The 541,047-nt window shown below is 42.1% G+C and overlaps 22 protein-coding genes across 54 annotated transcripts in view; 9 read left to right on the forward strand and 13 right to left on the reverse strand.

The window, feature by feature from the left end:
- egfem1 (EGF-like and EMI domain containing 1) overlaps window positions 1-21,524 on the reverse strand; it is a 51,799-nt gene extending 30,275 nt beyond the window's left edge. For both annotated transcript variants that reach the window (XM_084018966.1, XM_084018965.1), the window contains exons 1-7: window positions 21,317-21,524; window positions 20,163-20,297; window positions 19,958-20,067; window positions 19,679-19,783; window positions 4,192-4,314; window positions 849-971; window positions 1-104 (exon numbers count right to left, since the gene is read on the reverse strand). The exon at window positions 1-104 is cut by the window's left edge and continues 22 nt beyond it. In XM_084018966.1, coding sequence (XP_083875092.1) covers window positions 1-104; window positions 849-971; window positions 4,192-4,314; window positions 19,679-19,783; window positions 19,958-20,067; window positions 20,163-20,297; window positions 21,317-21,393 — 777 coding nt within the window. In that variant the 5' untranslated portion in view covers window positions 21,394-21,524. The remainder of the gene's footprint in view (window positions 105-848; window positions 972-4,191; window positions 4,315-19,678; window positions 19,784-19,957; window positions 20,068-20,162; window positions 20,298-21,316) is intronic.
- Window positions 21,525-22,401: 877 nt separating this feature from the next.
- mffa (mitochondrial fission factor a) lies at window positions 22,402-27,747 on the forward strand. 2 transcript variants are annotated; one of them, XM_084019425.1, is made up of 8 exons: window positions 22,402-22,596; window positions 23,088-23,305; window positions 23,588-23,757; window positions 23,875-23,966; window positions 24,804-24,968; window positions 26,245-26,301; window positions 26,966-27,050; window positions 27,157-27,747. In XM_084019425.1, exons 2-8 carry the CDS (start codon window positions 23,092-23,094, stop codon window positions 27,286-27,288), a joined length of 915 nt encoding a protein of 304 aa, XP_083875551.1. In that variant the 5' UTR covers window positions 22,402-22,596; window positions 23,088-23,091; the 3' UTR covers window positions 27,289-27,747. The 2 variants fall into 2 exon arrangements, with proteins under 2 accessions (XP_083875551.1, XP_083875552.1); XM_084019426.1 differs by lacking the exon at window positions 24,804-24,968.
- A 293-nt stretch (window positions 27,748-28,040) lies between these two features.
- dnaaf1 (dynein axonemal assembly factor 1) lies at window positions 28,041-30,150 on the reverse strand. The gene is made up of 2 exons (XM_084019342.1): window positions 29,206-30,150; window positions 28,041-29,129 (listed from the first exon to the last, which is right to left on the reverse strand). The coding sequence occupies exons 1-2, from the start codon at window positions 30,128-30,130 to the stop codon at window positions 28,195-28,197; spliced, it is 1,860 nt and encodes a 619-aa protein (XP_083875468.1). The 5' UTR covers window positions 30,131-30,150; the 3' UTR covers window positions 28,041-28,194.
- A 150-nt stretch (window positions 30,151-30,300) lies between these two features.
- On the forward strand, window positions 30,301-32,383 carry mrpl44 (mitochondrial ribosomal protein L44). The gene is made up of 4 exons (XM_084019615.1): window positions 30,301-30,497; window positions 30,917-31,385; window positions 31,523-31,701; window positions 31,947-32,383. The coding sequence occupies exons 1-4, from the start codon at window positions 30,322-30,324 to the stop codon at window positions 32,119-32,121; spliced, it is 999 nt and encodes a 332-aa protein (XP_083875741.1). The 5' UTR covers window positions 30,301-30,321; the 3' UTR covers window positions 32,122-32,383.
- A 1,149-nt stretch (window positions 32,384-33,532) lies between these two features.
- Window positions 33,533-53,348, forward strand: agfg1a (ArfGAP with FG repeats 1a). Of its 9 annotated transcripts, none has more exons than XM_084018984.1 (14): window positions 33,533-33,851; window positions 39,843-39,936; window positions 41,362-41,477; window positions 42,863-43,028; window positions 43,277-43,439; window positions 46,243-46,362; window positions 48,025-48,096; window positions 49,201-49,416; window positions 50,417-50,597; window positions 50,872-50,951; window positions 51,349-51,456; window positions 51,822-51,974; window positions 52,167-52,261; window positions 52,416-53,348. In XM_084018984.1, the coding sequence occupies exons 1-14, from the start codon at window positions 33,685-33,687 to the stop codon at window positions 52,473-52,475; spliced, it is 1,791 nt and encodes a 596-aa protein (XP_083875110.1). In that variant the 5' UTR covers window positions 33,533-33,684; the 3' UTR covers window positions 52,476-53,348. The 9 variants fall into 9 exon arrangements, with proteins under 9 accessions (XP_083875110.1, XP_083875112.1, XP_083875111.1 ...); XM_084018986.1 differs by having other exon boundaries at window positions 48,025-48,057; XM_084018985.1 differs by having other exon boundaries at window positions 33,534-33,851; window positions 46,246-46,362.
- A 91-nt stretch (window positions 53,349-53,439) lies between these two features.
- Window positions 53,440-56,175, reverse strand: LOC311019518 (thiamine transporter 1-like). Its single transcript, XM_084018994.1, has 7 exons — window positions 55,689-56,175; window positions 55,087-55,322; window positions 54,456-54,990; window positions 54,261-54,339; window positions 53,952-54,144; window positions 53,702-53,843; window positions 53,440-53,617 (listed from the first exon to the last, which is right to left on the reverse strand). The coding sequence occupies exons 1-7, from the start codon at window positions 55,833-55,835 to the stop codon at window positions 53,465-53,467; spliced, it is 1,485 nt and encodes a 494-aa protein (XP_083875120.1). The 5' UTR covers window positions 55,836-56,175; the 3' UTR covers window positions 53,440-53,464.
- A 2,060-nt stretch (window positions 56,176-58,235) lies between these two features.
- Window positions 58,236-67,911, forward strand: daw1 (dynein assembly factor with WDR repeat domains 1). Of its 2 annotated transcripts, XM_084018996.1 has the most exons (15): window positions 58,236-58,429; window positions 58,679-58,956; window positions 59,138-59,240; window positions 61,393-61,465; window positions 61,929-62,073; window positions 62,637-62,695; window positions 62,795-62,917; window positions 63,015-63,114; window positions 63,364-63,471; window positions 64,137-64,243; window positions 64,390-64,492; window positions 64,939-65,053; window positions 65,313-65,389; window positions 67,211-67,373; window positions 67,555-67,911. In XM_084018996.1, exons 2-15 carry the CDS (start codon window positions 58,909-58,911, stop codon window positions 67,587-67,589), a joined length of 1,359 nt encoding a protein of 452 aa, XP_083875122.1. In that variant the 5' UTR covers window positions 58,236-58,429; window positions 58,679-58,908; the 3' UTR covers window positions 67,590-67,911. The 2 variants fall into 2 exon arrangements, with proteins under 2 accessions (XP_083875122.1, XP_083875123.1); XM_084018997.1 differs by lacking the exons at window positions 58,236-58,429; window positions 58,679-58,956; window positions 59,138-59,240 and adding an exon at window positions 61,142-61,218.
- Window positions 67,912-68,014: 103 nt separating this feature from the next.
- On the reverse strand, window positions 68,015-110,662 carry sphkap (SPHK1 interactor, AKAP domain containing). 4 transcript variants are annotated; one of them, XM_084019224.1, is made up of 12 exons: window positions 98,093-98,170; window positions 91,128-91,227; window positions 89,724-89,834; window positions 80,533-80,592; window positions 80,090-80,230; window positions 79,078-79,345; window positions 75,166-78,520; window positions 72,929-73,090; window positions 72,106-72,189; window positions 71,345-71,394; window positions 70,137-70,321; window positions 68,015-69,171 (listed from the first exon to the last, which is right to left on the reverse strand). In XM_084019224.1, exons 1-12 carry the CDS (start codon window positions 98,146-98,148, stop codon window positions 69,025-69,027), a joined length of 4,719 nt encoding a protein of 1,572 aa, XP_083875350.1. In that variant the 5' UTR covers window positions 98,149-98,170; the 3' UTR covers window positions 68,015-69,024. The 4 variants fall into 4 exon arrangements, with proteins under 4 accessions (XP_083875350.1, XP_083875351.1, XP_083875352.1 ...); XM_084019225.1 differs by lacking the exon at window positions 98,093-98,170 and adding an exon at window positions 110,453-110,662 and having other exon boundaries at window positions 68,016-69,171; XM_084019226.1 differs by lacking the exon at window positions 98,093-98,170 and adding an exon at window positions 93,263-93,511 and having other exon boundaries at window positions 68,016-69,171.
- Window positions 110,663-174,692: 64,030 nt separating this feature from the next.
- pid1 (phosphotyrosine interaction domain containing 1) lies at window positions 174,693-198,744 on the reverse strand. Its single transcript, XM_084019557.1, has 3 exons — window positions 198,591-198,744; window positions 191,045-191,191; window positions 174,693-177,362 (listed from the first exon to the last, which is right to left on the reverse strand). Exons 1-3 carry the CDS (start codon window positions 198,618-198,620, stop codon window positions 176,862-176,864), a joined length of 678 nt encoding a protein of 225 aa, XP_083875683.1. The 5' UTR covers window positions 198,621-198,744; the 3' UTR covers window positions 174,693-176,861.
- A 3,217-nt stretch (window positions 198,745-201,961) lies between these two features.
- dner (delta/notch-like EGF repeat containing) lies at window positions 201,962-250,641 on the reverse strand. Its single transcript, XM_084018740.1, has 13 exons — window positions 250,122-250,641; window positions 227,206-227,550; window positions 226,974-227,071; window positions 224,741-224,904; window positions 222,822-222,970; window positions 221,835-221,988; window positions 213,198-213,311; window positions 208,080-208,313; window positions 204,975-205,097; window positions 204,720-204,833; window positions 204,348-204,479; window positions 203,352-203,598; window positions 201,962-202,746 (listed from the first exon to the last, which is right to left on the reverse strand). The coding sequence occupies exons 1-13, from the start codon at window positions 250,461-250,463 to the stop codon at window positions 202,635-202,637; spliced, it is 2,328 nt and encodes a 775-aa protein (XP_083874866.1). The 5' UTR covers window positions 250,464-250,641; the 3' UTR covers window positions 201,962-202,634.
- Window positions 250,642-252,565: 1,924 nt separating this feature from the next.
- trip12 (thyroid hormone receptor interactor 12) lies at window positions 252,566-278,393 on the reverse strand. 3 transcript variants are annotated; one of them, XM_084019834.1, is made up of 42 exons: window positions 278,280-278,393; window positions 274,885-275,031; window positions 274,344-274,469; window positions 273,309-274,096; window positions 271,398-271,500; window positions 269,227-269,363; window positions 268,875-268,958; window positions 268,588-268,683; window positions 268,346-268,497; window positions 268,096-268,131; window positions 267,887-267,982; window positions 267,699-267,791; window positions 267,442-267,603; window positions 266,733-266,801; window positions 266,430-266,595; window positions 265,263-265,380; window positions 264,853-265,009; window positions 264,358-264,427; window positions 263,585-263,813; window positions 263,288-263,406; window positions 262,356-262,563; window positions 261,824-261,924; window positions 261,418-261,592; window positions 261,151-261,292; window positions 260,832-261,023; window positions 260,575-260,726; window positions 260,303-260,460; window positions 260,127-260,200; window positions 259,787-259,986; window positions 258,614-258,741; window positions 258,149-258,300; window positions 257,907-258,049; window positions 257,599-257,755; window positions 257,382-257,480; window positions 257,179-257,293; window positions 256,738-256,892; window positions 256,328-256,492; window positions 255,050-255,214; window positions 254,853-254,966; window positions 254,580-254,674; window positions 254,195-254,298; window positions 252,566-254,064 (listed from the first exon to the last, which is right to left on the reverse strand). In XM_084019834.1, exons 2-42 carry the CDS (start codon window positions 274,980-274,982, stop codon window positions 253,868-253,870), a joined length of 6,090 nt encoding a protein of 2,029 aa, XP_083875960.1. In that variant the 5' UTR covers window positions 274,983-275,031; window positions 278,280-278,393; the 3' UTR covers window positions 252,566-253,867. The 3 variants fall into 3 exon arrangements, with proteins under 3 accessions (XP_083875960.1, XP_083875959.1, XP_083875958.1); XM_084019833.1 differs by having other exon boundaries at window positions 264,358-264,430; XM_084019832.1 differs by having other exon boundaries at window positions 264,358-264,511.
- Window positions 278,394-278,634: 241 nt separating this feature from the next.
- Window positions 278,635-280,090, forward strand: fbxo36a (F-box protein 36a; the record flags this gene model as incomplete). Its single annotated transcript, XM_084019837.1, has 4 exons — window positions 278,635-278,730; window positions 279,196-279,304; window positions 279,463-279,635; window positions 279,799-280,090. 4 exons carry the CDS (start codon window positions 278,635-278,637, stop codon window positions 279,946-279,948), a joined length of 528 nt encoding a protein of 175 aa, XP_083875963.1. The 3' UTR covers window positions 279,949-280,090.
- An 855-nt stretch (window positions 280,091-280,945) lies between these two features.
- On the forward strand, window positions 280,946-291,126 carry zbtb38 (zinc finger and BTB domain containing 38). 2 transcript variants are annotated; one of them, XM_084019836.1, is made up of 2 exons: window positions 280,946-281,584; window positions 286,867-291,126. In XM_084019836.1, the coding sequence occupies exon 2, from the start codon at window positions 286,867-286,869 to the stop codon at window positions 290,542-290,544; it is 3,678 nt and encodes a 1,225-aa protein (XP_083875962.1). In that variant the 5' UTR covers window positions 280,946-281,584; the 3' UTR covers window positions 290,545-291,126. The 2 variants fall into 2 exon arrangements, with proteins under 2 accessions (XP_083875962.1, XP_083875961.1); XM_084019835.1 differs by lacking the exon at window positions 280,946-281,584 and adding an exon at window positions 283,486-284,346.
- Window positions 291,127-293,017: 1,891 nt separating this feature from the next.
- On the forward strand, window positions 293,018-316,790 carry rasa2 (RAS p21 protein activator 2). The gene is made up of 24 exons (XM_084018791.1): window positions 293,018-293,177; window positions 296,210-296,333; window positions 300,381-300,484; window positions 300,594-300,688; window positions 302,337-302,413; window positions 304,997-305,080; window positions 305,269-305,341; window positions 305,424-305,500; window positions 306,086-306,187; window positions 308,201-308,354; window positions 308,892-309,040; window positions 309,612-309,726; window positions 309,957-310,031; window positions 310,427-310,550; window positions 310,976-311,082; window positions 311,191-311,274; window positions 311,571-311,648; window positions 311,749-311,822; window positions 311,986-312,092; window positions 312,928-313,010; window positions 313,466-313,674; window positions 314,336-314,439; window positions 315,055-315,235; window positions 316,236-316,790. Exons 1-24 carry the CDS (start codon window positions 293,120-293,122, stop codon window positions 316,264-316,266), a joined length of 2,469 nt encoding a protein of 822 aa, XP_083874917.1. The 5' UTR covers window positions 293,018-293,119; the 3' UTR covers window positions 316,267-316,790.
- Window positions 316,791-321,524: 4,734 nt separating this feature from the next.
- On the forward strand, window positions 321,525-327,593 carry vstm5 (V-set and transmembrane domain containing 5). 2 transcript variants are annotated; one of them, XR_014597817.1, is made up of 5 exons: window positions 321,525-321,952; window positions 323,017-323,343; window positions 324,442-324,585; window positions 325,155-325,306; window positions 327,311-327,593. XR_014597817.1 is itself a non-coding variant. In XM_084019105.1 (4 exons), the coding sequence occupies exons 1-4, from the start codon at window positions 321,877-321,879 to the stop codon at window positions 327,340-327,342; spliced, it is 579 nt and encodes a 192-aa protein (XP_083875231.1). In that variant the 5' UTR covers window positions 321,526-321,876; the 3' UTR covers window positions 327,343-327,593. The 2 variants fall into 2 exon arrangements, 1 of the variants encoding a protein (XP_083875231.1); XM_084019105.1 differs by lacking the exon at window positions 325,155-325,306 and having other exon boundaries at window positions 321,526-321,952.
- Window positions 327,594-328,104: 511 nt separating this feature from the next.
- med17 (mediator complex subunit 17) lies at window positions 328,105-335,211 on the reverse strand. Its single transcript, XM_084019104.1, has 13 exons — window positions 335,092-335,211; window positions 334,412-334,656; window positions 333,547-333,710; window positions 332,949-333,168; window positions 332,668-332,804; window positions 332,287-332,368; window positions 331,941-332,093; window positions 331,621-331,751; window positions 330,985-331,169; window positions 330,383-330,520; window positions 329,901-330,018; window positions 329,200-329,359; window positions 328,105-328,580 (listed from the first exon to the last, which is right to left on the reverse strand). Exons 2-13 carry the CDS (start codon window positions 334,644-334,646, stop codon window positions 328,372-328,374), a joined length of 1,932 nt encoding a protein of 643 aa, XP_083875230.1. The 5' UTR covers window positions 334,647-334,656; window positions 335,092-335,211; the 3' UTR covers window positions 328,105-328,371.
- A 265-nt stretch (window positions 335,212-335,476) lies between these two features.
- cep295 (centrosomal protein 295) lies at window positions 335,477-351,020 on the forward strand. Of its 7 annotated transcripts, XM_084020103.1 has the most exons (30): window positions 335,477-335,819; window positions 336,136-336,336; window positions 336,429-336,553; window positions 336,734-336,827; window positions 337,087-337,203; window positions 337,280-337,420; window positions 337,735-337,915; window positions 338,166-338,345; window positions 338,574-338,801; window positions 338,901-339,007; window positions 339,986-340,201; window positions 340,273-340,349; window positions 340,471-341,164; window positions 341,213-341,395; window positions 342,431-342,602; window positions 342,901-343,098; window positions 343,217-343,447; window positions 343,579-343,676; window positions 344,095-344,197; window positions 344,796-344,999; window positions 345,426-345,574; window positions 345,843-346,299; window positions 348,405-348,584; window positions 348,823-349,182; window positions 349,521-349,648; window positions 349,787-349,951; window positions 350,030-350,090; window positions 350,423-350,492; window positions 350,675-350,774; window positions 350,890-351,020. In XM_084020103.1, exons 1-30 carry the CDS (start codon window positions 335,721-335,723, stop codon window positions 350,926-350,928), a joined length of 5,358 nt encoding a protein of 1,785 aa, XP_083876229.1. In that variant the 5' UTR covers window positions 335,477-335,720; the 3' UTR covers window positions 350,929-351,020. The 7 variants fall into 7 exon arrangements, with proteins under 7 accessions (XP_083876229.1, XP_083876225.1, XP_083876227.1 ...); XM_084020099.1 differs by having other exon boundaries at window positions 340,471-341,395; XM_084020101.1 differs by having other exon boundaries at window positions 340,471-341,395; window positions 344,095-344,191.
- A 510-nt stretch (window positions 351,021-351,530) lies between these two features.
- Window positions 351,531-360,832, reverse strand: ech1 (enoyl CoA hydratase 1, peroxisomal). 2 transcript variants are annotated; one of them, XM_084020107.1, is made up of 10 exons: window positions 360,469-360,832; window positions 356,379-356,528; window positions 353,721-353,809; window positions 353,518-353,642; window positions 353,384-353,432; window positions 352,872-352,936; window positions 352,473-352,543; window positions 352,273-352,344; window positions 351,968-352,118; window positions 351,531-351,882 (listed from the first exon to the last, which is right to left on the reverse strand). In XM_084020107.1, coding segments are annotated over exons 1-10 (879 nt in total). In that variant the 5' UTR covers window positions 360,471-360,832; the 3' UTR covers window positions 351,531-351,777. The 2 variants fall into 2 exon arrangements, with proteins under 2 accessions (XP_083876233.1, XP_083876232.1); XM_084020106.1 differs by having other exon boundaries at window positions 356,379-356,532.
- A 3,849-nt stretch (window positions 360,833-364,681) lies between these two features.
- On the reverse strand, window positions 364,682-375,751 carry LOC311020304 (heterogeneous nuclear ribonucleoprotein L-like). 3 transcript variants are annotated; one of them, XM_084020276.1, is made up of 14 exons: window positions 375,634-375,751; window positions 374,411-374,526; window positions 373,988-374,225; window positions 373,328-373,415; window positions 372,756-372,850; window positions 372,478-372,550; window positions 368,425-368,457; window positions 367,836-367,904; window positions 367,325-367,572; window positions 366,636-366,757; window positions 366,137-366,338; window positions 365,722-365,779; window positions 365,503-365,613; window positions 364,682-365,316 (listed from the first exon to the last, which is right to left on the reverse strand). In XM_084020276.1, exons 1-14 carry the CDS (start codon window positions 375,709-375,711, stop codon window positions 365,234-365,236), a joined length of 1,614 nt encoding a protein of 537 aa, XP_083876402.1. In that variant the 5' UTR covers window positions 375,712-375,751; the 3' UTR covers window positions 364,682-365,233. The 3 variants fall into 3 exon arrangements, with proteins under 3 accessions (XP_083876402.1, XP_083876403.1, XP_083876404.1); XM_084020277.1 differs by having other exon boundaries at window positions 364,682-365,292; window positions 367,836-367,907; XM_084020278.1 differs by having other exon boundaries at window positions 367,836-367,907; window positions 375,634-375,738.
- Window positions 375,752-376,449: 698 nt separating this feature from the next.
- On the reverse strand, window positions 376,450-387,469 carry srsf7a (serine and arginine rich splicing factor 7a). Of its 4 annotated transcripts, none has more exons than XR_014597828.1 (10): window positions 387,252-387,469; window positions 383,565-383,633; window positions 383,238-383,474; window positions 382,639-382,815; window positions 382,195-382,287; window positions 381,186-381,227; window positions 380,867-380,911; window positions 380,084-380,176; window positions 378,572-379,127; window positions 376,450-377,338 (listed from the first exon to the last, which is right to left on the reverse strand). XR_014597828.1 is itself a non-coding variant. In XM_084019229.1 (9 exons), exons 2-9 carry the CDS (start codon window positions 383,570-383,572, stop codon window positions 377,287-377,289), a joined length of 747 nt encoding a protein of 248 aa, XP_083875355.1. In that variant the 5' UTR covers window positions 383,573-383,633; window positions 387,252-387,469; the 3' UTR covers window positions 376,450-377,286. The 4 variants fall into 4 exon arrangements, 2 of the variants coding, with proteins under 2 accessions (XP_083875355.1, XP_083875354.1); XR_014597829.1 differs by having other exon boundaries at window positions 376,450-377,460; window positions 377,508-379,127; window positions 383,565-383,647; XM_084019229.1 differs by lacking the exon at window positions 378,572-379,127.
- A 4,852-nt stretch (window positions 387,470-392,321) lies between these two features.
- Window positions 392,322-466,688, reverse strand: slc8a2b (solute carrier family 8 member 2b). 2 transcript variants are annotated; one of them, XM_084019634.1, is made up of 17 exons: window positions 466,643-466,688; window positions 447,868-447,934; window positions 433,768-433,830; window positions 416,573-417,061; window positions 413,200-413,337; window positions 411,444-411,671; window positions 410,110-410,478; window positions 409,590-409,715; window positions 408,581-408,776; window positions 407,567-407,697; window positions 403,070-403,443; window positions 402,731-402,834; window positions 401,737-401,754; window positions 397,756-397,880; window positions 395,934-396,033; window positions 393,852-394,127; window positions 392,322-393,525 (listed from the first exon to the last, which is right to left on the reverse strand). In XM_084019634.1, the coding sequence occupies exons 4-17, from the start codon at window positions 416,957-416,959 to the stop codon at window positions 393,149-393,151; spliced, it is 2,949 nt and encodes a 982-aa protein (XP_083875760.1). In that variant the 5' UTR covers window positions 416,960-417,061; window positions 433,768-433,830; window positions 447,868-447,934; window positions 466,643-466,688; the 3' UTR covers window positions 392,322-393,148. The 2 variants fall into 2 exon arrangements, with proteins under 2 accessions (XP_083875760.1, XP_083875761.1); XM_084019635.1 differs by lacking the exon at window positions 447,868-447,934 and having other exon boundaries at window positions 466,643-466,662.
- A 59,527-nt stretch (window positions 466,689-526,215) lies between these two features.
- LOC311019963 (SPARC-related modular calcium-binding protein 1-like) lies at window positions 526,216-539,789 on the reverse strand. Of its 2 annotated transcripts, none has more exons than XM_084019636.1 (11): window positions 539,512-539,789; window positions 533,878-534,052; window positions 533,231-533,464; window positions 533,078-533,113; window positions 532,748-532,795; window positions 532,545-532,625; window positions 530,760-530,952; window positions 530,167-530,240; window positions 529,914-530,007; window positions 528,712-529,044; window positions 526,216-527,180 (listed from the first exon to the last, which is right to left on the reverse strand). In XM_084019636.1, exons 1-10 carry the CDS (start codon window positions 539,590-539,592, stop codon window positions 528,723-528,725), a joined length of 1,338 nt encoding a protein of 445 aa, XP_083875762.1. In that variant the 5' UTR covers window positions 539,593-539,789; the 3' UTR covers window positions 526,216-527,180; window positions 528,712-528,722. The 2 variants fall into 2 exon arrangements, with proteins under 2 accessions (XP_083875762.1, XP_083875763.1); XM_084019637.1 differs by having other exon boundaries at window positions 526,216-527,184; window positions 528,707-529,044.
- Between the last annotated feature and the right edge of the window lie 1,258 nt (window positions 539,790-541,047).

The raw sequence follows: 541,047 nt of genomic DNA on the forward strand, positions 1-541,047 counted from the left end.
CTTCAGCTGGTAGTTCTTTCGACAGTCACATTTGTAGTGATTGTTCCCCATGTCCACACACTTATGCTCACATCCGCCGTTCAACACCGAGCAAGAGTTCACCGCTGAAAGGAGGACGGACACAGACAGAAGCGTGAGTTACAGGATATTTCAAAGCCAAATTCTCACAGTACAACAGGTACAATTGAATTTGCTGGAAATTGCTTTCACACCTCAAACCCCGTAGCCGTGTAATTATGGAAAACTCTCGGGTAAAGGTTGGACACTGGAAAATGATATTCAAGCAGTGCCCCCGGTTAGTCTAATGATCTTTCCATCCCATTACTCTGTGATTTAATGATGTGCCAAATATGAATATCAGCCGTGTGCCTTCTGGGTGCTCTAAACACAGACATGATGACACAGACAGGCTGTAAAACGGAGAGAACGGCTGGCTTTTAACTTTGATTACTTCGACAGACTCAATTAGCCATCCCTCTGCCTCGATCCGTATCCTTTACCGCAAAGCTGCAGTCAAAGAATCGGAGTATTAAGAATGAAAAATAAGACCACAAGTAACAGAGGACTTGTAAATTCTCTCTCTACCTACAGGGTTTACGGTGTTGAAATGGGGGGGGGGGATATTGAGGGATATTGAGGTATCAATCTTCTCCTCTCAGCTTTTGGCAAGAAAGCAAAATATAATACTCATTTACATCTAAGGAGACTCATTTTTCCAGCTGCATCGGTTATTCCTTTACGCCAGTGAGGAAATGTTTGCTAAAAATCCAGCGATATTAATGAGGGGTGAATTCAGAGCGTGGGAATGGTTAGGACAAGGTCAATAAATAGTTCTGTTTAGAACTCACCGATGCAGGTCCGAGCGTCGGTGTGCATGCGGAAGCCCTCGCTGCACTCGCAGTGATAAGAACCTGGTGTGTTGATGCACGTTTGCTGGCATCCTCCGTTGAGCTCCTCGCACTCATTTACATCTGAACACACGCATACATATACACTCATTACCATGCAAATCCTCATTAAGAAGTCTATTAATTCCTATAACTGAATATTATCATGAACCCCCAAGACAGGCTTAAATTAAGCTCATTTCGTGAAACAAGATATTTATTGTGTCCTTTATGAAATCTCACTTCCAACTTCGAAGTGGTTCAATTAAACATTCCAACGTGCCAAACAGAGGGAAACACATTTTTATTATCGTAACCAGACGTAATTGTGTGAATTTCACCAGATCTGAAATGAATCCACTTTTGAGTATTTCGTGTACAGTTCAGCTGTAAGGTACTACCACCCCTTTGTCCATTTTAATAGTGAAGAAAATAAAAAAAGTTAGAGCAAGACACCGAATCACAACCAACACGATACCACGCTGACCCTGTGCTCTGACTCCTCTAGGAATAAACATACATGAGTAAATCTCTTATACGCTGTTCATGCAGTAGCATCGATTTCCTGCACAGAAGAGAATTGGGACTCAAAGACAATCAGGCTTCAATACACACATCTGGACAACACGTCACACATCCTCCCTAACACTCTCCCGGTTGTCATCTCTAACTCGCAAGGCCTTTTTGGGTTTGCACAGGTGATGACAGAGTAGATGTGTGCGAGCAGGGGAAATAATGTTGCAATTTCCTCTTTTTTTGCAGGGGGGGATGTTACAGACTAAGCATGTGGTTCAGTTTATTTGAGCATGCAACGCTACCATCATTAAGGTTCCTCGGAGGTCAAAGTACTTCCTGAGTGGTGCAGATATTAGAAATAATTTTCAAATAGTTTCTGTGTGTGTGTGTGTGTGTGTGTGTGAGTGTGTGTGTGTTTGCGTGTGTGTGTGTGTGTGTGTGTGTGAGTGTGTGTGTGTGTGTGTGTGTGTGTGTGTGTGAGTGTGCACCTTTGCCAGACCTGTGGGAACAGCTGTATCGTAAATAAGCTCCACTGTTTTAATTCCCTCTTTTTCAACAGTGGGAAGTGAGGGGCTTTTGCCAGGAAATAATCCTTTTCATACCCTGCACATAGACCAGTGTGATCAGGCTTAAGAAATTCATATCTATTTACCCAGTTTAATTAGACATCTGTCCAAGAATTGGAAGATCGGCGGTTCGAATCCTGGCTCCTCCAGTCTACATATTGAAGTATCCGGGTAAAAGTGACTGAATGTAGTGTAAAGCGCCTTGAGTAGCTAGTTAGCTAGAAGGCGCTATATAAATGCAGGTAGGTCCATTCCTGTCATTATACCTTAACACATCGAGGGCTAATAATGCCTAACATACAAAACAATCGACACTGGGGGGAGTTTTGTAAAGATTAATATACTTTTTGGTCTCCTCATGTGAGAGGATTTCAATGGGAGACGCACAATGCCTGCTTTTCAGCGGTGTGTGAGGCGGTGTGAGCGGGGGAGGTGCTGTCGGAGGTCGAGGGGCAAGACGTCTGAATGGTATCGTGTGACACCGCCGGGCTCCAAGCGGAGCTGCTGAGCTTGCATCAAATTTAGACAATGTAGCAGACCAAAAACACATGGGAGCTCTGCTGTGGTGGCAAAGAGAAAATGAGCAGGTGGTCTTTAGAATTTAACACCACAGGAACCGAATGGAATTATTTCAAATTTGACTGCATGTTTTCAACATTAAGGCTTTTAAGTGTTCATTTGTTGTCATAGCAACGGCAAACATCCGGTGTAAGCGGAACTTGTTTATATCGGCTTTATGTGCCGATGTTATGTTTCTAAAGGGGCACATTTGCGACCTTATAAAGAACTTTTTTTCACAGAATATTGCCTCAGTTCAGCTCAGTCCACAGTCCAAACTTCCCCCATAAAGACGACCACACGTACAGTTCACACAGAAGCCTGTAAAAGAAGATCTTGACAGCTGCTCCGCTGCTAAGCTCTCAGACTTTAAATTATTACTAAGTGACAATATCCTGTCCTCAAGGTTAAAGGCTAGGGGTGCTTGTTCACACATGGAGCTCTAAAGGACAAATGGGCCTCAGTGCCCGACACTAACTCATATTTCTGCCAGAAGAGAGGCTTATTAGAAAGCAGTGCTGCCTGTGTGGCTGGTTCAGCCCTTTTCAGCCTGCAGTCTAGACATTTAAGTAGATCTTCAGGGTCAACTTAGGCTAGAGAATTTAAATGCAATGACCTGACCTTTTTCCTGCGCAATCATGAGAGCCATTCAGTTCATTCAAATGGGAGACTTTCACGTATTATCCAAGCAAATAGGTTATTCATTTTATGTATCTGGAAAATATGGTGACCAACCAGGGTTATTATTCTTTGGTAATATGTATTTAGCATGCCAGCTGTGGGGTATAAACGTGTTATGAAATGGAATTTCAATAGCTAAAAAAGTTCTGGTTTTGTAAAGAATAGAGTTGTGAATGTTATTTTTTATACATCTATAAATATATCATATAAATTACAATGTCAAAATGCCAATATCACCATTATAAGCAAGATCCCATGGATATACATGCACCCAGATATATTCTCCTTTTTAACTGTGAAAATACAGTAACATACACCACTTATGACACAATATGTAAAGATTTACTGAGGTAGTCTCCATGTTTTGGCTCTGCTTACTATTTACATGTTGACTGTCTACTCGGAGCTTTACTTCAAAACACTAGAAATAACATAAAATCCCTAAAACATTGACAAATTTGAGTCATGGTGTGTTTAAGTGTTTAAGCTTGCTCTTATATTTATGATTTGTACGACCATATTGTTAAAATACCTTGTAATAAGACATAGTTTGGACAACTTACAGTTAGTTTAGTAGAAATCCCCACGTTTTCAAAATAACATGCACATTTTCTATAAATCATCCATCACAATCTTTGTAACTTCTAATTTCTAATATCTAAAATTGTACTTTTTTTCTTCCATTTGTGAGATTGCGTTGACCATCATGTGACAGATATTGTTGGACGTAGACGTTTTGCTTCATTCTTCTATGCACGGTCATGTGTTCCACCTTCCACCTACACTAAGCATTGAGGAACAGCTCAGTCCAATGCATCATGTGATACATATTTAAAGTGATGGCGATGTGGTATTTTCTGTCTGTTTAGAAACATAACAGGCATATTTAAGTGTACATTCATTCTAACATTAAAAGTTAGTTTAAAGCTCCAGTCGGGCAGAGAGCCTCCTATAGTCTGTCCGTGTCCAGATGTCTGTCTCACCTCGGCATGCCTTGCCATCTGGCCCCAGTCGACTGCCTTCAGGACACTTGCAGTAGTAGCTGCCTATGGTGTTGCAACAGTAACCCTCACAGCCGCCATCATCCACTTCACATTCGTTAACATCTGAAAGAAAATGATTAAAAGGACAGATTAACTAACGTAATAAACTATTTCCAAATAAGCTTCATGTTGACTTGCTGTGCAAACACAGAAGTTTCCGTGGTCTTCCCATGTTTCCCATGTTTTTACTCGTCTCTGTGGGTGAAATTTTCCAGGTTTGAGCCTCGTTTAGCTCCCGTACACCAGCAAAAACCCTCAGGCCTCTTGTTCTGGTACAATGATTCCCATCAGCTGTGCATCACCACCAAATACTTTCTTTAAACACATTAGACTTTGCTATACATGCAAAAGTGCTGGTATGATCCATGTGTGACATACCAGACATCTACATATATCAGGTAAAAATCAGACACAGTATCACTTTCTTATTAAATGGAAAACCCAAAACGGCGATGTTGGTTTCTGTAAAATTTCATTTTTTTTAAAGTTATTTAATTTTTCTAATTAAATATGCATAGCGGTCATATTCAAGTAAAAAAGGGAACACAGTTTTTCTAGTTTTTCACATTTTAAGTAGAAAAAAAACAATGATGTTTAAACTGTTTTCTGTTGCATTCTTGGACAGCTGATAGAAATGCATGCACCCCCGATATTGTTTCATACTTGCTTTATTAGTGGAAATGCGCGTGTATTAGCAAGAGGTTGAGAGGGTCAGTAAGTACTTTCCTACAAATAATTTCCCATAGACATTATTATTTTGTGTGAAAAGCAAGAGCAAATGCAAAATGTTCCTGGACCCCGTATTCTATTTAATGTCCAAAGATCTCTGCAGGAGCTTTCACCGGATCCTTGTAGAAAAGGCTTAAACTGCTGCTGTCAAAGAGGAAGACTAAGGTAACAGACGGGAAAGGAAAAGTTATTTAGTTGCGTCTCCCATCTGTTAAAAGACTTCATGAGGCCACTTATCTGTGTGTTGAGCAAAAGTTTGTTTATCTTTGAATAACGGGACATTTCAGAAGCTCAACTTGGAGAGACAACTTGGAAAGAGGAAGACGAGAGTTGGCAGCTGGTAGAAGAGCAGCATGCTTTACAGTACCAAAATGTTTGCCAGCTCATCTGTGTAGATGAAGAGCAATCAAGCTTGGCCTGTATTAATATGGTTTGTATATTTATAGATTCTTACTTTGTGAAATCCCCCCCATAGTTGCCTATGGCTGTTAAATATACAAGGAAGAGAGTCTGATCGTTATAAAGCTCCTGATTAAGGTTTGTAATATTTGTTTAGGCTTTATGGTACAATAGTAGCACTATAATGTCCCGTTCCCTAAACCCCCTGGTGCTCAGCCGTTATGCAAAGGTTAATCTAAAGCACATACTGCTAATAAGCAAAACCCAACAGAGATGTTCTCCAAATCCCCTCTGGTAAAAAACCTGAAAACAATTTTCTGTTTTAGGATTGAACAAGCTAAAAGAGCAACGTTGCCAGTTTTCTCCTGTTGGTCCATTCAGGAAATTGTCAGTTATGTCTACACTGTATTTTATCTTTTTCTGGAGCCAGGAAGACACCCATGGATCATGGAAAACTTGACCGGTACTATAAACAGACATGGGTATACGATGAACAGCCCCCATTGCTCAGATAAAATGCCTCGGCCTCCAAGCGTGTGTCCATGAATAAACATGTTGAAAAATTACTTTAAAACTACAGCAGTCTCTTCGGGCAAAATTGTCTCCAGCTGAACACGTGAGATGCATTATTGATTCTCTCTCCAGAACGTTTTTAATTGATGGGATGCAAACCCCAATAGTTTGGAAGACAGCACTGGAGACAGCATTATTACAACCACATGTATTTCCTGTGTCTTGCCCTCTTGATAGATAGATGGATTGATAGATTCTGTCCACAAGGGGCCGCCAAAATCAACACAAAGTGAACGTTCCCTGCAGGAGCTTTGAAGTGAATTCCACAGGACCTCAGAAACTAAGGATGGGTCGCCATGTTTGTTTTTTCAGGTCACACCCACACTTGGTTTCTAAGGGCAGGCAGGAGAGGCTTTGCTTCAGGAACTTCTACAAAAGATTATTTATTGGGCAGATTGTTACAGATTTAGGCTCAACTTTCCGAGTTCCAATCTTTCTAACTGCCATAGATATTGAATTGCCTTGTTAGGATTATATGCATAAATCTGCATTTATTTCAAGCTTTACACTCAATGTCTACATTCACACACTGACGGCAGAGGAGCCGCCTGCCCACCAGGATCAAGTCTAACTCATACACCCATGTGTGAATGAAGGTTTTTGCCCAAGGACACTTCAGCAAGCAGGAGCCGGGAATCGAACTTCCTCCGAGCCGCACCGTGTTTATCCTCATGGATCATAAAATGGCAGAGTGACGGTGCTCACTGCATTGCAAGCCTTTATTTACACAGTAGTCCAGCGTTCAGCACATTCCCCCTCACCAGGGGGGATCTCAAAAAATCATCCGTCTAAACCTGAAAAATGTGCACACACACACACACGGAGAAACAACCCCGATCTGCTCTTTTCATTAACTCATAGGGAAGTGAAGCGGCCCCGTAACCTCAGGGCTCGGCCCCCGTACACATCTTCACTTTGATCCTGCAGCTCCTGGGAGCCCTAATGAGCTTTCCATATCGGCTCAGGGTCATTTGCCATCATCTTCAAGATGGGTTCTGGGCTACGGGTGACGAGTTGTCGATGCCTAGCATGTGGTGACCAAACTGCACTGCCAGACCTCATCATAACTCCTAAATATATCCTATTTTTTGTGACTGTAGCCTCAAATAAAATGTTTTACCCAAATAGAACCTTGAATAAAGACGGAAGTCTACACAGTCTCAGGATCCAGGTTTCCATTTGTTGCTATTTTTGTCTTTGTGGCTTGGCCTTTCGTAGGAGTCATTAGTCACACACTGCGTCTCTGGCCAAACCTGACGGTCACCAAATGAATTTAAGTCAGGTAAAATCAGTAAAAGTGCTTTCATATGAGAATATCTAACTTGCTAGTGCAATGACTCTTGGATCAAACCTTCACCCAAAGATTTAACTATCTAGCTAGCTGGATTGAGCTAGAATGAAATATAACTACATTAACTGAACATATGTCTGCCGTGTGTGCAGCCAAAGAAATACCCCTATGGGTTGTACAATAATCTGTGTGAGGGAGGTGAAGAATATAGCTTATTAGTAACATAAAATGGATTTATAGGGGGCTAATTATCACTTTTCTCCGAGTCTAGAAATGACAAGAGAACGGGAAATCATGAAAATGTCACTGAAATACACTTGGATGAGGGCTGCTAAAAAGATTTACTGAGACAAATCCATGTGGTATCTGCATGGTTTCTCTATTCAATGACTTACGACATTTTAATACCTCGAGAGAAAAAAAGGATATTTCCTTGCCAAAAAGTACTCCACCTCGCAATTTCCTTCTCGAACTACTGACAAAGACGGTGGCAAGCAATAAACCCAAATATAGACTATCAGGAACTTACATGTCAAGTCACACTCTCTGTTTTTTTCTACGGTCTAAAACTCAGTGTTCAATCTTCCAATCGTGCATAACAACACCTCTCAGATACTCACTGTGGCCGCGAGTGCTTTATAACTTTATTAACCCAGGATTTCACATCACACGTGGATCTGTAAACAGCCCTTTGCTGTCTCTAGCGACTCCAAAGGCTGTTTGATTAACAAACACACAGGAATGTCAGTGGCTGTATTCATGGCAACCATCCCACCTGACTTCTGAACAGTGCTACTCTTGGCACATGTTGGCATTAAGATAACCATTTCTGCCTGCATACATGCATGCAATTATTTCTATAAGTCTCTATGAACCTCCTCAATGCTACTAGGGGAACCTTTATCCTCCAAGATCAAAGTTCTTCAAAATATAGTCAGGCTTTGTTTTTAATGCATTATTTTTTTACTGCTATGGTTTTTTGGGGGACAAACTGCCCTTCTGTCATTCTCTTTCTGTCAAGGGCAACAGAACCTTGACCCCAACCCTAAAGACGAACTCTAACCCCATTTCATCGAAACCGGGCAGAAACAAAATTGTTATTCCAATGTTATAAATCACAATATAAAGTGACCCTTTTTTGGCTCCAAGTCCCCCGATAGCCAAACACCTGCTGCCTTTAACTGGATATTCACCAGTCCTCCTGACTCCCTCGTGTGGCCTCTGAGCCTCGTACCTGCAAATCTGGATGATCAATCTTCATCTCACGATGGACTGACAGGAAAGATGACACATAACGCTTACCTCAACGCGGAGTCATTCTTTGGTACATTTTGGAAACACATCTGTATCTCTTTGAAAGTATAGCGCCCTCCTTCCTCCATCACTCTTTAACTCCGCTTTCCTCTGACAGTCTTACATGCAAGTTTGAAATACTGTGATATCTTTCAAATTTATCGTTCAGAGTCGAATGGAAACTGTTGGCCTCCTGTTGGTTTATGAATGGCGGTGATAATGGTTTTGCAGCAAGTAACGGAGAACAGACAGCTGCTTGAATGATCTTGAGTTCTCCGCAGACAAACGTCGGCCCCGGAGTCCCGATTCCTGCTCATCTCATTAGGTGTTATTGACATTACTTGTGCTCTACAGTACACTACCTCCCCTGTCGAATTTCTCCAAGGACCGATGCTCTTCCTCTCTATAAAAAAAGACTAACTATTTGAAGTACTTTTACATTAGATTAATCAACAAACCTTTCAACCATGTGTCCATTCCCCTCATGTTAAAAACATTTGGCGGTCCGGATCGATAACTGGATCAGCAGGCCTCGGATGCTTGCCGCTCAACACCGATCAATGAACGTGGAAGCCTTCGGTCTCAGGCTCTCAGTGGTTGGAAGTGATACTCAAAGCTGGGGTGATTTACTGTTTCTGCCCCGCTGGATGGAAATTGAGTCTCTGGCAGGAATGATTTGTATTTCCTACATTTTCTGTTGTTTCCACGTTTCTATTGTAACGAATGGACACAGAAAAGGAAGAAGTAGAAGAACGTCTGCAATGCTCATCTCCTAAAATCTACTTTTAGATTGTATTTGACACATTAAGTTGACAAGCTATTTGATACTGCATCGTCCGCTCTTCAAATAAACCGAAGGGTGACAAATGAGAACATGAAACATTCTTTGACAGCTAATAAGATAATCACTGTGGTTTGGCCTTAAGGTATGTCAATGCAGACGCTCCACCTGATGATTTGATAGGCTCACCCCCATCTCTGATTGCCTTTGTTCCATTGGTTCTTTTTTTAGATGAACATAAGAAAATAGAGAACTCATTGTTTATTATGATTATGTATTGTTCATTGGATCGGTGTCTACATTAGAACTAAGTTGCTGCAGCTGCATTGCTGGTGTGTGTTCATTTATTTTTCTTATTTATTTGCAATTGTCTTGGTGGCTGGCATGCATAAAATGTGATGCATTTGGTTTGGATCTAATTTTTTAATCAACCACCTCTCTCAACAGAGAGCACAGAATCCTTCTGACTTTGGTGATCCCACTGGATCCAGCTCTCATAGCACCTTTACGGCAGGTTGACATATTTAGCATCAAGTGAAATATATCAACAGCTATATGATGGATTAGTATGAAATTTGGCACAGATATTAATGGTGCACAGAGGAAGTATCCTAATGACTATTGGATAGATTGTCAGGAAATTTGGTATGAACATTCACCTCTGAATTTTCATCTGGTGCCACCATGAGGTTGACATTACAATTCGCCCAGTATTTTGGTTTAAATGGACTAAATGCATGCAAAAGTAATGACATTCTCATCAGGCACGACAGCTTATTTCCAAGCAGATAAAACAGATAAAGAAAAAGATATTGGATTTTGATACAAAATTGGGAAAATTTATTTTTGGGTGATTTTAATTTATTGTGAAATACTTGAACAATATGACTGGGGTGTGATCTTAAATAGTTAATTTTTCATGTCAGATCAATTTTATGCTTTTTCCCATACAACACTAAATCCTCTTAACATTTCAATGTGTTTCTGTCTCACTCTATATTTTGAAGGGACGCATAATTAACTTTAACTTGTTTCTCCTATAAACTCAGATTTAAACCACCAGATCATTTTGTTTTTATCTACCGTGACAGAAAATGTGATGCAGATTCTAGTCACTTAAAAGAGCATTGCAGCAGAGGAAAGAGGTCCATCAAGGGCCGTAGAAAAACACAAGATCCTGTGAACCAGACCAAAGGTCAAAGGTCATCATAGACAGCTGAGGAGCTTTAAGGGGCCTGTCAAAGAGAGGAAAGTGAGCTTCAACAATCAGCTCAGTGGTGAATAAAGACGAGACAAAAGTGGGATTGTGTTCAAGATGTCGCATTGAATGGAATGGACAGCTATCTTGAGAAAGGGATGCAATCGATCAAGGCTTTCAACACTCATTCAAGCACACAATAATAGAGTGAAGAAACAGAGCAAGTATTTGAGACACATTTTGATCAAGACGCGAACTAGCACTGTGGAAAAACCTATTTCTCCCTCTCTTCTCACGCCCGTATCTACGTGAACAGAAATCATGTCGATGTTGGACCACATGCTTCTAGCACCTCTACCAGCAGCTCATATGTTTCCCATTTGTCCCTTCAACACAGAATTTATGCTCTAATATAATGGAGACTTTTAGAGACTGTAAAGTTTATGCGTGAATCAGACGGGACGGTCTTAGCGGGACACGGTTTTCGCCACTTGCTGCGCACACATCTCTCATCTTTCGACTTTTTATAGCGTTAATAAAATCTAATTGCTTTTTCCCCTCGACAAAATTTGAGTTGAACGATGACAACTGGGTGCTCTTAGGTTTCTGCAAGCAGACAAAGGCATTTTCATACATCGGCCCTCAGTGATCCCCACACAATGTTGTATTCTTTATTATGTAATATTAATATTCATACAACAGACGGCAAACTTCACAGCGAACGACATGACTTCCTGTCGGCCCGAGAGAGCAATTACATTCATGGGATTCGGTGACCTTTTCGAGGAAGTGAATGAAAGTGTCGACTCACATGTGCACGGTGTGAGGCTTAAGTCAATGGGGGTTCACATTAGTCTGTGAACCTATTAATCACGCTGTCTTGAGAACCCCTATAGTCTACAAGTGAGTTGATTCTGCTTGTGATTAATGAACATATGTGTCTGAAACAACACACCTGTCCTTAAAGTCGAACTTTTTAGCCCTTTATCTCCGTGAAAGCCTCTGACAACTTCTACATCTGGAAAAGCCATCCTGTTTGGCTCACCGGTAGATAGGAGGAAAATGTGTTCCACAGAAAGGATGAAACGTGGCTGTAGATTCAAATGCCTTCTGTTCAACAGGTAATGGGGACTTCTTGGCATCTCGCAGCAAACAATTTAGGGCTGATTTTTGTTCTTGCGCTAAGAATGATTGTTCTGTAAAAGTAGACTTAATCTGTAAAGTTAACCGTGAAACAACATCCAAATCAATTCCTGAGAAAAATAATGTAACATGCATGCACTAAGGTTCTCAGCAGTTTGCCAGTGTCATAAATTCGACCATTAACCATTTCCCCTGATGCGTGCTGGATGTTCCTGTTGAAGCCATGCTTCGCTCCAAAATGAAAACGAGCTTGCTCGGTTTTATGAAACCCTTCTACGAAACAACAAAAGGGAAACGCAGAATATTCCAAAAAAGTGTGAAGAATGACAAAAGCTCGTACTGAAAAACAATCATATTCACTCCCCTTTTCTGTAGCCAAACAGCTGCACTGTGGGTCCGAGAGTGTTCTGACTGATGAGAGTCAAAAGAAGTTTGTATAGCTTTATCTTTATATCATTCTCAAAGGCTATTATCAGTAGTCAGTGAAGAAGATTGAGTTTATTCATTTATTTGAGTTTATTTCCTAATGCTAACGCTACATTGGGCTTAGCCAACCCAAGCTCAAGAAGGATCCTTTAATCGGTGAGTCCTCCACTGCTACTGTAGGAATCTCACGGTGAGCTTTAGGAGCACATGGTCAATCACACAGGCCATTACCTCCAACCCGCTCACCATTAACCTGGTAAACAGTGGTGCTTTGATGCATTCGGAGGGATGAGGCTGTGCTGGTTGAGCGTGAGAGAACCTCCCCACCATATGGCAGCTGTTAGGGTTCTAATGAGCTTCTTCCTCTGATAGCTACGCTAAGCTAAGCTTGCGTTGCCCATTCTGTCCTCCTGCCAGGCGTGCAACATTAAAGTCTTTGTCTCGGTGTACGCATGAATACAGCCGTAGTCTCATATTTTTAAGACAGACCTACGTTTAACCTGGACATCCTCAACCTGACAGTGAAGTGGATTCATTTTAACAGCTTCCTGTTCCTAATAATAATAATGCTAAAAGTGGAAAATAATGAGTTATTGTACTTTCTCAAGCCCCCTGGCCTTTTTAAATCTTTCCAGAGGAAAAGTTTGTACTGAAAAATCCATCTACATTTTTCAGCACGGCAAATGGTCTTCAAAATATGTAAAGAAAAAATTTGACAGGCATTTTTATTTGGTGCATTTGAGTCCCAAATAAAATCTCTTTTATTTGTTCAGCATTTTAGCTAAACACTCAAATTTGGGCTCTGGTGTTTCAGTTAGATTCGTCTCCATTAATGTAGCGTCTGATGTTTTCTGCCAGAAGCTGCAATGGCTTTTAAGTTTAGTTTTCAACAGCTGATCATTACCATAAATGATTGCCTTTAGTTAATATCATAACTGGGTTTTCGCTCATGCGGTTCTGGGTGCCCAAAGAAAATGTCTCAAGAAAATGACTGATTATTCAACGATTAAGTCCATAATACACCAGCCCCGCCAACATTAAAGGGATCTGTTCAACTCTGAAGGCCGACATTGTTAATGTAGTTTTCAGGGAACTTTTTTCAGTAACCTCTAATAAACAGAACGGGAGAGCTGCTGGCCAAAGCAAAGATCAACTTGTCAGAGGTAATCGTGAGGTCTGCGCTGCAAACCTTTATGAAAATAAACATCATCATGACATGCACGCATCAAAAACTTCAGCAGCACGGCAACTATATAGCGACCAAACATTGGTCAAAGGAAATCTTTGAAACAAGACCAAAACAAACCAACAAGGCCTGCCATCATTACGGCCATATGGTTCCCATCATATCTTAATTCAAAACAGTCTGCTGCACACTTTTGACACAATTTAAGACCTTTAAGCTTAACTGTGCCTGTAGATTAGGGTCCAGTATCCAGGATTAAACGGTGTTAAGACCAACAGAGTTTGGTGCATATATAGGCAAACAAGATTATGTCCTCACCTCATTTGCTGACAATGATTTAACTACTCTACCTGGTATACCCCTTTGCCGAACAGCCCGAGAAATGCTGAGGAAAATAGATGGTCAATAAGCTCATGTTACTCAGGAGCCAAAAGAAAATGCTTATAATTGACCTGGAGCTCCTCAGTGGAAGTAACTGCATGGAAAGAGTCAGTGAGGATAAACTCCACACATGGTATGTTGGTTAGCTTACGGTGGAAGGATCATTCCAGACATGTAAAAGACATCATTGTTCCCTGAAGTAGTGAGAACAACCAATGGAGTTACATAGGAATCATCTTTCACATCCTGTTTTTCATACCTTGATCTCTGTGAGGTGAATTTATTTTGTGCGTTGTAACCACACCTTGCAATATTGACCAAACCGCATCTGTGAGATTCATTAGGAGAAAAAAATAAAAGGGAAAATAAAACATAATATGGTTCCTTTGGATTTTGAATTCTTGCACAGGCTCTAAGGTTCAGTGCAGGTGCAGCCATACCAGTAAAACTAATACAGGGCAGATTTCCCCCCCCTCTGTCCAATGGAGTCACATGCAGCAGGGATGTATGATATTACTGCAGACATGTGAACGCGGTGGAAGAGAAAGGATCAAACGCTGGCTGAGGATTCGTGAAGGAGGACATTACTAGATAATTTTTCCAGAGTTTCTCCCAAGATGCAAATGTATTTGAGCCACAGTCAGAAGCAGTTCAAAAGCACATTCAGAGAATGGAGCAAACGTTAACGCAGGAAACCCATTTGCTTAGTCGAACATAATACCATACAAATGGCAAATGTTATACCCCCACAGCTTCACAATGAGCAGCATGCTAATGTATAACAGAGCCCGATGCAACGTTTAGAGCATGTTGTTGTCCACAGGAACAGAAATAGGAACACAAACGTAACACAAGGGGCAAGAGGAGGAATGGCCTGAGGATTTAAAATGTAGAGCTCTGAGTCAGCATCTTTTTTTCCCATGTTTTAATCTCTTTCTCTGCCTCTACTCTCTAACGAGCTTACATAAGGAGCCATGCACTCTGCATGTGGCCACCCCTGAGTCCTCACCACATCTCAGTCGACGGTGAACCGCGATACGCTGATGGATGTGTGCTGTTATTCAAAGAACACACATTCAACATCGTGTCCAATAAAAGCATGCACTATACTGTCATTTCTACCGAAGGATTCCAGACCTGCCGACTGCAAAACGCTTGGAGCTACCGATGAGTGCTACTGTCTGCCACTCTATCTCATATGCACACATGTAAGCACAACTTAATACACCAGAGGTTTACAGATATGGGCAAACACAGAGACAGGTGTGTTTAGTTTAATAGGAAACCAAGCATGTATGGGAGACAGCCCAAGGTCCTGGGGATTAAACACTAGTTCATATGAAGAAAGACGATTCCCACGTGAGAAAATGAGATTCACACTGCAACGACTGCAACATTGTCTGCATAGTTCCCCACTATAGTTGTTAACACTGTCCATACCACTTTAATCAATAAAGATCATTTCATAAACAATATAATATTTTTGCATGTAGTTACACAAAAGGACAAAATGGTGTTAGAATGATGTAGTTACTTCTAGCATCTAATACTGTACCATCATAACCTGAACACCCCCCAAACATCTGCAGACGGCATTTGACATCTCAGGCTAAAACCTCCATTACAACTGGATCCAGTCTGAGAGAATATCCATAATCACTCTGAAAACAGCGAGGCTGCTTTAGTGAGGACCAGCTGCTTTCTGTCCTCACACTGTTATGTGCCTGCGTTCTCTTAATTTCATGCAGACCCATGCATCGATTTAACCAAACTAAAGCCCAATCCAAGCCTTAATAGAGTGAGACAGAGTGGCATTCTCCAGCAGGAGTAAATGCAACTATTACGGAGCCGGCTCCAGTGTCTCAGCACATGCTTTGGGCTTGTGTCCAGGCTGTTTATTACCTCACAGTGTCAACACCATGGCCTTGGTGTCAGTGGTTGACATGCATTTCCATAGATGGTGCCTTCTGTCTCGTATCAGAGATTGGAAGCAGGTGGCCGGTCGGGGCCCCCACAACACACAGCGGGCTCTACCACCGCAACTTGGCAATGATACCAAAGAGAGAAACGCTCAAGAAGCCAATCGGCGATGAGTGCTGAAAAGAAGGGAAAGGGAGCAGACCACGGATTCTCGCTTCAACCGTTACCAGAGCCGAGCTGCTCGCAGTGTACATTCTCCCTCCGCTGAAGTCGAGCTGTCCTGAACTGTGATGAGAAGGCGATGCTCATACGTTGCCTCCGCAGCAACTCATCCTTCAATCTTATGATTTATTGATTATTTGAAGCACGTGTTAATAGTGATAGTGATGGATCATTTGCCACACAGTGATCCAAAAACGATTTTGTTCTCAGTAAAAAATTTAATATATTTTGTGTCCTTATTTGCAGTTTAGCCCAAGCATCATTATGTCAACCTGCTGTAACTGAGTTTTTGGCCACTTGGGGGCATCAACAACAAGTTGTAATCAAAACAACATATTACCACCTTTTAAATTATTGTGGCAAACTTGCTAGCAAACGTTTGCCTTTTTCCCTTTGTGCGTCTTGTGCTGGGTGGTCTACAGCAGGTTTTTTTTTTTTTTTTTTTTTTTAAGCAGCTGTCTGCTGAGGATAGAAACAAGGTCAATGGGAGCACTGGGAGTCAACCAAAAGGGTGTTACTAAAAGACATGGCGACAAACTGCAGAATCCATTTGAGTCCAGTTTTTTTCAGGACTCTTTAGAGCAAATCTCACATGCAGTGCCTCATCTTATAATACACAAATTGAAAGACAAGTTGATTGGCAGATGACAGAACACCCACAAAATCAACCAGATGGAGCAGAAAACTGTTTTTTTTTTTTTTAAATGGACAGAGAAGCTATTGTATCCTTCAACGGGCATCACATGCAGTGGGAAAGAATAAGAACATGCAGGAAACAATAAATCTCATGAAGCCTCGAAAAAAATCTCTTCATGAACAAACATCAAGTCCTTTAAATTATTACGCAGAGAGAAACAGACAGAGGTCAACATTCCTGCATCTCCACCGTATCTGCTTGTTCTCCGTCATACTTGAATCACATACGGGACAGTTATAAGTCTGTCACTGTGGAATGTTGAAGCTTACAACGCAAATCTAATAATGAGGAGGATTCCCTGGTGAAACCCTGGTGGCTTCGTGAGCACATGAGAGGAGTTTGCCTTCATTCTACCAGAACCTCCTTGGGTAATGGCTTAATTATGTTATGCTGGGCAAGCAATGCATGGCTAATGTCTACTGCACACACACACACACACACACACACACACACACACACACACACACACACACACACACACACACAGCTGAACCCACCAGTAAGTCTGTCCATTAAGGAATAAATCAAGGTGTTTGGGTCTGTTAAGTGATGAGATACAGTCCTTCTAAACCGTTTTACTTTCTGTATAATGCTAGTAATTTGCCTTATCCAAAGTAATAAACCTTTACTTTACTAAACTCTTTTTTCCTTTTTAAGGTGAAAAACATTATTCTGCATACCAGTGAGTTTTAAGTGTAACCATTTCTCTTCATTTTAAATTATTTACCACCTAACTTATGAGCTGCTACAAGTCTTGTATTCCTGCATTCTAGATAATCGCCCAACATTGTGTGTTAACAGAAAGCCTTAGATCGAACTGCCGGGGATGGTTTTCACATCTATGCTCTCACCAGTTAATGGATGGGTTCTCCAAGTTTCCTGAAAGCTCTGTGTATTCCTGTAAGTGTTTTAGCAGCAAACAAACCTCAGCAGTGCACAGCATTATTACTTGTCTCTACATGACATTGTCATAAGATAAAGTAAGGTATAAAGTATATTTAGTCAAACCCCAAGAATTTAATTTCTTTTTTTATCATTTAGTATTGAAGAAATACTGCAAACAATTTTTTTCCAAAAGCATTATTATATTAAGAGTATATAAAATGCTCTAAAATACCTTTACCTTTGGACTCAGCTTTAGCATAAACCACACAGGATTAGATGTCTCTGCTGAGCGGAGGTTCAGCGAGGGAACCCAGCGAAACACAGGAGCTTGGCTGACTCTCTCCTTGTATAATGATTTTGGCAGAGGAGAGACGACAAATCCGTCTCAAGAGACGAGATAAGGAAAAACGTTTTGCAAAAAGAGAAGCACAGGAGGCGCAAGAGAGGAAGAGAAACTGAGAGGAACTCTGATTCGATCTATATATATTAATATTCTCTATCTGCTCCCTATGTGTCACTCTGATGTGTGAAAACCAAAGAGCCCGTGTGAAAACAAACCAAGGGGAGAGCTGCCCCTCGCAAACAACGGCACGTTCCCGTGAAATGTCTTTGCAAGAGGAAGAACTGTTTAACACCCCTGGAAGGCAGCTCCTTTCTTCTGGGAAAGTGTGTGTGTGTGTGTGAGTGTGTGTGTGTGTTTGTGTGTGTGTGTGTGTGTGTGTGCATATGGGGGGTAGGAACCTAATGTCCTCTGGTCACCAGTCTGTCTCAGTAGGACTCTTCCAAAACACTACCAACCATCCTCCTGTTTGCATGTTGACGTAGACCGCAGGGCTTCAAAACGTAGAAAGAACCGTCGAGTGACGTGACAATGCTCAGAGATGAGAAGGACCATCAGGTCTTTTGCAAGCTTACTGGAAGGGTTCACCACTAAATGATGGCAGACCCCAGGTCCCCACTGAGAGGCTCAACACTGTGCATATTTTGAAGCCTGGGGTTTCTGAGGCATTCATACATATTGTTTTCTATCCTCGGAGATGTCTTCAAATTCTTCAACATTTTTTTCTCAAATTAGCTAGTACCGTTACGTATTTCATAGTACAGGATAGGCAGGCAGGACACAACGTTGTATACTTACTTGGTTTCCAGGAAAATTAAAATATTGGATTTTTAGTTTTCTGTTGCTAAATAGGCGCACAATATGATCAAGATATGATCTAAAGGGGTTAAAAAGGCATTTTTTCATATCAGCTTGACATTTAAATAATATAGTAAGTAATAATGCCTAATTAGATACATATTAAAGAAATAGTTTGATATTCTGGGAAATGTGCTTATTTGCCCTCTGGCGGAGAGTTAGAGGAAAACATTGATCCCACTTTCATATCTGTTTCATATAATACATTAACAATTAGGCTACAGCCAGCAGCCAGTAAGCACAACCACCATAAACAGAGGGAAACAGCTAGCCAGGCTTTATCCAGAGGTAAGCAAATACCAGAACCTCTAGCTCATTGATTATCACGTTATATCACATTTGTTTCATCTGAGCAGTTGCCAGTTAGCTAACGGAGACTCCAGGAAGTCCAAGACTAGAAACAGTCTGGCACATGGGCCCCTCGTAAAACAGCAAATTATCATTGAGCTACACCGTGTTAATTAGTGAGCTTTCGAGGTGCTGGTCAGGGATTTTTGCTACCGTTTGACAGAACCGGGTGAGCTGTTTCCTCCTGTTTCCTTTTGCTAAGATTAGCAAACTAGCTGATGGCTGCGGGTTCATAATTAGGGTGACAGTAGTATCAACCTTCTCATACCTGAATGCAAGCATATTTCCCTATTCCCAAAAAATGAAGTCTCTTGTCATCATATGTGACAAAATGTGTTCTAGGCCTTACCTTTTTTAACCATGTGAAACCAGAAGTGCGTATAACCTCATTAGCATACCGTTTTTATAGAGTGGAGGCTCCTGGGTAAGCCACAGCACTCCAGGCTGTAGCCTTCAAAGGGAACCATTACTCCCAGAGAGCACTTCTTCTACCTTTAACTACCCAGGGACCCCCCCACAGAGCAGCCTCATCCAATCACAGCGTAACTACAGGCTCATTCGGCTTTGGCAAAGTGAAAGCATAAGGTTCTGAACTGGTCCTGTTAAAGCTTTAACAACGTGGTGTGAGGATGTAAGTCCGTTCGCTCACTCACAAAGTTGCGCTCGTACTCATGCTGCTTGCTGTATATGATGATAGTCGAGGAAAGTGTGGAGTATGCAGGTTTATAAACCTTTCATCGGGTTGGGGTGAACTCACCATATTGACATCGCGTCCCTTTGAAACCCAGTGGGCAGTGGCATAGCTGGTCGTCGGTCTTTGCACACTGGCCTCCGTTGAAACATGTATTGGCACTACACGCCCCTGAAGAATACAGATGTATTATATACCAGACTGCTGATGTATCCACGTTTGTGTGAGACGGAGATGCTAAATTGTTTCTCATCATGCACAACAGCTTTATGGCAATATCAAAACGATGCCTATAGGTGATATATATATATATATATATCATGTGTATGCAACACAATTACTCACTCTGCAAACAACCCATCTCTTCGCCTTCCCGAGTCCAACCAGGGCAGCACTTATAGACTGTGTGCAAATCCATGCTGTACACCTGCCTGTACACGGTGTAGTATGCTGTCCTGAGGACGAGAAGGACTGTTATAGTCATGTTTTTTTTTCATTGCAACCTCGCCCACTGAGGCTCTGCTGATGAATGAGATGTGTTTGCAATTACCTTCTCTCGTAGCCCATACACCACTTGTGACTGGTGCATCCCTGCTTCCACACCTTAACCATGCGGGTAAAAGCCTGGACGCAAGGCTGACGGGCCCCCAGCATGGACATCTCCTGATCAGGACAAACATTTGGCCTGTGCATGAAAAAAAACCAAAAGAAAGAGATTGACAGGTGCAATTAAAATAGTTTTACACCTAAATTTGAAAGAAAAAATAATTACATATACTGTTATAATACTAGTTGAGGTGGGTAGTTGACTTGAGAGGTGAGCTATAGAGATTCTGGTGGGGATGTGATCCTGCTGCAGAGCTAATGTATGTATTCCAACAAACACAACAAAATGTTCTTGACATGTTCTGTTACATCAGCTCATCACAGACATTGTTTGTCAAACAATTATACAGCTTCCTGTTTGTTGGGAATTTGCTTGATTAAGGTCCAGAAAACAGTCTATGGTGCCCTAACAGCACCCCATAAACAACCAATTACACTGCACAGGAAATTCATTTTTTTTTCTCCCCTCCAGAATTGTTTGCATGTTAATGCGTCCACGTGCGTGTATCCCACTGATGTGTGCCAGCTCATTATACAGTATAGGTTTGTACTGCACAGCACTCTGTCAGCCTGCATCCATCTGTGTTGTCAGTGCAGGTATTCCTCAACTATCCAGAGGTGTCCTCCTCCACAAACCATCTGGCTTCAATACAGAGCAGCCTGAGGTTAATTAGAGGAAGTATTCAGATTCTCCCATAATGAAAACGGTTCCTTCAAACATGTCTATCAAGTTATATTTACATCAGGAATCCTCCGGGAGAACACTGTCCAAAGAAAAATCTCAACCTAGGAAGCTCTTATGCAGAAGCACGTTACAGCGCCATCCTCAAAGGGACCTGAAAGAGTGACGCCTAGTGGCCATTGAACCGAGTAAACTATAAAGTAACATAATTAGAGACAAGTTAAACCATTTGGAAAACTTGAACTATGTCTTTTTTCTTTAAAAAAAAAAGAAAAAGAAAAGCATGTTTCTTCTGCCTCAGGCTATTTTAAAGTAAAACAACGTCACACGTGATCATGCAATACAATCTAATAGTCTAAAAGCACATATAAAACAGTGGAAATTATCTATATATTTTTTTAAAAAACGTCACTTACATGCCAAGTTGCAGCTCCGACGATGATGCGATGTGCATAGAGCTGAATAATATCACACACAACAAATCTGGGAACATTATTTCTGCCAGTTAGAGACGCGGAGGGAAGGACTCAATCTGCGCAGCCTCTGTGTCCATCAAACGAAGAGCATCCTTGACATTTATGGAGATCCGCCTTAAGACACGGGTCGGTGTCGCTGTTTGTGTTGTATTGCTATTTTCCCGGGATCCCGACGTGATTTTAAGTTAACCGGCGAAGCAGAGGGACGACCTGTCTCACGTCAATCGCAGCCTTTGAATGGCTCCGAGTAAACGCACCACCCACAGTCACTGAGGGGCCACCTCCCCAACCCCCGGCGACATTGACCTGTGCGTTCACACAGCCAGACATGATTTTATGGCAACCCTTGAATAAAAACGTGATGCGAATCCTCACCAGATTTTTTTCTAAATATCTACACAAGCGATTTAATTAAAACAAATATAAATAGCCTGCAAAAACAGCAAATGGAGTAGATGGATCACCAACGTCAGCAATTAAAGATGATCATCAGCTGTCGACCCTCCCATGTCACACAATTGTCTGCTGAGTTTGACCGCAACAGCCTCCAAAACAGCTGGAGGTTTGTCACACTATTATAAAACATATATAAGACACGCAGCATAATCTTTATAAATATGGGTAATGATGAACTACTAAACTAAAACTAATAAAGTTTTGCCGGAATTTTCTGGTGTGTGGATTTTGGATTAGATTAAGAACAAGTTTATTGATAAAAGTGTCACAGCAGTAAAAGGAAGTACAACAGATGTTGAGCATATATAAATCACAATACATCTCGAATACTTACTACTTTGTAAGAATATACAACATGAGATATGATGAAATAAAAAAGAAATACAGTACATTAACAGTTATGAAGACTGATGAGAGTTGATTATTTTTTAGTTAAAAAAAATTGGATAAAATCAAATCATCGGTCAGCCCTATCCATTGCTTATTGAATCGAACCACGAATGAAGCGGAACCAGCGCGCTTGGTGAAGCGACGTCACTTCCTCCCGAGTTTCGGCGCTTCCTGTTTGAAGGGCAGACAGCGGAAGAAGAGAGGAGGTTCCTCTCGTATCAAAACAAGAGATGCCTGACAGTTATGTCATTTGTAATACACTTATACACTTAACTCTACCAATATATCTGACTGCGTTTAGATCTGTTCGTTTGCTTTAAGACTTGACATACGTTATTCTTTGGAAAGGGAGCTATCCAGCAACAAACCAAACGGTAAGAAACCGCGCTAGCTTGAAATGGCGCAAATGTGTTGTCTAGCTTCCTAACTGACACTTAGCTTGAGGGTTTTTGCGAACGTAACTTTCATCTCATAGCAGTTACTTGAATCACAGAGCTACACAACGACAGTCTATTAATTACGGAGAATGTCTATTAATGTTTCAAAGGTGAATCAAAGAAGCATCGGAGCCGCTACGCTACTATTAGCCATTAGCCATCATCGTTGATTATGGCTCTTGGATCTACAGTGAAGGTTGCTGCTATATTGGTTCACGTAGCCTCCCGTTGTGCCCGTGTGCAAAGTCTGAAGGCACCAACTTATCATCATATGATAGTGTCACGAGAAATGTTTCATCTCCGGCTTCTGCCTGCAGTTCATCAGTTGCACCAGTGTTTTCCTCAGCACCCAGCAGATCACTCATGTTGACGTGGTCTCTACTCTTTCTGGTGGCGAGCACTTAATGTTAACTAAATATTCCTCACAGTGAAATGAACGGAGCAGCGTTCCCTTCCCCCACGGCGGAGATGGCTGAAATGAACCGTATCCAGTACGAGCTGGAATACACCGAGGGGATCAGCCAAAGGATGCGCATCCCCGAGATGCTCAAAGTGGCTCCTCAAGCCCACGAGGACCCGCATTTTGGATCTGGGGACTTGACCCACAGCGTCATCATGCAAGTCCCAGAAAGAATTGTGATTGCAGGTTAGTGTGACGTTAAGCATCTTTCAACAAATTGTAGGGGTTTGTTTTATGTACATCAAAATACACACTGTGTATGTCATTGATGCTTGTCAGCTGACTGTAATAAGGCTATTTATGTGACTTTTTTTTTACAAACATTGACAGATATTAGCCCTCTTTTTATCAGTGTTTGTTTTGGGATGTTGGTTCACTATACATGTGAAGATTGAAGTCATTATTTAGCATTCAAATGGCCTAAAACGAAAAGTTAATGAATCTCTTATTCTCACCGTCCTTTGTCAGGAGACAGTAATGATCCCCAGTTCCCCAGACCCAGAGACCTGGACCTGATCCAGTCAACACCACTAGATACCCTATCACTGAAGACCCCGCCCAGAGTCCTCACCCTCAGTGATCGTCCCCTGGACTTCATGGAAGAGGAGCAGCGGGCCGCTCCAGACAGCGAGGATATTGTAAGTGATAAAGCAATAAATTATATTTTACAATGACACTGCATATCATCAACGCAATCACATGACGATTTCCTTACAGTAAACCATAAACTGAATCAATGATGTCATATTTTGTAGTTGCGACCCCAAGCACGAGTACGGCGGGAGCGGTCAGCCAGTGATAATTCAACTGCCCGTCAAAACAGTCAGCTGATGCGCAACGATTCTGCGTGAGTATTGGTCTGGATATGCAATCATTAGCGTTGTACCAGCTCCATCTTATTCTTACTCCATGTTATATGCACGCACCAGCATCTTTTCTTTTGGTTCTATGTTTTCTGTGGCCGTTTCTCATTGTGACTTGTCTGTTGTCACTGCCGTCTCTAGCCATTTTAATGTGAACTTTTGCTACTTTCAATGCAGAATGCAGATGATTCTTTATAATGACACTAATCCATTAAAACCAGAACATTTTATATTCTAATTGGTTTTGAATTTATCATTTCCAGATTTTGAAATATTAAAAGATTTCAGGAAATGAAAATATTGCTATTAAATGTGTAAACTAACTTGAATACCACATTCCCCTCTCATCAACACTTCAGGGGAAAAAAAGACAATAACAAACCATTAGAAATTGTGATGCAAGCTGTACATTATACTATCTGTACTGTACTTATTTGAAGTAGGCCTTTACATTACGTGGGCTACGTAGCTTTATTGTTTAGTTTTAACAAAATTATGGGATTTGCATATACTAACTACTTTAGAATTATGCGGCAAAACACACTTGATGTCCCAATCACTGTCGTCAACTCAACTGCATGTCACGTCCTATTGACAAGGTCACCTCAAGAACAATACAGTGGTCTTGCATAATCTAATTGAAATCATAATTTTGCCAATGCCTTTACTTTTACTTTCATTCAGTTGCAATTTTTTTACAAAGTCAGTAAAGGTGAGGACAGTTTCTTTTCCTTATTTCTCTCCCTCTCCTTCTTTCCTCTGTTGTCTGTTTCCTCCCTTTTCCTCTGAATTGGCTGCTCTTAATGGTGGGCACTGAGCAGTGCAACCCCGTCCCCCCCAGCCACTGTCCACCCTTGCCCCCCTCTCACCGTGACTGAAGAAGAACACAACCTGTACAGCGCTAGTGGTGTTCTATCTTTCCTCCAGTCCACTACACGTCGGGCCTACCAGCAGGTCCTGGAGGTCTTGGACGAGAACCCTCGCAGGTGACCTCTCAATCATCTGGTTTTTGCTTTAATAAATCTGGCTTACTTGATAACGGTCAAAGAGGGCAAAAGAATGCTGTAGGAATGAGCCGTGAACACCGGAAATCATTTTTTTTTGCGCTTCCAGTTCCCCTGTCTCGAAGTCAATTACTTTTGATATATTTTTGGTCATATTTTTTTTATGTAAGTGCTGTGATTAACACAAGCTTTACATATTTTATCGTTTTGTTTAACAACATAAAGTATGTTAGTACATATCTGGTGAATTTTGAAGCTTTGAGAGCTAAATATGTCCAAAAAACATCATCATAGCGAACACTTGTCCACCTTTGTGGTTGTGGTGTAGTTCGTTTATAGCCTTATGTGGACTTTTCACTTCAGCCAGTTGCATTCACACTTCACAAATCATAAAGTCGTGTTCATTTGTGAACATTATCTAAACATGTAACTTATCTGTTACTGCAAAAATCCCAAATCATATGGGAAAATCCCATTGGCTTTCTGTCGAGGGAACCGGTGTGTTGCTCACTTCCGTGTTGGCCCACAGAAATACATCATCCCTGCAGCACTCTATACTGACTGCATCTGTTGTTTTGACTTCCTCACCGTCTCATTAAATCGACATGGATTTTGGGGTTTTTAGGAGGACTAGGTGGTGTTTCTTAAATGTTGTTTGGCTGTTAGTTATGTTGGAAGGGTGGGTGTGGTTGGTTCACGCATTACATAACCATTTCTAACTGCCCTTTTTGTAACATTCAATAACAATATTAATACAGCATCTATTAATGAAAATTGAATGAGTTGGGACGTTGATTGAATGTACCTTCAGGTGGAATTGATGGTGGGAGTTGCACCACTTGTATCAGTTGTGCTTGGCCTTTTTGACCATTTCAGTTTTTTATTTGATTTCGGAAGAAAGTTATTGATCCCCTTTTAGAAAAACTGTAGTTAAACCACAGAGCATATGAATCCATTTAACAGGTTTCATATCAAAGCAAAAACAACCTTAAAATACTTGCATACACATTTCAGCTGACATCTTCATCAGGCTTTTTGCAACTGTTTGAACTTTTGCCCTTCCTGAGGAAGGTTCAAGGTTTCTGAAAACCAAAGCATTAGACTGTTTGTGACCTGCTTTTTAGGGATAATAAAACAAAAAAATATGATCTAACAGCACTTAGACATGAAAGGTGTGTGCATGCATGCCATCAGTGTTTGTTGCTCTATCTCTTATCCTTTCCTTCTCCCAACCCTGTCTTTCCCCACCTTTTTATAGCAAACCATCCCTGCGAGGGGGGGCGGCCACAAGCTCCAACCCCCTGCATGACTCCAGGTAACTTCACCTGGCACAACCTTCATTCTGTCCTTTTCCTCCTTTCCTTTCATTCTCATTCCAGGTAAAGAAATAAGACTGACCACTAGTAGAAAAGGACCTATTAAAATAAGTGACAACCTGCTGAGAAACGAAGCCATCATGGAAGTGCCAAAAACTGCATTTCCTCGAATGGCCACTTAAAACTGTCTCCAAAAGCGAGTCAATCTTAATAAGTGTCAAAACGCCTAACTTTGTAGCAGAAATAAACATACTTACAGCCTGGTACAAAAAAAAAAAAAAAAAAACTTCCCCAGTTCATACCAACTGTACAGGAGGATTTTTATACAACTCATCAGTTTAATTTATTTTTATACAACTCATCAGTTTAATTTATTTTAAGGCTTAAAGTTCTGCTTAATTGAGGGCATGGCCTCTTAGAGTGAAAGGTGGGTTCCACCTCAGGTCCATAACTGCTTACTGTCTGCCCTGCTGCATCACCCAGGACCGCCTCAACTCCACCCATGATCCACCTGTTTACCCTTTTACCCACCCAGGCTGTGATGTCACTACCAAGATAGTGATCCGGTCTTTGTTATTAACTTGTGCACTTTGTCTAACGTGACGCATTAGTTATACGCTGTTGTGTTTAATTAATTCTTAAACTGACTGTTCCCTTTCCCAGGCTGGCATTATCCACATATGAAGCCACACTGGACGTGGGGTCTGATGACATGACTGTGGTTGATGCAACAACGCTTCGACGTCAGGTTAGTTCTTAATCAATACTCTCTCTTCAACTTGTCGCACGGGAGCCTGTCGTGGAACCTGTGACTGAGGAAACTCTTTTATTTTTTATTATTTATTTACCTGTAGCTCATCAAGTTGAACCGGAGACTCCAACATTTGGAAGAGGAGAACAAGGAGCGAGCAAAGCGGGAGGTGATCTTGTACTCGGTCACTGTAGCTTTCTGGCTCATCAACACCTGGGTGTGGTTGCGACGTTAAAACCGGCCTGTATTTCCGCCACCGCCATGACAGAAGAACGTACTATCCCTTATTATATGTGTCAAATGTTAGCTACTCGCTGCACACAGTCCCTGTGTGAGGAAGACTTTGTAACTTGTGTACAAGGCTGATTGCCCCGGGGGCTCTTTTTTTTTTTTTTCATTCGTTTTTCGTTCATTTAATACATGTATAGTTTTATTTTTTTACTCTCATTTCATCCTGTCTCATGTTTTCTCATATTTTTGTTTTTATTTCAAATCTTCTTGCTCAACGCTACGCATGACTTGTTGTAAATATTTGCCCACGTCACTCAGAGCTTTGGAAAGAAGTCATTCAGAGATACCAAAATGGTACAATGGCACTGTGAGGAGATGTAACATGTTGAATATTTATTGGGGAAAGAGTAATGGAGAGTAATGACCTGAACTGGGAAATGTAATACAATTTACTGAAACCATACATGTGTTGTCCTGTATTTTTTTGATGGAATAAGTGGAACGCAAACTTCATGACATGATTTTTTATATATATATATATATACACTGGTTTTATTTCTTTATTATAATTTCTGCTGAACACTGTTTAATTTTTCATAAATTAAAATAACTAGGTTTATGCCCTACTTTTGTTACACTGTGTAGCTTTTGTGCAATTTATTAAAGATAACGAGATGCAAATCTAACTGAACATGTAAAATTTATTGGCATTTCACACATTGTTACAATTAATAACTGAACAAAGTGTTTGAAATTCTTTAACAGAAACATGCGAGCCAATTAATTACATTTCTTATTATAAACGGGAAAATATTAATACTTCAAATTTAAGTAGTAGTCTAATTGCCTGCCAGCATTAACACTTATTTAAGTGTCTTTAAACTTACAAAAAGCTTGAAATCTTAGGAAATCACTCCAGCTCCTCAATCAGGCATCGTGGTGGGGAGGAGGTTTGGTTCAGTTTGGACTTCCTCACCGGTTCAGAAATGAAAGGCTTAAATGTATCCCCATCTTCTGGATACACCAACGATGAAGGATTGGTAGAGACCCCAGTTGATTTGTGGCAGCCACTCCTGAAGAACAGTGAATTTGTATCTGGACTTAAGGTGGGGATGCCCTCATCCTCATCACTGCCTGCTGGTATGACCTCTATTGTAGGTTTGAAAACATCCTGAGAAGAGAACATCGCTGTTAAGTTATCAGTATCCACATCCTCCAGATCAGGCAGGTCCTCAATACGCAGTGAGCGATGTTCTGGAAGGTGAATGGTTTCCAGCTGGTCTGCATCCTCCAGCTCTGTAACCAGTGGTCCGGGTACCAGTGGTCCGGGTACCTTCAGTGCTGGTACGACCTCATCTGCTTCAGGAGGAGCTGCCCTGACCAGAGAAGGCTGTTTCTTTTCATAGTCCTCGCTCATGTTTGCCTGCTCTCTCTCTGCTTCATTTCTCATAAAGTGGACACCAGGCGACTGGTTTCTTTGTTCTTTATCATCTTCTACTTTTTCTGTCTCGAACATCTTTCCTGCGATGCTTTCTTGTTCCTGTGCCGAGTGTTCTGGTTTCATCCCATCTCTCTCTTCTGTTACAGGCTGCTTTATCTGGGATTTCTCCTGGTCATTCCTCTCTAACTGCTCCCTCTCAGAACCTTGACCCGGCTGGTCTGCTTCGAGATGTTCACATTTCTGCTGACGTTCATTGGGCCCCTGTGTCGATCGACTCTGCAAGAACTCTTCATGGGTATCCAGGCAGTCCTGCACGAAGGCTTGGATCACATCTCCTTTTGATGAAATCTGGGTGTCATTTTCCTCACATGGGGTCTCTGGAGTGGTTGAAGGTTCAGTCACCCCTGAAATAAAACAGATTATACTGTTTAAAACAAAAAGCTCATTTACATTTACATTGTAAAGTTGACAAACGTTCACCTGTCTCCTGTAGCTCTCGAAGGCGTCGCGTCTCCAGGGCTGTTTGTCGAAGCTTTGCCATTGCATCCAAGCTGTCCTGAACTTTCCTCCTCTCGCGTGTTTCCCATTGTTCTCTCTCTTTACGCTCCCCTTCCAGTCCTCCCACTGCCCATGCCTCTGCACAGGCCCTGTCTTTGGGGAACACGGGGCGATCGTCGAGGAAGGTGAGCTGTTTGAGACGCACCGTCATAGTCTTTCTGTAGTTTGGGATTTTTTTCACCACCTCGTTTCCCATCAGATTTAACACGCGCAGTTCTGGCATGGCCTCGAGTACCAGGAGGATGCTGGGGTCATTTAACAGATTGTGAGACATGTCCAGTACACTGATTGCCAGACACCGTCTCAGATGCTCGACATCCCCCACAGACTCCAGCTTGTTATGGGCTATCTGCAGAGTGCTCAAGTCAGGGAGGCAGGAGAGGTTCTCTATAACGCGTATGTAGTTATTGGAGACATTCAAAATGGAGAGCTTGGTCAAAGGTTCAAGGTTGCCCAGCTTGCATATGAGGTTCTGCTGAATGAACAGGCAGCGCAGGTCAGTCTGGGCATCCAGGTTCTCGATGCGTTGAAGCCCATTGCTTTCCAGCCAGAGACACTTCAGTCCTGTGTATTCCTCTAGGTTCTCAATGGCGGACAGACCTTTGAAATGCAGGTACAACGTGTCGTTCAGGTAAGGAGTCGAGTAAAGTTTGTGCTGCTTACAGTGGTCCGTCAGAAACCTCTTGGTCATCCGTGGCCCGGACGGGTTTTTGCGTATCTCTTGAGGCGCGTCCTTCAGCGTGGTAGCCACTTTATATTTGATGGAAGAAGTTATTTCGGCATCTTCGCATCCGTTTTGAGTCGCGACTTCATCTCCCATCGTTTCCACGATTTCAGGGGTTGACATCGTCAAATGAACAGGGAGGATTAAGATGTGTAGTCCCGTGAATTTCACCGCGGCAGTCCGCTCCGGTAGCCAACGTTTATGTTTGTTTCCATAGTAACCTCGCTACGCCGGGAACGTCAGGATGGCCGGACATAGTTTATTGTTCCGCGTCGGACAGTTTAAGCGGTTGCACTCGTCGTTCGCTGGTCAACATGGCGTCTGGATACTTACTAAATCGTGGTGCGCTAACGTTAGGGCTTCATTGTCAGCGCGTTTGCCGCAACGTGTCGCTATCGCAGGTCAGAGAGAAGAAGCGATGGATGAAATCATACACACACCTCACGGCAAAGAAGTTAAAGCTCGAAGGACCTCCAGCACCGAAGCCACGGTGAGGCTAACGTTAGCTAACACACTAGAGAGCATCTCAAGGCCATCAATGTACTGGACATATTGGCTAGTGTGTGGCTATTCATAGCCGATTGAGTAGGTTTAATATATAGAATAGTATGATTACATTGCGCACATGTCAATGTAGACTTGTTTCTGTTTTTAAGGGAACCCAGGGTGGTGGCAAGCAATTGAGGTTCCTATTCTCCCTCTCATTTTATCATATTGTTATATTAAAGAGTTTCATTTCAACACCTAACTCTAGTGTACAGTTGTAAGAAAAACAGGGATTTTTGGGATATGACAGCACCTGTGGTAATTAATTACTAACCTTTATTCTCAAGTATGTATGACCCAATTCGGAAGCTTTCTGTCAAGAGAGTCAAGACTCTGAGTTAACACTGTTTTACTTTATTTCAGCTCTCAACAACCTCACTGGGATTACCACGCTGAGGTTCAGGCTTTCAGCAGCCGCCTCCATGAGAGCTTCTCCCTGGAAGTACTGAAAACAGCCTTCGTTAATCCGTGTTACCTGCAGGCCGAGCAAGAGAGGAGACAGGGGTTGGGCATGAACTCCGAGGCCACTGCTCTGGTTCTGAAAGATAATATTCAGCTGAGTAATAATGGAACGAGTTTCACTAAGTCCTTCTTGACCGACTGGTGCAGGGCCAGCTTCCCGAGCCTGCCCAGTGAGGGGGTGGAGAGTGTCGTAGGGTACCTCACCAGTTCAGCAGTAGTGATCTATGTAGCAAGGAACCTCGGCATTGAAGACCTAACCATGAGTGCAGCGTGTCCTGTTCCTGAAGATGTGCTTCATTCTACATTCATGGCAGTAATTGGCGCTCTATTGGAAAGCAGTGGAGCGGAGCAAACTGGATTGTTCCTCAGGGTAAGAGGCTTGCTGCAGAGTAATATGGACTATCAATATTTAGTTTTAATTAACTATCATTTGAGCCACTTTAAGACTCTTAAATTGGCTCTATTGTTTGTTCAGTAGTATGACTTATTTTCATTTTCCGTCTCTAGGATTTCTTGGGCACTGAGCTGATCGGGAAGGACCTGTTTGATATGTGGACAGTTGTCAATCCCATGGGTCTATTGGTGGAGGAGCTTACAAAGAGGAACGTTCCACCGCCAGAACCTCGCCTCATCAGATCCGCTGGAGCCAGTACTGTCCTGCCACTATACTTTGTTGGCTTGTACAGGTATGTGTTCTGTTGTGGATGCAACAAATTACACTAATGGAAGATATACTATTAAAAAACAAGTAAAAGATCAGAGTCAGAGCTTACATACAAACCATAACAAAAATCTTGTTACATTACAAGCTACACTTTAGAGGTTTGAGTGAGATGCAGATGATTCATAATAGACTTGATAGTTAGAAGTGTTTTGTGTATAATCTGCCTAGTATACTAATTTTTTTGTAATTGTTTGTGTGTTTAATCAGCGACAAGAAGCTTCTGGCTCAGGGTCCAGGAGAGACACTTGTGGCTGCAGAGGAAGAGGCAGCTCGTGTGGCCCTCCGGAAAATCTTTGGCTACACTGACAACCACAGACCCCTTGACTTCTCTCCACTACAGCAGCATCAGCAGCCATTAATCCAATCAATCAGTAGTAATTAATGAAGCATCACTCTGTCGCAGCAGAAATACATTTAAATGGGGTGCAGTTTTGACAGGAAAGTGGCATGAATATACTTGAGAGATAATGAGATATGTGTATAACAGACCTGGTATGGATTGTAGGGAGAAGGTTAGGTAAAATAAGGTCGTCATCTAAATTATTAAACATAAACAGTGAGCTTATAGGAATTGTTTCTGTTGGGTATGTAAATATCACCCCCCACACAGGAAAGATAAATAAACCTTATTGTCCACAAAAAAAGAGTATCATTATGGTTTAGATCGAGATTTCTATCAGACAGAAATGTTAAGAATTTTCAAACTAATTTGATAACATAGTAGGTAAAGTCCACTTGTCCCGTAGCTTACCTTGGGTAATAACCTATGGGTTCTGCACTTCATGGCACAAAAAAGCTCTGAAACCGGTTGTCCTTGTAAATAATACAATTGCCATTTTGTTAACTTGGTATTCTGATATATGTTCATCTGAAATAAAGAAAGTAATGTGTATCTCAGTCATCTTTTTAATTGTCTAATGACAAGTGTAATTCAAGTGAGAGACTTAAAGTGTTGTCCCTCCAAATGATTCATATTCTCTGCAGAGGACCAACCTGACCAGCCCTCATTATTTTAGACACAAGAGAAATGTTGTTCCGTGTCATTGTTGTCTTTATTAACACACTTGGGGGCTTTTTACATGCATGGATTCTTCTACATGTCTCATAAGATGTTTTGTATGTTTCCTGAAATTAAAATGCTGGCTTACATTAAAAAACCCGTAAGCATTAGAAAGAAACAAAAGGCCACAATGCCATGCCCTTTGGACCGCACACCCATAGTGTTGCAGTTGCAATGACGATGCTTATCCGCACGGTAGCGCTGATTTGTTTAAGAACGAGTAGTAGCTGTCTGCGCTGTCATGAGTACGACCCAAGCCATCTCATTTAAAAGACAAGATAGTTCATGTCCTTGTCTAACCTTTGGTAGCAAGACGGGAATTTTCTCGACCGAGCCACCCCGTGCGTTCTCTATTTATAGTTATATTTTCACCATAAATGTATGATGTGATAACTACAGATAGACTAATATACAGTAACTGCCAACCACATTAATATAAACTCCTTTCGTCATCTACGCCGGTCAAAAGTGGGTACTACGCGGTGTACATTCAACGCGAGAGCAAATTTATTATTGTAGAACGCTATGCAATATAACGGTTCCTTACATAAACGCAGACTCGGTGTTGGAAACAGACTTTACTTGGAAAGTAGCGAATAAAGCACGTCTATATTTCGCCCTTATCCAAAAGTAAGCGGCTACAAACAACGGGAGCGAAGGCGGAAGTCGACGGCAGTAACCATCTTGTTCCGTTGGAATAACTGGTCCAACGCCTCAAACTCCTTGTTCGAAGAGACGCAAGGCCCCCCCCCTTAACAACAGAGCCGCCACCTACCCACTCCCTCTTGTCTTTAGCGCAGGTCGGCAACCCTTTAAAGGCACAGCTGGAACTGTAGACCCTCCAGTCTCCCCCGGTTTTATTAATCCTGCTGAATAACCCTGACCATGTCGGCGAGTGCGAAACGAAAACAAGAGGAGAAACACCTGAAGATGCTGAGAGAGATGACGAGTTTGCCTCCCAACAGAAAGTGCTTTGACTGCGACCAGCGCGGCCCAACCTACGCCAACATGACCGTGGGCTCCTTCGTATGCACCTCCTGCTCTGGCATCCTGTAAGTTTTATGTTGCAGATTGACCTTAGCTTAGACATGGCGCACACGATATAACGTTTTGCTACGCTTCAGCCGCATGTGGCGACCTACGCCAGCTAGTAAGCTAGCGCTAGCTAAACGCCGTATTGGTGTGCAACCGTGAGTTTAGCTGTTTTGACATTGTCTCCTCTTGCTGTGTGCTCTGTTGGGCGGGGTGCATATAGGTGTTAAGTGTTCAGCACAGCAAGCTAACGTAGCAACCACGACTAGATCCTAGCTAACGTTAGCTTCCAATGCTAGCAAGTGAGCAAGTTAACTGACACTTGCAAGCTAGGTCCACAGATAAGCCAGTAGCCAGTTGCTACTACCAGTTGCTGGCAACGTTTGGAGGCACCACCTTGTAACTGAGCTAGCCTAGCTGTTTATTGGTTTTTGACCCGACAAAACCAGAATACCGAGAGTAATCTGTTTAATTTAAAATGTTTTCATTGTTAAATGACTGGAGATCTGGGCGTGGGAAAGCCACAACATTTTGAGATGCGACAGATAATGATTTGCCCGGCATTCACGCCCTCATCGGCTGTATTTGGTTGGATTTAGAAGTATTAACGTTACCCAGCCTCTAACAAATGTAGGCTGACAAAAAATAACTGTGAGACAGTGCCAATGCCGCCATGTCAGTGTTGTACCCCCTACAACGGGTTAAAAACCTATCCAGAGCATTGTATAGTGTCAGTGTAGCTGGAGGTTTTGACTTTAGATAGCATTTTTTCCTGACTTAATGCTTTACTGTGCAGTTGTGTAACCAAGCATCTGTAGTTTGGGATTTGGGATTAGTGAGGCATTCTGTTTCTTCTTCTAAAGATAGACCACTGTAGGAAAGCTGTCTAAAAGTTGCCTGTTAAAAGGCTTTGATTAGTGCGTATATGTGATGCTGGTCACATTTAAAAACGAATGTGATGTGAGATAATATAGTATTGATAATATATTGCATTATTCTCTTTAGATGTTTTGATCTATTGCGCACAGCAAAGTAAATTACATATTGACATTCGACGAAGTGTTTGCTTTATATTACCTATATTGTATGACATGCTAATAATTCTTCTCTGAGGCTGAGTGCTGTTTTCTTTTGTAAGTGCATTGACATTTGGTCGACCAGAAGCCAAATCTTGCCTTTGTAGAATACAACTGGGTGATAATTCAATATGACAAGTTATTGTCTTATTGTTCTCAATGGAATCGTACATGCTGAAGTAATTTTGTCAAGTCAAGATTGTGGAGTTGTTTTTGCATTACATTTTACTGTTCAGTTCAATGCCACTTGGAAAAAAATATATAAATAAATAAACTGGACTCCAACTGGCAACCTTCCAGTCACAAGCTTCTCCAACCTTTAAGCTCCATTACCCAGAATACAATATTGCACACAGCTCAGTACAGGGTTCTCTCTGCCTAATAATAATGTGTAAAGGTCCCCTTGGAATATAAATGTTAGTTACAATAGTGTTTGAGTAGTGTTTTCTAACAGCAGTGTGCAGCATCTTCATTCATTCATTCATTCATTCAATCATTCATCTATTCATTCATTCAGAACACCCAAGTGTTCCCCAAATTCTGCTTAACCGAATACCCCAGTTTAGCTAAACTACCGTCTTAATCTGATTACCCTGTGTTTGTGTGCATGCATGTAAACATATGTGTACACACACACACACACATATATCTCCATCCATCCATCCTGTTCTGCTCATTCACACAGTCAGCTGCTTGCACCGGTCATGCTTTAGGGAAATCACCATTTTGTCATTCGCCGTTTGTGAGTTATGGTTATTCAGATAATGTTGCAGGGCAAAGGGAAAGTATTCGTTGCTCAGTAATTTCCCACTGATTACCTTTTTTTTTAGGTTTTATTAGTCGACAGGGGAAGATTAATTAGTTTACATAATACTATGCGGTTTGTCCCCCAGACTTTGCCTAGATACAGCTTTGTTTGAATAGCGTTGTGACCTTAATCTGTACAAACTGTTTTAGCGGTCTCCACTGAATGCGAAGGTTATTTACTGCAGCATTGAAGAGAATGAGATTAATATTGTGTTTGCTGATGGGCATAGTTTGCCCTCCATTTCACTTCACTGGTGGGTCTGCAGGGACTCCACTGTGATTTTCCCATCTGCTCACCCTATGGTATTAAAGTCTGTAATGTGAGTTAATTGAGTTCTTTAATAGCTTGAGATCACAATTCCTTCTCTCCTGCTGTCTTTCTTGCTCACTTTTTATGAAGACAAAACATGTTGTGTGGCATGCCAGTGGCGGAAATATTCTCAGCAGAAGAGTGTTGGTGTGAAATGTCTGTATGATGCATGCAGGAAGCCTGGTGTGATTGTAGGCTTAGGAAGTGGTATGGCCCCACCAAGCTGCTTCATCAGCAGCACGTGCTGTTCTATGTGACACAGGAAATGGTTTAGACGTTACTGTCTACCTATCTCTTTCCGTTTGGTTCTAGAGAGGTGAAGACATTGGCATTGTGAGAGAAGTATTCATAATCAGATTTGATACTGTCTCGACTTCCCAATGTGACTGTTTTATTAATATATGTCTGTGTTAAAAGAATTTGCCCGTAACTGAATAAATTCACCCAAGGAGGAGATCAGAGACATAAGTAAAGTCGACGTCTGACTTTAATCTTGATCAAGAGGAGCAGTTACAGTGCAACAACGTGTGAGGATGCTACAGAGAAAGTGCTCAAATCATTGTTGTGACTTGAATCTTTTAAAGGCACAGGAGATAATGCGTCATTGACAGTTAATCTTCATGCAGAACAAGACATCATGACCACCAGGCCTCTGATAACATTTAGGTCAGCCATGGGGATACTAAAGTAATAAACAGTTCAACACATAAAGCTGTAACCTGAACAAAGAAAACTTTAAGACATGAGGTTATACAAAATTCTTATAACAGTTTGCTCTACATGGAAAGCAATACAAACCCTCTTAACACAGATAGTAACCTATTGTATAAATTTAGCATTTATTGTGAAAAATTATGTTGCTGGTTCAAATGCAGTATTTCAAGTACATTTGACTGCCAGAGACATTGCCGAGGCAATCACAGAAGATATTTTTAATTTAAGGAAGTTGTTTGCCACTTCCTTCCTTTTCATTTGTTTGGAAAGTAACTGTGTTTTAAATGTTTACGGGTGATAGCAGGGGCACTGTTACTTACTGCATAACAAACTTCTCCCACCATAGTTGTGGTTGTTTAATGGGTGGAGTTGGAATCCACTATGTAAACGCATTCCTTTTGAAGGTGGAGGCCTTCCCAGGAGGGTCACCACTTACAATGTCTCTTTCTGGAGAAATGCCCATGGCAGGAAATAACCCCACTTGGCCTATGTATTCCTGAGTAAGCAGGGCTCCCAACAGTTACATGACAGAGGTGGGAGGTGTCACTGATGACAAAGTCCTGGATAATACTTACACACTATAACGTCTATTTTGTTTTCCCCTTGCCTTGTCTTTCACCTGCTGGCAAGAACCCCAATTGTGATTAGGGGGTCTTCAGCCAGCTAGGAGGGGCCAACTTTGACTGCTGAGTTTACAAATCTCAACTAACAAATACAACTCATTCAGCATTTTAAATTGTGGTAGAAGAATGTGTAAAAGCAACGGTTTGTGGGGAAAAAAATCAGAAGTGAAGGATGATGCATAGCCTCTCCTCTCTTTTGAGACTTAACATTGCCAGTTTGTCTTCCCCCGAAGCCAGTATGCAAATGAGCTGCGTTTTCCTGGCTGAGCTGGTCTGATGTACACTAGCAACTAGATCATAATTATTTAACTTTGCAATATGTGATACTATTCTGATACCCTATGATACCATTTAAATGTGTTGCTGCAGTTAAATTCAATAGTCATTTAGCACTAACAAAATAACTACTATCAAAATTCCTTAATTGGACTGCTGGTTAGAGATGCTGTCATATTGCTTTCTCCCAGTATATGAAGTTTCATCCTCGGAATGGGAACTGATCCTTCACCTACCTGCTGGAAAAACACATTTAAAAGTGTAATGGATGAGGTTCATAGCATTAATTTAGCAGCAAACTACCTGAGCAGATAATGAAGTCGCTCTCCCTTCTGTGTTGTTAGCCACGTTTCTTCTTGCTTTATTGACATAGCCAGGTGGCCGCATTTGTTTTAAGTGCTCATTCATGCGTGTGAGCACTGGCTAGCTCATGGCTACTGTTCAACCAACAACAGTGTCGTTGAAGCGTAGTATCTTCCCTACAGTTCCCCGTCAGGTTTGTAATGTTAGTGCTGTTATTACCGTTGGCTTTGAATAGGCTCGGGTGTTGCCATGTTGAGAGGCTCTAAATCTCTTATTATTTACCCGTAAGCTCAAATGGTTTGGCTTCTTTTTCTCTTGATAAATTTGCTTCTAACGGTTTTGTCTGAAAATAGACATTGCAGTAATCCAACTGTGTTTTAGAGCAATGAATATACCGTGAATAAAATCCGGTGTGGGTGAAGCTGTAGACCATCCTCCCTTTGTCTCACACGCTCTGGTGCGTCTTCACTGGTGCGTCTTCACTGCTTCCTCCGGTCGGACGGAACCCGGGGGCGCATGTCCGACAGAGCGCCGTGCACGACGGTCCGGGTATGGTCTGTTGCGTTTCATTTTTAATGACAATGTGCCGGCTACAGTTCGTGTTAGCTTGTATGTGTGTGCTAACCACTTCACATTGGACTGCTTCAGTAACGTGTGTGTGAAATTGATGAAAAACATTAAAATATGGGACCTTTAATAAAAGCATGGTGGCTCTTGTCATTGTATACACCTGTTTTCTGTCTTGTGACTTTGAACGTTAATTGACATAGCTGTTGTATATAATACTTTGTGAAACAGCCGGCTGATTGGTGGATGTGTAAAGAATGGATGGATATGAGAACATGTTGTCTGACAGGGTACTAGCAGTGAATAATTTAGCACTTTTGTCTAGTATTTCACTGCCTTTAGGACCCGACTCTGTCATGTGTATAGCATTGTATTTGTAATTGTGACCCTGAAGATCTCATTTCCTGGAGCGGTGGTTCCCAAAGTGGGTGATCCACGGCTGCCTTGAGGATGGACCACGGGTGTTGCAAGATGTAATAAAATATCAAGGTCTCTTCACGTTAAAAAACTGCACTGTTTTCATTACATTTCCACTAGCTTTGTATCACTGCAATGTGGGTGGTATGTGGAAATGATTGATGTTCGGCTTGACGAGTTACAATATAGACGCTGCTATGGAGGCTGTTGTATCGCAAGTTGTGACAACAACGCAGATGGAAACTTAGTCTAACGTGTTGACAATTCTGTCAGAAATCAGGCAAGTATTTTCCTTGTTCTGTGGAATGTGATGCTCAGCAATCGAACTCTGGACACATTTACATTGTGTGCTAAATGCTGATTGGTCACCTTCACAGACAAAACAAGTGGCGACCTTGAAGCCAGCATTACATTGGTTTTCACTTGCTACTGGTTCCAGGAATAAATACTCAGGAAAGCAGGCCTAGAGCTTAATATACAAGCCTAAACAGTCTACCAGCCATTTGGGCCATTGTGACATGAGCGGTGACCTTCTGAGAAAAATTAGCAATGCTTGTGGGCTAATGAGTGTTACTCCATAATGGAAGTTTCTATATTAAGGGACATTGCATGTTCTTTTACTGTACCGACAGCCTCATTTCAGTCATGTCAGTGAAGAGAGTTGCACCCACTTGCTTTATGTGCTACTCCTTTTTCTTTCTCTCAGTATTTGTTTTTTGTCATTTCTCTTTCTAATGTTGTCTTTCTAACTTACCCCCCCCCCCCCCCCCCCCCCCCCCACACACACACACACACACACACACCAGGCAGCTTGTTACTGATTAAATGGCCACGTCATGTAGGTTGGATCTGGTCTATGTCCAGATTAAGTCATCATGTACAAATTAAACTGACCCGTTTCCATTTCTGCTCCTACAGACGAGGACTGAATCCACCCCACAGAGTCAAGTCCATCTCCATGACAACCTTCACACAACAGGAAATAGAGTTCCTACAGAAGCATGGCAATGAGGTATGGCCATTGCCTGTTGTTATGTTTAAGTTAACTTCCCCTCTGCTTTGTGAAAATCTGCACATCATCATAATTCAACATGCAAGCAAGCCTGTAGATAGCCTTGAGCTGGAAAAAAAACAAGACAACATATTTAAATCAGTCCAGGAGTCACATGACTCTCAAGGTGTTAACGACCCTACAAGGCGTACAATACTTTGAACGAAGTTTTCAAGGACTAGAGAAACTTCACAGACGAAACAACATATTTGAGGAACAAATATGTGGCACGTTGATATAATTGTCACAGCATTTAGTGCCATTTGGGCACATTTATGATTTTTTAATATCACAATATTTGGAATATTGCTGCTTTATTGTGTTCCGGCTCCATTCCCTAACCTATTACATTAGCGATAACTAGACAAAGGACTTCACTTGGACCATTATGTTGCTCTGTGTTTCTTAGATTTGAAAGTTCCTAACGTTATCTGAGCTTTGCCATTTCGATGCAGTATATTTCAATGACCTACTGTACTCTTTTACCCCAAAATTTGTCATTCAAATTCTGCAACTCCATCATAATCGGAAAGAGTAGGGTCATATATTTGTATTGCACAGAACACCCACAGTGCATAATCATTCACTAGCCGCTTCTGGTTGACGGAATATGAAGAAGAGCGATGCCACCTGGGAAGCACAGCCTATTAAAAGCTGTGTTAGAGGCAGACACGCAGGAAACTCAAGGTTGGAGATGATGCATACAATCCTTCAAGGCTGCTATATAAATACTTCTGTCCTCAAGTTGTCTTAATTTGTCCTTCCCCAAAGAGCATTTGACACTTTATACTATCAGCATTAGCAGCTAAAAATCACAGTGGTATTAAAAAAGAAAAATGTTCTATGTGCTGTAAGTGTAAAGAAACAGCAGCAAAAGCTTATACCCTAAGAGCCACACTGCCTCATGCAGCACCATTGCTTCATCTACAGTGCACCACTCTATAATGAGTGCACACATGAAGCCTATAAATCTCTCTTTTCAGGATTAGGCAAATACTTTCGGAATGCTATCCAAAACTTAAGGCCATAGAAAGGTGAGGCTTAGACTTGTTTTAATATGTTCAGCCTTTTGACTATTTTTCAAATATGGCAAATCTTTGCAGTTCACCATATAAATTGACAGTTTTCTACAATAGACCTGGTCCAATTTGCACATGGTTTAATTTTCAAAACATCAAAAAAATCCTCTTTTAAACTTAACCTCCTGCACTTTATGGCTTGAAGGTGCTTTATCTATATCATCACTATGTTTACCCATAGCTCCTCTTTTTTCATTTCCATGTGCCACTATTTCACATAGACGTAACAATTTAATGGCTAATTAACTAGCTTGCTACAGAAATGTTCAACCAAAAATTCTTTGAGCTGTTACACTGTGTGTTCCAGGTTTGTAAACGGATCTGGCTTGGCCTTTATGATGACAGAACCATCTCAATACCAGACTTCAGAGAACCACAGAAGGTGAAGGAGTTTCTTCAAGAGAAATATGAGAAGAAAAGATGGTAAGTCAGTTTTACAAGCTGGCAGTGCAATATATGAACAATCCTCTGGCAGTGTACACTGTGCAGATATGTACTTTTCTTTGTGTTGGTCTTCTCTCTGGCTTGGAATGTCTCCCAGGCAGCTCATAGCAGTTAGCCTCGAGCAAGCAACCAGATACCCTTCTTTAAATGCACACAATGTAGGTCATTACAGTCGAGCTGCTTTATGTACAAGATCTACTTGTTCGATGAAGTTGTTTAATTTTGTCCAATGTGTATGAGGTTTAGCATAGTTTTTACTGGTGCATTGTGACTGTTGGTTGTAATTACTAATGAAAGCATTTATTGCAGGCAAACAAGTGGTTGTTATATTGACACTTGGTCATCAAAAGTAAATATATATTTTGTAAGACTGTTGGTTTATGCAGTTAGACCGTTTCAATACAAAACTGAGGCGCATTATTGACACAAATGTCGTTTTTCTGGATAGTCAGCTATCAATACTATGCAGGTTATTACAAATATTAGCTTTTGGAAGTTAGAGAAGCATTCTACTCGTTTTGGACACTCTCCTTTAACACATGGCCTGTCTGCTAGCTGTGAATCACATTGTACCCAAATAAACATTTCCTGTTATCACATTTGGACTGGCGAATAAGCTGCAAAGTTCTTTAGTAATTTGGCTCGGTCATGTCCAGCGGGCTCCATAGTGCCCACAAATAGGCATGAAATTATATAAAAAAATTCATGTCATGCTTATGTTGGCCAAAATGATTGCGTTTCATGATATTATCCCCTGAGAATATGCTTAAAACTCTTAAAATGGCACTAAAACTTACTGGAATCACTTTACCCGACATTTTGTTCAGCTTTTGCAAGTGACTTGTAAGTATAATCATGATTATCTCGATAATGGAAATTCACCAAGATTAACTTTTGAACAAGATTATGTTTAACTTATTGCGACCCATGACAAAATAATACCATGGTTCAGATAAAGTTCCATCGATGTTCACAAAATTTGGTGGAATCATTGCACTCCTCTTTAAGAACATCTTAGATCTTTTTAAAATGTTTAAGCCTGATAGTAAGTCAGCCATGCAGGTTGTCATTTTTTTAAACTTTGCACTCATGTTCAAACTAGTAAATATTTTCATTTGATGTCCTAATTGGGCTTGTGCATGACACATTGGCTCTATAGCGCCCCCTAATCACTTTTAGCCTTCGAACGCATTTTAGATGTTCTTGGTATACTGGGAAATGCGGGGAACGCATCAAAATGTTTGAAATCGAGAAAATACGCAGTGATTGGGTTCAAGCTTGTTTAGCTACTCCTTAGCGCCACCTCTATTTATAAGACCTTTGTAATAAAGGTTAAGTTGAATGTATTGTGAACTGTTTCCTAGGTACGTTCCTCCTGAGCAGGCCAAAGTAGTTGCATCCGTCCATGCCTCCATTTCTGGCTCCTCAAACAGCAGCACCAGCAGCACCCCTGAGGTTAGACCACTAAAATCTCTGCTGGGGGAGTCGGCTCCCACCCTACACCTCAACAAGAACACCCCACCTAATCAGGTGAGATTTGTGTCCATTAATTTGTAATGTTTTGTTATCAATAGCAAATATACAGACTGGGGTTGAACTTTGGGATTTTTTTATGAACAAAGATTTCGGAAAATCGCTATACAAATTAAATGTATTATTATTGTCGACATTGTGACAAATGGGCTGCTTGTAAAAAGGGCTAAAAAAAAAAAGGAACCACACTTATGCATTGTGACCAAAACATACCTTTTTTCACATTTATCTCTTGTCTCCACCAGTCTCCAGTGGTGAGCCGTGGACAAACCCATCAGCAGCAGTTCCATGACAAGAGGTTCGACCTGCTTAGTGACTTGGGTGGAGACATCTTTGCTGCCCCATCCAATGTGAATGCAGGCGCCAGCTCCAGTTTTGCAAACTTTGCACATTTCAACAGCCACACAAGTAAGGAACAGACAACTAGCTGATTGATTGACTAACATAAAGCAGTAAGGGGATCCAGAGATGTAAAATGTACGTGCATGTAGGCAAGTCTCCCTCTTTTTGTGGAGAACAGCGCCAAATTACGAGACATCACGTAAGGTTTTAAATGTTATCTGAAATGCCGATGATTGCTAATGCGTTCTAATATTTACCTCCTATAAACTGTGTAAGATGTTCGAGATCACGCAGAATCTTTTAAATGTCTGCAGCCACTTCCTCCATGATTGCAAAATACCCCATACAGTGCCTTGAAAAAGTATTCATACCCCTTGAACTTTTTCACATTTTGTCACTCTACAACCACAAACTTAAATGTATTTTATTGAGATTGTATGTGATAGACCAACACAAAGTAACACATAATTGTGAAGTGGAACGAAAATGATACATGGTTTACAAAAATTTAAGCAAATAAAAATCTGAAAAGTGTGGTGTGCATTTGTATTCAGCCCCCTCTACTCCGATACCCCTAAATAAAATGCAGTCCAATCAGTTGCCTTCAGAAGTCACCTAATTAGTTAATAGAGTCCACCTGTGTGTAATTTAGTATCAGTATAAATACAACTGTTCTGTGAAGGCCTCAGTGCTTTGTTAGAGAACACTAGTCAACAAAGAGCATCATGAAGACCAAGGAACTCACCAGACAGGTCAGGGAAAAAGTTGTGGAGAAGTTTAAAGCAGGGTTAGGTTATAAAAACATATCCAAAGCTTTGAACATCTCAAGGAGCACTGTTCAATCCATCATCCAAAAATGGAAGAAGTATGCCATAACTGCTAACCTACCAAGACATGGCCGTCCACCTAAACTGACAGACTGAGCGAGGAGAGCACTGGTGAGAGAAGCTGCCAAGAGGCCCATGTTCACTCTGGAGGAGTTGCAGAAATCCACAGCTCAGGTGGGAGAATCTGTCCACAGGACAACTATAAGTTGTGTACTCCACAAATCTGGCCTTTATGGAAGAGTAGCAAGAAGAAAGCCATTGTTGAAAAACAGACATAAGAAGTCCCGCCACAAGCCATGTTGGGGACACAGCAAACATGTGGAAGAAGTTGCTCTGGTCAGACGAGACCAAAGTAGAACTTTTTGGCCTGAATGCAAAGCGCTATGTGTGGCGGAAAAGTAACACTGCTCATCACCCTGAACACACCATCCCCATTGTGAAACATGGTGGTGGCAGCCTCATGCTGTGGGGATGCTTTTCTTCAGCAGGGACAGGGAAGCTGGTCAGAGTTGATGGGAGGATGGCTGGAGCTAAATACAGGGCAATCCTGGAAGAAAACCTGTTGGAGGCTGCAAAAGACTTGAGACTGGGAAGGAGATTCACCTTCCAGCAAGACAATGACCCTAAACATACAGCCAGAGCTACAATGGAATGGTTTAGATCAAAGAATATTCATGTGTTAGAATGGCCCAGTCAAAGTCCAGACCTAAATCCAATTGAGAATCTCTGCAAGACTTGAAAGTTTCTGTTCACAGATGCTCTCCATCCAATCTGGTTGAGCTTGAGCTATTTTGCAAAGAAGAATGGGCAAAAAATTCAGTCTCTAGATGTGCAAAGCTGGTAGAGACATACCCCAAAAGACTTGCAGCTGTAATTGCAGCGAAAGGTGGCTCTACAAAGTATTGACACAGGGGGGATGAATACAAATGCACACCACACTTTTCAGATTTTTATTTGCTTAAAATGTTGTAAACCATATATCATTTTCATTCCACTTCACAATTATGTGTTACTTTGTGTTGGTCTATCACATAAAATCTCAATAAAATACATTTAAGTTTGTGGTTGTAGAGTGACAAAATGTGAAAAAGTTCAAGGGGTATGAATACTTTTTCAAGGCACTGTACATGGAATATTTTATATAAAATCAGTTGAGACATATCTGGCCTTGGCCAACAAGTTAACAAAGTTGCATATACACTGAAAGCCATCTCACCAGATTTAGAAAGGCTCAAGGCTCTGGGCCCACGGAAGAGATTTCCACACTGTGACCCAAGAGACAGTCTGGGGTTATAAACTGACATCATCTGAGATGTTCCTGTGCAGATAATGTCTTCATTCCCCCATTAAAGAGCCATCAAGACTCACCCGTAATTGTGCAATGTACAATACACGACCACATGCTCCAAAGAAATAATTGCCTGAATTAAACCTCTGCTGCTGCATCCAAACAATCTAAATTCACAGTCATAATTTAAAAAGCTTACCACCAAACATCAGCAGGGCAAGAATGCACTTTGACCTTTACTTTTTAGAGAAAAACGCTGCTGTTGTACAATCTTCATAGGCCTATATTGTGTTTATTGTGTAGCACTGGTGGTAATTTGTTGATTGAAGTGGCAGAAATGGAAGAAACAGGTCATATTTTTTGTTCCATCCTTCCCGTCGTTACGAGACTTCTAAGAAGCGTGGTCGGCAGCCCTGGGAGATGGAGCGTCAGTTAGCAGCTGTGTAGCAGCTCGAATTCAGCTCACATCAGCCCCCTGTGATTTCCAGCACTAGGTCGAACCTTCTTTTTGCAGAGAATAAAGTGCCACCCACACATCTCCCCATAGCAAGCAATCATAGTTTATGATGTGTGTCGTGCTGATCTGATCTCTCATATTTAGCACTTAATCCATTGTATTTGTGTTTTAGTCTGTCATCCATGCCTTTTTGTCATTATATGTATTAATCCATTCTATTTTTATCTCATCCATTGTTTTTCTTTCATTGTTTTTTGTCCATCCGTCTGTCTGAACCTCTTCCCGACACCACCTCAGCAGCACAGAATGCCAACGCAAATGCAGACTTTGCTAATTTTGATGCATTCGGGAGCACTTCTGGGTCGTCAGGTGGTTTCCCCTCCGCACCCCAAGTCCCATTCCACCCCTCAAATACAGGTAGAACAAGTCCCCTTCACTGGACAAATGGCACACATCCAAATCATGCTTACATAGTTATGTATTATATATCTACCTATAGGCTAATCAAACAACCTATCCACATGCTGTTTGTCTGATGTTGCCAGTTTTGTTGCCATTTGTCTTTAACTGTTGTAAAAATGCATATCCTCTGCTCCCCATACCTTTCCACACACAGTGTCCATTCATCCTGTGTCGATTTTGAAAGACCTCTGTGGTCACACTAATTTCCCATATTCCAAATTAAGTTTTATAACCAAGAAATTAAGCAAAAGTTTGGTTTACACATTTCCTCAAGGCAAATAAATATACTAATACATATTTCGGTTTTCTCAAACAACAATTGCTTCACCTGGATTCCATGCATTGTTATTTTGTTCAATTTACACTTTGCTCCTAAAGCTGATATTTTGATTAGGTATATAGAGTGGTGAAGTCCCGCCCCTTCCGCTAGACTGTGAGATCGTAAAAAACGTATGGGTCTCAATGTAGATGAAATAATTATTTGCTGGTCCCAGTTGTTATATTCCCCGAAATTAGAAATATGTTGTTTGTGGATTTAAATGATAATTTTTCACGTCAAGAGTGTGAACGTTTATTGTGCAATTGTTCAGTTTAAGGCTGTAGAGAAAACACAATAAGAGACTACACGTCGTGTATGTGACGTCACGTCATCACCCTTTCTCACAGCGATTCAGTGCCGATCAAACAAAGATGCTGGTATGTGTTTTGTTCCTGAATGTTCCCATTCCAGCAGATACGGCTGTTCATTCCCGTCTGATGAGAAGACGAGCAATTGCTGGCTCAAACTGACGGATATCATTCGCGCCGAGAGCAGCAAAGAGCTGTAGTTCACAAAGCGGCCTCACATAAAACCTACCATTATCAAACTTCTACACGATAAATCTTAGGTTTCTTTTGCATGAAAAAATATCTTTAAAAACCACAAACAACATATGTGAAATTCATGGCACAATCCAAACGGGACCAGACCAATTCCAACGAGACATTCATATTGAGGTCCCATGGACTGGAAATAGAAAGGCAGGACTTCGCCTATGGTGGTCTTTAGAATACATTCTACCACATACTGGCATACTAGTGTCCACCTCTTACCAGTGTTCACATTCTGGTCCATACTACCCTCCAATCCCTTAATACATCAATACTGCACATGTCATGTAAATCCACTGTATTTGCTCAGCAGTAACTGGCTTACTAGCTTTTTACCTGAACACAGTGACTTACACAAATGCATCCTTTCACCTCCTCCCCTTAGTCTCAGGAAAATATTGTGTACTACAGTGCCCTCTGCTGGAGGGGTACAGTGTTCATCTTTGTGTGGAGCAGCACAGTGATCTCTTTAGTATGCCTATTGCTTGATGGATAAAGCTCGCCTCTCTCTAGTGGCTTTGTAAGATAATCCCTTTCTCACAAACAGACTCGCTATGCTGTCTTGCCTAAGCTGAGCACTCTGTCTCGTGTTTTCCCATCCTTTTTGCTTCAGCAGCAGTTGATTTGCTTTTTACAACATGCTTTTTTAATTTTGACCTCTGGTTTAGTTTTTTTCTTTCGTTTCTCCACCGTCTTACATTGCTCATTGCCCCATTTCTCCCTCCTTCTTTGATTTTTGGCTGCCAGTGTTCACTGTGCTCTCATCCAGTCGCAGTGTGGGTGAGTTTGCCACTGTCCTGCCTTTCCAAGTTGCACACAGTAAGTGGCTCTCTCTCTCTCTCTGGACTTGCCCTCTTAACAGCTTTCACCCTTTCCACCATCTAATGTGTTGCCGTTCTCTCTCTGGATTTGATTTCTGTCTATATTCTGAATCCCTGTCAACAACCTCACTGGTTGAAAACAGGGGTGATGAGCTTCGATTGTTGCTGTCATTGTTGTTAACCACTGTGGAGAATAGAACAAATTCAAGGATATTAGACTGCAACGATACCAGGTGTGCCTGGTATTCTGAAGCCTCTCAATTTTATGTAAACGACTTCAATTCCTCAGAGGCTTTCAGACCACTGTTCAGAGATATTTTATATCTGCTGATGGAAAATCGTTCTTTACATGCTAAGCGGTACTCTACCTATTTACTTGTAGAATCTGCTTGTATTTTTGGACATTCTTCTAAAATATTTACCGTTAGCAGCAGATATATAATAAAGCATCTCTTGAATAGTTTGTCTGTTGCATGTAAGTTTATAACTGTCTCTGTGCTCAAGGTAGTTATACAAACACTATTCCATGGAATGCAATTAAACCTGACTGAAATTTAACTGGTGTTGCGGTTTCAGTGTCATTACTAAAAAAAAAATCTCTCCCCTTCAGGATCAGAAAGACTGTGCTGTGTCCAAGTTTTACCTCCCATATCCCAAATCCTCTGCTGTGCTGTGTTAAGCATTCAATGTTGTGATGTATCAAACCTTTTATTGCATTCCAATCAAACCACTTCTCCCTAAGCAATGCTGACAGGGTTAAATATTTTCCCATGTCACTGTTAACACCGTTTGGGTTGGTGTTGTCTGTAACTCCCTTGCTTCACAGTAAGGTGCTGAACACCTTCTGCCTGTGACACAAATAAATGACAATGTAATGTGTTTGTTAGGTTCATAGGCTAAAGGGGCAGCGAGCATAGTGCAGTATTGCAGGGGACATGTTTTAGAAGTGCTATCCTATAGATAATGAAGGAAACCTGACCCCAGCCTGACTCCACCCCAACTTTACCCTCCATGCAGCTTCTTCTCCCTCTCTCCACCCTGTTAATGCTGTTACTCAAGACCAACAACGAATATGACTTTTTAATCTCTCTCTTTTATACAGGTAGCGCCTCAGGGGGACTAGCAAATGCCAATTTTGCAAATTTTGAGAACTTCCCCAAATCGTGTAGTGCTGACTTTGGATCCTTCAGTTCCTCCTCCCAGAGTAACTCCACAGGAGCTGTCAGCGATGCTGTACAGAGCACTAGCCTCCCTGCCGATAGATACGCAGCCCTGGCCAGCCTGGATAACGTGTTTAGCTCTGCCAATACAGAGCAAGGTAATCTTCTCTTGCCTAGCCTGTTTCATAGATCTCAACTGTAGGGACAGAGGTTGACAAAAAACTACAAGTTTACGAAAGTAATAACTTGAAACCAGGCACACAGATTTAACGGAGCAATATACCACATTCCATAAACATCTATTTGCTGATATATATAATGGAGTAATGTCTACCATAGCAGATAATGAAGTAGCTCTCCCTCTGTTTGTGTTATCAGAGCTTCTCCTTGCTTTGTTGACATAGTCGGGTCAGCCACGCTTGCTGTCGGTGCATGTGAGTGTGCACCACTGGCCAGCTCATGGCCGTTACCCTGAATGGCTCTTCTGTGGTGATTATGGCCGATCACAGCATCCTAATTGACGGCGTTGTTGACGAGTAGTACCCGTCCTCCAGTTCCCCCTTAGGTAAACACTGTTGGCTCTGTCGGTAGTAGTTGAAAGGCAAAAGAAATGCCCTCAGTCTCGTATCCTGCACCTTATGTCCCAATGAGTCTTTTGCAGGGACAGGCATAGTGTTTCTCAAATCAGTGCTGAATTTTCTAGCAAGCATCTAATACAATACAGTAAAATAATATACAATAAAAGCTTTGGCTAAGAGGAGGCTTGAATGTATTTTTCCGATGGCCTTGCCTTTTCCCCCTCAGTGCTGTGGAGCTAGCCTGCATAAAGACTACAGGCCACTGCACATGGTGGAAATCCTTGCTGTAAAGAATGCTATATGTATTTGCTTCATTGGATATTTTTAATGTCACATGATCAGAATTCTGGCACTTGGAATTGTGAATTGTACTCGTACTAGTTGATTCTGTTCATATAACCAACTGTATTTATGTGCTAACATTTCCGTGTTCTCCATTACCTTTTTAATAGGTTGAATATGGCAGATATCTCCGGACCTTTTGTTTGTTTGTGTTTTTTGAAATGTAACCATTTCCATCCAGGTTAGTTAAGTTGAAGAGGATTGAACCCAGCTCTGCTGTAATGTGCTCTTATTCCAGGAGGTGCCATTCCTGTCGGGGTGAGCTCAGCCGCACCAGCAGGAGTAGGTGGTTTGCCTCCGAAGCAGTCGGCAATACTATCAGGGGGGGACCGCTATGCTGCTCTTGCTGAGCTTGATACGGTCTTTGGCCCCCCAGTCCCTGCGAGCAGTGCTTACAACACCACCAGCACTTCACAAGGGTGAACCACTGCACTAAACACACACACACACACCAAACATCTAAATAAATTAAATACAATTTCTATTATCTAATTCAAGACATTATTATTTGTTAAAACACATTTAAATACATTAAGAATTGTCTTGCGATTTCACTAGCAAAGTGACTTTTCTCCACAGCAACTTGACATACAGACACACAGTGACCACACTCGCATCACACAGATCGTTCATTGGTTTCTGGGCTACTTATTTGCCGGCTTTCCTGATAAGCATGACTTTGTTTTACGACAGGGGCGTGTTTGGCCCAGAAACTGGGGTGTCATCAGTACAAGCACAGCAGGCCCTGCCTGGTATGGCACAAGGTTTTGGAGGTGAGTGAACCTACAGGCTGTTTCCTGCCATTAGTTCTCTCAAATTGTAATTCATAATAATTTGAAAGTCCTGTTGGAAACAAGGGGCAACAACAGGGTACTATATGTAGTTGAAGCTTGTTTCACCGTTTTGGTTTGAAGAAAATGTATTCTCAAATGTCATCATCTTACTGCTTAGGAATTCAAATCTTCATTAGTCAGGAATTTAATCATGATGAGTTTTATTGAAGGACACTAAGGTTGAAAGGGCCACCAAGTGGGAGGGGATAGTGGACATCAACATGTTTAAATGGGGCATCCTCCATTGATCGATGCTTTTGTTTTTAACATATTTATGCTGTGATCTTCATTGTTCTGTTTCACACTTGTTTGGTGACCCGACAACTCTCTCAAACAGCTCAGTCAACTAATCCGTTTGTAGCTGCCCCAGCAGCAGCTCCCACAAACCCATTCCAGAGCAACGGCAGAGCAGCAAACATGGCGGCGGCGGCAGCTGCAGCAGCAGGTGTGTTTAGAGGGTCTACTATATTTGTTACACATTCACACCTTATTCAGGTACTGCAATAGTGTAGACTAAATGTGAATACTTTTTATTATGGAAGAAAAAATAGGTGTGTTACGTCATTGTAGAGCAAGCTCTAACAAACTGCTGATATTTATAACACCTTAGAATCTGCGTTTGTTCTGTTTCTGCTAATGTGTGCAGCTCCTGTGTAATGTCACACTTTCTAAGCAAGTGTGTATGTGCTGGAAAATTGACATGATTAAAAAAAATAAAATAAAGCAATAGATGATTTTAACTGTTATTTTGTTGTTTGATTGTTTTGTATTGTATAGTTATGGTAACCCATGGCTGTCCTACTGTTACAGCATCATTTGGCACAGGCTCCATGAGTATGCCAGCTGGATTTGGGAATGCTGCAGCCTTCAACCTCCCCACCAGCTTTAGTGGAACCTTCCAGCAACCCTTTCCTGGCCAGGCTCCCTTCCCTCAGCCACCTGCATATCCCCAGCAACCCAACGGTGTGTGTAGGTCATGTAGATGTAGACATTTCTGCATCAATAACTATACTTCCATGTCTGTCTGTCTGGCTGATTACATCCCTTTTTAAAAGTGGCATTTTGGAGTCATGTTACTCTGTTCTATGAGGTTTGCTGGCTTGAAAGTGAGTCGAAAAGTCCTTTTTTGGAATTGACAATCTACATGTCTTTCAGGTGGAGGATATCCAGCCTTTGGCCAGGCCAAGCCTGTTGTGACTCCTTTTGGACAGGCAATGGCTGGGCCAATGCTTTCTAGCAACCCTTTCCTGGTGAGTAAGAGGGCTTGATTTCTTGTAGAAGAAAAACAGTTTTCTACAGAAGTAGTAATATTTGATAGAGAATAGGCAGTTGCATCATTCCTCCTTTTTAATTAAAAGCTAAGTCGTTTGCTGATTGGGTTTGCCTTTCTGCTTTCCCTTTCAGGGTGCGGCTCCATCTGCACAATATCCAGCAGGAGGCTCGTCAACGAACCCCTTCTTATAGCGATCCATCCAATCAGCTGCACTACAGGGTCAACAACTGGCGCGCTTGCACCTATTGCACTGTTTTGTTTCACAAGTAGCTTTAAACACAATGTTTGTAAGGGTTTGTACTTTGTATCGCAGTTTGTCACAAGTGGAACAATGTGACGAACCGTCATGCTGAAACCGTCATTGGCTACAAAACAATTTGTTGGTGTGTGTGTGCAGAGGGAGAGGTTGATCCCCTCCTCTATTTATCCTGTGAACTGGCCTGGCCTCTACTGAACCACAATGTATAATCAAACTGGCTGAAAACTAAGTTATTGCATACCGTATATCCCGTTCATCATGCTGCAATTCTGTACATATGAATTTTCTTTTTAGGAAATTAGCGCTTTGTGCATATCAGTATTTGTATTTAACACACCACATTTGTTAAGACAGAACTGTTGCTTGGAAAAAGTGAATGGGTACTGCCACTTACTGTATTTGTGAAGAACCAAACTGTTTATTTGTGCAGGTTCCTTTTTTAGGTAAACTGCTTTAACTGAAGAAAAGAAAATGCCTATTCTGTTGGCGAGAGATGAACGGAGTGACTGCTGCATGGGCAGGGAACTCGTTTCTCTGCCGCCCCCTATCCTGCTGACAGAGGCCCAGGTCACAAAGCTTCTGAATCTCAGTCGGTCCATAACTTTGTAACAGGAATGGCTAATGAGCTGAAAACCACTTACATTGGGTATTAGAGAATTTTAAGTTGATTTGTAAATATATACAGTATAAATATATATATATAAATGAATTTTAAGTAAGTAGAAAAGACCAAACCATTCATTTATATTGATGTATGGAAAATCTTGTATATTTGTTTTGTATATATTAAACAAAAAGATTTATATTCATGGTGTTGCAGTCAGTAATTTGAAGCCTTTTAATCAGCATGTGGCCACTTGGGTGTAGTGAGGACCAAGTACAAGTGATTAGTGATATATACAGATGTTAGTGTCAAAGTATTTAGAACCGGTGTTCGTCGGGCTCCGTTTCCTCGTTGACTGGAGGGTCAGCCTCGTCGAACTTGTTGCTCCTCTGCGTTCTCCAAATGGTGAACAGACCCCGAAGTGAATATACAACAGCGATGAGTAAGAAGTAGCTGGCGTAGATGATGAACTTTAAAAAATGAGAACAGTGATGAGTGGACAAACACTTCTGTTACAGTAGACCTGACTGACATTTTCTGATCAGACTGCTCACCTGAGGAATGATGCCCAGGCCCAGACCTCTACTGTCAACCACCACTGCAGTGATGATGGTCTGTAGAACCAATGCTCCAAAGTTGTTTGCACCAAAGACCAATGCATATCTTTCCATTGACAGGTCAGCTGCAATCTGGTACCTAGAGAGATTCATTGTTTATTTAAATGCACTTTGTTCTTTTCTGCCAACGATAAAAAAGTCAGTATTATGGTTAAACATTTTTTTTTTTATCTCCCAACACTCTTACATGGCTATCGTTATCAGCAGCGTGTACAGGCTCTTGAAAATGACATAACTGGTGTAGCAGACCCAGATGTTTCCCATGAAGGTCATGAGGAAGAGCGCTGCTGCCCCGAGTCCAGAGAAACCACCCAGGGCCAGCTCTCCCCAATGTTCCCATCTCACCTCAGTGAAGCCGATACCGTAGGCCGTTGCTGCACCTGAAAAACAGTGATTTAGGATTGTTGTAGTAGAGATACTAATTAAATTGTTTAATTGGATGTCCTTTCCTAGTGTGTATTCCGCACTGGAATGCTTGAACAATGACGTTGCTTACCCAAAAGGTTGGACACTGCCTCCACGCCCCCGTTGTAGATGCTCAAGTTCTGAGAAGGCTGCACATGCTCCCACAGCACCTGCAGGACGCGCACATGGATCATTAAGGTGACATAAACTAACGTTGAAGTGGTCACTTGTTACATTATGTGCAAAGAAAGCAGGTGTGTAGATTTATAATTTCTTTGCAACCGACCTGCACGTAATTGACAGTCTGGTTATAGCCACAGGTGGCCATCGCCCACCACACTGACCAGTAGAGCAGCTGTCTGGAGGAGTAGCATTGCTGGAAGTCCCTCCACAGCTGGAGGAGGACTTGGCTGCAGCTCTCTGCACCGACCGACTCCTCCAAGTCCTCGGCCTTGGGCCCTGCTTCCTTCTCCGTCTGCCCTATCTCCACCTTCTCATCTCTCGCGTCTCCCAGGGATAGCTTTGCTCTACTAGTGCGTTCTGTCGCAGCTCCGTCTACACGCCTCTCTGTTCCCTCCACCGCTGTTACTTGTGCAGTACGTCTGCGGTGAAAGAACATGCTTTGCTGAGGCATCGGCAGTAGGAAGGACACGACAAGAGCAACGGTAGTGAGAACTAGAGTGAACACCAGGATGTTTTTATAGGACATGAGGTCCAAGCTGATGAGCAGCTGGCCCAGCACGGAGCCCACCGTGTACCCCAGGAGCTGGACACTGCGGCTGTAAGAGGTGGCCTTCCGGTACCTCTTCACATCCACCACACTGTAATCAACAAATTCAAAAGTGTCACGTCTGTCCGAACAAAGCAAAAATCAACCCCCTCCCTCTTGTTCTGCCCTTTGAGCCGCAGTGCATGACCTGTAGATGTAGGAGAAGTAGGCGACCTCGCTGGCTGTCACAACCCCGTAGAAGAACTGCATGGCCTGCATGGCCGCAACACTTTTCAGCCAGAGAAGCATCGCCGTGGTGATGAAGAGGGTGACACACTGGAACACCACCACGGGCTTGTAACGCAGCCAGTCGGTCAGCAGGAACACCGGCACCAGGACACACAGGTAAGAGTACGTCCATACCGGGAAAATTTGATTGTTTACCTGATGAAACAGTAACAGATAAATGTTGAAGAGCTATTGAATGTAAATCTGTCTTTCCTCAGATCAATAAATCAAAGGTTTCATAATTGTGATTAGATTACTTAGGTAATAAAGATTGTATTTAACTCTTCATTGTAATTCCACATCTTGGTTATTTTGTGATTATTAAAATGTATAATGAAGTACCAAAAGTTATTACATCAGGCAGTTTAGGTTTTGGTGTCAAAGCCACAAAACAGACAAGGCAAATATAACTAGGAAATACTGTATTCACTCAGCCATGATTGCGGTTTTAACCGTCTGTTTTGACATTAGACTTTTCAGATTCATGATCTGCTTCAGTCATTTGCGATTTGTGTTTTTTACCTGTTCTGCTGTCAGATTCTTGTCCGGTCCTGTCAAGTATGGGATGAGGAAAGGCTCCAGGGGTTTAACTGTGCTGAAGAATCCGTAAATGCACAGCAGAGTAGTTGGATACCTCCAGTCAGTCCTCCACCTTCTTACTGCCTCCATATTCTACCTCTTCTACCTGTCTCAGGTGTGTGTGTGTGTGTGTGTGTGTGTGTGTGTGTGTGTGTGTGTGTGTGTGTGTGTGTGTTCCTTTGCTTGCCACACTTTCTGTGTTGCCTCTTCATGAGAAACACTTCAAGTCATTTTGTCAATCAACAACCCGGTCAAAGAGCAGCACTAGCCTGGTGACGGACCAGCTCAAGCCGAGATACACGTGTCACAAATTAAACAGGAAACCAGACAGAATCCCAGGACGTATCTTAATGTACTTCACTAACTAATCAGTAATAATTGCAGCTTTATCGTGCTGTTTGGCTTCCTCGTTAGATACGATACATTTGAGAGGTATTACCTGTCACCAACTAAAGGCCATTACTGTATATAGGGGCACCCTTTTGGAGGCAATAAGATGCTCAGTTTTACACTCATTCAACATTTTTTTATTCCCCATAAACAAATAGAACAATCAGCTTCTCATTTACTATCATGAAGACTATAACAGTTTATTGACCTTGGTCAGAAACGCTCAGCAGGAAGCTCGCTCCAGACTTCTTCCTTGGTTTCTGTGTGCTCTGCATTGTGTTGATTCATACAGGCCGTGTAGGTCCCTCGAATCAGAAAGAGCACCGAGATGATGCCGTAGTAGCTGCCGTAGATGATGAACTGGAGAGAAAGCCCTCAAGTCATCCTCAACATCATTATTTGGTTCAAATTATGGATCAATCTTCATCACTTGTGTCTGCATGCAATAGTGGAAGTTAGCCACCAGGTGTCGCCCCCTCCTCACATTCTAGAGTTTGTTATCAAGCTGAAACCTGATTGTCTGTATCAAATTCCCCAGCGTTATGCCAATGAATTAAAGCAATATGAACACATGTTTGCGCACATACCTGTGTGACAATGTCCAGCCCCAGTGCAGCTTCATCCACAACTATGCCCGTTATGATTGTCTGCAGTGAAACGGCTACAAAGGTGTTGATTCCGAATGTCAAGGCGTAGCACTCCATGGAGAGGTTGGATGCGATCTGGAATCTTACATGACAAAGTGCTCATCAATGGTTAGGCTGTCGCATCGCAGGATGAAAAACTGGAGTTGGAGATATTCTACACTTACATCGTGATGGTGATGAGAAACATATAGCAGGACTTGAATATGACATAACCAGCATAGCATGCCCAGATACTGCCGCTGAGTGCCATCAGAAACACGGCACCAGTGGCTATGGCTGAGAACAACCCTAACGCCAGCTCGCCCCACACAGTCCAGGACACCTTGATGTGGCCCACGGAGAAGGCTGCTGCAGCACCTGGCCCCGTGGAGGAGAAGATGAAGTGATTAATCTGAACACCTCCACTCTGCTTGTGCATCCTCACCCTGATTCATTCATTAATCCTAACATTTCTTTCATTGTACGATAAAGGCAAGTATCCCAACCAAACCTTACGCAAACACATGCCTTTGCTGGCTATTTTAAGGACCACTTACACCCGGCTCTTCGAATCGACTGTCAGCAATAATCTGAGAATCCATTACCTCCTAACTCTATCTCCTTAATCGAAGCAATTACTCTTCTTCTTCTTCTTCCTCTGCTGAGCCAGGTTAAGCATGAGCCAACAGGAGCATAATGCAGCTATTGTCTTTCAAGATCAATACACATTTTCCATTTAATGTAATTGGTATCCTGTATAACCAAGAATGGCATGGTTGTTTTTTTTTATAGGTCTATGTGCTATCAGCTTTTAATAACATTGTTACATTTATGTTGCTCTATATATTGTGGTTGTGCTGCAGTCTTCGGCCCTCCCCTCTATTAATTGAACTCCCATTCGTCTGTCAGATTAGTGTCCAAAAGTGTCTTTCACTCTTTTATTGAATGTGCTTTTGTACACACGATTCTTAGAAATCTCAAATTATTATATGAGTGGTTTGTCCTGTTTTTGGAAGGTAATATTTAGATGAAGCTGGCAATATTCTATAGTTCTGTTGTTCTTAACAATTCACACAAAAAGGCCAAAACCAACATGTTAGTTTGTCAATACTATCCGACTTTCCAACCTTGTGGCCGTCAACATATTCTTTTCTACTGAAGATGTCAATCTTCAACAAAAAAAGGTAACAAATATATTGGTGCTTTTTCTCGTTGCTGGCGAGTATTTTCAACAGCATGATGGTGTATGTGGGATCAACTCAAAATACACTAAAGTGCCCACATTCATAGCTCAGTGTGGCTCGTCTTAATAGTTTTTGGGCCACAGTGGAAGTCCACAGCATAGAGCAATACGCTGTATGAAGCATCGACAACACAGACAATACGTACTAGAATAAATACATTAATTCTGCTTTAGGAAAAGTACAAATGGGAACCGCAACATTTTTATTTCTTGTTCTTTCTTGGTGGTTTTCTGTCTTTTGCACACAAACCTACAACCAGACTTACCTACAAGAGAGCACACAGCCTCTACACCTCCGTTGTAGACGGATGACGTGGCAGATGGCTCTATATGGTCCCACATGAGCTGGATGTAGTTGAAAACCTGCATGTAGCCAGCTGTGGCCAGAGCCCACCACAGGGACCAGTAGATTAAATTCCTGCACGGTGACCATAATTAAAACTGATTATGCTCTTGATTGTAATTAGAAGGATATCCTACTATCTAAAAATTACTACTGTATGAATTAATTATAGAACAACACCAGCATGAATAATCATCTCATTACTTAATTGGCTGCAGGAAAATATGTTAAACTGGACAAAATGTGCAAAAGGTGTGTGCTCAGCAGATCTGTACTCAACATGTGATGTGTATTGATAGAAAAAAAATCAGAGAAGTCAAATGCCTGGAAGAGTACGTCTCCTTAAAGCTTTGCAAAAGTAGATGGCTGGCAGTGACGACGTTGTCCCGGCTGCACCAGCCAGCGCTGCCATTATGCTCCAGCTTCCCTTTCCCTGAGCCAGCTTCATCCTTATCCACCACTGTTTCCTCAGGCCGATCCGCTCCCAGAGGCCCCTCCTGCTGGGACTGGGAGCCCATCGCTGCTGCCTTTTTCCCTTTGAAGAACAGACTCCTCTGGGGCATGGGCAACCAGAAGGAGACGAGAAAAGCCATGCTTACAATCCCCAGGGTGATAGCATTGATGTAGAAGTAGTCCACTCCTGTTGATTAGAGTTCATACTTACGCAGATTACTCAAGACTTTTTAAATGTGAGCCATTTGTCATCTTTCTTGAAGAGTATTCTTCATCTTATTGTGAAGAGATATAATATTTATTAACTGTTTTTTTATTCATTCAATGTTTATAATAGGTGAAGAAGCCCTACCTGCCAGAGAGACCAGCACTTGGCCCAGGCTGGCACCAAATGTATATCCAGCCAGCATGGCACTGCGCAAGTAACCAGTGGCTCTTTGGTAATTCTCAACCGGAATGACACTGTAAATGTAGGAAAGGTAGGCCACCTCTGTGGAAGTCACTACGGCATAGTTGATCTGTTGGTGGGATGGAACATTTTTCAAGAGATTTCAGCCTGTGTTGAATCACCGTCTCCACATATCGCAAATTATAATGCAATCTCTTTAGAAGTCATTCTTGAGTGATATGCAACAATGCAGCAATACTGTATTATATCCTTTTACAGCAAGATTATAGTCTTTTGCATTATTTTAACATATTTTTGTTGTTTTTTTCTAATAAAAATGTATTTCAGGACATACAACACCAAGTGTATTTCTGGATCACAAGTGCTGCAGCTTATAAAATGCTACATGGAAATCAATTTCAAACCTATTTGTCAATTTTTTAGTGTACCTGAAGGAAGATCATAGCAAGCAGACCCGGGGCAAAGCAGAGCAGGACATAGTTGGTGACCAGGAAGAGCCCCTGGACCACAATAATGGGCTTGTACCTCACAAAGTCGGTCAGGAGGAAGACAGGGAAAAGGCAGGCGAGGTAGGAGTATGTCCAGATAGGGAAAAGGTAGTTGGTCACCTGTGGGGAAACAGCTATCCTTATCCAGGTCTGCCGCTTATCCACGGCATGCAACTCTCATTGTCAATCAAAACAGAAAAGGTGTCAAATAAAGACTGAAGAGCATGTGTACATGTTTGTACAGTGTCTGCAATGCTTACCACTTCTTCAGATATGTTCTTGTGCGGTCCAATTAGGTATGGCGTGAGGAAGGGCTCTGCTACTCTGCAGTTAGCAAGAAAACCATAGAGTGACAGGACTGTGGTAGGATAAGCCCAGCTGGAGGACTTCAGTTTGGCCCAACATCCCATGCTTTGCCAGAGATTGTCTTCTGTCCTTATTTCCAGGAACCTGAACACCGTGTGCTATATTTAAAGTATATATCCCTCAGTTCATTGACCGTCCTTGTAGCTGTCAGTGTTCATAGTAGCTAAAATATACACACACAGGCTAATCTTTATGATCTGCATGTTCCCTGAAGTCACTGTTTATGAGCATTAGACTTCAACCCGTCGAACCGGAAGGATGGCTGAGAGGTGCCTCAGCTGGAAGTAGAATACAATTTAATATGAGAAAATGAGATGACTCCACTTCTGCAGTGTAAAGCTATGTATTAATAAGAAGTTATGAGTATGTGATTAAACAATTCTCGACTGCAGTATCCTACAGTCCAGTGTTTGAGTTAGGTGGGAGCATAATCATTTAATTAGGAATATAGCTATTTGTGTGCGAAGCCTTTGGAATTGAAGTGGTCAGCTCATAGACATATAATGGAGAGTGAATGAGTCTCCCCACAGCTGACTGACCTTGGCACTTGACCTTTAGCAAAATGTTGTTTATCATGTAGATTCTCAGAAGTTCAGGTAAGAGTCGTAGTTATATCTGATCACAAGGTGCGATACTTAACGGTTTCCTGCTCCTTGTGTAATGGACACAGAATCAGAATCAGAATTCCTTTATTGTCCCTCAACGGGGAAATGTGTTTGCCACAGCAGCCAAAGGACAGTATGTTACAAAAAACACAATAGTAATAATAACAATAGGAAAAATTAACACTATAAATAAAAAAAATAAAAACAAATAGAATAGAAATAGAGTAGACTTGTTATATACATATAAACATGATATTGTACAAAAAATGACCAGCAGTGAATTTTGTTTTTATATACAATTTACAATAAAGTATAGATGTGAAAATAAAGGAGCGGACACTGGATTATTTGTTTTATCTCGTCATTCAGGTTCTGGAGAAGTTTCGTCCATGTTCGCACCACGCATGCGTCGTGAGTGCACGCACGCGGGCACGACTTGCAGCGAGTCTGTCATCGTCATAGAAACGGTTTGTTGAGAGGTGAGGAGAAGTTGGCTGAAGACGTGCTAGAATGAAACTCAAGCGGTTCCTTCTCAGATATTATCCACCAGGTAATGTAAAGAATGTACGTTTAGTGAAACGTTAGTGTGTTTTAAAGGAATATTACGCTGCTGTAGAGGGGTGTTTTCAACTCTCTGTAGACACACTGTACTAGCTAGCTCCGAAACCAAAACAGCGAGCGGTCTTTCCTGGTTTTATAATGTGTTTTTCTTTTCTGCTCTCAGGTATAATCTTGGAATATGAACAAGGAGGATATTTGAGGACCAAATCGATTGACCTTTTGGATTTGACTCCAGAGTGCGTGAGTTGTATCCTATACGACAACATTCATATTAGTCATAATGATATAATATCATAGTATTGTTAGCCTACTGTCGTTTTATCATGGAATGATTCAGACCGAAATAAACACACTAAACTAAAAATATGAGTTTCATTTTGGGGTTAATCATCAAATTTAACTTACATTTCTACTGTTCTGTTTCTACTAAACAATTAAAACAGGCTTAGCTAACAAGCTAACAGCCCTTTTACAGTTTAGCTGAGTCTAAACTGTAAAAGCTTCAATATATATATATATATATGTGTATGTATTAATTCTGATGCGCATGTGACTTTTTTTTATGTTTTTTTTTATGAGAACATTGCATTAGTTAACACACTGCAAATATATTATAAATTGTTGTCAAAGTAAATATTTGGAGCTCAGCTCATACTGGCAATTGTGTTTCTCACAATGCTGCATTTCCCCGCCATGCAGAACAAACCCAGATGAGTTGTTGGCAGAAATCAGGCAATCAGAGCCTCTGATCACAGAGTCCCGGGCTGATCAGGTCAAACAGCTGATCCTTCGACTTCAGCAGAAACAGGGCCAGCAGGACCACCCCAGGTTCTGTTTCTGTAAGGTCAGACACTGAACTCACCTCCATTACTAGCCAGTAGGAATCAATCACACATCAATCAACATAGTGACATGACATCATGTCACATCTAGGTCTAGATTGAACAAATAGCTCCTATTGGTGAAAGTACTCATTCATTTTTCCATTGTGAATTTTATAAGGATTCTGTAACACTGTTTTTGTTGTGAGTGTTATTAATACCCGTGGAAAGTTTTGAGTAGTGAAATCAGCCAGTGCTCCAAAGAGACACTAGAGAGCAGCAATGTTTAGGATACTAAGTCTTAGAATTAGAAGTAGTGTGAGCATGCCAACTGTTTAATATCAGGACAATAACAGGTACTTCATGGGTGTATTATTAAATACACAAGACATAATTGGATGTCAGAGGATATGGACGCTTTCTGCTTGTATCTAAAACTGCTGAGAGACTCTGCTGTTCCTCACAATCCTTCCACCTCTGTCTTCTCATTATATCAGCGTTAGAGTAATCAAAAAGATGAATGATGTAATAACTATGTTGCCTTGAAGTTTTTCCCCTCCTAATGTTTCTCTGGTCTTATTTGTAGGAGCTTAAGGCACACATACTGCCACTGACAAATGTTGCCTTTGACAAATCAGGGTCAAGGTAGGTTTATTTGTCTGACACTTTGGGGAATAGGAAAAGCTATGCATTCTTTTTTTTTTTTTTGTATTTTACTTTACTATTCTCTCTAAAACTCTGCAGGTTTATAACTGGGAGCTATGACAGGACATGCAGAGTTTGGGACACAGCCTCAGGCACAGCGCTGCACACGCTAGATGGGCACCGAAACGTGGTGTATGCAATTGCATTCAACAACCCCTACGGGTAATGAGCTGTTTCAGCAAATCTCTCATAGCATCGGAGAATAATGCTCTATTTGACTCTCAGTTTCTTTGTTTTGGTTGATCTTACCCAAACTTAGAGACAAGATTGCAACCGGTTCTTTTGACAAGACCTGCAAACTGTGGTGTGCCGAGACGGGCAAATGTTTTCACACCTTTCGCGGACACTTGGCAGAAATAGTATGTATGAACATCTGTTTTCACTGAAAACGAGTTGATTCCTGTTTGTTTTTAGTCAGCCATTGTTTCATATGCTTTTGGCTACTGAACAGTATTTATTGGAATGTTTACGCTGCAGGACCAAGTGTTAGTAGTAGCCAACTGAGCATTTAAAGTGCATGGTTGCACTGGTGTTATATTCTAGTGCTAAGATAATAAATAAGTGTGCACAGCACTGGTAACTATTAAATAAAGTTTTGTATTGTGTAGGTGTGCCTGGCATTCAACCCCCAGAGTACACTGGTGGCCACAGGTAGCATGGATGCCACTGCCAAGCTGTGGGATGTGGAGACCGGGGAGGAGGTGGCCACTCTGTCTGTGAGTAATCTCTTCCTTACTCACTACAACCCCTAGCCTCGCTTGCTCATTTTTCCTTCTGGTATCCGGGCTCACATCCAAGCGTCATCATGCATTGATCAACTGTTCATTCCCCCTTCTAACTATTCCTTAATAGAGTGTTGTTTTCCCTGCTGATGGTCAGGGTATTTTCTTTCCTATGTATCCATCCTTGATGGCCAATGTAGCGTTAACTCTTGATAACCCATTCTGAGTGGAGCTCTCTGTGACGTGCAGACTTCACGTGGTTCTGTGGTGTGACCGACTGCTTGGCTGGCTCTGTGTCAGTGAGAAGCAACTCTCTGCAGCTCGCTCTGCTCTGTTTGCACCACACCACAAAGAATGATTCCTGCTGACAGAAGTCAATGGAGCATGCAATCTTAGGCACGTCCTCATCAGTATTTATTTATTTCAAGAATTTTAAGAATCTACCTTCGAGGCATAAGTCTGTATTATTTTTATAAACACTATTGTGTGGTTGATGGGACCATATAGTATGATTGTGGTGAGTTTCCTTTATTGAGTTTAAAGCATATTTTGAAGAGTATTGGGGTAATATTGTGAATCCCAATTATTCTGGCCAGGATTATCATCACATGGAATTATGAAAGTGAGGGGTAATGTTCTCTTTTTAAAATGACATCCAGGGTCACACTGCAGAGGTCCTCTCTCTGTGCTTTAACACGGTGGGAAATCAGCTCGTCACCGGCTCCTTTGACCACACCGTTGTGATATGGGATGTTGCTTCCAGAAGGTCAGAAGTGATCGTTATTATTATTCTATGTATGCATTCATTTCTGAATATGTGTCATGATTTTTACTGTACAATACACATTACACCCACAGATTCTGGACACAAGTGCACCATTGACTCATTCCTGCTTTATCTGTTTTTCTCAGACGTGTCCACACTCTGATTGGTCACAGGGGGGAAATAAGCAACGTTCAGTTCAACTGGGATTGTTCCCTCATAGTCACAGGCTCCATGGACAAAACCTGCAAGGTGAACTGTCATTGGCACAAAGATTTAAACACTTCTCTCTCTCTGTGTGTGTGTGTGTGTGTGTGTGTGTGTGTGTGTGTGTGTGTGTGTGTGTGTGTGTGTGTGTGTGTGCTTCCAAATACAATCATTTTTAAAAAAGTCATTCATTCATTGTATTCATTAACATTTTATTGCAAAACAAGATATGTGAGATGGTTGGCTCTTGTCATTCATAATCATCCTACATTACCCGCTCTTTGTCTTATATGTTAATATGCCAAGAGGAGTCATGCTCTGATAAATAATCCCCCCGTCTGCATTCCTCTCGGGGAGATGGTTAAAGTAAAGTCACTTAATATACCACCAGCTTTATGCCAGCCTATCGCATGAGACTGTATATGTGTTTTATTCACATGTATGTATAATTATGTCACTGAGGGTTTTGTGTTGTGTGTCTGTATTTTCAGTTGTGGGAGGCAGTCGATGGGAAGTGTGTGGCCACCCTCGTTGGACACAAAGAAGAAGTGCTGGATGTGTGTTTTGATTTAAGTGGTCAGCTCATTGCTTCTGCCTCTGCTGATGGTGAGACTAACGATTTCATTTTCTAAAAGTTTACATTAGTAGTAAAAGTTATTCTAGAATGCTTTTATAGCGGTATATATCGACAGTGTGTTTTTGATCACATGGTTGACTACGATTGGAAACATTTAATTTAATTACATTTTGTCTTCTACCATGCATGCACGTTCATAAATACAGAAATATACTGTATATCTAAATGCAAAATGTAAAAAAACAGTGCATGTACACCAACAACCCTCCCCTTGTCTGTCTCTGACAGGTACAGTGCGTGTGTTCAGTGCAAACACACATGAGTGTCTTGTGACCCTTCAAGGCCATAATGGAGAGATCTCCAAGGTAAGACACTGGACCCATAATGGCCAGATTTCTTTTTACGAGCCTCTGTTCCACAATGCTGTTTGTAGTGAATGTAAATATAATGAATTATCATTTTAACAGATATAACAAAGAGTTTATTTACTATGAATATGTTCTGTAGGATTAGTAGTTTGTCTCTCTGCAAAGTAAGCACAGAAGCGAGTCAGGACCTAGGCTTTCTATACTGTATATAGTTTCAGAACTGTGTTTATGACTCGATAACGGCGTGTGCCACAGCTACTTTCTGTCAACCTTCGATATTGCAACAGGAAATTCAAATATATCCTCTATGGCCAGGACTGCAAACAGGATGTGGTCTCTGCTTGCTTTGTTAACATGGGACATGGCATGATGCTGAAGTAGAGGGACAGGAGTTCAGGCCTCAGGTGGTTTTGTGCTAAACATGGTAAAACTAAAAGTAGGACATAGTTCTATGATGCTTCCGTTGATCGCACTAATTGAATCCCTAACTTCCAAACGTGATGTTTTCGAGGTAACTCTCTATGAGAAATAACAAATACCACCTGTCATCCCTGGCCATTAGTTAGCATGGTCTGACCTTCCTCCCATATCATCACATGTAATCACACATCCTTAAAAATGGTTACCCTGATATAACATTGCCTGGCATTTGCTGAGTTCAACCAACATCTACTCCAGCATGAGGTGTGGGTGTGTTTTTTTAATCCCAAATTGACTTGGTACTTTAATGAGAGTGATTTTACACATGCACCTTTTTCCAGGGGTGATACACGTGTGTGCTTTCCACATCTGTTCAACATACTATACTGTGACTTTTTTTTATCACTTTTTTCGTAACTTTTTCGTCATTCTATACTATGACTTCCTTTATCACTTTTTCAACATACTATAGTCAGACTTTGCTTGTAATCCGATACGATGGGTTTCTATAACTTTAAAAAAAAAAAAAATTTTACAATAAAATTTGCATTTTTTCCACACAATATACTTAATCATATTTTTGCAACATTCTATGAATTTTGCTGATTATGACTTTTTTTCCTGAAAAATTTGATGATGGCTTTTTATGACTGTTTTGGACATACTATACTGAGACTTTGCTTGGCATATGATAAGATGGGTATTCATGACTTTTTAAATAATTTTTACAAAGAAATCTGATAGATTTTCGACTGAAACTAGTATAGTATGTTGGAATGTACAGTCAAAATTGTACTACTCCACTATAAAATCCATCAATTTTAGTCTTTATGCTTTATGCTAGGAAATGAGGGTAGAATTAGTACCCAATATATTAGTACCTTCCTCCTTCAGTCTCTTTTTCAGCTCCTCCTCATCATTTTCCATTTTCTGTCTAGGGTCACTCCGTTATGCTCAGTTTAGTTTTAATGAAGACATACATTACTCTCACAGCCATCTAAGCCAGCTTCATTTAATCATGTCTTCCTTTACCTCACTAGGGGGATAGACAACCATTCAGGGAACGATAAACCTGAGCCTTCACATAATCAGCTTAAGTCATGATAATACTCTACTGGAAAAACTAAGTAGTGCCACTGGTGCCTTTATTCTCCTTAAGTATTTGAAGTTGAGTGACTTCTGTGGAATAATGTTGCAGATGTGATAAAAGTGTTCTTAATTCACTTAATTCACTCATTTCTCACACACACACACACACACACACACACACACACACACACACACACACACACACACACACACACACACACACACACACACACACACACACACACACACACACACACACACACACACACTCTATCCTCTGATTAAAAACTCTCCTTCCTCTCTTGGTAGATCTGTTTCAGCCCCCAAGGTAGCAGAATCCTGACTGCCAGCTCAGACAAGACAGCTCGTCTGTGGGATGTTCAGTCTGGAGTCTGCCAACAAGTCCTGGAGGGGCACACTGACGAGATCTTCTCCTGTGTCTTCAACTATGAGGGTGACACTATCATTACAGGTATACATAGAAAAACACAACTGACAGCCGCATACAGCTGACGACCACGCACTGTTAAAACTTAGCCTTGAGCAGCAAGTTAACTGCTTCTCGACCAGCAGTTACAAAAGCTTAAGCCACATTTCATACAGCTGTGTTTTTCAGTGCGGCCACTTGTTCTTTTTTTTGCACTCTCCTGCAGGCAGCAAGGATAACACATGCCGGGTCTGGTACTGACCCTCACCTTTACCCTCAGGAGGCTCAGACATATGGACGCCACAATCAGCATGCAAACCACTGTATATCTTTCAAATTGTGGAATACCAACTTAAAAAGTAGTCATGTTGAGGTAAAACCCTGGTTTACAGCATCATTGTGAGGTTAAAGTGGCACAGCAAATCATCATCGCTTGCTTATGTAATTTGTCCCTCTGATGTTTCTCCTGTTAGTTACCTTTACTTTAAATGTTTCACCTTAATGTGCCCATGATCAGCTAATAAAAGGTAATCTTCTAATACTTTTGTTCCCGCTGCCTTTCCACGTTTCTGTGATATGTACTTAGCAGTATTTTCTGAAAGCACGATAAAAAGATGAATGTTTATTGTGTAGCTTCAAGATCATATGACTGTTGATGTGGATAAATGTGCTACCAAACAGTGTTCAGTTCACTTTTTTTTTTTGCTAAATATTACAAATGATCAAGCCTGCTTGTATTTCACATGACAGAAATTTATTGATGTCAAAAGATAAATACATTCAGTTCTACCGTGAAAGAGTTTACAGCTGAATTGTGTGCTTTCTTCCCAATGCTGATGTAACACTAGAGTAACACAAAGTAGAGAAATAAACAGACCAAATTCACATACAAATTCAACATTATAAACCCTACTCCGTCTTCCTGACATATTAAAAGCTAAAGAGAGCAGTCCACTACTCCAAGGTGCAGCAGTTCCAAATCTACAGTATATACAGTACAGCTATCCAAAAGAATCAGTTCTCAAGTAACGCGAATAAGATGACTTAACTTACTTAGAACAGCATTTCAAGGTCACAACGGAGGTGATATGTTGGCCAACAAACCCAACAAAGATATGGGCATTTTGCTTACTTGAAGCAAATATGCACTTCTAAGTCGCAAGCAGAAGAAAGTGAAAGAGCCATTTCTAGGCTGACATTTCAATAGCCTCTTCTACAATGAAGTTTTGATACAAATGGTTTGAGCATGTTGTTACTTTCCGATTTTCCCATCTTGTATTATAACTTTGCTTTGTGTGTTCATCTGGAATAAATAAATGCATACTTTGCTTGTGAGAATCTGTATGTGTGTATATATTATCCCTCTCCCTCTCTCTCTCTCTCTCTCTCTCTCTCTCTCTCTGTTTGTGTGCGAGTCTCAGTAGAGAGGTGAATCTATCTGAAAACAAAGACATGCTTTTATTAAAGGGAGACTGGTCCATTCATGGCTGCCAACACATGAACACAACTGCCAAATGGACAAATTGAGGACTATACATTTCTCAAGTATGCTGATGACATTGTGCTTTCAGCTTCCATTCGGAGTAACTCGGTGTAATGAGACAAGTTTGGGCAAACAGTTAAGACCATGTTGAAAGTGTGAGTGAGTGTGAATTAAGAGTCTTTTTGTTTGCAGTATGACAAAGCCAACAGGGCCCTACAGGGTCTCTAACAGCCAATCAAACAGGCTGGACAGGGACTGGCCCTCCTCTTCTTCATGGAGCTTACGGAACTGGACCACAGCCTTGAACAAGTCCGCAATCCGCCAGGCCTTCTGAGACATCAGGTGGACGAACTTCTGGAACTGAGAGAAGACCGACAAAATGATTCCAAATATAAAAACATGGTCATCAACTTCAGCTAGTTAAATTTAATACATTGCCACTTCCAAGCTTTAACTGGTAAAATCAGGGACACACATTCACTAAAAACTGATTTGGATATAACACGACTAAACAGTACTACTTTGTGATCATTATATTAATAATTATCATTAAAGGAAGTGTATCTCAAAAACATCATAAAAAAAGTAAAACTATAGTTTGTCATATGTGATAAGAAAATGTGTCTTAGTATAGTATTCCATGAAAATGTCAGTTTCATATGCCATACATATTTCACAGTAAAAAAATGCATGTCATGAAAACGTGATAGAAAAAGTTAATTAAGTACAGTAAAAGTCGAAAAAAGTCATAGTATGACGAAAAAAATCAGTGTAGAATGTAAAAAAAAAAGTAATGAAAAAAGTCATAGTATAGAATGTCAAAAAAGTCAAGAAAAAGTCATTGTATGCCGAAAAAAGTCACGAAAATTCAGTATAGCACGTCAAAAAAAGTCACGAAAAAAGTCATAGTTTGTGGGAAAATGTCACAGTATAAAATGTTGAAAAAACTGATTACCTGAGGCTGAAGCAGTTAACTGCAGCTTTGAATAAGCTGTTCATCATATCTACTGAGGGATGTGCTTGCCAAGCATTTAATAAAAAAGTCATAGCATAGTAAAAAAATGTCATAAAAAATGTTTGTCATAATAAAGTCACAGTGAATGTTGTAAAGTGTAATAATCAATTTCGTAATATACTGTCATGAAAAACGGCATTGATTTGTCTCATGAAACTTTACAGGTCCAATAAGTGGTGGAGTGGCAACAAATTTCTACATCCATACCTGTGGGAGTGGAATCAAGGGATTCCCAAAAACGGGCATTTGTTCAAATCAGACCCTGCTGTCAGCCTGTAACAACTCCTACAATATGATCTAAAGAGCCTACCTTTGCAACCCTCTTCTCTTTGGACTTCCTGAAGAAGAGCGCGGGAAGGCCCAGCTCGGAGGCAGCAATCCACTGCAGGACCACCCTCATCTCCGAGTCCACGCACTCGGCCTCAAGGTCGCAGTTCACCACCAGCAGCACACTGAGGTGGCTACCGCCGCCTGCTATCCTCTCGGAGCTGCTCTCTGAAAAACCAAAGGTGACAGGTATGCATTACCGTTTTCCTTTTGGGTTTTTGTTGCGTAGCACAAACGGATTACGGCAGCATTTAGTTGCCCAATCCAGTGATATGAAATGACAATAAACAAACCTTGAGCCTTGATATTGTTGTGGGAGGGCACCTTGCCTTCAAACACAATCAACAACAATCTTTGATCTCACAGGTTTTAAAATGGGCTGTCTTCTCATTTTAAGTCAAATTACATTTTTTTTTTCAGATGAAAAACACAGTTTTCTGTTATAGATTTGCTGGACAAACGTTCGTTTGCAGTGTCTCTATGACCATAAAACCTTTTTGATTGTCCTATTAGGTTAACGTCTTGTAACGTTTGTTTCAGTTCAGTTCAATTAATTCTCATCATTGTTACAGAATAAAGACGAAATGTAGCAAACACAGACAGAGAAAGACAGACAGACAGGTATTGAATTTGTTTGTATGGTATGTTAGGAAACCCTTGAAAAGGAGACGGTAACATTTACATTCAGGGCCTTTAGCAGACGCTGTTATCCAAAAGGACTTACAATAACTTACAATAAGTACATTTGTTGGAAGAAAGTGCAACAGTGTATCACTGTCAGTGAATAAACTTATGGATGTTTGTGGTTTACACCACCAAAGCCCTGATGGACAAACCAAAGCCAATGTGATGATACAGCATGTTCAAAATAATCAAAACATCCTGGCTCAGTTTTGCTATGAGATGATCTTGGTTGGCGTGCAAGTCATTACCACAAAGATGAAGTTTCTGTTGAGACACTTCTGAAAATATGGGTTCTTTTCAATTATTGATGGCCATCTTTAATTCAGAGAGAATTGCCTCTGTTCAAGTACTTCCATTTGAGGGATTAATCACAGACCCGGCACATAGTGTACGCCGAGTCCCACAACAGCTCCCGGTTCGTAGAGAGACCTTAAAGCTGACCAAGGAGGTGAATAATTAAGGAATGGATAGCAGTGAGATGACATGAGAATCCAACACTACACTTACCAAAGACATTTTCCTTCGTTCCTGCAAGAAGTCCTTTCTCTGTCTCCTCGCTGTACGGGGAAAGGTATTCAATGAAAGTTACAGTTTAACGAGGAGTTCATTTTGGGAGCTCATTCACTATCTTGCCTGGAGTTAGATGAGAAAATCTATACCACTCTTATATCTGTGCAGTAAATAAACTACTGCTAGCAGCTGCTTTGTTTAAAGACTCTAAACAGGGGGAAATGGCTAAACAGGTAAAAAAAAAAAGAATAAATTAAAATGCTATATTTTGTTTGTTTAGTCTGTACAAAAAAATGCAAAATGTAACAAAAGACACATTATGGGTTTAAGGAGAGTCATGTAATATACTAATTCACCTAACTTGTAACAAAAACTGTGATGTATCTTATAATAATATAAATTGGTATAATATGTTATAATAGATTATACATTGTTAATCTGAATGTGATTGAAACTCAACAATTGAGAGAGATTTAAAGATACAACAGAAGAAACACAGCAGACTGGAGAGGTGATTATGTCTATTAAAAAGATGGAATGAGTGAAAGTGTATTTAGCTTTCATCTGTCATGTGCACAAGTGTTAGACCAGCAGCCTGTCACAGTCACATGACACCCGATTGCTGTGCTCTAGGTGAGGCAAAAAGCAATATACGATCCACAGACTTTGTGTTGCATTAGGAAAAAAATGTCATTGTGTGCATCAGAGAGACACATTAATTAAATATTTCAGCATGGGCCTGTGACACTGACAGTTACCTGATTACTGCGATCTGCGTGGGCACATCAGAAAAAGCATCCAGGTCTGCCAGGCCTAAGCTTGACGCGCTGCTGGTTCCGTTCCTGTTTACCAATAAAAAAAAATTCAAAAAAACAACAGCTAGCGTCATTCGCTGAAGACGTCAGACATCATCACTGACTTGTGAAGAGAACAACAACCAGGGGCAGCGATGCAGGACATGTTGTTCATTAGCTGGTGATTTACATATAAATAGCAGCTGTGGCGGAATCTGGACCCTTAAGGTGGGACAGCTGGTGATTTTTTTTTTGTGTCCAGCAGCAAGCCTGTCTGAATATGAAGATGAGGAGATCTAGTTTAGGCAGGGAGGGTGGAAAGGCAGCCCTTGTGTCACAACATGGATCGGGAAATGAGGTGAAGTTAAAGTAAGCAGGTAGATGGAAAGGTTGCAGCGAGTGTTGTGGCGGTGCAGACTATTACTAATGTGGTAAATTAAGCAAAAAGCAAGTGTCGTATATGATTGCCACACATAGCAGTTTCCCCTTTCCACTCTATAAAACCTCTTATTATTCTACATAATGCTTCCTAACGCCTACTGTTGCATGTAGTGGTGCGTGAGGTGCAGGCAGGGTCTAGTCCTGTATGGGAGCTATGGAGAGGGCTTTGTGGAGTGAGACCTCTGCCATATACCGCCTCAGCAGGCGTGGATATTGCAGCAGCAGGGGGTAGATTGGCATTGGAGCGGGAGAGCACAAGTGTCAGTAGCAATGAGCCAATGAGAGTGGGGGTGAGGGTGGGAGCGGCAGCGTTTTGGAGCAGTGTCAAGGAGCAACGGTTACTGACCCCTCGCTCAGCTGGATAAAACTACTGGTCTCCTCGTGGGGGTCATCCTCGGGGGTTATATGGGACCAGCTCCCCATGCTCTCTTCACTGCTAGCGCTCATAGAACGCTTGTCGCTCTTCACTACTGCAGCCGCCGCCACGGCCGGCCTGTCCCTCTCACTGCTGGGGAGAGCAAACCGCAAGACGGTGGGAGTCACCATCCAATAGTTTTGCACAATGTCTGCTGCAATGTTTGGCTGTTTTTTCCCAGTGTCATGTTCAGTATTCTTGTAAACACTGACTTTTCTACAATGCATTCTCAGGAGTGAAGGCAATATTGGGGGTTTCGTCTCTAAAAATTCTAGATACAGCACAGTGCAGAAACTTCATACAAATGAGAAGCCTTTGGAATTTGAGATAACTTCAGCCACATGAAAATAAAGCTAATTAAATGCAATATGTTTAATGCATCAGCACACTGCGCTGAGGGTTTTAAGTTTTTCAGAAAACTGATTCAATTAAGTCATAATCAGCTGGTTGAGGGCCGCCATCCTTGACAATTCCAGAGGGAAATCTGATGTTATTGACTGGGCGAGTGATTGACTTCCACTCTTCCACAAGGGACAAACAGATCCACTCCACTTGTTCCCGGATTACATGCATTGTAAAGTGAAAAGGAGCGTGTCTTTGGACTCTCCTGAGGCCCCGGGAGCCTTTCAGCTGCTCTTCACTCATTCAATATTGAACAAGGCTGGTTTTGAGGATCTGAATGTCTGTCAAAGACCAACACATCACTGATTCCCTATATATGGATATTACATTCTCACTTTCTTATACCCATCTTGCAAATGAGAAGCTCTTACCACATATACATTTTCAGCAGGTTCATTTGATTCCAGACCGGAGACGCACTATGAACTGCTCCGGTCTTCATTACCTTCAGAATATCCACTAAAATGTCTTCTATGCTCTCCTACCTCCTTTGAAAGGCCACTCAGACATTTTGAGTGTCTAGGATTAGAGTGAATTTCGTCACCTTGCTTGCCCCGCCAAAATGTCACAATGGTTTGAAAAGACACGTTACTGACTGTGTCTAGTATATATTAATCAGAAGGGCTACATGTTGTTATTAGAATTGAACTGACTTCATATAAACACCATTCATCACTTCCCTGCTGCCAAAAAACTTCCCTCAAGCAAGCTTTATTCTAACGCGACCAAAACCCTGCTATTTTAGTTGTGTCAAATTAATCTAAATACATATTGAGTGTCTGGTGGATTTCAAGTCGAGTATGAGTGCAGCTTGTACTGATTAAGGTGAGTTAAACGACCCCACAGGTGAAAACAGATGAGGCCACTAAAAGCCTTCTGCACACACAGTTCATCACCGGGACAGGGTGACTCACAGCCTGGCCACAGGTTTGTCAAACCTCACAAAAACAGATCACCTTTTACAGTAAATGGATCCCCTGTGTATGACCGTGTATTAGGGCTACTGTAGAAAAAAGAAAAAGAAAAAAAAGGGAGCCGACAGAGGGGGGTAATATTCATAGAAAAAAAAGTCAAATTTGTGAGTTTATAAATATATATAAATATTTATAAATATATATAGCCAATCAAAACAAGTTGCTTGGTTCCGCTATCACTGGATGTTTGCCGTTGCTATGACAACAAGAGAAAGCTACCGCTAGCATCTTCCGATCAATAAACACCCATAAGATGACAATTTGGCCCATATAAATAAAACCAACAATAACCATCAACAGCCATCACCCCAAGGACCTTAACGGGGCGTTGTCGCATGTTGTGATGTATAAATTACAGTATTAAATGCGTACATTCATGGGAAGTTAGCTAGCAAAAATGCCGGTTGTTAGCATCGGAATAAATTTGCAAATTTACTACTTTATAAACACGCACATTGCCACTTTTTTCATGGAATATTGCCCCCCTTTCTCGGCTCCATTTTTTGTTGTTGTTATTTTTCCTACTGTGGCCCTAATACACTGTCGTACCTGTCTGCAACTCTGTGAACAAATTCCAGTTTCGACCATTGTAGGTCCTGGACTTCATTTGTTTAGTGCCAACTTTCTTAGAGAACTTAAGGTGAAATAATTTTTTTTACCATAAAAATATGTGGTTCTTCACTTTCACTCATAAGACAGATTAATCTACTTTTCACATCTACAGTTTGATGATTCCCTATAAAAAGGAAGTGGTCTGACTCTCACACAGAAGGACTGTGAGCAGTGTACTACCTGCTGCCGTTGGCCGTGGCTCTCTCCGTACGCTTGGTCAAGGTGTCTGGAGGTGTTTCCTGAGGTCCTCCGGCTCTCCTTTCAGGGTTTAAAAGATGCTCTTCATCCCTCTGATCTCCCTCAATGTGAATCAGCGGCACATCTCTGGGGCCCCTCGTACGGGGTGCAGTGCTGTCACTAGTCCCAGACCCTACTCCAATACCAGTTTGCTCCTGACTGGACCTTGTCCGACTACAATTTAGATGAGATTGTTTGAACCCTCTCCGTCTTTCACCAACAGGCATATGTGGCTGTGAGAGTGACCCAGATGTAGCTACATCTTGCTGGCCTCCCAAGGCAGACTTGCCAATATCTACAATGTCAGCCGCCAGGCGATTGGCAAACTGCTGCACGTGGGGCTGGGAGTCTCCTGCAGCCTCCAGGTCAATACTGTCCTCTGCATCAGCAATGATCTTGTTCTTTCTCATCAAGGACTCGATGGAGCTTGACCAGGTCTCATGAATTAGCATATCGGTAATCTGGTCAGTCCTACCCCTTTGATACAGGCAGGAGTCTGACTTACACAGTCCTGTGGCTGACACCGAGTTGGTCGGGAAGATGTTCAGTGTGTCTCCATGCACGTTGCGGGCGAAGCCATCAAAAGAGTTTGCTTTAATAGGTGAGTTGACGGTCAGCCGCGAGTCTGAGGAACGCCGGTCTGGGACAGAGGACTGACGTATACAGAAAGGGGTTCTATGCGAAGGGGGGAACAGGCTGTTGCTCCACTCCTTTGTCTTGGCGATGCCATATTCTCGGTTCTCCTTGTCCATGTCCCGAAGCATGAACCTGTAGAACTCCTCTGTGATACTTTCTGTGCTGGACTGCTTGGACAGACAGGATGAGGTCCTGACGTTGAGGTGGCCGTTTTTCTTTGACGCAGCTTGTTGTACAGCCGCAGTCAGAATGCTGCTGGCATTTTTCCCTGCGTAGTAGTCCAGCAAAAGGTCAAAGCCCCTACCCTCGCTCTCCATCTGGTCTACCATGAACCGTGAAAACTCATCTGTGATGCTCTCACAGCTGGACTGCTTTGAGATCGAGCTACCGCGGCTCAGGTTCTGGCCTAACCGACTGCCGAGGCCCAGGGTGTTGGGTGTGGGGTCTGCGTCTTCTTCTGGAATGCTCTCATAACTAGAGGCCTTCCCACGGCTCCATCTCTCACACTGCAACCTGCTGCGTGGCTGGCCTGCTTTGGAAGTATCCACCACATTAAGCTCAGGGCAGTTCATGATCCTGGCCGTGACTTCAGAGGCAAAGAGGGCAAATGGGTCCTGCGGTTCATCTAGGTTGACCGATTCGTCCACCACCCGGTTCACCAGCCGCTCCATCAGCTCTGGTTGCTCCTCTGTTTTTTTCTTGATCTCGCTCAGGCGCGGTGCCCGATGTTTCTTGGAGGCGGCGTTGCTGTTCTGAGCCTCTTTCCTCCTGAGAACTGTGCGGCAAGCAGGGATCAAGAAGGCTTCTGGCCCTTCACTAGATGTCCCTTTCAGTGCACAGAACCAAGGTTGTTTCCCAGTGTTATTTTCAAGGCAGATGGCAGCCAATTCTGTAGCCATAGACACAACTGTAGCAGCCAAATCATCAGCATAACAAGTAATAGGTGCCCTGGACTCTGAATCCATTCTCCAAGAGAGCAGAGAACTGCAAGAGTTGAGGGAGGACTGGGGCGTGAGGGAGGCCCGTCTGCTGTCGCTGCCCATCACTAGACGTCCTCGCTTGTCTGCGCTATAAACTTGGATTTCACTCAAAGGTTCTCGGATGGCACCACCGCTGTGCTGGATCTGCTGGTGCTCAGAGAAATCCTTGGCAGGCAAAGAGATGGATTTAGACTTACTTTGTCTGCATGATGACTGCTGCTGCTCCTTGTTGTGTGCTGTGGAGGGAGATGCAACAACATCACTTTCCTCAAACACATATTTCTCCTTCAGCCCATAAACCATAGTGAGATTATCTGTGCCCTCTGGGACGCCACTACTCGTGGCTTGGCCATGGCCAACTAAGCACTGCAGTTGACTCAATGGACCCTTGCTCTCCTTGGTGGTAGTCGGCTCCCTAGCATCTGACTCTTGTGTTTCAAATGATGCCTGGTCGCATTTAGAGATGTGACAGATTTTCTTCTGAGTTAGAAAAAGAATATCGAACAGCAAATTGTTAACACTCTCCTGCAGAAAAACCTGAAGGCCCGGTGCATCTTTTCCAGTACCCTCCAGTTCCCTTTTCTTTTTGGCTTTCTCTAGAGCATGCTTGAATAGGCTGTCTGCCACCTCATTTATCAAGTCATCCACTTCTCTTTCATCCATGTAGGATTGCTTTGGACAAGTAATGCCATCTACTATCTTGTTATGGGTGGCTTCCAGCAGGTGGGCTACACTCCTGTAGCCTTGCGGCTGAGTCAGCACCTCAGCTGCTTCCCTGTGTAGAACCTCAGCAATGTTGGCACGAAACGCTTCGACGCTGGTACCCTCTGCCACGCTACAGTGCAGCGTGACGGCTGTAGAGGCTTCGGCGGCAGACATCAGACCACGGGATGCTGTGTACACTTCAGCGGAATCTACGTCAGAGTCAACGCACTCCCCCGACTCCTCTGTGAGCTCAACAGCTGCTACAGCACCAGCTACCTGAGCCATGCCACACATGGCTGAGGAGAAGGAGTAGTTACCCCTCTCCTCTAGTTCCTGCTGCTCGTTCTCCGTGTCTTCCTCCGAGGCCGATTCCATGGCAAGCTGTTCTGTCAGCTGTGGGTCGGTAATGGTGCCAATGACACTGGCGGCACAAGCCAAAGCCACCTCAACATGTTTGGATGGATGACCTCCACTGTGGTGGCCGATGCGAGCCTGTGTGTCATTCTCTGGCATCTCTCTGGCTTTGGCAGTGATATCCTGGTCAGGCACATGAGACACCTGGGTCTCTGGCCACTCAGCCGCGCCGTCAGAACTGTCTGGGCTTTGAACTATAACAATCTTGGGAAGTTCAAAAGAGCAGGTGCGCTGTTGGGAAGGCTCTTTGGTCTTTGAAGGACGAGCGGCATTGGTAGTACGACTAGAGAGGGACACGCTTACAGCAGCCTCGGAGACGAAGGACGTTTCATCTTGAGAGAGGCGTATGAAAGCATCTTGCAGTACTGACTCGGCCAGATTGGTGGCGTAGTGACCAGCGGATTCCTTAGTATGGAGGCTTGCTCGCCGATGCCCTTCCCTGTTCACCTCAGCATCCTCCCTGCTCTGACGATGGGCCAGCTGTCCCCTCGGACACGCAAGTCTGACATTGTGTTTCTGCGAAACCTCTACCAAGCTCTCTACAGGCTCACCGCTCTCAGGTTCTGTGAAGAGACAGGGAAAAACAGAACCAGACAGGGAATGAAACGCGTCTACACTGATTAGAAACCAGCTCCATCAGTTAAAGTGTCACAGAACATTGCCCTGTTTTACCCTTCACTGTATATTTGTCCCATTCAATTTCCCCTTGCACATTTCATATATCACCTTGGCAACAAAACGGCAATAAAAACATACTTCTACAGTATCTATGTGCATAAGTAGTGTAGTAGTGCCATAATCACCTCCACTCTTATAATTATCATCCACTGGGTGAGAAGACTTTACTAAAAATGAGCCTCACAACAATCATTGTCAACATTACAGTTAAAATGAACTTAAGAAAGCACTTCTATCCATATGAATGTGAATACAAGTTTTTAAAGATTAACCAAAAATCAGGTCTCAAACTTCTATGTATTTATGATTGACCTGTTGCCAAATGAAGATGCCAACACATCGGAACAGCCACTATGGTCAAACATGTCTCTCTTTAAATGGAGAGCATGTAGAGTAAATGGAAATGTAAAGAACCCTCTATGGTGGAGGGAATGAGGCTCACCATTTCTGAAACCATCATCCTCGCTGTCATCACCCAGGTGTTCTGAGGCAGTCAGGAAGTCTTCTTCTATGGATGAGATGGAGCGATTAGTGTCATCGTCGACCCGTTGCCTGGCTGCTCGGCCCTGCTGAAGCTGTCGCTCCTTTCCCCACTGCAGACCAATCAGGAACTTGTTGATCTCAAAAATGACGTTGCCAGGTTGGGTGGAGCGCCTCTGCCCTGAACACTGCACCAGGCACACACCTGTACTTCTCTGCTGCTGCACACCCTGAATGGAGTGTGTACAGATACAAATACACACATATCATATATATCTATACATATATACAAAGTCCTATATGCATACACACATGTACACACACACACACACACACACACATTATGCACAAACACATTGAGGACAACACATACACAAAATAAGAGACACATAATAAAATAAACATCATAAACCTTCAGTGGGTTTATGTTGCTCTCATGCAAGTTTTTTATTCAACACATTATACCATTAACTCTAACTATCAACTCATTGGATCAGCTAATGCATGTTTAATAGTCCGTGCAAGCTCCTCAGGCAGTGTATTGATTCTAGCAGTGGTTTTATTCAGTGGTGTATTTGGTGAGCTTCAAACAAAGTCTATGAGATGGTCAGTGGCTATAAGGGAACACTGCATTTAAATACCAACAAAACCTGAAAGGGATATTAGGTAATGGCTATAGTCTTTTGATATATTTTATTTCTGTATAAATTGTCAAATTATTATGAAATCAAAAACATCATGCATTCTGGTTGGATCCTGTCTAACGTGTGGTTTATTTTAATTGGAGTGAATAGGGGGGAGAGTTACTAGATAAAATGAATAAGGTTCCTCCAGTGGATTTTTCGAGCACAAAGCGTTCAAATCTAATCACATAAAAATGCAGTGCAAAGGAACAGCTTGCACTCTCTGCCTCGCCCGTTAATTCAAAGGCTGGAAATACTTGCAAGGATTTATAGACACCACTGCAAACTCACCTGAGAGGGAGAGAGTGGGTGTGCTTGGCAAGTGTCTGAGGCTTCGAGGCCGTCGAGGAGTAGGATCTCATTTTCTTTCGGCTGGTGGACAGTCAGCAATTCAACGAGCTTTGGCAAGTCTGGAGACACCGATGCCAATTTCTGCAGGAGACATAACGAGCGCAGGGTCAAGTGACTTCAAAACCCAACACAATGCATTCTCTTTGGTTCAAACTCAGAGACACAGAATTATAAAATTCTCCCCCATGAGAAGTCTCAAGCCATGAGCAATGCTGCCACCGCCAGCTGCAGAAGTCAAAAATCTGCATATTATCTCAGTAAGTCAACCCCTTTAATTCGCGGTAATGATTCTGAATCCATGGCAACTGAGCCAATGATTATATGTGAAATACAGAGAACATCTCCCGGGAGATGAAAAGTCAGCAGGAAAGAATTCTGCTCACCTTGATGCTTTTGTCATCATGATAGTCCATTTTCTGAGGGTCCAGATTTACAAAACAGATCTAAGAAAGACAGAGAAAGGGACAACACTTTAGAGGGACAGTGGTAATGGGAGAGTCACACCAAAGGAGCCGAGCAGGAGTCTCAGACGTGTTCAGGGAGAAGTTACTGCATTGCCTTTCCCACTGAACAAATCCTACAAACCAGACAGAATGCTAGCTTTCCTTTGGGTGACTAAACTACAGCAGCTGCCTTTCGTATCTGAATAAATGCCGTCTCTCATTGGCAGAGCGTTTTCTAAGTAGACTTTCTCGTCTCTCAGGGGCTGCGAGCAGCGGGTGTACATCAGCAGTGATTTTCTCTCCCTCCATTGTGCCTCTGTCACACCCTCTGCCTCCTTCCCTTCCCCATCTCACCCGCCTCCGCCTTTGGCTGCACGCTTAATGGTGTGCGATGGAGTCCACATGTCAGTGCTGGGAGTGTGGAATTGTCCGCCGGCGTCTAATCCAAGTTGGCAGAGCCAAGTTAGTCCTGCGTGGTTAAATGGATAGAGCACGTCACCTACAGCATTTGATGAGTGTGTGTGTGTGTGTGTTTTCATTTCACTCTATCTGTGAAATGAAAAAGAACTAATGCAATAACTAGGTCAATATACACGTGAGTTTAGATTTCAAAATAAGGCTGGCGTTTTGCTACGCATTGCAAATTTCCCTTCCTTTAGAAGACAGTCTGGGTTTACGTTATAAAAGTAAAAACTTAATGAAGGACAACAGCAGGGAACAACAAAAGCTATCTGCAGAGCCGGATCGAATGTCCTTCAGCTGAAGCCATAATGCGGCACATTCAGAACGGGCCAATCCCCCCCCCCCCTCCAATCTGGTCTCCTCCAGTGTGAGGAAAATTGCCGCTTGAAAAAGCAGTCAGCGAGTATCAAAAAATAGAAGGACAATAACAGCTGACCATGACAGAATATTTGAAAAGGTTTTCTCATCTCACCCTGATCAAAACTCCTCCGCCTCTCACGGACCGCATGTGTCACCTATAACATTTATCTAAATACCAAGAGGTTCGGTCCTCCAGTTTGTCTATTTGCTTGTCTGTTGTTGGGATCAGTTTAGTGTGCATCACGAGGACTCAACAGCATAGGCATAGATTAATCCACGGCATTTACTGAAACCAAAGACAATAGCTTGATTTTGCACTTGCTGACCTTTTAATAAAAGATCATACATTCTGTTGTTTATGCTGCTGTTTTTTTATTCTCTTTGTTCTGTATCTGAATGCCGATATACGCCCCTTATCTAAATGGTAATTTAGTATGAACACAGAATCACCTCATAGCTTTTCCTCTAGAACTATGTGTCGTTTGCGCATTATAGTGTATTCTATTTCTATTCATTCCACAACATTAAATAAGAGGTTTGACACCCTTGCTCAGGAGCACTTTGGCAGTATTCACAGGATATTAGAAATATTAGAAATGAAAGACACCTTGGCCAGCCTGCCGACACATTGCCTGCAGATAACACTCAGTTTGACGAAAAGCAAGGGGAGTGAGCCCCGATTTTGACCTTGAGAAGGGTTGAAGTAATTTAACCCCGTCAGACGGTGAGAGCCGAGAGGCAGTTGTTCTAAATTTGGGAATCAGAGACCCGTCTAGTCATCTCTGAGCCCATGTGTGGAGGAGCCCAGGGACACGCTCTGATTCTTCACAGACGCACTGGACGACGCGCTCGTGCGTCAGCCTGAAACACTGACCACGCAAACAACAGTTACTACAGAGATGGAGAAGGTGAGAGTAGATGTGGATACGTTCATACCATGGACATCGAGTGATACATTCAAAGGGCTTGAATTGAATGCTGCAAATGAGAGATCGCCAGTCATAACATTCATCTTCACTTTTAAGCGTAGACTCTCTCCATCTTCTTGCTTGACTATAGGTGTCAAACTTATTTAACTCAACAGCTGTGCTCAACATCGACCAGCCAAACAAAGTGAACCCCGGTGCTGATGGACCGCTCAGACCGAACCGGGCGGTAATGACCCTCACAGAATTGGAACCTGGAAGCAGCAGCCTCAGGGGCAACAAGCAGCAGTGGAATAGAGCATATTTTATGTTCGCCTCCAGCGAAACGTCTGCAAGGTAACACAACGGGCATCTTGACTTGTTCTAGTGTTTGGTTTCCCCAACACAATGACATTAGCAGGTGGAATGCTGCAGTTGTGTCCTTTCGATATCGTTATTTGGAAGAGAAATGTGTTCTTGACCTCGGACAAAGTGGTTTGTTTGAAAGAAAGATCACTTATTGACATTTCCTCGTCAAAGCTTTCTAACCATATTACCCAGTTTTCATGGTCAGGTGGAGTTTGTTAAGAAGATACATCGACTGAATGTGTGCTCAGTTGCTGGTATTTTGTGATACAGTTGAAAGCTCCGGAGGAAGCTAGCTATTTTGAGTTGAGAATATTTTGTCAAACTATGATTTTAAAAGGTCAAGAGTGAACTCTTTAAGTCAAACGCGGACGACAAATCCCTTCAATCATAATAGTACTTAGCTCACATGCCCATTTACCTTCTTACCACCAACATTAGCCCGTAAACGCAGGTTTTAAAATGCCAGAAAATTATACAAACACTACAAATAGGCGAAGGACTCCTTTTTCATTACTATTCTTTTTTAAAAATTCCTCAGTTTCTCTTTAAACTCTGTGCCGATTACTTTGGATCAATGTTTGAGTGTTACGTGGCCGAGATGGACGGATGAATCCGAAAATCATAAAATTTGATTACCTTAAAACAAACAAACAAAACAAAAAACATATTTAGATGGTGGTATTCAGCCATTTTGCATCAGGGCAAATCTGTTCAGTTCGGAGAGGTTTTTATTCTTGGAGGAGCTCTGTGTGTGTGTGTGTGTGTGTGTGTGTGTGTGTGTGTGTGTGTCGTGTGTGTGTGTGTGTTAATCCAACTTATTTACGCATAAAAAATCTCATTTGGCCTTGGAGGTGATACTACCACACATAAAACAAGAACTAAGAGCCGATACTTAGCCACAGTTTCAATACAACACTATGACTCAGACGTGGTTAAAACAGCAAACTATTACAAACATTTGAGTCTCCTTTGTCCATCAAAGCTTCATTCCTCCTCAGCAGCCCTCCCTCTCTGCTCACCTCTCTGATCCTCCCACACACAGCTGCTGCCCTTGCTCCTTCTGTCTCCCTTTTTCTTTAACTCTTTTGGCTCATTTTTCCTCCTGATTTAAAACGCAGCGCTTTATGTTGTGCTGCACATTTAGTCCTTTATATATATATATATATATATATATATGATTGACAGTAAATGTAAACTGCTAACCCCCCCCAGCATGATGCCACAAAAATACACATTCGTTCTCACGAAAGGTCATGAAACTAAATGGAGCTCCCTCGATTGTAAAGTGTTTCGACTTTCAGATGGCAACTTCAGTTATAATCCATTTGAAGTTTATTTTTAATTCATTTAATTCAAATGAAGTTTGGGGGGGGGGGGGGGGGGGGGGCAACATTAAGCCTCAGTGACATAGTGCCATATTTGTTTTGTGATGCGACCCACAAGCAACGCAGTGCTGGTGTGGGGACCAGCCAAGCACGGTCACGGATCATAACAGGATCTAACATATGATGAAATCACATGCTACTGGTTGCAGTTCCTATTGATCTGATTTATGCTTCCATAACATGTGTGTACTTGATGAAACAACTGTGCCTTTCTACTGCTGACAGAAACAGGATATGTGCAGTATTGAGAGTCGCTTATAGTGCAACATTCCCCTGTGGGTCAGCAAATCAAAGGATCATAAATATATCACTAAATACGGACAGAAAAGATCCATACAAGAAAACAAACAGCTGCACTCGATGACGAGTAGCTTCTGTGTGCCTGAAAAGCAAACAGTTAAATGTGTTGCTTTCACTTTTGGAGGAAGTGCTAAGATGTGTTTCATCACAATGTTTTTAATTATCACATCACAAAACAGTGACTTCAGCTGATTTTAAGTTGCTAATTAGGTAAACAGTGGTTATGGTTAGGGTACGCCTCCAAGAAATTAATGTAAGTAATGTCCTCTTTATTAGCCATACAGTATATGTACGCATTTATTTCTCTAATTAATACATCACAACATGAGACAACGCCTCGTTAAGGTCCTTGGGGTGATGGCTGTTGATGGTTATTGTTGGTCTTATTTAGATGGGGGATATTGTCATCTTATGGGTGTTTATTGACCGGTGGTTGGGCTAAGATGCTAGCGGTAGCTTTCAATTGTTGTCATAGAAATGGCGAACATCTGGTGATAGTGGAACCAAGCAACTTGTTTATATCGGCTATATATATTTATAAACCCGCAAATTTGCCACTTTTTTCCCTGAATATTACCCCCCTCTGTCAGCTCCGTTTTATTTTTTTTAATTTTTTTACAGTAGCCCTAATCCGCCGTCCTACACAGGTGATCCATTCACTGTGAAAGGTGATCTGTTTTTTGTGAGGTCTGACAAACTTGTGGCCAGGCTGTGAGTCACCCTGTCCCGGTGATGAACTGTGTGTGCAGAAGGCTTTTAGTGGCCTCATCTGTTTTCACCTGTGGGGTCGTTTAACTCACCTTAATCAGTACAAGCTGCACTCATACTCCACTTGAAAACCACCAGACACTCAATATGTATTTAGATTCATTTGACACAACCGGTGTTAGCGGAACCAAGCAACTTATTTATATCGGCTACATAAACAGCAGTGGCTCTAAAACACCGTCGTATTTTTGCTCCAAATAACAGATATTGAAATATTAACTATCAACTAGCTCTTTAGACGAGGGCTACTACTCTTATGCAAGTGGGTCTCGTTTTTAGAGCACAACCCTGCACCAAAGACTGTAGTTTCTCATCATGTCACATGGACTAAAGACTCAATAAAAGGCAGAAGAAAGAAACAGGGTCCGTCTTCCTGCTCTGATCCTGTTGTAAGTCTGTGCTGCAGCCACGGCCGATGGCATATTTATTCTGTTCTCCCTCTCTCAGGGCCAGGAAGGGACGAGTCAGGATGCAACTCACTACCCGCGTGTGAAGTGTTTGAATCGGGTGATGAATGGAAGACATCATAGCCAGAGGAGTGGACGGTGATGAGGAGGGATACGGCAGGTTTACTCAGCCAGATTATCTGCGTTTGAAAAAACACCTTCAACACAATCCTCAAGAGTCACATGAGTTACAAATACAGATCAATAAAAAGGAAAAGCGATGTGGAAATTGGATTAAAAAAAAGAAAAAGATTAGGTACCTCTTCAAAATGCTTACCCTGTCAACTCTCTCAGGGGTGTGATGAAATTCAGTGTGACTATCACAGCAACATGACACTTCTCTGTCACTTCATGCATTAAAACATGAGTGAGTGATCAAAGCTGAAAACACGATGCAGCCGGAGGTGGCTGATGGAGCGAAACGCAGGAATTCATAAACATTTTATCTTTTATCTAGCCCAAAGTTTTTGGCCTCCTTGCTCTCACTCTTTTGGACTTTTCCTGTTTTGGTCCTGAATATGTGAACCCTTTTCTTTTTAGCACTCAATCACATATTTCTTAGAAAACCTGACCTGATGGACTACTTTTGGGTTAGTTTGTTGTTGGCTTCCAATATAATCAGAGTATTTTAAACATTTAACCAAACCACAAAACTCCATTTGATACTTTAATTGCTTTGCTCCATTAAAGTTATAATGGGCAAAGTCAACAAAAAGCAAATAAACAAATTCCTTTCCTCATTAGTTTTGTGTCTCCCCCGTTCCGTTTGTCTCCCCCTCTTCTCTTTAATTTTGTCCCTCTCAGTTTTCCACCCTCCTCCTTTCTGCCTCCCCGTACGGTTCAGCCCAGGACAGAAGAAATTATTTCTCACACAGTAGCATCCATCCGTATGGTCCCGTTTGATCGATTGGCTGCAAAAACAAACAAAAAAAGAAGTCGAACGGAGAGAGTTGGAGGAGCAATCTTTCACATCGGAGTCCGAGAGCGTGGCTGTGGGAGGATGGGCCACATCTGTTCGCACATGCATTCAAGTTCCCTCTGAGTCATAGAAAACATGCACCAAGTCAAGAAAACAAACGGCCGTTGTCTTTTTTAAACAAAAACTGAAGATGAAGCTGCTTCGCTGTCATATTTCAAAAAGAACAACGGATATAAAAAGCGTGCGTGTAATCCCAGACGCAGGTAGAAGTTTGTTCTGCCGACACAAGAAGGGATGTGTTCGGGTCTCTTTGTTTTCAAGATGCCTGCCGTCACAAACAGTATTTTTAGACCCAAAAGATGATGAAGAGGAAAAGACTCATGGAGCATACATCTACTTAATAGAACTCTAATGTTCAGCAGAGCGTGTTGGACCTATGTTAGACCATTTACCTTTCAAGAATCCAATAAACTCATACCAGGTTGTACTGGGAGGCGTATCGGATGTAAAATAATTCTGAAATAGCATCTCAGTTGTTTGAGACCTGAGCGTGTCGACATCATACAGCTGGTGTCTGGGGGTTTTCAGGAACATTCAATGCTCACACTTACCAAGTGCGACATGAGTGTGTGAGAGAACGGTGCTCTTTGCTAAATCACTGCTATTCCTGTTTCCTTGGTAATGATTATCAAACACGTTTAAGGGTGGATTATGGACAGAAAATGTCATAACACTTTACTGGCATTCATTGTGCATAAGACGCTGCAGTTCAAGTAATGGTTCTGTGGTGAGGACAAACAGGAAGTGTGAATGGCATCCTTTAGACAGGGTTTGAAAACCCTGCTATTGTCGTTCCCTTTGGTTATTAATAATTCCTGATATTGACCTCCCATTAAGACATTGAACTCTGCTTTGAGCACTAAAACAAGACTCACACCGCTGGCGGCTGGGAGAAACTGCACATGGCCATACGGCTGAGACTGATGATTGTTCGTTGTGCAGAGATTTGGTCACAAACCAAAGTGGGACACATTTTGCTAGAGTGAGAGTTAATAAAATTCATCTCGAGGGGGTCCATGAAGGTGTGTACCAAACTGTGCAGTACTACATCCAGATTTAATGGAAAGAAGTTTAAAAAAAAATCATCTTTTAGTCTGCAGAGGAACATATTATCACTACGTGTTGCAGCAGCGAGGACCAGACTTGATCCAGATCCAGATCTGAGAGACTGACCCCACTGCTCTTGCAATTAAACTTGGATCACTGAGGCTCTGGTCAGTGAGGTGAGGGTCAAAGATGGTGCTGCTGAGTCGAGTATCATTTCAGGAAAAAAACAAAAAAACAAGAGATATCAAAGAGGATCGGGGATATTTCACAGCTAAAAGGGGAGAAGTCTGATTTCACCCCTGAGGGACTGAAATTCAAACCTCTCTTTAGTCCAACACTGATCACGTCCTTCATTTCATGAAACTTCATTTGAGATGATGTTATTAGTGAGAACAGATTATGCATTTCAACCACAGTCGTTAATGTGGCCGACCTACAAAGGAAACAATCTTATCTTCTATTAAAAATAAAATCCTGGCCCTGATGCAGGGTTAAGATATTTCATTTAGAGTGTTGATGCTGTTGTAAAATTGTATTGATACACATTGATGATTACATTGATGTAAATCCTGAATTCATGCTCAACTTGCCATTTACAATGATTGAATGATCAAAGGTGAGGCGTCAGAGCTGGACGACAGAGAGGATTAAGCATGTGGGGACTAAAAGCTCTTTTTGGGCTTTTTCCTCTAAATGTATTTTTTAAGTGGCCTATTCTTGCCTGATCGACCGAGAACGTCCTTTGTAATCCAAACACCTTCCCTGTCCAGAATATCCTCACTAAATGTCAAACTCTGCGACAAGAAAAGAAGGTTTTTGGAGAAATATAGATTCATATATTACCCTTCTAGAATTTATCATGTTTTTAAAGCAAAATCATCTTAAAATGTTGAATATTTCTTATGATTAACAGGATGGGAAAGAGTCAGTTCCTCCATTTCAGCTCAAATAATTACATTTTTTTCATGCTATTTCAAAATCTGTATCTTTGATAAATCACAAATATAAAATCACACGTGTACAGTTGTGTAGTGTAAAAAAAGAGGAGGGTACTTCTCATAATCAAAAGTAGAGGGTCAAACTACGGAAATCCCCCAAAAAACCTCTATGGTCAATGAATTACAAGCTGAGACTAAATTGAACTTTTAACAATCTTTCAGCCAAATTCAATTTGCGTAAAGTTAATAAAATCTACTCCATGATGATCCTCTGGTGTACCGCAAGCGCCAAAGTGATTGTGAGAAATGATATTATGTAAATGTACTTTTCCTACTCATTTTCAAGAATGCAAATACAATCAAAGCCGTTCGTTCACTAAACTGGAAACGATGCCGACACGTCTCTCAGCTACAGTAACAATTATAAGTTCAGCATCATCGCGTGCTGATAACGTCAGAAGGAAGACTATTCATGGATTTTTCTTTTCTGAATGAATTTAATAGGTATTTCCCTTCCCTCAAAGCCATGAGCAAGGCACTTAATGAATTTATAAGAGATGGAAAAGGTATATTTATGCATAGCATCCACCTCCACCTCTCCCAGTAATGTCTCACTAATGTTGCTGATGCATATGAAGTACGGTTATAAAAGGCATCGCTGTTAGATCTTTTTTTAAATATGACAAAATGTGTAAATTGATGTGGGACAACAGGGATATAAGTAGGTGCTGGGAATCAGGTGTGTGACTTTATTTATGGCTAATATGTACATATTAATTTATTTGTTATTGTTAAGGTTGTTATAATAAAAAGCATGATTCAAAAAGATAATAAAATGTAAAGATAAAGCTTATATCTTACGTTTTTACTTCATAATATAAGTAGTCAATGTATTAGCCATCCAATTTTTGAGCACATCAAGCTGCTGCAAAAACATTCCCACAGTCTTCTTGCCCAGAAGCCACTCAGAGCCATCAGATTAGAGAAAGACTGCACTTTTCAGCTGTCACATCATTTCCGTCTTCGAGTTCAAACCTCGCTGTCGTTTGAGGCCACGAATATGCCTCCTGCTCGAGTTCTGAGGTGACTCGACTGCTTCACGTGTGCTGACTCGGCCCATCTTTGTTGCCAAACGGGTGCCGATGTTTCATCACCCACGGTATGCTACTCACCATGTTGCAGCTGCCCTCCGTGTCCTCATCCAGCAGCCCCAGCCTGCACAGAGCTTTCTCATTCCTCAGCCAGTACTCCGACGAGTCCAGCACACTGTTACTGCACAGAACCTGCAGCACACAGACAAAACCTGGATCAGGTCCAGCACCGGCGTGGAAAATCACACATTCACTTGCAACTGCGTTTCCCCCTCTGGTCGTTGGGATCAGCTGACCTTTCTCCGGGACCTTTACTTCAGGACAAGTGTCCGTGGCAAATTGATCAGCAATCTGTCAGCTAACCAGACACACACACACACACACACACACACACACACACACACACACACACACACACACACACACACACACACACACACACACACACACACACACACACACACACACACACACACACACACACACACACACTCCCTGGAGGGACATTTTAATGAAGCCTTCAGGACGGGTCCCACCAGTCATCGAGCTGCCTCTGTCAATGATTTGTCAACTGCCAATTACCTTTGCCCCACTGACGAGGACTAATTAGTCATTATTTATTACTTTTGTTGTTTTAACAACACAATTACAATACAAAGTTATTTACACGGGTGAAATTAAAGATGCCCTGGGTTGATCACAGTGCTCAGGTTGGACCAGATGTATTAATTTGTAAAGGAAGATGAAGGACTGTTGGCACCGCCAACGTACAGCAGATAAGCTCAAAACGACGCGCTATAAATAAAATCATTCTTATGCGATTGCATTGACATGTGATAGATATTCCTTGTGTGCCCTCACTGTGTATTTTTAGTGACAAATTCATGCCCCCTCACGCCTGCCTGCACCCCCAGGACCAGGCCATCTGTGCAGGCCCTCGGCCAGGTAAAAGGTGACGTAGCAGAGCGGTTGTATCGGAGGCTGCGGGCGCGTGTCAGCGGAGCCCGAGGCCCATTTATAAGAAAGACATCACCTTGTTCCTCTACAGGACACTCAAGTGGAAGTCAGTTAAGATTATGAGCAGGAGGCTAATTAGGGGCACGCACAAGCGAGCAAACCTACACACACACGCACAGCAAGGGACGCACACAAATAGACCGACACACAATTTGAAAGGAAATTCAATCTAGCCTCCACCTCAGCCCACTGATCTGTGCCATTTCCCCTCCTGTCTCTGTGGCACTGGGGGATGATAAATCTACCGGGTTGCCCTGAGGGCCTGGCTGTTCCTCTTATTGCACAACCCCCTGGGTGTCACGAGCACCCTCGAGGAGGAAATTAAAATCTCCTGCACTTATTAACTGACAGGGAGGCAGATATGATGGACAAGTGCATGAAAAGAGAGAGAGAAAAAAAGAGTGGTCACACAGTCGATAGACGGACGGACACACAGGTGGATAAATGTACACTTCCATCCCTTTTTACCTTCTTGCAGGCGCTGATGGACGAAGCCACGTTGCTCTCTGTGCTGCCTCCTTCAACCTCCACAGCCTCTGAGCCTTCAAACATGGCAGACTGGAAGTTACTGCAAGGGGGGAAGAGCACAGAGTCGACTTTGTCAGAGTTCCTGTCAAATGCTCAACCCTCCCCCTAAAAAAACAACAATCCCAAAACACTCGTGAATCACATTTGTAGTGCTTAATCACTCGCAGTCGGACAGGAGAATAAGGTCAATATTCGCTTAGATTATTCCCCAGACTTAACAGCATTAGAGGAGCCTCTAATTCTCCATTTAAGTGAATGTACAAGTCATGACGCAACCACACTGACAGCTTCCGTCAGTTACTGAAGAGTGTTGAAGAGAGCATTAGTTTTAAGTGTTGCTCTTTAGATGTCAAGATCTTGAAAAAATAAAGGGATTTCCATGATGTCTCCTCTCTCTCTCTGCATTAACACATCATGGCACAGACTCCATATGAATTCAAGCTTTGTGCAGAAGGCTATCAGGCTTAACTGTATGCAAATTAAACATCAAGCGTCAGAAATCCATGGCCACCTTGCCAAATGATGAAATTTGACTTTGACAGCAAGGTGACAGAGGATTATGGAAGGACAAACAGGCAAACACACAACATGTGTCCCTCAATTGGTGCATAAAACAAAACTATTCAAAAATCTGTAGTGACGGGGACGTCTGTCAGACTACGGCGAGTCTAAACACAACACGGCAAACTCAAAAAAACACAGGAAGGCATCATTATCCTCCATGCATGCTTTCACCAAGATAAGCCGAATCGAGGCTTATCTGGAATGGCATTAATGAGGATCAATTTGGAAAATAAAGAAGCTGGGTATGCATATTTAAATAGGAGCAGCTGCCCCCCTCCTCCCCATGTAATCCACATATTTCAAAGCGAATTAAAAAGCATTTTATTTTGAAAGCCCCTGAAGGATCACACAACTGTATCTATTTGCAGTTAATGAACATGCCTCATGGAAATAATAGCGTCAAGGGAAAAGTGAGTTTACTGTGAATGAATGGACACCGAGGGAGAAAAAAAATATGATGTACTGGAGATAAGTCGATATGATGTTCTTTAAATAGGCTGCTGTATACACACACACACACACACACACACACCACACACACACACACACACACACACACACACACACACACACACACACACACACACACACACACACACACACACACACACACACACACACACGGCCAATGAGTCTGCAGTAAATATGTTGGATGCATGCAGAAAATTGGAAGTGAAAACTGTAAAAAAAATAAATACATAAATAAAAAATATATCAGCATCTCATGGTTTGTTTTGCATGCTCATGCAAATGAGAGACCAAGCGGGATCAGATTCGTCAGGCACGACCTCCTTTCTAATCTCTGCGTTTAGCGACCTTTCCATCACGACACGGGGATGATTGACAGCTCGCTGCGCTCTCGCGCTCCCGGGGCTTCCAGGTACCCTGCAGACGCAATCAACCCCCGAAGCGTCTGGCTTTCAACTGCCGGTCCCGCTGTTGTGATATAGTGTTAAAAGCCCGTTTGGGAGTCAAGTGAGTGATGCACAAACAGACTTTGGAAACGTAAACTGCGCAAAAATAATCAATGTGTTGTGCATGTTTGGGTCCCGAGTGCACAAACATTTAGCTCGGACGGGAAAGAATACACATCTGCCACACATCTCAATCAGTCAGCCCGGGAAAACTGAAACATCTTGTCCGCCGCACAACCGCTGACAGTCGACTGTGAAAGCGGCTTTACCGCATCACTCTGCGTGGATTCCAGTGCGCTTTTTCTCCGCCACTAAACACATAGTGACACACTTTGCACAGACGACAGATCATTTATCTAATGTCTCACTTCAGTGCTTTAATAAAGATATCTCTCATATCGTATTTCTAAAGGGTTACATATATCACACCAAATCCATATTGCAGGAGAAATATTAAAGTGAAAGCGACAAACACTATAAAATAGATGTTCACCACTAAATACAGAAAGACATCATTTCGTTTAGGAAACACGCGCCTATGATCATCGACATATTTTAGAAAACATTTTTAATCCCGGGATTATACCGGTCTCTTACCGCGGCGATTTCAGAAGGCACTCTGCGCCTGCCATCCTGTCAAAAAACAGCGTAACCGTCCTCCGCCGGTGGGATTATTTCCTCTGTGTGGGCAGCGGGACGACGAGAGTTGCAGCGGTGCGCCTCGACGCGTAAATGTCCCCGGGACACTCTCAGATCCGGAATCCCAGACTGCTTCGCGGTGACCGGAGGAAGACCTGTTGGTGAACTGAGCATCTCAAGCGGCGGCGCACCACTGACCGTCCTGCGCGTCTCTCCGCCGCGTGCAGGCGCGTGGACCAACAACGCAATTAGCCGCACGACGCTGGCGAGCGCATGGATATGGAGAGTGCGCGCGCACGCCTATGCGCGTATACAAACAAATGCACGCGCACACGCACGCCGTTGTTGTTTTGCTACGGATACAAAGCTATATATATATATATATATATATATATATATATATATATATATATATATATATATATAGAGAGAGAGAGAGAGAGAGAGAGAGAGAGAGTAGAAAAAAATAGACCAGCAACTTCCAGCTGCACTTTCCCGGTGCTCCGCATCTTCTTACAACACAAGGTCAGTGCAGCAGATTTCATAGTTGACCCTCAACAGGCCCTGACGTACCTGAACACAGTCCAAGTGCTTATTTAGCAGACGTGCTACTACTGTCGTTGACACGTTTACTGACCGGTCTCCATGGGAATGTGAAATTAATCAGTGCAGCTTCTTTGGTGTAATTACAGGTTTGGATGTTGAGTCAGCTTGTCCTGAGGTATGTGTGTGTGACAGACATGTCATGAACACCGGAACATGAATCGTGCCGTTTACAGAGAGCTGGATTCTTGAAGCCCATACCGAGGTTGGTAACACTGATGATGACCAAATAATACCTTATTCTTGTTTTTCAAGAAAATGTTCTAATGGATAAAGGGATCAGTGTTTCTATATTACGGCATGTCACTTATCAGCTGGCATAGAGGCAAATACAATATATCTGTGATGAGATAAAATGAGCTATCATGCTAATGTTTTTTTGGCCACCTTGGGGCATAACAACAAGCTATAAACACTGTGACATTTATTCATCATATGATATTAATATGTCCTGGTGTGTCAGGTGACTTGGCTAGTACAAGTCCAACATTCACTTTCTTGTATCTCTTTTTTTTGCATACACTCAACTCCTGTGAAAAATATCAATGTGCTGAAAGACACTAAAGCACTCCAAAGGGCTAATGGGAAATGCTTGTTTTTTTTGTTTTTTTCAAAGAATATTGTCATTCTTAAGCTGTATTTTATATTTTCTGATTTGTTATAATCAAGCCAGAAAAATAATGAGCAAACTAGTTGTCAATTATCTGATTTGGGAAGTGGAAAATTGTCTATAGTGACCAGAATCTTAATGGAGATTTAATTATCAGTGAGAATGAATAACTTCCATGACGACCATCTTAAAAGAAACAGCATATATCATTTAACTGGCAGCCACCTGAGCCAAAATATAAGGTGTGCCCACACACACACACACACACGCACACACACACACGCACACACACACGCACAATTGCCACTTGACACAGAAATCATCTCCATCACCTGAGCAGCAATAAGGGAGCCATGAGAGGAATGGCTTCTCTAAGGAGGAGGGTAAGAGGAGTCATGACCTAAGGTTCTCTATCGTCCCACTGAGAATGCCGGGGTGCAGAGGTGGTGGGCACAGAGTAAAGAAAATGGTGGATACTCAGGAAAAGAGTTAAGAAAAAGCAGAGGATGACATCTGTGTATGTGTATGTGTGTGTGTGTGTGTGTGTGAGAGAGAGAGTGAACGGGTGAGTGAGAGAAAAATAATGCATTTGTGGATTCATACAGAGGCCAATGTGTACATCTTCACTCTGCTAAAAGGATAATTTCTGCCAAAGGGAATGCCTATTTACAGCGTGTCCTCTACTTCAAAGAAGTTTTTTTTTTTTTACGTGCTGCTATCACCAACCATGTTATTTCTCTCCCTCTGGATGCCATTTGCTTTCATTCAACTCCCATCAATATCAAAACCCCCAATTTCTGCGATTTCAGGGTGAACTCTAGTTACACAACCTGCAGGGATCACACATCCTTGCAAAACTTGCTAGGCCTCAAATATGAAACATTTAGACGAACAAACTTTCCCGCTTATATACATCTGAGCATTTTGAATTATTAAACAAATTCCCAAAGTCCTTATTGCGTGAACACAGCCAGCCCCCCAAGTTCTTATCATGGACTGTGATATAGTCCTGCATTAGCCAGCACTTTTCATTAGCCGTTAATGCAAAATGTGTTCTTTAACATGGAGCCAATGACAGAGCAAATACCCATTTTAATATTTTAAAAACATAAAAGTGTGATACCCGTAGAGCTACAGGTAATCACGCCAAAACAAACTATGTTAAATCAAAACTATGAGCAGGGGGAAAAACAGGGGGACTCACTACAGCCAGACTTATTGCATAAGCTTGAGGGTAAACAACAAATGCACTGTGTAACACCCTGAATCACCCCCACTTTCAATTTCTCAGAAGCTACGATGTGAGAACCCTTTTCAGACCAACTGAATGGAGTGCCATCATCCTCGCTGTAAGAGTGTAAATACTAAAACCACCTTAAAAGCAAGAACATTGACGTGATGCTCTCTGCCAAAAACTGCATGTGTATAAAAGGCTTGTATCTGTGTACTCTGTACTATATGCTCACTTATCGGCAGAAACATGTAAAAATGTCTTGGTTTGTATGGAAAATGATGTGACAGTTGATGGTTAAATTAAATGGACCACATTCATTCCGGGTACAGCGGACCTGCTCTCTCTTTCCATTAAAAAAAAAAGACAACACCGTGCCATTGTTTCATAAATAATTAGATTGCGGACTTAAATCAATCTGTTATTCTACTGGTTGAAATGCTGATTAAATAACCGTTAACCTCATTAGAATCATGGCTATGAGAAGAGAAGGAATATTAAGTACGAAGTACGGAGCTGAAAAGTATTTTTGGTTTTGGCAGCACAGAAACTCCCACATCATCTCTCAGATTTTTTTGCTGTTTGGTGTTGTGCATGAGTAACCTTAAAGGGTGACCCAAATAGAATATCAACACAATCCCCTCTATCACCTGCACCATCTAAATATAGATAGTTGGATCAAGAGTTAGGAGCATCAAGTGTACCAGCAGCACCACAAAGCCAACATTTTTCATGTGCTGGGTTTTATGCTGTTGCACAGAATCATATTTTTATTTGCATTAACCAATAAGAGAGATGTGTATGATGGCATATTAGAACAGGATGAGAGAGGGGGGCAATATTCAGAGAAAAAAAGTTGCAAATATGCGAGTTTATTGTTTGTCATTGCTATGACAACAACTGAAAGCTACCACTAGCATTTTAGCCCAACCCCCCGATAGATAAACATCCATAAATTGACAATTTCACCCATATAAATAAAATAACCATCAACAGCCAACACCCTCAGGACCTTAACAAGGCGTTGTCACATGTGATGTATAGAGAAATAAATGCGTAAATTCCTGGGAAGCTAGCTAGCATGCAGTTGTTAGCAATCGTAAATATATTACTTTATAAACTAGCAAATTTTGCTTTTTTTCTCGGAATATGCCCTCTGTCGGCTCCGTTTTTTTTTCTACAAGGAAGAACAATATTTTTATTTTATTTAACATGGATATGGTGACCTCATATTGTTGTCAACTTTGCTTGTAAATGATTTTGTTCAAAAGTGCTAACTATTCATTCCCAGGTTAAGCCAATACCAGCACTTCCAGTACAATTTACTGGACAGCACATACAGTACCTGTACTGGGCTAATTTGATTGACTTTAATGTGGGAGCAAAAGCCGAGCTCACTTGATGAATTCTGACTCTCTGTATTACATTTACTGCATGTGTTTTCAAAATAAACCTATGCATGCCTCAATAGCGCTGTATATGTGCCTGAGCCTGGGACATGCATCCCAACACAAACTGTGTTCTGAAATCTGAAAGGGCCCTTTCTGATGGAGGAGAATCAGACGAGACCACAGCCACTCTCTTGAATTATCCTATGGAGCTCTCTTGTCATTCTCTACACAACAACTTCAGTCACTTTGTGCGAGTGCAGCCAAGTGCAACATCACGAACGCCTTCCAGGAGAGACTTGCACGAACGTGCGCTCCGCTATCCCCATTTGTTTGATTCACTGTGTCGCTCCATTCTCTTTGACGGCAGGCTTTCAGCACCATCTTCCAATGTTTCCGGATACAGATCTGAATGTAAACGGGGTCACTGTGTGATGCCGACACTTGCAGGTGTCAGATCAACGGACCTATAGAAGGCTCACGAGAGGAGTTCCTTCCACATGAGCTCTCTTTCCAACAGAGAGTTAGACTCCCCTGAGAGCTCTGTCTGGCTTTCATGCATTTAGCATTCAGTCAGCACGCATTCCGGCAAATATCGGAGGGCTTCAAACTTGTTTGAAATACTCGTAAACAGTTGCATAGCAACAGCGTTGTGTCAGCAGACGGATGATAAACAACCAGTAACAGATTACCAATAAGACACCTCAAACGGTTGGATAGAAGACACCGACAAGAGTCAAACTTCACCGATGTTTAGTCCAACACACACACGCGCACACACACACACACACACACACACACACACACACACACACACACACACACACACACACACACACACACACACACACACACACACACACACACACACACACACACACAAAGTATGATGCTCTTACACTCCTTACGACTCCTTCAGTTTTCCCCCTTTAGCTCTTCACACCCCTTTCTCTTACTTTCCTCTCCTCCTCATCATGTCCTCCTCTTCCACTTTCTTCTTCTTCTTTTTCATTTATCCTCTCTGCTGCCCTCCACACGTCTTAATCCAAAGGATTTTTTTTGGAGGGGGGGGAGCTAATCCATTGCACACATTCTTAAAATAAAAGATGGAAGGACAAGTAAAGTGGAGATGAAAGCGCACACTGCTCTCATCAGCGGAGGGGAGACATCTGACGGAGGTGGGAGGAAAAGAAAACAAATGAAGAGAAAATCAGCCGGAGTGCAGACTCTCTCTCGCTGTCAAAAACGCTGTCTCAGTGAGGCTATTTTTATGTTAGTTGCAAACTACACAACAAAACCGTGGCACGTGAGAGGAGGAAGGCGAGGGGAGAGGAGAAAATGTGACGATGAACCTGAGCGGTTGTGACACGAAAAGATAATTATAGCACATAAGGAGTGCAAAGGGTTCAACCTTGCAGCTGGGGAGGGGGACAAGTGAAGGTTCAGTCGGTAAATAAGTAATAATAAATAATAACAAGTCTTATTCTTAAGCGTCGTGTAGACAAGTAAAGACAGGCAGTTTTAAAGAACAAACTTGAAAATATACGACAAATTAAATAGAGGTCAAACTTTGATATTATGATCCGATTCTCGGCCAAGAAACTGTGAATCAAGAGCAACTAAGGTCAAATTCAGATATTCAAGAGTTTGAACCACAGTTCCAAATGTTGTGTGCATGAGAGTAAAACCAACGAGTGTTGCATCATGGGACAATAAAGACAATCCTGTCTTCTGGCTGGCATTAAGTAAAGCATCACCCGGCTGGATGTTAAGCCACTACTGGCCTCGGGCAGCAGCGTGGAGAGGTGGGGAAGACGAGGGATCAACGCACATTTCTATCAGGAAAAAAAAAGTTTTAAAGCAGTTATAAAAAAGTGAATAAATATTATTTTATAAAAGTTATAGTTAATTTGCATATTGTGTAAAAACCAAAACAGACGTGAGGAAATCTGTCTACTGCATCTGAAGTTTTATGGACTGAGAGACGATGTGAAAACAACGACCACAGCAAGCAGCCGTGTTGAGTAAAAATTATCTGAAAACTCCAAATGTATGAGAACTTTGCTCCGTTAACTGTCGGTTGCGCAAACAAGCAAGTGTTTGAAAATAAGTTTACTTCCATCTAGTATCCTGCTGCCCTTAAGAGGAGAAATAAGTCAGTTGTGTTTAAGATCAAATCCCCTCTGTGGTTTGAGCGGGTGATTATGGCTCGGGGTGATATGGGACTAGTGTGAAAGCTTAGCTACCACATCATGAGGCGTATGGATGCTGAGCCTCTTGCTTGAATCAAAAGGTGGTGGCAAAATAAAAAAAAATAAAAAAAATCACACACATACTGTATAAGCAGCTGTGTTCTAGCTGACAGTCAGTTCTAGGAAGCAATAAGACGTAATGGCCCTGTTAATCAGAGTAATCACAGCCCCCGCTCACCAGTTATTACAGATTTATTTTTGTTTAACCTTTCCATCCATCTTCCTCTCCACCTGTGCTCTCGTCATAATGATAACGGGACCTGATCATTATAATCGCATGCAAAAAGGTTAATGATGACAGAGTTATCGGTTTTGCATCTCATTGACATCACTGATTATTACTACCATTGTTGATCAAAGCCACCATCACAATCAGTTTCATAATGAAATGTTTATCATGTGCTGCATTTTTTAATACACTCTTTAACATTCGGGCTACAGAGACGGCGTCTTCAAACCTGCCATCGATTTAACAAAGATGTCAAACTAATTCAGCAGCAAAAACAGATTAAAAAAAGATAAAGATAGAAGCTAAAAACCTACAAATCACAGTGTGTTAAAGAGAAATAGCACATCACGCACAACACTGTTCATGAAAAGCCAGGAAGGTCTTCATCGACTGTCTTTTGAAGGGAAAGGTACATTACAATCTAATAAATATTGCAGCAATTAATTTATCCCTGAAAGCATCCTAGATTTATAAAATTGATTACAACATCCTCTGGCGAGCAAATCAAAACTTATCTTCCGTGTACTACATTTTTTCCAATTAAAATCTCACCACTGAAAGACTATTTAAAAGGAATATCAGTGGATCTCTCCCAATTTTAGATGCATTGAAAGCTTGGTTGAGTTTCCAGAATTCTCCCCCAGAGATTCCAGAAGATTTTTAAAATAAAATGTAATGTGGATGAACTCAGAACTGTTAAAAGATGGGAAGCCTTTTTTATTGGAAACACTTCAGAGAGAGGGAATCATTTTTTTATAACTGATGTACTGGATAGAACGGGTGATTTCATTCCAAACGATCACTTTTTATGTATGCTTGGACAGATACGCAATATTTTTAATTCCAATCAGTTGCTTTCAGCTCCTTTTGAATTGATATTCTACAAGATTAGATGAGGGAGAGAAAGTTGTATTTGTTTCTCTATTGTCCATCCAAATATATTCATATACATTGAAAATGAATCTGAAAATGAAAAAAAAAAATATTTCCGAACTTCATTTCCAAAACATTAAGAAAAATTATTTAGTTGGAAGTGATATAAAAAAAATGTCACAAGCATAAATCTTGATAAAGACTGTAGTAAAAAGCTGCTTTTTCCTATTTCCTGAGACCTGTCAACAGACTGTGACTTTGACAGTGAGTTCTCCTTTCAGTCCATTTTTGCTTCAACAATACCTGACATTATAACCACAAATATGTGTAGAGCAGAGAACTGACATATTGAATACAAACGCACCCTAATACAAATCCCTATCCAGACAAAATATAATTTTCCATCTGCTGTGGCATTTTAATATTGTATTATGATGCAATAAAACAGAGGGGGTTGTTGAGCGGAGAGGCAGTTGACAGACTAACTCATCATTTCAAATATGTCACATTAACATATCTCCTTTGTTTTCATTCAATTTTCTCTAAAAAATTCTCATTTCTACCCCCCCACACACACACACTGCTACTATAGCTGCTTTTATGTTGTTAACTATGTAAGAATTTTCGCAGTTCTAAAGTCAATCTTAAGCTCGCTGCTGAAAAAGGTGCAGCAGATGACGGATGGAGCGGCGTGTAGCACATAGTGTTCAGGAGATTGGATGATCAGGATGGATGGACGCCGGTACAGTGAAGGTTGTAGGAGGGATTGATGAAGGCTAGCGAGAGACGGAGGAAGACGGTGGTGATGGTGGCACGGGGCAGCACTGTATTACAGTAGGAGTCGGTGGCGGTGACAGATTGCGGTGGCGGTCTGCTGCTGGGAGGACGCCTGCAGATTTGTACCAGACGCATCCGGTGGCCTTGTTCAAGCCAAGCCAGTGACAAGCCTGCTGGGTATTTAATGCTGATAAGAATGTCAGTACCTGCATATATATATATATATATATAAATAAAGATAACCTCCTTCAGGTGACCTTGACGTAGCCTTATTGGATCTCTGAGCTCTGATGTGATGTACAGAAGCTGGAAAAGATGATCTCTACTTGTGGTTCTTCTTCTCTATCTGGATATCTGTCCCTCTTTCACATTCCCAGTGATCTTCCCCTCTCTTCCTTCCGTCCCCAAGTCTGAATGTGAAATTCATCTCTCTTTTATTCTCTCCAACCATCACGTTGGCCTCCCATGGCAGCCGATTAGCGTCCGTCCACCCTAATCTTCCCCGCGTCCCAATGATATGGCCCTTCTTCTTTAGAACGTTTAATCATCTGGGTAAAAAAAAGATGAGCACACACGTACTATTAATACATGCTAATACACACCAGCATTAGGCATATGAATAAACACATGCATCCTATTTGGCCTTAAATAAAAGCTGCTAGTCATGTGATTGGATGTTGGCAAGTTATTTCTTCATTAGAACTAATAAAATACTTCCCTATTTTATTATCTTTTAAATTGTGCATTTATGTTATAATAACCTCCTACTATCCCCTGCTCTCTTTGTGTAAAAGATTCAGATTCCAGATTCAAACATTATCTATGCTGCTTCCTGAAAACAGATTCATATAATAAAAAAATAGGCATGTCAAATATGACACATTGCAAAAGTCATGCAATAAATACTGCTTTTATAAAAACAAGCTGTTTGGTATTTTGTCCACCTAAATACCTCAAACTGTCTACTTCAACACATAACTCGGCCTTAGTACAGCCTTAAAAAACTGACATGGAACTGACTCAGAAACTTATTGTTAAAAGTTGTTAATTTTCTTTGTTTATCATCACGACTCCGATTTGAGACACGTGTCTCAGCAGCCGTATGAATACGAACAAATGTGGAAACTGCCAATGTCAAGACAGAACATAATTAACATTCACAATTAACATGAAGAACAAATGGACTAATGGGAGCTTGGACTCTACAATTGGATTACTGCTTCTTACTGGCAATGGACTCAGTGAAGGTCAAGGCCATGCCATAATTATGGGACACTACGCACCATAAAAGCACTGAGGATCATTGAGAGACAAAGGTCAACTACACCGTCTGTGGAAGTGTTTTATAAGCGAGGGAAAAGAAGACTGTGTTTTCTAATTACAGGAGATAATCACTGTGGACTGGATCTCAGCTAACAGTACAGGAAACAACTGTCCTATGATCTAAAAAAATACCTTCAAGATGATACAAATATATATTGTGTTTTTCAGTACTGAATTCACTTTGTGAGCTTTTGTATCGAGCACATACTCACAAAGTCTGGTCTTTGTCTTCACTGTCTAATATAAAGACATGGAACAGATCAGTACTAATACAATACAAGGTGTTTTTATGGCTGGGTATATTTTTTCATGTCCCTCCATTCCTCCCAATGTGCCATGCTGTTTAATATCCTCCAAATACAAGCACAAAAATAAAATGTGCCTTTGATTGATGCCGATGTCCTTGGCACTGATATTAAATTGCAGTTCAATTTCTCCATACTGGAAGGCACTCAATAAAAGCAGCACCAGCATGCAATGTTATGTTGGCTGCTTGGAAGTCCCAGAAAAAAGAAAGAAAAAAAGTGTCTGATGGAAAAAAAATCCACAACCCGAATCACTTGTTACTCAGGCAAAAAATGTCACCCATGAGCCGCATTCATTGTAACAGTTTCACACACCATGCTGGGAACAAAACCGTTCAGCTTTTTGTAATTGAGGTAATTGGAAGGGAATTAAATACAGCGCTAGATGGCACAGGACAAAGGGGATTTGTGGGTGAAGTTGGGTCGGGGATAAGGTGAGCGCAAGAACTCAATCTGGATCTGATAATTATCAGATGCAAGGTAATGCCTGAGGCTTTCATGGTCCAGCCTCAAAGGACAATGACAATAAAGATTAAACTATGTTCACTCTTACTTTTCCACACACACACACACACACACACACACACACACACACACACACACACACACACACACACACACACACACACACACACACACACACACACACACACACACACACACACACGCACACGTTTAAGGTGTATACACAGAGTGAGTGTGTGCCACTGAAATTTGATCAGCCATTCTCGGGATAGGAAATGACCTGCGGCAGATCTATATCACGGACCTCCATCCTAAAACTCACTCCATTACCTTTAGAGTGTGGACTGAGAAAAAAGGACACGGGACTCCACCATCAGATGTTGCTGGAAACTAGTTCCATAATTCATTGCCACCCATCAAACCTGTGGTCACTTAAGACCACAGTGAATGGGGATAGCTTTAATGACTGCTGCCTTTTGTAGTGCAGAACAACGACTAGCTGTGAGTGAATTATGACTCGTCTGGTAGAGGCGGTATGGTAAAGATTTCCACGCTTTAAAAAATTCATGAAGAAATGGAAAAGCTATGAATGGCACCGGGCGGAGGGTAAACAGCGTGATCAATGCTCTCTCTTTGGCGGGCTATATTTAGCTGCCTTACTCTCCGTCCCACAAGCCTGGCTTATCAGTGTCATTCATCAAAACCTGCGACAGGCCGGACATCAGAGCGTGCTGTAAAGAGGGCCTTTCTGGCTGCTCAGGAGGCATGAAATCACCTGGCGAAGGGTGGGGATAACGCAGATGGATAAACTCTGAGTAGGAATATTCATCTCAGGCATGTCCTCGGAGCAGGAGAGAGCGAACGCTACTACTACTGCTGCCGACTCATTCTCTCTTTGTTCCCCTCCTCGCCGCCCTCATCCGCCCTCCCCACCTCAGCAACACTTGTTTTTGCCCATTTGTGTTTATGTTCCCATCTACCACAGCCTGGTGATGTGCTTTCATGTTTCAGCAAACAGTCGCCGGCGTTACAATATTCTTCATCCCCGCCACAGATGTGGGAGCTTATTATTATGACAACATTCTTCCTGCTGAGTTTAGTACGTTCAGAAGTTGGGTAAAGGGGGTCGTGATCCAGCAAGATTAAAATGTAATTGATCAATTAATTAGACTCTCTTTGTATTGCTTCAAATGCTTCAAACTATACATACAATACAATATTTTATGCAAAATTGTTCTCCCAATGACCTTTGTATCTATTAACAATTCACACAAGTTCCATATACAATATTTGCCAATTTCAACATAGTACGCATCAGCCTCGTGAGAAAGGGGATAGGAAAAAGCCTAGGCTTGTCAAGTCTTACCCCCATTCTTCAACATTAAAAAATACAAAAATCCAATCAAATAAACTAAACTGACTACAAAAAACTACTCCAATTAATTGTTAAGAAGCGCCATCAACATCTGTGAGATTTACATCATCCTTCCTCATTTCTGTACTTTTCAAAGATATATCTTTTGTAAATGTCATTATATTGCATTATATTGCATTATATTCATACTTTGTTTAATCCTTTCATCAAGACAATTCCACAAAACTACCCCACCTCCTATGTTGGGTGTGAGTGAAACCTTGAATTATTCAGGTGGACCACAGCTTGACAGGCCCGTAGAACACACTGGATTATGGATGATAATGTGCTGATGACACAGGGCCAGAATTTATAGCTACAGTGACTACCTCGACTAGAGATACTCCATCAGGTTGGGATGTTTAACACACTTTTTCTAGAGCTTGACATATTGAAATATGGCACTAATTCAACCAAATGTGTTTTTTTATTTATTTAAGTCTTAAAATAATGTTGAGTGTGTCCTATTAATTACCTAGACTGTGGCTGGCCAGCAGTCTTTTGTCCCATAACAGATTCAAAATTAATAATTAAAAACTATTTTTTACTTCTCGCAACTTGACTGGTTGCAAAAATCCAGTATGGTGACAGCCAAATCCAAGATGGCGACAGCTTGCGGCTTCAAAACTATAGCCCACAAACCAATGGGTGACATCCCGATGCATACGTCTGTGTGTGACTTTTTTACATGTCACATCCATTCATATTTATATCTCTGCTACAATATTCCTTCAGTAAAAGTACTTAAATATGTACTTGAAGTACCAAAAAGTAAAGTACACTTATTATGCAGAATAGTCTAGATAATTGGATTATTATTATGCACAAAGTAGTGTTTACTTTAACGTTGCAGCTGGCAAATTATATATTTGTTGTATGTTTGTGGACAACTAAAGCATGATCTCCACATGCACATATCAGCTGTGATGATGCGATTAGAGGCTGAACTGAGTTAATGACCAGTGTCCTGGTGGTACGTGTTGTTCTCTCTCTTTTCTTTTCCTCTACCTGTTCCCCTTATAGGCGTACCTGAAATCAATCAAGTGGGCAATCTGAGATGGGAGGGATGCTGACACAGCAGCACCGCATCACTTTGGTTCAGCTCCTGCTTTGTTCCCCTTTTCAATCAGCATCGGGTTTGTTGGGTTTTTGCCATTTTAGTTTGGCTATCGGTTTATCGTTTCAGGTTCAGCAAAGAAGATGGCATCATCCATGGACCGGTTGGCACAGTATGCAAACTGGAAGGGTGGGAGGCTGACTTTCATGTGACCCACGGCTAATTGTTCAAAGCACTTCATCATGACAGAGGTCAGTGCCACGGGGCCGATAGCTGTTGGGGAAGGTTACAGTTGATCCTTCAGCACTAATGTGTATACATGGAGCACAACAGGTTCATGATCGGAGCCGCTTCGTGAGCCTCTTTGATGTTTGCGTATACCAAGTCCATCATGTTAGCTTCTGTGGTTGGAAAGTGAACGTGCTGGCTTCCTGTAAAGAGAGGCTGGGCTCAGCCTTAGAGGAAGGGTGATGGGCTTGGAGTAGCTAGCTGAGGCGGTTCGGGTATCTATCAGGATGCCTGTCCAGGATCCTGGACACCTACCATTAGAGCTTTTTCCGGCACCAACAACTGCTAAGAGTCCCAGGGGTAGACCCAGATCATGCTGGAGGGATTATATATCTCGTCTGGCTGGAGAACACCATGGGGTGCCCCAGGATAAGCTGGAAAAATTTACTGAGGAGAGGAACACCCTGCTAAGTCTGGTTCCAGCACAACCCGGCTTGTGGTAAGCAGTGAAAAATGGATGACTGGATGAACTGATAATGGCTATGTATTTTTCCAGACTGTATGCTTTGAAAACTTATTTTATATACACAAATAAAGCCTATATCAGCCTCGCCCATCCTGAAGACCAACAATGGTCTACTGAAACAATTTCAGACGCTCATTTTTCCTCATACAGCAGCGAGAAAACTCCTGACAATCCACATTGTTAGCTGAAAAACAACTTCAATGCGAGAGAGCAGAGTTAGTGTTTAGCCCAGTGGAAACACTGCAAACACGGAAAGAAAATACTCAGTGCATACACTGACTGTTTAGAAAGGAAGGCCTCCTCCACCTCTCCTCCGCTCTCCCTGCTCCCTTTGTCTCCTTGCTGGAGGCAACCCAGTGCTCCTAATCAACCATTTTTTGAAAGGTCATGAAAGAGGTGACTGTGGGAGACGTTTGCCTCAGTCGACTGGTGCACTGAGCTGGCACTCTATAAAATGTTATTTTCTTCCTGTAAAGCAAATTATGAGGCAGCTTCAGCCATCTGTCTGTTTCCACAGGATGCATTCAGGCACAGTATTGAGTGTAGGTTCCTCACTTTCTGGCAGCACTCAGAGCCCTGAACACTGTAGTTTTTCCCCCCCTTCATTCATGTTGCTATCATCATTATTCTGCGCCAAATGGAGAAGAAAAGATCTAACAAAATGTAGTCTAATGTTATGTTAATCTCCTTTTTGTCTTGTGACTTTGTTATGATCACTTTTTTAAGCTGTTATGAATCAGAAGAAGTGGGAGGACCATTATTCTGGACTCCTCATCAAACCTGGCCTTCATTTATTTTGTGAGAGGCGTCGTTCCACAGACAGGTGTAAAGGAAAGTTTGAATGTCAAAGTCAAAATGTTTGTTAGGAAAGAAGGTCGATGGCTCGCATGTTCTCAGTCTGCTGAAATCAGCCACGCAACACTTGCTTTTATTTTCTGACAAATTACAGCTTAGAACTAACTAACCAAGACTTAAAGCCAATCAAAAAACAAAACCTTGGAACTTTGATGACACTGCAGTTTTCAGAGTGCTCTAAACTTGTACTAACAGAATGAGTGCAGAATGGTCTCGGAGCCAGTCTGCGCACGGAGAGATGCTCGGACAGATGGCTCAAGCCAGATTTAATCAGGCGTCCTACTGTCTACAACCACAACATTGTTTCCTTTTGTACTGATACAACAGTGTCCATCTGATCCCTACAACCACACAGCATCTGCTGAGGCATTCTGCTCTGTGCAACGTAAAGTGTGGCTCAGTATATATATATATATATATATATATATATATATATATATATATATATATATATATATGCAGTATGCCTGTTTTTGGCATACAAGCACACACGGTATGTTCTTCCCCTTTTTCCTAATTAAAAGCCTTGTCATACCACCAGCAGATAACCAAAGAGAGACCCATTAAAATCACAGAGAAAGAAATGCAAAGCTTATTCTAAGCAAACTAAATTTTCATTCATTCTTAAAAAAAAAAAAGATACAAAAAATTTGAATAAAATATGACACAAATGGGGAAAGAAAAATGTGATTTCTTTCTTCACAAGTTCCTTCGGCATTCAGTGAGTGTTAGCCCATTATTGTCCTCCATCAGACCAGTTGCTGATGTTCAGCCTCTTGCTTTCTCAATCTCCCCCTGAGTATTGCTTCACTCAACCAGGTGTCCAAACAGGCAGTTAGTTGCAGGTGAGAGAGGACTGCAAATGTGGGCACTTGAAACCCTGGTGATAGTAAATGCAATACAATCTCAACTTTAGTCCCATCACCCTCTCCTGTGGAAGGATACCAATTCTTATTGTTTGACCTTCAAGATACTGTATCACAGCTTTTCTATGGACACACAAATCACATTCGGTGCATCTGATCTGCAACTCACAACAATCAGAACTGAGCCTCAACCTCAGCCATCTTGTGGTTTCTTCTATTTGACACTTAAGGCCCCGATCGCAAATGTGTCGCCCTCAAAACCACCGTGTTGCATTGGTGCAGCGAGCCTGACATGAATACTCCTATGTCTGCGGATTTCTGTTTTTTGAATCTATGATTACTATGAATATGCTCAAAGACTTGCTTGACTCAGGATTTCACGCCAGTGTTAGCATTTAAAAATGCCTTTTTAACCATTTTAGATCACATCCACAGTCATATATGGATCTTTTTAACATTATATACCAAAAGAATAGAAATAAGAATCAAATTCGTATAGCATATTTTATATCAAAATAAAATGTTATTTTCTTCCTGTAAAACATATTATGAGGCAGCTTCAGCCTGTCTGTTTCCACAGGATGCATTCAGGCACCGTATTGAGCGTAGGTTCCTCACTTTCTGGCAGCCCTGAGAGCCCTGAATACTGCAGTATTTTCCCCCCGTCATTCATGTTGCTATCATCATTATTCTGCGCCAATAGCTGAAGAAATCGGACATGTGGGCCGATTTCAGAGGTCTGTAACCAAGCTATAAAACAAATGGAGAAGAAAAGATCTAACAAAATGTAGTCTAATGCTATGTTAATCTAAACACTACCAGTAGTTTTTGGAGGATCAATATTCATTCATAATCCTAAAAAATGATCCAACAGTTTGTAAAACTTTAGTCCAACCACTGATGAAAAATGAACCACATTCAAGCACCTGTGCTCACAAACACATCCAAGTTGCTTTTTCCCAAAGTACATTTTGACCTACAATTATCTTCTGCCCCACTTCAACCCGTCCCGGGTGATTCAGTCAGAGCCATCTCAGTGCATCTGAAGCAGGTGTTTCTGATGCCCTTCAACATTTATCACCTGTGTCCTTACAAGCCGAGCGTTCCCCTGAAGTTTGAGCGCCACGTCTGTGTGATGCTGTGCTTTATTTTGGTCCTTTTCCTTCAGACAGCCAAATATCTCAACCTCACTTATAGCCTCATTAGTGCCGACATGTTCCCAACAACAAAACATCCCGTCCTGCTGCTCCGCCTTCCCTCTAATATTACATTAAAAAAAACACTATGCTCCCCCTCTTTTCACCATCTGTCCCATGTGTTCTCTTCTGACTGGCTGCAAGGTTGTGGCACCTGTTATAGGCATGATGAGGTGTTTGAGACCTGTCCTCTCTCAGCAGGCTGGCATCTTCTTTACGACCAACTCTCTGCATCAGCAGTCTCAATGCATGCACAAGTATTTTTTTAATTTTCCTATCTCTCTCACTCTCTCTTGGGATCTGATGATAAAATACCGCAATTAAGTGTAGTAATCACCCCCCCGAGACTGGAGACAGCTGTTAATTGGCGTAACAAAGTGTTCCCCCCAATTGGATGGGGAGGGAAAACGCTTTAGTGATGCAATGCAGGGGTTCCCCATTTCTATCATGGCAGGTTCAGATAATGTAGAGTAGACCTAATGACCCCTATAGAGTGGAAAACGGCAACAAAAAATAGAAAAATGACATAATAACTGGCATTTCGCTTCTCATTGATGTTCAATGTACCGTTTGGAGAAGATTTACAACACAAGAATTTAAGAAAATCGGCAGCATGCATGTTTTTGCTTGCACCACTTTGCCCGAGTGATGGCCATGATTTTTTTGTCCCAGTTCCCCTTTTTTGGGAAATAAATGACAGGGGAATTAAAGCCTATTACACCTTAAACAGCAAAATGCAATCTACTGTACCTCTGATGTGACCTCGTCTAGCAGTAACAGAATGAGTTAGCTTTGGCTCAAATCTTATGGAGAGTTGTGTTCCCTCATTTATTTTCTGAAAAATAACAGGGAAGATACCTGTAGCAAATGGCAGTTCTGTGAAAGCAATTACTGGACTCAATAACGAGTAGAAAGACAATTACATGAACAAAAGAAAGTGGAGTTCTTACAGCTCAGTGAAGGTCCGCAGCGCAGTGAACAGCGAGGACAGCATCTTCAGTCCTATGCTCCGAGCACTTCACCTGACACACACACACACACACACACACACACACACACACACACACACACACACACACACACACACACACACACACACACACACACACACACACACACACACACACACACACACACACACACACACACACACACACACACACACACACACACACACACACAGTGTCAGAAGGTAGGAACAGATGGCCGCCTCTCTTTGAGACCGTTTCTGTCCAGCAGTTTTCCTCCATCATCTGGCAGGTGTTTTAGAAATGTAAGCAATTTAAAGCACAGCAGTCGCCACCTCTCCAAAACGCTCTGTACAGACGCACACATCAATGAGAATATGCACATATTACCGACTAGACGTGTGGGACAGTCTGTATTTTCTCTTTTCTTGGTATTAAGCTTTGTTCAGGACTCTTCTCTGCATCAGTAATGAGCATGTGGACCCCACGTGGTTGTGCACCCCCGAGTGTGAATGGAAATCTAAAATGAGCGATGGGATTTAGTCTGGAGGAGCTGATGTCTGAAGCTTGACTCAATCTGCACATTGTAGAATACATTAAAATGGCTGCAAAGGCACCGAAACAGACTCGGTAGACAAACGGGTAGAGTGACTTCTCCGCCTCGGTTGATGTCCAGATGATATGCACACAGCACGGTTGTTGTCACAGCGTTGTGATGAGGTCGTGGCAAATTGTAATGAGGCTGCAGCACACATTAATGAAGTTATTGGGCGTTTCATTGAGGTCAGAACACACAATGATGAAGTCGTTAGACGAGTGTTGATGCTTAAGTTAATCTCAAATGCACGCACGCACGCACATGCGGAAGCATTAATTGCTTCCTGTAACACAGTAAGGCCACATCCTCTTGATAATTGCTGAGGACAGCTGCAAACTTGATTAATTCTCATTAATGCATTTTACGCAGCAGCAAAGTTTATTAGTATTACACAACTGACCAACAGGCAACACTACTTTCTTGTAACCATAAAACAGATTGCTCACTGACCACTAAACAATTATCTTTTTGACTGTAACGATGATGAGGGTAACCTTCAGGAAGTGGATGTTTTTCTAACCTTAACAAAGAACTTATTTTAACCAAAACTACGATCTTTCCCTAAACCGAACCTTCACCATAGAGTTACATCATATAAACAGAATTCTTCTTTCAGTGGTGATTTGTAACAGTATTGGATGCACCAGGCATAAACAAATGTCATCCTGTCAAGAATAAAGTCCAGAGAAAACCACATATTTTGTCTTTTAAATTGGAAGACTTGATGCATACAGTAGTCTCCACCTCACTGGAGTGGCGAGTGGAAAAAGGAGCAGAATGGGCATTAAATAAAACTGCAAGACACTTTCATCAAGGCCATCATGATTAAAACATGAGGATGTGTACACAGTGTGTTGTATTTTGGAAGCGAGGTTACCCCTCAGTCCCAGGCTTTTCGGGCCACTGAACTGTGACAATGTAAGTGATCATTTGTTCTGTAGGTTATAAATATGCACCACTAAAGCACAATAAGGGCTGCACGGTGTAGTGGGTAGCACTCTCGCCTCACAGCAAGAGGGTTGCATGTTCTCCCCGTGTAAGCGTGGGTTCTCTCCGGGTTCTCCGGCTTCCTCCCACAGTCCAAAGACATGCAGGATGGGGATAGGTCCATTGGTGACTCTAAAAGTCCCGTAGGTGTGAATGTGAGTGTGAATGGTTGTCTGTCTCTACATGTTAGCCCTGTGATAGACTGGCGACCTGTCCAGGGTGAACCCTGCCTTCACCCAATGATAGCTGGGATCGGCTCCAGCCCCCCCGCGACCCTGAATACAGGATAAGCGGTAGACAATGGATGGATAAAGCACAATATCGACTGAAACGAAACACAATGTATAGACGATGGGGAAAAAAACAGGAGATTCATTTTTGCCCTGGACACCTCTGACAGTTTAATCTAACCCCCGGTAGAACAAGATGCTTTGAAGCTTTGGGGCAAATCATTTATTTATGTTACATCATCAGTGCCTCAAAATAGGATAGAGGCTAAAATGGAAAACACACTTTTTCAATCAAAGTACAAAGAGAACAAACTGCTTTTCAAAGGATATGCCTCATTTCCACTTAGCCGACACTGTATGAGGGTGTCACAATGCATCTCTACGCCCTGAGCAGCGCATATCACTGCTGCTGCAGCGCATATCACTGCTGCTGCAGCGCATCAATGCTGCTGCAGCGCATCACTGCACCTTTAACAAACATCTCAGCCTCATCAGCGAAGGCAATCAGCTCCCAGACAGACGCCGTGATTGGCCCTTTCAGCCGGCCTCTTCAAGCCCATCTACAGTAACAGACACATCTGATTGGTATATCCATGTGCAGCTAGAAAGGAAATAAGATGTGTTTTATTGATTGCTGCAGGAAATTCTTCATTTTGTAGGGTTTTGCAGAAAGAACACTTCAGAATTACGGGACTGATGGCGAGTTTATTGAATCCCAGCATATAGGTTGAAGTGCCTCTTCAAGCAGATCAGTCCGACCTGAAGTTTAAACATGCAACAATCTATTTTTCAGCTCGCAGTAGCATAAAATAATTAAGTGAAAAATGATTTAATATGTAGCAAACAGGGTTTATTTCTAATTCATTTTGTCTGAAAGAGAATGCAATAAGTGACTATTGCATGCAACGTTCCTGTTTAAATAGCAATATCTCAAATGTGAATGGTATAAGCTCCAAAGCTTCAAACTGTTTGCTACGGCCATAGTTATTACTTATATCTTGTTTACATCCAGAATGTGGACGTGTGCCGGTGTTGTCTGTCGGCGAAATCCTCTATGGATTAAAGCTTCCTTAAAAACAGCAGGTCTGTAAAAATAAAGGTCATCACTTTAGTTAAGCTGCTCAATTGCCAAAATGGAATCTGAATCATTCTTCCAGGAAGTACTCAAACACAGATGAAAACACCTGCTACACTATGAAACACATGACAGGGTTGTAAATACTGTGTTTTTTCCACTTATATCCCTCTGAAGACAAAACACCCCAATGTCTGAGGAGGCAATACAGGCCTTCTCAAACACAAATCTATAATTTATAATTAAAGATCATTAGATTCCACTTGCCTGTTACAATGCCTACAATGCATGTTTTTTTTTAACATTTCATGTTTCACAGCAAGGCAAATGTCAAGCCATTTCACTTTCACAATTTAATAAATAATTTCTCTGTCTGAAGCCGACTGCCACAACACTGACTCGTGTTCTCATTCATGTCATGAGCTTTCACAGCACACAGCTGCTACACCCTCAATCTGTCTCAGGTGTTTTATTGCAGTGGCACACTGGGAGATCTGGTCCACGCTGAGAAGAAAGGAAGGTGCACTTAACATTTGCTTTAACATGCCTGTGACAACAGTATGGGTAGGATGTGCTGCATGGGATGTCTACCGTTTATTTATAAGTCTGAAGTAAACGTTAATCTCAAAGTGATTATAGTAGAATTTGTTGAGATTCGTATGGATTTCATACCGTCAGAAAACTAAGATGCGTGTCTTTCAGTTGGACCTGAGGACGAAGAAGAAGGCTTGAGGCATCAGTGAGCATCACTTGTTCTGCTTTTTCAGTCGGTGCTTGGAAATCATGACGGCGACTTGGCGTCACAGAAACAGTCATGCAGCACTCTGGCAGTTTTTAGACTTCAGTACGACGCCAGGTCTCTCTACAGTACCTGCCAAAAACAATCTTCTCCTCTTCTTTCTGCTATTCCTGTTTTAAAGTGATTCTCCTTTCCCGGTCCACGTTGGAACCGGTGTTTCCCATTAATTACTTTGACTTCTTGCCACACTTTCATAACAAACCAATTTTTTTTAAATATACCTCCCAAACGAGTGGGGTCTTCGCCCATCTTTGAGCACGATCCCCATCTCACTCCTTCCATCACCATTCACATCTAACCAATGTGTTTGATTAAATAGTTTCCATCCATCCATCCATCCATTGTCTACCGCTTATCCTGTATTCAAGGTCACGGGGGGGCTGGAGCCAATCCCAGCTATCATTGGGCGAAGGCAGGGTACACCCTGGACAGGTCACCAGTCTATCACAGGGCTGACATGTAGAGACAAACAACCATTCACGCTCACATTCACACCTACGGGCAATTTAGAGTCACCAATGAACCTATCCCCATCTTGCATGTCTTTGGACTGTGGGAGGAAGCCGGAGAACCCAGAGAGAACCCACACTTACACGGGGAGAACATGCAAACTCCACACAGAAGAAACCCGGGGCCGACCCGGATTAAATAGTTTACTGGAGGTAAAAATTGTTTATAGCAGCAAAAAGTTCTTCTTAGATCTAGTCCGTCACCAGATGGATGGCTTTAACAATTTTCAGCAGACCTGTAGAGCCCTCTGGGGGGTCCACTCACCACAATCTTACAAAAATCATATGGGAAACGCTATGGAACCAAGGAAAACAAGAAGAGGAAAGAGGAGTCGTGAATTGCACCTCTGCAGGTGAAAGTGGCAGCCGCCGACAGCAGCAGTGATGAGCAGGCTCTCCTCTCGCTGTGTGACCTCTGCCGATTCAACTTCTCCATCACGATGAAGTCGATAACCTTCATCACGCCATCGTCCCTCCTTTCTTCCCCTCGCTTACGTTTCCACACCTCCATCTGTGAGCTGTCTCGCTTGTTCATTTCTCATTTCGCTGATGTGCATACTTGCTCTTTTTCCGTGGCTCATCCTTAGAAACCACCATCGTACATCTCACACACACACAGAGCTGCTATCTGAGTATCTTGAGACAAGACATCACCATCAGTGGTGGACGTCTGTGGACTTCACTGTGCGTGTCCAGCATTTACGCACTGGGATGTCTCCTGCCTAATCAATATCAAAGCCTCTTTAAACTCTGCATGTGCCCATTAATAAGAAAATGCAGTCGTTATCTCAGTGATACCTACTTTGTTCTCTACAGCCATTTTTCGCAGTGCTTTAAAGCTGATAATCCTTAGCTGTAGTCATTTAATGCAGAGCGAAGACTGGTAAGCTGCTATTACCTTTATCGATCCTATATGTGACATCATTGAATCAGTTACCTTCTTGCCCAGAAGCCTCTCTTATACATTTCCATACTGTACTTCCATACTGAGCCTTTGTTTGTCAGTTGTAACGCGCTAAAATGGTCTCTGAATCTTCTCCGGTTGTCATTAAGTGACAAAGTGGCTCCAGAAACGAGGGACTGATTAGGGAGACGGTGTCGAGCAAATGAGTCATAGCGAGCTAACCTGTGCCGGGAGCCAACGAGCCCGTCAGTCTGCAGCAGAATACTAGCAGGGTGTGTACGTCGTCACGATTTGTTGTGCAAAGATGGTGAGAGATGAAAAGGCCCCGCTTGTTCTTTGTTGTCACTCCTCAGGCTCTGGAGTCCTACTTGGGTTCTGGGTACCGTCTCTCGCTGATGTTCTCGATAAAGGCTCCGAGCTGCAGAGTGACTGTGGAAGCCTCATCAGTGAGCGCCGCTGCAGTTGCTTTTCTTTACTGCTGTATAAGAGAAAAGTAATCACTTGCTCCCCACCACTACTTCCAGACCTATGTGGGAGATCGGGGAGGCAAAAAGTATATTTTCCATGAACAATTATTCGCAAACGTGCCGTGCATGTAGATATGCACGTCTAGATGGAAGAAGTGGCAAGGCGACGTGAGAGGTCAAGGGTAGGGCTAGGCCTGAGCTGTAGTATACAGGTGTGTGATTTCATATTGTTGTGAGCGAACGGCTTCCATCAACCACCAAAAGCCCCACAGAAAGGCAAAAAGAGGGAGGAGGAGGAGGAGGAGGAGGAAGGATGGTGCGCCCGAGGGAAGGATAGGTAGAGGTCACGGACAGATGCACTGACATTTCCTGACCATTACCATGGTCCACAGAGTGCACGCTCGCTCTGCTCACAAACTCTGCTGCTCCTGGCCCCGGTGTGCAGCCATGTGGAATATAGACGGGCTGCAAACGGGCATGTGTTTACATAGTAAGTCAAGGCAACAAGATGAGGGGGAAAGTTTTGAAGATGTTCTCCCTGAAGCAAGTCTGAGGTCTCGTAAGTGGCGTCACATCTTGATGCACAGAGCACACGCTTCAATAAATAAAAGCATATACACACACAATATTAGTAGAATTCAACATAGGTTAAATTGTTGCACAGTGAAATTACAACAACTTTGTTGTTGTGGCCATTTTTTTTTTACATTCAAATGCGGATATAGGAAGCGATGTAAGAAGATGAGATCCCTGTTAATCCTAACTACAAACAGCCTGATTGGTTGAGCATTTCTCTAACCACAACACCCGAGCCGCAGTATTCAAATCACTGCATAGAAGGTGACAATTGGGGGTGCGTGGAGTGACTCAGAGGCCTGGTCCTACATTCCAATAAACAAACACCTGCCTCCACACCAGCAAAGCTATCAAAGGGTTTTGGCGGCTGAGAAAATTGAAATCAAATAAATCAAAAATGTCAGCCTATAAGGGGATGCATGATCCAAAAAATAACAAGACAAAGCTAACAATCACTCCCCATGCAACTTCTCAAATCACATCATCTCAACATGATCGGTGTAATAACCGAGTATCTCGATGACATGGCAGAGATGTGATAGCTGTACTACCCCCTCTCCTCTCTCTCTTTCCCCTCTCTTCAGTGCAATGCCATCCCTCTTTCCTCCCCCCTGCTGTATACATACTGCATATTTGATAACCCAGTATGCGTTTGATTCGACGCGCCCTGCCTGCCTGTCTGGCATGGATGGCATGGATGTACGAGGAGGAAAATGTACCAAAAACTTCAAAGTAGGAAAGGATTAAACGCAATGGAGACAGAATAATTGTAACTGGAATGACCTGTGTTTTTTTTTTTTTGTTAGTAGTGAGCCTCCTTGGGATTCTTGATGCATCACCAAGGGTCCAGTACTCAAAGGATGTGGGATGTTCTCTGTAGTAAAAAAAAAAAAAGAAGAAGAAGAAAAAGAAAAAAAGCCACAGCATCATCGATGAAAGATGGTGGTCTTTCTGTGTCTGACACAGTTATGCAATCATGTAGTCTTCTGTATTGGGAGCAAATGCTAACTGAATGTACCAACAAATCATTCTTTCAACACTCTGACTCACACAAGCCCGTCTTTGTCTTTTCTGTGTTCCTCTGCTTTTTCATCTCCTCTCCCACTTGTGTTTCACTCCCAGCCCACTCTCTCAGTGGGGTGGAGGGACAGACGCTGCTTAGCTAATGCTCCTGCTGGCTCAGTGTTAGGTTTGCTGTCAATTTTTTTACTTGGAACTGTAAGTCAACTGTAAACAGTTGATCTGAAAAGGACGTCGCCGCCCCGGGATTTGACATCATTAAATCAAGTGGATTTTCACCAGAAACGAGCTTTACGTTTTACTTTCACTGGAAGCTGCTTAAACCAAACACACAAAATAACTTCCATTTAATATTAGGGGCCAAAACTTCCAAGTTGCAAAGGCTGCTAGTGATAAGTACTGGTCACTAAAAAAAAATAGTGGTGCATCTTCCGGCGAATGAATGAGAAAAGCCCTTGGAAATGAAAAAAGGCAATCAACTTATTATTTTCCTCTTTGCCAAGTGTCCTTTACCTCAGTTTCTCCAACACAAGCTTAGGAGAAATGGTTCACTCTGACACACTTGTGTTAACACACCACATTACATTGTACATATCCTTATCATTTAGCAAACATGTTGAATTAATTTCCAACTTCACCTCAGGCGAGGATATCTGGCAGCTCACTTACCCAATTGGGGAAATTGGTTGCATGATAAAATATTACCATTGAACACTGAAAACATTTGAAAATAGTTTTTATGCCTTGCAGTCTTACTGTTGAGGTGCTACTTGTTATACTACATTATGTATAACTGCCCTCAGCAGTCAGCAGAAAGGTGAACATCACAGTTATGCAATACTGTTATAGTATGTGTATAGTGTAGTATGTGAATTATATACACTGCAGGTGTTGTGTCATTTTCTTACATTATTGATGGCATACATATGCACCTTAAAAACGGGCTAAATTTGATAGTGTGGATTAATGTAGCACAGTCCAGTATTATTCTGATCAGTCATCGCACAGTCTTTTATTTTATTACATTTGCTGGTTTTTAAGACGATTTAATAAAATATTCAGCTATTATTAGGCCCGTTTTATTTGGGGAAAATGAATCGTTATGAGAAATTTTAAAATAAATCGATATATTTAGTTGTTAGACTAAAAAAAATAATAGTAATAATCACACAGCCCTAAAAATTGATAAAACATGTTGAAAAATGCATCATTTGCATAAAAAAGGTAATAAATCAACCCCCCAGACAACTGGGTTTTACTTACAGCAAATCTAAAAATAAAGATGTAGTTTCCATATCTTTAAAATATTTGAAATATTTTCAGTTCACCTTAGCTTTAGAAAAATCAACTGAACCAGTGCGAGGTCATTCATTTCAGTGTCCATTTGTCTGAGTCACCCCAAAGGTACGGTCTAATAAAAGTGTGTAGATGGATGATGGGTGGGTGAGTGCCTCTCGGTCTGATGTGGCCTGGCAGGTGCGACCATGCAGAGCCCAGTGGGAAAGGACTGAGGTGACTCAGATGGACACAGCGGTCTCGTTCGACTGCTGGAAAGGTGGGGCAGAGCGCCGACGCAGGAGAGTGTCGAGAGTGTCAAGGTGGTGTGAGTTTGAGTGAAGAACCAGAGGAACTCCACCTCCTCACTCACTCGGAAGGATCCCTCTGAGCTGCCGTGTCCACGTTAGGACTGTTGGAATGAAATTCGGGAATCAAATATAATTCAAACAGTAAAAAAAAATCAATACTAATCGAATTCTGAAATGAATATTCGAATGTGTGTTTTTTTGTTGTGTAACATTAGCTAATCTCGCCCTCCTCGCCTTTGCCTACCCGCATAAACTAATGCTTTTGTCACATAAAGTCTGATGAACAATAAAGTTTTCTGAATCACAATCACACTATCAGAAACAGCCGACAGTGGCGCACAGACGGAGATAACACACACGGACATAACCGCTCGGCAGCACTCGGTGAAATGAAAACAAAGATATTGATGGACCTCTAGAAGCGATGATGTCATGACAAAGATGCTTTCATGCTGTTTACCGCTAATCGACCCGCGTCTCCATCGGCTGATTCATCTGGAACGAGACCAACAGCAGGATGTACGTGAGAAAGTGAAAGAAGAGGCGACGGTGAGACGAGGAGGGCGTAGCCATGGCAACGTTGACACAGCGTCCCCAGGATAACAGCAATGTGGTTGTTTTACTTTCTTAATTATTACTTATCTAGAAAGCTGTCACCTGTTGGTAATTCAACATATTTATTGGTAATGTTTTTGGAACGCCCTCTAGTGGACAGGAAGTAAAACAACCACATTGCAGATAATGGCCCTGGCAATGTATAAGCCTGTGTAGTGTAGTTAATATTAATAATTAATTTGAGAATTAAACATTTAACTATAGTTTATTAAAAAATGAAATTTGAATAGTATTATAGAGTTAAATTGACAGCTCCAGTCCACGTTAGTAAAAGACGTACTGGACACTCGGCCGGGCTGTTTGCCGTGGGCATCTAGAAAAGAAACATTCGTAGCCCTACTTTCCTGGATGAGAGCTTACTTCACCCAGTTGCGAGAGATGCTTGTACTGCACGCACATGTTTCTGTGGCGTTGCGTCTGTGTGTCTGCGAGGCAGCGGTGGGTTTATTTATAGCACAACCTGATGATGTATTTATCTGCCGGTTATGGTCATGGGGCTCAAGCGGCACAGATCCATGAGGAATAAACAAAGGCCTAGGCACAATGCTCCAATCAGGGGGGAGAACGAAAAAGAAAATAAACAATGGAGGAGCATTTCTCCACCTTTCACATCCAACACACCCCCCTCTACATAAGATGCATTTCAGCTGCATTATTTCCATTTTCTGTCTCATATCCATCTACTCTGGTTGTGTAACGGCTGATGACTGAGGCATCCTTTTAATCTCGACCCACATTTTTCTTCCAATTATTCGCATTTAAGTATACGCCAGTGTGCACTGGGGTGTGACTGCTATCCAGTGGATGGATGCAGCGTGGACCCTGAGAGAACACAGCGGCTGATGCTTTTGCTTATCATTTCCAATCTTCTGGATCGATGCAAATCAATTGCAGCGTAAATTGTATTCAAGGCAAAGTCACCTTCGGCTGGTTGGTAATGCGGAAAATATTTAGTCCCGTTTAGTTCCACGTAGTCCACCTCATGTTGGTCAGGATCAACTCAGCTTAGCTTCCCCCAGTCCACTTCTTTCTGTTTAACAGAAAATTACACTCAATCCCCTTAGAAATAATACTAATATAATAATAAAGTGAGAATTAATGTTTTTAAATGACTTTGTACGACACACTGTGCAAAGATAATTGGAATTGCTGCGTTTTGAGACCTCCGAGGTTGCTGTTAGACACTTAAAATCAAGTTTGAAAAGGCCAATGAGGACGTTTTAGAGTGACTGGATAAAAGTGAGTGAGTTTCTGTGTTCACCTGGAGCTCAGACCTGGTCATTATCAATACAACCAATCAAAGGTAGAGCAAATATGCAACACAACAAAGGGCAGCAGTAAATGCGGTAACAGTGACATAGCCACTGTTCCCTGAAGGAGGGAGATTGGGTACATTAGTAAACTAGTTTTCCAGTTCTCCCTGAGCTCAGTGTACTACAGCAGTTGTTTAATGGAGGCTCAGCAGGTCTGAGCCTCCACGCCTGCCAGGGGTCATCAGTGTTTTCAGGCATGACTGAAGCGACCTCCACGGTGAGTCAGGCAACTGTTGCTATGTCAGTTACCTTCTACATCCCAGCTTTTGTTCTTTTTCATGTTTTCATACAGTGTCTCATACATTTAGATGCACTGTATGGTGAAACAAACACTTCCACAAATTTCCATTAATTCATCTCCACCTGTTGCCATCCATCCCGTCTCTCTCCCCCGTCCTCCCACCATGCGTTTGTTAAAGCCTTCTTTAATGGCACCTCTGCATTATTTACATCGCAGGGCTATTTTCAGACACCCTGAATTACGTACACACAGCCTCTAAATGACGCCTGCCAACCAGGAAGTGCTTGTGATAGCTTTACTGGGTCGCATGTGTGCGCAATTCCAGATACCCGGACAGCTCCTGGGTAGCTGAATAAATGTTGCATGTGGAGTAAATAGTGGCTTGGGTGTATTTTTATGTACAGTACGCAAATATCTGTGTGTGCCTGGCAGCCTGATGCCACACGTTCCAGTAATACTGTAGAGATCAATTGTATCTGTGTCCATTAGTGAAGCGGTCTGACCCTTTGGGATAAGCATGGAACAGGACGCCAGCACAATAGCAGCCCAGCGTGCGCTCTCGTCTAATCCCCGTCTGCCCCTTTGTCTCTCTCACTCTCTCCTGTTTCACCCTTTCCTCACCCTCTTACATTTTGTATCACAGCACATTCATCGCTTCCCAAGCCTCGCTCGTTTTACTATGATTAAACGCTCTTAAATGCTCTTGCTGCACAGAGTGGGCTGCTAACTTCCACATGCAGCGCAACACCCAATCAATGAGTAGATAATAAGAGCAAATGGTTGGTCACTTCTTAACAGGATGCAAAAATCACATCACTGGCACATGTGCTGTCAGCCTGGTTGATAAACTTAATTGAGATGAGCAGAGGAACGACGCAGCTGAAGTGGGTCCTATTTGTGTATGGCGTGACGTGTCTGTTATTTAGTATTTGCACAGCACAAAAAGCTGCAAACACAATATGACATAGCATGCCCTTATTAAGTTATTAATGTTACGTCGCATATGCACTTCCCTTTTTAGCTCTGTTTTAGAAAAAAATGCTTTGCTGTAGCTGAAGAATACGGAGAAAAGGTGGATCTATTAATGAAGTGAAATTAATTTGACCTCAGTTATCCTGTTGTGCTAACATCTTGCACATTCCAAGTCTCTTAAGCTTAAATGAGGTGAATACCACGACATAAAATCACGATGCATTAAATTTGCCCAGTGATGAAAAGGAGACGTGTCCCGCGAAAATATGTGTTACGGCAGGCAGCATCCATTCGGTGACGAGGAGCAGTTTGCTGCATTAAAACGGCTCAAACTAATCTGTGCTAATGTTTAATATCACTGAAAGGCCTGTTGAGGAGAGGAGGAAAGGCAGAGGATCAAACGAGGGAATAAAAATGATTGGACAGAGACATTGATTGAAGTTGGTCAGATCTAAGCTCTTATTAAGAGAAAAATCAATCTACAGATAATGTAGATTTTCTGGAGATGAAAAGTTAAGACTTCAGTCATCAGTACAAACAGTGGTTTGTACCACTTCTCGGCTAAAAGAGACAGCATTTCTACTCTGAGGTAGGTGGAAGATGAATGTATAGATTTCATGAAATCAAAGTTTCTGCTGCTGCAAAACAAATGGGGGTCATCCGTGTAAAGCCGCCGTTGATTTGCTTTAATATGATTTGAAATTATGCAATTATGATATATCATAAATGACACCAGACACACATTACTTAATATGTGATTGTCCTCGAAAATAAAATGTTTTGTTGAGTTCTGTATGGCCGCCAGACGAAACAAAATAAACATGAGTCCAACTAAACATCAAATTATAAACAAAATCAGTAAAGTCCTTCCTCTCATTTCCCACTTCCAACTCTTTCAAAAAGCCTCCTCTCTCTTTCTCTTTGTACCCTCGTCAAAGGGATTAATTGATTACATATTGTAGGTTTGGCTCATTAGCGGGCTGCTTGCCCACACATGTGAGATTTAACGAGCTCTGCAGCAGGGGGGGGGCTCAGCCAAGAGCTTGTTAAGGTTGGTAAAGACGTCCGTCTTAATTGGTCCATCCCTCCGTTTGACAGCTTTCTGTGGTGATGTGCAACGTCCTTGCCTTAACCAGGTATTACATCAGACTCTACATACATGTGTGTTATGAAAATATCTTCCAATGCCGAACAAGAACAATAACATGTATATTTAAGTTGTGTCTAATGGGTTTGTTTATCCTGAAAGCAGCATTGGGATACAGTTTGGTTTCGCTGCCAACCTGGAAGTCCTGAATAATGAATCTCCCAAGCACATGAATGCAACAGAACACAAAAAAAAAAGCAATCACCTAATAGCAAGAGAGCAGGAACTGGCTTACCGTCAACATCTAATCAATTTTGGCTAATGGCTATCCGTCAACCAAACTTCAGGTTGTTGGTAGTCGTAACTTTTCAAGACCTTTTAAGTCAATCAGGCAGGAGTGAACCCCTTCTTGTTTTCAGTAACAGCTTTGAAGCTAGATTATGCAACTCTCTACGGAGGCACTTTTGTGGTTACATATAGTAAAAACACGTTGAAGTATGTTGCAATAATGAGTCGTGTCAAATCTCTTTTCAGTTGGACTCGTGGGCTTTCGGTCTGACCTCTTAATTAATAGCAGGTTCTAAAGGCTGCCTACAGTCTGGTGGTCTCTGTTGGAGAAATATCAACACACTCCGTTCATCTGTATGCCATGTTGCTGCAGGGCCGCAGGAATAATCATGTTAAAAACTGTGATCTTGATTCATGTACCTCCTCAGCAGCTTCTTTTGTACACGACGATTCTGCCACATTTGCATTAGCAGGAGAGATCTGATGAATCACAGCCAGCACTAATTTATTCCCCGAAGCTGCATTAACAAATGACAAAATGCCACGAGAGGAGCTGTGAAAATGTGGGAGTAGTGCCGTGAAAGAAAAAAAAGCTTTGCACAATTAACAGGCAATGTGTTTTAAAAGTATTCACCTGAATTATGTAGTCTGATATTACTCTACATGACGTGAGCAAATATTACCAAGCTTTGATTTACTCCATCCCTCTGGAAATGATTAAGAAGGACTACAAACTAGGGAAACATTAAAGCATAAAAGGGTAAACACTTCCCACAGTGCAGTGTGTGTGTGTGTGTGTGTGTGTGTGTGTGTGTGTGTGTGTGTGTGTGTGTGTGTGTGTGTGAGAGAGAGAGAGAGAGAGAGAGAGAGAGAGAGAGAGAGAGAGAGAGAGAGAGAGAGAGAGAGAGAGAGAGTGTGTGTGTGTGTGTGTGCGTGTGTGTGTGTGTGTGTGTGCGTGCGTGTGTGTGTGTGTGTGTGTTTTTGTGCTGCAGGAAACCAACGGAGAGTGGAAGACTTCAGACTTCCTTACGACACACAAAGCCGAAGATTTCTTTTTTTATTCAGCCTTCTTGGAGACCCTGAATGGAGTCCTGCATGGGACTCCATAGCTCTGCAATGTTCCAACAAAAGAGATAACCGGACCCGCGAGATTGGGAGGAACAGCCTCCCTGATCTAAACCCGAGTGGTCGTTTGTTACTGGACTTCGGTGCTAGTCATGGACTGTCCATAATGAACACCATGTTTTATGATCGTATCGTCTGATCTGAGGCCGCATGTTTTGGGCACTCGGGTGAAAAGAGGGGCGGAGCTGTCAACTGATCACCATCTGGTGGTGAGCTGGGTCAGAGTGTGGGGGAAACCTTTGGACAGACCTGGTAAGCCCAAACGAGTAGTGTGGGTGAACTGGGAGCAGCTTGAGGAGCCCCCTGTCCGAGAGATCTTCAACTTTTCTGGCACCCCTGAGGTCGGGGGCATCGCACCTGAGTGGGCAATGATAAAGCTTCTATTGCTGAAGCTGTGGTAGTGAGATGTGGTGGAAAGGTCTCAGGTGCCCCAAGGGGTGGTAACACCGTGGTGGACACTGGTTGTCAGGGACAACAAGCCGTTCACAACTATCCGAATAATGGAAATTTACCACTATCAACATGCGATCTGTGATAAAATCTTATATTGTTCCATTCCTATATCATAACTGATGGCATCCTGCTTAAAGGGGTAAAAGGCAACAAAATATTTTCATGGCTCATCAACTCAATACATTTTACAGTCCAAATGTGATGAAGAGCCAAACATTAACTTAGAAATGTCACCCAATACTCAGGTTATCCTTTACAAATCTTAGGTTTTGCAATGTAGGCTATAAAGGTAGCATACTGAGGTAAGACACAATTCCACACAATAAGAATAAATATGCCGACTTAAGCAACTGAAAGCAGCTTTTGAGAGCAGTTAATTCAAATGTCCTTTTAAAAAAAGGGAAAAAGAAACAAGGCTTCTGGGGTGTATGATGGAACATTAAGAGGCTGTCTACAGAGGAGAGACATCAGGTGCACATTTGTACAAAGGCGGCACAGCCTTCAGGCGCAATTTGGAGTTCAGTATCTTGCCCAAGGACACACTTCGACATGGACTGGAAGAGCTGGGGATCGAACTACCAAACTTCTGATTAGAGGCAACCCCCCCACCTCAGTATATAAACATTACAAAAACAAAACAGAAATCCTTCTTTCCTTCATTACACGTGTGCTGTAATCTACAAAAGTGAAGGTTTTCTTCCTTCCTGAATGCCTGTGGCATTTCACACAACATGAAGTAGCCTAGCAGCTAGCAGACTCTTCCTGACTAATAGTGCCCCTGCTCCTATTTGGTTTAACTCACTGCATCTCCAGTCAGACGAACCACGGAGTCTCTGGGCTCCACAACTCTTGGAGGGACACACATCCGCAGCAAACGAGGCATTGTGTGTTTTTCTAACACACTGTGCACTGTGGAGCATATCGTTCATAACGAGGAGGAAAAGAGGAAAAATTGAACCCCAGGTCCACCGCTCCTACTGATGACTGCGGTCTGGCCGATGTGATTCAGTTCCCTTTGATTGTGTGCACCACGCTGTGGTCTTAGTACCACAGCTCTAATTTGATATAGCACACTCGCCAACACCCCAAAATTGTCACTTGACAGCCTCCTAGCTCTGAGCTTTTGATCTGCCACTTGATCAATTTTCTGCCCTGTCAAAACCCATTAGCCAGTCACAGCCTCTTACATGGGTGTCAGGGAAACAGATGGGGGCACTGACAGTATCACTGAACACAGATCATATGCCAGTGTAAACATCTGAACAAGACAGACATGGCATGACTAACACAGGGTCACAACAAAGACACCGCGCAGAGAGGAACTGTGTAGAAGTTTTCGTACCGGCAACCTGCTATTTTCCTACGTTTTTTCCCACGACTACATGTATGCTTCTCTAGAAGTTTTGCTCATTTTCCAACCGTGTGATTACACAGAAAAAACATGCTTTGTGACTACGGCTCAGTGATGATGAGGCATATTAACGAGTAATTATTTTTCGCCCTTTAATTCACCACAATTAATAGCCTAGTGGACTTTACAGACATTTGAATGCGGTAGGTGTCTGTTCCACCTGCAGCCTCTAATTGGAGTGATTCCCTGCTCTGTCAAGCCACAATTATGCACAGTTGATTAACTGGTTCAATTTTGTGCAACCAGCACCAGACTGTTAGTAAATGACCACAGGAACCCAAATACTTACGTGCACATCAATCTTGTCATTTTAACTATTCTATAAAGCTTCTGTTGCAAAATCAACAAGAGTTTCTGATATTGAAATTTTTCCTGAAAGTGGTCTTCCTACTCCCTCAGTGTCTTTTGTCCAATTCAGGTATTTTTAATTGTATTAATACATGGATACGTTTTGTGCATCTGTGAGTGGCTAAACATGACAACCAAATGGTTCATTGTATGTTACTTTTTTAAAATCAAACCAAATAAACCGTGCCTTTACAACCCATGAGCGGAGAGCCTTCTTAGTGGGAGGAATATAATGAGTACCTGATGTAATGAGCAGAGGTTACTTAAGATCTATTCACATGGGAGTGTAATTGTCTTGTCAAAGCCAGGAGACTGATGATAGAGTCACTTAATGACTCTGATGAAGACTTACTGAAGCATCAAGTGCACAAGGTTAGAGAACTAAGGTGAAAGTGCCATTTCTTTCTTTTTGGAAGTAGATTAGACATTGAGTCTAATCTGGTCAAATTCACCTACATCACACAGACATACTGTATGTTAAGTCTTTTTTTGGGTTTGATGACATGGTGGAATATGGATCGATGTAATAGCCTTCCTGCTACAGTAACACATACATACAAGAAGAATCCTGCAAATAACATTTTGCCACAATAAATCCTTTGTTTTGTTGCACAGTGACAAACAAATGCATAATTGATGACGCTGCAGCGTGAAACAAGGTTTTTATATGGACAATAGATCGAACAGTATGGAGCGGGCAAACAAGGTGGAGCAGCAGCAGGTTATAGACCATCAAAACAAATCTATTATATCGTAACTCATTCCACGCATGCTGATCAGAGTAATCGCAGTCAGCAACTCTTCGAGCAGCAGCACAGCGTCTCCCTCATATTTGGTTCCCCCATTATGAAACATAACCAGACGCCCAGGGTGAGGAGCAGATATTATTATGGTTTGAAGAAAAATATGTTTAAAATCTGGGATGTCTGTCAGAAATGGTATCCAATAAACACAAATGAGAAAAAAAGACAAAAAGATTTTAATTTATGAGGAGAAAGGGGTCGAGTGGGTCAGGTGTCTGGCCCCTGGTCCCGTAGCTTTTTTGAAACTGTGGCCCCCTGAACAACATGGTTGAATAGCCCTGCTCTACGGCTTCAAACTGCACCACCACGTTGCCTCAGTGAAACTTAATGTTGTGAAGTAAAGCAAAAAAAAAAAACCTTTCTCCTGTGATAATTATGGCCATTACAGGCCGACGTTGTATACTTGTATTCGTATCAGTGATCAACCCAGTGAATAGATGATAATGGCCTTCTGAACCTACTAGCAGGTGCATCTATGAGGCTGATAACTGCTAATAACGCTCACTCAACAGGCTGATATCATTCGAAGCAATGACACCCATCGGCACACATTTGTTTAATAGTCGTTCTTGTTTAATTCATTGGGTAATAGAGAGCAGAAACATTACCTGTCAGTAGTACAATAAAGGCGCCCAGATAGGCCTTAACGCAGGGTCCCTGGTTCAAATCTGACCTGTGACCCTCTCCAGTCTCTCTCTAGCTTTATATAATAAAGACAAAAAACTAAACAGGCAATTTGGGGTCTGTGAACTTCTGATGGAAATTCATGACAAAAGACTTTCTTACTTTTTTCTTTAGTGAAATAAAAATGAAGTTAATTACGAGGTCTGACGTTTAGGTTGGTGTCATCACTGGACTCCCCGTTGTAGCTTCATGTGTAATGCAGACAATCTGATATCTTGTTTCATGACAACGAATAGAAACATGGCACCAACAGCGCAGCCTGTCTGATATTTGTTCTATTAATGGCTGCATTCGTGTTTCCCTACATGAATGTGTGTGTGTTGTAAATCAGTAGGGAGCCAGTCAAAGCCATACATTACCATTACCCACAAATCAATAGGCCTCTGTCTCCTGTTGCGAGGTGACTGAAGTACTGATATTACTGATAGTGGAGTCACCCCTGCGTACCGACTACTGTGGCAGCACCAGAAATGTGTGCGATTGTGTGTCTGTGTGTGCGTGTTGTACCTGCAGGACATTACAAAGGGAGCTTAGTCTGATTGTATCTGTATCGATGTTTCAGACTCACGTGATCCCCATTCTGTGTTTGCATACGGGAATACAGTAAATCACTTTTAACCTGCATTACGCCTGACTGCAAGGGATTATGGCAAATAGCTGCGGCTATATTTGTTCCTCAGCTGCATTATATATGTATACACAAGTGACCGTGTGAGATGTCATGTTTAGAGGTTTGCATGCACGAAAAACGGACTCTATGAGGCAGAAAAAAATATATCTTTTCCTCCTTCGGGCACAAATAATACAAGGTCAATACAGATCAAACCCATTTGTTCTACGGAAACACCGTGTGATTAGCTGCTGTAATTAGGGATGGCACAGATGACAGGTTGTAAGATGAAGGGAAGAAGGGCAATGTGGGCGTTCAGCGAGAGGGAACATCGAGAACCACAATGTAGAAAGAGCGACAAGACAGACATCTGAACATTGCTAATTACGGTGGTGCATCATTTATGCTGCTTTTGTCTAAAAGCTGTAGTGGTCACATATAAATGCCCATCTGCAATGTATAGGAAATGTAAAATTCATATATCGATCTAAAAACAGCATTTATTATGAGTCCCGTCAATACAAGCAAGGTGATGTGGGAAAGGTGATCCTAATGGAAAATCAAATTGATACCTCTACCCCCTTAGTTCCATCTGATTGATGGCTGAAGTAATGTCATTTGTATATTTTGGATTGTAGATTTTTCCTCTTCCTGGTAATTTTGAGAAGAAAAATAAAACGAATTAGAGGAAAAAAGAAAATAATGATGAATCATGACTGGGAGAATGAAAGCAGGAAGATCTACTTTTCTTTGTGTCCACCGTTGTCGTCATCATCACCACAATGCTAACAATAACATGCATTACTGTGCACCCTCCCTGTAGCAGATCATTAAACTTAACTCCAATTTGTGTTCCATTAAATTCGCATGGTGATTAATGCAGAGAAATTCTACCAAACTTAAGCCAGATATCAGAACAATAAACATTCTTCTTCTCTCAATCGGCACGTCCATCTGAAGAACACAATCGCTTGTTATCTCAGCGAAATTAATATTTACAGCTGAGACTTGCAGAGGCCTGATAACCAATGAAGATATAAGACAAGGTGAAGAAACACAGCAACTCAGTGAAATGTATATTAGGGTTAATAAAGCCTCTCGGTTCTCTTTTGTGATGATGGCGGCTCAGCTTGTGCCTGTGCAGAGCATGAATCTGAGATGCGTGACACAATGAGAGAGAAAAAAAAAGGCCCCCATTTCTGTATCAAAGCTGACTCATCAATTGTGTGAGCATTTAGCTGGGGAGCAAAAACTGTCAGGAGAGATCTCTAGTGAGTTTTTGCTCCACAAAGACGTGGGGGGGAGAGAGAGAGCTGTGTGATCGCGCTCATTGATAGATCTTCAAACCAAACTGTCTGTGTCACACACACACGCGCACACACAATTCAGTTTCACAACATTTTGAATTTCTAACTCTTTATGAATTTCTTCATGCTGACTTCGGGACAGTTGAAATATGTTTCAGGGCTGTGATGAAACATAAAGCTATCCTGAAGCCTTGCTGTAAATTATAGTTCTCGGGTTGATGCGTAACGTTTTTTTTTTACAATATGGACAGCCACATATGCACCGCCTGCCATTCATTTGAGTTGATCCGATAATAGATAATAAGGAATTAATATTATTGCATTCTTCCCAGCTGGGCGTTCCCACCAGGAAACAAAGAGAATATCAGAATCCAAATCTCACGGTTAGCCTCATAGACTTGAGGTTCCAGCCCAGTCTATAATCTGCTCCATTCACTGTCACTGTGCTCTAAAGAATGACCAGCTTATCAAGATTTAAGGGGGAGAGAGGAAAACAGAATGGGAGAGAGGGAAGGACAGAACGGGATCACAGACAGCAGAGATCGGCAGATGCAAAGGGAGACTGAGAGACGGACGGCATCTGTCTACTTTGCTCCCGGCGGAAGAAAGTTTGTCACCACAAGCTGCTCCGTATGAAACGAGTAGCCAATTACAGTTCATGGTAAAGCGAGGCATATGCTCAGATTACATTGCCGATTACATCCCCCCCCCCTCTCTGAGGCAGAAGCAGAAGCAGGGGTGGAAATTGACTAATTTATGGTCCGCCTGATCCGTCCACACACAGCTCTGAAAGTTTACCTACACTGCATGGGTCACTTGGCACATTACATTCAACAGGAAGAAGCTGACTGAGTTATTAAAACTCTTATTGTGTAAGTCAAGTGCTCATTTTGAGAGCGAGACAATTAGTCTAATTAATAGATTGTTAAGACCGTTGATTAGGGAATTCACTAAGTACTAATCCCCCCATCAGACACGACAATTGAGCATGAGAACCACAACAAGACGTTAACTGAAATGCACAACCGCAAGACAAGGATTGTGTAAGGTAAAGATTGGTGTTTCATGCATGTTCACTTTCACAACTATGAAATAAACTCTTAAAATGTCTGTTAATACTTTATATGACTGTGAGGGTTTTACACTGTAGGGAGGGGAAAAACAGAGAGAGGGGGGTAATCTGAGGGGGAAAAAGTGGCAAATTTGCTAATTTATACAACCGGCATTTATGCTTGCTAACTTCCCACGAATGTACGCATTTATTTTTCTAATTAATATATCACAACGTGGGACAATGCCTTGTTAAGGTCCTTTGGGTGATGGCTGTTGATGGTTTTTATTTATATGGGCCAAATTGTCATCTTATGGGTGTTATTGACCGGCGGTTGGGCTAAGATGCTAGTGGTAGTTTTCACCTGTTGTCATAGCAACCTCAAACATCGGGTGTTAGCAGAACTAAGTGACTTGTTTATATCGGCTATATATATTTATAAAGTGGCAAATTTGTGACTTTTTTTCTCTTAATATTGCCCACCTCTCGGCTCAGTTTTTTTTTCTAAAGTGGCCCTTATACACCATCAAAAACATAACAGGGATTGTGTGTAAAAAAAAATGTTTAAAAAAAAAATCAAGTTTGACCAGATTTCGCACAATTTCACAAATTGTTTTTTTTTTCAAAGACGCTCCCACCGACATCGTTTCTCAAGACCTCACACTGCAATTTGTCACGACAAGCTGTCTGTGAAGTATCTGAATGAGGTTATGTGAGCATAAAGGACAATTACAATCAAGAGAGTATTTTGGGGTTGTGAAACGGTTGCTGATGAGGTAGCGGCAGCTGATGTGCAGGGGACAGTGTGACAAACAGCTCTAATTATACTGATTTAACCATGGGTTTTTCTTTTGTTCGTTTTTTTAAAGGCTTTTTTGGTGGTAAGAGTCTCATTCTAAGAATCGCATTTACATGAACAAAAACATGAAAACACGCTTAAATGAAAATGGACAAATGGAATTTTTGGATTATTATTTCTCTGCTCTTCTTCGTTGCCAAAGAACAGAAAACAGTCACGTAGCGGCTTCGTATTCTCAAACTGAAAAAAAGAATGAAGGAAATTATACATTTGGCAATGTTTTTCTCCCTTTCTTTGGCTGTACTGCGTTTAGTTTTGGCCACCTTTTTCTTTCTTCCCTCGGTTGTAATTAGTACCTCTTGATTCTCTCTCTTATTCTGACCAATATCCTCTCTTTTTGCTTTCGGCAGACCTTCAACATTTCCCGCTGCTCTATGCGTGTATTTGTACAAGCTCCCAACAGTTGAATTCAGACTTATTCCACTAGTGACGACTCAGACTCTTCCTGCAACACCTCATGTTGCTCACCTCTTTTATGAAGTGTTTCCAATCTATACTCAATGTAAAGAAGAACAATTGCTCCGTAAACATTGCTGGCTACATACTCCCGATGCCTGCAGTGCCACATGTCAGCACTCCATTTTTAGGTCAAATTTTTTTCCAGCTCCTATATCTAAGAGGTGTCATTGTAAGGATGCAAAGTGTTGTCACAGAATATGAATTGGCTTTGTTACTGCAGTTTGTTTGTGTCTCTTGAACAATCGGTTCTTTTATTTTTTTTATGCGAGCGGGCAAATCCAGGCTTGAAATAGCTTCAGAGCTACTTTTTGAACTTTCTCCGCCACCTTTTTCTTTTGATTGGAGCACCGTTAAGCATTTGAGCTATTAATAGTGTGCATCTCTGGGCTGTGGGGAGGGAAGGGAGAACAGGCAGCATTAAGTGGAGGACGGGGGGGCCAGCAGCATTTAACATTGGACCCTCCACTCCTAAGGGAGGGTTCAGGCTTCCAAAGACTCGCCGTCTCAAGGCTGGGGTCATGAGTTTTGGATCAGAAGTCAGAATGGCTTGCGATGATGAATCTTTGTTTTATGCATTGGCTTCAATACATGGTTACCGGTCTCCGTCTTGGAAGTAATGAGGAAGATAAAAAAAGATTTCCCTGCTGCGCTCACAATTCTCTCTTTTTAAGAATACATTTTAGTGAAGAGATGGCAGTAAACGGCAGGGTTTCCTCACAGTGGTTAGCTTTAAAATTGGCCGTACCTACCTTAAAATTGGCTATAGCTTCCTCTACCCAGGATATGGTGATGGTCTCACCTCAGAACAGTATGTAACCAACCATTCCGTGGGGAGATAGCACCATTACTTGCCTACTGCTGAGAGGGAGGGAAGGAAGGAGGGGGAAACAAACAGGTATTTAATCTCCTTTTAAAGCCCAGTGAGTCATTCTAGCAAGAGTGTTTGTTGTTTTCTTTATTCCTGAGTGAGACGGCGGATCCACTGGGAGCTGGAAAAGCCTACTCTGACCTTTTACTAAAAAGGCATGCCTTTTGGTTTGCCTTCTCCTCTGGTGCATTCACACAGGCAGAATAGACTCCCACCTAAACCCCTCCATCTCAGGAATATATATATATATATATATATATATATTTATATATTACAGATTACAAAAAAGAAATAGCATTTCCTTTGCTGCCTGCCTGCTATGACAGGTGGTATATTGTTCTTTACTGCTGCATACTAATATTAGACAGGATGGGAAAAACATGAAAGCTGAAGGCTGGTGGTTCGACAGGTCTCACCAAAAATACATCTATCTAAATTGCAGCTAATTTTACAGTCCAGAAAATATGTCAATGTAAAACGGAACGAACAAAGGACAATTCACTCAGGACTTTTGTTGTTCTTTAATGGCTGAACAATGTCTTATCACGGAGCACTGATTGCCATTCATCGAGTGCAGCTGTTTAGCACTTCGTTCTTCTCTCGGCTGTGAGTAAGCCTGATAACCCATGTGTTAAATTAATTCACCACGAAATGCCATGACACTAGTGTTAGAGAGACAGTTGAGTGTGTGTGTGTGTGTTTGCTATGGATTAAGACCACATAAGTCAACCTTCGCTCTTGACCCATGTTGCAGGCAAGGTGGCTTATCTCCGGCACGAAGAACAGCTCCAGTGATCTATTGCATTGTTCGCTCACCATATCAATTTAATTAAATGCCATTGATTCCACAGGCTCACTCTCCTTGGCGGCCTTTTGGGTCCAACTCCCCTCTGAACCAGCTGAAGTCCTTTTCAAACTGCACCTTACTCAACGCACAACGCAGAAGCTCCTCAACGCCCGTCCTTAAGCCGTTCATCCTTGGCACTTCATTAGAACAAGTGTGGGCTGGCTTTGACTTAATCTTGTAGCCGGATGGTAGGGGCTGTTGGAATGAACTTTGGGAATCGAATATAATTCGAATAGTAAAAAAATCTGTACTTTTCGAAAGCTGAAATTAGTATTTGATTATTTTTATTTTAACGTTAGCAAATCCCCCTCCTCGCCTTGGCCTCCCCGCATAAATGGATGCTTTTGACACATGAAGTCTATACAATATACAATAAAGTTTTCTGAATCACAATCTCACAATCAGAAATAGCCGACAGCGGCGCACACATTCCTATAATGGCATTGGCAATGTATAAGCCTGTGTAGTGTAGTTAATATTAATAATAGGCTGAATTTGAGCATTAAATATTTGAATAAAGAAAAAAATATGGAATTAGATTAGAATAGGATTATAGAGGAAAATTGACAGCTCTATAGGACGGGCTAAAACATGCCGGCGGATAATATCGTAAACTTAGGCTTATGACCATTACACTTTAAAAACAGGGTCTGACTAATTTGAAAAATGTTAATGGGCAACAACTCTCCCAATGGGAAAGCTATCGATTTTGGTGACCTTTTCATATTCTAATGTCCTTTGATGACCTTTCCCATGGTGCTACCATTACACCACACTTAAATATGCATTCTGCCCTCAGCAAAGGACAACTCATCAGGAAATTAGGTATTGGCTTAAATCTGCAGCCTATTGAGGGCTGTCTTGGTGATAAAGCTAGCAAATATTAATTAGGCAGAGTCTTTTAAAACATCTGAATTATGCTAAAAAATACCCCAAAAAAGTGTTGTTGTAATCTTACTGGGACAGAATCTCTTTCACCCAATATAGCACAAAAACTGGATGCAGGGGAAAGCAGCTATCCTATCAAAAGAGCAAATCATTTTAAACTGTCTTTTTTTACATGCTGTATTCATGTTTTTATTTAGAAAGCTAGTCCCCATAACATCCAAAAATAACCTTGCTTTTCTTCAGAGGTTAATGTAGTTTATAGTTATTCAAGGTTAATGTGTGATTAAAGCAACAGTTGGGATACATGCTTACTTGCTATCTTGTCAAACATTAGATGAGAGGATCAATATCACTCTCATATCTGTCTGTTAAATATGAAGCCACAGCCAGCAGTCTGTTAGCTTAGCTTAGCATAAAGACTGGAAAAGGGGAAACGGCAAGCCTCTCTCTAAAGGAAAATTCCTCTTTCCCAAAATGTCAAAATATTCCCTAAAATCTGACTAGTTTTTATATTTGCACATTTTAAATACACCATGAGTGAATATCATGGATGTAGAGTTGTTGAAAGCCATCTATGATGGAGCCAGACAAGCTGTTTTTGTCTGCTTCCAATGTTTGTGCTCAGCTACCTCTGTGCCGAATAAAAAGGCACATGGAAAAAGCCGACACGCACATTTCCTACAATGATGGAGTATATGTTGATCTTGTTTTATCCTTATAGACAGCCCTAAAAAGTTAATTATAAGGTTTGTAATGGAGAAATATCTGCTCCTCTGAAGGGAAATCACAAACTTCATTTAATGTCATATCAGCAGCATTCACCAACCACGTGACCCGCATGTCTGCCTAGTGCAAGAAGTGGAGCTAACGTTGTGCAGCTAACGTTGTGCAGCTCGTTCTAGCTAACGACCTAGCTGGATGGAGGTGAAGGGAAAGATTGAGCCGCAGTTTACAGAGGTTGAACACACACTGAAGGGGAAATCATGTATTCATGATGTTTTATATTGTTCAGTGTTGCCGTGTTATTTCTGCCTTTTAACTGGCAAGTCTGAAATTCCCCCCCTCAATCATGCCGCTTTCTCCCTCCAAATGCAATTCAGACTGCGTCGTGGTTGGAGGGCATTTGAAATTAACTCCTCAGAGGCCCTGCTTAGGAAATTAAATTGCCTTGGCTGTGGCCTTTTGTCACGTAGCTCCAAAGTGCATATTAATGATCAGTGGCACGTGGCGTAGCACTGCAGGATTCACATTGTCTAATCAGACTTGTGGCGAACATCCACTGTCATCGTCAGTCATTATTTGTCTCCTCTGTCTCTTTCCTGCTTGTTTTCTCATTAACCTGCCATATTTACATAAGGTCTCGCAAAGCCAGTAGTTATTAATGTTGTTTCTTTCACTTTTCCAAGAGTATGCAAATGGTACAATAATTACACATGCTCTACCCAGGGAGAAATACAAATTCATAAAAAAGATGACAATATTAAGTGGCAACTTTACTTCACCTCAACTCGGCTCTACTGTGAGCTGAATGTAAAAACAGTGAATCACGTCTCCCAAATATCACCGGTGTCAAGTTGTAATTCGACTTATTACTCATATTTAAATGGTATATAACATCAAGAGTACATCAGTAACTAAAGCAATTTGTCAGTCGGTAATATACGGCAGGCAGTTAATGTAAAGCAATCTACCTTGTATGTAGCATGAAATTACCTGCCACAAGTTCACAAATGGTAAAAGATAATTGGCTCTCACCAAAGTAGCTTCTACAGAACCTGATTTTACTTTCCAGGAAAAAACACTTTCTGAATTGTGCTGATAAATGTGGTTAACATGTCATTACGATGAAAAATAATTCTTATTTTCAGCATTCATTAATATGTTTAATACATTTTTCCTGTTAATCAAGCAATTATTTTGTCTATATAATGTCAGAAAATGTTAAACGATATCATCAAAAGCTGCCAGAGACTAGTCGATTCCCATGTTTGCCAATTCTGATTCCAATTTTCTTCTACAAACTATGATTGACAGCAAGGGTTGGACTTAACGCTATCCTGAATAATAATTTCAAGCAGCCTGAAGTCATTACAAACCGTCAAAATATCTCAATGTTGTCCTTTTACTTCGTGATTATCATTTATAGTGGTTATTTGCATTTAAAATAACATATTGAAATGATAAAGAAATAACTTATTGTATTTTACTTTGATACTTGTTTTGAATAATAAATGACATGCTGGACCTCAGAGCCCGGAAGCTGTGGGCTTTTTGATTCAAAGTTTGTTAAGTTTGAATGCGCCTCATGTCCACTTTTACACCAAATTCCTTCAAGGCACTCCACGGGATCCCCAGCAGTACACCAGTGTAGATAAAACTCAAAGCTTCATTGTCTGACAGTCAAAACTCCCTAAATATTTCAGGCTTAAACAGAGAAAAGAGAAAAAACTATTCCACACATCTGAGAAGGTAGAACAATCTACTGTCTGTTAATTAACTAATCGACTATTTATTTCACAGAGCAATATCAACCTATGCTGAAGTTTCGTAACTCTTCAGCACATTGAACGTGCAAAATATACTAAACATGCTCATGTTAACCAGACTTTTTTGAGTCTTAACAATAAAACCGTCTTTACTTGACCTAACTAAAAGAAAAGAAGAAAAAAAAATCTGTCTCAGCCTCTAAGCTGATCAAAGGCTCCAACACATTATTTCCCAGAGAGCTCTTATTTTCAGTGCAAGGCTAAGAAAATAATGGAACACAATCTGAAATGAATCTCCACTGTGGGCTAAGTCCCTCTCTGCTGGATGCATGCATGGGAGGATAGAATATTATTTCACCATTCACTCCATCCTAATGCTCTCCTGCTCCACTTAGTGTGTCTGCACACCTCTCAGAGGTAGCAGGGACACCACAGAGAAGCCTGACAGAGAAAGAAATAAAGGATAAATTACTGTAAACCTCAGTGTGAAACATTGAAATTGATATTATGTGAGCCTCTCTCAGTCCCACTGTGCTGGGAACACAAATGCCAACACACTCACGAACAATACTTCTCGTTGCCTGTGAGATGAATGTGAAGACTATTGTACTGACTGTGTCTCTTGCTTCCTCGCTGAAATGTATCATCCATCAGCTCAATGAGACATCGGAGCACAAAAAAGGAACAAATTCATGATGAAGATAGGCCTTGCTCCTGATATTAAAGCTATTTAATGTAAATCTAAATAATCACTCATTTTATTTTAACGCTCTGAATGGATAATATGCTATAATTGTGAAAAAGTGTGAAAAAGAAATTGTTTTAGCCATAAGTCAACAAGTCTGCACTTTAACCATCACTCCGTAATGTCGCCAATAACCACTTATTGTCCCTTATTGTTGTGGAAAACTGTGGCTGCGCACCTCAATGGCATGTACAATTTACTGTTAACATTCATTTTACCTTCCTGCTCAATTTGTCCAAGCTGGGGTTCATTTTTAACCTGAAGGAGAGTTTGAATATTTGGGAAATTGTGGATTTGTTGTTGGTTGGTCGAACACTGAATTGATTTGTGGTTCAACAAGAAAATAAATCAACAACAACCGAGAGATTCAAATCAAGCCAAATGCGGAAAACTTTGTGTTCAAGCCCAAATGTGGGGTTTTGCTGCTTTTCTTTCTTTTTTTTTTTTATATCACTGTGAATTTAATACCTCACTGTTTAGGACTAATGGTCTAAATAAACCTTTTTAAATCATCACCATGTGTTCTGGGAACTTGTGACTGACTGTTGTTCCTTTGGGTTTGTTCTCAGCACTTACTTTGGTAAGTAGATTATTCTTGGCCCGACATGATGCCTTTGTGTTTTGTATGGTTAACGGTCCCTGTGAGGACGGCATGCGTGTCCCCCATGGAATAACATCGAACACACGTTGTCATCTCTCGTCATTTAGGCCAATCTCTCCAATCGCCCCGTCTGCTAAATGCAGTATTTTCTCTGCTCAGTGGGAGATTCAGCACTGTTGACCTACCGGAGCTGGAGAATGGCAATCATTTCCCCCTCACACTATTGACACATTGTGTGTGTGTGTGTGTGTGTGTGTGTGTGTGTGTGTGTATGTGTGTGTAATATGTCTCAGAGTCCGCTGGTGTGACACTTGACACTTCCAGACACTGAAGCATATTGGAAGAAGACATATTTGACAGAAATAAAAGCAGTCTTGTTCTGCTGATGGTTCTGATGGATGAGAATAACAATGGGTCTAAACGGATCAGCCTCCTGCACAATACAGTCTATACGGTCAGAATTCACTGCTGGTAATTATTATTTACGTTGTGCTTCAGGGTACTCTTTCAACATGTGTGTCTGTTTACATCAACGGTGCTCAACATGGTGGTCAGAGTTGATTTCCTTGACATTGTTGCCAAGATAATTGTTTTTGCTGTTGCTGTTTACATTCCTCCCGATGCAAAGATAATAAGGAATGCACTACACGGTCCATATGACACAGATTAGTTTTTTTACTGTTAACTCTTAATCAAACAATGCCCAACAATGTTTTTTCTAACCTTGGTTGTTTTGCATTAAGTAACACATACTGTAGACTGGACTACTTCCTGTGGGGGTTTAGTTCTCTAGTAGTGCTGTGGAGCAGCTTTTCTATGATGTGTCCCTGTTTTGTCTTGAGTGCTGGTGCCCACGATTCCACTGATCTAAAGATGGCAGTATGCTGCACAAAAGGGCTGTTGGAATAAAATCCGTGAATCAAATATAATTTGAATAGTAAAAAAAATCAATACTAATCAAATGCTGAAATTAGTATTTGAACGTTTGTGTTTTTCAAATCTCGCAATCCTCGCCTTGGCCATACCCGCATAAACTAATGCTTTTGTCACATGAAGTCTGATGAACAATAAAGTTTTCTCAAAATCAGAAATCGCAGCACTCGGTGAAATGAAAACAAAGATATCGACGGACCTCGATAAGTGATGCAGTCATGACAAAGATGCATTCATGCTGCTTAATTCTAAGAGCTAGCTCGACCCGCGTTTCCATCGGCTTATTCATCAGTAACGAGACCAACAGCAGGATGTACGTGAGAAAGTGAAAGTAGAGCTGACGGGGATTAGGGAGGAGGAAGACGAGGAGGGCGCAGCCATGGCAACGGGGCGCAGCAACCCCAGGAGAACGGCAATGAGGTTGTTTTACTTTTTGTCCTTTAAAGTTGACAATTTAGGTAATTCATTTTGTGCCTAAGCTTAATTATTAGTTAACAAGAAAGCTATCACCTGTTGATTATTCACCATATGTATTTGGTAATGGCAAGGTAAGCCTGTGTAGTGTAGTAAATATTAATAATAGGCTGAATTTGAGCATTAAACATTTGAATATAATTTGAATATTGAAAAAAATATGGAATTAAATTTGAACACAATTTTGAGGAAAATTGACAGCTCTATTGTGCAAGACAGGGAAGAAGAATGCTACAAACTAAGGAACATGGACATAAACAATGCTGGATTTATACAGCTGTTTGGAGCTTTTTTTAATTCAACTTTGCATTTTTTTTTTATTTTTTTTTTACAAGGAAGGAAATGCACTCAACACCTTTATTCCTCAAGGATACATTAACTGATTTGGTGAATGGAAAGCCATTTTCTGTTATATATGTACTTTAATTAGCTCCGATTTTGCTATTTGAAATTAATTACCTGGATCAATAATCGTTAGTTGCCGTTATTGAAATAAAACATGTCTGTTTTCCCAGCTTCAAGCTCAAGCTCCGAGCTCATTAAGTTACATTTACTCTCATCATCTGACTGTTCCTGATAAATGAGGTAATTAGGTAAATAGGTGTCGGCACAGACAAGTCAGAAAGAATTGAATATGAGTTGCCTCAGACCGACAGGTGTCTCCCAGGAATCAGGAAGGAGAGCAAAAAGAGGGAAACAGGGTGACAGTGTGAGTGCTTTAGAGAGTCTGGCGGCGACAGCCAAAAAAGGGACAACAGCAAAGAGTTGTGGCATCAGAGTCCAACCAGACAACAATGTGGTGTCAACGTGGAGGCCGTGACCTTTCCTAAAGCAATACGTTTGGAAGCAGCCATCCATGAGAAGACAGACCACACTTCATAGAACTAGATTAAAAATCCAATTCCATACCACTGAAAAAAAAGGGGGAAAAAAGGAGTGAGGCACAGAGGTAAAGACGATGTGTGAGACAGAAAGACTGAGCTGTAGAATAAGTGAATAAAGTGTTTCATTTATCACCAAGTGAGGGAAAAAAGCTCATTCATCTATAATCCATTAATCTAGGACACTTGTGAGTGCCTCATTGGTGTCTCCCTCTCCCTCGCAGTCTTATGACAAACGGAGCTAATCACTGGGAGCAGAGAGGAGAAGCATAGGCAGCTCAGGCTACACTGTAAAAAGTGTGCTCTCTACTCGGACATTTAGTGCCATGTACTCTACAAAATGCTCCATCACAGGTTCCTCGAGCACAGTGACGAGGGTGGATCAACAAAGCTTTCTGCAATTGTGCTATTCAAGCAAGTAGAGATTTATAATGAGGACTCAGTAACGGCAGATACTTGATCCCACGTTTGTAGCCGAGCTAGATCAGAGAATGTTCGGTTCAAACAGATCAGTGAGGCGTAACATTTTATTGGCAGAATTTAGTGGAGTGGTAGTTGGTAGAATAAGTGTTTGATTGGGTAATTGCCTTTGATGTTGCCTATATGTTGGTTTTGCAATGAACTAATCCATCATTCGCAATGACAGATGAGCGTTTTCATGGGATGCAACAATACAGTTAGCCCACGGCTCAAAAAAATCAAAACAAAATTTTTTTTTAATGATTTTTTTGTTACATTTTTTTAATTAAAAAAATAAATTAAAAAAAATGTAACACTTTCAAATACAAAAGTGCTTCTGAGCTTTGATGACTGGTATAGGATAAAAGGCTTAAAACAATTTTTAAATGTAGATATTTGAAATAAACAATTATTTCTCATATAGAGAGAGAGAGAGAGAGAGAGAGAGAGATATAGATATATATTGTAATGACATAATTGGTCAAATTAGGCTATGAGGGTTTCATTCACAAAAAAATACATTTCAAACAATACCCAGCCTTAACTGTAGGACAACATTGTTTTGGGGGTTTTTTTCAGGTGACTTTAAAATTCCCATCACTTTTATCAGTGCGGGCCCCTCAGTGTAATAGGAAACAATAAAGAGATTCAGGGAGACGGTAATCGGCTGCTGGGTGATGAGCCAGGGGATCAAGGGACTCCTTGGCCAGCTACGATAAGGCCAAACTCATCCTACTGCCGGGGTTCAGCCTCATGCACCGGTTGCCATCTGAAAATACATTCATCTCTGCACTGAGGGACTCTGCCAACTGGCAAAAATCACCATTTTCACAGAAACATTGCTTCCAGTGGAAAACTGCACTCACACGTATCATTTGGCAAAGTGAGAGAACAGAAAGATAAAAAGAGAAGAACCTAAATGGAGAGAAGTAGAGTTCAGACTCTCATTTACTAGAGTCATATATCCCTAAAGTACACTTTAAAAAAAAACATGCATCTGAGCATGGCACTGTTGAGTTCATGTTCATAGTGAATGCATTGGAGTGGTTGAGTTCATGTGTATGGTCTGTTCATTTCATATCTTCTCCCACTACTACTGTCTGCTTCTTAAATAAAAAAACAAACACTTTTTTCTCCCTATCCCAATGAAAAAGGAGTTTAATAAAACCACAAGATGAAAACCGTGCACTGTCCAGCTGCAAAATGTTCCCAAAATATAGTAAAACTATCACAAAATAGTGCACAACTCAAACATAATCACCCTGAAACAGCTGCTTATGATGGACAAGCTAATAATGACAGTGAAATAATTCAAATTAAGGAAGTCTACTGCATGTTATAATGTTTTTCAAGGAGCAGAGAAGAAAATCTCTTCGGAGTGACAGCACCAAACTGCCAACCTGACCTCCCCCCCTCTCTCTAACAGGATTACTACAGAAACATCTTACCTCCTCCCTCTCTCTCTCTCCGCTACCTGTTTTTACGCCTCCATGTCTCCCTCCTGCTTCCACAACACTGCTCTCTTCTTTCTCGTTCACCTCTCTTATCACCCTCTCTCCCAGACAACCTCTGACCCTTTCCTCCCCTCCATTTCACACTCCCCCCGTCTTTTTCCCTCCCTGACACACTCTCATTCTTGTCAGCATGTTTACTGTCAGCTCCTGAAATCAGAGGCAGACAAGCGATGACCCAGGATGAATAACCCGCCGTTTTTGCAACAGAAATGCAAAAGAGAAACGGGGACACCAGCGCCTACATGCTGACTGCATATCCACCAGGTGCTGAGGTTAATAGGATCCATTGTGGGATTTTGGGCACACGCTTAAAATCCTGGAGAATTCAGATTCATCCATCACATGCAGGTTAAGTTGGAAATAACAGTTCTTTTATGGCAGTACACAGCTCCTGCAGAATACTAGTGTCAGTATAATAAGTATAAGTATGATAAGGAAAGTATGATAAGGAAAAATGTCTAGTCTGTAGCTACATTTGCACACTGCGCACACTTCTCAAACACATACCGTTTTATACAGCTTTATATATTAATTAATTTGATATGAACTAAAGTAACTTTTGAAATTGTTGTTTTCCCAAATTGGTTCGAAACCAAATGACAATTTCTTTACATTCCTACACATTTTGGCTATGACATCACATGCAGGATGAATCAGGGCACACTCATTACGTCATACTACTTTTGACTCGCGCAGGCATTAACATGGCACATAGTCAATCCAAACACAATTAAGGCTCATGCCTCGTTAGCATGCCCGAGCCGGTCCTGTTTATTCCTGCCTGTCCAGTCGGCTGCACTCTGGGGAATGTCAGCTTTCAATCTGCTGCTCATGCTGGTGGATCCTCATCGCTGTCCTGACAGCATCAGGCACAAAACCCCAGTCTCAACCCCCCCTTTACACTGTGGTGTCCCCAGCAGGCTCACAAGATACTCACATACTGACACATAACACGACGATAACACACAAACATATGCTGCCGAGCTGACACGGGCTGCCCGCCCATCTGTGGTTGAGCGCATGATGGATGGTCCTGCGAGGGGCTGTTTCACCTCTGAACCATCCATCCCCTCCCCCCGTTGCCAGGATACCACGTTCACATTCAGACGAGCTATTGGGTTAAAAAAAGATAGAATAAAATCACACCAACCTCAGGATAGGTGACATAAGACATTAATAACAATTTATCTTGCTCCGTGGAGATTTTGGTCAAATTCATTTCCAGCGTTATCCAGAATGCCATTTGTTTGCTTTGGCAGTTGGCAAATATAGAATAACGGATACATAATCAGAAAATCGATACAGGAGTCAGAGCTTCAGCTAACCACACATCCAAACCAAATTCAGAATGAAATTTATCACAAAAAAAAATCAATATGGCTGTCAAGAAATCATACTCTGTGGCCTCTGTGCACACACAAAAACTGTAATAAAATCTACTTCTGTCAGCCTTGGCGCGGCGGCGTAACCAATTTAAGGAGGCAGCATGGTAAAACACCACAAAGTAATGACATTAATGCAGGATTATATCAGCACTACTCTGACATACCAAAGCTACCAAGAACGCTGGCATTAACACGCAAAACATCCAGCATTAGCAAGGAACTATACATTCAATTCAAATCCCTTTGCTGCTTACTCTAATTCCCTGTGTCAAAGAAAATACCTGAAGCAATAAACTGTCCATTTTCATGGACAGGCAGCCAAAAATCCTGGTTTTACATTGATAATACCAATCATAGGATCGAGAGACACAATGCCCTGTTGGCAGCATTTCAGGAAAAATGTGTCTTAAGAGCTTTAAATTCATGTAAAAATGGAACTTATCGTTATGTTTTGCATTGGAAAATAGACCATGTATGTACAGTATTGATCCCAATTGAATTGTCTGAGAGGGCGATATTTTTGTGTAAAGAGTAAGTTAAAAATGGTTGATTTCAAAATGAATGATCATTTCATACATTACTAGCAGTTATTACAATTAACTTTTTCCATTTCCCAGAATTTTTCTTCCGGTCAAATAAGAAAACTGCAGAGATTATTATGAGGAAATATTGCAATCAATTAATTACATAAACATTATTCAAAATTCTGTAAAATGGGTCTTGTGGGAGCTTTTCTTTTGTCACAAATCACAACACACTTCGCAGTGCGTGGGCTCATGAGGAAACAACAGTCCCCTTCAGGCACCAATTTTCGTTTTATTGTTTCTGCAATGCTGTTTATCTCAGTAGGTTTGCCATTTTTTACCACTGGCTGCTTGAACACGGATAATCAGAGATGGTGGGGGCAGACTTGTCAAAGTTGTGCAGTAGAGTGGATTTGTTTTTCAGCAAAAATTAACCTCTGGGAATCTAACGAAAAATAAAAATGTCCTCTGCTCGCAAGAGTAGTTTGACACTGCAGCAGAGATAAAAACATTTTAATTCTCAGCTTTCTGCTCTTGCATCGGGGCGAGTTCAAGGAGAATGGTGAGCCTGGTAAACATACGGCCGTCAGCGGTGGAATATAAAACGCTGACCTCCGGCTGGTTATTAAAAACAATGATTCAAGAGAAACGGCAAGTTTTGAGTCAAGCATTAGAAAGTTTTGAGGTCTGTAGTCATTGGGTGAACTGCGTTTGGTAAAGTAAAGCAGCTTTACGCCAAAGTACAAGGGGTACTATTTTTTATTCCTTTCCATACAAAACAATTCAATGATTGAAATTTTGAAATGACATAACATTAGATCTTTTAAAATGTTAATTTTTTTCATTTTTGTTTTTAAAATCAACCATATTTATGTATTTCTATTGTATTAGATAATTTGACAGGGAAACAAATACTATATCAAATCAAAGAGTTAGCCTTGAGGGCAGAAATTGTATTTGTGGGTTCCTGGTCAGGTTTTTAATAAGCACCCTGAATAAAACTTAATATCTTATTTCATAAGCATACAACAGATTTTCATGAGATAGTAGCCTACAGTACAAGGCTATCATTTGCACTGCATGTCAGTCCCTGTGTCATTGTAAACTACTAAAATGCAAAGTGTGACACAGGCGTTTAAACCACTTCTCATAAATTACTTTAATCAGCAGCCTTCATCGGAGTAGTGCAGTAGCTGTGGTTTACTTATGGCAACCACCAATGACCTTTCACAGCCGTCATCTTAACAATTAATGAGGGGTTATTGGAGTTTTGTCCTCAGCATTCAAACTAGTCAGAACTTCTCATTTACACTCCAAGAATAGACGGGAAGCGGTCCGAGCCGTGGCCTTTGTAGAGCCCCGTAAAATCTATAAATAAACACTTGTGAACGGAGGCTCGTATGTTTGTGTTCATTGACGGTGACGCTTACTGCCAGGAGTATGAATAATTTAATACCCCACATTTTCCCTCCTGTCCAGGAGTGTGTGTGTGTGTGTGTGTGTGTGTGTGTGCATACGTACGCAAGGGAGAGAAAGGGATACAGCGGGTAACTGGACATAGTGGCGAGTGAGAGAGTGAGAGAGAAAAACGATCAGTGAGTGAAAGTGACAATCTGACACGAATGCAGTGCGAGACAAAGCAGAACAGATGAAAAGAGTCCGCCCGGTTGTTGTACTCCGTTGTCATTATCCTCCATGGTTGAGAACAATGAGAGAGCGCTGCAGCAGGCGGCAGAAATTGGCCAGAGGGTGGACTGGTGATGGAGATGGCATTGTTTCCTAAATATCACTGTTGCTTAGATCCGCAAAGGACATTATTCTACCCTGTACAGTGTGTTATTGGCCGACTCGGTAAATTCCCTCCTCTGTAATTTTGCCAGGATGTTCATTAAGCTACTTGCACATTAGTGTTTCCTGTGAAAGTTAGACAAACTACTCGTTACTGAGAGAGAGAGAGAGAGAGAGAGAGAGAGAGAGAGAGAGAGAGAGAGAGAGAGAGAGAGAGAGAGAGAGAGAGAGAGCGAGCAGTTGGACAGCAATGCAGGGGTTTTAGGAACTGTGAGAAATATTGTGAAAGATTATTACATTTTCTATATCAGTGTGTGTGTGTGTGTGTGTGTGTGTGTGTGTGTGTGTGTGTGTGTGTGTGTACAACTCTGTTATAATAAAATGAATAAAAAACTTATTTTCTTTAAAAAAAAATATTTATAACTGATAAGAGAGTTTCTATCAATGGTCCCCCGTGGCCAAGTTCCCCTACGACAAGGCCTTGGTGAAGTTCTTCACAAAACCCAGAAAAATAGAGTGCAGCAGAGAACGATGCACACTGTGTGGTTGAAGTGCCAATGTAGCATGTTCCATTTGTACTGTATGCAATAAAGGCACCTTAATAAGTCGCTCTAATACACTCTTGCCGTGCCACCAGAATTAATCCTACTGCACCAATACACCATCCCACGCGGTCTGTTTAGGGTTTTTTCGGTGGGTACCAACGGGCCTGAAAACAATTCTAGGGGAGACACTGAACTGTTTGTTAAGTGGGATGACAAATAAGTAAGCAGATAACTTAGTTGGAGATGGCTTTTGGTATTTTGCAGTTGAGGTGGCTCTCCTGTGGACTTTGTCTTGTAAGTGTGGCTCTAGTGGAAAACATAGTGAGGATCACTGGACGAGTAGTAGTGAACCAAAACATGGCGGGAGCTGCTCTACTGAAGGCACCGCCAAGCCTAAAGGCAGATGTGTGGTTGCCTTACAGATTCAAAAACTATGACGACAGAGAAGAGCTGGACAAAAGCAAAGCCTTGAAATATCCCTAACTGAATCGATATTGAATCGAATCAGAGATTAAGTCAAAACCGTTCCTTGTGAATCGGAATCGAATTGATTCAGGAAATCAGTGGCGATACCCAGCCCTTATATGTTCTGCTGTCAGGCTGGTGGATGTGGGGACATTTCTTTCCTCCGACAGAGCCCGTAGTCATATATAGCAGCAGTAATTCCTGGCTGTTTGGCTGAGGATTCAGTTCCTGGTGTTTCTGTAGACATCCAGACAGTTTGGAGTCAGTATTTTTAGAATGCCGTCTTGGCCATGTTGTTTTTCACATGCAAGCTCACAATCCATGGAGAAGAAAAGTGTGTCATACTAAGATGATAGATTAGATTGAAAAGGAAAACAAGGTGGATCGGGTACATGTCCAATAAATCATCAATTTATTAAGCATTAGAACTTTAGAACTTTCAACTGACGTTAACAAAAGGTATAGCAGCTAGATGCACGTTACATTAACATGCGACTTCAATGTAATCGCTGATTAAGTACTGTACTGGATAAAACCTGGATTTTTGTAATGGTTTTCTTCAAAATAATAATGATAGTAATAATAGTAATCAGAGACATGCAGCATCCTGTTGAACAGAACTTAATTAATTTATGAAGACGTGTCCCCGATTCTGAAAGTTCAATTCAAAGATTTTCATCACATCATATCTCATTTGTCATACTTTTTGTGGTTCACATTAATCTGCTTCAGCCAATGGGTATATATCCAATTATTTGTAGGCTCTCTATATAGAGCAGTTTTCCATTCCAACAATGGATTCAAATGGCATGCTCATGCACAACACAAACCAGGCTGATCCAAAACAAGGCAAAAGAAAACTGATGACAATCAGTTTATTTCCAAATAGATCTAGAGATGGACCGATTTTATTTTTAGATTTGTTTGTCAGAGAAGGTCCAGTAACTTAGGATTTTGGAGAAAAGTAATAATAAATAAATAATTTAATTTGAATGTTCATGAAAGAAAGTATAGTTCTAAGAAAAAAAGAATTAACAGGTCAGACAAAAAAATAAATACATATATAATGTGTATTGTTTAATACGTTTAAGCAATTATTTATATATTTAGTTTTTTCCCTTAAAATTCTCCGTAAAGATTATCCCTGCCTGTTTCATTTCATTTGTGTGAGATGTGTTTCCGATTTGTGGCAAGCTCCGAAGTTTTACTAAAGCAGCAATGAGGCAGCAAATTAAGCAATCCTAGCTTAGATAAAGATTAAAGAAACAATATTGGCAATCTGAGGCATCCCTGAGCTTCAATAAAAAAAAAAAATTTCCTTTCCTTATATTCCGTGTTGCTGATGTGCTGTGGGTGGCAGTCAAATAAAGGACATCTGTTGTTTTTGTTTTTTTGTTTTGTTTTTTGGGGGCGGGGGGGGGGGGGGGGTTAAACAGAGCAAATTATTTGAGTAAAATAGGCTCCCAGAAAATACATTCATTATTTTTCCTCTAATGTTACAGCAAAAATATTTTTTGAAGTGAAAAAATGGGACAGAAAAAAAAGAGTGTGAGCGCTTCCTCCTATGAAGCTGCAGGAGCTAAATCGCCTTAGCCTACGCTAATCCAGTTAGCTCTTTGTGCAAAACAGTTACAGCAGTCATCAGCCAAAGAAACATTCAATCCACTCTCCTCTCAGGTCAACACTGCAGAGGCCCCTGAAAACAGCCATACAGCATGTGGCGTCAAAATCCCATACTAAGAACAAGACTAACAGTATGCCAATTCAATTAAAGAGGGGAAAATATATTGTTCCAAACACCAAGTATTTTTTTTTTTTTTTGGCATGCTGAAATATGTTAACTATTCAATTTATGTAGGACATATTCAAAATCCCCAGAAGATTTATCCTACAGACACTGATGCTTTATGATCCCCTGACCTTTCATATATATATATATATATATATATATAAAGTGGTATATATATAGTATATAAAGTGGTCAGATAGATGCTGTGCAGTAAAGGGTACAATATCTACCACTGATATGTAGTAGAGTTAGCATTTAACTCAAAACAGGACATGACTGAATGTTTAAAAACCAACAAATACATTCAATGTTTACATCCAATATGCATTACACCGTATTGGTGATAAACACTGAAACATTACGTAACATTTGTGGTTGTCGTGGTGGAAAACGTGCAAATTATCCGGATTTGGCATTTTGGGTGTCTGAAGTACCGATGCCATTTCATCTCGATTGCCGCCACTACAGCCTCCGCACACCCACAATTTCACAGCGAGACAGAAGGGGAGAGGGAGAGCGTGAGACTTCAGCGTGACGGATATGCTTGTCTCGGCCCTCGGCTGTGCACAGAAGCCACCGTACTGTTACGCAACTTTACAAGCCAACAGCAAAAGCCCAAACATAATATCTGACGACTGAACCAAGAGCCACTGATGCATGGTGTGGCAGGTGTTCAACGCGGCGTTACATCTGTGCCGTGTTTTGATGTGTCATGTCATGCTACAGGTCATGCTACAGGTGTGTGAACGAATCCAAGCTAAAGTCAAGTTAAAAGAAACATTAGTGCAAGAAGAAACAGGTAATTGCTGCATTGATCAACAACATTTCTATACACACAAACGCCATACGCACAGATATGAAAGGCATATGAACCACCCACCGCCCACACTATTACCGACATCAACAGAGGAGGCAGATCAAACAGAAAACATACATTATTACAAAATGGCCAAAGGCACTCACCACGCTCATGAGGGTCGATCTCTCTTTCTTTGGAAATACTTTTTTTTAAATCAGCCCCTGCTCCCCTGCTGCATCTATCGCTACAACCTCTCACCGAGGCTCAGTACAGAGGGCATTTAGCTTGTGTGTGTCCATGTATGTGTGTCTTAGTGTGCCTAATCCCTGCTGAGTAGAGTGGGTGCTAGGCAGCAACTGTTCACTGGAGAGTTACACAAAACAAGGGTTCATTTGGGATTTCCTATGATCCATTTTCTTATGGTGGTGCAAAGGTTCCTCATTAGTTTTAAAGCATTTTACAGACCAATTAAGCAATGCAGGATCATCATATTTCACATGAACAATTAGGTCATTCATTTAATAATCAAAAAATCCCCATGGTTTATAACCATGTAGCCCACTTTCTCTGCAGTCAAATATCCTACAGGTTGGTGTTTAAAGCACTCCTTTCTCTGTATGCAAGTGGAGACCTTCTATTTAGTACAAATAATTGAAAATCGTGGTATCGCACTAATTTAAGATGCAAATTCATGCCTACACTTTTCCACAAACATTGATCATCACGTCACTAGAGGCTGAGGCTAAGCGGAGTGGGTGGAGGGGGCTGAATGTGAGTCTTTTCAAGCTGCATGCTGTCTAGACGAATAGCCTTTCAGTTAAGTGTTGCCATGTAAGTAATACACCGCGCCCCAATAGAAAAATAGGATTAAAGTCAACCATTTATGGTTAAAAATTACATACGTTTTGCAGCCGATGTGCGGGGGCTCAAACCCTGGATAACCCTGGTCCAGTTCAACTACTAAACACAAAAAGTTTCCACCTGTATTCCCAAACCTCCGTTTTGCTGAAATACCGCTTAATGCGCTTCCTTTAGTTACATTTATTTATAAAGCAGAAGCAGAGGAGGGGAGGACAGCAGATTAGGCCACCATGAGGTCAGACACACGTGCTGTAATTAAGCTAACTGAATAGAGCTAATTGGATCCATTTTTATTTTTTATTGTACGCATGTAAAGGTCATGAACCTACAGGATGTAAACAATAGTTTATATCTTTGTCCAGCTCACGTCATTCCTAAATCTCACTCACTCTCACGCACCCAAGCATACCATGAAGGTTTAAGTAGATTAGTAGGCCGTATAATAAGCCATTTACGGGGCTGGTTCTTGCCAAAGAGGCCAGCAGAGTAGGACAACACGCCTAAACCTCGACAACGAGCCAAACTGCTAATTCGTTTAGGGAGGGTGATAACCTAACGGGTACAGCAGCCTTGGCATCAGAAGGTTACTTGGCTGGAAAATCAAGGAAAACAAACCTGTAATGCTGTCTGCTCTCTCACACCAACCTTCAATGCGTCCTTGAAGAAGGCATTTGAACTCAGAATATTTAAGTGTAGGACGGCAAACTGCAGCAACACTGAAGTTGCTGCAGATGAAAGGTAAACATTGTGCAGATATCATGACAACATAGAAGGTCACAACAATCATTTCACAGGTCCAAATATGACCCATATCCTGAACTATTATTATTATAGATCACCATGATTGTTTTGCTTTACTTATATTTTCAAATGTTTGCCTGTTTTCCCTTTGCGAGGGGGCATGATGCACCCCGTGCTATTTCTTAGATTTCCCAAGAAAGTGAAGCAAGGAGCTGGTTCGACCCTTGTTCAACCTGGTCTGTTGGCTAACCGCGACAGACTGTGAGAGCATTTTCAGTGAGTAAAGTCACACACACACACACACACACACACACACACACACACACACACACACACACACACACACACACACACACACACACACACACACACACACACACACACACACACACACACACACACACACACACACACACACACACACACACACACACACACACACACACACACACACACACACACACACACACACACACACACACACACACACACACACACACACACACACACACACACACAAATACCCGGGGGCTACCCACCACTATCACATATGCTTATCCTGTGAGCAGCTGGGTTTTCTGGGCATCAGAGAACTTCCGCTGCTGCCTTAAAAGCTTACTTTAATTAACTTGATTTTACCAATGCAATAAAAAAAAAACATAGTTTCAAGTCTCAATAATGAAGCGCACAAAAAAAAGCCTCAGAATTAGTCAGATGCTGTTGCTGCTAATGCCAATTAAAATCAAAATGTGATCTGCAACTTGAATGGAGCAAAATATTTGGGGGTTAAAAAATCAGAAGTTAAGCCATTTTTTATTCTGTGTGTGCTGCCAGGGATCTACTCGCCATCATGAAGCTACGCAGATGATAAATACTTTCTACTTTCACTCTCTCACTCTCTCACTCTCTCACTCTCTCACTCTCTCACTCTCTCACTCTCTCACTCTCTCACACACACACACACACACACACACACACACACACACACACACACACACACACACACACACACACACACACACACACACACACACACACACACACACACACACACACACACACACACACACACACACACACACACACACACACACACACACACACACACACACACACACACACACACACACACACACACACACACACACACACACAGCCAGAGGCAAGAAACAAGATGACTGCTATTTTTATTCTGGTTTTAATGGGAGCACGGCGGCCAGCAATCTTTTTTTTTTTTTTTTTGCAGGGTGGGGGGAGACAATATCTTTATATATGTCTTGAAGAAATCCAAATATAAGCTCTCAGTTCTTTGAGACGTAAACATACATTAAAACATCCTCCTTTCACGGATGAGTCAGATGATGTGCAAGGATTAATTTCCAGCTGGCTTCCTTGCCACAGAAGACACATTACACCATGTTTTCCATGGTTCAATTCAGGGGCTAAATTGTCCTGCGTCACACAGAGATTTGGAGAGATTAATGCATGATGCACTTATGTCGTGTTTGACCAAAGGGACTGTTCTCTACACCTCTTGGCCAACAATTAAAACCATTATCCAGGCCACTGGCTTGCTGCAGTTCAGTCCAACCAGCTCAGACTGGTTTGATTGAAGCCAGGAATTAAATGAAAATGGAATGGTTGTTGTTCTGGAGAGCCATAAAGCTGCAACAAACATGTGGTTCTTAGGACTTACTGTGCAAAGAGGAGACGTATTGTGGCACAAACATCCGATCACAAACTTTTCAGATTGTTAAGAACATCGACAAACTGTGAAGGCTCACTATATATAAAATAAATATTCAGATCAAATCATAAAAGGTTGAACCCAGTGACATCATGAAAAGCTAACCATCAAGTAACAAATAGGTCAAATAAGCAGGATGCCACCAATAACAAATAAATAGATGCATAGTGACAAGCATTTAGAATAGCTCTATAAAAAAATCAGTCTTCTCATTTACTCATGTAGGTCATATGCATCAGAGGCATCAGTATTATTGAGATGGTTGCATAACCAGATAAAAGTTCCTCACAGTCACTTTAAATTAATTAAGTTAATTACCTCTCAGCTTGAGCTTGAAACGTCTATCAGCAAAACATTCAACTGTGATGTAGATTATCTAAACAGCTGGGCCCAGTAACTGCCTCTCACAAGTCCTGTCCTTATGGGGGTGCCACACTTGCCTTAACTCACAGAAAGGATAACATTTATTCTTTGCAAAATCCTGCTTAATCTAAAAAAAAAAGGCTGTTGCAGTTCAGTAAGAATGTTTTTCCAAAACTAATACAGCTAAGGGTACTCTTAGCTCACAACCCAAATGAGAGCATGTGTCAACACACATGTGTATTTCTGTTATTTCCATTTTACTCTGCCTATCTAACCAGACTGGTCCATTAAGATTTTTTTATATGGGATTGATCCATTATCACCAGAGACATTCAAGTTCAAATATGGGTTCTTTATCACCTCTCTTTTTTTTCTTATTTTTTTTTAATAAGCATGCATTTTGTCAATCCAGGATGAGGGATGAACTGTTGAAAACAAGCCAAACTAAGTTCACGACACCCATCGACCTCCATCTTCCAACATGTCAGCTGCTGCCCTCCCAACAGTCTTTTTCTGTTAAGAAAACCTATCAGACATCTGTCTTCTTCTGCCTGGAGGAATAACACACAGGAAGCAAAGTAATGGGAGGGACAACAGGGACACAAGGAAAGGGGGGGGGGAGACAGCTGGCTACACACGAACACACAAGATTATGCACAGTGCACAGTAAATTAGCAGAAAGAGGCAAATATACTTTTTCTTATCTCTGCGGGGCAATAATGCCAGCAATGCTCTCAATGATCATTTCTGAAGCTGTGGTAGCATTGTGGCATTTTCCTGTCCCATGCAGCGGTTTTTAGCTGTCAATTATACAAACTTCTCTTTCTGATCAGGGCTTTCTCCATCCATAGCAATTTTATGAGTTGCTAAATCCCACTGGTCAGTGACATGTTTCTGGTCATTGGCTTTGACATCCCACCACATTTTCCTTATTTACAAATTGTGACACGCCGTCACTCAACGGTAAACACTCTTTTTATTGGTCATGCTAAAATTATGACCGCCTCGTGGCCCATATGGTTCCAACGTGCAACAACAGCTGTCCTCTAATTCAAATTCAGCATCAGCCTTAAGGTGGTGAAATCAGCGCACTAGTAATGGATAGATAAATGGAATGATGACTGGTAGATTGCTTCTACGTGGGTAAATGAGAAGACCGCTACCATAATTGTTCAAATTAAACAAAGTCGGGGAAGCATGGTGATGTAATGCAAAATTAGCATGTAGGGTAGGGTTGTTTTTTTGCTTTCCCCCCCATTAGAACAGCCAGTTGGAGTTACTAGTAAAGGACATAGCCATATCAGCTTTAGGGATGGGTACCGAATTCGGTACTTTTAATGGTACCGACAGAATTCCCCCCCGAAGTACCGAGTATCGATTCATGTGAAGTCAATCGGTACCACATTTCGGTACCTGAACGCACCTGGTGCTACGTGTCCACAGGGCCGTTTTTAAACGCTAGTTGACGCGCCGCTTGCCAGTATTGTGCGCTTGGTGGGCTGCCACTAGGAGTTCAAGTTCAAGTTCTCTTAAGTTCTATGTTGGAGTTCCTTATTGAGAAATAAATATTCAAAATTCAGAAGTTTTGACTATTTTTTTATATACAAAATAACTTTAATTACCACACATATACGCAAAAAAGTACCAAAAACAGGTACCGATATATACCGGTACCGATTCGCAGGTACCGAGTATCGGTACCGTATCGGTTCAAATGTGAAAGGTACCCATCCCTAAGCCCCAGCCACACGTCGGTTGGTTTAATACAGTGGTATGAACCCGATATAAACAATTTTGTTGTAATTGAGTTGCAATAAACCAATGCCAATGCCAAAGTAACTAATAAAAGTCCAAAGTCATGGTTTCTTGTTTGATACGTTTTAGAATGCTTGTTTTCTGAATGGCGTTCGGATCCATCAGAGGTAGACTATGATTACACTGTAGTAGAGCATGACATTTTTCGGGAATTCCCGCGGGTCACGTGATTCCCGTGGGATTCCCGCGGGATGGGAGTCAAGTTTTATTAATCCCGTGATTGGGACAGGATGGGAATAAAAATCAACGGGAGCGGGCAGGAGCGGGAACGCCATTAATAGATGATGATTTTCAGCCGTGTTAAACAACCAAAAGGACAGACACGTCCATTTTTGTAGTCATCTTTCAGTGAGCCAAAACTATTTTGACTTGCGTTAGCCACTACCGGAAGTTAAATGCGCGGAGGGAGGTAGAGGCGATGAAGCCGGGAAGCGAGAGCTACAGACTAAAGTCCGACACAATGATCCGTCGGTGAGATCAACTGACTTTATTGGGAAGTCGCAAATATTGCATAGATTCATGCGAGTTGAATGTGATGAAAAAAAAAAAAAAAAACGGAGTTGGATGGGAGTGGGAGTAATTTTGAGTGGGAGCGGGATGGGAGCGGGAGTCATTCTACAGGAGTGGGACGGGATGGGATTTTTTTTTTACTCCGGCCCGGGATTGGGATGGGATGGGATTTTTTCTCTGGGAGTGGGATGGGACGGGAGTGAAAATCCACTCCCGTGTCATGCTCTACACTGAAGCTGCTCCATAAACACATAATTAACATCAAGTCTGTGGTTTGTACTAGGGTTGGGCCAATTTCTGTTTTCACCAGTTCGGTTTGGTGTACGGGGCTAAACCAGTTTGATTTATGCAAACTGGTTGAACCAGCATTTGTCCTTATGACACGACAAGCCTAGTTTATTCACACAATTTAATTCTGTTTCTGTACCAATGTGAGGTTCTACCGTAGAGCTCTGGGAGACCAATAAAATATGTTTTGTCTGATAGGAGGAAAATCTAATAGACTTTAATAGACTTAATAAAAAAGTTGCGTCATTCGCTTCATTCATTCGCTTTGCCTGTGAACATAACTTAAGAGTGAAAAGGGTGAAGGTGAGAGAAAGGTAAACAGACAAACAGAAAGAGATTAAAGGAAGCGGGAAGAAATAGTGAGCAATGAAGAGAAAGGTCAAGGCCATAATTGGGGCCATTCATCATGGGACAGTTTAAGGAGTAGGTGTCATGTGCCATCCATCCCACTGAGCGACTTGCTCTCTGAGTGGCTGATGATAAGAGACTCTGGAGCCACGCCAGCCATCTAACACCTTCTGTCCATTTAGTGTTGCATAAAGCTTTAAAAGCAGCTCATATTCTCACAGTATGGAAGGTTACTGGGGCCTATTGGCAACTCCCTAAACTACTTATATGAAAGCTGGCTGTGTTAAAAGTGCAAGTTTAAGTAAAACACAGACTGAAATATTAAGTTAAAAGCTGAAAGTGCCAACGCAATCAAAGCTTTTTTAAATTTGAGCTACAGCATATTCCATTTAATATCTGTAAAACCTTTATATCGTATATATTCTGAACCAAGTTAAAATTATAATGTGTTTTTCTTTCTGGTAGGTTAATGCCACACTACCAGGGAAGAGAACAGAGGGAGGAGAAGCCATGACTGTATCCTGGAGGTGGAACAAGCTAATGGATGAAGTTCCATTCGTCCACAGCTTATCCTGTATTCAGGGTCGCGTAATGGATGAAGTTTTGAAATCTTAACCCCATCATCAATCCTTCATCCCTGTTCCACCCCGCGAAGGTCACAGCAGCAAATTCTCCCCCATCGCAGTCTCATACAGGAAAATAGGAGCCTCAGAAGAGCAAGCCGAAATGCGAAATGAGGGGTGTTGCTTTGGGGACAGCTAAAGTGGAAGAGAAGTCGAGGAAATAACAGGAAAGTGAAGAGGAAAAAAAGAGCAGAAACCATTAGAAAACAGAAAGTCTTACAATAATGACTTAAGATATTTCCCCCCCGTGTGTGGCGTTTTAAATAAGCCCCAGCAAACCATAACAAAAATGGAAGGGGAACCGAGAGTGGAGGTAGCTTCAAGCACAAGCGAAGTTGCTGTGCATCATATACATGTCGATGCATACAATGGTGGCCTTGCACGAGCAACTACCAGCTTTATATCTTCTTCGGATTAACATCCTGATCTTGATAAATCCTCCCCCGGTGTCACATCGCGCACATATTACGTCTTCACCACGTCACGACTTTTCTGCCTCGGTGGCTCGGAGCGTTTACAAAGAAAGCCTCATCGCTAGGGTTGGGCATCGAGTTTGGAACCGGATCCTAACCTCCGGTTCCGGAACCGTTAAGAAGCTGTTGGAATTGCGATCCTTTTTTCGGTTCTTAAACGTCCGCACTAGTTTGTTTGTATTACTCCACCCGGCGTGCGGAGACTCCGCGATAGAACGATCAGTAACGAGTAGTCTAACGCGCTACTATTGCCAAACCAGTAGTCAGATTAAAGTTACTTATCCAAATACACGGTGCGTTACTATTTTTGTCAGTAAAAAAAAAGATCTGCTTTCTTCGTGCGTCTCGGGGCGGTGACGTATGTTAGCCGACACCTTCACGGACGGTCGCGTGTAGTCAGCTTTACCGGCAGAAACGTAAACAATGGAGGGGGAGAGATACACTTTTTCCAGCTGGAAATACAAGCATTATTTCGACTTCATCTCAGCAAAAGATGGCAACATAAAGGTTCGTTGTACACTCTGTGTTAACAACAAAGTGTTGTCTACTTTCACGAATACAACGTCAAACTTGAAAAAACATTTAGAGTCACAGCATGGCACAACCACATTAAAAGAGCAGGTCCCGTCCGGTGACGGTGAAAAGGCGCAGCGTGTGAATAAACGAGACGAGTTCTCGATTTCACGGAGCTCCTGCTAACTCAGTCTGTGCTGAAAATGCGAGCGGAGTCTCTCTTGAGTGTTTAGTGGAGAAATGTCTTGCTGCTTGCTGGCCCCACCCCCTCCCTTCGTCATCACGCCGCTCATACTTGAGGACTGTGTTCATCCTTTGTTCCATAAAAAACACTCCTTGCTGCTCTAATGCTGGTTCAATATTCATAAAATGTTCATTCATGATGTTACTGCCATTACAATATGCAAACAATTATTTAAGTTAAGTGAAGTCAAGAGTACTACTTTTCAAAGTAACTGTGGCAACACTGGACCTGTTGACCTGCACCTCAAAGAATCGGAATCGAGAATCGTTTAGAACAGGAATCGAAACAGAGGATCGGAATCGGGATCGGAATCGGTAAAATCCAAACGATGCCCAACCCTACTCATCGCCATCGTCTTGCCTCCGTTGCCGTCTCAGAGGTGTAACATTCTGTCACGCCTTTCCACCTCGGTGAGCGTTTACACTGACGACGGGGGCGTAAAAAAGCCATGATACTCCCGCAACGAAAAGAGTTTAACCATGAAGTTAAGAGATTATATGAAGTGCTGGCCTGTCATCTTTTCTACCGGTAATATATTATTCACAAAAATCAAAACTGTGCAGGGTACAGACAGGGGTTATTAGCAGGGAAGCTGAAATTAATTAGCTCAATAATTTACCTCAGACTGCGAGAGTAGCAGAACCAGTCTCCTGAGAGGTGATCCCTTGCAAGCTGCTTATAGCGTATTAAAAAAGGTCATGTTAAAGTCCGCCATGGGTATGATATAGTAATTGGTAGGTACATGCATACAGTATGCATGGGAAATGCGGTGCATTTCTCTGCACGTAGAAAGTGCTATGCTTATTATTATATGGAAACAGCTTCATATGTATGCATTCATAAACCCATCTGCTGATGCAAAAAACATACAGAATGTGGATGCAAAGAAGAAGATAATAAGCAGGAGTCATTGCCAGGCCAGCGGAGCATACGGTGGTGTTTGACCTTGGTGAGGGCCCTGAGTGAGTTCATGCATGTCTAGTTGAGGCCTCCACATCACACTGATGTGTCACACCCTTGAGGAAAGTGATATAGTAACATGGTAATGGGAGGGTTGTGGAGGACATATTAGACACAAACAGTAGATCTATTACAGAGAAAAACATACAGTGAAGGCATACGTCTTATTTATGTGACTAACCCCCACCCCACCCCTCAAAAAAGTAAGAATTAATGTGAAACATGCGAGATGTTTTTACAGAAACAAAAAAGGATTTGTGGACTTTCCTGGATGCTGGTTCAGTGCTCTGCAACCATTCTGACTTGTCCTTGGGCCTTGTAGGACCCCTCTTAACCTCGCTGGCGGTGTTCTCTGTGGGGCTGCAGTTTCACAGGCTTTTTCACAGCAAGCCCTGCTGGTCTCAGTGGAGCCAAAAGTCAGCCAACCCAATAAAGTTTTATAATATAGACTCATACACACTAGCGTGCACAGCAGGGGGCACGAGTTTAGTCCTGCTGTTTCTGTCCTTTTGTATTGAAACACGGAGTGCTTTTGCTAAAAGTGACAACACATGAGATAAATGCTGTCCAAAGGACAATTACAAACCATTAAAGCAGGCTGGATATGGCACACTATTTATGTCCTATACTACTACTATACTACAGCAAGTTTCTCATCAAATTATTGCAATATTAAATTACTATCTTGTAAAGAAGCAAATTCGTCACTTTAGAAGAAATAGAATTAGTCATCCTACCCACAAAACTGATAGCGCCTTCAGTACAAAAAAGTCAAACTCTCAGAGCAAAACTGTGACGTTCTTCATCTCTTTCGGCACTTAAACCATCCTGCTGTGCATTAAAGTGCTTTGTAACGTCTCATTAGAGCACCTCACCAGTTAAGAGTCCTTGGCCAATACATCTAAGACTACACTAAGTACTCATAAATAGAGGGCTGGGTATCGTTAATGGTTCTTTAAAATTGAATTTCCGGGGTGTCTGATTAAATGGTTTCGGAGATTTCCATAACATCTTACATCTCGTTAGCACAACTTGCCTGTGGCTTTGCTTTTGTCCAGCTCTACTCTGACCTCACACTTTTTAAATCCAAAATGCTGCCAGACATCTGCCTTCGGGCCTGACGGTGCTTTCACTGGAGAAAATTCTGTCATGTTTTGGTTCACCCATATCTCATCTGTACAGGAAATGGCATATATTAAAAGATCAATCTAAACTTCTAAATCCAGCCCTAAATAAATATAATAGAGTTATACCAGTTTGTCCATGACCTGGATTAAAAAGGAGCAGGTCAGATGTTGGAAAAACAAAGCAATAACAGCCAAAACATGGACCTGTTGGAGCACAACCATAAGAGACAGCCCAAACATTGATTACTGTGTCTAAGACATCTTGACTCTGGAAATCTTGAGCGTATTCTAGTCCTGCTCAATGTGTTAAGTGTCCTGAGATGACTTCTGTTGTGATATGACACGATAAATTAAATTGAATTGAATTGAGTGTATCCAAGAGCATGTAAAGCCGTGACATTGGGATGATGCCAAGACCAGAAAAGTGTAAAGAGGTGCCAGAAAACAATAAACAGATATTCTAGACAACTAAAAGGTACAACAGGATTTCTCCACAGAGTACGAAAGGCACTCAAGTGTCACTTCAACAAAAAGAACAAGATCGGAACATCGATACACACACACCCAATCATCAGATATCCAGCTGGCCAAGGGACCAAATGCAAGCTGTTGCTATCAAGAGTGTGAATCTCCTCACAATGCAAGGAGGATTTCATCAAAAATCCAGCAACCAGAGGCTCTATGCCAGCCAGGGAGAGGGAGGAGGGATTGGAGACTGATTCAATGTTGCTGTGCTTTCATGTATTTCCATCATGATTCTGAAAAGCTCAGGTCTATTGGAGATAATTTGTTTGGATTTTCACACCTTCTGCCAACTGCATGAACTACCAAACTATCACTCAAAACATATTCAATATTATGCAAATGTAATTGGGTTTTAAAGATATTTAAATATGTTAGGTCAAGAAGGTTTTTCCCCAAAAAATGTTTTTTGTGGAACTTGCTTTATGCGGTGTACAGTTAGGCTACAGCAACAAAAGGATGACATTCATTTCACACTCTGGAAGACATCTTTGTTTCTATAAATAAATAAGCACATACATCAATTCTTCATCATGTGTTTTTCTTTCTGCAACACCAGGTAAGATTCACAATATGCATCTCAATTACAAAATAAAGATGCAACTTTGAGAGTTTCCCCATCCACCTTATTGTTGTTTCTATTCTGTTATATTCAATATAAGGGGAGTGGACCTTTAAAAAAAAAAAAGAATAATCAAAACCTAGCAAGAAACTCCCCAGAAGCCAAAGGGATATCCTTAAATGGCTTGTTTTCAAACCACGAACAACAACCTCCACAGGGTTGCATCTCTCTCTCCCTTATTAGTGTCATCTATTCCTAAAGCAAAACCACACGTAATACAGCAAGTAGAAGCAAGAGGCCTCGCAGAAACAACTGACAACAAAGTCCAACTTGTGTTGTCAAAAGCAATTTTCTCAGTAGACATTGTCAAGGGAATGACCTCTGCTGTTAAAAGCAGCAGGCACAATTTGTTCATCTTTCACTAAATATTATTTTTGTCTATGAATGTGAATAGTGTGTGTGTGCATGTGTGTGCGCACAATCCATGTTCTATATTATACAAATATTATGGTAAAAAGATGACCATCGACATGGGTGTGATCCCTAAGGTTGGTAATGAGTGTGGCAGCAGTGTACCTTTATAAAATAGGAGCTAGGAGGCAATTATGATAATATGGTACATTAGGAAGCGTTACATAAACCTCCCCAGAACAAACGTGACCACTTGTCCTGTGTTGAGTTAGCCATGAAGCCAAATATTACAGGACCATAATTATGCAAAAAGGGCTGAGTGCAACATGACACTCAAGGTTACATTTGTATAAAGCCAATAAAAAGCAGGCTACCCATTAACAAAAATAGAGACCTGCTTGAAATGCTGTTTGAAATTGATGCACCGACCCAAAGCTAATAACAGCCTTCTCAAACAACACTACTCATAATTCAACAAGTCAACAGCACAGACAAACAAACAAAGACCAAACGGGATTAGCCAAAGCAAAACATGTGAACACCAGCTAGCTAGCAAGCAGCAGGGGAAAGCGGAAATGAGTAGCCAAGCAATTAGCATCCTGCTGCCTCGTGCTAATGTGACGTACACAAACAGACTACTAGCGGTTACTTACGCTGGGTGATTCAATCCCTTGAGGAGAAAAGGTAACCAATGTCCCAAACTGCCAACAGAAACCTCCCAGCAGGTATTTATTCCACATACTTCTCTGGTGTGGGATACAGGTGAGCTCGACGTCACGTATATCAACGTCACGTCATGTGGGACTGAGTCAGCAATTAACAGGGTCCGCCTCACGCTTTTTGATTATTGTCAATGTTAATGAATAAATATATATATATATATATATATTTATTCATATATATATATATAAAATAATAATAATAATTAAAAAATATATACGGTATATATATATTATTATTATTATTTTTATTTTTTATTTTTTATATTTAATGCACATTCAAGCACTGATTTCAGGCTTCTGGAGAAGTGTGGGTTCCTTTCCGTACCTTGCCCAACAACACTTTGACATGCGGCAAATTGGCACAGAATCAGGGCAGTGCAGTATTGGTCCCCGAACCTCTCCACCTTCTTAAAACTGAAGCGCTGTTAGATACCTACATCAACGTATTGCCTTGAATAACTTCCTCACATGAAGTTACCAGACTCTTGTGGAGTTTGACAAAAGGTCGGGTACCTGGGGGGCCGTGGAACTCAGAAACCGTTATCAGCTGTGATTGGTGGTAGTAAGAGTCAACGGGAGAGGGGGGTGATGATGGAGGGTGGCCAGGGTGAGAGAGAGCAAGCTCGTTAAGAGATGAGTAATCTGTTTACAAGGATTGCTGGATTGCATTAACCCTTCAGCTGAGATCCCCCTTCTCTTGCCTTCTCTCTCTCTCTCTCTCTCTCTCTCTCTCTCTCTCTCTCACCAAGTGGATGACTGGCCTGTCAGAAGGCTAACAGCACTGCTCAGCTGGAAAATGAAAGTTTTTTTACGTGGTGTGATTGCTATCCAGCCAGTGAGGCATCGGGCTCTTACAACATCCCCAACAGGCAGAATCCTTCAGAAAGTGCGAAACCCACCGATATCTTTGTTGTATGGTGAAATACATGTGTATCATACATGTGTGCAATATGAAAGCCAAGTGCCAGAAACAGTCAACATTACAGAAGAGACAATTGTTGAATCAGTGCATCAGATGTTTAAAAATGTTAATTTGTGTACTGATTCATGATGCAAGAGCAATTTGAGTTCATCTCTTTTTCTGCGCCACATAATGCATCAAGCACTAACCTTTGAGTTCGCCACTATTGAATGGGCCGCCATGAAATGTGGCACATCGGTGTGCCCCTCGGGTTAAATTGTAATAACTTTTATCGAGCTCTGGCTTGCTCACACAACAGGAGCATGCATGTGTGTGTGTTTATTTAGCCTGTCAAAAACTTGTAAGACACTGGGGATAAGGTGAAGTTAGGTAACAGATTAAACATCTGCCAAATATGACAAGTGAGTTGTAGAGAGAGAGAGAGACAAATCCGACTTGTCAGGAAAATGTCCTGCAGCTGGCTCTGTGCCTTGTGTTTGTTTGTGTGGGCTTAACGTGACAGTGTTTGCGTGTGACAGTGACACGGCCTCGCTTTTGTATCGCCTCATCACAAATGGCATCGACATGAAGGGTGTTGTTCATCAACGTGTTCGTCTTAAGTGAACTTGTACGTTCTCGTTTTTTCTTCTCCACGGATTCCGTGTATCAAAAACCCACCACAGCAACACCTTTCCATTCATGAAGTTTTATGAATAATAACCTTATGCTCTGATGTAAAAGTACCTTCATGCTCTCGGCTTTTTTCAGCACACCACCTCCTTATCACTAAGCCGGACAGTTTTTTTCATTATAAGATAGCGGGCGGCTGTACGTGTTTTCTCTCTGGTCTATCGTAGAGGATGAGTGATTGAGCTTTGACACCAAGACACCGAAGACTGCAGGCGAATCGGGTGCTTTAGAGTCGGACTTCTTCCAGATAGTACGACTGAGCTCAAGTGAATGCTTTTTTTTCAGCAGCGTGGAGACAGACAAAGCGGGAGAGGGAGGATGGGAGTGATTTCTGGAGCTTGTGCCTCACTCATCGGCACTTCAAATTTCTTTCCCTTATCACGGACCACGCAGGGCATAAAACATAAACCCGGCTTTGGTAGCAAAAGCACTGAGCATTGGAAATAAACAGAGGGGTGTTTTCAAAGTGCATGCAAGGGCAGCAACAGCCTGAGGACACGGTGAATAAAACTACTTAAAAGTTCATTTGCATTTACATTTGCACATTGAAGTCAAGTCATCGGTGTATTTTCACATTACGTAATATTTAAACCCCTAATATTTAAGATCCTCCCTTATCTGATTTTGCATACTCTGCCTTTTCATTTCCATTTTTATCACTGTTTAGTAATGTTCTAACATACCTTTAATGATGTATTATTCATTGCATTGATTTATTACATTACTTTGAATATGTCAGGGAAAGGGTCATGCAGGGAAGGTTGAGGGTGAATGTTGTTTTGTTTTTTTAAAAAGCAATCATGATCGCATGAGACAAGCGAGTCACCAAAAACACATTTGAAATTCAGCTGGAAAGCAGCCTGGCCATATTGTAACGTATCAAAAATCCCATAATCCGGGTTTACACTATCGCCTCTTCACCAGCTTTGCCTCCTGATTCAAATGATCTTCGTGTTTTGAAAGCGTGCGGCGTCAGGGTGACCTTGAGTGGTGCAGCGCTGTGCGTTCTCCGGTTCGCTAAAAGCACGAGCTGACTGAGGGAGATACAGCACAGCCCTCGCCGAGCCGCTGCCAGATAAGATAGGTGATAACACACATGGATGCGGTGATCCCAAATCCCACTCACTGGACATGCTGAGCTCCTATGATGATGTAGTGGATCTCTCATCGCCGCTGAACTTCATTATGTGGTAAATCTAGTCATTGATATGTATCGTTGTTGCTACAGAGCTCCTCATCAGTGATCTCTTCCATCTGTAAACACATATGTTACTTAAAATTGAATCCTTTTCACAGTAAAAGGTTTTATATAGTGGTCTTCTTATCCTGTGTTCTGCCATCCACCGAGGACACGGGCATCAGAGAGCTGCTCGCACCCTGGTGGCCGCACTGATGCTCCTGTTTCCGTCAAACAACGCCAACGCCGTTCGATCACAGGTCGATCGATCACAGGCCGATCGGCCTGCTTTGGCCTTGCTGTTTGCTCCTGTGGAGGGTAGGGAAGGAAATGTCAGAGCACTGATGGGGAATTGAGAAAGGTCAGAAGGAGGGAACAGAAGGACTCTAATATTATTAAATACATAGCGTGAGACTGCGGAGTGGAAATAACTCTCATGAAGAGTGCGATCACATCATCTCTAACTGAAAAGAAAATGAATAAGTGTCACACTGTTTCACTCGTGTCATTGCAGGTTTAAATTAGGGATACTGTCATGTCATCCCTCCCACTTTCAATACTCCCTTCGCAAAAATATGCATGTATACATTAAATATGGACGTGACAGCCTTACTGGAGCAGATAAGGCCAGGTTGCATCACATGCAAGACATCTGCTGCTAAAAAAAAACCTGTAGTGGCTGGAGAGTTCACCTACACTTGACCCTGTGGAGGCTGCCAGAGGTGAAGGAACCTTCCCTGTTTGATGGGTGATCTATTGTTGCCCTTACACCTTAAATTGTCCATATATACATATATTTTATTCATGATAAAAGTCAATTAGGTTGGTGCACTACCTATAGTTTAATGTCACTGTCTTCACCTGCTTATTTATTAATGTGTTGAGCAAGCTGTGACACTGGGAGACGAGTCCAAGGACAACGTCTCATTAAATAATCATATGTAATGCTCAAGAGACTGCAAGTCCTCAAGGAGACCTGCAGTTTAAGGACAAAATGTGTGGGTCATTATATAGGGACTTAATCTATGCATGTTTCTAATTCACACTTCATCCATAGAGGCTGGAATATGGATGCAGATAACTCTGTACATGTGGTTTTGGGTAATAGCCGATATTTTAACATATGCACATGTGCAAACGCACAAACACATCGGACAGCTCGTCCCTCGTTGCCACCTTCGGATCTGCCTCTTCAAGAAACAGAGCTGTGGTGGGATGTGACAAGTTGACAGGCGGGTCGAGAACCCAGAGGAGGGGCCGGTCCAGGCAAATAAAACAAATGTCCTTGTATTAAGGATAAAGACAACTGACAAGGTGTCTGGTTACAGACCAGCAGCGTGCCCTTTCTGGTGACGGTTTATGGAAACAAGTTCTCTATTAGCAACTTGTTTCCCTCCGTTGAGGAATAGAAATTCACAAGCAATTAAATCAATTAAATGGCAAGGTCATTTTTACTTGTAGCATAGAATTAAGTGTTGTGATGTAATAAAAAAAACTTCCCGAGCAAACACTGAAGACAAAATATCACAAATCCTGAAGTCAGAGGTTGATGAAGTGATCTTGTTGGCTGGAGGCTGGTATTAACTGTTCGGAGACGTTTGAAGGGATCCATCATGCTGAGAATAAGAGAGGAAGCGGATTCAAGTGGTCAGAAGGCTGGACTCTGAAGGGTAACTGAAGAACTGATGTGATTTTAGTTGGATGTTAATAACGAAGGACTAATTATGCTTTGTTAAGAAAGAGTAAAAATGGAACTTAACATGCAGGGCAACTTCTGCAAACACTTGCGATGCAGTTTTAAAGTTTAATAGAGACGTAGCTAAAATGATAAAACTAAATCAATACGTCGCACTGTAAGAAAAATATGAAAGTAATCTATTTCATCGCCATAATTTGTTTTCCTACATTTACTAAAATTACCCCATATTGGTCATTAAACACCATTAAAATGACTTATCGTATAACGTGTAGTACCATGAACAGTAGGGTGTATCTCATTATATCATCAGTAATAATAACAATATTAATAATTTACTATAGTTATAATATAGTATATGGACTGAAACAACAGACGTGTAACACTGACCAGCAGCAAAAAACACACCAACAACAAAAAACTCACTTGCAGTGTGATTAATTGTGTCAGATGTCACAGGCTGAAGTGTGATCAGTGGTGATGGACTTCACTGTGGCTGGGGACCTTGTCCACGCCGATCTAGTGTCCCTCCGTCACCAGCTGCATTCTCCAATACCAAGTGCGGTTTCTTCCAGACCACAGACGTCCCTCTGTCAGGCCGCAGACTTGTTCTGCTCAGTGTTGATTATTGAGAGAACCAACATGCGTTGCTCATTCTAGAAGAAGGTTTATGCAATAAGCTGACCATAATAGGGAAAACAGGCTTATAAACGCCCTCACTGGTATAACTTAACATGCTGATACACAAGTCAGACAAAACAGCAGCTGCACAGACAGATGTGTCATGGCTGTCCATACGAAAAGGTAAGAATTCCCTCAGCTGATTAAGTGACCTCACCGTGAGGGTTTTACAAATCATAAATACATGATACATTTGTTCATTTAAGTTCATTTCGCTACTTTTTTCTACTCAATTACATATTTCAATGCAGTACTTTCACTTGTAATGTTTTTGCACTGTAATATTGCTACTTTTACACAAAGTGAGACTATTATGTCACTCTTGATTTTTTTTTAAATAACACATTCTCCCTCCAACAAATTAAAATATTGAGAAGCAATTAAAACAAAAAGAATTGCTTGATGCTGTCGGTCAACATTTCCCACCCACACCATATTACAGCAACGTGATGTAACATCGTGTAACCAGCAGATGTCAGATTTTATATTGCATTTAGACTGACAGGAGCGGGAGACCTGGGGTTGTTTCCTATTTCAGTAGCAGAGACAGAGTGACCTGTGACCTTTTCAGTCCCTATGTAGTGAACAGGGGGAGACAAGGTGATTATCTTCAATGGCAGACGATAAGCAACGGAATTACATCTGACAGCACAGCAGCGCTCAACCGTTTGTTCTGACAGGAGACATCCCGTAACTGATTACAGAGGAGTGGTACGCATTTACTTGTACTCACTCTGGACTCACCCTCAACCAGACAGCTGCAAAATGGATGACGCTCCCCACACTTACCGTAATCTGACAAATCACCTGAGGTTTTAGGGGTTTTTTTGCGGCGCCAAAGCCTCTCGGGACGTCAGGAGACAGTGAAACAATCTGTCACCGTGAATGAAGACAGTCACATAGAGGCTGCATCAGTGTCACTCAATCCTGCTGCTCATATAATTCAAAAATCAGTGACACTATTGAGAACCATGATGGGGGAATCTTCAACTAAATCCAGTGTATTGGCAATCCTGTTATTTGCTCAAGCGGATCCAATTATTGAGATGTGACTTTAATCGCTGCTAATTTCTCAGCTGCAGTCACTGTTCAGGGGACGACTCTGAGATCATGGCGCCATCAGGTTTCTGAGATTCCAGGATAAGGAGAAATGCAGATGAGGATGAGGAGGCAACAGGCAGAGAAGAAGTAGATAAGTGGAGGAGCTGATCAGATAACACCAAAGCAAATCCACAAAGTAATAAGTAGAGACTCGACATAATGAGAAAAAAACATGGGAGAACACACTGACTAAGCCTTGTTCAGACTAGCAGCCAAAATCCATTCTTTGGCATAACCAGATTGATTTAAAAAAAAGTCTGATCAGGAGAAAAACAGATGCATTTTTTGCAAATTGGATCACATCAGATTTCTACAGATGCTTTAGTCTGGATGCTCTGGATACGAGTAGATGGAGCTGAGTGATACGACTGCAGTACAGAACACCACAGTGTATTTTACACAGCGGCTTAACGGTGCAGTGTTTGGAGGGAGCTTCATTTCTCATGCTTCTGCAATTTACCTGCCATAGGGAGCCTTACTTCCTGGTTAGCCTCTGTTCCGCCACAGTAGCTTAGCTTACATATTGCTTTAAACATTTTAAAAAGCCATAGTTTGTTTTTGAAAAACAAAAGATGTGTGTCACACAGTGCTTAATATATCTACTGTACGCGTTAAATACGTCGATCCCATCACAAAATCAATTTCCTATTTCGGATTATGAATCCCTTTCACACAAACGCAGACACACAGTCAGATGAAACGATAACACGGTGATGTGAGATCGGTCCTGTTTCTATAAGATGTGCTATAAGAGCCACACTGCTTCTTATATCTCACTCACAACCTGCAGAGCTTTGGGGCTCTAGGATGAAACCAGCTGAGCATCACAGGCAGCTCACGACTTCAGAAAGCAGAGCAAAATGTGGCGGCCGAAATGCTCCTTCAGTTGAGTCAAAACGCTCATGGTTGCCAAGCAGAAAATAAATACATTTCCAACTTGACAGCAAGGCCTCCGAACTGACATGTACAGTATATGAAGGGTGTTTCTGTTGGCTGGATTTCTGGATTAAAAACAGGATAATTAGTGGTTTCGTGATCCGTTGCAATGATCTCGTGTTCAAAGGCTCTGACATGTGAAGGGAAGCAAATGTGAAGAGTCACCCATCCAGAAGTCATGACATTTTGATAAGGAAAGGCTGTGGTGGCTGAGAAGAGACTGAATCATCTCCAACATCCTCCTGGCACCTCGGATGTTTAGATTACCTTCCCGTTCACACAGGTCATGCTTTTTCCCACCTCAGTAATCTCATTTAAATTCCCCACTTTCAGGAAGCACAAAAAGCTCACGTTGTCATAAGGCCAAGGGGGGAAACTGGGAAATGTAACCTTTGTAATCCAATTTCCCAGTTTGTATTACACTCATATAAATACAGATATTTCTTCAAAGTATAGATTCTGTAGCCGATAATACAATAATAAATTCAAATTTGGTAAATGCTGGTGTTCAATCATAATCAGCACTTGATTGAAGTCAGCTCCTCCTCAAACAGCGCTCTGCTTTTTAAACGTTGAGCTGTGGCGACACCAAGTGGACAAACAAGGTAACAGCAGCCACAGGAAGCCCAGGTTTGAGTTCCAATAAAAAAAAAAAAGTTTTCCTTTTCCTTTTCAGTCATCTATCTATTTGTGTCTGTGACCTCATTCTCAACCGATGAGACAGTCGGGTCACTTGTTTATTTTCTGAGCTGTTGTTTTGGCCCCGGCCAGCAGGATGTGAGAGAGCCGGATGACCGGCCTCTTCCCTCAACATCTGGGTGCAAGATGCCTGACCAGATGAGCCGTGTCTGTCTTCACTCCTGTCACATATCCATCCTTTTTTTTCCCTTTTTCTCCTCCACATGCATTCCTTTCTGCTTCCCCTGCACGTTGCCTTGCTGTTCCTTCGCTACTCCCTCACTTCTTTGGCATTGAACCTTAAAATCAGGTTTCGGCCCCACAGTGAGGCAGAAGGCAATAGCTGTGGGATAAATTACATAAACTCTAAGGATACTTGAAGCTGCTACAGCTTAATAGTACGAGAAAGACTTTTAGCCTGTAAAACCTGTAAATATTACACTTTTGCTTGGATTAGATAAACTCAATACCACATGTTGAGATATAGTGAGTTTAAGAGGTGCTGCTAGGTTGATACCACTTTTGCTTACAGTTTTAATAGATAAAAATGTTGTCAGCTTATCCAAACACATCTAAACAGTGTGTTACTTCTTAATATTTTCTTTGCATAAAGCATATAAGGTTTGCTCTATGCACACTATGACTTGTATTAAAGCAGTAAACAGTAGGATGCTGCAGACAGACACAGCTCTGTTTTTAGCTTGTTGTCCTCTCAAGACTCTTATCCCTTGTTCCTGACAAACCGGCTCCTCCTGGATCTCAGTCCAGACATTTCCTGTCCCCCAGGGACTCAGGGCATCATCTCATCTGTCAGTATATTACACTCGTGACGTGCGGCGAATCCTCAGGGCTTTGGTTAACAGTGAATCTGGAGCAGTTTGCCCCCCCCCGTCCCCCTCCTTTCTCTTCATTCCAGTCCCCCGTTTCATTATGACAGGAATCCTAAATCATACGAAAGCTTTAGGGGGGATCGGGACATGATCAGAGGAAATGGCTTGTATTTCAGGAAGAAATATTCTAACCGAGGATGTCCTCGGTATCATTCATCCTCATGTCTGGAAGATGTATTACCTTCAGGAGATTTTGAACACGTTTTCATTTTGTATTATTGTAACACTTCATATTACATGTCTTTATTATCCTTAACGTGTCCCAATAGTTTCCTCCAAAGTTTTCTTTCACTGTTTACTAATAACAGGGAAAATAATGTGAACTGTGTCCAAGGTCAAACATACAATTCAACAAATAATGTTTTCAATAATCAATCAATAACGAATGCATATTTTCTTGGGTTTAAATGGAGCAAGTCTATTTGTCCATTTTGTCTTTTTCTTTCAAGTAACAACAATATGCTTTTGTCATCTTTCAGCAACTAGAAAGTGCTCAAGCCAAACTAATTGAAAGACTGAAAATATGTGCTTTGTGTGCACAAAATAACAAATAATGCCTGTACTGCATTAGCAGTGGTTACAACAATCACTGCTGTTTTTTTTGTCTTATTTTAAAACCACTGCTGTGTCCGTCTGGCCTGAATTCCGTTGAACACTTTTAGTCATGACAAATTATTTTGAATGTTTGAAACCAGTACTGTTTCACCATGTAGACCACGCAATGTAAAGTGTGCCTTGTCAGTCAAGCTGGAGGGAAGGAAGAATGTGTACGGGTCCTGGTCCATTTCACACATATGTTAACAGTACTGGCTCCAGGGGGCCCCAGGCTTGGGGAGCAGGCAGCCAAGAGGAAAGAGAGTAAGGCTGCGATGGTGAGCGAATAAGAGCAGTCTGATCAGAAGCCAGTTTTTGCAGCGCTCCCCCCCCCCCCCAGCCGGACCTCAAGCGTGTGGACCCTTGGCGGGTTGGATAGCCGGGCGGTTCTGGCCAGCTGGAGCGGCAACAGAGTGGTATTGTGAGCTGACTGACCGACCGACGCCTCGGTGGAGCAGAGACGCAGGCTTACGAGGTGGCCTCTTTCCGGGGGCCCCACAGGACCCCTCTGTGCTGATGCACTCCTGGAAGTGGGTCAGACACAAGAGCGCTGCGGCGAGCGATCGCAGAGTCGACGCTCAGCAGAGACCCAAGACAAAGAGGCCCCTAAACAGTGGAGCTTGTGTACGGTGAGAGACGGGGGGGTCGACACACAGCTTTGTTGACACAGCGTTCCCAAACTTCTAGTGCGGAGATGATTATCAGTATCGCGGTCTGATAATCCTGCACGATTGACGCAATGCTGCATCCATTTCATGCAAACCGTTACTAAAACGAAGACACATCTACCCAACGCACTTTGATGGCATCAGTGTGCACAGTTGTTTTCTTTGTACCCGGAATAAACCAATGATGTAACAGCGGAACAATCTGTCTCCCTCCTGCCATTTCCAAAGTAATGATTCTCATCACGAGTTGGACTGTTTGACAGCATGAAAAGGTCACTCTGGGGGGGGAAACAAACAAACTTCAAAGCAAGAGGCTGTAGCTCTTCTTGCCAGAGGGAGGCAGTGTTCCCATTCAACGCACATTAACATTCTTCACAGCATCCATTTTGCCTCCAATTCTCTGCAGCTCTTAAAGCTGCAAAATGATCGCCGGCCACAGAAGCAGAGACAAGCTAGTTATCTTGTTATTGATGTGGGCACTTTGAAAGAGATGAGGGGCTGCTGCCACATTCTGGCAGACGGGGGGGGGAGCCGGAGCACAACAACGCAATAAAAGAAGGATCTGAGAAGACAAGAGGAATGTGAGGAATGGGAGAGTCAAACCTCCCTCAGAGGACGGACAAAGGCGGCATCACACTTAAACCTGCGACGTGCTTGGGGGAACACTGTAAAGTTATGTTTACGAGTTTGGAGGAGCGATAGTAACTGGTCGTCATATTTCAACCGACGCACAAGCATTCCCAATCCCATGAAAATAGAAGACGAAAAGCTTTTTATGTGTTGCTTTGAGTCACATCCTGATAGTTCTTAAGCGCACCAAAGCAGATTTTTATACCTCGGATAGCTTCAGGAATGCAGGGACACGTGTGAACGGAGGAGTGTGTGAGCTCTACATATGTCTTGGCTTCCACGTCAGAGCATCATCATGTTTGTTTAACCAGCGAGTTCAAATCAAGAATAAAAAAAAACTTCTTCTCGCTTCTCAACAAAAACAGACCACGCCGTCACATGCTTGGTCTTGGTAAATACTTTATATGCAATTGTTTCTTGATCTTTGCAAACACTTTATAGAAAACACTTAAGGTAACACTTTTCAAACATTTAAAGCGTGTCTGAGCTTTCAGACAGACATGACACAGTAATCTACAGCTTTATAAACATTCTCCCCCCCTCTGGCCTGCCCACACACACACCCCTCACCACCCCACACACACACACACACACACACACAAAATCACTTCCACGCACACACACCAACCGCTATCAGGCTCCCCACCTATTATTCACAGTAGGCTTTATAACACTGTTTCTGTATCGCATGATGGTTCTCAACTTTTTTTTTTTTATTATTTAAAATAGCTATCAACATTTATGCTGTAATATTTGGAAAGTGATACATTTGTATTTACATAAGCTTATTGAGCAATATTCAAATACAATGTGTGTGTACCTTTTGTAGAAATCGTATTTAGGGTGTGTATACTGTGTGTGTGTGTGTGTGTGTGTGTGTGTGTGTTGACCAGAGCCACCTGATCAATCTGTTTGAGTCACTGACCGAAGACTATTTCCACTGATAGCGTCCAGTCTGTTCAATACAGTCCAGTTAGAAAAGAAGTGGCGTGGAGCTCCGGTGAGCTTCGGCCCCACGGCGGTTCCTCGGTGCGGAGCGGCGTGAAAACCGTCACCGGCCGTCCCTTACGAGGAGATCATGGGAGACTGAAAGGGACCAGAGATGGCACGAGGCATTCACAGCACGTCGGACTCATCATACATTCGGCAGAGGCCAGGAAGGTGTCGGTCGTTATCTTGGACGGCTGTGTTTCAGGGTCCTACAAACCTCGGCGACTGGCACTAATCGTCCTCTCGTGTTTTTCATTTCGCACAAGATAAAAGTACGAAAACGTGGCAAATGGTCACAGTACCGTGTCTTCCAAAACGGATGCTTCCTGTGCGATGAGAAGCTAATCATTCGAAAAAAAATCCAGCCCCCTCCTCCTATAACCGCGTCTCTTTCACACACAGAGATGCAAGCACTCACATGTACATTCATATAGACAAAGTACAGAAGTAAGCAATTACACCTACACACACACACACACACACATAGAGAAAAAAAGGTTGGCACGCACACACATGGCCACATATACACACAGGGACCTGGGTAAGAGACCAAACTAATGTGAGAGGAAAGTGAGGCACATAATCTGACAGGCAAAAATCCAGCCTGAATTTTGGTATACTCAAAACAGAAGTGGATGATTAAGGTGTCACAGAGAGGCCCGGGCTTTCAGCCCAGTGAGAACTTCTAAAACGTAACATCTACGTAGCACCTACATTCTCCCAGGTGCCGTACGAATACTCTAAATCTGTTTGTACCTATCGACAACGGAGACAGCTGGAGAAGCCCCGGCTCCGTCGTCCACGTGAGTAAGTGCCGTGTCGGCGAATGATTTCGGGGTAAGGGTCTAAGGTACCGTCGTGATGATAAGAATAGTGCTTTAAAGGCTTAGCTTTTCTTTCACATCCTCGTTTGCTATTACCGAGGTCGAAGGCATCGTAACAGAGATCCACATGATTAAACATTTAAAGAATTTATGTGCTCCAACAGTCTCATAAACTCTGAGTCGGCACCCTGAAATAAGTCCACAGGCCTATTTCTGCCGGGTCCGCACATGGCAAGAGTAGCATCAGGTTGTCATGAGCTGGGGTCAGAAGAACGGGGGGCGGGACTCAACTTTGTTTTCCTGGGAGAAAAAGCTTAAGAACCACAAACGAGTCTCTGCTGAGTGTCGGTGTGACAGTGGTTGAAAATGGAGAAGGAAATGTTGAGTCAATCTCTTGGGGCGTTTACAGAGGTGCTTGAAAAGGCTCCTGTGGGTCTTCGAGGGCCATTTATTCATTTATAGCACTTTGCTATCCCTGTCTGTAAATGGAGGCATTTTTATTTTTGTAACTCCTTTTTTTCCATCTACCTTGCCTTTACAGTATTTAAAAGCTACTTCATTATCCTGGACAAGTTGGTTTCAAAGGGTCAGTTATTTTTGTGCCAAATTGATAACAGAAAGAGAAAGTGGTGGGAGAATGAGAGAAAGAGAGATAGAGAGCGCAGGATTTCTGTCCATCCTTCCAGTAACCCCTTGTTTTGTCAGGATGGGGATCAGGAGTTTAGGCGAGTATTGGTTCAACCGTCGTCTGGGGTCAAGTCGTCGGGGGTGGACGAGTCCTCGGCAAAGTCGTCCGACGAGCCACTCTTGTGGATGCGGCCATCGCTGCGCATGCTGTGGAAAGTCTTGCGGAAAGCCTCCATCATCGAGTGTGCCAGTTTCTTGGCCTCCAGCTTGCTCTCGCACTCCACAGCGTGGCAGTCCATCTGGAAGGACAGGTCGTCGTTGATCTCCCGGTAGATCCAGGCGAACACATTGGGTCGGACGCTGTGGTCGGCCGTGCAGTAGGCGATCCGTGCCACCTGGTAGGTGTCCATGGTTACTGAGGCCTCGCCGTGCTCATCGAGGTGGTGGAGACGCACCTGGAAGGGCCGGATCTCCAGCAGAGAGTTGCCTTCGGGGATAGTGCCCTGCTGCTGGGCAAGGGCACGACGCTCCACCAGGCCTACTACCGCTGACTCTGTGCAGCCAGACAGGAACTGGGTCCCAGAGATTGTCACCTTACCCAGGTAGGCCACCTGCAGGAAGACACACACAGATACTATTAAACCACAACAGAACATATAACAAACATAAATACCAGCAGATCTACACACTCTCCAGTAAAGGGAAAAAATAAAGTGGAAAAACGGCTTCTGTCATTCTGAAAGTGTGTTATTATTAGGATTATTTAACAAGCACTTTTTATTATAGGAAAAGACCCAGGGACAATTTTACTGATTTAAAAAGGCCTGCCAGCCTACTGTGCATGATTATTTTGCCCTTTTAATTTACGTATATCTTACTGATCCCATTCTGTCACCAGCATAGGTGTCGGAATTACACGCAGCAGAGCCCATCCATCTAAAGGAATGCTCAGGAATACAAGGAGTCAGCAAATCAGTGAGATATTTTGGCGCAAGGCCATTTAATACTTTGAAAGTCAGCAGTTATTCTTTTTAAATCAATGCAGAACGTAATAGGGACTTAATGTAACAATTTAATTTGGCTAGAACAGGAGACAAGTGTGTATCTTCTTGTGCATAATATAATTCAAGCAGCAGCGTTCTACACCGATTCAAGCCAGTGGAGGGAGCTCTGACTTTAACCACCATGAGGTGCATTACAGTAAAAATTAAAAAGGCATGTACAACCTTTTGTGAATCTGCATGGGGGCGCCAAAATGAACTCTTTTGAGTGATTTTCTTGAAAAATGAAATTAAAAAAACATGTCTGGACATCACCCTTCGGCTTAGTATGACCTCAGATTTATTATCAGCAAGTTTGAAAAATGTTCTCACGTTAAATGTCATTAGGATGGCAAGAAAGTTGTCAGACAGTTAGATTGTTGGATTGCAGTGGAATGAATAACTATCATCTGCATAGAAGAGGATATAATAGTTTTTATATGACCCAATGGAGCAGAAAAGTGCAAATTGTGCAAAAAAAAACAGCAGGCCCAGTACGGACCCCTGAGAAACACCACGATTAAAACATTTAGGTGAAGCACTTGTGGTCACCTGGCATCCTTATTTTTTGTAGCTTTATTAAGGAGCGTTAACTCATCAACCTGCAAAGAATCAATATCTGCAACTTTCACATCAAGATAACACAGATGCAGAGTCACTGCTGTGATATGTGGTGACTGTTATCAGGGTCAAGAATGGTCTGAATAACTCATAAACTGTTCTGTATCTCCATTACAAGTGGAGGCATTTCCTTTCTAAATCATCTCAGGCAGTTATTAATTCCATGTTCATGCACATCTTTTGGATAATTTACCTAAAAAAACACACTGGTGTGTGTGAGTCTCTATCGTGGTGATGAGAGGCTTTTCTAATTTTCTGTGGTAATAGTGCTGACATGTAGAAGGATGTGTGTGGGCTTTTTACCAAAAAGAAAAAAAAAACATGTTGAGCTGTGGCTGCAACAAGGACCATAGAATACCACAAGTAATGACACTGCATACCAGGAGAGCGATAGACTGAGGAGATGGAGAGGGATAGGAGGAGAGAGAATGAAGAAGTGAACAAAGCTGGAGTTTTCAATAGGAAAGTGGCCGAATGCTGAGAGCGGTCCAGGAATAATGACCGACTTGTGCACGTTCTTTACACGGTGTTCTTTATAGCTTTATAAAAATACACAAAAAGGGGGAGTGTGCTATGAGTCAAACACTCGTGAGTTTTCACTCCTGTCTGTGTTTATACTGGGGCGAGAGAATCCCCCCCCCCCCCTCACTCTCTCTCTCTCTCTCTCTCAAGAGTTCATTACATGCAGCACACATGGCTGCAGATAACATGAGCGCAATGATAAGTGTGAATATTTAAAGGAGAGATGTGTATCATATAACAGTCTGGAACGTTTATAGAAGATGTGGCCTGCGTTACTGGCCTCGGTGAACATACGTCAACGCCGAGCCAGGCCGCGGTCATAAAAACACTATTCCCTTAAGAAATGGCAGCTATTACATACAAGTCTTTTGAGTTCTTGCGTTTTATTATCCGACAGCAACAGAGGTCCACCGAGCAGATCAACAGATACCGATGCCAGACCGACGTGGAGCGCCAGAAAATGATACAAAGCAGAGGCCCTGGTCCGGTTTTTCATTCAACACGTGATTTGACTGCTTCTCTTTTTTCTCAAATTTTGTTTAGTCTATGACCGTCAAAGCCTACCTGCCCTCATTCTCTATGATTTTCACTGAATGGGATCTTTCAGAGTCGGCATGTAGAACAGTCTGCTAGTCACTCAGACCAGCCTCTCGGTCAGACAGGCAGTTAAGTCTGAAGCGGGTTTTAGCATTTACCATAAAGCTGTAAATATGTAAAAAAAAAAAAAAAAAAAAACTATGCAGAATCCAATATCTTTGGTGACGCTGCTTTCAAATGAAAGTAAAATCTACTGCATTTGATCGTCTTTGCAAGAGTGGGACAAGGAGATAGATATCTGTGTGTTAAGTATGGAGCTGGAGCCAAAACGTGGTTAGTCCAGATTAACAGAAAGACTGGTAGCAGAAAGATGTCCAAAGATTAAACAAATAAATAAAAATACATCTATTAACACGTCTTAAGCATACTTCGCAGGCAGCTACATTGCATTTGTATGGCCAATTTATGTAAAATGAAACAAATAATAGCATTATAGCCTTTAAGCTAATGTTAGCAACACATCATGCCAACAGCAGAGATGTTTTTTACTCTGGACAATTACTAAGGTAGTCTCAATGACAGAAATTGGATGCCAGTTGCACCATTGTTGCTTTTTGGTTGTTGTTGAACTGGACCAATGGTAATATCAAATTTCATGTCACAGTCAGGTGGATCAGTAAACAGCTCCGAGAAAGACTTGTGGTGAACCTAGCGAAAAGCAGCATGGGTAGCATCTGCTCCATGTATCTCAAAAACACTGGCATGCTACCGCTATGGTGGATTAGCCCCTAAAGACCCCTGATTACAGTGCAACATGACATTGATTCCCAGTTTCCTATAAGCAACAGTAAGAGATCCAGGAAGTAAAATCAGCTGCCTCCTCGTGCCTGGTTTTCATTAGCGGTGACCGCCGGGGGGGTGGGGGGCTGGGGTTGGGACGACATACAGCCTTTGCGTCCTGATCCATCATTCGGTCGAACACCACAGGTCTGCAGGAGCGGCCTGGAGGCCGGGCGGTTTGCTTGTCGACCACACTGACACCCTCGCGCAGCCAAAAGGCGGTCAGTCACTCAGCGAGGCCAACGAATCCAAAGACTGCGCCAAGATACATCCACAGTGCGCTGTTTGTATGTCAAACAGCAATAAAGAGTCATTGTGCACTCCTTTTTTACCCCGTCTCTCCTATTTTTTGAGATTGAGTTACTCGTTTAAACTGCGATCGTTTGCACTGATTGCTGGCTTCCTAGTTGAATGAAGGCTGGGATGCTTTGCCAGGTTTCGTTCTCCCGCAGCAGCTGGGAGCGGGCCAAAACACAACAAGGCAGATCATGTTTTCACTCAAACCACGCATGTCAGCTCGTCTGTCTCTGGTGTTAGAATAAGGAAGGGATCTAGTTAATGTGACTGGTTAGATAAATAATGTTCACAACTTGGAGGGAGGGGAAAAGAGTCGAGATGAAGAGTTGCAGAAGCTTGATATTTGTTGTTTTTTATATCCCTAAACCAATCATTAGTGACTGACGTATCCTGTACATTTAAATTGTTTTAACTGCACAATAATCATAGAAAGGTAAAACGCTTCCTTTGGTCAGCAAAAGGGAGGGAAAACTGAAGAAGAGATTGGCATTGTAGAGAGGTCATGAAAGGGAGAAAATAAAGTAGTATAAGACAGGCAGGGGTGTGTGTGTGTGTGTGTGTGTGTGTGTGTGTGTGTGTGTGTGTGTGTGTGTGTGTGTGTGTGTGTGTGTGTGTGTGTGCGTAAAGATGAGAAGTGTGCGAGGTTAGGAGGTCACCAGACTGAGCAAACATTTAAAGTTTGTTTCCTTTAAGTCCAAACCAAACATGCAGCTGAAGAGGAAATTGTTACATTGCTCGAGCAGAAAGATGAAGGACAGATAGAAATAGAAAAAAAATAATACTTATAAGGCTGTGTTTATATATATATATACAGTTTATATACACACAGATACACCACTTAAAACCTGGATAACTCTTTTTGGTTTACAGTGCTTGAATCACCCATTTAAACTGCGCTGACATGTTGTCCTAAGACAACACTGAGGCCATTTACATCTGGTATTAAGCTGCGGTCCATAGGTGAACGTAGCATCCGTATAAGGAAAGCTGAATGTTTGAGCTTTTATGAACACACGAAACACACTAAATGTGAAACCCAGTGTGGAGTTTCTTGGGTTTGGCTGCTGATTAATGGCGATGGAAGGACAAAAAAATGAGGACACAATCAACTTTTTATGCTAAATAAGTAGCCATCGTTCCAGAAATAGTGTAAATTCTGATATATTCTGAATATTTTGCATCAAAACCATACGATACAACTATTTCTATATTTGGTTGAGACTACGGAGCCTCCCTGTTGTTTTGAATGCTTCTGTTCCAACCAAGTGATTGGTTGATGCCTTTATAGATGGTTCAAAAGCTCGGAAAAATCGGCGATGTCGCTTTTCCACCACGTAATATTTGACAAAAACAAATCGCTTAGAAGAAATAGCTTGACATGCAAATTTGTTGCAGGAAAAAAACATCCACAGTGTGTAAAAGGCATTAAGTGGGATGCAGGTAGCAAAAAGAAAACGAAAAAAAACAACTAAACTCCCCTCTCTGGCTGAGCCACAAACTTGAAAAATACTGTATCACAAGCAGATAAACTGGCAAACAGCAGGAATACTGACAAGCAGACATGGCATTTATATAGAAATATGTCTAAAAATGTAGACGATACTTCCTTCTAAAAAAATACCCATATTTTTTTTTTAAAATGGGGGTTCAGGTACAAATTTCTGGGTTGTGATAGGAATGATGAAAACACACTGACTGGAGCGATTTTAAATTCTGAGTGTGAGTCGTGATGCAGATCGGACTCGGGGACGCTGTCGTCAGGATCTACGAGCAGCGCTTACAGGCGCCGGCATGAGTCAGTGTTTGCACTGCGTGTGAAGCAGAACGGCTCCAGCTCCAGCTTTCTACTCATCAAGCTCCGGGTAAAACTGATACATCAATCCATCCATCCCAGACCAGAAACACATCTGCTGCTCTCCGCTCTGGCAGTCTGCTCAACAGTCGTCTCAGTGCTGGCAGGACGGACAAGGCAGCTTAAATCGTTCCAGAGATCTACAGGGCCCTCCCCTTTGTTTCAACTTTCCATGTGTTTCTCTTCTTTTCTCCTGCAACGCTGCAACTCTCTTGTCTCCTCTTCTCTCCGCTCTCTCTTTCACCCGTTTCACTCCCGTCATCTGTTCCTCCCCCGTCCTCCTTCACCCTCTCCTCTATCCTCACATCCCCTCTCACAGCTAACTGTTAACATTCCTATACCACCAAACCGAAGAAAAAATGGATTCAATGAAGCAATATGGAGAGACAGAAATAAAGAGCAGTAACGGGAGGGGGGGGTGGATGCTGCCAAGGCAAACAGAAAAACAGACAGGAATCTACATGTGTACGTGTACCTGCTTCGTAGGACGGAGATGGAAACAAAGAAATGGAGTACAAGTGTTTGTGAATGTGAGACGGATATGGGAGGAGCGTGGATAAACATTAAACATGTGTGGTGAGACATGTGGCCGCCATCACCGAGTCTGTGATGTCGGCGACCTCCGATTCTGAAAAGTGAAGCCGAATGCTGAAGTGCCTTAAACATTCTGCTGCTGCCCATTGGGGGGCGACACCTCTGGTTGCAAAAAAGAAGTCCAAATGGGTGGAAGAGAGAATGAGAAAACGACCCCATTTCTCAATTGATTTATTATCCCAGTAAGGATTGAAATATATCCACTGAAATAAAATGTCAGCAAAACCACAGGCTGCAAAAGTTAACTTTGAAGCCATCAGCCAACAAGTAGCTCCCTTTTTTTTGCTAATTATCCTTTTGTTCTAAAATCTGCATATTTTCATCTTTGAAGGCCACTAAAAAAAAGGATAAAAAAAGGACACTGTGGTTCATCTGCTCACAATGTACATAACCTGTTCTTGGGACTTACAAGTAGATACAAGCAGCTGGATTTTCATTGGCCACGAGCCAAAAAGATTGTGAGTAACTGCTCCAGTTCCCAAGGTCTCAGTCCATCTGTGTGAGACACGTATAGAAAGCATCGGGGAGTTTGTGCAAATACATGCAAATGCTGGGCTATGAAGCTGTCTTTGCGTGTTTACTATGCTGCAATAGGCTGCAACTATCCCTCATTAAATATATACAATACACTGCAGCACAGTCACTCCGTCAACACTGTTTTTAAAAGGCACGCCAGGAACGATTCCCGCGTTCAATCATAAATGAAGTGAACAGACTTTAACATTTAACATATTTGGATGAATCACTGGATGGAAACCCAACAATGCTTGAACCCCTCCACACAATTATGGCATGACAAAAGAGAAACAGGCAAAGACGCACAGGGAGGGAGAGACTGGGAGAAACCCATTGTTGTAAACGGATAGAGGGGCAAAGCTGATGGAAAGTAATTGAATGCAAAGGAGGACAGAAAAAAAGTGAGGGATTCACAGAGGGATACAGAAAAAACATCCGCAGCCCAGCAAGCAAGCGAGCCAGTGGGACGACAGACAGGAACACACACACACACACACAGACACACACACACACACTGTCCATGTGTCGGTCTATGCTGGTATGAGTCTGTATTTGTGTGTAAGCAGCACACAGGCATACATGTGTGTATGAGGTGCAGAGCTCAGGCAGCTGTGCTGCTGGAGCCACAGCTGGTTCGGCTATCAGGAGGAGGAGGAGGCATTATGGGAAAAATGGAGATGATGAGGATGAGAGAGTTCGAAGAATCAATAAGGAGATACCTGTCCCCGTGGAGCGGCTTTGGGAACACGGAGGAGGAAGAAGAAGAAAGGGGCTTGAGATGACAGGAAGGGGGACCGAGAGCAGAACAAGGAGGCAGTTGTGGAGGAGAGCAGTTTGGTCCCTTTGGATCAGATCTGGGAACAGACTGCGATGTGAAGGCAGAAAACAGCCAGCTACACTTCTGGAACCAGTCGTTTCAGCGTTAGGCAGTTTCCCAGACGCTGGACCAAGGACACAGTGGTGGTGCAGACAAAACAAACAGTCCTCAATCTGGGTCTGTTTTCCTGTTTGCCACCCCCCAGTCACAGTTTGTTCCAACCCAGTAAAAGCTTGTGTACTTTTCCAAATGTCACGAGATGATATGTTAGCGTGAAAATACGATTGTTTTTGTTCATGACTAAATGGCTGACTATTTGGAAACATGCGAGACTTGTATCTGGCAGAGGTGAACGTAAGTTTGGTTGCCAAAAGTAAAAAAAAAACCTGGTATTTTGGGTGTCCGAAAGGAAACTTCCAAAAAGTCCTCCTTTTGAATCATTCAGAAAATAAAGAAGGACAGTGACTATGGCAAGTGTATGTTGATGTGCATTTTAGCAAAGTCATGCAATCATAAGCCCTACAGGTTTATCTTTAAGGAATATTATTTTGAGGAAAATATGCACATTCCCTTTGTTGTATGTCTGCACAGTAAATATGAAGCTACAGCCAGCAGTCAGGTTAGCTTAGCTTAGCACAAAGACTGGAAATGGGGGGAAACAGCTAGCCTGACTCTATCCAAAAGGAAAGGAAATTTGCCCGACAGCACCTCTAAAGCTCACTAATTAACACGTTATATCTGGTTGTTTAATCCCTACAAAAACAGAAGCATAAAAGGGACTATTTTATGTGTTACATTTACTAGTTGCCAGGCAACCAGCACGGACGCTTGCTGTAGCTTTACATGTAGTGTGCAGAAAATAAAATAAAACCCCTCTATATGTATCTGGGTCATAATGATATGGGCTTTTTTTTAGCTTCTTTCATATAAATATCTGGATAATATTGGCCCCAAAAATTAGGCATGCAGGATGCAGATAGTTCCTGCAAGGTCTCTAGATAAAAAAACGCAAACTGTCCCACTGTCAGACACGAAGGTTCTCCTGGCGTTCTCCCTCGGCAGGCCCCCGTGTCTGGATCCCCCAACGTGACTGGGAATCTACTGCTCGGGAATGCAGCATTCCTGAAGAGGTTGTTAACATGCCTGCGAACTTATTGAATCAGCACAGTGCAGCTGGCTCCACTTGCCACGGCATGCAAAGATGGATGAGTTTTTTTTTTTTTTTTTTTTAAAGAGTGCTGTGCGTATTTGCCTGTTTGTGTTGCGCGGCGAGAAGACGGCGCTGTGCAAGTGTGTAAGTCGAGACAGGAGGCCCTCAGTGTGTATGAAAGGAGCTTTCACGTCTCCTTCCATACATCGGTGAGATTCTCCGTGAGCCGATGACGGCAATAAAATGTGTCTGCGCTCACACATTAACTCTCTGCTCTGACACTGGTGGAGTTGCTTTTTAAATTAAATTCCTGGCCATGAAATATGGTCTCACCCACACAAATTTGCAATGCAAATATAAAAAGCGTATTTTTCCCCCTCCACCAACACATGCTGTCATTTGGTCAAGACATGTAAATGTAGTGTAAACGCTGCTAACTCGGCCAATCAGGATCAGCATATAGAGCACATTTAGGTTCATCTCGTCCACATTTCTGCACAGAGCACGTTTTGTCCACTGGCATAAAGATGTTACAGTCAGCGGAGCGTACATACTCGCAGCGGGGACGTCATGTGTTTATCGTGATTCTAGTCACACCAGAGTAAACAGAACGTTTCAGTGGCACTGGGCAGATTCTAACTTGCATATGTGAGAAAATGATTGTACTCCGTTGTTGTTGTGTACCGTCACAGAGATAACAAGCACCACTGTGAAACTGACTGAAACTCGAGACAGCATTTTGCCTCGCCGTCCAGAAAGTGCTGTATTTTAAGAGTCAAACAGCCTGAGTCAATCAGCCCTGAACTGCTGCCCAGTCTGGCTCCTCCACCGAGACGATATGCTGCCCCTGAACACCTCCCGCCTTTAAATGATGCTTACAGTACATGAAACGACCAACAACAAAGGGATACTTCACCAGAAACATGAATCTGTATTGAAAGTGGGTCATATATGTAGTCGAAATGTAAAATATATTTCAAATTCGGTGCCTTCTTAACCGAGAAAAGGCAGACAGTGACTTTTTGGTGTATGTGCATGGAAGACAACAACTCCCACAATACCACTCCCACTGTACTCCCCAGTACCTTCCGCCATTCTCATTACTTCTCAGCTTTCTTCACAGCATCTGTTAGCATAGCTTCCAAGCAAGATGGTGGATGCTGCTTTTAGTTTCTGTAAGTGAGGCTGCACCACTGGTCTGTAACAGGTCTGTAGCGTCAGTCGGTCTCACCCCCTATAGGCGGGTTAAAAACATGAGGAACTAGTGTTGTAGTCTAACCCCCTCCACCCCCCTCCACCCAAAGCAGCCTCCGATGTGTCATCGAAGCTCTTTTTCAGAATAGAAATACAGAGATCTCCAGGGTAAATGAAGGAATGACGCACGACCATTCAAAAATACTACCGGATTTCTAACGATACAAAGCTTAATGCAAATGGGGTTTAAGTATCCCTTTAATCACTTTCAAACTTTTAGTCTTTAGAACCCAACTGTGTCAAGTGACTCACAAAGGGCAAAAAACAAAGGCTCCATTCGACAAAACACAGACGTACACATTCATCGGGCAACAGGAGCGGAGTCTGTTCTGTTCTCTGTTCACGGGAGGAGAAGTGACGGTACGTCCAGCTCACTGCCTGACGTCAGAATACCAAAGTACAGAGAGACAAGGAGCCTCTCTGCCCGGCAGATGAGATGAAGACGTGGTGGTGAGAACGACGTCAGCGTGGGAGACCCGCACACCATCGCTGGTTTGGTTTCATCGTACAGGAGTGAAACCGTGTGAAGCAGCAGGCGGTCAGAGCAGACAGTCGGACCCGTCCGAACTGGAAAACCATCGATGCAACTAATCACATTAACAAAGCCATGACTAATCATCTTATTTACACTCACACACTCCCAAGCCGGCTTGCACTCACACTGCTCCAGCCCAAACGGGCCTCTTGTACAAACGTCATCACCTCGTAATACGTCTCGAAAACATCACACAGGAGAGATTTAGAGCAGCTGATGATATTTCTAAGAGCTGATGGCAAGACATCCTTCATAATTAACGCAGATAAAGCTTTCTATAGCTTTATGGTTATAGTAAATACAATTCGTTTAGAAATTATTTGTGTTTAAATTAGGGTTGGTAAACTCGCAAGAGTATGCTAGATTATTATGCCAAATTTGCTAAATCTAGCAAGAAAGTCACCATGTCGGCAACACCGATAGGCGGGCCCTTCAAGCCTTCCTCTAAAGACACGCCCCCATATGTATCATGAAGAACGTAAATAACGAACATGGCTATTGTTAGTATTCACACAAGACACAGAAAAACAAGGCAAAGAAAAGCAGGAAATCGTCAGAATTGAGGATGTGGAAGGTCGGAAACTAATGTATTACTATTTTGTCCTGCCAATTTGCAAACTGACTCGTCGCAGCTGCACTCTTAACAACTTCAACACAAATGTGATCATTTTAGCAGCATTTTGGCAAAAGGCGTTTACTGCGAGGTGATTGGTTCTAAGTTTCCACTCGCATGATAACACCTCCGTCTGCACACCGTCTCACCACCGGGCCGCGACAAGTGGAAGAAGGAAGTGAAGCTGTGACAGCAGCCGGCCAGGCAGGGCAGTGAGAAGTGCCTTTCATCCTTGCTAGCTGTTAGCTTTGGCAGAGGGACAGCAGCCCTCAGCCAGCCTTTTACACTGGGAGAGCAACTGTGGACCGGGGGGGTGGGGGTGGGGGGGGATAGATGTCCAAAAGGGACAGTTTCTCCCTTGATTTGATCGTTTCTTCAGAATGCAGCTGCTTTAACTAGAAATAAGACCCCATCACACCGGTGCTGAGGTCATCACGCTGGCTTCCAGTAAATTTTAGAATTTATTTTAAAATTTGATTGCTCATTTTTTTAAAGGCACTACATGGTCTTAATTATTGTATTAATTCATTCTTACTTTATTGGTTTTAACCCATGTGTCTTATCTGTGACTTTTGCTTAATTTTATATATTTTTGATTCTATTTTTTTTTTTTTTTTTGCTTTTAATTCGAATCTCTTTCATTCCGTTACTTCCATTATTTAAAAGAACACTTGCCTGATAGCTTCTATCCTTGAAAAAGTTTCGCTGAATTTGTATAAATGCTTGTATTATCAGAAACTCGTGTCACAGAAACAGCTTGGTAAACACGGAAGTGGCGTCGGCGCAGCGCTAGCGTTAGCGTTAGCAGCCGAGGATAGAAGCTATCAGGCAAGTGTTCTTTTAAATAAACTCCTGGTGTACGTACAAACTTTCAAATGCCTCGTTTTGTGAGTACAGACCCTATGTGTACTACTGCAGAAGTTTGGTAACATTCCATGCATTATTAGTGGGGTAATTTACGAGATATACATAATGTACCGTTTGCGCTAGTACATTTGGCTGATAGCCCTATCTTGACCAATGCTGACCATCGCTAAAAATGCTTCTGAGGGGGTATTTGGCTGGATGTTATGGTGGAAATGACCTAGGGTGCATTTTACTCCGAACCATAGCTTTAAATCCTACTTACTTGTGTTATGTTTTATCTTCTTCAATTGATATCGCCTTAATGGCTGAAACATCCGTGGTTGCTCACAATCTCTTTGGAGCACATTGTGCTTCCACCTGGAATGCTGAGATTTTGCTTGTTTGAACAGAAAAGGAAAAAAAAATGTCTCTTTGAGGTCGAACGGCAGAAGTAGAGGTGCTGAAACAGGTGGGCAGACAGATATGCAGACAGGCAGGTAGTGACTCAGACAGGAAGTTACACAAGCCGACAGATGCTGGCGGCGAGGCAGACGGACTTGCCTATAAAGAAGCTGCAGACAGATGAAGGAAATGGATTTTTTTTTTTTTTCGTGCGGCTGGTATTCTGCTGAATATCTGTAGTGGTATCCAAGGCAACGTGGCCATGGCATTCTGCTGGAAAGAGAGGCGAGTACAGCAGAGGAGCGAGGAGGCGAGTGGATGCTTGGATCCAAAGAGAAATACCGCGTCCAGCACGGTGCAGCCTGCACCGAGGCGATAAATCAATATTTATATTTTATCAGACTAGTGACACAAGAGGCTGCTGTGTGTGTTTCGCCTCTGCCTTGATTCCCACCCAAAAGGACCAGTACCAGTACCAGTACAGTTATAGTGATATGGATAACAATAGTGCTTCGGTTCCCACAGTGCAACAGGAAGCTGTGTGTGTGTGTGTGTGTGTGTGTGTGTGTGTGTGTGTGTGTGTGTGTGTGTGTGTGTGTGTGTGTGTGTGTGTGTGGCTGCACAACACAGCGTTCATATGGCGATTGCTGCTGATAACGCCATCCTCTGACCAACAGTGACCGCGTTGCCGCAGAAACGCTAGTAAACCTTCCACTGTTGTACATTTTTATGGAGAAGTATTGTAAAGAGGAAGCAGGTCGGCTTTGTTTCCAGTCAGGATGCTCGTGAGTTTTGGAAAATTGGACTACAACAAATTGCGACACAACAGAGAACTGCTTATCCTTTGGAAATATTGTCTACCAAATTTAGAAGACATGATGTAGCTTCATACGATCAGAGGAGTGTTATCTTACCGGCCCTTTTGTATGGTTTGAGTTGGAGAAGAAAATAGACACACTTAAAACTATTTCACTGCAGCATTCACAAGATGAGACACAAATCCGTCGTCAATAAGCTTTCACCACAGACAATGTAGTCTGTGGTTCATTTCTATTTTATTGATTATTTTTTAATATCACAGCATTAGGTTTTTATTTTATGAATAATGATGTTATTCAAGATTCAGTAACTCTCTGCCAAACCAAACTGCTTTGCTCTGCCAGTCAAGGCCATTCAACGGACTTTCACTTCATGTTCACATTTGTAAGGAACATGCAGATTTTTTTGGGAAGTGCTGATGAAGACTCAGCACTTTTGGCTTCTTGGCTGCATTTTTTCATGTTCCTACGGCAACCCAGAACGTGCTTGTCCAAAATAGATCTGGGTATCTGGGCTGCTCTGGTCATATATCCATACAGGTATATTCACACATATAGTATGAGTTGAGATCATTTACCAATAGAAACCATACATGTATGTATGTATGATGTCCCCTTCAAGGCCACAGCCAAATATAAAATGTGTAGTTTAGAGAGTTGTATTACTTTTCTGATCTGCAAAACCAACTTTTGAGCCACGCAACCACCTGACCTTGCCTCACATGTTGCCCTGAGTTGTAGTTATTGCCTACGACGCTGTGGTACAAGGCAGGCAACTACACGGCCACATAATCAGTTACTTTGGGCTGTAAGCATTACACGCAAGAATTGAAAACACGTGTTTTGGCGTGGGGAAACCAAACACACCTGTGTTTGTATTAATGAATAAAGGATGCGATTCAAACACAGAAACTTCACGTGTCCAAAAAAAGAAAAAGGAGAAAACAGTGTGATTATTGTTCTAGTAATGCTATTATAGATTTACTGCTCAGGAAGCGGGGGCCTGGATTTAGGGATTATCAGGTTCATGTGACCCTACCTTGTATCCAGCATGGGTCCTGCCCTTTGTGAGCGGTGTGGTGGAGCACAGCTCGATGGCCTCCGGCTCGTGAAAGATCACCGTGGGCAACGGCTCCTTCCTCAGCGTCAGCACATTCAGCTTCGTCTTCAGCATGGTCTGAAAGTGCTGATGGAGAAAAGGAGACATGAAGGCACTGTGCTTTAGGTAAACATAACAACCAGCAGCAGACAACTGGAAGCCTGAAGGCTCAAATTTGCAGTTAGATTCAAAAGGGTTAACTAACAAATTATCGTTCCGTTTTCGGCTTTTGTTTGACGTGTATTATAAACAACACAAGTATGACATTCAAGGCACACGCAGAACAAATCCCAGTGTTGAAAACTGGAGATGGAGACTGGAAGTGGGATGGTGTGTGTGTTTTCTTTCTTTTTTTTTTTCCTCTGCTGAAAGTGGAATGTGAAGAGCAGATGAAGGGGAGCTCTGCCCTCGCTACCTCCATCAAAACAAGAGGAGGAGAGCCGGCCTGCTCTCATACTACAGTCCACTGCCAGTGTTTCCTGGAGCCGAGCAGAACCACATGGTGGATCTGGCCCCGCTGGAAATCCTTCGCTCCCCGGAACAGTTCGAGGCAAAAATGAAGGGCTAATGAAGCCAGGACTTTCACAACTAAGGGAATAAAACAGGCATATAGCATGTCTGCTGGGCTGTGTGTCTGCAGCTCCCCCTCCATTATCAAACACCTACAGCACAGGCAATTAGTCAGAAAATGTAGGTTCTTATACATGGGCAATAACCCCCAGAATCTGATATCTTCTATGGAATCTGATGCGGTTTTGTTGAAGTCTGTGGAATATAATTAACTAAAGAGGCAAGCAACAGGGTCGGCCCAGGCTGAAATACTTCCAACAACTGTTATATGAACCGCTATGAAATGTGGTCCACACATTCAAAAGGTCCCAGAAGATGAAACTGTATGACTTTGATGATCCATTAGGTCAATTTATATAACATTTTGGACCGAATACCTGCAAAACAACTGACGTAACATCAGCCTCAGTGGTTTTATGCCAATTACATTTTTGCATTTTAACACACAAAACTGAGATGAACAATATACACCTGCATATTTTTAAAAAGTATTTTAGTGCCCTCCAAGTAAAAGGCCTAATGACGGCCCATAGTACAACCTGTTGGTGAAAAGGAAAACAGGGGTGGGTGTGGGGGGGGGGGGGGGGGGGGCTGTCAGGCATGAAGATGATAAGGCAAGAAAAAAGCAAGGAGCAGATGAAGGAGAAAGGGAGAAAAAGGCAAGATGGAGTTGTGAAAGTAAAGCCACATGTGTGTAAACGCTCGCTGACCTCCGCGTCAGCACTTTACAGTTTCCTGACAGCGGCTCACATTCCTGCGGTTGGCCCCGGTATGGCGAGGGCGGAGGGGCGGGGGGGACGGGACTCCTCCACCCCCCACCAGGAGCAAAAGGCCTGAGCGGAGGGCCCGCTTGTGGAGTAACGCTGGAATTCTATTCATAATATTTTCACTGCATTTTAATGTTTTTTTTCTTTTCTCAAGTCCCAACAGTCTCCTCGTCAAGTTACTGCCGCTATTGATTCTATTTCTGGCTTTGGCTTGGACCCGGGCAGGTTTTCTGTCTCCACCGCCAGTGTGGACGGAGTCAGGTCTGAGCTGAGACAAGGGGTCCCGTCTGCTGACCTTAATGCCACAACAACGGGAAAAAAAACCCTCAGATCTCAAATTAACCATCCTCTCTAGAGTTATGAAGCTTGTTTTAAGATGATCCTGGAGCAATCAATCAGGGGGCCTGATGTCCACACATACTACGTAAATGTAAAAAAGCCATACATATCAGAAATACATATCAGAAATCTAATGTTAGGAAGTTAAAAAGGGTTTGATAAGTGACAGCCGAACACCCCGTTCAACACCATGCGGCCTTCTTTTTACAGCAACTGCCAAGCACTTCCTTCCTCCCGAGTCATTGAAGCGCACGACTTCTTCTCAACACCTGTTACCGACGTTTTGATGGATTCGGGTGAACCAATTCTCAACCATAACATCGTTGCTCTGCAGAAGGTGCACCTGGATGTTTTGGCAGCGCACCTGTCGTTGTCGGCTGTAGCATGCTAGTCGGTTTAGCCCGGTTGATCGCCTCCATGGACACGGATGTGTCAAACTCAATAAAATATCAATGTCGCCGTAGAATATACAAGATATTTTCTGCAGTCTTTGATACTCGAAAAACCGACGTACCGAAACGTGATTTTTGTGTGCATAACTAACCATTGTTATGTCTATTTATACTTAAGTTATATTTCCTCCACTTTTTATGTAGTTGGACCTGCTGTAAACCCAATGAAACCATTTGGGCATTTGTAAGCCTGTTGTGACATTCACATTAAAACGGTCCACATATTTAGCAACATGCTAAAAGCATCCACGCTGACTCATTGGACCCGTGTGATTAACACATATTTATAGCCCAAAGAAAGTCTCAATAAAAAAGAAACTTGGCTAAACATGACCAGAACAACAATTCCGTTATTCATATTTTATGGCTCTCAAGGGTCATATAATATGCATTTGCTTAAAAACAGCACTTCCAATAAACTAAATAGAGGACAAACATTTTCTTTCTGAGAGAAGTTCTAAGATTTAGAAATTCGACAGAACCCACAGAACCGACGCTGCCAGCTGATTCATCACTGATTACTCTTGGAACTCACAAGTGTCATCGACACAAGTGCACACGCTGACGCTCTGCTATTAAATAATTGTGGAAAAATATGTAAATTCTGGACAGCATTTGAACAATCGCATCCATGAGAAAATCAAGCAGACGGACTTTTGGAGAGTTTGCCTCCTGCAGTGATGAGCTTAGCAGGTCACAGATGGTAAGTTAAACTGTTGGTTCCCCCCGCGGGAGCGTCGGGGAAGGAGGTTCTCGGGTCAATGTCATGGTCAGACGCGGCACAAGAGGGTAAAAACAGACCTCTGCCACGCTTACTGAGACGCACAGAAAAGAGGTTATATTTGATCATGACACAGTAGGAAACGGTAGGAAACAGCTGGAAATGATATGAAGAAAACTGTCAGATGCTAAACGGAGAGATGATCTGAGCCTAAAGAGCATCTTACTCCCTACATATACAACCCTTGGACACACAAATGTCAAATGCTCCATGTCCGTCTCACAAGTTGCAAGACGCCATTCATACACATGGATCCATCCTTCTGTAAAATGATTGAAGGAGTATTCTGTGGTACAATAGCAGGAGGAGGAGGAGGAGGTGGGTCTCTCAGCATGTGGTAGCAGATTACCAGCTAACCCTAAAAGTAGGATGCCCCCCCCCCCCCCTCCAGTTCATTGCATGGTAAGTAAGGATTGGGCAGTGTTACTTTCTAAGCTGTCCCTCTATGTGTTTACGGCCTCCCCCACTGATCCCGGGACAGTTTATGAGGGGAAATATATGTCTGAACGGGTGTGTGGGAGGGAGAAGGTCAATGATCGGATGTTGTGATTGGTGGGTTACTTCTGGAGGAGGAAGTGGGTATTAAAGTACCCAAACCTCAGACCCGGGGAGGTCTGTCTGGCAGTAAAAACGTCAACAACTCTTTGACGTAAACAATGAACCCGCCGCAACATCTGAAGTAGTCTACATGGAGCCTTTGGGGCACGTGAAAAAGGCGCGTCAGCCTGGCGCACTCCGTCGTGTCTGTTTTCGGCATCAACGTGAGCGAGCGTCCCATGCACCATGTGTGACAGGGAGCATGAAGTCAGAAGGAACCGGTGAATAAATGCTAACACTCCTCAAAGCCACGTCCCCGTGTCTCATTGGCCACCTGCTGATTAACGTGAAGGGGGTTAGCAACCACAACAAGCTCACGAAAGGTGGCTGACCTTTATGTTCTGCACTACCTGAGACGGAATCTCAAATACTCAACCTGAAATATTTTGCCCTCCAAACCTGTATTCATGTTTCTGCTCTAAATTCTTTGAATTCCTTTTGAAAGGCTTCTTTTTATTTGCATTTTAATTTAATTTTATGTTGTTCTTCTTTCTGTTCTAACACATTACGCACTTTGAATTGCCTTTGTGTATGAAATGTGCTCAGTGGAATACAAATTACAGATTCATTTTTGCTTATCGTATGTTCATGTTTTTCTTGATAAATTACGAATCCACCAATCACAGAACCCATCTGCCCGCTCGGACGTGATTGGTCAATACTACTCGGATCTAAGCAGAAACCAGAATGCCTCTAATGCCCAAATCATGTGTTGTTGCCTGGTTTATACAGATTATGAAAATGGAGTTGGATATATCAGCTTGTTTAACAAATATCTGGGGGATGTGAGCCAGCTTCTGCAACTAACTTCTTCGTGGACACACAGAGCACCGCCAAATACACAGACATTAAAGGAAAAGAAAGGTGAAGCCAGGAAGTGATAACGACAGAAGTGTTCTGAACCAAAAGAAAGCAAACGCTTAAAAAACAAAAATAACACAGCTGAGACAACTCAGTTTTGACCAACGGGGAGGATAAAATGCAAATCCATGGAAAACCCTGAGAAATTATATCTTTTGCGAACATGGGATTCTGCCCATTCATCAAATATGAAGAGCCAAAGGCCATTTGTTCACAAAAGGCTAAAAAAAAAAAGAAGAAAAAGAGGTCGGAGGAACCATGGGAATTTAGTGCCAGTCTGGTCACGGATTCCTTTTGCCGACGAGGCCGCGGTCTCAACAACATAGCTGTGGCCACAAAGCAACCTCCGACGGACTAAGACAAAGACGGACCAAGGGACAGAAACAAATAAAAGGCAGTCGGAGATGGCCACAGCGAGTAAAGATGCACAGACGGTGGCTGGTTCCCACCATGTTTGACCTCAGTCAGCTATTACTGCGCTGTCAGGTCGACATCTTTTTATGTGCTCAGCCCTGTTTGTCAGAGTCACACACAGTAAAACGAAGAGAAAAAAAAGAGCTGCTGACAGAGGCGAAAAAACATGTTTGGTAGCTCTATATTAAAAAAAAGGAAGCATGCTGTTCCGTGTGTGCAATGCTTTAACCCGCCTGCCAACTTGCGCATATATATAAATATATATATATATATATATAAATGCGTGTATGCGCATGAGTGCCAGACCATGGTATATTTTGCAATCGTGGCCTCTTCCTGGCGAGGAAAGGCCCTGGTTGAGGCGTGTGGTCAGCGGGAGGTATAAGGGATGGGGAAATGGACACAAGAGAGAACGAAGGACAAAGGGAGAGAAAAACACGACGCAGCACTGACGCAGCGTTGCAACACAAACTTGGGTTCCAAAACACTTCTGTGTCGATATTAAGCACAACTCGCCACCGGTGACGCCACGACCCGCATCTCCTCACCCACGACGGACCCTCTCCCCCCTCCTCTTCCCCTCCTCTTCCCTGCCTGAGCGCGAGACAAAAATGCAGCAAGACATCAGGTGTTGCTATGGCAACAGAGGACAGCACAAGTGAGAATAATATGGACGGATGCCATAGTGAAGGAAAACAACAAAACAGAAGAGAACAGAAGATAATAAACACTGCTACATTGTAGAGCAGCTACCTGACACCCCGCCATGCCTGACCCAAAAAGGAGTAAAGGACACCAGGCTAAATGATGGCAGTTGTCATGGTTACAACACAGGAAATGGGCAGCTGTCGCTATCGCTCCATAACCACATCTCTCCATAAGCATTCTTCATTCTTTAACTAGTTGTTTTGGAACTACGACATTTTTGAATTGTGCGTGAGCAACGTAGGAGGGTTTCCTGCTGCAGCGTTTTGCCAACAAGAGCAGGACGACTTTTTTTTAATGCATTTCATCTCAAGTGTCATCCAGCAAGTTAGACGTTTGCCATTCAGTGTTTTCATAGTTTTGAAGGGGCAGCAGAGAAAACCAGCCAAAGTCTTTGACAACTTTGGGCCACAGCTGGTCTCCAGGAGCCAGTTATCACAAGAATGATTCCTTTTAACACGCAAACCTGCCTGGATCTACATTTCCCACAATTCATCTAAGAACTCGACAAACTCCATGCCCCCAGTTTTGTAAAGCATGCTTCATGTTTACAAGGCTAAGCTGATGGACTTTAGAAAGCTCCCTGAAGAGAACTGGTCCCCCCCCCATGATAAGCAGACTCATCTTCTGCTAATTTGCTTACTCATCTATACGTGCAAAAGTTCATGAATCGAAATCCAAATGGTGCCACAGTACTGAATATCACAATTTGTTCATTCACACAGAGAGGGGCGCCCTGTTCTGCACCTCCATAACAACTGTGGAGAAATTATTAGTATGATGATGCACAATATTAAAGGGACAGTATAGCTGACCATCCCATGTGGATCACTTTTTAACTCTAAAAACCTAACAGTGGGCTGGTTACACTGTGGCTGTTCAGCACATTGTTAGAAATGGTAACAAATAACCAACCGAACCAATATATTAGGCCTACACTTGTGTAACGTGAACGTTGACCGAATGACACTTGTTGAGCTAGAAACCGGAAGTCACTTTAGACACACACACACACACACACACACACACACACACACGCACACACACACACGCACACGCACACACACAATCCAGCAATCAGCGTTAATCAATAACAGCTCAGAACGTGATCCAGCGAGTGTGTGTTCTGGAACGCGGTTGCCATGGCGACACGCGTTCCATTACACTCACACATAGCCTACATTCCGCATCTTGAACGGCCGGAAACTCTTTTTTTAACGCTTTGAAAATAATTCGCGATTCCATCTTTCTCCGAACGGAACGGGGATTGTGCAAGTTCACTTGGCAGGCGGACGGGCCGACATCTGGAGAGCATTACGTGTGCGAGGACGTGAAGAAGCCAGGCTCGGTGCACGGAGAGCCCCTGGATATCAAACTACGTGTGTTTGATATCCCCCCCCCCCCCCCCCCCCAACAGGTCGCAGGCAGCAGGTTACTTACTAGAGCCTGCTCTTGTATTTTTGCTAGAGATTCCACAAACGAAGAGGAGGGGAACGGTAGATGAAGCATCCTGATGTGACAACATGAAGGGGGGAACAGGAGGAGAAGGCCTGCAGTTACGCTGACTGAGGTTAACGGAGAATGTATACGGTGTTGAATGAAACAGGCCCCACCAATGAATCGCTGCCCACTACACGGACACGTTAAGGAAAGTATCCAGCGGTGGATTAAGCACGGTAACGCGGTGCGGGTGCAGATTGTTGCGCGGTGCTCCGGCTTGCGTAACGTGAATGGATGCATTTAAACGTCTCACAGAGACAGAGAGAGCAGCGGAGAAAGAAAGACGCGTGTGTGTGTGTTTTAACTCGGAACGTAAACGAACGAAAACGAAACATCTGTAGCGGCTCAGAGACCTGCAGCGGGTCTCTCCGCGCCGGAGCACGCCACGGCGGGGTTCGGCGACTGTTCGCGCGGCTGAACCGTTTATTTACCGCTTGGCCCCGTCGACAGCAAGCGTTTCCACACACGCGCCCACGCGCGCGCGCGCGCCGGAATCTTACCTGCAATCGCTCCGACGCGGGTTGCCACATACTAGCAGTATCAAGGGGTTCTCCGTCTTTTAACAACAGCGTGTTCTCTTTCCGTAGTCCGGTTCACATCTGTTCGCTTTTCACGGCTCGCCTCTCTGCCCTCCTTCGATCCGGACTGGTCGGTAAAGAATGATGTGTTTGCTCCGCCTGGCTGTAGTAAGCAGACCGGCCAGCAGGTGGAGGTACCTGCTGCGGCCGTGTCTGGTACGTAGGCTCTTGATGCTGCGTTCAGGTGCTTCATGAAATCGACGGTTCCGCCAGACAAACAAAGCTGGTTTTGAGTTTCAGAAAGAAAGGAGTTTGTTATGCAACTATGCTAGAAGCAAACTTGTTCATGTAATGAGGATTTGTTTGTTATTGCACAAGTCTGAGCTCCAAGACATGACATTACATAAGGCCCACATACAGACATTTTTCAAGCCTTCTCTTGAATAAAAAGTACTTTCTTAAAGCTACACTAATCAACACAGACTCTGCAGCCCTCTACAGAGTGATTAAGCATTTCACTCCCAGCTATTTGTTTGTCTTTTATGGCCTGCGACTTTACAGTTTTGTTTCATGTTCAGGCTCTCATCACAGCAAGCCCTGAAAAAAACAACACCTGCCTGTACCAAATTACATTTACCAGCTAAAGAGCAAGCTGTTTCTGTCCCGAGTTACTGGAGACTCGACCAGTGGAGTTAAAGGGAGAGTGAATGTTGGGCTTACATTCTTCATGTGGCCGGAAACACGAACCCCAAATGAATGCTAATGTTGCTCCATGTCTGTTGGATTTGTGAACAGGCAACGTTGGCCATAACAACTTTTTAAATGCCAGTGTTGTGTTTACAGCCTGACTGTCTTCTTTAGTAACACAGAACACAAGCTACTAAAACAACAGAGTAGCTTAAGCTCCCGCTGACACTTTTTTGGATAAAAACAAACATGAACTACCCACACAATCTCATCACTGCAAATGCAAGGGCTTCCATCAGCGGGCCACACGCTCAATCACCATTATGTTACCTCATTTGGCCACAAATAGAGATTTAACAGACATTTAAATGAAAATCATCGGGATTATTAATTTAATGTGAAATCAAAAAATGTTTTCAGCTGGACACCAAAGTGCACTTGCAATGATATTTAGCACTGTAATAAAGAGGACTTCAAGGCCTCAGACGATTAGTCATCCAGACCAGAGTAGCCAGCAAGTGCAGGAATGCAGTTAAAATGGAAATGATCATATAAAAACCTAACATAGGCAAGGCATGGAATTATTTCAGTGGCTAGTGGTAATAAAAATGTGGTCATTTTGAATCTTTCATTATCACAATTCCCAAGTTTCAAAAAGACAGCCGAGGACAAAGTCTACGGTGAACGGCCGCAGTCATGCCCACACATTTCCATCTTCTTAAGCTCCTCAACAACAAGTTGAACCAAAACAATTCCGTCTGCCCGACTTGAATTGAGATCGGTTCCTACGACCTTGTTATTCTAAAAAAGTGTGGTCTGGGAATCCACAGAAGCATCATCCATCATTTTGTGGAAAAGGCTGAATGAATTAGACTTACTGATGCCAAAAATGTTTTAACTATTGAGTGAGAATTCTGTGTCGTTTTCTTGTTTTGAAATGTTCCATTTGGGAGAATCTCAGTTTAATCAAGGTGGAGGCCTTGAAGAGACCCAGAATCTCTGTCATGGACCATGTACTGGACCAGACTGTGAATACTCTGACCCTCCGGGGCAAACACAGGGCAAAGGGCACGCACAGGGCCTCCGAGGCAGACCGCCCTGCAAAGGTGAGAGCCATCAATAACATCTGGTGGCGTGTACACACAGAATATATGTAGGTGTGCTGAGCGATGTGACTCCGCAGTCTCGGTCTGTATTTAGAGCTGTTTACATGGGGGACATCTGGATAAAGCCTGAGGTCATTGAGGGCGTTCACATTACCAGCACTCCATAAAAGGGCTTTCCCACGGCTGCCGGTGGGTATGACCTTGGTACGCAGCAGAAAGACAGACGCTGTGGATTTTTTTCTTGTTCTTGTTTACAGAAAAAAAGCAGGATTCGTGGTCTCAAAACAATTTAATCATTCCAACCCCAAAACATGTTGCAACATGCTATTGTGACATCTAATTAAAGCAGATTTAAAGGAAAAGTCCCATAAAAGCGGCGCTATGGGTGGTGCTAAATTTGCACAAGACATTTTCAGGTGTTTTGTTTCTGCGTTTACCTTTAGATGAAATCTAAAGACAAGCTGATAATTCATGTAGGAATCCTGTTTATTTGGGAAGCTGCTTGTGATGGACGAGGTTCAGTGAAATCGTAGGGCTGTGTCTGGGAAAAGAATCTGGCAAACTGAGCCACAAATCTTTTGATAAATAGTGAATAAACTCTTCTTATTGACAGTCCCTTAACTCTCTTTTCTCATTTATCCTTAAGAACTAATGTTGCTGTTTAAACGAGTGTAGGGGCTGTTTTTTTAAAATGTATTTAAAAAACTTTTTTGGTCCCTATACTGATATTTGTCCATTGCAGCTTAAAAGCTGTTAAACAAACAAAAGCCAAACCCTGCTAAAAAAAAAAAAAAAAAACTTATGGATTAGCATTAGACATTAGTTAAGACATTGGTTTGGTTTGCAGCTGCCATTGATGGATTGCTGATTTTCAGGTGATTTAACAAGCAACCCCCGACCCTCATTATTGTCAGAGCAACAAACACACCTGAGGCGAGCAATGTATATTTTATTGTCTCGAATCTTTATTGTTTTCATTCAACATATATAATAGGTAATCATGTGGTTGCTGTGTTTAAAATGAGAGAGAGAGAGAGAGAGAGAGAGAGGGAGAGAGAGAGAGAGAGAGAGAGAGAGAGAGAGAGAGAGAGAGAGAGAGAGAACAACAGAGGGTAAGCTGAGCCTATTGGTAAAACATTGCTTGACCTTGAGAGGAACAACACAGCTGCACAGACAAGAGTTTTCCACAGAAGCACATATATGTCTGGAGAAGATGTCGTCCCTCTCAGCCTCCTCTTCCTCCCTCTTCTCCGCCCTCGAGCCGTAAAACTATTCAACGTTGCCAATACTAGAGGTGAATTTGTACACTGAGTAAAACCAACTATTTTTCTGTGCATTGAGAAATATACCTACCTACCTAAATATTACTGAAATACATACAGTAGGATGGCAGGGTCACGGTACTCCAGTAAACCCACTTTCTTTACTATTGATACACCATTGAGAAACTTTCATGTAAAGAACAGGACGATATGTACTTTGAAAAGAAAAATCATGTGACTTGTATTTTTTTTTTATACATGTGCGTATATGATGTACTAACCACAAATTAACCCCCCCCCCCCCCCCCCCCCCCAAAAATATATTTGGCACAATCTTGACAAAAAGAAAAATACAACTTCAGTGAATAAAACAAAACAACTCAACAACAACACCAACCGAGTAAAGGATTATAAAATAAAGCAGAGAGAACATCGAATCTAACCATGCACAAAGTAAGGCAACCTACTGCAGATTTTTTTTTTTTTAAGATATAGAAAAAGATACGATGTATGCATCGAGAGGAGTGCACCTACTTCTACCACACCTGTAAGGACTGCCGTCAGCTCCGTCTGCTGAGTTTACACTTAGAAATGTAGGCCTGTGGGTTTCTGGCCCCGCCGACAGACAGACAGTCTGGTGCAGACTACAGTCATCGCACTTGTACAGCAGAGGTCACTGGTAGAGTCGATCAATAACTTAGGTAATGCAAAGTATGCTCTTATGCTACAATATAGCCTTATTGTGGACTTCCCGTGACAGGAAAGCAGATGTATCAAATTCCAGATTTGTTCTATTGTTTTGGACTTTTTTTCCCCCCCTTCCTCCTTTACATTCAATTTTGTTTTGCTGTTATTTTGTTTTTAAGAAATACTTCAAGAATTTACACCGACTTTCTGTATATATTTATATGCGTGTGTTCGTGTGCACATGTGCAGCATACAGCTTGTGATGTGTTGGAATGGTTGTGTTTTTACAAATCCTTTGTCTTGATGAGGGTGACCAAAGGCTTGTCATCAGGACTGTAGTCTTCGTAGGCGATGGGAGTGGCATCGTACATGGCAGGCCTGGACTTCTTGCCAAATCTGATAGGAATGAATGAATGCAAATATTGCTAACGTCAAATACAGTTTCGCAATGCAGCCCACTGATGGTACCCAGTTAATGATGCGGTGATACATAAAGAGAAACAGTAAAAAAATTTAAAAGGGCACTTCAAGAATTTAGTATTGAGCTTCCATAAAGGTAGACTCGCGTTAGACAGAAAATAATAAAGTAAAAACTGGTAATTCTGGTAAATTGTATGCAGCAGAGGCTGTAATATTCCAGCTTTTAGCTTAAAATCACTGGGTCCTACACTTCCCACAATGCAACTCAAAAGCATCTTTCTGTTAAAACCTAACCCTCCACAGTTTGTAAATCCGGCCGTCTGTTGTATGAAATTTTAATTTTCCCAGCCCAAGCAGATAATGACTCCTGATGACATCATTATTTCTCTACAAAAATTACAATAAAAACTTCCTGCAGAGCAACAGAACTGTTTTCATTTGCTACCAATCTGACCTTAATCTTTTATTTGCCATTTGATAATGCAAAGTAAGTAAAGGCACCAACATTACTGTAACATTCCAACAATTCCCATCAGACTTTGCTGTCAATCAATCAATACATTCAAATCCCGCCCACTGACCTGGCGTGGCGGATGGAGGCGATGGCGTTGCTGAACTCGCTGTCGATGCTGCGGCAGTTGTAGAACTCCTGGTAGGCGTGGCGAGACGAGCCCTGGTACTCGATGCGGCTGATGCGGCAGATGCCCACGATGAGGATGATGAGCATGAGGACGAAGGCCACGCACAGCGCCCCGATGATGATGTAGAGGGAGTGGCGGGGCATGTTGGTCAGGGTGTCCTCGGTGTGCGCCGGCTTCCACTGCAGGTCTGAGACAAAACACACAGAGGCGTGTGAGTTTTCATCGTGTCAGATTTAAGATTAATAGCGGAACAGAAGCTGACTTCAGCTGAGCCCCACCCACCCAGGGTTCAATCTAGGGCAACAAAGGCACGAGCCAAGGCTCCCAGTGTTCGCTTTCCCGATGCGGTTGTTCAGAAATCCAGGAAAAACTCATGTTTAACAATCATGATAAGATAGGATAAGACAGTGAGGGGCAACTCTCACCCGATTCTGTGTTGAATGCAGTCTAGTAAAAGGATCAAGCAATAACTCTTCAAATATTTAGGAAACTGTTTCTCAGGTTTCAAAGGCTGGAAAAAAAGCTTGTACGTCATTTCACAATAGGTTAAAAAAAGGTCTTTATCCCAGAGAGACTAACAAAAGAAGACTGTATGAATGGTGGCATCAAGTAAGAGATCTTTTATGTGTAAGCGCCGTGGGAATGTCATCCATCTCACGGTCCTAGATAGGTAATTACACAACAATGGATAATAATAAGTCATCATTCCACTCAATTGATTTCATCATAGAGGCATCGAAGCAGGAGCCACGGTCGTCCCGTCTAAAAATACCTCATCATTCAGCCAGACGATATTTACTGCTACCCTTGAGTCGGAGCCGTGCTCGTCACAGAGCTTTATGTGCTGGTTGTAAAGCCAGATTAGAGTGGATTCAGAATGAGATTCAGGCGCTATGCTTTAGCTGTGGATTAATAGCGGAACAGAAGCTGACTTACGGATCTCGCAGCTGGGCCCCACCCACCCAGGTGGACAGTGACAGGTGAAGCCGTTTGATTGGTCGACGCAGGTGCCTCCATGGTGACAGGGGTTGCTCTCGCACTCGTTGACGTCGACCTCACATTTCTCCCCTGAGTGGACAGGTAAGGTTGGGTTCAATCAAAACTAGAGCAACAAAAGGCACGAGCCAAGGCTCCCAGTGTTCCCTTTCCCGATGCGGTTCAGAAATCCAGGAAAAACTTTAACAAATCACATCAAATATGAACATGATAAGATAGGATAAGACAGTAAGGGGCAGTCTAGTAAAAGGATACTTTACCATATCCTGGCATGTATAACCCTGACTTATAGGCAGAAGAGCCGGCACTCACCCAGGTATCCAGGTGGGCAGGTACAGGAAACGTTAAGTCCTGCACTCTGACAGCGGCCTCCATTTTGGCAGTGCACGTTCAGACATGGATCCTTGTAGATTTCACAGTGTCTGCCTGCACACACACACACACACACACACACACACACAGAACATAAAACCATTACACATTACACATGACAGTATGTAGAAGTAAAGCTATGTAAAAATAATCACAAATTCACTCACTCACACACACACACACACACGCGCATACCGTCAAACTGTGGCGTGCAGACACACTCGTAGGCGTTGATGAGATCCCTACAGGTGGCGTAGTTCTGGCAGGGGGCGGACAGACACTCGTTGTACTCCTCCTCACAGTACAAGCCGTGGTAGCCTAGAAATAGGGCACACAAGTATATACAGCGCATATTAATGTTAGTCATTTAATAATTAATCACGTGGTTTTGCTGCATTGCTGATGCACCCAGATGATGTCGTAACCTCGGAGGGTTTAACTGCAAAAGCACGCTTACTTTAGCTTTAAAGTAAAGTCATTCATTTGATTCTCAAAGCTTGTGGTGTTGCATTGTGGGACTTACATGTCAGTTAAACAACCACAGACTCATCATGAACATTAAGATTAGTCGAAACCTTCTCTTTCTCTGTGCATGTGTATTTTTAAATCTGTAAATCGAGGGGGGATGTACAAAAGTGTCCATGAATCATAATAAATCATAATATTGCCAAGAATTAATATTGCGGAAAGCAGTTTCATCATGGTGCTCGTTCATTATTTATGTACTCCTTCACTACTGCTCCACAGGAAAGATCGGATAAAACCACATATTTGGATCTGCCTCAATTTCATTAGTTAGAAAAAGTGTATGGATATAATAGAAAACCAATATTACACCCCTGAGTTTCAATGGCGTTGGGCATGAGGTCAAATGACATGCAATGCACTGTGTCTTCCATAGGATGGCAGCTGTGTGCTGAGGCAGAACAAGCCTGGAACATCTTAAAGGACAGTCCGTGAAATAGCCAGACAATGAATTCATCTCCTGCTTCTCAGATAATAATTAGAAGATAAAATAAAAAAATTTACAGATTGTATCTGTTTAATGTGCACTCTCACTGTACAAATATTAGAAAATACAGGAAAGACAGGGAGATAGAATGGATGTCAGTTTGTATTTAAATAATAGTATTCAGGCTGAAAAATAGTCACAATGCATGGATATGAAATGATAATTGGATGTCACAATCCCAGCTGTATTTCATAGAAATCCTCCAGCAGCTACCACTTGAGAACCAAAACCACCAGAAGATCCGTGTCTCTCGAGTCCTTCCGCGACCAGAGCAGCAATCTGTTTTCATTCGCTCTGCTCCCACTCTGACTACATCTCTCAGCCGGCTCCCAGTGCTGACAACGTTTCAACAAAACCTTCCCAGGGCCTCCGCTAACGTGTGTTTGAGGGAGGGAATTAACGAGGAGCCCAGTTAGAGCCTCCAGTGTCCCCGTCTGTGAAATGCCAGTGAAATGTCAAGTGCCTTTTCCAAGACTTGTTTGCATTCTGTAGGCTGGCTGGTGGGCTGGCAGCCCCTCATGTGAGCGGGATTACAGGAAGCTCCATCCTTCTACATATCAGCCTTCTTTCAGACAGCCCACAGGCATTTATACAACACGCATATTAGCACACTCGTACGAGGCAGAGAAGCACACACACTCCTGGAGCAGACACACAAATACATCGACACACACACACACACACACACACATACACCTCAGACACCAGCTGGCATTCTGATGAGATGGAGGAAAGGTCAATTTTGGTCCAAAACATTGGGTGCGTGCGTGTGTCACACTAATGTCTGCTAATTAGAAATCACCAATTTCACCGATCCCATTAGACGGGGGCCGTCTGAGTAAAGATATTTGATTGGACCGCAGCATCTGCTCAACCGGCATAGTCACAGACACAGACGATTGATTAGGAGTCACACACACACACACACACACACACACACACACACACACACACACACACACACACACACACACACACACACACACACACTCTGGAGCAACTGCTTGACCATGACAATCAGACAACAGACGAAAGGGGAATGAGGTGAGGTAAACGGCAGGAAGATAAAGACGAGGAAGGACAAAAGGGACAAGTAGAAGAAAATATGAAAGAAACACACAAAAAAATAAGGCTAAGAATGTGAATCTGAATAATTGGAAAGTGATGCTCTGCATGGTGGGACGCGGCAAGAGTGAAGGGATTTGAGCAAACATGAAGAACATGACTTATGGAGGGATTATCGGCTCAAGCAATAACTCTTCAAATATTTAGGAAACCGTTTCTCAGGTTTCAGAGGCTGGAAAAAAAAAGCTTGTACGTCATTTCACAATAGGTTAAAAAAAAAGGTCTTTATCCCAGAGAGACTAACAAAAGAAGCGACTGTATGAATGGTGGCATCAAGTAAGAGATCTTTTATGTGTAAGTGGGAATGTCATCCATCTCACCGTCCTAGAAAGGTAATTACACAACAATGGATAATAATAAGTCATCATTCCACTCAATTGATTTCATCATAGAGGCATCGATGCAGGAGCCACGGTCGTCCCGTCTAAAAATACCTCATCATTCAGCCCGACGATATTAACTGCTACCCTTGAGTCGGAGCCGTGCTCGTCACAGAGCTTTATGTGCTGGTTGTAAAGCCAGATTAGAGTGGATTCAGAATGAGATTCAGGTGGTATGCTTTAGCTGTGGATAGATAGAGTTTTGTTGTGCGAGAACATCATTTTTAGGACACCAGACTACAGTGATCGAGTTTCTTTGGCTCGTGATCCTTTAATATCAAGTATTCCAATACTGAATCTGATCTGCTTGACACACATAAAGCAAGCAGCGCCTGGTTTTTCTTTACAATTTGGGACGATATCTGCGTGGAGGAGTGTCGGGGTAGATCAGATGTGACAGGAAGCTCTGGGGAAAATGTTGACAGGCTGTCACCTCTAGCGTTAACAAAATACTTCACTTCAGGATCCCCTTTCAACCGGCAATCTGATGGAGACTCTTCCGTAAGTGAAACTCCTGCAGCACAAACACACACACAACTGTGTCTCCAAGAAGTTCAGTCCCATGACATAGCATGTGACACCGACATATAGTTGTTTTTTTAATGAATACAAATTGGCAAGAGTTGAAAAAAAATGATGTTTTTGTCCGAGGATTGAGAGGTGAATTTGTCTGATGATCTTTTAACACAAATGGGAGATGCTCTGGCCCACCTCTACCTGACTTTGACTATATTTGGCTCCTGATGCTGCCATGACATCACTGTGACATCACCATAAACTCACCTGGGACACACAGACACCTGTAGCTGTTGCCGATGCTGCGACAGACCCCGTGGGCGCAGGGGTTTAGGGCACAGAAGTCCACTAGCTGGGCACATGTCGGGCCGGTGAAGCCCGCTGTGCAGCTGCAGCCGAACCCCAGGGGGCCAGGGCCCTGGGCGTAGCATGTCCCGTTGTTGTGACAGGGGCCCGAGGCACATGGGTCCACCTTCTGCTCACACGTAGCACCCTGGTAGCCTGCGAGAGGGGGAGGCAGAGAGGAGGGTGTGAAATAGACAGAAAATAATGGGAAAACAGCAGAAATAATACAGAAAAAATGACTGAAGCTCTGAAAAGCTGCACTTGAGTATCCGCATCAAAACATTAAGCAGCACTTAGACCGCAACGCTGAGGTGCAAGAGCAGACTTATTGCCATTCCGCAGATGAAACCCTTCTCAAGTTTGGTCATTTCGAAACTTCAAATGAGCCAACTTGCAGCGAGGCGGGCACAGCGGGGGGGGGGGTTATGCAAATTAGGTGTTGCAGTGCGATGGTGACACCCACGTTGGCTCTTAGAATCTTCTGCTCACGGAGACCAACTCTTAATGCAAATAGGCTCATAAACCCTGTTGACTTATGTATTGTATGAATGAATGTATGTGCTTTTTACTTTGACTTTAACACTCATTTACACTCATTAAAATTAGGATTTATAATGGATTAAAGGTAGTCTGCACTGGATTAAGTGACTCTTACCAGCAATATTACTCAAAACTGCTTGTGCGTGCTCCACCTGCAGCCTGCTAAGCCACTTAACTTAAGTGATGCACACATGCTTCATTCAGTGTGAGTACCTTCAGGAAATCTCACGTCACACGAGGGAGTCAAATAAATACATACACAAAATTCCCCGCTTGCAGAACCATTCAGATAATGAATTCCACATAAGTTGTGCAAAAAAACGAATTTTCTCCAGAAAAGCAAATAACATCTCATCTAACATAAGTGCATTAAACAAGCTTGCACAAAACTATACTGTAATATATTAGACTATAAACAAAATGGTCTTACTTATGCATTTATTTCACCTTTGGTGGTAAAGTTTGATATGCATTCATCAACATTAAGCACTTTGAAAAGTTCAACTTTTCAAATAAGGAAACCCCTGGGAGCCGAGGAATTCTACATCACAGTGATATTTTCTTTTTAGTCGTGAGTCAGTTGAGGATTAATTAACGCAGTAATACACCGATTTAACTGAAATGACATAACATTGATGTGCCTCTATTCTCTATGATAAACTTACATCCTGCTGGCTATGGATTCACAGTCTAACGGACCTTTCATCAGAGGGGCGAGCACAGGTCTTTCCCAAAATGTTGAACCATTGCTTTAAGCCTGCCCAGTGTTGCAGGAGCAGAGTGACAGCACTGATCAAAGGTAATAATACTGAGAGACAAAGAGAGCAGGCGTGTCATCATCGACCACCCAAAATCACCACCGTCCTCCTCCTTGTTAGAGGGTGGATGCGTTTGTGTGTCGAAGCCACTGCTTTCTTCTTCACGTCCTCTCATTAGCGCGTGAGCCTCTGCTGTTCTCACCTATCCTCCTCGTCTAAAAATAACTCTCCTCCCTCTCTTCTCCTCGGCTGTCTTCTCCTCCCCACGAGAGCTGCCGTTGTACTGCAGAGCGGAGGAAAGAAAAGGCACGCACCTCGCAGCGATGTATAGAGGCACGGCCTCTCTGATTTACAGTAACACCCTCGTAAATGCCTATGCTGACTGCATCGCATCCCATTGAGCTAATGAATCTCTCTCTCTCTCTCTCTCTCTCTCTATCTCTCTCTCTCTCTCTCTCTCTCTCTCTCTCTCTCTCTCCCATCCATTGATCTGCAAGACTTTCAGCAGCTTGAGGAGGACATTTATCATTCAGCAGCAGAGCTGGAGTGATCCACAGCAGTCAGAGGAAAATCTCACCCAAATCTCTCTCTTTCTCCCTCTTCTGCAACGTTTCTCCTCTCTTCTCCCCCTCTATCATGCACTTGCAAGCGAACACACACACACAAACTCACACACACACACACACACACACACACACACGCTCTAGCATTAATTAAAGTTCTACTTCTTTTCTTTGCTAAGAAAATCAACCTTTTTGAACTCTTCTTTTGAACACACTTACACTTCACTTCTGTCAAGTGTGTGTGTGTGTGTGTGTGGGTGTGTGTGTTTGTGTGTGTGTGTGGGTGTGTGTGTGTGTAGAAAGTTAATAGAGTGGCAGTCTCTATCGTCAAACTTGAGAACATCTGTGGAATTCATATTTCTTAAATTCCTGATTCTACAATTGTTTACATTTTGTACTTAAATTCTAAGCACGTAAACATAAATAGCAGTATGGCCTGATTGAGCATCCCACAGTCAATTTAGTTGTCACTGCCTCTCTGGAAATCTGTTGTTTTTTCCCCGCTCTGCGGCTGACAAGTGAAAACGCTCCCTTCTATCTCCACAGGGTGAATCTATTTAAACATCCCTGCCTCCCTCGTGACGTGGCGAATAGAAACGTAGCGATCAACAGAGTCGATGCATCTTTGATGGCGTCTGCGACAGTTGCCGTGCCATCCGTCACTTTATTTATTGCTTCTGTCTGCGCAGGAACATTGCAAGGCAACGTGGAGGAGATTTAAGGGGATGGAAGGTTACATCTGGATCTGTAACTCTGTGCATGTTCATTTATTTACCTGTGGAGGACATTATAGTATACAAATGAACATCCAAATTATTATGTGTTTTAAAGTATGAAATTCTTATGTCCTTGAGAAACGTGAGCTAACAATCTGAAAATAATTCGGAACTTCTGCTCCAGACAAAGAGACACAGATTTGTTCTCTGTGGAAATGAATGCAGGAGGAACAGCTTTTTGATAAACTTTCTCCTTTCTCTTTATCTCTCACTGTTCTACATACTGAATTATTTCACACAAACTAGTGTAAAGCATTCTGGGACTTAATGAAATCCTTTTTTTTTATATATAAAAGATGAAATGTTCTTTTGTATTTGGAGACACGACATCACTGTGAAGGATCTTCTTTACAGCCCGTGATGTAAAACATACCTTCTTCTTTTGATTACTTGCCCAGAGGCTATATATTCAAACAGACACTCGAATCCTCCTCCTCTGATGTGTTCATCAGTCTGGACTCACCTCCCTCTTCATCGATGTGTGCTTCGCTCACATAAAAATAATGATTTACATTTATTCCTCTACTGCCACCTTAACCATAACCACAGCGCTGATTTTCCTCTAGAAAAATGGTGGCGTGTTTTCGTATGAACCTTTACCTCAGGGAACTCTCCCTCGTCCATGTGATGCAGACTCTGACTGAGGGAACACATCTATGAAAAGGGAAAACTTCCTCTGCAGAGTGTGTAGTTTTCAATATTGTTTATTTATTGATTTTGATTGTTATTTATTCTTTCTTCATTTGCTGTTAGTTTTTTTTTCCACTCTGTTTTTTTTATTTTTATTATTTATTTTATTTTTTGTTATTTATTTATTTTAAATTTTGAATTAATTTATAGTTTGGATACTAAAATATCTCATATTTGTATATGTTTTGATTAAATTAAATAAATATGCAAGAAACTGATAGGATCTGATAGGAATACATGATAAAAATGTATTTTTCCAAGATACTTGTTAAGTAATGTTAAAAAAAAAGAAAAAAATTTGGTTGAGTTTTAAAAAACTAATGATAAAGAATGAACTAAAAACATAAAATAAAATATATGCATGACAGAGGATATGAAGGGGAGAAGGGGTAAGTGTATACCTTTTCCCACTCCTTTTCACACATAACAAAAATGTTTCATATATCTCTATGCTTTCTGGTTGTGAAATATTTTATTTTCTGTATGACACTTTGTGTATTCATTTTGACGTTTGTAATAAAAAAAAATTATTGATTGATCATTTGTTTGTGTGCTATACTGAGACATCCTCTCCTATGGATTCAACATTTGGAGTTTGTGTTTGAGTGCAGATATTCTCTTTGTCTGGTTAATTATTATTATTATTTTCATCTATTGCTCGTCTCTCCATCCAGGAAGAGGAACTACTCTTTCTTCTTTATTTTGATGGGCTGTTTTTCTTTAAGCGAAACAAGAGTCATAGGACAAAGGCATATCTGTCACAATGCTATACATATTATAGACAAACTTTGGGGTGTTTGGGGCAATATAAATTAAATTTATTTGGCTTGGCTTTCTGTAATCATTAGAAACAAAGATCTAAAGATCTAAAACTGATTTTTGCGGCAGCGACTTGAAATCCACGCCTTTCTCAGCACATTTACAGTATTGTGTTCTCATTTGACAATAACTTAAAACATGAACTAATGAAGCTACATGTAAATAAAAGTTCCGGCTCAGACACATACTTTTCTAAAAGCTCATGACCTTTTTTTACGACGAAACTCTCTTTGCACTAATTAAGAGGCGCTGGCACCGCTGTTTCTTACATTTAATGAAAATAACTAAAGTGGTGGATTATGAATTCCTTCCCGCATTGGAGATCTGTTTTTTTGTTTTTTTGCAGCTGCAGATTAGCAATTCCGTATTCATGGTTGTACGTTAATCACAAACTAGCTCTTATTGAGAAAATGCTGCTTCGGCAGAAGTTTTTGCGGTCACGGATTTCCCCAGAGAGGCTGATGCAGGTCACTGAGGCTATGAAGACTAATTAAAATAGAGGAGGAAGGTCTAAATTAAGCATCTCAGCGGCACAGATACTGTTAAACACGCAGCAGACACACCGAGCGCCTAATAAGTGGAATCAGACAGCTGGAAACATACACACACTGATGCAGGAATCTCACACTTTTTTCCTGTCTATATGAAATACCAACATCACAAGCTCTATTATTTACTTTGAAAATGTCCAATTCATTAACAACAGATTGAACATTTAACACTGTAATAGTGTAAACTATTCAAAGCACACACAAAGCATTTATTTATCTCATTACAACATGCTTTGATCAGATAAAAACAGATGGAATAAGATAAGATAGAAACATTTCTATGTGTAACTATAAAATATCAACAAAAGTTCAGGTTCAAAATACCAATAAATTGGGGTCCTACCTTCGAGACAATAGCACCTGGGCCCGGCCAGGCTGCTGAAGCAAGTGGCTTCATTCTTGCAGGGCTGAGAGAGGCAGTGGTCGACCAACAGCTGGCAGCGCTCGCCTTCATAACCTGAGAAACAGAATGTTTATATGAGACTACTTGATTTATTTAAAATGCTAATGGGGATCCTAATAAAGAACTAGAAAATTCCCCCGCCGGGAAATTTTGAAAGGGCCACGGGGGCTACTGCCGGAGTGTATATACATTACGATGAGATTCTTCGAGATTTCAAACGAGACGGAGTTGTTTTAGAGGCAAATACAGAGACTGCTTGCTGACTGAGCTGTCAGAGTAGTCCGTTTTGAGTATTGTGATGTACTTCATAAACTGTCCACCAATCAGAGCACACCACTTGTGTCTCCATTTTAAAGTTTAAATGGAGTTTCTAGGTGAAAGTATGACTGAGCAGAAGACGTTTGACTAAAAAAAACTACATTTCCAATCGACTGCTCCTTCCTGTCCACCAATCAGAGCCCACCACTCGTGGCTCCATTTTAAAGTTTAAATGGGGTTTCTAGGTGAAAGTATGGCTGAGCTGAAGACGTTTGACTAAAAAAACTACATTTCCCACTACTAAATGTAGTTTTTAGTACATTCCTGTCCACCAATAGGAGCACACCACTCGTCTCTCCATTTTAAAGTTTAAATGGAGTTTCTAGGTGAAAGTCTGCCCGAGCAGAAGACGTTTGACTATAAAAACTACATTTCCCACTACTAAATGTAGTTTTTAGTACATTCCTGTCCACCAATCAGAGCACACCACTCGTGTCTCCATTTTAAAGTTTAAATGGAGTTTCTAGGTGAAAGTATGGCTGAGCTGAAGACGTTTGACTAAAAAAACTACATTTCCCACTACTAAATGTAGTTTTTAGTACATTCCTGTCCACCAATCAGAGCACACCTGCTGTCAGTTATGAAGATTAGAGCTCCAGAGTGCTGTCACCATAGCAACGGCCCTTGGTGCGTGTGTGTAACTGTCTTTAAGCCTCTCTCTGCCTCTCACTATCGCTCCATTCCGGCTTTGCGGTCGCTCCGAACAAAAGCTTGCCACGCTCACATCGAAACTCCTATCGCCAAGATTTTCGCACCGTTAGCGCCACAAGACTCTGCTGAAGACACTGATCACTTTTATTTTTTCCTAGTCTCAGAAATGTGGACACTAGGGCGAGTTAGAAATGCTGCTCATTTCAGGTTTCTTTGAAAATCTGTTTCTCAATTAGTATTGTAAGTCAATGGGGAGAAAAACCGACGTGGCCGCGCTTAGAGGTTGCTAGTTCAAATTCTGTAAATCTCACAGAGTTTTTGATCACATTGTGAGAGACAGGACAAGTTTGTCTACAAAATTGGAAAATATCACCTCTGTAGAGTGAAAATTGTGGCCGGGAGGAGTTTGGAAAGAAAAAAAAGCTGAAGTGTCTTGGGCTGCTCTCACACTCTAAGCGATGATGTCACCCACTCTAGCACGCGCAATACACACCCATTATAAACTCTGATGAGGTCTGAAAAAAACATAAAACATAAACTGTGATTATAGAAAAACTGTAAAAGATATCAAAAAACTGAATAAGAATTGAATAGTTCAAAGTCTTGTAGGTTGTTTAAAGTTTAAATGGAGTCTGTAGGTGGAAGTATGTGAAACTAGTCGGAGTTCAAAGATGAGGATGTTAAAGAGGTTTTTAGGCTGATCTCCATAGGAATGCATTGAAAAAAAAATATGGAAAAGGCTGAATATATGAAAAAGTATGAAAGGCAGAAAAAAGGTTGAAAATCAGCACAAAAGAGCTGAAAAAGCTGAACATTTTGATAGTTGAATGGTTTTTGTAGCTGAAAGTATGCAGAAGCTAGAGACGGCCAAAAAACGTACGGAAGAAGAATAATAAACAAAATGGCCGAACAGGATAACATAGGTTGGAAATGCTTGAAAGCATTTCCACCAATAATAAAGATTAGGATAACATAGGTTGGAAATGCTTTAAAGCATTTCCACCAATAATAAAGATTAGGATAACATAGGTTGGAAATGCTTTAAAGCATTTCCACCAATCAGGTATTGCTCATGTGGCTCCCCTGTATATTCACACCTAAGTAGAATGCAAAGGGATGAATGACATGTTGCCCCAGTGAAATGGGATATTTGAGCAGCGTACAGTTACATTATAAATGTGCTTAATATGAGAAAAGTGATGACAGAGCCAGCAGAGTTTACGGGGGGACTGGAGGGGCGGTGCTACACTTCTGCAATGTCACAGTCTCATGCCGAAAAGCGCCCCAAAATATTAAAATATGCTTGCTTATTGACCATCATACACCATGTGCGTAATCGCCATGAGGACACGCCCTCCTCCGATATATATAAGAAATTCTGTAGATTCAGGTTCCTTCTCAGGAAACTGCACCATTTTCAGGAACTTGTGTAGGATTGCACACCGGAGTGGGGTCAGAACATTGCCAACCAGGTTACATGAGATATATGTGTATATGGGAACAGCAGTGGGAAGCTACAGAATGATTTAAAAACATGATAATCATAATGGTGGACCCGCCCCTTAAAGACAAGCTGAAATGAAAAACGTGATTTTAACCGCACGTACTTAAATCAGCTAGTACCAACGAGAGAGAGAAGGTGGTGAGCTAATCTTTTGAATCATCAAATTCCTCCCGACCTTATGTCCTGCCTGTGTTTCCTTGTTTCCTGTTTTACTGGGAAATAAGATTGTCTGTATGCCAGTCAATCTGAATGAACAAGGAGACAGGTGAATGATGATTCATGGTTGTGGTTGTACCCAAGAAAAAAGTGGACCGTGTATATACTGTATATACTGCATATACTGTATACAGTATATATTAAAAAAATGTGTGAAATGTTGACATAAAACAAATACAATTCTGGTAGACTTACTAAATAGTTGGAAATATTATATTATATCGACACAAGCTGAAGAGTCCGTGCCATTCACACCCATTATAACATCTGAAACTTCACCAAACTCAAACTGCGATATCGGGAAAACCGTATGGACCATCGACATGAATGTTTGACCCAATAAAGTCCACAGTCTTGTGAACGTTTTAAACATTTAATCACGTTTGGAAGTTAAAGTATGTAACTTTTGGGGTGCTGAAGTTGATGAAAAACCAAAAAAACAATGTACACATGTTTAAGGGCAGCGGTTACTATGGCAACCTGAAAGTTCTTTTCTTTTTTTTTCATTTTGGAATGTACAATGTGCTTTGATGTCTTGATGTCTTTGATGACTGGTGACATCACGTGACCCTGGACTGTATAAATACAAGCAGCGACCAGAACTCATCGTGGAGTTTTTGGAGTTTGGAGAGAGAGAGAGCTTTAGAGAGATAGTGATTGAGAGTGAATAGATAGTGATATTTTGAACTTTTTGCAACTTTGTGAGAGGAACGAAATTTCATCTACGTTCAAACAGATAGTGACAGAACTTTTACATCTGGAGCGGGCTGTCTCCACCAGTCTGCTCTTCTCGTCCATCTGTTCATCGGCGAAAGCCAGTTTACATTGTACCGTCTTGTAAACTATCATTCCTGCAGCCAAGATGCAGCAGGGAAACAGCAGGACTCGTGTCCAACTGACCCCGCAGGAGACCATCAACCAGCTGCGTGAGCAACTGCGTGAGCAGAAGCGAATCAACGCTGAAGAGTACGGCATTAGGATGGGGCTCACTGAGGAGCTCAAACGGCAAAAGACCCTGAAGGAAATGCACATCAATCGGGGCAAGGCCATCCGTGGCGAACTGGAGATGCTCAAGAAGGCAAGTGAGCCAGAGACTCTGAATAAAATGGAGATCGCCTCTGCAGTCCATTGCACCGTGAAGATAAAGAAGAAGAAAGATCTTCAGAGGGAGCATGAGGACCTCAAGGTGTCTCATTTAATCCTCCAGGAAAAGTTTGAACAGCAGGAGAAGGCTATCCAGAGCCTCAGGCAGGAGAACTTTGAAAAGGAGGAGGAATTGGAGTACTTGAAAGTACAGGCCTCAATCAACCTGGAGACAACCATTAATCTCCAGGCTGAGGTGAAGGTCGCCCAAGGCCTCAGAGATCAACTAGTTCATCTGCAAGAAGAGCTTGATCAGAGTACTCTGCGCCATGACCTCGCGAAAGAGGCCCTGATAAAACAAGCCTCCGCCAACAAGCAGTTGGTAAATGACCTCCAGACCGCCACGGAGGACAACAAGGACCTCCAAGCTGATTTATCTGAAAAGACCCTGGACCAGGAGCTGGCGAAGGAGGCCCTGATAAAACAGGTCTCCACCAACCATCAGCTATCAAATGACCTCCAGACTGCTGAGGAGGACAACAAAGACCTCCGAGCTGAATTCGTTCAGCTAAAGGCAGATCTCCAGGAGAGGACCCTGGACCAGGAGCTGGCGAAGGAGGCCCTGATAAAACAGGTCTCAACCAACCAGCAGCTCTCAGATGACCTCCAGACTGCTGAGGAGGACAACAAGGACCTCCGAGCTGAATTATCTCAGCTAAAGGCAGAATTCCAGCAGAGGACCCAGGAGCTGGCGAAGGAACCAGAAGACATCGAGGCTGTGAATGGTGCTGATCTTCAGGGAGCTGAGGAGCTGCACCAGACCTCACCCGACCAACTGGTGACTGAGCTCCAGGTCGAAAGCCTCGAGCAGAGTCTTCCTTGTGTGGAGCTGCCAGAGGAGGTGCAGCCCCCCAAGAAGAAGAAATCTCTTTTCAAGAGGTTCCGACACAGCATCGGTCTGCGCAAAAGGCGTTGAACTGGTGCTGTGTCCTAATTTGGCCCTAAATTTATAATTCGGAAAATAATATATGCTGTAAAAAAATACAGCTATATATTATTGTAAAAAAAAGGGCGGAACAGTGAATTGTACTGTATCGTGTGGGTTTTCTCCGGGAGCGCCGGTTTCCCCCCACTAGAAAAAAAACAATTTGGCCCCAAATTAAATATCTCCTCATCCCCTCCCATATTACCCCCTCCCCTGTGGGTGCTCCGGTTTCCCACAACCAAAAAAAAAAACCTTTCCTGCTTGAGCAGCAGCGAATCAATGCTGAAGAGAACAGCATTAGGGTGAACCTCACTGAGGAGCTCAAACGTGGAGCAGGCGATGGAGGCCCTGAGAAAACAGGTCTCCACCAACCAGCAGCTCTCAGATGACCTCCAGACTGCCGAGGAGGACAACAAGGACCTCCGAGCTGAATTATCTCAGCTAAAGGCAGAACTCCAGCAGAGGACCCTGGACCAGGAGCTGGCGAAGGAACCAGAAGACATCAAGGTTGTGAATGGTGGTGCTCTTCAGGGAGCTGAGGAGCTGCACCAGACCTCACCCAACCAACTGGTGACTGAGCTCCAGGTCGAAAGCCTCGAGCAGAGTCTTCCTTGGGTGGAGCTGCCAGAGGAGGTGCAGCCCCCCAAGAAGAAGAAATCTCTCTTCAAGAGGTTCCGACACAGCATCGGTCTGCGCAAAAGACGTTGAACTGGTGCTGTGTCCTAATTTGGCCCTAAATTTATAATTCAGAAAATAATATATGCTGTAAAAAAATACAGCTATATATAATTATAAAAAAAAGGGCGGCCAAATTAAATATCTCCTCAACCCCTCCCATATTATCCCCTCCCCTGTGGGTTTTACTCCGGGTGCTCCGGTTTCCCACAACCAAAAAAAAAAACCTTTCCGGGAACCATCACCTTAACGCGGTGGAGAGGTTTGCGTGTCCCTATGACCCTGAGGCCTGTGTTGTCTGGAGCTTTGTGCTCCTGGTGGGGTTTCCCATGGCAAATTGGTCTCAGGTGAGGGGCCAGACTAAGAATGGTTCAAAAGACTCCCATGAATAACCTAGGAAGAAGAGGAGTGACCCGGCCTGGAGGAAGCCCGGAGCTCCCGTCTGGAGCCAGGCCCAGAGGGAGGGCCCGTCAGCGAGTGCCTGGTGGCCGTGTTGCCACGGAGCGCGGCCGGGCGCAGCATAAGAAGAAGAAGAAGAAGAAGAAGAAGAAGAAGAAGAAGAAGAAGAAGAAGAAGAAGAAGAAGAAGAAGCGACGTGGCAGTTATAAGAACATTCACTTTATATATAAAAATAAATGAAGTTAAAATATTCCCTTTGATAGAAAAGGAAAAAACACTTGAATGCTCTGTCTGAGTTAATAGTCCTTCGGTTCAGGGAGTATTTACCCCATAAATATATAAAATAAAATAAAAATAATCACCAATCAGGTGTTTTATAAAAGAGTCTTTCAATTGTCCTTTCAAAATAAAAATAAATGGCTGGCCAGCAAAAAAAAATAGAGAGCTCTCTTTTTATTTATGTTGATGTATGAATGTCTAATATGTGTTTGCCTGAAGAATGGTCAAGGGGGTGACGACCGTCGCTAATGGAAACACTACAGTAATAAGAGTCTATATCGGAGAAGCAACGTGTTCGGCTGCAGCTTCACTACATCCCTCTGAGCCCGCGATTCCCACTAGGGGCGGAAACCAGGTGGCTGTCGTAAAAACTGCCGTAACGCGGTGCTTAAAGGGCAACGCACCCAAAAACAGACCTGAAGCGATTACATGCAGCAAGTAACTGTAGTTACCTCTGGGTTACACTAGCAGCGCCGGCATTCTTGTCCTCCAGAAAGTTTTGCCGATGCCCTTCCCGTGTGAAAGCTGTGTTACTATTACAAGTAGTGGAGGAAGTATCAGTAGTAGGCTAGTAGTAGAAGTATTAGAAGTAGTATCAGTAGTAGGCTAGTAGTAGAAGTAGTAGTAGTAGTAGTAGTACTAGTACTACTACAAGTAGTGGAGGTAGTATCAGTAGTAGGCTAGTAGTATTAGTATTAGTAGTAGTACTATTACAAGTAGTGGACATAGTATCAGTAGTAGGCTAGTAGTAGTAGTATTAGTAGTAGTACTATTACAAGTAGTGGACATAGTATCAGTAGTAGGCTAGTAGTAGCAGTAGTAGTAGTACTAGTACAAGTACGAGCAGTGGACGTAGTATCAGTAGTAGGCTAGTAGTAGAAGTAGTAGTCAGACAGACAGAGAGTGAGACAGAGAGAGATAGACAGACTTGTGTATACATTTTAAAGTTTAAATGGAGTTTCTAGGTGAAAGTATACCTGAGCAGAAGATGTTTGACAAAAAAAACTACAAATCCCACTGACTGCTCCTGTCTGCCGCTCCTGTCCGCCAATCAGAGCACAAAGCCACAGAGATCAAAGCCATCTACGCGTCTGTGTAACTGTCTAGAGCCTGTCTCTATTCCTCCATTTCGGCTTTGCGGAGGGTCCGAACAAAAGCTTCTCACGCTCACACCGAAACTCGTATCGCCAAAATTTCCGCACCGTTAGCGCTACAAGACTCTGCTGAAGACACTGATCACTTTTATTTTTTCCTAGTCTCAGAAATGTGGACACTAGGGCGAGTTAGAAATGCTGCTCATTTCAGATTTCTTTGAAAATCTGTTTCTCAATTAGTATTGTAAGTCAATGGGGAGAAAAACCGACGTGGCCGCGCTTAGAGGTTGCTAGTTCAAATTCTGTAAATCTCACAGAGTTTTTGATCACATTGTGAGAGACAGGACAAGTTTGTCTACAAAATTGGAAAATATCACCTCTGTAGAGTGAAAATTGTGGCCGGGAGGAGTTTGGAAAGAAAAAAAAGCTGAAGTGTCTTGGGCTGCTCTCACACTCTAAGCGATGTTGTCACCCACTCTAGCACGCGCAATACACACCCATTATAAACTCTGATGAGGTCTGAAAAAACCATAAAACATAAACTGTGATTATAGAAAAACTGTAAAAGATATCAAAAAACTGAATAAGAATTGAATAGTTCAAAGTCTTGTAGGTTGTTTAAAGTTTAAATGGAGTCTGTAGGTGGAAGTATGTGAAACTAGTCGGAGTTCAAAGATGAGGATGTTAAAGAGGTTTTTAGGCTGATCTCCATAGGAGTGCATTGAAAAAAAAATATGGAAAAGGCTGAATATATGAAAAAGTATGAAAGGCAGAAAAAAGGTTGAAAATCAGCACAAAAGAGCTGAAAAAGCTGAACATTTTGATAGTTGAATGGTTTTTGTAGCTGAAAGTATGCAGAAGCTAGAGACGGCCAAAAAACGTACGGAAGAAGAATAATAAACAAAATGGCCGAACAGGATAACATAGGTTGGAAATGCTTGAAAGCATTTCCACCAATAAGTAGGAAAAAATCCTATGAATAACAATAGTGCTCGGTGCGATTGCACCGTGGCCCTAACTACGGACTTATTTAAATATGTTGTTAATGTCCACATAATGCAATCATTTGAGCCTATTTTCCTGTTTAGTTTCGTCTCATCAGCTGCTCACACAGGGCTTGTTAGCACCGAGTCCTAATGGGGAGTGACAGGCAATCAGGCACCTCTGACTTTTCCCTTCCTACCAGACTCCCTGTCCTGAAATAAGTCTGACAAGGTCAAATGTTCAAAACCAGCTCATCTCTGTTCCTGAGCTCAAATTCAGAGATTTTTCCTAAAACCCTTTCATTTTTGAATTTTTAAAAGACCCTTTTTATTAAATTTAACCTCATAGTGAAGTTGTGTCCATGCATAAAAGCATCCACACACACACACCTGGTGGGCAGGTGCATGTGAAGTTGCGTCCTTCGCCTCCCTGTCTGATGTCGGTGCAGGTGCCGTTGCTGCGGCACGGTCGGCGGTGACAGGCGTCGAACTCCTCGCAGAAGATCCCCGTGTAGCCGTCCTCACACTCGCAGAAGAAAGTGCTCTGCAAAACACACGCACACACACACACACACACACACACACACACACACACACACACACACACACACACACACACACACACACACTTCACGTGTCACATCGGCGAGGCCTCGGAAGGCGAAAAGGCGGGAGACAACAAGATGAGAGGGAGAAAATCTTGCAAAATAGAAATAATTACATGCAGATGGTAAAAAATGATTTATCATAACAATGAATGCAATAGCAAGTAACAATGAGACAGTGACAATGAGACTCTATTTTTCTGCTTTTGTTCATCTTTCTGTGCATCCACTGAGATTCAGTGTTACTAATTTTAGTTCAAGGGTGCTGCTACACCAGACCAGAGATCTACATGCATTTCTGCCTGCCAGATAATGAATGACACTATACAGTAAATCCCCAGTATTAAAGATGTATCGTGTCCCAGCTTTTCTTCTTTTGCATTCTGTCGTGCTCTGCATTGTTCTATGCTGACGCAGAGGGAGAAGTACTTCTTTCTGCCACACTTTTTGTGAATAATGAGTCAAAGGTGCTTGCATCACTGGACATAATGCTGCAGCTGCAGCGATAATGGTGGTTTATTATAATAATAATAATACGGAAAACTTTGCTTTTGCTTATTTCGCAGATGCACTATTGTTATGTTACTAAGCTGCAAAGTGAGTGAGTGCTGAATCTGAAAAAACAAAACAAATCTGAATATTATGCTTATTAATCAGCGTATGCTCCAGTTTGAAGCCACAATTTCTATTTTAAGGCCTATAAGATTTCATATTAATGTAGAGGATTTTTCCCCCGTGTCGTTCAGCTGCATTCAGAAACATTATTTCTCACCTCAGATGGCTGTGTGATACATTTGCCTTTCCCGGAGCACTGAGGGTCACTGAAGCTGCTGCCGGGCTCCACGCAGCTGCTCGCCTTCACCGTCAGGTTGAGACGCAGGGTGACCTCCGGGGCTGTGGGGGCGCCCACGCGCAACACACCTATCATGGACGAGATGACAACCTTTTAACCTACTAATGTAGGGGTTTTATTCATTATTTCATTATATGTAAAACAGATCTGCCAGTTGGTCTGCCACTATCTCAATATCTGTTGGATAGATTAGCTGTGAAACAGACATTCATGGTCCCCAGAGAATGGATCCTGTTGACTTTGGTGATCCCCTGACTTTTTCCTCTTGAGGTGCAACCATGAGGTTGACATTATGTCTTCATGACCCTCTCACATTGAACGCCCTGTCTTTTCATGCATTTGTCCACTACTTAAATTTCAGTACTGCATGTTAGCATTATCATTGTGAGCATTTTTGGCATTTAGCTAACACCTACAGCCTCAAAGAGCAGCGAGCGTGACTGTAGACTTGTCAACAGATGTTTTAGGACATATTTTAATGACTCCTTGCCTGTAAAGCACACCAGAATAATGAACCCCCATGTGGTTAAATGTGTGAAGCAGGGAGCTCTTCATTGTGACAGAAATAGAGCGCACGTCTCTTTGGGTCTAGAAGTTCAGACCATCTCTTGTTACATCTTCAATCAAAGCTGACAGCGAGATGGGCTCTGGGATAAAAATAGCCTCATCGTGAATATTAACTGCCACTTTTTGGAGCCAATGATCTGTGAGGCTGCCAATGACGAGATTTTGACGACACCATCTCCTCGCCCAATCAGAAGGGGCCAGCAAGGCGACTCACGCTTCCCTCATCAGAACCTTATCAAATGATCGCCAGCCCAGTGACACCGGGCGTCGGACCTGCAGAGTCACCGCTCCGGCAAACGTGCGAGAACGCACTCCCACCGTTCAGAGACGGTGACGTGTGCAGGGGGAAATGCAGTGTCACCGCCCCTCCCTCCTTGCTGATGCTTTGCATGCGTCTTTCCCTTCCTCTTGCAGTTTGACCTTCATCCTTCCCTCCTTCTGCATCATCTGTCCTTCTCACTAATCCCCTTCTGTCTCCCCATCTCTTCTTTCCCGCCCTTGCTCCCTCCTTATCTGACTCTTCCTCTCTCTCCCACTGTCCATTATCCTTCCAGCCCTCTGATTTTATGACGTCATCCCCCCCCCCCCCCCTCTCTCTCTCTCTGCAGATGCTGTGGTGTCTATGAGTTAGAAGACATGGCAAGGTCAGGAGACAGTGAGCTAGGAAACAGCATCAGGTATGTTGAGCACACACACAGAGGTCAACCAGCCTTTCAGTCAAAGAGTGAGACTCTAATTAACCCCCTCCACTGCAGATCACACCATGTTGTGTGTGTGTGTGTGTGTGTGTGTGTCTCAGTATTAAAATTCAGATGGAATATCAGCATGAATATCTTTTGTTGCCCCCCCCCCCCCCCCCAATATGCAAATATAACATTCTGATTCATGCATGCAAATGTGATGTGAATCTCCCCAATGTCATGTCAGGAATAAATGCGGTAAATACAAATTTATTTCTATTAATTAACACTGTGGTGATGTTTTTGGCTCAGTCTTGCTATTTGGAGCTTTGCTACGTTTGTTAGATGAACGAGCAGACGGATTAAATGATAAAAACAGATCATTAAAGGAGCAGAGTGTATAATTTAGTGGCCTCTAGTGGTGAGGTTGCAGATGGCGTCTAACTGAATAGCCCTCTGGTCACCCCTCCCTTCCCAAACGTGTCGGAAAACTTCACATTATAACTTTATAAATCTGACAGCCTCTCACCCATTTGTTCACAAAGTGATAAAGAAGAACTGATATGAATACGGTTTTTGAAAACATCTTACTGAGGAAGTAGTTCTGTCCCAGGGGCAGCGAGTGGTCCGGCACCACCAGTCCATCGGGGGACTGCAGGAACCACATGACAGTACCATTCAAAATGGAGGAACGGAGGAAACCCTCTTCATTCACACGCCACATCACTGGCGCTCCGCTGGCATTCACCAGCACCCTGGTTGGAGGGAGAAAGCAGGGGGGAGGGAAGACTGGAGGATGAGGACATGAACAGGGATGAAGTATCAGAATGGGCAGCTCTGGTGAGTAATGGCTGTCGGGGGTTTGGCCCAGTGGGGGTGCTGTTGTTTCTTGTGGAAACGCTGCGACACTCATGGACAGCAGTTGTGAAATGCAGCCTGTGCGGTCGTTCATCAGGATCTCGGACAATTTGTCCAAAACCAGAGAAAGCAAGAAAGCAGCCGGTTGGACGTGGAGGGAGAGGAATAGAGTGTGGATGGGAACATTGATACTCACATGACTTGCTGTCTATTCATGTTGAAATATACTGATTACAAAACTGTCCTCCATTTTTAATACTGCTGCAAGGTGAGCTTAACGTCTCCCGCACACACTCAAAACCAAATGGGCAGATAGCTATGAGTTTATTCATGATCACCATGAAACTAACCCTTTCTGCTCTCCTCTACCATCGGCTCGCAAAGGTTTTCAAAGGGATGAGAAGTGTATTTACTGATAAATAATATATAATACCTCTCATGTGGCCAATACTGGATACATGAACCATGTTTATTAGAAATGAGTCATCCCAACAGCCCAAATGCTATTGTTTCTCTATATCTGCATAATAGAAAAAACACTTATGAGATTAAATGCTTCTAATTCCCACACCTGAGATAACCAGTCTCATATAACGAAAACAAATAATAAAAACAAATTAATCAGTGCTTGTACTCTTTGCCTTTGTCCATTGCTCGGTGCTTTTCATCGGAAAAGTTGCAGCTGAAGTTTGACGAAGAAGATTGCACTTAGAAGAATTGGATGTTTGGCTTCACGCAAGTAGACGCAGGCGTGGTTACACACAAGCTCTTTGATTTGGGGGGACAAATGGCAATCAATAAATCTTGAACAAGAGCCAATGTTTTCGATGACGTTTCAATACGTGAGCCTTTTTGGAACAATAAAAGAGAGAACTTGTCATTGCTCCTTACATGAGCCGACGTCAGACCTTCAGAATAAGAGCCTTCTGCCGGGAACGGAAGAAGTTGTGAGCGTTGCAGGTGAATCAGCTGACCCAAAATGTTGAGGCGAAGAGCCTGAACATGAAGTTATGAGCTGTGACCGACATAATAAGCTTTGTAAATGAGTCATTTGGTATTTAGTATGTCAAGGGAAAGCAATATATAAATGATGGTCTACATTTCATGTGGGTTAGGAAAGTGGAAGGCTTCATTTCATTTTGTAAAGTTGATTTCATTGCCAGTCAGTTATTATGAACTTGATTCATCAATGTTTAAAAGCAATTACACTGATTATTTAAAACCATTTATATTGTCAGGAGTGAAGTTTAGCATCAGCGTTGATAGCGTTAGCATATTACAACCTCATTCTCTCTCTCTCTCTCTCTCTCTCTCTCTCTCTCTCACTCCCTCCATGAACTTTATCACATTATTATCAGTCTCTAAATTGATGTCACTTCTGGATCACTGCCCTTTCTATTGGGTTTTGTGGATTAGGATCCAAGAAGTGGAACAAATTGAGCTGATTAATACATTTTGAGGGTGTGTGCTCTTGAATGAACTGAAAATCACTGCATCACTGACCTATTCTGGTCGCGCCTGTTTATAGGACTCTGAGTCGCCAATGCAATCTACTGTAATTACGGCTCATCCAAATTCGTTTGTGGTAATTTGATTAATTGCAAATTTGCGAGGGATTACACAAATTAACTCGAGTGATAAAGGACGCTTCCTGTGTTCAATTAAACCGATATTATTTCAGTTGATAATATGCTTTACATGATGTTTATTTCTCTGTGAATTTAATCAAATTCATATCAGCAGGATAGTATTCAACAGTGGGTTATTCCTGTGTCCCCTGGGCAAAATATGATGAAGCTGCCATCTGTAGACTGCTGTGCAAACTGCAATAGATGGGTAGTTAGAGGCAATGCGGTGCAGTGGGCATTAATAAGGAGCCCGCGGCTACATTTTGTCCCGGGGCCCCTGGCTGGTTATTTCGGGCCCTGCTTTAAGGGGACAACAGTCATAAAAAGTTTACTCTTACTTTACAGCCGTCTCTTCGGGCACTTCCAGGGACAGAGTCAGAGTTCCTGACGTCAGCTCACACAGCTCCGGACTCACACAGTGCAGACCCTCCGTCACCTGAACCCCCCCAACACACACACACACACACACACACACACACACACACACACACACACACACACACACGTATGTTATGCAATTTCAAAGATAAAACCCACCGGAGCTTAAATTTAGCGTGGAGGTTATCTCACCCTGTCGGCCTCCCACGGCACCACCAGCAGCCTCTGGCCGGGTTTGGGTTGCCATGGCTGCAGGGTGGGAGGTGGCGGTGTGGTGGTGGAGGGGATGGTGGTTGGCTGTGGCGGCTGAGTGGCGGCTGTGGTGGTGGAGGCGACGGGGGTGGCCAGCTCCGGAGCGGAGGGGGTGGCGGGGTCCCAGTCGGCAGCCGGCAGGTCCAACAGGATCTGATCACACCTCTCCCCTTCGTAGCCTTCAGTGCACTCACAGGTGTAGGCCGGCTCCCCCTCCTCCCCACCATCTTTCCGGCTGCAGTTTCCATGGAGACAGGGGCTGCTGGCACACGGGTCTGTGAAAAACTGAAAGAACGGAGAAAATACAAACATGAAAATAAGAAAAAACAGGTATAATCAGACCAGATAAACACGATCAAACTGTATTTTTCTCCCGTCTGCCCTGCTGTCCTCTACACTGTCTGGGCACCTTTTTTATATAAATATAAGATAAAAGCATAAAATGTTGCACATTTTAAAATGAGTCAAAGAATGGGTCCGTAATAAAAAGTGTAGTCAGTGATCATTCGCCTCCCTCATTCTGCTCAGCTCCTTCTTTTATTGCTCTCTGACTCAGCTTCTTTACACCCTCCGCTCATTTATTTTATTACTTTTTGTCTGTGTTCCTGAAGGATTGTCGGTCGGGCTGCATTCCTCTCTCAATCCTTCATGCACAGACTACATTATGAGTGTACAAATACCTTCACGCACTTTGTATTTTGTCCCCAAACAACAAGGTTCCCCCCATCAAGCAGCAGTGACAAAATGAAGCTTCCTTCAGCCTCATCTATAATGGATCCTATATTTTCAGAATGTCGATGCTGAAGGTGAAAAAGGACACAGCTTTTACCGCCTGACATCTTGTCACCTTTTGCTTGATTTTTCCTGCCTCTTGTGTTTTTTTGTTGTTGTTTTTTTTGGCAAATTCTCTGAAACCACTGCAGGTGTCTGCTACTCTGCCTGATTAAAATGTGTTGAGCGAACCAGTTTGAATAAAAAACCCGGAGACAAACAGGGCTGGAGGGAGGGTTCGGCTTGTACCACATCCCCCCCGGTGCATGTTCATGTGTCTGGGAGGAGAACAACAGAGCGTCATTAACAGTCCGCTCTCTCCACGGCCGAGTCACAGCTCATTAGTGCTGATCTCTCTCAGGTTTTTTTGTTTTTTTTCTGCCTCTATCAAACTTTCTCTCCGCTCTGAAGGACAGCGACGGTCCCAGCGCTCCACTCTTCCGGTCCTTACACAGTCTGCTGCTCTTATCTCCACTCTGACGGCATCAGGGACTGGGTTGATCAACTTTAGAGGACAGGGACGTTGACTTGTGCGGGTTAGAGGAAGTATTAGAGTCCAGCAACGCACAAGCTACTTCATCTGTCTGACTTCACTTCCAGCCACAATACATTCTAAACATTCTTCATTTGGTCCACCTGTACTATATGATGCAATGCAGTCAGAAAAATTAATCAACATTTTTTTTTAAATTATTGTTCATAGTAAATAGTTTATTGAGTAAAAAACACATTGGCCCCAGCACTTAAATTGGGAAAGTTTTATATCTCTGTCCAATTTAATTAGCCGAATTCATTTGAAGAAGTCCCTATGAAATTTTGATGGGCATTTAAACTTTTTTTTACTTTAATTTTATAGCTTCTACTCGATTAACAAGTGACTGCAATAAAACTTCCCTGTTAATTGATTGTGAAAATAATTTGTTCTTTTGCGTGTGTTGATTCTGGAATTCTGGGCTAATTGGTTGCTTTAATGTCTGGTTAGATGTCATTCGTTGTTGTTGCTACTTTCATTTAAATTATATAAGTTTTACATTATTTATCAAAATGATTTAGTTATTTAGGTCAGTAATAGATTGACAGTGTCACTCATTTTTAAGGCCTTTCACACCCACGGTTGACTCACAGACATGTTTTCACTTATTTCCCTCCCTTAAGGCCAGTGGAGGCTTGGACACAATGTGAAGGAATGGCATTTTTATTTGTCTCTAGTTGCACTGAGGTGACTCATATAACCCACAGGTGTGCAGAGCCTTGTGGCCCATTATATCTCAGTGTGCACACCGGTAACACCTCCAAGATGTACGTGAAGAAGTTAGACTTCTAGCTAAACCTGCTGAGAATACACCTGCATACAGATGGTTGAGGTGTCCTTTTTTCTCTCCAAAACAACACCTGAAAGTCTCATTAAGTTCAGCTGCACCTGAAATGCTGAGTGTGCAAGACCGACCAAGCAAACCTGGCAATTCACAAAGATTTTAAGGTGACGTGACATCACCTTTTTATTAAGTTTACCGGCACCTTGACAGAAAAGGAATTATCATCCAACAAAGTGAATGTGCTGTGCGTCACTGAGCTGGAGCTTTATTTAGCAAGAAAATTGATACGCTGGTGTTTGATTGTTTGTTTAAACCCCCTCACAGGCTGACTTATAGTCAGTGCACCAACCATAGCTGTCAGTTGGTGCACGGCATGTTGTGTTGAGCATGAAATAAATAGTAAAATGGGTCAATGAGAAAGCACACATAACATTTAAAGAGATAAAAATGTACAGTAATAATTAAATAATTAATGCAAATTCCCTTGGGTTGAAATTAAGCTTCTATTTGAAGAAAACTTGCATTAGCCATATCTTTCCTGGAAACTTTTTAAGTAATTATTAGGAAATCAGGGATTGCTGGTCATTATCGCATATATATGTAATCTATAAGATCAGTTACATGATGCCACCACTGTGCATTAAAGAGAGGTCCGTCGGGCTACAGACCGTGTAATTAACGAGAACGTGCAGATAGGAATACTGGCAGTGCATAGTCCTCGAGCAAGTCATTACGGTAAATCCCAGCCAGCTCAGCAGATCTGAAGATGACCTCTGACCTCTGAGAAAGTTAAAAGAGAATTTTTCTCCACACAGATTAATAAATCTGCATGCTGGCTTCTTCAAATCCCTTTCTCCAGAAGATGATCTCCATCAGTTTCGAGATGGAGGAGGAGACCTTAAAGTGGCCGACAGATGAGACTAGCTAGTAAACAGTGTTGAGCATTTGGGACAGAACTTTGGTTGAGAACAAAAACAGAGCAAAAAGATGACTTCCAGTTGCTGGACATTTTATTTTTTTTTTGCAGCCAGGATCCCAAACCTTGTGGAAAGCCCAGAGCAGTGAAAAGGAATTTAAATTTGAGATCTTTGTTTCATATACTAGAGGGTTTGATGAGTAGCCAAGTTCAACAAGTTGTAGCTACAACTCCTATGGAGCTGTTCCATAACAGACGTTAACTGAGCGCTCCATTTCACCAGTTTATCAGCCACCTACTGTTTATAGGAGACACATTTGAGCGGTAGGTCATAATGCTGCAGGGGTTCAATTTAATGGCCGGATTGCTCAGCTAATCAGGCGCATGTAATTAGTCGGAAGGGCAGCAATGACGCACGCCACACGCAAAAATACAACTGGAAGGTACATGTGTAGGAAAAAAAAATAAAGTTTCACACTAAGGGCTAAAAACTGCACGAAAATGAAAAATATATTGTATTTGAATGTAATACACATATAAGGTAGTATTATAGAGGAAGATACAAGCATCTGCACAAATACACACACATGATCACAGGAAAAGGTGAGAAGCTGATATTGCTCACTCAGCAGGTTGTCTGAAAGTGTTTCATAGCCACTTTATCAAGATGGGTTGCCTTGGCGACAGTAGCTAGGTAACATGTGTTTCAAGCCCCTGCCACACCTGTCTGCTGCGTGCACGTGCACACACACACACACACACACACACACACACGCACACACACACACAGTATCAATATTTGCCCAAAGAGTCCCACCATGCTGCAGGGCGACGATCCATCTCATAATCCACTTATTTCCTACATCTGGGCTGTTTATCACCATTTTGCCTCCCCCTGTCAGAGTGGTATCACCCCCACGCTGTGGAGGGAGAATAGATACAGATCTCATTCGCTTAATCCGCTCACGAATAAGGAGAATATCTCTGCAGGAGCTCGGAGAGGATAAATTTGTCTCGTTAGAAATCCCTCCAGAGATGAAGGGACACAGATCGGCTCTCGATAACATTGTGCTCGGACGAGTGCATTTGCTGTAATGTATGCCACGGTGCATCGGAATCTGAGGTAATAGCCGTCCTCGAGCAAATTATTTCTTGGTCGACTAACACGAGTTAGGTTGAATGGTAAGCATATAACGTTGCCTTGAGAAAAGCATTTTAAATGGCAGTTTGGGTTTTTAATCGTAGTACGCTATTCCCCCACCGGAACACTGTGCTCCCAGATTGCAGTTTTACAGTCTAAGTCTCCAAAGTCTTCAGCTATCAAACTCCCCTGCTGTGGAACCAGCTCCTTGTTTCAGTCTGGGAGTCATGCATCCTCCCCATCCTCCTTTTATTATCCTATTATTATTATTATTATTATTATTATTATTATTATTATTATTATTATTATTATTATTATTATTATTATTATTATACTATTTCTGCTTTAATATTATTATTATCATTCAGTTATATCCTCTGCTGCTGTTATTATTATACATATTAGTAATGATTTTTCAACATTACTGCTACTTCTGCTAAAGATTACATGGATCATTTCTATCACATGGATTCACTGTATTATAATGTTTGTTGTTTATTCTTTTGACTCCTGTTAAAAGGGTTTTGAGGTAGTTTTTCCTTATCTGATGAGATATCATGTGCCGTACAGATTGTAAGCCAGATTTGTGATTTTGGGCTTATTATTTCGTGTTTTACAAATGAGAGAAGTTACAAAATTGACGCGTCTGATCGAGATCCGTCTTCTTTTGAGGATGTAGATGTCAAGCTCTCACTGTTCGCTGGTTTCAAGGCTACAGAGAAACTGGAGCATCACTCTGCATTGCGTAACCTCAGAGGAGCAGAACGCATGTGAGGAAATATCCGGCTGGAGAGAAAGTACAATTGGAGGCCATGTACCTTACATACACGTGCAGCCATAGCAACGCTTTTCTGCACCGACCGACGGCTGTGAAAAACACTGCATCACCACTACAGCCACCACTATGTGCCCATAACAGCCAGGGAACAAATATCCCATAATTATACAATCAATCACACTGCAATTAGCTAGATGGACCAAATTAAACTTGCATATAGCTAGCAGTCATTTTTATCCTGAATGTGCGGTGCGTAATGAGTACCCGCGATCCAGCTAAAACAAAATATTTAATTCATGATAATGACAAAATCATCCCTCAATAGAATCATCCCCCCCGCAATATTCTCTCCAGTCTGCTCCCAGGAGGGCTGAGCCCTGGGATGCAATCTAATTATACAAAGAACCCAAAAAGATCCAGAAGTTCAAATATGCTCAGAAAAGTGTGAAAATATCCGCCGGTACACAATTAGCTGTACTAAATCCAGTGACAAACGTGCCATTGTGGAAATATCGCATTGCCACAGGAGCGTATGGAAGATCAGCACGCAACTTATCTGGTTTGTGTCTTTGGGTCCAGACAATATAAGTCCCAGGAAAATGTCCCTAATTAATGAGTGAAACAGGGAATTTACCTGCATACATAAGAGAAAGAAACAATAATATAACAGAACTGTTGGATGTGGATTTTGCTCTTGTAAACCGTCAAAATGTCTCATGTGTGAGTCGTCACATCATGATGCAAGACTGTGGCAAACGTTGCTGTCCTTGGCAGAAAAGGGACGATCTTTGTTCCGTGGTTGCAAGAGGATCAACATGTTGGCAAGTGAGTCTTATCTCTGCTTCTTTTCATAACACAAAAAGGCTGATGGAAACCCAGCTGAGTAACTGCCCAAGTGTCAAATAAAACTGAAAGAGCCCATGAGTAACGGCCACTGAATATTTTAGGTGTAGTTATATATCTGGCTGGAGGCTGCAGTTTCAAACCTGAATAATGCGTTTGCTTCATGTTGAAGTCTCTACTGTGGGGAAAAAATATCAACTATCAGAAATTAAAAGTACCAATAAAGTCTGCATGTTTTGGCTACTGTATGTTAATAATTTGGTATCAATGAATTGTCAACATAAGGCCTGGTTTCACTTCAACTCAGAGGATGTTTGACATTTAGTGTCTCCTCCATCATTAACTAGTGCAATCTCTTATAATGCAACTATACTTTTCAGCAACATGTTATTTTCAAAATGATTGCTAAGAAATCATGCTACCAAGCTGCAATTTCTAAAATAAATATACCAATTTAAAACAATGGAAAGTAGGCTAGTTATTAGTGTAATTAGAAGCAGGTTGATGAAATCGAAAAAAAGACCAAATTAGAGCTAAATGGAGAGTTTATTGGACTCAAAAGGTATCATGTGGCCGTGAACTTCAACTGCTTACATTGCTTTTTACTCACTGACTCATGTTAGCCACAACAATTGTCTGAAAATTGTGGGTAAAACTAAAGTTATTTTGGAAGAACACAGTTTGGCACGACTGAACCTGCATTGCTGTCACAGCCTGTCAATGCAGGCAACAAAGGAAAGCAATGCAGACAACAGAAAACCAAAGAGTCCAGGGACTTCTTGTGAAACTGGAAGTTTGTGGAGTAACGATGCAGGAAAGTCTCAAAGCCAGGACGACATGCAGAAGTTCAAAACAGCAGATTTCTACAACGCTTACAGAAAGCTGACGCCAGACAGCAAAAGAATAAAGGAAACGGCAACTTTGCCAAAGTGGCGAGGAGTGAGCGGCGCTCATTAAATATCTGCTGGGCTGATGAGGAGAGTGAACAGGAGCAGTCAGTCACATCATCCGCCTGCCTATATCATCCCCTATGAAGCTGGCAACCTTTCCAGGATGGATCTTTCCTGGCCGTCTGTACAAAATAACTGAAAATCGTTTTGTTTTTTGAAACAAAAAAAGGTATTCACCCGCCTGACGTCGTTGACTGCATCGACTCAATAATATTCAAAGATGGGGTAACGCGGCGTCTTGAGCTTCTGGTTTAGCATTTAAGTAATATCCTGTCAGTATCCCAGCAGACTTTATTGTTGTTATGATTTATTACACCCATCAGTCAGAAACCCACCCAGCATGAAACCCCTCGTGATTCAGACTCATCACTACTGCTGTCAGCACACACACACACACACACACACACACACACACACACACACACACACACACACACACACACACACACACACACACACACACCGTTCAGAGACCCAGCTGGACACTCTGTCCTCCATTTCTATCACTGTCATGAATGGAGGAGCAAGTGATGATGCACTCGTGTCAGGAAACCTTTTTGTGACTTTTTACTTCACAAGTCTGAGACGTTGTTTTTTGGGCCGAACAGAAACGACACAGTCGATTATTTTCTATATCATGAAAACAAAAACATTTTCATGTTTTCAGCCTGAGAGTGAAACTGTATCATTTATTTATTTTTTATCTTGGAACTTGGGCTCATTATCGGAAGAAAGAACAAGAAACAGATCTGTGACCCATTTTAGAGACGATGCCTTAGTTTAAGAACCGTGACGGAAAAAAGCCATTATAGGCTTTTGGCTCAAGAATCAAATCATCAGCTAAGGAGAGAGTGACAGCTGTCGACGGACACGATGAAGTAGAAACTCGACCACTCAGATAAGTTTCAGCTACTTCCAAATACAACCAAAGTACTTCAATAAACAAATCTAAAAAACATGTTCACATGTGTGTAACAAATGAGATCAATAAACACTTTAATCATCCCATTGGGAAATTGGGATCGGAAATAGAATTTTGTCAGCATGATATCTAATTATAGAATAATTAGATAATAATAATAAAACATTTATATATATATATATATATATATATATATATATAAATGAAAAGAGAAATGATCCACTTTAGTGCACCTGCAGCACTTCCTGTAAAAAAAAAAAAACTCACTTCAGCCTCAACACCATGAAATGACAATACCATTAAGCTGCTTCATTGATCTCTTTTAGCATACAATGTAGGTTTTCTGTTTTCTAATAAGGAAGGAACGATCTTCACGTCTCTGCTGCAGCAGCTCGTTCTAACACGTGATGCCTTTTCACTGTGGGCGTGAAGTTAAACGGGGATGAAGTGTGTCGGCTGTCACTGCTGTTATTTGTGAGATGATTGATGACTCAGACAGAGCTAAAGAGCTAAAGATTGCAGCAAGAAGTCGAAGCTGGACTTATCTGAAGTCTAGATTTAATGACTTGTGACAAATCCACAGAAAAAATGCACTTCTCCTTTAAGTGGTTTTCATCATTAAACCCCCAAAAGTTCACTGCTTTATACGACCAACAAGCCAACAATAAAAAGGTCACTAATAGTTAAAAACAAACAAACACTGTGTTTTACTTGTATTAAGGGAAACATATCTGCCAAGAGATCAGGTGAACATTGGCTTGGCACGATTCTTGATTTCTAGAAATAATATTTAGGCCATTAAAGATAAAAATAGATCTTTTATTTTCTTGAATATACTGTCCTCATTACTGTATCAGCCTGAGCCATGTGACAGCGTACTTATTAATGAGTTGCCATCTCTCCAACAGCAAGAGGGAGACCGCAAGGACACAAATACTTTTTCATTATCATCTGCTAGACATGAAACCATGCAGGGCTTCGTTCGACAACCCGAAAAATACAAAAAAAGGATAAATAATTCTGAAAAAATCCTGGCACCCAGAACTGCATTGTCCTCTCTTGCAAAGCAGGCCTACATTTTCCCAAAAAATTTGCATCACAAATAATTCTGGGATAAAGACTCCTCAATCCCCCGACCATCTGCTTCGTATTCGACCGAAACGTTGCACCATCCGCTAACACAGGACGCTGCTTGTGTCGTGGCCACAGCGTGTTTTTTGTCAAGCGAGCCTTTAATGTTATCTATTTTTGCACATCAAAGCGTTCCCGCCATCCCTCCCTCGCTCTCAAACTTCCCCATCACTTCCTGGCCCAGTGGCTTCAAAGAGCGGCTTCTCTTTAAAAAAAAAACACACACAAAAAAATGGCGAAGCCTACACGAGCGTGGCCGAGCACCTTGACAGATTTTGATCTCGCCTTGATGCATAAATAGATGTAAATGGAGGAGCAAGTAAAAACATGCTAATGAGGTGAAATTGCCCTTCCCGCTCATAATTTCCCATCTAAATAATGTATTATATATCTTCCGCTCCTGCACGTCTTTACTTTTTTTTTTTTTTCATCATCATATCTCATTGGAGCTTTATTTTGTCTGTCACTCAAAAGCCAAGACACAGCTGGAGGACACTTAGCTTGCTCCGAGAGAGTCATCAAACAAATGACATTAAATAACCTCCCGTGATTGCTCGATATCATCCCTCGAAAAGACATTTACCTCTCAACCCTGCCAAATAAATAGACAGAAAGATGAAGGGAGAGATGAGAGGGAGGAGGAGAGGAGGAAGGAGAATACTAAGTGAGAGGAGGATGATTTAAGAGAGGAGGTGCTGCAAAGCTCTATTTATACCTTTCCAAGTAGGAGCGGGGGGCCGCGGCGGACTTGGGCGTCTCTCCTCCAGGGCTGGGACACAGTTGTCTTCTGATCCCGTCAGACGTGGACTAAAATGGATCAGGAGCTTTCAGGCTCTTTGTGAATTCATCAGAAGCTTTTGGAGCACACGCGCTGACAGATCGTGGGCTTGTTTTGGTTTGGTATTACATCTCTCCCCTGTACGGCTTTTTTTCACATTACAACGACAGCTACTCTGTCTGACTCCAGTTATTCTTGATTAGCTGCAAATATCAGCTTTGTGCCACGGCTGAGACGACGACTATTTTTAGCTGTCACGACGAGGAGAAGAGACTACGTCGCTTGAAATATTAGGCACTTTTGTGCCGAACAAAATAACCCCTTTTGTATGCAGACTGTTCCTCCTCTAACTTTCAGCTCGGCGAAGGACACGATAAGAAGAAGTGCACATTTTGGAACGCTGACAGCACCGAACACAGACCATTATTCATTCTTTTTTAACTAAATACAGTATGTTTAAGTTCAAAATGAAAATATGGGCAATACCAGAATAAAATATACTTTAGTTTGGACAAGGAGTCAAATAGCCAACGGCAAAAAAACAGCTCAGACTCCCACTTAGAGGGATTGTTTTTCCTGCCTATAACCCAATCACGGCTGCACTGTCTCACTGGTGTGACTGACAGGCTTCATGCAATATGTTATCCGACACCCTGGAAACAAGACAAAGACATGCCTAACACAACGGTGACTTTTAACACGTCATCCAGCTCATTGTGCTCAGGCAGTACAGGACATGTGTCATACAGCGTGGGACACTGTATGACACACTTTCTGATCATGTTTCCTCCCCTCACTCAAGCTGCTCCACCAGACACAAACAGTCAGTGGTATACCGGTATATATATATACACTCCCACATTATATATCAAGGACGTTGCAGCAAATAACACCGCAAGGTCAGCAGCTGTATTTTCGGTATTTACCCGCTGCAGTCGTCTCTAAAACATTAAATCAGACACACACTCTACTGTGCAACACAGAACACCTCCCGGCTTTTAAGCTGTCTCTCCCTGTATGGCATGCTGTTTCATCATTACATTCTGCATAAAAAAGTTACTGCCCACTGTGATCCGCCTCACGGAGGAGCAGGAGCATCAGTTATTACACAATATAGTGAATTTAGAGTAACAGGCTTGGATATAGGGCGATAATGAAAAATGTCTTTCTACAGGAGAAAAATAAACTGCATTAACGCGCACGTCCAAAAAAACTATTGTAAGCAATTGCTGGACCAATAGGAATCAAAATACGGTGGCGTTTCAAGCAGATGCTCCTCCCCTTTTCCGAACGCCTTTTCCTTGACCTCGGGGGGGAAAGGTCACAGGGTTAAGGAAAGTTGGAAGAAGAACTCATCAGGATTTAGGAAAGGACGACGCGGTGCTCAGAGAATCCGACTGGACTTTCACTGAGCTACGTCATTATAATGGTGCTGATTGACAGCTGATGATCGACACCGGCGATTGACGTGGGTCTGCGACAGAGAAACTACAATAATGGACGACAAAAAGTGCATCGTCCACTTCTCCCCATGTTGTTGGTTCTATAAGCAGCTCGTTCACTGACCGGCTTCAGGTCCAGCAGCTCCTCCTTCCTGTTTGACCGTTTGCCCATTAATTATTATCACTGTCCACACACATGTATCAACATATTTCCAATGACTATTTGTCTGCATGAAAGTAATTGTTAAAAATGCAAATCCAAGGTGTGGGCACTTTAAATGTTGCTCTTGCAAGGAATTGTGGGTCGTCGTGATCTCCTTTCCTTTGGTCAAGGAAGGTCTGTTGTATCCGATGCTAAAGGAGCTCTTAAAGGAAGCATTGGAGCTCCTTTCCTTTGCATTTAGAGAATTCAAATGGCTCCTATCATGGCGGCCACTTGTTTACTTCTTCAGTTAGGAACCTTCCTAATAGAAGAAGACTATTCCAGCCTGTTATATCAACAGAGACACCATCTTTAAATGCATATGTTTCAGCAGTTCAGGTAAATCCTTCACTCTAGACCTTTAAGGGAGCTACAGTATGCAAACTGTTCATATTTTAATTTCTGCAGGAGAAAAACTAAAAAGTGACACCTACTGCTGACACAATTAAACGGGCACCGGCATGAAAGCAAAAAAAGTTCATGGAACCAAATCAAAGACACGAGGTGTCATGACGATTTTGTGTTTTTCAGGCCACATTTTATTGTTTTAAAAAGGTATGTAGCAGATGTTAAAATGAATGCCTAATGTGAGGCTAAAAATGTCTCTGGAGCTGGTGCAGCTGCCACAGGAAATTAGTCACTGAAACAGTGGAAGTGGAACATCCTGTTCCCATTGTCACCTAAAAATCTGCAAATGATCAGCGTTCATTTGAGCTGCCTCCCAGGAAGCTGGTTAACAGCATGAAAGCTGCTTTGCACAAGAATAATTCTGTGAAAAAAAACTAGATTGTACAAAGGAGAGAAACATGAAACATGTTGTACCTCCTACGACTGTTCTGTGTGCTAATGTGGGCCACATGGTTTCTCCTGTTCCATTTCTGAATTAAAAGGACATCTTTCTGCTCAGCTTTATGTATTCTCCACCTGTTGATCTGTTGGCTTCCCTTCGTCATTGCTCTGTTGCCAGGGAGACCCTATGAGCAATGGGGGGCATAGCAATGAAAACTGCACCATGGTATAGGAGGCGACACTGGACATGTGGCATCGCTGTCCTCCCACTGGCTTTGTCCCCGAGCAGAAGGGAAGTGTTTTTAGAAGCTGCGACAGTGAAGACAGAGCTTTTCGTTGGGTTCGAGGAGCTCCAGATCTTCTGCAGCACCGACATGAACATGTTGGAACGGCAGAGGAGGGAGGGAGACGGGCGACAGGAAGGGTGATCTGAATCATATTTGATCAGGGGGACTTCTTTTTTCCCTGAACAGAGTTGAGTTTGGTTAATTGTATTCAGGGATCTGAGGTAGAGAGAGTAATGCTTTTCCAGGTTTGACAGAATAAAAATATAAATAAATCTTAATATAGTTATAAGGTGATGGCATTAAAGCTATAAGGATGTCATTGCCATCGTCAACCAACCAAATCACAACACATGACGTTAATGTATAAAACAATTTGGAATTTTTTTAAAGACCTTGGGCCTCATTTATAAAACTGTGTGTAGGATCCTTACTTAAAGTGATGGTTCGGAGTAAAATGCACCCTAGGTAATTTCCACCATGACATCCAGCCAAACACCCCCTCGGAAACATTTTTAGCGATGGTCAGCATTGGTCAGGATAGGGCTATCAGCCTAATGGCTTAGTAGAGTATGAAAAAGTTTAGCTGAATTTCTATAAATGCTTGTATTATCAAGTCAACACATTTTTTATAAATGCTTGTATTATCAGGTCAACAAGTGTTGACAAGTGTTTGGTAACATTCCATGAATTATTAGTGGGGTAATTTACGAGATATACATAATGTACCGGTCGTGCTAGTACTAAACAATTCGGCTGATAGCCCTATCTTGACCAATGCTGACCATCACTAAAAATGCTTCTGAGGGGGTATTTGGCTGGATGTCATGGTGGAAATGACTTACGGTGCATTTTACTCCGAACCATCACTTTAAAGGGTACGTACACCTAAAAGCCAAAGTTGTTGTACGCCAAAAAAAATCTGATTTATAACACTGTAAGGAATGTTCTGTACAAGTGTGCGTACCGGAATCCACCTCCTATCCCGCCCTGTACACACCCATGTTTACCCTAACAACCAATGCAAAGCACCTCATGCATGCTGATCTGTATATTAATGAGCCGGCATGCAATTGTTCTCAGTGCGTTTAATCATGGCTGCACGCCAGTAAAGAGCAAAAAAAAACTTCTCTTGGGGAGGTGGAGCCCTGGAAAACAACGCAGTGCGAGTGGCAACATATTGCTGCCGCAGTCAACGCCGTCAGTGGGACACAGCGGACCAACATGAGCGGACAGTGGCAGAACTCAAGAAGAATCTCTGCAGCGTCCGGCTCTAAGCCGGGCGAGCATGGTACACCAGGAAGCTGTCGGGTGCTCACGGATGCCGTCCTGCAACTCCAGCGAGACACCATCAGCAAAATAAACAACGTTGCAGATGAGCTACGGCGAACAAGAGAAGTAATGCAAGAAATTGCATATAGGCTAATAAAAGAATCAGTTAAAAAATGAACATTGATTGTCTTCCTTACTTAGCAAACGGCGCATAACACCCTCATGGATTCTTGCGCCCTGTTATTAGCTTAATGGCTGTATTTATAATTGTGTTGGTGATATATACACAGTAATTAAGGAGAATATTTAGTTAATCTAATTGGAGGGTATTTGTTGCTATCCTGTATTATATGCAGTCATCTCCTCCTCCTGCGGCCAAACAGCGCTAAATTAAATATTTAGAAATCATTTTGATTCAAGATATGAGTTGGATTTTAAAATAAGGTGTTTATGAAACAATTATGGAGTTCATCTTCATGATAACGCGGATCTAACGTATGAAATGGAGTTAAATGAAATGTGTGCGAGTCATCAACACTATAATAGTTCTTCTCTCTACAACCTGACTTCAGTTCCCCACTCCTCCATCTGTGTCGCCGATTCCCCTCCAGACTCCAGAATGTGCGTACGCATGGCTCAGAGTTGCTTACAGGTAAGAACACTTTCCCATCAAGTTTGCTTTTTAAAGATCACAACCTTTGTGTGGAAAGTGGCGTACGCACGTTTCGTACGCACGTTTTGTACGTAAGCTAGCTTTATAAATGAGGCCCCTGGTCATTTCCATAAACAGCTGGGTCCTGTAGTCTTTTAGCCAATATTACTCAAATAGGAGGAAACTATTTGTGGATGACACATTTGTATTAGTGAGTATTTAATGCATTAAGAAGCAGTCAGTGTGCCTTGTTAGAGCTGTTGACTGATACGATTCAGTTCACCTGCTTGGGTTCAATGTTGGTCAAAAACAGCAAGTCGTCTTGAATGACTGTGTGTGTGTGTGTGTGTGTGTGTGTGTGTGTGTGTGTGTGTGTGTGTGTGTGTGTGTGTGTGTGTAAAACCCTCATTGATGAAGAGCAATGGACTGCTAATCACTGAGAATTGATGTGATCAGAGTGAAGCCTGCTGGAGGCGGATGAATCAGCAGGAGACGAGGCTCCAGACAGGATCGATTCCTCTCAGCAGAGAGCTCCACTCTTCCACTCTCCCCCGAAGCTCAAACTCAATTCTAACGCACGTCACTGCTCACCAGTCACCCACACAATGAATATAAGATTTTAAAATCCCATCAGAAACACTGCCTTCATGCCGTCTTCTTCAGAAGACACATTTGTGTAGAACCTGAAGCTCTCTCAGGTCCAGATGAACCATAATGTCTCATTTTACAACATGGAGACAGAAAACGTAGAAGTTCTGCACAATCTACAGAAGTTGTGAAGATGTTTTGAGAAGATTTAGAATACGATGATCGCAACTCGCAATATGATTTACAAGCAAACTATGCATTTTAAATGCAACCAGCATGCTAATTGTTTAATAAGCACTCAACTTCTTCATTATCTCACACCAAACATTGACTTTTTGCTGTATTCATTTCCAGCACAATCCCCTCAAAGCCAGACAAATCTTCCACAGCGTCTTTCCAATCAACTGGCAGACAGGCCCAGCTGTTAATGCTAACTAATCTGTGACGAACGCCCGAGACTGGTGGCTGTGTCTCGCATCCTCTCTCCGTCTGTGACGCTCTGCTGGGTTTTTTTTCTGGGATTAAGCTGGCATTTATTGTCTGCAGCTAAAAGACAATACACACACACACACACACACACACACACACACACACACACACACACACACACACACACACACACACACACACACGCACAGTCTCCCAGTTGGCTTCATTAAATAACATATTGTCAGATCAACTGACAGTGTCAGTTGTGTGTGTGTGTGTGTGTGGAAGGAGACAGCAGGAGTCAGTTCTGTCTTCTGGAGGGAAGAAGAGCGACAGAGGAAATCGACACACGCTTGTATGGATCCGTGTCGGTTGGATTTGGATTTCCTCTACGATCTCCGCTGTGTCCAATCATGACCTAACCCCGGCCTAAAGCCAACCACAGCTAGGTTTGTCCCTAGCTCACACACACACACACACACACACATGCACACACACACACACACACACACACACACAGGGTGTTGTCCATCCACTGACTTCGTGATTTGTGGGTTTGTGAGCAGTTAAGCGTTTAAAAATGTGACCGGACAACAAACCGTAAACAGCGTTTGAGTGTAGGAGGGAGCTGCAGAGAACGAGCCAGAAACACTTGAAGGCTGCGACATGAAAGAATATGGACATGATTCATGTACTTGTGCATCTATGCATAATTAAATACCACATTTATTTTAGTCACATGCGTTTTACTAGTATGAATCCAAGAAAATGCCACTGTTGGATCCAACAAATACAGTTATGGGTTTGTTTTTCGAAAGTTTTTCTTTAAATCAAATCTTGTTAATAAGACTTTCAGTTCTACAATCTTATGAATTAAGACATTTATGTTGAACAACATTGTGAAGCATACTCGGTGCAATATTAGTAGAGAAGATCATGTAGTGTTGACCTGATCGAGTGATGGATTATATTTTATTTGTTTTCTGATTCACCATCTAATCAAACATGAACACAGTGTCTGAACACAGCAAGAGTAAACTATACATGATCTCAAAACATTTATTCTAATAAGTATTTCCCATTTTGGCCTCCACACGCTAATCCTATTCTGGTTTATAAAATGTTGAATTTACAATCAGACAATCAATAAAAGACACAAATGCCCACATAGACAAGACAAATACCATAAACGCACTCAACAAGTAGAAATACAGAATGCAGGCTGGCGTATAGATGATTGTTAAACAGGTAACACACTACAGAGAGAAAACACTGGAGAACTGTGTCTTCACACAACTAAAGAGGGATTGGGACAACCGTGGGTAGTCGAATAGTCAAGAAAACGAGGTCCTAACTCCTATTCCTTGACCTCTGGGGAAAACGTCACAGGGTTAAGGAAAGATGGAAGGAGAACTCAAAAGGACTTAGGAAAAGACGACGCGGAGGTCAGAGAATCCGACCAAAACTACAATAATGGACTACAAAAAGCACATCGCCCACTTCTCCCCATGTTGTTGGTTTTATAAACGGCTCGTTCACTGACCGGCTTCAGGTCCAGCAGCTCCTCCTTCCTGTTTGACCGTTTGCTGTATTTACATTTCATTTGTCGGCAAGGTCACAGGCAACAAAACCCCAAACAAAAATTAAGCGATGAGGCGACCACGGAGACTAAGGCCAAACCCCAATGTCCCCCCTCACGGACTTCGATCCTCGTTCCCGTTAAGTGCCTTAGGGCTGTCCCACGGTCAAATCGTGAAGTGCGTGAGGGCTCGCTCGCTGACTTTTTCAGCCCTTTATGCCCACTGTCTGTAAAACAGCATCGATGCTGACTTTTCCTGAGGGAATTACCCACAGTTCATAGCATTGCAACGAGAAACACGGGGTCACCAGGGGAAGCCTGGAGGAATTTAAAAAAAAAGGGAGACGGCGCATGTGTGGAATATTACATTCACACAGAAACATTAACATTAAAGATTTAATATGGAACATAAAACACTTCATAGGAATGTCATCATAGACTACACACCTGGTTTAATCATCAACCAGTTATTTTAATTCAGCTTATTGGAGCCGTTTTAACTAAAACAAGTAAATCAATTTGACAGGTACGTCTGGTGATAGGAGTCTGGAAGAAGTTCAGATCAAGCTGTACATTTATTTTAAATAAAAACCAACACTATAAGATAATATATTTTGTGCCATCAAAGTAAAGTGACATGCTGAGTGTCCCATTTGTATTTCTACCATTTCAAGCCCTCACAGTCTCTCACACTCAACCACTTACCTGGTGACGTCACTTAAGCCCCTGAGGGTTCAGGGCTTAGACCTTGGGGGGGGGGGGGGGGGGGGGGGCTATTGGGATTTGACCTAAATGCACAAGGAAAGGGGGGTGATAACGAGGGACAGGTGGGACTCATCAGGGCAGGGCAGACCGATCACACAGGTGGGAAACACAAGGGCAAGAAGGGAAGTTGTCTGAAAGTTGACAAAAGGTGAGTATTTCAAAATAAAACGGGAAACGTGTCCTTGGAACAGAGCGGGACGTGACGTACAGAAAGAGACTGAATGTGCAAAGAAGAACTGAAGAGGTTCAGGATCAGCACTGAACTTGAGCTGCGTGATGTGAAGTAGGTACTGAAGCAAGGTTTATCACCGATGGGACCGCCTCGCTGAGAGAAACAGATGTAATGAACTATAAGAGTCGGTGACTACTTTGAACTGAACTGTATGAAGTGATTTTGAAGTGATTTTCACTTCCAACACACACACACACACACACACACACACACACACACACACACACACACACACACGTACATTCACTATGTTGACATCAACAACTAGACTAGTGATTAGAAGCGACGGTACGGTGACGGTGTCAGAGCGAGGGTTATTATAGGGATGAACTGCTGCTGAGTAAAGAGCTGCTCTGCCCTGTTTTACATTATGCTGCGGATGGTGACACAACACGCTGCTCCATTAAAGATATAAATAGCAACGAGGGCAGACAAAAAGCAATAACACCTCAACTAAACCACTGGGAGAAATGTAATGACTTCCTCCCCATCCAGGACAGAAGTTTCACCGCCAGACTCGAGAAAAATTAAAAGAGCCGAGACAGAGAGATAAGAGCCCTGTTCATGTGGACTGCAGATACATGAGCAGTCAAATATGCTTGAAAATGCTGCAACTAACTTAGGGGGATTAACTGACTGCAGGAAACAAGAAAAAATGTTAGCTAGAACTGTGTGCACCTTCAAAATGAATTGTCTTGTGAATGACGTTTGGTTGGAAAAAATGCCTGCATTCATTAAAATACTACCAAAAGTAAAGTCATTATACAGAATGGGACGGTTCATCCTCTGGGGACCATGCATGTCACGCGATATTCCACGTTTAACTCGACTCACATCGCTAAATGCTGCTGAACAAAGCAACCGGGTCAAACACATCAAACCAAATCAGCTTTCACGATGGACCCACAGCTGACTGCAGCGATCAAATACGCAGACCATGAGTGTTGGCGTTGAGCCGCTCCAGTCCTCTGCAGACCGCCTCCTGTATCATCCATATGCATCACGCCTCCCTAACCCACCGCACCACCCCACAGATCAAAAGACCAGGTGATGTGTGATATGGAAATGACCAAAGTGATTTTTTTTTCACAAGGCCCTCCTGCTCAAAGACCGCGCAGTCCGCCTCGTAACATCTAAGGACGTCAGCATGAATAGTGATAGCTTGGTGATAATAGCTCAAAGTATCCTTGTTGATGGGTAGTTGCTGTATCAAAGGTACCTGCAGGGTTATGAGCAGCCAAAGTGATGTCCCTGCTTTCATAGAACCACCTGTAACCCATCACATGAGGACGCTTCCCTTTGCAAATGATGCTGTTTACCACCAATTTTCCAAGTTGACTGTGAAAACTACAATTACAAATTTGATAATTTTGCCCAAAGGAGAAACCTGCTCGGAGGATAAAAACATCCAAACATTTCCTCGTCAACATATAACCTAATGTTGCCTCAACCTGACTTCCTGTGAAGACGTTTATTTTGAAAAGACGTGTGTTTTTTGTGGGCCAACCCCAGTAGTTAGCATCTCACTGGTTCCCTCAGAAGCTAATGGGATTTTTCCTTTGTCTTTTTGGAATATTTCATAAAACAAGCTCCGTGGCAAACACAAGTTTATGATACATTTTGTTCAGCAAGGTCATCTTCACAAATATACACGTTCTTATTTTTGAAGCAGGAAGCAAAAAGCTAAAAGCTAACGTTAGCCTATAGGCTACAACAGTAAGTATGCACAACAAGGCTGTAAGACGAGTTGGCGTGACGACGTTTGTAGTCTCATAAAGCCTGTAAGCTTTTTAAAAAAAGCCTGAAAATTCCTAAGAGTTATTTACTGACATATTTTATATGGTAGAACAAAATGTTTGAACATCTTAAATTACCAAGACTTTATTTCAGGCATTTATCCCAAAACACATTCAAACACCCATTGGCTTTGAGACAAGGGAACTGGAAATTCAACAAATGTTTTAGGACTCATTCCTGCACCACTCTGTAATGAATCACCGAAACCATCTCGAGGGTTTGAACTTTAGTGCCACTGACCAAGCAGCGTTATTTGAAGCATTGGTGTGAAAATGTGTCCACTGACCGACGGAGCATGCTAGCTGCTAATCGCAGCTAATAAAACATGTATCCAGTTTCCATAACGCCGGGGTCGTAAACATCTATGATCCACTGCTTTCATATCACTGAATGGCTGAGCAGTCCAGCTCTACCCGGACCTGCTTCGTGACAGATGGCTGTTTTTACGCTGCCGCAGCCTTATTGTGTTGTAGAGCAAGTTACCAAATACACCAGGGTGCACAACAGGCCTTTCAATAATGAATAAGCCAGAGGCTGCGACGCTAATAAGTCAGAGAAAGGCCACTGGTAGTGAACTGCAACAGGAGAGACGTTCAGGCTGCCGTCCAGAAAAGGAGCGGGATTATATTAGAACTCGGCGAGTTTAACAAGCAGAGTGGGCTTGTTTTCCCCCGGCGCTGCTGCGGTTTTTGTGTTAGGCTGCTTTGATTCTTGCAGTGTAAAATGCTGCAAGTCGCAAAGCGGGATTAGCACTTTAGCCAGACACTTTAAAACACGACAAACAGATATCCTGAAATCAACAGACATCGCTGAGTTTTAATCCTAAACCCACCAAATTCAAGTTTGGTTTTTATAGATTCTGCTCGTTTCTTTTGCTCTAATCCCCAAGTTTCAAACAGAATTTGAATTAAAAGAAGAGCGAGGGAGGGAGGAGGAACACCATCTCTTCACTAAAGCTCCAAAGAACAGGACTTTACTCTCTTTAAAACCCGTATCTCCTCCTAATTTCCCTGCTTCTCTTTCCCTCCATCTCTACTGCTCCTTCCTCGCCGGACCATCTGCGTTGTGTGTGACGCATGCAGAGGACAGGGGACGCAAACCAGCACTGAGCTCAGCCAATCAGGTCATTTACCAAATCTCAATTGACTGCTGCTCCAGTTTCCATGGAGAAGAAACAAGCAGCAGGAGGGGAGCGAGGGCGAAAAATCAATGAGTCCCCTCAGGCCTGGCTCAGGGCCCGTTCTGGACCTGAAATTTGACGCATAAGAGGGATAATGCCGGAGTGGATGTTGTCGTCTCAGGATTTCACAGCAGATAGGGAATTAAAGGGAAGAAGACCATGAAAAATATGAAAAGTGTGCCCGCCGTGTAATGTCCGGCCTCGGCTCAGGCTGTGTGACAACGTTGTCCTCTGAGGTTTGTGTGGAGCAGAGCGATGAAGTGAAGCAGGCTGCAGAGGGAACAAACTGCAGCTGCTTTCTATTCTGAGACATGAAACCAGGACGGCCAAGGAGACCGTCATCAGGTCCCTGCTGAACACCCCCCCACCCTTCCATTGAACGGCTTAAATTCAACCACCAGCACGCTCACCTGTACATAGCCTCCACCGAGAAGCAAACACCCTCTATGCACAGCCCCCACGTAAACACACTGGGGGGATGTGTCTGCCACCTGTTGGTGATTCTGCTAAAGTTCACCTCGTCACTTTCCCTCTGTGATACTGCAGCAGAGACTCATTCGTCCTCTCTGATGCTCTCTTTCACCTCAGCATGACTCATGCCAACGGAGCCCAACGCCACCGAGGCTCAGCCACCGTCCGGTTCTCGTGAAAACGCAAATGAATTTCATGCAATCCAGCAAAAAAGAGCTGGTTTTTTTTTACGTGGAGATCAATGAAGTGTTGAATTAAGGTGGTTCAGAACTGGCTGCCTCAGAACTTGTCCTTGAATGGATTGAAGTGTAAAAAAAACGACGCGGTGGGAAGAACTAAAGTGTGCAGGTCAGCCTCTGGGACACATAAAAAGAAGATCTGCATCATTTAATCATTTCTTAGCCATCATCTTCTTGGAGTAAGTGCTGTTACGAACCCAATCCTGCTCCGAATCTGGGGTCTGATCTGACCTGATTTATTAAATTATGTGCTGAACCAAATCTAAACACGATGACGGCAGTGAGGAGCAGTTTAAATCTTAAAAGAGCTAGCCAGTGGACCTTCGATGCTCAAATCTATTTAGCATTTTTTTTTTTTTTTTATAAATCACGATGAACTGATATTTCAGAGGAGAACGGTATTCAAAGAGACTTGAAGAATTACCCAGACGGAGATAAATAACTTTTAGGTTATGAGATGCTGTAGAACCTGCTGCAACAGAAAAGCACTAAGCTTATTAATGACTGTCCAGATGTTCAAATAAATGAATGCAGTGTGGGGACGGGTCCTTTGGCCTGATCCCAGATGCTAATTCACACATACTTCAGCTTTTATCTCACATACAAATTATGAGAGCGCATAACAATAGGATTTACTGCACTTTGGTCCAAAACTCACTCTCTCTCTCTCTCTCTCTCTTACACACACACACACACACACACACACACACACACACACACACACACACACACACACACACACACACACACACACACACACACACACACACACACACACATCTACAGTTTTCACTTGCATCTCACTACTCCCGCTCTTCCCTCCTGTTGCCACAGCAACGCAGCACTCCTCTCCGTGTCTCAGTGAGAGCACATGCTCCCATTAAAGAAGCATCTGAGAACAGCAGAGAGAAAAAAAACGCACTTGTGTATGCCGTCATCTACTCTATGGCTTGCATGCAGATCAAAACAGGGATAGGAGGCAGGTTTATCACACACGCGCCGTCCAAGGTGATCCCCTCGAGATGATGATGATGATGATGAATAATGAATAATAGCAGATCCCTAATGACTTTAATGAGCTCAATACATAAAAAAAATAACACAAATTAATTTTAGAATACAAATAAATGAGCAAATGCAGCACTTTTATTCTCTGCTTTATAAAGTCATTAACACATGGAGCAACCCTTATATCTGCTATTCAATGCTTACTCTGTATCTGTCCTCTAAAGCAAAAACTAAAGGATAAGATCACACACACACACGCACACACACACACACACACACACACACACACACACACACACACACACACACACACACACAGCTCAGGATTACTCCTGCCTTCATTCAGGTGGATGACATTACATTTGAAGGATGTGTCCGTACCTCACAGTTGCGTCCGGTGAAGCCCTGGCTGCATGCACAGGTGTACTCCCAGGTGTCCTCTGGCCTGCCGGCGGCCGGTAGGGCCAGGCAGAACCCACCGTTGAGGCAGGGTCGTCCCTCGCACGGGTTCGGACGAGGCGTCGCCTGGGTGGGAGTGGGCTCGGCCGGGGCAGGGGTGTCCGGGGCCAGCTGGAAGGCAGAGGGGACGGACCCGATGCTGCTGCTGCTGCCGCTGCCCAGGAGCAGCAGGAGGAGAAGCAGGGGGGGCGTGAAGCTCTGTGCGATCTGTGTGAGATGGCAGCGGGGGACTGCTGGCACACTGCACACACTCATCCTCATCATCCTCTTCTCGTCGTCTGCTCTTTCCTCAGCGCTCAGGCAGCTGCCGTTTGTGCAGCAGCTGTAAGGTGTGTGAGTGACTGTGTGTTTGAGAGAGAGAGACAGAGAGAAAGAGAAAGAGAGAGAGAGAGAAAGAGAGAGGGGAGGAGGAGGAGGAGGCTATTATAGGATGTGGAGCCTCAGCTGTGTGCAAGCAGAATGACTGAGAGCAGAGTGGCTGATGGTGTGGAGGCTGAGGGAGAGAAGGTGGAGATGCAGGAGGAGAAGGGGAGGGCTCTCGGCTCTATTCTGTCTCCAAGTCACAGTGACGATGATAGCTGACGACACTCCCGCCCACCCCTAACACACACACACACACACACACACACACTTTCCTGGCTTCTTACACCGTGCAGGGTAGCGGGGCCGCTCTGCACCATCCTCATTTAGAGTCTCATCATCCATAACTCCTCTCCTTGGAGCTAGGCTTTCAAGGTGGGAGGGAGGAGGCTGTAGTTGGGGAAGACTGGGGAGGAGGAGGAGGAGAAGAAGTGGTGGTGGTGTTGGTGGAGAAAATCCTCATCAGCTTTGCCATAAGATTAGCTGCTTTCCAGCGATAACGGGCGGTATTACCACAAAGGAAATTATGCACTCCCAAGTCTGAAAATAGCAGAATGATGCCGATGGAAGAGCGTGAGGAGGTTTGAAACAAAATGTCCAAAAGTCTGTCATGACAAGACTCCCTAAAAGGACAGTCTATATGGCTGATGCCGTGCCAAAGGTCAGAGATCATCAGTTTTTTTAAACACCAGTGTCCTACCGCAAGGAGGTGAGCGAACATCTGGAAATAGAGTTGAATTAAGCATGTTGATATACTTTCAAGTATAAGAATCAGCTGACTTTTTAACGGGCATGAATCTCAGACATTTTTTGAGTGGGTGGATGGGTCGGTATGAATTGTTTTGTGGAGGATTTTCCATGTACACCAAGTCCCTAATCTGATGCATTGCTTCGTTGTTATGAACCCTGCAGTGAGGTTTTTGTTGTTGTTGTCTGATTAACCAATTAGGCACCAGCAAACACTGTTTTTAGTGTTTAACTTTTAACACAGGACTACAGGTCAGGATATTTGTCTTTCCAAAGTGCTCCAACTTTGTAGATGTTTGGTAACCATCAAATTGTACCGATATGGAAAATGTAATAAAAGTTTAATAGTTTTAATGAGAGTGCTAGAATGAACAGCCATATATTGATATATTTAAATGGCACTACTCACAAACACCGCCTGCCAGAAGAAGTTTTAGCAGTCCTTGAACTTGTCTTCTTTGTATTCTTCCCCTATCAGAACCAGGGAGTGTGCTGTGAGATTTACAACCTCAATTTATTCATTTTCAAGTAGTTTTATGTTTCTGAGAGGGGTGTTGTTTCAGTGTGCTCCACATAAAACCCCAGTGGTCGTTAACGCGATGTTGGCCTTACACTCCGGCCTCAACTTTTCCCCATTTCCATAATGAGCCCTCCTACGTTGCAGTGAACCTGTCGCCCAACACCACTCCATCCATTTCATGGAGATCAGGTACTGCAGCAGAATGCAAATCCAGCCCGTTGCTGGTTGTACGACTGGTCAGAGACTGAAAATGTTTCCCATTAAACTAAGAAGAACAGAATAATTCTGTTTTATAAACAATATTCAATGGAAAACTGGTCTATCACCTTGTAATTAATCATTATTTCAACACACACACCAAATACGTAATGTTAAATCCTAGGCTAATCTTTCTGTTGATTCAGTTTGGGAACACAGTGGTGAGTTAAGATCCAGCTTAGAGGCCGTATCGTCAAACCCTGCTGAGACCTAAAGAGCAACATTCCAGGAGAGTCAAATAAATCACCTATGTTGCCATCTCCATGGCAACTCCCTAAATCCCCTCCAGTTGTAGAGCAGAGTGCGTCAATTTTTTGCCTGAATCAACTTTTAACTGATTAATAATGAGTTTTAAGAGGACCCATTGACAGTTGGTCTCTAAAAAAGGATCGACCAGCTGGGAATGATTCATGATAATGGGTATCAATCAATAATTCAACATGAGTTCAACGGACGAGCGGTTAAATAACTGAACAAAAGATGAGTCAAACAGTTACTTTATTTATGTTCAGGTAAAAACATGAACCTGATGCAGTAAATTATTGCAGATCTTAGAAACCAGCACATGAACGATTGGGCCAGGAGAACATACAGTGGCGCCCTCCCCTGGCCACAGACTGCAGGTGCACACCACGGTTTGTTCCAAGCCAGCAGTGCAAAGAAAAATAATAATAATTATCAACTACAGCAAGAAATAAAGACAATATAGAAAATTAAAAAAAAAAAAAGAAAAAAAAAGAAAAAAGGTAAAGCAGACATTCTCACCTCAAACAGGGTGTGAAACTGCATATAAACTTTATTCCGTAAATGAACTTGAAATGCTATCTGGCCATGAAACGATAAAATGAGACCAGCCAAATTTTGTGCCCAGCTACATTATGTGTTGAGGGTTGCTCAGAGCTTGGTCTACCAAGATGACCCTACACATCAGGTAGGGCTCAACAGAAAGACATCAACTCTATCAAAATAAGAGCAAAACAAAATTTACCTGATCAACACATTGGTTACAACTCTTCATTTGAGCTGAAGCTCTCTAGAATAAAGGAGGCCAGAACACAATCTCAACTTGGGTAGAGGGTCAGTAAAGAAAAAGATAATATGCGCTCATCACTACCCGCATTCAACCAACTGCAACTCTCGTTTTTCCACAACTTTAAGCAAAGACACACGGGAGGGGGAGGGAGGGGGAGGGGGGAAGCCGAACCAAAATGCAACACACAAACTGGGCCCGTTATAATACAGAACAAAATGCGAACAGACGAACTGAGGGGAAGAGACATGAGAACAAAGAGCTATTCTATCAAATGTGTAGAATGAGCAAAGTCTGCAAATTTGTCTGTACAAATGATCTTTGGAGCTAAAGTAAACCTAGCTTGCTCGATGTATCCCCCCCCACCCCGACACGCTGTCCACCACTCTGGAGAGGAGACATCCCTTTTTTTTCTTTTGTTTTTTAAATATCACATAGCAATGCAATTTAAAATGTCACCCAGATGTTTTCATCTTTTTTAACATTACTCAACTACTGATATAAGTTTTACTCTCTCTTTTATATTTTAAGTTGTGTGAGTCATGGAACACTTTTCCATATTTTTTTTATTTTTTTTCTGAGAGACCGGGGCAGCAAATATATATTTAAAGTCTTAATTTTTCTGCAAGCTGCTTTCTCTAACAAGAAGGCTGTACATGTAGCCTTAATGTATGTGGTTACAAAAAAACTAAGGAGGAAGTGATGATTTCATCAGTCGCTGTAGAAGGCATTTGAATGTGAGATGTGGAGAGATCAGGAAAGGTGAAAAGACTGCTGGCCCTCGCGGGCCGCAATCAACAGTTTCTCTCGCATTATCTCTATGCTGGAGTAGTCAGGCAGCTTCAGGTAGTTGACACAGGTCATGACTGAGGGGAGGAAGTCATCCGGGTTCTCCGTCGACTCAAATGTCTTCCTCACGATCGTCAGAGGAGGATTCAGGCTCCGGAAACCTGAGACACAAGGGCAGCACCGGGTGTCAGATATAGTAGAAACATGGCTTCATGTTTCATACGTTCATAAAAACTCAACCTGCTTTGATGGATTGGATGAGTTTGTGCTTATGTGCATGAGATGACTCACCACCGACGGGCAGTCTGGGGCTTCCTGTGACAAACTGCAGGAAGAGTCTCTGCTGCTCGGCATCGAAGCTGCTCAGCACCTCAAACAGGAACCGCACGGCACGACTGCAGAAACGTGAGGAAATGCACATTAAACGCGTCTTGAGACAAAAGTTTACCTATACCGACAGTATGTTACATCAGAGAAAGGTCACCCCCAACCAAGATTTTACAAGGTCAAATGTGATTAATCAAGTTTTTAGTTGAATGATTGTCGAATCATGTCAAGTTTCTTTATTCTTGCTCATTCGTCCCCGTTTTAGCTTTATATAGAAATATATGAAAAACAACATCGTAGGTGGAGAGACATAGTGCTCTATGACTAATGAAATGGAGTTTGGGCGCACCTGTCATGTGTGTAGCCGTGGTCCGGTCGACAGCACTCCATCAGCGTCTTGACGTCCCACGTCTCAGATTTGCTACCACACAGCAACTGGTCAAGCTACAACAGGAGAGGACGGACGATGACCAATCCAGGAAGAGAAAGAAGGGCCAAACATCAGCATTGTATTGAATTGAGTGGTTCAAGAGTTAATGTGGTTGTAAATGTTAACTGACTGCATCATACGGTCAATCGTCATGATGGACAGAGATGGATGAAAAGGAGGAAATGTGCTCACCTCCTCTGGATAGAAATACTGCAGGTGATGCAAGGGGAAGACCGATTCAAACCCTTCCCTAAAAGACTCAAATTGTCTGGACACTCCTTCATTTAGAGTCCAGTACACCACCAACTGCAAAGAGAAAAAAGAAAAATGAAACAAATAAAACAGAAACAATCACCTTAAGAGGAACAATAGAAAACTATATCACATACCCTGAGGTACTCCTCCAGGTTGTAGATTGTGACTGGGAAGTCTTTGCCACCCTTCTTCAGCTCAATGTTGGGGAATCCTGGAAGGGTGAAGTCCAGACCCAGGTCCTCCACTGAGCAGCCATTCATGTTCAGGCTCTCCAGCGACTGCTGTAGGTTCTCCCTTGTCTGTTGCATGAACAAACACAGGTTAACAAAGAGACAGGGGGAGGAACATTTCGTTAGAGATCAGAACATATTGGGCAACAACTAACTCACTTTGTTTTATGATGTGAAGCACTTTGAGTCTGCCTTGTGTATGAAATGTGCTATACAAATAAAGTTGCCTTGCCTTGCCTTGCCTAAGCCCCAAGTCACGACTAGAATGTTGTGATGTGTAGAAAACTGCAGTTAAGTCTAGGGGTGTAACGATACATGTATTCGTATTGAACCGAACAATACGGGGGTCACGGTTCGGTGCGTGGATTTACACGGTATAAAAATAAATCAAACTGGCGTGCAAATTAATTACGGAACTACGTACTAAGTCTTGTGCGTTTCGGTCGGCCGTCCATACGGATCCAGCGTTTTTTTTTTAAACCAGGTCACAGGGCGAAAAAGAAAAAAACGGCACCCCTCCGTTTCATGTTCGTTTTCATGTAGAAGGCAAAAGTGCATACGCTGACGTCATCGGCCCAAGGTCCTTAGGGTGACGGCTGTTGATGCTGCTTATTGTTGGTTTTATTTATACGGGCCAAATTGTCATCTTATGGATATATATTGATCGGGTGGTCGGGTGGATAGTAGCCATAGCTTTCACGTGTTGCCATGGCAACGGCAAACATCCGGTCAAGCTCCGTCTCTTCTTCTGCGTTTTTGGTGTATTTTTGTAGCAGAAACAGCACCACGTAAGGGCCTGGAATATGTACTACAGCGTGAGTCGTTTCCAGTGGATTCAGAGCTCTCTACTGTTTACATCTTAGATTACGCAGTTCAGGCTGTTGCAACTCGCTCAGGAGAGAGACTGTATGACACTAGGTGGTACAACCTGAGACATGCACAATAAAAAAGAGTTGCCTTCTGCATTTTTTTTTTTCCCTTCTGTCCCCTCCATTGCCCCGAACTCGTACCGAACGGAGGTACGTACCGAACCGTGACTTCGGTGTACCGTTACACCCCTAGTTAAGACTGATGATGGACTTTCAGCAGTACATTCTTTGATGAAAACAAAACCAGGAGAACCCAGGACCACTCCGGGATCGATGCATCATCAAATTAGAAACCCTCTGTGCTGTGCGTCACCTGTGATCTGTCCTGTTCCAGCCTCTTTTTCTGGCGGATGATATCCTCCAAGTGCTGGATGGACTTGGCCACGCCAGGATCGATGTTAACCAGGTCATGGGAGCTTATAGACATCTCATGTCGTAGCATCCACTTATAAAACGGCAGCCCTAGAGGCAGGTCCAGCTGGGAAAAGAAGCAAATGGAAAATAGTTCAGGATATCAGTCGAGATATAAACACATATTGCAACACAAGTAAAAACATTTCTGCAAATGTAACTGACTGCCACTAAGCAGACACCTTGACTATACGTGAAAGCTCTTCCTGCAGCAAGTCTAGATAAGATAAATGTATTGCTGGCAGAAGGGTGGCTGAATGCCAATGCTCAGTTTGTCAACAAATATAAAAAAAAGAAAATAGAGGTCCTTACCAATCTGAAATCCATAATGGCTTTAGCCATTAGCTTCCCTAAGAAACGGAACTTCATTTTGATTTTGGCTATGTGTGCTGGTTTGGTTGTCCTGCCGAAGGGAACAGCAAACAGTCCTCTGGAGCTGAACATGTACTTGGTTGACTCCTGGCTTCCTGTTGGGGCCACCACACAAGTATGGTCAGAGCAACATCACTATATATACACACACACTTTCACTCAAACATTTCTATTGTGGAAAATTGTCAAATTCTGGACCCCACCAGTAAGGACATCCATAGATGAAATATTACCAAAGAGCAAGTGCATACCGTCCCAAACACGCGATCCGTGTGGGACAAAGAACACTTCATTAGTAAATTTCACTGTGTCTAATATGTGAAACGTAAAAGCTCCCATGACATGCTTTTCATCTCCTCCTGTGTCTCTGTGGGTTCATACCTTTAGGATTGGCCAGTGTGACCTCTTCTCCCCTCCACAGCCCAAGATCTGCCCGCTGGAGCTCCTGGGACACCAGAGCGTAGAACTCCAGAGTGGGGCCAAGACCTGTGCCAACCTGAGAGAAGACGCAATTTGAATCACTTTCCTGAAGAAAAAGCATTTCCATGTTCAAAAGGTGTCGACGATTCAGTTTAAACAGATACCTCATTCTCATACTGGATCTCCAACATTGCCCTGGAGCTGCCGAGATCCTGCATCACAGACTCTGCCTGTTTTAGCAGCTCGTCGCGGTTTATCGTCCTCTGCAAACACAAGACAAAAGGAGGATTCAAGTACTATTCAGACAAAATGCAAATTGATGGCAGATACATGAGACACAAGAGAACAGGAACAAAGTTTCAGTAGAGTAAAACATTGTACCTTCTTCCGGTCAAGACGTGGTGCAACTCTGCTGTCCTGAGAATCTGACTGGTTGATCTCAGGATTAGTGTCGAGGAGGCGTTGCATGGCTCTGTCGCGATCGAAGGCAGTTACATAGAATAACATTTGCCGTGTGTCAAAAGGGAAGAAGAACGGACTGTAGAGAGAGAGGGAGGGAGATACATTTATGTGAAAACCAAGTCATATTAGGCAAACAACACCAATATCAATTCTGTAGTAAAGATGTACAATTCAGGTGAAGGACTTTTTAATTCCTACTTTTGGTCTCTAAAGTAAGAAACATTTACCAGGTCTTCCCGAGCTCAATGAGCCAGGTAGGGATGTTCCCCGTCATGATGACCAGGGGGTCTTGTAGCTGACGGTTAGCTTTGGCTGTCAGCTTACTGTTAATGAACTCACTGGTGGAGATGATTTCCTTACACACAGCATTCTGCAAAACAATCCAAAATATTACATATTATCATGTAAATTATAATACATAATTTAGGGTTAGGGAACCCCCACCCCCCCCTTAAAGAAAGAGACTTACTTCATACAAGTAGAACCAGAATCTACTGATGGAGTGCAGGACCCTCAGAAGCAGGTTGACCTCTAAAGAGGGGTCATCAAAGGTTATGGTCTCTGGTGGCTCCGAAGTGAGGTATGTCTCTAAGGGATTGATGACACTGGGACACACACCATCTGGAAGAGAAAGGAGTCAACAGTAGTGATGAAGAATCCGTTTTAAGAAATGAACAATCAGAGGCTGTGCGATTAAAATATGGATCACGTCTCTTGTTCTGGTCACTTCACTGCTTTTTGATTTGTAATAATCATAACTAGGAATTCCCCGGTTTAAAACACTTTATATACAGCGAAATAAAAGGAAAGAAGCGGATAATGCATTTGTTTTGCCTAAATCCTATGACTAGCAGCCGTATTTCTTTCAGAGCTTGTTAGCAATATGGAACCAAGTTTGGGGAATCCTTCACTGTGAGATATTAAAGACTCTCACCATGCCACAGCTCATCCTGCTTCTTGGCGTTGCGAGGCGAGGTTTTGGTGGGAGCCGTCTGGGCTCGGCCCCTCTTTCCACCCACAGCGTCTTTGTTGCCGTCCTCGTCCTCTCTCACAGGCTTATACCTGTCAGGACCCAAGACGGGACATCATGTCACCATATAGTTTTGATGAGCATGTACATCAGTCTTTACACCACAAACAATACCTTGTTTCAACTCTTCACCTTATTGACAAGACTGACAATTATCATTTGCAATTCAACCGTTGAGTATAAGTGCTTATCACACTGCATCTCAAAAACTTGGCATATAAATCTGCATGGCTAGACAAAGCTGGCATGAATAACAAGAAATATTTTTCGTCTGACCCTTCAAGGACTGGCTAATGAGATTAAAAAAATATATATATATTGCTCTTTTGTTCCAAAAGTGACATTGAAGGTTAAAAAAGTTGGAAGAAGCAGAGCAGACAAATTTAGAGGCACAAGACCTCTTATGCAGTATTTATAGTATATAATAGTCGACCAAACATTAGTAGATGAGAAGAGTCTCAGTCAACCAAGTTTTCACTGGTCGGTTAGTCGCAGAAAAAAAAAAAATACAGAAAAAAAAATGTTTTTACTTAAACAGTGCTCGGGGAACATTCATGCTAATAAATATGAATCTCCAGCTGAAGCTGCTCAAAGAGAGGATCGTGACAGCAGTACAGAGAGGGAAGTGTTGCGGTATGCTGTATATTTATTTATTCGTTTGTTTATATAATAATAATATAATAATATTTTTCTACACTTGTTTTATGTTATTGTGTTGGTGTTACAAGTTCATAAGATGTGTGATGTTATACTGTGTTGAAATAAATTAACAAAATGTCTCCTTGCTGGTTGTTCCAACACATTCAGAACTAATACTGCTTTGCTGTTAACAGGCTGCTTGCTTTGTGCGTGCACTTGAAACATTTTAATGGCTGATTATTACAGTTTTGTATTTCTCTGTAACGTAGCACAATGTTACTTATAACATTCGGTCAACCCCCCCCAACCCCCAAAAATAAAAATCATAAACGTGCGACGACTAGTCGTTGAATGGCTTGTACTAACGACTACTACTAATCTTTTTGTTGGGGCAGCACTTTTATCCAGTATGCACAGTTAAAAAAAAGGCATCTTTACCATATTGTGTGTGTTTTGGTCCAGATGCCAGCTCTCCCAAGTGGGTTTGCTTCATCGTCCGTTGACTCCCTTTCTTCTTCTGCTTGAAGACTGTATTGCCGTACAGCCTGGTACACAGTCATGTTGTATGGTAGCAGGTGGTCACCAATATAGAACTGTAGTCTGTGACGCACACTCCCAGAGTTCAGGAACTGCGCCGCCTGGGGGGGCCAATACATTACATGTCTTGATAATACCGAAGTGACAGCAGGACTTCACTGCCAATACACATCAACACAATATAAAGTGTGGACAGATTTAAACAAAATGTGCCTTGATTGGCATGAACGGTACCACATACCAGTGATTCATCGATTTCATCATCTGAACCGTCGTCATCACTGTCTTCATCCTCTTCTCTGATTCGGCCGTAACCTGTACAAACAAGATTTTAAGTTTGCAACCAAACCAATGAGCTGCTGATTAATGGACAAATGATCACCTTGCATTAACTACACATCTATGACAGTTCCTCACCTCTGACAACAAGATATCTCTCAATGGCCTGGACAAGGGCCAGGGGGTCTATCTTCACAGGGCCGCCTTTCCACTGTTTAACATTAGTGCAATCTGGGTGTCTCTGCAGCTGACACTTGAGCTGATGTGTGTTGAAGAACTTCAGTGCCTGAGAGCCCCTGGAAAGATGCATTCAAAAACATACGTTATAGTTATATATACTTATTTATGTCATACTATACTGTTTCATAAGTGATCGCAAGTGTTTTGTGATGAAAAACAAAGCCACAGACCTGCTGCCATTGCCATTGCCACTGGGGAAATCATGCACTTTGACAGGGAACTGCTCCATTTGACTCAGGCAGCTGTTCATTTTGTGGACCAGTGCCAGGTATGGACCGTTCACAGCTGGGTCCAGACGACCTACAGGCTCCATTCCTGGAACCTGCAAAACAAACGGGGAGATTAAAATAAAATTAGAAAATGTTATACTGCCATATTTTGTCGAATCATTTTGTGACTTTGGCAGTCTAAATAGTTAGTCTCTCACCGGACAGCCGGCAAACACATGGAGGAACCTCTTGAGCCGCACATCACGGTTAAGCAAGTCCCTGTCTGTGTGGGAGGTCAGGTAGACCAGGAGCTGCTTTACCAGCCCACTGTGCTGGATCTCAAAAGACGACACATCAGATTCTGATACAATACTAGAGATCTCCACGAGGCACTCCATACCACCGTCCACCTGGGAAACGGAGACATAACTCATCATGTTATAAAGCATAACATCTAGAACAACAATACATAGCGTACAACTTTGTTGGGAATGTTATCTTGCTTCGTTTTCAATAATGGGGAAGTTGATGTTTTACCTGCAGATTGAGCTGCTCGGTGGCTGTGCAAAGTCTCTGGAGTACATTCAGTGCAGGGTTGCTGCCGTCCACATTTTCGGAGTTGAAGTAGCGCTCCACAAACTTACTTGCCTGTTCCTTGATCCAGGCTTTTATTTTGTCTCTGCAAACCCCGTCCCCCAAAAAAACATCCCGGTGAGTGATCCACACAATAACCCCACGATCACCGACTGATTATACTGCATTTACACATAACATCAAGCATTAACTCATTAACTCTCATCATACCTGTTATTTGAAATCGAGTCCTTGGGAGGTGCCCTTGCCAGGCCACTCACCCCTGCTGTGCGTGAGGGCTCCGAGTTGGCATTGTTAGTCTGGGCACCCAGTTTGCCCCAGGTCTTGGGATTAAGACTGGCCAAGAAGGATGATTTGGGTGACTGAGTACTGGTAGGGCTCTTGGCTGTAATAAACCCAAAAGGTAGAATAGGAGGGTTATCTGTGGGTTAAGACTAGATCCAGGACCACAAAATGGTTTTCATTTCATGACCAGTCACACGATAATCCCACCAACTCAATATGCTACAAATTACTGAACTGTAACAGAATCTGCTGTCAATCTACCAGATGCAAAGTGAAAGGTCAGTCAGTCAGTCAGTCAGTCAGTCAGTCAATGACTAACACTTTAACTTACCCTGATTGTCTACTTTATCATCATCTCTTGGGGGAGAGTATTTGGGCCTCCTGGGCCCTCTTTTAGGAAGACGTTTCCTCTTTAGGACATCACTTAACCGCCTTGATGGTGGAGAAAATAATTACTATAATGCTCTTGGTAACAATTGTTATTGTTCATTCTAATAACAAGTGACAGATGTACTAAAACTTCTCATTAAAATTGTACATACATGGAATCTGACCTCTGCATCCTAAGCATTAGGAGCAGTGGGCTGCTGCTTAAGGACACTTTGATAAGTCAACTGAGCTACAACCTACATGCTAATATTCTGATAATATATCAGTATAAACGAGCATATAAGGCATTTTGAGTTTGTTTATAAAGCAACAGTATGTATTTAGGTGATTCAACACAGGATGCAAGTGCAATTTGTGTTCATGAGGATAGTTTCCAGTGTGACACGAGCACCGAGATGGTGTTAGAAACTTATTTCTTAAAATAAGTCTGCCAAAAACAGCCAAACCAAAGCCACACATGGCCACATACTCACCCCTGTGGGCTGAGGTCCAGTGAGTCATCCATGCTGTGCTGGAAGCTGGGTGAGCCCAGATCAGGAGTTGCATTATTAGCAGATGTGGTGGACGCAGTGCTGATGGTGGTAGTGCACAAACTGGCCGTACCACTTGGGCAAGCTTTTGGGGGACTAGTGACTAGAAAGCTCTCAGACTCGGACAGATTCTTCACCTGGTGCATCACACCTGGGGGAGAAAGGAAAAAGACAGAAATTGTCAGTTGGGCAATCGTCACTTGGATCTGGCCGAGTACTGTGGATCAATGTTAAATGTTAAATGGAAATACAACAAATTAAGGAAAACACTGGCAGCACCTCATCTAACTACCAAAAAGATTTGTGTTTGTTTGTTGTGAGACCTTTTTCCTAATGGACTTGACATGAACAACAGAAAAAAGTCACAGCAGTCCCGCCAGTTAACAAGGTGACGTCGTGCTGAAGGTTGAGTCCACTTCCCAGACAACTTAGGCTGTAGTTTTGAATATCCTTTGTTCTTTATTTTCAGGATAAATCTCAACCACTTGGACTTGTACCAGTTGCTCAGATGAGCACATGGGTTCCATTCATGCTACAATTGAGGGTCTGCATCAGTCTGGCGTACAACAAATTATAGCACATTTCCCTATCCACGCTCCATTCCCCTTTGTAACGGTGATGCACTATAACATTGATTACTGGGAGTTCAATGCCATTTGGCATTTGGGAGGACGACATTTACGTCACACAGAACAAAGCAGAGCCTTTTGGATGTTTTCAAAGTATGGATAGGCCTTTAAGGTTCATTGATTTGCATGTAGAAAATTGCAGCTTTCAAATATGACATTTCCCACCGAATGACAGGCTTATGACGACTATCTTCAGTTTCAAGGCATTTTAGAAGTTGTTCATTGATCAATGGCATTATACAATACCTTCTCTTCTGAAATAGACGCTGAAAACATCAGGCAGCTTCTGCATTAGGATCTCAGCCATCTGCAAAGAACCCACTACAATCTTCAGGTCCTGGCTGGACAGCATGGAGGCAATGTGACTGTAGAAGTAAAAAATTAAAACACATAAGTTCTTCCTCACCTCAGATGCTGTACCCAGTAATCCCCTGGTGTCTTTGAAATACTATGTTGTATTTAAGTTCACCTATTTTAAGACAATCTTCTGACCCTGTTTCAATCTCAATGTTAAAAGTACCAACACAGCCCGGGAACGGTTACCTGGACACAGAATGGTTCCTCAGCACATCCTTCAGCAGCTCTGCATCAGCAAAGTAGATGATCCTGAGGATGGCTCTAAGGCACTTGTGTCTGACAGCAGGGCCGGCCGATGAACTGTACACCTCATACAAGACCCCAAACAGAGTTTTGATAAAGCACTTTGCCAGCTCAGGGTCCTCCTTCATCAACTGGGCTCGTGCATCCTCTCGACGAACCTCCTGGTGACTCCCTGGAGACAAACAGTGAACAGGTCAGAGTCCATTCCTCAACCATGATGCGACTGTCACAGCTCAGCTGTCGCTCAATGGAGAAGCTGCGTTATAAACATCAGGCATACACAGGCAAACGTTTGGAAAAGAAATGGCAACAGACTGCAGCTTGCTGCCAACTATTCCTTCTCAGATAAAAGCTGCTGTAATCTCTGCTTTACCACAGAAAAGAAAACAGATTTTTGACACATGGACAAGTTGATGTCTAAGAAGCAAGAATCTGTGGGACTAAAAGTCCAATAATTGCAATCAGTAAACAAATTTTCAATAACCAATCAATTATTTACCAATTATTTCTCTTTTACGCATTCTTGCCATGAAACTGGGTCACTTTTGACTTTAAGCCGATTACAGCTGACATCCTACTCAGTGGAGAAGGCTCAACAACATTTAAGACATCAGGCCCCGAGAGCGGGCGTTTCCCATTCATTTTATTTTAAAGTCAAAATTAAACACACTGTCATCTTCACACAAATCTCTGCAATTTGAAAACATCTGTATTACCTGTATTAGGGTTGGCAAGAGGATTTGGTTTCCTCTGGATACCACGTGCTGTTCCTGTATCTTCATTGATCTGCTGCATAGAATTAAAGTCAATTGTGTACACGCGGCCCAGAGTTGACAAGCTGATCTCATCCTCCCCGTTCTGGTGTGCTGTCTGCAGGGCAAGATAATCACCAGATACACCCACCATCAGTATCCCACACGCACCTCACATATTTGTGTGTACGAATGCATTGACAAGATGCTGACACATTGTTAACAGACTGAATTTTGAATTTCTAGTAATGCAATGCAACATTTTAATAGTTGCATTATTCATCCGTCAAATAGTTGTACTTGTAGTGTGACAGAGGTACCAAATGACTGACCAGAATGAATACTATGTTTTCAAGACTGATTATATATATATTGAGATACAAAATTGTTTCAGCGATGATTATTTCATCACAAATTGTGGAGATTCAATGATACAGAATGTGGGTGATGCATTCATACCTCAATAATGCGGCTGTCAATGCGGTTGTAAGGATGCCACAGTCCCCGGTCATCCCTCCATTGCCAGATCGCTCCCTCTGTTGTCTGGGCACTGCCTTTCTTCAGCATTACATCGACTGCAAATATGCCTTCTCTAGGCAGGCAGGGCATCAGCTCACTGCAAGAAGAAGAGCGGTTTGAGAAAGCTACAAAATCTTGTGAAAGGAGTTTGATTTTTCTCTAAACAAATTTACTCAAATGACAATTATTATTGTCAAATGACTACTGTGGCAAAACAACCATCTCTATTGATCAAGGTCTGGAAGTAGTAGTAATAACATTTGTGGCACTGTTGTTGGCCCCATGTCAGTGTGGCCTACGTGATCTTAAATTATACCATACTGAAAAGAAGTCAGGCAAATGGTTGTTACCATATGAGGGAGGTTAGTTCATAGAGCTCCTGGGGGCTGCGGGGTACCAGTTCGATCTGCTCCTGACAGCTGCCATTTGATGCGCCACACAAGAGGAATCGCAGAGTTTCTGCTATGTCTGTTAGAAAAGATAAACACATTTCTGTTCTTAGCTGCCGTGTTGCACCTTCAACATGTAATATTCTTTCACTACACCTAAAGAGCTGTTAAGAGTGAATGCAAAGCACATTTTAAAGGCAGTCAATGATGTGAGTTGATGTGGATGGACATGAATTCAGTCTAGATGTTTAAAGTATATATAGCATGGGCACATGCAAATATGTGAGTTGATAGGTGTTAGCTAGGTACAAGCTAAATTTGTTTTACACAGAACCTCACAGATGACACATTTGCCTATAATAGTGCTTTTTAACAGAATTGTGAAGGTGTTAAACATGTAAACCCAGTGTACTTTTACTCAGGTTGTACTCAAAATAAACCACGTCAGACATTTCTGACTTCATAGGGGTCAAGGTTCAACATCGGAAATATGAATAGTTCATTAAACCTTCAGAACAAATTAATAAGACGGGCAGTTATTTAGTAAACTCTGTACAGGCTCATTTCCCCTTTTTAGATTGTGGCACAACCAAATGTGATGCTTGGATTGCGAAAATACACACTGGCACTTTGATCATAGCACTGTTTTACTTAAGGTATCCTTGCTGAACAGCTACTACTTTACTCTACTACTTGACCTAACATTTGTTTCTATTTTTTCCACTCTTACTTTATCGGCAATGATATGTTGTGGTTTCTTTCTTTCGACAAATGTACTTATTCTAAGTCACTTTGGCCAAAAGCGTCCAAGCGTCTAAATGCCCTAAATGTAAATGTAAGACTATTATCATTTTAACAATGACTAACAGTTCTGAGTGAAACAACAGTGGTCGTTATATTTAAAATATTTTGAAAGATTTAATACAAGGAATAAAAACTGAATCCTTCTACACACTTAACTATGTTTCATTTTTCCCCCTGCAAAATATTTACTAGATTACATCTGCTAGTAATGATTTTATTTAGTAAGTACAACAACAACGCGTGTAGTGAGTACATACTGCATAAAGGTATATGAATATGGATAACAGTAATGACAGGGGCTGTGTGTGTGTGAGGGTTACTCACTCTGTTTCATAAGCTGAACTGCCAGGCAGGGACAGTTAGAGCACATCAGGGAAAACATGCGCACAACCATGATAAACATCCCAGAGCTGAGCACAGGAGGGGTCACTACCAGCAGCTGCTGAATGTTGGTCAACAGGTCCCGTGACGCAACCTCCTGAAGCAGGTTCTGTTGATTTAAACACATACAGGCACTTCAGCTGGGGATTGGATGGCAAATGGTGGGGGGAGATAACACAGTAATGGCAAACAACACAAAAAGCAGCAAACGTGGAGTTAAGTCTTCAAAACAACTGAGGTACGAACCTCCTCGTGTTGAAAGTTGTCCACCAATCTGGCGAAACAGAGGCAAGTGCTTTCCACTGACTTTTTATCCTGAAAGAGAGGTTCATGAAAATAGCCATTGGTGAATCTGAGGTTACCATATTCAGGAGGATAAAACACAGAAATATGGATGTGAACTCAACACTATATGGCAAAATTACACTTTTGCACACCACCGCCCAATCCTGTGCTAATCACAGCAACATCTGATTTGAAGTGAATGTAGCCTTACAACTACTTCTAACTGGAACCAAGTAATCATATTGTATACTCTTTGAAATGGGAGAACGAGCAACATCTATTGCCTACAAATACAGATTAACTGAATCATGTACAAATGTCTCCTTTCTCAATGATTGACCGCTCACACCATAACGCAACAAGTACAACTTCTCTAGAAGTTTAAAGTTTTCTCTACAGTACAAATCCTATTTTTCTCTCACTGATGTAAGATTGTTGCCTTTGATTATTTTTTTCTGTCATTACTTATAGTGCGCCAGCATTTTTCAACATGTCTACATCTATACAATATCCATTTAAATTGACTCTCTTAAAAATAAGTCAGACAAGGGTGTTTATTATCCAATACATTTCTGGAATACATTAAAACAGTTGCAAGAGGAGCTCCACTCCTTCCTGTGATTTTGTTACATTTAATTGTTCATGATTGTCTGACATGGGAAAAACATACCTGGTGTGTTAGTCTCTGAGTCAACAGTGGCAGAGAATCGCCAACAAAGTGGAACTCATCCGGAGTAATGCTTTGGCAGCAGTTGGCTGCAATGGCCAAAGCATTCCTCTGAGCATTGATGCTAAAAAACTCTAGGTAGAGGAGGCAGTCAGCAAGCCCACCCTGTAAGGGATGAAATAAAATCATTGCCGTGTACAATTGTGGTGGAGACAGGGGGATTTAAAGGAAGCACAAAAAAAATAAAGAAAAAGACTCACAGCCTGCAAAATGGCTTTGCTGTGTCGCCTTGACAACATCTCCAGGGCAGTCAGGGCCTGCTCGGCTACGTCAATGAATTGGATCACCTGAAGCTTCACGGTAGAAGTTGGAACAAAGCATTAGCATATCAAAAAGCACCATTGTGCATAAACAAGTGATTAGGGACAGATAGTGTTCAATGTCTTACCTTCTCCAGGAAGACAGGAATAGCATCGACCACTACAGCAGAGGACCGAGGGAGTGCCTCCATCATATACGTGAGTGCACGAGAGGCATGATTCATCTGTGTGCATGAATGAAAGGCAAGCAGGAAATCAGCGGCATTATAAAAACTGAATGACAATGAATGGCAAGAGACAACTACATTCAGAGAAATAACAAGTTCATCATACTCACAATATCAAAGTTATGCTCCATTTGTAACAGTGTAATCTGTGAAAGAAAGTTGAGCGTCCTATTAATATGGAATCATATCAGGGGTAGTCAAATATTACACAAACAACATTTAGCAAAAAATAATTTAATATTTTCCATATTTCATGTTGAATAAAGCAATATGTGCAACCCAGAAAATAAATGTGTGGGCCTACAACATACAGGGCAAACAAGTACAATGGGGTTAATGACCAAACAAAATAGGACCTACCAAAGCAGGCACCACACTCTTGACAGGGAATCCACCAAGTGTTTCCTCATTGCCCATCACCAGCAGCTGGCACATCTCAATGGCAGCTTGGAGCTGCTGAGATTCGTCACCTGTGGCCTGCAGGCCCTGGAGAAGCTGCTGAGCCTTGGAGCCTGGAATGAAGGGGGTCAGAATTTGTCAACATTTATTTAAAGCTTACCAAACAAAGTAAATCGATGTAAGGGTAAGATATTTGTACTCACTCGCGCCACTGCCAATAGTCCTGTGAAACAACTGTGACATGCGGGGTCCCAGGGGCCCAAAAAGATGTGGGGGGAGACCCCGGGCCTCCAGTAAGGCTTTTGGGACAGAAACAGCCAGGTTTAGAGAGGAACAAAGGGTAAAGGTACTATTTACACCTGACGCCACACCATTAAAAATCAGGCATTTGTGTACCATTACACATGCCCCAGAATATAGTGACATAGTCTACAAATGGTGACTCTCGTCAGTGATTGATTGGAAAATCTGAGAGGGGATAATTATGTACCTTGAAGTCTTCCCATTTCAGAGTCATCAGACTCGCTCTCTCCAGAGGTGGTCATGCCCACTGCTCCAGCAACTGAGCTTGAAGCTGGACACAGAAACAATATTAACATTGAATCATTGTTAAAAAAAAAAGGTAAAAACTTCTATTTTCAAATTGATCGCCTACTTTCTTTTCAAATTAATTCATGAGGAAAAGCAAAAAAACAAAAACTCCTGTGGGCTTGAAGAGGTATAATTCCCACACAAATTAAGTAGAAAAATTGTGATCATCGGTCGATATAAATAAATATTAAAATAAAAGGAGAGAAGCTCTGCTGTCAAACAAGAAATTTAAAATGTGGCATGGTAGATACCTGAAGCCCCCTGTGATGCCTCATCAGTGCGAGCAGCTGATGAGTTGGCTCCATCCTGGTTGTTGTCAGAGTCGGCCATTTTCTCTTGTCGGCGAGCGTCAGCTGCCCCGCGCTTGCCCAGGCCTGAGCCCCGCCGACTGTGACACGAGTAAAAACAGATTGACATTATGACAGTGGAGCAACGACACGTACAGTGCATTCTCCTTTACCACTCTAAGTCAAATGAATACAGAGCACACAAAAACATGAGACTGGAAACTAAGATGGATCAAGATGTATTCAGGCTTTTGCCTATCCTGGTGGATACTATACAATCCAAAAAGCTCATTTACAGTTTTATTCATCTCCCTGTGTGAAATTGAAGTCACTGTCCATAGATAATATGTACAATGGAGGATTCCAATCCCCACGGATAGTGACCATGACCCCTGGATCAACCCAGTGCTCCCCAGGATGTTTGAGTATGATGTGAGTAGTCGTGATGGTCTAAACCACACCGACTTATTTGGTCTTGTGAAATAGCTTCATGAGCTTAAACTGTACTGTTCTTAACTGTCATGTCCAAGGTTGATTTTATTATTATGTTGACCATCTTGCTTCAAAGGCTAGCCTGGGATGGCCGTTTAGTTAAAATTTCTTGTGTGGAGTGGGGTTTTTACACAGGAAGCTAAAGGCGTGTTTCTCAGATTCTATAGAAAATAATTAAGGGCAAACTTTGCATTAGACAGCTTTCACTTTGTCTCCAACGTAAGTAAAGGCTACTGTTGCTGGGTCAAGTTTTTTCTGTGAATGGGTCCTTGTTTTGTCATCTTGTTGCCTGCATGCATTACCTGCATGAAGGTAATGTGATATGCTGTCCTACCAGTGGTTTCACACCATCCCACTGACAGGTGGTACACTAATAGCGTGCTTTACAAATGTTTCATGGGGAGGAAGGCCCACACACGCACAAACATAAAATACCAGTGTTATCAGTACTTTATTAATGGGTCATTCCGTGTCATTTCATCAAGTTTCTGAAAATCTTCCCATCACAGAATTTCCTGAAAAAAATCTAGTACGAAGATACACTTGTTGATAGGACAAATCCAAAATATAAGGTCTCTACTGTCAACAGTTTTAGAAGTCTTCTTTCTGCAAAATGGGGGCTCAACAACTCTTCAAAATTGCTATTTCATTTCGACAAGCCAAATTTTAGGAGAAGTTTAAGTACCTACCATACTAGGTTACCATTGAGCTAGAACCCTGACATTCCAGGTCTGGAGGCTATTAGTAACAGATATACACTGTACAGGCTACAGGTGAGATAGTTTTCCAGATATTGCCGTTTAAAAATGGCTTTTCAGAGTTTGATGCCAAAAAACGTCTAAACTACCCTTCATTCAATGATGTTTCATGAGAAATTTGTTGACAGTAGAGACCTAATATTTTGGATTTGTCCTATGTCTCTTCGTACTAGATTTTTCACCTGATATTCTGAGATGGTCAGGTGGGAGGCATTTGATGAAATGACACGGAATGACCCTAATGTAATGGGTTTGATGCCGTTTAAACTACTAGACTCATAGCATAGACATAAAATATATCATATAACATAGACTCTGACACCAGTTTATTATTAGGTACACCTAGCTAAAACTTTTGCAGTCCAATGCTATTTTCACACCAAACAGGAATCCCCGTGTGCGTGCGTGTAGCTACAATGTTAGCAGCGTTTAGCACTGATCAATCCAAGCTCAATTCTGAACATGCGCATTTCAAGTTATTTACTTGTCCTCTTGCAAACAGACACAATATTACTTCATTACTTCAGACTTTTTACAAATTGGCATCATTATGTAGTTATTTCAGCATTTTTGTACACATTTACTGCAATTAAATCACAGCAAAATGGTTTATTTGGAGTTGGTTCAGCTGTGGTAAACCAGCTCATGTGTGGCTTGCTAGATAGTGAATACTGTTTGGTGAAAATCCCCATGAACTTCTGTGTCATGTTACGAACCCAGAAAAGACGTTTGGTTTTCCTGGATAACATGAACAAAGAAGCAATAGTGGTTATTTCAGCCATGACTGGCGCAGTGTTGGTGGTGTCTACATTGAGGTGAGCTGCCCGTCCTCTCTAGCATGTCCTGCATGAGTGACGTGCATCAACACATCTCTGGGATTTGTACCTGGTGCTGGCACAGGAGCCCGTGGTTTTCCGTGTGCTCCGCCGAAAGCTGGGGAGCTCTGCTGGAGGAGACTCGCTGCGCTTTTTAGTAGATTTCCTCAAACCTACGGTTAAAAAAAACAAAAAAAAGACACAAACATAACCCACCAGTAGACTAGGCAGCAACACTGGTATCAAAGTCTTTTGACTGTGAAAAAACAACAAATCAAAACTAATGTAATGTTTCTGCACATTTATAGGTGATATGAAACATTTGTTATTTAACTAAAATAACCATCCCAACCCCCACACATTTCAGAGAATATGTAGGATAATTATTGACATGATAATATTTAGACTGTGAGAAAAACATTCCTCCATAATCAAGATTTCTGGTCACAAGTCTGTGAAAACAGCCAAGACCGGTGCCGAGTGTTCCTTTTCAACATAGTAAAGGCTCTAGTGTGTCCTGTACCACTGACTAGATGGGTATTAATAGTAACCCAACCCATAGCGCTATGACAGGGCAACCTTCAAGCTAGATCTGTGACTCATAATTCAGTCGTACAAAAATAAACATTGAGAAAGTTAAGCACAAATGAATTAGAGATATAAGAACTATGATTTCCTTTGTTTGACTTCATTTGCCCATACCTTTGAATTATACCAGGTCAAATATTAATCGCTCACATATACATGTTTCCCAGAGTTTCCTAATAAGGCTAAAACTATCAAAAGTCACTCAATTCAATCACAAATATTGATTAGGTAGCAGTAACATCACAAATTTTACATGATCAAAAGTCATTGTGCAATGTTAAGCCATACAGAATGACTGGAACACAAGCAAACTGCATTGTATGTGCTTACTCACCATTATAGCTGAAAACAGCAACATGTATGTGTGTTAAAAAATATTAAACAGGCAGACAGATGAAAATATGGAGAGAGAGAGAGAGAGAGATGAAGTTCTTTCCTCTTACAGAAGCAACATATCAGTCCTTCCCTGCCCTCAAACATACTCCTGGTCAGCTGGTGGGCCAACAAGCTAAGCCAACTTAGGAGGGGTCTCTCCATTATGGCCTCAGGCCCATGGCACAGAGCCGACCTCAATTTCTAGCTGTTCACCTACCTAAAACAACCTGACCCCACACTGACCCAAACAGCGTACACTCACACCATACAAACAAATTTCTACTGTAACACATCCGTGTTTCTGACCTACTGTCCTGCAATTTTATGCTATTCTCATTCGAAATGTGCATCATACCTAAAGGGCCAGCGTGTAGTACTATTTCTGGGGACCCTTTAGCCAATTATGATCACAATGTAGGTGGCAGTTGGAGTTTAACATTATTGTCGTTACAGACAAAAATGAGCAAGGCTCAAGAAGAGGGACTGTAGTAGACCTACAAGGATGCCACAGAAAAAGAAGCTATGCCAGAGTCTCAACCCAGCCTCTCATGGTAGTACAGAGGTAAATAAGAAATGCCCCCCCCCTGACATCAAAGCAGATTGCTACTCGGATTTCAAAGTAATCTGTATTTTAATGGATTTTTAACAGGCTCGTAGCAGCATCTATCTTGTCTGTAGTGATCTCCATTGTTGTTAACATTATTCCTTAGTTTCGGCGCAACACTGACAACAGCGTTAGTCACACCGTGGCGCTCATGGGCTCGATGACCAAGGTTTTGTAACTGATGCCTTGATACTGCTTAGATCAAAAGGCCATGTGACATTTAATCCCAGAGGCATAACCTTCATCAAAGCACACAAGAATATTTTGCTGACCACTCTCTTTTCATACAATTAGAACTCTTGCCAATACTTCCCTTCCTATAAGATGTAAAAGAGAGATCAATTCAGCCCAGGGGGTCAAATGAGCATTTCTATTACAAAAAGAGTGGATTGATACACAGTTAAAGTGACTTACTTGCTAGTTTAGCTTGTAATCCTGATGGCCCAGGTTTGGAGGTCTCTGTTTTAGAAGATCCAGGCAAGGACAGTTTGGGTTTTGGCAGGTTGACTTTGGGGTTGAAGCGGGCTGCCCACTCAAACTTTGAAGAGCTGGCTGTTTTGGCCTGCTCTTTGTCACGGGTACTACGGCGTGGGGAGGGGCTAGAGGCTGAGCGAGAGCGTCGTGCCTTGGTCTGATCTTTTCCTTGTTTGACTCGGGCACCCTGCGTTGTGGCGCTATTGGTGCCTGTGGTGGAGGATGAGGAAGATGTAGAGGCAGAGGAGGAGGAGTCCGTCACGTTGCTACACCCAGCTTTGGCTGAGGCCGCCGATTTAGACGCCAGCTTGGTGGGTTTTGCAGTTCTGCCCTCGGTACGATTGGGGAGGGACCCAGCGGTGCTACTTAGACCGTGGAGGGATTCCGCTTTCTTCCGTTTCTGGATTGGTGAGGCCCCAGCAGCCCCACTTTTCTTACTCTGGCCTCGACCTGACGATGCAGGTGGTTCTGAAGCAAGCGATCTCTTCTTAGACTTAGCTGGGCCTTTCTTTGTCTCTGAGGTATTGTCTCTGGGGGGTGGGAACGATTTGGGCTTCTTGGCAGGGGTCGGTCCTAAGGTACTAATTTGGTCAGGAGCTTCGCTTCGCTTCAGCCCTCGGGTGCCTTCACTTTTTGACTGGTGGCCTGGTCGCTCTTGTTCAGATGTCCCTGCAGCCTCTGGTTCGTCTTGCAATACAAATGAAGCCACGGACAGAGTAAGACCGCTTCTGCCAAGGAGCAAGAGGGACAACAAAACACCATCTTATAAAACTCTTCAAACCGTGTAAAGTGATTATTTACAATGGCACATTCATTGTACCCATTCAGATTTAAAACACCTGAAAGGTCTGCTATACTGTATGTTTTTATAAATTGCAAATTTTACATAGTATGACACTACAGGATTAAGTACAAAGCCTACACACACACACACACGCATGCACACAATAAGCACCAAGTAGAGAGGAAGACTACCTTCTTGAGCTGTGCCCTCTGGACTGGCCAGTGGCTGAGCTGGCTGTGGCTTTGGAAGCCTTAGAATTAGGTCTTCTACTTTCAGGTGGGGAATTTGCTTTGTGTTTTACCTGCTCTGACTGCAACCTGTAAGGTTATAAATGAAAGAGCAAGTGATAGTGTGGGTTTCAGTAATTAAGCCACAAACAACTTGATCAATACCCAAATAATTGTTGCTGGCTGCATACCCTCTGAACATGAATACCACTGGAGTAGCAAGAAAAAACACACACTAAAACAGACTTAATCAGTATTTGACTATGATAAAAGAACACAAGTTAAGCTTGCCCTTTGATCAAAGAGGCCAATATTACAACTGTGCATGAGGTTAAAATTCAAATTAACAGTAGACAAAAATCACCCATGAACCAATTATAAATATCCCTCAAATATATCCCATAAATCATGATAACTGCCTCTTATTTTGGATTGATAATTAAACTAAAACGAACTAAAACTAGCTAAACTAACTAAAAGACAGCAAGTGTGCAGGTAGACTCACCTTCCTGCGACTGTGTGGTCTTGTGGCTGGGCCGCAGCAGTGTTCCTCTGTGAACGGCGCAGTGACCCCCCTGGATTGGAATTAGGCCGGTTGGACATTGGCACCTCTCTCCTGAAGGGACATACCCTTTCTAGACACTACCATTCACTGCAAAAAAACAAAACAACAAAAAAAAAAACATAAGAATACTGACAAAATGCAAAGCCTTACATGTATGCTTTTCAAGAACCACTGGGTTGTCTGTGATCTAAAATGAGTTTCTGTGCTGTAGGTGACAGCTGATTGAGTGTTTGCACCATTAAGCTCACCTCTCAAGCCCATTTAAGATGACCAGGAGAACGCCTGTATCATCAATTTTACTAAAGATTGTAAATGCCAGGATCTATCTCCCACTAGTAAACAACTGACAAATCCTATTATTGACACTACTTGTCATTTACGGGCAAAAACAAGCTGCCTGGAAGATTATGAGCAAGGAACCAGACAATTAACAGTTGAGGAGAAAGGAAAAAAAAGTAAACTAATTGTATGAACTATATGTAAAGTAAATTACATTTTCGTCATGTCCCTAACAGGGAAAAAAATAACATTATTTTATTTATTTAAAACTAGCAAGATCCACACAGCTTAATTTGTTGCCACCACCATCTCACTGTCTCCTGTCTGCAAAAAGACCACTTAGGTATGTGAACCACTTAGAGTTGACCACCAAATTACCTTTTCAAATTAAACAGTTTGTATCAAATTATAATAATAGTTTTAAGAGACAGCACGTCATACAGAAGTTCAACAGATTAATATCTTTTGTACAGTTTCCCTATACTGCATTACTAAGTACCCCTACAATCCCAAAGTATACTTAATTAAAAACAAAACAAAAACACACAAAATCCATACATTAGTATGTTTAGCCCACTGGAATTGACAATTGGCATTGATTCACCCAATAATCAGAATATCACATTATAGTATTAATACAACAACCAAAGTTTTGTTTAAGTAAAAATGAGCAAGGTCACTGACAAAAAAATAAGATGACCCCTGGACAAACTGAAAGTCAAATGAACCACACAAAGAAAATTAAAAATAACAAACAGTTGATCTTCTTTAAAATGGCCATAACATTATGATACCCGTCTAACAGAGCTTGTTGTTGGGTTAAGTTGTTGTAATAATTTTAGTCAGGATGTGAAAGAAAATGTATTTTATATATGAATTATATATGCCATTTTCATGAGTCAATGACATGGGTACTGATAACAGGGGTGATTGATACATTTTGAACACACACACACACACACACACACAGACACACACACACACACAGACAGACAGACAGACACACAGACACAGACAGAAGAATGATTTTAACTATTGATACATTAAGACTACAGAATTGCAACCTAAATACATTTTTTGCAATCCAGAAAAAAAAGGTTACCAATGAACCCATTTAGTTATTGTTGAAAACATGATATCATTGATAATAAAATACGCCACACTTGGCAAGCTCACAGGGCCATTTTAGGCCTGCACTGACAGTGCATCCTAGTCTTTGTTTATTCGTCCATTCTGACAACTGGTGCAGCACACTCGCGTATAATGTGATTAGTTAGGCACATCAGATGATCGGCGGCTTGAAACACTCGCCGGTAGGAAGTTTCTTACACTACACCATTAAACAAGCCCGTCAGTGTCCAATTTTTATACCCATGATTTACAGAGGCCTATATTTCTGACGTAGTTCTCTACCACCACCGACTAACGTTAGCATGTTTAGCCACTCATATCCTAGCAAATCCCATACATTTTGACAGTAGATTAGTCGCATACGTATCACACCCCGACAGCGAAGATTGTAACCGCTGAATATTTAATTTTACGACAAGAAAATACTTCAACATGAAGTACGTACACACCTCGTTTGTTAAAAGTTAGGTTGGCTAACGTAGTAGTGGTTACATGGAAATGCGTAGTTGGCGTACCGGTGTGTCAAGCTCTTTAGCTCCCAAAGTAAACGCACTAACAATTTCGAACAGCTAAGTCTACCTTGTTTGCAACTAGTGGTATAAAACTGGGTTTAAAAATGATGGCCACGACGAGTTAGGTTCACCTGAGATTAGCTAACTTACCCTACACATCGAAAATGGCAGCATCAGCAGGACGGTCATTGGAAAGCGGTTTAACGTTAATGTGATATAGCTAGCAGGCTAACGTTACCAGTAAACCAACGAAAGCTAACTTGGTATTCAGCCTGCCATGACACACTGGTCTGTTTGGCTATCGGTCAAGTTTAAAGGGAAAATAACATACATGTTTCGCAAGCAAGTGAGCTCACCTTCTTTACTGTTTGATGAGGTGATCAAGTCAAAAATACATAACTGTCAAATCGAAAGATAGCCGGCCAGATCCAAGTATCACTCTCTTAGCAACTGTCAAGGCGAATCTTCAATACACAAGTACAGCTAACTGCCGTTAGCTAGCTACGATGATCACTTGTGTTTTCTAAGCTGACTTTAGGCCAATGTCTGCCTCTCACTAAATCGCTGGCTAGCGTTTTAGCTAATGCTAGCCAGACAGAAACAAGCAGGCTACTAACAAGCAACGTGTCAGCGAGTATATAACAGTATCATCGTCTTAGCTAAGTAAAATGGGCAATATAACACAAAACATTGCATTAACTAAATAGAATATCTTGGCAAAAATAACAAGAATCGAGGATAATTATTAGCAAGCTAATGCTAGGTTAGCCAAATCAGAGAGCGAATGTTTCGTTAATGTCCGTTCACTCGCAAACAGTAGGCTGACAAAAATAAACAGTTGAGTGTTAGCCAGCGAAGCTAGTGTTATTGGTTGGTATTAATTTAGCTAGCTGTCCGACTGACAAAAACAATCACTGACCTTAACAATACCGAATTAGCTACTGCAGGGCAGTCACGTAGATGACGTTAACCGTTGTCAAATCAAACAAGAGCCTTATAGCTATTACCAGCTAACCTTGGCATGCAAGCTAATTAATATTAGCAAGCCTTGTTGTCGCTGGCTAACGCTTTGCCAGCTCGACAGAATGGTAGTGGGATATCCTTGACAAACAACAGCTTCGTTACAAAACACGGATTTTGCCTTTTGGGAACATCGTTGTCAAATGTAGTTGTTAAAATAACAAGTTGTCTAACTAGCAGCTAGCACGTTAACGTTAGCTAGCGAAAAAGAAATGGCCTCTGATACCTTTTAGACACAAAAAACAGGAAAGCAGGAACGAGATTCGAGATATTTTCGCGACACTGAATCATAATTCCTCCGATGTATTTCGATATTGAATCATCTCGAAGGTCCAAGAGACTGTTGGCCGAGATGTCACCGAAAAAAATCTACCTTTTGTATAATGTTGTTACCTATTTGTTCCAGTGTTGTAGTTGTAACAGACAGTGCACCAGCTCCTCTTTTCTCTCTCTATCCTGCTAGTTTCACATCAGCTGAGGGGCCTACAACTGCAATATACATCCGCGTGATTCATCCGCGCAGGAACTACTTCATGTTACTGCTGATTTTAGCCTTCTGCGTCTGCTCGTTTTAGCCAACGACACCACTGCGAGCACTGGATGTTTTGCTCTTTAATTATATGGATATATCTGTACCAAAAGCGCAATATTTGTTACATAACACATATAAATTGTTTTCTTAGCCGTTGAAGAAACTATGTTATTTTATTTGCTTTTTAGTTGTCATGGTTATAAGTCTGCGTCCAAAATGGCGTCTTTGCTCGGGGAGCATCTATTTCAAATTAGTGGCCAGGGTCCACCACCTCTAAAAGATTTTTTTCAACTTCTTATTACCAAAAACGAGGTTGAGTATTTGCACGAGTTTCTATTGATGAAAAAACAACAACTCAAACAATGACTTTGAGTTGCTAAAACCAAATGTAATAACCGATATTAGCTTGATCTTCATCTACAAGGCTAGTAAGCTAGCTAGCTTTAAATAATAGCTTGCTGGGCTAATATTTAATACAATGTCGACTACTTTCTGGCATGTTGAACAAAGATCCCTGTACCATCCAGTACCATTTGACATCTAATGTTGAATTTAGTGTTAAGGTAGACATTGAGTTGATGGCAAAATGACAGTTACCACTTAAATCAATCAATGTAAAATAAAAACTGCAGCAGGTTATCGTGCCTCAGATGCTTTATTTCATATATTATACTTAATTGTATTTTGGATTCATGTGCAACATAAGGTTTTCCTGGAGTTAAGTTTAGTCATAACGTCTTCGTTCTGCCCTCACTGTTTATGTCTCTCTAACTTTAGGTAATATGGAGATCGTGGAAGATTTCTCTGCGACTTGAAAGCCGGGGAGCTGCACCCAAAGAGCTGAAGACATCCCATCACGATTTCCTGCATCAGAAAATGTTACAGCGTGGGTTCTTAATCAGAATAGAAAGCTAATCACTGCCAAGTTACACTGAACATCTTTTTCACCATTTCTTTGAGTGTTACAGCACTTTGAGCTCAGTGTTCGTTAATGGAAATCTATCACTTGATGCCTAGACTGTGCTTCCCCCCCCTCATCTGTAGAACAAGTTGGTGATGTTTTTGGGCAGAGGATCCTGGAATACGCAAGATCACTTTGTCAGGGAAAGTTTGATTACCTGGAGCGCTTACCTGATGACATATTGCTCCAAATCCTGGCCTGTCTAGAGCTGAAATACACAACACAGCTGGCACAGGTTTCACAGAGATTCAGAAAGGTGAGAGCCTCTTAAAATGCTAAGTAGTGTCTACTACCGTTTTCTTTTCTTTGTGCTCTCTTCAGCACATGCATTTTTGCTTGTGTATATTTGCACACAGATAACCACACCTGTAAATCTGCATCGTGCTGAGTTATCTTTTGCTCTGATGGGACTTTTCCAGCTCTGCGACTCTGAGAAGTTTTGGGAGCAGACAGTGAGGATTCACTGTGCTGCGTTTACCAGTGACATGGAGAGCCTGGCAAATGCCATGGGCTGGAAGAAGATGTTTTTCACATTTTTCCACAACAGTGGCATGACGGAGCAGCAGTGAAGTGACTGAACAGTTTTACTGCTCCGAAACAACTGCAATACGAATGTTATCACAGTGGATGTATCTGTGTCAGCATTGATATTGTACTTTGTGAAAAAAAAGAGCAAAGTGTTTTCAGTAAGGTTTAGTTTTCTTACGTTTGACATTTAGTGTTGAAATGTGTGATCTACACAAAATGCATGTTGAATATGTTTTAAAGTGCGAGACATTCTGAAAAGCAAATCAGTATTTTTTATGTCTTTTTTATGTAATATTACTGGCAAATTAAAAGTAGCATCCTGTGTAATAAAGCTGTGTCTCATTATGTTTCCTCAATGAAACTGGTAAAACATGATCTAAAAAGGCTTCTTACAAAAAAAGAATATTTCAGCAGCTGGAGTCCTGTTGACATCATATAAAGGTTAATGGTCAATTTCAACATATACTTCCTGTTAGAACAGAGTTCCTGCGTCCTCCGCTGAAGGGCCTCATCACTCAATGCTGTCCCTGCTTAAAGCTAACTTGGGTCTGCGTATTCGTCTCTGTGCTGTGTTAACTCGTGCAGCCAGCAGATGGAGCAATATGGCAAATAAAAGTAGAGTGAGATGATGGGAGGAGGATCAAGCAAAATAAACCCTTGGGTAACGTGTGCAAAACAAGTGCTGTAATTCTGGTTACCATATCCAAAGGCCTAAAGACCACAACACACTTTCTCTGGATTGGAACCTTGTACAAATACGTCTGTAGAGTCATCTGCCACACCGGTCCTACCTCACCTGAAACCTGTACAAGCAAGCTACAGTAACGTAAGACAGGTATGCACTGTTTTTTTTTTGTTTGTTTCTAACAGGTACCTTAATGGATCAGATATGGTACAATACATGTTAGCTCCATACTAAAATACTGTCATTGCGTTTTTTTGTCAAGGGATGACAAAGAAGGCCTTCATTCCATTATCCTGTGTTAAGGGACGAAAAGAATGTGTCCAGCATGCTATTTTTCCATTAATGTTAAAACTCTCCTCGATATAAAATATTCCTCCATCCATATGATAGCTGGGTGTTGGAATGATCTGACATAACCACATACAGCCTTGACTGCTAGCTACTATGGCCTATTATTAGCCACTGAACACTGGATACCGCCTTCTCAGTCTGGTCTAGGAGGAAAAATAGTTATTACATAACAATAAAGGATCTGTCTCCCAGACCCACTTCCTGAATACCACAGCAGAAACTAGGCCCTAAACCAAGGCAGAGCGGAAGCCTCATCCATTTGTTTGCTGGAGCAGGGGGAAGCGGAGCTGGTTGTTTCATGCTTATCCCTTGCCTCCACACATTCACCACACCACCCCTCCTTCACAGCTCCTCTTTATGGGTCAGTGATGCAGCGGGAGTGACGCAGCAGTGGCAGCAACCTCCAGTCCGGAAGACAACTAATACACAGCAGGAACAGGGAACCTCTGGCAGATCCATAGTCCAAAGGCAACTTCCAGACAGCAGTGAGGAGGGAAGATGGTGAAAGGCCTAATCTAGGCCAAAAGGGAGAACGGGGGAGCTGGGTAGTCACTGTCCATTCCTCCTTCTTAACAAACACCAGAGAGACTTCCACAGAGGCAGAGACAGGCCCAGCAAGACCTTCAGCACAGACATTTTTGGTAGGCAACTCAACGCGTGAGTGTGGGTTACGCTGGTAACATGAAGTGTTACCAGGGATGAGTGTCTGTCTATGCTGAGTGTGAATGCTTTGGGAATGAGGATGAGGCCTACTCAGCCTTGTAGGGCCGTCCGCGCCTTCTCGCTAATCGCTGTCTCCGCAGGCTGCAGCTGAGTTTACTGAGTATCAGAGGCCTGTATATTTTATGCTGTGGTTTTGAACACATACTGGCTGTGATGGCAAGTGTGGGTGGTGTATGTATATATGCTCCAATATGCAGAGTAGCAACCGCTTTAAGTAAGGGCAGCGAATTATTTGTCATATTTACCGTATTCCAATTTAGTTTGAGATCTACTTTGAATGCGAAATTATAAAAGGAATAGTTTCCCAATTATTCAATTGACATAAATAATGGTTCCTAGATTAAAGAGATCAAATTATTAAAATGAGTGGTTATTTTATGTTAGTAGAAATAAAGTAGACTAAAGGTGGGCTGGATGCACAAAGAACCAAAGGTTTAGAATTAATAGTCTGCCTGCCATCAAAACCGGAATTCAGTGTGTAATTGAAGTCACTGAGGACATACAAACAAATGATGCAAAGAAGCAACTTCTTTATGTGCTCTTTAAAGTCAAGCTGCAACGGCATTTCACGAGTATCTAGTTTCCGTACCGTGACGTATTTCAGGATGAAACAGGATAGGCAGACGGGACACGACCTTGGGAGGATTGATTTGATCGTTGAAAAGTTTAGCTTATGCCATTCTCTGGCTCGGTGCAGAGCCAAAGTTGCAGATTCGTGGATGGACAGACGGATGTCATGATATTATTGGTTGAAATTGGCTGGATTCAAGCACGCATCATATTTTGTTTTCCAGGTAGAAAAAAGAAGGATTTTGAAATTGATTTTCTGTATTTTTTTCAGCATATATTGTCAATCAAAATTGTGACCAAAATACTGCAGACAACAAAACTGTGAATTTAAGAACTAGAGTTCTATTAACTCGACATGGTAGATTTTGACTGACAGCAGTCTCTGCAAATCACAGTCAGCTGTGGTTGTCGCTGCATCCTCTTCCCCATTCAACTCTAGACAGGCTCCCCCTTCATTTCCCAAATTTTGATTTTATAGCTCCAGTTAAGGAGTGTGCACTGATGCACTTCATGCCTCCTCACTTGGACTGCTATCTCCTTTTTTTTTTTTTGGTTTTGGTTGTCACACCAACCCGGCCCTGTGTGTACACTGGCTGCTCTCCAGGCTTATGTAAGGGTCATCAAGGAAGCAGGTCAGCATCAAACATAGAAGACTGAGCTTGTAGTTAATTCTGTATTCATGAAGCCAACATAATGGGATCAAATACAGAAAAGCGACCAGGACAATATAGCAGCTACAATGTGAGGTGATGATTGGGTGTTATTTAATTGACTAAAGCATAAATACTGTATGAATGTCATAATTTCTTCCTTTAGGGCGATGAGTGAGGGTGTGCTTAGTGATATGGCACCTGCCACTTCATCTTTTGAAGTCACCTGTACATAAAATTAAATGGCTTTCAAACTGGTTTTAGGAGAGTCTCGGCTAGCACGAGGAGAAGCACGACATGGTCATATGACTACAGTCAGTTGTGTAAATTAAAGAGCTGCTTCCGTCCTCAGAGGCTAGCGAGAGGCTCACAGTGCCACGTTGGGTTCAGCTTCCTCCCCTCCCCCTCGTCTGCAGTGCTGACGCATCTGCTGCTTTTGCATCAATCAGCAGCGTCTATATAGGTGTATCAAGAGCCCCTGCTGATAGCAGGACTCTCCGTTTCCGCTCAGCCTCGCTGTTTACTTTGCATTGTGAGCAAAAGCATAGATGAACATCTGTCCTGTGACTGCCTTGACACACGGTAGGACAGTAGTCACTGCCATCTTCTTTCCGCTTGTGCATTACCTAACCACAGTGACTGCGTAAGCACAGACGAAGGGCTTTGATGTTATATACTGCTGCACAGACAGAGTATGCGTCCACAAGCATGTGTGCACGACAGATGGTGCAGCGTTGTGCATTCAACGTGCACGTTGTTTTTATGGGCTGCAGAGTCTTGTTTCATGCAAAATGCATTTTTTTTCCCCCCTTTTGGTCAACATCGATGCATCGGGATCTAGCTGGTGTGGTGCTGTGCAGATTTAATACGGCATGTGTTGCACAGCAGAGTAACCCACACTCTCCGCTGCTTTCAGCAATGCAGCTCAGCGTTTTCTCCGGCTGCGTCGAGCATCGAGCACAGAGCTGGTGTGTGATGATGTAGCACCCAGCATCCCTCCGCTCTCCCTACAGCCCTCTGCCATGCTTAATAAAAGTTGCCGCTTCCTGCTCAGTGGCTCCAGAACGAACGCTTCAGTTGCCCGGCTAGCACAAAGACAGACCTCCATACTCCGGCTTAGCTACATGCTGTATAAACTGTGAGTTATTCCTGTAGCTGTAGTAGCACAGACAGAGGAGGGCAGGGCAGATCTAGCCCAGGACCTGGGATGCATGGATAGAGGCAAAGGACGTTGGAGCTGGAGTCATCTGCACACAGAGAGGGAGGGAGAGGAAGAAAGACGTCAGAAAAGGCTCTGCTTCTGACAACACCACTGTTCAGCGACCATCACAGAAAAAAAAAACTACTTTCGCCTTGCTCTCACTTTTCATGTATAGTTTGGTATATTGAGGGCTGTAGAAAAGAGATACTACATGACACAGTTCCTGTTCGCCCTGCATCATTCTCTCTGATTTACTAAGGTATGTTTTGCATGGTTTCCCTCAATTCGTAACCTGTTTTTTTTTCTTTGCGGAAGTACGCTTTGCAGAGATGTGTGAAAGCTTTTGCTTTGACATTTCGCTCTTTGTTTGACAAGACTGTGCCTGTGTGCTATACTGTCATTTCACGGTTTGTGGTTTAGTATGTGGGGGTTTTTTTATTTTATTTTACTGGTTTGAGATGTTAAAATGTAATATTGACATGAGCTTTGAAGGTAAAGTAATGTCGGGTGTGGCAACATCATGAGCACTGATGACAATTTCAAAATTTCCGCTCAGGATGTGGTGACAATAAACCACAACTATTGGTAGAAAATTGTGGAAAATGAGAAAGGTAAACTAAAATAGCATCCGTGAAGGAGAATACGGAACTGTTTCTGTAAACGGCACAAACTGAGAAATTAGTACAAAAGCCACGGCACATCGCTTGCTGGTGTGAGATGAGAAAGTCCTTCGGGTAGCATATCTGCTGCAGACAAAGACACACAGATCAACAGACGTACACAAAGTACATCCAAGCGGAGACAAAGGCAAACCTTGATTGCTCTGTAGGCTGCCGTGTGCTGCAGGTTCTCAGAGAGGGCAGACTGTTTGTGGGAGAGAGAGACCGACTACCCGGATGGCTTATATAGTCACTCGCCATCCCGCTGAATCCCAATAAGTGCTGCGCCATAGCATGTTGCCATGACAACGGAGGCCTGTCTGAGAAAGAAGGCAGGAGGCTGGTTGTGTTTCCAGCAGTCTGAGAGGCTTTAAAGGACGGCGGCCATATTGTATTTGTTGCATGAACAAAAAATTACAAATGACTGGAAAAAAACCCAAAAAAAATAGAAAATGACATCACTGGTGAATTACCTGAACCCCTTTGGAGTAAACAAAAAAATTCTGTATATGTATTTCCTTTAAAATAATATGATTTCAACTTATTTACAAATGGTGCGTACTGGCCAAGACAAAAATGAGTAAACGTGAAACAAAATTAGATATGGCATTTAACTGCCTGTTATATTGATGCATGCGTGATGATTCATTACTTATTAGTATGTGAGACATGCTATGTGACTCAGTATAGACTCACAGCCCACCGACTGTGTTATGAACAGGCTAGAGTTGGAACAATGTGCTGGGTGAGACATCCGCTTTCCAAAGTGGGCATAATTTAACTTTAACTTCCTCTGACAGCTCATTTAATTTACCATCAAAATCAAACTTGACATGGAAAGCTGCTCTGACGATGGTCAAAAACGGCAATTCCCTGTCTGATTAGAAATCTGTGAGGCTTGTGTAATAACTGGAGATACTATGTGCTGTAATAATATTAGCACGTCAGCTACTTTGAATAGGCCAAAGAATGCTAATGATACCACCTCACATCACAGCAGTGATGGTTGTGCTTCTGTGCTACAATACATTATATCAACGGCTGCTATTTGCCTCACGAGGCACTAATTAGCCATTCCCCGTAGTCGTTAGAGTTGACAACAATGTATGTGGGACAAGTGGAAGGATGCCTCCGCTGACGACTGACAGACAGCTGAAGATGGGAGCATATGAGTCATCAGTGTGTAATTGTCTGCATGTCATTTTCCTATTAACCCCGGGCCTTGAGAATAATACAACTAAGTCTGTGAGCTGTGTGGTGGTTGCACACTGAATGAATTAGACAAAACGTAATCGCATAAAGGAAGTAATTAAGATCATATATTTGCTCACTATATCCAAGACTTTTTGAACCATAATCTTCAAAGTGCCATTCTAGATCAGCAGCAACATTTTGGACTCGTATTTAGTCATGTTATTTTGATAATACGTAGCTGCATCGTGGGTGTTTCCTAGTGCAACACGCAGGCCACTAAGCAGCTCCACTGCAGCATTTGGGAGTCCGAGGTCTTGCTCAAAGGCATGTAAACAGTATCAACAGACATAATCCCATTACTCAAAACAATCATTGCCCCACATCTTAGCACTGACAAATGGTTTACAGCTCGCAGTTACGGAAATATCAAAATAAATGTATTTTTATTACTGCATTCCATCAATGAGGTCTTCCCTACTATGATAGATATAAAAATCTCTAATTTAACCATAAGAACAAATATTCTAGAAAAAAAGAAATCCAAAGAACAGAAGAGACTTAAGATAGTAGTGGCACAATCCTGGATCAGCTCCATGGAAGCACCCACAATTTACAATAATTATCTTTTGGTGATTCTATAGTCTTAAATATTTGTGAGGGAAGGGAGGTTTAAATTAATTTATTTGTCAAAAAATGGGATGGAGATTATGATTGCTAGAGTCACCATTGTTGGTGCTTGGTGCTGGAGCCTATCTGTCAGGACATTACTGCCATCTAGTGTTAAAACACTAGAACAGCTAAAAATAGTACAAGTAAAAAATGTACACACATGGTGATTACTGTTTTGTAACAATATCAAAACAGTCAGATTGACCATTTTGTAATAAGCTGATGTAATTATTTCTTTTTTCTCTCTTTTTTTTTAGATGACTGTGGTGTCCCCGTGCACTCAAAACCTGATGGACAGTGCTCACCCTCACAATGTGCTTTGCAAGCTCAATGAGCAGCGCTCACAAGGTCTCTTCTGCGATGTTACCATTGTGGTGGAGGATGTCAAGTTTCGGGCCCACAAGAACATCCTGGCGGCCTGCAGCGGGTTCTTCAGGAACGCTCTGACGACTGCTGAGACATGGAGCTCAAGCCAAGTGCTGGAGCTGATGGACCTGAAATCGGAGGTGTTCGCCAGTATCCTCAACTTTATCTACTGCTCGAAGGTGACGTCGCCTGGTGCAGAGGACACAGGGAGGCTCGTGGCAGCTGGGAAAAGACTCGGAATTCCTTTTTTAGAGAAGCTTGCAGAACAAGACAGGGAGGATGCATGTGTTAAACCGACAGACTCCAGCACAGCACCGGCGTCTGAAAAAGCAAAGAAGGAAGCTCCCAGGCCTGACGACATTGACAGAGGGCCACGCATCACCAATGCCTTCTCTATCACAGAAGTGTGTCCTGGCAACAATCTGTTCACCCCCCTGGTTCAAACCAATAAGGAGAGGCAGTCGCCAGATGTGAGACAGCACCCGTCAAGTTGCCCCACAGCTTCCTGCCTCAGCCAGAACAGTGAGACAACCCAAACCCTCTCAGAGCATTCATATGCAGTGAGCAAATCTACTGAAGGCCAAGACAGCAGTCAGTGGGACAACAAGAAAGTCTGTAAGCCAGCAATATGTCAGCCAAAGCAACTCATTTACAGGAACGCAGGCCCACTTAAAAAGCGGCACAGGCTGAGGGGCGCTTTGTGTCGGAGCATACTTCCAGCACCGGCTGAACCACAAAAACTAAATACAATAACCCCCACATCAACAGCTGATGGTGTTTCTACAGCATCTGTTCCAGTCATGACCCCACCTCCACTCTTTTCAGAGGCTGAAACCGAAAAAAGTATAGGCCCCAGGCTACCTGTAGCCGCTGACAATGTTCAAATGGACTTAGGTCCACCGACCCTTTCCCCTCACACTGAGGACAGCATCTCAATCTATGGATGTGACCACTGCCCAGAGATATTCACAAATCAGGCTCTCCTCACCATCCACGCAGAGGTGCATAAAAAGCGCTTTGTCAGTCATTTGTTTTGCAAGTTTTGTCACAGAAAGTTCATACACCTCAAACGACTGCGCAACCACGAGCAGGGCTGTCCCAAAGCTGGAAGAGGTTCACCGGACCTGAATGCCACTGAGGTATCAACCAAAGAGGGGGATCTCCATTCAGATGACGCGCCGGACGCGGAGAGCATCGTGACACAGCTTCCTAGCGCTGACCTCCCCGCCCCTTGCGCCTCAGAGCCCCTTCAAGTGGACCAATCAGAGCATCCACAGCGTGAGAGGGCAGTAAGGCCAGGCGGTGGTCAGAGGAGATACAACTGCAGTGTGTGTAAACGGGTTTACGTCACCATATCCAGTCTCAAGCGGCACGAGAATGTACATTCCTGGCAGCGGGCATATCCCTGTCATTATTGTAATAAAGTGTTTGCCTTGGCAGAGTATCGTACGAAGCATGAAATCTGGCACACAGGTGAACGCCGCTATCAGTGCATTTTCTGCCTGGAGACATTCATGACGTACTATATCTTAAAGAACCATCAGAAGTCTTTTCATGGCATCGATCCCAGCCTCGCTGTTAAGAAGAAATCCGCCAACGGTGGTCTGAAAGCCAGTGTTTATCCAATCAAACTCTACAGGCTGCTGCCTATGAAGTTTAGAAAGAGGCAATACAAGACGTACAGCCAGACGTATTCAGAGGGCGTCGAAAGAGGGGACGAAGCCCCGTCAGAGGGCAACTCTCTCATCCCTCCATTTGAGGAAAACACTGTGATCAGCCATGCCGACACGGTTTCCTTCCCTTTGACATTCATGGCGACGACGAAGATGGTGGCACCTGTCATGCCTCGCATCAGCTTTGGCAAGGCGTGTGACCAAGAAGTTGACCAAAGTCTGAATAGTGATTTGGAAATCCAGAGAGCCAACCGAACAGAGATTGAGGATAGAGATTCCCCCATCGCTGACTACGATGGTACCTTCTCTTTGCAGCCCGGGTCTCCTACAGTGGCTTACAAAGATCATCCTCCATTACTGAGTAACCCAGAGCACATCGGTCATCATGTGCCATTCCTCAACTCTCTGAGCACGGTTAAAAAGTTAGGTGAGCTATCAGCCTCCGCAAAAAGAGTTGAGGATATGACCAAGGAGATACTTCAGTCGAGCACCGAGAATCTGGTACGCAATAAAAGGGCAGGGGCGAAGACCGAAACATATATCGCCAAATCTGCATGCCCGGGTCCATCTGTGGATGGTGCTGCCATGCCGCTCTGTCAGATAACAGTGAAAATAGGCAATGAAGCAATCATCCGTCGCCGAATCAAAGGATCAAAGCTCTTCCCCAGGAAGAAAAGGAGAATGAGGAAATGGAGTGAGGAGGAGAGCCCAAGTCAAGGCTCACCGACTCGGGAAAACCCGGAGAGCCCCAGGCTCCGCCTGAGAGCAGAGGCTTCTGCTGCACAGTCAGAGACAATCGAGGATCCTAATGACTGTGACACAGCTGACATGCTTTGGCGTCCCTACTATTCTTACAAAGCTAAAAAGAAAAGGAAGAAGATGAGGTTCAAGCATGGGAAAGCTTTGTTTCACAGTTATCCTGAAACATCTGTAGATAGAGCTGCTCCCGGCGAGGCCCACCTTGATAAAAGTTGGCTGACAGAAGAGAGCGTGTCGGGTGGAAGTGGCGAGGCGAAACGTAGTCTCAGCAGTTACTCCAGCCCAAGGACCACCTACAACTGTGACATCTGTGACAGCTCTTTTATCACAGAGACAGGTCTGAGAGCTCATGTTATCGGTTCCCACCCGTGTTTTTGCCGGACATGCGGCAAACAAGGTCCACCTGGCGAGGCACCTGCCGGAGGCGATTACGTCTGCAACCGCTGTATGGAAAATGGCTCCTGCTTTGATAATACGCCGCGGAGCCCCAACCCAGAGAAGAAGTATCGCTGCTCCTTCTGCCCCCAGCGTTTCCTCTACCTTGCCACCAAGAGAAGCCATGAGAAAAAACACCAGGAGGCAAATGAGGAGGGATATAATTCTGACAACTTCACGCCATATTCTCAATACTCTGCACAGCCGAGGGACGATAATAAACAAGACATCATCAAAACAGAGGATGATGACAATCCAGGATGTGCCGACATAAAAAGTGAAATGGTAGAAGAAGAGCTTCATTCCATTGATAAAATTAAGCCTAAAATTGAAGGTACAACTAACTCTACGTCTCTGACTACCTACCAAGACATTTCATGTTCCAACATTAAAAGTCCACTATGGCCCTGCACTGACCCATCGTTTTCACTGACGCCCCCAAAGGTGAAACATAAAATGGCAAAAAAAAGGATCAACCCACAACATTCTATGCCGCTAGTCACAAAAAAGCAAGCCTGCGACAGAGGCAACGATAGCAACGAGGACATTTTGACAGGGCCAAGAACAACCAGTCTCAATGATCTCGAAAAGTCCTGTAAACACTTTCGGAAAAATGAATCTGAAACGAAAGCAGCCCACATATCTATACACAAGCCAGAAAAATGGACGTGCAAAGAGGAGCCCTTTGAGGGTTGGGGATGATGCGCAAAAGAGGAAGAGTGAATGAAACTCAACTTCAAGCCACTGCTTAGGGTCAAGATGTGTTAAAAATGTCTTGACAGTTTAGCCCAATAAAATGTTTTAAAAAGATGAAATTGAACACTAAACATGAGGATTTAACATCAGTGCAGGGTGTGTTTTCTCCCCTCCTAAACTCAATAAATGGATGTTTTTTCACCTTTTAGAAGATATTTTTTGGATACTATAGGACCTTACAGACTGTTTTTTTGTCCATTGTCTGCATACACGACAGGCTCAGTGACATAACCGTAAGCAATTTCACAACGTGTAGGATGTGTAAGAAAACCGAAAAGCTTCCTTGCATGGTTACATCTTCACATTTTAACGTGTCCAGGGATAGCGGTATGAATTTTTACAACTCACATTTCTGAATCCCACGGTCAGTTAGCCGTCCATGGCGAGTTGCACTTTATAGATAGATTATGCTAATCTGTTGGTTAAATACTTTGATAATTAAATTCTAAGGACCACTCATATAATTCTTATTTCAAATTAACACATGGAACCATTGATAATATAGTTACTAATTTTTGTGTGTTTACTATGTATAAAACGACTTAAATAAATGTTGTTGATATTCTAAAAGGTTGCATCCTGTCCTCCTTTAGCCCAGTTAGAGATCTGTGCTCAATGCTTTACTATCAATTCACAGTATTCAGTGACCACTGATGGTAAGGGAACAGTTACAGAAACCATAAACGGCATTTAAAGTGTGAAGTGGAACGTCTTAAATAGTCGGCTTTAAACTATTTCCTAAATATAAAGCCACATGGTGGTTATCTGCTCCTCCTAGTCCTTCAGGGACCTGCAGCCCATCTGAGAAGTCCATTCCCTTGTTCTTCCACACAAACTGCATCTTGAGTTGGGCCTCAAGACACAATTTCCAGATGTTTCTAAATTCCTTGCTTCTTTCTAAGACTGGGTTGGTGATGTAACGGAGGGATCATCATCATACGTTTGAGGTATAAAGCCACTGCTCAACACACTGATTATGTCAAGGACACACCGTTTTTTCATTAATTTAGTGAAGGATGATTACTATTTAAAAGACGACAGCAACCTATTCATTACTTTCCATTCATAACATAGCTAGAAGCATATGAGGACAATATGCTTGCATTCACTTCAAAGTACAAATGAAAAGGGCTCACTTGCTCACTATATTGATATACTCTATTTTTAGGTGTTCTAAAAAACTTCAGAAAATCCTCAGTCTCATTAAATAAGAGATTTCAAAATGAACGATATGTATTATATGGCCAAAACTTAATGACTACATTAAATGAAAACTCTGCTCTGCGGAAGATGTGAAATATTATACGTTAATAGTCTTGATGTCACAAAACGTTGATGGTAAACAGCAGATACTTCGTGACAATGTGCCGTTTAAAATATATTATCAATGCACAGATGTTGGGAACCAGTGTTACATGATAACAGGAGATGATACATTGATTATGAAAGTCAAAATGCATACCTGCCTGACCTTTCCCTGCTCCTATCAAGGATGAGAATCACCCAACCAAAACCAACATCACCTAGAAAGAGAGGAAGAGAACGCAGGACGTCTGTCATGTTTTCATTCCAATTAAAGATAGGAATGGGATTTTAATCAGGATAAAATGTAACAAATTGGATAAAATGTCTTATATTTTTTGCAGAATGTCCATGCATTCTCCCATGAATTGCACTGCTAAAAGCATGGTAAAACACAACCTAGATAGATAGATATGACTTTATTAAGATAAATTAAATTGTCATAGCAGCATTATAAATAACACTATGTTGCCATTTGAAGAAAATGTGCAACAAAAAAAAAACAATAGAGATACAATAACATTAAACACAGTACAATAAGGGGTAAAATATTAGTATATACAATATAATACAAATCTCAAATATAATGTAATATACTGTTGAAGAGATAAACATCACAGGATGTAATTTACACAGAAATGCTGCTATTTGAATGCACACTGTAATCCTGCTAAACAAAATAAGAGTAGCTAGTTGCAGTGTGTGGATGTGTATGTTTGCAGAGATTTTAGCATTTGTATAGATTTCCTCGGATTAACCTTAAGAGCTTTGCGAGGTTTCACTCTTTTGCAACGTGTTCCCACGAGTCCTGAAATGATGTGCCCTCGGTAATTTGTGTTTTAATTAATCAACACGTGTCTAATACAAGCGTGTCATATCAAAACAGTGGCGAAAAAAGAAGCTCAGCTAGCCGAAGCTAACAAGCTCCACAGGTTGAAGCGTCAGCGTTGCATAATGAGCAACAACGCACCACAAAGAGACCTTAAATCCCCTTTTAAAAACTCCTACCATCTCCAGGTGGAAGTGCTCGGTCGACTTTTTTTATGAGGAAGCTCGGAATTTCTCCAAAAGCGTTTTTTTGTGAGGCGCCAGTGTGTGTACGGGACCTGGCGTGACGCGGTAACGGGGCTGGCTTTCCTCCACTCTGCCTGCATTCATAAAAGGGTACGATGAAGCAGCGTTGAATGCACCGGAGCGGCAACAACACTCGGCGCTGACCATGGCGGAAGAGGACGACGCGACAGTTCGGATTTTACAGAGCCTGCGGGGTAAAATATGTAAGTGCGACCGGCGACTTCGATGTTTTTCCGTCTGTCGCGGCGGGGGAAGACGGGTTGAAGGAGCGGTCGGCGGCGACGCGAGAGAGGGAAAGCCGGAGGGGCGAGGCGTGCCATCAACACAGTCGACGGTGTGGAAGGCAGAGAGGCAGCCAGTCCGTCTGCTCGGCTGGCTTGCTTGCTTCACGTCAAGTTAGCCTAGCGCGCTAGCAGCGGCTAGCACCTCGGTGTGTTTCATTCATCGGACCGGGGCTCCGCGACTCTAAGTATATTGAGTTTTTTATTAAAGCGCGGCGTTATTGGAAATCATAACGTTTTTGGGCGTTTCGCGTGGGCTTGAGTCCCCCCCCCAATACACACACCCCCGCAAGCTAGCTTAAGTTACAGTTGGTGGTAAAGTAGGCTAACTACTACCGTTACCAATCCCTCCGGTCCCCCTAACCCATTCACCCGACAACGGTGCTTCGCCGTGGGCGTCTGACAGGCAGGTACACTTGTTAGGTGATGATAACGTTTATTTCAACGACGACGTTAAACTGAGGTACAGCAAAAGAATGTCTCGAGTAGCCAAGTCATGAAAACTCACTCTTTAAGCGTTTACCTTTTAGCTGACAGCTAGCCTTCACAACGTTATGTCCACTTACTGGAGTCAAACAATCGTGTGTTGACTGACTCTCTGACCTGCATGTGGAGGCATTTATTATTTCTCCCGAGACAATTAACACGTTTCATCAATAGATATTACACGAATGACCAAAGCATCCACGGGGATGAGTGTTGCTTGCAGCAATACTATAGTAATTCACTAGTCATGCATGTGATCATAGTTCAAATTGGAAATACCTTGCGAGCCAATTGCCTAATCGCACCCTTGCAGGCTTGGCTGGTCTAGTGCTTTCTTTTTTGACAAATGATTAAACTTAACTTCAAATTCTTGTGTATGGCGTTACCATAATTTCCCCGTCTTGAATGGGAATTATTATTTCTTTTTTTTATTTTAAACATATTTGACAAAACATTATTTAAAAAAAAAAACCTTTTATATTTTATATTTCTTGAGTAGGTGTAGGCCATATGATGATGAGCTATAAATATAGTTTTAACTGTACGCATTTACTGTAAAGTGAACATGGCACCATACTAGCATGGGTGGCTTGTATGCAGGGACACAATAGGAAGACAAATGTCAGTTTCACTACTATGAATTAATGAGAAAACGGTAAGCAGAACAAAATAGAGGAACTACTGTGGCATGTAACTCACTTTGCAGTCTTACGAAACTCCATTCTTCCTCGTTCACTCTTTGTCCTTTTCCTTTAGCCTATATCAATGGAGATGGCGTTCTGTAACATGTATTCTTATAGCGGATTTTAGTGTACTTTGATATATGCCCTTGTTTGCTCCATTGTCAGAATAAAATCAAGAAAAGGCCAGTTGACTCACTAGTCTTCAGCTAAAACGGGTATTGTTTAGGCACACGCTGATCTTTTTGGTCATGGTTTTCACAGGGTAGCATGCTTCTGTTTGAAAGCGAAAATGTTATTAAAGAGAGATGGCCGTAGGTTTGGTTGGCCAACCCGATGTGTTTGTGTCTGCGTGCGTATGAGCTTGTGTGCTCTACTCCCACAGAGTCATCCTGGTCCAGGCTTAGTGACAACTTGGCTCTTTTCTCTGGACGTTCCTAAGATTAGCCATACGCCATTATTAATAGCCCGTTAAAAAGCTGATCTCACTGGTGTCTTTTCTTAATTAGGTCTCCACCTGGGCTTAGGGTATGTGTTCAAGGCTAGAGGACCAAATTAGACTACTGCCCCTCTAATCCACCAGGTTAAATCTGATTCAGTGAGATGTTATTGATAGTGTTTGAGTAACTGACATTCACACATCTAACTTGGTGCTTTTATGTAGGCTTTGTGTTGCACAAAACCCCGTGGCATATAATTTGGGTCTGCCTGTGATGCCATGGAAGTGTGTGTGCATGTAGCGTTTGTTATAGAGGTGTTTGTCATTTGTGAATCAGCGCTGTACCATAGTCATTGGTTATGCTGAGGAAGTCAGTGTTTCATGTTTTTAACCACATATGAGCCTCAAGTCTAAGTCGGCTACATCCGCTCTGGAGCTTGCCCTAACAACTGGCAAGAGCCAGTGTTCCCATGTAAACATGAGGATGTTTAATGTAAAAGCATATTTTGTGTACGACAAGATTGCAATCGGAAATGTTTAGTGATTTAAGCTGAGATTTGACTGCGTCAGTTTCAGCGTAATTATTTACCAACAATATTTTTTCTACACGTTTTGATTGCTAAATGTGCTAATCGAGAAATACACATATTAAATTGCTCAGCATAACACTAGGATTGCCAATTGTGTTTTGCAATGAATTGGCAGAGCAAAGTGTTTCAAGACTTAAACATCATAGCACATGTCCTCAGAACTTCATTGAGCATGTGTTTAGCTGGTTCACTTCTCTGTCAAACATACCTGTAAGATTAATTTAGTTAAGTTATATTCTATTTAATTATTTAAAGAAGAATTATATCATACAAAATATACCATATAGTATAATATAATATAACTGCCCTCCCTTGAATTTGAAAAAAATGCAGAGTAAGGATCTATATTACTGAGTTACTGAGTATTAACACTCTACAACCAAGTCTCCCTCCAAGCACCAATAATTCACTGTCTGCTGCACCTCATTGATGGCAGATGACCTCATATCCAGGCCATGTGGGGGAGCAGTAATAAATTAAAGATAATACAATCTTCACCAGAATAGCATCACCAACATTAAAGTTGCCACATAGGCAGTGTACATGTGCTTTTGTAATGAAGTAGTAACAACTGTTGTTGTACCTTGTCTGTACATATGTACGTGTAAATGTATGTAAGGGCAAAGACAATAAAAACTGTTTAAAAAAAAAGAAAGGAAAAATAATTGGCTATTATTTGATTTCTCTTAATTTGGGAAAGACTAGTGTTATTTTGATGCCAGTCAAGGTGGTAAAAACATTCTTGTGTTTGTGTTGCAGGTGAAGCTAAGAACCTAGGTCCAGTCTCAGGTCCAAATCGACAAAGGGATCTCTGCACCTTTTGCACCATAAATCTAGATCAGGAGGAGGTGTTCCGCACCAAGGTGTTCGACAAAAGTGTCAGGTAAGCAAAGTTGCCCCTGTATGTTCCTACTGTCTGATTTCCAGTTAGCGCTGTGGTTTTACAGCTGTCACTGTACAGCCAGGTGTTTATTGTGGTCGTGTTGCAGTAAACTGTCAACTTTCAAACATTACATTTTTATTACATTTCTTAAAAAGTTACACCATGCATACTTTACATGCTATACTGTTACATGACATGTGACGGGACATAATGATTACAGATGTGCAAAAAGTCCTTCAAGTAAGAGATGATTACCGGTGTGTACAGTGTTTCAGTATATTGTGTTTTATCGATTCCACACCTCATCCATAGCAAGTTATACAGCTATACAAGAATAATAATATGTTTATTTTGTAAAGCACCTTTTCATAGAATACGATTCACAAAGTGCTTTACAAAAATAAAATGTATATAAAAATAAAATGCCAAACCTTCACATCTTTGCAAATGTGTGGATTGGCTGCCACTATACATTATGTCATTCATAGAAAGCCTTTTAGTTGTTGACTAGTTGTTGGTGCTTTGGAGGTCATTTTGTCATTTTTTGCTTTGCTTCATTCACGGAATGATTGATAGCTAAACTGACGTAAATATCTTTTATTTCAGCTCTAGCATATATGATTCAGTTAGGCAGAGCTAAAAGAGTAAGATAATACGGCTTAACGCTGGAATTCTCCTGCGACTGAAACCTGTATCTGCTCATGCAATGTTTGTTCAACTGCCATGATTACTAAAAATAATCAAGATAATGTACAACATCCTGTTTCAGGGGATGACGTTGATCATTATGGATTGATTATATCACTGTTGGCAGTTGGTATTCTTTGAGTAATTTACAGTTTGTTTTAAGAATTTAGCTTCAAGAAAACCTAAAAGAAACGGAAATAACTTGCAGAGAAAATCACGTGGAATCGGTTACTCTAATACTCCGGGCCATTTTGTTTGTTGCAGGCTGATCATGTGAGAAATGTCCGGTTTAAAATTCAGTCATTTGATTACATCTTCCAATATGTGACTCAGAGCTGTATGTGTGCAGGGTACCGTTTCTAGCTGGAAAACATTAAGTGACTTAGACTGAAATTAGTGATTTTACCAATAGCTACATTCACAAGCGATCTGGATGAGGTGGGGGAGACGGGCACCAGGAAACCTTTTAGGTTGCTACCTACACTATTGCACATCTGACTGTAAACATGGGCCTGCCTTCTCTAGGTATTTCACAACAGCTCTTTTTTTCTCTCTCCTGATTTCACTGCTGTTCAAAAGGATTTTACAGTCTCTGAGGAAGTGTGTCCTCCCACGCTCTCCCCTGTCTTTCTCTCTGTGTCACTCTCAGCTACCTTAGCCTCTGTTTAGCACAGCCTCATCATCGGTCGAATTTGGCCCACTGTGCCTTTTATTTGATGGCGTTTGACTCATGCCTGTTGCATGTGCTCCTGTTTCTAATGGTTCAAAGGCCATGGAAGCTCTAGTTGCGGCTAATCCTTTGGATAAAGCAGGCATGTTCACACAGTTGCAGTCAAGTGGTCCTACCTGTCATTCTCACATTATTTAGAAGCTATGGTGACAATAGAAAGGAAGGTAGCATCGTGGGTGTATGCTTGAGTGTGTGCCGGAGAGAAGGGTTAAAATTGCATAATTCCATGTAATTTTGAGGAGGATGTGTGGGTGTACACTGGATGTGTTGACCAAACCCAGTGCGGAAGTGTCAAGCAAGATATTTCACCATCTAAGATGCATAAATTGTAGAGGGAGGCATCAGTGAAGGGATTTAAGAGTTACAGGACCACACAGCAGTTCATATTTGTAAATCTATGGCTGTTTACAAGGTGAATTTCCAGGTCCTTATTACATTTAAAATATAATTAATTAAAGGTCAACGGCCAATTCGGTACAGTTGTCTAAGTAATATTCAGTCTGATGGAAAGGTGATCCATCTGCTGGCAGCACATACATCGAGGTGCTTAACCTACAATCGGCTGCGTCAGATCAAGCTGTCTACCTCGCAGTCTTTGTCGTGAGGTAGTCATGTTGGCAGGACTGAGTGGCACAGATGCCCTGTGTTTGTGCCAGCTCCTGCAGGGCAGCAAGTCCCGTTCTGAACCGAAGGTATCTAACCGCTTTGCCGCTTGGCTCGGTTATACAGCATCGAAGCCCATGCTGTTTTAATGATCGTTGAGTTTGCATGTTATGCCTGTGTCTGCATGGGCTTCTTCCGGGTGCTCAGGTTTCCTGTCGCAGTCACAAGTCATGCAGGTTAGGTGGCTTGAAACCGTATATTTGCCCGTAAATGTGAATGCTTTGTCAAGTTTCTATGTGTGCTAGTTCTGCAGTGGCTAACATGCAATATGTTCAGCAGTGTTGAACATACATCCATCATCTACCGCTTATCCTGTATTCAGGGTCACGGGGGGGCTGGAGCTGGAATCCCAGCTGACATTGGGCGAAGGCCGGGTACACCCTGGAAAGGACGCCAGTTGAGTCTGACATGTAGAGACGGACAACCATTCACCCTCACATTCACACATATGGACAATGTTAGAGTCACCAATTAACCTATCCCCAGACCTGCATTGGACTGTGGGAGGAAGCCGGAGAACCCGGAGAGAACCCACGCTTACACGGGGAGAACATGCCATCATTACATATATGTGCTATATTGCTTCTAAAAATATGATCAAATTGATGTTTCATGCAATGTTCCAACACTAAGAAAGTATTTGTAAAACAAACATCTCGGTAACGCATTTTAGTCATTTTTAAATACAATTTTAAATTATGAATTTGCTAGGTGTAATATCCTATGTCATCACAAAATGATTCCATTTAAAGTCAATATATGACACTGCACATTATCGGTAGCTATGGATGGATGGATGGATGGATGGATGTTTATAATTACTAGTCGGAAGGACCCTTCGCCAGTAGATTGTTTAGATCGTTTGTCCTAGCTATCTTTTAGCTGTATTATAACACTTTTCAGTGCCAGCTCCCACTTCACGTTTTTTAGTTTATCTTCCCATTTAATTCAGTGAGGGTAGAGATAACAGATAACAGTTACACGGTTTGTAAACTGTTTGCATAATGACCAGAAATGTTTTGGAGGGAATGGACGGCAAAAGTGAGCGATTTAAACAACATGGCAAGAACAACCCCAATGAGTCACGAGGGCACATTTTTTTTGTCCATCTTCTGCACAGACGGTTGTTTCCCAGGAATTTAACAAATCCCGTGTGTATGGTAGTTATCTACAAATATGATAACTTTATTAAATTTTGTCTGGAGCACAACACAACACAGAGTTTTCTGCATAATCCACTATAAACACAACCTTTAACATGATTGTTACAACCCAACAGCTGTACATCACACTTTGATTTAGTGATCATGTGCCTTAATAGTATACAATTATTAGGTCAGGTGGTCAACAAAGATGTAGCTGGGGAAATTACAAATCTTAAGTACATGAAGTGACGACGACCATTTAATACCAATGCATTACCCACATCACTTTATTTATTAGTTGCAGCTACTGTAAGTGACTGTCTGTCCAGGCAATTTCATAATGCACAAATGCACATTTTGCTGGATACACGGAGATAAAATACTAATACTAGAGCAGCATACATTGATGTGGAGGGACTTTCCCAATGCCCGCTCTTCTGGTTATTTGCGAGTTAACGGACAACTCGAACATAAAAGTTCCAATCATTTAATTCTACCATACACAGGGTAAAATTTGATAAAACATCATTCTGTTGCTCATGGTGTAAATGCCTTTCCTTGACCCTAATTTGTGAAACACTTTTACTTTTGATAACCGGTGAAATAAATAGCATTTTAAACTTTCAGTCATAATCAAGCATCAAGCTTAACCAATCAGCTCACATGTATGTGCCACATTATGAGGCATTGGACACTTATCTTGTCACATGTTACTCAACCTGCTACACATTGTCACTCCCATTCTCACACATTCTGTTTTTCTCCCCAAAAGATGGAACCTTGTGTACTTATTTAAAAAAGAAATTCTGTTTTTGTTTACAGCCCTTTCTACGGAGAGGACTTCTACTTTGAGATCCCGCGTCCATTTCAGTGTTTATCCTTCTATGTATATGCCAAGAGCGTTTTCCAAAGGGACCTACCTGTTGGTAAGTTGCATTAAGTGAGGCACCCACTTACACAAGTATACATGCTTATCTTAGTGGACGAGTTGTAGTTGAATGTGTGCAAGTTGTTTTTTGTGTGCGTCTTTTATAGGCAAGGTGTCAATCCGGAAGGATGACCTGTGTAAATACAGTGGGAAGGAGCACTGGTTGAGCCTTCATCCGGTGGATTCGAACTCAGAAGTCCAGGTAATACGGGTCAAAACTTATTGCATAAGTCATCCTGATTTTAATGTAAAACACATTGGGTTTGACTTTGAATTTCACATGCTTTTGGAGTAGCCAATGAGGTTATTAATAATCGACCAGCACCAGTCACCTTGGGCTCAGGGGATGCATGTTTTCACAACATGCAGCACCCCGATACAACAAGCAGGAAATTCACTTGCATGTAGTCTTAAATTTGCATACAGATAAGATCATTTTGATGGCAAATTAAGGTTTAAAAAGCTCTGTCCAAACTGTCGTATTTGAAACGGTTTGAAAACCTGAAATACCACTTCTGTAAATAGATGGATAGACAGAACACTTTTGTTGTTATGAAAGTCCTTTTTTTTTGCAACCTGCCAGATTTAAATTTGACCAAACACATTTTTAATATTTGCATACTGTGCAAATCCAGGTCTTCGTTGTTTTATATAACCAAAAGCTGGCTAAAGTATTATGATACTATAGCTATAGTCTTGCACATTTTTGTCCAGTGTTTTTTTTTTTTTTTTTTTTTTGCCTTTCAGCATTTTATTGATCTCTGCAGTTCTAGTTTCAATAACATATAGGACATGCTTGTGGGTTGTTCTACTTCAACTGTACATTTCTTTGATCAGATAGTTATGCGGTCTGTTTGTCGGGTGAAACTACAGCACACTGCCACTTTTGTGCTGCCGTAGCTAACGTGTTGACTTTAGCTGCCATTAGCCCACGCCTGACTATTCTGGGTATGTGCTGCTACACTGATTCACTCACAAGTAGACAATTTCGCCTGCAAAGCTACATCAGCGAGTGATGGAGGTGTTATTGCGATGCCTCTCTCTTGTTTTTAGTCAGATAGGGCTTGAGTATGCATGTACACTGTGAGCAGTGTTGGCTTTTATTCCAGGGAACCTGCTGAGTTAAGTAGGAGAATTGCAATGTTAGGACAAACGATGCATACTTATTTGACCATAATTATAGGCAGTTGTAATGTTAGTGTTAATTTGCTGATGATATTGGCTCATTTGGATCTTTGCAAAGTAGTAAATATTATATTGGCTTAAAGGCCTATCTAGCATCAGAAAGAACCACTCACCATCTCAGCCAAGTGCTGATTTGCAGATACAGAGTGCAAGTGTGTGGGCGTTTTGTTTAGCGCTCTCTCTCTCTCTCTCTCTCGCTCCCTATCTATCTCTTCCTCGCTCTCTCTCTCACTCTGGCACTTCCGAAGGCGAGACCGGCAGCCTTCACCACATCCGACCCCGTAAAGATCTTTTATGAGTGATGACAAAATTCACAGCTGCTGTGGCTCTTGTCACACATGGTACCTTCATTAACCTCAGACAACTTAAAACATGACTTTGAGCTGGGCCACATGTGTAGAACTACGCCGACAGAACGAAAAGGCAGAGAGAGTGAGAAAAAATAAAAATAATATAAATATATAATATAAGAGGTTGTGTTCATTTTTCTCATAAGCACATACTATAACCAACATTTTAATCTTATTTTACAAAACGCATATTAACTTGGGATTCGACTTAGAAATCTTAGTGCAGCTTGTTCTCTTGTGTAAAACTGAAATCTCTTGTTTTGAGTAATTTGTAACCTCTCATTGGTCACTCTCCTCTCCTCTCATGTTCAACAGGGTAAGGTTCACTTGGAGATGCGTTTGAATGAAGTGATCACAGAGAACGGCTCAGTAGGTCAACACTTAGTCGTCCGGTGAGTACTGAGGTTCCCTCGTCAGTCAAGTGAGGTCTGATCCGGTTGATTCTCTCATTAACTGGGAATGTTTGCAGGGATTTTTGAAATGAATGAAGAATTTAAACGCTGAGAATAGAACCAAATGAGGTGAGAGGATGTTTATTCGTACAACACTTAAATAAAGAAAGAAGTGCCAAAGTGCTTTACATAAGAGGATCAGGTATACATGCATTCAGTATACCTGATACATCTATTCATACTGCACTATCTTGCAGTATGTGCACACAAATGCATACAACGTACACAGAAACCATATACTGCATTCATGTGTACACAAACTGCAACTGCAATATCATAATGAAAAGGGGCACGCAAATGAAAGGGAAATTATACAGGCAAATTAGACATTTCTTGTGTATTTTCTTTCAGTTGTGTGGTTTGATGGGGAAACGCAACATCTCGCTGTCCTGTCAGACTGAAAGGGAGTTTTTGTGTGGAGTGTTCGGAAAATAAACCAAATGTGTGTTGTGGCTTCGGTCAGAGGCACTAAAAACTACTATAGCCCGCTGACTCAAAAACTCTTCCTCTTCTGTTCTGAGCTGCAGTGACTACGGCCAGTGAAATAATTTCCAGGTGTATTGAGTTCCCTTGAGTTTAATACATCTAATGTCCAACAATAAGTAAGGAACACTACAAGGAATGCTGTATTTGTGTTGTGCCTGATAGATAAATTGGAAACTTTTCTCCTCAGAGTTCAGTGAGAGGTAATTTAGAAAAGATATATTTAAAAAAAAAAAAGCCATGATTGATAGTGTTTTTGTTTTATGGTTTTCTGTGTGTGTCACAACATCACTTTATCTGTCACCCTTCCTTCTCAAGCGGTATGTTTGACATCAAAAAGTCGTCACCGTTAACAGATAATGACATGGGAGGATGGTCGCCTCAAAAGAAAGCACTCATTGAAGGATTAGGTCGAGCATGTATACCTACGCACATATATGTGCGTGTGCATGTCAGACCTCACCCTATTTACGTTTGTTGTTATGCATCCCCCATTCATACTTACCGAGTGGGGTAATGAGGAGGAAGTGATGGCATCTGAGCAGGAAGCCTGCGCTTCTCACACTGCAACCGCTGTGGTTTTCTGCGGCCGTCATTCACTGCGTCTCTCAGATTGTTTGCTTAAACTGTCACCTGCTCGCTGTTCGCTCTCACCAACGCGCTTTGATGCTAATTTTTTTTTTTTTTTTACGTATATCAGCCTGACCAGGCAACATAGCAAAGTTAAAGTTGCCAAGCTCATCATTGGCACACTTCCTGTTGTCCCATTGCAGTGTGATTAGCCACCGGAGATGGCTCGAGAACAGTGAGATGGAGTTAAGAGACGCAAAGGAGGCTATAGAGAATACTGTCATGGCACCATGAAAGATGATACACAAACATCCTGACATTCGCTCTGCTTGGCTTCTCCCTCTGGCCTCACTTATTATTCTCCGGTGACTCCTGCTTAGCAGCCACATCCTGTTTAGGGTTCCTACACTGTGTGTTTGTTGTCACTTGAAACACCTGTGAAAAAAAAGCGTTGGTCCCTGTGTGACACTCGCCAAACATGAAGGCAAAGCACGACTCCTAAATGAAGACCGTCACACCACTTTATCAATGCACGATGTTGTTTATTAGTGTCGACACAATGTTTGAGAATTGAGGACTAGGCAGTAATGCCATTTAAATAGCAGTTATAACAATTGACAGTGGCTAAATCGAGTCTGAGAACTGATACTGGATATAAATGAAATTGAGAATCTTTTTTTTTTTTTTTTTCAACTGAAACCATCTACACAGCGTTGAAGTTGACCTATGATCATAACCAAACTTTATTTAAATGTTTCTTAACCAGGAACAACGCTGTGATACAGTGAATAAAACAGTTATTCAAGAGGTTATAAGCAGATGCATATAAATGCATAAATAATACTGTACGAAGTGTTTGAAATTTTCAACATGCATTTCTTTGCTTTATACATTATGTACAACATGTAGTAGCAGCATTAGTGGTGTAGTGGCCTGATTTTAAGTTGGGTAAAAAAAACTGACTCACACTGATGAGTCATTCATGTATTAAGTTTGTGTTTGGAAACCCCTCTTTTTTCCCCGTTTTATAATACAGGATTATTCATAAATGTCCTGTTTTAAAAGTGAAGCCCTTCATACTCTGCTGAGATGATACAGACTTCGGAGGGTTAATAGCAATAGTGTTTCCACTCAAGCATCTGTTGAACCAACAAGAAATTATTTACCATTTCTCCTCTCAAGACACACTGTTGACAGCAAGCTAATCTCCCCCACGGCCTGAGTCACTTTAACGCATTTTGATTCATAATTGCTTGATGTGGAAAGTTTTGTTCCAAGTTGATTAGTTTGGCAACAGCAGGAGTAGTTGATTGATCAGCATGTGAATTAGCATTGTAAACATTTCACTATAACTTCTGGTGATTATGATTCTAAAGGAACACACTGTGAAGGGAGACATCATGTACAAGATTTTAGCACTAATTGTATTTTTTTCGTGTCCCTCCTTATTTCTTTGTGACTCTTCTCTAGGATAATAGAGTGCCAGGGACTGCCTTTGATCAGTGGGCAGAATTGTGACCCCTATGCCACTGTGTCACTTGTTGGACCTGCCAGGTAACTCTGTGACTGCCACACATAAACCACATGCACAAATGGTGATACATGACTCCAAATGAATGATAATACTGCTTATAAAGAAAATTGTTTATAAAGATTCCAAAGTTTTACAGATGTTCCTCAATAATGGGAACGTTTTTTCATGAATTGTGAGTATCATAAGTCTCTCTAATGTATCTCCTCAGGTCTGATCAAAAGAAAACAAAGGTAAAGAAGAAAACCAGCAACCCCCAGTTTGAAGAGACGTTCTTCTTTGAGGTAAATTCAGTTTGGCTTACTGGGAAATACATTTTTATTAGTAAGCCCGTAGATGAGCCTTGATGTTGATGTTCACCCTCAGGTCACACGGTCCAGCAGCTACTCTAAAAAGTCCCATTTCCAAGTAGAAGAGGAGGACATAGAAAAACTTGAGATCAAGTAAGTTTCTTTTCTCTCACTCATCCTTGCATTCCTCTCTCTGTCTCTCTCTCTCTCTCTCTCTCTCTCTCTCTCTCTCTCTCTCTCTCTCTCTCTCTCTCTCTCTCTCTCTCTCTCTCTCTCTCTCTCTCTCTTGCTCTAGTCTTCCCCTCTATATAGTCTTGACAGAAGAAAGATTATTTCTTAACAACTTGAGGACAAAACGTGAATTTTAGATGTGGTGTGTTCTGACTACTGATAGAGAGCCTTGGTTTCTGGTTAAGGATATGTGGGGCTTCCGTCACAGTGGACTCATAGCTCACTGGGTAAGACTAGACAGATTCAAAAGGTAAACACTCATGCATGGTTTTGAGGTTTGGATTTGAGGTGATGTCATTGCACGGGTACTGTATTAGCTTCTATGCACCGGGCAGGTAAGCACCACTGCAGAAGTGATGTTTATTTCTTGTCATATTGAGTGATTATGTGTTTGTGCTGAACACACAAAGCAAAAATAAAATGCATCTTATTCTGTATACGTGTAGTTTAATGCCACATATTCATAGGTGAAATACTTCTCGTCTCACTTCCTGTCTACTGTTGCAGAGTCGATTTGTGGAACAGTGAGAATCTGGCTCAGGATGTGTTTCTGGGGGAGACGCGGGTCCCTGTGAAGATCCTGAGAAATGACCACATCCACAAAGCCTGGTAAGGATTAGACGGGAGGAAATGTTCATCCATATTATTGTATTCACTTTTTTTCTCTCATTTACACAATGTTCTGTTTCCACTATTGTTTCTCACCCAGACCATAACATTAACACCTGTTAAATAACTTGTATTAAGACTCAATTTTGACTTTTAGAAAATGTGGTTCAAATACAAATGCTTTATTATCTGATTTAATTTAGGTACATCATTTAAAATGGCTGGACTATTTTTAACCCCTTCTTGGGTATAATTACAAATACAGTGATGATGTTTGCAATACGTTTCACCCCTATTATACTTTCTTACTACTACTACTAAAATTGATCATACAGATGTGTAAAGAGAATGAGAGGAACCACTTTCTTGTTTTATTTATACTTTCCCATACACCTCATAATTGAAGCACCTTGGTGAAAAACACTCTTCAAATGTGCGTCGGCTACATGAGGAGGTAAATTGCCCTAAATTCTTTCAGGCAGTGCCATGGCTGAAAATGAATGGACCAAATTTAGATTTCCAGGGAAGATAAACTGACTAGAAGACACGTGCAGCACATTTGCACTCTTTTTTTCTTCTTTTTTTTCCAAATTGTGCCTTAGGTTAAACAGGAGTAGGCTGTTTCTGTGGTTGAGTTTATTCGATTCTGTGGAAACATCGGAGACAATGAAAGACACAAGTTCAGGACTTTCTTGTCCTATCTCTGCTAAAGCCTGATGTGTTTCGTAATGAAACACAATGAAATGCAATGCAATGTGTTTGCAATTAAAAACTACACCACACACAGTGATCTTCTTCTTTACAAGATCAGGTCTTTACACCTGTGGAGCTTCTTGCTTTCACGACATCCATTAGGACAACTTGAACTATTGAGTTTTACACCATGACAAAGTGATTTGAAAAATCTTCCTAGATTACTCGGTGTTCAGCAGTTTCTTTTCCATTGTGTGGGTGTTTCCTAGCTTTGCATCAGTGTAGGTGATATGGGATTATGCCAGATAGCAATCTGTTGGTACATGAGGGCTGCAAGTTGAGTGCGTGGGTGGGTTTTTGCATGGTGGCAGTACCTCGTGTCCTATGTTTATGAAACCAGCCCTGCAAGCATAAAGATTATTCGTCTTCATGAAATCAGTGCAGGTGATCTGTTGTGCCTGTGTGCCATGATTACAGATCAAGAAGCTTATGGATAAGCCTTCTGTATGAAGCTGCAGCTTTTGAAGCACTGCAGTTCAACTCTGCATTTAATCATTTTGTGTTTTGCTCCACCTGTTGGCTTTTAGGGAGACATGCATGCATCAGAAATATGAGCAATATTAACTGTACGGTGGTGTGGTAGCACTGTCGCCTCACAACAAGAGGGGCTCAGGTTTGATTCCCGAGTCGGGTTCGGGTTCCTTCTGTGTGGAGTTTGCATGTTCTCCCCGTGTAAGCGTGGGTTCTCTCCGGGTTCTCCGGCTTCCTCCCACAGTCCAAAGACATGCAGGATGGGGATAGGTTCATTGATGACTCTAAATTGCCCGTAGGTGTGAATGGTTGTTTGTCTCTACATGTTGGCCCTGCGATAGATAAAGAAAGTGGCAGAGATAGCTGTGTGATTTCTATTGTGTATAAAAGTAGGCATTTGCTTTATTGAGTCATACTTGAAACCCCTTTATGAGGAGTTTGAGTGACTTTGCTAACCCGTCCTGTGTTAAGGTAAGGCATTAAGGTAAAGGGATTTATCGTTTAACTCAATTTTGACTACTGTAGATGGTTTTTTGGGGTCTAATATATTTTAGGGAGCTTAAATTCCATGTATGGATATGCTCCATTTTTTCCCTTTGTAGCTGTCTTCTTTTTGCATGTAATATTGGTAGTTTCTGATGTGTTGAGCAGTTAGGTCAACAGGATCAAGGATGTTTTTATTTTATGCATGCTCAGGTTTTCTTAAAAGATCGTTTTAACCATGAAATGTAAAACGTATTTGTTTTTTCCGCACAGTAATATGGTGTCTGTCTTCCTGCGATCTAACAGGTATCTCCTCCAGCCCAAAGGGAACGGCAGCAAGTCCAAGTCTGATGATTTGGGATCCTTGCGTTTGAAGCTGACCTACATAGAAGACACAGTGCTGCCCTCTGCCTGCTACACACCACTCTGCAACCTGCTGCTCAAATCCCCAGATGTGAAGGTAAACCATTTGAAAGACTCTGCAATTGTTAATTTCTAGTTTAAAGCTGCCATTTTAAGTCTCTGAGGTCCCCACAATATGTTTTTCGTAGATTGTTGATTTCCTAGATTGGTGGAAGTGTGGAAAGAACGCTTAGCTCAGCTATAATGTCTCCCACGTAGGGGAGTAGTTATCTCCCTACATGAGGTCATGGAGGGGAAAACTCAGATTGGCCTGTATGAGCACACAGTTTCTGAAGGGGGGAGGATGGACTTTTCTTAGGTTGGGGTTAGTATACAGACTAGGGATGCATATTAGGATGTTAAAAAAAACACATGGCAAAGTGAATTTTGCATAATATGGCCCATTTTAAGGCAATGGCAGAATCTAGGCCAATGTTGGGGTTCAGTGTCTTGCTCAAGGACACCATACAGTAGGAGCCAGGGATCTAACCATCAACATTCTGGTGTCTAAACATCCTAAAATATAATAATGGAATTGATCAGTTGCATATTGTGTTCTTCCTCCTCCTTTTCTCTAACCTTCCACTCTCTTCAGCCCATCTCGGCATCAGCGGCACACATCTTGGGGGACATCTGCAGAGAGCGCTATGAGGCCGTTCTGCCCACGGCTCGACTGCTGCTTCACCACAATCGCTTTGTGCCTTTTGTCTCTGCTGTGGCAGCACTAGAGCTGGACAACACTCAGTGAGTGCTTACACACGCATGAAGTCTGAGGAGTCTTCGAAACGTTTAAAGATAAAAATCCTTCTATCGTGAGCTACTTGGTGTGCGGATCGAGCTACTTTTAATTCTACTTTCAGATGCATACCTGTGGCACCATACAGGTATAAACTGGCATGTAGGAGTTATTTTTGTAGTATCTGCTATCATTCATCAAGGCTATAAAAATGTAAGCAAAGATATATCTGAAACAGGAAGTGGCTCTGAAATACAATAGACATTGAATGTTACTTTTATTTTCACTTTGTGTGTCCTTCTGACTCTCACATTGGGACGATGAATAAAATGTTATCACATGATGCTGAAAATGAAAGGCCATAGCTGCAAAAATAAAATAAAAAATTCTCGGCTGGACTGTCAAGCCTTTTAGATACCAAAACACAAGCGTTTCTTTACTGAGGATTTGTCCAAAACTAATAATAATATAAAAAAAAAAATAAAAAAAAATCTGAAATATGTTGTCAAGAAATGTGGTCAAACCTGGTTATAATGTCTGGTTGATAAATGTTGGTGGAATATCTCTGTGTCCATGCAGGGAGGCCAACACTATATTTCGTGGCAATTCACTGGCAACACGCTGCATCGATGACATGATGAAGATCGTGGGGAAGAATTACCTGGCAGTTACCCTGAAGCCTGTAATAGATGAGGTATGAGTAACAACGATATGCACACATACAGTATAGATGCCAGAACGTGCATAAGTCACTGAGGTCGGTATGGAAAACCCCTAGACCGCTGCCTTTCCACTACAAACGGGCGGAACGAGTCATGTTTATTTTTGGTGGTCTCCTTACTTGTGTTTATGAGTGAAATAACATTTCTCATTTGACTTTAGACCCTAATTGTTTGTTGTTGTTTCCTTTTTCTCCTTTCATAGATTTGCGATTCCAACAAAACATGTGAGATAGACCCCGTTAAACTAAAGGAAGGTGACAACGTGGAGGTCAACAAGGTAAGGTGCTCCAGTGTTTCCCACAGGATTTAGGGAGACTATGATGGGGGGGCTCGCGATCCTCTAGGGGGGTCTGGGGGCATGCCCCCCCTTGGAGAAAATTTTGAATAGATTTCATTTTAATGCATCAATTTGGTGAATTTTGAGAACCAAAATATGACCTATCAATTACTGAACAATTTCTTACAAACTGCTGGTACTGATCCAAATGTTATTTGGTGAAGTGGAGCTAAACATTTATACACGTCATATTTTCATTCCAACTTCCATTCATTTGTCTGTAAATTGTCAATTTCATTGTTATCTCCGGTGGCCTTTGCCATCAATATATTTGTCTTCCTCTCTTTTTATGAAACCTTTATGAAGTAGTATTAATGTTTTTGTCGCCTCTGCAGGAGAACCTTCAGGGCTACGTCCAGAAAGTCTTTTCGTCTATCACCCAGTCGAGTTCCACCTGTCCCCCACTTATGTGTGATGTCTTCAGGTCTCTGAGACACTTGGCCTGCAAACGCTTCCCAGGTAAATTCTAGAGCATGTAGTGTACAGAGGAATTCCCACAGATTTAAAACTGGACCTTTACTTTATAGTAATGATATAGCTTCAGAAATATTGTTGCTATCCTGTCCTGAAAACGACCAGTTGAAGCGTTCTGTCAGACCTTCAGCTGTCACGTCATACCGTTGAGTATATTGGATATGAACAACATAATTTGAAATGGTTCAAGATGAGCCACAGCAATATTTGTACGGTCTGTGTCTGAAGACTGCACAATTAAGGAGGAGTTCCTTGACATTCTGGATGCTAGAAATATGATCATAAATTGGTGATGGTTAAATGTCATTCATCCCGATTCATGTTGTTTTCTTGATGCATTAAAAGACTTGCTTTTTGACCAAATGAGCCCTGCAGGAAAGCCAGAATCTGTTGTTCTTTTTCCTCTATAGCTGACCCACATGTTCAATACTCGGCTGTTAGCAGCTTTGTTTTCCTGCGGTTCTTCGCTGTTGCTGTTCTTTCTCCACACTCCTTCCAGCTCCGTTCCCACCATCCTGTAAGTGCATGGCCCTGGCACAATTTAGTAAATATATACTGAAGAGCAAATTCACATATGGCCTATATAGCACATTGTAGTCATTGTCCGTTTCTGCTTTGATTCTAGGATCCTGAGATTTCCCGAACACTCACTCTCATCTCAAAGACGATCCAGACACTGGGCAGCTGGGGTAGTTTGTCCAAAAAACTGGTAAGATTCACAGTAGACATCAGGGTTTCTTTTGTTAAAGCAAAGTGAGAGGAGGATAGATAGATGCATCATTCACTCTGTAGTATCATCACGTATTAAAAAAGGCATGTGTGAGACTGCTGATACCGTAATCTGGACTGAGTCAAGATCTAGGTTCTACCTTGAGGAACACTCATTAGTGTTAAATATAGTCTTCTGAACAGTGAATGGCAAATACTGTAATGTTTTTGATTGTGTAACTTATCAAACATTAAAGGGTGCATTATTTTAAAAGGTGTCTTTTTCTCTCTTTGTAGTCTAGTTTCAAAGAAACCTACATGTACGACTTCTTCAAATCATTCCAAGAAGACAAGTGTATCGAAAAAGTTAAAAAGGTATTTTGTTCACTCAAAAGGTCTGTAGAATGTGACTGTTTATGTATGTATCATTTCAAATGGTTAATGCTGAAATTGTTGTCTATTTTTTGTTTTCCAGTTCCTTGATGAGATCTCCTCTAACGTCAGCAAGGAGTCCAGTGGGCTGGAGGATGCAGTGGTTCTCAAGGAGGGGTAAGTGTTGAGTTCAGATTTATTTAAATTTATAACCATGTCATTTATTTGATCCAGCCGGACAGTTTAATTAAAAACTAAATGAATACTGGAAATATTGGATTTGTCCAGCTCCAGAAAACATGAGTTAGTGTTTGAACCTCAAACGTGTGTCTCCTTACAGGGAAGTGCAGAAACGTGCACAGGGGAGAAAACGCCTTGGCAAGAAAAACTTTAAAAAGAGATGGCTCAGAGTGACCAACAGGGAGCTCTCCTATCACAAACATAAAGGTAAGACCAGTCCAACCACATACTGTATTTTCATCCAGAATCACAGTATCACTTGATGCCACCAGGTGGCACCAAAGCGAGGACCTTTCCAATTCTGCACATAATGGAGATTTATTTATTTATGGAAAGCCAGCATAAGAAAAAAAACAAAGTAGTTAATTGTGATTAACGATCATAACACATTGCCTAGCTCTGCGTGTTTGATTAGCTTTAACTGATAATATTAGGTCATCATTACCACACATTATCATATACTTTGGGTGATCAAAGGAAAGGATCAAGAGTCTAATGCCGCAGTGATGTGATCATAAATTAGAGTAACACCCTGTGACATCGACATGCATCAGGCTGAAATTCTAGAAGAGAAAGAATTCATACAAATAATTGAAATCAGTTTGTGTGGTAGTACTGATCCCCCAGATTTCAGATGAAGAAGCCTGAGAACCAGTTTTCAACCACATAATACAGAAATATTTACTGGAAGAAGCAAATGAAAAAAAATACTTCCTTTAAAAATTATGGAAAAGAAAAATTTCGGTCTTCCTAAGCCAATTATTATTGATTTTTTTCAAGCAAGGCATTATGTACTTTCTCAAATATCCACCTCTCATATATCAGCATGCCCACTCATACACCGTGGATGGCAAACATCCTGTCCTGCTTATAAACTTGAGTAAATAAGATACTTTCTTTAATATTCAAATGGAGGCATGGTGTCTTTTTATAATATATATTCCAGACCTGATGAATGCTTTATTATTAAGTACATCTTGACTACACTCTCTGACTGTCACTGTGTATTATGCCTGACACATATTTGACTTCTGATTTACAGGGAAAGAGGCCCTCTGCATCATAAATGTAAAAAATATCCAGGCGGTGGAGAAACTCGATGAAAGTGCCTTTAACCGCAAAAATGTAAGCCGCTTTCCCTCCGACACTCATTTATTATTTCGTAAACATGGCCCCTTTTGTAATGGAAGCCAGCCAGTTCCTAAATTAAATGATTCTGTTTTATTGGTAGTCTCATAAGCATTTGTTGACCCTGATTAATGTGTTTCAAAGTGTAATAGGAAGCAGAAGAATAACTTGCTTCTACTCGTCTGTGCCACAAAGACATTGACACTTGCCCCATTGCAGAAGTAATGGAATCTGAAATCTGAGAAATTTGAATGTGAAAGAAAGAGAATCTCAGGTTGTTACATGTGAAATGTTATAGGCATCACAAACCTAAGGTCTGGGGTCATTGTTGGCATAGACAGACCTGTTTTTATTATTATTATTTGAAACTGTAGGAATTTGAAAGTGTCCTGGAAATAGACATGGGAAATGATGACTGGTAACACTCTCTGAAACAATGTTTCTTCTGTCAGATGTTTCAGGTGGTTCACTCTGAGAAGCCTTTGTACGTGCAAGCAGGAAACTGTGTAGAGGCCAGCGAGTGGTTGGAGGTCCTTGGCCCGGTCACTCGGTGCAACGAAGGGCGTCTTTCCACCTTCCATCCTTCAAATTACACCAGTGGAGCCTGGCAGTGCTGCAAAATGCAGAATAACAACGCACCGGGCTGTAGGCCCTGCACAACGTGAGTCTTTGGACATGTGTTACAGATCATAATAAACACTGAGCAATCAAACTGTTCACCACGGTTTTGAAACCCTACCCTGTTGGTGGTATTTCAACCAATGATGTCGATCATACGGCCGAAGTAAAGTATTAAAAACTATTCCTATTTGTCCATAGATGTCCTAATAAGAGTAGCAGGCCCTTTGCTGAATGAGCTATTATAGATCCCACATGCCCACATACAGGCTGAGTGATGTAACGTCTGTTCATGCAGGAGCCGCTGGCTGGTGCAGGGTGTATTCACAGCACTTCTCACTGCTCATGGAATATAATATTCAGCACCAAACTTAAAACATACAGACAACTGTGAGAAAATAAGAAATAAAACCAGATTTATTTTGATATCCATTTCAATCCCAAATCTAGTGGATATGCTGCACAGTAACTGCAGCTTGTTCTGCTTCTTTTCTTCTTTTTTAATTGTCAATGATTTAATACATAACGCATACAGAGAACACTCTAAGGGATCAGCTGGATTTCTGTTTTCACTCTAAACAAATAAAAATATGACATCCTTCTTTCTGCCATTCCCTGCTGGCTGGGACCTCCTCACGCTTGTCCTCTCTCCTCCTCACGCTTGTCCTCTCTCCTCCTCACGCTTGTCCTCTCTCCTGTTTCAGCACCGTGCTGGCCAACCTGCAGCTGGACATCGACTGTGACCGGGAAACGGAGAGAATCTTCTCCCTCCTCTCCTTGAACGATACCAAGCTCCAGAACATGGAGGGTCAGTGTTTGTTCATGCGTTTATGCGAGTGAGCAGGATTTGATCATTTCAGTTATTGTCACAAAAACAGCCCCACATCATTATTGGATTCTTGGAGCATTATATAACCCCCTCCGAGATCATGACCCGGTTGATGATTTATGTATGCAGGTGATGTGTTAACACACCAATGTATCAGTGCATGTTGTGAAATGGAAGTGAGGGGATGTCTTTTGTTTTGGCTCTGCTCTCCAGCGTGTTGCATTACAAATGAAAATAACAACTGTCGGGTTGAAGTTTTCAAGGCGTTAACTATTCTTCCTGTGATCAATGAAAACCAGACTCAATCAAGATATGAAGTTGGAAACATCACAGATCTGTCTTATGTTAATTAACCACTAGATTGTGTACAAAACGGCCTACATTGTTCATCTGATGTGGATGAAAAATTAAAATAAAGAGGCATTTCACGAAATCTCCGTCATGCAATTTCCAACAAGAACTAAAGCAACACTGAATACCTTTCAGGAGAGGATTTTGATATGTGAAGTGGTTAGACAACTTATGATTGTAGTTGTGATCGAGTAAAACCCGCCCCTCAAGCTGCACTACACCGATGTGCTTTCCTCTCTGCAGATGCATGTGCCAGTATGGCGGTGTACCAGGGCCCTCAGCGGGAGCAGGAGGAGTATTCAAAGTTCACCATTCAGGAACCCAAAGAGACCTTTCAGACACTCAAACAGCTCCGAAACATCATGGAAGAACTTCAGACGCAGCACAACATCAGGAGTGACACCACGGCCAAGTATGGGAGCATGTAAGTCCGTTATATTTGTTCCATCATACATATGTAACATGTATTTTTGTGTATGGGATTTGCTCTAAATCTTTATTAAAATAACAACAAAAAGAGTTTACTAAATGCTTTGACGGACCAAGCAAAAGCAAGATGCAAAGCAATATAACCGAAAACCAAATAAAAGCAAGGCAAAACTACGATGGAATTTAAACAATGATAGAACAGCACTATAGATGGAAGAATAAAATCGTTTGGTTGATGAGAGAGGAGGAGATTAGTTCGAATAGTATTGCTGGAATAGTATTGCTGATTTTCTGGCAGTGGATATAATCGTGACAGATAAGGGACTGAGGGCACTTTCAGTGGGAGTGATTGAGTTTGGGGGACTTCTATCTAAGAATAAATCCAAGTGCAGTGTCCTTGATGTCAACCCAGGTTTTAAGACGGTCAATTAAAATGACATGATCTACTGTGTCAAAAGCTGCGTGTCAAAAAGAATTCAAATGTCACTGTTCGACCTGTCGGCTGCTGAAAGGAGGTAATTGAAGGGTGTTTTTTTGTTCTAAAACTTGAGCGAAACTTCTCAAAGACATCATTAAGACACACAAAGCTAAAAAGGGTGGGTTGAAACCACTTCTCTAAAATCTTTGATGAAAACGGATGTTTAGAAATTGTCTCAAATTGTTAAGAACAGAGGGGTCAAGCTTAGGTCTCTTTAAAAGGGGTTGGACCACAGAATGTTTAAAAGTGGATGGAAAAGTTCCTACTGCTAATGAGCTACAGTCTCTTTAATTCTTAGGTGGACTTGTTTAGCCAGGGATGGGGTCTTTTTTTTAGTCTTTGTAGTGGGCAACAGAGTCCAGGCTAGGTCTGACAGGTGGGATTTTTGATGCAAAATGAGACAATAATTTTGCTATTAAACTAGTGTTGTTACTGTTTCGATCACTCAGACATAGCTGCTGCTCCTCCTCCTCACGCAAAGATAAAGAACATGTCTCCGTTTTCCTTTCTGTTTCAGGGACAACCCCATAGTGGGGAAAACCTCTTAACCCGGGCAGCAGGGTGTGGCCTGAAACAGTCATACCAGCATGTGTCAGTAGTCTTAACGGTACTAAGAGGAGCCCCTGGAGTTGTCCCAGTGAGACTGCCCACAGGATCCACCCTGACCTCCAGACATCACGAGTCCACTACAGCAGTGACCGCCTAAGAAAAAGGGAACCAGAACAAGCTTCTCTCCTCTGTCCTTGAAATGATCGAACCCTGAGGTGTCATTTTCTTTGGCAGCACGTTGCCTCATCTCCTCCCTTCCCCACGTCCCTTTTTTTTTTTTTAAAGACGCTATTCTCTTTTGTCTTAATTTATGTCCTCTTTCTACAGCTGTGTTAAAAATGCATCATGACATTCGATGGTGTGTGAATAGGCTGCTAATTTTTCTTTTTTATTCTCTTTTTTTTTTTATTTACCCAATTTCTTTTTTTATTGACAGCTGTGATGATGCGCTCCCAAATCTTTTTAGGTTTTGCTCTTTATCGCTCCCAACTGTGTGTGTGTGTGTGTGTGTGTGTGTGTGTGTGTGTGTGTGTGTGTGTGTGTGTGTGTGTGTGTGTGTGTGTGTGTGTGTGTGTGTGTGTGTGTGTGTGTGTGTGTGTGTGTGTGTGTGTGTGTGTGTGTGTGTGTGTGTGTGTGTGTGTGTGTGTGTGTGTGTGTGTGTGTGTGTGTGTGTGTGTGTGTGTGTGTGTGTGTGTGTGTGTGTGTGTGTGTGTGTGTGTGTGTGTGTGTGTGTGTGTGTGTGTGTGTGTGTGTGTGTGTGTGTGTGTGTGTGTGTGTGTGTGTGTGTGTGTGTGTGTGTGTGTGTGTGTGTGTGTGTGTGTTCAGAGGACAGTTAAGTAGATGAAACCAATCTGCCTTACTATGATGGATGTTTCTTTCACATTAAATGCTGAGGGAATAATGCAGAAGCACTTTAAATATTTGGAGCACTCCAAATGGAAATGATTAGATACTTGTTATCAGCTTTCCCCATTTTGATCAGTTACATGATCTCGGGTAATTATTTTTTGTTTTGTTTAATTAGTGTAAAATAACATTTATAGCCTGTAGATTTTAAGATATTTTTCTTGACCAAAGACAGTTTCATAAGTTTGACTTGAAAAAAAAATAATAATGTATTTTGAATACAAATGTTTTAAAAATTGAGAAAATTATATAAATATATATATATATATATATATATTTGGTTTGTGTGTATGTATTTTTTCAACATATTGTCCTTTTACTTTTTAGTGACTTAAGGCAAGCAGAGTGCATGCGTTGAGTTTGGAGTCCTGATAGCACACGATTGTGGCGTGGAGTCGTTTTTTTCCCTGTGATTGTGAATCGTATTGGTACAGTGTAAATCAGATCCGTGCTGTCGTGTTGAGTTCATCGCAACATATGTCGTGGCTTATGTGAGAATTAATGGAAGAACCGCAGAAAAGGGTTCTGTCAGAATTACAAATTACCCATGTCATCCCTGAAATAGTCCAGACAATCACAGCAACCAACAAACACATCGTTCTTTTATTTATTTTTTTAACCAGCAGTGACTGTTGTACTTGATGGTTTGAGAGTGCTGGTTTGAAATGTGTTACTCTGTGACTTAAGAGTAATAACAAATAGCAGCACTCGCCTGCCCAAACAGCCAGAAAAAGTCTGCATCGTACACGTGTAAAAAGCAAAGGATTCACTGATGATGACTTATATTATTGTTCTCTTGATGCCAGTCATATGTTGCAGAAGTAGCTTCATCTGATCAATAGAGTAAAAATGTCAAAATTTATGTGAAACGTTCATCACGGCCAACATGAGGTTTTAATGATGATGAATATTTTTTTCATATTGGTCAAACACAATTCAGTTCATTACATGAAACTGATACAAACAATCGAATTCAAAAAATCTTAACTTCTGACCAGCACATTTTTTTGTGATTTGTTTTTTTCATATTTATGAATCAACAAATAATTTTTACGCTGGAGAAAATGAATGAACAATCGGACTTTGATTCAATCCTGATTTTGTTTGTTTTCCAACATTATGCCCATTTCAACAAAGAAGTTTTGTAAAGATGCAAAAGAAACTTGAATTTATTTTAACAACAAAAGAACATTTAATGCTAATAATACAGGGTTAACCGTGTATTTTATTTTTTATTTTTTTTGTCTGTGGAAATAAATCGTTTTGTCTTTGGTCTCTCATGTTTCCAATGTGCATGTCATGTGTATTTAACAATATATTTTTCTAGAAAAATGTTTTTGTATTTTTTTTTAAACACTGATTTAATGTGTTGGTACGATACCATGTTCTTTGTCTGCAGCGCTTCTTTGAGGATTTTCTTTGTGTCTCTGCGTTGTTCACTTTACTGACTGTATGTGGTCGTAGCTGCTGCCTCCTCTTGCTCATGGCTAGTGGCTATTGTGTGGCACCGACAACATCCACATGCAGGTTGTAAGCAAATCAACTGCCTAATCGGAGTCAAAATACAACTGTAAATCCATAGATTTTAGGAAATTGACCATTGGATGAACTTTGCCTATGCTTGTGAAAAGTTTTCCGTTGGTGGCAGAAAAAAATGAATAATCCTGGACCAAATTTCTACATCATCATCATCTGGATTTAAACTAACTGCAGCATAAAGTTATTGTTGTACACTGTATGTGCTTGCATGTCAAATCTAATGCTAGTTTTAATAAGGGCTAGTAAACTAGCAGTTGTTTTCTGGTTGTGTGATCATTTACATACGCCGGGGAACATCTTTTGGGGTTTAAATTCCATTGACTTAGTCACTGAATTATACTTTTTTTCTGCTTTAATAAGGGATTTTTTAATTTATTTGTTTGTGTCTGCACATTGTCTCAACAGTCCTTGCACTTTGGATGAGATGTAAAAGGACCCCCTCTGCAGTGGCCTAGTAGTAATTGACTTTGACTATCATATCAGATTACTATCGAACTGAAAGGGACATGCTTTGAGCTATCGGTTGAATAAGGTCAATCAAGGTAGTAGCCAACTACTTATATCATTACAGAAATTTGGAAAAAGTCCAGATTTATGGAGAAACAAAAAATGATTTCAGGGTCTGTAAATCAAGTTTACTTTCAACAGCAGGCCAAAAAAATATAACTTTTTCTTTTCCAATTACAAGCGTGAATTTGCAAAACAATCCTTTCTTCCTGCCGACCTACTCCTTTTTTTTTGTACAAGTCTTGGCACAGAGCATGAGTACAATAAACAATCTGTTTGAAGAGTTCATGGGATGGTTTTCTGAAATGCAAAAGCTCCTTCCTGTCCAGCATACCTTCACATTTCCAACTAATTTCTTCTGACTTCTTTCTCCATACTGCTTTGGTACAATCTCTCTTCTTGTTATTCAACATTTATTTTACATACATGCTTTTCTCTGTCCAATTTAAACGATTTACAATAAAGACTTTGCCGATGCTTCTCAATTTTGTGGAGTATATCAAGAATTAACTCTAGATAAAAACCGCCTTCTGAAAAGTATGCAGATCTAGAGTGATGGATTCTGATCTGCATAAGCATGTAGTTAGTTTCTGTGGAGGGATCCAGAAATTATCTCATGAAGTCATGAGTCATGAAGGTTAGCTCATTCTTCAAGTTAAAAAAAAAAAACAACCAAACCTTTAGAACATTTATTCTGGCCAAGAATGCATTAGGAGAGATTGAGTCACTGGGTTTTGGTTTTGACTTCCTTTTTCTGCATTACAGGAATTTAGAAAATACCTACTATTTTCAGCAATAGGTTCACCAGGGTAATGCAGATGTGTGTACGACTACATTTTATCCTAATCCTGTCTGCCTTCTGCAGCCTACGTTCTGCGGCCAACAGAAGTGACTCAGTTTTGCCCTGGTATTATTGTCTGTGAGTCATAACTATGCTAAGAATGAACTTTAATCTGATAGACATTTATCCCAGCTACTAGTAAAGCAGTCGTCAGCATACAGTAAAAGCTAACATGTCACTGCAGCCAGCATGTGATTGACATAAATGAGAAACAAAAGAGGCCCCAGTATTGAGCCGTGCGGCACACTGCATGTTATTTTTCTTAATTTAGACAGGTTTACCTCACAGTATAACTGATGCCACATATCCTAGTTCCATAAACTGCAGGTTGGATAGGTGGTTTATTGAAAACATATATACCGGTATGCCCCAACATATGCCCTAATAAAATCTCCTGCAAGCGAACTATGGGTCTACTACATGCAACTAAGTGACATTACATATCCACAACAGTAGAAATGGACATTCAGCAAAGCCACAATGTACAAGATGGCAGCAGGTTAGAATCCCAATGAGGTCTACAAAGCATTCCACAGTCCTGACTGAAGGATAACGCCGCGTACAAAAGCAGACTAAGTGTGTAACAATAACCATGAAGTGTCCCAAACTAGGTATTGGCCAATGTATTGGCCTGCAATGTAATGTTACTGTGACAGCAATAACGTGGACCTGGGTGAAGTTACGCTAGCTGGTTAAGTTATTTATCAAGATACAGATATGGAGGTCAAGTAACTGTTAACCCGCTGATAGGAAGTTATACTTTTTACTACAAAAAGAGGGAAAATGTAGCATAAAAACAAAAGGAAATGTATAAAAAAAATATAAAACACACCATGATACATAAAAAAAATAGTCGAGATAGTCTTCATGTTTATACAACACACATCATTTAGAACAGACAACACTTTTTGACAAGAGTGTATATATTTTCAAATCCAACGTTAACTGGCATTTAGGTCTGTACTGAGCTCTTATTTCAATAAACGGGTCCTAGTTTGGTTCTTCATAAATGTAGCTTGGAGCACTAAATTTGGGATACACCATTTAATGGCCTAAAATTATTTAACATATTTTCTTTAAAATTAATGTCTAATCCCAAGCATGATGATCAAAATTTTAAATAAATACTAATCAGAAATGAAAATGCCATAAGCACATTATAAAGCAACTGCCTCCCAAAGAGAAATGTCAATTCGCACTAGTTGTGTTCCCTGTGTGTTTGTGTTCCTTAGCGCATACGTGTGAACACACTTCCTGTTCAACGTGTTTTACCAGGTGTGTCAAAGCATGAATACCAGGTGACTCAACCTATCCTGGTTTCATTTTGTGATAGGCTAGCGTGTCTGTGTATGAAGGTGAGTGTTTGTTGGGCGGGGGTGTTTGGTAGTAAGTAAACTGTTTGCTAAAGTGTGTCGAAGTGTGTGTGTGTGTGTGTGAGAGAGAGAGAGAGAGAGAGAGAGAGAGAGAGAGAGAGAGATCACAGGACGCTGAGTACATGTTTACTTTGTAATCTCTGGCTGAACCTGTCTGATAGGTGTGGACTGGCTGGCACTGACTTGCACAGGTATGACGAGAAATCCAGCACAGTCCTGAAAGAGGAGGGAAAGTCCAACACTTCTGAGACGGGAACTCTAAATTTCTCACAAAATAAGGAGGGGAAGTCACAAACAAGGACAAAGGACAGTGGAAGAGGAAACCCTGGGAACGAGGAAAGGCTGTTTCGGAAGGAGAAAGACGAGAGGAGAATACTTCAGAATGTGAAATAACCCGGAGGAGATTCTTCTACTGCGGTTCGACCAATGGGTCTCGGATTCTAATGTGGCATTTCAGGCTCTGGGATGTACAAGATGTCGCTGTGTTCCTCAGCATCACATTATATATGTGTCACCTAGGTAAGCATTCGAACACATGTAATTTGGTCTTCTCCAGAGAGCTCACATCTTTGACTTTCGTGTTTGAGAGCATTCCTATATGGTAATCCTATATTTGCTTCATGCATAAAATGAGGGTCCAGCCCTCTGAAATTGAGAACCTGGCAGAAAAACTAAAGGCAAACTAGAGATAGAACTTTTAATGGTCTCTTATTTTCTCACTTTTTGCGTCATTACTTGCATACCAGGGATAAGTAGATCATCAAGTCAACAATTCATGACCACATGGCATGTAAACATGTTCTGCATCCAAGGTCCCAGTACACGAAAGAACACCTGAGTCCCATAGAAAATAAGAAGCAATTGCAAAAGAGCTTATGTCCTTACAAATTAAAGTCCAGCTGCACAGAATAACTAAACCATGACACACTTCTCTGCTAAAATAAAGGGGAAAAAGCATAACAATTACATAAAAAGCAGTACATAGAATTGTGGTCGTGGAGGTTTATTGTTGAGGCTGATTAAAGTGTGATGTCTGACTAAAAGGACGGCCAGTTTTTCCCACGACGGCTTGTTCCGTAGTCACCGTTGGCATTTTCAGATGGAATTCTTTACCTGTGCCTCATTAAGCAAACACACCACCAGCAGAACCAGATCCCCCACTGAAACTCCTGTGAGAAATATTTGATGAGGGGCGCCCAAAACAAACAGGAGGCAAACACTGCCGGCTACATTCAAATGAATGCTTCTCAGCTTGTTTGACAGGTTTCCTTCCTTCAGCTACAAAGAAACTGCCAGAACAGAACATTTCTATCTGCACATGGAATTTAAGGCAAACGAGTCACAGTGTTGGCCAGCAGCAATGACTAACTGTGTTATGAGATGCAAAACCTATTCTTTTTATAGAGCAGTATTGTGAAATACATCGGAATGTGTATTCTGCTGTTGACCCGGAGACAAACATGTAAAATGAGGTGTGGCCGTGACAATCATGCACTGCGCAATATTTTTGTGCCATCTGAGCCGACATCCATCTGTCTATCATGATATTTATTTATCAATTATTCTTCTTTTCACTTTGGAAGCCGGAGCCATCTCCATCCATTCCCCCCAGAGGAGCCTGACCCGGTCAGTGCAGGACAATGTGTTTTTCTCAGTGGATGTTACCTGCAATGGGATCCCCACCATGCAATGGACCTTTATGTCGGGAGCGGTGAGCCGCACCATTGGGACTTGGCAGCCGGGGGTGTACACCAACATAACAGTGGATTACAGCAGCAGAGTGCAGTCCTACAACAATGGCTCAATGGGCCTGTCGGACCTGAGGCTGCAGGATGCTGGATACTACGTGGTCACCGTCACAGAAGCAGCAGGGAGCAGCAAGGATGTTGGCTTTGTCCTGAAAGTGAACGGTGAGTGGGTCTGGGATTCTGCTTGTGGCATTTATAAAGCTATATCCAAAAAAAATTCTATTTTTTACCACATTTTCTTTCACAGGTTTGAAGGTCAGGTGTGTAGCATATCAGGGGATCTATAAGCAGACATTTCATGTATTATTCTGGCTCCTCCAGTCTGCATGCTGAAGTGTCCTTGGGCAAGATACTGAAACCCAAATTGCCCCCAAAGGCTGCCATCGGTGTGCAAATATGTGTGAGTGAGTTAGACCAGATTAAATCCTGATGTGCAGGTGGCTCCTCTGCCATGAGTGTATGAATGTGTGTGAATGGGTGAATAAACCAGTATACACACCAGTAGTAGTCCAAAAGAAAATAAATATATTAAAAACAAAAATGCAGGTCCAACTAAGAATCGTTGCGTTTCCTTTAGCTTAGAACGAGCTGTTCATGTTGCTACACCTTGTTTCTACAGTAACCCAGAACGGACAAACCAAGCACATTGTGACACTACAGTGATGTGAGCTGCAGGAAAGCGTGGTAGGGCCAGCCGTCTGATTTCTGTTGCTCCTAAAGTAGTGTTATTATGGCAAGGATGGCCTCAGAGCAAGGTGAATGGCGTTACCACGGTGATGTGCTTCAGCTCACGTCACAGCAGTCATGGAGAGGAAAGAGTGAGCGGAGGGGTATTCAGTTCATCACACAGCTAGATGCCTACAAATAATCCTATACTCTGTCACTTTAAGGAAATTAGCGTGTGCTTTCACACGCATAGCAACTAAATGATACAAGCAACAGCAAATAAAACTTTAACATTTTATGGACCCATTCGTGATGTACAGACTGTTACTCCAGGAGCTGTGAAGGTAGTTAAAGTCTGCAGTCCCATTCTGAATGTTATAAGTGTCTTTCAGAAAATCACAGCAGGTACATTGAGATTATCATAGTTCTTCATCGGAGAACAACCTGAGCTTGGTTTTAGTTGTAGTGTTAAAAGGATGGAAAATTGTTTTGACATAAGAATCAGAATGCTATTATTTCTTAAGGTTAGACACAGTAGAATGTGGCCATTTCTTGAAGTAAACATGATGTGGCTCCTGTGTCCCCGTCCTCCAGAGGTGCTGTATGAGGATCTCCAGTACCTGTCTGTCTCTGCCTTAGCATTGGCCTGTTTGGCTGGTCTTCTCATGCTGGCCACGTGGCTACTGGACAAGGCCTACAGGAAGATAGTAGCATGGAAACGCAGGAAACAGATGCCAGGTAAGACAACATGATCAGTTTTGGTTTCTTTCAGACAGGAAAGACAAAAATACACATTTAAGTGTTTATTTTAATACTTTCACTATTTGTGTATTTCTCATAAACTCATAAAAAGGTAGCATTTGATAATGCCTATAATACAACATAACCTTTTCAGAATAATTTAGTAGTCAACTGGGGAAGTTGCATGGTGATATGGATTAGATATCTTTTTACTCTAGTGACTCTTTGTTGACGTCATCAAATATATTTGTGGCAAAGGAAGTGGCGTTTTGCATTAAATATTGAATTAAAACTGTTACTAGCATCAAAATGTCTGATGTTGCATGTGCGTTCATCCAAATCAATGTTCCAACAGACTCAGGTTCGACAGAATTCAGAGGACCGTTTCTGTTTTGGTTTGAAGAGTGACCGTGTTAACTGTTGACATTCAACTGAATGTGTCCTTCATTGCTCGTAGTAACTTATGTACATAGCTGATGTAGATCATAAACACAGATGAGTGTGTATTTGAAATAGATTAAAGGCTTTCAAGAGGACATCTACATGTTGTGTTCGTCTTTCAACAGCTGCCGTCACTACGGATCACGGACACATTCGGCTGAGAGTCACCAGTTAACCCGGTCACTTGTAAATCTGAAACACTGGCGGCTGCAAGCTATTAAATGTGTTGACTATCACTGGACTGATCAAAAAGGCTTGTGTCTTGTGCTTGTTTCAGGTGATTATACAATATTTGAAAACATTGTTATTCCGCCTAAATCCTACACACTGCTCCTTTAAAGGCCATTTTCTCAGATTCCAAGCCACATATCTCCACTTCAGTAGCAGTTTCCAGTTTCATTCCAATCTACACTGCTTAAAAAAATGAAGGGAACACTTCTATCACACATCAGGTTTATTCAAGTTGAACATTTTTACTGATTTACATTGTAGAATTCGTTGAGAACAAAATGACCTAACAAAGGTTAATGGAAACCAAAACCACCATTGAGGGCCGAAAATCAAAATAAAACATTTAAATCACAGGCAATGTGAGTCAATTTCAGCAGCTTATAATGTGACCCATGTGTGTTTGGCCCCATCTGTCTGTATGAACTCCTGACAATATCTGCACTCCTGATGAGTTGGAGGATGCAGTCCTGGAGGATCTCCTCCCAGACCTGGATCAGGGCATCAGAGAGCTCTTGGACAGTCTTAGGTGATACTTAACAGTGTTGGACGCCCCGATACATAACACCAAAGGTGCTCGATAGGATTTCGGTCAGGGAAACGTGAGGGCCAGTCAATGGCATCAATGCCGTCGAGGGACCCAGGACCCACTGCACCAGGAGGGACCCAGGACCCATTGCACCAGGAGGGACCCAGGACCCATTGCACCAGGAGGGACCCAGGGCCCACTGCACCAGGAGGAACCCAGGACCCACTGCAATCACTACCCACTACCGGTCATGTTGGATGATGTTACAGGCAGCGTAACGTTCACCACAGTGCTCAGTCTGAACCTGCTCTCATCTGTGAAGGGAACGGGGCTGGTGTTCTCCTGCACAGTGCTGGACTGTGAGACCAGGTCCCACTAGAGGTCGTCGGGCCCTCATGCCACCCTCATGGAGTCTGTTTCTGACATTTTGGTCAGAAACATGAAAACCAGCAGCCCGCTGGAGGTCATGTTGTAGGACTCTGGCAGTGCTCTTCCTGGTCTTCCTCCACAAAGGAACAGATACCGGTCCTGGTGCTGGGTTGATGCCCTCCTACGGTCCTGTCCACCTCTCCTGGTGTAACGGCCGGTCTCCTGGTATCTCCTCCAGGCTCTTGAGACCTTCTTGTGACCTCACATCCTGGAGGAGTTGGACTACCTGTGAACCTGATTAGGCTGCAGGTTCCACCTCATGCTACAAGTAGCAGAACCCAGAACTAGAGAAGAACCAGTCAGGAAGGAGGAGAGAGCAGCTGTCTGTGGCCTCCACATCAAAACCATTCCCTTTTTAGAGGTTGTGTTGCTTTTGCCTCTGTTGCTCCTGTTGTCACTTTAATTTGTAACAAAGCAGCTGAAATTGATTCACAATCACTTGACCTTCCTAAATGGACGGATTGATCTCCCTGAAGTTTAACTGACTTGGTGTTAGACTGGGATGATGAAGTGTTCCCCTTCATTTTTTTGAGCAGTGTATTATTCTGAATGGTCTTACTGAAATCTATGCAAATCAGCACATATTTAACCAGATAATGCCTCATTTAGTTATTTAGCTGTACAATTTCATATTCTTCTTAATGTTAGTAATCAACTGGGGACGTTTCATGGTGATATATAGTAGTTAGATCTTATTTCCATGTAGTCATTCATTGTATCAGGAGACTAACACGTGAAGATCAAACTGACAGTATAAACTTATTGCATCAGCTTTTGTAAATAAAAAGGTAGGAAATGTATATAGTGGCAAGTGTTGTTACTTTTCTAGATAGTAGTAAAACGCTTAATTCATGAGAACATTATAAGCGGGATCTTCTTTAAAAAACATATTTATATAAACGTGTACATATGAGAGTTTACTTTCTAACTGCTGCACCATTGTGTAAATGTACGAATGTGGTTTGGTGGGCGTGAATGTGGGTTGAAGTTATGTTCTGTGTCAAAGTATGGGTGTGTTTGAGTACAAAGGTCTGCGAAATTCTTTTATACGTTTGTTAGTGTATTGTGTTAAGTTTAATCCTCCTTTTTATGCAGAAAGTGATGCCACGGAGCTGCAGCCTCTTTGACGGACGTCTCGCTGCTTCTTTGGCATGAAAACACGCCAGAGACTGACCATCAGTGACTACTTTTTAAAAGTTAGGCATGCACATCAAATAATGGAGTTGTTTTATGTCCAACAAGTTACTTACAAACCAAACTGTGTGCCAAAATGTTTACATTTGTATTGTTTACCCATGCATTTACAGCTTATGGCTGTATTCAATGTAAATATATCACTCATGACATTGGAAAATAATACACTGTATTTATTGTCTAAGTTAATTGATTGCTTGATTTCTTTTACTCATTTACAACGATTATCATCCAAACCTGGATCAGGCGTTTTACTGCAGCTAGTCTGTGTCAGACTTCTGATGCAGTGAGAAGAGATGGAGAACCACATGAGTACCTTTCAGGTCTTCAGAGTGGAAAAGAAAAACACACAGAAGAATGGTAAACAAAAGGGAGCTTGAAGTGTTTAGTTCAGATTGAAAACTGAACTCCCATCTACTCACCCCTCCCTTTCCAAGCGTGTCACAGAACTACAGTGGCCTCAAGATAACATAAAAATGTGAAAGGCTCTCTCTAGAGACCGTGTGAACCTATATCAAGGGTTCATTCAAGTTAAACGAAACATTTTTAGTTCCCAGTGATTATGTATTATTATTATGAATATTGTATTCCATAGAAACCCCTAAATCCTACGCGCTGGACCTTTAAAACTGATAAATCAAACTATGAAGAGAAATCAGACAATTGATTACAAGATCACAATAAAACATTAAGCCGTCAGAAAACATCTAGCTTTATTCTTATGACATGAGAACTCAACACAAATACAGAAAGACTTGCTTTAAATTGTGTATCAAGTTGTTTGAGGTTCACACAAACACAACTCCAAAAGTGGAAGGGATTTTTAACAAAGGGGCCTGTGTAATAGCTGCAATGGCCGTGTGCTGCCAATCCCATTCATAATTTGTGGCTGAAAATGTGTACAAAAGTTATAACTGTATATACATCATGGCTTTGATTGTGGGAAACCAGGCTGACTGTATTTAAGGACAGGGAGTCAGTGCAGCCATGAGCAGCTCCATCTTGTAGACAAAGTTTCGTCCCTCCATCTTGCTCCAGTGGACCTCTTTGCTCGGCCCTCTGAGGTGGCTCCACTTGGCGTCCTGAATGACATCACTCTTCGGCAACTCTTTGGTGGTGCTGCGGGGGAACTGGACCAAAACTTTGCACCCACTCTCTGGGCCGTTACGCACTGAACGGAGAAACAAATACACACAGAACATATGAACGATCTGCTCAAGTTAATACTAGGTTGTCCTTTTGATGTTGATAAGATGCATTCCAGGAGTAATTCTGTGGTGAATTGTTGTGATTTGCTTTCTAAATTAACCTTCAACTTGTATCAACGTGTCTGTTGGATCAAGTGATTTCATAGTAAGACTGGGTGTGGCCCAGTTGCATCCAGTGAAAGCAAAGCAGGAGTTGCTACCCTTGAAAAAGGAATGTCGGGTCCATTTACTCAAAAATGCAACAGGTTTCTATCTCGGCTGCAATGCATTGTGGTCAATTAGGGCTAATGCTGGTAACGACATTTTTTTCCAATTCTTGTGCATTTCTCCCTGTGGCTGTTGAATACCGGTGCACACTTAAGTCTACTCTCTGACAAAAAAACACAAAAAAATGAAACTGATGTTGATGTTATTTAGTGGCGTTGAATATAAGGCAATATATTTAGAGGATAAAGAAACATACACATACATAAAAGCAGCAATAAAGCTTCAAAAGAAGCAGCTGTTTCTAAATGGCTTTCCTGTATGCTTTTCTTAATAAAGAGGCGCTTCCTATCTGGAGCTTTGCAACACTCGTCTCACCTGAGATGGCGTACTCTCCATTGGGAGAGGCAACGGTGACAGCGGAGGCATTTCCGATGCTCTCCACAGGGCCCAGGCCAACATGGTTGCTGAAGCTTAGCACGTGCCAGCCCATCACTTTGGCCAGCTGCTGAACTGCATGCACCTGATGCTGCGACATCTGTAAACGTAGTACAACACACTGTGAAAACCATGCAAGTAAGACAATGCCTTCAAGTACCTTGAATACCTTAAGTACTGCACTTGAGTAAATCTACTTACACCACTGCAGATAAATAGAGTAAAATTAGGATGAAATGTATCAAGTTAATGATGTGTTAAAATATACTTTGCAAGAATATATTTCTTTAATCACAGTTTGACCACTTCAGTAAGACACAGATGGAAGCCAGATGCCCTTGGAAGGTCATACAGCTTTAAGAAAGAAGGGGCCATAACTTGAAGAGGGTCTTGCAGGTTGCAGATAAAACTATTGTCGTGGTAAGTTAACTATGAGGGAACTGTGATGCGTGATCCCACTGCTGTCCTTGCTGCTAGGATTGGGCAGGCATCCGTGATCGCCAAGCTACCGGTAACCTATCCTGTCCCCAACTACTCAAGATCAATGCCTAACCTCTAACAATCATCTCTGCCTGTTAACCAGTATGAAAGGCGGTTTTGTCATAAAATGCAGTGAGATTTCTAATCTGCAACTGTGATACCTGTGAGAGGAGGAAGTCCTGCAGTTCCTGTTCCTGGTGCGACAGTGTGACGACACGTCCATCTCTGTGCACCACCCTGATTTGCTCGACACCAATGTTCAGCTGCAGCTGGATAGACCTAAACACGCAAAACACGTTAAGCCTTGTCTAAGAGTAGTCACACGTGTCAGTCAAGTGGAAGGAGACCAACCACAGACTTAAAAAAAAAATGCATTTCAAAAAACAACTCATTGTATTTGGCTGCCTGTATTTCACAGCTATCCAAGTCTGTGCTATTTCTAATTTCATAATGGGAGTGAAACCTGTTTAGCATGTTTAGCAAAAACAAAGGGCCCATAGCTTTCAATTTACATAATTTGGAGTGTTATTAAAAGGTCATGTTGTACCCACAGCAGCTCATAATAGCAAGTTCTCCGCTATATTTCTCACATTGTGTACTAATTCCTGCTCTGGTTCTTCCTTCCCTCTTCTCCTCCACTTACTTGCATATTTGCTCATAGCCCTGAGAGGTGATGAGCACCTTGACGCTAGACTCATACACATCGTTGATATTGGACCAGTGAGCCTGGATCTGGGGATCTTCGATGCGGCTGGCCAGGCTGTCGATGGTTCGCGCCGTCCTGGTGATAACAAACATTAATGCTGCTGAATTACGAAGCAAGTGGCTAGAAAAAAATACAGGGTTTCTCTCAGTATTATATATTTTTTTGCTTCTATATTTTCCTGCCTTCGCCCAATGACAGCTGGGATCAGCTCCAGCCCCCCCCCCATGAGTGAACCTGAATAAAGCCGTAGACAATGGATGGATGGATGGATGGATATATTTTCCTGAGAAGCAAAGACAACGTACTCCACCTTTTGGCCAAACGTGGCATTGCAGTCAGGAATACATGTTTCATATCTTGTGGCTGGAGCAATGTTTACATACTGCAACTATTTCCACTGGCATAATAAACCTGACGCCCCTGCCCTGATATACAAAACAATACAATACAATACAATATAGTTTATTGTCCCCTGACGGAAACTTATCTTGGACTTCAGGAAATAGAATAAAATCACATATGGTTCCACTATAGTTTACCTGCTACGTAGGAAGATGTGTTTGGCCTGTTTGATGATCTTCTCCAGAAGCCCCTCGCTCTGCTGCAAGCTGGATATTTCAGCTTTGTCGTAGGCCATTGGCCCCGCTAGGCGCATGCGTTTGTGGCCAAAGGGGGCACTAGAAGGATGTGGCATCACCACAGAGCTCAGCTGCTGCTTGTGGAACTGCAGCAAAAAATTAGGAATTGATGGATAAAATATAATTATGAATAAGGGGGGAAAGACTTGTACTCATGGTAGTTTTCAATGTATATTTATCAGGATTTGAATATGTTGCAGTTATGAGTCTGCCTTGACGTGTCGACTTTCCAATGTGGGACAATCATAGATTGAACTGAAATAATTATAATCCAATAGACAAATAGTTATATTACTTATATAATCATAGCAACAGGAACTTAGCAAAAAAAAAACCTCAAATTATAGTGATCATTTTGGCATTTTAGATGCATTCTGATCGTATCAATCAATCAATCAATCAATCAATCCATCAATCAATCAATCAATCAATTGGCTGGGTCATTCTGCAGTTGAAAAATAAATTGTCATTACTCTGGTGGACAAGCTACAGGTTTGTGACCCAGTTTCAAAACATTTCTTTCATATTTCACATCACCTCTCTCATCATCTGATGCAGATTGTGTTCCAGTACGTAAAGGTGGTCATCTGGTTTGGGTTTCTCTGGAGAGGCCCGGTTGTTCTTCTTCTCTCCCGTAGAGTGGCACAGTGAAATGGACAGCTGCAGACCTATAAACACACAAACACGCTGTGAGAGTATTTACTTTATGCTTCCATACAGAATAGAAAAAGCTCTCCCAATAACATATTTTATTAGAACTATTAGATTGTAGGTCAGGCCTACAGTGACGGACATCAATGTTAAATATGCAACGTGATATGATGACGTCCAACAAAACCTGTCATAAGCGTTCTGACCTGGGAAGGGCTGAGAGATGATCTGATTCTTCACAACAATGTGAGGGATCTGGGATTTTATCTGGACAGCTTCCCTGGACAGCTGGGCGAAGATCTCCTTACACAGCAAAACGTTCTGAGCCGCCTCGAGCTTCACGTGCCACTGCTGGGTACCTGGGCGGAGAAAAACGACGGGGAAAAGACAGAGGAGATGATGTCAGGATGGAGAGAGACATCTATAACTATAACTGTAACTATAATGAAAATGATGGGATGTGGTGGAAGTGAGAGCAGGCAGAGCTTCAGGCTACTGTCTTAGAGTTTAATGCCTCTTGGAAGTGTCATGTCTCTGTGCGTTGAACCATACCAGCTTTAGTTTTTGGCGGTCTCCTGAACAGGTTGACGGTTCCCAGATCACCGATGTCTGGAGCTTGTTTCTGGATGGACACCTGAACACATAAACAGTATTCGACTATTACAACAAGATATTTCTACACAGGTCCATCCATCCATCGTCTACCGCTGTTGGGCGAAGGCAGGGTTCACCCTGGACAGGTTGCGAGTCTATCACAGGGCTAGTCCACTAAATAATTTCTACATCTAATATTTACCACTGACTTTCACTCTCATGCAATTCACAGAAAAATGCAGTAGTCGATCATGAACTCCAGCTGCTGATCACCATGTAGGGGAACAACACAAGCATATCTTTGTTACTGCTCATAGATGAGACTGTTTTCCCTCTCACCTTGATATAAGCAGATCCCTCCAAATCACTGGGGATCTGGACATCAAGGGGGCAGTAGTCCTCTGGGATCTTTTTGTCCAGATCAATGTCTGTGTTCTTGATCACCTCAAACGTGCCATGGTGAGGAAAAAGGGAACCTGCATGGGTAAATAATCAAAACATGTCAGCTTGAGATTATTCATTCATTTAGTTGTAATGTAATGTTACTTTGTAAAACACAACAGGACCACTATGGTAAAAAAAAGCCCTTTACAGATTTGACAGAGTACGCATTAGATCACCTGCACTCCGGTAGCTGAGGTCTCCCAGGATCTTGTCTCCCACTTTGCGAAGTTTCCACTGGGAGCGGAGTCGCAACAGCTCAGAGTTGAAGTCCCTCTGCCTCCTGTTCTCCAGGTTCTCTGCTACTGACTTGTTGAGCTTCTCGGCTCCCTTCAGGAGGAGCTGCGCTGCCGTGCCCAGGGATTTCTTTTTACTGATCAGCTGGAACACCTGGGGGGTCTGCACGAGGGCAGGAAGGTAAATGTTATAAAACGTGTGTGAAACAGAGAAAATGCACAAATGTCTTTCAGAAATATAAACCACAGAACATCATCATTTTTGTGTCATCATGGCATCAGTATCAGCAACTGTGTCACTGTGCAGAAGGAAGCTACTTGAAGGATTCTCTTGAGAAGCAGATCATGATTTCTGGAAAGACACTTTGCTATTGAGTTTTTCAAATGTATTTTTTGGCCCAAGCAGAGTGCCATATAGTTCCGTTATATTCAAGAGATCTCTACGGACGATATTCTAAAACACTCTGCAACTCACATCAAAACAATTTAGACTGATAAACAACACTAAAGGTATGAAGAAAAATATGTGATTGCAGTTTACCTTGCCAGCTGATGGATCCTGAGACACGGGGTCTAAAGCCATGTACTTCTTCTCCTTCACTACGCTGAGCACGTCATGGAGTACACACATCTCTGTTAGGGCACTGCGCAGGTTGTTACGCACCGAGTCCCAGGGCCAAAGAGATGGCTGAAACTTCACTGTGCCTGTGTGAGAAAACCAAGAATCAGAGTTGCTTCTAACAGAGAAAAACAAAATCCATAGGTCTTACATTGTATAGGAGTATATTTTGTTTTGAATTTGCCCACCTGTCATCTATTTCCATTTATCGTGTGCAGGGTCATGGGGACTGGACTGGGCATTGTTTATTGATAACAGGAAAGTGTTACAAAAAGGGGTGTCAGTAATAAATGTGAAGCAAAGTTTATTTAAATTAATGGGTTTTATTAAGTTTATTATTTATCATTAGATGTTCTTACTTGGTTTTGATATGAAAGTCCTTAACTTTCTGGTTGTTATTTTACAATGAATTGCAATTCATCAAAGTTAATGTACCGCCTTGATGAGGGCCATGCAGCTGAAAACATCTACGAATAAATCGTTTGTTGTATAAACTTGCATTAGTAGGATGTGACCATTACAGTTTGGTTTAAGTTTATATTATATATATGTATACAAACTAGCTAATTTACCAGCTATTCTGATGCAAGTTCAATGTAACCCCCTACTTTCCTGTATATTTATAGAATTCCCCAGTATTGCCTGGTGTTCCCCTTGCAATCAACCTGAATTTTCTCATCTGAAATACATTTCTCAATAGTGAATAAGTGATGGATCAATCATAGCTGGTGCCAGTAACGTGAACAGAACATATCTCTAGCTTAAAGAGCTTCTCTTCAGCAGTTACCTTCCTCTTCCTCTGGCTCCTGCTTGGTCCACTCGCGGTCCCTGGGTTCGCCCTCGACCCCATCCTCCTCTGAGTCGGATCTCTGGCTGAAGTCAATGCGTTGTGCCAACTTTGCCAAGTTCTGGGACATGGACAGAGGGGGCACGTATGTTTCTGTTCCATCTAGGGCCACTTCCTGCACCTGCTTCTCACAGGAGGACTCGATGCTGACCCTTACTGCTGGACCACCAGACATGATAGCAAGGCTGATAGTAGGAACACAAACAGAGAGATTCAACCGTCAGAGTGTCTGAGACGCTTAAGAGCACAAAGCAATCCTGCTAAGTGGATCTCTGCATTGAAGCCAACAGCATAAAACTTAACGTCAAATACATTTACTTAAGAAAGGTTTTTAATGTAGGACTTATTATTGTAATGGAGTATTTTCACAGTGTGGTATTAGTATTTGTACTGATATTAAAGGACCTTAATGTATCATCGACCACTTCTGGCTGCATAAATAACTTTTAGTAATACCAACTAGCTGCATTAACGTTTCCTGCATTTGACTGTGTATGTTTGCGTCTACTAGCGAGACTAGCTAGCGTTAGCCAAGCTAATCTCCCAGGGTAACTGGAAGACCCCGGGCCTCGAAATCAATGCCAACTGACAACATAATCTCCACATTGTTTTAATCTTACCTCTAGTGTGCACAAGTCACAACTTGAATAAATGTTATTCACTGGAGTTGTGGAAGAAATGTCCTGTAGCGATGTGTATGGTTCATTCTTCGCTCTCTACACACAGGAACAATCGTACTCTGCTGCCCCCTAGCCCCTAGTGTGATGCTTACATCGCTGCCTCTTTCGGTTTTCTATGCTTCATGTAGTTTTATTTCGTGTCGTTTCAATCTGTATGTATATAAACCTGCTTTATTGTAATAAAAGTAGGGTACAATATTTTAAATGCACAAAATAAGGGTAGGAACCATGTCTAGTGTATGATAGGAAACAAGGGGGGATTTCAATCGGAACGGAACGGGGACGGCGGGCTGTTTAAACCACCGGATGTGACGTGAGAAAGAAAACGTTCGTTCGTTTTTCGTTCTGGTAGACATGGCTCTCTGATGATGAACAAAACGTATGGGGTTGATTTATTGTTTTTATACTATTACCACCATTAATTCGGCTTTATGTAACGCTTGAAACGCTGATGCTAGTGAATGCATGCACCACAATGAAGCTTACTAGCCAACATTAACTAGCGTTAGCATGGCTAGCGGAGTTGCTAACCTCAACGTTGCCTGGTGGCCGTTAGCACTTTGACAAACATGAAGAGAAGAGTGGCCAAATTAAGACTGAGCCCGAACGAAGAAGCTCGGATAATACGGGAGGAGTATGAAAGGAGGAGAAAACTACGAATACAGCAGGTAAGCTTATTGTTGGTGATAATAGCAAGTTAACTTCAGCGATGGCTCTAATTTCTGCATCACATGTGCATGTCCGTGAGGATAGCTTTTTTCCGTATAACCGCAGAGATGTTTCATTATAAAAGGATGCCTGTAAGACAGGTCTAACAATTTAAAATACACTCGTAACTGGTTACAGACCGAGCAACCTACAGTAGCAAATCACATCAGCCCTGATATGGTGTTATTGAACAGCTTTGTAATTTCAAAATAAGTTTATCTTTTTTTGAGCCATCTTTTAGACTGCGCATTCATGTATATTCTGCCCGACTTCCAGGTGCGGGATCAGCAGAGGTGCATTGCGCTGCAGATACGCCGAGAGGTTGAGCAGAGACGGCAGCGTGAGCTGGAGCAGCTGGAGGAAGAGCTCAGGGCGGACTGGGAGTTCCAGCAGAGGGAGAAACTCCAGACACTGCAGAGGCTATACGATGAAAGCCTCCAGCTTGTTGGTCAGGGACACAGGAGTGCAAAAGAAAACGTAAGATAACATTGGCCCAAAAACAACAAGCTATATATATATATATATACTGTAGCTATATATATTGTGTAATTTTGATTTATTTGCTCAAGGAACCCGACTTGGCAGCCATCGCTCGGAGAGAAGAGGAAAATCATGTCAAAGCAGAGGAGCGTCATCGGGAAGCCCTGAAGGAGCTCAAATCCCAGAGGATTAAAGATCATGAGAGGCGAAGCCAGTAAGCAGCATCACAAACGTGTGAATGGGTAAAAGTGACTGAATGAAGTGTGAAGCGCATTGAGTAGCTAGTAGCTAGAAAAGCGCTATATAAATGCACGTCCATTTACAAACATTTGATCGATCTTTCCAGACGCTTAACAGAATTTAACTGAACTTACATTAACTTGCTTTTCCGTAGAGCCGCCAATGCCAGGAAGATGGCCCTACAGGCAGAAAAGGAAAGATCTGCTAAAGTGGCCAGCCTCCCGCTGCCTCCCCCAAACCCCATTCAGGTGATTTGCCTGATCAGTAATATTGATGACACTATTTTCCTGTTGACCTGATAAACCACCTGGAACCAGGTTTGTTTGTTTTATCGCTTCAAATTCCTTTTCTCAAATTATTTATGCTTTTGCTTCGGCTCGACCCCTCTATTTATCCTCGCAACACACAACTAAACATTGATACTGATCTTTCCTGTCCTGTTAATAAAATAAAACTTAAACTTTCAAAGCTGCAAAGTTTAGGTAACGTTGGCTTTCCTTGTTTAAGCAGAGCATCGATTCCAAGAGGCCACATGTAGTAAAGAAATCTGATGTGAGTGCCTTCGCAGCCACATATTACCACATGCCTGAGAGCACAGTGGACAGAGAGGCAGACACAAATCAGGTAAGCCTGACACTTAACCCCATGTTTTGTTTGTCTCCCTCCTATTAGAGTTGTCTAATCTGTAATGTGTCTACAGCCTGATGCCAATGAGGGAGCTGAGCTGGAGGTGAGGAGACTGCAGGACTTACAGAGGGAGGAAAAGAGGAGGAGAGAGGAGCAGTTTGAGAAGGCTCGTCTCAGAGGGAAGGAAGCTCTGAGGAGGGAACATCTCACCCAGGTACAACTTACCTGATGAACAGATGGACCAAAATTGTTCACTTATTTCTTCCAGATGATTTTGCTCTGATGTTGATTGCCATCCCTGTTACCAACACTGTCATCTGTTTCATGTAAAGTGGTAAATTGTAGTGGTTTGTATAATTTACATTTGTGTATCATAGAAACAGCACACAGTCATCCAAGTACCAGTTAATCATTGGAAGATGTTCAGTAGTCTTGTATCCGAGTCCAGAGATGGCATATTACCTGTAAAAAGAGACAAGACATGTTATGTGTGACTCATCTGTTTTTGTTTACGGTTGTGTCCTTCAGGATCGCGAGCGCTTACTTGTTGAACTTGAGCACATGCAGCAGACAGACCTGCTGAGGAGGAGGCAGCAGGTGTCACAGATGCCTCCGCAGATCTTCCAGCCTCTCTTAAACAGACAGACTAGGGAGGACTTCCAGATGGAGATGGAATTTGCGTTTGAGGACCTGTACACAGGAGAGAGAAGTAAGAACTGTTCAGTGGTGTAGTATTGGACTATGACAAACAATAACAAATACTTATCATCAGGTGTCAGTACTTGTAGCTGCTTAAAACCATGCACAAAACATTCTGAAGTAGCACTCCGTACAGTTTCTCAAATCTTCATTGTAGTGTGCTTTATTTTACTTTTTTATTATATGCTTTGGTGGGAGATATAGCATACAAATACAGTTTTAATGGAGCCTCTTTAAACCATGACTGTGTCTGATCCCAGGGGTTAAAGGAGACCTGGTGAGCCAGCTGGTACCCGAGCCTCTGCCAGCTCTGTCCACAGGCAGCCAGGACCAAGACTTGGACATCACACTGGATGAAATCGCCACACAAGGAACAGGAAACACGCAACATGATGCTGAGCAGGAGGCCGGAAGCACGGAGCAGGAAACGGCCGCTCAAGGTGACGAGAACCATACATTAAAAAACCTAAATTCATACATTTTTAATGGTCGTTACAAGATTTGTTTGAAATTACCATTCACACAAAACCCGTTAACAGCTCTTGGTTTACTTGAATTATGTAAATCCTCCAATCAAGAACAAGCATCTTACCGGCCCTGAATATAATCTGACTGTCCTGTGTGATAACCTTGATGTCATCTTCTTCTGCTTTTTTGTTCACTTGCAGAGACGACGTTCAAACCTGCTCCTAGAAGGGCTTTGAAGAATCTCCTGGATCGTATCAGGAGCCAGAGGAGCCAGTGGATTGACCACAACAGTCGTGTCCCTTCAGTTGATTCACCAACCGACATCACTGATCAGGTCCCAGAGCGGGACACAACCATCGACACAGGCTCTCTGACCAGCGGGGAGAAAAGTAACCTGCACCCCATTCAGGCTTCCCACTCACCACCGGGTAAGTCATTTACTTTCATCATTCATTCATATATATATATATATATATATATATATATATATATATATATATATAATTTATTTATTTTTCTCTCTTTAGTTCAACTAGCATTGGGGACAACAGAGCAGTCAGCTGCAGCAGATCCTCTACTTCCTGATGTACTTGCGAACAGAATTCAAGAGTTTGAAGAAGAACAAAAGAAACGGGTACGTGTTGATTTCCACTTGTATGATACATTATTTTAACACTGTACACGTAGGCAGGAACGGTCATCTAGCCAGTTTAAATGCCTGTTCTCATGTCTATCCACTGACTTTTGTTAGATCACATTATTAACAGCATACTTTTGGAGTCACTGGAAAGTCAGTTTTTCTCAATGGAAACATAAAGTGGGTTGATAAAATGGCTGTTTAAGTGTTAAATCTCTCTGGTTGTATTTTTTGTTAGGGCACGGATGTTAAACTTGTCTTTTTGCATTTCAAACAATAAAGGGCAATAAAATTCTGTGAAGCAGAAAGTTGATAACTGAGCACCAAAGTAGCAGAAATATGACACTGTGTCAGAGAAGTCATTCTTTGTTCACAGTACACACTTTCAGAATCCAAAGTCTAGTTGTTCAGGTATTCTGACAGCATCATGTATTTCTTGTGATTGGTTGGAATTAATTGATCCAGGTGTTCCTCATGACTTTATTAGTCCAGTCTCTGGCAGCAGTGTCCTCCCTGTGCATTACCTTTTTCTTTCTGCTTTGTTTTGTCATTTGTAAATACAACTACACACTTTAGCTTGATTCCCTGATTTGGAGCCAACAAACTAAAGTTTCAGTTTAGTTTTAGTAAATAATTTAAATTATCTGAGCTTAAATGAGGCTGGCGGATGTTGCCTCTGCACCCAGAAGAGGAACGCGGGAGCCTCTGGGTTGGCTGGCAATTCCTGTGGAGAAGGATGATTGTTTGGAGACTGCATTTCACAGGAGGTACCTCCTTGCCCTGGTCCAGGGACAGGTTTGGGTCCATGGGCTCTCACTTTTAGTCAAAATGCAAAATCTCACCTTGGAAACTGATGCTTCAAATCTTTTTTTCCCTCGACTTTACATTGGATATCTGGTCAACATTGAATATAGCTGTGAACTCCGTTCATGGTCAACCTTCTAGGTAATGCGTAGCTTTTTCTTGTGTGTTCAGGAAGAGGAGCTTGAGAGGGAGAAGCAGCAGCAGGTGGTTTTGCTCCAGGAGCTGGACGAGCAGAAAGCCAAATTGGAGAAACTGCTGCTCGAGGCCCAGCAGGAGAGAGAAGATCTGAAGGCTGTTGTGACCCAGGGCATACCTATTCTTAACCAACCAAAAGTACCTGTCCATGACCAAGAAGTCACCTCTCTAAATCCTGGTCTAGCCACTGAGGTAGGGCCTCAACTTTCTTGTCAAATTCCAATTTTATTTCAGTAATTAATTGCTACCCCTACACTCTACAGCTGGTGCCTCCGTCGGGTGAAGATGACCACACCAGAAGGGTTAAAGAATACCAACAGCGGCTTTTGGAACAAAACAGGTGGGTTTAAAGGTGTCATGCTCTACAGATTGTAAAGCCTCTTGAGGCAGTGATATTGGTCTGTTTAAATCAAATTCACTTGACTTGTATATTTATTCCTTGCACCATCTTTTTGTTTAAGAACTCACCAGAGGTCAGTGGAGGTGGCTCGCCAGCGCCTGGAGGAATACCAGCAAGCTTTAAAGATTCGTTACAGCAGAACTGCCACGTCGTTGCTGCCTGCCGTCCCGCCTTTGGGCCTCATTCACCCACCTCTGCACAGTGCTCCGTCAGTGCATCCTCCAGCAACTCTGAAGTTCCCTACAACGCCTGCAGTGCCTGCATACATCCACCCTAGACTACAAACCCCTGTGGAAGTTCCCACGAGAGAGTCTGACATGTTGGCTTCGACACCACCACTTCTTGGCTCCAGTGCAGGTCTTTGCTCCAAGTTGTTGCCAGATGAAGTTGAGTCTATTTTGAGCGATCCCAGGAACCAGAGACCAGATATAACTGCACGGCTGACTGACAACATAATGGAGAGAGTAACGGAGCACCTTAAAGAGAGAGTGAGAGCCTCCTCAGAGCCACGGCCAGACAAACTGTTCACGACGCCTCACTCAGCCAACTTCTCACTCCAGCGAACCTCTGATCCCGTACAAGCCACAAGTCTGTCCATCACAGATGTTGCACAGGTTCCTGACTATGCTGTGGTTGAGCATAGGCCCAAGCCACATGACTTCCTGCAGACTGAGTCGCTGAGCTCCAGAGAGGACGACGACATGGAAAGGCAGAGGCGAGAGCTGCAGGAGGTGCAGAGGCGAGAGCTGCAGGAGGTGCAGAGGCGAGAGCTGCAGGAGGTGCAGAGACGAGAGCTGCAGGAGGTGCAGAGGCGAGAGCTGCAGGAGGTGCAGAGGCGGGTGCTGGAGCAGAGGGAGGCAGTGGCGCTGCAGCAGAGGCAACAAGAAGAAAGACAGAGACGGGAAGAGGAGAGACGGGAAGAGAAGATGCAGCAGATGAGACGGCAAAAGGAGACGTTGCAGGCTCTGATTCATACTGATGCTCAAGTAAGTGAGGGCACTAATAATGCCCTGCCCTTTTGTTACGGTACAGTAGATGAATAAGTTTGTTTTAACATTAATTTTATCTTATAGAAAGTGCTTCTGTTCACTGAGCGATGATGTGAAATTACTTGACCTGAAGTGTATTTAATAAGAAAATACACTCTGTGATGGTTTCTACACTTGAACTGAGCTCAGTGAGTCTGGATCCCCTTATGCACTGCCTTTTCGTTGCGGGAGTGTCACTCCTTTTTTCAGCACCGTCGTTGTACAGAGACAGAATTGGGTGTCGGAATCGTTGCCCCACTAAGTCGCCTATGAAGGTAGTCTCAGAGCCGCAACGTAGAGTAAATGAGGAGAGACGACCTGAACAGAAGATGACGTTTTAAAGACATGTTGCGTGCGTGACCCACCTCCGCTTCAACAAGCGCAGAACGTTGATCTGAAGAAGATGGAAAGTCAGTAGCTGGTTGCACAAGGCCACCATTGTATGCAGCAACGTGCTGTATATGGCGTACACCAACTACGCTTGCACTTGAAGGGTCGTGTAAATGTCCTCGATGAGCAAAAGGCCCACTCTCCACGTCCATACTCCCTGAGGGTTTAGGGCTGTCCAACTGTCAAATCGTCAGGTGCATGAGGGCTTGCTTGCAGACCTTTTTACTCACAAATCATGGCGTTGTGGCATTAAACATGGGGTTACCAGGGAAGCCCAGAATAATTAAAAATAAAAAAAGAGGACGGCACAAACAAATAACACTTGAAATCATTGGAATAGTGCCCACCTGTTTTGGTGTGCTAGAAGTAACAGTATTTCCAGTGCTTACTTTGCACTACCGTCGATGCCGATGTACACGTCACGGCCTCTCTCGTTCCGCAAAGCCGGGATGCGTCTGTAAAAAGAGACACTGTTGCAGCGTTCCCACACAAACTAAAGTTCTTTAGAAATGGTGTGATTGCACCATATTGAGGGGTCTTCTCGCTGTGATTACGGTGGAAATGTGTGTGCGTGTTTTCTGATTTTAATTTTCTCACCCACAGCTAGATCCAGAGGCTGCCAGTGAAGTATTGGTTTCAAAGAACATCCATCAGACCCGCCTCGAATTACTTTCTTCCCTGCTGAGAGCTATCGAGGCGTCCAATGGAGGAACTTTATCACACCTAGAAGACCCTGAGGAGGGAGATTGCACCCCTCCACAACCGCCATCTAACGGTAGTTGTTTTTATCACCTTGTTCACACAATTTTCACTCAACTGCAAAATGGAAAACCTTTTCATCTTAATTTCCTTTCCCTTTGTTTTTTTTAAATACAGATTATCAAAATTAATTGGACTGATTTACACGTTGCCCATTAAACATTTCTTGTTTTAAATGCTAGGCATTAAATGCAACAGTTTTGAACTGATTGTGTTGTACTTCTATTATACATTTTAAGACATAGACTTGAAGTCAATGTAAACCCCTGCAGTTTTGAGAATATTGTGGAGTATTTTTAAAATGTTCCATTCAGAGAGGATCTGTCAGAGCGACACCCCTGCTGGACCTGCCCCAGCATCAGTCATCCCCTCGGGACTCCTCCCTCCTCCTAGAGCAGCAAAGCCCCCGGTGTCCCGCTTCAGACTGGGCATCATGGAGGTGATGAATGAACAACATGAGCTTAGTGCTATTCAAGAGGTGGAGACACCAGTCAACACCAGCCAAGTCGCAGGTCAGCTCAGCCCCAGAAATGCATGAATAACGGACTGTTTTCATCACATGCCCACACCATGTGATGAGCTATGGAGAGGAATATCAGTTGATTGGATTGTGATGTTTCCTCTCCCCAGGCCCGGAGGATAGTGTTATGGTTCCTTCACACAGTCTCAACTGGGAGCAGCAGCAGGAATCGGATTCATCCGTGTCCTCTGTCAGGACCCTGCAATCACCCTCTTGGTCCAGTAGTGGGCAGCAGAGTGCTGAACGATCGACCGGATCAAGCTCAAGCAGCTCCAGCCGTCTCATGTGGAGAGAGAGGCTGCTGATGGGTGCAGGAATGTCTCCAGAATCCTCAGAGTCTGGTATGTAAAGGTTTGCTGAAGAAGAGTGATGACAAAGAATACGGATGGAAGGAAAATGTTCTTATTTGATTAGAAATTAAGAAGAAAAAGACGATGAGGATATTTCCTTCTGGTTGAACATTGTTTTCCAGATTCAGTCCTGAGGATTCTCTCGCAGCCTTCCTCTGACTCTGGGAGAGGAGCAGACTACTCTCGTCCTGCAATCACAAGCTTCAGACTCTCCACAGAGGTGACCATGCCAGAGGATGTACATACCTTACTACTGGCTCTTTCTTCTCTTTCAAGTCATAAACCCTATGGCAAACTTCTGTTCTTGTTCTTGTACTTACGACCTTTTGAGGACCGAAGCCATGTTTAGGTCAGGTTACGGGTTGGGGTCAGGCATTTAGTTGTGATGATATGGGTAAGGGGCTAGGAAATGCATTGTGTCAATGAGGGCCCTCACAAAGTGCAGGGATATGTATGTGTGTGTCTTTGTTTCTGTTCACTGAGCAATGATGTGAAATGACTGTACCTGAAGTGTATGTAATCAAAATACATTTAATGATGGTTTCTACACTTGAACTGAGCTCAGCGAGTCTTTCCGTGTATTTGTTTCCTGAATCTGTTTTTATCTCTAACACATTTGTTTTGTGTGCATGTGTCAGTCTGCACATAGGCCTCCAGATTCTGACTGCCTCTCCTCCACCACCATCTCTACCGGCAGCTACGTCACCACCGATCCTGAGCAAAACTTAAACACTGGTGAGGGTACGTCCAAATATTAAGCATTATCGTGGGACCTTTTGGAATATGCTGTACTTCTGCAGTCTGTTGAGAGCTTCTATGATATTTTTTTTTAAGTGGGGGTGTTTAAGGTACTTGCATGGTGAGTGTATTACATGCAGTAGATGGAGGTTGGAGAAACAGATGGCAGTCGGTGGCAGCAGGCAAATGTATTTTGGAGACCTAAAGTGTATCACATCAAGTGTATGCTACATTAAGAATGCTTTACCTTGATATGTACAGCTTCATTTCCATATTGGATAGTGCTGTCTGACTCTGAGCAATGATGTGAACTTACTCTACCTGAAATGTATGTAATGAAAATACATTTAATGATGGTTTCTACACTTGAACTGAGCTCAGTGAGTCTGTACATGTATTTGTGTCCTGAATGTTTTTTTTATTTATTTTTATCACATTTTGTGTGCATGGGTCAGTACACTTAAACTGATTGCTTTATCAGCTGTCTGAATGATGTTAACCAAACTCCATCTACTATAGGTAATATACTCACTATTGAGTTAAGAACAGAATACCACCCTACTTCAAAATGCCTTTTCCCCCCTCCCACTTCTTTTATTAGATAAATCCCCGCTACTCAAACAAGAAGATCTCTCTGATGTCTCTTCTCCATCCGGTCAAAGCTGCTGTATTGAGGACAGCTCGGCTTCAGATCATCCTAGTCTGGCTGTTGAATCTCTGTTTAATGACAACAGAATCCAGCACATTATAGACCGATACACAAGGGAGCTTAACATCTCCCTCAGCGCTGCTGGCAGAACCACAGGTATACTACACATATATTACAAGAATATCCTCTCTCTAATGAAAAATGCTTATAGCTGTTCATACCCGTCACATTCAAAGCCAGTAGGGGGAAAAGTCTGTCAAATACAGGGTTGAGATGCCATACCCAACCCAAATACGTCTCTACTCGAGTGCATTCAAGTTGTTTCACACAGTTGCTACATGAAAAGTGATGTACACGGTGACCCCTTAAAGTGGAGCAGAAGTCTTTAAAGTATGGCAAACATCCAAATATGAAATGTAATTATAAATAACACATAAGATCCATCCATCCATCGATTTTCTTCCGCTTATCCGGGATGAAACAAGCCAAACTCCTCACTGGTTGCACACAAATAAGTATTTCATACCAGAAGATTGCATCATGTCAGTACGTTGTCTTGTTGTCCTCCCTGTTGGTCTGCAGACCGTGAAGGCTCATATTTGGAGGAAGCTGGCCCTTCAGTTTCTCAGCTGTCCTTGGTTGGAGGAGAGGAGAGAAGAGGAGAGGATGGAAGCTCTCCGGCTCATCAGTCTCTCCTCTCAGACACCGCAGGAGCACAGAGGAGTGGCCTGGTCAGTTACTTAAAAGTTGTTGGTTTTTTTGTTGTAACACTAACTTTTTGTGGCCACTCGGGAAACTTTAACCTAACAATTAAAAACAAACTTTTACTTAAATTAACAGTAAACTTTTGTGTATGGTGTGCTGATTGAAGTTCTGTGCATATTTTCCATTTTTATTTCAGAAATTATAAATGCAAGTCAGTCCTAAATATTTTAAAATTACTAAATATTATTAGCATTCAATTGATGTTTATAGTTATTTATTTATTTTTTGCCACAGGATTTGCATCATACACCCAGTCCAATCCTGGTGCACCTCTCAGGTGAGGAGCTGGCTAAGGACCAGGAACAGGACTCTTTCAGACCTCTGATTGGCCAGCTGACAGACCATTCATCCTATCTCGTAGCTGACCAGAGAGACTCAGCCATGGAGCAACTTGTCGGTCTGCCATCCGCTCATTCGTCCATGATTGGTCAGCTACCGGTTCCGCCTGTTTCAGTGAGCTTTGATCAAGGTGGATGGGATTCCACTCTGAGTCGGATGATTGGTCGACTCTCCCATCAGTCCAGTTCTCATTGGCTAAGTGGTGGACAGGACTTTTATGCAGGTCAGCTGATGGGTCAAGTGCCGTCTGAGCATTCAACCAGATTGCTGGATGGAGGTCTGGAGGAGAGTGGGATGAGACCACTGGTTGGGGAGCTGGATGAGTCTGCTGGCCAGCACAGTGGAAGCTCAGGTAAACTAAGTGTTTGGGCTGAATGAAACATGCAGTAAGGTTTTACATTCCTAGTAAACAAAAGATCACCAGCTTTCTACTGATTAACTTAAAAAATGTCATGACAATCTCTCATCATCACTGCAATATTTTATTGGTAAATGGATCTGCTTTTATATAGTACTTTTCTATTCTTCCGACCACACAAAGCACTTTGCAATACATATCAACTAGGGTTGTTTGGTATACCGGTACTAAGTTGGTACCGGGGTACTGAGGCATTTAAAACGGCACTACCACTATATTGCATTTGGACGGGACCGGTACTTGCAGTGCCGCTGGCAGTGCCTGCAACAGTGCAGTGAACTCCCATGTGACGTCACTGCGTTGTAACTACAGCTGAGAGGACGAGGAGCAAGCCGCAGCTTGGGGAGATAAAGAAAAAAGAAAAGAAAAGCAAGCAAGCCGGGCGAAACGGTTTAAAATTGGCTTAAAAATTAGCAAGGCGAGGCAATTAACGCTGTGTAAACAGTGTTTTAAGACATGTATGCTAAGGGCAGAAACACCTCCGACTAAGCCAAACACCCAAAGGACAAGAACCCAGACCTGCACACTGAGCTCAGGGAACGACGGGTCATTTACTCAGGAGAAAAAGCCACATTCAGTGCTAAAAGCAAGCGCCACCGCCCTTCACTCTTAACAGAAGTAGCTCTGGAAGAAAACAAATAGAGCTGGTTTATTTATATTATATTATTATACCGTATTTATATTTATATTTTCACAGTGATTTTTAAACGTTTTACCATACATGTAGACATGCTGATTTTCATTAAATCTGAAGTGGTCTCTTAATTTTTATCCAGAGCTGTAAAATGCATACATGCATTATTTTTAAAATTGTGTGCATTAGAAAAGCTCGTCTTTGTGGTATTTTATTTTATTTACTGATTAATGTTGTTCTTAGATTTTCTATTAAAATAAAGTCAGTAATGACATTTTTTGCATTCTCTTTTTATTTGAAAAAGTATCAAAGTATCGATAATACATGTTGGTACCGGTACACTACAACACTACAACATACACACAAACCTTCATGGGCCGATGGCAGAGGCTACATACAAGGTGCCACCTGCTCATCAGGATCTAATCGAACACATTCACACACTGATGTCACAGCCTCCATGGGCAATTTGGGCTTTAGTATCTTGCCCATATTATAATGAATCAAAATGTTGCACTTGAGACATCGTCCCATAGTGATGCATCTTTTGATGCCAATCTTTGTGTTTTGTCGGGCAGTCAGTGAACCCTCAGTCCTAGGGTTGAATGCAGTTGAGTTCAAATTAACATGATTTTCTTCTGAGCCAGTTTATATCAGCAAAAGTAATGTGAGAGTTTTCACAAATTCACTGTTGTTCAAAAGTTTGTAACCAGCTCTTTTTCGGTTTTCCTTCAATAAATATTTGAACAGATACCAAATGTATTATGGAAACTTGAAATCAGCATGTCTACATGTATGGCAAAAAGTTTAAAAATCACTGAAAATATAAATACGGTATAATAATATAATATAAATAAACCAGCTCTATTTTTTTTCTTCCAGAGCTACTTCTGTTAAGAGTGAAGGGCGGTGGTGCTTGCTTTTAGCACTGAATGTGGCTTTTTTTCCTGAGTAAATGACCCGTCGTTCCCTGAGCTCAGTGTGCAGGTCTGGGTTCTTGTCCTTTGGGTGTTTGGCTAAGTCGGAGGTGTTTCCGCCCTTAGCATACATGTTTTAAAACACTGTTTACACAGTGGTGCATCGGCGTTAACTGCCTCATTTTTAAGCCAAATTTAAACTGTTTCCTCCTTGCTTTTTCTTTTTTTTTATCTCCCCAAGCTCCGGCTTGCTCCGCGCTGCAAGTACCGGTCCTGTCCAAATGCAATATAGTACCGAACATGGATGTTGACTTTGTTTTCCAGCCCCGAAAAACTTGGTGCAATTGGCCTTTAAATATTCAGGTTTTCTTTGGGGTTGAAGTTTTTTTTTTTTTTTTTTTTTTTTTTTACACTGATGGGCCAGTCCATATTATGTTCAGCTGATATCCCAGTAGACTAACCCTTGTTTCTTCATCTGCTTTTTGTAGATGAAAGAACCTATGTGGGTCTTGGTGTCTCTACTGAGGCTAGTGTGCTGTCATACCCAGCATTGCCTACCGAAGCCTCGTCACACAGTGCTTCTATACCAGTTGTGAATCCACATCCACAAGACCAGACACTACACAACCAAACCAGTACAAGAGACCTGGGCTCAGAGAAGACCGAAGGTGAGGTATAAAATATTAAATTCTTAGACATGACCTTATGATGTAATATGACAATCATGCACAATATGAACATTTATAGTATGTTTGCAGCTCAAGCCAAGTTAGGTTTATTTAGGATTTTGAGTTTTTTCTGCAATTGTCTCCATTGAGAGTCTGAGAAAGATGCTATAAGGATAGTCAGTCGGACCTGGTGCGAAACGTGAGAGAGCTTCATGGTCATGTTTATCATCCTCTTTAGTGTTTCCAGACTCTGACTCATTCCATCCCCTACTGGCTGAGGTCACCCACAACGAAACAGCAGAGCCCTCCATGACCTTTCACCTGCCCGAACACAATGTGCCGACCTCCCCTGAAGGACAGCATACCAGAGGGCAACACGGTGTTTCCACACCTTCTGAGGAGTTTGACACCCACGCTGATCCTTCTGTTGAGTCTGAACTGTCGCCTGAGCGTCTCAGAGCAGAGGAGGCGCCCAGCCGCCTGGTAGCTGCCTCTGCCTTGCATACATCCTTCTCCTGTCTCAGCACCTCCCAGTGCCACCCCCCCCATGACTCTGTCCTCGTGGTGTCTCCCACAAGGTTCCCACAGCTGACGGCAAGTTAGATTTAAGATTTTATTTTACTGCCACTTGGGATGAAATGTAAGACCAACTCTCAGCCATGCCATGAAATCTTGCCTGAAGAGACTATTTTTGTTGAATCTGCACGTGCTCATGTTAGGTAGACTTGCTAGCCAGGAGACAGTGCACACTCTGCGCATGCTTCTTCTGGCCAGCAAACAAGTGCTCTTGGTTTCGCTGTCCTGATCTGCATGATGACCATTCGGTCAGTTATTTTGTTTTTGAGAACGTATTTATTTTTATATTGCAATGAAACTGCAGAGAAACGGTTAATGAAATCTTAGGTAACGTGAACCCTGCTCCCACCATGCAGGCAGATGTGACGATGACGGCTCTTCTGTCCAACTTAAGGATGTGTGATGATGAACCTAATGTGGGCATGCCACAGCCAGAGGGAGTGGATGAAGACAGAAACAGCAGTTGTCCTCTCTCAGATAAGTTAATGGTACGATTGTTCACCTTTTTGTAAACTGTCACACTTACTTGCAGAGTTGAAGGTCAAGGTCAATTTTACAGTTGTATGTTTTTAAATCTATATTCGTAAACCTTGTGTGCTGAGTTGTGTGATTTCCATCTGTCTCAGGAAGCTGCCGGTGAGACGGGGATCCTGGAGCAGTCTGAGATCACACTAGTGAGCCTGACAGACACCACGCTGCAGGATCAAGAGTCCATCATCACTGGGGGAGAGGGAATTTGGGAAGGCGAACATCCAGATGGTGAAGAGGGACAGGAAGTCCAAGAAACAGAGGTGACCGTCTTGTACATGTTTTTCATTTCAGCGGCAGGCGTCTTTCTGATCTCTAAACACAAACCATGACTTCTCTAGGGGTCCGAATCCAAGTTGTCCCCGGAAGAAACTCCAGAGGACAAGAACCAAACACATCCAGGTAAAATCCCAACAGTTACTTACTGAATATTGCTGATATATAGAACAGTGCTGCATACATGAGGTTGCTGGATTGTGGGAAAACATGCTTCTGACTATAATGATGTGATCCGATGGACTTTGCAGAAGGTTGGCCTAAATAACCCTATTTTATAATCACTTTAATGGCAGTGTATATGCCATACAACACTGGATTGGCCATGTGCTGTACTACATAGTTAGAGTTTTTAACCAAAATAAGGATCCGTAAAGTTTAATGTCGGTCATAAGTCGATGACTTTTGTGAAATGGTCATCATCAATCTGTGCAAACAATTGTTTTTTGTTCCCTCAGTTATCGATTCCAGCCTGAAAAAGGTGGAGCAAAGGAAGCCTGTTTCTGAGATGCACCAGAGAACTCGAAGGTACTGCTACAGTAGTATAGGTGTTTAACCTCTACACGGTCTACTGTGGAGTAAACATTGCTTATACTACTACATTCCTACTACCATTGTAATTTAAAGAGCAGTGTTTGACGGGTTAGACCTAAAATCTGATTTACTTTAAAAGATGCAGTGAATCCGTATTCAATGGTGTGTTTCTACAGACTGTATGGGCAGCTGGAGGAGGTGAGGCGTGAAGAAGAGGTCAGAAAGAGACGGGAAGCTTCTGTAAAAAACAGACTGAAGGCCAAGAAGTTCAACCAGGTAAAACACTTGAGTTATGAGTTTTGTTTGAGAAAATACATTTTTAAAGAGATTGCTTCTTACAGAACTTCCAAGTGATATTTCAGTGGCTTTTTTTTCTTCTGTCTCTTCACAGGAAATCAGACGGAAACGTCTTGCCAAGCAGACTATTTAGTGACTTTGAATGTTTTCTAGTTTTAGTTTTGTAAGTTAACTTGTAAAGTTGTATCAATAAAGCATTTTAAGTTATTTGGATCCACTTTTTGTACACTCTACACTTTCAGATTGTGGTGGAAATCGGTTTATGATTACCTGATGAGAAATAAGAATACTACTCCTAACAGAGCTTTAAGTAATTTATTAAATAAAGAGTCCAAAAACAGGCTAGCAGTCGCTACAGACAGACTGTAAACAGACAAAGCCCTCACAAACAGGGTGTCCAAGCGGACCGCGTCACCAACATCGACTCCTTAAGAGTCTGACCAAGTCTTCAGTCTTCAGATGGGCTTTTTATACAGATGTTACTGATGCGTCATCAGAGAAGCATTGTTCCGGCAAACTTTGTCCAGGATTTGGTGTTTGAACCACTCATCAGTGTCCATCGATCCATATTGACTTGCCAGCTGTTCTGGTGTCACAAGATGCATTTTACACCTCATGTAACACATGACATGACATAAGTGCAGAATACAGGTTACCTCATGACACTTGGAGTAGTATGAGTTAAAACTACTAATTATACTATCATAAACCACTAAATGAAAAATTCCCGTCACACAGATGAATTCCTTTTTTAATATAAAACATTCATGAAGTTGATTACAGGATGAGCAGAAAGAGTCACTTATATTATGGTTTGGAAGAGCTTGAAGAGCTCATTTAGGATTTCACACATGGATGATAATTCCTTATAGTATCCTGTTGTTTCAGAGGCACTTTTCCCACAACAACAATACAGATCTTTGGAAAGGCCACTTTGGAGGAATAAAACTTGTGTGATATCTGAACGTTTCTTCAGTGAGGTTTAGAGTTTGGAGAATGCTATTGTCTTGAGAGGCTTCTTCTCCATGCCAGCCTGAGCTGATTTCATCACATCTTGAGTCTGAAGCATGCTCATGTTCCAGTTAGCCTGGAAAAGAAAGAACAAGGTATAGTTTGGCTAATCTGAAGGCATCTCCATGGTGATGCTGACCAAATACAGGTGGTGTTCTCACCATGTAGTCCAGTCCCTCTGCTACGCTGTGGTCTCTGGAATAGATGAGGTTGATTTTGGTGCCCTGCACGGCTACAGGGCTGCGGCTAGCGATGTCGTCGGCCATCTCCAGAGCTGCAGCCATCATGGCCTCCTTGTCTGCAAACACTCGGCTGGAGACGAAGTACGTTTTGATAAATCGGTGATAGTTGCTCTTTGAAATTGCAGAGTATCACAAAGTAGTGCTTTGTTAGTGTAGCTCAAGCAGTAGCATTCTGAAACCAACAAACAGGTAAGCCACTATGATTCCGTGGAGGATGCATTTACCTGACCAGTCCGCTGCTCTTGGCTTCGTCGGCATACATCTTCCTGGCAGTCAGAGCCAACTCGTTCACAAGGCTGGAGGAAGTCAAGGGTTTTTCCTTGGTTATTCTATTCTTTCCATCACATGTATTTCTACATATTGCCTGTTACTTTAAGTAAGAAGAGGATACAACTCTTTGGTTTTATTTTAACAGCTGTTTTACCTGCGGCTGCCGATGACTTTAGGAAGTCTCTGAAGGGTTCCAACGTCCGCTGCGAGTCCAATATCGACTTCCTGTAAAGCCGAACCACAAAGACAGCACTGACTGTAACAACATAACATCACCAGGAGTCTGTTGATACAATCTACTCTCTTTCCTATCAAATTATTATCAACCTTATTCATGTTTTTATTTTTACATTCTTATAACTAACTTCACCGTTGTGTAAAACCGTGGATATGACCGATAGTTTCATTTGATTATTTTTTTGCTTTGTATGAAGCCTCAAAACTGTCAAAAGCGGTAAATTATCATATAATTATCATCTGAATCACTTATTGGTTCCCCGTTTTCCTCAAAGAACATTTCCACGTTGTGATCATTAGATGGACATGTACACACCTTGACCTGGAACCAGGCGTCCTGGGTGCACAGACGGATGTCACACGCCGTGATCAGATCAACACCTGCAGCAGAGCAAAACATATATGAAGATCAAAGAATAAACTAGAGAAACATAAAGTGATATTTAAAACCTGCCAGACTTGTATGTGATATGAATATGTAATATAAATATAATATGATGCAAAAAAGTCAGTGTAACATACTTACATAATAGGGTAAATTATATAGTATGAGATATAAGGTTAAACATCATAATATAGTATAACATAATATAAATTATAGAACAGGGATAAAACAAAATAGAAAAAAAAATCTGTATGGTTATAATATTATTATTAAGTAGTATAATTTCTAAAATATTGATTAAAAATGTGCCAGCTACCAGACACCAAAAAAACAAGAGTGAAGCCCAAACCTAGCCAGCTGACCCACTAATCTGACTTTGTGACACACGTCTTTAAGATCTGAATTCATGGCTGCACTTTGTCAGTGTCATGGTGGCTTCCTACCTCCCCCAACACACGCTCCGTGGACGGCCACCACAACGGGCTTCGGACACTAGAAGAAGAAGAAAACGATCCTCAATAATGTCACAGCAACGTACACGGAAAACCCAACAGTTTCAATGCTCCACAGGTCTGACCTTCTCTATGACGGAGAACGTCTCCTGATACTTTGTGATTATTTTCCTCATGTTCCAGGACATTCTGGCTGCGTCATCGCCGTCCGGTTGGAGTACGTCGCTGGCCATGTCCATCAGGTCCAGACCTGGAGGGTAACAAAGCACAGAGAATAAATACAACTTAACTATGAGGATAGAATCATCAAAAACAGTGCGATACCCACCAGCTGTGAAGATCTTCCCGGCTCCAGAAACCACCACCACTCTGCAGTCTGGGTCCCCGGCTATCTCATTAAAGCACTCCACCATCTCACTGGGAGAAAAGACCCAAAAGCTCTGTGATAAATACAATATTACATACATATATATTGTATATTGCTTCGATCATAATGCTAGTGGTTTACTTTTTAAGTTTAACTTTTTATGTTTCGTGTAATGTTAGGATGAATTGTTAAAATGTGCTCACTGACTTAAAACAGTCAACCCAAGAAAAATGCACGAGGAATAGTGAGACGAGTACCAGGACATGGGAAAGGAAGACGAGTACCAGGACAAGGAATAGTGAGACGAGTACCATGACATGGGAAAGGAAGACGAGTACCAGGACAAGGAATAGAGAGACGAGTACCAGGACAAGGGAGAGTGAGAGGAGTACCAGGACAAGGAAGAGTGAAACGAGTACCAGGACATGGAAGAGTGAAACGAGTACCAGGACAAGGGATAGGAAGACGAGTACCAGGACAAGGGAGAGTGAGAGGAGTACCAGGAAAAGGAATAGTGAGACGAGTACCAGGACATGGAAGAGTGAAACGAGTACCAGGACAAGGGAGAGGAAGACGAGTACCAGGACAAGGAGTAGTGAGACGAGTAACAGGACATGGAAGAGGTAGACGAGTACCAGGACAAGGAAGAGTGAAACGAGTACCAGGACATGGAAGAGTGAAACGAGTACCAGGACAAGGAATAGAGAGACGAGTACCAGGACAAGGGAGAGTGAGAGGAGTACCAGGAAAAGGAATAGTGAGACGAGTACCAGGACATGGAAGAGTGAAACGAGTACCAGGACAAGGGAGAGGAAGACGAGTACCAGGACAAGGAGTAGTGAGACGAGTAACAGGACATGGAAGAGGTAGACGAGTACCAGGACAAGGAATAGTGAGACGAGTACCAGGACATGGAAGAGTGAAACGAGTACCAGGACAAGGGAGAGGAAGACGAGTACCAGGACAAGGAATAGTGAGACGAGTACCAGGACAAGGGAGAGGAAGACAAGTACCAGGACATGGAATAGTGAGACGAGTACCAGGACATGGAATAGTGAGACGAGTACCAGGACAAGGAATAGTGAGAGGAGTACCAGGACAAGGGAGAGGAAGACGAGTACCAGGACAAGCAATAGTGAGACGAGTACCAGGACAAGGAATAGTGAGACGAGTACCAGGACAAGGGAGAGGAAGACGAGTACCAGGACAAGGAATAGTGAGAGGAGTACCAGGACAAGTGAGAGGAAGACGAGTACCAGGACAAGGAATAGTGAGACGAGTACCAGGACAAGGAATAGTGAGACGAGTACCAGGACAAGGGAGAGGAAGACGAGTACCAGGACAAGGAATAGTGAGAGGAGTACCAGGACAAGGGAGAGGAAGACGAGTACCAGGACAAGGAATAGTGAGACGAGTACCAGGACAAGGAATAGTGAGACGAGTACCAGGACAAGGGAGAGGAAGACGAGTACCAGGACATGGAATAGTGAGAGGAGTACCAGGACAAGGAATAGTGAGACGAGTACCAGGACAAGGAATAGTGAGACGAGTACCAGGACAAGGGAGAGGAAGACGAGTACCAGGACATGGAATAGTGAGATGAGTACCAGGACAAGGAATAGTGAGACGAGTACCAGGACAAGGAATAGTGAAACGAGTACCAGGACATGGAAGAGGTAGACGAGTACCAGGACAAGGGAGAGGAAGACTACCATGTTATCTTGCAGTAATGACCTGTTGCAATACATTTTTTGTATTGAATTTCTACAGCAAAAAACCCCCAGAAAGCATGCATTTACTAAACCCAACTAATATGTAAAGACGCTTAAAGAAACGGCAGTGCAAAACACAATCTATGATCTATACGATATACTGTCTGTTGTATAAGGGCAGACCTGACACATACAATAATGCAGTTTCTGTAATTTCATCAGTTGGTGTTTTTTTATGACATTGTGCCAAGATTGACTAAATGTTCCTGTTGAAAGAGAACATCATGTGTTAGCGTTTGGTAGACATAGTGTATTGTGTTAGTGTATTATTGTATTTTGAAAAGTAATGTTGGAGTTTAGTTAGCAATGTGTGATTTTGAGCATGAAATTAACCGCTTTTCCAATTGTGTGTAAACTGTATTTAATATCTTTGACATATTCCAAAATCTAACACGTTACAGCCGTGGTCGTTGAAGACACACCTGGTAGCAATCTGCACTTCAAATATTCAGTACAATAAATTAGCCAACTCATGAAGTCAAAACTTATCCATATACTTGTTATTGTATTGCTCAATAAGGATGAAATCAGATCAATGCATTATAGGAATACTTCATCCCCAAAATGATAATTTGTACATTAATTAATAACCCTGTGTTACCTTGAATACAGCTTTCCCCTAATGCCTCCACGGTGAAAGGTCTTCATGAATGTTAAACTTGGCCCCCATTTATTTCAATTCATAATGACTTGTTAGAAAGTCAAGGTAACATGTGGTAACCGATTTACAAATTATCAATATGGGAGTGAAGTATTCCTTTAAACATGTCACCTTTAAAAAATGTTTTTTGTATTGTTTTTGGTGTCTCGGATAAATGACTGCAGAAGAATTGAAAGGGATTCCTGCCTCCAGAAAGCTTTGTTCATGGCGTTGCGTTTCGCAGGGCGGTTCAGTTCTACGTGTGTGACGGACTCTGCCGGGTGACTGATAGCCAGGGTGGTGTAAGGAGAGGAGGACATGGCTCGGACCACAGCCTGACTGGGCAGCCGGGACCTCCTGTCTGAGAGGAAGGAGACAGAATGACACAAACAGCATGGGGTCATTCCATGTGGAAACAGACACAAAAACATCAGAGATTTTGCTGAAAAGCGGTGAAAATATGCCTTATTTTACCAAACGAGGGAATCTGAAGTTTCAAGTCAATATCTCAAACGGTTTGCCCGTGGCGTCCATTTGAATTCACGACACAGGATATCCTCTGGGTCATTCCGTGTCATTTCATCAAATGCCTCCCACCTGACCATCTCAGAATGTCCTGAAAAAATTTGAGTACAAAGACACACTTGTTAATAGGACTAATCCAAAATATTAGGTCTCTACTGTCAACAGTTTTCTCATGAAACGTCATTGAATGAAGGGTAGTTTAGACGGTTTTTGGCATCATACTCTGAAAAGCCATTTTTAAACGACCTTATCTGGAAAACTATCTCACCTGTGGCCTTCAAAATGTCTACAGTGTATATCTGTTACTAATATCCTCCAGACATGGAATATCAGGGGTGTAGCTCAATGATAACCTAGTATGGTAGGTACTTAAAAAGGGGCTTGTTGAAATAAAGTAGTACATTTGAAGAGTGGCCTAGCTCCCATTTTTATAGATAAAAGACTTCTATCATTTCTGCCTCTATCTCTGGTGTTAGCTTAAACATTCTACAAAATATGGTCTCTCTTAGATTATTAGTTTCACAGATATTAAGGCTCAAAAATGGAAGTTAACACATCTTTGCCCAACTTCAGAGTCATATTCCAAAAAACTGACAACACGTATCTGGTCCAAACTTACTTTATTTGAAAGATCATATTCTTGTTAAAATCATATTAAAAAATCAGGAGGGTGTTTTGCCTCATTTTGTCGCAGTGATTTTTTTAAAATCCTGATATTGGTGGGTTTTTTGTGGCTGGTTTTGGTATTGCATGTCCTAATAGCCTAGCAGTAAACATCACAGGAGGGCAATTCAAATGTGTTTTTTACCATTTACCAAAGACTTACATGTGACTAAATGCTACTGATAAATTTAGCCTCACGAAAACATTAAAATGTAGCACAGTTGTAGTTACAGAGGCAATAAGTCCTTGAATGTGAGTTAAACATGCTGAAAGCAGCTTTTAATGTCTTAAATCATGAACAAACAGCATAATATTGAAGACTGTACATTTTGTCATACTGTAAGTATATAAATTACACAACCAAATCAAATAATAATCTTAATTTGAGCATGAGATTTTACATTACAGTACAAAAGTCTCCAAAGTTTGATATTGAATAACAGTTTGTCTCTATGCTCACTATGAGGGATCACTCATTTTTCATCTTTTAGATCCAATTCCTTCGTCACATTCATTAATTTGTCAGTCACAAATTGTCTAATGTACATCTCTGCTCTGTTGTGCTCATCTTTTTTGATGGCATACATGCGCCCAGTTTCTGTAGAGGGAACGTCAAATCTTGCAATTCTATGCTGCAGTGGGACATTGCACATGTCTTCTCTTCTTGGCCAGTAGAAACTCTTGGTAGGGTCATGTGGGTGCATGAACTGAACCAGTACATCTTCATCTGAAACATCTCTGATACTTCCTATCCACCATTTCTGATCATAACTCACATATTGTCTCATAGTGAGCATAGAGACAAACTGTTATTCAATATCAAACTTTGGAGACTTTTCTACTGTAATGTAAAATCTTTATGCTCAAATTAAGATTATTATTTGATTTGGTTGTGTAATTTATATACTTAAAGTATGACAAAATGTACAGTCTTCAATATTATGCTGTGTTTGTTCATGGTTTAAGACATTAAAAGCTGCTTTCACCATGTTTAACTCACATTCAAGGACGTATTGCCTCTGTAACTACAACTGTGCTACATTTTAATGTTTTCGTAAGGCTAAATTTATCAGTAGCATTTAGTCACATGTAAGTCTTTGGTAAATGGTAAAAAACACATTTGAATTGCCCTGCTGTGATGTTTACTTGTAGGATATTAAGACATGCAGTACCAAAAACGGACACAAAAACCCCACCAATATCAGGATTTTAAAAAATCACTGCGACAAAATGAGGCAAAACACCCTCCCGATTTTTTAATATGATTTTAAAAAGAATATGATCTTTCAAAAAAAGTAAGTTTGGACCTGATACTTGTCAGTTTTTTGGAATATGACTCTGAAGTTGGGCAAAGATGTGTTTACTTCCATTTTTGAGCCTTAATATCTGTGAAACTAATAATCTAAGAGAAACCATATTTTGTAGAATGTTTAAGCTAACACCAGAGATAGAGGCAGAAGTGATAGAAGTCTTTTATCTACAAAAATGGGAGCTCAGCCACTCTTCAAACGTACTACTTTATTTCAACAAGCCCCTTTTTAAGTACCTACCATACTAGGTTATCATTGAGCTATATCCCTGATATTCCATGTCTGGAGGCTATTAGTAACAGATATACTCTGTAAAAAAATTTGAAGGCCACAGGTGAGATAGTTTTCCAGATATTGCTGTTTAAAAATGGCTTTTCAGAGCATGATGCCAAAAACCGTCTAAACTACCCTTCATTCAATGATGTTTCATGAGAAAACTATTGACAGTAGAGACCTAATATTTTGGATTAGTCCTATTAACAAGTGTGTCTTTGTACTTGAATTTTTTCAGGACATTCTGAGATGGTCAGGTGGGAAGATTTTCAGAAATTTGATGAAATGACACGGAATGACCCCTCTGTTTATTGATCCTGACAGACACAGAGGATGATTGCATGGTGGAGCTCCACCATACGATCTTGCATGTTGTCTACAAACAAAAGGATCACAGGAGCGCTGCTGGTGTCCCTCAAACCACCGGTGCTCTTGTTGAGGGTAACTTAATCAAAAAGAAAAAAAAGTTCAGGCACTCAGGTGAGTTTGAAAAAGTTAAAAACCCTTTATTTTAGTGGGTAATTTGGGGTGTACACCCTGAGGAAGGCGCAAGCCGACACGCGTTGGTGTTTTATTTTAAAAAAAATTACCCACTAAAATAAATAAAAATAAAAATAAAGGGTTTTTAACTTTTTCAAACTCACCTGAGTGCCTGTACTTTTTTTCTTCTTGCATGTTGTCTGTTGACCTTTCACCCACAGAGCCCTGCAGAGCTTTTTAACTTTAGGTTTAACAACACCTTTAACAACAACAACAACAGCTTTAACAAAACAGAGGAGCCCCACAGAGGAGCTCCGCTGTGGAGCTCCTCTGTGGGGCTCCACCATACAACCTAGCATGTTGGCTGTCGACCTTTCACCCACAGAGCCCTGCAAAGCTTTTTAACTTTAGGTTTAACAACACCTTTAACAACAACAACAGCTTTAACAAAACAGAGGTGTTATAATAATTTTGTATAACCTCATGTCTTAAAGTTCTCTTTGTTCAGGTTACAGCTTTATGTGTTGAACTGTTTATTACTTTAGTATCCCCATGGCTGACCTACATGTTATCAGAGGCCTGGTGGTCATGATGTCTTGTTCTACATGAAGGTTAACTGTCAGTGACGCGTTATCTCCTGTGCCTTTAAAAGACTCAAGTCACAACAGTGATTTGAGCACTTCCTCTGTAGCATCCTCACACGTTGTTGCATTGTAACTGCTCCTCTTGATCAAGATTAAAGTCAGACGTCGACTTTACTTATGTCTCCGATCTCCTCCTTGGGTGAATTTATTCAGTTACGGGCAAATTCTTTTAACAAGAGGAGCCCCACAGAGGAGCTCCGCCGTGGAGCTCCACCATACAACCTAGCATGTTGGCTGTCGACCTTTCACCCACAGAGCCCCGCAAAGACGTTTAACGCGGTTGAATCATCATTTCTCTGAACCAATGCGAGCCAACATACCTGAAGAGCTAAGAATGATTATCAGGACGTTTCATGACAACACGATAACACGAGAAAAACAACAAACCACAGCATTACTTACATGTGGTGAGAGCGGATCTGACAAACACGGACCACATCGCCGTCTGGACGTTGCTCTCTCCAGGCAACCTGCTTCTACCTGCTTGTACGCTTCACCTTCTTCACCTGTCTGTCAGTGTCACTGTAGCTCGGTGCGCTGTTATCCAACGTTAGCTTGTAGCTACACGCACGTTAGCAATAGTAATTAACAGCTGTCCATTTGGTGCTAAAATGTGCTGCACGCCAGCAACTATGTACAAAGCGCCAAAACAGTAGTCTAAGTTAAGTTGCAGCCCACCATATATAACAGCATGCAACAAAAAACTTTTATTTTGACTTTGAGTGAACCCGTCCAGCAATAGGCTCAACCTCCTTGATACAGCCTGATACGGTGGCCGAGGAGGTTCAAAGTCGAGAGCCAAAGAACGCCTGAACGGGGCTGCTGCTGCGTGGTCCCGTGTTTTGATGACAGATTATATCTCTTATAGTGATATACTTTTTGTGACAAATACATCGATTTATATATAAAATGTTTCTGACATTCTATACTGTGACAATTTGAGGATATTTCTATGACATGCTATTCTATGATTTTTGATTACATTGTGTGGCATACTTTACTTTGACATTTTTATGACGTACTGTATAACTTTTTAGAACACTTTATTGTACTATTATGTAAATTTTCAGACAAGTAAGAATTTCTTTCGTTTTTTCAACATACTATACTAAAACAGTTTTTTCTAAATACTATACTATGACTTTTTTAGACATAATATGACATTTTTTGACATTATATACAATGACATTTTTTTGACATACTATGCTATGATTTTTTTATCCGACATTCTATACAATGGCTTTTCTTCGACACTATATTCATTTTGTTATCCTTGTTTTAGTTGTATGTCTATTACTGTGTGTGCATATTGAGAGCGACAAATATGCATATTGAGAGTGACAAAGTACTGGAGTCAAATTCCTTGTATGTGTTTACACTTACTTGGCCAATGAAGCTGATTATGACTTTAGTTTTTTTTTTCGACACACTATGCTATGACTTTTTCTTCAACATACTACACTTTACTTTTTTCGACATATTAACACATTTTTTTACATACTATACCATGACTCCTTTTTTTCAACATACTATACTATGATCGCTTTTTTAACCCTAACCCTAATCTGAGACTTTAGCCTCAATTAATTATGATTTAATTTTCATTTAATTTTTTTAATTTTGATGTTTTTTACTTCTGCCACCACTAGATGAATAGGCTGGGGCAAAGAAATCATATCCTGAATTAACGAACCCCAACTCCAAGCCTAACCCACTAACCCTAACCCTAATCTGAGACTATAGCCTCAATTAATTATGATTGAATTTTTTTAATTTTGATGTTTTTTACTTCTGCCACCACTAGATGAATAGGCTGGGGCAAAGAAATCATATCCTGAATTAGCGAACCCCAACTCCAAGCCTAACCCACTAACCCTAATCCTAACCCTAACCCACGGTGGAGCTCCACGGCAGAAGGGCCCTGGCGCCCCCCTCAGCTGCGCGAGTTTGACAGTGCGTGCACGTATGTCAAAACCAAAACACCATGGAAGGCTGAGGAATAGTCACCCGCTTATATTAATAATTATAATAATAGCGGCCTGCGGGCCAAATCCGGCCCGCAAGAACAAAGTGTCCAGCCCGTGCAGACCCAGTGACACTATGCAATAACCCCTGTCCATTGCCATTCTTCTGAGTTCTGAGTACATATTTGGCATAGCTGGAGCGTTCAAATCAGGAAAAAGGTGCAGCAGGTCCGATGACTCAGGTCTGGCTGTCGTAGGTAATAGTTGTTGTGGTGCAGCTTCAGGAGGTCTGTAGAGAGGAAGAGACCGTGCTTTGCCAGAGACACAGTCCAGGTCCTGGTGTACTCTGCCTGTGGGAAAATTAGCACACTGGGTTTTTAGTTCCCCACCCCCCTCTATGTTTATTCTTTTGTATGTCCCTGTACAATGCTGCTGTTTACAATCACTGCTATTCAACCTCAGTGAATTTTTTTTTCTTCAGAACTTTCTAATTGCTGCCTTAATTTATCTATCTGATTTAGACTGGAACTACCATTTGCTGGAAAACCATATTTTTCCCAAACCTCCAGGTACTCACATGTTCTGATTTGGGTGCTAACTCCTTGTTAGCTCTATAAATGCGTTCTCAGCTGCCGTCAATAGACTTTGGACTAAGCTCAGTTAGTCCAGATGCCAACCCTTGGTTAGCTTAACTTGATTAACGCGTCTGCAGACGCCGATGCGATAATAGACCCTTTTCTTAAACGCAAGTTATTTCCTTACTCGACCAGCGTGTCCCAGACATCATTGACAGACCCGTCCGCCCGTACGCAAGTAATACCCATTAGGCCTCTACTATTGAATATGATCAGATATTATGTCCTCACTTTTTAAGTTCTTTTCACTTTGGATTGCTGTGTCAAGGATTCCATGATGCACAACTGATTCAGGCGCCCTCCTTTCTAACCCCCGTTGGTCGGTTACGATCCTGGCGAGGAGAAGCTTTGGGCTCCGGAACCCAGTCTTCGGGTCCGGCTGCGCAGTTGACCTGTCAGTGTGTCTCAGGAAATCCTCGAAGTCAGCAGTTCCAGACGAGCCCCCATCCGTCGTTGCAACTGAAATATCAGTTTAGTCTCGTGCAGGTGAGAGTTTGGCAATGAAATACCATGTAATATCCGAATCTGAAGATCTTTTAATGCTGTAGCATGAGGCATTCCCAGTGCGACACAGGAATGACTGAAGAGTCACTGTTTCTGTTGGCACTTATAATCAATGTTGGGCAAGTTACTCTAAAAAAGTAACTAGTTAAAGTACTAGTTACTTCTCCCAGAAAGTAACTAAAGTAGTTACTGAGCTACAAATTCTAAAAGTAACTAGTTACTTTGTAAAGTAACTGTTGCGTTACTTTTTAAATAATTTTTAAATACTGATGTGTCAAATAATTTGGACCCCATCTCCATCCCTCTTTGACAGAAAATAAAATACATGTGCATGTTCAATTATTTATGATAAATCTGAGTATTATAATGAAATGGATACTCAATACATTACAAACAGAAATCCACAGGGCACAAATCTAAACAATTTTAATGTTGCTGTGGGAATGTGAGACTGGTATCCAATAAAATGTGATGGACTATTGTAGATTACTATGCTTATAGAGTGGATTGATAAAATTAAGTGTGTGTCTGATCTCACACTGCTCAACTTTGCTGCGCACAGCAGACTGTGATGCTACGTGTCCACAGGCAGCGGCGTTTCCCCGCTTCCCATTCATTGTCTATGTGAAAAGCAGTACAATCCATTCTGGTAGCGTCGCGGCGAATGTCGAGAGACGGCACGCCGAGTTGGCCGCTCCTCATTTGCATAAAGCTGAAGTCGAATCTACTTTATGCTAATCAGAGGCGCTGGGCTCGACTCGCCAACGCTCGCGAAAATCTTCTAAACTGAATGTTGGCGATCTAAAATAAAGACAGATTCAGTAACTGCATAGCTTATTTGTCGCATAAAATGTTTTCAGAAACACATTTCAGTGAACTATTTTTGTAAAATAAGAGAAAGTTTCCAAACGAGCCGCCATGTTGGGATTTGAAACCCGGGTGCACACAGGCCACCGGTGAAAGCGTTTATCCAATCAGGTGCAGCCATGAAGTGGTTGCGATAATGAATGGAGGTCCAACCTGCAGATGACTAAACATCAAACACTCCGATCTATTGATCACACACTGTTCTACACTACAAAAATGTTGTGATTTTAGTATTTTGTGTATTTGATTGTTATTGTATTATTTGCCAAAATAAACACTTTTTCTGAAGAGACATTTCTGCTATGCTTGAAATTAGCGCTGCGGGGAAACCTCAGACGTATACAGTGACGTAATGACGGGGCTCTCTGGGCTCTCTAGCCGGTGGAAACGCAAACAGGTTCTCAGAAGGTTCGCAAGTTGAACCAACTGCGAACCAGCACGGGCACCGGCCCGGTTCCTGAACTAGGTTCGCGTTGGTGGAAAAGGGGTAACAGTGGAGCTCCGCAGCAGAGGAGCCCCCAAAAATGTGTTTTTGGACTATCAGTGCTGAGAATCGGTCTGAAAAGAGTAGAATGTACCGAAACATTGACAGAACACACAGGAAACAAACTTTCAGAAGGATGGTAGAATAAATTCAACTTTGAATTGATTTTTTAATTTTTTTTTATTTTCTTAGAACAAAATTCTCCATCTGCACATCTGACACGGAGACGCAAAACTGAATACGTAGCAATTAAAATAAACACAAAGAACAAAGTCAGCTATAGTAATAAAAGTTCCAAAAGACACCTCTTTTACAAAACCACGTTGTCCACTGCCACTGGACCACCTGAGCATAAAACCAATCTTTCAAATACGCTTTCTCACATGTCAGGTTGCTGTATGAGCAAAATACAAAAAGTAAAAAGGACAACTTAATATTGAAGACACACAGGAACTGATTCTCTATCAACCACATCTGAGCATAAATATCAAAACTTTTAAATTCCTGTTAGCATTTGTTAGATCTGCTTAACATACCAAATATGAGGAGTTTGCACTTTAGGGATCAATCACACTGTGAAAATGTAGTATTTCACAGTATTAAAAGGTGTTTTTCGAAACTCTAATTTCTCCAGGTGTGTCGCAAGCAGTCGTGGTCTAAGTACATGTGAACATGGGAATGGTGGACCAATCTTCGTTTAACCGGCTACACCCTCAGTTGGCGTGCTGAACAGTGGAGAAGCACAGTTTGAGGGTGTACGGGTACGGACCAGCTGGAACAAGAGAAAGAGAATAGACTAAAAGTCGAGAAACAAGGAAAGATTGTTGATTGAGATGAATTATAACCAACAAATACATTCTTATGTAATATTTCCCAGGTGGAAATTGACAAGCTACGTAGTATATAAAAGCTGTTAAAATTAGTCCAACCAATCCTGCACTTCAAAAGGTTCATCAATCAGCGTCATAAACTTTCCCCATACCTGCATTCTTCATCTGGTAGTGGTTCATCATTGCCAAGGCCTCCATTGCATCATTGATGGACTCCCATTCTAGCAGGCCTGAAGCACTGCGGTCACTGGGAGCTGCACCACCTGGAGGTGAGGTGTCAAGATTACAACACACTTTAAAAGAAACAAAATTATCTCGAGGCAACAAACAAATAAATAAATAAGCAAGCAAGCATAATCAACGCAGCTTACTCTTTCCTGTGAACATTTTGACGTTGACAGGGCTCTTCACACCAATCTCATCACAAATCTGTAATAAAAAAAAATTATGAGAATTTAAACCACAGCAGCTCTTTAAATGCTTTCATTCTGATAGCCAATGCCTGCACGTTACTTTTAGGACATTTTTCTAAATACTTTCATCGGCCATACACACATTCCAAACAGCGGCAATGAGGTGTGCTTTCCTGCCTGTTTTTGTAAACAAGACAATGCAGGTGATTGTGTGTCAATAGATAATCTACACTACTCCAAAATAGGGCTGGACTTCTACCAACCCACCAAATTGTGTCATTTACAAAAAATAAATAGTAACATCACTTGAAATCCACATAAATCATACATTTAAAACTAAACTCTGTGTGGTATATGGCCTCTTCCTACAGACCTGAGAGAAAACCTCTGGCGTGACGTCTGGCTGGGCGTTGAAGAAGTGCAACACGTTGCTTGGATGCTGGATCCGGTTTTTGGCAGCCTGTTCCGGCGAGGTGAACCGGTTGTTCCTGGAGCCGTGGAAATCCTTAAAACTGCTCGAGCCATCCTCCAGCTCATAGCACTGACCAGGTACGATGGCCTGCTGTTTGGACACACTGCAGGGAGGGAGGAGTATACATTCTAAATCTGCTTTTTGATTTACAAGCTGCGAGAGACACCAGGAAAGGGTGGAGAAATTCAGGTGCCCTACAAGGGGATTGTAGGATATATATAAGAGGGCGTTTGTATTTTGTACATTTGTTTGACCCGACACCTACATTCTGGAATAGCACAGATCTGTCCCATCTGAACAAGGCTGCAGTAGTTTTAATATTCTCAAGGTGCCATGCTATATAGCAAGGCTTACTTCTTCTAGACAACCAACGTTTTTGGAAGTGGCGTGATAAACTCACCACACATTTAGTCTCTGTCCAAAGAGAAAGTTGTTGTTGAGGTGAGTGATGGCACGGTCCACTGCATAGCAGTCTCCCATTTCCACCATGGCTGCTCCAGGCTTACTCTTCATGAACTTCACCTGTTGAAAGTGGCGGAAACAAAAAGGATTGACTAGCGCCCGTTAAGAAACATTCAAGATTCATCTGGACATGCATACTTGGGTTCGAGTTTATTGCTTGGGGCAGTATGTGTGGTTATGGATGGTTAAACTCAAAATAAAATGTTGCAGTTATGCTGCAAGGATCCACCCATGTCATTTGGAAAAAAATGTATCTTTGTGTAATAATTTTCAGTCGACAATCCCATGTTATAGTCAAAGTGTTATATTTAACAATTCTTGCCCCGCTGATAACGCTTGGTATTTAATGCCAGAGAACAAATAATCATGGTTTTAAATTCTCATTTAAAGTGCAGCTATTTGTAGAAACTGCAAAATGACTGCTGCTCACAGCAAAGAGATTTAAATTAGGGATCTGATCTTTTTTTTTTTTTTAATAAAACTAGTATGGATTTACAGTGATTATAGGGGTGATGTTTTGTATCATGTGATTGAAGGTGGAGCTGTCATTCTGTATGCATAAAGCCATTATTTCATGAGAACATTAGCCTGAGTGACTAATTGACACAAATACTGTAGGATACTGACCCGCTCTACGTTGCCATAGAGACAAAAGATGTTGAAGACACGGTCAGCGTTCATCTTGACAGGTTCCAATCCATACAGCATGACCACTGGCGACTCAGCGTGGCCACCGTACTCGCCAGGAGGAGGGGGAGGAGGTCCATAGCCTGGCCCGTAGCTCCTCCCTCCACGCCCTCTCATTGGTGGACCCATGCGGCGACCCTCATAAGGGGGGGAACCATAGCTCTCGTCGTAGCCATGGTAGCCACCTCCTTAAGAATGAGGCAAGCAAATGACGGAACAGAACAGAAAATGAAATCATCATAATCAAACAAGGCACGGTCAACTTGAGAGAACTGTTTCACTCCTTGAAGAAAAAGATTGGGTCTCAATATTAAAAATATATAGTCCGAAAAAAACATGGACCCATTTATGAACTTACATGCACTTAATCTTTAAATTCAATAATCCACCCAGGATGCATTTTGGGCAATAAACACAAGTAGAAGAATAAAAAGCACAGTATTTTTCTTACCGTACTCCGGAGGGTGGTCGCCCAGCAGAGCAGGCTGTCTCTGGCGCTTGTTGGGGTTGGCATTGACGTCTTCTATACGAATAAAAAAGACAAAATAATATATTAGTAATGGCAGAGACAAAGAAAAAGTGACAAGATGGGGCTGGAAACGAGACTAGCTGCATTCTATACATGACAATGGGGTGTCTGAACATTTAAATATGGTATCATGCCAATATTTTGATGCCAAAATCTGCCTCAGATGTAGCCATATAGTAGATAATTTGCCACAGGCAACTTAAAAAATAGTTAACTGCTAGTCACTGGCTTAACCAACATGTAGGCAATACCCCTCAAATTTAGCACCTTTAAAAGGTCTTGAATTAGTATTTGAAACAGCTGCATTTTAAGATCAATTCATCTTGCCTGTAAAGAGCACCCCCCACACACACCCCAAATTGATTGACTTTAGTCTGTAATGAAATCAGTTGAGGGAAATGGGAAGGGGGTTTAAGAGTTGAAAAGGGTCTGAATATCAAACAAAGTCACTCTGGAAAAGCATCACAAATGGCTTAATTTTAAGAAATAAAGTTTGTACGCTCACACACACCTGAATTGCTCCCATTGCCATCTGCATCACCATCTGTACAGGTACACAATAGTAATAGAAAAATCAGAATCAAAGACATACATGTGTTCCGAACAAATGCTACCCCAGTTAAAAGTGAGGAGACTGCCGTCAACCCGCTGTCTTTCCTCAGTTGGAAAATATTTATGGGTTAAAAACACAAAACAAACAAAAGTATAATGAAATGAGGTTGGCTTGGTACCTCTGCAGGTTACCAACCAGACTCTTTCAGATTCTAAAAGTGATTTGGCAAATAAAATATAAAAGTAGCATGTCAATTTTGGATGCCTCCAGCCGATAAACTCTCATCTAATAAACTGGGTTGATCATGGGTCAAGCACATCCATCAGTAATTACTATTACATTCACACCCAGTCTCTAGATTAAAAACAGGATTAATCCCAGAAGAAAGTTTAGGGAAACGTGTATAGATGGGGACAAGACGTAGTGAACGGACACACAGTAGGTTTGATTGACATTAGAAACGAAGGCTCCAACAGAACCCCAACCAACACCCTCTTCCAGAAAGACAAAGATTAAGCCTGTATGGGGGGGAAGAAGTGGAGTCATGTCAGTCTTGTGTGGCGATGTTGGGTGCTGGGCTTTGGGGTCATGTGGTGCTGTGCAGTGATGTTCCCCGGGGAGGGTCTCAATTTACTTACTGCATGCTTACAAACAGTGGGGAGGAAGATATTTGCTGCAGTAGTTCATCCACGCTCCACTCAATTCATTTCATCCCAAACTGTTATCCATTTCCTCTTTTGGGGAAACAACTCTCCACCTCAGGATCATTTCCTGGTTTTATCAAGCTGAAACGGCCATTGGTGTGTTGGATGGCCGTTTGGCTGGCGTTTCCATCCTTTTTGTCCTTTTTGGAATAGTCCGCTTAGCGCCCACTGGTAGGCCTTGAGGCTGCCATAGAGCACATTTCAGTTGGGAAGCTGGCTCTTCTTAGCCGCATATTGCCAAACCTGCATCACATGGAAGGTGTTACACAGGTTCTAGAGACTTTAAAATGAATTAAAAAATTTAAAAAAAAACTGCACTCAAAAAAGGGATAGCTAAACAGGGATGCATATAGTAAGAAAATCAGAGGTAGGAAAAGATGAAGAGATGAGAAAGAGCAAGAGAGAAAAGCTGAATTCCATGTGGGAGGAAACACATAAAACCAAAAATGGGCCTGAGTGTGCTTGATGGTGTTGTCAGCAGTGTCTTGTCTTCATCAGTTGTCTTGTGTTGTTGACTCCAATGTGGCTGGCTACAGCTCGATTCGGGGGTTGTGACATCTATTGGATCAGTCGGTATGCCGCCAGCGAGTGTCGGGAGAGTGTGTTGCCGGAATGTTTCGTGTCAACAAGCGTGACGAGCAACACTGCCCATAGAAGTACAGGACGGGCCGATGCTTTTAAACATGTGATCTTGGTCGACTGGCGAGTATCAGTATGCATCAGCTGTTTGGGTGGATGCTGTGTCTTCTCTGGTATCAGTCTCCGTTTGGTGTAGACAGCGGGGAGTTGTAGATGCAAGCTTTGGCCTGCGTCAATGTGTCATTCACTTGTGTGAAAAAATGGGAACGGGCCAGAGTGTAGCTCAGTGCCCAAAACCCGCCACCTTCTAGTAGTGTGCGTTGTCTTCGTGGCTCTGGCACTGGAATACGGAGATGAGGAATGAGCGGTAAATCAGTCCTACATCGTCATGTTGAATGGGTGGGGTCTTGTAGTTTGTCCCCTTGTATCTCAGGGGACATTTGGCCCTCTGTATGATGGTGTCGTCACTGACGAAGTGGGTAGTTGAGATGGTGGTTGCAGAGTGGTGATGTCAGCATGTATCTACCTCTCCCTCCCGTGCATGTTTTCTGGACTTGCTGAGATCACTGACTTATCAGGAAGAGATCAGAGTTACATGATGTTGCAGGTGGCCCGTTTACTGATGCTGGTCATTGCCTCTCACCTCTAAGACAAATCACACTTCAAAATAAGGCTTTTGTTGGTTTTAGCCGACTGCTCTTTGGTCAGAAACACTTTATATTGAACCCATTTTGGCTGCTCTGAGTGGTCATACCAGCAAGACTTTTTGTCAAGTAAAAAAAAGTGAGAATTTAAGGCTGAAGTTAGAGGAGAGTGGAAAAGACCAGGATCAGTCTTCGTGGCAAGGAAATAGGTTTTGGGTGACTGTCTTTAAAGTCAAAGTTGAGGTACATTTTGCCTGGAAAAAAAATGGTTCTATCAATTTGATTTAAGTTAATGCAACATCCATGAGTGTGGTGAGGAAGGCAGGAACAGCAAATGCTGGCTAAAAGAACACTAGGGTTGTGTCTTCATGACTGAAATATGCAAACGAAATTCTTCAGACAACAAACGCATCTCCCAGTGTGCCGTCAGATAATGGCACCGTGTTCTGCCTCGGAGCTTCTTTGTAGCCGACAGCAAACTCAACTGCACCCTCATGTAATCATGCATCAAAAATCCTGATTCAATTGCATTTATCCTTTGTCCAGAATTAACATTTGACTATTACTGCCCACTACTTTTATTGCAACTGGTTAAAAAGTAAAATAAAAACATTTTGATACAACCAACCAGGCTGGCAACAATATATAGTCAGTTTAATCCACCTAATATGCAGTTATACCGATATTTTACAAGTAATTTGGCCGATAACCGATTATTTATATATTTATTTTATTTTATTTGTCTTCTCTCATTGATAAACGGAATGGAGTTCACTAGTACAATTTTTTAAAACTACATGTTTTAGAAGGTTTGACAGCAAACAGCGTCATAGTTTCATGGATATTCTACCAAATAATTAACTCAAAATAGTTCAGTTAAAAGGGTGTGTTAAATAGATTCTAACAGTGCATTTCTATAAATAACATCCCTACACGCTCACAGATCAGCAGAGCAAACCCGTTTCTTGCCCGTTTCTTCATGAAGCGTCGACTCAGCGTGCGCACACAAAGCCTTGCTGCCCCGCTCAGCTGATTACACCTCCGCCTCACCAGTGGAGCCTCACACACAGCGGAAAGGTTCGGCGTGGGCGAGCGTGCGGGCATGCCCGTTCCCTGCTCAGTGCACAGTGGGACAATCAGTCTCCACCTGAGGGGCGCTTGGCTTTACCTCTGACTCGCCGCATAGTGTCGGCTTCAGTGAATATGATCAAACAAATGCTGCCGACTGCGACTTACGCGTTAAAAGAATGCGTCTTGGCTCCTCCTCGCATCACCGACGCCGAACAATCTTTGCAAATACAAACTTTGCTATCCGTTTCCGACACCTTCAAAAAAAACTTACACACCGCTGATATTTTGAACTTCTCCCTCGCTGAGTAGGTGACGTGTGACGTCGTGATGCGCACGCAATCCTCGCGCCCTCGGTCGTTTAATCTGATTTAATTAAGGAAGCAGCAGTCTTTATTTATCGGTTTAATATATCGGCGTGTTATCCGATATCGGATAATACATTTTAACATCAATATCGGCCAATTTTGGTCACATAAACAAGAACTACATGCCACAAGGAACAAGAAAGCTAGCTGAAGGCTAAAAAGAAGCGCATATCGTTTACAGACACCTCTGGATTTACACCACTATGTGAAGCCACAGTTGATGTTGCTTGGGATTGAGGCTGCACGTGTTCCTGCCATTCCTGCCACACAGCAGTGCTCAACACTTTAAAATATATAGCTGGAATTGCAGGTATTCACATCCCATGCCTAAATGACTGACGACCATTAATTTTCACAGCAGAAGGTTTTTACAGCTGAATTGTAATGCGTAATCTAACCTGAATATTAATCCAGCGTACCCGATTTAGCCAAATTTTTCATTCCCTCATACGAACCCTGACCATAGTGTGTATTGAGGTGTTAGAGTATGTCCCAAAGCAATACTTCAGTCATAATGCCACAACTTCTTCACCCAAAACTGACACAATTTAAGTATAGCAGCAGTATCAATGAAGAGTGATGCTGAAACTTACAGGCTTCTCAGCTACAAAGCAAGTGTGGCACGTAGCAAATGTATTGATGTTTTACCTGGGCTTCCCAGATTGGGGTTTGTGTAGTCCCAGGTGTCTTGGTCATTCTTGAACACATTCAGGCGAGTGGGCTGAGGAAACAATGTATAAAAGAAGGATCAATATACAAACTAAAGTTTAGCCTGGATGAAAGGAATGTATAGGTATTTATACATTTAGAATACACACAGCATGTTCATCCTTGGGCTGCATATAGTGCAGATGAAAGATGTTGCCTTTATTGACACACAAATTCAGTTAGGTCTGTTTTATGGTAAATAGTCAGTACTGCATTACCTTGGCATATTCGATCTTCAGCGTGCAGCAGCCGGAGTAGATGTCTGCTCCATTTAGTGATGCCTTGGCCCGCTGAGCGCTTTGCACCGAGTCAAATGTAATGGCAGAGTTAAGGACAAAGCAGGCAAGTACAATGATAACGCAGACAGCCAAAAGAACAGGAATATCGAATAATAAAAGCAACACCTGCACGCAGGTATGTTGTTTCCAGTGGCTCTTTAAGTCTACTGGGATATGAGAGTAGTTTCAACCACAGACCGTCTTCATTGGGTACTTTACCCGAGTAGGAGCACTAACCGTAAATTAATGCACATGCCTCCTGATGATTGACAGACCACCATCAACCTACCAATAGTTCACTTTGACGAACAGGGTTTTATCGTTAGCATCTGAGAAACAAGCTTACACGTTTTAGAACAGGTTTGTGATGATCATTTCAGATAACAGGTTTTTCTAACCAGACAAATTCCTGTGACACAATTGCACTAGCCACGAAACCAAGAAATACAGCACCGCATGTTATTTGTGTGTAGTGTTGCGGCAAAATTGGTAGTCAACAACTAGAAAAGGATATTCAACCATCGCCTGGACGCCGTTCTTCCTGAAGATGACGATTCTCTGGACAGGCCCACAGTTGTTGCAGATGGTGTAGAGGACATCCTGTGAAAATGTACCAGGTTTAAAAAAAAGACCAAATACTACACAGAAGCAAATGCAAGAGTGAGCATATAGTGTAAACAATAGTGTAGCATATGTAAATGTGATCTGTCTAATGTGCAAACTGGGGCATAAAGAAGATGTCCACATTTAGCTTTTCGTGAATACTGCAAGTGGAGTCAGGTATCTATACCAAGTGGGATCCTTCAAGGCTAGAAAGTGAAGCAAACATGAAGTGCTTATATGCCCCCCACCCCGAGCATCATTTGCATTTAATTTTTGTTTTTTGCATCGCGATCAAAACAAGACCCCTTGGATTCTGCATGGACATTTTTCAAAATTTTTATACTAAATTGTCAATTGCAACCCTATGAGGGACAACAATATTAGCCAGACCAGAATAAGATCGACTGCATGTGTGAATGAGTGAATATTGACATTATTTAGCCGACGGTGCCGACATTTCAACAACCCCCCTGTCACCACTATTCTTTGTGTATGAAAAGTGATACAAAATGAGATAAAGCTCCATGATTCTAATAAAGAGACACAGTAGCCCAAACGTTTGCATTTACCGTGGTGATTGGGTAGATGGGGTTCATGATGGTGAGCAGAAGAACATTGTTAACACTTCTAGAGTCATCAGAGTCTCCCGGCCTGGAGATCTTCTGGCTTGTGGAGTAGTTGATAAACGCTGGGTGGCCGGCGATGTAAACTTGGTTGTCGGCAGCATAAGTAACAGCTGTGGATGATCCGTTCATATCTTCATACTCCACCAATGCCTGGCGCTTCTTGGGCATCACCACCACATAGCTTTAAAACAACACACGATAAAAAAGGGAGTTAGATGAAAATAAAAAACGCTGTGAACTCAACTGGGTAACATTTGTCTTTCGAAATCTTAACTTCTTATCTTGATGGTAAAATGTTAAAAAGTAATGAAACAAACTGAGGAAAGGAAGCATTTAGACACAAATGACGCCGTTCTCTTCCTCTACCTGATTGCTCCAAATTCTTGCAGGGCCTCCACAAGGTCGGCCTCTGTTACACCATCCACCAGCCCCCGGACGTGCACCACAACAGATGGAAGGGTCTTGTGTGGATCTTCGTATCCCTATGGGGATGTAATGAGAAAATTATCAGATATGTTCAGCGTAGATATTTTCTTGCTCGTCTTGAATTGCCGTATGTCACTTCTTGCCACATTTAGCACTGGCTGTAGTTTTAAATCAAGGTGGAGCATCGCTGTGTGTATATGAAAATTCAGATTCAGAAAATGTATTCTTATTTCACGGTTGGCTTTTTAATATCAGACCACTGGGAAAATAGAATCCTGCCACAAAAACCTAATAAAATAAAAAGCAACCAAGTATATTTACTCAAATACTGTAAGCAAGTAGGATAGTCACAGTTGAGAATTTTCATTTTATGAAATGTTATACCTCTGGAGTAGAAATATAAAGTTTCAAAAAATGTACTAGCTAGTAAATCCAATTAGCACAACCTCAAACATAGAGGTACTATTCATCCAGAAACATAACAGTAGGCAGGGGTGTTTTTACTTAACTTAACAGTTTCTTAATGCAGGACTTATAGTGTATTATTTTCACAGTTTTGGTATTATTAACCTTACTACAACAGAGCCAATAGATGCCGTTGCTTATTCTTTGTCCTATATTTGACTTAACATACTAACCATTACTATACCTCAAATTAGAGTAAAGTTATGGTCATGTATCGTCTTTCGTTTGGTTGAAAAATACATGTACAGTCTCACTTAAATGTTACATGACACGAATAAAGGCTGTTGTGATGCTGCCCGGCGTCGGGTATTATAATGTGACACGGTTAGCTCACGGCTAGCATATTGCTAACCTTCACCGAGCACTGGAACAAAGCAGGGCTCAGATGAGGCCCGGTCGGAGAAACCGCCCTCAAAGGACCCCATTCAGCCAACACAGCACATATTCATCTACGATTAACGTTTCGGGATGCATCGTTGTGAGTCCCAGCCATATATGTGACATGGCAGATACAACGAAAACGCACGGTAACCCTTCACAAACATATGATTGATTAACCTGTGAGGCGTCGCGACATTTTTTTCCCCGACTCGCGTTGAATGAATCCACTTCAACCACGAAGGCTGAATCAGAGTCGAACGCGTTTGTTGCACAAGTTATACTTATCGTCCACGGCCGCTCACACTAACGCAACTCACCGTGGCCATTCCGTCGGTTTTCTGTCGTTTCGTTGCCCTGCCGTCTTCGCTGTAGTAACGGCTCGCTGCAGTAGCCATGTTGTCGCGGTTAAAAAGGATGGTGGTAGTGACGCTCAACTGAAATGGACGGAAAAGTCAAGAAAAACTAGTCTCGAGTAACCACGCCCAGTAGAACGGGACCGCCGCAGGTGATTGGCTCAGGCACCTGTCAATCTATCTGTTGACTTGAGCAACAGCGAATAGGGAAGCAGGAAGCGTGAACAGACTTAAACCCAATTTCAAATTCAGAACTCACCAGCATGAGATGTGTTCCTGCGGTTGTTTGTATTGAGTTGTGTAAAGACACTTTATTTGTTGGCAACTGTTATTTTCTCAATAATAAACTATTTATTTACCAAGTAAGTGTGCAAGGTATTTGACTGTCTTTAGCATCTCTTTTGATGTACTGCATAGAAATAGGGAATAGGACAAGAGAAGTCAAAACAAGGGATTTAACTAACCATTACATCAATAATATTGCATGACAGCTACAAAATGCCTATAAAATGGGTTCCATAAACGATACAAATCATACAAAGATACTGGATGGATACACATGGACTGGAAAATTCTTATTACTTGGTGTATTGGCGAGTTCCCTTTGATTTGTGAGTTCACAAATCTTATAATTTGTTAATGTTTTACTTTCGTAGCTGCGTGTACATGCACCAACACATTCGGCAACATTCATTAGAACAAATACAATGTTTTGTTACAAAAAAACATTTTTATACAGCTAAATAAACAAATGCATTAAATAAATCGAGGCCGCTGAAGTATGATGAAGAGGTTTATTCAAAAATAAAACTGCCAATGTCTTACCATATAAGCCAGAAACAGAACAAAACTGTTAAAGCAGCCCTAACAAATCAAAACTTCAGCACTGTATACATTTTAAAAATTAACGACTCTGGAACAAATCAGAGATGAACACATTGGGAAAATCTATTCAGCACACAGTGAACAGGTTGATAAAAGGGGCAGTGCAGCACAGAAACAACAGACAGTAGGAATGTGACGTCACATTTAAAGGCATGCGGGCCAGCAACTACCTCCATCATGAATGAAAAGGTTAAATAGCATTTGAACAAATCAAATTGGAGCGCAATCCCAACGTTTTTTTTTTTATTGAATTGGCGATACTCAATGAGCAACCATTCTGAGGTTTAGAATGTTTTACTAGTAAAAGCATTTTTTCCAATGCAATGTCTTCACTCTCAAGAGCTGCATCAACTCTGCCATCTTCCACTGAACATCGACTGTACAAGCTGCTCAAATTACTGCTAAAAGTCAACCGCAACATTCAGTATTGCCTCAACACAGGTGTCGCTTCTTAAATTTGCTACACAACTTCTGAGAAGAAAGATGACCTACGCAGCAACGGCAACACTTAAAATAATCTAGCAAATAGAAAAAGATTTTTGTCTGCTATGCCGACTAAATCTCCGACAATCTGAGGCTGCATGTAGACTACAGTCCTGGGGAGAAAATTGAACTTAAAAAGAAGACTTTGACTAGACAGACAAGTACAAAAAGACAGCTGCTGTAGGGCTGTAAAAACAGACAGGGAGCAGGGGGTTGAGGGCCTGTCTGTTAAGGAACTAATTATCTTCTTCAGTCATCTGCTGGCGTAGCGCTTCGGTGTGGGCTTGCTGAACGGGAACGACTGAAACAGAAACAGACAGGAGTTGGTTCGCAGCAGGGGTTGATGTCAGTATGACCAGACACAAAATCCCACATAACTCAACATCTTAACGCAGTTTGAGAAAGTTCATGATTGGATGGGTGCTGATACTCGTCTAACCTCTAATACCAAGGTTACTCTTTAAGAGTACTTTATGTAAGGCAACTAATCTAGGATCAAAAGCTAAACATAAATTTAATCCCCCCTGGGGAAATAAATACACCCCACCTACAACTACACCAGATTGTTAGCATAGTTTAGAAATTAAACCTTAATCCAATGAATACAAACACAAAAAAGGACTGTGGGGGGTGGAAACTGTTCAATACCATGACCAGAGAAGGAACTGCATATTTGAAAGACACCATTAATAATGTACTGAGTTTGAGTACAAAAAAATACAGTGGAAACCTCTTATAGCAGCCACAATCTAGGCCAAATCTGCTCATTGTAAGTGGATGATTATTATTTTTCTCTTTTATTCATTTCTCATTCTGATCACCATTTGTTTTATTACATGAATATAAACGGATAGCCTAAGCATTTAATCAATTGTATACACTTTCACAGTGCAGTAGAGAATCATCAATGGCAGGTTTATCTGCAGGTAATTTCCCCATGCACATACATTTTCTGTCTTGATCACAAGCAGACATTTTCTCGTCCGAGGAACGGCTGGGTTGCTTGTTTTTGTTTTGAGGAACCTACGTTTTTCATTGAGTGAAAATGACTCATGATTTGAACGTGCCTGCAGCACCAGCCTCCGCTCACCAACCAGGAGACTTTCTTCTTCTTAATAACAAGATCCAAATAAATAAATAAATAAATAGAATACTTGATCACTAGAAGCAAATATTTAAACAGCATCCATTTAGGATTTACTCTGTCCCAAGCTTTTTGATCCATATAAGTGGTTTCCACTGCATTACGATGATATAGCAGCCTAAAATGGTAATGATGTTGCAACATATATGGCACAGGAAGAAAAACATGTGACTTCAGCCCATTAAAATTTATCTTGCCTTTCTCTTGTACTCACTCAAATCACCCACACACACACTCTCTCTTGCATGCAAACACACATTTTACTCTGAGCATGCTCGTTAAAAGGCTCAACTTTAGCTCTATAATCACCAGTTTACCAGACAACATCAACCCTGTGCATTTTCTTTCACTATAAACATGAGCTTGTCAGGGGGTTTGATTTTTGGTTACCTTTGGAGACAGTGGCAGAAACAACAAGTACAGAGAAGCGAAGGATGAAAGGACTGTAGGACGGATGACTACAACTTGGAGACACTGCGCTGGGAGGCTCTTGAAGACTGATCTCTCGTCAGCTCTCTTTCTCTCACTTTCAGAAGCTAAGACAGAGGCCGTAGAACTCTGGTAGGTAGGGGGTCTGGTAGGTAGGTAATGGATTTTAAAAGGTCGCGGTCGAACTCTGATCTGTGTGGATCAGCCCTCTGGTACATCTGAAGGCTGGCTGGCTGGCTGGCTGGCTGGGTGACTCTAGTAGAACGACTGTATGTGTGCACGGGCTGATCTCGTCTGAGCGTGTGCGTTGGTTGAACAGACGGTCACCCATTCACTGTGGGGAGGGTTCGGTCGGTAGGTCGACCTCTTTCTCGCTGTCTAACACCAGATGCAGGCGAAGGCTGATCTCAGGTCAGCGCTTAGTCACCCTCCCGCAGGACGTACACACCGCCAGCTGGCAGACCCTGGGCCTGGGATCAGCTGCGGTGTCAGTGCAGTGCTCAGCTCCCACCACACGCTTTAAAGAAAATATGAAAAATAAACAAAACTGTGCTGCAAAGATGCTTTACTTATATCACACCAATGGTGTCGTATTGTCTGATCTCCTGATCTAGCCAAATTCAGTATAGGCAATTTAAATTGAAGAAAAATTAAAAAACATTTACAATACTACCTCTGACCATCTGTACTTAACACTTGTCAAACTAATAAATACAATTTCTCTCTTGCTCCGTCAGCCTGTAGAATCGAGCTACACCTAGGTTGGGTGAGATCAAAAGGAAAGCAAAAGGTACAGAGGATATTGGTGCATCTCACTGGTTTTAGCTGCTAAGAGTCTGAACAGTTCATAAGCTGAGTTGCGGCTGTCTCTCATGTGCTCTCTTTTCATGATCGGCAAGGCCGACAGCTACACTGAGGTTAAACAGTGCAGAGATAAAGAGTTAGAAAAGAGAGCACAAGAGAGAGAGGTCTAATCTTTCATCTCCTTATTACTTCCCTACAGCAGACAGAGGGCACAAGTCACTATCCTCTACCCCTCCCCCACTCCTCGGCCGGCCAACAGTCGAGGCAGAGGACATGGCAGATGATGAAGATGGAGATCTCTCTGTGTCGAGGAGATGGAGGGGTCTGGTCGTTCGCCCATCTCACCGTCGAGTGGCGGTTGTTTGGTGTCAGCACGGCTCTCCCGGGTGGAAGGAGGGTCTACTTAACAGTCATTCCCTGTCTACAATGGAGCAGCTAGTTCTGTCTAACGTAGGAACATAACTGACCCTCTCTTGGAAGCGAAGATAGTTGTGGTCTGAACTGTGATATCTAAAGTCTATGATGGTTAATCTAGACCTAACTGGAGCTTCTTCCTACAGAGCTGTTACATTTGTCTATAATGTCTTGCTAAAACACTGACAACTGGCAGGACTAAAAAATCTTAAACAGCTTATGCCATATAAGAGAATGAGAGACATCAGGGTTTACCTGTTCCTCTTGCGATTGGCTGACTGAGATCGTGAGCGAGAACGGGATGCAGAGCGTCTTCTGGGCGCAGACCCAGAGCGAGACCTGGAACGACTGGAGAAGAGGGGGAAAAAAAAACAAACTCAAAACAACATTAACATGCTCCACTATTTAAAAATACGCTGGAATACAGTCAAATACGTATGAACATCTTTGCAAGCCTAAGTTGAGAAGGATGTAGTGCTGACCTACCCATCAAGCATGCTGATTGGTTGATCCAAAATCATGCCTGGAAGGTTTCTTTCAGAGTTTTGGCATAAAAATAGATCTTCCAATAGAACACTGGAAACTAAATTCCTCTTCACAGCACTTACTATAGTTGTCATAGTCCCGTCTTTGTGGTTTGCAGATGTAGTGGTTTGTTTACAGTGTTATCGTGGAACGGATTCAGCTTCCCGATTGCTTCTGTAGTTTCTTTACATTGTGGTTTGTTAGACGATACACAGCTTCCAAGTGGTATTAACAACACAGGTGTGCAGATAATCTTAATTGTAGCCGAAAACACAAGTTCCTACTGAAAAATGTAACTTAAAGAGAACAGCTAAATCTGCTTTTACCCCTTTAGTAAAGTGTCATTTTGTGTGTGCAGATAAACACGACAAAGCAACTTTACTTTGCATGTCCCACTCCACAATCCTGTTACCAGGACGGAATGGACCTGCATTTATATAGCGCTTTTCTAGCTAACTAGCTATCAAACACAAGATTATTACGGTGTGAAAATCTGCAGTTTAGACGACCTACCTTCTCACTGCAGACCTGGACTTGGAACGGGCTGGAGAGCCAGACCTAATGTTACAGGAAGCAAAATGGATGTAATTACAGCTATGGTGGGGACAGATGAGACTACCAGAGTGAGGCTGAAGTAATTACATCCACACTACTTAATTCATCCCTAAGGGAAGTATCTACTCATCGGTCCCGCCCTTCTGCTGCAGAACTGGATTAACACAAGACTGATGAGAACTGACTACATCTGTCAGATGCAGTATGTCACTAACAATACAGAAAGCACAACATGAATGTTCTACCATAAGTCACTTTCTTCAAATCATATTCTTACCTGGTCCTGCGTCTGGAATAGGATGGAGATCGACGACGGCTCCTGCAAAAGTACAAGTCACCAAAATTAATTTTTTTGTATTGATCAAGGTAAAGACAACAGTTTGCATTTTAATCAAGTCTTGTGATGATTTACAGTTTTTAAAAGAAGCACAACTTGATTCCTGTATGAAGGTCTTGGTGATTTGGATTTTTTTCAAACTAATGGACATTTTTCGATTTGCACCTTTTTGCCGTATTCTCTAAACAAACCAAGACAAAATTAAAATACATATTTTCTTTATTAACACAAAATATAAATGAGAATATCAAGTAGTCTAGGTCTATAATGGTCAGCTCAGAGATTAAGTCAAATTTATCATAAATGAGTTGTTATCATAAATTATTGTAAATGTAAGTAAGGCAAACTAGAATAGAGACTGTGCCTTTATTCTTGTTCGTGTAATTTGGTTCACTGCATGTATCCGTCAGTGTCACCTGTTGTGATAGGCCGTGGGAGAGGAAGAGCCCAGGAGGGGCGGGAAGACGCGAGAGGGAAGAGAGGAGAGCGACAAGGAGCAATGTACGGAGTTTGCAAACTTTTGGAAGTATTCTCGTTAATTGGTTAAAGGACTTTGGAGTTTGAGGACATTTTTATGGTACGTCTGTTGGGGGTGTGGTGAATGTGACTGTATGTGGCTGACTTTTGCGCACGGTCTGGAAACTGAGAGAGTCGGCTACTACGGAATCCCTTGAAGCAAAAAAAATAAAACAAAAAAACTGCGGAGTCTAGAACTGTTTCTAAATGGCAATTTTGCAGTTCAGCCATTTCACAAACCGTCAGAAAAATTCAAATTAATCAGTTAAATCGCCCAACCTGTATGTAAAACGAATTATCAATTTAGATATCTGTGTTGATCTGATCTAATTACCTTGTAGCACACAACAATACATTCAGGCTCTATTGCATTGGGTGTGATGCAAAAAGCATCACAAGTCAATTGTGTGTCTGTATTTTGGTGCTGGCGTACCGGCTGTGGCTACGGCTGCGGGAGCGGGATCGAGAGCGATAACGGCGTCCACGGGACCTGGACCTGGACCGGGATCGAGAGCGAGAGCGAGACCTGGAATGGAAACACAAACACAAAAAACAAAAGTTACTCCAATTCTGTCTTTGATGGCAAATGTCGTAAAACGAAAAAGCACTTCTATGTTCTTACCTATAGCTCTTTGATCATAACACTGTTGTACTTAAGGTATGTTTGCTGAACAGCTACTACTTTACTCAGACGAGGATCTAACACTTGTTTCTATTTTTTAGCTCTTACTTTATCGGCAATGATATGTTGTGGTTTCTTTCTTTTGACAAATGTACTTATTGTAAGTCGCTTTGGACAAAAGCATCTGCTAAATGCCCTAAATGTAAATGGTAATTTTACCAGCTACCGCATGCAAACCAGACTGTATCCCTTCACCTGCTGCGACGGCCTCCTCGCTTGCTAAAGCGGTAGCAGTCATAGGCATAGTGGCCCCGGTCCCCACACTGGTAACACCGATCATTGGGATCAAACTGGCGTCGGCTGGGGCGCCCGTGCCCCTTCCTGGAGAGGCCAGTTGACATCTCCACACGAACACGGGAACCACAGAGGACTCTAAAGAGAAGAAAGTTCAAGTCAGAGACATCAAAAACGCTTGGTGGTCTTCATGCCAGCTGCACGGACTAAGAACCAAGATTAGATTACACATTTGTGTCTCTTGTCTGTCGAAAGGCAGCACACACAGAAGGGGAAAGGTTCTAATGTACAGTTTTTTGGCGTCTAAAATATATTTTGCTGCTGCGTCCGTCCACAGCTTTACATTGATTTGCTCCCGTGCAGGTTCGCCTGTTGGTTTCTCTAAACTTCATCTACTGTAGATAATAAACTGACTGTGGAGAAGTATCTCATACAACAAGCCTAAACAATTTAGTAGATGGGATTTGTAGATGACACCGTTTTTATTAAAGCTTTTCATCTTGGTTGGAAGAACAAAACAGAGGTCTACTCAAATGCAACAGGAAAATGTTACGACTCACTTTCCATCCATGCCTTTCACAGCATCTTCTGCATCTCTGGTATCCTCAAACTCCACAAAAGCAAACCCGGGTGGGTTCCTGGCCACCCAGACTGTTCTCAGTGGGCCATAATAACTGAATGCTCTCTCCAGCTCCCCCTTGGCAGCGCCATTGCCCAAGTCACCCACGTACACTTTACAATCGGTGGCCCGAGACGAACTCCGAGAGGAGGATGCATAGTATGACAACTCTGCTTGCCTGTTGGGAAAATGTGAATAATTTAGACCTAAATCAAGTAGTCCAGTGTTTCCCCTAGAATATTTTCCCAGTCTGGTAGTTCCCACTTACGATGGCATATTGGCGTGGTTGGCTTCGGTCCGAGGTGCAGCAGGCAGTCAATGTATACTTGCAGTCCCTCTATATATACAAGAGTTGAAACAAATAGAAAACAAGGAGAGGATGACTTATTAATTATTGATTTATGAATGGATATTTGGTACAGATGCACTGATGCAAAAAATAAATAAATAAATAAAATAAAATATATATATATATATTTTTTTTACAAATACTTAAATTTCAGCACTTGCTGATACTGAGTAACAATAAGAGTACTTAATAATACCATTACAGCTATGAAACATTTTTAATTTTCATCAGATAATCATCATTTTCTTACTGTAACAAGATAAAAATACAACATGATTCTCTTTCTCTTGAAAACTATTACCTGAGACTTTAGACTTAAGACTTTATTAATGAGATTATTTTTTTGACTACTCAACTAAAATGATTAAAATAACTAAATTTCAGCGATTAAGATGACAGGAGATAGTGAGTGACCTCCTGTCACCACAGCCTAGTAGATTTCAAGTAAATTTTATTATAGTGTCATATCACAACACACGTTATCTCAAGACACTTCTCAAAACGAGCGGGACTAGAACACGCTCATGATTTTCAGTGTCAATGAATTTCCCAACATCACCAAGAGCAAGAGTTACAGCGCGACAATGGCGAGAAAATGTTGCCATTGCAAACTTTTAGGCAGAAATCTTGACCAGACCAGGCTCTTGGGTTCATCTGCATTTGATGTTGGTAGTAATATTAACAGTAGTAGTAAACATTACATGTATGAATTACCGATGACTTTGTCCAAAGAAGGGATGGAACAATATAGGATTTTATCACAGATCAGGATAATTTTTTTTTATTTTTTTTACTGAATTTCACAAATGGGGACAGTTGTAAATATCAACACAAGTTAAAAAAAACTAGCTGGCTAAAAAAATATGTAATTATCCTTTTTTCATGCAGGGACACACATTTATGACCATCTTATTTAAGATTATCGATTGTTTTTCCACTAAAAAGAATGCACGTCTATCAGTGACACAAACATGTTTCTAGGACTGCAGCTATCCAATCTTTTTTTACTACCGATTATTCCATTGATTGAGTAATCGTATAAAAAATTTACATTGTATATAGTTCCCATATACACTGTGAAAATGCTTAAGATAAATGTTTTTTCCTTTATTTAAAAAGGTGCCATATTATACTGTTTTTCCTAAATTTCACACAGCTGCCAGAGGTCCAACAACACTGTATTCGATATGCATTGCCCCAAATCCATCCATGTTCTTTAATTTCAGCTGTCTAAAAGTTGCTCAAATAAGCTCTGCTGAGAACAGGCCGTTTCTATGCCTGCACCTTTAAATGCTAATGAGCTCCGTCTGTCATCGCCTACTTGGAGAGAGACGGAGACGATGCCGCTTATGCATGCTAGCACAAATGTCAACGTGGATGTATCGCTATGGCGTGCCTATGTGGCTCAGGTGAAGTTGCTGGGTCCCATATGGTTGGGACAGATCCTTTTATGAGGGTAAGTGTCGAGGCAAAGCCAGCTTTGTACTGACCCTCATTACTGAAGCAGCCCGATGTGAAGTGTGACCATAGCCGGCACATTGTCATTAAAAATGAAACGCAACCACTCTTCTGTTCTTCTGAAGCTGGGACAGAATATCAGAGCTTATGTTGATTTGTACAACCAACAACAGAGCAATCTGCATGTCCAGCTGTGAGCAACGACATTGTGAAACACTGCTATCTCACTGCAAGACACACCGAACTTCAACCTCGGTGATGAACAACCCCTCTCGGATGTCTCTTATCATCAGCCTATGCAAATGACTCCCATTGTTACGTAAGAGACGGGAGCTGCATCTGAACAGCCCGTGGGAGTGCCGTTGTACCAGCGGATGGGCTGCAGAGACCATGCAGGAGTCGCTTGTTTTCCCTCATTCTGTTAGTTGACAGGCTCAGGGAGGACCCGTTTATAGGTTTAGAGACCAGAGAAACAAGTTTTTCATAATATGGGACCTTTAAATCTCAACACAAACAAGAAATCAAAATAACCTAAATTGTTTACAAATAAACTTAAAATGCATGTCTTTGGTGATAATAAGCAGTGATAATTGTTACTCTAGTTTCTGACTCCTCACTGCTTCGGTTTGTGGCTGCCTGACACTGAAAGACTGCAGGGAGGGGAGGGGTCTGCTCGGCCCACCACACACCTGTCCCGGTTGTGTTTCTGGTGGTATTTTACTATTCTGAATGATGACGCTCCGACAGTAAAAGGTAGAGTTCCCAGCCTGGCTCTGGCCATACTGCATAATGTTGGCCCGCCCGCCGTGAACCGGAGACTGAATCAAACGACCGGTTCTTAAAACTACACCCGACTGGACCGCCGGTTCGCAACACTGGCTCGGACGGACACAGTGAGACAGGACTGGTATCTTAAGGGAGGGGAGACAGGTGTTACGGACACAGCAACTTTCTGTACGGCAGAGTTTTTGCCTCGAATGTTTGACATCTATGACATTTACTTGGAGGGATTTGTATTCATCAACGGGAGGAGAAAAAAACCTCTCAGTGCCCCCAGTAAAGTTTGCTCACAGCAACACGACATCATCGACGGAGCTGGTCGAAATAAATAAATTCTTTCAAAAGCCTCTTGGATCAGCTGGTCGTCACAAAGTTGAAAACTGTTGGTTCTCACAGGACAACGACGTTACAAACAGATGATGATCTGAATATAGTCTTGATCTTGAATATGATGCATATTAAACTAGCAAACAGCATATTAAAGTGGTTGAAAACAACACAATAATATTAATCCAGAAACATTACAATACAACACTGACACTATCAATATTATTGATAGATAAAGTACATTTGACTGATAATACTGACATTCTTTTTTAAAAATAAGGATTTGAATGATGGACTTTTACTTGTAGTGGAGTACTTTTACAGTCTGGTATTGGTACTTTTACTTTAGTAGAGGAGGTAAAGCTACTCCTTCGACTACTGTACTGTGGGGGGGTCGAGAACAACTCGCTTGGAAAACATGTTAAATTATTTTACGATAGGTTCCTTTTCTGATTGTGCCAGTTTGGTCACCGTACTCAAGTATTCAACAGCGCCACACTGGTCCTACCGCCTGTTAGCGCGCCAAACACGGGCTGCTGAAATCTCCTTTAAAACACGGTGAATCGCATCCCGTTCGCAATATCCACGGCACCGACCAGCTCGGTCGCTTTAATTCTGACCACCGATACTATTTGAGTTACCGTCGCCCTTATCTGGTGAACACAGAGCCGCTGGGTTATTTATTAACCAGTCACGTTTCCTTAAGACCTATCAGAGGTATATTCAACCCGTACTATTTGGATGAGATGGTACCCTTTACCAGCTAAGGACACAATGTTGTCCCTATAAATTAAAAGATATAAGTCTATACCACGTTAGCTCATCGCTAACTGCAGTCAACAGGGCCACGGAGCATTTTCGGTCTCTCCAACCCTTCGCCGAATAATATTGTAATATACGTTTTTTAGTTGATTCTTTAAACAACAAGACGATATATCTGCCTGGTGTGTGCATGTAAGCGCGTATACTCGGGTATTAGGCAGAGGCCTTGCTCCCCGCCTGCGCATAAACAATGGCGATGAACACGCTAGCATACGTTACCTTCTCCCGCTGCTTTCTGATTCAGCTCCACGCAGAGATGAAATGTAAACGCCTCGGACGGAAGCGCACGGTGGGACTAAACCGAATAACGGCTGCTTCTATTTTTATATATTTTTTTAGAAATAAACTAGCTAAATAGCCACTCGCGTGGACATTAACGTTTCTTCCACATGCCGGGTCGCACAGGTTGGCCGGGTTAACCACCAGAAACGAAATACAATCCAATCACATCCGCATCTGCGCACTGTGACTCAAATGGCGCACTTCCGGTGGATACTTTCAAAGTACGGTGACCAAACTGGCACAATCAGAAAAGGAACCTAATTTAAAATAAATCAATTTAACATGTTTTCTACAGGCTTCGGTAAGAAATACTAATCGGTGAAAGAAGAACAAGTAAAAATAGCAATACCACAATGTAGAAATACTCCAAAATACTACCAAAATCTTACTCAAACAAAAGTACAAAATACACCACTTTAATAATAATAATAATAATAATAATAATAATAATAATAATAATAATAATAATAATAATAATAATAATAATGCTTTAATTGCATTCCTACACTGGAAAACACCACGTTATACAGTGAGAATGATAGATACTTGTTCTCTATTGTCTGTATTAATCTACCATTTGTTGTCAAACAATATTAACCCCTGCACCATTCAGTGCCGAAGGAATCGGTGACCACTGGATGGCAGCAAATACAGTATGAATACCCAACAAACAAACGGGTATCTCATATGGAACGTTTCAATTTTCTGTTATGGGGAAGTTTTTAGATGTTTTTGGGTAGAAATGTAACAAAAAACTGAGGAATGTTTCCCCAAGGTTCCCAGGCAGGCATATTTGTAAAACTGGAATGTGTGGTGTAGTTAAGATCAACAAATTTGATTTCAGTTTATACTGCAGTAAACAGTATTATTATTAGAGGTTCAAGTTTTAAATTGTAGTATTATATAATTGTATGTGACTTTCTGAGGCCCAAAGTAGGCTAATTCCTGTGACAGGTTGACTGGATATGTATTGTGGATATCCAGAATTTAGTTCTTTCAGGACAAAATTAACATTTCAGATGATTTCAGAAGAAAACTGACATCACTTTTGCAATATAATTATTATAGGATGATATAGAAATCTGAAATGGGGAGTTTTTCCTACAAGGTCTATATTGCAGCTATCCCGAACATTCATTCTAGATATCAACAATGCAATTTTGGTTGTGCTTAAATTAAGTGGCATTTTTCCCAGGAAGAATGACACTGTGGATATCTAATATATGTTAACTTAAATTATAGCTGCAATAAAGCAATCATAAATACATGTGAAAGCTTGCCATAGGATGAAATCTGATGGAGATGAGAACCCCCAAGGTGGAAATTGCATTTGCAATTCAAATGAGATACAAGGGGGCTGCATGGTGATGTAGTGGGTAGCACTGTCGCCGCACAGCGAGAGGATCCCGGGTTCGATCCCCGGGTCGGCCCAGGTTCCTTCTGTGTGGAGTTTGCATGTTCTCCCCGTGTAAGCCTGGGTTCTCTCCGGGTTCTCCGCCGGCTTCCTCCCGCAGTCCAAAGACATGCAGGATGGGGATAGGTTCATTGATGACTCTAAATTGCCCGTAGGTGTGAATGTGAGCGTGAATGGTTGTCTGTCTCTACATGTTGGCCCTGTGATAGACTGGCGTCCTGTCCAGGGTGTACCCTGCCTTCGCCCAATGACAGCTGGGATTGGCTCCAGCCCCCCGCGACCCTGAATACAGGATAAGCGGTAGAAAATGGATGGATGGATGGATGAGATACAAGATATATTTTAAAACAAACACCTGATGTTTGTGGAAGAACTTTAAAAAAAACCTAAAACAAAATAATGTTTATTCATTATTTAAATGATTGCCAATTTTTCTGTGAATCACTAAATAATGATAAATATTCTTCTGAATAAATGCAAATGAAGTCATAATAGGTTAATTCATATTCCCCAGAGTTACCATTGGATAATTCCTCATTTGCACATTTAAAACTAAAATTGAAATTTAAAAACAACAACAATCTTAATGTAAGAAATCAACTGGAGAAGTTTAATAGGGATTTTTCTCAAAGTGCTGCTCAGGTCAAGTCCAATGTACTTTTCAAATGCTTATTTATTTCTGCAAAGTGAACACAGAATTTGAGAGTCACTCTAGGGTGACTTGGAGGGTCCATTGACTCATACTCCCTCCATGTTGCTGCCTTATGCTCATTCAGTTAAAAAATAAAGACTCGGACACGTTACGCCTTGAAAATAAATAAACTATATTCACATAAGGTCGATTTCACTTAATTAAAGACCTCCATTTTCATTCGGTAACATATTACACCTCATGCCATGTTCTCAAAAACACGTTTTTTTCATAGATTTTTTTTTCTCGCATTTCATAAAAAAACTTAAATATTATCTTCAGTTAATAATTTATTACAGTATTGAATAAATGTTTGTCTATCACATGATATCGTAGTAAGTCAGTCATTATTTCCCTACAAAGGTTCAGGCAGAGAGAGACATCACAGGAAAAAACTTCACAAAGAGACACATTGAAGAGTAAGACCTGGGAGGGAGCGAATGGTGGGAGGAGGAGGAGATAAAGGGGAAGGAGGAGAAAAGGACAAGGAGAAGGAGGAAGAGGAGAGTGAGAAGAAGAGGGATGAGAAGAAGGGGAAGGATGAGAAGGAGAGAAAAAGAAGAAGAAGAAGGAGGAGAAGGGGAAGGATGAGAAGAGGGAGAAAAAGAGGGAGAAGAAGGAGAAAAAGGGGAAGGATGTGAAGAGAGAGAAGAAGAGGAACAAGAAGAAGGAGAAGAAAGAGGAGAAGGGGAACACTAACACAGACACATAAATATTGTACACCAACAAACAGAAAGATGACCTGGGATGTTTCCCGTTGCAGACGTAGCCGTGACACAACAGAGCACGCCCTCGTTTCACAGCTTCTAAAAGGGAATCCAATGAGCAGGACACACTGAATCCATAAACGCTATCTCTGTGTGTGGACATGTGTTTCCCTTCAGTAAGTCGCCGCTTGCTCCTTTTTTATCTCGCAAACGAGCTCTCCGGTGTTTAGGGCTGGATCCGCGGGGAATCAGCCCACGGGTAAAATATGCCTAGAGGCGTCCATCACAGTCGAGCATGCTGCTAACACACGTACACAAGGATTCATCATGCATCTGCAGAGGAACACAGAGGGGAAGCAAACACAGACGCACAAGCAGTGGGAGAGGCGGGTGAGGGGCCGAGGCTGGATGGGGAGGCGTCACATCTAGCTACAGAACAGCAAAGGCCGAAGCCAGACAGTTAGTACAGAAGTTCATGGAAACATGGAACATTGTAGACTCCGAGGGAGGGGGTGGTGGTGGGGGTCCACACCTGTTGGGTACAAAATCTGATCCACTCTGTACCCAATCATAGCTTACACAGTTCAGCAGTCCTGTGTGTGTGTGTGTGTGTGTGTGGTGGTTTAGTGAGTAGACTACAGTTGAGACTACTCTTACAACCTCACACAGCACTGACCTGCCCCACAGCCACCATTAAGATCTACCAACAGCCCGAGACAACAACTAAGCTGTCAATGTTCCATACTGTTTCTTCATGTAAACATGCTACTTACACTCAAAAAGCCCTCCGAGGAGAGAACTGAATGAAGGGATGAACGTTGGCGGAGGGTTAAGAAAGAGATGTGAACAGACTCCTCGTCAAAGCTAAACAACATGTGTTTTAATTGTATTCTGTATTGCACATTAAAACCACACTCCTCCAACTAAAACTCCAAACCGTTCGCCTCAAGGAGGCACGGCACAGTTTCTCCATAGATAAATAATCTTCTTGGAAATAAATAAATAATCTCGTACACAAGTAACACAGACACCGACGTACTTCAGTAAATGAGATGGAGTCGTGTTTGGTGATGATACACTACACTGTTCTCAGGGGAGCTTCCTCGCTGTGGAAAACATATCAAAATCTAATCCACTAAATTCAGTCACATTGTAATCTACACTAACGAGTGTATATATTGATAGGTTAGAAGTACAAAAAAATCTGTCTTGGCTATATCTGCGAGGAAAAGATACAAAAATCAGCTTTAGAAAGTTTACAAAGTATAGATAGTTAAGGGAATCAAATGTTTCTGATATTGTCATGTGTAATAAATTCTGCCTGTTTAGCGCGTTATCACGTGAAATATGAGGAACGCACCTGCAGCACAAAGTGTGATGTATTTAATGGGACTGATATTAGGCAGTGAATATTACATGTCGACGTGATGAATGAACTCTTCATCTAATAATTATATTGGCATAACTCTTCTGCCTGATAATTAACTACAACGCTCGTTACATTCGCCGTGACATTTTTTTTCAGCTTTATGCATCTCAATATTTAGCAGCCGATGGTAACTCTCCCTTCATGCACGGCACACTAATCGTTTGTTCCAGTTACATCAAACAAAGTGCAGTTTTTTTACAGCTCAAAGCTTGAATACTAGATCGTACTGGAGAGTTTAAAGTGTTGATCAATATATGACTGAATGTTGACGATTAGAATGCAACTAAATTGTGATCTACTGGCTTTAGAAGTAAAATAACACTGTTGAGTCGTGTTCGACCTTGAAGGAGAGTGTCCACGTTTGGTGCTTCTGAGGAGGAAAATGTCCTTTTTGTTCCACTCAGACCAAACAGGTCTCCTCCTCCTCCTCCTCATTCCTGTCTGTCGACACACACGCAGCTTTATACAGCAACATTTAATAACACGGACCAGCTGACGCACACAACTCAGGGATGTTATTCACAGGTGGATCCTGATCATTCCCTTTTACATAGTATGTTTCTGGTCTATTGTGTGAAGACGCTCCCTATCCGACTATACATGCAAAAAAATTAAATAAGATCTGTCCGTTTGATGTACTCACTTCTCTGTCAGAGCGGCTGTGGTCACCATGTGACACATCTGACTGCAACCCAGGGTGCTGGGAGGTATGGCTCTTCATAAATGTTTAGTTCACCAGCTTAGACTCTAATAGACCCTCATCTACACTTTACTAATGTTTGGGATGTGTGCGTGCACTTTTAAAAACATTGACGCAGAGACCTGCCTATACCTCCATGTTTCCTCTGATTGGTGGTCGGCATCGTGTGCCTCCTGAAAACACCACACTCTACAGTACAGCATCTACAGTACTCTGGATTTGGCTATTTACAGCGCGTACGTGGAGAACTGCCTTCATCCATACAGTGTATTAGACAAGCACCACCACTTAACAACAACCTCCTGTAGTAAACAAACTTCCTGTTATTGTAAACATTCCACTCCTTTTGTCTTCACACAGCTGTGAAACGTGAAGCTGCACCAGTAAAGATGGTCGTTCCTTGGATGCGACGCACGGGTTTCTGCTCCTGGTCTCTATCGGTGGTCTAATCCTACAGGAGGGCTCCTCCAGTCCAACCTGAACCCACCTGGCTCTCAAATGAACAGAACGAGGCCGACCTGACTTTCTTTTCACCTCGAGAATCTAAACTTCACTATCACTCTCTCTCTGTCTCCTCTCTGCGTTAACCGTCTTGTATTCACACCACTCGCCCCTCACTAACACTTCCTCTCACTCCTCATCATGCCTGTAACTGTGCGTGAGTGTGTGTGTTATGGTCTGTTTACATGTGTGGACATATAGTGCATATGCATGTGTGTGTGTGGACATGTATCTGAAGCGTTTTAGTGTCCCTGCATCAAAGACCAGGACGTGTCCGGGCCGCAGTGAGCCCTAAACAGATGAACGTTACACGTGTGTACTGAATGGACTGTGTAAAAGTATATGTGTGTGTTGCTGTGCTGTTGTCTTCTGGAACTTTCTCCATCTCCTCTTTAAAAGCCACTGATGTGACAGTAGGCCTCCAGGCTGGAGAAGAGGATGTAGAGGAACCAAAGGCCCAGGAACAGCAGGCTGGTCACGACGCGGGCCACCTTTGGGCCGCCGAGCTCCCCGCCGATGGAGGGCCGGCGTCTGAACAGCAGCACGCCCATGCAGATGAACGCGAAGATGGTGAAGAGCGTGACGGAGAAGGCCAGCGAGCCCGGGTCCACCTTGAACTCCTTCCCTCGGATTTTCCAGTAGATGGCAGCCACCGACCACGCCACGCCGATCCCCAGGAACACGTTGACGGCGTTGCTGCCGGTGACGTTACCGACGGATGCGTCGGCGTGCTGGTCCTGTATGGCGGCCACTTTGCTAGCGAATGTGTCTGAAAGGAGAGAAAGAGGCAGAGAGAGTTAATCACGCACCTTCACATACACAAATGGAGGTCCATCTTTATAATGTCGTGTTGCTAGGCAACAGCCATGTAGACTTCCTGCTCCCGTTAACATACAATGCAACATGAAATAAATAAAGGGTCATTATGTAATCAGGACACCATTCAAATTGTGCAAATGCCGGTACGAAGGTCCAGATGTATAGCGGCTTTAAAATTGGCGATTAGCACCACCTCCTAACAATAAAAGGAAACATGATGGAGACAGCTGACTGGTGTTAGTAATAATGAATATTAGTAAGTGGATGTTCACTCACCTGGAATAGAAGTTCCCAAAGCCACAAACACTACGGCGGTCACAGTGTCCCGGAGCCCGACGGTGCAGCCGAAGTGTGACGCCAAATCTCCGATGACGGCGGTGAGGAGGCCGATGACGCTGATGGAGACTATGAAGCAGGCCCAACCGTTCCAGTACTCTGTGGGTGGGACGCAGGCGAACAGGACCTTCCAGAAGACGGTGACGAAATGCATGACGTAGTCGTAGCAAGACGGAAGGCGCTCTTCGCGACCCTCCTCGTCATCGTCCCCATCACCTGAGGGTGAGAAAAACAGGAGGAACATTTGACCACATCATGGAGAAGACTGGAGCTTTGATAAACATGAAGAGTAAGTCTCAGTCATCCAGGTGATGGTAATCCTTGTAATACTTCCAGGTAGTCAGTAAATACTGAAGAAACCTCTTGGATGAGAGGCAAGGAAGGCGAGTCCAGTTACCTTCGACAAAGCTTTCATTGAACCCTACATGTTGTATTAATAATGTGCATAGCAACTGCCCTCTACTGGTTGAAACCCAGCTATTGCCATGAACTGATCTGGGGCCAGGTTCACATGTACATTATAGGAAAACATCGATATGAATATACAAACAGCAGTTTAAACATTGTAGTGACATGTTACATCCACTAGATGGAGCCCTTGAATTAATGAATCCGAATCCCACCAACTCCTCATGCCATGGCAGAACCAGGAAACTGGTCCTGTGTCCTAAAATAATAAGAGTCATAGATAGATAATCAATATTCCTAATTTAGAGACATAACAAGATGCAGATACAATAACTAAAAGGTGGGTTTAAGGTTTAGTTCTCCTGTTGATGCGTTTTATTGACTTATATTTATTGACCTTTGGAGAGGTGCACACCACATACACAACCTCAGGTGGTTTTAAGACACCACACTGTGATAATATGCCACTAAAAGCAAAGGTTCTGCATTAAAACCTTACTTAAGTTAAAGTAAGTATTATCAGTTAAATGTAGGCCTACTTTATTTAGCCAATAAAAGAACACTTCATCCTTCAGTTTATCACAAATAATCAACACCAAAATCTGGAGATACGTGGTTTTCACTGGACAGGAAGTCATGAGAAAAGTAAATAGAGCTGTCATATATTTGTAGTGGGTTTGGGTTAGTGGAGTTTTAAGAAGCAGAAAATTGAAATACTCAAATAAACTACAACCTGGAATTTGTTCTTGTTCTGGCGCTGTCTAGCGGTGAGGGAACAATTGAAAACATTGCAAATCCAAAAATAACGATGCTGATGCAAAAACACTAATGGTGCTCTCTGCAGATTTATAAATTAAGTTGTTTCTTTACAAAATAGTCCGGTGGCCCTGAGAGCTCAGAGTGTTGTAGGAATACAGAAACACACAGCAGGTAAAGTACACAGCAACAGGAACTGTTTCAGGGGACACAAAGAAGTGTTGCACATGACTGAAATTAACCTAGCATTAGCCTTTAGCTTCCCTTTTCTAAAATGAAACCATGACTTTGTTTAATTCGTTCATCAGTTAAACATTAAGTGATGCTGCCAGTTCTTTTATTACAGAAAGGGCTGTAGATGTGTTTGTGTCATGAAGGCAACATGATGTCACCACAAAGTGCGGTCCTCTTTGTATTCATACCATTTAGGGTCCTTGCAGCCTCTCACTTACTAGGTGATGTCAGCTAAGTCCCTCATGGTTCAGGGTTTCAGGCCCTGGGACTGGGTCACTGTGTATTTCTCTGCTCTCACGGCCGCCAACTGATTTTATTTATTAAACCCCCAATTAATATTAACAGTGAGTGAAGAGCTTGCTTAAATATTAAGATACAGCAGGTTTTATTGCTTCAAAACAATTTATCACATCATAATAAAACTACTTGTTTAAAGCTTAAAGCCTGTTTTACAGAATCACACAACACTTTGACAGATGGAGACGCTGCTACAACAGAAGTTGTTAATGTGTATAAAGGGTGTCAGGCTGTCCTGAAGACAGCTGGTCGTTCACTCCAGTAAATCACACACACACGTACACACAGTGACACACACTGACAAACACAAACTGACACACAGCTCACCTGCACTGACAGTGACCGCCTCCACAAACTGCTCCCTCCAGGAGTGCGTGCCGATCACCAGCGCCAAGTTGGTCTTTTTAATGAGCTTGTCAACGGTGCTCTGCCAATCAGAGCCACAAAAAACACTTTGTTAGCGACCAATTAGAGCCGAGGACGGGTGACCGAGTCCCTCAGGTGAGACTGAGCTTGTTAGCTGTGCTGGGCGGAGCTGCAGAGTCTGTCCCTCACAGGTTATATCTGAAACACCATAGTCTGGTTTTTATACTTGGAGGAATTCCCATCTTTAAAAAATAAAAAGATTATTTTCTTTCTTCATCCACAACAGGTTGCAATTGTTTTGTGTGAATAAATAGTAGGATGTATCTTTTCAGACGCACTGAACTGTAAAACTTCTCCTTGCTGTTTGTAGACTTGTAACCTGGTAACCCGGGCCATCTTCATGTGACCAAATGATGATTTGTGAGCTAAACCAACTTGAAAAATATATTAAGCCCAGCAAAGTTGAATCTTACACTTCAATTTAAGCATCACTGACGTTTCAGAGCTATCCACTGTTATGAACATTGTACTGGATTGTGTGACATTTATTCTGGTAAATTATATATATATAATTATATATATATTATATATATAATAAAAATTATTAGTGTTTTTCAAATGATTAAATATGAAAATATATTTTATTATTAGAAATAATAATCAGAGCCTTTTTTTGTTTTTTTAAACCATAGAATTACAATTATGATTTGAAGTGTTTTAACGTTAAATAAACACGTTGTCAAGGAGACCACTGTTTGTGTCTGTTGATAGTCACGTAGTCGGTCAAGTAATCATCAAAACACTCTTCTCCTAAACCTACTAATTGGTTTTGTTGCCTTAACCTAACTTCCTGTGAAGACAGACGTTTATTTTGAAAAGACTTTATGCATTTAATGAGCGTATATTGTGGCCCTGTGACTGACACATACAAAAGTGATGCTAGAGGTGAACTTCAAGCTTTGGCTCTCTGACCAAGCGGCGTTATTTGACACAATAAGAACGTGTTGACCTACCAAACTCACATTGATCTCTAAATGTCAATGCCAAGAGAATCGTTCATTTCCCAGGGCAGTTCTAACTACCAGCAAACACACGGCAGTTAACTCATTTTATTGCCAGCTTTCATTTGCTTAAAATACACCAGGGCCCAATGCACCTTTCAAATATTTGGAGTGCTTGCAGTCCACTCGCTATGATTTGGCTCCGGGTGCTCAGGGGACACAGCAGCGCTCTGTAAATCAAGTTTGGATTCTGATGCCGCAAGCTGTCTGCTGCATCGAGGGCAACTCATGCATTTTTTAAATAATTCAAATCCACATTAGACGTGCTTGTTGAGCGGGTTAGGACCGGGCTCACTAGTGAGAGAGAAAGTGTAATATAATGTAACATGTCAAGAGAAGTAGAACTGTGCTCTTCAGTTTTGTTCTTTTTATTCTTTGTAATTACATTAAAATGAGTCGGGTAATAAAGTTGAATGTGGCCTAATAGTGCTGAAATATATCTTATGTTATTGTGGTTATTTAAATATGTAAATGCAATTTAATTTAAGATTGTTTGTATGAAATGAACAACACATTAGTTCACTTTATTTTGTTACAGACTTAGTTAAGTTTTGAAAAGTTTAGCGCTGACAAATATGTTTTAAAGCACTCAAGATTTTTTCCGTTTGACGTTATGAATTTTGGAAGATATTATATTTTACTATTACTTTTTCTTTCAATAAATCCTCTTAAATGCTCCAGAATGATTGGAATTGTTTGCAATGCTCTTAAAAAAAATGCACCTTGAATTCGTACGACTCCTCGATGACAACCTCCAGGCGGCTGTGCTCTCCCAGGATGGGTTTCCCCATCTCAGCTATCCTCCGGGCCTCCTCCTCCTCAGCACTCATCTGCCCCTCCGCCCCCTCTGTGGGAAACAATAAGGATACCGACAGGCAAGCTGAAGTGCATGTGACAGGTTTTTCCAAAATCTCCCCCTATCAATAATAGATTGTGAGTCAGCATTTTATTAAGATCTGCATCAGCGCGAGTCTGAAATATGTACCTGACTGTGTGTGTGTGTGCAACAGTGTGTGTTCTCAGCGTGGGAGAAGATGACAGATGGATGAATCTGTGTTTGTGTGTGTGTGTGTGTGTGTGTGTGTATGTATGTGTGTGTGTGTGTGTGTGTGTGTGTGCGCGCGCGCGTGAGGAAGCAGAACAACAACAATGTGCACTGGCATCACACACCAATTAGAGAGTAGAGCCCGACCGATATATCGGCGGGGCGATATTATCGGCCAATATTAGGCATTTTCCAAACTATCGGTATCGGCATTTATAATGGCCGATAAATGAATATTTTAAAAATAAAATTCAAATGGACGAAACACCCTTATAGAACTTAACAGAATTTGTCTCCAGTCTTGTTCGAAGTTATATTTATGAAGCTTACCAAGTCTTTAAATACTGGTAACTTTGTGTTTGCTTGTTGTTGTTATTGTGTTTTTCTTCAAAGGACTTTAAGTTTTATATCTTAAAGTTTGTATTTTTATACATTTTATTTATCAGAAGTTCAATATATTTTGATGTTCCTCTGTTCCGTTGTGACAATAAAATAAACAAGTTTATTTTTAAACTGCATTATCATATTATTTTAGTGAAGACTCATAAATAACTACAAACAACAATGTTAGAGAAATCTGTTAATGTTTTGTTAGGCGTTTCTGAAAAAAATAAAATATATATATCAGCCGATATATCAGAATATCAGATTTTTAAATAAACAAACATTTGTATCGGTATCGGCCTTCAAAATCCTTTATCGGTCGGGCTCTATCAGAGAGGTGGCGCTACAGAGAGCAGGTTGGTTGGTTGGTGGCTTAGATAGATTATATGTTTGAACAATAAAAAGAAAATAAACAATAAGCATAAACAACATAAATATATGTTCAAAAAGGAGTAGACAGAACCTAATGTTTATCCCATATACACATAAATATATAAAACAGCAACAGCATCAACGAGACACAGTCCCAAGAGAGACCCATTCCTCAACCACAAAGAAGATTTCATTAAATGTATTAGTTTGTATCTCTGGCAGTAGTGTGTGTTAGACTAAGGCAACATAACAGGACCGAACCAAACGCAGGTCTGACAAGAGAGGTTGCCGGCTGCAGCAGCAGAGCAGACAGTGAGGGACTAATAGCAGACTGGGAACGCTGGTCTATACTGGAGGTCCCAGGTGGCTCTGGAACATGACTGACAGCTATTATCTGGTTTCTTGTCCCTGGTGGCTGAAGCCCTGAGACTTCTGTCGATGGATGTGTGGTCAGTGTTGTTGTTGTCAGTGAAGCGAAACACAATGAAACCACAGTCCAGTTCAGATCCAGCCTCAGAACTAAATGTTGCAAATTTGCTGTGTTAGAAATGGGACGGGTGATAACATTCAACAAACTTTTTTGTTTTGTTTCGATTGACGTTAACGACGCGTTTCCCACAAGATGTATTTGTGAATGCTGTTTATTTGTATGGGAACGTCATTTTGATGGAGAACGTCTCTTCAGCTGCTTTGAAAAAGGCAGATGAGGTGAAGCTTCTATCACTTTACAGAGGCTTGTCCCGGCGTGCCTCTTGATAATATCAATCCACCGGACTTCCATACAGATACAGAGAGCTACCGACTCGTAAGAAGAGGGGCTTATTGTAGACACGAGGCCCAGCTGGTGTTAGTGGTTCACTGCCATACAAGTAGCATCAGCAGAATTCATCTTACAGAAATAACTGAGAAATTGAGCCAATCGCGGATTCAAACGTCCCTCGTCTTGTATCAAAGAGAGGTTGGAATAGTCTGGTGGCCCACAGAGAGCTTCAGAAACACTTCTTCTCGCCAGATTAATTGTCTCAGAGCAATTTTCATTGGATTCAGCTTTGGCGGCCTGTAATCCTCAGTCTTTTGAGGCGAAAGATGCTCATTTGCTTTGCACTCTAAGAGGCATTTTGGAAAGTGTCAAAGACTTCATCAGACACACAACATGTGACACTCTGGGGAAATCAATCTTAACTGGGAAATATAAAGAAACCAATGATGATCAATGTCAGGAAGGAGGCGCTCTTCTCCTTTGCAGGATGATTTAGATTCAGTACGAGTGACCATATGAGTCATATGTGGAGATCTCATGATGCATCGTCTAAATCGATATTGACCAGCACATACTGATTTCTATTAAATCCAAGAACAATTTCCAGACAACCAATTCAGGACTCAACTGTATAGTTATTCTTCCCACAATATCATATTAGAGTACAGCATATGATGACCGCTGAGTAAGAAAGGCCACGAACGCTGTGATCTATCAGCACCGGCACACAGGCCGAGCCCGGAGTACTGACTTGTTTGTAAGCATTCGTTTCCAAACTGTGCTGTGCTGAGAATCAGCGGGCCACTTCTGCTGTGATCCACATGTAAACAGACAAACACCCGGCGATCCCCGAAGCAAGGCTCTGGGAGATACCAGGACTGCAGGCTGCTACAATGTGGTTCAGAGGAAGCAGCTGTGCAGAGAGCCTGAGCGGCTGCAGGCAGAGTGGGTTGTGTTGGAACCATTAGTGGTGTTCCTCCTTCAGAGGACCTTGTGCTTTGAAGACCGCAAAAGGCCAAAAGCAAGCGGTGAAATGGTCTGATCTACAGAGGAGTTCCTGTGTGCGTCACCAACTGTCCCCGCTCTCAGATGCCCCTGTCACCTAGCAACCAGCTACGGTTGACAACAAAGAGCATATGAGAGGTAACCAACGTTATATTATTGTTTTTGTTTCATATTTATTTATGCAATAAATCTTGGGATAAGTTGGACCTGAAGGATCCATCAGCAGGATCCTCTGAATCTGAGAAAAGAAGGACGCATTTCCCTGCTGCGTATAAAGAAAGGAGTCTTGGAAATGTGACAACTTTGTCTTGGCCGCTTTGACACATTCGGCCTTCAAATACACTCTGAAGGACGGATACTGGATTGTGACTCAGCTATCGTCTCAGACAAAGACTTGGTTATTTAAAAGGAAATTCAAAGGAATTTTGACTTTTATCTTTCAGCAGAATGTTGCTTGAGTTTGTCATCGGCCCTCGGAGGTTAACATCAGCAGAGCGCCATCACACTTGGTTTCAGTGGCTCATTGTTATTACTGCCAAAAGGAACGGCATCACAAATGAATGAGTAAGTGAACGCAGCGAGCTTCCGTGGATGATCACAGGCTAGAAACTGATGAACCCACAAAAAAACTGTGGCAGAAACAGCAGGACGCCGAGCTAGAAGCCTAATTAAACATGTTTTTATTTTCAAGTTAAAGGGCTGAGCTGCTGTGCTGTGTTTGATTCAGTCAGTCAGGCTGAATGTATCATTCTCTAAGATTACACTACTTCTTCTATTTCACATGAAAAACAATGATCAATTGGCATTTAATTATTGGGTTCCACATCAACACATCAGCCTCAGACCTTTAGTTGAATAATTCCACAAAGTCTCTCACACATTTAAGCCACACCCCTAGCTGCCAGTAGCTCCTCCTTGATTGGCCCGTGCATTGGCTGCCTGGACACAAACTGATACTGATAATATCACCAGATATTAGATTTCTTTCTTACATTCTATAGAACCTATACAATAGGTTTCATGATTTGATGAACCAAGAATTTAATCAGTAGATTAATCGATTGTTGGATTTCCTGGCAAATCAAATCAAGCTTGGATCTTCAGTTTGAGGCAGATGGAATAATCAGATGGTCTCACCTTGGTTGAGCAGCAGAGCTGTGAAGAGAAAAAAGAGCAGTAAGTAACAGCACACAATCGACTTAATAACACGGGCGGCGACAACTGTCTGACTTCTCGGAAAAAACGGCATCTTTGTCTTTTCCCTCATCACAAAGAAAGACGGAGGCGGCTCGGCGTCGTGTCATTGCAGTGACTGCTAACGGATGAATGGATGTGTGATGCTTTGTATCGAAAAACTTTATTGATCCCTGTTGTGGGTGAGAAAAAACCTGACTATAAAATAAAAAAAAGGAAATAAAGAGCCTGTAGCAGAATACACAAACTAAAAATTGTTTGGATATTATAAAACTGTCTGACGGCAAAGTAAAATGGTCTATAATAAATAATGAAATCATTAAATATAGCGTAGACCTAAATGGATATTTATATTGTAGGTGTCTAAAGTATAACCTTCTTACAACCCCACTTCAAAACATCCAAGTTAAAAACAGTTGAGCACACACACACTCTCCGTCTGCCTGTTTTCTTCTATGAACAACATTATTCTCGCCTGTTTCTGCAAGTTCATCATTAATCATGAGCTTTAAGCCCTCGCTGCAGTCTGGACTAAGAATGTTAATAATCAATTTATTCTTGGTGAACTGTGTGATACCGCAATCTTAAATTGACTGGAATGTTTTACCTCTATGTCTGCAGGGTTTCTACCCAGTGTGAATATGAGTGTGTGAATACATGGAGGAGAGTCTCACTGTTTCTGAAATATAAGCACCGTGTTGATGAGACATTCTGAGTCTTAATGATGGAAATGTGTACGGATGAAGAGCTATCAGTGGGTTGCCTCCATCTAGAATAAAACTCACTGGAGTTAAAAGGAGCGTCTTTTTCCATGACTAGACAAGTTGAATGATATCTGACATTGTAAATATGGGACTCCCAGAGAGAACTTTATGTTTGCATAAAACATAAAATACAATCACCACATGAAGTTTAAACACCCGGTTTATGAACGTACCTGAAATTCCTCTCTTAAGCCAGCGGGGCTCCTCCAACACAATGAAGAAGTTTTCATGTTTTTCATATTCTTCATCATCGATTATCCTCACCTGGAATGTCTGACTGCACACAGACACACACACACACAGACACACAGACACACAGACACACAGACACACACACACACACACACACACACACACACACACACACACACACACACACACACACACAAACATTTAGCGTTGGATGATAAAACAGTTGACCAGATTCAAATATGTAAAGGTGCTTTAGATAAAAAGCTGCCGCAGGAATGAGTCCTAAAATCTGAAAATGAAAAAGGATCAGTTTGACTCACGTGGTCTGGTCGTTGGTGAACTCTAGCTCTCCTCTGGCGTCCTCGTAGTCCTCCCCGCCCTTGGCGGTGCCGGACTCGGTGGAGTACGGCAGGATGACGGTCCCACGGGCCCCCGAGTTACGCACCACCGTCACCTCCATGGTGCCCACGCTCTCGCTCACCCGCACCATGCGCTCACTGAACGTGAAGATGCCGGCGTGGTCGTCGTCCAGGATGGTCACCGTAGCAACCAGAGGCTCCATCAGGCGACCTTTGGGGGCTGCGCCCACCTCGTCGCTCTCGAACATCCCTTCTGCGTCACCAATGCGCAGATTCAGCAGGCGCACGAAGAAGTGCTCGTCCTCTTCGAATATGTCGTCGTCGATTATACCGACCTGGAGACGCAGAAACAAAAGGTTTAAGGTGCTGCAGGGTTATTTGTTAGAGAAAAAAAAACTGATTAGAAAGAACAAGCTAATAAGAAATAACTCAGCAAATAATAATAATGTGGTTTACTTATTCTGACACAGGCAAATCAAGCTTGAATTCTGCAAAGAAAAATGAGTTTTTTTACCACTAGGTGGAGCCGAAACACTTCTCAAGAGGTGTTCAAACCAGTTTTAGTTCTTAAAATTCACATTGATTAAGCTTCTAGCTGATAAAAACCTGATTGTCCATATAGATAAAAGTAAACTTCTCTACTACCGGGTACAATAAAAGATGTGCACGATTGATTCAGGTAAAAATAACATGTTGCTCATACAGTGGAACATCCCAAATAAATGTTTTATCTGGACATCATTTTGGCGCCCCCTACAGGGCTGACACCTTCTGTTCTAAACACAAGCAACACAACCAGATGAGAGTCGACTTTCTTTATCAGGATCCTTCAGAGTGCATTATTGTGCTTATCAGACAAAACGATCAGCTGTGTTTAAATCACTTTCTGTTGTATTTTATTCTGTTTCAACCTGCAGTTTAGCGTGTTTACCCAGTTAATTATGCAGAATCCTTTGAGTCAATAAACAGAGCTCAGCAGTTGATATTGGATCCTTTCTCCATAAGAAGCTACCAGAAAGAAAAACAGACATGAAGAATATAAACTGAACTGGCATCAGTCGTGGTCTGAATCCTCCCGCTGGATATGAGGCTCATAAACAGAGGCTCCGGTTACATCTCTCGTCTATATGAGATTGTTGCCAACCAATGATGCCACCGCGCATTAACTGACAGGCGGGTGTTCCCAAATCAGATTATGTTGCCATTGTAATGTAATGAGCCAGACCACGTCCTGCCGTGTGTTCAGACTTGGCCACGATGTTCCTGGTTGGATTTCCTCCCTGTGTTCTTCATGCCCTACCAGTTTGTCCTCAGTTTAGTTGGTTTTTTGTTCATTTACAATTTGTATTGCCTCAGCCTGCTTCCTCAATTTTTGTTATCAGTTTTGAACCAGGTTTTGTCATTAAAAGTCCCTTCTACACTGCCTTTTCGTTGCGGGAGTATCACTTGTTTTTCCTCAACATTGTTAGTGTAAAAGATACAGAGACAGAAAGGTGTTGGAGTTGTTCCTTTCAGAGGACATTCAAAGGTGAGGCGACCTCTTTGTGAATGGAGAGAGCCGGGAAGCTGCAACAGAAAAGTGTCAACACGAGACGACTGAAGGTCATCACGCCGACTAGTCGCCTTGTTGTCTATATTCACAACTAGTGGTGGGAATCGTCAGTCACCTCAAGATTTGATTACGAGGGTCGATTCTTGATGCTCTATTTTGGATTTAAATAGAGACACACATGAGAATTTTTCCTTCAAATATTTCAAAACAATTCCTGTTTGTATGATACAGTTGATGTGCTACGTTACTAAATGTGGAAAGACTGCAAAAAAAAAAAAAAAAAATCAATTAAATTGTTGTTTGTTGCCTGAAAAGACTGTTTGCATGTAACTCACAGGAGGACGCACAAAGAGAACGAGGACCAATTCTGTAAGATATCACAGGAACTATTATATAATATGTTGCACTGTGTATCTGTAACGATTCTCCATTTATTAAAACTCATCCATGGTTATGTTGTTTCATTGATTTATGTATTGTTTTTTTTTTGGATACAATAATGATGAGTCTTAGTTACCACAAAGCGTGCCTTTGATTGGTTCTGGAGACCGGAACCCTTTTTGTTTGTCTCGGTAGAGAACAGAGTAACTCAATGCAACCAAATGTTACATTCAAGTGTAATTGGTTTCCCCGCTGCTGTTTGCTGGCACCGTGATGGATGAAATCCACTGGTGTGGTGTTGAAAGGGACGGCGCTGACCTTTGTAATGGAGCCACTAAGCGGTAGATGAGCTCATTTCTACGGTGTGGTTGCTTTCATCATGCTTCTTTCACGTGACTCTGCAGGCTTTCCATCACTCTCCCCTCACACTCTCTGATCTTTCATCAAACTGTGAATCCGAGGAGAGATTACCCGGCTTACGCGTCTTTACCTGCTGCAATCGCTCGACATGCGTTTCAATCACACAGTATGGTGCCCTTTAAAATGTAATATTCTGGCCTTCTTCAGTTCAGATCTCTCAAAAAGAGATTGGGAACGTCTGTGATAAAAGAACTTTAAAGCAGTTCACTGATCATCTAACTTTGTACCTTCTTTTCAGATTAGACTGAAAAAACAGTCGATAGTGCCGAATCGTTTCGAGTAACAGATGGTGCTTTCTCTAAATTGAAATAGGATTCCTTTACTCATTATTCTTGGAAAAGCATTACATCTATCACTTCCTGTTTGAAGTATTTAAAACTAGAATTACGGCCTCCGCCAACCGTGTTGCAGTTTAAATCCAATGTCTGTCCAAGATCACTTCACCATTTTGTTCGGTTTTTAGGATTCTTGAGTTATAGTTGAGAACAACTGATGGAAAACGTAGATTACTAATAATTAACTGCAGTCGTAGGCTCCAGTCCAGTTATAGACAAACTGGAGAAAGCTAACAAAGCTATAGAAGTGAGCAATGAATAAAGGGAAAATAAAACTAAATTTAAAAGGTGAAATGCAGAAAATAATTAAAATGTATTCCTAAAATACATACAAATAAAAATGTATACAGAGACAAATCTGCTAAATGACCTAAATGTAAATGTAAATGTAAATCAATAAAAAAAAAGGATAAATGGCTCAAATGTCAACATAATAGCAGCAGCAGCAGCAGCAGCAGCAGCAGCAGCAGCAGCAGCAGATTAGTAGTAGTTTGATTAGTAACAGCAGTATCCTTCCATCTGTCTCTCCTGCTGGGACTGTCATTATCCCCCCTCCCACGCTGTGATCTCTCTCCAGACTTCACATCCTCACTGAAGCGCGTTTATACAGCGCAATGAAGTCAAACCATCTCGGTCCAGAACTCCACCGCATTGGTTATAAATCTGTCTTCTTTGTTTGAAGGGCTAGCCTGAAGTCTTATTTCATCCATCAGACAGCATGCTGGGTTAGCTTAGCTTCCATCTTAGCTCTCCTCCCTCTCCTCACTTTCAGTGGTATTTGGTCCGACAGGTTTGGCTGGGTGTTCGTCTCTAGGTCCGCTGCTCTTAATCCACTTTACGCTTACTCTTCTGATGTTGATAAGTCTCTTCTGTCATATGCCATAAGTGCTCCAGTAATTAACAAGCAACAAATTAGGAAAAAAAATGTGAAACTCATAGGAGCTACTGGCCGCAACGTAAACACGTCCTTGGACTTGATCGGGGACTTGATCCCTTCAAATAATGTAGATTGGGTGGCTGCTACTTTTATTACTACTAGAGCCCGACCGATAAAGGATTTTGAAGGCCGATACCGATACAAATGTTTGTTGATTTAAAAATCCGATATTCCGATATATCGGCCGATATTTTTTTATTTCAGAAACGCGTAACAAAACCTTAACAGATTTCCCTAACATTAGTTATTTGTAGTTATTTATGAGTCTTCACTAAAATAATATGATAATGCAGTTTAAAAATAAACTATTTATTTTATCGTCACAACATATCAGAGAAACATCAAAATATATTAAAGTTCTGATAAATAAAATGTATAAAAATACAAACTTAAGATATCAAAATTAAAGTCCTTTGAACAAAAACACAAAAACAACAACAACCAAACACAAAGTTACCAGTATTAAAAGACTTGGTAAGCTTCATAAATATAACTTCGAACAAGACTGGAGACAAATTCTGTTAAGTTCTATGAGGGTGTTTCGTCCATTTTTATTTTATTTTTAAAATATTCATTTATCGGCCATTATAAATGCCGATACCGATAGTTTGGAAAATGCCTAATATCGGCCGATAATATAGACCCGCCGATAATATCGGTCGGGCTCTAATTACTACAGAATCCGATTATTTAAATTAAAATATGGGAAAATACGAATTGATTGTCAGGATATTTGAGAGGATAATTATCAAAGGCCCATGACGTGTCTTTTAGCCGATTTGTGGTGTTGTTTGTTCCCACCGTCTCCAAGTCTCCCTCTTCTCCTCACTAACCTTGATTTCTCTGCGAGTCTCTCCAGGTTTGAAGACCAGCGTTCCTTCACTGTACTCGTAATCTGAGCCAGCATTGGCTGAACCGTCCTCCGTCCTGTAGTCCACATAGAAGGTGTTCTCTCCCAGACCCCCTAAACAGCAGAAGAATAACACCAGCCTTTAACAAGTAATGTGTTCGAAATAAACCGAATGTGTAAAATAAGTTCAGTCATATGAAGAGATTATGACGTGTGCATGTTTGATGATGTCAACTGTAAAAGGGTCTTTGAGGAAAAAACGCTGCGTCAATAATAATAGTTTATTAATTCTGTTAATTTCTGCTACATAATAAAGATCAGGCTCCACTAATGTTAATATTATCAGTTTTATCCCATTTGTATGATAAGATCCCACGGGTCGCATGGTTTCAGACCGTGTACCTGGTGTAATCTAAACATTGTATTATTGGATAAAGACAGATGTAATCGTTCACAACATGATCTAATTTCATGAAATATTCTCTTTAAATCTATATTTGTTGGTGTTTGGCTTTCTAAAACACCATTGAAACTGCAGTTGTTTGTTCTGTTGTCTCCAGGCTCATGTATTAACTAACGACTTGCAGCGAACTAATAGACCATGAACAACATTTACCACAATAACATCAAATCATGTTGTTCTTTTTTGGGGTGAGGGTGTATACAATATTATAATTATGACAATAATTGATGAGGATCACTTCCATATGGATTTAATACTTTTAAAACTTTTTACTCCACTACATTCATCTAGAGATATCGTTACTTGTAATTCTGCTATTTACTTATTTAGAAAGTATGAAACCTTGCTACAGATTAAACTACTGTAAAATAGATACAGGACGATTTTACATGCAGGACAATTACTTTTAGTGGTGTGTGTTGCTTCATGTTCGGATTGCAGAAAAATGATCGGATGAAGTCAAACTTCAAAGACTGAAATAAACCTTGAGTGTAAGCATTAATTTAAAGAATAGAAAGCAGTTTATTTCTCTACCTTGACAGACCACAGCCAGCGTCAGAATGCCACAGTTCTCCATGCACTGACTGTGGGCGCTTTCAAACGAGATGCGGCTGCATATCCCCTGGTCTTCTTCTTCTGGTGCTTCCTCGTCGGTCACGGCTGTGCGGCGAGCGTTGTCGGCAGCGTGCTTCTTCAGGACGTTTCCGGCTCCGATCATCATACGAGTCGCCTTCACAGAGACAGGCAGACTTTTTCAAAACGTTTACATCAGGAAATAGACTTTCTTAAATGTAATACGTCACCAGTGGTGGAGGAAAAATTCTGATCCTTTACTGAAGTAAAAGTACTACTACTAAACTGTAAAAATACTCTGTTACAAGTCAAAGTCCTGCATTTAAAATGGGACTTTAGTAAAAGTATGTAAGTGTAAGCTCATAGTGATCACAGTTACAAGATCAGCCACTTGGATCTAAAAGCTTGGGACAGAATCACTCCTAAAAATTCTGTATAAATATTTTCTTTTTATTATGGGAAATTGTTTTACTTATTTACTTACTTTATCCCATGATACTGTATTTTATGATTATGTTTGTTTTCAAATTCTGCCACCAGTTCGGCATTGATGGCCTACATTTTATATTCACGCCTTTTAAAAATTTAGAAATGCACTGAAACCGCTGCCAAGCTGTATCTCAGCAGCTTATAGAGGCTGATCACACCGAGACCACTGTTTTCCTACGGCGTTTCTGGCCTGGCTTGCGTCCCTCTCGGGCGCCACATGTTATTCTGGTGTTTTTAGATGCCCATAATAGTTAAAATAAATGCTGGAAAATACAGATGAAATTCAAGCTTATCATGCTTATTAAGAGGTTCCTACTAAACATGAAAAACTAGGTGTTTCTATCCTTTTCATTCATGCTCATTAACTGTTTGTAGTTTCATCATGAGGCTGAAATTATTTGCAGGAATCGAGTCCTACTTTATGTCCTTGTTTGGGCCCTGGTGTTCACTCTGGGGGCCGTTTATGAATAATGAGTCCCACCTGTATGCGGTAGAAGGCTCTGCTCTTCTGCTGGTGCAGCAGTGCGTAGTAGTTGGCCAGCTCCACCAGCTGGTCCAGCTCTTTGTCGGGATATTTCTGCTTCAGCTCCTTCAGGATACGAATCACCTGGAGAGACGACACAACTCACTCATGATTAAAACATCTGCACTGCCCCGTCAATCATGGCACGCATGGTTGCTTCTTTCCGCGTTGGGAGGCATCGATGCTGCGGCTTCCAGCTCCTTCCCGTTAGTGGATAACCTCAAATCACTTGAAACATAAAAAGTCAAACTTTATAAGCTGTTGAAAACATTTCCAAGATGTTTTTTTTTTCTTCATATATTATTGTGCTGAACTGCACATCCAGTGCTTTGGTTGCCATTAGTAACGATTTGTTTCTTATCGTATCTATATCTAGATATGTACATGCATGGTATTAATATAACAAAAAGCAACAATATAGACAAAATAAAATTTTCAGCGGCCCTGCACGAACAGGTAGAGGCAGAATTGCTCTCACCTCTTTGCGGCTCTCGTCCAGGTCCTTGCTGCTCTCCACGTTGACCGTAGCGCTGTTAGAATTGGGCAGGTTGCCCCCCCCGCCCACGTTATTGGCCGCGGTGCCCGGTGTGCCGTCCTGAGCTCCGCCTGCACAGTTGTCAGTGGGGACAACGGCGCCCCCGCGTGATGGGATCTTGCCATCTATGATCATCTCCATGCCACCTTTGTTGGGCGTCAAGTCTCCCTCGGTTTCCACGACGATGCCGTGGCGCTTGTCGGCACGGTAGCGCTTGCCCATGTACTTGTAGAAGAGCAGGCGGCGGTCGGCAATCCAAGCGAGGATGACACACACGGGGAAGTAGAGCAGGGTCACCAGAGCCTCCCACACCTGAAACACACACACTCTCCGGATTAGATGATTAAATGGTTTGCATTCATTTGTCATATCTATATAACACCACTACTGTAGGAAAAGAAACAGCAGGGGAAAACTGAGAACGTGATTGTATTTCAATAAAAATATAAAGTATGTTTTTAAATATGTTAACTTGGAAATGTATTCCACATAAAGGTGTAACGATTAATTTGATTAATCGATGAATCGATTGTCAGTCCTAAAGATTCAACTAAATCGATCTGCTAAAATAAATAAATAGAATGAATCGTTTTGGCTTCACCAATAATCGATATAAATGCATTTTAATCGGATGAATCATTACTTATGATTAATTTTTTAATACGTTTAAGACACTCTCACCCCTGCCAGCATGTAGTCTATTGAAAAATGTTCAAAAATAACTGAGCAGTAATAAATTACATTTTGTATTCAGCATAAAATATTATGCAGGACTAATTTTTTATAGAATAAATATGTTATTTTTTCACCTTTCAGAAGAATACAGATAGTCTCACTGCATTATTGCATGTTTATTTCATGGATATAGAATTTTGGTTACAAGTTAGTGAATCGAATCGTGGTTTACAGAATCAATCGAATCATTACAAAAAAAAAATTGTCCTTGAATCGAATCGCCAACTACTGTATCGTTAATCGAATCGAATCGCTGTGAAGCCAAAGATTCACAGCCCTAGTTCCACAGTTACGGTCACATGACAACAACCAACATGTTTCCTTCCCAACTTCCCCTCAACCTCTGGAGACATCTGATAGTATTTTCATATATATTTCAACATTCATGCCAAAACACCTGATCTGAATGTCTCGTATCGCTTCACCCACATTTATGCAAGGGGGTTCATTTGGGACCAAATTACCCCGAGAATGTGTCTGAAAACTAAATTCTGCTGCTTCGTGCTGACTGTAACCACTAAACCACGCTGAGTGTGTCTCACCTCGACGACGCCCGGCGTCATGACAGAGAGGATGAGGTAGAGCCAGATGTAAGCGAAGATGCTCCAGAAGGCGGTAATGAAGAACACCCTGAGGTGTTTGATCTTCCGGCTCTGACCTTCGGGGATCGTCCACACGCAGATGCTGAGGATTACAAACATGTTGAAGGCGGCGCTGCCAACGATGGTTCCTGGTCCCAACTGGCCCGCGTGGAAGCCGTGACCGCACACCTGGAGGGAAAAGGTGTGTGTGAGATTTATAGTAGGAGGGGGAGCAAGAGACGTGAAGCTACGGACACCGACCACCGGCGTCAAATCAAGCAGAAGACACGGTTACATTTCAAACACACTATCAAGGTCCAAAACATACATACTTATCAAAACGTAGCTGTGCCTTCCACCATGGACGACGACTGTAACTCTCTCTCAAGCTGTAACACTACCAGGCTGAAATGTTCTCATGCTGTAACTCTGTAACGCTGTAACTCTGTAACGCTGTAACACTGTCATGCTGTAACTTTGTAACGATGTACAGCTGTAACATTCTCACAGTGTAACTCTGTAATGCTGTAACACTACCAGGCTGAAATGTTCTCATGCTGTAACTCTGTAACGCTGTAACTCTGTAACGCTGTAACACTGTCATGCTGTAACTTTGTAACGATGTACAGCTGTAACATTCTCACAGTGTAACGCTGTAACGCTGTAATTATGTTACGCTGTAACTCTGTAACGCTGTAAAGTTGTCACTCTGCACTGCTGTAACGCCGTAACTCTGTCACGATGTAACTCTGTAATGCTCTACCGCTGGAACCCTGTGACTCTGTAACGATGTAACACTGTACTGCTTTAACACTGTGACACTGCTGTAGCTCTGTACCACTGTAATACTGTAACGTTCTCATGATATAACTCAGTCACGCTGTAAGTCTGTAATGCTCTACCACTGTAACTCTGTAACAATGTAACACTATAACTCAGTAACACTGTCATGCTGTAACGCTGTAACATTCTCACGATATAACACTGTAACATTCTCACGATGTAACATTCTCACATTGTAACTGTAACATTATCACGCTGTAACTCTGTAATGCTGTAAGACTGTCATGCTGTAACGCTGTAACATTCTCACGATATAACACTGTAACATTCTCACGATGTAACATTCTCACATTGTAACTGTAACATTATCACGCTGTAACTCTGTAATGCTGTAAGACTGTCATGCTGTAGCTGTGTACCGCTGTAGCACTGTAACATTCTCACACTGTAACTGTAAGCTGTCACCCTGTAATGCTGTAACTCTGAAACTTAAATTTACATTTAATTTGGGGCATTTAGCAGATGCTCTTATCCAAAATCGACTTACAGTACAGTTGTCAGAACAGCATATCATTATCATAACACTGTAATGATGTAACTTGTAACATTCTCACGTTGTAACTCTGTACTGCTGTAACAACGTAACGTTGTAGCGCTGTAACACTGTAATTCTTGCTCCTGGTGATGTTGGGACTGATCATTTATTGACTCTGAAAATAAATCATGAGCGTGTTCTACTCCTGTTCTATTTGAAAAGTGTCCATGGTGACTATGGATAAAATTGGATTTAATTGAATTTGTTAATATTTCATCCCATTTCTAAATGCTCACTGGCCTTGTACAATATTGTTGTGCTTGTTGTGCTAGTTGAGCAGTCATTATTGTTTTCATGAAATATTTTTGTGTGTCTGTGTGTGTGTGTGTGTGTGTGTACCTCTATAACAGACAGCAGGATCTCCGGAGCGCTGGAGCCGAGAGCCATGAGTGTCAGATTGGACACTGTTTCATTCCAGATTCTAACTGTCGCCACTGATGTTTCCCCGTTAGGCAAGGTGATGGTCACCTCCTTCTCCTGTTGGCCCAACACACACACACACACACACACACACACACACACACACACACACACACACACACACACACACACACACACACACACACACACACACACACACACACACACACGTTAAGTGCAGCCCTACTATTAGATAAAACATGTTGACAAACTGCATCATTTGCGTATGAAAAAGGTCATAAATGGCAATTATCATCATTTTGCAGAATTGCAAAAGGATCTCGTCGTCAGGCCTCTAGTGATTCACAACCCTAATATTTTGTTGCATATTTCTGTTATAAATCATATGAAAAACACAGCTGTGTTTGGCTGTTTTAATAAGAATCATTTGATCAGAAGAATTAAGGTTTAGCTTCTACCTCGGACACACGGTGACGAGTAGCTGGGATCTAACTTGGGACTTTGTAATGACAGACAGCAGGCTTTCTCTGCTCATCAACGTGTACGCTGTATACTCACACAAACACGCACACACACGCGCACACACACACACACACACACACACACACACACACACACACACACACACACACACACACACACACACACACACACACACAAAGGACAAACCGACCAGCTGCCAAAAGAGCTGAGGTTGTGGCTGTGATGGATTGTGGGATACACAATAGGTCATTCATTTACATCGACCCTGAAAAGAATGGATGAACGCCCTCTTTCCTCCATTAACACTTTCATTTCTGTTCACTCTCTTAGCATTCTGCCTCCGTCTCATCTCCACAACCTCACAGCGTTGGCAGCCAATCCTACGTTAAACGTTACGTTGCTTCTTCTTCTCCTGAGGTTTATATAAGTAGTTTCCCAGTGGCGTTCCTTATGTATTCAAATCCTTTACATTTTGGTCCATGTGTGTATGTTTTAGGGTAAAAAGAGTAGATGAAACCATGTGTCAGTCATCTTGCCTCCTCTTTTAGACTTAGTAATTGAACCTATGATGACAGAGAGACATGTTTTTGTGGATGTGAGTGTAAGACAAAGCTTTCTGTCTAGAACGAACAAAAACAACAAAGATTCTGGTTGAATTTTGATTATTACATTTTCTGAGAGGACAAATCATCTTTCAAACGTGAAGAGAATATCATGATTTATATTGCAGATAATTATTTTATTTTGATGATGATGAATTATTTTTATTTTCAATTTTGCCCTAAACTAAGTAATAACTTTCTTCTGTATTCTCAGGCAGAGAATCAGACCTCCTGTGATGCATTAATTTATTAATATCAATAAATATATCTTGTTTTTACCAGCTGACAGGCATGAGGTTTGATATGATGATGACCGACGATGAGAGAGTCTTTGCTACCTGAGTTGATAAAGTTATCTACGATGACCTGATGTAGGCTGCTACATACACAAACTAACCAGTTCAGTTATTTCCAGCCAACGGTGACTCAGCCAGTGTTCACATTATTCTGAACCTTAATAACCTGCGTCACTGCTTTGTGCAGAGAGGGTGTTTCCATTTAAAAGACCCCAGAAAAGATGGTATGACTCAGTTCTCACAATGAGAAATAAGGAGAGAGAGAGAGGGGGGGCGAGGCAGCAGACTATATTGTTCTCTATAATGTAGGTTAGGGGAGAATGGAGTTTAATCCTGTTTCATATTTGAACATGCTGTACCATCTAAATGAGTCACAATGTCGAAGTTAAGTTAAATACCATTCTTTTCATATTCAACATTTGTATTTAGAAATAATGACATAACAAATGTACATCTCTGAGAAATCCAGTTTTTCACTTTGGTATGTTTGACAGAGCTATGAATAGATATATTTAGTTTAAGTATCAGCTCTCTGTTTGGTTCCTGTGCTGTGTCTTTACTTTCTGTGTCTGGGGCTGCAGACAGGGAAAAGGGATGAGCAGCACGGATACAGGACAGACCCTTCCCCGGAGTGTCGCAGCAGCAGACGGATGGCAGATCTCTCCCATATCTTTGTGTTGTGGCTTTTGGTTTATTTTCTGTGGTTTTACCCCCCCTACACCACCCTCTTTACAGACTCCCCCCATCCATCCTTTGGGTTACTTAGACTGATCTAATGGTTATACTTGTATATGTTCACCCGTGTGTCTCCTGTTTTTTGAACCAGGCTGTGGCAGTATGAAAGTAAAAGTAATGATAATGCAGTAAAAATACTATTATATATGATGTTTCTAGATGATGTGCATGTTGCTTGTTTTGAACTCCTTTATATATTGTTGGCTAGTTTGATCTAGGACAGGTCCTGAACTAGATCTAGGTCCTCATAATGAGGACTTCCTGTCCTCCTTCCTCCAGCTGACCTTCACGTCCCCCCTCCGTCCGACTGAACATCAGCCTCCGTTCAACCCTCCTGGGTCCCTTCCTCTCTTCTTCTACTGTACTTATAACGGCATGACCTTGACATGTGAACCATTACAGGCCACTTGGGACGACACACACACACACACACACACACACACACACACACACACACACACACACACACACACACACACACACACACACACACACACACACAGAGCACCAACGGTACTCTATACTGAGAGTGATAGACCTGCTGTGTTCAGGTATATGGACACTGTACGAGTGGGAACACGGGGGAACACACAGCTGGGAGTTATTTAAACTGTTAAAGAGGATAAATGGACGGAGGGGAATCTGTATGAATCAGCGGGAACCGATGAGGCCCGGCTGGCATTAAAGATATGTTGATGCAAACACACTCACTAACCTAGAGAATAACAAGCACTAATGAGTGATTAATCATTCATGCGCCGCCTTATGAATGGATTAATATAGAGGAAGCCTATCAAGTTGATTCCTGCATGGTCAGCATGTTTTCTGGCTTCACCAACATCACTAATATCTTCTCTCTCAAGTTTTTTAATAATATACTAATAATATGTATAATATTGATAATACAGGGCAGCTCTGTACATATTCAATGTAGCTGATGTCAGTAATGTGAACAGGGTTCACAAGAAGAAATCCCAAATAAGAACACATGAACGGATGTAAGAAAGTGGGATCTGCTCTGTTGGTCTCACTGAGGTGTCGTCTCCCTGTTAAAAGGGTTTTTAGGGAGTTTTTCCTTCTTGGATGGAGGATCCAGGCCAGGGGCAGAGGAGGTCTGTACAGATTGTAAAGCCCTACGAGGCGAAGTTGTGATTTGTGGCTTTATAATGAACATAACCTACCCACGGTGACGGTACCACATTTACTCTCTCTCACCTGTGATGTGATGACCTCGATGGACGCCATGAAGCGGTCTGCGATGATGGACACCCCCAGGAACATGTACATGAGTGACGCAAAGTAGACCACGGCTCTGGCCACCTGGTCTCCGAGTCCGGGCCGGTTGGGCTTCCAGACAGGCAGCAGGATGCCGGGATTGCACACGGTCTCTTGCTCGCACTTATCTATCTTGCTGGGCGAGGTGCTGTTGCTGTACGACGCCGAAGGCGGGAAGGAGGAGGGGAAAATGGAGGGCGAGACCCCTCGGGACTCTGGGACGCTGCTGGGCTCGCTGCGGTCGGACTCTGGCCGGCAGGGGGGCAGTGGGAGGAGGAAGAGGAGCAAGAGGGAGAGGAAGGGGGCGGGGGATGTTAAGAACGACATGGCAGTGTTTGGTTCCCACAGAGGTAGAGGAGGATGGGAAAAGGCCGAGGTGGAGGGAGGAGGAGACGCTGCGTAGAGCTGAAGGCGGTGCGACTAGCTTCCCTACAGGGGAGAGAAAGAGAACAACAAGAAAAAGAGAAAATAAGTTTCTGTGACCTTTAAAATCACAACTGAAGGACTTTGTATCTTTTGAAAATTTCCGATTAAATATCTTCAATACTTATTTTGATATCTTGTGTGAATGAGAACCTCATAGGATAATTAGTAGACCAGCCATTTTTTTTATAAATAACAGTAACTACATTTCTCTTCTATGTATAAAATTGTTTATTATGTAAACATTCTGTTTTCCTGAAACGAGGCATTCACTGCAAAACCAACATGTTGTCAGCATATAAATACATCTTCTTAATCCACAATCTAGCATATAAAAGGCTATTTTTCGGAGACCTTATTTCAGAAATCATTTTTTGATCCCGTTTGAATTGTGCCATGAATAATGTTTGTAAATGTAAAAGATAAGTTTGCATTTCTTCAATAAAGTCTCCTGGGGGGTCACTGGAAGGGGAGCGTCTCAGCCTCTATAGTCTGCAGTCTGCAGGTGAGCGAAGCGTTTAGAGTCCGTGTGGCATATTAAATGACACATAGGGCTTCCCTGTCATGTTAAACATCCCTCTCTGAAGTCTTGAGGGATTCCTCTGCACCTCGTCGGGCAGGAACTGCAGCTCGAAGGGCTGAACATTTCATTTTTCAATTTCTGGCTTTCTCTTCATTCGGCCTGTGTTCTTGGAACGAACACGACACCGGGAGGCTAACTGCAAACACGCAAGAGAAGCTATAAAAAACGTATGGTCATTAATTTGAGCAATCAGACCGTGAGACGGGGCTGATAGTGGCTGCAAGTAATGTGTAATCCATCAGCGGCCACGACCCTTTCCTTGTGAATTCACCCCGAGTGTGACTGTGAGTGTGTCTTAGAGTACGCAAGAATGAATCCGCCAACTGGTGAGATTTAAAGCTCAGCGTGAAACAAAGGATGGACAGATGGACCGACTGCTAATCTTCTACCTCTCTCTTCCTGTCACGCTTCATCTCTCTCTCTCTCTCTCATCCTGTTCACACCTTCTGTTTTCAAAACACCCCTCGGCTGATCTCAGTTCATCATCATATCAAATTATTTCTTAATGAGCAAATGAACCTCCAAACCACAAGTGTTGTTAATTGATTCAGAACCCCTAAATACTTTGTAATATTAGTTAAGACTGTGGCTTCCCACAGTTAAATGGACACGACCGACTGTGAAATCATCATTTGAAAGGCTCCGCTCATAGAAAACTCAGCTGACTCTCAAATGAAGCGTTCCTTAATTAGCAGCCAGCCACCAGGGGGCGATCCCGATGTTTTGTCGAAAACTTGACAGTGTTGCAGCTGGTTACTCGTTTAATAAAACGAACAAAAAAACACTAAAAAATACATTGCCCCTAAATCAATAGATAATGCTGATAGATAATTGTATATAAAGGCAGCCTTCTCCTCCCCCATGTATGAAACCAGACTGTGTATTAGTGAAGCGGAGCCCCGACGCTTTCAGTTAGCCTATGTTGTTATAAAAACATCCTTCATTTCTGACGTTTAAAGGACTAACAATGTTTTCTTTCATCTTTAACTGCAACCAGAAATCCTTATGTGAGGAAATACTAACAATCTGCATAAGACATACACTACATTGCCAAAAGTTTTTATATATATATAAGAACATTCTTAATCCTGACAGCTTCCTGCTGCTGTATTGTAACAATTGCAGTCCGCACAACACAAAAGCCGAGGTCAGCCTCTTCAAATATTGGCCGTCTCGTTTGATGAAGCCGACACGACAAACATCACAAGTTTGATATTTAGCTTTGACGTTTTGTTCCAGTTTGGCGCCACAAAACAGTTCTGTTGACAAACACAACAGCAATGAAAGTCACAAAGGTCTGTTTGTTTGCAAAACCCGATCACATGAGGAGCTGCAGGCTCCTGTCAGCCTGTTGTCTCAAATCCACTACCAGGGCCCCAGACTAACTTTTCACATTGGTAGCACTTTTTCATTTAGGTGCACCAGCACAAAATTTAGGTGCGCCCAAAATGTTTTGCTGCACCTTTCGGCACTGCAATAATAAAGCTATTATACTTTTTTTTAATCCCAAAAACACTGTAAATTTCTTAACACATTCGGTCAATGACTATAAACAGGAATGAAGAAAAAAAGAAAGAAAAGAAAATCTCAACACAAACAAGCATGTATAATGTCGGCCCGCCCGGGGCGAACAGGAGACCGGATCGAACCACTGGTTCCTAAAACTACGCCCGACCGGACCGCCTGGTTCGCAACACCGGCTCGGGAGGAGACAGGTGAGACAGGACCAGGCATTTATGGTGCCGGGGGAGACAGGTGAGACAGGACCAGGCATTTATGGCGCCGGGGGAGACAGGTGAGACAGGACCAGGCATTTATGGCGCGGGGGGAGACAGGTGTTACGGGCACAGCAACTTTCTGTACGGAAAATAACATCGACAGTTGTCTTCATTTTTGTCGCCGTTTCACACATAGTTTATTAAGGCTTCTACACTACACCAGATTTCTTTTTCCACCAACATTTAGCGAAAAAGAGACCGGAGTCAGAGCCAATCAGAGACGAAGGCCTGCCCCTACTCGGCCTCTGATTGGCTCAGACCAGGGTATTTCTTCTTCGCTGTATGCTGGTGGGGAAAAAAACATTTTGCTACACACACAACACAAAATATTTAGTTGCACCTGACCGATGTTCGTCGCACTCTGAAGCCCTGACTACTGTAACCAAAACCCTATGATGCTTATCAGGGCCGATAGATCTGTATGTGAAGATTAACAGCAACCAGATTGGTATCAACACTGACTAGCTCAGTCGTAGGTTTTAATCATTAGACCTTCAGCATAAAAACAGAGGGCAACTCCACCAGTGACGTGTTCAGCTACATGAAGGGGCTTCATTCATTTAATTTGTCTCGTTGCAACCACTAGCGGCGCCAGGATTTTGATTGTGGGTGGGCCACAAGAAAAGTGGATGGGCCAATTAAAATAAGCCAAAAAAAAAAAAAAAAAAACGGGGTCTGTTCTGTCTGATTTCTCATCTCAAAGCTTGCGCGCCAAAGTCATTCATTTTATTGGATCACTTGCTGGTGACGATGCAGCCTGTGGGCGGGCTTAGTAGTCCACACGGGGTAGAAGCCGCTGATTGGCTGAGAAGCTTTCACTCAAAGCTTTCCTCAGGCTGCTTATTGGATGAACAGCTAGAAAGAAAATGGTGATGCATTTATAATATTAACGATCAATCGTTTGTTAGCAATCATTTTCCTTTCCTCCTACAAAAAACGCCAGACGAACAGCCGGAGCCTCGGCCGCTTCTATGACGACTATAAAACGGAGGATAAATTGTTGTGAGCCTCACAAACACTCGTTTTACTAAATCACTCATTTAACTATCAGCGTTGGATCGGTTTGGTTTGATAACATTTTCAACAAAGTCTCAATCTCAGGATCATTTAGAATATATCATGATTTATTCAGGGTCCTGTCCTATGGAGGATACTTTGACAACCATCATTTACACTAAACAGTAAAAAAGTGGGATGGGAGGTGCAGAAGAGGGATGGAGGGATGAATAGTAGGGCAGGCGGATGGATAAAAGGTGTAATGAGGTGTAGAAAGACGGATACCAGTTGAGGGATGAGAGGGGTTGACAGGTGAGTTAGAGTAGATGTAAGGGTTAGGGGAGGGTAGGAGAGGAATGGGAGGGAGGATAGGAGAGGAAGTGGAGGGAGGGTAGGAGAGGAATGGGAGGGAGGATAGGAGAGGAAGTGGAGGGATGGTAGGAGAGACTGGACAGGAATGATGTGAGGACCAAAGTGAAAGAAGCGACAAAATGGGAGGTGGAAAAGGAAGGAGGCGCAATACGTCCTAAATGAGAGGAGGGATGGGTGTGGAGGAAGGGACGAGAGGGTGAAAGGGGGGGGGGGGGGGGTGGCCTCTCAGGCTACAGGCACAGTGTGTTGCCATGGCAACCAGGGGAGATGTTGGGTGGGACAATCAATCACCAGGGGTGTGTGCTGAGGTGGGAGAGAGAGGTAAAACATACTATACCCACTAATCTCTCTCTACTGAGGACACACACACACACACACACACACACACACACACACACACACACACACACACACACACACACACACACACACACACACACACACACACACACACACACACACAGAGCTGCACAATAGATCGTTCTTCCCTGTTTTTATCAGTATGTCAGTGATGGAAAAAGCCCTCCACTCTGACAGCTGGATAGTCGTAGGAACCTGGTCAGAGTCGGCTGATGCTACTCTATGATTGGCCAGTCTACGTTCTAGACTTCCAGTGTCAATAGCTATTTTTTTAAAGCGTGTCATATTTGGTAAAATAGTATTTCTGGTGACAATTTTCACATTCTTGTCAGATCGGCTGACCTACTGAGCATTGACGACGTCTCATTACTGCTCTACTCGGAGGACTAGATAGTGACAACATGAAAAAACACAACTCGGGTCATTTTCTCTTCCGCATCACTGTTGCACAATTAAAACGTTCCAGATCAACGGAAGCTGTTGGACCATCTATAATAAATACTGACATGGTTTTATGTAATACATATATATTGCAAGCTATTTTTGAGTTGCCTTTAAAAAAAAAAGCTGTGCGTGAATATAAGTTGTCCCCTGGTAAGCAGTGATGCTGTGCATATGTCTAGAGGCTTTTATTGTGAAATGTAAGAAGGAAAGGAGCACTGTCGTTGGAGGAAATACAGCATATTTTAAATAAATAAAAATATGTCCTCACATGAAATCACCAATCATAATCAAACAATGGTTCATGGATTTGTCTTGCTGCTCTATCTGCTGATGATGGTAAATAATGCTCGGTTAGTGTCCTTGGATCAGTTGTAAGCTACTTTTCAAGATGAATGGGATACTTTGAGTTCACTATAGGGTATTCTCATTCCACATTCAGAGCTAAGACACGGAGAACTCACTATAGCGAGCAGTGAGTGATTTCAGATACAGCTGATGTTACACTACACTGCAGTAGAAGTGTACCAAACATGAACATCGCCCATCATTTTCCCTACAACTGGTAACATTATGATCATTTTTCTTTACAGAAATCATTTGAGAAATGAGTCCGACATCAGCCGTAAAATAAACGCATCATAGCAAAGTGTCCAGATTGTTGTGGGTTCGGCATCGTGGTGGAACAAATCTCGTGACATCGATTATCTGATTCCATGGGAGGAACATGAAGGATGTTATATGTAAATGAAATAAAAAGTGATGGTACTGCAGATTAACAGAGTGCCTGTGCAATATTATGTTACACTCCCGAGTCCTGCTTACCCACACTCCCCTCCTTCTCCTGTCTCCCCCCTCCTCCCTCTCCTATCTGATCTCTCCCATCATGCATGTTACAGTAAGTGCCTTCATTAGCCTTTGACTGCAATCCTCCGCTCATCAAACTGTGTTTAACCAGCGCATTAAACAATGGATCGCTAATGCTGATAGGTCTGTTCCAATGAATTTCCTTTAGGTGGTGACTGTGAAGAACACGCGGCTACAGGAACACGTGAGAGGACCAAACAGCCACAACAGGAAACTACTGGGGCTGAATGTCTGAATGTTTTTTTTATTATATAAACTGTTAATATTGAAAATACAAAAATAAAGCATTTCATTGAAATGGCCTTTTCTGAATGGCCGGACTATTTACTATGTCATGTCTCTCTCCACTATCACAAAGAAAAGCCATAATAAAATACAAAATAATCTAACTACAACCAGCGCTGTATTGCATGTTATGTCCAAAGACGTGTTATGTGAGGTCACAGTGAAAATCGTCCAGGTGGACATTTGCTTGTCCCCCCCCCGTACTGTGAAGACTACGGAGAGTGAAAGTGAGTCTACTTTCTCTGCTGTTTCAGGCCCCAGGAGCTTCTCATCCCATTAAACTGACCATGCAACTATATAATTACCTCAGCAACATAAATAACAGCAACGGCACTGAACCATTCACTCAACCAAGGCTACCAGATATTCCCTTCATGACTCACTGTGGCACTTTTATGTACTTCTCTTTACATCTGAGTAACACTTAGGAATAATGGGAACTTTTCATCACACAAATTACAAATAATACTAAATCAAGAAACAGTACTCCATTACAGGAATGGTTTTGATGGATGAACAGAGTTAAACGCTCCAATGACATCGGGTCATTTCTGAAAATATGTCTGTGCTAGTGTTCAAGAAGAATTTAATGAAGCGTACATATTATACTATTGAGTTGTGTACATTATCCCAAATGTTTTCCACCCATTTTAAAACCCAGAGAATCTCTTATTTTAAACAAGACATCCAGTTTTACAACATACTTTTTCTATACTAGTTTCAACGAATAATAGATGACAGAAGATGGAACTTGTTATTTAAGTTGCTTTTTAAAGCTCTGCTGATCCGGACATCAGAAGGAAATCTACATACAAATCGATCCGTCTGCATCACACTCCACCTTTGCAAGAGGAGCTTTATTTTTTGAGAAAACCATGAATAGTGGTAATTTCAAGCATTCCAACAAATGGCCAATGCTGCTATTTTTCTTTCCACTGTGTTTGAAAAACAATATATGTGACCCTGTGGTTATGTGGGACCTCTGCAGTCCTGCGGGATTGAATGCTGAAAGTTGTGAAGTATTTGGCAAAGACTCAAAGAGCAGTGGCTCGAGGACTCCTGCCAGTCTGAGGTAGCGCTCTCAAAGGCTTTGCTCCTCTCAGAGCAGACGGTAATAACTGGGGCAGCAACACACCTTTGAAGAGGGATGCTTCTCTGTCCCTGGTGTTTTCCTCAGCCTATTTCTGTCTGTCACTGTCACTTCTCCACCTTCATTTTCATTTTCCTGTGTGGCTCACGAACACAGAGCTTTCCAGTCAGAAGGTCCTTCAGCTGGCAGGAGGTCATTTTACTGTCATCGGCTAAACTTAGAAAATGCTACTTTGCCAGGTGTGAGTGAAGAGACAAAGCCTGCGTCCATCACTCCCTTTCCTCGCTGCTCATCCGCAGCATCTTGTTTATTTGACCTGTTTCGCTGCCAAAACATCAGGCGGTCCAGATTTAGTGTTTGAGGCTCGAGGGCTTTAATCTACAGATCAGGGGCAGCAGATCACTTGACCTAATGAGATCAGGATGTGACACGAAGGGCATGCCCTATTGGCTTCAACCTTTATTTGTCTGGGACGTAGCTGGTGGAGCATGCAGCAGAGGCTGTGTGAAGTGGACCTGGTCACCCTGACTTCCCCCATGGGTATGTGGACTGCCATCTTGTTTCTTTTGCAACCAGAAGTGATACGAGAGTTGAGCCAAGTATGACTAAATGCTGAATAAGATATTTTAGGTGACAAAAATGTGAAAAAATAACTTACATGAAGTGAAAACACACTGTGAAAGGGTTAAAGTTAAAGCTGTAAGATGAAAACAAGTGTCGTGGTAGTGACCTGTCAATCACAAGGAAGTCAAGCCCCTAAAGCATCCCCCTGCTTTATTGTCTATATGACTCTAAAAGGAACATAATTTACTAAATGAACTTCATGCTGTGTTGAAGAAGACTTGAAACTAGAGATTGAGACCATGAACTCATGTTTACAATGTTTCCTGAGATAATAAATCAAGAGAGAAGTAGGGTCATTTCTCATAGACTTCCATGCAATCAGACTTATTTTTGCAACCAGAGGAGTCGCCCCCTGATGGGCAGTAGAGAGATTGCAAGTTTAAGGCACTTTAGCATTTGATTCCACTTTTCAGACCCGGAGGTTGGCCCTGAATAAGACTAAATGGGGAAAATATTAATCACATCCTTATGATGGGTCGATCACATCTTAACACAAACTAATGGCCGGTATTATCATACATGTCCGATTTGGATTTTGGTTGTGAGGAAAACTGTGTTCCCGTTCCTGTTATTTTACTTGAGTAAAGGTCTTTACTAGATCGGTGGCATGATGAATAAACAACAGGAAAATCCATAATTTTTTGTTATTTCAGTTGCCTTTAAAATTGACAGATGGTTTGTGTCATTGGAAATAAATGATGTTTGTATGAATGCAGCCTCTATTTTCCTCTCACAGACCGCATCTTCCCTCTGTGCCCCTTTTTGTCACCCAATACATCAGGTTGAAGGTAATTCAAAGAGGGATTTCCTTTCATCGGACACCGATTGAAAATCCGCTGCCTATAGCACAATTATTAAGGAGGGAATCACTACAAAATGTTTCTGTGAGGACGGCCAGCTGTCAGGGATGTAAATGCATGATCCAGTCTTTGTACAGGAAGTCCCTGAGAGTTATCCACAAGATTGCAATTTTGTCCAAATTTTTAAACAGCACCCATCAACAGGAGATCTCCTGAAAGTTGCTGCTACATCATTTGCCATTTTCAGTAAATATCACTATACAAAATGTGTGTTGCTGTTAGGACACAGTCACTCGCTCGCGCTCTCTCTCTCTCTCTCTCTCTCTCTCTCTCTCTCATTTCAATTTCATTTAATGAAAGTGAAGTTGCATCCATTCACAATCAGTGTAATGGGTGTGTGTTGTTGCCGTCTTTCATGCTACAGTTTTCCTCCAGACATGCAAGTCATGTTGACTTTTCATTAACTGTGACCTTAACCATACTGAAGCTGCTATGCAAACACATAATACAAAACCAACACTGTAAACATGTTGACATTGAATATAATCTACTTATTTTAGATTAGACCAATAATGATGCTCTTGTCTGTGTTGAGGTCTTTGTATTTGTAGGTGGGTGTTTTCAGAGGTGACGTCAGATTGGCAAAAACATAAAGGGAGGCATATGCGTAACCAGCAGGGCACACACACACACACACACACACACACACACACACACACACACACACACACACACACACACACACACACACACACACACACACACACACACACACAATCATGGATGGGCAACTAAAAATCAGAGAAAGGTGCTGTTGTGATGTTTCCGTCTAATGAAGACAGCATTAAGCCACTTGTGATGAGAGCACCGATAAACTCAAACAGAAGCGGCGGATGGAAGCCGGCCAGCGAAGACGTGGAGGATTAAACAGCGCGGCTGGGGCCACTCCTGAATGTGGGAATATTCCCAACATGAATTATTCATCAAGACGAGCAACCAGTAAATAGTGCAATCAGTGCAAAAGAGGGAAAAATGTCAATGTAAAAGCGGACATATTCATTTGGGAATTATATATCATTAGATTACAAACATGAATAATATTTCCTGCTTCACGTATTTCACATGCTGTATCTAGGGTGCATGCAGTGCAATCACAAATTATAAAAACAAATTGACAAGACAGTTTTTGCCAACAACATTGTCATTCTCCTCCTGTTGTCCTGACATTGCTGAATCAGAAATGGAAGAGGAAACATATTGTATCCATCTGTGTTCACCCAGAGCTCTACGATAGTCAAGTTGTTTGCTTGGGATTTTGCAGACAGACCTAACAAAGCATGACTTTTTACAAATCACCATCATTATGTAGAGGGCTGCTGAGGGCTGGTGTAGTGGGTAGCACGGTCACCTCACAGTGAGAGGGTCCCAGGTTCAATTCCCGGTTTGGGTTTGGCTTCCTTCTGTGTGGAATTTGCATGTTCTCCCTGAAGAAAAACCAATCAGCCCGTTTACACAGGAAGCGCCGCAGTGCTTGCAATATTCAGCAGTAGTTTCGGCGTCTGCTCTATTTTCTCTGCATGCTAATCTGGTAAGAAAACACACTGATAATCTAGTACAAGCGATATAAATCATACAGGCTCCCTCCCTGCTGTTCTCCCAGAGTTTCAATTCCCCCGAATCTCCTCCTACATCATCACATTTTAAAATCCGCTTTATTTATTACAAATACTCTAGTGTCACTGCTGTTTGTGATTGTCATTTTTAAATCACGTATTCGTCAGCTGTGTCTAATCAGAGAGCCAGTGTGCTAGCAGACAGACATAAGCAGAGAAAGAGACGGACTGAGAGATAGACATAGTGACAGACAAAGAGATAGACAGAGAGAGACAGAGACAGGCTTGCTGCATATATATATATATATATATATATATATGTATATAAAAAATTATAATTTTTTTTAATAATAAAAAAACTGCACTTCACATACTGCACTTCTATGCAACGCTCTGTAGATTGGCTTATTTGAAGCTAATGTACGTACATGATTCTAGCTGTTCTGGGTTTGAACCCCCACAGCACTTATTAGGAGTTGCTTTGGAGAAAAGTCAGCTAAATGAAATGTAATGTGATGTAATGCGCTTCCAGGACCAGTGACCCCGGCGTAAACTCACATGACGGATCACAAAAGAACAGGGAGGCTAAAGTCTCTGCCTCCCTCTCATGTACACACACTCATTAGGATGCATTGAGGCTAAATCAGGGAGCAAAGTGGTCTCTCAACAATCATTTCCTTTATTCCTGCTGGGATTGTTCTCTTGGAGGAGACGATCAGTGTCAGTCGACAGAGCAGAGAGGCACAGAGGGGGAGAATTCATGGACCCAACAGTACGTGGTCTTTCTGTGGTCCCACTGAGACCTTCACAATAGTGTGAGTATGGGACGTTAGTCCAGTTTAATGCACCTCATTTCAGCAACTCAATTTAAATCCGTTCTTGCTGATCCAGTGGATATTTATGTCGATGTGACAATAAAATGTGTTAAAGTGTGTCTTCTTGCTTTCCTTCCGTTCTGTTTCCGTTGACGTTGTATTAATATGTTGTATTTGTATGTCCATAGTGTGTTTATTACCCACTGTTTTCACTGTGGATGTGTGTACTGCTAGCATCACAGAGACTGCATCAAAACGCCTACAAGAAAGAAAACTACATTAGGCATTGAACCATATGACAATTTCATGTCACAATTTAATTTGAAAACCAATCAAATTATCTGAAGATACACAGTTTTCTTAAGACCCAACGGCTTCTTCAACACCAGCATCGTCTCCTCAAGAGCACAAACCGTTGATCGCTTCAGCTAAGATTAATGGTGACCAGTCTAAAACCATCAAGTCAAGCATTCTAATGTTCTGTATTACTTGAAGGGCATTGCTGGAAGCATCACATGGAGCTGAGGTGAAGAAAGTGAATAGGAATCAACAAAATAAAACAATCAACCTGACATCACACATCTCCATCCTGGTGGGAAAAAAACAGTATTCATTAACAAGGAAAAAATGTCTGTCTTACAATGATAATAAATGGTTGTAACCCCTTGCAAACTTAATATGTAAAGAAGTGCAGCAAAATAGCTTCACAATAAAGGATGCTAGACGTAGAATTAACATAACAAGCTTTCAATGGAGGCCATTTCACATTTATTAAACGTATTCAACTTTTAAAATGTTGATGCCTTGTGCACAGCTAATATTCAGTACCTCTGCGTCCGAGGCCAGAAGCAAGCACAGACCTTCTTAATTTCCCGCCAGACACAAATTCACTACAGGTCTGGATTACACTGAAATTATATTAGCCAATAGACAGCCGTATACTCCACTCCATGCTTTTTAAAACTCCTCACATGCTACAACATGAGTCCAGAGTCACCATTATACTGTCAGGAAGCTGTACGCATCTACTGATGATATCAGGAACAGAAGCTTATCTTACCAGTGCGCTCGCTGTACGACGAGACACTCTGGATAAGAGCATCTGATCAATGACTACATTGTCAAAGCGGATGTTGAATCAGAGCACAAAGTGAGGTTAAATAGTAGGAGGAGGAAGCAGCAGCAGAAGAAGAGTGAGGGCCGGGCTGCTTGTTAGCTCTATGTTCTGAGTGTTTTCTCCATTGTTTCTCTTCTGAAGAGAGTGAGTCCTGAGGCTCTGAGGTCAGAGGTCACAGCTGTGCATGCTGTCGATTTGTGCTTGTATGTATCTTGTGTGTCTTTTGTCTTCTCATTCCATGGCTAATGTTTTTTTTAGCTCTCACCTTCCCAATGTCTCTTTTGTGCATTTGTAGGGCAGCACGATATTAGAAAAAATTGCTATTGCAATATATTGTTATTCTACGATATAGTATATTCCCTTGACCGTGTCGCACCGGCTCATGTTAAAGGCGCCAGGGGTCTGTGGTGATTCCGGCAACCCACCCAACCCATCTTGAAACAAGTCGTCTCCCAACAGAGCTGCAGAACACATTTTAAAGTTAAGGCCCTGGGGTGCGTGGGCTCGGGAGGAAGACCTGATGTTGTTGCCTGGCACGGGGCAAGCCCACAGTGGAGCCCGGGGCTCATCAGACCTGGCCTGGGGACCAACGTGGCATCTTGGTCATGCTACCAAATAGAGTCCCGAGACACCTCCCACACAGGCCCTCTCAGCCATAGAGACCTGAACACCTCGCCATACTCCGGAGGAGGGAGGAAGTTTGGATACCCCGAGGCACTTGGCCGGAGACCAGGAAGAGTGGTTTCTATCCTGTCCCAGATTCCAGACTGTGCCTGAAATCACTCCCTTGTTCACAAAATTAAACTTGTCAATTAAGTTTGTCAACAGTGACCCTTCTTGTCTTCATTGTGGGTGCTCACTGACAGCTCATTGAGTTGCTCATTGGTGCAGCTATTAAATGCAGAGAATTGCATTGTGGGATTGTGAGTGTACATGCCAAGGACCCAACTTGTAGTGGATACATTTACAGTGTTTGCAAAAAATGCACTTGGACAGGACTGACTTAGATACTTAGATAGGAGGAGGTGGGGAATGAAATATTCACTGTGCTCCTCGTTCCAGACGACATTTCAACCATCGAGAGGTTTCATCCAAAAAAGGTGCAAAGCTTCCTCCAGCCGGGTCGGACCATGTCTCACCACAAGCTAACCGCACCAGAGTTAGTTTGTAACTAAGGGAAGTCGCTGTGTTGAATTCAACCGAACCAGACCGGTGTGAAAACACCCACACAATCACAAGAATATAGATTGAATAAAAACTAAAAGACATTACACTTAAAGTCATGTGTGACATGATAATAATAAAATGAGCTCGAGGAGAAATCATATCTACCCTTGATCTTATTCTCTTTTCTCCCTCTTTCTTCATGTCGAGTCCTTCCTCTCTTACTTCCACTGTCTCTGTCTCTGCTCTCCTTGAGCTTATTCAGCACAGACGGTGATGTAACGGGACAAAAGCATCTGTCTCACCCAACACTTACTTTCCCACCATCCATCTAGCTGAAAGCATGCACACTGGAGCGACCCGTCAACTCCTGTTCTTTTTCCATTTGTTATGTTAACAATATAAAAAGCCTCAAAGTACAGATGATGTCAGATAAAAGGGAAGAAGTAGTCTGGAATTTTTTTTCCAAATCTCTTTGCTCACCTTTCTTTCTATTTCAGGATTCATTTTAAAAGACACAGGCACATGGCAGGATAGACTTTCATATCGGAAAACTGTATTAAACCTGAATCAATGACCACTGATTCCTCTGATTTCGGAGGAAAAAAATGAATAGCCAACTTCATTGGAAAGCTGAACAACACTGAGATAGCGACCTGCTAGTCACAATGTAGCCCCGCCCTAAAACATTATCAGGCTGGACTGAAGAAGACTGTGACAATAAATCAAGTGAAAGGTGGGGTCATAGACTTCTATAATCAACCAGAGGAGTCGCCCCCTGATGGCCAGTAGAGAGAAAGCAGGTTAAAGGCATCAGCATGGGTTTCACTTTCAGATTCGGAAGTTGTTGCCTGCTTCAGACCAAATTTGGACATAAAACCATCCACAATGTAAGATTTTCAAGACTGAATCGAAAAAAAATTGTATGTGAAGAAAAGAGTATGTGGGCTACACGGTGGTGTAGTGGGTAGCACTGTCGCCTCACAGCGAGAGGGTCCCGGGTTCGATTCCCCGTGTAAGCGTGGGTTCTCTCCGGGTTCTCCAGGTTCCTCCCACAGTCCAAAGACATGCAGGATGGGGATAGGTTAATTGATGACTCTTAATTGCCCGTAGGTGTGAATGGTTGTCTGTCTCTTAGCCCTGCGATAGACTGGTTATCTGTCCAGGCTGAACTCTGCCTTCGCCCAATGATAGCTGGGATCGGCTCCAGCCCCCCAGGATAAGCGGTAGAAGATGGATGGATGGAAAAAAAGTATGTGAAGAGACAGAGGCAATACCGCAGAGGTTTTCCTTTGTGAACGTCCTGCAGTATTTCATTTCTAAAATTTGGCAATATGTCCTTTTCATGTGTTTTTCTATACTGGAAACCTCTGAGACTCATCAATGTCCCCCCCCCCCCCCCCACACACACACACACACAACGATCATTCGGATGAGGTTTGGTTGGTTGATACAAGGCTATTTACCACTCTGTCACATAGACACACGCGCACACACACACACACACACACACACACACACACACACACACACACACACGAGATGACAACGAGCCAAAGGTGACAAATCTGCAGGACGGACTCGAGAGATGGAAAAACCCAAGAGAGCGAGTGGAGAAAGTGAACGGAGAAAAGATGGAAGGAAGGGAGGGATGAATGAACACATTAGCATTGAGGAGAGAAAAGGCTGGAGGCGTTAAAAAATAATTATGTGTTCTGAGTTTGTCACACCACAGAAAATTTGGGTTATTAACCACCCAGCTACATTTAAATGGTTTAAATGTGTTTATAAAATCCAGGTCTGAGAATGGTGAAGAAATATGCTGTTTTCTCCGCTCTGTCTGAGAAATTAGTATATCTATATATATATATATATATGAGGGTGAGTATTGGCAAGAACCTCACGATACGATACGTATCACAATACTTTGGTCAAGATACGATACATATCACGATATCACGATATTGCGATATAAATAAAGATGAAAACACAAGTACCTGTTTATGTACATCAGATGATATTGATCAGAGGACAAATTGAGTCAAAACTATTTCATTCAAAACAGCCTCTCTATTTTATTCATTCCCATGCAATTCACTGGAATAAATATTGAAAATAAAATGAAAAAGGATAAAATACTGCATTCACAACGCTTCTAAACATGAATCTTTTTTTTTTTAAACTTTCCAGACTTTCCAAATGTTATCGGGCTGCGCTGGTCAAATCATCAAAGAGAAAAATGAGTCAGTGATGGAGGAGTTTACAGGTTTAACTGGAACATGTCAGGTCGTCCTTGAGCCATGAATTAAAAATATATAACCTAAATAACTAAATAACCTTATATTGGTTATTAAGTCTTATCCCACAACCCAGCGCTATATAATTCACTTAGTCTTTCCAGTCTAATTTAAATAATGTGTTTAGAAACAAATGTCTTTAACAGGAGAGAGGGTCCCTAAAGACAGAAAGATGGAGAGATATTAGATAAAGTAAGAGGAGCGTTAGGGCTGAGCTGGAGGAGGTATGGGACGTCTATGTGTGTGTGTGTGTGTGTTGAGGTGGTGAGTCTAGTAATTGAGTCCTGTTGCAGTTACCTCGCATTATATTTCTGACAACTTGACATGAGCTCTGATCTCCATCAGACAGCTCAGGAGGAGAGCTGGAGCTGGCTAACACACACACACACACACACACACACACACACACACACACACACACACACACACACACACACACACACACACACACACACACACACACAGGAACATTAATTACCACACGGACAGGTAATCTAAGTGTGAACACCACACGCCAATACATATGAGGAAAAAGTAGAGAAAAAGACACAAGCAGCATTACAAATTATGTTCACCACACACACACACACACACACACACACACACACGCACACACACACTATAAATAAATTACTGGAGCAAAGTAATCCAAAAACACACACACACGTACAGTAATGACTCTCCCAACAGCACCCATTCATCACCACTTGCCATAGGATATAACTAATGAGCCACTACCGATACCCAGAATACATCGCTCTAGCCCTTTAAGCACCCAACCTCTTGGTTACTGTTGTGCATGTGTGTCTGTTTGTATAGGTGTGTGTGTGTGTATATATATATAAACATACACATACATATACGTGCATGTATATTGATGGAAACCCTTCTCCAGCTCTCATGCTGCAGAGAGAGGGTTCCCTGCATGGGACCAGATCTCTCAGGGTGTTCCCTCCCATGATAAGCGTTTCTTCACAGCACCTAAGCAGCATGAACACAGAACTATGCTGCTATGTTTATGTTTCATTGATGGCCGCGCTGCTTCCATCGTCTGCTGTCGGTGTTTCACAGAGGACTCGGCTCCTCCACACACAAAGTCATGTTGAAGAGGTCCACGTAAGTAAGCAACTGTGTCATGGTGACTCCCCCTAATCTATGAGAATAGATCATCTATTAGTAACCTACAAGTCACTAAAGCTGTCAGATAGAAATGTACAATACTGTGAAAAGTTGTGAGATGTAGTAAAGGAGAAGTATTAAAAACTGAAGTAAAGTACAAGTACCTCACAATTGTACTCAAGTGCAGTACTTGAGTAAATGTACTTAGTTACCTTCCACCACCAGAGCAGTCTGTAAGATGAGGAGGATCTGTTTTAAACGATACACCATCCCCACTTACACCTCGGGGACTTTTGCCACCACATCTGCCCTGTCTCATCACCATGACGATGTCCAGCCAGATTACAGCCATTCCCAAGAGAAGAAAATAAAGGAAAGAGGGCAAACTCACCACTAGTCTCGGCTGCTCCTTCTTCAACTCCTGATCCACATAGAGCTCCTACTCACTGGCAGGCTGCAGAGAGAGAGAGAGAGAGAGAGAGAGAGAGAGAGAGAGAGAGAGAGAGAGAGAGAGAGAGAGAGAGAGTGAGAGAGAGAGTGTGAGAGAGAGAGAGAGAGAGGGGGAGAGAGAGAGAGAGTGAGTAACAGGGCTTCACTTCTGGTGTTGTTTTAAACGCTTCAGAGCAACGCTTCAGAGCAACGCTTCGGAGCATCACATCCCACATATGAAAGATTTGATTGAAGGCATATGCACAGTGACACGAATAAAAGGAGATGTGTGTGAGAGAGATAGGGAGATACGGGTCAGTGATCAGGTTTCATTTGTATAAATGTCAATTAATTAGGTGAGCAATAATCCTCACAGATGGGTCACGGATAATGAGCACAAACAAATTGAACTGTGTGTGTGTGTGTGTGCAGTATCTTCCACCAGCGTAATAACAGATGGTAACAAACTGACGGGATGAAACCGGTTTAGCAGTAATTATTAAATATGGAGTTTTGTTGAGTTGATTTACAGATGATCACAGAAATCAATCTCCATAGTTTAGTGCTCCATTTGTGTTCGACTGCAGAGGTCTAAATTAAGTCCCTGGGACAGTTTTCCTACCGAAAAGGTCCTAGTCAGGACTTTCTTTTACACAGAGTGTGGTTTTCAGGGACGACTGTCCCTGATTGGTCAAGCAGACACAGCGGCGCTGCTCTGCTTCATTCACAAAACAAGGAAGCACCCTGGTATCCATGAAGAACCATGTGAGGGCGAGGGGAGAGCATCTCCTCATTTGACACCATGAAAAGTAAAGTTGGCCTTTGTCAAGGTGCAGTTTCCATCCATGGCTGTTCAAAATGTAATCAATGCATCACTTTATCCTGTTAGACATTTGTATTATTTAGCATAAGAATTCTAGTGTTAAAACAAGAAAACATGATGCGGCTGACTATCGCTGTCACATAAAAAGAGAGAAAAAGCCAAAAGTTATTTGCTATTTATTTTATAAAGCACAAATAAACAAAAGATGATTTACAGAGACAGCTCTTAATTCAATTTTCCTCCCATGCATTTCATTCAGCACAACGTGTCGTGTTTGTCTAACCTTCACCGGCGTTCAAATCGCTATGGATACACAGATGGTCTGAAGGAACCTTTCAGCTCCTTGAAAAAGCACAAACCTGAGATGGAAACGCAGCTTTATAGTGTATCTCCAGTAAAGCTCTGAGGGTTACATCAATTTCTTAAAAACTTTGCAGAATAAAAATGGTCAAATCTTAAGATATTGTATGATCCACATTCAAGTCTTTCATGCTAAAAGTTAATGGATTTAAGATATGGCTCCTGCATCAATACATTCTTTTTGTTCAGCTCATCTCTCTTCCTTTTTTATGATCTGTGGTCAAGAACTCATTAGTTTTTAATGTGCAGTTCAACAGTTTCTTCTCCTTCTTTTACAACTTATTCAATATTCTCTCCGTTGGAGAGGTCGACCCTGCTGCTGCTCACCAAAGAAGAAAGTCTCAGGTAGGTAAAGTATATAAATTCATCACCAGGAAGTTCCTCACAAGCATCCAGCCCGACGCAGCACACTGAATCTTTAAAACATTGCATTAATACAAATTTGGTGGTTGCACTGAAAACATCAGCTGTGTCCGAGTCTGCACACTAGAAACACTGGGACACACATGGAGAGTTCCTCCATCCTCCTTCACAAGGTCTTCCATTTAATGCAACATCTTCATATTCATTTTTCAAGTGCAGAACTCATATTCTTGCTCACTTGTCTTGCTTATCTGTCTACTCCAATTAGTTATTCCATACATTTCCCAGGATGCCTTTCAACAATCAGCAGAAAATGGGCCTGGGCCCGACATGATGCGGTTTGGGAAAATGAACTGCAGCGTGACTAACATGTTGTTGCAGCCCGCTGCACATTACAGGTCCCATGGCACCTGCCGGCTCCGCTATCTTAACATAAGCAGGCTTTACATAAAGAGGATGTCACAGTGCCATAAGTGTTTACCTTCCATGCAGCCAACAAGTCTCGGAGATAACATCAGGGACAACAATATCAATTTACATGTTGAAAGAGGCGAAGAAGCGAGTTCCTATTTCCTCCTGTTATAAGAAAAGATTGATGATACGCTCACATCTGTGGGATAAATATTCAGGAAGTTACCGATCCTGTTCATGAAACCTCTGTACGATTGGGTGAACTGATGTTTTGGAGATGGTGGAGATGCTGGGAGATTTTTTTTTTTTTAACCGCTGGATGGAACCAGGCTAGCTGTTTCCCCACTTCCACTCTTTATGCAAAGCTAAGTTAGCTGGCTGTAGCTTGTTATTCACAACAAGGAGGTGACTCTTCCTTCAGCACTCCGAAGCCAAGCCAAGATCTGACAGAACCTTTGGGTTTCTATGACAGCAGAGAACGGCGTCGGTGCTCATGTGGCGGCGAGTTTCCTCGATTGGACCAGATGATGCTGATAAGAACAGCGATGAAGTCAACTGACGTTATGTTTATTGGAGTATGCAGGGCCACTTATGAACGGAAATATTTGTGGAATATACATTTAATTATCCTTGTAAACAGACTAACAGGAATATTGTCTTTTCAGAATAAAGACAATAAACAAAATGTAAATGTATTCATTGTAAATTGGTATAGAAAAGGTTCTGAGATCCTATATTTTGTTTTTAAATATTGTTATTATTATTTCTAGTAACTTCATCAATCAAATGGAATTACAGATGTAGGTCTGGCAGACGGTGTGGGGGCTTCTAGGAGAATGTTGGCTGTCCTAAACGTTTTCTTTAGTAAAGGGTCTTTGAGCATCTGGAAAAGCGATATACAAAACAGATTTTGGTTAATTACGGCTATACTTGAGGGAGAAATTGTTGCCTACCCCTCATGCCGCTCAAACACAGTTAAGGCTATAAGAAGACAAAAAGACTACATCCACGCATGAACGCAAACTTGGTCACCACAAATAAACCAGAAAGCTCTGAAAAAGACTTAAAACTGTTCCCGATAGACTTTATCTTATCTAACCTCTCCATTAAATTCCTGCTTACTGCTTCCAGGTTTTTACTGCCGCAGTCTAAGTAGCTTAAAGCAATAAATAAAATGAAAAAAATAAATAAATTCAATTAAATTGACTGGGTGAGAAAGAAACACTCTCTTGTTGATCCTATCACCGGCTACGCTACATAAAGGTCGCTCATTTGCTAATTAGAAATAGCTGCAGCCGCTGCACTTTGTTGGTAAAGTGCAGCCTCGGCTAGTTTGGCATTCATGCAGCTGTTCTCCTGGAGCCTTCGCATCCGAGGCCTTTCAGCACGTGAATTAAGTGAATTACCTTCGGCCAATCAGATCTAAAGTCCTTATTACCTCATGAGCCTCATTACCATAAAGCTGGGCCCTTATCAACCCTCACCAATGCAAAAACACACCAAGGAAAGGCATTTATAGCCCATAGATGTTCTGGAAAATATGTGACAATCATTTAAAAGTAATCAGAATTATTGCAAATTCTGCAGTAAATACTGTAGCTGTAATTCACCAAATAAATAAACCTTGGAGGACATATTTTCAAACTGGTTTGCTAAGTGACAATCGAACTGAAAAGATCTTTCAACCAGGAGAATCAATATATATTATACACACACACACAGTATATATAACCGTATAGGTACATTCATAGTGGAACAGGGAATGAAATGGCCTTTGAAAGCGCCCCATAGCTCTCAGCTCGACTCTTTTGAAACTCGTCGGGGGGCGAGAGATGACGGCTACTCTCACAGTTACACTCTTATCAAACGCACAGAGGAGGCAACTGTGATGCTCTTCATCTATTTTGCCTGACAAGTCAATTGGTTGAAATCTCTTTATGAATTTGTTCATGCTGCATCAATCGCAGTGACCCTGCAGTGACCCACGAGTCCCAACAGCTCTGGCTTCGGTTGACATGTAGTGACGGGTTAAGAGAGAGCGGAGGGCCGTTACAGGAAATAGACTTCCAGACCAGAACCTGCATCCCCAGGGAGATGAAAGCCATCCGTCTGGAAAGAGGAACGCTAAATGCTAAATGGACCTGCATTTGTTTAGCACCTCTCGAGTCCTCTGACCACTGTACTGTATGAGGCCATTTTACTGTACTTTACACTTCATTTCAACATCCACGAGGTCACCACTGTTCAAAAGTCACACGGAGAGCGGGATAACAAGTGGCTGAGTGAGAGTTACTCACTGACAGGGCAGCTCTGCTCATTTCTTCATCAGCTACCAAGTTCAGCAGCGCAGATGGACAAGCGTTGATCAACAGATCCAATCCACAATGAACAATCCACCACAAAATGAATCATAAATCACAATTCCTGTTCGTCGTCCGTTTTCACAGCGTGCAAGTAAGAGTGTAGATGGGAAACAAACACAGAGGGACAGATTTACTAACGCATTTGCGCCAACTTGAGGCACAATCCGTTCGCAACTAGCGCGTAAAAACATGGAAGGGTCTTGACAAACAGGGCGCACTTGGGTAAAAGCGCAGATTGCGTGCCACATGAGCGAAAAGAGGAAAGTAGTGCTTTCAATATGTGCTCGTTGGAGGGTCATGGCGAAAGTTCCTCGCAAAAGATGGGAGGATACGAATACGCCTAATTATATATTCCCCAGTATTTACTAAAACTGTGAGTGAGAGTGCATCTCTATTTCGCGGTGGAAATCTCTGCCTCTTAAAAGCAGCACTAAAGAAGCACCACACAAATCATACTTTATCAATCATACGAACCAGAAATCCTCATTACAGATTAAGCAGCCATGCAATACTGGACTTGATCTATGCTATGTTGAAATTGATTGTAGATAAAAGTGAGAAAATAAATAATCAACACAGACGGGAACAATTCTGAATCTTCCTGAGAACACGAGTGGTCGCAGACGTGGATATCTCAGGTCTGGATATCTCAGGTCTGGATGTCTCGGGTCTGGATGTCTCAGGTCTGGATATCTCAGGTCTGGATGTCTCAGGTCTGGATGTCTCAGGTCTGGATATCTCAGGTCTGGATATCTCAGGTCTGGATGTCTCAGGTCTGGATATCTCAGGTCTGGATGTCTCGGGTCTGGATGTCTCAGGTCTGGATATCTCAGGTCTGGATGTCTCAGGTCTGGATATCTCAGGTCTGGATGTCTCAGGTCTGGATATCTCAGGGCTGGATGTCTCAGGTCTGGATATCTCAGGGCTGGATGTCTCAGGTCTGGATGTCTCAGGTCTGGATGTCTCAGGTCTGGATGTCTCAGGTCTGGATATCTCAGGTCTGGATGTCTCAGGTCTGGATGTCTCAGGTCTGGATATCTCAGGTCTGGATGTCTCGGGTCTGGATGTCTCAGGTCTGGATGTCTCAGGTCTGGATGTCTCAGGGTTGGATGGAACATTGAAGGTCCTCTGCATCCCTGCAGAGCGACTGTTTGTCTCTTGCTTGTGGCGACATCATTTGGCCATTCCATAATTGCGCTGTTATTTGCCTTTATCCACTTAGTCATAATATACATATTACTATCATTGTGTAAATAGTAGTGAAAGCACCAATAGTAAACCCTAAAATGATATCACAGTATCTAGTTTTCTCCCTATCGCCCCGCCCCTTTGAACAGTAGTTGGTGTTTACATAGTGGTGGACTTTTAGAAATAGTCCTCATGCCACCATGGCCAGTGCACAGCGGAGGGTTAAGTGCTTCTGTCAGAGGCAGTTTGACATTCAACCGTCCCTCCTGTCACGAGCTAACCCCTGTACTCTCGGCTGCTGCTGCTGCCTGCAGGCGGCTGTTCTGCTAGGACGGCTGATACGATATGACACAAACTTCAGCTCCCATCAGTCCCGTCTTGTGCTTCATAAACACTTCTGCCTCATTGCCACTGCATGGTTCGACTCAACTCAACTCCCAGGTCCTTGGTAACCTCAGCGTAGGCGTGAAACTGAATCCCCCCCCCCCCCCCCTTATTAAAACATTGCGGTCCCTATCGACAGGTTAAGTCCCACCCTTGTGGTGATCCCCTTTATTTCAATAAAACTTACATGTTAGTCAACGGCGAGAGACAAACCATTTTTTGATCCTGTTGAAGAACAAGAATGTACGCAATATGTAAATATGTTATTACAAAGACTTTACACAGTGTATAAGTAGCATCTCTCTCTGCGTGTTCGGTACCAGGATGTAACGTAACTCACACCAACAACAGGTCTCGCTCATTCTTTCTCTTTCTGTTAAAAAAAGTTAAACAATGTTACATTAGTGACAGAACGTAGCTAAGTTAGCTAGCTAGGAAGTCAAGCTAACAGCCTAAACTATATGATACCACTAGTGAGGATTCTCTCTGACCAATCAGTGGTCTGCCTTGTTCAGCTCGGCTCAGCTCGCTCTGCAGTAAAAGCATTGTATTGAGGCCCAGGTGTATTTGTTTTGTGTCGACCTGAAGCTCCATTAGAGTCCATCCAAAATCTTTACATTATGTTCTATTTGACCTGTAAGATATCTCTGTTCTACTGTATATGATCTACTACTTCAGTTAAATAACTCCTACATGGCACTGATTTGAGACGTTGAAGTCCTCAAAGGATTTTGCAAATGGCTCCACTTCAAATAATTTCAAAACTTGTTTTGTCATTTCCCCATCGGCATCCCTCCCTGGGAAACAATGCAAACTACCGTTTCGTCTGCATAAATTCTTACAGCGTTAATTAACTGAACAAGTTCCCCAGGCGACCAGGAAGATACATTTCCACATCTGCCACTCTGAACAAACTTGATCCAAAAATGTGCTCACATTTGGGTGCTGGAGGGGGTGAAAACCGATTATGGGGCGTTTCTTCAACTTCAAGAACTCTTCGTCACTACAGTAAAGTTTAGATACGTTAAGAGCTTCACAGTATTACATTAATGCATCCACATCACAATGTGCACATGTGTAATAGTGACGTTGCATATCTGCAGGCTAACACAGCCAATGTGTTTATGATTCATTTGTTTACTAGAGCACAACATTTTCTATCAAGCCTCTTAATTTTGCTCTCAAAGTTCACCAGATCACCCTTACCAATCAGTCCAGTCAGTCCGTTTGAAGGCCTGCAACTATAAACATCTGTGTTTTGCTTCAGTGGGCGTCTTGATGGCGATATTCTATAAAAATCAAGATCATCTTTTTTTTTTACATTACTATTCTGACATCCTTCGGTACAACAAAACATTTTGATTTCTGAATATATCATCTATTTCAACTTGTCTCAGCTGTTTTTCTGCCACCAGGATGATAAACGTGACATCCAAATCACTCTATATCATGACTGATTTATATTTTGTATTAATAATCTAAACCTGCAAAGTAACTAAAGCTGTCAAATACATATAGTAGAGAAAAAAAAAGGACATGTTTACTTCTGAGATGTAGTGGGGGTAGAAGTAGCATAAAATAATACTAGTAAAACTACACAATACTTGAGTTAATGTACTCCGTTAAATTCCACCTCTGTTTCACACGTTTCTCTGTGTGGATATTGAGGGTAAAATATATATAATTAATAGACTTTGAAGAGGAAACACAATTATGGGTTTAATTAAGTTTGGGTTCAATAGTTTAGAGCTTTAGCCTGAACCGACACAAACTCCTGTGTTTGCGTTGGAGCACAATATTCAGGTCATCTATTACACATCGATTGTCTTCCACCGTTGGATCTCTCCATCACGCCCTGCTTTCTCCTCCTCATCCAGGGAATACAACAGATCAGGAGTTCGTTCTGACTGTGAGGAGTGAAGAGCCAGAGGCGAACGTCACGCTGCGAAGGCTTCACCCAGCGTTAAAACCACGTCTCCCATTCTGCACGCTTTCTGCCTTTGCACATTACTCTGTCCTCTCTCTCATTTCCTCCTAATTGTGTTCAACTTCAATCAGCCTCTTCCATTTTCTCTCCCTCCTAATTGTGTGCTGTTTGTGTATTCATGGGATATTTCCCTCTTTGTTTTCTTTGCTTTTGCTCATTTTAGCTATTCAATCACCCTCCATCTCCGTCCTAATCATGCTCTACTTGTGTATTTCTTCGACCTCTCTTCCCTAATTACACTCCGTTGGTCTGTTGTTGTGCTGACCTCTTTCTTCCTCTTCATCATTCCGGCGGACTATTCGGCCTCTTGTCCTCACCCATCTATTTTCCTGTCAATCTATTCCCACCGCTTCCAACCTCCTTATTTTTCAATCTCTTCCTCCACTCTCGGCTCGGCTGCAATTTCATCATATCCACATACAATGTGTGTGTTGTTCCTGTCATTCACAGCGGGGGCTGGGCAAAGAAAACCACATGAAAACGAGAAAAAACCTCCTGCAAATATTTCACATCAACTTTTCAGACAAAAGAAGCCAATGTAGCCGAGCTAGATGGGCAGGTAACCCCACATTGGCAAGACCAATCATTTTCCAAAGAGGGAAAGAGGGAGAAACGAAGGCCGAAAAGAGACAAAGAGGAAAAGAGGCAAGTCAGGTAAAAACAGCGAGAGAGGATGTGCAGGTGGGATTCATGTTGTATCTGAACACGTTCATGCTGTTAAATCATGATGATAAGAGTAAGTAAGCGGAGAGGAATCTGATGAAATGCTACTTTCAGGGCCGTTAAAAAGAAAGAAACTACAACTATTTGATGGCTGTTGGATCGATAACTACGTTGTTGGACAATATATCATCCCAGATGACGTTGTGACAAACATATTAATGCCATTTAAAGACCATTTCATGCCACTGGTATATTGATAATATAATGACATATTAATGTAAGTACACTTTTAATTAAGAACATTCAGACATTGGAATATAAAAAAGTAATCTAAATATTAAAAATTAATCAAACATAAAATAAAAGCACATTACTAAAACAGGAAATAAAATTGACTCTGGCTCTGTTAAAAAAGCTTCTGGGAATACCACAGTTTAATCCAGTTTTTGTGTTAATCTGCATTAAACACATAGTCATTGAATATCAAGGAATATTCCTTTTTCCCGCTACAATTTCAAATTAAAAATGACTAACAGATGATTATCGGGATGTCGGGTTATCTCACGATAAGTCGATAAAGTTATTATTGTGACAGGTTGATGGACTGCTTATGGATTGATGGACAGATGGATGGATAGATGACTGAAGTGGATTGAGGGCTCAAAAGGTGGTTGGAAATGTGACCAGATACATAATGAGATCTGAGATGTGGAGAAAATAAAGTATCTGAACCACCAAACTCCCACACATCCACTTCATAACGTTACTTCTTCCATCTCTCTGAAGGAAAGACAGAAACATAATATCTGCCTCCCGTCTGTGTCTCCCTAACCCCCCGCTGACACACACACACACACACACACACACACACACACACACACACACACACACACACACACACACACACACCTCCTGAATAATTTACACCCACGACTTCCTCTCCCACACTAATCGGTGTCACCTCTTCTTCTCTTTGGCTTGTACATACATGTGTGTGTGTGTGTGTGTGTGTGTGTGTGTGTGTGTGTGTGTGTGTGTTTGCAGCCTCTCACTGCAGCTCAGATCCACGTTTTCACTTCCACATCTCTGGACTCAAACCACAGCAAAGACTAACACAACAGCTCTGGACTCTCATCCTGTATACCAAGTATATGTAATGCGACACTGATGCATCTTCATCACAGGACGGGATGTGTTAAGCTTAGCTCTTCTTATAGTTGTAGTTCTTTGTTTGAAAATGATTTGAGTTATTGTGCTCGTTTAGTGAAACCAACGAGGAGCTTCGGGAAAAAAAAAAAGCTAAATATCTCCAATGTAAAGCAATAATGTTTTTCTAGAATGATCACCTCACAACATTATTTCCCCTCGGAATGGCCCACAGGTTCCAGAACACAAGACTACATGGTGACTCAGACGACTTCCAGTTACGTCTGCTCTTCTCAACACTGATCGCTGTTTGACAGAAGAAACCTTGAGCTGCACGGTGACTGATGTGTGTTATATAACCAGCAGCAGTAAGAAATTAACAAGGCAGGGTTGGATCCCCCAGCTTTCTGTGGCAGGAGATTTCTGTGTCACAATGACTGATGAAATAATGTCCAGCGCCCAGATCTCATCCATGCAGTCAAATATAATGCGTAGATATAGAAGTAAATAACTCTAATTGTGATGTTAGTTTCTCCCCAGATAGAAGCAACAGCTGACATTGACTCAACGGGGAGTTTGATGGCTTATGGTTGTGTCCGATATTATATTCATAATTTTCCCGTTTGAAGGAGAAATACCTGGAGAGCCTCCTGCCCTTTCTTCTGTGAACTCAAAGCTAGCGCTGAATAATTTAGTGAGCGAGTTCAATATTCACGGCTGGCCAGCGTCTCAGGCGGAGCCGAGGTGGAGCTCTGTGAGGACACCGCTCTTCTACTCCGTTACATTTCTACAATCAAGAGCTGAATCCCTTCTGCTTCTACTGCGGCGGACTTATAAACCAGACCAGTCTCACAGCCGCTCATGAAATAGTCACGACATGCAGTCCACTGCTTCACGTGTACAGAAACACACATTTTATTTCCTGTCACTCATGAGCAGCATGACAACAAGATCAATGGAAAATCAATTAGCATCGGTGGACATGTATCCACATGACTAGTCGGATTATTTGGCCGACATCAAAGATATTAAAATAAATGGCTTGACAAATCTGTCGCCTCCAAAATTATGTTCCCAAACAACTAAACTGCACTTTCAATTACATTTCTAGCTGATTTCTTTCTGGACCGAACGGTCACAGTTTGAAACACGTGGTTAGTGTACAAATAAAACAGAAAATGCTACAAAACTATGCAAAAACACATCATGGTTTGGCTTAAAATGACATGGAATTTAAACAAAAAACAACTTGTACAAAGTACTTGTTTCACACAGGACATGAACAGCAGTCTCCTGGTTGAGAACACCACCATCCTGACCTCCTAGCTACTACTGCTTTTGGTACTTTATGTATATTTTGATGTCAATATTTTGTTTTTCAATTCAGGGCTCTTAATTTTAGTAGTATTTCTACACTGCGGTATTGCTATTTTTACTTTCTTACTGCTTCGGTTGTCGACATTAATCCATATCTTCACGTCTCAGATACTGGCATTGAATAATTCTGTTAAACCCCAGTGAAAAGAGGATTGTTTTGTTATTAGGCTTGCTACAACAGTTTTAAGTTGTGTCAGGGGGCGAGGAAGTGAGATCGGCTAATCCTCTCGTTGTAGGGTGGCAAAATAACATTTAGATCTCTTTAGAATTGGAGGTGCTGAATGTACTTTTACATTAATTTTGTCTAAAAGATGTATTGAGACGTAACCAGGGAGCGACCTCCTCACACTGCACTAATTTTTTTTACGGTTTAGTACCGTATAGCATTCTATGTGACTTCAGGTATTTCTGTTGAACTCCCGTTGACATATGTGAAGCTGTATTTGAGTGCAGGTTATTAGCAGCATGTATTTCATCTGGAGGGGAAAAAACAGCAGCTGAATGTGATGAAAGCAGGAAAAAGACGACAGGGGAATAAGCAGGCTACGGGTTTTGATTTAAAGAGGGTGAGATTTGTTACACACTGTGATCGTGGATGATGTTGAGAGAGAAATTAAAGTTGCTGAAGAGGAGGAGGAAAGAAGAGCAGGGTTGTTATGGGCCAGAGGAGGGATTTAGAGGGTTGAAAGATCGGTTACATCAGCACTTTGTAGGCCAGAGCCCATCACAGGGGGACCACATGATGACGATCAAGAGTACAGGACATCTGCTGCCATCAGCTCACACTAAGTACACTAACATACTAGTAGTAGTAGTGGGGAAAATAAAAAAAAAATTTTTTACAACGCATGTATATGTTTCTATAGTTATAATTTGCTTTGCCAGATGTGTTTTTGAGGAAAAGTATTTGCTGTCTGGATCAAGTTTAACCTCATATAATGTCAATCTTGGGAAGAAGGTCTACAGAGTCCTGCCTCCCATATAGTTTCAGCTTTAGTTGGGTGTGAAAAGTGAAAAAGTATATCCCATCTCATGCTTCCTGTCAATGTTAACATTTTTTATAATAATAGTAATTTTTTTGTGGATTTTGACGGTCTCGGTGGACAAAAGCAGTACTTTTTTGGAGCACCAATGTCCCTTTAGAAAACCTTTAGAAGACCTCCAGCAGGTCGAAGCTCCGGCTCCACTGCAGCAGTGGTGGTCTGGTCTGAGCTGAAGGAGTTTCTGGTGAACCTGCACAATTTCACCTGATTTTGCATGTAAGCCTCAACAATAATGATATGTAAATAGCCAATCTTCTGGCTGATGCCTTGCTTTATTTATGTAGGTCATATAGAGGCTTCACTATTAAACCTAAAAGTTCCTCATAGTAACTTTAATTTGGAGGGGAGGAGGAAATATTTTGAATCTCCTAAACAAAAGTGTAAAATTCTTCAGTTCTATTTTTTGTTGTGGGTTTGACAAGCGACTTGCAGCAAAAGTGACGCTGCGCCTCTTCACAGCTGTTCCCTCGAAATGGTAAATGAGATCCATTTTAGCAGAGAAGCAGAGAAACAAATGAATGTGCTGACGAGAATGTTTAAACATTATGTTCTCATGCTGATAAAAACTGAACTAAATTTCCTACAAAACAGAAGTATGTGAATGTAATTTGTAGATAACAGTTGCATTTACATTTTTTCTCACAACCCTGATTGGTATATTATTTAAACAACAAAAAACAAATTATAGTTACTTATAAAGCACGTTTTCTGAAATATGACATGATGGGATAATGAGCAAGATGTTTTTTTTTGGTTTTCTGTGTTAAAAAGAGGCAACATAAAACAGAGCCCTTAATGTGAAATTATTATATAACAGAAAAGGATTATGTAAAAATGAAGAACCAAAAACACAACATTCCAAATGAAAAAGAGACAGCAAAAGACATTCAGATCAGTACTACAAGCGGTTTGGAATAACAAGAAGCTCCCTGAAATGTGATCCTTTAATCCGTCCCGTTTTACTCCTCAACAAAATATCCCTCAACAGAAATCTCTTCAGTCTGCTGATTTATGCAAATGTAAACACACAGTGTCTTTGGGGTGATATTTAGGAAATCGTGAAACTGATTGTAATGGGCTGGGACTGTGTGTGTGTGTGTGTGACCCACATGGTTTATTTGTAAAATGGATGTGAACAGGGACGTTCCCGACATGATGTTCTTGCCTGTATAGCGCTGAATAGCAATGAAGCTCCAGTTTAATGGCGGCAGCAGAGAAGAGATCTCTTGAGATAAAATTACACCACACTGGAACCACTGGAGACGCATCAAGTCAGTAGATCTCTATCTTTTATGGTCAACATACACTGGTTGTATAGATATGAACGCCACAAAGCAGGTTTACATGACGGGCTCCATGTTTCATATCACAGGGACGTAGTGTGTGTATGTATACGAGTGATTCTCAAACAAAAATATGGAGTAAATATTTGGGTTTGGAGTAATGGATTAAACAATTTGATTGAATAATTCTGTCACTGAATTATTTATATATTTTTTTCACATTTTAAAGAAAAGAGTTGAAAGAGAAATAATCAACAGATGATGAAATGGTTGTTGGATGCAGCCCTACAGGATACTATCACTGAGTCAGGCAAATATTTTGTAATAAATAACAGAAGTATCATCCTCCCCCTGAACCACCATGGACCTGTCTGTGGAGCCCCAACAAACACAGAAACAACACCAGCTGCAGACACACAACACATTTAATCACACCTCCCTGTTAAAGCCCGTTCCTAAGTCAGTACAACATGACTCAGCAGAAACAGTCCTGCAGTCTCAGAACAAACCAGCAGTCAGGGAAAAAATAATTAGATGTAAATTACTTTGATTAATGTTATTGATCTGAATGATGATCATTATTAGCTATAATAGTGTCCAGGACACTTTTAACCTGTAAACTTCACACAGGTGATTTGTCTTTGGGGCTGGGGATCATTAAACAGTCCTACCTGTTATCAAAGGACTTTGAGGACAACGGTGCCAAGTGTCGGTGCTTTACGGTAGTTGCTCCATTGCCTGCATTAGAAAACAAGAGATACATTCTGTAAATTACCCAATTGTGTTAGAGAAGAGATAGCCTTGTTGATCAGTACAGTGTTGGTCCTACGTGTTCCAAGCTAATATTGTCTTATTTCCTGTTTGCATGGCCTTTCCTTCCTGCCTCACGCAACAACCATTGTTAGAGGGGAGAAAAATGAAAAATGAAAAGCACAATGAAATGTTTTATGTATTAGCACTAGGGCTGGGAATCGATCCGAATTTCCTGGATCGATCCGATTCCGATTCATAAGGTCACGATCCGATTCGATCCACGATTCGATCCGATTCGATTCGATATCGATCTATTTACAGACATAATGCAAATAAATACTGTCCCAAACAGCTCCATGTGTTTGTGATTGTAGCTGTGTACGTGTAAGAGGGACACAGAGAGAGAAGAGTCAAGAATCAAGTATTTATTTTAGACAAAAATCCAAGTATTATTTTAAATTTAAGTAACATACCGTATCCATGGCAGAATTAAAACAATGACCAGAACTAAACAACAATGACCAAATAAAATATAAATAAATTAAAATTAAGTGGCCCTCTATATTAGAAAACTACAAGAACCCCTGTACCCAGTCTTTGACAACCAGAGACTTGTGAAATGCCATACAGGTTGAGAGAGAGAGAGAGAGAGAGAGAGAGAGAGAGAGAGAGAGAGAGAGAGAGAGAGAGAGAGAGAGAGAGAGAGAGAGAGAGAGACAGAGAGGGTACTTTCTCTTCGCTTGAACTCAAGTTTTGGTGGACGGTCCCTAGACCCGGACTGGCAGAGCGCAGCCGCTCAGTCCTGCTCCGCGCGTCAACACCGCCGCCGCATGAATGACGGCGCACTTGACCGACGCAGAGGAAACACTTCGCCGCTTCACGGGAGCGGAGTCAGCGGAGCCTTCATTCCAGAAGGTGATTTTAGTGGTGCCGCTTCAGCCATCTCGCTAGCTTCAGCCATCTCGCTAGCTTAAGTTTCGGTTTCGTTTAGCCGGCACTCGCTTTTTATAGTGCGCCTTGCGCGTCAAAGAAAATAGTGCCTTTAGTCACCTGGAAAAGATCGATCCAGACATTTTTGGATCGATATCATGCTTTTTGAGCGTGAATCGATATCGGATCGCGGATCGATTTTTTGAACACAGCCCTAATTAGCACCCCCTAAAGAGGCACAGGCTTGTACGCTTGTTTTGGGATTTCCAATAAAAAGAGTCAGACCATCTTTCAGAGGGAAATGCTCCAGTAAGAGCTGCACCACACTGGCTCTGGAGCCCATGATAAGACGCCACACAGAGCAGCTGGCGTGGTGGTCAAACAAGACGGCAAGGAATACAGCTAAGCTCACTATGGATGACATATATACGCTCCAAACCGGACTATAGAAAAATAATGGGTTACTGCATCCAGAGGATTATCACAGCATGTCGAGGCAGGAATTACAGGAGAATACGAGGAAAAACAGGCTGAGATCCAAACACAAAATGGATGATGCTGATTGGTTAACATTACCACATCGTTCAGAGCCTCCTAGTATGATCAGAGAGAAAATACTCATCTAAAAATGACTGTATATGCATGTATGAACAATGGAAAACTAAAAATCAAAGGAGGACATTTAAAGTGTTTCAGAACAGCGTTTAGTCGGTGGTAGAATTAATTCATGTTGATGTTGCCAACATGTTGGTTAACAATGAACTAACACCTTATCATTCGCATTGAGACGGTTTACATCATGATATATGAATATGAACTATTCTACATATATTAGAGAAATGACATTTTAATGTCATTAAAAAAACATAGCTGGTTACTAGTTAGGCTACGTGTTTTTCATTTACACAAAGTATCGGAAAAAGTATCATTGTGGTAACGATAACAAATTCAGGTAGGCTATTAGTATCAGCCTACTGGTCATTTACCAAATTACAGCATCCCCTTTCTGTTCGTTTAGCGAAATTACAAACAAACAGCAACATTACAGCCAATAACATGACGTGACACTATTTATGAGGCACATTAACTATCAAGCTCTGGCATTTGTCAGAGCCCCCGGAGCTAAACGATGGATGCTAAGTGACGGCAAGGTACAGTATGTGTGACTTACGGGACTTATGGAAGACGTACGATTTACAACATCTGACAGTGTGCTGTCGGTGCTGCTTGATTATATGGAGGTAAAGGACAGAATAAACTCCTTTTCATTGCTTTTTCACACATTTGAGTAAGAAAAGGTGATGTGTTTTGTCAGCTTGCAGCCTCGGGGGAAGCTCAGACGAACACGGATATTTTGTTGTCCTACATTCGCATTATTTGGCTTGGTGGCTCATAAAAACAATGAATGTGCAGAGATTAATAAATGCTTTTGTCAGTGGAATTAATGATCTGTGTCGGATGTTCTGTTTATAAGCAAGATGTATAATGAACAATATTGATACGTTTATTATAAATAGGACAACTGTGACTTTATGTATGATGTGACACCTCCTAAACCCTGAATAATATCTGCATATATTAACAGGATTTTGACACTCTATTTCTACAATTCCCTTGTATTATTCATCCAAAAAGCGATGCTGCTAAACCACCCACTCTCATCTTCACTGTGCCATGAAGAACATGGATTATGATGACGTCTCGCTGGAAACCATTAACTTTGGTTTACAACCATTGTAATTGTTGGGAATGCTATATCAACCGTACTGGGAGCCACACTGGAGAAATGGAAAACTATCTGTTCCCAGCAACATATGTAATAGCAGCGGGCTGAACTATGGATCATCCATTTGATATGACATAGGCTAGATGAGATTAGAGAGTGATACTGTGGTGCAGGGGAACAGGAGGTATAATAACAAGTCGCTGGCTTCAAATCCCACGGCTCATGAGCTTTATCCTGACTGAGGAGCGTCTCATCTCATTTCTCCATCAAAGAGAAAATGAAACGCATCTTTTTGCATTTTGAAGTGTTAGCACAACGATCCTCAACAAGCTGTATGGATTGTTATTGTGACTAGGGTCCGGCATTCACATGCAGGGTTTAAACTTAACCTTCTCAAGCACAGGAACAACAACAGGACAACATACACTATATTACCAAAAGTATTCACTCACCCATCAAAATAATTAGATCTGGTGTTCCAATCACGTCTATGGCCACAGGAGTATACAAGCAAGCACCTAGGCACGCAGACTGTTTCTACAAGCATTTTGAAAAAATGGGTCGCTCTCAGGAGCTCAGTGAATTCAGTGAATCAGTGATAGGATGCCACCAGTTGTGAAATTTCCTCACTCCTAAATATTCAAATCAACTGTCAGTGGGATTTTTTAAAAAAGTGGAAGCGTTTGGGAATGACAGCAACTCAGCTACGAAGTGGTAGACCACGTAAAAAGATGGAGCGAGGTCAGGGGATGCTGAGGCGTATAGTGCGCAGAGGTTGTCGCTCAGCAAAGTCCAGACTCTTCTCTGTTCTGGCGCCTCAGTGGCGGAACGAACTCCCGACTAATGTCAGGACAGCTGAGTCATTTGCCATTTTCCGAAAAAGGCTCAAGACTCACCTGTTCAGACTTCACCTCGACTAGCATGACCCCCCCCCCCCCCCCCCCCCCCCAAAAAAAAAAACACCCTTACCTATAGCACTCTGGTCGTAGCACTGTTGCTCTTGAACTACTAGTTTACTCAGATGAGGACCTAACACTTGTTCTACTTTTAGCTCTTACTTTATCGGCAATGATTCGTTGTGGTTTCCTTGTTTCCTTCTTTTGACAAATGTACTTATTGTAAGTCGCTTTGGACAAAAGCGTCTGCTAAATTACCTAAATGTAAATGTAAATGTAAATGTTGCCAACTTTCTGTCAATCGCTACAGACCTCCAAACTTCATGTGGCCTTCAGATTAGCTCAAGAACAGTGGTTAGAGAGCTTCATGGAATGGGTTTCCATGGCCGAGCAGCTGCATCAAAGCCATACAGTGGAGACGCGTTCTCTGGCGTGATGAATCAAGCTTCTCCATCTGGCAATCTGATGGACGAGTCTGTGTTTGGCGGTTGCCAGGGGAACGGTACTTGTCTGACTGCATTGTGCCACATGTAAAGTTTGGTGGAGGGGGATTATGGTGTGGGGTTGTTTTTCAGGAGCTGGGCTTGGCCCCTTAGTTCCAGTGAAAGGAACTCTGAATGCTTCAGCATACCAAGAGATGTTGGACAATTCCATGCTCCCAACTTTGTGGAACAGTTTAGGGATGGCCCCTTCCTGTTCCAACATGACTGTACACCAGTGCACAAAGCAAGGTCCATAAAGACATGGAGGAGAGAGTCTGGTGTGGATGAATTTGACTGGCCTGCACAGAGTCCTCCTGACCTCAACCTAATAGAACACCTTTGGGATGAATTAGAGTGGAGACTGAGAGCCAGGCCTTCCTGTCCAACATCAGTGTGTGACCTCACAAATGCGTTTCTGGAAGAATGGTCAGAAATTCCTATAAACACACTCCTAAACTTTCTTTTTGTCCTTATTTTCCACCGGTGTTTTCGTTTCCTTGGTTGTTTTGGACCTCCTCGTTTCGGTTTTTAACCGAGGAATTGGAAGATTGTTGCTACTCCCTCCACCTCCCCCCTGTGATAGTGGTACGACCCGAGGGAAGAGGGGCTCTGTGTGTGCACGAACAATGTTTTTTTTGCTTAACAAACAACAGGCTCTACGTGCATGTAGAGGCGCACTTTTTTTTTTTCTAAAACCGGATGATTTATGTTATCGGAGCATAGTGTCGGCTTCTGTGAATATGATCAAAAAAATGTTGCCGACTGGGACTTTAAGTCTTCCTATAGTGTAATACAGAGGGGTTTGAAATGTTCCTCATTTTTATGATGAAAATTGTTCACCAAAAGTGGTGAAGCAGCCATAGGAAGTGTTTACTGCTGTGTGGAGATTAGATCCGTTTGCTGTTGACACGATGGAAATGATCACCAACATGAAGCAATGAATCCTGTTTGGGACCAGCTGTTCTTAATCTGTTGAACTTCGGACAGAACAGCTGCTCGAAGGTGTTTTCCAGTCGTAAAGATGAGAGCTTGATGTTCCTCATCTGTTTGTGCTAATGAGAAGCTGTCTGAGTGAATTGAGCTGAGAACCAATGGGATCGAGGACATTTGATGAGGCTGTCTTCATGGGTTTAGAGTTACAGATTAGATTTCTGTAGAGGAGGAGTAGCATGTGTTGCTGCATAGGATTGGAGTTCATGACATTAACATGGTCTCTGCATGTCCTCATAAACGAACGGTCTATTGTTTGTATAGTTACAGTGTGTTTGAGTCCAAAGCCTGGCAGCGACTTCAGGCTTTATCTTTCACACTTGGTCTCTTTCAGGCCTCCAATCCACTCACAGTGATTAGTCAGCATTTTGTGCATAATGTGAATACTAAAAACACAAACAACAAACTCAGACCACTCTGATACCACCTCCGGAGGATTTTAGACCTCGAGGCCTGCCGTTAGGGATGCCCCGCTTGATTAGCCGCTGACTGCCATTGGATAATCTAAATATGCATTAACCCTTTCTCGTCATTAATACACATTGTCAGAAATCTGTGTTGGAATCGGCAGCAGCTGCCGGTGGGGAGCTCAGTCCAGCTCGGTTGAATAACGGGGCCAACGACCAACAACATTCACAGAGGATGCACTGAGTTACATTGTGATGCATTCAGGCTCTATTCAGTAACAAATAGTGTTAAACGACAACGTTATCACGATGTATTCAAATGTATAAACAAATTGAATGAATACGGTGGTTTGAAGGAGATGCATGCATATAAACTGGATATTTTGTGGAAGCAACACTAAACATGTAATTGAAGAAGAAAATGATGACCAGCAGAGCGATGAAGGGAGGAACTAGAGCGTGAAAAAGGACTGAGGCCCCATTTGATCTGAAGTGGTCCAGAACAGAACTCTTTGAAATGAATTGACAATGTGATCACAGAGAGAACTCCTTTGATTTGATTTGTTTAAAGAGGACTCTATGGGAAAATTCCCTTAAAGCATTACATCATGACATTTGGCTATTATATATATATATATTTGTACATACACACACAGTCTATTTGCCAAGAAGAAGCTCCATTAGAACAGTTAATGGAAAAAGGACTATTATACATTTTTACACATCATTACATTTAATCTGCAGACTGTAATATAGCTTTACATGTGTGAACCCACTCAGTCACTTCCTACATTCCCATGCCTGATGGCTTGAGCATCCAGTATGGGCACAGAAGGGTATCATACTGTAGATGTCTGCAGACATCATGGAGGTGTTAAGTAGCAGTCATGAACCACAGCGGAGATGGGACTCTTGTTGACTTATCTAATAACACACAGACAGCTGGAATACGTAATATGACCAGGCGGTAACCTCCTGGTGTGAAAATTGAATGCTGAAGTGGCTTCAACTGACATTCAACCGCATTCTCACTGCTGGCAATCAGACGACGACTCCTCTGGTTGCAAAAATAAGTCTGATTGTAGAAGTTAGAGTGTGATGGTACATAAAATTCACGGTTTGCTACATTCTTCAGTCAATGGCTCATCCTTAAGTCTTCTGTTTGCAAAAAAATAAGATGGCGATGGACAAAATCCCAGATTCTGAACCAAAAAACGGTGACTACGTCCACTTCTACAGTCCAGGAATATGACACTGGGACATTAAGTTAGCCAACAACATCAATCACTTGATCTTTATTGTTCCCAAGGAAACATTCGCAGCCTGATGACCGCCGTAAACAACAACACAGACAAGACAACAGACGCAATTAAACAGCTCCCCACAGACCAGCCTACCCATGTACTAGAACTACTTTTGGCTGAGTACCGGCGCCAGCTGCAGACAACACACACAACTGTCATCTACTTATACACGGATTTTATATTAATTGGAGATGTGTGATGATGTGACCTGCAGCCCAGGATGATTGTCACCATGACGGCTTATAATGAGAAGCTGTTTCCTGAAAGTCGCGCACACGCTGCTCTGTGCTAATGATGAAGTGACACAAGAGAAATAATGGGTTTCATTAGTCAGAGCTCAGGATGTCAGAACGGAGTCCATGATTGCGGCAGTCAAGTCATTTTCTCACTCATCAACAGTTGAAGCACCATCAAGCCCTTTTGTTTTCTCAATAAAATACATAACTTTCATTTAAACTGTCTCAATTGTGCAGAAGAAGAGACCAAACATAACCTTTAGAGATGCCCTGATCATTTTTCTTTGCCAGCAACACTGATTGCTGAAGGTGATGAGCCTGGTCGGACGTTGTTACAGCAGTTGGTATACAAGGCTCCAGACTATTTTTTCCCCCTCATCATTTAAAAGGCTCACTGCAGCATTCCTAAAGTCTAAAGTTTACTCTGTTATATTCATCTTTAATGGTTATCTCTATAAACACACACAACTAAAGAAAACTTGGCAGTTGTAGTTTTAATGAAGCATTAGGGTTGTCACGATACTAAAATTTTCAACTAAATAGAATATTTAGTTGAAAATTAAAATATTCGATACTCGATACCATTTTCGATACCACAAGGATGAAAATTTTTTAAAAGAAATATTTTTATTAACAAAAAAAGTCACTCAGGTCTGAGGTAGTGCAAAAAATAAATAAATAAAATAAACAATAACAATTGGAACAATATTTTGAGGTTGTAAATATTAGGCAAGCCTGATAAAAACTAAATTAACTTAAGTGTTCCTTGGCTATGCTTTATATACATAACAATAAACTAAATGACACTAGCCAAACCAGTTAACATGAACATTACACTGTTGAAATGCTGTATTCTCAGCATATGCACCTGTTACAAAAAAAGTCTGAAACTGGAAAGTGCACAGAATTATTCGATACTTTTGAAAATTGTATCCGGATACAACATTTTAGTATCGATACTTTTTTGAGTTTCGATACTTTTGACAACCCTATGAAGCATTATAATTATTATAGCATTCGGAACATGGACAGGACATAATTCCACCGCTAATATCTATTCTATTTTGTTGTGAAATTATCTCCTTCAGACAAATGCATTCATTCAAGTCTCTCACCAAACACTACATTTTACAAGATTACATTTGAACACACCACCATTTACCTTCACCCACTACTCTATCTTTTTACTGAATTTAACACAAATGCATCATAATGGCACTGATTGGAACCTTTAGATGCTAACGTTACTAGCTTTCCTCCAGGTTTGTTTTACACAACGTAACGTTATCAGGGACCATCGGTTAAAAATTATCTCCTGAGATCATATTTTTGTCGCCGGTAAAACTGCATTTCACACTTTGACGGTTAAAGTGCATAATTGATCGGTACAGATCCCAGATCAGTGTGACATGATGAACAAATATTTAAACAGAAAATCATTTGGTGAATCAAGTATAAACATTTGCCTCTAACTTCAGTCAGATCATCGCGACTGCACGGAGAAAACAAATGGCAGCTTTTTTAAACAAGCTGCCCAAAAAATAATGAGACACTTTAATAATAACATAGTCACCGACACGGTCCAGCTGTGCAGTTTAAACAGATACTGTCACCTCTCATTGATTCCCTGCAGGTTTTTAAAAGGACACATTAATGCTGGATGAGTAAACATGATCGGCCATCCATGTTTGTCTCTGAGCTTCACAGCAAGGAAGAGTTTGCAACTCCTCTATAAGGCTTGTTCTTGTTGTTACAATAATTTAGTCAACCTCGACTTTCCTCCAGAGAAAGAAATCTCGCGGGAATCCAAAGACATTATCTTATTTAGCGTTGTTTCTAGCACTGTTCGATGATCCCCATAGAGGGAAAGTGATTAGTGCAACCTGAACATTTTCTGCTTTGTTGCTTCAGGATGTTCTTAACTTCCTGCTATGTTTGCTCTCTGCTGTTCCTCCTCCTTCCTCTTTCTTCCTCCTGGTCTTCCTGTGTTTTCTCTTCACTCCTTTATTAATCAAACTGTGTTCAAATGCAGTGAGGCAGGCTACAGTGATTTCTGTGTCCCGGCAACATTTCCTTGCTTTGATCATTGAGACTGGAGTTTTATCATTTGCGATCTTTCACAGACGCCGGCCTACTGGAGACCAACTTGAGATGTATGAAAAAAGAGTTGAAGCCTGCACTAACCCAGCTCGATCCTGGAATCAAAATGCTTGAAACTTTAACCAAGTGGGTGTTGCACGGTATCGGGATACTAGAAAAGTATCCCAACACCCTGCTTATAAGTTCCTGTTCTTTAGAATGACAGTGTTTTAATAAGAGCCGTTCCTATGAATTGCATGGATGTTGGTAGTGATGTGTGTTGGCCTGCCCCCACCACTGAAAATACTCAAGGAAACACTGTGTTGACATAATATTTCAGTTGAAAAATGGCAGTAAATCACAGTATTATGACAAAACTCAGCATATGGCAAAATGTTTAAAATTGCAATAAGATTGTATCGTGTGTCGACTGAAGTATCGTGATGATATCGGGGCCTCTGGGGATTCCCACCCCAACAAGACAGATAAATATGTATTACTTAACTCATAAACATGAGCTTGTTGCGTCATAATAAAATCATTCAAACTGTTAGAAAATGTTCAAAACCGTTCTGTTTTGCCACCTTTCGGAAGTCATACATGTGTGATGCTTACTGGTAGGGCTGGGTATCGTGGCCAATTTCCTAAATCGATTCGATTTCGATTCATAAGGTCCTGAATCGATTAATCACGATTCGATTCGATTCGATTCGATTCGATTCGATTGGCTCTTAGTCTTACATAATGAAAATGGCTCAACTGTGTTACAAAATACAGATGTACTTTATTTTTTGCTCTTCACCATAAACAACACAAGTTCTGCCGACACTCTCTGCTGACTGCATTTTCGTTAGGATGTCGTCTTTCACACATGTATACATCATGGGGATAACTGTTTCAGTCAGATGTTTAGGCCTACGTTGCACCATAACGTAGTGTGGATCGAGCACTAGGGCCTTGACTTTTGCCCAAAAATCATATTCGAAGTTCGTTTGTTTATTAATATTAATATTTGAATATATTCGAATATTTATTAATAATCTTTTGACCATTAAAAGCCTTCAGTAAGACCTATATGGTATGGTATGGTACTTAAGTTGTATATGTTTTGTCCACCAGAGGGCAGTGTATCAGTCAACGTCAATATTATAATATATAACAGTATTCAGGACGGAGCGCGAGTGCGGGCTTGCGGAGCGTAATTGTGGGCTCGCGGAGCCGTGTGCTGCCCGGTGTCGGTGAGAGCTCCAGGCTGCTTTCGGACATTATTTGGGCCGTCAGTGGCGACTGTTCGGCAGTGTTTGTTTGCCTATTTCCGGGCAGTATTCCGGGCGGCGCGTCTTAGAGTTTACGGTTCTCCGGACGGAGCGCGAGTGCGGGCTTCTCGGTGGCTGTTGTCGATGTTGACGCGGCCATTGTTCTGCAAAATTGGCACAAACCAGGGCGCTAACGTCACCTATAGGAGCCATCTTGCACGCTTGTGCGCATGAATGAACGTCAACCGGACGTAAACGCGCCACTGCTGCATCACGCACGAGGGGTAAACTTCATGGGGAAAAATCGATCTCATGCCCTATGAATCGATATTGCAAAATTTAAATGAAATCGATCCAAAATCGATTGAATCGATTTTTTTACCCAGCCCTACTTACTGGTGATGCTTTGTTGCTTTTCTTAATAAAGAATTCACATTTTTACATAACACTAAATCCATGCTTATAAATAAAAGCATACTCATAATCGTCCGGTGCAGACCTTTGACAGGAATAAGCGTCTCTATGTGAAGATTAAAGCAGGCATGACTGGATATGATAGATTTGCTGGTCTGAAGCATGAAGCTTCACCCATAATCCATCTCTGCATCATAAAAAAGAGAGAGAGAGAGAGAGTGTGTGTGTATGTATGAGTGTGTGTGTGTGTGTGTGTGTATTCTAGCTCATTAAAAGCCGTCTCAGTTCAAGGTACGACCATATTTAACACCAGCAGCATTACAGAATACAACCTTGTGTCATATTTATTGGATCTAAAAGATTTATTGGAACTAAAAGCCACATTCAGCCACAGCACTCAGCTAATATACATAACTGTGATATCTGAAAACGTAGAGCAAAAGATTATAATTTGCCCTAAAAATGTGTGAGAGAAATGGAACATCCAACCCCCTGTGTACAAAAGCGTTTCAGAACACAAGAGTCCCTTTACAAAACCTCTAATCTTACTACTCCATGGTCTGACAAGCTTTTCCATGGGTGCCCACTGAGTGCACTCAGTCCTGGTTCTGGTTCTCCCGTGGCCACCTTCCCTCCAGAGGACCCAGCAATACAGTCTGTCCCAGTAAGGAGGGAAACTCTCACTCTCTTGTTGCTGCCAAAGTAGAGAATTAATTAAGTATTCAGTTTCAACTTCAAAAGTTGTGTTTATAAAATAATCTCACACAATGTATTTGATGAAAGGAAATTAAATTATGTGAAATGTTTCTAATGTCTGTTTGGACGCATCGGATGCCAAAAAAAATCAACATTTCCGATCAAATGGTGGCGAATGTCATAACTGAACACGGCTATGAACATCATCAATGTGGAGCTGTAGGGAAAGTGGAGCAAATTTTCAATAAGTGCACTAAAACTCTGACCTTTGATATAACACTCTTTCAATACAAGTAACTAATCTGATAAAAGCTTTCTCAGATACACGTTTTCCCTGAACTGCACTTCATTCATCACGTCTACATATGAAAATTACTAGGCAACTGCAAACAATAACTTTCTTCAATGTGACATCAAATCCCAATAGAACCATTGACCAGGATTAATTAAAAGTGTTACATTGTTCAATTCATCCAGCTGCAAACTAGCAGCTGGCACAATCAGAGCCTAGGGGCCCTAAAATGGAAATGAGTTCACTTGTGGCAGCGCATGATATTTAATCAAAATCATGTTTCTATAACTAAACATTAAAATAACCTCAAGTACTGCAGGATGGTCTGATGTGCAAAAGCAAAAAGTTCAAGGCGACTGTAGAGAGAAAACTGGAGGAGGAAAACTACACCTGGATACACTGTATTCTCTCTGTGTGTGTGTGTGTGTGTGTGTGTGTGTGTGTGTGTCTGTGTGTGTGTGTGTGTGAGACTGAGAGCCATCCATCACACAACCCCTGTCACCTTATATAATTACAATGGCCTGCCTTCCCTTCCTACCAGCTCATACTCCCCTTATTACTGAGCAACAGTGCAGTGCGTGTGTGTGTGTGTGTTTGTGTGTGTGTGTGTGTGTGTGTGTGTGTGCGTGCGTGTGCGTGCGTGATCAAATACCCAAACACCACCACCTCCGCTCCTTGGTAATCACACTCTACATCAGCTGTCACCTTCTCTGAGCTCAAACACAAGAAGCACACACACACACACACACACACACACACACACACACACACACACACACACACACACACACACACACACACACACAGCTAGCTAATGTTACAACAGTCTAATTAACGTGATATCTGGTTGCAAATATTAAGTTATATATGAGTATGAGCTTTCATAGAAACTCAAGTAAAGGGGACAGCAGATAACTGCATACCATGGTCATTTTTAATGGATACATTTTTTACACTTTTGCTTATTAGGGATCAAATTTGATGTGCTATGTCATGTCATCTATTATTCCATTACTTTTCCTGACGCTCCAGATTATTGCTGTGGTATCGTTTCAGTATCGTTACCGAGATATCTGAGCGGAGCATCGCGACAACACAAATAGTGATGAAGTATCAGGCTCTCAAGGGATAGGGAAATAGAAAAATGAGAAATGGGATTGGCCCAGAGATTGCTGCCATGTTTAATGTGCCTGGCATGATACGCTCTGTGTGTGTGTGTGTGTGTGTGTGTGTGTGCGTGCGTGTATGTTTGTGTGTGTGTCTGTCTGCGTGCTTGCATGTGTGTGTGTGTGTGCGTGTTGTGATCACTGAAGCCTGCCTCCACTTAGTGATTAACAAGATGATATACGAGATAAGAATTAACACCCTGACTGACACACACACACACACACACACACACACACACACTGTGCTAAAAATAGAATAAACATGAAACCCAACTCGTCGTGATGTCCAGGCGGTTTCATTCAATCGACGCTGAGCTGCAACTTATGAATTAACTGTCATGTTCCTATTATCATAATCATTTTCCTAGAGGATTATGAGATGTATTGTGTTGGTTTGTTAATTCAACCAAAACCTTTATTTTTAAATCACTGTTCCAGGAAAGCATCAAATCCTCACGTTTGAGAAGTTGGAGAAAATGTCTTCATAGATTGTCAAACAGTTGCAGATATGGATATGATACCACATTTTAGTGCTGTTTTTTTTGTATGACACGATATGGACCAAATATCGTATCTTGATATTTAAACCAAATATCTTGATAGCAATACGATACGACTATGCCTTTACACTTGTTTGAAATGTAAAATGTAGCAGCAGTGAAAATATATAAATGAATGAATAAAATAATTAGTAGCATATTACCAAATGGACATGGTAAATGCAGTACTTTAACTGTATACTTATCGGTTCTTTGTTAAGAGAAAAAAAACATTAATAACAGAATCAAGTGGTTCTGGGTGTGGCCCGATAAATTTTCACTGCAGAGAGGAATCTGCAGTTTGGCCGGATTGAAAGATGTAAAGAGGAGAAGAGGAGGAAGAAGAGAAATAGCTGCAGGGAAGAGAAAGGAGGAGCAGTGAGAGGAATAGCAGGGGTAAAAGAAAACTCAAACATGAGGCGCTGAAGACAGGTGACAGAAATGATCTGAACGCGAAGTAAAAACAGATTCAATGGAGAGAGCTGGAGAGCGAGAGGAAGCAGTCAGGAAGTGAAGGATGGGAGGAAGAGGAGGAGAGTTGGGAACTAAAATGAAAAGGTAAAACAAAAACCAGGAGAGATGGATAATTTTGAGAGAAATGGATGGCAGGGGAAAACTATTTACGGGGAATGAGAGGAATACAAAGTAGTGGGACAAGGCGATGGAGAGGAAGGAGAATTTACAATAGAGTGGAAGGTAGGAACCAATAAACCACTTTAAATTCACCTGCAGCCTCACAGTGCAGCAGAGCAGCTTCCACACACGATTACATTTATATGAGAAACTGTCTCATGTCCAGATTGTATCCAGATATTACATTTACATTGTGTTTTATTTCCGGCTCGCAGCCTCATCTTCTTCTAGGTTTACCAGCAGTTAACAGCCATGTGAAACCAGCTTGTTTTACGGTTGCTGTCTCGCCTCCAGCGCATGGTCTGCACGCCAGGAAATAAAGCCATCACGACTAGGTGTGCTTGGGGCTTTTTTAGATATGACACACAAAGCATACTGTCACACATCGTTTTTTAAGTTATTTTTTGGCCTTTTTTTTTGCCTTTATTCACAGTGCTAGGGGAGAGAGAGAGGGGGACGGTGTACAGAAATGGCCGCCGGTCGGATTCAAACCCGGGGCCGCTGCAGTGAGGACTTAGCCTCGGTACATGGGGCGCCAACTCTACCGAGGCTTTTGAAAGAGGTTTTTAAACCTCTACATTGGATTAATTATTTTGCCAGCCAAACGTGATTATTTACAGGATATTAAACCTTCGTTTCATTTCAGTAACATTTCCTCCTCGGCGTTAAGGAAGTTGGTTCATGGCGTTTTGGCACCTGTTGATTTCTTGAGAGTATATTTTGTTTGCATGTCCTCTGCCATGACGGAAAATACTGCAATGGATCGCAGGTTGAGGATTAAGACCTTGCGTGATTCTAGCTTGCTGTAGCGTAGTTTACAGGCTTTTGATTGAATTACGCTCTACATTTGCAACATTCATTTAAAGAGCTCCTCTCAACAACAGAAACACACTGTTGAAAAAAAATATATACAAAAAAAACCGCACACAATATTTTTGTATATGTCTGAAACCTTAGAATGATGCCAAGAGCATGTGAATTGCAAACTATTTCCAGTGAAATATTATGGTATGCAAACACTGGACACTACGGCGGCATTAATATCCTACAATGCAATGCAGTAGTGATGACAACGTTCATAAAGGACAATGGCAGACACTTCTGTAACATCTCACTGACACTCATAATGTCTGTGTGTGCGTATTTCTGGAGAGGTTACGAGGCTAAGTGATGGTGAAGACACACATTTAGTACCATTGCTACACTGCCCTGACCTTATTAGGAGGTGTGAGGTGCGTGGGCGAGAGGAAAGAATGGAGGCAGGAAGACGTGGACTCTTAAACTCACATGCAGACACACACACTTGAGGCAAGTCATCATCAATCATACCCTCGTTATGGACCACTGTATCTCCTCACAAACAAACACAAACCTTCAACTCCCTTTTGGTCTCCTCTCAGAAAGCTCATTAGCATCCACCCACACCACCCCCTCCACTGTATCCAGGCAGAAGCCCTGAGAGACGACACACACGCACAAGGTGTTTCGCACACTGCGACGTCCACCCAGCGTGGTGGCGCTGCCGGAGCTGATGAAAGCGTTCAGATATTCCTCAACGACACAACGAGCCGCTCAAAACTCATCATAGAGTCGATGTGAGTCTTTAAACTTTAACCATCAAACTTTAAAGGAATATGTATCGTTAGAAACCCGGTAGTATTTTTGAATGGTTTGAGTGGTTATTTCCTCATTTTCCCCAGAGACGGGAGATCTCCGTATTTCTATTCTGAAAAAGAGCCTCCGATGACGCAAATATCGTCATTTTGCATCATTGGAGGCTGCTTTGGTTAGAGGGGGTAAGACTACAACACTAGTTCCTCATGTTTTCAACCCGCCTATAGGGGGCGAGACCCACTGAGACTACAGACCTATTACAGACTAGTGATGGGACCTCACTTGCAGAAACTAAAGCCCAAGTTATGCTTCCGCATTGACACAACGCAAGGGGGCTTGCGGACCCCTTACGTCCTTGCAGACCCCCCTTACGTCCAACGCAAGGGCCTGACGTGCACCTCCCAAAAATCCTAGACGCGCGTCGAGGCGACGCAACACCAACGCAGCGGCATTGGCTGTGATTGGTCCGCTAACTACATCCGCTGGAGACCGCTTTTCCGGTTTCCACTCATAAACACCGCCATTTAAACTTTTAATAGGCTACTTTTATTGTTTGCACCTTGTCGCTTTTGCACAAAGAAATAAAACACCAAGTTCTGAAAAATTGTGGATGTTTAAAGCCGGAAAGTAAACAAAGCTATACGAGGCTAACGACGATATACGTCAAGAGTCTCGGTCGGTCGGTCATTCTTTACAAAAAACATAGCGCCCTCTACCGGTGTGGCATTGAATTGCATTTCGACACGTAAACCCAACGCAGAACCATCACGGTCTCCCAGCAACTGCGTGGCCATTGCGTGATCACTACGCGGAAGCATAACCGAGCCTTAAAAGCAACATCTGCCATCTTGCTTGGAATTTATCACCCACTTTCAATACAGATTCATGTTTCCAACTGTTAAGTATCCATTTAAATAAATGGGCTCAAATCTGCCATTACTATTACTATTTCAGAACAGTTTGCTTACATTCTTTGGGTCAGGACTGAGGTACACCATTATTATTATTATTACTATTATATTTTTATAATGTTATAGTTAACTTACTATGTATAATGCTATGTTAATCTGTTTTTAGTTGTGTTGGGATTATGGAAGCCAATCAGCTAACCCGGTTTAAGATCTCCCATTAAAAAAACATAATAATATATCTCTTATATATCATGTCTACTGTAAACACCTCAACATGATTCTTTCAATAGTTGTGTATGTATTGTTTGCATCAACCTGTCTTACAAAATGGTAACGTTTGCCATCAAACTGGACAAAGAAGACAGAAATCCAATCCTAAGAGCTCTAACTAACATGTCAGAAATTCAAGCTACATTTATTGATTTTATGTCTTTTTCACATATACAAGGAATGTAAGGTCTTTCTAATAGAGAAATATTGATTATGCTTCAATCATTTTTATCCAGTTACCAAAGCTGCTGGTGTGCATCAGTCTGTGTTGTTCAGTGAAAGTGACGGATTGGATAAAAACATTCAGGTTTAGCTGAAGCCGTGTAACAGTGATGTCGTTGTGTGTCTGGAGGGAACAAGGTCACGGGTTCAAATCCCTCCTGGCACACACTGATTTGTATTCGACAACAGAGGGGCTGTAAGCAGGGAGGAAATATGAAAGCCTCGGGAAAACAATGCTCAGAGGATTAAAGGAAGATGTGCGTGGAAGAAGGCAGCTCGTGACACAGAAGCACTGTGCATGAACGCAGTTTGTGTCGAATGATGTTTTCCCCAGTTTGCACATTCAGAAACCGAAATGAGAATGGCGATCATTTTTTTCCAGAACAAGATACATTTTTCTGAGCTTTCGCACCTCAAATAAAGTCATCGACATCACGTTGTGTGATATGGACATATTCACTGTGTACATAGTGAGGATATATCATATCAGAGACATATACACTGAGGGAACTCAAATTCACTCAGAGCATTTTACTGAAAGGAAACCAGGGCACACTATCCAGAGTGGGAGGAGCCTGAACCCACCTGACCCCTCCGTTAACCTGCTCTGTGGGTGTGACTTTGTTGCTTTCATTTCTATACAACCAGAGAGTTTAGAATAAAAAAATGTTTTAACATGTTTTCACTGCTGAATCAGTTTGACACACTATATCCTTCAAGCGTTTGACCAGTCAGCGTTTGACAGACATCATCCCCCAGACATGGGACGATCTGACATTTTCATGTCACTATTATACTGACCAAAATAATATCAATTAGGATATTATCCCGATAATCATCAAAATATGCTTAAAACTGCACTTAAACATCTTGGTATCGCTTCACATTTTGTGAAGAATTTTTTTTTATTACATCACATATGACATCTTCTTTATAATCACAAATAATCTGAAATAAGATGAACACAAATCATAAGATGAACTGATTATCTGCGATAAAATCCTGTCTTCCCATCCTTGCAAACCCCACCCTGACAGTACTGGAACTTTCCTTTTGGGAGGCAAACTGTCCACTGGACTTAATTTAGACCATGGTCTCTGCGGTCGAAGCCCAATGAGTTTCTGAAAAGGTTACTAGTCCCTAGGGAAGGTTCCTGAGGTTGAAATAGAAATACAAAAACATTTACTACTACTACTAAATCATAGTGAGCTCAACACACACACACACACACACACACACACACACACACACACACACACACACACACACACACACACAGCAGTGGAAAGGAAGCACGACCTTCTGTACACAAACTTGTAATGAGCCATTGGTTTATGCATGAACAAATGTTTCATGGGGAGAGATCCAGCCAAGTCTCAGTACGAAGAGGCTGCTTTGTTACAGAAGCCAGCTCACTCTCTCCACTGGTTTCCTTCCCTCTCTCTGAATACTAAATATTTGACTACTCTTATCCACTGCCAGGAAACTAAGCACACTGCTGTGTGTGTGTGTGTGTGTGTGTGTGTGTGTGTGTGTGTGTGTGTGTGTGTGTGTGTGTGTGTGTGTGTGTGTGTGTGTGTGTGACTGCACCATTGATTCCCACACCATTGCACAAAGATAGTTTACCTACCCAAAGCAGAATCATTGGGTCGTGGGGGAGGCGGGATTCAGCAGCCCTGAAACAGTTAAAGAAATCTCATTAGTGGTAGTACCTCCAGGTTTGATTGTAGATTTGAAAACTTTTTACAAACATAACCATAAACAAATCTAAGATGTAACATCTCTTCTCATTTTACATTTTACAACGAATACACGCTCCCTCAGCATCCTTCTGATACCAAACCAATTTCTCTCAATGTCCTGAGACACAACCAAAACCGCCTCAGATCAACAAAAAAACCTGTTTGGCTGAAGACGATTTATTTCTAGTGCAACTTGAGGAAATCATTGAAGGGATAGTTTGGATGTCTTGAAGGTAAATTAGCGACGTATCTACAGTGTATTACAGTAGATGATGGTGGGTGAAAGTGAACGAACCGTTTAAAACACCGGAGTCACACAAAAACACAAACTCACTAATCGATGGAGGTGGAGCAACCACTGTTGTGAAAGGTAAAATGACTGTTTTTTTCCATGGAGTCTGGTTGCTTTGAAAAGAGCAGAGAGAACAGCTTCGGTTTCCCGTCGTAAAGACCTGTCTGAAGGCAAAGAGGACAGCAGCCACTCTTGTTTGTTCCTTACTTTTCCTGGTAAATAAATGATAGTTTACAGGAGCGCCTGCCTGGGGAAATGAAATGTTAGGACGGAGAGCATCAGGCAACCTCGGAAAGTGTGGGAACGTGAACTTCTCGGTGGAGGCTGACGAGGTGATGGCTTGCCAAGGCTTGACAAGCTAATTCACCAACCTGCCTGTCTCCCTGTCTGTCTCACTAACTACTTCTCTGTCTGTCCTCTCACTGAGACGAGCCTGAGGTTGTGATGAGGGCTTCTGTATTCACACAACACAGCTGTGTTGATCGGATTATTGATCGGTGTGCACAAAAGAAAGGGAAACTAAAGTGTGCATACGCACAAGACAAGAGAACGATGGTGACAAGAGGAAGCGAACAGAGTAAAAAGGTCAGAAATAAAAGACCTGCAGCTGAAGCTGCCAGATGAAGGAAGATTCAAGGACGTAACGTTACTCACACTAACAACAGGTCTCTCTGTGTGAGTGTGTGAGTGAAAGAGAGTGTTAGTACATCTGATGTAGTCTGATTTAGTCTAGTTTTTCTATATTGGTCAACCACACTTTGTCTCCCTTGTCTTGTAATCACATTGCAACAGTAAACAAGAGAAGCAGGTATGAGCCGATATCAGTACACAAAACTAATCACAGTACTGTGCAGACACACACCCACACACACTTCCTGTCACAGGACACATTAAATTGCTACGACTCAAGAGTAAACAAGAGTTTCTTCCCAGACAATGATACAAGTGTTCTCACACACACACACACACCACAAAAAACATAAATACATAGAGAGAAACTCAATAAAGTGCAACACGGAGGACACCTTCCCTAATATGAGACGGGGCTCCACAGGCCGGAGCGAGCTGCACAATAAACTCACATTGATTTCCTCTCTTCCACCTCTGCCCAAACTATTAGGAAAGCTCGGGGAGAGAGGAAACATCTTCAATCTATTGATTCGCCCTGAACAAATGTTTTCGGCCTATAGTGTCAGCAAACGTCAGCGAAAAGAGAAAAATTAAGCGATGCACAACCAGTGATGGATGCTTGTCACATAAGGGGAAGCACTTCTGCTCAATTTAGATTTTACTGACAAACCACAACAAGGTCTGATTGGAACTGACCCACTTCTTTAGGATGTCGTTGTTTCGTTCACATCAGAGCTCCGTTGACAGCTTTCACATCAGCCTATTCAATTAAACCCTACTCGGCGTGTTAATGGTTAACAAGTAAAACACTGAGAACAGTTTTTGTGTTGGAGAGCTTATTTAGGAAGAAGTTTTCATCAACACCGATGCAGTGGAGAGCGTGAGGTGTGTCTACGTTGTTAGGTATCGTAAAAGTGCAATACGACCCTTTTCAGTCTTCACTAACTTTTTTCAACATAGGAATGTCAAACCAGTACTGACAGTACTTAAGTATTTCACACCTGACAGCTTGGTATGGTATAACTTTATAGTCACTGTACGAATACAGCAAAATTACAGCTTGTGAAAAAAAGAATAAAATAAGCAGGTCATGGTTATCAATGGCCTATTTCCTGAATCTTGCTAATTTTAAGCTCTTTTTCAATAGCTGCTCATTTGTGAATATATTGACATCAAACCACCTCTCATGTGTCTATGACACCATGAATGTACACCGCACATTTGCTTTACATAAAGACATAAATTGATGCATAAAATGTCACCAGAATGCAGGAAACATGATGCTCAAATTGTTGACGTTATTTTGCATTGTTTTGTTAACTTAAATAGTATGTGTGAAAACAAAATTAACAGAAACCAACATCCCTTAACCAAACCAAACACAAGTAAAGATTTGTTTATCATCACCATGACAGGAAACTTCTACTTGACAGCTTCTCAGTCTGCATAAAACACCCCGCAGGGGCTAAGTTCATTCAACGTCAGACATCAGACAGGAGGTTTATTTACTTTCGCCACCTTTACATCACTGCAGGTTCAATTAAATTCACAGTAACAGGGAAGGTAAAAGACAGATAAAATGTTCATCCCAGAACTCCGATGCAAAGCTGACACTCTCACCCTGGGATTTTCAATTAAAAAATATATATTGTTACTTGTCATTCAGAAAACCACATGGGTGCAGTCTCACACTGCTGTTAAAGCAGCAGTAATGAGGAGCAGAGATGGACACCTGGAGTGAGACATGGACATTGACATGGATAAGGACTGTTAAAGGGAGATTCTGATGTCATGAGCAGCCACTTGGAGAAGCATTTATTCATCAGTTTTCATTAAAGGTCCCATATTATACTGTTTTTCATCAATTCCACACAGCTGTCAGAGGTCCAACATCACTGTATTCGATATGCATTGCCCCAAACCCATCCGTGGTCCTGAATTTCAGCTGTCTAAAAGTTGCTCAAATGAGCTCTGCTGAGAACAGGCTGTTTCTGTGGCTGCACCTTTAAATGCTAATGAGCTCCGTCTGTCATTGCCTACTTGGAGAGAGACGGAGAGGATGCCACTTACGGTGGATGTATCGCTATGGCTCGCCTATGTGGCTCAGGTGAAGTTGCTGGGTCTCGTATGGTTGGGACAGATCCTCTAACGAGGGTCAGTGTCAAGGCAAAGCCAGCTTTGTACTGACCCTCGTTACTGAAGCAGTCCGATGTGAAATGTGACCATAGCCGGCACATTGTCATTATAAATGAAACGCAACCACTGTCTCTTCTGAAGCTGGGACAGAATATCAGCGCTCATGTTGATTTGTACAACCAACAACAGAGCAAACTGCATATCCAGCTGTGAGCGACGACATTGTGAAACACCGCTATCTCACTACTATCTATCTCACTGCAGGACACACCGAACTTCACCTCGGTGATGAACGCCCCCTCTCGGATATTTCCTATCATCACGCAGAGTTTGGCCTATGCAAATGACTCCTTTCGTTACGTAACGACAGGAGCTGAATCTGAACAGCCTGTAGGATCGCTGTTTTACCAGCGGATGGGCTGCAGAGACCATGCAGGAGTCGCTTGTTTTCCTCATTCTGGGAGTTGACAGGCTCAGGGAGGACCAGTTTATAGGTTTAGAGACCAGAGAAAACGTGTTATTCATAATATGGGACTTTTAAAAGTGTTAACAGCTTGTAAGATAAAAAGAAGTTCAAATTGACAAGTAACAGCATGTGGTGATCATCCGCGGGTTCCATGGACATATAACTGGGTGATGGATGGATCATTTTCACTGCTTTGAAAGGGTGTGAAAAAGTGTGTGTAGATCATGATCGAGTATTTAGTTCTCTCCAGTCCTCTCATGTCTGTGAATTTGGTTTCTTGCAGTGATTTTTTACACGCGCACACATTGCAAATCTCATCAGTGTGGAAACGAGTGCAGCATATCCAATAGAATTATGATCTTGTAAATACAGAAACTGAGTCAACGATGTGGGCTTCATAGATAATTGGCAGCCTTTCTAGGAGAGAGACGCAATCATCCCACTTTGCATGGAGCGGATCTCATATGTATAAATCTGACTGAGTTTATTAGTGGACCTAAAACACGATGACCGAGAGTTAAAACCAGGAGGCAGAGCTGCAGTCGAACATGCTTCTCTGCGCTCCCATTAGTGCAGTTACCCACCCACAGAGACCACGTCTGGCCCCGACTACTTCAATTTAATAAATCACACGTAAACACAGTTAGTTTATAAGAATGAACACCAAATATTGCCGACGCAATAGTGAAACAAAATAGGAGAATTCAATGCGAACTTTTGAATATCTGTCATCTAAACCTGCACTAGTAGATTATTTAATATCACGTATTCATAATGATTTATTTTGTCTGACTGGAACCTGACTGTCTCAATGAATCATGGTCATATTAATACTCACATCCCTCGAGGCACCGGTCCGGCAGAGGAGGTCGAGTTTTAGCCATGTTTAATTCAAGCCTATAAATCAACCTTAAGCCTGAACTAAATTTTAACTCATTTGAAGGTCTCGTTCTCAGTCTTTCATATCCAACCTGGAAAACACTGCAGCCAATTCTCTTTATTAAAGGGTCCATATTCTGAATTTCTATCCGTTTTTTTAATCAGGTTTAGTCCTTAAATCCGATAAAGTAATTATTGTCTGTGATCTTTAAAATTCATGTGGTTGTCCTTAGTGATATACCCTAAGGACTGCGTTCACATCATTATTAGATTAGATCGGCTTATGTCAGAGTGGAGATAAACCCTTAACCTTGTTCTGGCATGTGGCAAAGATTCTACATGAGATGTCTGATAGTGCTGCAAATAAAATGAAAGAAGCAATTCCATCGGCAATTAATTCAATGCCATACGTAAATATAACAGAGGACTTTGCAAACACTTGCACTTGCAAACATTGCAAACACTTGAAACCGTAAGGCGTTCCACTTATCTAGAAGAATCTCTGCTTTTCTGTCACGATAGTCTTTTAACGTATCCTCATCTACAAAGCACTAAATGATCAGGCACAATCTTATCTATAAGACCTCATAGTACCTTATTACCCCACTAGAACACTGAGCTCTCAGAATGCAGTGTTACTGGAGGGTCCAAAAGTAGGATATATATACTGTATATAGTAATTTTTACAATATTTTTCTGCTACTTCAAATCCTTTGGTTATTATTATCACTTTACAATATCAGCTGCTACTTTTATATTATCATTTTTCTATTTCTATTCCTGCTATTACTGTTGCTACTGCCAATACTGTGCTCATAAGGAGCATTTCTGTCACATGGATTGACCGTTGTAATTATCATGTGGTTGATTGTGTTCACATGACATCTATTGTACTTCTGTCCATAGGGAGTTTTTTCTTATCCAAAGAGAGGGTCCTGGGTCAGAGCATGTTGTATGCTGTAGCTTGTCTTTTGAGGCAAATCTGTGACAGTGTGCTATATAAATCAAATTAAATTGAATAGTAGTAGGTCAGAAACAAATTGGATTAAGAAACAGATAGTGTTTTGTAGGGTGACAGCAGAACGGTTATCGTGTTACTAAGTGACACTGAGGAGGCACTTCCTTTGTCTTCTACCTTACGCAACTTATATGGCGAAAACAACACCCACAAATCCCAAATCCTCAGATTTGGCAGAAGAATCAACAAAGTAGGCAGAAGTCTGCCACGCTGTGCTCACTTCTCTGTACAATTTGTTCGCATCGAATAAATGTGACATTTGCAGGCGCAGTCTTCATCACACAGCAACAGACAAGAAATGTGACATTTTCACCTAAGGTGATCTTTTTCTGTCTGATAACAACCACCTGTCTGGAAATATCACACTTATTAGGCATTAAAGTTGGAATAGGTCATGCATTTTAGAAAACCAATCCAGTATCTGTGGCTGCTACAGGAATCTGATAAAGAAATAATTGGACCGCCTTCCTGGTTTCTCCAGTGTTGCCAATGTTGTGTATAAATAATATACACCTTGCCAGTTTACGGACCATTTCTTCTTTCTGATAGGACGACAACTCTTGGGCTGTCAAACATTACATCGATCAATTTGGGTGGGTGGAATGTTAGATTGCAAGGTGCACAATACTCATCTTTATCCATCATAATAATCTGGATATTCACATTCATCAATCTATTGTAGCAAAAACACTGACTGGCTGATCAATTACCAGCACTGCTGCAATCCCTCTCATATGTTTAAAGGCCAGATTTCAACAGACTGCACCTTTTAGCTCCAGTACATTACTGAACCAGGACAGGAGCTGTTATGCATGCAAGAGAGCTCATTTAACCAGGGAGGAGAGAAGAATGGGGAAAATGGATTTATTAAAGGGGCATGTACAATGGTTGGATAATTAAGAATTCTGCTCCCAATGGATTAGAGCTCCATTCTCCCCGTTTGAAATATATTTCTCATTTTCGGTACATTGCAGATGACGCCTAGCCAATGCTGATGTCCACAATTACAGAAAGATGGCTGGAAGGAGGAGCAGGTGGTTTGTGCTGGCGCACCTTTATGTCCTAACTGCCACTTCTGAGGTTGCCGTGTTTTTGCTTGAGACCAGAACAGTCAATTACCAGCGAGCTACCACTCAGTATAAAGACCTTGAATTTCCCATTTGAAGACAAGAGAAGAAAAAAAAGGGCCACTCCATCTTGTTTTAGTGGTAACACGTCCATTTAAAAAAGCAGTTTCACATCCATTATGAGCTCAGGCCACCAGAGCATTTCAATTCCCACATCCACAACCACAAACAAGACAATTAACAAGCTTCAGGCTGAGGTCCAGCCATCAGCTGGATGAGCAGCTCACTGTTAAGGGGCTTGGTGTGGTGGGATTATTAGCTTATCATCTCTCTTCACTTATTTGAGCAAACAGAGAATTTCATGTGTTTTTTTTTTTTTTAAATACAAAAATCTGTGATTAATGAACATTTTATTCCCTCTTTGATTTTGTGTGCAAGGCATTTCTGTCTGTATTCTGGAAAAGTGGCCTCATCTTTGGAGCACTTGTTCTGCTTATTCTGTGATAATAAGGTCAAACCAAAGGGATAATACCCCAAATACACAAACATTAATTTACTTTAGTATTTAGGTACAAATGGCAGGTGAATTGCTGTCTCATGCTGGTCTGACATCAGAGACACCAGACCATTTTAGTCAACTGATCGTGTATTAACGTTATTGTATCCATCTTCAGCCGCAAGAAGATTTGTTCCGATACACAAACACTGAATTTGACACAATAAATATAATCTACAGTCAGTTAGACCTTTCCATCACGTGCATTTAAAAACTAAAAATAGAGGCACATTTTTCATGCGAAAGAAAGAAAATAGCTTTAGAAAAGAGGGACATTTGGGATGACTATATGCTTCCTGCCATCATTAGCTGACAACCAGTGCACACACTCAGCCAGGGTACTAATTCAATTACAGATGTGCTTGTTTTTCTGCTCGCTGCTCTAGATAAACCCATCAGCTCAGACGCTGCTGTCATGGTTTCTCTCTGATGTCTGGTGTCCCAAAAATACTGAGGTGCAAGATGAGGGGAAAAAGCAGTAAAGAAGAGAAGAACATCCTTGATTTGTTTATAGTCCATAAAAAGATTGTGAAGTTGAAGGGACTAAGAAAAGGAATGGCCACATTCATCAGCACTTATTTATTTGCGATTCATTTGCTTCTCATTAGATGGACAATGAGATGAAATCAGGCATGCTAAAGGGACAGCATGGGCATTATTCTTCTTGTTGTTTCTGGGTGTGGCCTTAACTAACAGACCTGCTTACACAGTCAATAAAATTAGCATTACCTTTATGGCTGTGAAATGCTGAGATAAGAGTTTACAGAGCATCACATTGCTGGTCGAAGTTTTTCAGCTGCAGACCAATCTCCTGGGGAATGCATGCTTTGATTGCCCTTCTTGCAAAGAAGCCTTTCTTCATTGTAATTATCAATTCTGTGGACTTGCAATGAACCGACCAAAATATCTCATCAAATCTGGTGAATCAGTGTTAAAAACTCATTATCTGGTGGTAGGAAAGAGTGTGTGGGTGAATTTTTACTGTTTTGGGGGCCTGCTAGTTAGCTAGCTCAATAGTTAGCGAGCTAGCTAGATTATTCTCTTTGTTACTTTAACATAAAGCTGGACTTCAATGTATTTAACTTTCCATTCAGGACGGCCTTTTCAATTAACTTAAGCTAATTGGTAACTATAGTGCTAATCGCTAATGCAGAATCATGCAGGTGAACTATTGACTTTCACTGTAAATAAACATTGATTTTGTGACATGCAGAGTCGAAGCAGCGCCATCAATAAGGACGGTGTGCAAACTCTAAAATACTTTGGGGAAGCGTTTTCAGGTATCACATTCTATGACGCCCTTGTCTAGAATTCATTATAAACAGATATAAACACTCAAATATCGATAAGGTGTACAACCATAATCATAAGACATTAAGTATTTTATAATGACTTATGATGTAATTTTTTTTGCAATAATCATATTTGTAATACATTATAATCTTTTTAACAATGCATCATAATGTGATTATAATTACAGCGATATTTTTAAATTAAACAAAACATTGTAATTCTATTGTTATTATCACATTATAATGCATTATCGTAGTGATTATACTGCAATAAAAATATTATAATTAATTACGACTATGGGAATTATAATACATTACGATCCTTGCAAAAGAAAAAGAAAGTACTATGATACCTGACCTTATAAGTCATCATTATGAAGCAGTATGAGGTCAGTGTTTAGCCATGATTATACAGCGCTATAAGCAGATTATAATGCATGCTAAGTACAGAGAATGCATTATATATACATGGGCATGATGGAAGGTGTTACCAGGGTTTTTTATTGGCTTCACATGAATATCTTTCAATATCCAAGCTGCACAGCCTTGATGACAAGCAAGAATGATGCCGCTCCAGAGTGAAGGAACTGATTCGGCTGTGAATCGATCGATGCAGCCTGATGGAAAAATATTGACAAATAGGGCCAAAAATATTTGTTTTTGAAGAAATAAAAGGCCTCTATAGTTAATATAATGCAATCATTATGAAAGACTTTAAAAGGTCTCCTTTTCTTCTAAATGGCTGGTATCCTAATTATGAAAATGGAGATGTTAAAAGTTTGAAAATGCCTGACCATGCAGAATCAGAGGAAGTGTGGGCTGCACCTGAATGAAGCTACCTTACTTACCTTTATTCCCTTCTGAATTATTGATATTGGAGCACTAGATCTACAAGCATCTTTCATCATCTCTGGCCCCCTGTGGGCCTTCACCAGTCACCAGGCATGGATGGCAAATAAACTGCCGTATGAAATGGATGAAATATCAATATTCAATTCTATCATTATTGTCTCAGAGAGGAAATTTGTCTTGCAGTAAGGTAGCTAGGTAAAAGACAGGACACATAGAGATCTAAGTTGCAAAAAACGTGATAAGATAACTAAAACAGGACTTCAACTTTGGGTCAAAATGATCACCTTCACTGCTTCCTTTGAATCCATTATTTCGAGCTCTATGCCAACATGGTGCAGAAAGAAACAACAGTGCAGCAACGAAACGGATGGAGACAGTCAAAAGACATACATGAGAATGTAGCTGGATAACTTTAAATGCCTGTGAGACACAGTGGTAGACCGAGACGGAGGGAGGGTAAAAGGAACAAATAGTCGTAATAAATCTTTCAGCTTGTAACTGAGACACAAAACACAGGCGCTCTGGGGAAAAGGCATGTAACATTAGAAGGAGGGCCAAGCTGAAGGACAATTAAGGGAGATAGGAGAGAGATAGGAGAGAGAGAGAGAGAGAGAGAGAGAGAGAGAGAGAGAGAGAGAGAGAGAGAGAGAGAGAGAGAAACTAGAGTGTAACTTCACCCCGAGGACTGAAAGATGAAACCACGGCCACTTCAGGAGGCGCAAAGCCTCGACGCAGCGTCGACAAACATGGCAGCTACAGTAGCTTGGAAAATAGCGACATACTGAATTTGACGGATACTGTTCGTCAGACCAGAAGTAGCGAGCTAGGGCATCCTCCACCTCACTCCCCTCTGCTGGGAGCAGGGTTGGGGATCGCTGGCACCCGCTCAACTGTGTCGGCCCGACCCGGTATCAGCAACGTTGCTGATACCGCCGTTGTTGCAGCAACGTTGAGAACGGTGACAACAAGACAAACATTCACCAGCAAGCAACATTGAGTGCAACAAGAGTGGTTCATGTGGATTTAGAAAGGGACGGATCAGAAATATTTGGACAATCAACTGATAAATATTTAAAAGAGATATACATTTAAACTAAAAGCAGAACTGCATTGTACATGTTGTGAAGTCCCAGATACGCTGGGAAACCAAATGGTGTCCTGTCTGAGTCATCACCCAGAGGTGCTCAGTGAATTTAATTTAGCTGTATTCAGTGTGAATAGCAAGACACACAACGGTTGGTTTACTACAGCAGTACAAACCCAAAATAAAACATGTTTTGTATTTTTATAGTGATAAACAGATAAAAAGGATGCTGAAATAACTACATAATGATGGTGATTTGTAAAAAGTCATGCTTTGTTATGTCTGTCTGCAAGACTACGAGCTAACAACTTTTAAAATGCTTGTTTTCTGAATGGAGTCTGGTTGATGGGTGCTACCCCTGCCCCATCAACACTCCAAATAAGGTCATCTAGACATAAATATGGCAGCGACCTTGTTTTTTGTACCACAGACTCAGTCTCTGGTTTCTCCGCAAAGTCTGGTCTTGTCTCTGGACTAATGTGAGCTATTATCGTAGAGCTCTGGGGGACCACAGACAAACACAACATTTTTTTTGATTGAGAAACGTCAGGACTTCAGTGATGACAGGGGAAGAATCACAACTCTTTTGCAACACAGCGCCACACAAATTTGTTGAAACATTCCGTCATTGTCTTTGTATTGTTTTCCACGCCACAAGAAAAATTCTGCTTGTGTTTTACTGTAAACACAGCATCAGTCAAAGACTGATCACCAAACACTACAAATGAGCAAAAAATAGTTACTATCCGAAATGTGCGTGCGTGTGTGTGTGCGTGTGTGTGTGTGTGTGTGTGTGTGTCTGTGTGTGTGTGTGTGTGTGTGTGTGTGTATAGTCCAGGTGGTCTCTCAGCTGGTGCCGTGTTCATCAGGATGTTGTATCTCCATGTGTCGTGCACCCTCACACTTACAGGTCACAACACACTCGCACAAACACGCACGCACACACACACACACACACACACACACACACACACACACACAGCAAAACACACACATGCACACACACATACATACACACACACTTGTGGAAAGTCCCTCATAAGCAGATTAATCTTGCATTCATCTAATTAGCACTGTCGCCTCAAACCGTTTAATATTCAAGTACTTTTGTATATAATTAAAACAGCTGACTGTCATTATTTTAGTTTGTTTCAGGATGAAGAACAACAACAACAACAACCACCACCACCAGCACATCATCTTTCTACGTGTGTTAAATCGCCACCTCGTAAACACATCTGACTACATCTTCTCCTCCTAAAAGCATTACAAAGCCACATCCACACTCCTCAATCAGTTAATAAATGATGACTATATTATATAATTGTATAAGCCTGGAAATAAAAGGAAGTGATGTATGAATAATACATCTGTTTACGCTCTTTTCCTCTTTGTTTATTTTTCCATTCTCTATGAGTGTTCAGTTGAGGCCTGAAGGCTACAGTTTCCATAGAAGCCTTCTGCAGTCTGGATGGATGTCCCATTGGACCTATGGTGTGTGTGTGTGTGTGTGTGTGTGTGTGTGTGTGTGTAGCAGCAGCTGTTTAAGGGAGCGTATATACACCACGTGAATGCATATATGCATTATGTTGCGAATCAATCCTGTGCTGCAATTACAGTTGTGACCATAAACCGCCGTCCATGCTGCTGAAGTGCCCTTGAGCAATATAAAGGTAATGGTGGAAGCAGCAGTGGATGTACAGCAGCTGTATAGGAGGATGAGAGAAAACTCAATTGGATGAGCAAAATGAAAAACCGTGCACGAGTGCGTGCATCTTCCCAGTAACTGGGACCGTTTTCAACTAATGTGATTGTTGCAATGCAGCGTGAACCGACACAATGTGTCACGTGAATGTTAGCATCAGTAAGATGTCAGCAGGTTTCATATTTAACAGCACTCTCTTCTTCTGTGGTGCACGGCTACTACAACTCAGATTAAAGGCAGCAGCAAAGGGGTGAAGACTTTTTGCCTAAATATAAACCAGCCTCGCCTCAAAAAATGACGTAATGTTGGGTTTGTTAGCTTTAAAACCACTAAGCCAAACTACCAGCATGTTAATGTGGCAACGCAACAAATGCTAATGTTTGTATCATTACTAGCTACTACTTGATAGAATGCCATGCAAATTCAAACTTCCATTTATTGCGGGCAAGTTAATGAAATACCACCGTTTCTGCCGTGGTAACTGGATTGTCTTAATTAGTTGATTGCTAATGAGGACATCCAACATGGCCGCCAGGGGATGAGACGCATCCTCGAAAGGGTTTGAGGAATCATTGCCAGTCGTGAATCCAACAATGCAGCAGCAGAGAGCAACAGAGAGGCTGCCTCCCGTGTTTCCACTCTACTATTATTGTATTATTGGGAAGTAGGCAGCAGCCTCAGCGGTGTGTTACGTCCTCAGCGCGTGGAGGCCAAGAGACACACATCTGCCTATCACCACAGCAACAGCACTAGGGAGGATGTGATGCAAGGCATGTTCTCCTGTGTTTCCCAGCGTGGTGATCCTGCAAGCGGAAGATGCTGCTGACTCGAAGCAAAACATGTGGTTAATGTTGTTTTCTCGGGATCGAGCAGCTGCTGATCAGAGAGCTTGTTATGGAAAGAGGGTCAAGGCTGCACACTGCTGTTGTTTCAAAGGTCTTTCATTTTACTATATTGTGCGACACCAACACACCGACACCCTTTGAGACACACCCACACCCATATTTGGCTGATGCCGCCGACTCAAATAGCTGATCAGCTCGAGCGTTTCTATGTTGGTTTTATCAATTAAAAATATATTATCATTACACTCATGTATGAGAAAATGGCTTCCACTAACGTGGCAGACGTACCGACACGTTGTGGCAGAGGTGATAACACATTCTCAAAGCCAAACATGGAAGATGACTTCCAGTTTTGGGGCCTTCATCAGATAAAGTGTCAGATCATTTGTTCCTTTCCTTTAACGATCATAATCAAGATGTTGCATTCTTATTCCCTCTTCCCTCAAGGGGCAACAGAGGCACAGAGGACATTGGCTGAATGGATCAGACAGAAGCTTTTAGTTCAATATACATGAAGTCAAGTCCAGTGCGTCCGGATGAGTGAGACGGTGTCAGCTCACTTCACTTCACCTTCTAATGCTTTTCTCCACTTCAAAGAACTCGGATCAGTTTATTGTTGGACACGGAGATCGTCGCCCACTGCGCAGAAGTCGGATGAAACATTTAATAGGTTTCATATATTCAAGGCTCTTGAACGTGTGGTTGAAGTGGTAATTAGGGCAGACAACCTACGCACTGCACTGCAGCCCACACCGGACTTCATCAAAGACCCAGAGAGCAATGATTCACTCACTGTAATAATAAAAGTGCTGCAGACTCCTGCAGAGCGCTGACAGTGCAGAGCCAGCACCACCTGTAGAGAGACGTCTTACAACCTTCCCATTCAGACGGACACACAGACGGCTACAGGCGGGCCAGTTGTTCATTAGTGGTACAACAAGACAGCTGGTGGTTTGCAGTGGGTGGACTTCAACTCTCACCTATTAGGTAAAATAGTGATTCACTCTAATTCTGCCTTCCACTTTCTTACCACATTCACATTTTGACCAAATAAGGTACGTAAGTAACATGTTGGTACCAAGTTCATCAGAGTCACGGACACTTTCCTACATCACTGCAATGCACAGAAGGAAATCATGCTGCACATTCAAAGCTGCAAACAAGATTTACATCATAAAATATGACATTTTAGTAAAGTTCAACTGCTAGTAGCGATATAAAGTTGCTGTTTATAGTGTTTTCTTTCTTGTATTAACAGTACAGAAAGAAAATATCTAAAGAGTGAATTAAAGAGAAGGGATGCCCACAGCGTCCTGATGTGTCTTACATACGTATTATACGTAGTTATGAAGGAACGTGTTTTTGTAAATAATCACTGTTCAAAGGCCTACAGGGTGAGACCTGCTAACCAAAGATAAAAGGTCAGTTTGCCCAATGCAAGGACGCGACAGTGTTTTTGTCAATCAGTCTTCTATTGTTGATCAATAATAGTCTTGATAATCTTCAAAACATCAGAGTCTGTGCTTTTATTTCGTGTTTGCTTCAAGTAGAATTTCCTTATGTGGTCGAGAGTGTCAGACTGAATCCTGTCTGCTCTGGAATCATGTTTGGATTCATCACTTCAAGCACTTTGAATTGCCCTGTTGTTGAAAGGTGCCATACAAATAAAATTGCCTTGCATTGCCTTGCCTTGCCTTGCCGATCAACGGCCCCCAGGGACACTATTGATACAGACAAACTGGAGCTGACACCATCTCCATGCTGGATACTCTCAGACTTTGGGATTAATGAGTATATTAACCAGAGAAAGAAGGTGGCAACCTTCATCTTGAAACATCATCTACGCTGACAGAGAGCCTGAATGCAAAAAAAGAAAAGAAAAGAAAATGGGGCGCTGGTATAGCTGGTCAACATTCAATAATAAATAATACGAAACACTGACATTCAAATGAACAAACACATCCACGCCCAGCCTGGCTCCAAAATGCAAATAAACAAACAATTCCAATAAACTCACTTGACAAATCCAAACGTCACTGCCAGACAGATGGATGCTGCTCTGATGCACGAGTCCGGTTCATTTCCTGACATCCTCCCGACTGCACTGCTTGATAATCAAGAGGCAGAATCATTTACATGGATCATTTATTGAGCCTTTAAACTCAGCGCTGTTAAGTCTTCTAATCCCACCGCCTGATGGCACACTGGGTGAGCGTGAGAAAGAGTGTGTGTGTGTGTGTGTGCATGCATTATAGGAGAAGCGATGTGTTTCATTGCATACATGCTCTTGGTGAGTTCCTGCTGTAATTGCACCAGGCTATCAGCTGGGCGTCCTGGGTCTTTCACAGCAGTTACCCAGCAGCCATGGAGACACTCCCAGCAACACCTGCTGGAGCTCACATCATGGGATCGATCACTGTCACATGATCAATTAGATAAGAATAAAAATAATGTTCAAGGAATATGGAACATATTAAATGGTATTATTGGAAACAGGAAAACTGACCAAAAACACTTCACTGACAAGGAGAGACGAGTTACTCAAATCAATGAAACAGTGGATGAATTCAATCATTTTTTTGTTGAGGTGGGCCCTAAACTAGCTAAAAGAAAAGTGCTTTTTATTGTCATGATACACTGTACAATGAAATTTAGACAGTCAGATGGAGGGTTAGTCCTGAGCCGCTGCTACTGAACGCACCGCCACTATGGGCCAACCCGTTTCCTAACACAGATGTTTTTGATGATGGGAGGAAACCGGAGCACCCGGAGGAGGAAACCCACACGAGCACAGAGAGAACATGCAACTCAACACAGAAAGGACCTGAGACGGACCGGTGTTCGAACCCGGGACCTTCTTGCTGTGAGGTGTTAACCACTGTTCCAGTTGTGAGGCGAGGCCGGCCGCTAAACACGCTACGCTCATTGATTTGTACAGCATGCAGGTGCAAGGTGTTCAGACATGGTTAGTAGTGCATCCTCACTTGTTGCCCTGCGCTGCCTACACGGCATTTTTCAGAGTAAAATAAAGTCACTTTGTCCAGAATTTAAAAAACCTTGAACAGGAGGTGAGGAGAGGCTGTCAAAGATATATATGCTGCAGGCAGGTAGAGGGCTTCAATATTTCAGTCACATAAAATATTTAAATCTCAGCTAAAAATCTGTGAATTTGACATTTGTGATTTGTCTTTTGTGCCATCACATGGCGCGCGTTTTGTCCTCATATCTCTATTTCTCTCTATCTCTCCATACAGACCATTCAGCACCACTATTTACACAGCGCCCACCCACTTCAACACACCACACATCCTCCCCCCGTCTCATCTCAGGTTGCCTTGAAATAGCTGACCGCCAGTGTTTGTTTCAGTTTTGTTCATCCTCAAGACGAGCAGCACAGAACCCCCTGAAGGAGCCACAACTACCACAATATCGCAGCGTACAAAAATAATGTCGCACCAGCTTCCTGTTAAGACGTGGTTAATGCTTAAACCACAGAATGAAAACATCGCCCCAATTAAATCCAGGAAAACTACTCCAAGTAAGGTTGTCCCTAAAAAAAAAAAAATCAAACAAAAATGCAGAATTGCTGAACGCACATGGCGAAAGACTAAATTAGTAATCCATCACAAATATTAAAAACTCGAACAAGGCAATTTCAAACATCACGGTGAGCATATTGTTCTAATCAGATTAACATCAACACTCACAATCCCAGACTGCATTCTAGTGATAGATTCTCTAGTAAACCTACAAGTATCACCACAGTTAATGTGATGAAATGTGTTTGCAGGCTACTTCTGAACGTGGTGTGGTTGAAGGTGGCAGAATGAGCACTTCAGAACATTCATTTCAAAAACAACATGTCACACACAACACAACATCAAAATTAATTTGGGTATTTATTTTTAATTTATGTTCTTGACTGCAGTACTTTGCTTTATTGATTATTCTTTGTAAATATCGTGCGCACTGAAGATCAAGACAAATTCCTTGTATATGAAAATGTTGGCAATAAACTCCTTTCTGATTCTGATATTTCGGATTCTCTGCTTCACCTTCTCAGGTGGAGGGGACTCCATCCCTCATCTCTCCCCCCCCCCCCCCCCCCCCCCCGCTCTTCTCTGTCCATCCATGCTGCAGGTCTTACACCTGGACTGCTGCTGCTGATAAAGTAGAGCTGTTAGAGCCAACCGACTTGGCCGCAGTGATAAAATACATAACCAGAAAGAGGTTTTTACTGTAGACTGAATGAAGAGATGGATGCATGGATGGATGGCCTCTGCTGAACAGATTTTGCAGAATAAGCAAAGGAAAAGGAAAAGAATCACAGAAATGGTCCTGTAGCCTTCACGTCACGGATCTGAGCCCTGAACCAGCGTCTTATCTCACTTAACACACTGCTCCTAAAGCCAAAGTTGGCCTAGCATTTCTTTACCTCTCCCTCCATCACATCTGCTGACAGCTGATAAATGTCTCTATCTCATTTTCTTTATATGGGCCCCTTAATTATTAAAACACCCCCAAACTCACTGGCTCTTAGCTCACACTGAAATTAAGCCATGAATCCTCCTCACACTGGGCAGCAGCCAGCTGGCTCCGATGCAAAAGGGAAAGAGTTGACAATACAAGATTTTGAGCTGGAGCCCCAAGAAGCTACGTGCACTTAAAGAGAATAATGACCCGTTTCACAGACAGACTGACGAGTGATGACCACAGAATGGGATGACTGTGAAGACTGATGGATGCACGATAGACTGGACGGCCCTGGCGGTCAGCATATAGAGGGAACCATAAAGAAACGATTCATCAAGAACATCTTAAATCTAAGTGACAGTTAACAGTTAATGTTGCCATAGCAGCAGCTACACGGGCTGCTTTTATCCAGAATGAGATATCAACTATTTGACAAACACAATGCTTGCAATAAAAAACAAATGCCACGCATGCATTTAATAAATCATGGCATCTGAATGAGAACACTTTCAAAATGTCTTTTTCTGCTTCGTGTAATGTAATCTACCCAAACACACTGAGCTTTATTTAAAAAAGGAAGAAAGAAAAGCTATATACACAGTATACACATATATAAAGAGTAAAGCCTCTAAATCCACACGCATCTGGACTGGGAGCGTGTGCCGTGAAAGACCAGCGCCGCTGTGTGCATGCTAAGCTGGCTGTAACAAGACTGAAAAGGTGAAGCTAATTAAAAGCTGTCATCCATTGTTCCCTCACGCTAATATTTTTCTACCGTCTTCAAGTGAATAATTGTGTCCATCTTGCTTTCTTGCAGTGGAATTTCATTAAGCTGCTCATCTCACCAACCTGACCTCAACAGGCGTCAGGTTGGTGTACCAACAGGGACGCATGTTTTTAAGCACTTAGCCACTACATTTGGTGGCCAAAGATAATATTAAATAGAAACGTGTGTAAAAGCAGTGCAGTAAAGGAAATGTAAAGCAAAATAACAGCCAACCGGTTACTTTGCCGTCCTATTTTTGAAGAAAAGGCTGAAAACAACATACCCAAAGTAAAATGGTTACTGTTTTTGAACCCCTATGACTACAAGCACAAAGCTGAGCATTCCTGAAAGATAACCCTTTGAATTTTCTTCTGCAAGTGTCAGATTTACTCTAAGTGTTACTGACACTGAGTTACTGCAGCTCAAACATAGTGGAAATTGCAATTTTTTTGCCTCGCCTAAATTATTTTTCTTTTTGAATGAAACAAGTTAGCTGTGGCTCTTATATATAGGCCTAAAAGTTGAATGAAGCCACAGCCACAAGCCTGACAAAAAACTGGTAGAAAGTAGATAAAAAGACACCCAAAAATGAGCTTTGCAAGTGCAGTGTTGTAGGGCAATGTCAGACGGAGCTGCATCTGGAACAAGTGTTCCAGATGAGATTATGGGTATGTTTAGGTATATAATTCTACTTTTTTTTTGTTTATTTCACCAGTTCTACAACTACTACTAATAAAACCAACATTTTTTTAATGTTTTTTTTACATAACAGCCTTCTGTAATGAGACGCTGCATAACTATCATATCTGCAGGTCACAGTCTGACCTTTCTGAGCTGCTACACTCTCAGCCTCAAGCCCCCTCCCCTCATGTAACATACCGCTGGAATCGTAAGCTCATTGGCTATAAGACCTGTCAGTCAAAAATGTACTCCTCTGCCTATTGGCTCTCTGCCTGGGGATTCTCGTGGTTGGTCAGCCGAGACCAGTGAAGCACTGGCTCTCTTGATGGACAGATTTTTCAGCCAATTCGGATCGCAGAATCGTGGAAGGGGGCTTGTTTTGTCGCCAAGAAGCCGCCGTACACGGAAATACGAAGCTTTGTTGTTCGTCCGTCATCGAAGAGCGATAACTAGCTATAAACAATATTTTGTTCAGAAACTCACAACGTCAACACATGGCGTGTTATGGATGATTACCAGAGATCGCGTGCTCGTGGGACTAAACGAAGTGGCTACTTTTGTTCGTTGGACTCTTACCGTTCTCTGGATATAAGGATTAGCATGCTACCTGTTGATTTTGGACATCCAGACAGCTCGAAAGGTAGGGAACGCTGGTCTTGTTTCTGTGCACTCCTTGCACACATGCTGTGTTTGCTTTTGATGTGTTTTCCGTGAGCCTAAAACGGCTTACTTTGTTCGATTTGCGAGACTCGTAGCTTTCAAATGATGTGTAATATGACGCAGACGCATTTAAAATAATATGCGATTAAACGGAATGAAGCGAAAACTAGTGCAAAACGGCCCGCATGAGGGCCCTGCTGTAACGAGAGGTTTTAACTGTGGCACCTCAATAAATGAACGTTGACAGTTGGCATTCTACAAAATATACAGCCTGTGACATTTTGAAATGAAATGAGGAGGTATCGGATCGATGACTCGCATCAACAGACTCGGATAGAACACATCTTTATCAGGCACTTGTTCTCTCTATACAGGTGTGCAAACATCACTTTCCCTCAATCAAGAAGGTATTTCTAACATTCCCACTGTCAACCAATGGATCTCACACTCTGAACTGACATTAAAAGTAATGGGTGCAGGCCTGGTTGTGGATTATAATTCAGTGGCTTCAATTGCTAGAGAGAGCAGCGGTGGAAGAAGTACTCAGGTCTTTTACTTAAGTAAAAGCTGAAGTAACATAGTGTACAAAAAGGAAAAAGTAGAATAGAAGTAAAAAGTACCCTGAACTTAAGTATCTGAAACGTCTACTAAAGAAAGAAAGTACTTGAGTAAATGTAGCCTGCTTGGTTACTTACAAAATAAATGCAGGTACTCACATGGGGCAACGTGGGAGGCTGAGTGGCTGCACACAGCTACAGTCCAGGCCGGGACAGCTCGACTCTTTACGGGCTCCAAAGAGACAGTCTCCAGGGACTGACAGTCCCTCCAGGGACCGACAGTCTCTCCTGGGACATCTCGTCTCATACTGCTTCAGCTTGTCCCGAGGTAACCACGCCAACACAGCCGAGGGCTGCTAGCATCGAGAGCTAATGACGCTAACACGCTCATCGCGATTGACATCGAAATTTCTAGAAAGTGCATCGACGTGGTATCGTGTTGATACACGTGTTAACCTTCTGCACATTGTTGTGAGTCCTTAACCGGAAGAGATAAACCTCTATGCGGGCTCGGGGGTCCGACGAGCGGCTGCTTCCCCCGGCAGCATCACTCCACAACCGGCCGGCGTTTCTTTGATCACTGCGGTGATTCGGTTGGTTTAGAAGTTTATCACCGATGCGTTCAAGGACATTGTATGTTAGCATGCCATGTGCTGTATATGAATGAAACTTGAAAAAATATGATTTAACACAATTCAAGAAAAAAGCTATTTGAATTACCTGTAAGTATTTTGCATGTTTTTTTTTAAAATATTATTTATTCATCCCTATTTATTCAGTAATGTATTTCTGTTAAATGACGAAAAACGTTAAATCCAAGATTTTCACCACTGTCAGAAAAAAATAAACTTTCTCAAAATAACTTTAGATTTCAAAATAATGAGAAACTTTTTCAAAATATTGACGTATTATCTCCAAATATTGAGAAACGTTCTCAAAATAATGAGAAATTTGGCAAAATATTGATTTAGTATCTCCAAATAAAGACATACACTTACTCATTATTTTTTGTGATACAACGTCAATATTTTTGAGAAAGTGTTACAGTGGCAGAAAAGGGCTTCCATGGAGACCATTATACAAAACAAATCACATTAATTCATTTTATACTGATGGAAAAGTCACAATTGAATGATTGTGACAAGATTCATGGACATTTAACCATAAAACCGAGAGGCGGTTAAAATAATGAGACTCGGTTATTATGATGCTGACAAGTAGGGATGCTGAGGAGTATTTCAGTATGATATTGGTTCTCTCACTAAAGTAAAGGATCAGAGAACTTTTCCCATCGCTGCACATTTCTCTACATGTTAGGATCTCATCTTGAAAACACAAGATGCCAATGAGGGATTGTATTAATGTAACTCTGGGGTTACATAATGCACAAACACTGACCTGCTGACACAACGCCGTAGAGGGTGAAATGAGCCTATGGGCACCACTCACTTACACAGGGCCAAAAATAAACTACATGCACACACAAATAAACACATGCCATGTTAAAACACACATGTCTCTTAGGCTCACAGTAATACACAAACACACACTGCAAACACAGCATGGTACCTGACTCATCAGACAACAGCACGATTATTAGCTCAGGCTGAGTATGGTCTCACTGGGAGATTCTAAGTCACACGGAGACACAGACATCCATTATTCATTTAATGAGACACCACATGAGCCAGAGGTTCTGGAGAAGACTTGTGGGATGCACCATCATTAGAAGGCTAACGACAGAATTAACACCAGGATTTAATGTCACTAAGCTAGTTTGCACAAGGCGACACATTCTTGGCTTTTAAAGCAAACTGTAATGACTCGGCGTAAACACAGCAAAGCCTTTAGTAATAGAAAACACTACGATCACAGGGAGGAGAAGACTTCTGATCTACTTCTGAGAAAACTCCAGGCTTAAGTGTGATACCAGCAAGGATTTGGGGAGGTTTGAAAGGCATCAGCAGGGCCGGCCTCTGGCGAAATCGTTGGCTTGCTCCAAATCTTAACCCAGATGGCATCGGTTCAAACAGGAAGAGTTGCATCTACTTCTCCGAGGTTGTTCCTGTGTGTTGATATAGAGCATCGCTCTCAATCTCTCTGGGTCCGTTCCAATCTCCTCACCGTTTCATACGGATTTCAGTAACCACCACAGTACACAGTGCAGCTCATGGGGTCCACTTAATTAATGAGGATACATACAAATAATCAAGCTCACATGTTCATTTGTTGCTCTATTATTATTTATTAACGAGACCGTAATTAATTGAGCAGAAACTGTACGTTTGCAGCCGAGTGTGGAGCAGTCGGCGCTCATTAGAGTCTAAGACCAAAGCTCTCTGCCAGAAAACGATGGCTTTCTCCCTCCGGGTTGGGTCACTGCTCCAAGCGCGGGAGTTCAATTATCTCAAGTGAGCGTAGAATGGAGTGTGAGATAGAGAGGAGTTTTGGTGCTGGTGTTGTGCCGGACCATTGTTGTGTAGAGGGAGCATTGGCTAGAAGGCAAAGCTATTGATTAACCAGTCCATCCAGCTACCTTCAGAGGTCTCCCAAGCACGTCCAACCGGGAAAGGATACAGAATAAGGGTCGATACAGAATACGCTAGTATTCGTTTATACATTTCATAGGAGCACCTTGGGTTCCCCAGGAAGAGACAGAAATCGTTGCTGGGAGAGAGAAGTCTGGAATGCCCTCCTAAGCCTGCGGCCCCTGAGAGGCAGAAAATGGATGGATAGACATAGTAGAAAACTAACCAGAGGGTTGTGTAGAGCATCATAGTTTGCAGTGTAAGGCTACAAACTAAACATCGGTATTTAACAAGCAATTCAATTCGTTTAATGTATTTTCTCAGAGTAGAATTTCCAACCAGTCGCGTCCAAAATATCATCACTTCACCATTTATTCTGAGACAATAGTATGACCTTTAACCTTTGACCACCAAAATCTGATCAGTTCATCCTTGAGTCCAGGTGGATGTTTGTGCCACATTTAAAGAAAGTTGAGATTCTGCACATCTAATCTATGTATTTACAGGAATATTCTGTAGGATATAGGGGGATGTATTGCCAGAAATAATATCAAATTCATAACTATGTTTTCATTAGTTTCATGAGTATAATCAAGAATCATTGTGTTTTCATTAGCTTAGGTCTCCTTATCAACATCTCTTCTCTGAGAACCTCCCTTTTTCTGGGGTAGCCCAGAACAGTTGGTTGCAATCTGCAACCTCTACGCTAGATGCCACTAAATCCTTCACACTACTCCTTTAATGAAGGCTGCTTGTTCAATCAATAAAAGATGAATGATCGATCAATAAAAGCACACCTACAGGTCTACAGGTGAGTAGGAGAATACCGGGTACAGAACTCAATATTGTTAATAAGTATCTCTGAATGCAGGTGAAGAGGACACTGTGTAGAAGTCTTGTTGCTCTAGAATACAACAAATGAAATGTGTATTCAAATATAATATAACAATTATGAGGTGGCCATTCATATCAATACCATATGAGGTTCATAACTCCAATTAGATTCCAGTCTATTGAAATTGCATGAATTGCACAGCACTGTATCTCCAGTTGTACTCTTTTAAACCATTGATGAAATTAGTCGTCATGTAAAAGGTTAATTATATGATGAGGTCAAACCCATTTGCACACAATGTCCTGCTGAGGTCAATCAAAAATGTATCAGTGCAACATGAAAGAGCTGCAGACACGCGTACATATACTACTCTACACTCTTATGCATGATCGCCACACACGCTTGTTTGAACCCTTCAGTTATGAATTATGGATGTTTTCTTGGTAGAAACCTGCACACTGCGGCAGTTCTGAGTTAGGAGCAACGCTGACAAGCACAGAAGCAGAAAAGACAGCGACAGAGTGAACAAGTTTTACAAGTTTATATATAAAAAATATGACTATGTGCAAACTTTCTGAAAGGTTTTCTGTTACAGAATTTTTGCATAAAGTGTAGGAGACATTCAATCCAAACTTCTCACAATGACATATTTGTATTCCATAATTGTGTGACTATTTTTATTTTACTTTATTTTTACTTTATCAAACTCTAAATTTGCGGCCTATCTATGATTGAGAGAATGCTTCTATGCGGCTCTCAACATGACAGCTGAGCCGGCAGCTAACGGTGCTAACAATGCTAACAGTACAAACAGTGGCAACAGGGCAGACAGAGCTAACAATGTTTCCTGAGGGCGACTAGAGGGTTGACGCTACACCTCTGTAATGGCGGTAGCAGCGCTATTAGCTGTAACCGCTGCAGTGCAACAAAGCACAAAGGCTCTGCTGTTAACAACACGAACAGAGGGAGATCGATTTCATTCTTTGCTCGGATAGACATTACAACTCTATATCTTTAGCTAATAGTTGTTTGATGCTTTTCAGAGTTTGGAATTTAGCACCATTAAGTGTTTTTCTCAGGCAGGGATCTAATTTCCTTTTCATTAATATTGTCAAGGCAAAATTAATTACTTTGATAGAAGGGTTTTATTATTAGAATATGGACATTTGGACAGAAATAAATCACCTATATGATGTTGAATGGCAGAGGATTTCTGGGAAGGACATTTACTTGCTTAGCACAAAAGGATTTCATAACAGGAATTAGATCACAACTCTAGATACTAACAAAGGACCATATTAACATCAGCCACGTAGAGTTCAGCAGTCTCTCATGTAATGTAGATGTGTTGCTCATTTGTTCTCTCCGTCCTTAAATCTCCTTGCTAACCTGCTCTGTTGCTGTTAAACCCTTTGGTGCCACCAGCCTTTTATCTCCCTGCTCCCATTGTTTTAAGCCAGAAGCACTCACAGATGAGACACGGTGACCCGGTACAAACACAGTGGCTATTGTGCATATTAATGAGAACATTGTAGCTGAAGCTGCTCGTCATGGAAACACATTCATGCAAATCTGATCGGAAGGACTTATTTGTGTCAGGTTGTGGCTACACAGACAACACTTGTTGGAGGATGGACCCAGTGTGGTTTGAGTCTTTTCATTTGACGTGTTGAAGATAAACAGTCGTCCTATCCTTTCAGTGGCTAGCTGCTCATTTTAAAGGCCGGTGCTTCTCCCTGGCTGAGCATCAGCGTGACAGTGCTGAAAGAGAAAAGAGCATTTTGGTCCCTGCCTCTCACTTTCCGGATAAATAAAAAAGTAAATAAAGTTTTAATACTCCCCCGCTCCCCCAGCTGTCAACCTTGGAGGTAAAACTCGAAGCTGTGCTTCTCTGGTACCTTAACTTTATACCTGCTCTTTAAATGTGTGAGATTTGGCCAGAATTAAAACATTAGCCCGTCCTGTCTTGTAAAAACCACTTGTACCTCGAGAAACGAAAGTCGGTCATGGCAGCGTCCCCAGCCCAACAAGAGAGGAAGAAGAAGAAGTAGAGCTGCACCAAGGTTTTTTTCAATCATATTGAAGGAACAGGGTCCGTGTACTTTTTGATAGTTTGTTAATTGGTTTGAATCCAAAGTGGCGGAGACGAGAAAACAACTTGTGTTTTCATTTCGGGAGACGACGGCCTCTCAGTAGCAGGGAGCTTGTATTCAGAAACCCTGGTCATTTCTGCACCACAAATGAAATGTCATTCAAATGTCTGTGCTTCCATGTTCATGTCCAAGTGTTATAATACATTTTAAATGTGCATGTGTGTGAGTGTGAATGGTTGTCTGTCTCTACATGTCAGCCCTGTGATAGACGTCCTGTCCAGGGTGTACCCTCTTTCACCCAATGATAGCTGGGAACGGCTCCAGTCCCCCTGCGACCCTGAATACAGGATAAGCGGTAGACAATGGATGGATGGATGTGTGTGTGTGTGTGCGTGCGTGCGTGCGTGTGTGTGTGTGGAAGGCTTGACGTTTAAATGTGTACTTGCTGGGAGAGAGAGAGAGAGAGAGAGAGAGAGAGAGAGAGAGAGAGAGAGAGAGAGAGAGAGAGAGAGAGAGAGAGAGACAGAGAACGAGATGGAGAGACTGCATGAGTGCCACTCAGTGTCAGGCAGCAGCGTTCTGAAACAAAGTGTTTCGAGAAATCCGTGACAGGCTGGAGGGAAGCGAAAAACAAGTGAGGGACTGAGAGAGTCGGAGGGAATAGAATGAGAAATGAAAGAGAGAGACAGGGTCGCATAACCAGAGGAGGAGGAGCACAGAAATACACAACACACACAAACACACACACACACACACACACACACACACACACACACACAGGACTGTGCAGGACTGAGGCAGTAACTCAGCAGCTGGAGAGAAAAATGGTGACAGAAAGAAAGTGAGAAGTTTTTCCGCTGTGTTCAGACCGACATCAGAATTAGATCACTGTGTTGGCACAGAGGGGGAACACGATGATGCAGCCAAAACAACTGCAATTCACAATATTATCACAATAATCATCAAAATATTGTCAAAACTCAAAAAATAAACTGGAATCACTTAACATGTTGTTAAGAAACAGATTTATTAATTGTGTCCCAGATAAAGTATTTTTAATGAGTCAAATAATGAAATGAGATGATTATTAAGCATAAGTTCTACCTGCATCAATAAAAGAAAAATAAATAAGAAAAATGTATTTTTGTTTACTATATTTTAAAATAGGCTCCATTTTTCGGTTGTCTACCATGATAGTGAGCTAGACAGCTTCACTTGTCACTTGTGATGAAATTCACTATTATCCCAATAATGGAAATAATCATGGTATTATTATTATCGCGGTTTGTGATAAAATCCTATATAGTTCGATCCCTATATATAAACCATATTCCGTCTTCTCACCTGTACACAGGACCACCAACACAGCTCCAACAGGACTGACCCTTCACTTAGCGTATAGCATCAGCCAGCTCGGACCGGTCCAACAACTATCCTGATCCATAGATTTTCATCTTTAGCAGGGAAAGCCTAGTCTTCAAAAATGCTTCAGAGAATGATGGTAATAGCAAGGTTAATGATAAAATCGTGATGTTATATGAACGCTCCCTGGCAGGCAGCGCCGCCCCTGTTGAGAAACTCTAATGTGCGCTAATTTTGAACAATCAGTTTTCCTGTGATATGATACCTAATCCAGCTGTGCAAGGTTACACATCAGCTGATGCAGTGGATATTGTTAGAAGTGTGAGGTAGGTAGGCGTTGCATTTCTATTAAACCTTCTCCAGACCTGAACAAACCACTGCTGACTTTTATCTCCTGGGGCAAAATTACACCAGCAACAAGGCTCATGATGCATTTACGCAAAAAGAAAACTCAAAACGAATACGAGTGAAGGAGCGGGCTACAATGAAATGCCAACACTGATATAGATTTTCCCCTCTTTTGGCTAATCAATGATCCAGTTGCCTCCAGGTATAAACAGACCTTTTAATTGTTATGTGTTATGATTTATCCCTTATGACTGACAGGAGTTCAACGATGAACTCAATGAGCCATCACAGCCCTCACATTATAGACACAGGCACATCATAACAACGAAGGCACCTATATTACAGTATATCACACTGTTTATGTGCTTGAGTGCAGAGAAAAAAATCCCTATTGATAGGGACATGAAAAGTCTTTGCAGATTCCGTGAACGGCATTTTCTTTTGTTTTATGTGCTTGTTATTGTGCAGCGGTGCGTTCAAGTGAAGAAGTGCAGAATTTCCATCTGTTGCTGAACAGCAGCTTTTTAACGCTATTAGTTGTCACCATCTCCTCACAACATCCACCTTTGCTTTTTCTTTGCCCTCTGGGTTTTATTTTATGAGGATAGATCTCATGATGCAGAACTGATTGACAGCTCCACAGCAGCAGTTTTTTTGTTGTTGTTAAAGGTAAAGATCACGAGGAGGCTGCACGCACACATCTGTATGTAACTTCAAAATAAAGGTCTGACTTTTGGTTTCACACGGAACATGAACAGTGGTCTCCTGGGTTAAAGTCCTGTGCTTGTTCAACACCAATCTGGCTCTTTGTCCATTTTAAATGTTGGTAGCGGTGGATATCCTGGCACCATCCCTTCATTCATCCCGTCTCTTACCCCTCCCCCCCTCCCCATCGGTCTAGTCTGTCTCTCCATATATCTCTCACCCTCTTTCTCACTCAGTTAGTGTGACTGACAGGTTCTAGCCGAGGGCCACTAGACCACGTTTGCCAGCCTCCCCACCTCTCTGTCACTTTTGTTCCCGCTTCACACAAAACTGGACACTCAACGATTCCCATGTGGACCCTACACACCCTCTACCTGCTTTACAAAAAGCAGATATCTAAACAAAGAGACAGTTTTATCTATGGATTTTATTCAGCAACAGTTTCAAAAACTGGTTGGATGGGGAAAGTTTGCTTTAGTGCTGCTCTAATGTGAGCATGTACTGAACACAATAATAAATACCAGATTTTCATTTCTCTGGCAGTGACCTTTAAATGGCAGGGGATGGATTGTTTCATTTACTGCTGCTGGTTTTCACTTCAGGAAGATTTGCTGCACTGTGTTACTTAAAGAACCGAATACAACGTAGAAATCTAGTTTCCATTTATTCAATGGTGTAAATGATTTCAATAGACATGAGAATGGGCTCTACATACATCTTTAAAAAAAAAACCTGAGCCACGCTCCCCTTATCTTTACCTTCCTCTGAAATAGACAACAGGAACCGAGTTACACAACAGCAGTGTTTTACCCTGTTTACTTCAGATTACACACCATAGGTGACTTAATGGTGCACACCACTGCAACTCTAGATAATACATTCAAAGGAACACTGACAGGAAGGTGCAAAGAAGACAATTGTTCATCCATCCAGAAACTATTTGCAGTGTTTGTCTTGTTCTGCTTCTGACTCACAGTCAAACTCATCCATACCTCATTCCACCCTCCGTCAGCCTTCTTTACTCTGTAATGATGACATACAACACGCCGCGGGCGTGTATGTCATCAGCAGTAAGAGAGCATTATCAACCAGGTGATATTTTTCTTACTCAACATAATCTCATGTGCAGAGCCAAACGGACGGTGAACATATCTACTGACAAGTAGTGTTTAACCTTGTCTCAGCCTATCCTCTTCTCTTGGGGTCCATTTTCAAGCAACATAACATTGCCTTTCATTACTTTGCTGATGATGTACAAATAAATGTGCCAATTCAAACTGTAAAGATTCATTGCAGCCTTTGCTGAACTGTTTAAATGACATCAGAGCTTGGATGAATTGAAACGCTCTCAATCTCAATGAAAAATAAGAGATATGAGATCATTATGTTTGGATGACCTCACCTATTAGATGAATCTGTTGGTCTTTCCTTTAGTGTCTCAAAATGGACCGTTTGTTAAGAATTCTGGCATCACTCCTCCTTCAAATTTGATAAACAATTAGTTAATTTGTCAAAAGTCGATTTTTCCGGAGGTTGACCAATCAGATCCTCCTGGACGTCCCCAGAACTATGGATTTATTTAAACTGGCAAGTACACATTTAAATCCCTGCTGAAGACCCAGCTGTTCTCGATAGCATTTGATTGATTTTGCTTCTGTTGGCATTGTTGTTTTCCTTGTATGTATTTATTATCATACTTATGCTTGTTCAACATTTTGGTGGTTGTGTACAAATACAGACATGACTTGTCTTTTAATTATTATCGAACTGAAACATGTTTTAAGTCTCTGTAAATAGATTTTCATATTACACAAAAAAATGGACTGACATCAATATGAAGAGTAAAGCTAAAACACGTTTTAGCTGCAGGAAATATGAAACTTTTGTCTTTTAATATACTCCCCAGTTGCTTATTGGTGATTGGTCTGTCTGTCTGTCCTCACAGACGTTAACCAGATGTGTTACAGTAATGGCTTCTCCAGCTCCTCATCATGGCTTCAGGGCTGCAAGGGCACAACGCTCCTTAAAAGTCTCCTGATATAATTACAGTGACCAGACTCTTCTTCTCTTCTTGTATATAGAGTTGTATATGAACTCATCTCTCTCTTCTGTTGTCCTCCCAACACCACTTCCAGCCACACACTTCAGATCTTGGCGAGCATGACATCCATCCAGATGTAGATAGTGCTATCTGTTACATATCACACTGAAAACACTATGTGATTTGGCATTTAATCTCCATCTACTTGACAGCTAGTCCAGCGAAAATTTCACAGTTTATTTAAATACATATAGTTCAAAATACATAATAGTAGTAGTCCAGATAGATTTGCTCTGTTCTCTGTATTGTGCTGTATCAATATTCAGGAATCAACTGCTTCTGTTTAAATGCCTCACAGCGTTGATGAATCCCATGCTTAGTGGTGGTGGGACTGAAATCATGCAGCCCTTCTGCTGATTAATGAATAAAATATACTGTCCCATTTAGCTTCAGAGAAGGAGCCTTTACTGTATGACAACAATTTATGTCGAAAATACTCAGGATGTTTCTGTTCCTGCACCACAGTTGGCCACTGACATTGTTCCAGCTATGACAGCTTCAACGAAAGAAATAACATCACCCACAAAAATAGAACCGATTCCCAAAGCGATGTCGAGTTTCATTCAACAAATAGTCAAAAAGAAGGCTAAGGTGTAGAGTTTACAAAGATATAAAACAAAGGAAAAGCAGCATACCATGTGTATATGTATGTGTGTGTGTGTGTGTGTGTGTGTGTGTGATAGATAAATGACAAACGTGTGTGATGAATGCAGATAAATGTTATAAATGTGTGAAACATGACCTCACCACTCTTCTCCAGATGACTGATGTGTGTGCCAGTAGAGCTCATTGAAAGTTGAGTGTGCTGTGGTTGTGAATGCGTTGCTAAAAGAGGATGCCGTGGCCGAACAACAAAGTGTTATCAGAAAGAGCAGCCAGACGATGGTGCAGGCAGGCGGCCAGATAAGAGAGGCAAACCACGGACACAATAAATACTACCAGCAGAACAAAACACTCGCTCATGCTGACACACAGAGGGAGCACCCTGCAGCGGCTGAGTGTTTTTTTGTTGTTTTTTTTTCATTATTAATCACATTGTCCTTGTTAGTAGGATTGAGGGGAAGTCTTCAAGCAATCCTAAACAGTTGTTTTCAACCATATGAGTGACTGTAACCGTGGATACATGTGCCCTCCATGCTAAATAACAGACACGGTAGCAAGGACTGTGTGTCACTTATCCTGCAGTAACAATGAGCAATGGCCCCCGGATGGTTGCAACAACTGACCTCAGCTCTGACCCTGCTGCCATCCAAAAAAAACAACACGGCCCCCGTCGGCAGGGGCAACAGAAAGAGAGCAGCATGAAAGAGAGTCAGTGAGATCAGCCAGTCGGGTTATTTCCTCTGGGTACAAATTTGCCGGCTCATTTGGGACACTGGTCTCTCTGTAATTCTGCATAAATTATTTACAGCGCAGAAAGCACGAATATTCACTCACCATATAAATAAAGTCTTTCCTTTCCTCGGGTCACACTTGCGGATTCATTTTCTAGAGCGGACTTGAGTTGAACTGTAACGAGACAACAGAAGTCGCATGTGAGTTAAACGTGCCCCGCGGAGATTTTCACTGTTAACACACAGTTTTGTGTACAGCTTTTCTAAAAAAAACATCTCTTACAGCCTGAACACATGGATTGCATGGTCTACATTATATCTGAGCAAACTGTATTGCTTTTAAATGTGCTATAATTTTAGCTGTTATTCTTTTTTATTGGGGAATTTCCACCTTTTACAGGCAATTACTACCAGCTTTTATGTGCGCATCATGGCCTCCACACTTCTCAACTTTTCTGCATTCCTCCAACGCTACAAAGCTGTGCAGGCTGTACTTCAGGATGTGAAGGGAAGCAGCGCACTCAATGAATCACAACAACAATGGTATAAAGTTTTATAGAGAACCAAACAGCTTGTTGTCTCCGAAGCTTTTTCTGCAATGATATTATTAACGACCTTCTCCAGAGTAACCATGGTGAGTTATGAGTACATTGTGCAAAAATAATAATACAATATATATATTTAGGTGGGATTGATCTGTCCTCCTACCACCTACACAAAAAGCATGCATGCAAGTATGTGAGCAATATAATATGGGAGTTAATGCTAATAACTAAGAGTTGCGTAATAAGAGCCAGAGACTTCCACCTCCGACGTTTCATCATGTTTGTGGAGAGGCTTAGCAGTAAACTCTGGGACACTACTTTGCGTTGACTATTAATCTGTCATATGAAAAGTAACTGCGTCACAGGCCTGCAGGTTAGTGACGCGACATAGATCACTCTGTCCTGTCTTTACTTCCATAAAGAGATGCTTGAAAACAAACAAAAAGTCTCCACATGCTCAGCAGCATTTCCTCTCCTCCTCCTAATAAATACTGATCAAATAAAAGGGACAGTAAACACACCATCGACATAGGTCACAACTAATGAGCTCAAAAGCCTGAGGAGTGTGTTTCTGTAATAAGATTGCAGAAGTCAGAGGTCAAGTTACTCCGCACAGCTGGATAAATGTTCACGTCTTACATAACACACTTATCGCCTTGATTACAAAGGGTGATACACACACACATACACACACACACACACACACGACAAAGCCATACAATATATCTGTTTACAGTATCTAATGGCTGAGAGTTGTAGTGCAGAGAAGCTTCTTACACATGAGCAGCTTAGAGTCCAGCAGGCAGATCAGCTGCTAGGACTTATGAATCAGAATGATAGGGGATTTCTTCCATTTCTGCAACATGTTCTCTACCCGTCCTCACTGCAAAGGCATCAAATAAAACAGCTCGTCCAGAGCTCTGACACCCACCCGCTGCATTATGGGCAGAGCAACAGACGTAGCACAAAGACAGAGATTCCACACAGGGAGGGAGACTGCTGGTTGTTTCCTGTGTGAAACTACAGTTTCAGTTGTTAGTCAAACCTAACTAAGTGGTTTATTTGCCTAAACCTAAATTCCTGTGAAGACGGAATTTTGTTATTTTGACAAAACACTGCATGTAAGGACCGTATATTGACACGAGCAACAAGTGGCACTTGTAGAGATAGGTATGTGGAGCGTCATAGTTTAAAGGTTTGATGCATTGAAGTGAGAATGTGTTATAAATCCTAAAAACCCAGATAAGTGTTGCCAACTCTTCTGCAATGAAAGTAGTGAGCAGTGTTTCACTCCAAAAGTAGCTACATCTGGAGTGAAACACTGACAGCCCGTCCCTTCAGACCTCCTTCCAACGCCACTCCCCAAAAACTACCGTAATGAATGTAAACAACACACATGGCAGTTGTAAATACTTACAGCTATAAAGAGAGCAACATGAGGAAACATGACATGCAATTATAACAGTCCAGCGACAGCCTTGAATTTATTGCTGTCGGGTTGCAAAGAGAATATCAACAACTGTAACAAAAAAGGTTTCTAAAATACATTACCTACCCTAACTTTAAAGTCGAGCTTAAAAAAACTAAAAAGCATTTTTCAAGCCTTTTAGATCACATCTGCAGTCATATTGTACACCTATTTAACAACATATGCTCACATTAAGAACAAATTGTATCATATTTCTATATTAAAATGCGTATTTATTTATATTCCTGTAAAAAACGAACTCTAATGTGTCCTTACATCAGCTGGTACCAACCAACTTCAATCAAGTATATCATGACATCCATTCATCAATCAATCTGCAGCTTTTAGTGTCACAGAGCTAGACAAGGTCGTTAGTTGATCTTCCCATTTTCCTGACCCTCCCGTCGATCACGATACGGAGCACAGAGACTATAAAAATGTGGATCAGCTCGACGTTAAAAGGAAAAAGTGGAGTACAGCAATAGTCCAGCGGATCATAATAAACACAAGATGCCGTCTGCCACACTCACAAGCTTCCAAATACGTCACTGATCCTCCACAACGACACATACAGGCGTTTATCGACCTGATTATGTCAAAAAGAAATCTGTTATATGATCTTTAACAGCCGTGCTGAAGGTTTGGTTCAGCACAAAAACAACGTGGAGGAAAGACGATAGGTTCAGGGGACCATCATCGTCATGGTTACAGTAATCCCTTGGATATTAGGTTGTCTGATAGCAGTCATGTTTACAAGAAACAAATAGTGACTGTCGGTGGACAGGACAGGAAATGAACAGCAGCCAAGTCATCCATCCTGACCTGCTCCCTCCGTGTCACTTCTTTGATAACACCCCTTCCTCCTCTGCTGACCCACAACACTCATCATTCCTGCAGCTGCATCTCAAACATCAGATTTTTCAATTTAATGCTGGTGTTTTTCTTAGGAGGAGAGAATAAAATAAGACTTGTGTTGAGTTTCACGTTGTCGCCATGACTTTGTGGACGCCATCAACTCATGTACTTAAGTTGTGGTTTGGACTTCGTTAGATGCTGTTTTCCTACATCTCTAAATCCTGTGCAAGTATGTGTCAATGTTTTTTGTAAAGCTAACTTAAGAGAAAAAGGAGGCATCTATTTTGAATAATAGATATTATTTGGGCTGCAGTTTCTTTAGGAGCATATATTCTGCTCAGCATTACAGATCCTCGTTAAAGAGTCTGAAACATTAATTTGCAACATCCTCAAGGAGACAATATTGTGATTTTTCAATTAATTAAAAAGAAATGGTGCTGAGGGCAGAACGCGGGAGAACACATCAAGCTGTAGAAATGATCATAAGGTAGTGGCAACACAAACTATGTATGCCAAGAATACACACATTCAGACACCGTTTCTGTTTTAAAGACGTCAGGGACCGGATTCAATGTGGTCACAGTGTGTGATGAGTCACAGTATGGAGGTGTGTGGAGGAGGGATGAGAAAAGCAATAACCAATCAGTGTATGTGTGTGTGTGTGTGTGTGTGTGTGTGTGTGTGTGTGTGTGTGTGTGTGTGTGTGTGTGTGTGTGTGTGTGTGCGTTGCTTCAGACAGACTGAGAGAAGATTTGATGAGACTGTGGGCTGAAAACGACCTTAATCTAATTACACTGACTGCAGCTGAACAGAAGGAAGATGAGGAAAGAAGGAGACCATTTGGGTATTAAGAAGCCCGATAGGTTTTTAAAAAAAAAGATTTGTAAAATATTTACATTTATTTGTTAAGCATTCTACTTCTACTCTTTTGTGTAACACTGATGACACTGGATGTTTCAAATGCTCTGGATGAGAGTCTGACCTCAAGACCCAGGATGTGGATTTGAGAAAGAAAGACATGAGAATGACTGATGAGAAACACACACACACACACTCCTACATCAGGAAAACAGCCAATAGGGACAGCTGGTGGCGCAGTTCCTGGAGTCAGACCAGTGAGTGTATGTGGGCAGACCTCTGTGGTGTATCATGTCTCATTGTGTGTGTGTGTGTATGTGTTTGTGTGTGTGTGTGTGTGTGTGTGTGTGTGTGTGTGTGTGTGTGTGTGTGTGTGTGTGTGTGTATGTGTGTGTTGAGTGTGGGGGGTGGAAACATGGCTACAGTACATACTGTTACCAGGTCTCCAAATGTATCGTGAATTTTAACAGATTTGGAGAAAGTGGGCAAAAGAAAACAATAAATAATCAATTACTGTTATGTGATAATTAGGAGTTGGTTCATCGTGATAAACAGGAAAGCATTTGACCATCGCAGGAGAAGAGGAACAAGAAGAAGAAGAAGAGTCAAACCTCAGACGAATGTAGAAAACTGGATGTAAATATGACGTTTCGTAGTTTCATGAGGAAGGATGTTTACAGAGATGAGAAGACTGGTTCAAAAGAAACGTTGACAAAACTTCATCAGATTCTCCTTCCTTTACGCCATCATTCATTCACTGAACCTGTTTCCATTGCACTTTTTTGCATACTGCTTTTATCGACACACTCACTTTTTCACCTCAGCCAAACATAAAAGCCTTTATTTTGGCGGAATTTCAGCTGGGCAACGTTTGCTGTGTTGGAGTGGAGAAAGTGAAACGCAAAAGAAAGGCCTTCTATTTCTGTAGGATCATTCACGTAATGTTGGAAGACATTTAAAAAACAATATGAGCCCGTCAGTGGCGAAAACAAGCACTTTCAGTGAACGTAATGTTACATTGACGCTGTGAAATTGCCCTTGCAGCTTGTTTCATGGCTGCCAGCTTCAGTGTTCTCCCTCAATAGCGGAACAATTTCAGAAAGTGTTGCCCCCCATTAGTCACTTAGACACAAAAGGATGGGAAATAGGTCGGAAAAAATACCAAAGTTACCCTGTAAAGCATGTTCATGTTGATGGTAGAGTACAAACATATGAAACGGGGAAACATTGCTAGAAGTTTGTAGCAACCAAGAATTGATGCAAAAAAAATATAAAAATGTATCAAAACGTTCTCAAATTCACTGTAAAAATGCTAAAATGAAGCCACGTCTCCACTGCTGATATGTGTGTTCACTTCTCTATTCAATAAATGGTAAAATACGCAATAAAATAGCCTGACATAGAAGTTTCAATGCAGCATTCATATAATATACTGCTGGGATGCACTGTAAATACTAACACAAACATGGACATTTGAAACGGTTGAGCTGAATGTCCAATGTGCAAACAGAAACGGGCCCAACAAAGTAGTAGTGATTGTTCAGATCTCTGCAAGTCAACGGTTGCAGAGTGAACATCAGCCTAGCGCTGCTTTAGAGAAGAGGCCGTGGCTGCATGGTGCCATATGACATCACTAACCACTAATAACTCTCTTTCTCCTTCTCTTGATCCCTGGGGGAACAGAGGTATATGCACGAGTGGACACATTTACTGCCTGTCAATCACATGCAGAGATGGAGAGGAGGTGGAGTGTGAAGGGAGACAGGGACAGAATGAAGGACGGAGGACGAGGAGGAGGAAAGGGTGACTCAGCAGATATTGAACCTGTCAATCAGACGGAATAAGATACGTGACAAGATGTCGGATCAAATCTGGATTCTTCTATTTATAATCCATAAACCATTTTTTATGACGATTGTTTATTATGTAACTTAAGTGAACATTTGGTTTTACGTGAACAGTCCTGTAAGGACCCGCCCCTCCGCCCTGACGTCCCCGCCCCGTCTCCTGGTTTAAGCCGTGCAGCTTGGCTGTAGGGACCAAAATATCATCGGTCAGTAGGTGGGTCATTTGGTCGGGCTCTCGTTGGGTCAGTCGGTCAATTGGTCAATCTCTTGTTGGGTCACTCGGTTGGTCAGTCTCTCTTTGGGTCAGTCACTCGGTTGGTCAGTCTCTCTTTGGGTCACTCGGTTGCTCAGTCTCTCTTCGAGTTGGTCAGTTTCTCTTTGGGTCACTAGGTGGTCAGTCTCTCTTTGGGTTGGTCAGTCTCTCTTTGGGTCACTAGGTGGTCAGTCTCTCTTTGGGTTGGTCAGTTGGTCAGTCTCTCTTTGGGTCACTCGGTTGCTCAGTCTCTCTTCGAGTTGGTCAGTTTCTCTTTGGGTCACTAGGTGGTCAGTCTCTCTTTGGGTTGGTCAGTCTCTCTTTGGGTCACTAGGTGGTCAGTCTCTCTTTGAGTTGGTCAGTTGGTCAGTCTCTCTTTGGGTTAGTTGGTCTCCCTTTGGGTTAGTCAGTCTCTCTTTGGGTTGGTAAGTTGGTCAGTCTCTCTTTGGGTTAGTCGGTCTCTCTTTGGGTTAGTCAGTCTCTCTTTGGGTTGGTAAGTTGGTCAGTCTCTCTTTGGGTTAGTCGGTCTCTCTTTGGGTTAGTCGGTCTCTCTTTGGGTTAGTCAGTCTCTCTTTGGGTTAGTTGGTCTCTCTTTGGGTTAGTCAGTCTCTCTTTGGGTTGGTCAGTTGGTCAGTCTCTCTTTGGGTTGGTCAGTTGGTCAGTCTCTCTTTGGGTTGGTAAGTTGGTCAGTCTCTCTTTGGGTTAGTCAGTCTCTCTTTGGGTTGGTAAGTTGGTCAGTCTCTCTTTGGGTTGGTCAGTCTCTCTTTGGGTTAGTCAGTCTCTCTTTGGGTTGGTCAGTGGGTCAGTCTCTCTTTGGGTTAGTCAGTCTCTCTTTGAGTTAGTCTGTTTCTCTTTGGGTTGGTCAGTTGGTCAGTCTCTTTTTGGGTTAGTCAGTCTCTCTTTGGGTTGGTCAGTTGGTCAGTCTCTCTTTGGGTTAGTCAGTCTCTCTTTGGGTTGGTCAGTTGGTCAGTCTCTCTTTGGGTTAGTCGGTCTCTCTTTGGGTTAGTCAGTCTCTCTTTGGGTTGGTCAGTTGGTCAGTCTCTCTTTGGGTTAGTCAGTCTCTCTTTGGGTTGACCAGTCTCTTGGTCAGTCTCACCATATCGAATGGGTCATCACGAAGAATTGAATCAGGTCGAACTGGAATAACTTCTGAGCCTCTGACTTTTCATTATGCACCATCATCAGGTCAAAATTTAAATTTGTTCACTACTTTGATTTATGCAAAACTAATAACATTCCCACTTGCTAATTGCTAAATGTTAGCATGCTAGAAATGCTAAAATGTTAAACCTGTCTCTCATTTCAGATTTTATCATTCACACGCTGAGAGGAATATCCGCGGTTATTAAACTGATGAGATGGGAGATCTAGAGGAGGGTCATTGTGTGGTCCCTGAAACCAGCACTCAAACCTACAGTCCACTCAGAGCTGATCTGACCTACACAAGAGCTCTATAGAGTCCTCCACCCTGCACCAACACTGCTGATTACACCCGCGGGTGACAACTGACTGAGGAGTCGAGTGTAGGAACAGAGTTTGAGGGCGAAGGAGATGAAATGTTGGGAAAGAAAAGGCAGGAACGAGAAGAACGAAGAGAAGGAACTGGAGAACAAAGAAAGAGGGAAATCAGTGTAGTGGGGAGAGGGAAACATACATAAATAGAAGGTGAGAAATGTAGCTTCCAAACATCCAAGAGGAAGGATATGACATGACGAGGATCAGAGGAGAAGAGGGGAGTAAATGAAGATGAAACAAAACCACTGAAATGATTACTATAAAGTAAAGAAGCACAGATGAATAGATTGAGAAGGGAGATAAGTCATTTGGTGGAGGGAACCATAGTGTGAGGATGAGAGAGGAACAACGAGAAGAAGGATAAGATGAAGATTACGTGATGGATGAGACGAGGGCAGCGATTGTCGGAGAACCGAAGAAAGACAAGAGATAGCTGATGGCTGGAGGTGGAGAGAGTGAAGAAGGGAAGAATAAAATACACAGTGGAGTGAGGCAGTGAGGATGGAGGGATGATGCTGGAGAAGAGATTGAAGATGCCCTGCAGCTGATTCTGGTTTAACTCTCCTCCAGCCGTCTCACTCTCTCTAGAGTCCTGAAGGCCTCTGAGCTTTTAATAGGCAAGCGCTAACACACACACACACACACACACACACACACACAAGCACACACATTGTACAATCCCCAAAGCGTGCAGAAAAACAGGCAGATTGATGCACACTGAGGCGAGAGAAGAGGAGAATGTCACAGAAGGACCGACACTCGTTTGAATGAATTTGCTGAAGGATCGATTTCATATCTTTTTCTTTTTTTTTACACGTTTAGTCATTTCATTTCTGTAAATGAAAATACACTTTTAAAATCAGAATTCATCAATGGACACACACACACAACCAGGTCTTCCCATAATGCAGCATGGTCTGAGCTCCTTGGCGTCTGACACTGATGCTCATCTAGCGCCCGCATTATGGGCAACTGATGTCTTAAAGATGGATGGGACAAGTTTATTTTGAAAAGACGCTGTTATGTACACTGTGACTGACGTGCAAAAGGGAGGCGCTGGAGTGAGAACGTGACGAGGAGGCTGCATCCCAGGCCATAGCCATGACACTACAGTAGAATGCCCATTCATATTCATAGGCTGATGGACGACAGAGAGAGACACAGATAGATAGAGAGAGAGAGGTTACATACATAAGTGATAAAGCGGAGGAAAGGATAAGAGAGGGGATAACGAAATAATTCAATGCAAATTTAGGACATAAGAGAGGAAGACAGAGGCAGCCAGATGGAGAGGAAGTGTAAAGGTGAGACAAATCCGTCCTGCGATGAATGGAAACGTGCCACGGTGACACTGGTGGTTACGTAACCTCCTAACACTGAGAGCAAAGTAGAAACCGAGACACGCGACACTTAAGCTCTCAGTGCAGCTCAGCTCAGTTCAACCCACAATGCACTGCTGGTGTAAAGGCTGACAAGAATCTAATGCATAAAATCCATTTCCCCCTGGCATGCATGCATGCATGCGTGTGCGTGTGTGCGTGTTTCAGTGCCCATATAACACACTGATTCAAACACATCTGAAAAGAAGACAGCTTGATTCATGGTCGCTCAGCAGGGGGCCACTGCAGCAGTCATTCTTTAACACACCCACATCCACCCACCCACCCACACACACACACACACATACACACACACACACACACACACAGCCTGCAGTTCCATTATTAGAAACACAGATGCAGCACTCTTCTGTGCTCTCCTCTGTATGTTTGTGCTGTTTGAACGTTTGCCATTGAACGTCTTTTCAAGGTAAAAACTGCCTCAGTTCAATAGCAGAAGCATGACATCAGAAGTGACCTGGAGTCACAGGTAGCTCCTCATCTCACCACGACGGCAAGGTTCCTGTCGCCGGACATGGCAGTTCTGCCTCGGCTCATGCTGAGGCTCTGCTTCTGTATGTGCAAGACGATGAGGCTGATATCACCCCTTGTCATCATCATCATCATCCTCATCTTCCTCTCACAGAAGTTCACCGTCTACTTCACTTCGTCGTGTCTTTCCACTGGGGACGATCGAGTGGACACCCAAGGCGGCGAGCCGTCTCAATCACATAGTTCACGGCCCGAGCCGCCGGCCAGAGCAGCCTCCGTTCTGCCAGATATCTGGCAGTGTGTCGAGGCCACTTGGCAGCAGCATTGAAGACCAGAGCCCCAGGCACCAGTTCGGTGGATTTCCTCAGGGCAGCTGTTATCTATGCGTGCCCCCCTCTCAACGAGGGCCTTGTGGACCACCTTATCTTGCAGTCAGCCGGATGCTCAGAGAATAGAGGACCTCGACCACCACTGCTGCATGATGGGGAACGCTGGAACAGACAGTAGTTAGCTGCCGAACAATTAGTGTGGGGTGTCTTGCTAACGTCCCCAGCGCTTCCAGTTTGGACCTTCATAAAATCACAGAACACTGAATGGTCAGATAAGACATTGACAGACACAGTCTGAATATTAAGTATTCGGTTTCTGCAATGAACCAACAAACAAGAGTTTTGTACCTTGATGTTGGTTTGCAGACTCGACTTGAAAGCAGGAGTCGACATATGCTTGATATGAGGAGGTTGATTTTGTTATGCTCCACACAGACGGTTACGTCCACCCATCTGTCTGCCTTTATGTCCTGTTTGATATGCTGCTGTCTTTTCATTCTTGTGATCCTTCATATATCTCCTCTCTCAAAGGTTATCATCTGATCTCTAGTCTTTGTTTTCTGCCCGTCTTCGTCTCTCAAAGTTCATCTTCTGGATCTTAGCGGACACCTCTGTCTTTCTGTTTACCTTCATCTCTCTGGGTTTTTTATCCTCCGTGATGAAATGAAAGTTGTATGGATTGGAAAAGATCAGTGTTTGCTCATTTATTTGTTTGCTTGTTTGCTCGTCATACAGCACTGATTTAGCCAAACGTAAGGGGGCGATGCCTCTCACTGCAGCATAAATTCACACTTAACTCTCCAAAGCCCACCCATCTGTCAGTCTGTCCTGCCAGGATAAATCCCCCCCCGTCTCCGTTTAAATGAGCCCACCCTGTACCCACACGGACACACACCAATCAGCCACATCATTTATGCAATTAGAAACTGTGAAAAGAGGCTGGAACAACGGAAACAGCCCTCACTGTGTCCCAAGAGAGCAATCAGATGGAGAGAAGACAGCGGAACATTTCAGAAAGCGTGTTAAGATGGATGAGTTGCTAAGACGAAAGAAGACATATAGAGAGAGTGATGCTTACTTTGATACAGAAGATAAATGTGGGTTCTTTATATTGTTCAGACAAATAAAAGTTCTGCTTGCTTCCACTGAGGAGGTTGTGTGATTTATCCTGATGCTTGCTTTGGTGGATCCCAGTTCTAATTAAAAAAAATAATAATAATATATATATATATATTTTTTTTTACAATTCCTCAAAACTAAAGGAAGAAGGCTGTTCTCAGTGCCTCCCACAAAGCATAGAAACATTCCAGCTACATGGTCACGGAAACTCAACGAGCATGGCCAACATTTAAAGAAGTAGGATACCTCTAAAGGGATGCTGACACCAACAGTGTACTTCATTTGATAGCGTTTTTCTACTTTGTTCGATACCCATCAAGTGTTTACTTTTGGGTTGTACGTACAGTCATCACATGAGGTAGTGGCAAAGCTTTCTGCTAAATCATCAGCGTGGAACATCAAATACTGTATTCTGTCAAAATGTTGCAAAGCATACAGTTGAGGAATATAATGTTACGTAAGAGCCCAAGAGTACAGCGCTGTGATTGTGCTGGAGTTGTTCCCAAGTGTGATTTGTAAATGAGTGTGAAGTGTGAAATGAGTGTGAAGCAGGGCGCTGATGAAAGAGCAGCAGATGAAACGCCCGCTGGCTTCATAAAGGTGAAAGGATGCAGAAAACAGGGGGACACGTGTCCTTCTGTGTGGGGTGGCTCGTGATGAGAGAAGATCTGCTAAATGCCCTACAGTGAGATGTACAACGCAGAGAGGGGAACCATGTCCAGGATGAGGAGGACAGGAAAGAGAAGATGGGATGAAGCTATAGAGAGCGTTGCAAATAATGGAGGAGAGGAAGAGTAATGGAAGGTGGAGATAAATAATCCATTAGCCAATATATACGGTAAAGCAGCACAACCGCTCAGAAGAATGGTGGTGCAATTGTGCAAATAGACGTGTAAGCAAACAGTTAACATCACAGCACAGAAAGACAAATGTGTCATCATTCCTGTGTCCTTGTTCACCGAGTCCAATCAGGATATATATATATATATATATATAATAACATATACCTCCAACACATTTCTGCTGCTGTTGCCTGTTGCTGTTGGCAAACAAACATTTAGGATACTTCAATGTTCAGAACCCTTCAAATTTTAGGATACTTGAAGTGTAAATGCAATCGCCAGCAGTCAAAAGCCAACATTGGACAATAAACATGTGACCGCCCTGCTTTATGACCCGTCCCCCGTCCTTCCTCCCATGCGGACTCCCCGTGGACACATTTGGAGCTCTTTAGTGACATGACAAAAGCAAACCTAATCCACGATAATATGTTTCCCTTGAAACGTACTTCACAATGCAGATCACTGTCTGGGAACGTCATTTTAGGAGAAAGGGCTGTTATTTCAGGCATTTCACCAAAAATACAAAAAACCCATTGGTTTCCAGATAAAGGAAGTGAAAGTGCAAAAATGACAACTCCTTTCTGGGTTTTTACGGCTCTATTGTGTAACAGCCATTTCATTATTTTGGAATATGCAACATCTCACTCTGCTGCTGCATCTTTATCCTGCAGCCTTTTTCCTTCAAAGCTGGATGGAGGGTTGGAGGGAGGGACAGAGACGGGCTGGGCGGGGAGGCTGGTGCAGGGAAAACAAGGGAAGCCCATGAAAAAACTGCAGAGACAGAGAGAGGGAGAAAGAGAAAAAGGAAAAGCCCAGGGAAGCCCCGCTGCAGCTCCTGTGGAGGAGGATCCCCACTTCTTTCTCTGCAGCCTGCATCCTGCAGCTCGGCTGTTATATACACACCGACTGCCCGACTTCACACTGAATGCATTAACTAATTTACATTAACAATCTACTGATGTGAACCCCTCTAGACCTGCACCAAGCTATTAAATCATGAATTAAAAAAAACAGAAATGGCCATAATGAGACATATTCCCCACACAAACTGATCAGTTCATGAGGTGCAATATGTAAACACACGGCGGTGTTTTTTTCCTTCACATATTGTGCATACCTATTCTTCATAATCCGGTTGGGACGCCCACTTATGCAACATTAATGAGCCAGTCAGTTAAAAACGCTGAAAGATGACATTGAGTCTGGTCGGTGATGGTGATGGAGGAGGGGGAGGTGATGGAGGAGGGCTCCATGAAGGTTGGAGAAACATCATTCAGCCACAACAGAAAAACTTCACGGACAGATCACTCTGCTGCGTCAAGGTTGATAGAACAAGACAGATTGAAACCGGAAAATCGGCACTTTCAAGATAAAAGCCTTTAATTCCGTCACAGAGATTGAGTATCTAGATGCAGGCGAGGCTACTTATTGAATGCAACCATACAGTTTCAGAATGCCGAATATAATTAGACAACACTGATGCACGTTGTATTTTGATGAAGATCGAGATGAATGACGTGCAATAAGAAAATAAGAGTACAAATATTTGCTCTATAAAACCCTGTATAACTGCATTTTCATTGTCAGCAGCACGGTTTTACTTTTGGAAATTCGACCGGAAGACAGCTGTCTCTTTCGGCTGGCTTGACGCTGCTCTCGTCGCAGTGTCATCACAGATTGACCAAAAAGATTTACTACAACGAACCAACAAAGATTTACTACAACGAACCAACGGATTGTATTCTCACCAGTTAATCTCGCATCTTTTTTCTTTTTTTTTATCATTAGCAGAACCATAAAATGTGTGATGAAGATGGTGCGTGATAAAGTGTGTGAATAAAAGCATCTCCAGCGCAAATATCCAGAGTTGGTGTTGTTGATCTCTGCGACTGAACACAACACCTCCACAGTCCCACGGCGCTCCCGGGCTGCACGCGCTCCCAGCGGGGCCACGCGGGGCTGTAGCGCTCATTAAACCGGGAGGCTCTTTGGCTGGGAGCGCCAACCAGGAGGCTTAATGCAGTCTGTGTGCATCCTGACAAAAACCCCCGCAACATCCTTAGTATTGCACTCACGCTCCCACAAAACTTCAGGGGAATATAGGACACGGCGATGCTCCGGGGCTGGACGAGCAAACGGGATCCCCGTTATTTTCAGTCTAAAATCTAAACATATACATCACTAAAATAAATAATGGCAACTGCCTTTAAACGCAGATATTCTCCTGGCACGTCTGTAGACGTGCATACACACATTGATCTCGGCTTTAAAGCACCGACAACACTTCCAGGGAGACGCACTCTGTTACTATTCCGGTTTGTGGCACCTCAAAGCGGCTCCACATGGTCGCACACGGCCAGTCAGCAGCCGGCGATGCCCGCATGGGGCTGTGCAAGCGCAACAAACACAACGTGAACACAAACAGAGCACAAGTGTACAAGTGTGAAGAGGACGCGTCTTACCTCGTGTTCAGTACGAGCCTCTCGGAGCCGTCAGCATAGTCGGCTATCTGATCTGCGAGTGTGAAAGAGTGAGAACGAAAGCTGCACTCGGTGCACTGGGCGCCTCTCTCTCTCTCTCTCTCTCTCTCTCTCTCTCTCTCTCCCTCTCTCTCTCTCTCTCTCTCTGTCACACTCAACAAATTGCACACATACACAAGCCCTCGCGCACCCCCTCCCCGCGGTGCCTTATCACACAGCGCGCAGTCGGGCGGGGTGCGGATGGATGGGAGAGAAGAGGAGAGGAGAGGAGAGGAGAGGAGAGGAGAGGAGAGATCATAAATCAAGAGTAAACAGAATTTGAAAGGAAAGAGAGGAAAATGAACAGAAAGAGATAGTGGAGAAGATAAGAAGGATGAAATTAGAAGAGAGGTATGGTTGGAGAGGAGAGAAGAGGCGAGGAGGGGAGAGGGGGAAAGGAGAGGAGAAAAAATAGTGATTTGAGGAGAGCTGGACATCAATCAAGAGAGAGGAGAGGAGAGGTAAGGAAAGAGATGGAGAGAAGAAAGGAGGGTTGAAATCAAAGGTCAGATGTAAGTGTTGGAGAGGCGAGGTGAGAGGAGAGGCGGCAAACGAGAGGTGAGGAAGGAGAGAGGTTGAAATGAAAGGATGACCGAAGAAAGATAATGTGAGTGGGAAAAAAAACAGTGTTGTGGAATAAAAGTGCCTCGTTTTCTAATATTAGACATCACATCACACATTATCATACTTGACGCTAATAGACAAATCTGGATATTAGCATGCCAGTAACTGAATGTGGGTGAAGTGGGGGAGAGAGGAGGCCTGGACAGGGGGAGCATTCATCAAAGTATCGAGTCGGGCCAATTACTTAGCCAGCATGCCACGCTTCAGGCTCTGACTGCCGGCCTGCTGACTGAGGCAGGAAATACAGTCAGTCAATCAGTCTGTCTCTATATAGACTCACTGTGCTAAATCTACCTCTCAGTTTGAGACGCCACTGTAGTGTAGACCCCCTCCTCCCCACCTCCTCTGGCCACCACACTCCTTTCTTTGGCTCATATCTTCCTCATTCTAAATGACTATGCAGCTTTTTGGCCATTTTGCAAACGTGAAGATTTGCTTAATATAGGTTTATAAAAGTTTGGGATCAAATCATTTTGGGGACCCCTGCAGTAACTCTGCAGACCTCCTAGGGGTCCCGGACCCCCTGTTGAAGAGGTTTTGTCCACCTAAAATAATTGTATTGATAAGAAAAGATAACATGCAGTGATTGGCACCAAGTGACAACCTTGAATGTAAAAAGTGAAGCCAACGCTGAAGTGCCTTAAACATGGATTATTTCTAATGGCCATCAGGGGGCGATTTCTCTGGTTGATTATAGAAAAATATGAGAAAATGACCCTACTTCTCACTTGATTTTTAATCTCAGTGATTTATGACCTCAATCTTGAGTTTCAAGTCTTCGTCAATACAGCATGATGTTGCTTTATGGTCCATTTAGAGTGAAACAGACCATAAAGGGTGCTTTAGGGTGTGGCTATACTGCAGCATTGTCTGGTCTGGGAGCAAACAAAATAGCTGAACTTAAGGCTTCAAAACCAATGGTTGATTTTACAGTGACTACGTATGCATTCTAACCAAGCTATGGTTCTTTTTACATGCCCTAGTGAAAATGTAAGTAGTTATTTTAAGCCCAACCATGATGATTTTTTTTCAACCTAACTAAGTGGTTTTGTTGCTTTAAATCGTCTTGACTGAACATTTTCTTTGGCGAGGAACAAACGATACTTCCAACTCAAGGACATACGTTTGAAAGTTGACACAAAGGAAAATGGAACATTCGGGTCAGTAATTTTCAATTTTGTGATTTTTCACATTCTGCCGTGAGACTGTTGCATATTCTCACCCCTGTATTTGATGTGTGTAACGACACCACTGCTTCTTCTCTCCACTTTAATTAGGAAGAAATGAATAGCTTCTTGCAGCCTTGAGCGTTTAGTAAGTCGCACTGAATAAGAGAGAGAACAGATTGGCTAGATGACCCCAGAATGACCGCTGTACTGCACTATACATCTCACACTCAGTAGCTCTGGGGCCTCTGGGAAAATACCAACGAGGAAATCCACCTGTGTTCACAGGAGAACCAAGAGTCACAGACCTTCGGCTTCTGGGTCAGGTAATTAGTTCATAATATCTCCAAAATTGATCTACTTCACAAAAATGCAGACAACTTTCCCTGTGGCACTGGCACACACACACACACACACACACACCCACACACATGATACATATAGAGTGTATATATACAGCGTTTACCTGCAGCAGCAGTGACTCCTGCTTCCATGCAGATAAATGATGCAATGTATTACATGAGTCGTGGCATGTGAGCCCTGGACGATCATGTTGTTGTGGAGATTATGGTAATGAGCACATGCAGCGGTGAGAAATTCCTCTATAAATAACATGTTTATCATAAATCATATCAAAGCAGAGGAGGAGAGAGGCAGGAACACTGAGAGACGTCATTTAAAAACAATGTTTAGTTTTTCATGCAGGAGATGCAGCGCCATCACATATGACTGACTTGTTTAAGGTTGGAAAAAAATATAGTAATAACATAACAATGTAATAATGTAACAATATAACGTAACAACGTAAAAACAAAATGACCTAACGTTACAACGTAAAAATAAAATATGACAATGCAACAACATAACAACGTAACAGGGTAACAGCATAACAATGTAATCACATAACACGTAATAACATAACCTAACAACGAATCGGAGCAACATAACAAAACAACGTGAAGAAACAACGTAACGAATCAACGTAACGAATCAACGTAACGAATCAACGTAACGAAACAACGTAACGAAACAACATAAAGGAACAACGTAACGGAACAACGGAACGGAACAGCGGAACGGAACACCGGAACGGAACACCGGAACGGAACAACGGAACAACGGAACAACGGAACAACTGAACAACGGAACAACGGAACAACGGAACGGAACAACGGAAAGGAACAACGGAAAGGAACAACGGAACGGAACAACGGAACGGAACAACGGAACAGAACAACGGAACAGAATAACGGAATGGAACAATGGAACAGAATAATGGAACGGAACGGAACAACAATTCGGAACAACAAAACGGAACAACAAAACGGAACAACAAAACGGAACAACGGAGCGGAACAACGGAACGGAACAACGGAACGGAACAACGGAACGGAACAACGGAACGGAACAACGGAACGGAACAACGGAACGGAACAACGTCACGGAACACAAAAACGTAGTGTAATGCAACAACGTAATGTAATGCAACAGCGTAACGCAAAAATGTAATGCAACAACATGATGCAAGAACGTAACGCAACAATGTAACGCAACAATGTAACGCAACAATGTAACGCAACAATGTAACGCAACAACGCAATGCAACAACGCAATGCAACGCAACAACGTCACGCAGCATCACGCAGCATCACGCAACAACGGAACGGAACAACGGAACGGAACAACGTAAATAATGTTTCAAATCTATTTCAAAAACAGTCACAATTAGTTAAAATGACCCTTTATGAAAAATAATCTGCTCTGCGCAAAAACACAAATACCAGTTTATAAGCTTCACCTGTACAGTATAAAACACATGAGTACCAAGGTCAATGAACTGCATACAGTAACAGAGTAACCATACTGCTGTAGCGATACAGCAGACACACAGACACGCACACAGACACGCACACACACACACACACACACACACACACACACACACACACACACACACACACACACACACACAAAGGCCATTGCTACTATACAAATGTTTGCATACAGCCTGACAGTACCGTGACAAAGAGAGCACACCTACACAAAACCCAGAAATAACACTTCAGCAGTGTGGAGTGTTGAGGAGACCCGACACACATAAAGAGGCCAACACACAGTCATCCACCAGGACACTGGGTGTTTCAGGGCAGCAGAGTGGAGAGGGTTAGGTGAGACTACTGTACCCAAGGTGCAGTGTGGCTTGACTTATTTTCTCTCTGATGGTCCACTTCCTAAATTCAGTTTGAAGCAGACGCCAAAAAGACCAGGAAAGAACAAAAACACGAAGTCAAATGCTAGTTCTTTTGGAGCATGAACTTGGTGCATCACCTAAATGTTCTCACACTCTTCATTTCAAAAAGAAAACTTCTACTTAGATAGTGATGAGGTGAAGAGGGAGGCAGCGGCGAGAAAAAGGGCCTCTTTGATCTAAACATGATTGATTATGAACACAATACCAGACAATCAATCACCTGAGGGACAGATTATAAATTGATACACCTCTAGTCTGCTATTAATTAAATTGCAAGTTGTGTTGTTATTGTACTTCAAATGATGCTACCCGAATACTGTTTAATGGTAAATAATTACCGGGTACTATATTTTATTGTTGGTGTTAATGAAGAAAACCGAACACTGTGGAAAGATAATTAGGATTGTTAGTGTTTTCAAAATGAAGTCCACATTTCCCATAAACCCACTGTTGCCTGTGTTCCCCTCCTGCAGCCTATAGAGAAGTCCCGCCCCCTCTGGTGCCTCCCAATGGACATTTGATCGAAACAAATATGTGAACTACACAACTTACGTCAGCAACACAGCAGTTAGCTTGGCTAGTTAGCTAGCTAACTACGTTCCATCACAAACGTAACAGTATCTTACCTGAAGTGTTTTGCAGCAACTCTTTTTATTAGTAAAAGTGAAGTCTCCCCACATTTGTAAGACATCTTTTTTTTAAAGTGATATTGTATGTTGTTGCATGATTTATGTCTTAATGAAGTAAAAGGATAAGCACAAAATAAACAATGATTGGTGTGCACAAGCCCCATTTCCATTCCCACTAAAAATGGATGTAGAAACACACTTAATCATCCGTTTGCATATCTTTTGCCTGCTCAGACACTTGTTAATTAAAGCTGCTCAGTACAGAATTCAGATAGATTCAGATAGATTCATATCTAGCCCCTTTTAGACTGCCTTTTCGTTCGTAGTATTACGCTGGCGTTATACGCATCGACATGTTTATGTTGCACAGAAACAAGCAGAAGTTCACCTTTCGTAGTTCTTTTGATACAATTGAGCTAATTGGATTTCCAACGCTCGATTAACACATCACACGGGCAGCGCCGCTCTCGACCGGGCCGCGTCTCACTCTCCTGCAACTTGATTGGATGCTGGAGCTCAAACGAAGTGGATCTGGGGAATTACAGTGTTACTTTGGGGTGTCAAGGTGTCAAGTGTCTTCGAGTCAAAAGGCTAAAAAATGACCACACTCACTTTCTTCAGTTTGCCGGTGAGCTCTTTGGCGAAACACTTTGTTCAATATGTTCAGAGACAGAAATGTGTTGCAAGGTTGAGCCTCTCTCCAGCGACAGATGGCGGTGGCTCTCCCACTGCAGCGGGAGCTTCTACTATCAGAGTCCTTGTCCCTGCCTGGGTGTAACTACAGGTCTGTAATAAGCAACCAGACATCCTCAACGTGAGCCTCGCTCAGACCACAAAAAAAACTCTGCATGGTGCATTGAATCTCAATTAAATAAGCCTTGAGCTGCCATTTTCTATTCCATCTCCATAGTCTCTTTCTCTGACACACACACACACGCACGGACGAACCACGCACGCACGCACGCACGCACGCACGCACGCACGCACACACACGCGCACACACACACACACACACACAGACAGAGAGCAGTCTGGGGAAACAAATTAAAGTGTAATAAGTGTGAGTGGGTGGGACAAGGATGGCTGGGGATCTGTCTAGAAAGCAGATATCTGGGAGATCTGGGACACGCATACGGACACAGAATGGGCCAGAGGAAGAGGGAAAGAGGGAAAGAAAGAAAGAAAGAAAGAAAGAAAGAAAGAAAGAAAGAAAGAAAGAAAGAAAGAAAGAAAGAAAGAAAGAAAGAAAGAAATCTGAGATAGTGAGATGGAGAAAGAGCAGAGGAAAAAGGGGGACGTGGAAGCTAAAGTGGAAGAAATCAATACTAACTGATCAGAAATCTTTTGATTGATCCTCCTGCAGTGGCTGCATGGAGGAGAGCTGACAGATAAAGCTCACGGTGGAGGGTTTGTCCTTCACTGCTTCATCAGCAGGAAATCGTATTTTCCCCCAGCCAAGCTACAGGCATGTTGGCTGACCTCAGAACGATCTGCACCAAAGGCCTCTAAATCGTATCCGCTCGACTGGAGGCTCAAAGTTCACACCAAAGACACAGATCAGAGGGACCTCTAAGATGGGTGAAGAAAAAAGCTGCAACATCTAGCACCATGACATTATCATAACGGACAGTATATTTTGACACGAGTAAAAAATGTGTACTTACTGGCAGGATGACTGTTGGCTTCTAAAGGCCTGGACGCTGCATTCTCCTTTGTGTGCCAGAAACAAGAGGACGGCAGCATTTCTGCAAACAAATGGAGCTTCAGCTTCTCAACATGGCAGATGGTGGAACAGGGAAGGACTTGTGGAGAAGTTACTTCTTTAACATGTTTCAGTAATTAACAAAGTAACTGGGATTATGGGAAGGTTTTAATTTTGAGCAACACCAGCTATAACCCTGCTGACATGAAATGTGCTTCTTTGCTTATGTTAATTATCCCGGCACATTTAAAGGTTCAGTGCATCGTCATCCTCTACAGTGACAAGAGGACATGTAACCATCATTATGTTGTATTCACACCAAACACGGAGTGCATTTTTGCATTGCATACTTGCATGTTTCCCCATGGGATCCTTTGAGTTTATTCAAGTCCCTTGTGCTCGACAAGACACTGGACATAGGCAGACAACCGGACACTGTTACACTAAAAGACACAGACTATATACACAAGAAGCGAATCTGGCAACAAGACACGGGTGGGCAGACATGAGGGCAGGCTGAAAACTGGTACAGAATAAGGTTTCTGATACACAGAAAAAAGGCAAAATACTTCAAAATAAAGCAAGACCATAACAAGAGGTCCTTGATTATACAAACCTAAATTAGCACAAAATAATATTAGTGCTGGGTCCAGCAGTATGCCAGATTAGCCGTGGACAGACACATGACTGAACACATGATCTTCCCCAAGGCTTAAGCCTGAGATAAAAAAAAAGAAGAAGAAGATGCATCCATTTGTCATGCTCGTTATAGGAATAGTAGTGCTTTTTATTGAAACCCTGGAATTAATGGCTTCTTTGCAATTTTCACGCTTTACAGTTGGCTGGTTCTGGCCCTTGGGCTATAAACACCCTTGCTTTCAGGGTAATTAGCCAAAAAGGGTTGGAAACCGCTGATATAGAGATACAGACATAAATTAACTAATGTAGACATAAAACTTTTCCAGCCCTAATGAAATACGTACAACTCCTACCGCTAACCTTTAAATGAGGTCAGCTATACGATTTGCATCTTTATACAGACACATTTTCTGCACTCCTTGATTTAATGTGTTGAAATCTGACAAATCTTCCATCAAATTGTTTTACTTCAGGTCAGACAAGAGTGTGTAAAATGTAGGTACTGGCAATTCATCACAGGGAAATAGTGTATTGATTTGGAGCTTTAGTCCTGTCTGGCTTTCCAAATAGGCTGCTGTGACTCAGCTAGAGAGACAGCAAATGGTGGGTGCATCTATCGAGATTCGACTTCTAGGAAGACGCGCAGAGAGAAGCAGAAAGGTTGATAAGGAGTCGAGTGAGGTGAGAGGAGGAGGGAAGCAAAAGAAACGATTGTGGAAAGTTAGGAGGAGATGGCCCGAAGATAAGGGAGAAAAACTGGAGAGCTTGACATGATGATGAGGCAGAGAGAGGAAAGGCGAGAGAGAGAGAGAGAGAGAGAGAGAGAGAGAGAGAGAGAGAGAGAGAGAGGCAGAATCTAGTAACATGTCAAGGGGGTGAAAATCAGAAAAGCCCTGAGAGAGAATAAAATGGATTTAAAGAAACTGCAGAGTGAGAAAATTATAATGACAGAGCTTAAATAGGAGGAAATGTGGAGAATGGAGGAAATATTGACAGCGGGAGGAGACGATGAAATTGTGTGATGAAGAGACGATGAGGAGAGCAGCAGCAATGTTCAGTGTGTGTGTTCATGTAGAACAAATGAGAAGCATCAATCAATCTCTAAAGCAGTATTGGCACCTGGTCGTCATCAACATTAGCACTGAGAGACATGAACAACACAGACTGTGACTTTTCAACACTAATGAGAGCCATGGAGGGTTCTCCTGTCAATGTGTGTGTGTGTGTGTGTGTGTGTGTGTGTTAATTCTTAAGGAGGCACGAATCTTGCTCAGGCGACACTTGAAGAGTGAAGCCAACACAGCTAAACTTGCATCCTCTCTGATGGCCATTAGGGGGCGACTCTGGTTCCAAAAATAAATCAGATTGTTTTTTTTTAATCTCACCATATAAAATGTTTGGTCTCAATCTCTAGTTTCAAGTCTTCTTCAATCCAGAGACATTCATTTAGTAAATGATGATCCATTTAGAGGCAAATAGACCATAAAGCAGGGGATGCTTCAGGGCGGGGCCACCTTGTGATTGACAGGTTGCTACTTGCTTTCATCACTACCCTCACTATCACTACCAAATGCAATAAGCTGCTAAGATGACTTTAACACGTAGCTGTAAAATTTACCTTGAGTTATGAAGCCAACTTTTCCGTTTTCACAGAGCTAGCTGTTAATGGGGTAGCGAATGGGAAAAACAGCTTACAAGCAGGTGAGAGTCAGTTCCTCCAAGTTGGCTGTCATGGTGCTCTGCTGGAAAACTCCCGGTTGGGGAGTTGATACTCTAAGTGATGAAGTATTGTGCCATCTTGTTCACTAGTGAGAGGCAACATTCAGACTGTGGCTCCACGCACATTCCTCCCATATCGCCAAAAAATGGATTTTTTTTCTTGGCATAATGTTAAGCAGTGAATATTATGACCGAAGACGTGATCTAAAAGGGTTAAAACGGCCATTTTCTTGAATCTGTAGGAACAGAGACAAATAACAAATCACAATTGTGACTGAAAACAAAGATTTAATTTAATCAAAAAGGGTTTGGACTGAGAGTGTCTCTCTCTCAGTAATTTGATCTCCAATGTGGTCCCATTGAGAGGCAGATCATAGGATTACCCTGTCCTGGACTTCTTCAGGAGGTCTCCAGGAAGTCAATAAAAACTGCTCTTGAGCATTTAACAGTTTGCTGCTGTCAGTGAGGATGACTTTAAAATCAGGCCTCACATTTCCCTTGCATTGAACAAAAATCCCCTACAGTTGAGAGGACATGCAAGTTGCATATTGAGTTGCTTCTTAATGAGCTGCTGTTCATGACGAGATTCAGAAGAAAGGATGTGAGCCTACCATGCAAAAATGATCTGCACTTATGTGACTCAGCCATGTGTGTGTGTGTGTGTGTGTGTGTGTGTGTGTGGTTAATAGTCTGGAGGAGAAGGGAACATTAAAATAGGTTATCTTTGTAATTCAACTGTAGATTAGTTAGTTACGAGGGGCTGGATGAAATTCATGAAGGTGGATTTCCTGAGCCGAGAAATAAAGAGTTGAGATAGAGCAGCTGCATTAGCGTGCAGCCTGTGTTCAATTCTGATTAAAAAGTTTGAAAAGTTTGAAAACCACTCTTCTGAGCCAGTAATTCTTAATCCCATATTTCCCATATAGTACGTTTTTATTCAGGTCAGTTCATTAAAAATGTATTCAGAGTGCGTTTAACCACAATGTATTAAAGCAGACTTATATTTTTAAATACCTTTTTCACAAACCCATCTCCTCATTGATGATGAGTATACCGTCACACTGCCTCTCAACAGGAGCTTTGGTGGTTTTCATGGACTGGATATGGATATGTTTGTCTGCAGCAGGTAACCAACACCTTGCTTGCACACGTCCTCACGGACCTCAGCCTCTAATGGTCGTTGATTTTAACATTAACCCGCCTGTCTAAAACACATTTAAAAGGCTGTTTGATTGATGGATGACAGGTTAATCAGAGGTTAATCAGTACTGTGATGTCGATCAACCTGAACGCTGATGAGCTTGATGTTGATGCTTCCTGCAGAAATACACTATTTCGGGGGGTTTAGTTCAGGAGGTAGAGCGGGTTGGCTGGCAACCGCAAGATTGCCGGTTCGATCCCCGGCTCCTCCTAGCTGAGTGCCTGGTGTCCCTGAGCAAGACACCTCACCCTAATTGCTCCTGACGAGCTGGCTGTCGCCCTGCGTGGTTGACTCCGCCGTCGGTGTGTGAATGTGTGAATGAATGGGTGAATGTCAGTCATTGTTGTAAAGCGCTTTGGACAAAAGCGCTATATAAATGAGGCCATTTACCATTTACTATTTCTACTTCCGAACCCGACGACTTCCTGCCTGTTTATAGCCTAAAGCATGATTTAATTGGCTCCTCTGAGCTGCTCTTCACCCTGTGTGGACCCGGTCATGAGGGGTGTCTTTGACTTTACTGTAAGTTAATACCACTACTCTACTCAGTGGCTCCAGATATGAAATGGATTTAGTCTGCCAGACACTTTAATGACCTTAAAGTTGAGTTAAATCATGCCATCGCTGGATTAATTATCAATGACAGACGAAGGTACAAATCCTGCCTGTGGCTCCAACCATCTGTGCTGAGGAGTTTACATCACGTCTGTGTGTACAGGACTGCGAGGCAGAGCTCTGCAGCATAAACACACCAGTGTTAGTCACATGGATCCATTCAGTCCTCTAGCAGAGCTGCTCATCACTATCAACACCCACACAACTCATAGGAACGGCTCTTGTTAAAACTCTGTCACACTTAAAGAATCGGTATTTAGAAAAAAAAGGTATACCGCTTTTAACGTCAAGGTATCGCAATCATTTTCTAGTATCGGTATACCGTGCAACACTTTACTTTGCAGATTCAGATTGAATAATACAAAACATTTCCAAAAATAAATTATGATGATGTTCCTTAAACTTGCATTCTACTGGCCATCAGGAGACTAAATAATGCAGATTGTATAGAAGTCAATGACAAAATTACCCTCCTTCTCACTTGATTCATTACCTCTGTAAACATCGTAATCATACAATCTCTAGTTTCAAGTCTTCTTGTACTCCAAGATGGTGACGGCTTATAGACAACGTTCTCCTTATGCGACTGTTAACATCCACTGATCTGTGTCGACTTACAACTAGGCTCTATGCCACATCAGTGCCATCATACTTCCCAAGGGAACCTTTTCCGATGTCAAAGTACATACCTTGAAGTAATAGAGCTCGCCTTTTATTCCCCCAGATATGACCACATCTCTTGCACTTCACAGCCTCAGGCTCTCAGTCCACATTGATTTTGGTATAATTGCTATATACCAGTATCTGGCGATTGTGATATTACCACTGTATTTTCTCAGCACTGAGAGGTTGCCAATAGATATTTTATTTACAGCAATGTCGCAGGGAAGTATACTACTACTGTGTGCAGTGATACATTTCCAGCCCGGTCTCATTCCGATATAATACCGATACTTTCCCACGGCCCTCACGGTCCGGGCTTTCAACTACAATGTGCACCCATCCACGCCATTATTGGACGCTCAGGGAAAAATGTTCGCTGAGCGTCCAATAATGGCGTGACAGACTCCTGGAGCATTTAACGCTCCAGGAGTCTGATGTTATTTAATTCTGGTTATTTTGCTGTTATACGTTACCATTTTAACACAAACCATGTAGGATTTTTTTTTGCCTAAACCTAACCAATCGTTTCACAACGTTACCCATGTGGCATTGCTGGAAGCATTATACGACGCTGATATGAAACTGAAATGTATTTTTGGTTCAGAATCATCAACATTCAATGTATAATGCTCACATTTTTTCTGGCAACTGGGTTGGAATAAAGCTGTCCTATTGTGGAGCAGCAATTTGCAGTAATTCACTCCCTGAATTGGCACATCCAGGCTACTTTCAATACTTCTTCTGTCTATACTGCTGTCTAAATTTAGTTTAGTTGTATGGAGTTGTATTGAACCTCACACTGGTCTGCACCTCCCTGTGTGTGTTCTTCAAATTATCAATTGTATGAGCTGCCTCAGTCAGCGTTTTCTTTTTTTACTGCTATAAAGATTCCATTCCTTGTTCCTGTGGCTCTGTGGCCAAAAGAGCGAGAGGACAACGTCAGTTATGGATTTTACTGGATGAATTATAGATTAATCCCAGCATGCAAATGTCTTGTGGAGCTACTGTTTGTTTGTGTGTGTGTGTTCCTGTTCTGAAATCCTGGCAGATTGATGCCTGTGTGATCCACAGGCCATTTCTTTGTTGTTAGTCATGGCCTCAGTGGAGCTCCTCACCCTCAGTCTGGCACCCTGGGATAGACGGACGGACTCACACACTCACACACGCACACAGCAACTTCCACCCACAGTAGCCATTACAAACCTTTATATTTAAATGCTTCAGCTCATCTATAATTCATATCAATATGTCATTTACACAATCCATATCAAAGCCCCTGCCTCTTATTCCTCTGGGCTCCAGCTCTCTTCACCTCCATCTCATAGTAGTTTGTATTAACATAAAATCTCTAGTGTAGTTTTATGAAATCTATCATCAGCACGTCGTGTTTCCTGTGTGTTATCAGGGCGTGTCTGGGGAGCCATACAGTGTGTGACTGCAAGAGGTTCCCCTCACCTACTGCTGCTGCTGCTGCCAGAGCGCCATCTGCTGGTCACAGATATATCACCTCTCGGATCAGTGGATCACGAAACACTGGGTGTGGTCAGCTGATGGTGGATGTAAATTTAGAGCTGAAAGCTGAACAATAGTTGGTGTTAGAGACAGTGGTTCCCAACGTGGAAAACCTCTGAGGAGACACAAGACAAATCTGAGAATGAGAAGGACGTAAATTATAGTTCTACTGGACTAAATTATATGATTCTTTCTGACTTTCATCTTGTGTTTTTCATTATATAAATATACTAAGCTGAAAAGAAAGAAAACACGAATCACAATAGATTCCAGATCATTGAATATACCATGTTATGAAGACATTGCTTCATCGCATTTTAAAAGGTCATAATGTAAACAGGCTGTAAGGCTGATACAGTGATTCTGGTTTCAACCTAAATCATTAAGTCAGAACGCTAAGCTAAATCTGGTATCTCCCCTAAATTTAGAAAACCCAGGATCATTCTGTTGGTATATTGTGTATAAGAAAAACACACACAAGCACAGACAACAGACTTAAAACCAAAACGGCAGTCAACAAAAACATTAAAATTAAAAAACAGGAGACAAACATTCTCATCCAGACTGCCAGGAGGTGTGGAAACCAGAATTAGCGATAACATGATATACTGAATCTAACAAAATAATGAAAACGTTTTCTGACGTACTGGATAACTGATGCTTGATGCCGGGTCCCTGATCAGTCTGCATGACTTGGAAGCCCAAGTCTTGCAATCCTACCTCACATTTAACCTGAAACCAACCTTAACAAAATCTGCTCCGAATCTGAAAATGATTAGAAATCAATAGTCTTTAAGAATCCAAAGTGTATCCGTTCTTTCTTACAGCCATAAATGTCACACCATGCAGTGTCATCACTTTGGGGAGTCCAGGGAGCTTTGTCCTCATTAAACAGAAGTTGGTTTGAGGACAATTCATGTTTCAAACATTACACTCTGTAATTTCTTTTAGTAGCTATTAGTTTTGATACTGGAACCCTTTGACCTCTGCAGGCCGGCCGTCGGGGACAGATCAGCAGATGGTCATTACCGGGACGGACATCTTAACCGTTGTCCTCCGGGTGTCATTGCTGACTGTGTTGTTCGTAGAAACACAAACGTCACGTTGAGAAATCACACTGCAGACACGGCTGCTTCCTGCGGCCTTTAGGATGTCTCGTTAACGTCCCGTCCAATCACGTTCAACCTCAGAGATCAACTTTGACGGCAGCTAATTCATCCTGGGAAATACTGGACCAGCTGTTGCTCTATTGCTTCCTGTTTAATCTGTTTAATTTGTTTTTTCTGCGAGGCGGCGGCGGGGGCGGCGGTCGCTGTGGTAACCAGCAGCCATCCTGTGAGGCCAAAGCAATAACAACTTCAATCACATCCACTGATGGTTACTGGCCAACAACGTTCACGGTGTCACTGCTGAGATGAAGGAAAAAGGAGATAACAAACATCACTTTATTGAAATCACATTTACATCAGAGAATGAAAAGATTGGAAGTTACTCAAATGAATCAATCAATCAGCAAACTATTTAGTGTGAAAGTATGTCATCGAAAAAAGAATGGTTGCAAAATGAATCAAAAACGTTTATCAAATATGTTTCATCGATATATTGGCAACATGTTAATATAAGAAAGCAAAGTATATACAAAGCAGGGGGAAGCAGGCAAGGAAGAAGCGATTAAAGGAAAGAGAGAAAAAGATTAAGGAAAGGACAGAGGAATTTAGTGAAGGAGAGATGGATCAAAAGAAGGAAGTGAGGATTTAGGGAAACTAGGAATCAAAGGAAACAGAAGAATTAAAGAATTCACCCACAAAATCCTGATGTATATCAATTTCTCACCATGAGCTACATCGATCATGCCTCCACAGTAAACCAATCAAAAACCGAGACAAAGTGAGCAAGAAGAAAAGAAAGGGAGCAGGGTCCAAAGGGAAGGAGGCACACATAAAGGTAAGGAGGGAAGTGAAGGAAAGAATCCATGTCAGTGAGAGAAAGGAGAGGAGGATTGATTTTTGCAGAAACAAAAGGATGGCTGACATAAGAGTAACCATGAGGTATTAATCATATCCATACAGTATGTTAACACAGCGTGTAGAATATTGTAATGTAAGGATATTTCCATCATTGGCTTTTTGTGAGTTTATTTTGTTTATTTATCAGTGCTCAAGTGCAATGCATCATGGTATATTTAGGTACCTTTCTCGGTCAATATAGCACACACTGGGGAATGTGTGTCTTCAGTGGACTACATTTACCATCAGCACTGATCCGACATCCACATTAAAGGTGGAGAAGGTTCCCTTTAATCGGTGTTGGTTGAGAAAGATATGAGCAATAAAAAGTCCATGGATGAGGGGGATGAATAAATCCAACCCTGAAGGGGTAGGAGAGGAAACCGGGCGGCTTCAGGCGAGACGTCCTGTTGCTCCCTGTGGCAAAGAAAGAGAGAGAAAGAAAGAAACAAAAGTGAAACTACAGTCCTGTTGACGTGTTTGAAGAAGCGTTTTGCTAAAGCGGCACGTTGCCTGTTAGTTCCAGCTTGTTAGAAGCTGAATTACTGTGAAACAGGAAGCTGTTATTTGCTCTGCATGTAAAAAACTAAACAACATCTTTGTGTGAAGAGAACTTTCTACAAACTAAAAGCATGAAAGACCATTCAGACAAGTAGAGACATCAGGAGATCACTAACATGGAGTGTAAGTCAACGGAATCTGCATCTGTATGAATCAGATATTTGGTTTTGTAAAAGTCAACAGAAAAGATATTAATAAATGTAGAAATAGACTCTTTGTCTGAGGCACGTTAGACAGGGAGCTAGTGACCTACACACACTCATAACAAGACCCCCGACTCTCAGCCTCACACACACACACACACACACACACACACACACACACACACACACACACACACACACACACACACACACACACACACACACACACACACACACACACACACACACACACACACACACACACACACACACACACACACACACACACACACACACACACACACACTAGCTGTCATGGCTGTCTGCGGCGGCCTGATTAGTGAGCTGGTGTCACGGCCGAGCTGTGACTGATGGCTCGCTGACAAGCGGGCCATTTAAGCGCGGCCCACGTTTGTTTGGATTTGGGAGGTACACGTGAACACTCAGACAGCGGCGGGTGTAATTTGTCTGGCCGTCGGCCCCGAAATGCTCGAGGAGAAGAAGGCGCTTTTATCCCAGTGGAAGTAACCAAGTACAAATACTTTGTTACAGCTGTATTTTACTCGCTACATTTAAAAAACAAACATCTGTACTTTCTACTCCTTACATTTTACAAACAAGCTTGTTACTTTAGTTTAAATGCATTTAAGGGGAGTTAGCCTTAGCCAGTAGAAATGTCCTTCATAGGGATACTTTTACTCTATACTTTGAGTACATTTCAGAGCCTGTACTTTTTCACTTTTACTTGAGTAAAGAAGTTATATCAGTACTTTTACCAGAGTCTTTATGAACACAAGTATCTTCTACTTGAGTAGAGAATGTCTGTACTTTAGACACCATGTTGTGATTATTTCTGGATGAAATTGGTTGGTTCTAGCTGATGTAAGCACACATCAAAATGTGTTTTACAGGAAGAAAAGATAATTTAATTTTGATATAAAAATACAAAGAAATACATTTTGGGGGATGTGCTCTAAATGGGTTAAAAACATGAGCACAGGTTAAAAAACACATAGTAAACTACAAAAAAAGTATCTGTCTGATCAGGCCTCTTAAAAAAAAAAAGTCAGGGTTCCTTCGTTTGGATGTGTTTCCTGGTAAGGACATTTTTTTTTCAGGGTATTCATGTATTTTCTTGGCTTGTAATCGTACATGCTCTGCAGTGGAAAAAAAGGAGTTTGAATGTAAAGTGAAAAGCACTACCAGACTACGCTACAGTGTTTTAGGACACACACCTGACTCTGATCCACCTCAGAGGCCCAGGCAGACCCTCAGCTCCCCCAGCGTCAGGCCTCGGTCTCCATCCCTGTCACAGTACTGAGCAAACTTCTTGGCGCACCGCCGCGGCTTCAGTCTGCGTCGCAGGAACTGACGAAGAGGCCGAGCCTCGCGTTCGCTCAGCAACCCACTGGAGTCCACGTCCAGCTGTCTGAAGTGCCACCGCAGCACCACCTCTGGCCTGGAGGACTCCGCGGCCTCCAGAGCAACAGCCGGAGTGGAGGAGGAAGGGGTGGTGGAGGTTGGAGGGTCGGGAGACGGAGGGGGAGAGCTGGAGGGAGGTGTGTTCGAGGCCCTGGTGGAAAGAGACGGGACAAAACCAAAAAGGTGACACCAGTTTAAAGGAGTTCTCCACTGAAAACCTGTCTTTTAATATGAAATACTGTATTAGATGGCTTGGGTTCACAGCAGTTACCAAGAAGACAGACAACCGCCAAGAGCAGTGATCTCTGCTGCAGGAGGTTTCTGAGAGGCTTCTATCTAATATCCAAGAATGAATGTATGTCAGTGATGTCTGGTGAGCTCATCACAGTCAGACATGAGCACTGAAATATCTCACAGTTTGGTTCAAAATGAACTTTACTGAGCAGATCGTTGGATGAGAAGTAAATAATGTTGCAGGGCTGATTCCAACATTTCCAGGTGACGGTTCCATTGTAACACATATTGATCAATACAGACCTTTTCAGCCACCATTGAAGCCTGGAGGCTGTGAATGGATTTAATTATGAGCTATAATGAATTTTAAACATGGTTGTTGGTTTAACATTTACAATAATTGTGGGAAAGCATTCAGAATCAAACCAAGCACAGATTTTCATCTGAGAAATGTACACAGACATGATCTTGTGGGTTCTTATGTATGCTTGCACAGCCCAGCAGAACATCTCCTTGTTGGTGGGTATGCACCTTTATCTGTTCAGTTTTTCCTCTTTGGTGCACCAGATAAGTGCAACACTGAGAAGTTTCAAGAAGACAAAGAGAGGTGTATTCATACTGGTCATAATAAACAATTTGATCGAATTTCCCAGTTTTTAGTTTCCCTGTAAAAAAGGAATTAAGGGCCTGTCCCCCCAAAAAAGTTCAATGATTGAAGCCAATAGAAGCCCAGGCTGCTAACTGCAATTTCACAGATCACCTGCTGTAGATAATAGATAGACTTACTGGTCGGGACTCAGACTTCCAGCATGCTCTGCTTCCAGCTGCAGAGCTCTAACCAGACTCTGCAGGAAGTGCTTCTTACGAGCTCCGGGACATCCTGCAGGAAGAGAACAGAGAGGACTGTAAACCCCTCCCTCAAACAACCAAACATCTTACTCAGTATAAATGACGTGAACAGGAGGAAAAACAGTTGTATGTAAATCATGAAACTTGTTTTTGTTGTTGTTGACTATATAACAGAAAGTCTCATATTTACCAGGCAGAGGGTTTTCCCTGTGCCTCCTGTCTGTTGGGGCCTCCTCTGCCCCAGTGCACTCTGGGATGCGATTCCTGCACAGAAACAGAAAGAGCAACTAAACTGTCAATTAACCATCATTACAGTGAAAGCTTGCATTAGTACCAGAAAGGGCAAGAACTGACAAAAAAGCACTCTATAAATAAAATGCGTTATTAAAAAATGAATCTTAAAATGTCTTTCCTTGGTCAAATGTAATACTTTCTAATTAATTACATCCAGAGATAGCGGCTTTGGCAGGTGGAAGAAAAACATAATTATGCCTCGGGGAGTTTTCCTCACACCAGTGAACCAAAGAAAAGCATCACATGAAAACACTGAGCGTCAACAACACTGATAAAAACCTCTCGAGAACTAAATCATTCAACCGCGATTCATCCCAATTTGTTGCTTTAATGAAAGGCAACCAAGGGAACGGACACAGTAATTGGTGTAACATTGGATGATTAAGATTTCATGCTTGTGTGCATCAGTGCGTGTTTATGTGTGCCGTTGTCGAGGGAGACGAAAAGACAGAAAGAGGAAGTGTGAGTGAGTTTACAGAACTAACAGACCTAGCGGAGGTGCCGGGTAGCGGCCTGCCGCTGTCCACCCTGACACACCAACAGTAACCTGTGGCAGCGTGACACTGCGCGGGGCTGTAGCGGCCATCTGCAGTGCATTCTGGGATAAAGCGCTCTTCCTGCCAGGATGAACTCATCTGAGAGAGCTGTGACGCTCGCTCTCGCTCACACGTCTGAGGACTGTCTGTAAAAAACACACCATATAACTACAGTATATTTGTATTTATACACTTGATTTAAAATCATCACCTTACATCTCGCTCTGTATTTGACCCTGAAACGACGTTTTTCTTCTCATCTTTCATTATAATTAAGATTTTATGGAGAGGTGTTTTTTATTTTTTTGCCGTCTACATTTGCATACATGAGAGGGAAAATATAAAAAAATGCTGTCCAGTGCAAAACCACCTCCAACTATCACCTAAACAACCATATCATTAAAGGAAAACACCACCGCATTTCCATACTGAACTATGTTCTGCTCTGATCTTAGACGAGGTGATACATACCTCCCTCTCCTCTGTGCGTGCACTCAATGGCTCTTGCGCGCACTCCGCGCAGCACTAATTTGCTAGCATGTAGCTTGTCCCAGTATATTCCTTAGGATCCAAAGGGGGGTGAAGTTAGAAGCGACCAAGCACTTCCACGTTGTCCCTATTTAAATACGGTTACGTGAGTAGTTACACGACCCAAGTTTGGTTACACAAAATGAAACATGCCAATTTTTCTAAGCGGATAACAAGGATAACTATATAGTATGGCGGAATAACAACTGGAAGCACTTCGACGTCGGCGCAGTAATATCATCACTCAAAACATGACGGGACTATATACCTTCTGCTTGTTTTCACAACCCTGTACGATGCACGTTATAACCATGATGTTTGATTGTTCATAAACTATCTTACTACAACCTGATGCTTCCTCAACTGTGCACAAACTACTACAGGTAGTGCAGGCGACGGCGTGCAGGTCACGTAGGTTCTATTGACGGAAGTAAGAGGGGGAGCGGAGTGATGATATTACTGCGCCGACGTCGAAGTGCTTCCAGTTGTTATTCCGCCATACTATATAGTTATCCTTGTTATCCGCTTAGAAAAATTGGCATGTTTCATTTTGTGTAACCAAACTTGGGTCGTGTAACTACTCACGTAACCGTATTTAAATAGGGACAACGTGGAAGTGCTTGGTCGCTTCTAACTTCACCCCCCTTTGGATCCTAAGGAATATACTAGGACAAGCTACATGCTAGCAAATTAGCGCTGCGCGGAGTGCGCGCAAGAGCCATTGAGTGCATGCACAGAGGAGAGGGAGGTATGTATCACCTCGTCTAAGATCAGGGCAGAACATAGTTCAGTATGGAAATGCGGTGGTGTTTTCCTTTAAAGCTTCTATTCCTTCTTCAACTTCATTTTGTGTTGTATTTGGCGGCCCCTGTTGGCTAAAGTGGTAGTGTTTCCAAGCCCCAATGTCCATTGTGCCTCCCTTCCCTAACTGTACAGAAATATTCAGTCTTCTCACTGATGGTCAAGTTTAAAATATAGGTTATATCGAAGCTTCAGTATTGAATTGAGACTGTTTTGTAAAAAAAAAAGATTTGATCATTTTTAAGCCCTCAAAAAAGAAGAAAAAAGGATTGTGTAACAGTTAAGAAAGCCTGGTTTCATTTTATTATTGTATTGCTTCTCAATTGAAGACATAGTAGTAGGAATACTCATTTTATAATTGTAGAGCACGATCATAAATCTGGGAATAACTTTACATACTGACTCTTACCAGTGGGCCGTCTGACTGAGCGGTTTCCTTTGGGGTCGGAGTTCATCAGGATGGTGACCCAGAATGGAGGAGCCGTCAGATCTGGACAAGAGAACCCGACTGTCACACAATGTTTAAAGGTTTTTGTGCTTGTAGGGAGGTTGTACAGAAGAGAGCGAAGTGGACAACACAGGTTCGTTATTGGAGAAGGTTCAGTTTGTCACCTTTAGGTTTTCTGGGGTTAGATGTAGGGCCCGGTTCAGCTACGTCACCTGGAACACAAGAACAGAGTAAAGTAACAAGAATGATGTCAGAAACTCAAGAGAGCCTGTGGACATCTTGGCATGAAGAGCCAGAGTCCCTGAAGGCTCCTGCAGGTGTTTCTGGCAGAGAAAACCAGAACCAGATACAACCGGGGCCAGAATAGAAAGTGAAAATGACAAGAAACATACAGAACTTCTCAGTGAATTCATAGTACAAGTATGTATTCAATAGAAAACACATGCGGGGAGCAATGCTGCCTTTGTGAATCTGGAGTAATACAACTTTCTCACCTGCATCACTAGTCTGGGCCAGCTTGGGAATGTGATCTGTTAGGGAATTAAACGGAACACCTCAGTGTGCAAAACACACAACATTTCATTTGGATGTAATTTCAGTTACTGGCCTCACATATTTGTCCCAAGACTATAAAAAGTCCATCTTACCGGGGCAGTCGGGGGTCAGGTGGAGGACCGAGGTACCGCTGACGGGTTTGCCGTCAGGCATGGAGCACCAGCAGTATCCAGTCTGGTTGTGGCACTGCACTGGCAGGAAGTGACCGTCCTGACTGCATTCTGGGACAAAGACGGCGGCTGCTGGACTAACGTGGCCACCAGTGTTGTGGGCGCCGGCCTCCAGGGCCTGAGCCCGGGCCAGCTGGCATTTGGACTGACTCGGATCTAAAACAAAAAGGAAATCAAGAAGTTACTACTTCCATGTGCTCAGTGGTGGGGAGTAACTAAGTACATATACTCAAGTACTATACTGATGGTTGAGATTACAGGATATCAGTGTCGGTATGATGGTCGGATTAGGATTAGGAGTCTTAAAGTCTTGTTGTGAGAGACATGAAAGACTACATGGCGGTCCCCCACCAATCAGAACAGGTCTTCTTTCACCGCGTGTGTGATGTCATCCGTACTCACCGGGTTGCTGAAGTACCTCGACTATTTATATATAAAACGATGGAGATCGGGGTCCGGTCTGGCTGATACCGTGTAGTCTGAACCATGCATTAAAGGATAACTTTGGTGTTTTTCAACCTATTATCTCACGTTTTTGTGTTTAAGTGACGACAATGGAAGGCGTGTACCTGAGCAGTGTGCTCGTGGAGCGAGGCGGAGCTGCGTGTTGATGCACTGGGCCCTCTGGAAAGCACACAGCGATTTATACAACCTGCCGTTGCTGCCGCACACGGCTCTGTGGCGCCCCCTCTGGCAGTCCAGGACACAACCGCGAGGCCACATGTTCTCTGTGATCAGAAACGGCTACACACACACACACACGCACACACGTACACACACACACACACACACACACAGTTTGGGAATTTAAAACCTGTAACCAGCCAAAAAAATCATGTTACATCCCTGTTGCTGTTAACATGTCGATAAATGCATAAATAAACAGAAACAGCTGAAGCAGTTCAAATATGTTGAGTTTGGCGGTCCCTGTGGACAAAAGCAGTCGAGTTTCCTTTTAGAAACAACACAGCAATAAGAATAACTTGTTATTTATCAGATGGAGGCTTCAGTATAACACTGAGAAGGTTTACTCTTTAATTTGTTTTCTACTTTTACTTTGTGCTGCAACACTTTCTTCACTGCACAGAGCAAACTCTACTCGGCATCCATGTTTCCTCCCTCCTGTACTCCTCATCCACCCACAAAACTGTGTGCAGTCAAAACTTTTTGGACTTTTTTCTGACAGCTGCGTGTGAGCACTGATGAAACTGTCCAAAACACTGCAGGTGGAAGTAGAGATATGCACGGAAAGGTATTGCATAGCCTCTGCTGTCTGTCTGTCTGTCTGTGAGGGATAAACGGGCTGCGAGTGTTTCACGGCTGGAAAGACCTGAGTGCAGAATAAGGAAGGATGCAGAATGAGAGTTAGTCCCTCACCTGTCATTTCACCTGTGAAAGCTCCAATTTAACTAAGAAGTGAGTGGATAAAGTGCACTAATTGAGGTGAGCATCTTCCCTGCAGAGAGACGCTCTGTCTCCGCTGTCAGCAGCTTCGAGAGGGGGGGGGGGGGGGGTCTGGCTTTGTGTCTGACAGGAAGACTGTCAGCAAAATAGTTTGGATTAAAACCTCCAACCAGCCGATGGAAACATGTTTAAATTGCTTCTATAATCATTTCTCACCATATTCTGTAACAGATTCTGTTGCTAACAGGAAACGTTGGAGGGTTCATACTCACTCCACTCAGTTAGAGGATCTCTCCAAGCAGATACTATTTCTCCATTTTACACAGCAAGAATACGTTCACAAAATACAAATATTTTGCAGAACAAAACAATACGTTCATCTTCATGCCCGATTTTTTTCCCTGCGGTCACAGATTCTGATGGGTCACAGAATTTGGTGCAACACCGGCATGCGGAGACCTGTGGTTAACCTGTTTCCGGCACCTGGAGGTGATTGGTTTGTCTTGGACGACGGCCCGCTGCACACGGAGCCAAGATGGCGTCGGCTCATGTGCACTGATGGGATCTAGGGATCTGCTGTTAACCTTGTTGTATCCAAGTTAGGGAGGTTTCTTTGATTTTTTCAGCTTATATTGGTCGCCAAGTTATATTTGGTTAGTTTTTTTGGCCTTCTCACCCTGAAGTTCGAACCAAGCACCTACGCTGCTCTGAGGTCAGTCTACTGTATGTAACCGATATCGTGTTCAGCGACCCAGCTGACTTAGCAGAGATGCGTATTCCTGCTCGTCATCCCTGGACTCGGCTTTACAGGAGAGTAGGAGAAAGAACAGGAGGAAAGAGGACAGAAACAGGGAGATGAGAGGGGAAAAAAAGAAGCGACGAGGAAACAAGGACAGGAAACCAGAAGAGGAGAGTCTGGCGAGCGTGAAGATCTAAACGACTCCCACATGCTCCTCAACGCACTCTCAGCTCGGATCACACACAACCTCGCACGTCTCCAAAATATACATGAGATGCATCACGCTGCCACACACACTCACTGAAAACACCTGAACACACACCTACATACACCTCCTCACGCTTCATCAGTGCCTCTTTGTCCGGCAGCCTCCCACACACCCGCCCCCCGAGCTCTGGTGTGTCTGACACTGTTGACATAATTTAGTGGTGAATGAGACCTCTGTGCCTTAATGTGCAGACATTAACTTACGTATTGACTGCAGAGATAAAATATTAAATACAACCCGCTTTAATGAAACTCGTCTCGTGTGCGATATTTGAGCAAAAGAAGTAATAAAGCAGCCAAACCTTTGTTGGCTCTGGTGATTAATATGTGGTTGTATCATAAAAGCCTGCAGAGAGGATTGAGAATGAACGTGTGGGTGGAATGAGTGAACAGGACGAGTAGAGGGAGGTTAGAAGAATGGTGGGGGGGGGGGGGGGGGGGGGGGGGTGTACTGGGTCGGGAGCAATGTGTTGGGCAGACTGGATTTCCTGTCAGGTAGAACTACAGCAGCAACTACAATATCCTCAGTGTTAAAACAATTACCAGCAGTGTTTTTGGGCCAATAAAACCTCAGCCATGAGGGTGTGTTCATGTGTATGTGGGAGAGAGACAGACACATACGTTTAAAGAGCAACTAAACCCCACAGTTTGGGCTGTTAGCCCCTCTAGCCTGGAAATATAAGGGAAAAAATGCCTCTAGAAGGTGAAGAAAAGCCCCAACATGTGGAGGGAGAGAGACGCCCAGTCACGTCTGTAGTCACCTCATTCATAGAACCAGTGTATTACAATCGTTTACCATTGTAATTGTTTCAGAGTCTGGTGTATTTACTGAGAGATGCAATGAGGATTTAACAAAGACGTAATTTGGGACACGCTCATTCATCATAACATCGCACCATGAACTTTGACCCTCTGGCTCACGTATCTGCTGCACAGAGGATTGTGAGTGAGAACAGCCAGTGGTCCAGCAGCAGGACGCTATGACACACTTTGTGTTTTTCGTGCATATTAAATATAGTAGTATGGGTCCTGGAACACACAGCGAGAGCCAGAGACAGGAAGTGAGCAGGCAGCAGAGAAAGCCAGAACAAACCACCACTTTCTCCTCGTGCCTCGCACACATTCCTGCTGCAGGAAAACATAAAAACTCATCTCCAGTGCTTTACGAGGCACAATGTTTGTCCTGGAAAAGGGTCGCCGATGCCGCTGAAAGGCCTGTTGACACCCGGCGGTGGGATTCGGAATCTGAACCCGCTGCCTGCGGAGCAGAGAATCGCTCACTTGTGAACGCCGCTCTCTCTCTGCCATCAATCTGTACAGCTAAGCAGTTAAAGCGATCATCGACACACGCAGGGATGCTGATGACAAGTTTACCACCTCAGAGGTGTGTGTGTGTGTGTGTGTGTGTGTGTGTGTGTGTGTGTACGTACCAACATCTCACCCTTCAGCACTGTTGACACACGCCGGGACAAACACACAGACGGACCATTAGTTTGGTATGTTTTAAGCCATTAACCACAAATTATTTGCATTTCACAAAAGACTGCTGACCGTTGACAAACCATCCTTTGAAAAGAGAAGATTGTAAAGATCACCTCAACATATTTACAAAGGAAATGGATTCAATGCCTTCATTAAATAGTGCCAGTAGGGAGACAGATTTAAGTTACCTGGATGTAACTCCAGTTCTATGAATAGTCTCTAATGAGCTTCGCTAGACCTGGAGTTTCATCCACTACTATTTCCATTTCTGATGTGCTTGGTTTGATGTTGGTTGAAATCTAAGACGAAGACGTAGGGATGAGATGGACTCTCATGCACTCTCTCCGAAACGACCAGAACTCAACCAAACACAGAGAAACAACAGCAGTCCAGTAGCGGAGCACGGCCTCCCTGAGGGACTCGCACCAGCAGAAGCTCCACAATCCATCACAATCCATGAACTTTGCAGAATCATCGGTTCTAAATTGGGCTGAATTGGAAAAAAAGGGAGACAAGCAACATCGGGTGCTACGTGTGTGCTATCCCTCAACTCGACTCGACTTAGAAGAGGGAAGTGGGGTCTCTCTCCTCTCTGTGGATGATGCCAAGATATCTATATATGTTGCGATCCCTTCTGAAGTTTTATTGTATTACATGCTCATGTTCACACCACTTGACTCCTTTCACAAACAAACCTTCAAAATTCTAGATTAAAGCCGACACTTTACCGTCACAGTATTGGAGAAACATCATCTTTCGCTCTGAAAGTACGATAAAATCTGTCATCTATAAAAGATTGTGCTGCACACGTTTGATATTGGTGGTTTGGGTATTTAATCTCCTTTTTTATGAAGCCATGGAAGAACTGCCATATCCATGCTGACTTACTGCATTTCACATTTTATCATATTTCTACATGCACTCAGGGTGCAGCTGTGACATTTGTTTAGCATGCCGTTAAAATACATTATAGGATTACTGGGACTCTTTTCCATACTTTCTCTCTCTCACACACACACACACCTGTCCGTTTCCCCCGAGTAGCACGTCAAATATTTGCCTGGCAGCCACGTGTGTGTGTTTATGGTTTGCTCTTGCTGGCTGGTGTTACTCTGCAGTCCTCCAGGGAGGACACACACACACACACACACACACACACACACACACACACACACACACACACACACACACACTTTATTCTAAAAAGCAACATTGTCTTTGACGCGGTCAGAATTACCAAGCAGATCTTTTTTTTTGTGTGTGTTTGACTGAACCAATAAAATCCAAAGTTGATCAAGCCTGGCAATTTAGAACCACTGTAGTGGAACCGCTGGTGTTTCCTGTAAGCAGTCAGCCAATTATACAGACGGGGAAAAACAACAACATACACACACACAGCCGACTGTTTTTGTTATCCTGATTTGTAAACTGAAAGGTGGTTACTGCTGAGAAGTATGCTCTCGATGGTGATCCGCCTTTAGAGGATTTATTGAGGTGAATTTGTTTTGTTTGGCTCAAGGCTGGACTTGATCTCTTACTCTGCTAAGTCAACTTTATACAGTACATTTGACCTGTAACTTTTATGTTTTCAGCTTTAGATGAAATACTTGCAGCTTCAACAGAATCTTTAACTTTTAAAAGAAAAAAATATAAGTGGAAATATAAAAATGTAGCACAGATTTTTTCATAAAAAATGTTGAATGAGTCGTTGCCCGTCAGTAACAAATAAACCTAAATAAAAATAAATAAATAATGCCAGAGCTAAAGGCGAATATGAGTTCAGACTCAATGGATAAAAGAAATGGTTGGATCATATTTTTAAAAGTTGTTTTAACAAAATTAAACCTGTATAGGTAAACTCTGCATTTAGCAATAAAATAAAGTAGACAATCACTCCTCCTTTGTATTGTAACCAAATACATGGATATCGATATTGCATGCTTGACCACTGGAACTTCAATACAGTAATTAAGCTGACATGTTGGATAAATAATCATCACTGATGTGGATCTAATGACTCCGGGGGTAAAGGTGAGTAATAGAACATAGTCTGTTAAGTTCAGAAAATGACATCACTTAGCTGAAACATAACCTATAAAAACTACGATATATCGATATATTGAACAGCCATAACTTTATTGCGTTGTATCTTTCCTAAATGTGCCTTAAGCATGAAACTAAAACGTTCATGAACAAACGTATAAAGTGCAACACTGTGAGTTTTAGTACGAGACACCAACAAAGCTGCTGCTTTCAGACCGCCGAGCCGAGTTAACTGGTCACTTGTTAGTAAGTAGAGTTCAGGTCCTACCGCTGGTCTGTCGCTCTGGACCGACTCCGACAGCAGGAAGACGAGCAGCGCGCGGCAGGTGAAGGTGAGCGCGAGCATCATTCCTGCCACAGCGGACCAGAGGAGCGGCCGCGCGCCCGTAGCTCCCTGTTGTTCCGAGGCTTCAAAGCGCCGCAGTGCGCGCGGAGCGGCCGCAGCCAGTCTGTAGTGAGCGCTGGTGATGAGGAGGAGGAGGAAGGGTCTAAACCAAGACCGACTCCAGCGCCACTTTCCCCTTTGTCACCGAGCTGCTCATGTTGTTGTTTCTTGGTCTCGAGCTGCTCAGAAAGTAGCAGCACACCAGCGCGAGCACAAGAAGTTCGGTGATGCGTGCGCAGATCAGACCCTCTCCTCAAGGTACTGCCCATTTCCGTTCCTGGGACCTAAAGCCAGTTCAGAAAACCCACAAGGTGAAGCCAACAGGTCTGCAGCTCGCGGAGGCCCACCTCAGCCGTGCCTGTCCAAATGAACGTTGTTCCATCTGCAAACAGGCAGGGAACAGTTCGGGCCCTCGTACACTCTTTGGTTTCAGTAAAAGAACAAAGCTTGAAAATCCAGACTTAACTGAAGGTTAAAACGCTGATGATGAAATGTTTGAAGTGGGTCATCTTTTGATGTAAACTTGCATAATCTTAGAATGAGTGATGTCAGTTACTGAAGTGACTTACATGCCAGTTTATATTAGGAATTTGTATTCACACAACGCTGCATTATAAGATCATATGAGCTAACACAGTGAACAAATAAAATGATGTGTAATGTTTTACAGACTGTTATACAGACAGATTATTAAACTTTTCAGGTACGTTTTGTTGTTAAATCATGTAGACCTCTCATTGACAACGGACAAGGACAAGAAAAAACAGACAAGCGGAGGTATTTTGTAAGGAAACTTTTATGTGTGCTTTGTGAAACTCACTTATCATTAGAGACAGAAGGCGTTGCAGTTTCCAGTACAGCAGATAAGGTTTGATATTAAAGAGTACAAAAAAAAGGAAAATCACAATTCCAGAGTTCATTTTCTCTCCCAACCTCGCAGTGGAAAAAAAGAGAAAAAAAAGAAACAAGCTTTTGGTCCGAGTCTTTTCTCCTCAGTTCCTTCCCTGTCTGTCTCCCCCTCCTCTCCCCCCTAACAGCCAACAAACACTGGAGAAATCCATTAAATTTTAGACAGGGAACTTTCTCAGAAAGGGCCCAATTGATGCCCCCAACTTTCGCCAGAACTCAGATATTGAACACATTATGATTGCATAGTTTTTTTTTTTTTTTTTTACATAACAATTTCCTTTTTTAATATTTTTTATTTGCAAATAATGGAATGTTTACATAAACCCCTCCCCGATCGTTCCCCTTCCTCCTTCCTTAGGAGTAAAGTTTCTTTCCCTTTTCTTCTGAGACAAATGACGGGATGTCGAGAGAGGGGGGAGAGAAGGGGGAGGACATGGGAGCGTGAGGTAGGGAGAGAGTAAGAGAGAGAGAGGGACAGGGCTGTAGCCACCAATAGGCACATTTCACTTT

The sequence above is a fragment of the Eutrigla gurnardus genome (genome assembly GCF_963514095.1).
Source record: "Eutrigla gurnardus genome assembly, chromosome: 10".
NCBI lineage: Eukaryota > Metazoa > Chordata > Actinopteri > Perciformes > Triglidae > Eutrigla > Eutrigla gurnardus.

Bases quoted from the DNA above. Each gene is read 5' to 3' on its own strand.
- mffa (XM_084019425.1), top strand. From the start codon at position 23,092: ATGAACGGAGCAGCGTTCCCTTCCCCCACGGCGGAGATGGCTGAAATG. The intron at 23,967-24,803 runs GTGAGTATTGGT...GGCACTGAGCAG, and splicing joins CTGATGCGCAACGATTCTGC to TGCAACCCCGTCCCCCCCAG. The intron at 26,302-26,965 runs GTAACTTCACCT...TCCCTTTCCCAG, and splicing joins AACCCCCTGCATGACTCCAG to GCTGGCATTATCCACATATG.
- dnaaf1 (XM_084019342.1), bottom strand. From the start codon at position 30,130: ATGTCAACCCCTGAAATCGTGGAAACGATGGGAGATGAAGTCGCGACT. The intron at 29,130-29,205 runs GTGAACGTTTGT...GTTTTATTTCAG, and splicing joins TCGAGAGCTACAGGAGACAG to GGGTGACTGAACCTTCAACC.
- mrpl44 (XM_084019615.1), top strand. From the start codon at position 30,322: ATGGCGTCTGGATACTTACTAAATCGTGGTGCGCTAACGTTAGGGCTT. The intron at 30,498-30,916 runs GTGAGGCTAACG...ACTTTATTTCAG, and splicing joins CCTCCAGCACCGAAGCCACG to CTCTCAACAACCTCACTGGG. The intron at 31,386-31,522 runs GTAAGAGGCTTG...TTCCGTCTCTAG, and splicing joins AAACTGGATTGTTCCTCAGG to GATTTCTTGGGCACTGAGCT.
- agfg1a (XM_084018984.1), top strand. From the start codon at position 33,685: ATGTCGGCGAGTGCGAAACGAAAACAAGAGGAGAAACACCTGAAGATG. The intron at 43,029-43,276 runs GTGAGATTTGTG...TGTCTCCACCAG, and splicing joins AGAACACCCCACCTAATCAG to TCTCCAGTGGTGAGCCGTGG. The intron at 48,097-49,200 runs GTAAGTGGCTCT...TCTTTTATACAG, and splicing joins GCCTTTCCAAGTTGCACACA to GTAGCGCCTCAGGGGGACTA.
- LOC311019518 (XM_084018994.1), bottom strand. From the start codon at position 55,835: ATGGAGGCAGTAAGAAGGTGGAGGACTGACTGGAGGTATCCAACTACT. The intron at 54,340-54,455 runs GTCGGTTGCAAA...CGCGTCCTGCAG, and splicing joins AGACTGTCAATTACGTGCAG to GTGCTGTGGGAGCATGTGCA. The intron at 54,145-54,260 runs GTAAGCAACGTC...ACTGTTTTTCAG, and splicing joins GGCAGTGTCCAACCTTTTGG to GTGCAGCAACGGCCTACGGT.
- daw1 (XM_084018996.1), top strand. From the start codon at position 58,909: ATGGGCAACCAGAAGGAGACGAGAAAAGCCATGCTTACAATCCCCAGG. The intron at 63,472-64,136 runs GTGAGTAATCTC...AATGACATCCAG, and splicing joins AGGAGGTGGCCACTCTGTCT to GGTCACACTGCAGAGGTCCT. The intron at 65,390-67,210 runs GTAAGACACTGG...CTCTCTTGGTAG, and splicing joins ATAATGGAGAGATCTCCAAG to ATCTGTTTCAGCCCCCAAGG.
- sphkap (XM_084019224.1), bottom strand. From the start codon at position 98,148: ATGAAAAAGAAGAAGAAGAAAGTGGAAGAGGAGGACATGATGAGGAGG. The intron at 91,228-98,092 runs GTAAGAGAAAGG...CCCCCCTTGCAG, and splicing joins ATGATGAGGAGGAGAGGAAA to TAACTTCCAGTCTGCCATGT. The intron at 80,231-80,532 runs GTGAGCAGAATT...TGTCTCCTGCAG, and splicing joins ATGATGACAAAAGCATCAAG to AAATTGGCATCGGTGTCTCC.
- pid1 (XM_084019557.1), bottom strand. From the start codon at position 198,620: ATGTGGCAACCCGCGTCGGAGCGATTGCAG. The intron at 191,192-198,590 runs GTAAGATTCCGG...TTTCTCCATCAG, and splicing joins CCGCGTCGGAGCGATTGCAG to CACTTTCAGACCATGCTGAA. The intron at 177,363-191,044 runs GTAGGGTCACAT...GTCTTCCTGCAG, and splicing joins GGACCCATGCTGGATACAAG to GTGGCCTACCTGGGTAAGGT.
- dner (XM_084018740.1), bottom strand. From the start codon at position 250,463: ATGATGAGGATGAGTGTGTGCAGTGTGCCAGCAGTCCCCCGCTGCCAT. The intron at 221,989-222,821 runs GTGAGAAATAAT...TGTGTTTTGCAG, and splicing joins GTATCACACAGCCATCTGAG to AGCACTTTCTTCTGCGAGTG. The intron at 202,747-203,351 runs GTCAGTGGGCGG...CATTCCTATCAG, and splicing joins GCCTCCATCCGCCACGCCAG to ATTTGGCAAGAAGTCCAGGC.
- trip12 (XM_084019832.1), bottom strand. From the start codon at position 274,982: ATGTCCAACCGGCCTAATTCCAATCCAGGGGGGTCACTGCGCCGTTCA. The intron at 268,959-269,226 runs GTATCTACCATG...TTCTGTGTCCAG, and splicing joins GGCATCACAGGGGGCTTCAG to CTTCAAGCTCAGTTGCTGGA. The intron at 260,727-260,831 runs GTGAGAGACTAA...TTTGTTTTGCAG, and splicing joins ATGTGTTTGCCGGCTGTCCG to GTTCCAGGAATGGAGCCTGT.
- zbtb38 (XM_084019836.1), top strand. From the start codon at position 286,867: ATGACTGTGGTGTCCCCGTGCACTCAAAACCTGATGGACAGTGCTCAC.
- rasa2 (XM_084018791.1), top strand. From the start codon at position 293,120: ATGGCGGAAGAGGACGACGCGACAGTTCGGATTTTACAGAGCCTGCGG. The intron at 310,551-310,975 runs GTAAATTCTAGA...TTTCCTCTATAG, and splicing joins GGCCTGCAAACGCTTCCCAG to CTGACCCACATGTTCAATAC. The intron at 314,440-315,054 runs GTCAGTGTTTGT...TCCTCTCTGCAG, and splicing joins CAAGCTCCAGAACATGGAGG to ATGCATGTGCCAGTATGGCG.
- vstm5 (XM_084019105.1), top strand. From the start codon at position 321,877: ATGTGGCATTTCAGGCTCTGGGATGTACAAGATGTCGCTGTGTTCCTC. The intron at 321,953-323,016 runs GTAAGCATTCGA...TCACTTTGGAAG, and splicing joins ATTATATATGTGTCACCTAG to CCGGAGCCATCTCCATCCAT. The intron at 324,586-327,310 runs GTAAGACAACAT...CTTTTTATGCAG, and splicing joins ACGCAGGAAACAGATGCCAG to AAAGTGATGCCACGGAGCTG.
- med17 (XM_084019104.1), bottom strand. From the start codon at position 334,646: ATGTCTGGTGGTCCAGCAGTAAGGGTCAGCATCGAGTCCTCCTGTGAG. The intron at 331,170-331,620 runs GTGATGTGAAAT...TTTTTGCTGCAG, and splicing joins TGCATCAGATGATGAGAGAG to TTCCACAAGCAGCAGCTGAG. The intron at 328,581-329,199 runs GTGAGACGAGTG...TTCTCCGTTCAG, and splicing joins TGGAGAGTACGCCATCTCAG to TGCGTAACGGCCCAGAGAGT.
- cep295 (XM_084020099.1), top strand. From the start codon at position 335,721: ATGAAGAGAAGAGTGGCCAAATTAAGACTGAGCCCGAACGAAGAAGCT. The intron at 339,008-339,985 runs GTACGTGTTGAT...TTGTGTGTTCAG, and splicing joins AAGAAGAACAAAAGAAACGG to GAAGAGGAGCTTGAGAGGGA. The intron at 349,952-350,029 runs GTGACCGTCTTG...TGACTTCTCTAG, and splicing joins AGGAAGTCCAAGAAACAGAG to GGGTCCGAATCCAAGTTGTC.
- ech1 (XM_084020106.1), bottom strand. From the start codon at position 360,505: ATGTGGTCCGTGTTTGTCAGATCCGCTCTCACCACAT. The intron at 353,810-356,378 runs GCAGGAATCCCT...CTTTTCTCCCAG, and splicing joins ATGAACAAAGCTTTCTGGAG to TGAGATGGTGGAGTGCTTTA. The intron at 352,345-352,472 runs GTAAAACAGCTG...GACTTCCTCCAG, and splicing joins AAAGTCATCGGCAGCCGCAG to CCTTGTGAACGAGTTGGCTC.
- LOC311020304 (XM_084020278.1), bottom strand. From the start codon at position 375,711: ATGGCTACTGCAGCGAGCCGTTACTACAGCGAAGACGGCAGGGCAACG. The intron at 374,226-374,410 runs GTAGAGGAAGAG...GTTGTTTTAAAG, and splicing joins CAAGAATTTGGAGCAATCAG to CTATGTGGTGGTGATGCCCA. The intron at 365,614-365,721 runs GTAAGCTGCGTT...CCTCACCTCCAG, and splicing joins CAAAATGTTCACAGGAAAGA to GTGGTGCAGCTCCCAGTGAC.
- srsf7a (XM_084019228.1), bottom strand. The intron at 382,288-382,638 runs GTGAAGGGATAC...TTTCCATTCCAG, and splicing joins CGAGGAGGCCGTCGCAGCAG to GTCTCGCTCTCGCTCTCGAT. The intron at 380,177-380,866 runs GTAGGTCGTCTA...CCTCTTCTCCAG, and splicing joins TCCAGGTCTGCAGTGAGAAG to TCGTTCCAGGTCTCGCTCTG.
- slc8a2b (XM_084019634.1), bottom strand. From the start codon at position 416,959: ATGTCGTTCTTAACATCCCCCGCCCCCTTCCTCTCCCTCTTGCTCCTC. The intron at 402,835-403,069 runs GTGAGTCAAACT...GTCTGTGTGCAG, and splicing joins TTCACCAACGACCAGACCAC to TCAGACATTCCAGGTGAGGA. The intron at 394,128-395,933 runs GTGAGCTGTGTG...TCTCACCCTCAG, and splicing joins GGCGGTCACTGTCAGTGCAG to GTGATGGGGACGATGACGAG.
- LOC311019963 (XM_084019636.1), bottom strand. From the start codon at position 539,592: ATGATGCTCGCGCTCACCTTCACCTGCCGCGCGCTGCTCGTCTTCCTG. The intron at 534,053-539,511 runs GTAGGACCTGAA...GTGTGTGTGTAG, and splicing joins TCCAGAGCGACAGACCAGCG to CCGTTTCTGATCACAGAGAA. The intron at 532,796-533,077 runs GTGAGAAAGTTG...CTTGTGTTCCAG, and splicing joins GGCCCAGACTAGTGATGCAG to GTGACGTAGCTGAACCGGGC.